General features: G+C 46.0%; 5 protein-coding genes and 2 long non-coding RNA genes across 15 annotated transcripts; 4 read left to right on the top strand and 3 right to left on the bottom strand.

Moving 5' to 3' along the window:
- Window positions 1–47,430: 47,430 nt before the first annotated feature.
- Window positions 47,431–58,307, top strand: LOC149863385 (uncharacterized). The gene is made up of 3 exons (XR_016442576.1): window positions 47,431–47,873; window positions 56,687–56,910; window positions 58,170–58,307. It is a non-coding gene; the product is annotated as an uncharacterized LOC149863385 (long non-coding RNA).
- MAST2 (microtubule associated serine/threonine kinase 2) lies at window positions 58,027–378,321 on the bottom strand. Of its 7 annotated transcripts, XM_090048871.1 has the most exons (31): window positions 378,066–378,321; window positions 334,716–334,863; window positions 330,462–330,604; window positions 221,252–221,283; window positions 151,409–151,500; window positions 132,410–132,485; window positions 129,295–129,315; window positions 126,387–126,465; window positions 119,435–119,589; window positions 106,649–106,724; window positions 104,927–105,136; window positions 96,761–96,862; window positions 92,501–92,633; window positions 89,853–89,914; window positions 89,098–89,183; window positions 86,376–86,584; window positions 84,495–84,633; window positions 83,575–83,707; window positions 81,613–81,778; window positions 80,409–80,510; window positions 78,748–78,870; window positions 76,309–76,418; window positions 74,544–74,698; window positions 73,721–74,031; window positions 71,679–71,894; window positions 69,485–69,676; window positions 68,100–68,326; window positions 66,621–66,743; window positions 65,408–65,544; window positions 65,044–65,231; window positions 58,027–64,286 (listed from the first exon to the last, which is right to left on the bottom strand). In XM_090048871.1, exons 1-31 carry the CDS (start codon window positions 378,198–378,200, stop codon window positions 62,194–62,196), a joined length of 6,174 nt encoding a protein of 2,057 aa, XP_089904997.1. In that variant the 5' UTR covers window positions 378,201–378,321; the 3' UTR covers window positions 58,027–62,193. The 7 variants fall into 7 exon arrangements, with proteins under 7 accessions (XP_089904997.1, XP_089904999.1, XP_089904998.1 ...); XM_090048873.1 differs by lacking the exon at window positions 69,485–69,676; XM_090048872.1 differs by lacking the exon at window positions 129,295–129,315.
- A 4,078-nt stretch (window positions 378,322–382,399) lies between these two features.
- LOC149863383 (uncharacterized) lies at window positions 382,400–406,836 on the bottom strand. 2 transcript variants are annotated; one of them, XR_016442461.1, is made up of 5 exons: window positions 404,744–406,836; window positions 398,534–399,814; window positions 397,804–397,902; window positions 396,751–396,865; window positions 382,400–383,829 (listed from the first exon to the last, which is right to left on the bottom strand). It is a non-coding gene; the product is annotated as an uncharacterized LOC149863383 (long non-coding RNA). The 2 variants fall into 2 exon arrangements; XR_016442460.1 differs by lacking the exon at window positions 404,744–406,836 and having other exon boundaries at window positions 398,534–399,979.
- Window positions 397,985–420,586, top strand: LOC149863382 (riboflavin-binding protein-like). Its single transcript, XM_090048209.1, has 7 exons — window positions 397,985–398,042; window positions 399,986–400,145; window positions 400,980–401,079; window positions 401,985–402,113; window positions 406,843–406,954; window positions 413,337–413,569; window positions 414,255–420,586. Exons 2-7 carry the CDS (start codon window positions 400,004–400,006, stop codon window positions 414,271–414,273), a joined length of 735 nt encoding a protein of 244 aa, XP_089904335.1. The 5' UTR covers window positions 397,985–398,042; window positions 399,986–400,003; the 3' UTR covers window positions 414,274–420,586.
- Window positions 420,587–425,467: 4,881 nt separating this feature from the next.
- Window positions 425,468–444,170, top strand: KLHL27 (kelch like family member 27). Its single transcript, XM_090050022.1, has 9 exons — window positions 425,468–426,704; window positions 426,802–427,131; window positions 430,067–430,498; window positions 431,189–431,344; window positions 433,873–434,040; window positions 435,476–435,613; window positions 438,893–439,015; window positions 439,797–440,014; window positions 442,209–444,170. The coding sequence occupies exons 1-9, from the start codon at window positions 426,539–426,541 to the stop codon at window positions 442,431–442,433; spliced, it is 1,956 nt and encodes a 651-aa protein (XP_089906148.1). The 5' UTR covers window positions 425,468–426,538; the 3' UTR covers window positions 442,434–444,170.
- Window positions 444,171–444,315: 145 nt separating this feature from the next.
- Window positions 444,316–449,359, bottom strand: TMEM69 (transmembrane protein 69). Its single transcript, XM_090050026.1, is given in 6 exon segments — window positions 444,316–446,207; window positions 446,209–446,310; window positions 446,312–446,392; window positions 446,394–446,549; window positions 446,551–446,778; window positions 447,947–449,359. Coding segments are annotated over 5 exon segments (444 nt in total). The 5' UTR covers window positions 446,560–446,778; window positions 447,947–449,359; the 3' UTR covers window positions 444,316–446,111.
- Window positions 449,360–449,431: 72 nt separating this feature from the next.
- Window positions 449,432–489,036, top strand: GPBP1L1 (GC-rich promoter binding protein 1 like 1). 2 transcript variants are annotated; one of them, XM_090050023.1, is made up of 13 exons: window positions 449,436–449,535; window positions 469,498–470,425; window positions 471,338–471,452; window positions 472,759–472,888; window positions 473,179–473,462; window positions 474,767–474,839; window positions 475,793–475,986; window positions 477,867–477,953; window positions 480,324–480,464; window positions 484,325–484,483; window positions 485,662–485,786; window positions 487,775–487,877; window positions 488,125–489,036. In XM_090050023.1, exons 3-13 carry the CDS (start codon window positions 471,393–471,395, stop codon window positions 488,269–488,271), a joined length of 1,503 nt encoding a protein of 500 aa, XP_089906149.1. In that variant the 5' UTR covers window positions 449,436–449,535; window positions 469,498–470,425; window positions 471,338–471,392; the 3' UTR covers window positions 488,272–489,036. The 2 variants fall into 2 exon arrangements, with proteins under 2 accessions (XP_089906150.1, XP_089906149.1); XM_090050024.1 differs by lacking the exon at window positions 477,867–477,953 and having other exon boundaries at window positions 449,432–449,535.
- Window positions 489,037–492,897: the final 3,861 nt, after the last annotated feature.

Below are 492,897 nucleotides of genomic sequence, written 5' to 3'. Positions count from 1 at the left end.
GGCGACATCCAACCAGGCCTCATGTTTGCTTTAGCTCTTGGCCAAAAAAACACAGCGGCGTTTTTGGTTCGGTTTCTTTTCAACCAGCACAAGCAAATATTCCTCCACCGCTCCCCACCCCCACCGCCCCCTGCCTTCCCTTCAGCGTTTTGGGTTAAGAAAAGAGACGTTTGGGTCCATGCTTGCCTTTCTGAGACCAGTCTTTCCTTGCTTCAGGATTTGGGGGGGTGTTCCTGGTTGGAAGGTCATTAATAAAAACAATTTGGTGAGCAGTGGAAGGAGATGACGCCCACCCCCAGCCCCAGAGCTCCCCACCAGACAGCCCTTGCTCGTCCCAGGCAGGACTCTGCTCTGCCCCATCGCGCGAGCACGGAGCAGGCCGGGCCGTGGTGGAAAGGACACGGGGTCTGGTGTTTCTCCGGTGCACGTGTCTGGAAATGCAGGGGGGCAAAGCCAGCACTGCACATCCAGGACCCAGGCAGGAGCTTGCCCGGTCCAGCTGGGGAACAGGCTGGCGGTTCCTGGCCCGTTGTGCGTGCAGCCCCCCGCGTCCCATCGCCACCAGCTGGCACGGGCAGGCCCCCCCAACGCACGAGCCAACGGCGAGGGGAGCAATTAAAGCAGGATGAGTCTCCGGGGGGGCGGCGGAGGGTGACTCAGTGTGGTGACAGCATCTGCCGGCAGCTGCGTGGGCGTGCGGAGCCAGCCGGGCGCACGGGGACCCGCGGGGAAGGAGACGCCCGCCGTGGACGCCTGCCCTTCACTGAGCATCTCCCAGGGCAGGCCCACCCAACACAGGCCCACGCAGCCACGGGCGAGATGCCCCTCTGCTCCTTGCAGCTCTCGGGCTCTCCGTCCTCCCCGTCACAGCCGGGGCCCCCTCCACTCTCCACCCCGTGCGCCCGCCGTGCCAACAGTGCCCTGTCTCTTCTCCCTGCACGCCCCCGACAGACCTGTCGCTCTGCCTCCTGCCGTCGTGGCCCAGCAGCCTGTCTCCAAGAGCGGCAGGAGTGGCTGCCATAGAGGGAGAGCATTGAATCCTAGCGCCGTACCCTCCCCAGCCTCCACCATCCCTGGTTTGGCATTGTCAGATATATCCCTATCTAGCCCCTTTTTGAACCCGGCTGTGCTCTCTCCTGCAGCGACGAGTTCCACGAGTTAACAATGCACCGTGTAAAAAAAAATAAACTTTCTCTTCTTGCTTTTAAACCCATCTCCTGCTAATGTCAGTGGCGCCCCCTCGCTCCAGTGTCCTGGGACTTGGTGAGCAGCAGCGCCCGGCTCACTTGCCCTGCACCCTCTGTGATTTTATAGACCTCTGTCTGAGCCCCCTGCTGTCCAGCCTTTTTTGTCACTCCCGGTGTGATGACTGCTCCATCCCCCCATTATCTGGGCCGCTCTTTCTCCGGCCTTTTCTAACTCTGTGACACCGTTTTCGAGCTGCCCGCTGGACTCCAGATGTGGGCGCACGGCAGACGTGCATCCTGGCACGATGACGTTCTCGGTTTCAAGAAGCCCCACCTCGCGCCAGCTTCATTGCGCACGGCTGCACACGGCGCTGATGCCTCCGGAGAGCCACTTACGACAGCTCCGCGGGCTGTCTCCCAACAGCTCATCCACAGCCCAGCATCACCCCGTGGAGAAACGACAGCTGCAGCTTGCCGGAAGGCGGCTTTTTCTAGGCCTCGGCTCTGCTCTTTCTTTGCAATTCCTCCCGTCATCCTGGAGAAGGACGCAGCCTCCCCCGGTCTCCGTCCCGCTGGCACAGCCCCGGGCACGACGCTCCGCTGGGGCCGACGGAAAGTTTTGGGCACGTTGCGAGGGAAGACTGTCGCTCTTGGCACGCGGTGCTGGAAGACGTGGCCGGGAGTCAAACCTTGCAAATGCAAGCAGCATCCGGCCCGCGGCCGTCAGACGCCGCTGGCTCGTGTGCGTGCTGTGATGTCAGCCCAAAACCCAGAGCGGCGCTTCCCAGAAGAGGACTAAGGAACAGGAAGGAGGAGGCTGGTTGCATGACGAAGGCCCTGCCAAGGCCCGGCAGGGGATGGGCAGCCAGGCACGGCTACGGGCCCCCACCCTGCGGCTTCTCCCCCTGGCACTGAAGCAGGTGCCGGTGGGGCTGCAAGGACCCCGGCCAGCATCGGGCGCCACCTTTACGCCATTCTCATATCACACGTGCCCAGAACAACTCCCCGTGGCAGGGGCCTGTGGGGAAGCCCAAACCCCAACCGTGAGCCTGGCCCTCTCGATGCCATTGCACCTATGCGCCCCCCGCCCTCCCTGCGCCAGCCGGGAAGGAGGACGAGAGGCACTTGCAACCCCAGCGCTTTGAAGCCACTGGCCCGGAGGATGTTTCTTCCAGCTTTGTGCGGTCGCTCGGGCGTATCTGGCGTCCGGGAAGCTGCAGCGCCCGCAGAGACGTGGGGCAGGTGCTGGGCAAGCTCCCAGGGCGGCTCTGCCAAGAGAAACATTTGCCTTGGATGCGAATAAAGCACCTTTCATCCCGCCACGGCCCCTCCCTCCGGGTCCCTCGCACGGCCCCGGCCTAGCCCAGGTGCATCTGTGCAGACCGACGGCCAGCGGTCAGGGCAATGCGATGCCCGGCCTGGGGACGCGTTACTCGCTCCGTGGTCCCGACGGCACCAGTGATCCCCCGAGGTCAGAGCCGCGGGCTGCTCTCTGCTGAGCCGGCTCGAAACCAGTTTAGAAACCAGTTTAGTTCAGTCCTGAGTGTAGATGCCCCGAAATCAAGTGAGCATTGTGATCCAGCCACGGGTGATGCCGTAGACCTGCAGGGCTGCTGGAGGGCACGGCTGTTTGCCTGGGACGATGGAGTCGGGGCCGGTCCTGCTTGGAGCAGGGCGTTGGACTAGACGGGGGCTCCCTTCCACCCTCGTGCCTGTGATTCTTGCTTGGTGGCAGGATCAGGCCTCCTAGACTTGCCCTGGTCACCTCCTCTCAACACAATGCAAGCCACCTCTTGCACCGCGTCCCGAAGCGCTGCGAATGCCTGGACTTGCTCCAGGTGTTGCAGGGCCGTGAGAGCGCTGGCATCGTCCTGCCACCGCACGGGCAAGAGGGAGTTTGTTAGAAGACCCTGACATTCGGTGAAAGCCCAATAAACCCTCTGGGATCCGGCCCCACCCTGCCTCAAACCTGGGCAAAAAGATTGTAGTCAGGCTGGGACCGTGAGGGCTGAGGGCTGGACCCAGGAGTGCCAGCTGTGCATCCCATGCCTACTGCCAGAGCACCAGAAACTAGCTCCAGGGGGTGGAGAAAAGAGAGGGCATCTCTGCAGTCATGTCCGGCAGGGTGCTGGAGGGTGGGGGGGCACTGAGCCCAAAATGACCAGCCCTGGTCACGTTGTCCCTGTCCTTCGGAGAGGGGAAGGGTCACCTCCCATCGTCCCACCCCACGAGCGTGGTGAAGGCCCAGAGCGGGGCAGTGGAAATGCCGCCTGAACCCCCAGGAGAAAGCCCAATGCGACCACAAGCTCGCCAGGCCCAGGCAGCTACCAGCAAAGCGGCGCGCCGCGCGCCTTGGCCGCTGTCCGTGGAGAGCAAACACCGCGCCGAAAACACGCAGTGCCACTTCCTTCCAGGGCACCCGGCGCTCAGGCGTTGCAGCCAGAGGGAGAGAGCGCGGTGGACGAAGACGTGGGAGACAAAAGGGCCTTTCATAGCCACGAGTTAGACAAACAAACCTTGAAATATTTCTGTCAAAGGGCTTCCAAGCTGCAGGGCGCTTTGATGCGGCCACAGGATTTTCCCCGCTTTCCTTCTCCGTTTGGCTCTTTCATTTCGCTCCTGTTCCTCTTCAGCAGGCACATTCCTGCGGGCGCGTCGCGGGCGTTGCTCGCCGTTCCCCCCGCCGGCCATGATAACATCTGGGCAACGGGGCGCGGGGGGCTGGAGTCTTACGGGGACCTCGTTATACGGAGCCTGAGAGGGGGGCATGGCTCTTAGCCCAGTCGCAGCCATCTCGCTGGGGCCTGAGTTCTCCTCTCTGCCTCAGCCTTCACCAGCCCAGCCCAGCCCCGTGCCAAAGAAAGGCCCACTGGGCCCCATGCAAGAGCTGCCTGGTCCTGGGTCAGGCCCCGGGTCCGCCTTGCCCAGTCTCTTGTGTCACACGGGGGCAGAGAAGGGAGGGTGACCTGGGTCTGAGCAGGGATTTTTCCCCTCTTCCTCTCCCACTTGTAGCCACCAGCATTGATGGTCTGATGCTCAGTGACAACTGATGCCCCTTTCCTCCAGGAACGTGCCTGAACTGCAGAACGACAAGGTCATTAAAAAGGTGAGAGGGACCCTAACGCCTGCAGAGTGTAGAGAGATTCGCAGGAACCACAGCGATGAACTCTATCGACTCCCTCAGCGCTGCCTGAATAGAAATGCCGCTGCCTTTCCCAGGCAGTTGGTTTGAAAGTTTAGGAAGAGCAGGAATCAAAGGGGTACAACTGCACTGCCTCCCGCACTGCCCCCCAAATCTACCCCCTGCCTGGTACCCCTATGCCAGACGAGGCCCATGTCCCAGCCCACCCCACCTCCTTTATCTGGCTGGTGGGAGCAGTGGGATCCCACACCGGGGTGTGATGCTGTCCCAGGCAGCGGTCCAGAGGCTTCCACTTCCCTTTGCTCCTGCTGTTCCCCCCACGGTAAGCAGAACCAGGGCTGGGAAGCCGAGGAAGGGTCTGGATCTGCAGCTGAGGCTGGGGAAGCAGCCTGGTGTGCAGGGAAAGGGGGAGAGAGCACGTGAACCTACCCTGGCATTTCCCAGCAGGTAAGGAGCCTGCTTCCATCTCAGCCCACGGACAACGTGCTAGTGCCGCACACCCGCATGGCGATGGGACCAGAGCTCCATCAGTGCAGCAGCCACTCGTGCTACGGGGGGACCGAGCCCCCGCTAGAGGCTGGACTGCCACGAGTGAAGCTGCGCATGGGCCGGCACTGTCAGAGCCCAGCTGGGACAGGCCAGGGGAGCCTGTGCCAGGCGCACGGTGAGAGTGAAAAGCAACAGAAAAAAAAAAAAGGAAATCGTGAATACAACAGAAAGCATCAGCATCCGCACCTTGAATCCTGTGCCCAGCCCTGGGCCCTGCACCTCCAAAAGGCTGGAGAAAACCTCCAGAAGGTCCAGGGACAGACAACGAGGCTATGGAGGAGAGGCTAACGAGGCCAGGCCTGGCTTAGAAAAAAAGACACTTGAGGCGGGACAGGGGAAAGGTTTGCAAAATACTAAATGGCAAAAAAGAAAGTCGATAGGGATTTATTACTGCCTCTTCCCAGTACAAGAACTAGGGGTCACTACATGAGCCAAGGCAGGAAGTTTAGAAGTAGCACCCAGCATGTCACTACCCGGCAGGCTTCATGGCCACCGCACGTGCGGGCAGCGGAGAGAGCATCCAGGTTCACAAAGGGATCGGGCACTTGCTTGGAGGAAAGGGGCATTAGGAGCCCTGGAGCATGGGAGTGAGGGGCACGGCAGCTGCATCAAACCGTCTGCATCCTGGACCGTCAATGCTGGAGGCTGCAATGGAGAGAGGAAACCCGGGCCAGCCCCAGGCAGACCAGGTTCTTTGGGCAAATGTGATTTCTTTTATTAGACCACCTAAATAGTTGGAAAATTGTTCTTTGCAAACTTTTGGGTATAAAATGGCAAGTCAGAGGATGGGGGACTTCCTGCGGAGCGATGCTCCGCACCATGGTCCCAGGTGTCTGCCGGCTCTCCCCCGGGGCGAGTAAAAGCCAAACCAGGCCAGCTTATCCCTAGCCAAACTGCTTGGCTTTCACGTTCAGAGGCCGCGGAGCAGGTGGATGCACCATTCCCACAAGCCCTGCGCCTCGTGTCTCACCACGCTTGGTTTCCTGCCCAGGAGTGCACCAAAACCCGCCCGCTTGGACTCAGCGAGCCCCAGAGTTAGCCTCGCGCTGGCCAGTGCCCAGCGGGAGGATCTCAGCTACACGCCGACTTTATGGAAATGGGAGACTCCCCCCGGCTTGCTCCTGTGGCCGTACTGCAGAGAGCAAGCAAAACTCGGGTGCACCCGAACCCCGAGCCTCCGGGCTTGGGCCGGCACGGAGGATGCCCACCAAAGGATTTGGAAGTATCCGAAGCCCCGGGCGGGGGTGAAGGATGCTTGCCGGTAGCAGGGCCACTTATGTGCTTGGATGATTCACACAGATTTGGACCTGGTCGGGCTAATTTGACCTGGGACACGAAAAAAATGTTCCTTTAAAAAAATGCATCCTGCTCTCTGTAGGCCAAATGGATGAGAAGGGACCGCGGCGCTGCACGCAGACCGGTGAGACTGCAGCCGGCGACTACCTCCGGCTAGCGAGCGTCACACGTTGGACCCAGCAGTGGGGGTCCCGTTCCCAGCAGCGTCTTCCCAGGGCTGGGTCCAGAGGGAAACGTGGCTGCACCGCTTGGCTGTGCCCCGCATGAGCTTTTGGTGTGGGGCCTGCCCAGAGCCCAGGGGGTGAGCGGTGCCACCGCCACTCATCTCCTCCTTCCCCTGCTGCTGGATTCAGCCGGCGTCCGCGTGCTCAAGCTGGAGCAGCTTTGCATTGTGTCGAAGTTATGACTTCAGAGGATGAGTAGCTCCAGGCCGTGTTGAGCAACACGGGCTCTGCTGTCACAGGGATCATACGGGCAGTCCTGGAGCTGGGACCCCCAATCCACCGATTGTCCGCCCCACCCTTGGGCTTGCACGGGCGACTCCGACCCCAGCGTGGTCTTGGGGCTGAGACTGTCGTCAGCACCAACCCCGAGACGGCACCGGAGCCTGGAGCCGGGCACTAGCAGGATGCAAGGGTGGCAACCTCCCCCCGGATCTGCTTTAGCCAGTGCCTGGCTCCAGCTACGTCCACACAGTCTTCACAGCACCCATGCCCGGGGGGATCCCAGCCCTTGGAGGCACAGTCCCAACGTCGCGCCCCAGCCAGCTGCTTCAGATGAAAGGGCCAGAAGGCCTGCAACGGGCGAGGTGCCCCTAGGGTAAGCGCCCTGCGGCCATACAGCCGCTCCCATGATATAGGGTCATCGGTGGCTACAGGGCCGGGGGCTCGTATTGCACAAGGCTCGGGGCAATGAGGACGCAGCCCCGGCAAAAGCTGCCGAGTCCGCGATGCACTAGTGTTGTAGGCGTGAGCTGCACAACATCCCAACTGGACATGAAAAGCCCTCTCTATATGTGACACAGAAATGTCACAGTCATTAAATGCATTAATAATTAGCAAAGACGACCGGCAGGATGTGCCCCAGGACTCCCCCACCTTGGGCCAGGGGAAAGCCTCCCTGACCCTGGGCTCCTAATCCCCCGCTGCAAAGGAAGAATTCGCCTCACCCTCGCCCTGCTGCTCCTGGTTGCTGCGAGCTCGCCACACCTGTGTACATAAAGCTGCTTTATCGGAGGCATGAAAGCCTTGGCAAGGAGGGGCAGCAAAAGCCGCCCCTGCCCCTACTCGGCATCCTGAACATTTTTGGCCGCCGTTGCTGCACCAAGCAGGAAACGCGCCTTGCCCTTCCACCGGCATCAGAGGAGCGGGGAGGAGACGCAGAAGAAAGAGTGAGCTCCTGTTGTGGGACCAGCCAGCCAAGGCAATCAGACGAGAGCCCTGTCCCCCCACCGCCCCCCGAGCCGCCCTCTGACACATGTTGGCTTTGGATCGGACGCTCTCGTGCTGCATCTGCCAAAAAAATGCAGCCGGCACCACGAGGCGCGGAGACGTCCGTCCACGAGCGGCCATCCACCGGCCATCTGGAACTCATCGCCGGGCCGCACGCCTGCGGGGAGAGCTTGTGAACGCCTGCCAGCCTCCCCCTCCTCTGCCACGGCGGAGATCGGCCTTGCAAGCACTTTGCTTCCCAGTTGGCCCCTGGGTTTGGTCCTTGCCCATCCCTGTGGCCGGAGCCAGCGCCGGGAGGACTTCTGCCGCGCTGCCTCGTGCCCGTGTGCTACGTCTCAGGTCTCCCTGTGCCAGCAAAGGTATCAGGGCAGATACCCACGTGGCTAATGGCACCAGGATTGCGGCCACTGACCCATGGGCTGTGCCCAGGCACCGGGGGCGTTGGTGGGAGCAGAGCCAGGCTGGACGTCACTCCTGGCACGTTCACCAGGACCAAAATGCCCCTCGCACGTCCCAGGTTCCCAGTGGCTGCCAGGCCAGCCCGGGCAGGGGGTTCTTTGTCGTGCGGCTGAACGCCCACGTTGGCCGTGGTCAGGACCACCGGGCTCCTCGCTGGCCGTGGCCAGATCTGAACAGGACGGAGGCGCCGGTGGGGAAGGGGAGCAGGAATGCAGACCCTTGCCCGCTCCGGCCGTGGCCAACGCCGGAGGCTGCACAGAGAGGGGTTAAAGCCCCCAAAGCAGAGCCCCCTCGGCCAGACCTGGACCCGGGGGCAATCTTGCCGTTTCCCCCTCTGCTGAGAGACCGGCTCGTGCCCTGAAACACGAGCCGGGAGGGCGCTTGTTGCTCGCTTGGCCCTCAACCAAGCTGCCCCCACGGCGCTGAGAAGCAAGAGCGCCTGGGTTCGAGTGCGAGGCGACGCGCTCGGGCGGCTGAGACCCGAGCGGAGAGCGGGGGCTTCGCAGAGCATCAGACCTTCCTCGGCAGTCGGGGTCCCTGGGACAGCGGGCCGAGGGGCAAGAAGACTTGCCTGCTCCCTTCTGCTAAGCAAGTGCTAAGACCTACGCACGGAGCATCTGATAACCAGCTCCTCCTTCCCAGAGACCGCGGGAACCTCCTGCCACCAGCCCGCACCCGCAAGAGAGGGCACGAGGGTTGGGGCAAGCTGGCGGGCTGGCGACGGCACGGACTCGGGACCTCGCAGCTGCCCACAGGACGTTATTAAGGGGTCCTGCACTCACCTGCCCCCACCGCTGTCTCCCTTAGCGGCTGTGTGCAAGGGGAGCACGAGGGGCAGTGCCTCCCCGACCATGGAGAATGCAATGGGCATGAAACACGGGGACCCCCGGGAATCCCCTCGCGGCACTGCCAAAACTCGCAAAGTTCGACAGCGTTTTACCTGGGGCAGAGGCTCTGCCTCAGCCTCGCCCGGCTTCTCCGACAGCGTCGAGCTGACTTTCTGACGCCCCTTTCCCGAAAAGGCCCAGCCGGAGAAGGGGCATTCCCAGACCAGCGCCGGCAGGGACCGCAAAGCAGGCCTCTCTGATTACTCCAGAGAGGGGCCCCCGCTGAGAGCAGGGCGACAGCTCTTGAAGAGCCAAGACACTGCAATTACCCTCATTTTACAGAGGGCGAAGTGATGCAGGAGGGAGGAGTGACTTGACCAAGGGTACAAGGGAAGGCAGTGTCGGGGATGGACACCAAACCCTGAGCTCCCAGGTGTCTAGTCAGGGTTTTACAGCAATGATGTGCTGGGTGGATGGAAGAGCCTTTCCCAGAGCATCCCTTCACTGGCTTTCCTCCGCCACGTACGTGGGGTGATCCAGCCACAAGCAAAGCAGTGGGTCCTTCTCCTCCGCTGAGAGCCTGGAGGGAGCAGGAGCAATGGCACATCTCCCCCAAAACCCTACCTAGAAGGTGCTGAGGCCCAGTCTCGCTACTAGCGTTGTGGCCAGGCCCACAACCAGCCCCGGGACAACAGACACACCCAGCGCTCCCTCCTGCAGCTCCCTGTGCCCCACCGGCGGTCCAGCACCTCCTCCTGCACCAGGATTGCGGCCCCGACCCTGCATGCAACGCGGGGCTCCTGCACCTCATGCCCGCGGGGCCCGGGATGAGGGAGGAACAGCCCGGCCCCTTTTTAAGCCTGTTTTCAGCTTCCTACCTGCCGGATTCATGCTGGGAGCCCCAGTTCTTGTCTGGGGAGAGACAGCCAATACTAAATCCCATCGTCTTGCTCTTCGCTGTTTAGTATTTTGTAAACCCTTCTCCTGTACCCCGCAGGCATCTTTTTCCTAAGCTGACCAGGTCTGGCCTCTTTAGCCTCCCCTTCGTACCACGAATCGCCCGTCTCGCGTTCTTCTCTATCCTCGTGGAGATGCGGGGCCGAGAGCTGGGCCCAGGATTCGTGGCGTGGATGCCCCAGGCGTTTCGAAAGAGGAATGATGATACTTTCCATTTTGTTTGCAGCTAAGGGAGGGGGCTCACGTGGGGGAAGCCGTGGACTGGGCTTCCAGGGCTCAGCTGCTGCCTCTGCCACTGACTCCCCGAGTGACCTTGGGCAAGACACTGCACCTCCCCACACCTGTCTTCCCTCCATTAAATAAGTGGAGGGGAGAGCTTCCTTTCTGCCTGATCCATCTCATTTTCAATCTCCTCAGCCCAGCTCTTCAGGTGCCCTGATCCTGTGTCCCCTCAGCCCCCTGGTCTCTGATGGGGGGCTCTTTCGAAGAAAGTCTGGGCTCCACGTGCCCCCCACAGGGCTGACCCGTGACCACCGTGATAACGCCAGACCATTGTGGGAGTCCCTCTGCCACCCCCACCTGCACGCGCACACCACTGAAAGGCAACTTGGCTGCATTTCTCCCCATAGGCACGTACAACACGGGGACCCAACAGGTCCTGGCAGCCAGGGTGAGGGAACAGGGCCTTCATTCAAACCTGTTTGAGGCAGGGGCTGGGAGAGTGGATGCAGGACGTCGCAAAAGGGCTTTATGAATAGGAGCCTGGCACAGATGCAGGTGCTAGGAACAGCGCAGCCTGCCCACGTGGGCCGTAAGCAGCGCAGCACGCGTGTCCGTGCCATCATGGAAAGGGAAGAGACCTACTGATGCATTCATCAGTGCATACATGTCTGGGTCAGAAGGGACCGTTCATCCACAGGCCAGAAGCTCAGCAGGGCTTAGCAGCCAGAGGTTAAAAAGCAGCAGGGGAGGGGAGTCAGGACCCCTCCTCAAAGTCACAGGAGGACGGGTACGGTCTTTGGCTGTCACAGAAGGGTCTGCTTTTCCACTGATGCTGAATGGGGGAGGTCCACGGGCTCCAACCAGCATGAAACCCCATGAGACCTGAACCAGACCCAGTCGGATGGGAGGTGGAGGGGTGAGAATGCTCCCCCGGTGTGAATGGGAGACCAGGCCCAGACAAGGCTGGAAGCTCGAGCTCAAATGCAGCCGTGTGTTCACAGGCGCTCCAACACGCAGCCTCGGCTGCCTCCTGGCTGCACTAGCATCCCCCCCCACCGCTGTCGGAGGTGGACACTGGGCTAGATGGACCACTGGCCTGACGCAGCCGGGCACTGCTGACGTTCTTATGGAAACGGGTCTGCTGATGAACCGGGAGAGACGCCAGCGGGAGCGCAGATGGAAACATCATTGCATGCCATTCACACGGGCTCTGCTCCAGCCCTGGGCTGTGCCAGAAGGGAGAGGAGGAATTCCACATTCCCACAGCAGGGAAAAGGATCATGGGAGGTGTGCGCATGATAGCGACTTGAGGATTGGGCCCGGTGTGCCCCGCCAGTCACACATGGGAGCACGCGGCTGCACCCGTGTCTGGAGCAGCATGGGCACACACCTGCTCACGTGCACGTGCAGACGCACATGCAGCAGCTGAGCGTGCCTCCAACTTCCTCCGTCTTGTCTATCTTCATGGCAAATGCCGCCAGGCCGGGATCACCTGGCTAGGAACACACAAGAGACCAAGACCTATAGGAATATATTCTTATATGCCTGTGCATTATAGCGGAGCTGCCCAACTGGTGCCAACAGGCTGCATCTGGCCTCTATCCGTGACCCCCTGCGTCCCTCATTGCTTCAGCGGCACCCAGGGTTTCTGGACCCCTCGGCCTTCTGCTACCTGCCCCCAAGCCAGAGGCAGCCCATGTTTCGATGCAGGGGGACTTAGACGTTGGACATCCCTGTAGGATAGTATCTTTACAGCCATCCCGATTCCAGTGAGAGGTGCACAGGGGTCCTAGGGCTGTGGTCTTTGGGGGAAGGCATGTCTCACCTGCCCTGGTTAGCTGGCAGGTTTGCCAGTGGGGCTGGGGGGGCACGGCCTTCCAGACAGATCCTAAGCAAGCTCTGGTGCTGGATGCTCGTGCCCTGCGGTTCCCGGGATTTCCACCCACGCCACCACCGGGTTCAAGCACCGTGACTCAGACTATGCAAGGAGCACGGCACCATGAGCATTACGACCCACCCCGCCAGACTCCTGAGATTGGCTCGGAAAGACACGGTGACGCTGCCCAGAGTGAGGCCGGGGTCCCACGGATCTGCCTTCTACTGTGGACACCGCGGGGGGTCACGTTTTCAAGGGCTTCACCACACCCAGAAGAGCTAAGTGTCTACTTTTTCCGATCAATGAAGCCCAAGATTCCCAGGCACCATTGTAATTATTGGCACTAGGGGCTGTGCCTAAATGCACCAATCTGAGCCTAAAACACGGCCCGCGCTAGGCGCTGTACAAACACCAACCAAAACAAATAATAATAATATGGCCCCTGCCCCAAAACACTTCCAATCTAAGTGACTGATGGGAGCACGCCAGGTGTAGCATGCCGTGCAAGTAGCATGCAGGCCGTAGGTGTAGCATGCCGGGCCGTGCAAGTAGCACGCCAAGCCGTGGGTGTAGCACGCCAGCCGCACTGGCTGCTCTCCCTAGAGCCTGGGCTTTTGGAAACAGCCACTTGGACACTGGCAGCAAAATCCCACCGCAGGCAAGCCCTGCTAGACCTCCAGAAGCAGCCGACCTCCACCCCAAGGCCCTAAGCCATCACCAACCCTGGCACAGCCACATCCCAGCCAGCTGATAAGAAGCCAAGAGGCCCCCAAAGCCCAACCCTCAGGTCCAATAAAGCAGCATTTGGATCTGGCTGAGCAAGGGGAGAAACGGGGCCTCATCGCACCCCCAGCAGCTCTCTCCACTTGGTTTATTTATTCCCACCCCCATCCAGGGGTCTAATTAAGCTCATGGGAAAGAGACAAAAGGGACTGGCGCAGTTCTTGGAAGAAAGGAGCATCGGGAGCTCCTGAGCACAGGAGCAAGGGGCACGGCATCCCAATCAGGATTTCCTGGACCATCAATGCTGGGGGCTGCAAGTGGGAGTGAGGAACCGGGGAAAACCCTGCTCATGCCAGGTCACTCTCCCGTCCGGCCTCCGCTCTCTGCCTGCGCGACCCCGGAGACTAGGCAAGACGGACCTGGGGCCTGGCCCAGAACAGGGCATTTCTTGGGGAGATGACCAGCATCTGGTGGTGCAGAGTGGAGCTGGCGAAGAGACCAAGCCGGCCATAGCAGCCCTCTGCAGTTGCTGAAAAACACCTTTGGAGCTGCTTTAAGGGAATACTTACCACATCAATAATAATAATAGCAACAACATTGTTGTTGCAGTCATTATTATTAATTATAATGAGGGACTTCAGTGCCCAAGATGTACAGGCCCTGTGGCGTCAGAGAGCCTCAAAGCACCCTCGCGACCAACATGCGGCCAGCTCTGGGGTGGAACATCGCAGCGGCTTGTCAGCTCTGCACCCGCACTGCAGGAAGGGAGGCACATCATGTGCAAGGAGGATGTAGCTTGGCTAAGCTGGATTCTGCGCAAGCTGGCGAGGTCGGGACCCTGAACTCTCATGAAAACAGCTGGAGGGTCTTGGCAGCAGCAAAGCAGTGCTGGAGCGCTGAGATCCCGCCCAGCTCACAGCCCCCGGGCCACAAACGGGCTCGTACTGCTGCAGCGCCCTGCGCCTCTCCCATTGCCGGTGCGGCCCCCCGCGCCCATGGATCTGGTCTGGGAGCAGATAGCCTCCCTGATGAAGTGCGGCACATCTCCATTGCACACACACGTGTGAAAGCAGGGACTGTGCAGGGGGAGGCAGCCGGCCCTGCCAACAGATAGCCAGACACCGGAGCCATGAGGGCTCCCTGGCCTGTCACCAGCCCACCGCATGGGTGGCTTGCATGTGACAGCCAAGCCCGTTCCCCTGCAGCACAGCCACGTCAGCTGCTGGGGGTCACCGCCCTATTCATCTTCTGCTGGGAGACCCAAGGATCCTGCCCGCTAGCGCAGAGGCCAGGAGCGCTGGGTGCACGGAGACCTCGGGGAGCCGGGATTTTTTGGTGGCTGAACCCAATGCGCAGAGGGGCCAAAGGACGCAGGCACTTTGCTTAGACGTGTCCAAGGTGGGGGGCAGCTGGCTCCGGCGGTGGTAGCAGCATCCCTAGCCCAGCCTCTGGGGAGGGCTTTACAACTCTGTGCCGCGTAGCCCCACTGCTAGCAGGACCGGGCTCAGGGGGTGCCTCAGAGCAGCTGCATGGCCCCTCTGATTGCAGATGGCATAAAACCAGCCGCTGCTGAGGGGCAAACCCAGCAGCCTCTGCCCAGGTGCCTTGATGAGGAACTTGGGACCCTCTCTTTTCTCCACGCCCTTGTTGAAGTGTGGCGCCCAGAACTGGACGCGGTCCTCCAGCTGCAGTCTCACCAGTGCCGAGTACAGTGGGAGCATTGCTTCCTTAGTTTTGCATGAGATCCATCAGTTGATGCACACCAGCGTGTTGCTGACCACCACATCGCACTGACCGCTCATGTTCACGCGCTGGCCGATCACTACCCCTGGGTCCCTTTCGGCCGTGGTGCAAGTCAAGCTGTCACCATCGAGCCTGTAGGTACATTGGGAATTGTTTGCTCGCAGATGCAGCACCTGACGCTTCTGAGTGTTGAACTTCACATGGTTTGGATCCGCCCAGCTCTCCAGCCTGTCCTGGTCTGCCTGTATCTGCAACCTGTCTTCTGGCACGACCGCCCTGCCCCATAACTTGGTGTTGTCTGCAAACTTGGCCAGCGAGCTTTTCACCACCACATCCAAATCATTGATAAAAATATTAAAAAATGGGTCCAAGCACAGACCCCCCACAAGGATAGCGTGGGAAACTAGATTAAAAGCCTTTTGGAAGTCTTCCAGAGTCACTTGACTTCACAGCTCATTATCATCGTTTACCTCCATTCCTTCTAAACTCTTCACTCCACAGGTGTTAACCACCCTCTCTCCTCTTAATGGTCTTGATGTGGTGCTGATGGAGCTATAATTTCTTCTGCAGTCTCTTCGCTCCCCCACCCCCCATAAGGTAGCTCCTATTTCACAGCCCTGCTGACTGGCTTGACCTCTAGCTCGAAACATCCCTTCAGGGGAAGTCAGCTCAGGTGTGCAGATATGTGCCCAGGAAGCACGGCCAATGTGCACAAGAAAGCTCGATTTAGTTGTGTGTACCTGAGAGAGATGGAGGTTTAACTCCAATGACAACAGGACTGAAAGAAACAACCTCTTTGGGTTCATTTTGCCCATTTTTCAGTGTTTTTTTGTATACATGATAGGAGATAGCAAATGAATGCACATTCCAATAAAATTGTATTTGTTTTTGTATCAAGCTTCAACTGAATAATACATAGGAGTAAAGCTTCCAGTTTCTTGATGCCTGGAGACAAATGTGTGCTGTGCTCTGTGTAATGATGAACCTCACCCTCTGCACCCCCTTTCCAAAATCCTAGATGCGGCCGTCTGCTGCTCTGCAGGAGCAACCATGAGCACAGGACGTGTGCAATCCCCTCCACCCTCTGAGACAGGATGGAAGAAGACACACCGGGTCCTTGTAGCGGGTTAGGGGATCACTTAACTCAGTTCAAGTCTCTTATAAAGTCTTTAAACTCAGCACAGTCCTTTATTTTCTGGGCACACTGGCTCACAGGACCCCTCACATCCGTCCATCCTCCAGAACTCAAAATTAGCACAGTCCATGCATGGTGCACTCCCTGGCTCTCTCCACCTGCTCCTTCCCTGGGACCTTTTAACTTACTGTGGCCAGCCAGTTATCTCTATCAGCTGGCCCCGTCCTCTGGGCAGGCCTGTAATATGAAATCTATGAAATCTATGGTGATGCATTTCAAATTGGTTGGCTGAGAGCAAACTGGGGCTGACCTCCACTGGCCCAGGTGAATGAGGTCACAGGGGCTATATAGGTTGGAGGGGGAGGAGGCTCTCTTTCTTCGGCCATGAGGTGAAGCAGCAGCCAAGCAGGGGAGACAGAGGAGCCTTGCCATCGGGACTGAGCTCTCTCTCACCCCCAGACTCCCGAGGGGAAACTGGAGAACTCTGGAAGATGCTTGTGAGGAAGCTACTCAATCGGATTAGATATCTAGCTGGCAGTAACACAGATGCGTGATCAAAAGGCTACCTCAGCCACACTGTTTGCCCTTTAGGATTTCTAGGATATTTCTCAACCCTGTACCCTAGTTTCCCCTACCCCCTGTAATCAATAAAGTTCTCCTTTCTGACCGGTGTGGGAGACTTATTGAGGGGTGGGTCTAAATTATGCCTAAGAGACCCCTAGGGTCTGCGGACTAAGGGAGACTTTACTTTTTGCCCCCTTGACTTGGGGAAGTGCCCCAAGTGCCTGTACTGGGTCGAGTACCCGTCGGACTATTAGGCCTGTGTTTCCCCGAGGACACAGGGCCGAGACAGTCCCTTCTCGGGGTGGTGGCGGCAATGTTACCCCCAGGCTAGTGAGTGTGCTCCGGGAGAGGGGTCGGCCGAGCATAAGGCACCCCAGGGAGGCATTCGGAGTCTGGAAGGTGGGCGGGCGCAGGGAGGTGGGCGGCTCAACGCAGGAGCGCCCCCTACTGGCCCGCCACAGTGGCCACCTATAAGTTTGTCGGGGTGCTCATCAGGATCTGGGGGAACAACTGTTCACCAGAGCCCCCCCAAGTGATGACAAGATCGAACAGTCACAAACTCCACTGTAACTGTTTCAGGCTGGACATAAGGAAGAACTTCTTCACTGTCTAAGCCCCCAAGGTCTGGAACAGACTGCCATCGGAGGTGGTTCAAGCACCCACTTTGAACACCTTCAAAACACATTTGGATGCTTATCTTGCTGGGCTCCTATAATCCCTGTTGACTTCCTGCCCCTGGGGTGGGGGGGCTGGACTCGATGATCCTCCGGGGTCCCTTCCCGCCCAAATGTCTATGAAATCTAATCTAAATCTATTGTAATTAGCTCTTCACTGCCCACAGCTAGACTGTAGCCCCCACAGGCCTGCAGATAGCTCCAGGCTGACGTGTGCAGCCTGCTGCAAGCCTCTACTGATCAGCTTGCTGCAGTCTTCTCGACCCTTTCCACCCAGAAGGTAGGTGCTGATGCATCACAGGATGGCTGAAGCCTACTAGCCTAAACCGTGTGCGCCTGCCGGCTGGCGTGGCTCTGCCTGACATCAGGAAAGCAATGCCACACCCAAGGAGACATGACTGCAGATGTGGGACAAGAGGCTGAATAAAATACCTGACAGTGGAAAAATGGACATGCCAAGGGCTGAGTCCTTAAGGCCAGGGGCTGATGAACTACAGCCGAGGTGGCGACGTCTCACCTGCCTACGTACTGGAGTTGGGTGCTCCTTGAAACTAATGAAGAAGTGGGGCTATATCTTTGCTTCGATCACCTGCGACTGCAGCGCACAGCCTCAGACGGTGCAACGCCCGCTGCAATGCCACCGCTTGATGGCACAAGGACAACGAAAGACCTTGCAACGTACAATAAATGAGCACAACCAAGTGTAACACAATGATGAAATGTGGTGGAGGTGGAGATGGAGATGATCACAATAAGCCAGAATAGGGATGTCATCACAGCCACTTCCTCTCTCAGCCATTCCTGCAATGGAAATAGCTGGATTTGGGGCACTACTAGCTTGTGTGCAGCTACTGACATCCAAACTGTGTGGCATCCCCTTCCCAAATCCTGTTCTCCCACAGAGCAAACGTCACCCAACTTCTCCTGAAGGTGCTTTGGAGTCAGCTCCTGGCCTCGGTCCCAGCAACAACGTGGAGTTCCTCGTTCTCCTCCTCCCCACGGTGCGATGAGCCCTGGGGCAGACGAGGACCTGCTCGTTCTCCATCACTGGCTCTTCTGGATGCAAATCTCCAATTCTTTTTTGAACTCAATCGAGTCCCTACGTTTCCCGTGGCAGTCAGCATGCAGACGAGAACAAGAACAAGGATAGTTTCTTTTCTAATAAGAAAAAAGGCCGATGGACAACATCCCCCTTCACTGCCCTCCCAGTGGTAGAAGCTCCCTCTCCTTCAGGCGCCCATATTTTACTGTCTGGGGTAACAAACCCCCAGAGCGACTGACCCGGAGGGGTGGCGGGTTCCCCATCCAGATGCAACGTCAGTCAGCTCCGAGGAAGAGCTCTGCAGGATCCGAACCCCTGTCCTGACAGCGAAGAAACTCCACGCGCCACATTCAGTCTGCAGCGTTTTAACTGGAGACTTCGCCGATCATCCCAGGTAGTCGTCTCGGCTTGTCCCTGCTGAGCTAGCGCCGGAGGCCATCATCGTCCCACGCATTGAATCAAGTGCAAGGCTGGAAATCACCCCGGGGAGCGTCGCGCACTCAGGCGCAGAGGTGGCAGGGGCAGCTCTCCTTTTGTGCGTGAGAAATCCCGCAGAGCCCGGCGATCCCTGCTCTCTCCCCAGCTCCTAACGGGGCAGTGAGACGCAGAGCCATCACCTTCCTTTAAGAGCAAGGCACGTGATGGGGGAACCAGGCCTGGGGCACCCTAAAGGAGGACTGACCCTCTAAAAGGGGCTCTCCCGACCCTTTGAGATGACGTGAAGCGGGCACCCCAACAACTAAGGCGGGCGTGCTGGAACGTCCAGTTTGTTTGCAGCTAGCTTGTTGGTCTAATGAAAGATATCACCTCTTCCACGAGTTTTGGCCTCGCTTTGGAATACGTTTCTGTATCCCCTGCAGAAGCAAGTGGAAGCAAGCACAGCCTCCTCCTGTCCGGCGGGAATTAAGGAAGATGCACAGCTGTGACACTCCCCTCCGTGGCCGGCCATCAGGCTGGGCTGCTCACGTCCCCCTGCTCTCAGCCTGTGCCCAAGTTTTTGTTTTACGATTGTGGGAATCAGGTGGGACTGGAGCCCACCCGCAGCCCTGCTACGGCAGTCTCTGCTCCAGTAGCAGCTGAGGGAGGAAGGTGGATGAACTTCCCCGTCAGCCACGTGACCGCCCACACTCAGGCTCGTTGTCATCCCCAAGAGCTGGGCACTGGCTCAAGCCCAGAAACGAGAAGTTTAAAATGCCTGTCAGTCGGCAATTAGAAAAAGCTTGTTTCATTATGGAGCTGGGCTGTTCTCAGTGGGGGGCAGATAGCAGGACAAGGAGCAGTGGGCTCAAGCTGCAGCAAGGGAAGTTGAGGTTGGATATTAGGGTTAGGTTTAGGGTATTAGGAAAAACTCAGGAAATTAGGAATGACAATGTGATGGGCTAGCTGGCAGTGACCTGGCCCAGGGGTTTTGAAGGGGTAAAAGATGATTGGAGGACTTGGGATTCCCTTTCCGCACCAGTCAGGCCCCAGACACTCACCCCCCCATGTCCCGATTGGCCCCTTGGGTCACCTGGAGGGGGATAAAAGGGGCAGCATGGGCTGACTCAGGGGAGACCAGCGAGGGACAACAAGGAAGGAGCTTCACAGAGCTGGCAAGAGCTGGGCCAGCGGGGCAGGAGCAGCGCCCCAGAAGAGCCTGAAGGAGCAGGACCCGCAGGCAGCAGTGGGACCCTCAGCAGTGCAGCGTGTGGCCGGCAGGAGAGGCTCCCGCTGGGCTCCAGGATCCCCTGGGAGAGGCTGCGGCCAGCGGGAGAGGCTCCCCCGCTCCAGCCAGGATCTGAGCAGTGACCTGAGAGGTTCCCAGCTCTGCTTCCAGCTCCTCCAGTCAGAGGCCAGGTACCTCGACATGAGGCTGGGCTCCGGGAGGGTCAAGACCCCTCACAGGCTGGGGCAGTGCTACCAGTGGTGGGTGTGTGGCAGCATTCCTGCTTCAAGTCCCAGCTGGGGTGACTCGGGGTGAGCGAGCTAACAAGAAGCAAGTCTTCTTGCAGTGGAAAGGGGCCATTGTGTTTTCTCCCCCTTCAGGTCCCAAGGCCCTATATTTCCTTGTCATCTGACATTTTGCATTTTGTGCCTTTTTATGTTTCACCAACCAGTATTGTTTGTTCTGTTGTTTGTGTTTTATATTTTGTTAACCCTGGTTTTTTTGTCAGTGATTGTAGGTATCTAACCTTTGTTGAATCCTGCCCCTTGGGGCATTGTAGTGTCCACTACACCCTCTGATTTATGCCTGTTGTGTTCCCAGTATTAAAAGGTATATGGTTAAGTCCCCATTGGTGGTCTGGCTCTGCTCTATAGGGGGAGGAGAGTCCCTACACCTCCCACAGCGCTTGTGCACCTGCTTTGATCCCTTCAGTTGGAGAGGGGGCACCTCTTGGAGTACTGCCCGGGTTACAACTAAATTAGGAAAAACTTTTACTCAGGAAGGGCGGTGAAGCCCTGGAACAGGTTATCCAGAGAGGTGGTGGCAGCTCCATCCTTGGAAGTATTTAAGACCCAGGTAGACAAACCCCCGACTGGGATGATGTAGTCAGGGCTGATCCTGCTTGGAGCAGGGGGTTGGACTGGATGCGACCCCTGAGCTCCCTTCAACCCTCATTTTCTGATCCATCTCCCATCCATCCTCATGGCTACATCCAGCTTCTAGTTATAAATCTCCAATCCCTTTTTGAACACCCTCAAGTCCCTAAATGCCCTGTAGCAGTCAGTATGCAGGCGAGAACAAGAACAAGGATAGGTTCTTTTAGTATCTAGTAAGAAAAGAGGTCGATAGACAACAGAGGCAAGGAGAAAATATTTTAAACCCAGCATTCATTTTCTCCCCAAGAGTCCAAAAAGAGCTGGCTGCAGAGATCTCTTGCCTCCCCTTATGTGCATTTTTAAATACAGCTAATGATCTTGGGGAACTGCCACGAGACGGGAAGGGCGCCAGCACGCCAAGAGGCACGCTGATTAGCTCCAGAGCAATCTCAGGTGAAACGAGGGGGAAACCGAGGGAAGCGTCAAGCAGCAAGGGCCTCCAAGCCGTGAACAGCAACGACGCCAGCCACTGGGGCTTTATGGAAAACAGGTGGCGTCAAACAAACCTGATTTCCTTCTTGCTGGAAGTGCTGAGCTTGGCTCCGAAGGGGAACTGTGAAGATGTCATGGGCTTTGGTAACTTAAGAAAGATGCTAATTATACTAATCCAAACCACAGACGCTGCTCGAGAGTCGGGATTCGGCATCCTGCTGTCACGCTGACCTTTCTGAAGAGCTCTTGCACGTAGCACGGCACCAGCTGGCCTTCCAGAAGGGCTCAGCCCCCATCCTGGCCCGGAGATTTTCAAACCCACAAAGCGCCCCGTAGCACCCGCTGTGCTCCCGGCAGGAGTCATCTGTCCACGGGCTCCGCTCACCACCACCGTGGGCATCAAACGCCCGTCCAACGTTACACGCAACGCGCTTACGAACACCGCGCAGCATTTCCAGCAAGCTGGTTGCATGCGAGCCCGCGGCACCTCGCGCCTGTATGAAGACCAGGGCACTAACGACCAGCATGCCCGGGCTGCAGCAAGCCCTTCGCTTTCAAACGCTGCCGAAACCGGCAGGCCGCAGCGGGCAGGGCTCGGGTCCCATCCGGGTCTAGTGGACACGGACTTCAAGTCTTTCCCGCTGGCTTCGGCCGGCGTCCACCGCTACAGTGCACGGTGGTCGGAGGCAAAACATTCATGGAAAGCCGGGCTTTCGTTTTTCACGAAAAGGCCTGATTTCTGTTACAGGCGGAAAAAATATTTAAAAATTTCCCACGGCTGGAAACGGGGCATCTTTGGTTTGCAAATGAAACATCCGAGTGTTTTGCCGTGACGCCCTGAAAGAGCTCCCGCTCTTTCTATGGACCAGGTGCCACCTCTGCCCGATGCCGCACAGACGCGTCTCCACCAAGGGCGCGGACCCTGGAGCATCATGGGAGCAGGAAGCATGGCCGAGACCAGGAGCACGCGGCTCCCACACCACAGGCCCCATTTCACAATCAAAATCTTTCCATCCTCCGAAACCCTGAAAACTTTAAGCAAGGATGGAAAACAAAAAAAATTCCCTTTCCCCAAATTTCGAAATGGAAACATCGTTTGAACTGTTTTAAGTATTTGCAACTGCTCCCTTTCCAGGCAGAGGTGACTTGTCCGGGAGCATCTGGATTCGATTTCCCGCTGCCTCTGCGACCTCCGAAACAGCCGCGGGCTGGGGTTGGCAGGAGCTCGGCTCCCGCGGAGGCGCTGAAATAAGGACGAGGGAGTTTGCACTCCCAGTGACGCGGCCCACCTCTCTCACGGGACGCCCACAGCACACGTGGCACAGTGGGGCCTCTGGGTCCGTGACACGTTAGCGGTGCACGACCCGGGGGCAGTTTTGCTCCCACTGGCTTCTAGGGGCACCGGATCGAGCCCGCAGACTGCGCCCATCGAGCGCGCGCAGAGGGCCCAGCTGGTCGTCGTGCCTGCAAGCCTGCACGTGGAAACGCCCCAACGAACGGGCAATTTGGGGTACGTTACAGCGCCCCAAATCTAACCCCACGTCTCACTGCTCCATAATCGCTTGTGCAGGAAGAGCGAGTTGAGGCTGCAGAGAAATCTCCTTGCACCACGATGCAAAAGCCACATCTGGTCTGGACCGTTGTACTTCATCTGCTTCTTGAAGGAAACCACGTGAGGCCACGGCGTTTAACGCGGGGGGAAATGACTGATCTCTCAGGGTCCACCGTGAGCACCTTCAGGGTGCCTGGCTTTCCAGGAGCAGGTCACTCAGACTCACTGGAAATCTGGGCTCTTTACTGCATCTCAAAAATCAGCGCTTGCCCTGCAGAATCACAGCCCAAGGACACCTCGATTGGGGCGGGGGCACGTCTACTCGGGCCTGAGGGTTAGGTGCTCAGCCCTAATTACCTGCTTTCGCGGGCCCAGGAAGCCACATCTCCTCGCTCTGCCTTTGGCGCACGGAGCACGAGAGAGACGTAAAAACACTTCCAGGGCTGCCACGGGGGATCGGCACAGCCCGCATCCCGCGGCCGCGGCAGCTCGGCTCGCCAGCGGGACAGCACCGAAGTCCGGGAGCCGCTGGTGGGAACCCGGCAGGAAACACTGGAGGCCGCAGCCACGAGGCCAGAGGACAGGCCCGGAGGGAGCCCCCGCAGCCCAGCTGCCCCCCAGGGTCACTTGCACGTGCAAAGACTACAGTTTGCCCCGCTGTCTGCCTCGCCCCGGGGCTCCCTTGTCTCTGCCTGCCTCACGCTCCCAGAGAAACCAGACCCCTTTGCTCTGACTTGGAGGTCAGCCTTCTTCCCACGAAGCTGCCCCGTCAGCGGGGCGACCGCACGGCCTGCTTCCGCCCCGGCTCGGCCGAGCCTGGAGCCGAGCGGAGGACGCAGGGGAGAGATGTGGGGAGCAGAGGCTGGAGGTTGTCCCATCCTGGCACTGAGGTCACGGCCCCTTGAGGAGCTCAGGCTGCGTCACTTTGCACAGCTTTCCAGAGAGACCTGGACACACTGGGGGACTGGACCGAAAGAAATCTCACGAGTGTCGATAAAGACGAGTGCGAAGTCCTGCGCTCTAGAGGCCTCGAAAGCTGGGTCTCTGCTCCGCATCCCCCGGTCACATCATGCAAACCGGGGAGAGCGCAGCACCAGAAATGCACCCAGCACCAACCAGACTTCCAGACATACTGCCCTCTTCCAGTCGTGCCCTGCCGGTCGTGGCCAGCACCGCTGCGAGTGCTCGCGCCGGTCCCGCGCCAGCGGGCAAACGCCAGGTCCACAGACCCGCGCCCCTCGGACACGCCAGAGGGCCAGGGACAGGGAAGGACGATCCGCCCCTCGCTCCCCCCACGATCCGCCTGGTGCCAGGGGGATTTCCACTGCTGGGTCCCCCGGAGCCGCAGGGACGAGTCCATCATGGCAGCACCCAGCCCACCGGCTCCAGACAGAAAACCCCTCTCAGCGACGGCTGCGGTAGCAGCTTCAGTCTACACAGGGGAGACGACGGAGGGCGAGAGGGGAAACCGAGATCGGAGTGACTTGCCCAAGGGCACATGGCAGCTCAGTGGCAGAGGCAGGCAAGGGCTCTTGCAGCTGAGCATCCCGACCGTACAGCTGCAGGAAAGCGAGGCCCGCGGCCCGGATGAGGGTTAAGGATTCGGCCCAGCTCCGGCGCGCAACGGTTCGGTGCAACTCTTAGCCGAGGGGCAGCCCACGGGTAGCCGGACCTGCCGGTCGCCCCAGAGAGTCCAGCCTCTCGGGCGCCCTTCCCAGGGGTCAGCTCACGGCTCCGCGGCAGCAGTGCAACGGGAGACGGAAACCCGAGGACCTGCAAGCACCAGGGAGGCCTCCTGCCTAATGCCGCGGGAAGGCCCTGGGGATCGCCGTGCAGGCCGCCACCGAGGCCAGCCCCCGGCTGCCCCGCGCGCAGCTTGCAGGGGGCTCGTGGCCTGCTCGACTCGGCCGGCCTCGGGGAAGCGCTTCGCGGGGGTGGAAGCCCCCACCTTAGCCCAGCCCCCCCCGCCCCGGCTCCGGCAGCCGGGCGACATCATTCCCGGGGCCGGGCGAGCTCGTGGCCGCGCGGCTCTGACTCGCCGCCAGCCACTTTTCTGCTGCCGTTTTGATAATGATAAATCACCTGCTGGGCTCTGACTAATTGCTCCAGCAGGGAGGGGGGACGGCGTTCAGGTTTCCCTGCAGCTCCTTTCCGCTGGATTTCTCTCCCTTCGCGCCGCGTTTGACCCTGTCTTCCACCCGCCCGAACATCCCTCGGCTTGGCGTCGCCCCGAGGGCACGAGGCGGCCGCAGAGGATTTGGGGGCGCCAGCAGTGTTGGGGCGACGGGCTCAGACGGACACCGTGGGCAGGAGCCCCCACTGCCGCCACCGGCAGAGCAAGATGCAGGTGCGAGCGAGAAGCGAACGCACCGAAGCAGAGGCCCCGGCTCGAGCAAACGCAGGTTTAAGACGAGAGAGGAGCTGCCGCGCTGGCCCTCCGGCCTGCCCGAGCCCGGTCCTCCGCTCGGCGCACGGAGCGGGCACCCCTTCCCCGCGCTGCCACCTGGTACGCGGAGCCTGGGCAACCGCGGCCATCCCGGACGGAGCGGGGGCACGCCGCGTGGGAAGGCGTCCACGCTCGTGGCTCTCCTCCCCCTCGCACGTACCCGAGCGCCGCCAGGGCTCCTGCCCGTGCCGCGCAATCCCCAGGAGCCCCCAGCCCCAGGCCAGGCTGGCACTGGGCTTGCCGGTCACCGAAGGTATCCAGCTGTGGACGGACTGGGCCCTGCGTGCAAATAAAGGACCAGTCCCAGTAGGGTCAGGAGCCGCCTGCAAAACTGGACAGTCTCTGTGGTCTTTCATCTGTCCTCCCACGAGCAATATCTTGCTATTCGGGGCATGCATCGTCCACGTTGCGGTCAGGAGACAATCCCGGTTGGGTTCGGCCTAATCAAGGGTGGACTTTCGGGGGGTTTCACAGCCCAGGAATAACTTAACTGGTTGGCTCTGACTGGCTGGAGATCAAGACGACGAGAACGAGCACGGATCGCAGCACCTAGGAGGCACGATCACGGGCTACGACCTCAAGGGACCGGGTCTGAAAACCTGCCGGCAGATGAGCTGTAACTAATGTCAGCACCGCTCGCCCGCCAGCCCCCCAGGGAGACCCCAGGCCGGACAACGCGACCTCACAGGCTGGCGCTGGAGAGCGGTGGCAAGCAGCGCGCGCCAGATGGAGAACGGAGAGCCAGGGCGGGAGGGAGACGCGGCCGCAGCCGGCTCCGCAGCCACGTCCTGAGGACGAACACCTGCTCCGTGCGGGCTTCGCACCGGCTTAGTGGCGGAGCAGCGAGCCCAAGCCGAGAGCAGCCTGCAGCGCAGCCCCTAGTGCAATGAAGGCCGGGGAAAGGGGCTCAGAGCCCGTGCCCACAGCTATGGGCAGGAGCTTGAACCACTTCCAGCGCCCATGGCTCAGACCCTAGACCTGCGCCGTGCACTGGTGTGAATGCCGGCATGGGGGGGTCTGGCGGTGGAGGAGACGGCTGGTCTCCCAGCGTGCGGGGGGGAGGTGGCGATGACTCGTCAGCAGCTGTTAACGAGGCCAGAGATGACCTAAATAAGTGACATGAGACAGCTATGCATTGACCCCTCGGGCCTGGCACCGGGCATCCTGCTCTCCCCAGCAGTGACTCCGGTATAGGCCAGCCCTCCCTGCGCCGCCACGGCACAGCTGGAAGTTTGCATTTCTGCCTCCGGCGCCGGATGCCGAAGGGCTGGGAGCAGGCACCCCCGCCCCGCCAAAGGCACACGAGGAGACAGCAAGACGAGCTCCCCCACGACGGTCCCAGAGAGTCCAGCGGAGGGCAGTGAAATGGCCGGGGTGATGGAGTTGGGGCTGGTCCTGTTTGGGGCAGGGGGTTGGGCTGGATGCGACTCCTGAGGTCCCTTCCACCCTCGTTTTCTGTGAATGCTTCTAGCGTGCAGCGGGTATCCCGTAGCCAGGCCTCCTGTATGGGACAAAGCCTGCAAAACTCCCTGGCAGTCCTCTGGCATTACACGCCCTTGGCCTTGATTTTCTCTGAACTTTCAATGCAAATACGATCGGCAACATGACTGCTATAAGCAGCCATCCTGACGACACCAGCGTAATCTGGGCCCCCTCGCTCAAAAACCACGACTCGTGGTGAGATTCGGATGAAGATCATGAACATTTAAACATTTGTCTTTGCGAGGGTCACATTTTCTGAGCAAGAATCACGGACAATGAGGGTGGGAAGGGAGCTCAGGAGGTCACATCTGGTCCAACCCCTGCTCCAAGCAGGACCAGCCCCAACTGTATGAGGGGCTAGAAACCTTTCTGTTTCCCCAGTGATCTATAAGGTCCCTTCCAGCCCCTAACAGCTATGAAACGATGAAATCACTTGACATCACGTGCCGTTCAGACAAATCCCAAATTCCATAAGACTTGCACTAAAATGGCCAGGACGCTCAGAAAAAGCAATTAATGTTGGGCCCAGACCCTCCCAAAACGGAGAAGCCACCCGGCATCAGAGAGGTGGGGCTGATTGCTATGCCGAGGAGAGCTGGGCGAGACCCTCCAAGGGTTCACTGGGGCTGTCCAAGGCCATCGCCTTCTGTTCCCGTTCGTGCTGGTATCTTGGGTTCAAACCAGGCCCAGTCAGGCTCAATGGGAGCTGCCAGATCCACACTACCAGCCTCAAAACACAGCTTGGACCCAGAGCCAGGGACTGGACCGGGACAACCCTAATACATCTGAAGGACTGCTGTAGGGGGCATGTTTGGAAAGGACAGTCCCCCCAGGTACTTGACTCATTGTGGCCAGGAGCATGTCACAGCCCCTGCTGAAAACACCTCTCACCGGCTGGTGCCTCAGTCCTGCTTTTCAATTTGCAAATCCAGAGGCTGCAAGGCTGAAGCTTTGTTGCCCCAGCAAGGATGAGGGGACATCCTTCATTAATACCCCTGGGGCATTACTACCTCTGCTCCATGCCTATATGGGGACTTCAGTCCAGCCCTTAGCGGTCCCTTTGGCTGAACAGGGCCTAGGGTTCAAGTTGGTGCCCAAACGTGATGCTACCAAGCATGCTGGGCCATGCTGGACATGGAAACTTTGCCTGGTTTTTATGGGGACATCACCCTCTCACGAGCCACCACATTAAGGCCCGAGTGCTCTACCCACCCCTTGACAAACTCTCCCGTTACCCCCACAATCCCCCCCCTTGAATCCTGGGACCGTTGCACCCCGCCGCAGCAGGGAGGGATGTTTGACACCGACCCTCGCAGTGCTCCTCTTGCCCATGCCTCTCCCAGCCACGACTCGAACTCGCTGTGGGTAGGCAACCGCCCACCCCTGGAGGGGACCTCGCGTCGCCCCGATGACACGGTTGGCGATGGCCCATCACATCAAAGCTTGCGCAGCTCAGCTAGCATCGGGGCGATGAGCGGCTGCCCCAGGACCAACGCTCCCTCCTGGGGCGGGGGGCTGGAAGATGCTGCCTTCCGGAGGGGAGAGGCAGCGTTTCTCCACCTTTACCCCTCTCTCCACCTCTCCATCCAAGCCTGCAGAAGGATTATAGATCCAGAGGGCACCTTGAGGATCATCCGGGTCAGAAGACCCGCATCTCTCATGCTGCAGATGCCACCAGTGAGGCACAGACCGAGGGACTTGGAGCTCCCCTCCTGCCACCGGAGAGGAACGAGGGGCACCATCCATCAGCACGCCTCGGATGGGATGGTCTGGGCAGACCCCTCGGCCTGCCCTCCCTGACCTGTGGTGGGCACCGCTGCAACCAGGGCTGCTTGAGCCAACCCCGACTGCTCAGCTTGCACGTCGAGGGGGACGGCGAGTGCCTCCACCTAGCTGCCCACCACTGATCTGACCACGTCCATCCGTCTCCATCCCTCCAGGAAGGGTCTTCTCCAGCCCTAAAGCCCTGCAAGATGCGGCCGTGCCCTGCCCAGCTGCCCGACCCTCCCCAAGAGCGACTCTGGCAGGTGGAAATGCAACCGTCCCTTCTGAGGCCCCCGGGCACCGAGCTGTGACCTTTGCAATGCGGGGAACTCCCTGGCCTCGGCCCATCGCAAGAAAAGCCGTCGGCGGCCTCCGGCCCTGCAAAGAACCCGGCCTAGTTGTGGGCTCGGGGGCCGAGACCCCGTCGGCAGCGTTTCGCTGGGGTGACGCCTGGCCAATGGGTCAAAGCAGCCTGAAGACAGACAGCACGCGGGGGGGCCCGGCTCAGCCCCGTGCACGGATGTGAGGCATCAGGCAGTGCGGTGCGGCGCTTGGGTCAAGACCGAGCTGTATGCGGGGCAGTGCTCAATGGGCACAGGCAGAGGGGAGCACTGAGGCTGGCCTGGCAGGGGGTCTGGAGGAGCAGGGCGCGCGACTGCGGCAGGGAGAGAAGTCAGGGTGGAAGGGGCTGGGGAGGCAGGAGAGCAAGAAAGAGCAGGGGGCTCGAGGGGCTTCACGTGCCTCCCGGAGCACGGGGGTGAGCTGCACACCTTGCCCCTTGCCGGTGGGGCTGGGACCACTTCCCCGCAGCACATGGGCCCCGCACTGCGGCCGGCTGCAGGAGACTCCTGCAAGCTGAAGAGGGAAAAGGCCTCAGCTTTCGGAGCAGCAAATTACTGGGCATGGGGAACGACCGTGAAACGCAGCGACACGGACGCGGCTTGGCCGCAGCTGTGTCTGCGCAGATCCCTGCCGCCTGGCCCTGGGCCTGTCGGGCCGGCTTGCAGCAGGCTGCGCCACGCAGCCCTGCGGTGCGGCCGTCGGAGCGGGGCGCGGGGAGGCGCCGCCAGGGCCAGCCCGGAGGCCGAGAGCCTGACTCACCAGCTGGCACGGAGGCAAGTCCTCCTCCGGCCTCAGGCGAGCCGGCTGGGACGGGAGGGCCTCGCTGGAAGCGCCCGGCTGCTACGGACAGGGCAGAAAGCGTCATCGGGGCTGCTCCAGCCTCCGCTCTGCCAGGCAGGGCTTTGCAAAGGCAGGCGGCAGCTCTTCTGCCCGGCTCCAGCCCGCAGGGCCTGACCGTCCCAAGGGGAGCAGGCGTGCATGGGGGTCTCTCACTTGCACACTGCTGGCAGGGGACGGCGCGGCGCTCCTGCACTCTGGCTGCGGCGGGGAGCAATCGGGGTGGGAAATCAGCCCCGAGATACCCTGAGCGTGGCAGCTCTAGGTCTCAAAATAAGGGAACGCCGGGGGTCATCAGAGGACCCAAATTATCCCAGCCCCTTAACGAGCACGGGGCGGCACGTCCATGCCCGCTCACCGGAGCGGGGGCTGGCTGAGCTTCAGCGCGACGTGCCTAGAGCATCGCCAACTGCGCCGCGCAGCCCGGGCGGCCCCCCCGCCGCTCGTCTCCGTCCGCGCGAAGACGCTCGATCACGAGGAAGGGGCGCCAGGCGGAGGCCGCTGGGAAGGAGTTGGCACTGGGGCCCTCCATCCGCGGGTGCTTCGTTCCAGCGTTTGGTTTCAGAGTCGAAAGGGGCTTTGCAAGAAGAGGCCGGAGGGAGACACTTCCAGGGCTGCTGGTTGTAGAACTAGAGAAAGGGGCCGGGGGCACCTCTTCTCTGGGGCTCTTGCAGAGCACCGCAGTCCCGGCGCCTGGTGCGAACAGGAGACCAACCCCACAGAAGAGGCAATCAAACCCATCCCAGAGCTCACAGGACACGCAACTCCAGGCAGGATCCGTCCCGCTCATCCCCTATGTTCATCCCATCCTTACTGAGATCACCCTAACCCTAAGCCTCGCTCCGGACCCACCGGGTTTTGCACCGGGCAAAGGCCAACACTGGAAGCGAATTCACGGGGGGAGGCCGCGCTCTTCCCCGGGCTGCGACGTCTCCGCGCGAACAAGGCCGCGGCGTGCGCTCAACCCCCGCGGGACCGAAGACTCCCAGGCTGCCGTCCTCGTCCACCTCTCCCGGCCCCCGTGGACAAATGAAACATTTCTAGAAAAGTAAATGAATGTTATGGAAATAAGCTGCAGCCTGGCTTCCTCTTATTATCTGCTTATTAGTCTGTGCCTCCAGGCTGAAGCTCTTCGCAACGCAGGGGGGGAAACGCGCCCGTTCCTTTGGAACATCATGTCTGAAGATTTTTTCCCCCTCTTTTTAAACCCGAAAAGAAAAAGTAGCAAACAAAGAGGAGGGGAAGGGGGTGGGAGGGGAAAACCCTTCTGCCCTCCTGGAACGGAGAAGTCCATTTGCCCCCCGAGTTTGTCTGCTGGCCGTGCCCCTCTGGGGGGGTCGGGTTTGGAAATGTCTCCGTCAATCCGACTTATCGATCAGGCTGTTTTCTTAAACCCTCTTTTCATTTTGGCTGCCGCGTCTCGTTGCCAGAGGGGAGAGAGAAACAGCATGAGCAAATGTTTAATGATCCGCAAAAAAATCCCAAAGCCTTGATGCTTAAGTGGAAACCAGGCAAGGCTTAGGCCTTGTCCACATGGCAATATTGATGGCAGCGGTGTGGCTGAGGTCCCTTCGCGCCTGAGTGACCAGTCTGCTTCCAAGCCTGAGCGATTATTGCACGGTCCGATCACCGTGCGCACAGGGAGCTATTTTAGAAGAGCTTATTCCAGTCAATTTACCCCGTGCAGGCAGCGCAAGGGCACAACACAGATGAGCAGAGTTGCTATCCCTCGGTCGATATAGCCATCCCTCAGCAGAGTCATTAGTGACTTGACCCTCGCGAGGGGATTGCAGAGTGCCGCTACCTTCATTTAACAGGCAGGGAAGCAAGGTGTGAGGAGACTTTGTCTACCCAGCAAATGGCCCAGCCTAGCGCACAAGGGCACAGTGCTGCCACTTCCCGCCTGGCGCCGCCACGGGCGCTAGGCCACGGGTAGCGGTGCTCTGCAGGTGTGCGGTCGCATCACACCCGTGCTCACGTCCCCCAAGGATTCGTAGACGTGAGGGGTTGCCAGGGACCTCAGAGATCATCAGGTCCAGCCCCCTGCTCGCGGCAGGAAAGACGACCCATGCCCCCGCCTCCCAACCGTTTCCATTGCCCTCAGCTGGACTCTCCCGTTTGTCCACATCCTTTCCGCCGTGGGGGCCCACAGCTGGACCCAGGACTCCAGATGTGGCCTCCCCAGCGCCGAACAGAGGGGAACGATCGCTGCCCTCGATCTGCCGGCACCGCTCCTGCCCGCGCAGCCCCGGATGCAGGCCGCCTTCTCGGCTACCCGGGCGCACCGCTGGCTCCTGCCCGGCTTCTCGTCCCCCGTGATAGGCAGCTCGGGGTGCTCTCCGCTGCCCAGACACGGCGGCACAGAGCCGCGTGCGTCTGAGACGGGCCCTGGCCATTCAAACGCCCTCCTTCCCCGGCAGGAGAGTCGAGAAAGAAGACCTAACATCGTTGCACTGCACAGCCAAGCGGCAGGAGCCTCTCCCAGAGGGCTGTGACCCTGCGCTCAAGCGTGGAGCGAGGACGCTGGGGAGGAAGACACACTTGATGGGACGCTGGGTCTGCTGGGCAGCCCCTCAGCGGAAGCCCAGATCCTGTTCCCACCCGGAGGCATCTCGCTGTACGTGCTGGTGACACACAGGGCTTTGCCCTCCAGCTCTGCTGCTTTGATGATTTCAGCTTCCCCCAGCCCCTGAGAATTAGTCATCGATTTCCAGACCAGAAGAAACCATTTAAACCTCCAGTCCCACCTTCTCCATACCACAGGCCAAAAAAATATCCCCCAGCTCCTCCCGCACGGAGCCCAAGGACCTCGACTAAAGCACATCCTGCAGAAAGCCCCCCGGGTTTCATGCGATGGAGGCTCCCCCCTGCCCCGGGGAGCAAAACCCCCTCCCGTGAAAAGCTGGTGCCCCATTGCTTGCTTATAGCCATTGCTTCTGGTCACGGCCTTCTCTGCTAGGTCGAACGCCCTGTCAAACCCCGTGACGGTACGTGTGCACGGCCAGACGACTGCCTCCCTATCTTCCCATACGCTGGCAGCCAAGCCCTGCGCAAAGCCTGCGTGATCCTGGGCCCGGCTCTCAGAGCTCAGCCCAGGCGAGGGGGAAGCAGGAGCTCTTCAGGGCGCTGCAGGACAGGCCGCGGCTTAGGAGAAGGTGCCCAAAGACGGGACGAACAGCCCGGGGGGGTTGCACCTCCTATCGATCTCCTCCAAAAACCCACTGCGGGCAGAAGGATGCGGGCAGCACAATTATCCCCAACACAGACCAGCGGTCTCAGCCCAGAGGCCAAGCCAAGAAAGCTCCAGGTCCTCCACCGCGCACGGAGCAGGAGACGTCCCGACCACCGCCAGACCGGCAGGGGGTCCGGGAAAGCTCATCTTTGCACCTACCTCCTTGAAAGCGAGACCGAGCCCATTAGGAGCGGTTGAAATAGCTTAAACGGCAATAATTGAGTCATTTTGCTGGGATGGGAGCGTCGAACATGAGCAAGATCTTGTGTCCTCCTCAGCCTCCTAAGAGGCAGAGCTCCCCCACAGAAGAAAAGGCAGAATCGCCCATCTGGGGGCATTTAAAACCAGAACTTTGCCTGTATCCATCGGGCGGGACATTTACCTTCCAGATAGGACTGCAGTGGGGCCGGAGACCTGAGCTGTTGAGGGGACAATAGCACCGGAGTAAAAGAGGAAGGAGGAGGGTTTTGGACCTGCAACGAGAGTGGCATAGAGGCGCTCGCTCGAGCCGTTTCCAAATGAACTCTTTTTTCGCCCTCCTGATTTTTCTTTTAATGAATGACTGGAAAATCCAGTGGACTCTGTACAGCTGCGCTTGCTTTTTCCTGCCTGGATCCCATTACAAAGAAAAATAAGTCACTCCACCAATTAACATAGAAGCATCTTACGTCAACCCCCAAAACTGGCAAAGAGGGAAGCGGGTGCGGGGAGGATGTCGGATAAGACGCTAGAACTGCCTTTTCCGCTGGTCGGGTTGAGGGAAGACGGGCTTGGGCTGCCCCTCACCCCCCGCCACGTGGAGTAAGGCAATAGCGTGTGGTCCAAACAGTACGAGCATCGTCATCATGTCTGGCCCCCGACAGTGGTGTGTTCAGGGCGCTTCTCCTCATGATGCCCAGCGAGGGCGGGCAGGACTGCTACCCATCCTACAGGCTGGAAACCAAGTGACCGTGAGACTAAACTTGCCCACGGGCCCCAGAGAGCCGGAGGCCAGCTCGCAGTGCGGGGAGAGAAGGAGCAGAAGAGCCCAGCCATGTTGGCATTCTGCTCCTACCCCTGCCCAGTGCCAGGCTGGTTCTCCACGCCCGTCACTTCTTGCTGGACCTCGTCTCCCAGCAGCACCGAAAGCCGTGACATGCCGGACCCAATCCTGTGGCCTTCTCCTGCTAGCCAGAGGTCAGCTCCCAATTGCAATGGGGCCGTCAAGTCTGAACCTCCCAACTCTCTTTTTCCTTGTGGTTCAAACCAGCCTGACTGGAAGGAGGGTAGAAAAACAGACAGCAAGACATCTGCCCTGCTGTGCAGAAAACCACCCCCTGCTGCTATCCAAATACAAAGGCAAATGGCAACTGCTTGCCTCCAGGGGCCTTTGTACACGCCACGTATTTTGCCCTTTCTTGCACTGCGACTGTGTGACTGTTTGCACGAGCAGGATTTCCAGATGCTTTAAAAGTCTTTCAGCCATCCTGAGATAAAGGCAGGCTCCCATCACACCTGGAGACAGATGGGCGATGCACATAATTTCATCTGACAGGCATCAGGGCACTGGATGGCATTGGTGCCACACCACTCTTCATAACCAGCCCGCTACACTCCAGCTGGTGTAGAGAACAAAATGCTCCTGGCTTTGCTGACTAGATGCCAGCTTCTCCCCCCACAGGGCACCAAGGTCATCCTAATATGCTTACCTCTTCTCAAGCCAGGCTGGGACTCATTTTTCCCCATGCCACAAAAATGGCAACAATCTCTGGTTGCATCACTCTGGAAAGTGCTGTTTCTATTTTGGCCATTTAAAAAACAAAAATGTAAGACAGAATTAGCTTCCAGTCTGAAACAAAGAAACACTTCACATGGGGAATTGTTCATGTTGCAAAAATATTTAAACCGTGTCACCAAAAAAAAATCCAGGCTCATTTGCTTGGCTGGCTGGTCAGGTTGTTGTTTTATTTGGTTTGTGTTGGTTTTGGGGGGAAAAAATGTTGAAACTGCTCTCTTTGGGGGGGGGGGGGGTGCAAATTCCCCCTTTTAACAAATCAGGCTTTCCCAAAGAAAAACTTTCTGTTGAAATGATGCCAACTGTCTCCAGATCCCTTCTCTTGGCTGCACTCTTTGCAAACTGTGCCGGGAATCTGGGCATCTTTAAGCAATCAACAGGCTGGTGAGAGATGTGATGTATGTTCAGCAGGAAGTTTAGATGCACACGCTGGCTTGGGGATCGTGGTCCTGCAGTGCTTGCCGTAATGTGTAGAAGCGCCCCGAGAGCAGTGCCATTAGCTCCAGCGGGAGCAAGAATAGCCGAGATGTGGCAGAGTTGAAGTGAGCGGTCTTCTCCGCTAAGGCCAGGTCCCAGCCAGGTCACTCCGGGTACGGCCGGCCAAGCAGAGCCAGGTTGTACACGGAGCTGGCGTGGCGGTTTGTCCAGCTACTTGCGACACAACCGTTCGGACCTTGCAGCCAAACAGGCCCAGCGTTTCAGGGAACACCCCAGGCATCGATGGGTGGATGCAACAGGCTTGTCTACGCTCAGGCGGGGCGTCTGGGCGAGGGCTGCCCCAAAACCCAGAGGGTTGCTGGCAAGGCCAGTCTGGGCTGGTCCCAAGGCCTGGCCGAGAACGAGGGGTTGAGAGCGGGAGCTGAGGGCGAGTCCAGAGCAGCCGCATTTGTGGATCTCTGGGTTTGAAGAGTGCCCTTGGACTCGGGTGGCGAAAGCACGTGGGGGGAGGTGGGAGCATGCCAGTGAAGCTGTCATGGCATAGGCTAGTCGTAGGATATCTGGAAAGCCAGAAGCTTCAATCAGGTCTGAAATCAAAGAACAGTGGCCAACAACCTCTCCAGAATGGGGATGGGGAGGATGGGAGCGATCCCATAGTGGTACAGGGGCAGCGGGGGGTCTGCATACGAGCAGAAGGGGAATGGGGGGGCCCACGGACACTCACCCGGGTGGCACGATTGCTTTCCATGGGGAACTCTCTCGCTGCTTGGCGTCAGGGTCTGAATGGCACCGCCTGACAGGTGCCATCCGAGTTCAAGGCTGGGAGCCAGGAACCCCTGAGTCCTGCTTTGGCCTCCTGTTGTGACCTCAGGCCTACCGCTCGCCTGCTTTGTGCCTCAGTTTCCTTTTCGGCACCCTTGGAGGTGTTTAAGGCTGGGCGCAACAAACCCTTGTCTGGGAAGATGTAGCTTTCAGAAGGGGGTTGGACTGGATGACTCCTGAGGTCCCCCCCCCCATTTTCTGTGATTCTGGTGAGCGCACAGCACCCGAGCCCTGCAAGATGGCTTTGCTTTCCACATAGGTCTGAGAAAAGAAAGGATATGGCCAACACCAGCTGCCTGGTACCTCTTAGAAGCCAAATCACGCCTTCCATTTTTTAAATGTGCTACTAGCCCTCACAGGGACAAAGACCAGCTGGAAAGCAAAGACGCAAGTGCAACTTAACAGGCTATGTCTATCTTGTGGAGGTCTCCCCCAGGCACCAACACCACCAAGATTTATCACCTTCTAACCTCTCTGGATGCTGGAGCACAGCTTCATGCCCCGTAAGTTAACATTATGCTTAGGGGCAACCAACACGGGTTCATTCGAGGCAGGTCCGGTCAGACCAACCTGGCAGCCTCTATGACCAGGTCACCAAATCCTTAGACGCAGGGGGAGCAGTGGACATCGTCTTCCTGGACTTCCGGAGGCCTTCGACACTGTCTCTCACCCCGTTCTCATTAAGAAACTGGGGGCTGTGGTGTCGACACCCACACAGTCAGATGTGTCACCAACGGGCGGGAGGGCCGCACCCAGAGAGCGGTGGTGACAGGTCACGTTCGACCCGGAGGGACGCGGGCAGTGGGGTCCCCCAGGGCTCGGTCCTCGGGCCCGCACTGCTCAACATCTTCATCAGTGATTTGGACGAGGGGGTAAAAAGCACCTGTTCACATTTGCTGATGACACTAAGATGTGGGGGATGTGGGCACGCTAGAAAGGAGGAATAGGCTGCAGTCGGACCTAGACAGGTTACAGGGTGGGTGGATGAGAACAGGATGGGATTCAACACAGACAAGTGCAAGGTGCTGCACCCGGGGAGGAAGAGCCGGCACCACACCTACAGGCTGGGGAACTCCCCTCTCGTCAGGGCAGAGGCAGAAAAGGATCTTGCGGTCATCATTGACTCCAAGATGACCATGGGCCGGCAGTGTGGGGACGCGGTCAGGAAGGCCAACCGCACCTTGTCCTGCATCCACAGATGCATCTCGAGCAGGTCCCTTCCGACCCGACCAACTATGAAACTGTGAAATTATTTTGGAGGTTAGGCAAGGATCCCCAAGCTGCTCCTCCTGCCCCTACCCATTTGCATCCCTTCCCTAAGGAAAAACTCCATGCAGAGTTGGCGGGACCCACTGGAGACACTGTCCATATTTCCACCTCTGCTGGAAGGAGCAGAAAGGGAGGAACGAGTCGTGTCCTCCGCTCTCGGACACTTTCCATCTCAGCACGGCTGGCTTCAGACAACCCCCCGCCCGTGCCTGGCTTCTCCCTCCATTACCGCCACGGGGTCTCCAGACAACCAACAATCTCTCAGTGCCAAGGAAAGTAAGCTCAGCCAAATTCTTAATTAAGTGGGCCGGAGCCTTTGATCTGGTAAAACACCAATTAGTTTGGAGTTGGGCCCCAGTGGGTTGTGTACACATCTCCCAGGAGGACTGGCTCCATTCACTCGAGCAGGCAGACTCAGGTATTTCAGGGCCCATGTCAAGGAGGGGAGCGGGGGGTCATTTCAGTTTGGGATGAATGTTCAGGCCTTCTCCGGGGAGCGTGCTGTGTACATGGGCAATGCAGCTGAGCGCCACTCTCTGTGACTCTTGGTGCCTCAGTGCAACGCTCATCCCAGCCAGAGATATTCACTTGGAGGCTGGCCAAGGCAGGGCCTATGATCACGTGAACAAATGCCAGAATAGCAAACTTCTCAGGACTCCACACAGGAGGGAGAAGCTCACAACAACCCCATCCTAGGACCCCGGCATGCTAGCTCAACAGTCAAGCATGTTGAGTATTTGCCAACTAGGTGCAACTGGTCACTTGAGAGATGCCCAAGGGCTTTGATGTCAGTGTGTCCTATGGAAGCCATAGGTCTCAGCCCGCGACACCCCACTGAGACTAGCACATTTAGGGCCTGCTGTGAGCCGGACCAGCCGCTCCCGGCAGCCTTGCTTCCCTGCAGAAGGGAGGAAGATCACCAAGAGCTGCACTGCAAAGTGCCATGGGCCTGATTTTGGCCACCCTTGGAGCCATAGGTCCATCAGGCAATGCTGAGGATGAATCCTGTGAGACAATCATAGCGTGAACCACAGAGCAGGGGAAGATCATGGGCTTTGGGAGAGCCCATCATACCTGGGTGAGACAACTTGAGCAGGGGGGCAGTATGGGCCAGCTGAGAGACTGGCCAAACACCTTTTCTGGACTCGCCTCTCTTGCTGGACATGGTCACAGGCCGGGTGCTTTCAACTTCCCGAGCCCAGGCCGGCTCTAGGATGGTCCCCTTGCTCTCTGCCTGTTTCCCCTTCATAAAGCAGGGACCCCCACTCCAGGCCCTGAGCTGCCCCTGTGGACACCACAGAGGCTTCAGCAGGCCCTTTCCAAGAGCCCTGACCGGGCAGGCTCTCTGGCTTCACCGTTTACCGCTTGAAGGACGTGCTATAGCAGAAACAGACAGACCCAGCCTGTGCAAGGGTTGCAGACCCCTGTGAGTACCCTCTACTTTATTTAACACAAGATGACGACCAGCCTAGGCAAAACAGCAGCATCTGCACGTTTCCCTGCCTCCGTTTTCGTACTGCTCTGGGGCGTGCTTTGGGCACAGGTCAGAGTCCCAGGTCGCCGCAGCTGTACGTAACTTCTCTCCTGGATCAGGGAGCCCCTCTGTCTCCTGCATCCAGGTTCCTTATTGCACGGCTAAAAGGAATGGCCTTGCTACAAAACAACCTTCCCGGGTCCCTGCCGGAGCGTTGATCTGCTTCTAAGGACGTAACACACTTTCCACCCAAACTACTAACAAGATGCTGGAGAAAACCAGCTTCAAACTAGGACCAAGGTGAGATCTACTCAGCCTCTAAGTCTTTAACGATTGACCTATTCACGAGCAGACATGCTAGCGCCACGCCCCTGTCTCCTTCGCACAAGGAGCGTGAGACACTGCAATAAAAAAGACAATCACAAGACGGTGAGGAATGAAAGCAGTTCATCAAATCAAACTGAAATGTGTCAGCTGTACAAAGGGCTCTGCCAGTTGCTGCAGGCTAAGCAAAGCACCTCTTTGTTAAATAGATTTCATTGAGCTTTTTCTCGGTTTGGAGGGGGTTTGTTTCCGAACTCTCACTGCAAGGCAGGTTGTCGCGACCTTGGAACAGGCTGGAGGCTCTTCCGCGACCTTTCCAATCTGCCAACATCCTTTACAAGTCCCGTGCCTTGTGCTTAACTGGCTGCTGGACCTGGAGGTAAGGACAGAGCACGTCCTGCTGTTCCTCGCAGACCCTTCATCAGTAGCTCCCCTTGCATCGGTGCTGAGGAACTCAAGGAAGCCGGCGCCGTAACTCCCTGCACCCCACACGTTGGCAAGCCACGTCCCTGTAACGAACGGCACACAACGTACGAGTCCAGTCGCGTTTGCTAACCTGGGGCCAAGCCCCTCTACACCCACACTTACACCAGCACTGGTCAAGCAGCTGGAGTCCCTTTGGTTTCCCTGCCACATCCTGGCCTGGGCACAGGGCTGCACCCCTCTCCTTATTCCGAGACCTTTGGGTGTAAGGTGCCCTGGACAGCCTCCCCGGAAGCTCCTCTCTTGAGCAGCTGGGAACGTGGGAGTATGGATCTGTCTGGAAGCAGCGGGCTTGAGCCAGCACCCTGCAGGTTTCTGCTCTGGCCCAGCGCAATGCTGAGCTGAAGGAATGCAAGCACGGCGCTCGTGCCCGATGCAGCTGGCAGCCAGACAGGCTGGGCTTGCTCCCCCTGCTCAAAGAAACCCCATGCACCAGCGGGGACCCTGGAACACTACAGGATGGCATCTGGGCACCCTCGGGTCTTCTGCACTCGCAAGCGCTGGGTGCAAGGGGTTGGAGCACAGCGAGCTTTACCAGCACCCTGCTTTAATAATCATAGAAATCTCCTGGCCCCAGTCGTAGCCTCAACCCCAGCGGCAGGAGGCTGTTGCCCCCCTCGCGGCTCCCAGGTGTGTGGGGGGTCAAGCTGCTGGCAGGAACACATCTCTCCCCTCAAGGTGCGTTTCCCAGGGGGGAGACACGGGCCTGTCAGTGAGACTGATGCCCTCGGGAGCAACACTGCATTGCCTGCACTGATGCTCCCTCATCCCTGCCAGCCACCACCTTGACACTGTCTCCACACCCTCCGCCCACTCCCTCAGCACCCGTCTCTCTGCCCAAAATCCCCTCAGGGCCCTCGGCCAGGCTTGCCGGAGCCTCTCCCACCCCCCCTCACCATGCACGGAGGGATGGGCAATGCAGAGAGCTTCCCACCCGACTCTTGCCTCAACTGAGGGAGAGAACCCCCTTCTTCCTCACCTTCTTCTTTCCCAGGTTCCCTTCCCCACTGATCCCAGACCGGGCCACCCCCAACCCTTACACGTCTGGGGCAGCTTTCTTCTGTTTCATTCCCCACCCCCACCCCCGGAGGGTGATGGTGTTTCATGAGATGGAAACCTGGTGATAATTTAACCTACCTCTTCCAAACCGGCAGACCTGGCAGGTGAGTGAGCTCATTCCCTGTTTATCACCAACAGGGGCCAGCCCCGCTGTGCTACCTTGGGGCCCCGGCCCTTCTCCCAGGGTTCAAAATACCAGGTCCCCCCCACCCCAGCTCCCACCTCACCTCACAATCCCATCACATTTGTGCTGGTTTCTAACCCCACCATGGCTCCGTGCCAATAAACCCAGCGTTTCCTACCAAAGCACAGATTAGAGTTTCCCTCGTGACCCTAACCCAGATTATTCACTGCAGGCAGGCATTAACTGTGCTGCAGCATCTCTTCCTGCCCAAATGCATCCTTCACTACAAGAGCATCGCAAGTGGCTGTGCAAGCACAGTGGTTGGGTAAGAGCGATGGTCTAGTTGTGATGCTTAGCTGCCTATAGTCAGGACCTGAGGAAGCAGGTCTTGCCTTCAAAGGTTTGACTGTATAATATGCCAACTGCACAGCCGGTCCAATAAAAAGATACCACCCTAAAAATCCTTGAGCTCAGCAGCACACTTAGGGCATTTGTACACATGCCGATTTTCCCATGTACATGTGAGGAAAATTGTCATTTGGCTAGATTTAGACCCAATATTTCTGCTCTGGTTACTGCAGGGGCAGCACAGACAGGCTGCGGTAGTGGGTGAGAGATGCCCAGACTGCCCATGGCTGTAGACCTCAGCCGGACACCGGCAGCACTTCTTCCTGCCTGGCTGAAGGCTGTAGCCCATGCCAGGCCTATCCTGTCACCTTTACCTTGTCACTTTTTCTGCCGCGTCAATCATTCTTCTTGCTGCTTGGTCTTATTTTTAACTACCAAACTCACTGACATTCAGAAAGCCGGGTCCTCCCCCACCTAGCTTTGTGTGGTGCAAGTAGCAAAGCTTTGCAATTAAGGGAAACGGGGCCAGGGATGTGACCCCCCACCCCCCACAGGCTCTGTTAACATTCATGGACCAACCAAGTGATGTAAAATGAGCAGAGCAGTGCGGGCTGGAAGCATCTCCCCTCCCTGCTGCCTCATTAAAGCCAGAGACAATATGCTCCTCGCAGAGCAATCGGTATCTACAGGAGACACAATAACCGTGCAAGAGGGCTGATCTTGTCATGTGCTCTTTGATGCCATTTGAAGCTGAAAGCCTGCAGTGCTAGGTGAGGGTTTGCCCCTTTACTGAAGGGTGGCTGGCCTTCTGATGCCAATCCAGGGCTCAGTAAAGATGTGGGGGCAGGGTGGTGCTTAAAGGGACTGGTGAGATTTAATGAACATTGAATAATTGTGTTATTGAATCATAATTGAGGGGAGGCTGCCCTGTCACCTGTGTCAAGGGCGCAGAACTCTTGACTTGGGCCCTGTCCAAAAATTGGCTTTTTTAATCATTAAAAATAATTAACAATAAAATATAATTATTTTTATAATTAAAAAAAAATCCTTTGCTTTCTGGGCCAAAGGGGCATTCCCATTCCACGGACGAGCTTTTATCCACAGCCAAGAGAGCTAAAAACTTCTCTAAAAATGAAAGCCAAGACTTTGGGGAAATCACCCGACTACGGCACTGGAACTTCAAGGGGAAAAAAATTAGCACCAAAATAGAGACGAGCAATACAATTATGAGAGCTGGCAATGAAAGGCCTGATCTCTTGCAAGAGGATCCCCGCTGCACCACGAAGATGAAGCGGCAGTGGGGTCAGTGGTTACACTGCTATCCCAGAGGCTGCCCTGTTGCTTGTCCTGTAACTTCCCTGCAGCCTATCAGTATTAACCAGCTCATTTGAGTGGGTTTATTATAATCATCAAATAACGGGTTCATTGACAGCCTGTCAGCCAAGGAGACGGGCTGAGCCCTCTTTTGCCGATAGCTAATTAGCTTAACGTTCCTAATCCCTCATTAGCGACGCTATGAAGTAATCTCTGAAATATGAGGTCAGCTCTAATCAGTGTTTAGCATGTAAAGCCAGGGAGCAGGGCTGCTGCTGACTGCCAGAAGAGCGCTTCTGCATGTGGAGAGGAGACAGAGCTGGGGCGCAGAGGGAACGACTCCGAGTTAAATGGAAAAGGAAGCAGATTCGGGCAATGCACGCAGGTCTGGAGACTTCCTGGGGGTCCAGGGCCTGCCCACGCCGTCAGGTTGCAACATTCCCTATTTCCCTGCATGTGCTGGGGAAGTCGGTGCTAGCACAAATGAAGGTCTCATCAGTAGTGATTGTCTCTGCCAGCACATCTCTGATCCACCCTGCAGCCCCTTCTGCTTCAGTGCTGGGCTCCCTGCATGCATAGGTCAGCTCTCCTGCTATTTCACCCCTCACCCCTGGCTTTGCCAAGGCCCCTCCACGCTGATCTGCCACCCCTCCAACTCCAATCACTGGGTGCTCTCCTCCCATGCAGCTATGCCAACAGCCCTCCAATATCCCCTCCTATCCTGGCCCTAGGCTACACACAGGCACACGCACAATATGTTTAAACCCAGGAAGGTCCCCAAAAGGCAGGTGGGGTAGGAAAGAAGAAATGGATGGAAATGCTTTAGGCTCGTAACGTGCATCTAAACAACACGTGCCGTGTACAAGTGCCCCTAGGAGCCGGTTCTAGACCCGCCAAAATCCAGCCCTCTTCCCCTAGCAGCATCTAGCCGGAGCTTTGCCAGGCCTGGCTCCGAGGGGAGCAGCACCCAGGCTCCGTGCATGACACCCAGAGCTGCTGCGGGTCTCGGACCTCAGCCTGCTCCAAGATCCGGGTTAGGCACGCCACGGGCCTCTCAAACTTCACGTCCTCCGAGCTAACAAGGGAGCTGAGAACACAGGCCCTGCATATGGATAACAGGTTGTTGAGGAGAGAAATGGCTGAGCATTTCCAGGCCTGAGTGATGGATGGACAGAGGCAGCGTCTCCTGGCCGCATGGAGTTAGAAATACGGCCCATAAAAATCTTAGTCTGCAGGGGCCTGTCAGGGGAGATGTCTGTGCTCACACAAATTAGACGCATAAGGCTGCTAACAGCTCAGACAGACGCTTTCCCCACGCACTGCCATAAATCCTCCAAGAGGTCTCATACATCACGCAGCAGGACGGAGATCGTTGCACAGGGAGCAGGCGGACGAGGCAGACCTGGTGCACCACACCTCGGAGAGCAGGAGGAAGACGGGCTGGCTCAGCTCCCCCGTCCTTCAAACATGAAATCTGCACAATGGCCGGGCGCCCTTCCTTGAGCGAACCCCAGGTGGTGGTGGTGGTGGCGGTGGCGGTGGCGGTATCTTAGGGGCCAGGCAGCTTTTATTTGAAGAATTTATGGCTTTGACCCTTTTGGTCCCTTCCTTGGTTATCTGATCTGCTAAGGTCCCTTCTGACCCGAACATCTATGAATCTGAGTCTCCTGTGGGATGTGCAAGGACAGAGGCAGCTCGGGGTCTCCTTCTGCAGTTATTGACTTGCATTCAAGGAAAAAGCCAGTTTCCCCTAAAACTGAAGCTCTCAACTTGGAACAATATGGCATTGATCCAGGGTGCCTTTCACCGCTGTCTCTAGGGTCCCAGTTTGGGATGCAGAGGTCTCACCCTGCACTCTGTGGCTGTGCCCGTTTACCTGCCCTCTCTCACGTGGGCGTTAGGCCTAAACCCGATAAAGGCGGCAGTCTCACCACCTTAAACACAAAATGAAATTCCCAAAACCTATCAAGTAATAACAAAAAATAAAATACAAAATGCCTTTCCTCCAACCCAACAGGCTTGCAACTCAAAAGCTTATTATAATAATTTCTATGCGTGTTATTGATTTTTCTCCATAATAAAAAGTAACACTTAAAGTTTACCTGGCGTGTAACTTATAGCTCTATTAAAAAACATAACAAGCCCCCCAACAGTGGGCCAGGAGCAGAGCACCACTGCATTTGCAAGCAGGCACAAAGTCCTGGGAAAGCAGCTGGGATGCCCGGGGGGGGGGGGGGTGTCGATGTCGACCTGGGGGGTGCGGGCAGCGGAGTCCCCCGGGGCTCAGTCCTGGGGCCCGCGCTGTTCAACATCCTCATCAGCGCCCTGGACGAGGGTGCGGAGAGCGCCCTGCTCAAGTGCGCTGATGACACCAAGCTGGGGGGGACTGCGTCCAGGCAGACCTGGAGAGGTTGGAGAAGTGGGCGGATCTGAGCATGATGCGGTTCAACAAGGACAAGTGCAGGGTGCTGCACGTGGGGAGAGGGAACCAGCATGATGGCTATAGGTTAGGGGCTGCCCCTCTCGGCAGCACAGAGGCAGGGAGAGATCTGGCAGTCAGGGTTGACTCCAGGATGAATGTGGGTCGCCAGTGCGACGAAGCAGTAGGCAGAGCCGACCGCGCCCTGTCCTGCATCAACGGGGGCAGCACTGACAGGTCCAGGGAGGTCTTGCTCCCCCTCGTGCGGCGCTGGTCCGGCCGCGGCTGGAGGCCTGTGTCCAGTCCTGCGCGCCGCACTTCGGGGGGACGTGGGGAGCCTGGAGAGGGTCCAGAGGAGGCCACTCGCATGGTTGGGGCCTCCGTGGCCAGCCCGATGAGGAGAGGCTGAGGGACCTGAATCTCCTCAGTCTCCGCAGGAGGAGACTGAGGGGGATCTTGTGGCTGCTACAACCTCATCGGGCCCAGCAGCAGGGACTCGGGGACAGTCTGTTCCCCAGGGCCCCCCTCGGGGTCACCAGGAACAGCGGCCGCAAGCTGCGGGAGGAGAGGTTTAGGTTGGATATTAGGAAGAACGACTTCGCTGTGAGGGTGGCCAGAGCCTGGAACAGGCCCCCAGAGCGGTGGTGCTCTCCCCTTCCCTGGGGATCTTCAAGAGGAGCCTGGACAGGCACCTGGCTGGGGGCTTGTGACCCCTGCCCCCCCAGTGTCATTCCTGCCCCTGGCGGGGGTCAGACTCGATGATCTGTCGAGGTCCCTCCCGACTCAGGGAGTCTGTGACTCTGACTCTGTGTTCCCTTGAGATGAAAGAGTCCCTTGTGCACTGGTGTCCAACACGGCCACTCGTGGGGGCCCGGGACACGATCTTGCACTGAAGCGGAAAATCTCACGTTTCCAGAAATATTCAAAACACCTTCCAACTGGATGTAAGAAGAGCCAGGATTCAGGGGAGCAAGAACGGGTCCTTTCAAGCAAGCCTGGCTGGCCCCATCTCTGGGCATCCCGGAGAGCGGGCGCCTCAAAGCTGTTGAGCCACCGGCGTCTGCCCCGTCTCGTCCAAGGGGCAGAGGAGGTTGCCAGCCGCGGGGTTGCGAGCCCAGGGAGCCGTCTGCCCAGCCAGGACGCAGCTGCCCGCCGGGCCCCGAGCCAGGCACCAGGTTTCAATTCTGCAGCATCGGGCGTTGCAGACAGCGCGGCTCTGCCAGGCGGCTTCCCAGCAGCTCTGCCCAGACGGGCCGGCGGGAGGAGGGGGGAGAGGCACGGTCTCCTTCAATCCGTGGGGTGATGAGAAGCAGGGCAGGGCTGACCTCCACCTCCACGGCCTGGCGACTCCCCGTCTGCAGACGCGTCCAAGCCCCGGACACGACGCTGCGGGACCGGAGCTCGTGAGGACATGTCCCAGAGAGCCTGAACCGGGGACCGGGGGCATCTGGAGAGAGCTGCCCCATCGGGTGTGCGGTCCTGCAGGATCAGCCGCCCCTGCCAAGCAGGGGTCACCTCTCCCAGCATTGGCTGGCCCAGTTTGGGGAGGGGGGTAGGATGCCTCCCTCGCTCAACTCCTCCTGCCCTCAGCCCCATGTCCGGAGGCAGCCAGGGGGCCGGCATTCGGGCAGTAAAGCACGGAGGCCGGTCCCCAGCTCGCACGCTTTCAAGCCAGGACCTCCTAGCAGCGAGGGGCCAGGGCTGTGGGGCAGCAGGAGCTGGGATGCGAAGGAGCTCATAACCACCCGCCCGCGCCAGGCCAGCTCTCCTGCGCGAGGGGCGGGAGCAGGAATTAAGAACAGCTCCGACCTGCCCCGTTGGGCCCAAGCTGGCTCCAGCCGGCGCGGGCACCCGGTGCCGAGCGGCTCGGGCCCTCGGCGTCTCTCCCTGGCTCGCGGCCGGAGGTTGAGATCTGTCCTGACCCCCCGGCCGGGCCTGGCGCTGCCACGTGCAACCAGAGAGCTTCCTGAGCCGGCCGCGCCAACACGTCCAGGGTGAAGGACGTTGCCTGAGGTCACCCGGCAGGTCAGTGGCAGAGCCAGGACGCGGGGCCCAGGTCAGCCCGAATCCCAGATCAGGGATGTATCCGTGAGGCCAGCCAGGGCCAACCTTTCGGGCAGGCGTGTCGCAAATTAGCCCCGCACCCTGAGCCCCTTCTCCTGCCTGGTCTGCTGCTCTGCTTGCTGCCCTGCGATCCCTGCCCACTCCGCCTTCTGCTCCCTGCCTGATTTGCTGCTCTGATTTCTGCCCATGCCCTACCTGCCGTTCTGCTATCTGTCCCATCCCGAGCCGACCACGCGCCACACCCAGGATCGCACCAGGTACCTCCGAGGTGCAGCCACTTCTTGGGTGGAGCAGAGCAGCCCTGGGGAAGGGTTGCGGGCAGGACTAGGCTGTGAAGATGAGTGTACCTAGTAGAAACCAGAGTTCAGACATGCAGAAGCTACGCTATGTGGCGGGTGGGGCGTCCGTGGGGGTCTCGCATCCTCACGCAGACCTGGCCCAAGCCTGCTGAGCTTCTACAATGGGCTAGGGCGCAAACCCAAGGCTGGCGCGAGATTTTCCCAGCTCTCAGCAGCAGCTGGCGCGGCGCAGCCTGCGCGCAGACAGGGAAGTCTCCCGCGACGCCCCACCGTGCCGCGCGGCGTTCGCAGCGACCGCCAGCCGTAGCCCGGCCCGCGTCTCGGCGAGGAGCGCGTCGCCTCGGCTCCCCGGGCCCTGGCGCTAAGCCGCGGCCCTGCTCGAAGCCTCACCGCCTGAGAGCCCGTCCCGCCCTCGTGTCCTGCGCTTCTCTGATCCTAACTGAGACGTGGTAAAAAACATGGGAAAACATGGTTAAAAAATGATTTTTAAAAAAGCAGCAGGCTCTGGGCGGTGGCTTCTAGCTGAAGGAGTGCCACTGCCCTGCAGAAGCCTTTGTCTGGGGCAGGGACTACCCTGGGAAGCCAAGACATCAGCAAAATCAGTCGCTGACACCCCCGCAGGGTGCACCGGCCAGCGGACCCACACCCCAAGCCGGTGGTCTGCCGGGGTCCGAAGGGCTGTCGTTTCGCTGCGTTTCACCCGCCGGAGCTCTCCGTGCCGGGCCCCGCGCCGCTTCCCCGGCCGGGCCGCGCCGCGCCGCGCCGCCCCCGCGGCAGCCGGAGGGGGCGCGGCCGTCGCCGCTCCGCGGGCCGAGGCCGCCCTCTAGCGCGAGCGCCGGCGCCGCCCGACACGCGCCGGGACGGAGGAGCAGGCCGAGGGGGCGCCTGCACCGGGCGCTCACCCGCACCCGCCCGGCAAAGGGTCCCAAAGCCTTCGCTGCTTGTCTGCTCCGGGCCGGGGCCACGAGTCGCGGAACGTGCCTGGGGGCCGAGAGGGGACGTCCTGAGCAGCGACCCCCCCCCCGGAGGCCTCAAACGCTCGTAGCATGGGCAAGAAGCAGGAGGAGCTCGCCCTCCCGCCGGCTGACGCCAGCCCGGACACAGGGGGGATCACGGAAACGTGGTGGGACCCAACGCACGACTGGGCGGTGAATCTCGAGGGCTATGGGCTGTACGGGAGGGACAGGACGGGGAGGAGAGGCAGGGGCCTGCGCTCTATATTAAGGAGGAATACAGTTAATTAGCAAGGAGCCAGGGGAGGGGCACGCGGAAGTGCTTTGGGTTAGAGTACAGGGCAGTCGAGGGGAGAGAGACTTAATGGTGGGGGCCTGCTACAGACCTCCCAACCAGGGAGAGGAGCTTGACCAGGAATCCTTGGGTCAGCTCACAGAGGCGGTGAAGGCTAAGGACGGGGTAGTCGTGGGGGACCTGAACTTCCCGGACATCTGGGAGGAGCAGTCGGCCAGGTCTGACCGCTCACGCAGGGTCTTGGCCAGAGCGCAGGACCTCCATCTAACCCAGGAGTGCACAGCCCCACCGGGGAGATGCCTTGTTGGACCTGGTGCTGGCCACAGGAGATGACCTAGTGAGGGGGCTGCGGGTGCTCAACCGCCTGGGCGACAGCGATCATCGCCTGCTGGGATTCACCATCCTGCACAGGGTGGCAAAGGCCAGCAGTAAGGCAGCGGCCCTAGATTTTAGGATGGCAGACTTCAGCGAGCTAAGGATGATAGTTGGGGAAGCGCTGAGGTCCTGGGGGCGAGGGGAGCCGGGTGTCCAAGGAGAGTGGTCGCTCCTCAAGGAGACGATCCTCCAAGCCCAAAGGAAGGTAATCCCCACGAGGATCAAAGGGAGCAGGAGAGCACACAAGCCTCGGTGGCTCACCAAAAGCATCCGGGAATGTCTCCTTGCTAAAAGGAGGCTTACACCCAATGGAAAGAAGGGGTCATCACCAGGGAGGACTATTCTGCAGTCGCTCGGGGATGTAGGGGGGCAGTCAGGAAGGCCAAGGCAGAGATGGGACTGGGGCTAACTTCCCAGATTAAGGACAATAAGAAGTCCTTTTTTAAATACGTAGGGGGTAAAAAGAAGGTCCCGGGTAATGTGGGGCCCTTGCAGGACGCCATGGGAAACTTGGTCGTCACACCAGACAACAAAGCTAACATGTTTAACGATTTCTTTGCCTCCATCTTCCTAAGTAGGAGCCAGAACAGCCACCTCCCTGCTGGGCCCCCCTCGGGCCCCGGGGCAGGCACACCTGGGCCACGGGTTAGCAAGGATTTTGTTAGGGAGCTTCTGGAGGGGCCGGACGTATTCAAGTCAGCCGGCCCGGATGATCTCCACCCTAGAGTTGTAAAGGAACTGGCCGAGGTCATTGCAGGACCCCTGGCACGGCTTTACAAGCACTTGTGGTGCTCTGGTGAGGTACCGGAGGACTGGAAGAGGGCCAACGTGGTCCCCATCTTCAAAAAAGGCAGGAAGGAGGACCCAGGAAACTATAGGCCGGTTAGTCTCACCTTGATCCCAGGCAAGCTGTTCGAGAAAATGATGCTGGCACACATGCAGGAGGGGCCAGCAGGGAACTGCATGCTTAGGGGCAACCAGCATGGGTTCATCAGTGGCAGGTCCTGTCAGACCAACCTGGTGGCCTTTTACGATCAGATCACCAAATCCTTAGATGCAGGGGGAGCAGTGGACATCGTCTTCCTGGACTTTCGGGAGGCTTTTGACACTGTCTCTCACCCCGTTCTCATTAAGAAACTGGGGGCTGTGGCGTAGACACCCACACAGTCAGATGTGTCACCAACTGGCGGGAGGGCCGCACCCAGAGAGCGGTGGTGACAGCTCGTGTTTGACCCGGAGGGACGTGGGCAGTGGGGTCCCCCAGGGCTCGGTCCTCGGGCCCGCGCTGTTCAACATCTTCATCAGTGATTTGGACGAGGGGGTAAAAAGCACCTGTTCACATTTGCTGATGACACTAAGATGTGGGGGGACGTGGGCACCCTGGAAGGAAGCAACAGGCTACAATCAGACCTAGACAGGTTACAGGGGTGGGCGGACGAGAATAGGATGGGATTCAACACTGACAAGTGCAAGGTGCTGCACCTCGGGAGGAACAACCGGCACCATACCTACAGGCTGGGGACCTCCCCTCTTGTCAGCACGGAGGCAGAAAAGGCTCTGGGGGTCATCAATGACTCCAAGATGAACATGGGCCGGCAGTTTGGGGACGCAGTCAGGAAGGCCAACCGCACCTTGTCATGCATCCACAGACGCATCTCGAGCAGGTCCAGGGAGGTGATCCTCCCCCTCTGTGCGGCACTGGTCAGGCCGCAGCGGGAGTACCACGTCCAGATCTGGGCGCCGCACTTCAGGAGGGATGTGGACAGCATGGAGAGGGTCCAGAGGAGGCCACTCGCATGGTCAGGGCAGCAGGGCAGGCCCTACAATGAGAGACTGTGGGACCTGAACCTGTTCAGCCTTCACAAGCGAAGGCTGAGGGGGGACCTGGTGACCATCTATAAACTTACTAGGGGGGACCAGAAGGGTTTGGGAGAGACCTTGTTTCCCCGAGTGCCCCCCACCCGCATAACAAGGAATAACGGCCACAGGTTGTTGGCGAGGAGGTTTAGATTAAACATCCGCAAGAACTACTCCCCGGTCAGGGCGGCTAGGAGCTGGAACCAACTTCCAAGGGAAGTGGTGCTGGCTCCTGCCCTGGGGGGCTTTAAGAAGAGGCTTGATGCCTACCTGGCTGGACTCATTTGAGCCCGGTTTTTCTCCTGCCCAGGCGGGGGGTTAGACTTGAAGATCTACAAGGTCCCTTCGACCCCATTTCTGTGATTGTATGACTGCCCACGGCCTGCGGAAGAGCTCAGGGAAGGGAGAAGCATGGAAAGCAAGGCACAGAGAATGCCCCTTCTTAGTCGTGGACCATCCGCTGCCCAAGTACTCTTCCCTAGCAGGCTGGTGAACAGCCCCGGCATTTGGGCCGCGTGCAGAGGAGGCCGGTGCTCCCCAAACCCGAGGAAAGAACGACCCGGAGAAGAGACCGGCCACGGAGCAGCTCACTGCCCTTGTCCAGGCCAACCCAGCTGGCCACCGGGTTGCTGAGACCGGTCAGTCCTGCCCACCAGAACAGCCTCCTACGATCCTTCTCCTCCCCTACCCACATGCGTCCACTTGCTGCTTCGTCGCAGATGATAAAACTCCCTTTGGTGCAGATTTTTTCCTTCAGGGTCCTACAGTGCCTGATGGAGCAGAGACCTGGCCTGTGACCAGGGCTCCTTGGCATGACGGTAACACCAGGAACCACCCCCTCGCAGCAATGGGATCCTACAGCAGAGACAAGCAACAGCTTTGCTGCCCTGGGCGGGATGTTCCCAGATTGCACCAGGGATGCGACCACCGATCTCCCACAGCATCGGGCAGGCCAGGGAAGGACTCACCTCCCATAGCCAAGGCAGCAGCACAACATCAGAGAGCTGGGGGGTGCTCATTTGCAGGGAGGAACGGCGTCTGCTCACTGTAGCAAACGAGCCAGGAACCAGCCGGGACAAATCTCCCTGCCGATCCTGTCGGCTTGTCAGCAGAGAACCGTGTCTTATCCCAGGAGAAGCCGTGAGTGCGCACATGTTCAGGACTTTTCTCTCAGGATAAAAATGGCTGCTCGGAGGGGGGGGGAATCACCTGGGAACCACAAGGGGTAAATCAATCCCAGGAGAGTTTCTCCTGGGACAGCGAATGTCTGCACATGCCCAGAGGGTCACCCCCCTCTTGCTGCAGAGGCAGGGCTGTTTGCGTGCATCCCAGACTGCTGCGGGGCTGGGCTTGGGGAACCTCTCACTCTGGTTCTGCTGCTGGCAGCTGGTTCATGTCACCGGCAGCTTCCTCCTTCCCTCCCTCCCCTTGCTGCTGCAATCAGCCAGGACGAGCAGCTGCATCGTCCGTGGGGGCTTGGCTTTGCTTCTACTAATGCACAGGACACCCAGGGCTTGCTCGCTGCACCCCAGCGCCCACGCGCGAGCCAGAAGCTCCACCCCTTGAGAAAGGCCCTGCCAGCACAGCCTGACACACTCACCTTGAGGACTTCCCTGTAGGGACCGCTCGAAACCCGCAGTGCAGCCAACCTCGGGAAAGCAGGCCTCCCTCAAGCTGCCTGCAGGTGAGCGACGGGGCTGGGGGCACCAGCCCCGTCGCACTTTGCACAAAGCACCACGTGACCGCCAATTAATCCTTCGGCACTGGCAAGCCTTCCCCAGCGCTCACTACCGGCTTGCTGCCAGGCTCTGGAGAGACGCCCGGCCGGCGTTGGTGTCTCCTCTCGATGTTTCCCTCTGCAGGGACATCAGCTGGGCAGCACCATCGGCGTCGGAGCCACGGCCTGAACTGCTGAGAGGCGGCACTGCCCCAGGGGGACGCGTTTGGCCCGGCCCTGCTGATGCTTGGAGAAGAGAGCAGAGACGCTTCGTATCTCACCTCTTTCCACGAACCAGCCATGCGTGCTCTATGCCAGACCTGCTTCAAGGCCGAGACCCCAGCATCTCTTGTGGGCAGATGTCCGCTCTTGCTGTGACGATTTCCAGCAGCAGTTTCCTGCCTACGAGGCCTGACGGCCGCCTAGTGTGGCTGCTACAACCGGGGGCTTTCCTTCTCTCTGGCAGGGTCTGGCTCGAGCTTCCAACCGCTCCGTCCGGTTCTGCTTTTCACCAACGAAGCTGCCAGCAATCAGCAAACTACCTCCCCGGGGTCCCTGGCCACCTTGCTTTGACCTTCTTGGCAATGAGCTGTAGAGGCCAGACATACTTCACCTCTCGCTAGAAGGCAAGTTTTGCAGATACCAAACCACAAGCGTATCAGAGCGCTTGTGCACAAGACCGCCACGATAGAAACTTGCCCTGGCTACATTCATGCTACTGCTTGAGCCTCAGCCCTGGTTTCGCAAACTCAAGCCTCAAACTCGCTCGAGTTTTGCAACCTCGGCCGTGCCTCCACGCAGCCTCCTTGCAAGTAAGAGATCTACGAAGGAGCCCATAAACACAGAGACTGAGTTACAAAGCAGCCACATGTCAGAAAAGGTTCAGAAATGATGGTTCCTCCTGGAACTGCAGCTCCCCATTTGATTCGTGGTAAAACACCCTCCAGCTCAAGGGCAACAAGGTAAATACAAATATGAAGTGCTGCGGGCATATGAGGAACCCACCAAAATGTTCTTGCTGCAGCCTTCGCTTCCAGAACTGCCTGACTCGCGTGCCCTTGAGGTTTCATGTAGAAAATGAGGTTTGAAGGGAGCTCAGGAGTCATGTCTAGTCCAGCCCCCTGCTCCAAGCAGGACCAGCCCCACCTACGTCATCCCAGCCAGGCTTTGTCTACCTGGGTCTTCAACACCTCCCAGGATGGAGATGCCACCACCTCTCTGGGTTATTCCAGTGCTGCACCACCCTCCTAGTGAGAGAGTTTTTCCTAATATCCAACCTCAACTTCCCTTGCTGCAGCCTGAGCCCATTGCTCCTTGTCCTGTTGTCTGCCCCCAGTGAGACCAGCCCAGCTCCATCCTTCTTTGAACGCCCCCCGCTTCAAGGAGTTGAAGGCTGCTGTTAATCCCTTATTAATGCTTAACTTCCATGTAAGGAACGTTTTTAGCAGCTGCAAAGGAAAGGAAAGACATGGCAGTGGGGGAAGAATTCAGATCTTTCAGCTGGCAAAGCTTATGAGCTTCCGCTCCACGATCCTCCCATGCAGAGCACATCCGTCCCTGCTGCCGCAGGTAGCGGGCCTGAGGAACGCGGGCTTGCTCTTGGCTTGAGCAAGGCGTTGCACTGAGGATGGTGGCGGGTTTCGCTCTGAGTAGGACTCTGAAGTCACAGAAGCAGCAAGGGGCTCAACTGTCTTCCAGATCAAGGGAAGGTGGCACCTACCTCTCCTGCATGCCTCTAAAAAGGCCTCGCCTGTCCCCGTAAATCAGCACGCTGCGGGCAAGACCCTGATCTCACTGAAATCACAGGGGAGCCTTTACACCGATTTCAACCAAGTCAGGCTCCACCGCTGGGGCCCAGCACGTCCCCAGCTCAGCACAGCGAGGCATCCATTTAGGTTCTTGCACCTGGTTCACGAAATGAAATCAGCTCGGGCCTCTGCTACACGTTACACATATTGCACAATTAACTGGTGAATTGCACCAGGACTTTAGAGCGGCCACACATGCAAAAATAAGACCGCTACACGTGCAAGTAATCATTACTCAATTCACTGGTTAACTGCACAGTAAGTTTAGACGGGCCACATGCGCAAAGCATTCATCATGCCATAAAAATGCCCATCCAGTTATTAAAAAAAAGCCAAAACAGCTATAAAGTTGGTGCTTGAACTTTATAGCTGGTTTCTATCCACGTGGCAGGACCCTCGGTATACAACGGCCCACCCCTGCTGATCTTGGACCCGGCGGGCACCGAGCCCCAGGGGTGCTCGCGTTCAACAGTAAAAAGGCTTTCGCTGGCACAAGCGTAATCCTCCAGGAGAGTGAAAGTGCGGCGCACCAAGGCAGCTTGACTTTGGGACTGCAGCATCCACCCCCAGGGCTGAAGACGCTTCCCTTCGGGCGCACCGCATTTGCACCTGTCGTTTATCAGACTTTACTTTTCCAGCTGTCGCCGCAGACGCCCTGAGAAACCACCCCTCGGCTTCCAGCCAGGAACGACGTGCTGCACCTGCACCCCACGTGGGACCCAGCACAGTGCGTCCTTCAACCGCCGGCAGGGTGCCTGGCTGATCGCCACAGGAAAGGGACGGTGCATTTGCTCCACGTTAGGTGCCAAGCGTGGAAACAAGAGGCACGTCCCTGGTGCCGAGCCTGGGCGTCACGTAGAGCAGACAGCTGTGCCCCTGGCTGACAGCCCTGTCGCCGCGTGGATCTCTCTCTGTCTCTCTCTGGAGAATACGCTGGAGACAAAGGATGCCGCGTTTGCAACCTGTTGCAAGAAAAAGAAAAATGATTAAACAAAATGACGTCAAAACTCCCCTTGCAAAGGCATCTCCTTTGCTAGGGCCGGCTGCACTGCCAGTCCTTTGGTCTCGACTTGCCTTTACTCTGCGGTTGACAGGAGTGCAGCCATCAAGGAGACACAAACGGCGCGCTATTGGGTTTTGGGGGTGCCGATGTTCAGAGCACCGGTCACCGCCAGGCAGGGAAGCAAGATCCCGGCTGCTCTGAAGTAACCAGCTTGAACCCCTGCAGAGCTCACAGGAGCAGAAAGCACGAGGGAGGCTTGTGTCCTGATACGAAGGATGGACAGGTCGAGAGGGTGCTTGGAGCAAGTGCTCTGTACGGGCTGGCCAGTGTGGGGGACCCTGCTAATGCCTGGGCTTTAAGCTTTCTCCTTCCAGGTCTCTAGGGACACGGACCACCTCCCCGTCACAAGGATCGCAGTACGGCGCCGGTGCATGCAGACACGTTGTAGTAGGGGTGGCGTGTCCCCATAGCCGCAACGGTCCCTGGAACGTGCAACGGGGCAAGCTATACAGTTGGGAAAGCTGGTAGAAAACCTTTCAGGCACAAAACACCCTTGCTCAGGGCACAGATAAAAGAGAGGACCAGACAGACCTTGCTTCTGGCCACCACTGAGGACACCGAGCCGGTCTGTGGCATCGCACCAGAGATCTCAGATGAAGGGGGAGTGAGTATCAAAACTCCCTTTGATTTCACCACTTTATCTGAGGTTTGTGGTGCTCTCCTCACCTGCCTGATCTATTAAACTTATCCTTCATGTCCAGGAAGAGAGAACCAGAGACGCGGCAAAACTCCCGTCGGCTTTCATGCAGCCAGATTTCACCCCTGCAACGTTGGGCGGCTGCCGTTCAAGACCGGGAGGATGCAGGATTCTTCGTGACCTTGGCAATGGCACTGCAACAGGCAGGGTCAACTCAGCTGCAAGGATTTGGTTATGCGGCCCTGCCCCACGCCCCTGCCAGACCTCCCGAGCAGCTGGGGAGATCGCCCAAGGACTCTGCACGCTGAAGGAGCGTAGAGCAGCTCCAGGTCAAAGGATTCAGCACTGGTTATCCCCAAAGAGGTCCAGGGCGCCCTGCTGTCGAGCTGCATGCAGCGGTGCTCAAGTGTAAGATAGATGCCATATTAAATTTGGCTGGTTACGGGTGTCAACTGGTGCTGCGTCTACCTTCCAGCACCCTACATCCGAGGTGCCAGCACTGCTCCTTGGATCCTGTGCTTGGCATACATTTGGTAGACGGAAAAGGATCTTGGAGTCGTCATTGACTCCACGATGAACATGGGCCGGCAGTGTGGGGAGGCAGTCAAGAAGGCCAACCGTACCCTGTCATGCATCCACAGATGCATCTCGAGCAGGTCCAGGGAGGTGATCCTCCCCCTCTATGCGGCACTGGTCAGGCTGCCGCTGGAGTACTGCGTCCAGTTCTGGGCGCCACACTTCAAGAGGGACGTGGACGATATGGAAAGAGTCCAGAGGAGGGCCACTCGTATGATCAGGGGTCAGCAGGGCAGGCCTTATGAGGAGAGGCTACGGGACCTGAACCTGTTTAGCCTCCACAAGAGAAGGTTAAGGGGGGACCTTGTGGCCTGCTACAAACTGGTCGGGGGGATCAGCAGGTATTGGGGGAGTCCCTGTTCCCCCGTGCGCTGCCAGGAGTGACCAGGAATAACGGTCACAAACTGGCGGAGGGTAAGTTTAGATTAGATATTAGGAGGCGCTACTTCACAGTCAGGGCGGCTAGGGCCTGGAACCGGCTTCCAGGGGAAGCGGTGCAGGCTCCTAGCCTGGGGATTTTTAAAAGGAAGTTAGATGAGCATCTTGCCGGGGTCATCTGACCCCGGTGCTCTTTCCTGCCAAGGCAGGGGGTCAGACTAGATGATCTACCTAGGTCCCTTCCGACTCTAGCTACTATGAAACTATGGTAGCATACACGCATGTTTTGTTCTGCGATACAGGTGTGTCCAGCACGCTGCAGCGTACGGAGGATCAAGCCAAGCTCCAGTCACTGCCTGGTCCTGGCGGACATCAACCCACTGAGAGCCAGCAGGACTGCGCATACGAAGGCAGGTGCCAGCTCCCCTCGAGCTTGGAGACTCAGAGTTCGAAAACAAGCACCTCCACCAAAAGCAGAAGGGGCTTGACTTGGTTTTTATCCCTCTGTTAAATAACAGCTTCTCAGGTGGGCTGCCTTTCCCCTTCTTTTCCCACTTCATGTTTCCTTCTGTAGCTCAACTAAGTACTTCTCAGGCTCGCAGACAACGGGGGCTGAAGGGAGCTCAGGAGTCACATCTAGTCCAACCCCTGCTCCAAGCAGGACCAGCCCCAACTACACCATCCCAGCCATGGCTTGGTCTACCCGGGTCTTCAAAACCTCCAAGGATGGAGCGTCCCCAACCTCTCTGGGTTGCCTTTTCCAGTGTTTCACCACCCTCCTCATGAGAGTTTTTCCTAATATCCAACCTCAACTTCCCTTGCTGCAGCTTGAGCCCACTGCTCCTTGTCCTGTCATCTGCCCCCACTGAGAGCAGCCCAGCTCCGTCCTCTCTGCAGCCCCCCGGCAGGGAGGTGGAGGCTGCTCTTCAATCCCCCTCGGTCTTCTCTTCTCCAGACTCAATCAGCCCAGTTCCCTCAGCCTCTCCTCGCCGGTCCTGTCCCCCAGCCCCACAAATATTTTCATTGCCCTCCACTGGACTCTCTCCAACGTGTCCACATCCCTTCTGCCGTGGGGGCCACAGCTGGACACAGGACTCCAGATGTGGCCTCCCCAGTGCTGAACAGAGGGAAGAATCACTGCCCTCGATCTGCTGGCAGCGCTCCTGCCGATGCAGCCCAGGATGCCGGCACCACAGGCGCACTGCTGGCTCCTGTCCAGCTTCTTGTCCCCCGTCCCCCTCCCTTGTGTTTCTCTGTGGGCTCAGCAATGGGAATGGTCTAAAACCGAAGTGGGAATCTACAGAGCTCAGGACGGGAATCGAGCCGGCCCGTGGCGGTGGAGGCCGAGCGCTGGGCTAAGTGCACAGAGGCAGAAACCAACTGACCCACAGGACAGAGGGGCCCGAGATGACCGTGCCCAGATCTCTGGATCTACCGGGTGCCGGTGCCATGCTGCTATCCTGCAGCCATCTCCTGCGCCCTGGGAGCCGGCAGGGTCGGCCGAGCGCGGCATCCTCAAAGCACAGTGTGCCGCCAAATAAGTTTTAAGCTGGCAGCGTGAAACCACAGCGCCATGCTGCATCTTTTCCAGGGGAAACAATTTAAAGCGAGGGCAGCCAGGAAGCGAACAACAAGCCCGTACTTATGTAAAAAAAAAAATTTATTTGGGAGGGTTTTAACATCAACATGCAGGCACAACAGGAATAAAAATTATTGCACCGCTATTATGTGGCAATTGTTCAAGTTTCTAAAAACACTTAAATCCCACACTTCTCTCTTCTCTAGCCAAGTGCTGAGTGACGCAGCTTGACAGAGCCCAGCTTCAAAGCCGCTCTCCCAGCTGCCTGGGTATGAGAACTGAACACAACGTAAAACACACACGTCTGTCGAAATCTTCTACTAGAAGTACAGCATTATCCTTCACGTCCAGTAAGAGAAAACCAGAGAAAGACGTTATCCTCCTCTTGCAGGAAGAAAAAAAAAATCCAAATCACACTCGAATGCAGCATGGTTATGAAGACCACAGATCGCTCCACTCCCCCGTCCCCCAACGCGCCGTCTGTAGTGTGCCAGATGCCGAAGGCCTCCGGCTTCCGACCCCAGGAGTGGCAATGACACGGCTAAGAGTCTGCTATTTACAATAAATACCATTCAGATGCCAGTCGAGAAGGGGGAAAGTAACACTGAAGTGAAGCACGGTGCAGGAATGCATTGCCTGCGTACACAAATGAAGGAGGACTGCAAAGGTCAAACTCCCAACCCAAAACAAGCCAAAGAAAAAACTCACACCCAAATCACCCAAAATAAAAAGAAAGTGATGTGCTTAGAGGGCTACGTGCATCTCACACGCACAGGCACACTCGCTGCCTCGCACTGATCCAGTCCTGGGTTCACCGTGATGGTCGCACTCGGGTTGTTCTGTACACGAATGGCTTCCAACTCCTAATGCGCACGTGCAAACACAATCGTTTCTAACGCCTCACCTCTCCCATGGCTGTGAGATTAGCGGAGAAGACTATGTAGATTTTTTGCTTTTACCTTTCAGCAAAGCAAGCAGTGAATCTTGGCACAGATCTGGGGCATTGTTGCAATTTTCCATGGAAACTTTTGCTCAGAAGCTCAGCTATAATGTGCCAAATTTAAATGAATGTACAGAGTGGGGGCTGTGCACCTGGCATCTTGGGAAAAGTGATGATGTTGCCCAGGAATACAGATGTTGGGGCTTCCCTATTAACGGACATGTTCCTGGTAACGCCGGCCTGTTTGGGCTTGCGAAGGCGGATGTCTAACATTGCACTTATTGTTTCACATTGGTACGGAAACTGAGTGGCTAAATATTTGTCCTGTGTGGTCTTTAGCTGAATTAGTTGCAAAAATACCTCTGGCGCCATCATGCAGAAGTGGAAGCACGTCAGGGCCTCTTCACACCCTTCCGTTTAGGCAGCCATGTGATGACAAGTGCTGCACCACGGGTTAAGTTCAAAGAGCAGGGAGTATGTGGCTAACGGACCTGGTGCTCTGCGAGCGGTCACTGGGTGCCTGGGTCCCTCCTGGGAGCTCCCCTCGCCGCCCCCGAGACGTGACCATGGCCCCAGCCCTCTGGCCTAGTCGCGCCTTCCTCCCTCGTGAGGCTCACCCTGGCAGATCCCCTGGATGCAGCGCTGTTTGGGCACTCAAAATAAACTGTACTTCATTACTTCCATGGATCATTAGCTGCCTCCCCAATTAATGAGTGCACATGCATTAAAAAGCAGGCAGGCAGTTTTCTTTTCACTGCAACCTGAATCACCTTTGCTTGAAAGAAGAGGCTAGGCTGCAGCCGAACCCCTCACGATCACGGCTTGTTTTATGCAGCGATACAGACCACTGGGGTTACACTTGCAGGGTGAATTACCTGTGCCTGATGTCGATGGGTGCGCTGCTTTGCCTATCACGCGGAGACCCAAGTCAGACGTTGCAGGGGCTATGCCCCAGCACGGGTTTGTACCTTAGACCCCAGGACATGGAGCAGGCTCTCCAGAACTAGCTTGCATTTCTTAGGGAGAAGTGCTCTGCACCAGGCACTTGGTTTGGTTTCGTACTGTCAGTCGTACCGTGTTTCGGAAACGTTTAATGGATCAACCCGTTCAGGAGCAAACCGATGGTGTTCCCAGGTCCTCGCAGGCAGCCCTCCGCGCTCACTACGGCTCCGCACCCAGCTCAGGATGAGACCGCCATCAGGAGAAGAGTGCTCTGATGGGGGCAGAGGAACAGGACCCTCAACTGGGTGGCAGGAAAGTAATGATTTATAGTTACAAATCCATCTGCATTCAACTACCTTATGGATCCCAGTGGAAGGATCAAAGAGAGAGTGGTAATAGCAGGTCGCTGCTGGAACAGTTGACTCGTTTTTGGAGCGTGGAGGCTTCTATTAGTGCATTTGTAGCACCACAGTGAACACATGCATTCACACAGATATACGAAGTAAACAGTAACTTGAATGTAAAAATAAAAAACCATCCTAAAACAGACAAACAAAACAGTTGGTCCAGAAGTGAAATCCAAACATCCAAAAAAAAGAGGGGGGAGGGGGAGGCGGGGTTTACAGGGAAAAATATAGGTCAAGAAATCCAATGGGTTCTTGAAAGCTATGGATCATAAATTAAAACCAGGTTGAGAAAGAGAGATGGGAAGAATGATTCCTATATAAAACATACACTTACATTTGGGGAAAACAAGTTGAAACTCAAAAGTGCAGAAGAGATTTTTATAATGGAAACCGTGGTATAATGAATTTAGCCTAGAGTACTGTTACAAGGACAGCCGTCATTCAAAAGTTTTCCTATCCAAGTAGATCCGTGAGCTGGTCGACTAGGAGATACAGATGATCTACATGCAGATACACTAAGACAAGGTTGGGGTAAAAGCCAAGAGCATTTTGAGATATATGACAGTAGCACTCTTTGACAGTAAGTTTTAACTGGCTGAAATAAGGAAATGGCTTACTGTGCCATAGCCCTAATTATACTACCTATTTATCAGCCTACTACTGCTGCTGATCTGAGTCTCTCAAAGAGATCATTAGCCAGAGTTGGTTACACTTAAAGCCAGGAAATGCTGGAACCCAGGAGATAATCACAATTCCTATTGGAATCAAGTAAATTAAGCAGTAGAAATGGTCTGGCTATAAAAGCCGAGATGCTGAAATACCACGAGTGTCGTTTTGAGGTCTGCAGCTCGCCCTTATAATTTAAGAACTCAGGACTCTTCCCAGCACTTTCCAAGGCAGCAGAGGACAGAAAGCTCGGTGGGGTTTGTCAGGTCCCGTCAGAATGGCCAGGAATACCTAAAATCCCTCAACGACTTATTTACATCTACCGTAAGAGGGATTCGCTTCCTATACTCGCTTGACATGAATTTAACATTACCCAGGTCTTACCCAAGAGTGCTACAATTTAAGAGATTCCTTTAAAATGACTGTATCACACCCTTTCCTACCCTTCTGCACCCTTTCCTGCGGGCACGGTTTGTTCTGACGAGAAAGAAGGGAGGCAAACGGAGGGAAAAAAGGCATTTAAAATTTTAAAAGCTAAAAGAAAGAATCACCATGCGTTCTGTAACGCAGAAAGAAAGCAAACCAACACAACAGAGCGTGCTACGGATTGGAGGCTTGTTTCAGTGGTGACTAGAGAAACGGGTTTTAAAAAAAAAAGGTTAAAAAAATATAGGAATGTTTCCCCACCCCAGCCTGATAACGGCGAAGCAACTAGGATATGTTTGAGACAGTTGGATATGTAGAGGAACAAAGAAAGAGAGGTGGGGCTGGGTTGCACTTAAGAGGGCTTTCACTGCCAGGATAACTGATGAAACAAGGTCACTGTTTTTTCAGTTGCCCCGAAATAAGAAATTGGAGAAACGATGACATTCGAAAGACAAGGCTGAAAAACAGGTGTTTAAGTGAGCTGCCTTTTTTCTTTTTTTCCGCACACAAAATTCTTTGGGATTGGAAATAAATTCCGAAACTAGAGGGAAATCAGTACACAGTGTGCCTTCAGCTCAGGACAAGCAATGAAAGAAATCTGCAACCTCCCTCCGAGCCCCCGCTTCAGAGAGACCCTGTTCCAAAGAGACCTCAAATGGCAAGCACACTGTGTACAAAAATAGAATAGCCAGGATGAAGAGAAGGGCAAAAAAGCAGTATGAAAAAACCCCTCCCCAAAAAATAGATGTACACCAGTTCTATTTTATATTAGTGTATCATACAATTTCAGACACACAGTCTCGCTTTCCCAGCGGAGAACGCTCAAGTCCACGGAGCCAGGGAACGCTGCTATGTTTTCCGGACAGCGCCGTCGCGAGACAAGGGGAAGTCTTGTGGCTTTAATTGACCTCCAGCCTCTTTGCGACTCCCCTGCAGCAGAGTCTCCTCTTGGCAAGGCTTTGCGCTGCCATCTGGTAAAGGGGAGGCCCGAAGAACCTGTTTTCCGGGAGCATGTGGCATTTCCTTCAATGGAGACATCCTCCAGGTGTCCCCCGAGGCCTCCGGTATCTTACGGCTGCCCAAGCTGGGCTCCTTCCTCGCGGGTGCCAGACACTCTGGCTCCCAAGACCTTGCCGGCTTGGTGGGCTGCGTGCAGTGCCTGCACGTTCGAGGAAGGCTCTCCGTGGCAGGTTGGGCTTTCTCTTGACACGGGCTCCCCTGGAGGGTTTCCTGCCGCCTCTGTTTTGGCTCCTTCTCCCCCTTACAAGACAGGTCCACGTGGGAAATCTCCTTTCTCTTCTCCAGCTCCCTTGTACCAGAAAGGCTGAGCTTTACTGGACCCAACACACTTTGAGCTACAGGAATCAACTGAGACACTAGCAGAGCTCTTTCGCCGGTACTTGGGATGTGGGGACTCGAAGGTGCAGCACTTGCTGAACTACTTGGACTCATTGTACTCGTTGCCAGTGGGTTCTTGCTTTTCAGAGCGCTCTCTACGTGGGATGAGCTTTGCTGCTTTTCAGCGCTGGGACTTTTGCGGGTGGGTTCACTGATATTTTCCAGGGGCTGAAGCCTGTTGCTTTGTTCTACAGGGTGAAGTTCCTGCTTAGGACTTTTCTCTTTGCAGTTCATTTGGCTGAGTGAGAGAGGACAGGTTATACCCGTTGTGCAACAAGGAGAAAGTGCTAATGAAGGTTTCGAATCCTGCTTTTTTGGAGTTGCTCCTGTCAGAAGAGACTCCTTCAGGCCGTCACTACCGCAGAAGGCACCTGAAGAGGTGCCTTGTTCCAACTGAAGGAGTTTTGCAGATGGGCACGTGGTATATTCTGCGCAATCTGGACCTTTCTGAACACTCACAGTTTTCCCAGAGTCTTTGATTCCCTCATAAGAGGCGTCTCCTTGGCTGCCAGGCTCAAGAGCTTTGCTGTCTGCCAACTCATACTCTTTTGCTGTTGCTCCTGGCAATGGCAGTGGCTTCTCAGTGCTGCTAGGCTTTCCTGGAGAAGTTCCTGAGAGACTCTCAGGTGGTGACTGGTGACTGCTCTGCAGCATCTCCGAGGCAGCCGGGGGCTGCCGACCGGTTACGTTCTGCGAGTCCTCTGCACCTTTTGGATCCTCGGGCAGAAAAGCATCATCTTCAATACTATCTTTGCTTTCCAATTTAGAAGGAAACTTATCATCATTAAAAGAATCAGAGCCCTGATTTTCACTGCCGGGAGGCCTATCCAATCTTCTCCCATCTTGGCTATCCTCCGAACCATCATCAGTTTCATCCTCGGAAGAATCGACTTCCCTAATGGCCTCCTGCTTTTGAAGAGACTCTCTTCTCTCCACCCTGTCTTGTCGAATAGCACCCAGCTTCCTGGAAGTTGGCTTCTGCAACATGCCTTTCTCTGCGAGCCCCACTTTCCCTCCTGTTGTTTCATTCATCGATTCCTGTAAACTCTGGAGGCTAGGATCTCGCTGCAGCATCTCCTTCTTAAATTCAGAGTGGGAGATATCCAAGCTGTGCTTGCGAGAGGAAGCCAGCTTCTTTTCAGAGGAGGACAGGGAAGCAGCCAGCTTCTCAGCAGACTGGACTCTCTTCAGGAGAGGAGATCGGGGGGGCTCAGCACTTTTGGGTCTGGAAATCTGCCTCACCAATGGTGGGGAGGAGTGTAGCTTTACAGGAAAGGACTGAATAATACTGGAGCTGCCAACTGAATGCCCAGGCAAAGGAGAAGGAGAGCGCTGGGGCGATGTGGACTGTGGGGTCGGTGATGGAGTGTGAGCCAGTGGCGAGAGGGGGATATTTCCTGCTGATTTACGCCTTGGTGATCTGTACTGTCGCTGAAGCTTCGGTGCTAGCCCATGCAGAGAACTAGGCCGGATGTGCCCGGAGCTGGCTGGAGAGTTGGGGACACTGGAGCTAGGAGAACTGCTCTGGGAAGAATTTCCACCAACTTCAAAAAAAACAAAGAGGAAAAGAAAATTAATACAATATTTTATTATTAAGCAAATTAATGCAAATACTCTTTCTTGTACAGGGGTTTGTCCAATTACCATAAGAGCCCATTGCAAAGAGACTACAAAATGCAATGTACTTTGGTTTCCAATAGAGTTAGTGTACTGGTTAGTGTATTGTCTGGGACGATGTAGTTGGAGCTGGTCCTGCTTGGAGCAGGGGGCTGGATTAGGTGTGACCTCCTGAGATCCCTTCACCCCTTGTTTTCTATGATTCTACATTCATATACTCAGTACCAGAAAAATCAGTGTAGTGTGCAGAAACTCCATGAAAAAGCATTTGCTGCTGTTCGAGCATTATGTAGGTAAAACCACATTTCTTTGTTCTTATTTTTAGGATGCAAGTTTCTTAATCCTGTACCTGATGAAATTTTCAAGACTGACTTTTTCCCCAATATTTTGATTCTTTTGCTGTGATGTATTATGGAAAAGAGTCAAAATACTTCGGAAATCAATTGTATCTTACAACACAAACTTGCATCGAACATGCACAGAGAGCATGGTGTAGTTCATTATTTGCTCTTCATTGCATAATGAACACAGATTGAAATTAAACTTTCATCTGCCCACAAGAAAATAAAAGTACACAGCACCCGCTGCTTTCAAGTGCAAATAAACTAACTCACTATTCTGTTTGTTGCTTTAAGAATGAGGCCATAAAAAAAAAAAAATCAAGCTGGTCTCTTGCTTTGTTACCTGAATGAACAGACTCTGGAGTAGATCTGTAGCTCTGCGTGGGTGACCGAGGAGACAGGTTATGAGTCGGAGAACCAGGAACACTTTCTCCGGAAGACAGGGAGCGGTTGAGTGAAGATAAACTGCGGCTGGTGTGCAGCAGCGAAGCCTGCTTCGTGATCTTCCTGAACAATGAACTCTTCTTCTTGCTGCAAAAAGGGACTGGAAGTTACTCATTTATAAAACCACATGAATTACTCACATTCAGAAGTCTCTTGCACGGGCTCAATTTAGCATGCACCAACACAAGACCTTAGTGCATAGAAAGTGCTTTGACAAAGCCCAGCTGGATAACACTGATCTTCACAGGAAGAATCTAACTCACCTTTCCTGCCCTTCTTTGGTTTTGCTCTTCTTGTTCCTACGCGCCATTTTGGATTTGTAGCTGGCCTTTCGAGCTGGCCCAACTTTGATGGATGTGTTCTCAAAGGGGGTGGTAGAGATAGACACCTTGTTCCCGCTCTGATGAATACATAAAAGCAGAATTGCTGCTTAGACAGTGGCAGTGCTAGGGGCTAAGTGACTGGGCTACTGGTCTATCACTGGCTTCCCTGCTTTCTTCCCTGTCCCTCTTTGCATCTCCAGCTGGCCTTTAATAACAGGTGCACAGACAGACCCCTTTAGGGCCTTGGTTTCCCAAGCTGACTGCTTAAACTACAAGGAACATGGAGAGTGAGGTGTCTGAAGGCCTGAAGTTAAGCCTCACACACTACCCAGATATGGTGAGAGGAGCCGAACGAATGCTAGTCACGACAACCTGAGAGTCAGCGGCTTTATCTTTCACCTAGTATTTCCGGCATGGCAGCATTCATCGACGCGGTCCTGTTCCCATCACTTGGGCAGCCTGGCCCCCTTAATGCACCTAACAAAATACCTCACTTCCTTGTGCTCCAACCCAACACCTCTGTGAAAGAGTTGGATCTTATTTCAATAAATGTACCCAGCTCAGAGGAGGTTATCAAATAAGAAGGCATTTACCTGAGTAATCTGAACAACAATTATAAAGCCTACTTTAAATATTGATGATAATAATCCTTGATAAAATGGCATGGAGAGCCACTGATGTTAACAGCCTAAAGCAAAATAAAAGTAATTGGGAGCATTTGAGGGGACTTGTTTCTTCAAATGATACAAAGGGATTGTTAAAATCACAACGTGTTAATCTGCTGACTGCTTCCAAATACCCCAGTAACAAACAGGCACCTCTCTTGCAGCTGCAGAATATCGCTGATAGGCTCCTTTCTCCACAGATATTAAATGAATATCGGTTTAAAGTGCAAGCAGACAATTCTGGAGATTTAAGGGAAGACTGACAGTTTATCTGGGAACTGAGTTACAGTGACTACACAAGAAGCAAGATCTGTTTGGCACTATTTTGTACTGGGTGAGCTAGATAGCTGGGGGACACGCAATAGAAATGTTGGGTCAGACTCCCGCTTGCATTCAAAACGACCACCTGCCAGTCCATTCCTAAACGTGTTGGATATTAACTATTAGCTGATTCCTGGACTGCCCCATTCAGGCATGTTCAGGCCTACCTTCAGGATCAGCTCCACCACTTCCGTATGCACTAGGCCGTTGACAGGCTCCCCGTTGACGTGAGTTATCAGATCACCTTCCCGCAGACCTGCTTCACTGGCCGGGCCTCCTTCTTCCACATGCTGTTAATCAGAGGGAAACATTTTACTTGACAATGTGCAGGAACAGTTGACTGGATCAGACTCAGAGTCTGCCTAGTCCAGTATTTCACCTGACAGGGGCCGCATGGTTACGTGCTGTGGGGTAATCTGCTTCCATATCCTGTCTCATCCTTCTCTCCAACCATTCAGAACCGGATTAAACCCCAAAGCACAGGTGTAATGCTGCCTCCCCATACCTTTACTGCCATTAAATACAACAGCTTTGGACATCCCTGATTCACGTATCAAAACATGCCGGGCTAACGAGTCCTTTGCCCTCTGGAACGAGTAAGCATATATTTTGGAAACTGGCTAACGAGTCCTGTAACTTTACTCAGCTTTCTGTAAAGCAAGCTCCTGTGCAGTAAGACTGCTCGTCATGTCCATGTGATCCTCAGGACCAGCTCTGCTTCCACCTCCCGTGCTTTACTAAGCCAGGGTGTCCTATACCCCGCTCACATTGCTACCAGACATCCTGACCTTGGAAAGAAAGGCCTGCAACCTTTCAAAGGAGCAAGGACACAGCTGGGTGAGGAGTCACTGATGCTTGCACTTACTGCAGCAGAGAAAGGAGCAGGCTCTCTCTGGGTTCGAAAGGGTTGCAGAGCCAGAAACTTAAGAAACACAGATTTTTTTTCAAGGACAAACAGAGGGGAGGCAAAGGAAAGACTCAGTTCCAGATGACTTTTCTACAAAATGATTAGCGTCAAAGAATGGCTACCAGGTACAAAGCCTAAAACTCTTAATGAGGTCTCCAACATGCAGAGATGTGAGGAAATTAATAAACGGCCTTTCGCTCCTTTCTCTCCTTGAACTGGAGAAGGAGTGCAATTTAAATCCTAAACACTGCTTCAAGGGAAATGTTTCCAGCTACGTCGTGCACACTGCCAAGGAACACACGGGTTGGGGAGGGGGATACACAGGCAGTTAATATCCTCTGCCATAATACACAGATAACTGGAATGCCAAATCCCAGGGCAATCGATAGAAGGGCAATAATACTTAATGGCTTGTAATCAAGTATGAGTGGCTGCCTTGAAAATCCCAGTGGACTGAGCTAATTTGAAGCAGATGATCATTGGTAACAGCTCAGGATGAATGATCTTTAATTGACCCTCCTGTGACAACCCCAATAGGGGGCAAGAGGACACACACACACACACTTAACATATATGCTTAGTGTAGGATGCTGATTCACATCACTGGGGGAAGGCAAAGCAAAAAGCCATAATGGTTTCGTGAATGGCTGTGCCAGATACTTGTTCCATTTGGGTCTGAATCAGGACAGGGGATAAATGCCATCAAGGGACAATCTTTGTTCGAAAAGCAGAGACATACCCAGACCATGTGGTGCACAGTGTAGACGTCGCTGTCTCCCATGTAGACGCGAATAGCGCGCAGCGTGAAGCCGTATTTTTTCCCAGCCCGATGGATGATGATTGGTGGCTTCGGGTTTGCGATGGCAGGAGAAAAGTCTCGGCTTGGTGAAGAGTCCCTCGAAGACGGGTTTGAGGACAGAGAATGAGGTGACATTGGACTGGCCAATGGGGAACAAGTGTGGTGATCTACAGCGATGATACAAAACGGGTGCAAATTAGAAAGCCTGATCTTCCACGGGAGATATAAGTCTTGTTAAAATATTAATGGGGAAGCCTATTTGCCTGCTGTTTTTATAAAGCTACTGGGCACTGGCTTTAAAAATGTCTTCAGTAGCAAATATAACAGGGCTCATTTCCTGCAGTCTTTATTAATTAATAAATTGTTTGAAAAGGTCAAAATCAGTCATGTTTCAAAAACGGCAAGTCCTCGCTGAAGCGTACTTAGTACAGCAGCGTTGTTTGTCATCTAGAATAATGGCTAAGGCAGTGTTTCCGTTATGAAAACCTATTTTCACAGATTTATGTTTCAGTCGTAAATATTAGCTCCAGGCTTACATTCCTGAAAAAGTGCAGTTTCAGGCTACGAAATGTTTCTTTTAATTTTTGTTTACAGGGGCCTGACAGTTTCTAGATGAGAAAATGCAGGGGGGCAGATAAATAGCAAACATGGCGTGGGTTTCTCCCTCACATTGATGCAACTCAAAACCAACTTGGACATAAAAGAATGAGATTGGGAAAGAGAGTGGATTATAACTAAAATAAAGCAACTTTAGTGCTGTTTTAAGTTTAGTTGGAGCAAAATATTGAACTGTAAAAAACAGCTACTGTAAGAGCATGACGCTATGTGGGAACAGTGTTACAAATAGCCCAAAATCACCTGCACAGCCAAAGTGACCCTCGCTTACGAAGGTAGGATTTAACTGGCCATTTGCTTCGAAACCACTACTAGCATTACTGATGAGAACAATACACTTGGGCTGAAGTATTCAGAGTGACTATACTTTAACTGATGAAATAATCTGTACTGCAAACGTATATGAATAAGGATGACATGAAAACAAAACTCATGCATCCAACTGAGAGATCAGCCCCCCAGGTAAAATAATACCCCATCGTAAGAGTTTTAAAGGCACTTATGAAATGTAAGAATTGGGTTATTAAGTATCCCTTGAATGTATTTACTGCCATATTTACCCGGCAGAAGAGAGCAGTTCTGAAGCATCCTCTGCTGGGTAATTAACTATGCATTTCAGAGAAGTTTGTGAGGGAGTCCATAGCAACCAGCCCTCAAACCACAGGAAATTAAATGTAAATCATTACAATGGTGCCAAACTAATTTCATACCTGTCTCCAGAGCTCTCATTGAGACAGGAAAGCATATTCTGCTGGGCAGGCAACCTGGCTCTGAAGGCCTCCCTGTAAATTCTTGGGATGTGCTATTCTTCAAGTTGGCAGGAACAGAAAAGGTCCTGAAACCTACAGCAAGACCTAGACTCTCTGCATCAGGGACGAGAAGGCACAAAGCTAGAATTGTTCCTAGGGAAAGAAACTTCCACTGAGACCTTTGCTGCACTGGATCATTCAGAAAAAAAGCCGCTGTCTGGCACCAAAACTTACAAAAATACAGGTGTTACTGTTCACTACATCTCTAAAGTTGCCTAGACCTTCTGCATTTAGCTCTCCTCCTCCTGAACACGGTTAGTACCTGTGCTGCTGCCTCCTAAATACATCAGATATGGATGATTTCAACAGATGGTTCAGGAAACCACATGTGACTAAGCTGCAGCAGCAGTGAATGTGTTAAGCTTGTTTCACCTGTGATTTGGACACATCCCCTCCCTGCATCATTGTCTGGAGATATACTAAAGCCCCGGGAACCCGTTTAAAACAAACCTGCAAGCAGAGAGGGTAAGGCATGGCTGTTCTTGACAGGAGCCGACGTCAAATCATGAACATATCTCCACTTTCACCAATGGTGCGTTCACTCTCTAAATCATCACCATGGGTTCACCAAGGGCAAGTCATGCCTGACCAACCCGACTGCCTGCTATGACAAGGTAACCAGCTCTGTGGATGCAGAGAGACCCGTGGACGTGATATACCTTGATTTTACCACGGCTTTTGATACCGTCTCCCACAACATTCTCGCAGGCAAGGTAAGGAAGTGTGGGCTGGACAAATGGACTGTAAGGTGGATGGAAAACTGGCTGGACCATCAGGTTCAGAGGGTAGTAATCAACAGCCCAATGTCTAGTTGGCAGCCGGTATCAAGTGCAGTGCCCCAGGGGTCAGTCCTGGGGCCGGTTTTGTTCAATACCTTTAACAACCTGGAAGATGGCACACAGCGCATCCTCAGCAAGTCTGCAGATGACACCAAGCTGGGCGTAGTAGTAGACATGCTGGAGAGCAGGGCAAAGATTCGGAAAGACCTCAACAAATTGGGAGATTGGGCCAAAAGAAATCTCATGATGTTCAACAAGGACAAGTGCAAAATCCTGCACTTCGGAGAGGACAATCCCTTGCACCGGTGCAAGCTGGGGGTGACTGGCTGGGCAGCAGCTCTACAGACAAGGGCCTGGGGAGACAGGGGACAAGAAGCTGGATACAAGCCAGCAGTGTTCCCGTGGTGCCAGGAAGGCTACCGGCATCCCGGGCTGCATTGGTAGGAGCATTGCCAGCAGATTGAGGGCAGAGCTATTCCCCTCTATTTAGCACTGGGGAGGCCACATCTGGAGTCCTGTGGCCAGCTGTGGGCCCCCACTACAGAAAGGATGTGAACACATTGGAGAGAGTCCAGCGGAGGGCAACAAAAATGATTCGGGGCTGGCGGACATGACTGGTGAGGAGAGGAAACCAGGCTAGTTTGGAGAAGAGAAGACTGAAAGGGGATTTAATACCACCCTTCAACTACCTGAAGGGAGGTTTAAAAGAGGCTGGAGCTGGCCTGTTCTCAGTCGGGGCAGATGACAGAACAAGGAGCAATGGGCTCAAGTTGTACCAAGGGAACTTTACTGACTAGGAGGGTGGTGAAGCACTGGAACAGGTTCCCCAGAGAGGACTCTCCATCCTCGGAGGTTTCCAAGACCCAGGTAGACAAAGCCTTGGTGGGATGATGTAGCTGGGGCTGGTCCTGCTTGGAGCAGGGGGCCGGACTGGATGTGACCTCCTGAGGTCCCTGCCCACCCTCATTTTCTATGATTCTCCATGGAAGTGATACATAGTTGAGGGTGTTTCAGAAAGTAACAGCAATTTTGAAATATAAAACCGCTGCGGGTGCAACGATCGGTCACATCACGTCTCTGTGGAGTCATCAACGATGGGTGTGCTTGCCAATGCCACCATCCATGTTCCCTGCTGCATGTAGTTTCCCAGTCACTGACACTTGTTACTTCCTGAAACACCCTCATACGCTGATCACAGGAGTCTCCATCACGATGCCCCTCTGGGACAGGATCCTTACGGACAGGCGCCCAGGCCTGCATGACTTCCATTTAATGCATTTTTGTGTTTAGTGCTTAACCTGAGATTTAGTTCTTACCAGAAGGAATCAGGAGGGAGAGGGCTGTAGCTGATGCTGATTTAATCACTTTGTTGACAGGTTTGGAGGTACGTTTCTCCCCTGATTCACCTGAGAGCAGCCGATGCCGCGCCCGCCGTACTGCCAAGTCGCTGATGGCTTTTGGAGTGGTGAAATCCGGGCCCTCATTGCTGTTGCCACGAGAGTGCTGATCAGAGGTATCTGCAGTGCTCCCAGCTACAGTTGAAATTAAAACAGATTAGAACCGCGGGGAATTCCTGACAGCCGATCCCCCTACAGGCAAAAGACATGAAATCAAAGCCATGTTTACATGTGGTCCAACAGTACATTTTCCAAAGAAGGAACCCTAGGGCATGAATTCTTATTTACAGAAACTCGAATCCGCTGGTGGTGCTCTGAACGCAGAGCACTGGCAGCTTCTCTTTTGCTGGAAAGCCTGTTAATGAAACCAGGTTGCTGCAGTGAAAAAGCCAGGTGAAGCCAAACGCTACAGTAGTGTTGTGAAAAGCAAGCGAGTCATTTAGACAAACAACAAGGGGAGGTTTGAGGAAAGGACTCTAATTATTTTATTACCAGCAAGGGCTGTCTGCCTTGAAGGTTCTAATCTGTCTGGAACAACCGCACCAGGTTTCATACTCATTACGGACTAAAAGCTACACTAAAAGAACGCTAAGGTTGTTAAGTCAAGTGCTCGGAAGTTAGGAATTGCCAGAAGAAAGGCTAACTGCACAGGCTTAATTTGCACATGCATCTTGATGGCGGTCTTTAATTATCTGATCCCATGGTACTTTTCTTCCATAGCAACTCTGCCTCATTAAGTACGCAGACCGGACTGTGTTCACCTCAGCAGCAGTAATTCACTGTCTGGCGTGCGGGGCCCATGCCTTATGCGCAGCACAGGTTTCTAACTCTGCTTTGAAAACAAGAACCAGTACTCTGCTCGGGGGCTTTTCTGGGGCTCTTCCCTATAGCATAAACACATTTGTTTTCGCAACAGGTCTAGGAGACTACGGCTATTACTACCTCCGCTTTAGAGATGGGGAACCAGGGCATAGAAATCAAGGTCAAAAGCATTGGCTGATTTAGGTTGCCCTATCTGAGCTGCGTAGGAGCAGGTTGTTCAATTCACTTCCTACTATACATGATCAAAGCATTGTTTCCACTGACTTGCAGCTACAGCTGTAAGTTCAACATTTTGGTAAATCAGATTCCCAGGCAGGAAATAAGGAAGATGCATTAAGCAGCCATGTGTGAAAAGGTTGGTTTATGCATCACGTGAGTGCCTCAACCCCAGCGGCTTTTACGACCCACTCCTCCGCTGCCACATCCTGCTCTTTCACTCTGTGCATTTGAAGCCAGCAGCAACCTCCTCCACACTCCCCTGGGCCCAGAAATGGTGGTTGCCAAAAGGAAAAAAAACAGGATCCCAGCTTGCAGAATCCCGGAACTGCCATCACAGGCGAAGGCGAAGGCTTCTTCAGCCCCATGCACACTACTGAGTATGGCTGGAAGCTGGCTACAGAAAGGCATGAACCATGGCTTTTCCAAAGGCCAAATTTTGGTGAACCTTTGCAGGGAAAGCAAAAGATACATCCCCATCCCAACAACAATTGTCTCATCAAAATTTGACTCTGTCCCAGGGATGGGGACACTATAGCTTTTCAGAAACAGGTCACTGGAATTGCTTTTTAACTGAGAAAGACACTGCAAGAAAAATTTCAGTCTGAACAGTCAGAGTTTGGTAAAATTATATCCACGTTGTACTTTTGGTGGAAACCTGGTGGAATAACCTGGTAGAAACCAGGTTAATTTGCTAACCTGACAATTCCAAAGAGGGACTCGGCTGGGGGTTAAAAAAAGCAAGTTTCCCAAAGTTCAGACTCTCCAGGTGCTGTAAAGAAGTAGACAATGGCATAGAGATTTGTTCATTAGCAGGCGCTGTTTCCAAATGTGTTACCCCATAAACTGTGCTGCAGTGCAGCTAAAATGTACGGACTAAATGAGACTTCTCTCGGGCAACTGCCCCCCCCACAGCTGCACACCTGTCAGTGTTGAGCTGCTGTTGCTGCTAACAGCTGATGAGAGCGTTGTCGGTCCAGCGTCCCCATCCAGCTGCAGCTCCTGCTCCACGGGTTGCTCGGGGATTGGCAGCGGGTGCCCCTCACGGGACTGGACTGTAGACAGCAACATTGCATCTGACTGTTGCTTTTTGGAGGCACTTCCATCTTCCTCGGCCGAGATGGCAAATCGGGGCATGTCGAGAAGTCCTGAGCAGCGCCGACGAACCGTAAGAGGTGGACTGGAGTCGCTTTCTGTGTGTGAAGACTCGGACACAGACAGGCGCTTACGCAGTCTGAGTGAGAAACCAAGAGCAAGTTGTGATAATTAATAACTCCAAAGCGCAAGCATTTGTTACTGGTACAGAAAACAATGGGCAAGCCTTCAAAACCTCTGAGTCAAGCAGACCTCTTCCGGGTACATACTGGGGGCTTTGTTACAACAAGGGTCATTTGCAAAAGAAAACCTGTGCTATTTTCCTGGAAGAAAGGAACAAAACCAGACAAAAAGTACTGCAAATTGTGATACAGACCCTTCTCTAACACAAAACAGGCCTTCCCAAAAAGGAAACTAAATTGAAGAGCAGAGTCCCCTTCCCTTATTTAAGTTAGAACGTCACAAGACACTTCTGAATGGTACAAAAATTCTACGCACTGAATTTCAGCTATTAGCCTACCGCTTTTGATTGCACACCTGAGAGTATTTTTCTCCTATGAAGAGTTTATAATGTAATGTTAGGTCAGGAGGAACAGTCAGAGTTACCTAATATGTAACTGGGGAAAAAAGGTACGGTTTTACTAAACTCACATTTCAGGAGATCCAATCACCCAGCTGCGGTCCCGACTTTTCAGGCCACTGAGACTGTCTAGTCGGTCGTCTTTTTCCTCGCTCAGGCTCCGCTTAGTAGGAGGTGGAGTTTTCCTCTCCTCGTGGATGGAAAGACGTTCCATGCTGCTATACACCTGCATGTGGCAAAAGCACGCAAGAGCTGGCTGTGTGTGGCATGTAGAAAAAACATCCTGCAAGCCCTTTCTCATCAGAGGGAATTCCTCTCTCAGGATGGTGAGCTGAAAACCTGAACTCAACGCTGTTCTGTGGTTAACTAATGTAGGAGCCAACATAGATATGGCACATTCAGCCGGTATTTCCTGGGGAGGAGAGAAGGGAAGTGGGAAGATTCAGAGCTGTCAGATGTGGGCTCCAGGAGTAACACCAGTCAGCTGCGCTCTGAAAGCGGGGCAATATGGAGCGCCGATGCTACTCGCTGTTTGAGCGTTATTGGAAAAGCAGCACTTCTAAAAACCGAGGGAAGAAGCTGCTTAAACAGGCCCCACTAACATGAAAAGCAGACATCTAGATCTTGAAATCTCACCCCACAAACTCAACTCTGCGATTACCATCAGGACACCAACCCCATTTCATGACTGTGTTTCTTTCTATTACGATGGGCCGAAGTTTAGAGGAATCTTTTTGAACAAAAAAGTCTTGCCCCTCCTTGAAGACTTGACTGTTTTGTTGCCAGCTAAATGAAATGGCCTCCTTCTGTGTTAGCAACATTTTTAAATAATTAAGGGATTAACAAAAAGAACCCAGGCTTTTAAAACTGTATTTGATTGTGGACTTGATTTACATTAAGAAGAGATTAATGAAAATAATGTTATTAAAAATGCAGAACATCAACAAGATAGCTATTAATAAATAATCTGGTTGAATTGTCAGACAAGAGTTTCAAAAAAATAACGAGCTTTCTATGCCTCCCACACTACAAATGCTGTATTATTTTCTAGAGCTTAAAATAAATGTATTACAAGTGGACTTTTCTTCATGGCAAAAAAGACCTCATGCTGAACAGAAGTTGCAGCCTAACAGATTAATCACTCTCTATGACAGCAGGACATTGTGGAAAAGGAAGTAACAAGTGATGCATTTGTGAAAAAACACCTCTTCAATACCCCATCTATTTTGCAGGTCCAATTTCAATCCCATTTACAGTGACGTCAATCAGCAACTTCACTGAAGTCAGTGGAGCAACCGTTATTTAAACCAGCGTGATACCACTGTCAGGAATGGATTTGGTTCCTTTAGAAAACTTTTAAGATTGCAACTTGAAGGACACTTAATGGGACAAGGCTCCTGTCCAGAATTCCTCCGAACAAGCTCCCCTAGAAGGGGAGGGTTCATTTGTTTCTAGAGCACACACAAGTCTGTTCACATACATGGAGAACAGCATTTGGATCCAAAGCTGCAGTACACATCTACGCACTGCACTTTGTTTCTTACTGACCAAATCCTGGAGCTACTTTATTCTGAGACCTCTAGATCTCCGTCTGGTATTGCAATGAAATACGGAATAAAAACTGCAATTCTGTCATGTTCCCAGAGCCCCTCCATGAACACTTATTGCTACAGCATCAGCATAGACACAGCATGCCCATATGAATATTCAGGCTTCAATGGCCTCTCCAGGTTACTTGAAGAGGAATTTTAAAACAAAATCTAGTTTATAGAAAGCAACTTGGGCCTTAAAATTGTATTCTTACTTACAGCTTTTCCTTTCCCTTTAAGCTCTTACCTTACTGAACCTCGGTGAGCAAGAGGAAAACTGCCGAATTTCCACATGATCATCATCATTCGTGTCTTCCTCGTCTTCAGAGTCAAGGTGGTGGTACCGGTCAGAGCGGGCTACAAACAAGGACACACATTGCAGTACCATTATTAGCCCAGGAAGCATCAGCGCCACCTATTTATTTCCTATACGGTAGGTTAAACTGTAAACAGTGCTCCTCAGGTTGGAATTATTGAGCGCAGATCAATTTGTCTACATGCAAAAGCTGCTTCTCACAGAAGGCTAGTATTCTGATCATGAAGATTGCCTTCCAGAAAAGTGCTGTCTACATGCTTGATTTTGCTCTTCTTATCCCTTTAAATACGTCACATATCCCATTTGTTTGCTGTATGGAATGCTTCAGATATATCATACAGATGCATATCAATCCTCAGCAGGAAACCTGCACAGGACCAAACCTGCAGGCACTGAGCGTGCAGCTATACATGCAAGTAATGCAGCTGAATAAACTCCGACAAAGTTTGCACCAGACTTTATTGCTCCCCGGTACTGTGTTTGCATGTACGCTCAGGACTGCAGCACATTGAGCCAGGGAGAAGCAGCAGGCCAGGGACCCCAGGGTCAGCCTGCTAGCCTGAGGCTGCTCCAACCCAGCTCACCGTGCTGTGGAGGGGCTGGCAGGGGCACAAGGCTGCTTTCAGCGCAGGGGCTGGCCGGCAGACAGGCCCCCATGCCCCAGCCAGCCCCATCAGCGTCTACACGTATGATACGGTGGAGTAAATAACTCTGCTGTCGGCTAGTACTTGTATCTGGCAGTACTACCCTATAGCAGAGTTAATTAGTTTACTCCATCCTAACAGCATGACTTAGATGATGACTTTTGACTGCAGAGTGAATTAGTCAACTCCGCAGTAAACGTCTCGTGTAGACGCATCCCCTGAGTATGAATCGTACTGTTTACTCACCAGGGTCGTAGTGAAGAAAACAGGAAAGCAAGTCACTCTGGCTTGCAATTTCTTACTGAACAGATTTCCTGCTGCTCAAAGTTCACTCTGCCCATTTATCAGCCTTCATTTTAAACTTCAAGTCTACTTTCCTCCTCCCACCCACACATGGCCACCTGATTGATTAGACTTCACTAAAGAAAGCCGGCGAAGGGCCAGCACACACAGCTATTTTTGAGTGAAAGAATCTAAGATGACTCCAAAGATAGTTTGCTCTTTGTTATTTGAAACTGTGTCTCTCTCAGCCTGCCAAAGTAATTTGGCAAAAAAAAAAAATTCCTAGGCTGAGTCGTACATGCCATGCTGCATCAGACAGAAAGAGGCTCCTTTCAAGAGTTACGGACCTCTGAGAACTGGGTTTTATGTCAGCAATGCCATCTCAACTATATGGCATCAATTCCTGGGCACCAGGATTCCTCTCCCCCCACAATAAAAACCTCATGGTTAGGTATCCCTTCTGTCCAGCTGAGTAAGTCTGGACATCAGGGGCTGTCGACAGAGCTTGGAATGGCTAAAAGAAAAACCCAACATGGCTCTTTTACCCACAAGGGTTGAACAATCTGCCCCTGAATGCCATGGTCATCACAGGCCCAGAAACACAGGACTAGCACTCCAGCTCTCCCCCGATCTTCCCAACGCAGTAGATAACTAAGTGGACATATGGCATCTCAGCTCTCTGTAGCATTTCAACCAGCAACACTAAAATAAGACAATTCTCAGTGCAAATGATCAAAATTCCTCTAGGTCTCCATTTTTTCCTTCCGATTCAAGTGTTAAGTTCAGAGATTTTTTTTTTCTTTTAAGCTCAGTTTGACTAAAAACAGTCTCTGAGGAAAGTTAATATCACCCAAAAAATGGAAAACCGCAAACAGCCTGGAACAGCCATCATATCAGACTTGCTTGATCACAGCAGTCATTTTCACATTATCCTGCAGATCCAAAATCCACAGAAAGGGGAAAAAAGATAAAAGCCAAGCCAATAAAACTATACACCCCCATAGGTGAAGCAAAAAATTTTCTAGGGCTCTTTTAATAAGACAGCTACCAACGGGGGAATAGATAGTATCTGATGAAGTAAGCTCTCGGCTTCCGAAACCTTATGCTATGTAATTGATTTAGTTAGTCTACAAGGTAAAAATCTACCTGATTTCAGTCTAAGCTAACTACCTCTTCCAGATATACTTAAAGCCAGCAGTGCCAACAAAACCAGCAATAATTTTAAGACTGAAATCTTCAGGCAATTCTAATATACTTACAACTTGCTCTTCTCTTGGGACTCGATATAATATTTTCTAAAGCATTTTATTCAAATCTATTTTATTCCGGTCGTGACCGTGATCTTCATTAAGCAATTAACAAAATACACATGAAATACGTAAGAGCCATGACATACATCAAATATGCAAAAGACTTAGCCTGAATGAAAAGCAATTTCCCTTACTGTCAAAGTAACTGGTGTCATCCTCAGATTCCAGCTGGGGAATGAATTCGGCTTTCTGTCGAAGTAATCCATTCCAGTCCAAATCCTTAAAGAACCGGTGCTGTTTCACTTCCAAGGCACTACCTGAAATACAGGTGTTTTTTTCAACATCACTCTTGTGCGTAAAAGACCCACCGTCTCATGCAAGGGAGAAAACAGGTGAGCGCGCAGACTTTCTAAGAATCATAGGAAGCTAATCTTGGGTCCTTTGCCAGTGTTATGATGAGGCACAAAAGTGAATGAGAATCCCAGCCCACCTCACATGCATGCAGTTTAACCAAAATATTTGCCTACAGTGACTAGGAAACAGCACTTCTGGTACCATTTTGCAGCTTGCATGTTACAAGAGAGAGCTAACTATGCCATGACAAATGTTATATGCCATCTTGCTGACATCAGGGGTGCGTGCACACACTTTGGCCCTGATTCAGGAGGATATTTGTGTGTAACCAGCCCCACAGAAGCCAAAGGACTCTCGTGCTTTAAATGACGAAAGTGCTTACACTTTCCTAAATCGGGTTCTGTGTGATTACAGTCTCTAGCTAGAACGTGGACTTTTCATAAAAGGTTTCCTTGTCTCCAAATAAGAGTGGAATCAGTGAAGAAATAAGATGTGCTGGATGATATCGCCAGCAAAAATATCAATTGGGTAGGCAGTTCAGTGACACAGACCCCTTCAATGAGGAGCTGAAGTGAGGCATCAGCCCATTTTGCCAAAATCAAAAGCATCTTTCAAATGGCAATGATTTTCAGGCACCCCAGCAGAGCCCTGAACTGGTGAGCTTTGGGTGAAAGGCACTGCACGTCACAGATTCGGGTGTCCCCCAGTCCTTGTGCATGCCTGTGTTTCAAATCTGCTAAGTGAAAGTGCATCCTGAAACTGGTGCATGTTTGCATTTTAAAAGGCTAAATATAAATGACATGCAAAGCCAAAGTAAGCAAGCAAATAAAATCAGGGGACCAGGAGAACTATACCGCAGAGCCAGACAGACAAACTAAGGCATTAGGTGGAAGTTTGCTGAATCTATCAATAGATCCTTAATATGAAAATGGAAGTCTGAGGTTGCAAAGGCTTAAATCTCACATTACATTGCTTACAGATAGTCTTAAGCACTTTCATTTGCCTGAGAGATCTCAGGTTCTTGGATCTTTGGGGGGATTAAACAGCAGAGAGTCCAATCACTAGAGCGAAAATCTGTCATTTACTTTGGCATGCCCACGAGTACTCATCAATATGGAGGGTCACTTTCCTTGTCGCAGAGAATTTCATGCAAAATCTCTTTAAATAATGTTCCAATTGAGACACAAATCCCTAACAGAAACTTAAACTGGAACAGTGCAAAGTTGCTGTGAGAGAGTTTTCTCGGTGACATTTGAAGTGGGTTGGTGTCAGTGACCTTTCCTTTTCTCTGAACACAACAATGGGATTTTTCTGATACATGCACATTCCACCCCGAGGCTGATCACTGCGGGGGCAGAAAACCGTTAAGATCATCACTAGCAGCCATGCAAGCTACTTTCCAGTGGTAAGTCAGCAGCGTACAAAAAGTGTGGCGACTTTCTTTGTCACTGCAAGTTCTTTTCTTGCTTCTGGTGGTGCTTTCATTAGCATAAGCTCCTACCTGTTCCCATTCTCTCCAGGGGGTTTTGGCAAAGAAGTTTGGAAATGAGGTCCTGTGCATCTGGTGGCAATGCTTCATCCCCGTCCGGCCAGGCAATTTCATCTGAGGAGATAAAAAGACTTGCCTTTTCCAAATTGCTTTAAGATACATTTTAATATGCACAAATGTTTTCTACACTAGAAATATGAACTTGACTATTTTTACATTCGGCAGCAAATGTGCTTAATATAACTCAACACATTGACATTTTTCAAAGTGCGTATAAATTCAGCTTTAATTAAAGCTGCTGTCAATGCAAACAGTACTTGTTAGGGAAAAATGTTAAGAACCTTAATAAGTATGAAACAATGACCTTTTCTGAAAATACAACGTTGACAATGTGGCTATATCTCATGCCGGTATGTATTACGTACCTTGTACAAAAAATTGAGTAAGCAAGTCACAGGTAATAATTTTATTAATCAAATTCAGCTCTTTTGTTCCCTTTGGCTCTCAAACTCTGAAGTTTACGTTCACAAATATTTGCCAAAATTTGCTTAAAACCGACTGTGTCAGAAATCATTCTAATCAGTACCAATTTTTCACTAGTCTATTCATAAAAAGCATGCAAAATGGCTGAACTGAATGAGTAAATGACTTCCCATATCATGTGTCCAAGCTGTAACTGAAAGATGAGCCACAGGCCAACTACAGTCACTACCCAAGACACAAGGATATAAACTGTGTTTTATTGATTATATAAGTTACACTTGATTACATTTATAAAATATTTGACTAATGAGATCCATGAATCTACATCAAGGCAACCAAAATCTATCTAGTCTGAATCTGGCCAGACCACTCCTTTCATCTGACTCTGTATATTTTATAAGTAAAACGTGAAAGCATGTCATCTCTTTCCTTCTACCCCAAAATGCTAATTTCTTTTACAAACTGATCTCTCCCCGCAGCCTGCATTTGGGCATCATCTGTACACGTCTGTGACCTCAATTTCATGTACACTATTATCAAGACTAAGAGTTTGTGATGGTACTAGTAACTTACCAAAGGCTGGAACAAACTAGTTCTAATACTGACCAGTTAACATATTTGCTTTATATTTGATCTTTCTTGACTAAACAGAAGCAAATTGCAGTATTTTCAAATACCTTCTCATAATGGACTTTTATGTTTTGTGCCTCTAAAACCAAGCAAGTGCACGTACCACTGATCACTTGTCCAAACAGCTCTTCTGGTGTATCACCAAAGAAAGGGACGCAGCCAACTAAAAACTCGTAGAGGATAATCCCCATGGCCCACCAATCCACAGGCTTTCCATAACCCTGTCGCAAGATCACTTCTGGGGCAATGTATTCTGGAGTCCCACACACCTGAAGACAGACAGACATGACACTGGTCATTTACATACTATCTTAGTTGTAAGCCATCTTCTTCCTACCTAATTCTGCTTCTACTACCCCAGCAGGAGCAGGCAGCTGGTGTGTTATTGCTAATACTCCTCACTGAGGCCACATTTCCATTAGGAGCCCTTTGACAGCACAGAAACACTGCTATAGTACGGTTGCAGCTATGCTGGAAAAGCTGTTCTCTGTAATGCAACACATTATATTGGTGAAAAGTGCAATTTGCCAATATAACAAAGGGCAGTTTGCAAATATAACGAAGGGCCAAGTTCTGTCACATCAGGGATTATACCTCTTCCAACCCCTGACTAATATAGTTATCCCAGAAAAAGTTGGCAGCACTGACAGAGCTTATACCCAAAAGCTTGCAAAGAAGAATTTTTCCAACTATTTGAGTTGGTCTAATCAAAGATGCTAAATTTATCCAAAGAGCCTCGTCTACCCGGGTCCAAGACTTCAGCGTGCTATGTTTATATTCGGGTGACAAGTTGGAGAAAGATCAGAATTTCATACAGCAAGGGATGACTTTGAGGATCATCATACCAGAAACTGGATGAAATTTAACAGTACAAAGTGCATGATTATGCTATACACTTGCATAAGAATTTCTGCTATCATGGCCCCATTGGCTGGAAATGGGAGGAGAAAGCTCGGAGTGTATTCTCCAACCACAAGACAACTATGGACCAGTCATTTACGTAGCGGGAGGAAAAGGCAAATACAATCCTAAAACGTATTCAAGCAAAGTATTTCTAGCAGAAGCAGAGAAATTTTAATGTCACTGAACAAGACATAATCTAAAGCAATACTGCATATAATCCTGGTCACTGTGGTTCAGGAATTCAAACTGGGACAAGTACACAGAAGGGTCAACTAGGATCATCAAAGGCAACAAGACTTCATATTATTTTGTTTGGCAAAAGGCAAGAGATGCTTGGACTGCCCTCTGTAAATACACCATACAGGGAAGGTGAAGAGCTAGTTAAGCTAAAGGAGAACATTGGTATAAAAATAACAGTATATAAAACAACAGGTAAATGTAGGCTTGAAATCAGAATAAGGTTTCTACTCTACAGAGGAGTAAGACTGTGAATCAGCCTTCCAGCAGAAGTACTAGGGAGGGAAACCTAACCAGCTTCAAGGTGGACCTTGCTAACTTGTGAACGTATCACATAGTTGTTGATAAAAGCAGAGAACCGGAGTCTGTGAACTAGAGGGGCCAGGAGGTCCATTCCACTTTCGATGCAATTTAGAAAGGAAGCTTGAAATCCCAAGCTAAATGTTACAATCACAGCACATCAGAAATGAAGTTAGAATTACAAAAAACAAGTTATTTATGGAAAAATACATGAAAGCCTTGATCCCAATCTTTCCTGTTCAGCTCTCAACCCACTGCAGAATGCCCAAGTTGAACCGTATGACACCCTATGACTCTCTCCAAAAAGGTATATACATGAGCCCCATACCCTGCAACTGGCTCCCTACAGGCAAATGCCTGCATCTTCATGGAGGTAGTTGCAGGGTCAGACCCGAAGCCTGTGGTTTCCTGGCTTACAATGGATTGGGTTTCACTAGCACACTTCCCATGTAACTGGGCATCCCTTCAAATTACAGTCATCCGTTTGCCTCTGCCTGCCTTTGCTAGTTACAGAAGCATTTAATTATGAGTACATAATTAAACCCAATCAATTTGTATATCTAAAAAGAAAGAACTGCAAATGGCTGTGGCAATTCACTGATTCTCAGATGTAATTTCAGCTTACCTGCTTATCCAGGAACTCTCTGGCATCTTTCTCAATGTGTCCCTCATACAGGTTAGTCGTGAGACTCATTAGCCCAATTTTAGAAAGTCCAAAATCTGTTAGTTTAATGTGACCCATGGATGTTATCAGAAGACTGGGAGGAAGAGGGGAAACAAAATAATTCAGTATTCACTCCTATAGTTTCCCAAAAGCAATCAAAACAGCAGATCACAAGGTTAAGCTAGTGCATTATCTAGAAAAATATTGGTGAGATACACGGTGATTGGTGAGTTTGTGCATTGTCTGACTTCTCCAGTGTGGCTGAATACTGTATCAAAGGGACAGACAGCTAGGAAATCAGACGGATTTCAGCCAGATTGTACTAATGTAACAACAGGGTTCAGGCAGACATTTGAAGAAAACACTATTGTTAGCTCTCATTCTTTCCATGCTTAATTTTGCAAATGAGACTAAAAATTAAATGCAGTCCTGACTAGCACTCCATTCAAACTGGCAACCCTAGGATTACGGTTTTTGTCAACTTTTCTACGTGCAGTTAAGATTTTAGGAACTGTTGTTGCATCGGGGAAAATGAGCTGGTTGCTCATTTCTCAGTTCATCTCCCAAACATGCCATGAGTACAGCATACAATAAACAAGTGTTTATTAAGCAGAATTTAGGACATCATTCTGTAATGCAAATTAATATGCCTCTTGGGGAAGGTGCCAGATGGTATGGCCTTATTCACCTACCCTTTATTGAAATAAGCATAGAATGAATTTATAAAGAAAAAGAAGGTGAATGTGTCCATAATAATTTTTCAAGACTAACAGATAAGACAAGAGAAACCTGCATAATAACAACATCCCGTGTTTCAGTAACTATACTTTTATCATGAACACCACAATGACATGTTTGGACCGGAAGGATTAAAGACATACTTGTCAGGTTTCAGGTCACGGTGAACAATTCCATAGTTATGCAGATACTCCAAGGCCAGCACAGTCTCAGCAAAATACATCCGGGCCATATCAACAGGAAGGGCCCCAATATTCTTCAAGAGTGTAGCACAATCGCCTCCTAAGCAGCATATTAAAATACCACACATTAAAATGCTACTTTTATTCATATAAAGCAAAAACAGCAGCTTCAACACCATAGTATTTGCTTAGTAAAATCACTGAGAAAGCACTCTGCAAAAGTACATCTTCTGAAGCAGCACATCTCCTTGCATTACAGGCTCTGATTTGGTCCAATGTTTTTAACAAACCTTAAGATGCTAATATACCTGTTTAAGGAGCTCTGAATAAGAAGAAAACAAATTATCTTCAGAAATTCATTTAAACAGGTACCAAGTTTTTAACCCAACAGGATCCCATTGGTTCCACTACTGTAGCAAAGGGACCTGTCAGCCAGACAAGTGACATACAACAAAAGCAACCGGGGTCTCAGAGATGCTCATCTCTGAGTTCCCAGCCAACTCTTTTTTTTGTTTTCTTATGATGGCTTTAAGGTCTATGAATAATAGAAAGCACATTTCTATCATCTCATTTGAGACTGCACAGCAGAGTAAATGCTGAAGAATGACATTTATCTACATTTAATTTGATGGTATTGAAAACTCTGGTTCCAGAGAGTCTGAGTCTGTTAACCTATTACTGCAATTACTGACAAGTGTTTCTCCATTTAAGGCATGGATCAAAATTCAGCTTGCCCTTTCCAGAGGAGCAGCATGCATGGTTTTAGTATGCCCAAGAAAGGCAGCAGCATTTGGCTCAATGATTGCCTTTCTGATGCAGTATGCTTAGAGAGTGTTGGGCCAGAGATGTCACTTGATCCTCAGCTTTGTTTGCAAATAGGAACTGACTCTGAATTTGTCAACATCTATCAAAGTACATTTCAGCTTCACTGATTTGTCCAAAACAAGCGGTAATACAATAGCTATCACTTGCTTCTTGTGGGTAGTTGGCTAACCCAAAAAAAGGTGCCAGATATAGGAAATTAATTCTATGTACTGCTAGAAATATACTGTTCACATTAAGATAAAACTGTAGAACAAACCCAACTAATTTTCAAGTGGACTAAACAAGGCAGGAGCAAATATGTAACTAAAGATTGGTTCTTAGCTTCCACTTCCTGTTGCCAGACCTTGGCACTTCTGTTCTGTCTTTTTTTCAAACATTATTACCAAATACATTATGGGCCTGATCACTGTGACTTCTATGGCAGTAACCCCAGGGAGGAAGCCCCTGTCAGGGTCTCTCCCCACAAAGGGGTCCATGTTGGCTCTAGCCCCCACTGAAGACCCTGTACCCTGCTCTTTATCGTCAGAGCTCCACTGCAGCCTGCTGTTAGCCCCAGTTGACGCTGGGACTCTTAGACAGGGCAAAGAAATACAATATCAGGATGGAATCACTTCTCTGACTCCTCTCTGCATCTTGACCCAACCAGACTCCACTCTCACCCCCTATATGGGCCTCAGACCCATGGGCTAACCTCTGTGATGTCCAGGTAAAATGGTGTGTCAGAGGCTAGTGAACTTACAATTCTTATGGGTGAGGGAAACCCTACATGCAAAAGGTACACTGCTGTGTCACCTCGTGACCATGATGCAGCCTGATTTTGGATGCCACATTCAAGCCACTTCAGTGCAGAACATGGTGGTAAGTGACCTTAAAGAACTTAAAGACACCAGGGAAAGCCCTCAGGTCATCCAGGAGAAAACAGGCAATTTACAGAATAATTATTTCTTTTCTGCAAAGCTAATCTGTTTCAAACTCTTAAAGATACAACTAGGCCGCTTCCTTTTTGGAAATAAATACCTTCCACATACTCCATGACCATGCAGAGGTGACGCTTGGTCTCGAAGGAGCAGAACATGCCGACTACGAAGGGGTTCTCGGCGAAGGTCAGGATGTCTCTCTCCACAAAGGCCTGCTGGATCTGGTTTCTCAAAATGAGGTTCTGCTTGTTGATCTTCTTCATGGCAAAGCGCTGGCGGGTGGTTTTGTGCCGCACCAGATACACCGCGCTAGAAAACATGGCACAGAACACCAGGGTTCTCACATTAATTGGAGTTATTTTAAAATCACTGGATTGCACAGCTTATTACATTGTACTGTTAAAGGCATCTGGTGGGTTTTTAACTCTGACTTCAGGCTAACCATCAATGGAGAGAGCAAGACATCTCCCAGTGTTCTCGTCTTTTCAAGTCAGGAATGGGAAAGGTCACTCTTGACAGCCTTTTCTGGCAAATAAGCAACTCCAGTATGACTAGAGATGAACTGCATCAGCCAATTATTGCTCCCTCTACTTTATGAAATGCTTGAATACTAGGATAAAACTCATAGTTCCTCCATCAGACATAAGATCAGGTCTCATTAGGATTAATTCACAAACCATGCATTATAATACAGTTTTTGCAAGCACTGACAGTTAATGAAGAACACAGTGAACCATCTTGGATGTACAGTTAGAGACGAACATTGTTCAGTTTCAATGGTTACTTTAGTCACCATGCGACTGACAAAGTCTGAAGTACGCAGGATCAGTTCAACTCCTTCTAAGCTACACAACCCAAGCAGCTTGACTAGCTGATGTAGGATTTCCTGTGATCAAGGTTTTCCATGTCTGGCATTTTCACATCATTAGCTGTTTGCATGCAAGTAGCACAGCTTGCAGAGGAAACAGGTTGCAACTCATTTTGCGTGATTATACTTACTTCTTCTTCTCTAGAATCAGTTTTCAGACATGCATGGGCAGAAGGCATGATTTTGGGTTTGGCAATCAGGTCCAAGTTACACCACGAACACTGGCCAGTGTTCAAGTCTCCAGTGCAGTCCAGGGCTGGAGCTGATAATCACCTGGCTGTCAGCCGCAGACCAGATAGCTCCAAGTGTGGTTCACTGGGGTCATCAGGGCAGACAATCAGCTGATACTCAGCCTGAGCTAGACAGTCCCAGGTCTTGAAATTGGGGCTATCCTGGACAGAGCTGACAATCAGTTGACTGACAAAACCCCAAGCTCAGCAGTTCTGGCCGGGCTGCTGGGCATGGGGTGTAAAGTCCCCTGCAGGGGAAGCCCTTCAGTTCCCTCTACCCCCAACCTTAGGCCAGGGCCAACAATCAGCTGATTAGCAGTCCCAGGGTTGTTCCAAACCCTGGTGTGATCTGGGCTCTGGGACCAACAATCAGCTGGTTGTCAGCCCCAGCCACACGTTAAATTGAAGGTGCCACACAAACCAGTCATAAATGTGTTCTACATTATATGTGGAACATTTTTATGGCTTGTTTCCCATTTTCTGGTGCCTTGATTTAGGTGCACATATAGGACCCTGCCCTTAATATATGTTAACCATGGCACAAATGCACTGTGTGGAGGAGGCCACAGTATCAAATGGCTGAATAAAAATATCCAAGATATGCAGCAAGGCAGCAAACTACCTCCACCCTTTCAGAAGCATGTACCTGAGGAAGTGGGGCTACACAGAAAAGGTGTTGTAAAGCTGGGACATGTTCTTACATAACCGGCTTTTAGATCTGTTTGGCTTTATGAACATGGATTTGTATATTTTCAATAATATTTTTAAAATTAATTTATATTAGCTAAGGAATGACTCAACAAAGCACTGAAGCATATGCTTAAATCCTACTGGAGTTAACTGAGGCTACATTTGGCCTGTTGAATATCAACGGCAACCTCCTGACTATGAACAGAAACAAGTCTTTAAATTCTGGGCTGCGTGCGTAGGCCTGGCGCTTTAAAATTTTAACTGGCAAACTAACTGCATTCCGGATTCTTTGGGTGCAATAAAACATGATTCTATTTTTGCAGAGCAAGGTTTCACAGTAGAGCTGTACTTGAGAATCCGGTTTCCACAAATGTTTAATCGATGTCTGTACATACAGTTCTGATGAGCATAAATGCATATTATGTCTGATGAGCATAAATGCATATTATGTATATCACCTTTAATACACGTGGGAATATTAAAATGCATCAAGCACTTAATTGTCTTAATTAGCAATTTTTTCCTTATTGATAAGTAATTAGTAACACTCGCATTTGCAATACTTCAATGTGTTTCCTTTGCTTCTTTTCACACACAAATCATTGCATTTAATCATAAACAGTGGAGTACGATGCAGCAAACCTTTCTAGGTAACAAACAAGGAAGATGTAAACTAATTTTCCCTTAAATTCCTGATGCTATATGCTTTCCTTATAACAGTGTAAACCACATGACTTTTTAAAGACCATGTCCTGGGACAATACATAAATATGGGACCTCTAATTTCAAACTCTCAAGTGTCACGTTATACTAACAGATATAGTAATGCTTAACTACCCACATCTCACACAGACAAACGCCGCAGAAAGCTACAGCGTACTAAGGACTTGAGATCAAAGTTGTAGTCAAACACCAGTGAACACTTACCACAGATAGATCATGAACATCACAGTCAGAGCGCCCTAAACTTCTATCAAGTCAATTGTCAATCTTCTTCAAAAGCAAAATGACTAGACCTGATTCAAAAGCCTTACCCATAAGCTCCATTGCTGATTAGCTTAACAGTTTCAAACTCCTCTTCAGAGGGAGTTTTCTTTGGCTGCACAGAGGCCCCACGGCTCTGAAAAAATCAAGAAGCTTTATTATTTTTATCATCATCATCATCCAGAATCTGCCTTCCTTTTTTTGAAGATCAATACTTAAGGGCAAGGAGATGCATACATTTGGAGCTGTTTCAAAAGGGCAGTAGCTTTTGGTTTCTTAGTGTGAACAAGATGAGAATGATACAATTCTAGCAAAACCACTGCCATTTTAACACTGGATGAAGCACCTCTCCAAATGCTGATCTATGCCTCATATAAATAGTTAAATTCCAGGCCTCTTACCAACATATTCTTTAAATTAACTCATAATTTTTGCTACACCAGTAAAATAAATGGCAATTCTTTCCAAGAAAACACTGGTAGAAATTTGTCTTGAACCCTTGCACTCATTGGCAACATTTTCTCTCAATGGGACTTTTTAGAGCCATTTTTGTTTGCAATTGTAGAGAAAATACTATCAAACCTTCTTAATTCCTGTATGTATTTTTAAAGCATTATTTTACAGTATACATAGATGTAGGTCCAGGTTTCTATGCGAGTGCTATTTTGGTTTTTTAAAGTATTTTCACATGTCTCACAAAATTATTTCTGTTAAAAATATTCACTGTGTTACAATCTGAAATAGCCAAACAAATCCTTTACTACAAGACTTTCTTTCCACATGCATCAGTACATTGCTGCTTTACCTCAACCGAATCGTCTGTCTCTGGAGTATCTGGACTATCATAGCTATTCAGCTGGGCCATTTCTGAAAAAAGCAAAGACAGATTAACATCTCAATATATCACTCTCTTTCTAGATAGAACACCCCGTTCCCCAGTATTTTTAAAGGTATTTGCAGATCTCTGAAAATGACATTTCTTCCTTTTTCCAAAACTGTTGCATGAGTATATAATGGCCAACTTTAATATCTTACTAGTTGTTCTAGGTACGGTATTATACTACAGTAAATACAAGTAAAAAGAAAACTATTTGTCTACAGCTAATCAGCTTATTTAAAGATAACTGCTACTATGTTTAAATGTGTACATGTGTGCATTTAATCACACAGGCATCCCTGCTAGGAAAAAGGTATTATGGTTCCAGCAACCTTTCTATCCCTAGGAGGCACAACTGTGCAAAATGCTGAGCATCCTTAAATCACAGGAAGGTCAGTGGAGGTGCAGGATGCTCAGCTCCTCCTAGCAAGTGCTACATACAACTTGTAGGCATCAAGCCCTGTATTCACAAGGCAACGGGTGAGCTGGGTACTTGCCTCTGAAGGATATGTCTACACAGATACTAACATCACGGGCATTTCAAGCACATGCTCCACTGAATGAAAATGAGACATTTTGACATCTGCACCTACTTTTAAAGAAAATATGACTTTGCTAATGGAAAATAAGTGAATGAAAGGTTCTTTCTCCTATGACAGGGATCAAAGGAAGTGTCCCTTTCTGTCACATTTCAATACATCCCACTAAACTGCATTTAACCATCTTGGCTGAAAATTTTCCTGAGAGGCTGCTAGTCTGACGTTGCTTGCCAACGTGCCACACTGTCCTTCTGGGAAACATTGCAGAAATTAAGGCAATCCTATACAGACTGATAATTTAACATGAAATTACTCTTCTGTGTGAAAACAGACACAGTCCAATGGTTGCCATACTGCAGTCACTTCTAGTCTTGGTTGCACATTTTCTTGTTTCTGAGCCAAGCACAGAAACAAAATTTGTGGCCACAAAAATCAGTCAAAAGAGAAGAGATTAAACCAGGCTAACAAAATGCTGAGCTGAAATATGAACTTGTGCGATAGCTCTCAGATGTCGACATCGAGAATTTCTGGGCCTCCGTGCCCCAGAGCACGGGGACATATTAATATCTCTGTGAACAACGTTAGGGTGTAGCAGAAGGGCTGCTAGGCCAGCTCTGTCCTTCTTGAGTCACCCTTTAGTATAAAATCTACCAATTTCAACAGCTGCATATTTAAAACATATTGCAAATGATGATCTTGTCACAGAAGTAGCAGTTGTTCAGAACGCTGTCTAAGTAAATCATATTACATTGTTTGGCTGCATGCCTTCTGGGACTAGAAGCATAAAATCTTGCATCCAGATGAACTCTCCAAAGCACAGACTATATATGTGTGGCACACATTTATGAGTGACTGGTGCCACCTTTGACCAACATCATGGCCAGAGGGACTATTAAAACTGCTGACACTATTTATTGGAGGGTTAACAATAAACACGCACGCCGGAGAAAGAGCAGTCAGTCTATGGCTGCTGATAGTCTCCAGCGTAGCAACCTCTGCAGACTGCTGCACCTTCCATCCAAAATACAGACTGTGGCCAATGGATCCGTGCAGCCCAAGATACGTCCTACCCAGCTCCCCTGGGCCAGTCCACCAACTCCATGGCTTTCAACATGCAAGGCAAGGGACTTCAGCATTTCCTCCTGAAGGTCTAAGTGGCACAGGGGTTAACTGCACAGCAAAATGAAATGACACCAATCGACATGTCAGAGATCCCACCATGACATCTCCCTACCATATTAATTAAGGCAGAGGAGTCTGACTGTTACAGACACTGGGCTCTACAGAGCAGCCAGATCATTGGAGAGCTCTTATTTGTACGATATAATTTACTCCTAACGGGCTCTTCACTGAGTGTGCCTGCTAACCTGGCGAGGAACAGAACAGAACGGCAGGAAGCATTTCAAACACTCAAGTTCCAACTTTCTGAGCAAACGCAACAGCAAACATAAAACAAACAGACCGTTTGAGTTGGCAGGCAAGAAGTAAAAAAAAAGAAACATCACAATATTTAGAAAGGGACACTGCCAATTACAAGACCTCAAATTAGGTTCAACTGTGGAAAAAAAATTCCCAGGCTAACAAAAATCTAGTGGGAAGCATGTTTGAAATGTCAGTGGAAAGGTTTGAATGTACGCTTTCCTACATCCGTGGGCAGGTCTGCCAGGAACACATTACAGACAAAACCAAAACTGACATTTCACTGTCCAACTCCACCCCACGAAGGGGGAAATGTCACATCCAGCTGTTAACATTTTTCCAGCATTTTTCCAGCCACAGTGAGGTCTTATCAGCAACAGAGCAAGGACTTTTCTTTTTGGCTTTTTTAATGCATAGGCATTATTGTGAGAGGTCCCCTTCAAGAAACACCAAATGTGACAGAAATCAGAGGTGGGAAGGGGAGTTTCAGATTTATGAGCAGTCAGAGGAGGGTGAGAAAAAAACAGCACATAAATTAAAGCCAAAAAATTCTCTTTGGACTGGTAAAGACGGCACTCCTTGGAGAGTGCTCAAAGATGGTCGAGGAGGAATTCTTACCCTCCAGGGGATCCCGGGTAAGGCCCAGCTGGCTGATAATGTAACGGGGGATGTCGCACTTAATTCCTTGTCCTTCCTTGGCATGGCCTTCAGCAGCTTCCAACAGATGATAGAACTCTTCAGGGTCAAACTCCTACAGCAGAAGGGTAGGGAGAAGAAATTTGAGGGTTTTGATGGATTTATCAGTTTTATTCCCCGCCCCCCAATAGATAAAGACAAGCCTGGACGTTGCTAAGCTTAACCACTCAGACTTTTCACACATATTCTGCAAAAAATCTACTGTCACAACAAGTTCAGCACATATCACTGCACTCTAGACAAATATACCCCATTGGGTGGGTTCACAGACAGAACTGGATATCCATAACCCAGACATAGCAAGACATAAAACAAAACGAAAAGTCCGAGAACCGTCAGAAAATGAAAACGGGCACGTAAGATTTAATGCGAAGAGTGGCATGACGGGTGAAACGCTACAAACAGCATAAGGGAATTAAATTCCTCTGCACCCATTAATGCAATCCCCTTCCTGAGCCATATCCTCAGATATTTTATTCCAGGAATCAGACAAGGTGGTGAATATAAAGCTGAAGATCAAATGAACCCAGCGCATTTTCCATCATTTAATGCCACAGCTGCTCTACTGAAAGCAAAGTGAAATCAAAGGTTAAATTGTAAAATTAGTATAACAGATTCTCAATAATTAAAATGGCAGACTGCCTACGGGTATGCTCGTTTCCATACACAGAGCAAGAAACACTTGTGCTAAATACATTGGTAGCAGTAGAGTGTGCCATATAGAAGAAGAAAACGTTAGACAGCTCAGAAAGCTTTACAAACAGAGAAAAGGCTAAAATGTGGTGCTGTGCAAGCATTTTTGTGTGTTGGGGTCTTGCCACTTCGTTTTCAGGGCTGTCACAACATGCTCTGAAGTTCATTACTCAAACCTCAGAGACTTTGCAGCCTCCACCTGCTCCCACGCTCATCTCCCAATGACAGGTGCAGCAGCTAGTACAGGAACCTCTGGATATATTAATTTGTAGGTTTGATTTTGGAGCGGCTTCCAAGGGAACATCGCGCTACAGAGATGGTGTGAAACTTTGGCAAGTCTTCTCCAGCCCTTCTTTAGCCATGTGTCACTAGCACAGCGCACGTGTCTCCATTTCTGTGTTAAGCAAGGCAAGCTCAAGAAACCCATAGCAATCTTTCAGCTTGAATTTTCCTGTGTCTGTATACTAATTTCTTGGTGTGGAAGATTTTCTAGAAAGGTGTCAAAGTTAATTTGACTCACTCAACAGATCTAAGTGGCTAAGACTGCTTTGTGGTTCCCTAGGTACTAAAAGACCTGGTGCAGTGCAGTGTTTCTCATATTCTCAATGCAGCATTCAGGAATGTAGATTAAAAATGAACGCATATTGTCAGTCGAGCACTACACTGAAAATATATGGTTTCACTGTATTCTCCGCCTTATGCAAAATAACTGCAAAACCTGGCTGCTTCATAATAATGTTGATGTTGAAACACCTCCCAATTGTTGAAACATATTGTTAACTTCAGAAAGTTTGCTGCACATGTTAACTGAACTACTGCTCATCTTCAAGCAAGCCCCTTCCAGAACTTGTTTAAATCTTCTAATGTTTGAAAATGAGGCAACTTGACTCACAGATTTTGAGGCCAGAAAGGACCATTGGGATCATCTAGTCCAGGGATGCTCAACTCCCAGCCCAGGGGGCAAATCCAACCTATGGAACCAGGAGATCCCAATGGGTCAGGAAATTTAGAGGTGGGGGAGCAGTGGTAATTAATAATGCCATCCCCCAGACCCCCACCGAATTCACAAGCCTCCCATGGCTGGGCTGGGCCATACTCCCTTCTCCCCGCACAGCTGGATCAGAGCTGAGCCGCATCCCTATGTCCCGCACGGTCGGATCAAGGCTGGGCTGCCTACTGCCCCGCTCTGCACACTGAGATGAGGGTCAGGCCATGCTCGGCCAAAGCTCTTCTTCTGGAAAGACGAAGTAGTGATCTGAAGACCTGAAGAAACCGAGAATCCACCATTTCCTGGGGAGTCTGTTCATAAAGCAAACAGCTCTTTATGTTGAAAAGGTGTGAGTTTATTTTTTATTTGAATCTGTTGAGTTTAGCTTCCAGCATCTGGTTCCTATTATACTTTTTCTTACTGAAGAGCCCTTTAGCACATGGTATTTTCTCCAGGGAGAGTACATATATACCACAAGCAAAACACCTTAATTACCTTTATATCCTGTGATAAGCCAAACAACATGAGCTCCTTAAGTCTCTCAGGGCCCTGACATACATTACATTTAAAGCACAAGTAAGGAGTTAATCGCATCATAAATAGTAACCTGGCCACATGTTAAAGCCAATTTATGATATAATAATTTAGCAACCAAGCTACAAAAATACTCCACATATAATGTGGAACTTCTTTGTGGCTTGTTTGTATTGTGCCTTAAATTGAACGTGCAGCATGTCGTGGTTGACCCATGACAGATCACCATGCCCAGCTGAGCAAAAAGAGATCTGGCATGGCGTAGCCCCAGGGACCAGGACACAGCCATCTCCTACCCAATCAATGGGATTAGGCTGGGGGCAGGATCAGGTCTTGGACCTGATGTCTTTGTCTGATCCCCAGAGGCTGATGGACGGGAGAGGGGGGGAACATGAGCTTGAGATCGGAGAGCTTCTCCCTGATCTCAGGCTCAGTGCGTCTTGGACCTGTGGCTGGGATGGGAGGTCCAGCTGTACACCTGCTTTTTTTAAGTTCCCGGGGCAGTGGTGGAAGCGACAGACGGGGAGCTGGGAACTTGAATCCACAGCTGCAGGTGCCAGGAGCTCCCAGGTCTTCGGCTGCTGTGCCCTGCACCACGAGGTCTCAGTGCACACGAAGCTTTAAAGAGTGCCCCTGAGGCAACCTCCTTGCAGGGGACTTTAAAATCCCAAGCCTGGCAGCTCTGGCCAGGCTGCCTGATGTGGTGGAATCATGGCAGGGTTTCAAGTCCCCAGAGGGTAAAGCTCTTTGCTTGTATCCCCCCGACTCACCTCTAACCTGGAGCCTTTGACCTCCCATGCCCCGGAGCTGCAGGGCACAGGATTTTGACAATCAGCTGACTATCAGCCCAGCTAAGACAGCCCCAGTCTTGAACCAGACCTGCAGCTGTCCTCGTCAGGAGCAACGATCAGCTGACTATCAGCTCCAGGTCACACTGGAGTCAGTTTGGGTCCCCACTAGGGTCTTGGCCAGCTGACAACAGGCTGGACCTGTGGGCACTGCTTTTTCCATCTGCTGGCGCAAGAGGAGCCCGCGATTCTGATCCTTGCTTCCCCCTGCACTGCCGAGTGGTAACGGTACAATTGAGAGCTGATCCCCAATTCCACAATCGTGCCTTGTCATGCACATATGGCATGGCAAGTGGTACGATCAGTGGGATCAGGGGTCAGATCCCACTGCAGCATTAAGCAACTGTACGTCACAGGTCTTGCTGTCAGACCCATGGCATTTTCTCCAGTCTTTGGCTGTTTGCCATGCTTTTCTCCACAGCCTCTCCAATTCTACACTTCCTTTTTTAAAGTACAGAGACCTGATTGGAAGACTACTCCTGCATCAGCGCAGTCACCATGGTACCACCCCCTTCCTACTCACTACTCCCTCTGACACTCCTATCTGGCACTTCCAAAAATCGCATGAGTCCCACTGCCCAGCTCTGGGAGCTCATTTTCAGCTGCTGGTCCACTATGATCCCCATAACCCTTATCAGAACCCCATGTCCCAGGACACGGTCTCCCATCCTGTGAGCAGGGTCCGCAGTCTTGCTTCTCTCTCTTGAACCAAGCATGAAAGTATACACATTCTTACCCCCGGAGCATTTTAGAAAACGATACGCGACTTGCTCTTCAACGCATTCAAGACATTCTGATTAAGATTTTACCACTTTGCTTACAGATGTTTTGAGGATTTCCTTACTGGAAACAGGTACAGAATTATCTAGTCCACCCAAAGTGCTGAAGCCTGATTTGATTAACCGAACTCCAAGAGTTCAATTAGAATTGCCTCTGTGGCCTCAATGGCGATCTACGTGCCCTTCTGTGGTCCCTGCACACTTCCAGCATGCTCCCTGCTTCCTTATTTAGAGTTTGTCTTTTTTCACAAACATTTCCCTCCAGAGTTAGAGCTGCCCTTTTAAGACTCTGTTCTTCCTGCCTCACTCGCGCCACTTCTTCTTCTGAGGATCCACTCACCAGGCACTCGAGCAGTCGAGCTGGTCGCGCAATGATGATCATCAGCTTTTTCACAAGCTGGGTAACAAAAGCAACCTCTGAGCTCTCCGAGCGCTCGTGGGCCTGTGGAGAGAAAAATGCCATGTTATTGTTCAAATGGCGAACTGCTCATTTTCATGTGTCGAATGATGAAGCTGGAGCAGTCATCGGCTGGGTCACAGTAACTCAGCTGAGTCAAGCTAAGCAATTAGAGATCCATTCATTCAATGGCACCATGTCCTACCCAGGACTTCCAGTAGAACAGTTTCTTTACCAAGACAAGCAATATTCCACGGGGGAGTTAATTGTAGCAGGTTACCTGTAAATCTACCTCACCTCACGTGTGCTTCTTAATTAAGAGAAAGATTTCTAACCTGACTACTGGATATTATATCAATCCAAACTGCTTTCTTTCCCGAGGCATTTCTAGGGAGTGATGTCTGTTTAAATGTAAAGTTTTTGAAGTTTACACTGGATTTCTTAATTTCATTATAAACTCAATTCTTAGATTCAGAGAAGTTGTATTTCCCCTTTTATAGTAATAAAATTAAACTAATGATATGAAAATATGAAACTCTTCTGACAATCATGGCATCTTCCTTTTTTCCTCCTCAATGCCGCAATGGCTAGGACTAGGTCGTCTGAAGCACATATAAATAATACTTAGCTCTGCGGGCTGATAAAGGATTACCAGCCTCCAATTCTCTAACGGCATTAAAACAACCTGACAGACTACCACTACAATCTGGATAGAAATTAGGCTTCAGCACAGCCACAGAAACAGGGTCCCAAACCAGCTGGTTGACAAACGTAACCTCAGAGCTTTGCAGGTCCTTGAAGGCACAATATCTTATCAACAAGGGTGCAGACAGAAAGAAAAAAGTTCATTTAATAATGCTCATTAGAAACAAAAATGAAAAATCCTTGGAGGGCTCAGAAAACAGAAAGGCTTGGGAGCCTCTTAAGAAATGGTGGAAGTGCAGGGAAGCTTAGATTTTAAACTAGAAATTTCAAGATGCAATTTAAAGAAAGGCATATGTTCACCATTTCTTATAAAGGAAAGAAATGAATATGGACAATCAAAACTTATCCTGGTACAGGTGATTTTTGTGCTTGTTCGATCTAATCTAGCGCCACTCATGTGCTAACAGGGTGTCAGACTTTTAACCTTAAACAAAAGGACATAGCTGTATAATTACTGATTCTTTAATCAAAGAACACAGGAAAGGTCCTATGGATATATTACAAACTGAAGTCATACAGAGAATAACAGTGAAACCCATTACTATAACTACTTGCCCGATATTTAACTACGTGTTGAAAAGCTAGTTTCCATATTTTAAATAACAAATAATCTAAGTGGGATACACCGGCATATGAAACCCCCCACCGAGCCTCACAATGGACCAAACTTAAGAAAAAGTGTGAATCAAAAAAACAAAGGCAGTGTCTTGGTACTGAAAAGGTTTTCTTTTCCAGAGACCGGTTGTATTGAAAAAATGAACTAAAACATTAATAATAGTGTATTATTCCTGACACACGAACCATGCAAACAGAATGTCGATTCCCTTGTAGATTATTTAAATTATGTTTAAAAAAAAAAACCCCCAAACCCTCTTATTTATCCTTCTGCACTCATTATAGAGTCAAAGCCAACTTCATCTTTTAAATGAAGTTTTTTGTTTTGGTTCTTTCAAATTCACCAAGAAGATTCAGGCAAAATAAGGTTAAAAATAAAACTGATTCAATCAGATGTCTTTTCTGGAAATTAAAAGTTAAGTCACGTCTATCAAATGACAAGCACAGGCTAAAAAAAAAAAAAAAAAGAAAGAAAGAAAAAGAAGTACAGGTTTACAAAAAGCAAACACAACTTGTAACAGCCACTCAGCCATCATGTCTGCACAGCGCTGCTGTTCCAGGATCCTCAGTAAAATCGCCTCCTCTGGTTTCCTTCTCTCGCAGGATAGTCCGGACATCTCTACAGATGTCTTGTTTATAATCTGTCCCGCTTCCAGGACCTCAGAAACGCACGGTTATATACCAAGCCACTGCCAGCTGCTCCCATGCGCCTTAGCATGATGCATGCTGTCTCATTAGCACTTCCCAATGACGACATGCTTGTCTGAAGGTTGGTGGTGTCATTGCAGGTTCCCCCCTGCAGCGCAGGGGTTACAACGGGAGGCGGCTGCCATTCCTACGCACAGCACCGAGTCGTTCCCAGCGACACGTGTTCAGGAGGCAGCGATGGGTAATTTACCAACTGATTCCCTTATCTGAAAGACCCATCCGTCACTAACTGTAGCCACTGGGGCATGAAATTAAAATCACTGTCCTCCCCTGGGGTTCAGAAGGACCAATAACTGCAACGTGCAAGTCACAACACTGTAATTGAGCTAATATACTGATCGGGACCAGAACGGCGGTGCCGAGAACCGCTGCGTTTGCACTTACGCCCTTATTAAGGAAGCAATTCCAATCAAAATTTCAGTCTCCAAGTGGGCAACCCAAGTCACCATAATGAAATTCGACTGCCCCTCCCCCCCAAATTCTTCTATTGTTTCATGTACAGAAACACCTGTAATCCCTCATTTATTTTTCCCTTCAGAAAATCTGATTGCACAAATTTCCGAAGTAGCCGCTATAATTCATGTTGACTCATTTTGCCTGGTCTTTCTCAATGAAATACCTAGGTTTTTTATTTTTTTGTTTCCCAAAATAAAAAGGTAAAGAAACCAATCTTATGCACCCATCTAATAATTTCATTTTCCGATATTTTTGTCTTCAAATTTCATACCTCCCATTAAAGGTAACATAGTTGGGATTTTTTAAATCTACTAATTCATACTTGAGGAAAACTCTGATGTTATAAAAAACTACATGCTTCTTCACTGAAAGATGACATGACTTTACTTGCACACGAGGAAGTGATCTACTCTGCCATGGTTGCATTTGGTATACGGTCACAATAACTGATAATTAAGAGCATAAATAAGCTTTCTGTCTTGCTTTACCTGAATGCTTGATTTTTTACTGCAGCCAAATATTCTTTGTATCCAGGTGATTTTTTGTACAACTTAAGCTGCTCTCTATTTGCAACTTATTAATTAGAATATGATATTTCTTTTCCCCATGCCTGGCACATACATGGCACCTAGTCTGCTACAAAAGAGAGTCTGAATGCACTTTTTAATACAAGAAAATGCACAACTGGTTTAAAATTCCCATCTACAATCCCATTCCTGCCATTTATTGACCTTCAGGACAGTAATTTCCTTGCTCGATAGCTGTCACGGTTTATACAAACACTGTAGACAAACAACGCCCCGCACCACAAAGAACATCCTATACTGCAACAGTAATGGCATTTCTCATAATCTCCGTTGCATCTATTATTTATATAGTGCTATCAATGTGCGTGGCTCCTTTCTAACTAATCAAAAGCAAAGGTCCTTCCCCAATAGTTTAACAATCCAAACGCAGCTTTTAACAGCTCAAGATTTCAGTCATGTTTCCATCCTCGTGACAACTCTTTGTATTTAATTAAAAACATCCTGAATACGCCCTTTTGTAGATTCACTCTCAAGGGGAGACTGAAAAATGGTGAGTAGGGAAGAAAAGGATTTTTATTCTTACAGTGATGGATAAAGGGAATTCAGGAGTGACAGGAGAGAGAGAGGAAAGACACAGAGAAGTGGAAAGAAAAGTCTGGCTTTAGTGCCCTCTTTTCCTCTTTAACTTCCTCACCATTTCAAACCATTTCAACATGGAGAGCGACAGGCCTGAAGCCTTCTCAACAAATCTTTCTGAACTTGGGTAGAGGTCACCTAAGCCTGGATACATTAAAAAGCTTATGCCCGGCTCTTGCCTTAGGATGCCGGCAAGACAGCCTTCTCCTCTGTCTTGGAGTCGCACCTACCTGAGGTCGAGTACGTCGTATCCAGATTAAAAAAACGAGGAAACATACTGTGACTGTAACTGGGACGAATCCTCGACACGAGTCACAGCTCAGCTGTACGAAACACAACTGCATTTTTGCTAGGTTTGGGTAGTCAGAATCAAAACAAGCTCCTTCTACCTTTCACCAGGCAAAACTGGACCTGAAAACACTGGCTGGCTTTAATAGGCAGCCAGGCAATGATGTTATCTCGTGTCACACTCCTACCATCTATGACATCACAAGGCAGGATCAGACCCTGCCCAACTGGACTCGGGGCATGAAATACAACAGAGCCAAAGAGACGGTAGCTGCAAATCACAGAATAAGGCAGCAGGGAGGATACAGAGCTTCACTGCAGAGCTGGAGGACTCCCAACCCACTACGGCAAAAGTCATTTTCCTTACATTTTCTTGCAATTTTGCAGTTGGTCTAATAAAAGGTATCATTTTGGAACTGAGTTCTAGTTTTTTGTATATTTTCTCCTCTCAGATCAACACAGCTACCAAGTACGCACCTAACTCTAAGTCTGCACTTGCTAGAGCTTCTTTGTTCAGCAGCTGGATTTACCTTCTGCTCGCTTCCTGATGATGTAGCTGTAACATGCTCCTTTTCAATGCTATAGCAAAGGGTGAGACTTGTTGACTTGACGGAAGAAGGGTCTTGGGGGAAGATACTGAATTTCTAATTAAAAACCCTCTGACCACCAAATCACAGAAGACAGTGAAAGACCCACTTGACACTTCCCAATAGTGTGGGATTGTTTTCTACTGTACATTTTCCAATGTGTTTACCTAGCCTGGATTAAGAGGCTTAAACAACTGGCTGGCCACCGCTTTCTTCGGGAGATTACGCTGCATTCCTGGATCACCTGTTTCAACCTATCAACTCCCTTGTGAAAGCTTGGTGCAGGCTGTTCAAAGCCCCTCCAGGAAAGGAAGTGGACAGAGAGAACGAAGGGGGACATGGACACAACTGGCCCTGGAGACAGCGAGGAGGACAGCTACAGGATCAGCAGCAGTGGAAGCGACAGCGACAAGGACTGCGAATGCACCGAGATGGGAAACCCCAAATCAGGGGCTGGACTAAGGGCCTGCGTTTGGGTTAGGGAAGGGCAGAGGGTGGGTGCACAGGGGTGCGGTTATTGTAACAGGTGCGTGGGTTTCTTAAGGCGAGATGGAAGTCTGTGATAGAGGATGTGTATATATCTCTCTATATAAATATTTTAATAAAAATAATGTGAAAGCTGTTGAGATTTGGCTGAATTCTTAGTAGCACATTGCCCATTTTGCCAATTTGCCTCACTGCTTTGGACTCCTGCTGGTGGTTAACTGCCCAGCACAATCATCAACAGATACAGCTCTTGGGTTGTGCCTCATTGTCGGCTTCTGCAAAAGCAGGCACCGAACCAAGAGCTACCTACCTACCTGCTCCTAGAAGGATCAGCTCGCCAGGGGGAGGCAGCACCAGCAATCCTGGGGAGCCAGTCAATTCTAGTTTTGTGGAGAAGAGTAGAAGGGGCTCAGAAACTCATGTGTGCTCCTGCCTTCATTTCGAAGCCTTGCTGCTAGTGCTGACAAACACAACCATATCAAGATCAGGAGCAATTATTACTAGGGCTTGCAAGCTGGGATAGCCATCCTGGATCGTACAAACCTGCCATGTGTAGAGGCATCTCAGATGGTGTCTGAGAACTCGTTTTTCTCAGGATACAACCACATAACTTTAAGAAGTATACTCCAGCCATATGGTTTTTCAGTCCAGCATGAACTGCCTTTCACTGAGAACTGGGCACCTTCTCGTGAATGTTATTAATTCACTTAAAATAAATCATTAAAAATCCCCTCACCTGCTCTGCTAAGCCCTCAAATACATTAACTGCCGTCACTCATAAATGCCTCAAGACAATCTCTGACGGCTTTGCAGCGGTGTACTACTTAGCCAGCAGTTCATAGTCTTCAGTGGAGAACCATTTGGTGACAAAAGTATGAGTTAGATAAAACAGGGCAGGCAAACAGAAATGTAAAGACAGCAGGTTATTTCAGAATAAAAAAAATTGTTGCGTTTAAAATGTTCACAACTCTTATCACTCTACCCAGGAAAGCAACAATTACAGAAACCAAAAGATGTCCTCCAGGATACACCACCCTACACTTTTTCTCCATCAGGACTGCATCGCTGTGGGCTCTCCACAAAGAAACTTGAGGTTCATCCCTCCCAAGCCGTTGCAGCCTACAAGAAAGCTCTTCACAAAGGAGGCAGCTACAAATTTAAGTTGGTCCAAGAAAGGATTCTGAGGATCTTCCACAGCTTTTGGTCCCTGAGCACCATACTCCCATTATATGGTAACTAGGGATGTGAGAAGCTTCAGTCCCCGATTTGATTCGGCAGAGATTTGGCCCAATTCAGTGGCCGAATCTCCGAATTTGAATCGAATCAGAGGACCTTTTAGTCTCTCTGAATCAAATCGGAACCCTCCAAATTGATTCCAAAAGATTCAGAGATTAGGTCATAGACACAGCTTCAAATGTTTTCTCCTACATACCTCAAGGTACCAGGCGGCTGGTGGATGCTGTGATGCTGGAGCACATGGAGCGTCCCACAGAAGTGCGAGGGGTTCCCCAGCACGCTCGGCAGCAGACCCGGGGGTGGAACAGAAGCACTTCCGGTCCACTTGTCCGCAGGGGAGCACATGGGACGCCCCCTGCACCCTCCTCCTGGCTCAGTGACTGGTGCCTCCTGGGTCTGGGGGGGCACCTGGGGTCCCCCATGGCCGATCACCGAGCTGGGAGGCATAAGGGAGCCCCCCCGGGCGCATTCCCCAGCAGACCTGGAAGAGGACTGGAAGCATTTCTGGTCCCCTTGCGGGTTCACTGCCGAGCACATGGATGGCTCCCCTGCACTTTGGTGGGACGCTCCATGCGCCCCAGCACTGCAGCAATCACGAGCCATACCTGGTACCTCAAGGTATGTAGAAAAAACATTTAAAGCTATGCCTGTGTCTGAATCGCCGATTCTCTGAATCAGCATCGAACCTTCAGATTCGGATTCAGCCAAGTCAAATCAGGGACAGTGATCCGTATCAACGAACTGAATCACTGTCCCCGATTTGGGACGAATCTGAATCCAAACTGAATACAGCCCACTTCACACCCCCCTAATGGTAACCATTAGCTGGGAAGTGCAGCCCAGGTGTACCAATTGCCAAAATTAACATACCACAAGGGTCTGCAAGCTGCTTGGTGAAGTATGCATACAGCTAAACAGAAGCAAAGTTATAGTGGAGAGCTACTTTAGTTGATCTACTTGTTTTTTAGTACTTGTGACCTTTCAAGACATAGCTAAAGACATCATAATTCCTACAATTCTCTCACCTACGCGTAACCGCTCCCCCAAACCAAGAGTCCAGAAGTTGTTTCTGAACAATGCCTAGGTCAACACGACAAGCAAGCACCTGCCACTAAGTTTTCCTGATTGTTGTGACACATCCTTATGAATCTGTATCACACTTCTGGTTAATTTGTTTCCACCATCAAACTTCATCAGCAGAGTTTCAGTGACTCTTACATAGAAGTAAGAGAGGCTTTTGCACAGAAAAACAACTACTGATTTCTAAGAATATTTTATCTTAAATGCTGCTGTTATGTTAGGAGCAAAGAGTGAATTTTTATGAGATGATGAAGCGCAATAAACATGCATTAAAGTTTGGGTCCCCTTGTGTATTTTCTCATGTTCTGAACACCACAAAACACATCAAAGTAATAAAAAAACAACAAATGAATGTAGTTCAACTTTAGAAAATCTTTTATCAAAATCTTTTATCTTTTATGAAAAATTTATACCAATGCTACCAACTATGATGGATTCATTCCTTGAAGGCACGTCCTCATTAATAAGTCATCCAGATTCTTAAAAGTACAAGGAAGAAAGTTCAGCAATCTTGCTTTTATCTGGCTGAACCCAATCTTTAAAAATGGCAGAGACTGCCCCAACTCATTCATATGCATGTCTCAGTTTTTGTATAACTGAAGAACATACATGAAGTGATTTGCTCAAAATCCCACGTGAGAGAGGGATAATATCTCGGGTCTCCTGACACCACACCGGGGGAGCCCAACTCCCTGAATTGTACCACCTCTCCCAAAAGCAAAGGTTTTATTTATGGTTAAAACTTAGATTAAAGTAATATGCTCTTTTTTTCTGAGGGCACTTACATCCTGTAGGAGTTTCTCTAAGTTTTCCTGAAGTTCATAAAAATACCGGGAAGTAATAAGTCCGTCACGTGATTTATCCAGGCAGTCTCTGGCTAGCTCAATGACTTGATGATGAATGAAGCTTAAGACCCCATCTGCTAATTGCAGCACATTCTCAGGAGCATTAGAAGCAATAAACTCAGCCAGCCGTTCCTCCATCTGTGCCGTGGCCTAAAAGCAACAAAGAATAAGTATAGCACATAAACATTTTATTTTTTTCTCTCCTGAAATGTAAATATGAATACAAGGTGTTCAACTGAGGTACCATTTTCAGTGCTAAAACATATTAACATCGAAGAACTACAATAAAGTTCAGTGATATTACAATTCTACAGGAAAAAGGCTACAAACGAAATGTGACAGCTACAAGAACGTTTTAATGAACTTTTAACTCGTAAAACATCATAGTTGCCATTAAAAATCGAAGTGTCGGCATTGGGGTTCCATGTACAACCTCAGCTTCAATTCTGTAACACCACCGTGGGTTCACAGAACTGCAACATCAGTTTATCGTGCAATTTTACAAACTTTTCACACCCTTGCCTAAATTTGAAAAAAATCACAAGTGAGAGATGCATGCACACAGTATAACTGAGCTCATGGGAGTAAATTTAAGACCCATATATCATCACCAGTAATAACTGCAAGGTAAGAAGGATACAGGATTTTTACCACTTCATGAAACAAAGTTCTCTCTGCACTAAAACTTCTGCTATTGGTGCAGCAGCAACTGCAGAAAATTACAGGTCCAGAATTTCAAGGTTTCTGAGGAATCCATAAAAATGCCTGGGTAGACACAACGTGCTCTATTCACCTCAACAGAAATGCTAAATTTGTAATCGGATTCTTCAAATTTGAGTTTAATCATTTTTACCTATTTTTACTGCTGGTCATTTTAGTGTTCCAGTAATGTGCTATTTAAAATCCAAGCCACTTTCCTAATGCTTCCAGGTGCCAAAAGGCCCAAACTCTTCTCCTATACAACTGCCAAAGCCCCCAAAGCATCCTGAAAAGTTTCTCAAATAAAATTTTGCATTCGTTTCAATATGAAGTTATGTAGCACACTAAAAATGAATGTGTTTGGAGCAACATAAAATAAATTAAAGAGGGGATTAGGGTAAGGATTACACGATTCATTTTCACATTTTATTGATTTTTAAAGTGTAGCAAACTGTTGCCAAATCTCTGGGTTTCTGGCAGCTGAGTGCCCAGAACACAGGTGTCATGAAGCAGCATGTGAGTCGGTCTTGCTGCAGAGAGTGCAGGGACCTTGGCCTTAATAAACAGCTATGGAAGGAAGAACAGGAGATAACTGTATGTCAGAAATGTGTGACAAGAGCTGGGCCCTGAACAAAAAAGTTCCTCTCTTCACACACATTCACTGTACCAACAAAACAGGGGAAGGGAAGAGAAAGTTAGAAAGTAGGAAACACAAACATCTCTTGCCAGAATGCGTTTCAAAGCTTTCCATCAGCAGGATGGAAATAGCCATTCTGTTGTCTCCACGGTAAGAACAATGTGGGAAATAGAGAGGATGACCATGTTCACGAATCCTCACCAAACTACTCAGCTTAAAAACCGTATGCAAAAGACTATCGAATAGATGCTTGTGAATTAATTCCACAAGATGCAACTCAAGATGTTCGCTGAATAAACTGCTCAATAAGACAAACTTGTTCTTACCTTTGGAAACCTTTCTTTGTACACATGATTCATCATTATTATTTCACTGTCAAAGGAAATCGGAGAGCGACCAGGACTGCAGGGAAAAAAAAAAGTCGTCATCTATTACTTTTATATAAAGAGCTGAAGAAAAAGAAGACCAGCTACTGCCAACAAGTTGCCCATATCAACCAGGGGCATCACAAAACCATGGCCTTGAATTCACTACAAAAAGGTGCGCTCTTGCATGGAAATCAAGTGAAGAAATGCAAGTTGAAAGTTTTCACACAAACTACCCTGCCAAATTGTACTGAAGCTACAAACGATCCTGTCTTTATTATAACTGCAATGCATGTGATGAAGACAAGGCCCGACAGAGAGAAATTCAAAACCTGACAGCACAGGTTTGTAAATTTATTTTTAATTATTCTATTTTCCCTACAGGAATGATTCTCAAAATTCCCTGCATTACCACAAATTTTCAGTTTGCTCTCCATGGCAACTTTCAAAGACCTTGCATGAGAAGAGCTCAATATACTCCTCTCAAACCTGTACTGTAAAAAAGGGAGCACGGGAAAATGAAACAAAGCGGTGCGTGCAACTACGTCCCCTTATCAGCAGACTATATGATGGACTAGCATGTATGCAGATGCAGTGTTATTCATTCAATGTTACATGTATGTACACACGCATGTCGAGTAACTTACATTTTCATGAAAATTCAACTCCCACATTATATATTGCACAATGTCACAAGCACACAGAAAAATGGGACGCTAAATCTTGACAGACAGAAAGCTGCACATTACAGTGCGAGTATTTTCAAAAGAATGGTTGCCTCTTATTTCATCATGCTTGGTGGTATGTAATGCTCTGACTCATTCCACTATTAGAAAAAGCCAAAGGCTGAATGAGGTAATGCAGATACAAATTCACTGCACACTTAGTTACCTGATTGCCTGCAGCAGGCAATGACTTCATTTTTTTCTCGTTTTATTGTTTTTTATTTTCAAAATAAATTGTGGCTTCTGTTATAACACATTCTGCAATATTTGCTTTTGTCATTTTGAAGAGTACCACGTATTGCTAAATATTTTCTCTACGTTAACAGATTAAGACAATTATTTCTGTCTTGAATTAAACATATTGAAATGTTTCTTTTGAAGGGTGAAAGATAGCTTTCTGAAAGGAATAAATGCATCCTAAGCTCTGCATGTATTATAGATATCAAGCAATAAATCTATTTGGAGGCAATAACATTCTCTTGGGAATTGCATGTTAACAACTGAAAGAAAAGTTTAACTCACTAATTTGGGGAAAGCAACAATAACAAATCTCTTACTTATGAGATCCCTCCCTTCCACAAATTCCTTTGTGTCCTGCCTTTATTAATGTATCTCCTTTGCTATAAGTAAACACACTTCAAATTACACAGAAGGCCAGTTATGTTAAAGGAGAAAAAAAAATAGACATGGCTATTTTTTAATTAGCCAGATTGAGTTAAAATATATTTCTTTTTAAATTCTTCCTCAAGACAATGGCTGTCTACACACGTTCAAATGACCTCAGCGAATTCTCCCAGGTTTGTTCTCCCAGTAGAAAAACTTAGTTGGAGAAGCCTGAAGAATGCTAAGTTCCTGAAGAGCAGAGAGCTTGTAGTGCTGACATTGAACAGCCGGGGGCCCCTGCACGCACACCTCAGCATGGTCTACAGGCTCCCTCAGTCTGCCTGGCAACAGATGGCAGCAGTGTGCAGGGCAGACCTGACTAGCTGTGTCTTCTTGCAGCACAGTGTGGGATTGTGAAGGGTGCATGCTCTCCCTGCTCAGCTAGACTAGTAGGCTAGAAATAGATGTCGCCAATTGATGCAGATCAGCTGTGCCAGACTGTCATGGCAGAGCTGATCTACCTCACTGGGTGAAACACACATTGCCCCTTGTCCCACCTGTGGTGGTGTGGGACAAGGGATGATGTGATCTCCCCACTGTGGCAGGGGAGGCTCTAGGGAGCTGATGGCAGGCAGCAGTGGTGGGAGGCAGGTGGCAGGGGGTGCAGGCACCACAGAGAAGCAGGCAGCAGGGAGAACAAGTTAACGGGGCCAAGGGGTGAAGGTCAGGCTGCTCATCTCCTCTCCTGCCCCCCACACTGCTGCTTTCTCCGTTGTAGCAGTGGGAGGCGCAGAAAGGAAACTAGGACAACTTTCCAATAATTAAGGTTTATACATGGAAAATTATAACAAATTAATAACTTTTCCATGTATAGAATCTAATTATGGGGGGGGTCATATTAAATTCACAGTCATCTTGGATTCAGGTAAATATGGCACTTCTATCCTTTTTTCCCTACAAAGTGTTACAGTCCATCAGGAAAGCCAAGTCTTCCCCTCTATTCTTTTGCAGCTGCAATTTTCCTCCCTTTACTTTGGATCCTAATAGCCTTTTCCACTATTCAGAATGTCAGAGCACACAAATGGCAAGGGAAAAGGTCTGGAATCAACTTCCAAATTACCATTCAAAATAAAATCTTCCCAATATAACATGTCAAATTAAATGTCTAATTGACTATGGCAAGATTGTGATGCAATATACTGCACCATCATTTATGTTCGACTTTAGTCTGGGAAAGTACAGAAGTAATTATATGGATAATTGACTAACCAACCAAAGGCTAGCTGCCAGATATAACTGGTTATTTTACAACACCTATGAGACAGATTACCAGATCTCCCCCCTTCCCCCTGAAGAAGAAAAAAAAAAAAGATCAGTTTTTGCAGATAACTGATACTGAATGTAGCCTGGGGAAAACAAGAATTTTAACACAGTAAAATTAGTGAATTCCAATATTTTTATTAACGTGGCAACTTTCCAAGATGTGGAAACCTTATAAACATACTAAGGACCATAATTTCACATTTCATATTGGAACATCTAAAAATGCCAGCTTTTACAAATGAAGATCAAGGAGGTACTGTGTGTGCATGCATTACATTTTAATGTAGGAGGGCAGGGGGGCTACCTTCTTTTTCCCAGGGGGGAGGGGAAGAAATGTAAGAGATGGTGCTTCTGTTATTTTTGCAAGGTTTTCATGCCACTACAGCAGACACTAGAAGAATACTATCTGTCCCCTCAAGCTCACTGGTGAAATGAAAAACTACCTCTGTTTTACCCTTCTCCCTTTGTGAAATCATGTTTAATAGACCTAAATGGCACATCTCTCCAATAAAGATATTTGGATTTCTGCCTGTCAAAATACAGATATGTGTATCTAAAACTGATGCTATAAATTTAAAAAATAGTAAACAGGCAGCTTCTCCGTGGAGTGGCACACATATTAATAAACAAAGTCTTTGAAAACTGGAGTGCAGAAGTGACTAAATGGAAGTGAAATGCATCTCTATATGTAATTTTTCCCTCAGTTTGACAGCTGCACTTATTAGAAAAATGCAGAGGGGCTCAAAACCTATGATCTTCTCTGCTTTGCCCCTCTCAGGAAGAAGGTCTAATGAGGATGTACGCATAACACAATTCTAAAGCTCAGCTTGCTCAGGAAACAATTAAAAGCATATGCCTTCATCTTTTGTCACTGACACTAAAGGGAAGTAGTTTTAAAGCTGTAGAGATGTAAGTGCATAAAATAAAAACTCAGAGTCATATCCTCTGGTGATGCAAGTGCACGGAGAATCAGGAAACAAGGACAGAAGGAGCTGACTTTGCAACATTTGATTCTGATTTAGTGGAAACTAATGTGGACAAGCCATCAGTCAGCTGCTGGTACAGACCTGCCCTGCTTGATGCACCGCGTAGATCAGGCCTCAGGGCCCACTCCTGTTTCCAGTGAAGACCACAACTAATTGACTACTCATTTCAATAGGAACAGGCTTGGTCCCTTCAACTAAATTTTAGCCACAGACAAGATTCTTTGTAATAACTGTCTGGGGAATTTGTACACCCCTTCAAACTTGCATTATTGAAGAGACGTAACATAACAGAGTGCTTAGAAAATGCACTAGAGTTCAACAGACCCTCTGGCATGTAGCTTTCGGAAGATGTGTTGTACTTAATGCTTCCCGGTGCACTTCTCTGGTTTTGTGCCTCTGATGGTTGACCGAATAGAAGGACTGCAAAAATATGCAAGCCAAGAAAAGAGTTTTCGACTGAAACTGGCTAATGTAAAGTTTACAGGTATGGCAGAAGAAAAAATTACAGAAAAATAATGTTTATTCAATTTATGTCTGCATAATCAAAAGCATACAAAAAGGCAACTACTGTGGCCCTACTGAATTAGGAAACTGGGAGGCAAAATGGGATAGTCCATGAATACCGTAACACAAAAAACCCCCAAAACAAACAAACAACACCCCAATTCTTCCAGACTGCGACTATGTGGTGGCATTGATCCTGCTGCCAATCTCCTTGGTATGAACAGGAATGTTGGTCCATACCTCTACATTCAATTGAATTTTATATACATATTTCTTCATTTGTATGTCTCCATGTATTCTTATGTAGGGCTTATAATCCCATTTATACGTTTGTCATAATCATAACATCATTAGGTCATTTACACAAGATATAGCAGGTCACTCGTCTGCTTAATGTATTTCCTTTACAGACACCACAGATTATTTGTAGCATATGGAAGAACATTATTTATACCTTTTTAAAAATAATAACCCCTTTCCCACAAACATTTAGTTATACCAACAGGTTTTTCTTGTGATCTTGTATCATTATTTAATATGTCCAAAAATAAGCAGATAAAAACTTTATCCTAACAAAAAAATTGTTAGAAGCTTTAAGAATTGAATGGAAAAATTACTGTAAGTTACATAAATCAGTAGTACATTCTCATCTGGAGTACAATATTCAGTTTTGGTCAATTTATCTCTAAACAAACTCTATTTCTGCTATATACTTTTTGAGAGGCAATATTAATTCTTATGACCACTATTAGGCCTACATAATAAAAAAGTTTTAGACTGTGTAGTATCCTGAAAAAAGTATAATAAAATTAAAATAACACTGGGATGCAAGGCAGACAGGAACACCCACTTTTACCTTTTCTCACAAAAGATGATGATCAAGGGGAAAAATAAAAGGCAACAAATTTACAATTTTTTTTTTAAAGGATTCCGCTTCATAAAACAAAATATAGAATTAAACTATAGAATTGGCCGCCTTGAGGCAAACAGCTTAGTATGGTTAAAAAGAATTAGACATATAAATAGGGATAACGAAAACTTCCAAAGTTACTTTCAATACACTAAAAGCATGTATGGGATATAAGCCTTCATGCTTCAGAGCACAAACTAAGTGGGAGATGGGAAAAATTTCCCTGGTGGGCTGGTTATACAGCAATTGTCTGCTCTAGGGTTCAGAAGTTTGTAGTGCTGATTGCTGTCCGGAGGCAAGGTGACAAAGTCAAGCAGACTATTCACGGGCTAAAAATTCAGCTTGTGCATAAGTGCTTTGCTGCATCAGGTATGATATCAGCACTTGGTAGGTATGAATCCTGAGGCATGGAGTTGCATCACTATGGGGGGGGAAGGGGGGGCGGGTCCTCTGTTACAATTTGGTACGGCAGAGTGTTTATTCTCACTTGACAAATCACAATGCATGAATAGGAAAAAAAAAAGGTTACTTATTGGTAAATATGGCTCCTGGAGAGCTTCCTCTGCGTACTTCCCCTTAAGGCTAGGGACAGAAATTACACATAAACCAGTTTAAGTGATCAGAAACTGGTTTAAATCTGTAACAGAACAGATGTTCGGTGCACATAAACCAGTTCAAAAATGGCCGAAACCAGTTTGAGATAAACCTGGTTGAACGTAGTATCACATTTAACTGATTTGACTCAAACCAATTTATACAATGTCTGTCCCAGACTCCTTCCTAGTTTAAGTTGGATCAGAGTCCCCCAGAATCCCAGATACTTTGCTGGGCAGGACTTTGCTCTCTGATCCAGCCCAGCAGGGCTGGCCTCTCCCTTCCACTCCCTGGCTGCAGCTCCAGCAGAGCCTGCAGGTACAGCAGGGTCTACCTGGCTTCCTCCTGCTCTCCCCACTCCCTGCTCAAGCAGGAATCCCTGCCCTCCCCTCCCCTCTGCCTTACACAGACACCTCTCCACATTAACTAGCATATCACACACTGGCTATGGTCCATGCTGTGGGAGATGGGACAAAGGCAGACAAGACAGTGCCATCTTGGGGCTTTTTGGAGCTAATCAACAGGTAATGTCCCTCCATTCCTTCCTTGGAAAAGCTGTTTAAGAAGAGCTTGAACTAATGAGAGAGGTTCTTGTTTGTCAGCCCATTAAGAAAACACTGAATTAGGGGTGATAAACACTGTGTTATCATCTCCCTGCTGGGCTGCTGGGGGGTGGGGGGGCGGCGGAGGATGGAACCTCAGAGCATCCTGCCTGGCCACGCCCAGCAATGTAGAAGGGAAGGGAGGTCTGCTCTAGTGCCCCCTCCTCCCCGCCCCGGCTTCTAGCCTGAGCCACTGCAGACATGTGCCTGCATTTCTTCAGTCCACAGGGGATGTTTTACAAACCGGTTTATCCTGGCCAGCTTAAACTAACTTGCAAAGACTGAACATATTCGGGCTCAGGTCTTTTGAATGTTTGTCCCTAGCCTAAAGGTGCAGCTCCTCTAGTATCAAGCTGGAGCACTATATACAAAGAGCCATGTCAATTGGGTAGGTACTGGAGAGATCACTTGCAAGCACAGCCCACTAGCTCCATCAGCTCTTTCTCCCTGGCCTGCAGAATCCCAAGACAAAGGAGGAGGTTGTCAAACATGAAGGCACAAAGGCAATTCTTGAAGAACGGTTGTCAGCAGGTTACCCTTACTTCTTTCTCTGAAGGCTTTTGTGAACTCCCACTTACGGGAGATTACCAGGCAAATGTCCCTAATCGGGGCTGATGGGTGAGGAATTCCAGGCCAAAATGGACATAGCAGCATTCCAAACTCCGTGCTGAAACATGATGCCGAGCCAAAGGGGTCAGACTTACTTGAGAGCAGAACAATTCCAGGTTGCTGCTTTGTGCATCTCTGTAAGAGGAACCTGCCTTAGATGTGCTACAAAGGCAGTCATGACCCTATTAGCGTGCGTCCTCAAGCTGTAGTGTACTGATTTTCCGATTTAGGGGCAGCAATGATCAATACGTCTCAAGTCAGTGGAAAAAATTATTAATAGGATCCTCCTTGTGTATAGGCAACAAGTAATCTGTTTGAATTTCTGCACGACTTAGTCCTCTCCTGGTAGCAATATAGGGATTCTCTGTTCTTTTCTTTATTTTTATGTCCAAGGATGGCAAGAATGACTCCCAGAGGGAACAGGATATCTGAGTCAAAGAACAGGCAGTTATATTAACACATATGAAAACATGAAATTGACTTAAGCATAAAAGCCTAAGGTTATGACCTTGTCTCAGAACAACTTGATGTACTCCTGTCAAGGGTGAAAAGCAAGACACCAAGTTTGCTCACTGCTGTAGGGTGTCTTTCTATTAGCCTGACCCAAGAACCAACCTCCTCACAAAGGCTAGGCAGCACTCAGGTCCCATTTCCAGTCTGGTTATTTTTACATGTGAAAAGCTAGTTCCCATGGCAAACAACACAAGGGATAACATGAACAAATGTCATCACAAATTAAAGTAAAACCTCTGCTCTTTTCTCCAACCTAGAAAGAGAGAGACCACTCAAGATCGGTGCTTTTCCCTCAGCATACCAGCCTCCTCCCTCTCCCCCAGCTATCTCCCTGGGAGCTTTTATTTTCCCCTAAGGCCACCCAGTCATCTCTGTCAGCTGACCCAGGGCTCCTAGGCAGGCTATCACCTCCTAACCCCCTACAGCCCAGACCCTGAGCCATGCACTCCCTAGCAAAAGCAACAGCTGCTGAAAAATCCTTTTAGAGAGGGGTTCTAGGGATGCTTGAGACATAGCCTCAAATACAGAGCCACCAACGTCACTAAGACTATGCTGAACTCCTGAGCTGAGGGCCATACTTGGACAAGATGAAAGGTATTAGACATTACTTAAGAAACCTGAAGGCTATTGAACAAGAAACATAGACTCGTCTCTAACAAAAAACTGATAGGCGGTAGCATGGATAGTAAACTATTTAATCTCAGCTGACTCCGAGCCAAAACCAAGATTATTCCGACCTCAATCACTGAACTCCAGTACACTGATGATGCTGTACTGTTTGTTCACTTGGAAGTACATCTTCAGGCAACTGTTGATCTCTTTACCGGGACTGACGCTTAACATTCAGAAGACTAACATCCTCCATCAAAAAGCTCTTAATGCAGTCTCCAGCTCTGGTAATTCCGATTTATGGTGAGACTCTGAAGAACATTTCGTATTTCCTGTACTTTGGAAGCCATCTCTCACAGAAGGCTGATGTTGACAAAGAAATCCAACAACACCTCAAATGTGCAAGTACAGCCTTCAGACACCTGATGAAATGGGTGTTCGACGATTGCGACATCAGATTTAAAACCAAGTTCATGGTTTATCAAGCAGTTGTGATCCTTACCTTACTGCTGTGTAGCTGAGACATGGACAATATACAAAAGACACCTCAAGTCACTGGAGAAGTACCATCAATGCTGCCTGCAGAAGATCCTTTGAATCAAGTGGGAATACATATGCACCAATGTTAACGTCCTCTCACCATATGCATCAAGGTGATAATCATCCAACATAAACTTCGCTGGGCCAGCCATATCATCCAAGTGTCCAACTCCAGCCCCCCTATGCAAGTTTTATTCTCCTAGCTAAGTACACTCAAGAGGAAAGCAGAAAATGCACTTCAGGGATGTCCTCAAGGCCAACTTGGAAAAAATACAACATCAATATCAACTTATGGGAGACTATTGCCCAGGCCTGCCCCAAATGGATGAAAAGTCTGTTCCAGGGATCTCAGTACTCTGACACCTCATGAGAACACAAGATAGAAAAGCAGGGAAATCAGCCTGTCATGGACCAAACCAAGAATCCAGAGCCATCTGTCCTGCACGGAAACACACGCCCAAGTTGCAACAGTACTTACTGATCCCAAATCAACCTCATCAGCCATTTTCAGACCTACAGGTAAGGCAATCATGAAAGACAATCATCCCCGACTGCACGGGATTGTCAGTCATGATTACCTGCACAACATGAAGAGCATCAATTTTGGTCTACAGCATTTCAGAGTTAAGGGTCCCCCATCTCGCTTCAAATAGTTCTTGCTTGACCCTCTGTGAGCAGAAACAGTCAGCAGGTTTTACACTGCTGTCTAGGCACTTAGCTGAAGCAGTTCTGGATTTAGATGAAGAATTCTCCCTTGTCATTAGGAGAGACAACAACTGCTCTTTCTTCTCGGCTCTTTCTAATGACCTGAGGATCAAGGAAGGCACAGAGATGGCAACTGCTCCAATTCAACAACAGTACACCTGATAGTGCACATGACAAGATTTCTTGTCTCTGTGAATGCTGGTGCAATAAGGATGACCCTCAGATGTGAGCCACATTCTTGTCCCATAGCCTCCAAGTTGCATATCATTCTGATTAGATTAGATGCCAACATGGCCATGTGTGATTTACCCAAACTTTGAGACTGAGGGCATCCCTGTCTGGTTTCTGGGGACAATTCATTCATGCTTAGGATATTTCCTTCCTGGGTGTATAACGAGATGCTATACAATGTTGAAGAGTTCATTCGCAGATGAGCAAAAGGGTGGTACAGACTGAAGAGGCCAAAAGACCCAGAAGCCTTATGTAGAATCACACTGTCCACAGAGGTGAAGCCCCAAGAATTGATGGCGAGTCTCTTATCTTCAAGAATCTCCCCTCTCGAAACAAGTCTTGGCTTTGTGAAGTCTAAGATGGTCCATAAAAGTGAGCTTTGTAGAGAGGTCTTCTTCCAGTTGTTCAACAACTTGAGGGGTTATAGGAAGTCACACATGTAATGAACTGAAGAAAAGACATCTGGCTATGAGATGGCTCTTAGGAGCTAATTATCTAATCCAGGCTAAACAAAATATGCCATTGCAGCTGGAGATACACTGCAACTATGCAGACACATTGCTGAAGACCCTTGGTGCAAACGACAGTCAAATTGAGAACATAAAACTGGAAGCAACTGATCTCACCAGAGAACCAGAGCTGCTTGGCAAGAGTAGAAATGCCTATTAGGCATTCATAGGCCATCAAATGCCTATTAAGATAAAATGTTTGAGGTGAGTTGCTGGGCAAATTTTATCCTACAACTCAGGCTTGTTTTTTTTTTTTAAATCAAGAGGTGAGACATGGATGTTACATCATCACTTCAGGTAAGCTGGCTTTGAGGATCAGCTGTGTGGGCATTGGCAGAAGCAAACAGGTATTTACTAGCAAACAATGTAAGTTGGAAATACAATCACCCTACATGTGTCAAGCTTCCTTTTCTCTTTTTGGCAGTATGTTATCCTCTCCCAGAGTTCTCATCTTGCCTCGACATATGTTGCTAAGTTGGGCGCCCATTTGAAGTGTCATCTGAAAGAAAGGTCATGACCTAACATGAATGCCCCTTGGCTCTTAAATAGACCAGAAAGAGGCTGCTGTAAATCAGCATCACTCTTCCTAGCCACGGCGAGCCAAGAATATGAAATTAAGCCCAGAAATGTATATTTTACAATAAATATAGGTACCGTAGCAGGGTAGACTGCTCTAATATAGGAGTTGGAAGATGTTCTGGAGTGGAGGAAGGCTTGACATACCAGCATCTCAGAGCTCATATAACACAACTGAATTTGCATAATCTTTCCACTGTTTACACCTTATAATTCTTAAATGTGATAAAGCCCAGTTTCCTGTCACTCTGGGTCACAGAATTAAAGTGTGTTGATAGCTCGTATTTACAAGAGGGCACAAATGTAAGCTCTTCACTTCAATTTCCAGATCAATCTTATATAAGCAACGTTTTATGCTTCATTATCCCAGCAGTAATATGTCTATGTTAGAAAGGATCATTAACTACCTTAGTGAATGTATTTTTTCTACCTACAGTAGCTTTCTTATCTATAGTGAATTAGAGTCACTACAAGGACTTTAATTAGCAACAGCCAGTGTTAAGGGAGGCAGCAATAGGAATGAATTGAGACATTGTTCAAAAAGATTTGAACAATGAGGTATGAGTCACTTAACTAGTTTCTTAATATGCGGTGATTTATAGAGGTCACCAACTACACATGTAGCTACTGCTGCTACTTACCTGCTCCTGTAGATTACTGTGTAACTACACTTGGTAGATCCAAACGTAATTACCGTGTAACCTGCACTGTAGTTCAGAACATACAAATAATCATGAATTTAACCCTGCAATGAGACACCACTTACCAGGTATTTAAACGCTCAACAGTCATTGGGCCAGAGTCACTGTGGACCAAACTTCAATTTCTGCAACAAGTCCCTATGCCCATGGTCCCTGGATGAATGCACTAAGTGGTGCTCAATCTTTTTTCCCCAACAGGCTGAATTGGCAGCGACTGGTCCGTCCTCAGGCTGGATCCAGCCAGGGTGGGCATGGCAGGCACCATCTGGCTGTGCAGGGGAGGTGAGGGGGCAGGCCAGACACAACGCAGCCCCAAAGGTGAAAGGAGCTTGATCCAGCCCGGCAAGTGTGGGGGAGGGAGGCCAGGCCACAAGCCACCTCCGGAGTTGGGGGAGGCATGAGGTACACCCCAACAGAAGGGAAGGGGCTCCAACCCAGCCCCATGGGGGGAGGTGGCATAGCTTGGCCCCAGCCAGGGCTTGGGAATATGGCAGGAGGGAGAATGACCATGTTAATGACTGCTCCGCCGCTGCCAAATTTCTGGACCTGTGGGAAGCCCCACAGGCCAGATGCAATGGCTCTGCAGGTTGCATTTGGCTCGCGGGCTGGAGGCTGAGCATCCATGCCCTATCTCGGTAACTGCAGCTAGCAGGGCTCCTTTGGATTTTGTCTGAAGTTAAAATCCCTCTCTCCCACCCCCTGGTGAGGAGCATAAATAGAAGTTGCAGTGGAAACACCCCCCAACATCTCCATGTGAATGATTTTTGTGACACAAGGTGCCCCGCTCCGGAGTTTGCACCTCCCAGTCACAGATTTCATTAATCTGGCTCAACACATTCATGTGCGGTAATTACTCGATACTTCTGCCCTGCCACTGAACGGGTTATTAAAATAACTGATGTGTTGTGGACCTGAGTAAGAAACGGATTAAAGTCCAACCACCCCTGCTTTTTGGCACTGAAATGCTCTCTGCACTATATAATAGCCTCATAGCTGGCTACTGCGTGAGCGACAAAGGTCTCTAATAGCAAAACCAATAACTGGAATCGTGTAACTGGTAACAAAACTGCTTCCAGCACTGTTACAGAAGCACTGTTTGGGACTTTCTGTCACGGTCCAACAACAACTTTAGTTTAATTTATACTAGGAGCTGATGCATCTCTTCAGGCACACTTGCTCCTGATGACTTCTAATGACAAAATAGTCCCCTAATGTCAAGAAAGGATCGTTCTCAGAAAAAAACCATTTGGGAATCAAGTTGGCCTCAGAGGAATCAAACCTAAAATGTATTCCATGATGACATTAATTGTAATCCTAGAGATTTATGGTAGAGTTGGACAAACGATGAACTACACCTCCCTCCTGATAAAGTTGAGTTCAGAAATGGTCGGTCAGATGAATTACAATTATTGGGACACAACTCTGCATTGCTGCCCTTACGACTGGAACAGACAGGCAGCGAGAACTGACACCATTTCCCGTGCAGCGAGTGGCAAGGGAAGCTTACCTGAGACTGCGGGATCGGGGCCTCATGGCTGGGGAGTGACGCCCTTCCTCGTCAGTGATGCTCTCCGTGCTGAAATGCTTGGTCAGAAAATGAAGCTCATCGGCCGTTGGCTGAAAGGGCAGCTGGTGCAGCTTCTCCTGGGATGAGCATGATGACTGAGTACAGAAAAAAATACAGAAAAGAAATACGCTAAACACATGCACAGGGGACAGCTAATGAGTGGAGTAGGGATGGATCCTGCCAGACTGCACAGCTTTTGACAGAAAAGAAAGTCACTCACCAGCACAGGGGCCTCTTTTATTTTCCTAATTAGGCTAGTTCAACATGCATATGTAATTCTGAGGCCACTAGGATCAGGACAAGTTCTGGAGGCTGGTTAAGGGATAATAAACTCCCACGGCTCCAGAACTATTCAATTTGATCAAGAAGATAATTCATTTGGAGGAGAAAGGGAAGGTGCATAACTAAGAAGTCCCTTTGGGATGGGCAAAGAGGTTGCTGGAGTAGTGAGCAACTTTTCTTTTCTTCCCCCCCTCATGCTCCCTCAGCTCAGAGATTTCACTGGCATGCAGAATGCTATGGAGGTGTGTGGTATGTGAAAATTAGCATCCTTTACTGGCCCTCTTTGGTACTTGCTATTGTAAATGATCTGTATTTCATTCCTCCCTAGTTTACCCATCAGCTTTCTTCTCTAGTTGAGCAGGCAGGAATAAAGTGAGGAGAGCTGACTTTGCAGGGCTGTATGATGAACAGGGTTTCCCTTGTTTTTCTGTTACAAAGAGGTGAAGAGTTTATTCATCTTTAAATGATCTGCTCTGCTTATAACGTGTGCTGGTGTAATGACAGACATTAAACAGTTTTAACTGCTGAACCAAGCAAAAACTGGAATTAAATGAAAATTAATGTGAAAGCTGAACAGTACATTTGGCGAGAGCAAGCGGTTGCTTAAAGCGCAGCTAGGAAAACAGAACCAATGGGTGCAACTGCTATACTTTTCCATCTGGCAGGACTCACTGAACATACTATTTCAAGAAAAAACGAAGACTTTCAGCAGGTGCTGAGCAACCAGAGTGCTACACTCCATGTGGTCTTGTGGCATCGATGGTTATTCTCTGACATCCCGGTCTGTATTGCTCTCATGGAGTAATCACTGTGCACCGCTGAACTGGATAACCCTTCTTTGGCCGTACCTCATTACTACCACTTGCATTCATTGCAGCTGAATGCATTCAAGCACTGAGCAGCAGCAACAGATGTATCAAGGCCAAGGACGCATGCACAACCCAAATTTCAACTTACCTACGTTTGTTTTTCTAGTTATTTGCTGCTGAAGATATTAGTGAGCTTTCAGGGAAAAAAAGCTAGGAACTATAGCTTAGTAGTTGAGGCCAAGCACTGACAAGACTGTCTAAGACTGGCCAGGACTTACTGAAAAACACCACATTTTTAGTGCTGATAGCATATACAGTTTTTTATATTGGGGTGGGGGGTTGTTTAGACCAGGCGTATACAAACTTTTCAGGAGTCCAAGAGCTGCACTTAAAGGGGAAAAAGAGTCCCCAAAACAGACAAAATACAAACACCTGAGCAGATCAGAGATGCCCACCTCTAATAGAAAATTTGCTCTGTGAAGAATTTTAGCATGCTATTCAGTATCCAAGCCTGACTGCTCATATTAAGGGGAGACCTGCACAGTGGGAATTATAAACCTCTCAAGGCTACAGGTCACACCATCACAAAATACGATGGTAGCTGCAGCCCACTGGTCCAGATCCACTCCCCGTGCATTGCTCAGCGGTGTAGGGAGAGCAGAAACCACCTGCAAGTCTCCGGGCATGGATGAATCCCACAAAAAGGTGGGTGCTCCCTTCTCCGCCTCCCTTGCAGCAGCTCCTGGAGCAGGGAGTCTATGGAAGGAAGGAGAGGGTGTAGATGAAGTATGGTGTGTTCTGGCACCACTATGAAAGCTCCTAAGAGACTCTGGTATTGCAAAAATGTCTCTGATGCAAGAAAAAAAAAGTATATGAGAACCAACCACAATGAGAAGAGCCAATATATATCACGTTCTTTTCAGGTGGTGTCATTAGCACTGTCACAACCAGAGACGCAGTATACTGGTTGTCAAGAATTGACAGTGTTTGCCTTCTGGCAACACAAGCACTGAAAAAACAGCGTCATTTAAAAATATTATTCCACTTACGGTATGCCGGCAAACCCTGCCTTCTACTTTGTCTCATCAAGAGCAATCAGATTTCATGCAGGGCTGGAACTGGGGAATATGAAGGAGAACCTGTGGTTAAAAAGCATTAGGAGATGGACTTCCTTAGCCAAAGGCTTCTTGAGCTCTCAAACATCTTCAAGGAATAAATGCTGGTAATGGGGGATCACAAGAGCAAAGTGAAACCTAGCTGCATTATTGATTTTTAAGTAATGAAGTCACTGAATTTGATACCTACAGGAGAGCCATGCAAACTTCCCCATGGTTAAAACCAGAAAATTAGCCAGCTGGTTTTAAATGCTTTCAGCTAAGATTGCTGACGTTTATACATGAACTCTGAATCTAATAAATAAAGAACAAATTAGCTACTTAAGGAAATAATTGTGTATTAGCCCATTCAAATGATTGCTCTAAGTCTACACACCTGAAGGGAAGCCTGCACTGAGTGTTTTACATGAGAAGAAACGCGTGGCTTCTCTACAATATCTGAAATTTAAAAGGGCAGCAGACAGAAAGAGGGTTTGAGACACCAGCAATATGGAGGATGAAAAAAGCCAGGAGAGGTTAGATATGCACCTTTCAGCAAGCTTCGCACAGCTAGGTGTCTTGTACTTTGACTCAACTAGTACCAGTGCTGTCTAAAGCCCACAGAGACTGGAGGATGATTCTTATTAAAGAAACGGCAATGTGGTATTCAGGCTACCAAAAACAGGCGCTATGAACTGGTTCCAGGATGCCACTTGCTTTTGGCACACCACCAAAAAGAAGGAGGTTATTAAAAGAGAAGGTAGTTTTAAGAGGCAATGCAACGTAGTGGAATGACCATACGACTGGGAGCCCCAGCTCCCCGATTCTAGTCCCCGGAGTACCTCCAAACCTGCTGCGTTCTTCGGCAAGCCGCTCAAGCTCTCATTCCTTCCGTTTCCACATCTATGTGGAGCAAGACAGCTGACCTACTACTTCTCAGAGGTGTCAGGTGGATAAGCTACTTAAAATACGTGAAGTACTTGGAAGACGTAACTTGTTGCAAATAAGCACCAAGTGCAATTGGTTTAGAAATGCAATAGTTACTTAACCAGTCCTAAGAATTTTTCTCACCTTAATTTTTAAGCAACGTGTTTAATGTATTAATGCCTTTCTGTGATTCTAAAATTGGGATACTAATGGACGAACAGGGATGGTCCAGCCTTGAGCAGGAGGTTGGACTAGGCAACCACTTGCGGTCCCTTCCAGCCCTGTTTTACTACGAATGGTAGGATCACAGGAAGGTTTCACATTCTTGGAGGCTCAGACACCCTGGTTTTCGACAAAACCATGTGCTGCCGACAGAGCTGGGACGGTTGCTTTTTTTTAAGATTACCCGATGATTTTCTTTTGTTTACAACTTTACAAAGTTTCTACCACTTGGGCTAACGCTTTCCACGATGAGTATCCGCCTCAGCCTGGATTGCTGCAGCGGGAGGGGAGGAACTTCAGCTACCGTTCAGTTGTTCCAGGGAACGAGGCAGAGACAATATAAATTGTTTTTGTTCACTTAAAAAATTCTTGCAACCTTCCCTTTGAACAGCTCGAGCACCCCCGTGCTTTGGAGAGGGAACCGGAAATACCAGGTGGAAGCCTGCGTATCACCATGTGTCTTTTGCCATCTACATACATGAAAATCTGCCTTGTGTTTGCCCAGTCTTTGAAAAACTGTAGCTTCACATATGCTGAAATAGGGACTACAAATTTAGCAAAGAGTTTGTTCTTACTGAGCATCTCACAGCCCAAGGGCTGACAAACTGCATATCCACCACCCTCTGGAGGAACTGAGCACGCTCCAGCCACAGCTACAGGACCGACGTCAGGCTGGCCCTTCGATGGCTGCTCTCACTGGCTTTGGAGCAGGATGGGGCCAGGCACCGCAGCGACGAGCAAGGAGTAAGTCCCTCCTCCGCTCTTCATTGCTCCTGCCCAAATCTTCTGCTGGCTGCAACACACAGAGGACCTTTCCAATTTGAACTATCAGCAGACAAAAGCAAGCTAAATGGGGAGGGCTGGAAGGGACAAGGAGTCTGGTGGGACTGGGACTGGAGAGGAAACAGGAATCGTGACAAGGAGCTGAAGAGGGAAAGCTGGGAAGCACTGGAAATGGCATCCCAGGGAGCTCGCTGAAGAAGATGGGACTGTCTGGGCAAGGAGACTGGAATTAAGAGCCAAGATTAAGTGGGTAGGAGCTCTGATACTGGACAAGAAACCAAGATGGGGAAGCTGGGATGTGGAGACAAATCAGATGCAAAGCCAGGGAGGGACAACTGAGACTAGCAGCAGGAGCAGACAGCAAGGCTGCAAAAGGAGACTACGCGAGGCCTGAGAAGTAACAAATCGGACTTGGCAGACAAGAGAACGGGCCTAAAACAAGGACCCAGCATGGCAAAGAGGTAAGGCAGAGAGGGGTACGTTGAAAGGAACAGGCAGACGAGCCTGTGTCTGCAGGAGCAAACTCCTTGCTAGAATGAAACCAGGACGCTTGGCTCCCATTACCCCATTGCCTGCTACGATCTAAGTGCTCATCTCAGGCCCCTCCACCGGTCTGCAGAGGCATCGACCTGCAATGGCTATCGGCTACCCTGCTTGCTCCAGGGACAGCAGTCTGCGTGATGAATCAGGTCCCTGCCTCCTCCACTGTATGCGACGGGCTTGCTCTGGGAAGGGAGCAGGACCATGAGGTCGGAAAGGCCCTTCTTTTTAGGGCACTCACATCAGCTGCAGCAGAAGTTGGAAGGCTGGCAGTGAATGAGGCGGGTGATTGCGGGAAGAGAAACGATGGCCTGCTCTTTGTGGCAGGGGAGTGCTAACCTGGCGGACCGATTCTAGCTCTGCTTCTGCCACGCATTTCCTCTGCAACGGTAAACTAAGTTGCTTATATCAAACTTTTCAAAGGTAATAGCTAAGTGTACGCTCTCCGTTTCCTGAGCATCTCACTAAAGATGCCAAGGGTCTGATTTGCAGACATGCTGAGCCCTCGCAGCTGTGCGCTGTAGTCAGAGGGAGCTGTGCTTTGGAAATACAAAGCACTACATAATGCTAAGCACTCTGAAAAATCAGATTCATGTAACCTCACACCTAATTTTAGGTATCTAAAATTAGCAGATACCTTTGACCTTCTTTTCTGTGTGCCTGTGCTCTATAGCCAAACCCATGAGGGATTTAATCCCATATTCAGAGCAGGGTGTGAATAGCATGAAGTATTAAGGCCTGGAGCCACACAATAAGTAAAAAAGAAAATACAGCAGCTAAGTGAGCACCCTCCAGTCTGCAGACTGAATGGGACAGGGACCTTGTAGCAAATATAATATGGCGTTATGTAAATGAAAACTGTGCCATCAAAATACATGTGTACAAGAGGTCAAATTAAGATTGGACAGGCCACTAGCTTTTGTATGCCTGTCTCAACAACCTTAAAAAAGTTCTTTAATGTAGTTATATGGGTGAGTTCAGTTACAGTGAAATCTGGTCCATTAGTCACTGCGATAACATCACTACAGTCTTCATAGTCAGTGCACTGAATCCCAGCCAGAATCCTAGTGATCTGGACACAAAACACTTTGGTTAATTCCTCATTGTTTAAAGCATTATTACGGATTTCCAACACAACATAATTACCAATTTCCAACACCGAATCAAAATGAAATATGCTCCTGATAATTAGTCATCTTAAAAAGTATCCTCCGCAGCACCTCTCACGCCAGCTGTGGTGTGCAAAGCACTGGGTACTCTTCAGCTTTTTTGAAGTCAACAGGACAGAGCCAAGGCAAGAATGAAGACTGCAAAGCAAAACTCTTTTGACTGTTTTGCTCCACCAGTAATCGTTCCTAGAGAAAACACTCTGCATTTCTGTAGTAAAAAACTCTACATTAAGCCTTTATCTGTACAGTCAAAGAATTAGTGAGCCAGGGTTTATAAAATATATACTTATTTTTCTTAATTAAAAGTGTAAACAATTCTTCTTTACTATGCCTCAATATGACTTGCAAAACACATTTCATGAAATGCTGAAAAAGTTTAACTACTGGTAACTAGGCATTCATCACAACTTGTCCTCATTACCAATCCCCTTGAGGCGATGAATTAACCAGAGTTTACAGGATCATTTACAGTTCCTCCATATCGAGGAGTCTGATTTGCTATGTGAAGTTTCAGGGGGTTATACTGATCTCTTTCCCGTTCTGTTAACCGCATATCCGTCTTTTGATAATGAACTACGCTCAGGTCACAGTGGGTTCGTTCACTCATGTAAAGTGTGAACACGTAACTTCAAGGAAATACCAAACTAATGTATATTATCAATTTTCCTCTTAGGCAGCATGCTGGCAGAGAGCTGTCGTACCCATTGGTGACTCGAGGTCAAAAGTGGGGAAGAATTTCACATCCTGGTTTTAAACCAGCCGAGAGCTTTCTACAGGGAAGCGCTCGGTCTCGCCAGAGCAAGTGTCACTGCCGACGCAACGGAGTCTCCGCTGAGCCGAGGGCTTCGCTACAACTGGCACTGGTGTGGAAGGCAAAGTGCAGGATGAGAGGAACTGAGAGATGGAGGGAAAAGCAGCACAACTGATCATTGCAATAAATTAGTGTATTAAATACGTGGTTGGCAAATAATGAAAAAGACCTTGTATATTTTAGTAAGGGTTTCAAAGTAGATTTGTTAGAGCGTGTTTATACAAATCAAATAGCGTCAGAAGGTCGGTCACTCACGGAGACGGTTGAGCTGGGGGTGTTTGTTCCATAGCCGGATGAAGGCAGGGAGGCCAGGGACCAGCGACGCCCGTCCGTTCTGGGGAAAGATGCAGGGGAAGTTATTCTGATGACCGGTGTAGTTCACGTTTCCCTCTCCTAACAGGTTTGCACCCTTCGTTTTAGATCGCGCTTTCCGGAGAACCTGGTGGTCCTGCCAGCAATGTTTTCTGTTCAAACGTATGTTGGGTAAAATCTTCAAATGAACCTAAATAACTTGGGAACATTTGTGCCAATGAAAGTCAACAGAATTTAACCTCCTAAACTACTTCAATTCCTACACAGTTCAGATATTTTTTACAACTTTACCCTTTGTGTTTAAAAGGAAATAATTGGACAAATGATTGATTTTACTTTCAAAATTTGCTCAATAGAGACAACCAGCAACGGTGGGCTTTGAGTAACACCCTGAATTACTGTTGCCATACCTCCCTGGTCCTCCAACCTACACAAGGAACACAGCGGGGAGACGAATTCACGCCATTATGAAGTATCTGGTTTACTGGGCAAAAGGAGAGTTCAGTCGTATGGCTAAATATCCGAATGTGCTCTGTTCATCTCCTAATCAGCTGGCATTACCACTAAATTAAAACTTGTGAAATGGCTCTCAACTGAAATAAATGCCCAGCTGCAGCATGTCTCTATCCTGGAGCACCCATGGCTTGGGATTCCCCCAGGGTTCACATTTCCCCCTGCGGGTTACGGTATTAGTAGTTGTTTGCTCTCGTGCAGCACGTGGAGAACTCCCCAGCGCAGGCCAGGACCCAAAGGAGCGTGGCATACAAAGATGTAAAAAACCAGGATGAGCTGAAGCATGCTAACGACAGGAAACACTTCGTTTTAACACCAAACATGGTTACCCTGAAATATGCAATTGCTTCTGGAAAAGTTAATCACCCCCCACAACCTCACAAAAATCAGACTCAAGAGGGAAAAAATGGAATTCATTTCAGCTACATCTAATAAATCTCTCTCTCTGACTTCAAAAACAGAGGCCTTTTCTCCCATTGCCAGACAAATGTTGACACTAACCTGAGAGGGATGCTAAATTTTGAGGGGTTTTGTATCCCACTTCAACAGAACTATAAATATACGAATATTCCTAAGTACACCAATATTATTAATTACAAAAGAGAGGGAAATGGTCAATAATTAATCACATTAAATGAAAATGAATTAAAGACCAAAGAGCTTCTGACAGCACTGTCGATATACACTTTGGGGTTGGTATATAGTCATACAGCACATTAGGATATGACCTCTCTCCTGTGGATATTACTGCAGGATAAAAATTGAGCTTAGAAGGGAAACTCAGCTGCAAACTTAACAATGCCTTCCTCTACCCATCCGTGGGCTGGGATTCAGGAAAGCACCTAAAGCACATGCTAGAAATTAAGGACATGCTTAAGTATTTTGGGAGGGCCTAGGCTTTTATATTGACCCATACCTCTCCTCTCTACAAGTCTATTTTACTACTAGCACATGGAGAAAACACACCCGTTTTCAAACAACAAAAAGGGTTCATGCTGCATGCACAAAATCACAACATTCAAGCTTTAGAAACAAGTCCTACTGCATGCATACAGTAGTTAAACCCCATTTAGACACAAGTGGGTTTTGTATTTGTGTGTGTGTTTTTGACAGATAAATATATTTAAGAGATTCGTCCCCGTTTGTTGCAATGCTCTCTCTGTGCTGTGTGTCCAGGTCCCATCTCAAACACATACTTCCTCTTTGAGCCTTTGACAAGTCCCATAATCTTCTGTGCCCCAGTTTCTCCATATGTAAAACGGGCATATTCCCCTCTCAGAAGGATGTTGGGAAGATAAATTCTATTAATACTTGAGAAGCACAGCTACTGTAGCAATGAAGTAGGTATACAAATTAAAAAGAGTCTAGAAAGTATACAAGTTTTAATGAAATTACGCAAAGTAGCAGACTATTTAGCCTACTTTCTTCTGAAGGACTTTCATATTTTGGTTGCAAAAGTGGACAAAAATCATCCCCCCCATTTGAAAAAGAACAACCCACTCTGCCAAGATGGTAGCCCCTACTTCTTGCTACAACTGATGCAACATTAGTAGAAGCATCCTAAACAATCAACACAATGCACAGAAAATGTGTGTCTAACCACTGGAAAACAGCAACAAGAGACCGGCAGAAATTCTGTTTCAAATTCAATGGAAGAAAAAGACTTGGAAAGAAAATTCTCTCTTTAAATGGCAGAATATGTCTCAATTATTTCAGTGAGAAAGAAGTATTTTAAAACCGATTTAAGAGAGGACATCAGAAAAAAGAAAAATTTGAATTATGTATTCTTCTTTGCAAGCTTCTGGCCACAAACACCCTTTGTCAGGCTGGGGAAACATGCATCTGCAGCATCTTCCCAGACGGTCTTCCAGGAAAAGCACAGACCAACTGCAGATACTTCCTCAGCCTGACAAAGGGTGTTAGTGCCAGAAAGCTTGCAAAGAAGGCCAACACGGCTACAAACCAACACCCCTTAAATTATTTATCTCATTTTGAAATTTTGATTCAAATGAAATTGAGTTGGAACTAACATTGGTCAGAAAGAACTATTAAAATATTGTTTTAGGGAAAACAGGCTTGCGGTAGTTGTGATAACATCATACGACGTGGACTAGATCAGGTCAGTCTGATAAATTGTGCTAAGAACAAAGCAATTCTCTCAGTGTGATCCTTGTTAATTATAAGTTGCAGTTCAGAGATTCCCCATTTTTACTCCCAAAATGTAAAAGCTGAATGCCTAAATGGGGTTATTACAGCACCAACTCATTAGGCACATACACAGTGCCCAACCATGCAAAAAAGCATTACACTCACATACAACGGCTGATATGCCCATTACCTGTCTGCTCTGTGTCCATGGCTGTATGGAAGAAATTGCACAGTGATAATGAGGAAGGGAAAAATAATTGAGAACATGATTTCTGGAAACCAGTAACAAAAGATGAACATTTCTCACTGTAGTCACCTTTACTGAAGGCAATATAATATTGCGTGCATGGAAGGGGACATCATAGTTATAACAGGAGACTGCTGGGCATACCGATCCTGAGAGGCAGATGCATATGCATTTAATATCCATCCATGAACAAATTTTTGATTAAACACCATTCAAAAGAGAGGCAAGGACCCTGTGAAGGTCAGTGGTGAAACTGCTGGCCTTCACATTAGAAAGCTAGGTCTAACCAGAATCACCATATTTCCTACAGTTGAAATTTCGTGTTTTGGGAAAGGAAGCCACAAATACTGCATGAAACAGGTCATCTCTGAAGAGAGGAGGCCAATGCAGAGGGCAGAAAATTCCTCTTTACTAGACAGCAAGGCCTGTGGGCACGGGAGGAGTCAAGACACGAATGATATCTAGGGCCTGATGCAGACAAAAAGAAATGGAAAATTCCAGTCCGATGGAATAAATGAAGCACGGCATTTCCAATGACCCATGGCACAAGCTTTCTGTGCCACACCACGCTAAGATCCCTTAAATATTCTAAATAATCACGCGTCTCTCTTTCTCCTCCTCTTTCTTCTCCCCGCCCCTGCTTCCCCTCCCTCTTCTTTAAAACAGGGAACTTTTTTTAAACTGTGCATCAACACCCAAATCAGACCAAGTTCAGCAAATCTACAGGAGGAGATAGCGCTGAGCTAGAGACATCTGTGTCCAACACCCTTAACAATACCACTTTCTACTGCAATAGAAATATGCCTACAAAATACCCCGGCCAGGGCAGGAGTGAGGGGGCATCTCATCTGGATTTACACCCTCCTTAGCTGTCTGGTCTAGTGGGTAGAATAACAGCCTGGAAATCAAGAGATCTTACTCTATCCTGGCTCAGAGACTGACTTGCTGTGTGGCTTTAAGGAGGCTATTTAGACTGTAATTCATCCTGCACCCTCTCTGGGGATGAAGTTTGGATTTCATGTCTGTACAGCATCTGGCAGCAACGTTGACTCTCAGCCCTGCACCCGCAACAGTAAGAATAGTACTTGACCTAAGCCATTACTGGGGGAGCCAGGCTGTTTCCCACTGCCTACTGCAAATGAAATGTAAAAAAAAAGAGTACAAACAGCGTGGCCATTAACTAACAATATCTGTAACGTGAAATCTCTCTGAAGAACTTCCTGTTACAAGAACAAATGAAAACAGTCTCAGATACACAAAGATGAAGCCAGCACTATTTTACATTTGCTGAACTCTTAGACAATACTGACCATTTTTATGCTCCCAAAGAGAAAAATCAACTACTGGAGTTTATTTATGGCATTTTCCCCAAACGCTCCTCTCTTGAAACAAAATATTATTTCCACCATTCTTATCTAGCTCTCTCCCCTCTTCCTGCACCAAGCATTAACGATGTTAACAACCGCAGTAAATCCTAACCACCAAATCAAATGCGCTTCCACAAAACAACTGCTCTACAAACGTACCCTGGATAAGACAGCAACACTATGCCTACGAAAGCCTTGGACAAGGGCAGCAGCCCGGGAGCTTTGCAGGTTAAACCTAGCGCATGCTCTGCGTGCCACCACCAAAACGTTCAACCTTCAGCGAGAACACGCTGCAGTACATACTTTCACAAGATGGTAAAAGCCATCTTCGCTGGGGCAAAGCTTTCCCTCACCCGTTATGTTACTAAAGACAGTCTCACATGCTGTAATGCAAAGGTGAAAAATGCACCACTCGGGCTTTTAATTATTAAAGGTCTGTGTGCCATTTGCAAAAAAGACTTGAAAAGCAACGTTGCTGTGATTACTGGAACAGCTACAGACTGAAGGAAGTTAAAACTCCTGTTTTATTTACAGCTTTTCGTCTCACGATCCTAGAGCCAAATGTTAAGTTGCTGTAAAAATGGCATAATTCCTTTGGCTGCAGTGGAGCTGCACTTATTTGAACCACGCGAGACTGTGAACACCCGTTTTTCGAAAAGGGACACATAGTCTCCTTCAGTCATTTTTAAATTGGCCAATACCAAGCAACAGCTGCTCCTTCGCCTCCTAAGACAACAGGTACAGAGCCAGATGGGCACAGCTGTCGAGCTGTCATATCAGCGCAGGCTCTGCCTTATTCAGCGCCAACACAAGAGCACGGAGCCTGCTTCCAGCAAGAGGCCGGGGGCACAAGGAGAGGGGGCAACTCAGCTGACTGACTGAAAAGACTTTCTCTCGCCTACCTTCACTCGAGCCCCAAGGGGCAGCTTTGCCACCTCCCTCTCCCTTGTGCCAGAGAGCCGGGCTGTTTCCAAAGCCTGCCACTCCCTCCCATTTCAAGCATTTTTAAGGTCCATCCTTTTCTATCTGTCCCTAAACCCGAGATTCTTGTTCAGACCTCTTCCGCCTCCATCCTGATCGATGCAACCTCCTCTTCTCGGGCCAACTTCATGCTCATACAGCTACTTTCCGTCCTGGCCAAATGCAGCCATAGGAGTCTCTCCCCTATGCATCAATCTGCCCATTTTACTGCCCAACTCTGAATCCACTCTTACACCAGCTCAGGTTCAAGTTTGTTATCCCTGATTTCCAAAGTCTAATACGCATCTGGCTACCGATCCAACCTCTTTATGTCATGACCTTCTCCCTCAAATCCTGCACCCTCCCCTTCCTGCTATGGCTGACAAATTCAATGCACCATTTGTCTGCTTCTCCAACAGTCTTTATACTTTCTATTTTATTCTAATGCTACACATCCTCATGGTATCTGAGCTCCTTGCAAAAGGACGTTACACAGTGAGATTAGGAACGACTTCACCCTTTCCCTTTCAAGCCTTCTGCCTTTGTCTGTTCAGGCTGTGTGTTTTCATAAAAGGATTCTGCATCTGAAAGGCACTTCGGTACACTCTGGAGACTACTGCAATGCAAACAAAAAGCTAATAAAAAACAATAACGACTTTCAGAAGACGAATGCACAGTACCTCTGGCAGCTGTGACATGCCAGTCACAAGACAGAAAGTGTACTAACTTACCTGCGAGCTGGCACAAAGGAAAAATGAGCAGGTGCATTTGGAGAGAAATTCCTGGGACTGTCCAACGGGCTGCTACCTGTTTGGGAAAGCAAAGAACGTCCATATCGGTGTTACTTTTGCAACAAATTCTCTTCTCTTAAAAAAAAAAATCTAACGAATGATGACACACTGTGGGGACAGGGTCAATTAAGATCTGTATTTGCAAATAACTAACAATTTAGATCTCTGAAACTTGCACTGGCTTGGGAAACAGCTGGTTAAATATTCTTTTTGACTACCGCAAGAGAGATTTTCTTTCTACTATTAGTTGCTTCCTACTTTTTTAATATACATGATGTGGGTTTTCCAGCTTAAACTTTAAAGGAAAACAAGAAATGTCCAGTGTAATCACTAATACAGCATATTTCTTTGTTGATTTTTTCCAACTTCTTGTAAAAATGCATTTAACCACCCCTTGGCAGTGAGAATTTGTAGGAATGAAGCTAATGCTGAACTGCTGGTCAGAACAGGATGGAGCCCTGGCCAGCCTCAAACTCTGCACGTAAGCTTACACAGCTGAAGTCACCACACAGCTGCACTTCTGCTACATGGAGCCGCTGAGAAAGTCACACTTCCTCCCTTCTCTCCACAGCTCTTTGTATGGGCTGTGAACAGACGGTGCAGGTGGAAGTAGGAGCTGGAAGCGGGAGAGCCAAAGTGCAATATAGACCAGTACATCCCAGCTGGCCGATGGCTCCCCAAGGACACACACCAGCTGGTGCAAACTAAAGCAGCCGCCAGGCTTCTCCACCCTGCGCTCGGGGTGACTTGAGAATCAGAGGTATAAGGGGCACCCAGGTAACTCCATCATGCACTGCACCAGGAACAAGCTGGACAAAACGAGGATCTGGGCCACTGTCTTCTGGGAAGCAGTAGTGTCAAGTACCTGCGAAGAGCGGACACTGACTGAATACAGAAAGCACTGGCCCCACAGAGAACGCAACCTAAGCTTTATATGGGATCTACCGGACATCTGGGTGGATACGAATAATTAGGACACTCTTGCAGCTGCATTTGTTTTGTTTCAATTCAGTAAATTGACTGCTGACTTGGTTCTTGTGGCCTTTAGATTGAGTTTGAAAGTGAAGAAGAGAGAGCGGTTTGACAGCCTAGAACAGCAGCCATGATCCAGCCCGCACGGAAAGCCCAGAGAAAGGCACAGAGCTGTGGGATAAAGGGATCGCTGGGTACAGCGGGCACTAACTGACCTGCATAGGTAACTTCGGCGACATCTCATTTCAAAATAACCTGCAAGTACCAAGGTATCGTTTCCTTTCAGCGTCACCAATCATGAGTAATACTACAAAGCTTTCAGATTATAGTCCCAACAATCATCGGGAATAACTGAAGAAGTTGAGTAACTTTTTAAACTCAACTACGTGGGTGTTCTCACTCTTTTCTGGTACGCACAATCTGGTACAGAAATACGATTAATTCTTCAGTAACATCTTTTTCAGATTTATACGGCATATTTCTACCCAGACTCTGGAATGTTAATTAGCTCCCTTGTGAGTTATTTCTATCTCTAAAATGAAAAGCAATTACTTCTTCTGCTCGGCTCAAGCCTGGGTGAAGCTTCTAAAACAACAACAGGGAAAAGGGGAATTTCTGCTTCCCTTTAAAAACGTCCCAGTACTCCCGTCTCTTCTGTAGTTGAAGGAATTTTAATCAGAGAAGCCTAAATGTGATGATCTCACCCAGCAAAGATGATCGAAGGTTTTTATACTCTTCAGCAAAGGTAAATTCTCCTGCTGCCCAAGGGTTAGAGTACTATTGAATCTGAGACTTTTCACTTTCCGCCTCAAATGGGGCCCTTCCAGAGTCCTTACCTGGTAGATAATCAACACTCGGTGACAAGGAGGTTGACAGTGTCAGAATAAAGCTGTAGCTGTCCTGGTTGAGGATCAGGCCCAGGGCTGAGGCTCAGGCACCATTACAATCTGCAGAAACGTCCCCTGAGGGCCACAGGCAGCCAATACCTCAATGACGACTGGCACATTTTTGCCCAAACACAGCATTCACCAAGGGGGCTGCAAGGTCCAAAAACTTCTACTGCGATTTTGTGGCACAACTTGTTACAGCGGGTTGTAAAAGCCAATGTATTTCCATCCCTGTCTGCAGAGCTGGAAAGCATTACCTGTAATGACCGGCATCCTGCCACCTGAGGAGCACTAATTACAGAGAGGGTCCATGAGTCACATCTGATTTAATAACAAGCAATGCTACAAGACTTCAGGGAAAAATCTTAAACTAATTTAATGTCCTTTCTGCACGTTATTCAGCAGCGTCATGCAGTGCTGTTACACTCCTTATGCCTGCTACAGCTTTTTCCCTGCATGTCTTTAGCTTTTCTAAACTTTTGGCCCAGCTCTCAACAGAAATTTTAAACCTGGAGGCTGCAAAATTTTTGGAAACAGGTCCCTTTTTAAACGTTGCTTTCTATTCCTTAATGTGCCATTTTGAACAGCAGGTCTCAGCTGTCTCAGGCTCCTGGCACCCCTCTGTAAGACTTCAGTGGCACCCCATTTCAGGAACGAAGGGTGAGAGTACACTGTGAATTGTTCCATAAATAGCAACCCAGCCACAACTGCAGGCAATTAATGGTGCAAGAAAATAAGAAGCCAGCCACAAAAAAATTCCAAAAATGCGCATAATATTTTTGTGGCTGGTTTTCATTGCACCTTAAATTGAATGTGTGATGGGGTCCCCGCCACGCAGCCTAGCTGTGCTTGGTTGACAGCTCCCCCCACCCTGTGCTGGCAGACTGACAACTGCAGGGTACAGCTCTGCCTGGGGCTGCACCCTGCTGTTTTCAGGGTCGGGTCGAGTCAAGGAGGTGTTGTCACCTGGGCCAGGGTGCCAGGCTGCAGGAAGTCACAGGGTTTGCCACGAGTAAAAACACGATTGGGATCTGATCCCTCATCCCAAGATCATGCATTCTGCCATGCATGTGTCTGGACATGTGATTGTTGGGATGGGAGATCAGATCCCATTGTGCCATTAAATAGTTTCAGAGTTTCTAGGGTCGGAAGGGACCTGACCAGATCATCGAGTCCAACCCCCTGCCATGGCAGGAAAGAGTACTGGGATCAAACAACCCCAGCAAGATGTTCATCCAACCTCCTCTTAAACACCCCCCGGGTAGGAGCCTGCACCACTTCTCTTGGAAGTTGGTTCCAGATCCTAGCCGCCCCGACCGTGAAGTAGCGCCTCCTGATGTCTAACCTAAACCTGCCCTCTGCCAGCTTGTGACCGTTGTTCCTGGTCACTCCTGGCGGTGCTCGGGGGAACAGGGACTCCCCCAATGCCTGCTGATCCCCTCTGACTGGTTTGTAACAGGCCACTAGATCCCCCCTCAGCCTTCTCTTGTGGAGGCTGAACAGGTTCAGGTCCCGTCGCCTCTCCTCACAGGGCCTGCCCTGCTGCCCCCGACCATGCGAGTGGCCTCCTCTGGACCCTCTCCGTGCTGTCCACATCCCTCCTGAAGCGCGGCGCCCAGACCTGGACGCGGTACTCCCGCTGCGGCCTGACCAGTGCCGCATAGAGGGGGAGGATCACCTCCCTGGACCTGCTCGAGATGCATCTGTGGATGCACGACAAGGTGCGGTTGGCCTTCCTGACCGCGTCCCCACACTGCCGGCCCATGTTCATCTTGGAGTCAATGATGACCCCCAGATCCTTTTCCGCCTCCGTGCTGACAAGAGGGGAGTTCCCCAACCTGTAGGTATGGTGCCGGTTGTCCCTCCCCAGGTGCAGCACCTTGCACTTGTCTGTGTTGAATCCCATCCTGTCTCATCCGCCCACCCCTGTCACCTGTCTAGGTCCGATTGCAGCCTATTCCTCCCTTCTAGCGTGCCCACATCCCCCCACATCTTAGTGTCATCAGCAAATCTGAGCAGGTGCTTTTTACCCCCTCGTCCAAGTCACTGATGAAAGTGTTGAGCAGTGCGGGCCCGAGGACCGAGCCTGGGGGACCCCACTGCCCACATCCCTCCAGGGCGAACGTGACCCGTCACCACCCCCTCTGGGTGCTCCCTCCCGCCAGTTGGTGACACATCTGACCGTGTGGGTGTCGACACCACAGCCCCCAGTTTCTTAATGAGAACGGGGTGAGAGACAGTCGAAGGCCTTCCGAAAGTCCAGCAAGACTACATCCACTGCTCCCCCTGCGTCTAATGATTTGGTGACCTGGTCGTAAAAGGCCACCAGGTTGGTCTGACAGGACCTGCCACTGATGAACCCCTGTTGGTTGCCCCTAAGCATGAAATCCCCTGCTGGCCCCTCGTGGATGTGTGCCAGAATAATTTTCTCGAACAGCTTGCCTCGGATTGAGGTAAGACTAACTGGCCTATAGTTTCACGCTATAAATGTAGCGTGAATATTTCAAATATAGTAATTACGTTATTAACTCATGTGTTGTTATCATAGAAAATGAGGGTTGGAACAGACCTCAGGAGGTCACATCCCCATGGCTCACTAGGAGCATCCGGGAATGTCTCCTTGCTAAAAGGGAGGCATACACCCAATGGAGGGATGGGGTCATCACCAAGAAGGACTATGTTACAGTCGCCCGAGGATGTAGGGGGGCAGTCAGGAGGGCCAAGGCAGAGATGGAGATAGGACTAGCTTCCCGGATTAAGGACAATAAGAAGTCCTTCTTCAAATACATAGGGGGTAAAAAGAGGGTCCCGGGTAATGTGGGGCCCCTGCAGGACACGATGGGCAACTTAGTCATCACGCCAGATGACAAAGCTAACATATTTAACGATTTCTTTGCCTCTGTCTTCCTAAGTAGGGACCAGTTCAGCCACCTCCCTGCTGGGCCCCCTCGGGCCCCGGGAGAGACACGCCTGGGCCAGGGGTTAGCGAGGAGTTAGTTAGGGTACTTCTGGAGAGGCTGGACGTGTTCAAGTCCGCTGGTCCGGACGATCTTCACCCTAGGGCTCTACAGGAACTGGCCGAGGTCATTGCGGGACCCCTGGCGCGGCTCTATGAGCACTCGTGGTGGTCTGGTGAGGTGCCGGAGGACTGGAAGAGGGCCAATGTGGTCCCTATCTTCAAAAAGGGAAAAAAAGAGGACCCGGGAAATTACAGGCCAGTTAGTCTTACCTCAATCCCGGGTAAGCTCTTTGAAAAAATTATCCTGGCACACATCTAGGAGGGCCTTGCGGGGGAATGCATGCTCAGGGGCAACCAACATGGGTTCATCAGTGGCAGGTCTTGTCAGACCAACCTGGTGGCCTTTTACGATCAGGTCACCAAATCATTAGACACAGGGGTTGCTGTGGATGTAGTCTTTCTGGACTTCCGGAAGGCTTTCGACACTGTCTCTCACCCTGTCCTCATCAAAAAGCTGGGAGACTGTGGTGTCGATGCCCACACGGTCAAGTGGGTCGCCAACTGGTTGGAGGGCCGCACCCAGAGGGTGGTAGTGGATGGGTTCTTCTCGACCTGGAAGGACGTGGGCAGTGGGGTCCCCCCGGGCTCGGTCCTCGGGCCTGCACTGTTCAACATCTTCATCAGTGACTTGGATGAGGGGGTAGAAAGCACCCTGTTCAAGTTTGCTGATGACACTAAGATGTGGGGGGATGTGGGTGCACTAGAAGGGTGCAATAGGCTGCAAGCTGACCTTGACAGGTTGCAACGGTGGGCGGATGAGAATAGGATGGGGTTTAACACTGATAAGTGCAAGGTGTTGCACATGGGGAGGAAGAACCGGCACCACACTTACAGGTTGGGGAACTCCCCTCTTGCCAGCACGGAGACGGAAAAGGATCTTGGAGTCGTCATTGACTCCACGATGAACATGGGCCGGCAGTGTGGGGAGGCAGTCAAGAAGGCCAACCGTACCCTGTCATGCATCCACAGATGCATCTCGAGCAGGTCCAGGGAGGTGATCCTCCCCCTCTATGCGGCACTGGTCAGGCTGCCGCTGGAGTACTGCGTCCAGTTCTGGGCGCCGCACTTCAAGAGGGACGTGGACAATATGGAAAGAGTTCAGAGGAGGGCCACTCGTATGATCAGGGGTCAGCAGGGCAGGCCTTATGAGGAGAGGCTACGGGACCTGAACCTGTTCAGCCTCCACAAGAGAAGGTTAAGGGGGGACCTTGTGGCCTGCTACAAACTGGTCAGGGGGGATCAGCAGGTATTCGGGGAGTCCCTGTTCCCCCGTGCGCTGCCAGGAGTGACCAGGAATAATGGTCACAAACTGGCGGAGGGTAAGTTTAGATTAGATATTAGGAGGCGCTACTTCACAGTCAGGGCGGCTAGGGCCTGGAACCGGCTTCCAGGGGAAGTGGTGCAGGCTCCTAGCCTAGGGATTTTTAAAAGGAAGTTAGATGAGCACCTTGCCGGGGTCATCTGACCCCGGTGCTCTTTCCTGCCAAGGCAGGGGGTCGGACTAGATGATCTACCTAGGTCCCTTCCGACTCTAGCTACTATGAAACTATGAAACTATGAAACACCTAGTCCAACCTCCTGCTCAAAGCAGGACCAGCCCCAACTACATCATCCCAGACGAGGCTGGTCTACCTGGGGCTTCAAAACCTGCAAGGATGGAGAGTCCACCACCTCTGTGTTAATTGTGTTACTATATTACATTATAATAAGATGTAATGTTCACCTTTTTCGGCTGCTAGTGGAGACTGCTCCCCCAGCTCTGCCTGGCCCTGTGCACGTTTGCTGCTAACACGGCTCCTGGAGTCCCTGTTCATTTTGCCCTTGGTTTTCTCAGGGCAATCTCCCATGAACTCCAGCCCCAGGGCTGAAATGGGCAGAGCCTGGGGGCACCTGGCCAGCAGGGTTGAAGTACCAATCGATTATACATGTGCCAAAGGGGACTGCTGAGGACGGGCAAGGGAGCAATAAAGCACACAAGGCCCAAGAACCCCCTTTCCCACCCCTGGACTACTCCTGAGGGGGCAATCACAGCCCCCCATACTGCAGGTACTCCTTTACGGACTCACATACTGGGGACTGAAGCCACCTACCCCTGCAGCCCCTTCCACCAGCCCTGGGAGCATGCAACAAGCAAGGGTACGAGCCAAGTTCAAAAGCAGGCTGCTGGGAGCGGCTGGCACAGGTGCTGTCGGAGGGCAAGAGAGAACAGCGCGGGTGTCCCCTGTGAGACTGCGGCAGGTGTGGAACAAGCGGCAGCACACTCACCTCCTTACACAACACTCTTACAAGGATCTTGCACACCCTGGTTGAAAACCACTGCTTTAGAGGGTATGGGGTTGCAGGGCACGAACATGCACGAGCTGAGTACACGCACCCTCCCCCTGCTCGACTCTGCAGTCGCGTCTGTTGGTGCAGATGAATGGGGGTTTTACTGAAGTAGCCAAGTCTACGGTGAGCGCTCCTGAACCAGCATAAACGTGCCTTACAAACTAGTGTGAAAGTTGCATCTGAATTTTATTCCCACGTAGGAGTAAGCCATATCAGTATTAGTAACTTTACATTATGCTGGGGATGGATGTGGGGTGTATATGCACGCTAAGGTGCTAAGACAACCTTAACTAGAAGAGTCAAGGTGCAAGACAACAACATGCACCCCGCTCGGAGGGAGAGAAAGAGCCAGCAGGCTCCCTGGCTCCCAGACTGAGCGAAGGGCCAGTGGCCCCAGGTCCGCAGCCCCAAGGAGCCAGGCAGAAATCCCCCTTGCCAGGTGTGGGGGGAAGGGAGGGGCCGGTACTCCCTTGGCCGACATAAAAGAGAGGCCAGGGCTGACCAGCGGGAGCAATGCGGAGCCGGAAGGAGGACGTGGAGGTGATGCACGCCGGCAGACGCTGCGAGCAACGCTGCGAGCAACGCTGAGTGCCGGTAGGAACCTCTGAAAGGGGTTTGAGCCCGGGCTGCTGGCCCCGGCCGCACAGGACGGTTTGTTTACCCGCGGGGGGCGATGGAGCCCGGCTGGAGCTGAGTACCGTAAAGACCCTTATAGAAGGGCACTAGTTGACTTTGGGTACCGTAGTCCCTGTAATAGGGGCGCAGCTCAACAGTGAGCTTGGACTGTGAAAGGGGAAGTGGATTAAGCCCTCCAAAGGGGCTCTTCGAGAGCCAAAAAAGGGGGCTCGACCCCATAGAGGGCAAGTTTGTATTGGAGGATGACCGCAGACTGCTGGAGCAGCCGCACCGATCAAGGGAACCCCTTTTTTTTGGTCGTAGTACTTGTTTTGACTGTTCATTTTTCTTTTGTGAACTAGCTGAGTGACATACGGATACGTGGCCAGACCAGACAGTCAGCCACCACCCGGTGGAACGGGCGAGGGTGGAGGGACGGTGGAGCCCTCAGAAGCTCAGGACCCAAGTGATGCCGGTGAGACTCATAATTGGACTGCGTGCGCCGGACATCTGAACCAACTCCGTTAACATCAAAGTCATGGCAGGTGAACCAGGCGTGTGTGAAACCCCATTTAAAGGTGAGGATACACTAGGCGACAGGCAGGCGGCGCCTGCACAGTCCATGGGCATTGGTGACATCCTGACACGCCCCAGTGAAAATGCTCTCAGCCTCTCAAATGGCCTTTTTTTAGACCAAATCTCAAACCCTTAATCAGGGTAGATACAAATCAATGTTTTTAAATTAAAAAATTGCATTTTTTATTTAATCATATTTTTAAATTTTTTTTGTTAAAATACTTTTTATAAAAATAAACCTTTATAAAGATAGTTTTAATGTAAGATATGCTAGAGCTCAAATATCTCATCATGGAATAGGGATTATAACTTCTAATTATATACCACTTGAGATAATATATTCATGTAACCTTTTTAGAAAAGTTTTATAAATAGGTCACAACAGGTCATGGACTATATTAGGGGTCCAGTCTTATGGGGCTCCCAGAGCCGCCTCTCTAGATTAGGAAAAATTAAAGAAAACCACTCTACCCAGTGGGACTTGGTGCTCAGTCTAGAAGATCCCATTAAGCATCTCTGTGATGCTGTTTCAGTTCTTCAGCTGTGGATTTGCGTCTCCAGAGATAACATCCTTGTTAACAGCAGTATATGGCGACAAGAGATAGCAGACCTGGTTACCCACCCATGGGCTCTATTGTCTCTTTGCAAGCTTGTGTGCACACAATCAGACCCTTACCTTCACCTAAAAGGGCAAAGTTTTAAGAAGTTAAATGAACAGAGGATTGTTGGGGGTGGAGTAGATCTGGGCAAGGAGGAGGAGTCTGGAGATAAATAAAAGGAAAGAGGGACAGTAGAAACAAAGGAGAAACATTTGAGCAGAACATTCCGGAAGTCTTGAGGAATAAATTTCTGAGTATAGCCTTTCTAGTGAGGGAATGATGTGGTAGAAGGGCAAACCTATCATGGCAGCAGGCTTGCCAGGCCATAAAAGAGGCCCTGTTTGGGAACATTTTAATGAAGATTATATCGAACAACAACAATGCACTTTTTGTAGAAAACAATGATTAAATCAACGCTTCCTGACAAGTGATTTAAATCATGACTTAAATAATCATTTAAATCAAATCCACCCTGCCTTTGATCCTTGATCTCATGGTTGCTTTGAACATCCACCCAAAAATCTTGTCTTGCACCCTGTCCTCTCATTCAGCATTCGATCAGTGCTGTATTCAATACATCTGGAACTTCATTTCCCATCCTGGCAGGGATTCCACACAGCTCCATACTCTGTTCTTTCCTCTTTGCCGTGAACCTGCTCTCTCTAGGTGATCTTTTCAGTTTTTAAGAACATAAAAATTGCCATACTGGTCAGACCAGTGGTCCATCCAGACCAGTATTCTGCCTCCAACATGGGCAGATCTAGAATTCTGAAAAGTGGGGTGAAGATGATGCGGTACAACATCACATATAAAACACCACGTATTTTTCTCCAGTTAAACTAGAAGCGTTACTAATATGCCAGGGGCCTAGGGCTACATTATTTAGTTTAAGATTGAAGCAAAAACAAATATAATTTCATTGGAGTAAGTTAGAAGCAATGTGCAGGGCTTTGAAATAGGAGCTTCATTACCAGGTGTAGGTAACGTAGCAGAATCGCAGACCAAAGGCGGGTGTGACTGGTGGAACATCAAGACCATTAAAAAGAAGAGAGGGCTGCTAATGCCTGTGGAATGAGTGGTTTGGAAGGGACCAGGGAGATGACAATGAGCCATGAAGCCAAGTGACTTCCTCAGCACGGCCTGGATAGAAATGCTGCTGCCACTGCTGGCAGTCAGTTTTAAACTGTGGGTGGAGCAAGAATCAAAGGGGGGGGGTGCAAGTGCACCAGGGCAGCCCCTTGGATCCACCCCTCAATGCAATACAGGGAGAGCATTGAACTGGGCATCTCTAGAGCAGAGGTTGTCAATCTGTGGTCTGCAGAGCTCTGGGGGTCTGCAGACTATGTCTAATGGATCCACAAAAGACGACTGATCAATCAAAAAATATGACCAACACTTACAGTTCAAAGGGGTCCACACCTCCATTCAAAATTTCCAAAGAGGTTTGATCCACACCTCCATTTGAAATTGTTTAAGGGTCCACAAATTAAAGAGGTTGAAAACCACTGCTCTAGAGTGCCCTATTCCCTGTTCAATACCTTCTCTGGCACCCACTATTATTGGTTTAGAGGTGACAGAGGAAATATCTCCAATCATTCTTGTCACTAGCCATTAACAGATCTATCATCCATGAATTTATCCAGTCCCACTCTGAACGTGGCTAAGTTATCTGTTTTCACTACCTCCTGTGGCAACAAATTCCTTAAGTTAACTATGTGTTGTGTAAAAAAATACCTCTTTTGTTAGTTTTAAACCTGTCACCTACCAATTTCAGTGGCTGCCTCCTACTTGCAGTGTTCTGCAACTTGGTGAACAATGGTTCCTTGTTCACTTGGTTGACACGTTTCATGATTTTATGGAACTGGATCACACGCCCCCTCACCCTTCTCCTTTCCAAATTGAAGGGTCCTAGGCTTTTTAGTCTCTCCCTGTACGGCAACTGCTCTAGGCCCCTGATCATTTTGGTTGCCCTTCTTTGTGCTCTTTCTAATTCTACTACATCCTTTTTGTGATGCTGGGATGAAAACTGCACACAGTATTTGAGATGTGGGCACACCATGGATTTGTGCAATGGCATAATGATGTTCTCGGTTTTGTTTTCAATTCCCTTCCTGGGTGCCACTGTACACTGAGCTGATGTTTTTAGAGAACTATCTCCAGTGGCTCCCAGATCTCTTTTCTGAGTCGTAACAGCTAATTCAGAGCCCAGAAGTGTGTTTGTATAGTTAAGGTTATTTTTCCCCAGGGGCGATACCTTGCACTTGTTGACACTGAAGTTCACTTGCTATTTTGCAGAAGCTAAAAGCTTAATTTTAAAATAGTGTAAAGAGAACTTGTGCTGTGATCAAGTAACTTCAGGATCTGGGGTTTGAAAGAAAAATACTACACAAGAATGGCCAAGAGACAGCAACGCTGATTCAGCTGCAGCAGAAGTAGAGCATCACTATTACTTGTGTCTTTCTTGGTGGTCTTCTCTCTGAAGTACCCTCTTTTACCAGCTGGAGTTCAACACAAGGTGATAAAGATCAACCTCATATGCTGTAGAACTGGCTGCCTTCAAGCACACAAGTTTTAAGTTGACCATAAATGTAGGCGGATTTGCACTAAGCTGTAGTTTCTGGTGTCTGCTGGATCACCCACGCCCAACTACTTGTGAAATATAAATTAAACATACATGCTAAGAACCACAGTAGGGTCTGCAATACTAGCCGCACAGTTACCTCGAATATATTCTCTGATGCATACTTTCCATTCTGTTCTCCTGGCACAGATTTGGTGGATTTCTAAACAAAGTCCTATTACATTTATGGTGAAAAAACTACTAGACACCTGGTTCCCTCTGTAAATTCCTATCCTGATCAGGGTTTGAGATACTCTCTTCATCTGGCATCAACCCCATGCTCTTCTCTCAAGAAAAGAAAATTAAATAGACTAATACTATCTGATTTATCAAACAAACAAAAACCTTTTGTTTTGGGATCAGAATGTGCAGTGATCTCTACAATATGACCCTGGTACCGAAGTGCCATCTTCGGGCAGCTTCCCACCCGCAGAGTCAACACAGAGAGAGGTGTGTTGACTCTACTAGCAGATGCAACACTGGTCTCACAGACATCCACGTTAGGAGCTGATAACAGTGCTAGCCAAGACCTCCTGTATAGTTCGCTCATAGCATTTGCTGTCCATGGTTAATACAAAATACCACAATAAGTGCAAGCTGGTGAAGTCAAAGTTGTGAAAATCAAAATTTTCAATATTGAATAATGAATGGTAAACAAATTTTGGTGGGAATTTAGATAAAGAAGAAATGATTTTAAGGTATCAAGAACCCTTGGATTGAATGGTCTCTTCTCTAATCTTCCACAGATACAAATTATGCCTGAAAGGTAGCTGAACAGTCATGTTCAGCTTTATGAGATCAGCTGAGATGCTCATTCCAATTTTCCATTTAGCTAGACTATTTATTTCCAAGTCTTTCAGATATAATCTGGTATTTAATTGGACATTTAGAGAAAAAATAGAGAGAGCTAAGACTCTTTTAGTATGTGATAGATTTTAATACATTACCCTCAAGGCCCTCAGGGAAAATTCATGAATATATATGCCAAAGGTTATAAAAGGGTGAAACTCTTTTCTACTTAATACTCTCTATATACATCTAGGCAACTCTATGTAATGGAAAATGATAGGATAGAGTACAATTTCGTAGAAGTTATATTGGTTGGGTTATAAATTCTCTAGGACTTATGGTAAGTGAATTTACTGTCCTATAAATGTATAAAAGTAGAAGGAGACCGCTATATGTGAAGCACAGGCAATCATTTCTGTTCCAGTTACACCAATAGTATTAGAATCGTTCAATACCATGGAGAATTATTTGGCTAAGGACCCTCAGGTTAATCCCGACCTATCCTAATCCATAAATAGGGAAACTGGATTCAGATGTAACAGTTGGGGACCTTCTTTTTTAGCTGGTTTCTCTGTAGTAGGCAATCTTTTTTTTCTTTTTTTTTTTCAGAAAAGGAAGTGCTGTAGAAACAGGCGTGAATTGAAACTCTTCCTATGAGAGTGACACTAGTTTACACAGCAAGTCCTACAATGAGATAACGGACCACCCCCACAGTGGCGTTTCTCTTCCAAATTCTGCGTGGGGTATTAAGCACTTAATAGCAGCATAAAAACGACTGAAGTGTGTGTCCGTCCCAGCCTTCACTGGGAACACACACAAGACAGTGAAGTAAGCAAGCGCGGGCGGGATATGGCTTTAGCAAAGCAAAGCTTTAAATGCCTGGGTGATAGGGAAATCGCTGCAACATTTCTAGGCCACATTCATTTTTATCAAGTTTGTGTCATTTTTGTGAGCCAGGTCGAAGTCTGGAGCATTCTGGGGAAGAGCTTATAAAAAGTGTGCACGGGCGGCCTTTGGGGGATTTTGTGTAGCCAGGAATGCAGAACAGAGACCAACAAATTTCAAACGTGTGTGCCTAAAATTGGCATCTAACACCATATTGCAGGATCTCAATGAACTGATTTTCACAGGTGTTAAGGCCCATGTTAGACACTACACAGTTAAAGTTAACTCTACACTGTTTTCATGGCACAAAATAATGATCTAGGCATGATTAATGACAAGTTGGTGACCTCACACTTGATTAAAAAGTCTTTGAAGACACATTAGGACTTTCTCCATGGGGTCACTGCAAAACAGACTCAAGATTTTTTGGATGCATTTGAATCCAAAACGTTACATTTCTTTTAAGCTGCATTTTCACTTCTGGATTTCCAGGGCTTATAATACTTATTTCTGGGATACACACAGTATCCCTATAACAGATCTTATCATATTACAGGTACATGCTTTTAACCCTAGTTCCAGTTTTAAATACGAGTTTGTGTCTGGAAATGTTCTTACCAGCAATTTCATAGAAACAAGACATGCAAAGATTGCTTCCATATAATTCTATAAAGGTACACAGTACCACCTTTAAATCTTATATTATTTTATTTCCTGGCTGGATCAGCAGGATTTGCAGCTATTTTGCATCACCACAGCACGGTCAAACCAGGCAGCATACAGATCACAGCTTCTTCTTCCTCCCTACATCCACAGCTGTGTAAACACACGCTGCCCATTCACCCTCTCTCCTGCACGCTCACACCTCCACATTTCCATCCCTGCCAGTTCTCCACATATTCACCTGCACACACACATCCTCCAAATAGCCCCTGCTCATTCTCAAGGGGATATCCTTCACCAACAGTCTCTTGCCTGCACACACACACTGCCATGCTTCTCATCTTCCCTGTCAAGTACAACAGGTGTAATAGGTAATTTTTTTTAAGGAACTGCTTAGGGTAAATGATGGGTTTCCACTGCCATTCATCATAGCTGACAATTTCTCCTTCAGGTGACGCCAGTGCATGAAATGAGAGAAGCGCATCAAAAAACACCATCTTTCAAAATAGTCCTTGCTACCAATTTTGAAAGGAAGTGAAACCACATGCTGCCTTTTATCAAGATAGCCACTGCCTGCTGTTGCTCCCAAAGGGAGTGAAGCTGAACTACCTTCAGGGAAGATGGCGGCTCCTTGAGCTGTCAGAAAGCACAGGACCATATGAACAGAAGCAGCAGAATTCATCATAACGGACAGTCTACCATTTCAATCCCACTGAGAATGAGGAAAAATGATGGACCATTTTAAGGTGGCTGTATAAACCAGTGGTGCTCAACTTTTTGGCCTGGGGAGCCAGATAAGTGGCAGGATCGGGCCTCATGCCACCACGCCCAGCCCCATTCGGGCTTGTGCCACCTGGCCTAGCTCCATGCCATCCCACACTGCCCCGCTCAGCCTGGCATTGCCCCGATAGGCCTCACGCACTCAATTCAACATGCAGGGCCAGGCTGTCTTGTCCACAGGGCTCTCCCCAGGTCTGGAAATTTGACAGCAGGGGAGCAGCAATTCGCAGCCACCACTCCCCAACTGCCAGGTTTTCAGACCTTTGGGAAGTCTCAAAGGCCAGGTAATACAGCTCTCCAGGCAAGACCTGGCCTGTGGGCCAGGGGTTAAGCACCTCTGGTATAAACTATGGGCGGTCTCTGGTCTTGATCCTGTTGGGAACATAAAGCAGCAGCCATTTAAAGAGAGCAATTCTTCATGACTTTTGGTCAAGATGAACATTATACTTCAGACTCTGCTACAGAACAACCGTGAGTCATGAAAAACCACAGAAAAGTTTACCCTAATAGTAAATTTTCAAAGACTATTGCATTTGATTGACTCAAGAGTCCCACCTGGCAGCTTTCAAGGAGACAAAGCTTGAGAAGAGATTATTTAGAGCTACCTAAAAAGGTAAACTTCCAGAGGATCCTGTTTCCAACTAATGTGGACTCATCGGAGATTTACTTGTAGACGTACAGAAAGTTAAAACAGCACTGTCAGAGCAAGTGCTGTAACGTCAGGGCATATACTCAGTATTTTTCATACATAAAGTAAAGCCAGGCTGTAATCGCAAAATTCAATCGAGCCTAAATTACAACAGTAAATTATAGGGAATTTCAGGATGAAGGGTTGATCTTTAAAGCAAGCAGCTTACCTTCAAGTCACATAATTTGGGTTTTGAACTGGGCAGAGTGGGGTGGAGAAGGAAAGGACTGGGGTTTCTCAGGTGAGGTACTCTGACTGTTTGAAATGGCTTTGCTTTTTGTGGGAGCTTAAGGAGCCAATGACTTAACAACTGGACTGTGACGTGACCTTATTTTTCACATGCAACGTGAGGCATTTCCCCCTCCCCCCCCCAAAAACCAGCGTCTATACCCATGGTACAGGGTAGGGGTGAGGGAGAAGTCACTTTTCACTTTAATTAGAGTGGCTCCTTGCTCTAATTAAAGTGCCTGCAGTGTCACATGCTTCAAAATGGCGGTGGGAGTGTTTTAACTATATCTCATTCAACAAACTTCAGTTAAAGCGCCCCTGCTCCCACGACTGCCGCGTGTCCCTGGAGGCTGGGGGGGCACAATGACCACCCGCAGGCGATGGTATCGGTGTCGGCGGCAGGGGCACGGCGGTGGTGAGCAGGGAACTCCCACAGGCGGCTGCGGCGGTGGCAGCAGCAGTTGACAAGCAACGGTGCTGTTTGCAGGGGGTGTACCACCAATCTCAGGGGGTGCACGTGCACCTGTGTGCACCCCCTACACGTCACCAATGCCTGCTGCCATTTTGAAGCATGGGGACACTGAATACACATGATGCGGGGGCTGCTGGAGCATGCTAATTAGCACGCTCCAACAGACTCGCAGAAGACTTGATTGAGTCTGCTCCTTCATGTGTACAGGCGCCCTTTATTCACAGGAACTTCTATAAAGAACAACTTACAGTAAAGAGCCAACAGTCTTGCACTTCCCTTGCAAGGCTCTGGGGCCTAAACCTAAGTGACAGAGTAAGTCCTCCTAGAAACATAGGGCAATTTTACATGAGCAGCAGGGAGAGGGGCTCTAATTAAAGCACCACCACATCTCTTGTATCAGCATCTCTGCGCTTAAACATGGCAGCAGGGGCGTTTAACGAGCTTTGGTTCAAGCACCCCTGCTGCCATGTTTACATGTGGGGATGTTGCTACACAAGATGCAGGAGGCTGCTGCAGCACAGTAATTGTCATGCTCCAGCAGACTCAATTAATCAAGTCCGCTCCCATGCACTGTAATTACAGTGCATCGGACCAGCCTCCACACTCATGTACAGGCACTCGTAGTGTCCAGGAAGTGTGGCATCCCCAGAGACAGTCCAGGTGAGGCAGCAGGGACTTCCTGGAGTGGCATACTTCTTGGACACTTTATATTCCCAGGAGAATTTACTCTGCCACACAGGTGGCCGTGACTTTTCTCTATTCTGCCTTCCCAAAACCAAGCACGTGTTTTACCTGGGGGCATACCGTATGCAAGGAAGTACAGGTATAAAGAAAAATGACTATAACCGCAGTTACCTAGTTCAGGGGCTCCCAACCTTTTTAGATCAAGGACCAGAAAACCGTGGACCGGAAGTGACCGCAGACCAGAATTGACCATGACCAGCAAACTGCAGAAGCGACCGGAGCTCCCGCTCCGCAGTATACTGGTCACTTCTGGACTGCGGTCTGGCAGCCAACCCGCTGCAGCCCGGCACCAGGCCACTGCCTGGTGGTTGGGAACCTCTGACCTAGTTTATTTATTGCATAAACCGTAATGTGAGATATTTAATATTAAAAGGATAAAATTATAGATTAGAAAATTTCACAAGCTGTTTTACCAAACTGTGCTTCAGGGGACTGTGCTATGTATTCCCCACACTGTTTTCCAAAGGGTGTTTGCGTTTTATGTTTCCAGTATGTTCATAGCGTGCTGCTTTGTTTTTCACTGCGACTCCACTGCCCAAGAATTTCCAGAGTACTTTAAACTGGGTATTTGTTTGTTCCAGATTTGCAGCGCGCCTGTCAATGTGGCTGTGGGCATCGTAATTTCAAAAGCACCCACAACCGTCTCTAAAATAACAACACACTAGCATGGATCTCTAGCAAATGCTCTCTAGCATTTTAAGTAGAATTAGCATTCTCCTATTTGGAAGGTTGAAAACCACATCCAAGTTAGCCAGTGCCTGTCCTGAAGCAATACGATACTGGAATGCCCTCCCTAATAGCGTTCATCCTTACAACCTGGCCTGAGAAAAGAATTAAATGATCTGTTAACTATTCCAAATACAGCTTCTTATGGAGATTTTGATTAAACAAGTCTGTGATGGGGCATGCTTTTGCATAGCTGGGTCCTTACTTTCCCTATTTTGCCTTTTTAATTAAAGATGACAGAAAAGCCACTCCCCAACATCAAGTCTTTGTTGGTGAAGCTCCAATGACAATGTTGCAGATAATAAAAAATGCATTTCCCAACAGCAGAAACCATTAAAAGTAAGGATCTTCCCAAATCACAATGGCATAGTATTATACCATACATACTCATCTATCTCACTGGCAAATGCAAGCAAGTGAGAGTTTCTAGCACCAGCTTCAAAAATAACTTAATTAGAGGTGAGAGGGATGCTGATTTCTGAAAGAACTCCTTTAAGGAAGTCTTCTTGGTTTTCCTGCATGGCTCTTTGCAAGCGAGGGCATGGAACAAATATTAGGGACAAGCTGGTTTTTGAGACAAGGGAGAACGTTTGCTAGAGATCCACTGAAATGTTGTATTATTTTAGAGAGTGCCACGGGCGCTGCTGAGACTGCGATGCACACAGACACCTTGTTCAACAGGCATAATTGCGAATCTGAAAAACAAATAGGGCGGTTGTTCTCGTTCCACAACCTAAGTTATTGGTTAAGAGAAATACTCCTGACAGACTAAAACTCATCTCATCTTGTCTACAGGAAAAATAGGAAGGTGCCACTAAGCATACTATCTATAGAGTACTCCAATCACGTCATTTCTTACTGTCTGTATAGACTATTCTTGTAGGTCACAAAGGATACCTTTTTAATTAATGGGTTTCAATCCCACGTGTGTGGAACCCAAGTTGGAAAGGATTACTTGACACAATTACTGATGTCACTCACTAGTTGCACTAGTTTCTAGAAGACCGTTTGTCTCGCATTTCGGGCAAAATGAAGGATCGGAAATGTTGATCCAGTGACATGACAGCTAGGACAAATTTTTCATTTGGAAGTAGACTGGGAGGAAGAGTACAGCAATGAGAAGGGAATTACATTTTCTTATATTGTGTATGTGTATACGCACACCAGTTAGCTAGAACCAGCTAACAACCCTTTGTCAGGGAGGTAATGAATCAGAGACCAAATTGTATTTGGATTTGGTTTTTAATAACTTATTTGACTTAGAAAACAAATACTTTCAGCCACCTGTAATGAATGCTAGAAAATTTTTATTACTGATTCTGAGGTAGAAAATGGTGCCTGGCATTACCTGTGTGCCCATGGAGAGGGGAGTGGGGTCGCGGCAGCGTTGGAGAGGTGCTGGACGTTACAATCAGACTCTTCCTGTTGCTTGTGCGACAGCTGTGAAAAACAGAAATAATTATGAGGAACGTTTTTAATATTAAGGTATTCTCAGGCACAACAGGTGAGATTTCCTACAGTTCAAGACACCTTCCCTTCACTATTCAGGTTAGTATTTTCCCATGGGCTGAATTCCAGCATAGCCTGTCGGTGTTAAGGTTGCAGGGCTAGGACGTTACCTGGTCAACAGTCGGTACATTGTGGGAGAGGGATATCATGTACAATCTCACGCTGTTTGGATCACTGCACAAAGTTGATCAAAAAATATCCCCCACTCATTTCCAAACATCGTGATCACAAACAGAAAATCTTTATTTTTTTATTTTAATTTCAATATGTTCAACTGATAATCTATTCTCTATGGCAGCTGTCAGCACCATCTGGCAGCAGGCGGCTTAGCTCCAAGAGGAGGCTGCTTCCGGTCCTGCCTGCACCTCTGCCACAGGGCCACCGTCACCACTGCCACCTCTCCCTGCTACCCGAGCAAGGCCGCAGCCCCGAGGCCAGAGGGGACTTGCTCTGCTGACCCCGTGTGATAGAACGTTCGCCAAAAAATCTATTGCAATTCCTATCTGATATTGTCAAGAGAAATAGCATTAAATATTAATTAGGAAAAAATAATGTTTTAAATGGCCAGGAACAAATTGCTTTGCTCCAGTTGACTGCTAGCAAAACAGTGAAGAGGAAAGCCAAACCTGGCCCCTCCAAAACAAGGAAATCTGGAGGCAAACTCCAAACTAAATCATTGATGAACAACTCAAGCGTGTCCACCACACATGTGTGCTGCAATACTTAGCCACAACGGCATGAAGCAAACAAAGTTTCCAAGCCAACATTTTCTGCTGAAGCCACTTGGACTTCAGTATCATTACTCCAGCAAAGAACATGACACACTGTCACAAGTTATCCTCCTCATCATCATCATGCTTTCAAGGGGTTTAGCATCAAGACGCATGACGAGATCAATGCTCATCTTTATCTGGTTGCAGGTCCAGGATAAGCCTTATAAAATGTAATTATTCCTAAAAGTAACTGCAAGTAGACAAGCAACATATTTATAAACAAGTTATTAGAGACTGGATCATTAAACTGCAACATGAGTTTCCCATCAATTTTTTTACTGTTTCAGAACTGGCATGCCAGGCTCCTTTTAGATAGTAAAGGCTTTCCTACTTGCTTGGACGGTTCTCAAAACAGAAACCACACTGGAACTGATACAGGATGGAGCAAGAGGGAAGTTAATAGTAACTAGACTGATAAAATGTTATAGTCCATTGTCTTGTAACAAGCCAAGCAGCTAGTGCATACCCCTGGAAGGATGCAATACAGTGCCCGAATACAATTATTGTCAAACCCTGCTTCCTTGTAAATTGTTGAGTGTTGAAACTTGCAGCAACCTCAGTTTAACGCTACGTATTTAGCAGTGGCCTGACGATGAACACAGTAATTATCAATCTCCAAGTAACTGCACCTTGTCAGAGCCTTTCCTTCTCATCATAATCCTTGTAAGCTTTTTCCAGTGTTGTTCAAAAGTGACACCCAAACACATTAAGTTAAAGAAACCAAAAAGAAACCCATACAATTAAACCTCCAAGCATAATAAATCGTAATAAAACTGAAACCCCATTAACTGCTATTTTAGCTCTTTAGTGTCCTTGAAACATTTTGTGAAATTATTCAGCTGATTCAATACAATCTTCACATGTATTTAAGTACTATTCAGAAAGTCCATTCAAAAACTGATTGCTACTTTGCATATAATATGCCAATTTTAACAGCATGAGTCTCAGAAGCTTAAAATCTCATTTTATAAATAGATTCTTAGTGTACCCTCCATTACTTTATTCCATTAAATACTGCAGAAAAAGAAATAAAACACCGAACTCAAACATTAGTGCTAGATAAACATTCACACCCTCTTCCTACAATAAACAAGACCAAAATATTTTAATTTACAGGCATGATTCAGTCAAATTTTACACATTAAAGAAAAGCTCTGTTCTCTCCTCCCACGGTCTCTCCTTCCTAAAAGGTTGCAAGCTATTCCAGATGCACTATGTGATGTGATGTGCACAGTCAGTTATACAAAACATTATAGGCTGAAATCACAGGTATGGTATCATGGGCAAATCAGCCACGTGGAGAGCCAGGAAGAGAGAGCCAGTGAGGCACCGCTGCACAACTTCATCCTCATCCTCTCAGTATTTGCAGGGATGGGGAACCAGAAGCAAAGGGGTTAAATACTTGGAGAGCAGACAAAGTTGGGATTTGAGAGCCAGAGCCAGATTTACATGCACACAGAAGGAAAAGGAAAGAATAAGTGGTATGTGGAACTGGTAAAGAAACAGGTATTTGCTCAGAGTAAGGAAATGAGATAATTTCCACGCTCACTGTTTGCAGCTTGAGAAGGAAAACTTTCATTTAAACCAATGGTGCTTAAACCTTTTACCCCATGAGCCACCTGGGCAGTGCCTGGGGCCACCTGTGGCCCCGACCGAACACCCGGGACAAGCTTGGTGGAGCCCCATCCGGCCGTGCAGAAGAGGGCAGGGGCAGCCCGGCCCCAACGCAGGCACACAGGGAGGAGGTTGCTTGGCCTGGCCCCGCTCCAGCCATGCAGGGAGAAAGGGCCTGGGAGCAAACCCGACCCGGCCGTGCAGGGGGACAGGGTGCGGCCCAGCTCCAGCCTACCGCACAAGGCTTGGGATTTGGCAGCTGGCGATGGCGGCAGTGCTCATTTCCACTGTCTCCCCACCACCAAGTTTCCCAACCTGCAGGGAGCCCTGTGGGCCAGATGCCATGGTTCTGTGGTCCAGAGGGTAAGCACCCCGATTTAACCCACTTTGTCCCTCGGAAAGTAAAGGAGGGCGGTCTTCTACTATTGTCTGAACTACACACACTCCACCACCGAGCGAGAAGCTGTACCATACAGGAGAGAAAACAGGTGAACGATGAATTCAGATTTCTTGAGACATGGCATGCTGCATCACACACACACACACACACACACACACACACACACACACACACACACACACACACACACACACACACACACACACACACACACACACACACACACACACACACACACACACACACACACACACACACACACACCCCCATACTCTCCCAAGAGAGATGGGGAAGGAGCACTCTGGCAGCTCTTACTAACTCCTGGAATCCAGGGCAGCTCAAAACCTGAAAAGTCCTACCGTTCAGTTATCAGAAAAGGGCAAGCTGCAGGACCTAGGTACCTACAGACCAGTTAGCCTAATGTTAATCCCAGGCAAATAATGGAAACAGTGATCCAGAATTAGTTCGCTAAAGAATTCAAGTATGGTACAGACCATACGGCCAGTCAGTAGGGCTTTATGAATAATACGTCTTTAAAAAATAGGAGTTCCTTGTGGGCTGACAAGTTTGGCTGACAGGCACCTGTCAAATGTAAATGTACCTGGATTTCTGTAAGGCTTTGACTAAGTTAGTACAACACACAATTCTTCATACAATTAGCACTATGCATTAGATGGATTAGAAATGAATGGAGGCATCTCAGAAAGCAGGTGCCAGCAGGGAATCGCCATCAAAGAAGGGGTCTGCACTGAGGCCCTGCAGGCTCTCGAGAGGCGACTCAACCTTTTCATCAATGATCTGAAAGCAAATATAGAATCAATGCAGGAAACATGGCAGATGACACAAAGGTTTGGCAGGGAGAGAGACAATGAGAAGCACAAAGCCATCCAGAGAGATCTGAACGGCTGGAAACTGGTCCCATTTTTACAGCTGAGTAGGAGGGATGCAGCTAGGAACAAGAAATGCCTCCAGAATGGCGGTTCTCACCGTATTAAGCAGTAATTATGACAATATATAGGTGAGAAAATACCACGTCCAAAATGGCCCCTTAGTCTAGCAGGCAGAAGTATAACAACAACAAGAAAATTCAGGTTTGACTGGTATTTTTTTTCCTTTTCCTAATGAGAGAGATTAAGCCCCTACCTGCCTCCTCCAAAAGGACAGACTTTACCCAACCAACTTTCTGGCTCAATACAGGGGCAGCTGAACAAAATGTAACGCCCCGGGATACTCAAGACAGACGGGATGAACTAATCGGTCAACCAACTGGCCTTAAAGGCTATGCAGACTTATTACGTATGCATTCTATACACCGGGAAGCATGCTTCTTCGCTCCAAGGAGCTTAAGACCAAAGCACCATGCGGACAGGATGAGCAGAAGTGACAAAAATGGGAAGGAAGAGGAAGAAAAAAGTATTAAAAAGCAGATGGCTGGAGTATTCTGGTTAGTCTTCCACAACATCGCTACTATTTAAGGCAAGGAAATGAAAGTGCTCACCCCTTCCACACAGGCTGTCTGAGCTTCCTGACTTGCTTATAAGCCAATAACTATTTTCATGGCTTTTCTTAATTTAAGGCAACCTGCAGAAATTCTCTCTCCAATTCCTGACCATGCCTTTGGGCTGTTCTCGTAACACAATCAGAAGAGTGGGCCTTCGTTACAGTTCTTACCTGCGTCCTCTCTCGAGGGCCAAAACTGACCCCCAGAGCTTTTGTGCAAGCCAGCGGTTGGCACAGAAGTTGTTGCTGCAAAGAGCCCGGCAGTGCCGCTCCTACAAGCTAAACATATCTGCCGCTCTGTCGAAACTGGGCGGCCGATGCTGTCACCTGTCTTGACACTTTTGCATGCGGGACTACACAGACTGAACACTTTATAGTCTTGACAAATATACTGCCAACTGCCAAGCACTACTCTGGAAGCTGAGGGGAAAATACGAAAGCCATGCCAATCTAACGTTACAAATCACAGTAAGTTACTCACACTGAAAGATTTGCAACCGTACTTTTTCTGCCACCATGGATATATCATTTAAACTATTTCTAGAGGAGCCTCCTCTCCCGGGTTGTAAAAATAACATTTGTTACGTGTATTAAACTGCTCCAAGTGCATTCTTGAAACGAAACACTGCAGAACATTGGGCTTGGACTGGGTAACTGGAAACTGTTTGTGGACCTGCGACACGCTCTGTAGCTAGGCACCCCTCCGTAATGTAATTTATGTGAGCATCTGTTAAAGTACCAGAGCGCGGCATATCATCTCAGTGGTCTGAAGGAGGCAAAAATATGACCAATTCTGACTGTTACTCTAAGCCTTAAAAAAAAAAAAATACGCCTTGTTTTGTATTCAAGTTCTGGCTGAAAATGTTAACTGTTACTGCTCCACTTACAGCGTAATCTACAATTAAATAAATGTAACATTAAAACACTTCCCTACGGGTGCTTTTCTGGTCCGCAGTAGGAACGAGTGGCACAGAAGATCCAATTAAAAGTCACCGATCGTAGTAAACAGTGCCACAGGATTGCAGGCGGAGGTGGAAGGGACCCCAACACATTACTCAATTCTCTCTCTCATAGCCAACAGAAAAAAAATGCACGTGCAAGCCACAAAACAAGTACACCAACTATTCCAAATTTTAGACTGGCTTTCCTATAAACTCGGACACCAGTAAAAGATTACCAAAAGAATTAAAGGATTTTTAAAAGTCTGGGCTCTCCTTAGAGATTTTCTTGCATCGGTCCAGCTTCTTTTAAAACCCCATTAAATCTGTTGGTTCTGAATTCCTACCGCTTTCAGAAACAGGATACCAGAAATCCAATAACAAATATGTTCAGTATTTGAGGTAACAGTGGTTAGCCCCAATGTCATGCCTACTAAGTGGAATCCATATTTCTGAGTGAACACAGCCACAGAAGATATTAATTGCTTGTCTTGCTTAAGCCTAACAACACCCAGCTCTACACAAAGGTTAATCATTAACTGAATTTTCTTCTGCCTTAAAAGCAACGTTCAGAAAAGGTTTTTAACTCTCTTTTGTTGATGTATTTCACGAAACCTTCTTTTTTATGAGAAACAGACATGTTGAAGATGAAAATAAATATTTAAGAATTTTTCTTCACAATGGAGGAAAATATACAAATCTGCATGTTAATGAAAGCACCAGCTGCACAGCAACATTAACTAGATATGGAAGTTATAGCTTTAATTATAGTAATTTAGAGATGGAAGCAATTTTCCAAGCTTTGGTACTACTGACAACAGGAATAATTAGTTCTTCAAAAAGAGCAAGTAAGTGTGTGGTTCAAAGGGATTATTTTTACATTCAAGAGCAGGTTAAGAGTTCTTCATCCCAGAAAAATGCTGTTATTGTTCATGTGGTGGATCTGATGTTTGGCATAGCACTATCCCGCATATCCACGTAATAAATGTGCCATCTTCATCCTTCCCGTTAAGTTACCGTGGCTTCCTGAAATTGTATTGCAATTTAGAAATACACGCTCATGGACACAAATTTAAATTTGAGAGAGAGAAATGAAGAGAACTAGCTGGCCTGATTGAGTGTCTGATACCAACTGCAAGAGAGACAGGGTTTTACCCAGCAAGTCTAGAGTAACCTCTGTTTGTAACTTATTTAAATGCTCTCTTCTCTCAATTACCATGCATCTCAGCATCTCAGCCATGAATACATTTGTCTCATCAGTGCTCCTAGGAAGCAGGAAAGTGTTATTACCTATTTTGCAAGAGAGAAACAGGCACAGAGGAAATAAAGGGTAGAGCAGGATTTGGCCCTAAGTGACCTACCCAAGGTCAGAGGCGGGTGCAGAGCAGGGAACTCATCTCCAGCAGACTCAGAGCTTTCCTCTTACCTCTTGCAAAAGCCTCCCTCTCCTCAGACAAGGGACAGCACCGCCAGGTTCTCTGCCTCCTGTCACCTAAGAGTCACCTCTGACCTGCGCTGTTTCTCAGACCCTCACCAGCCAGGTTATGTAGAAAAAAGGTGATTTAATATTTCTCTTATTCACAGCTTAGCCCGTATCACCATTCCCTTTCTGCATCGCTTTGAAATGAACCACTGACTTTACTTTCCGTGATGCCAGCCTCCACTGCCATTTCAATTTTTATACAAGAAGCTTCACGTGTGGGAAGAGAACATCTGCAAATCCACATTACTGTCCCCTTTCAACACTCTTCTGTTCTGGCTTTCCAAGGTGGACCCACACCTTAATGTGGTTTTTCGGGGTAACCCTTGAAGCTAGGCCTAATCATACCGGTAGCTCTTCTTTGTACCCTGTCAAGCTTATCCACATCCTTCCTGACGTGCGGTGCCCAAAACTGGGCGCAGTACTCCAGCTGTGGCCTCCCCAGTGCTGAACCGAGGGGGAGGAGCACCTCTCTGGATCTGTTGGCGACACATCAGCTGATGCACGCCACCGCTCTGTCTGCCCTGCTGGCGACTGCATCGCACTAATGGCTCATATCTATCCTCTGATGAACTGTCACCCTCCAGGTCCCTTTCAGATGCAGTGTCAGCCAGTGGATCACCACTATCGTATAGTTATGATGAGGGTTCTTCCTACCCAGATAAAGGACCTGGCACTTGTCCCTACTCAACCTCATCTGATTGCGTTGAGCCCACAGGACCAGCCTGCCCATGTAGTCCTGGATCCTTGCTCTGTCCTCAGATGTGCCTCCATTTCCCCGCAGCTTAGTGTCGTCCGCAAACTTAATCTTTGCGCTTCCCACTCTGTCACTAATAAAGATGTTAAAGAGCATGGGCCCAAGCACCCATCCCTAGGGGACACCACTAACAGCAAGGTGCTGGGGCTTCCATGATGCACTCTCAGGTGGATTGTCCTATCCGGTTCTTGGCAGGCCATTTCCTGCCAACTACAACTAAAAACAATCACTCCCCAAGCACAGAGGTTAACCCTGAAGGAAAGGAAAGTGGGAACACAGATGAGACCTAGCAGGAACCATCTTGTTAAAGGTTTTGGGAGTCTCTGGACTGAATTGGGATGATCAAACCTAGAGAAGAGAAAATTCAAGTGGGATTTAGTAAGTCTTCAAATATAAAAAAGAGTGTTATAAAAGATCACAATCAATTATTCTCTATGCCAGAGGTTTCCAACCCCCAAGCCGTGACCCCGGTACCAGGCCGCAAAGGGGTGGCTGCTGGATCAGAAGTTCAGAAGTGACTGATATACTGCAGACCGGCAGCCAACCCGTTTTTATACCGAGTATAAAAAAGGGTTGGTTGCCCGTCCACAGTATACCGGTCACTTCCAGACTGCAGTTTGCCGGTCTGTGGTCTAAAAAGGTTGAGAACCACTGCTCTATGCTCCCTGGAACAAAATTAGAAGTACGGACTTGAATTGCAACAAGGAAGATAGGAAGTTCTTCCTAATATTTAACCTGACACTCCAAAGGTGATTCAGGACTGGAACAAAGTAGCTAGAGGGATGGTGAAATCAGTGCCAAGGGAAGGTTGAAGTGCAGGGTAGAAACGTATTTCACTGGAATGTTTTAGGTGTTCTCTGAAATGCTATGATTAAGGTCTAGACAAGTGAATTCAAAACCCCTCAAATCCAGTAGCTGCTAATGTTCACTCTCCAAACTTAAAAAGTTTTTCAGGGATAGACAGACGACTAGGAAAACAGAAAGGCTACGACTGGCTGATTTGATGGTTTGCTACTAGAAGGAGAAGTCTAGCATTCACAGATCTGAAACCACATTGCAGCAACCACTCTTCAGACAGGGAAGACCAGGAACATGCACTTCAGTCTACCTGCACTTCATACAGAAAGTGTCCATAAAATAAGCACCTAGATCTCTGAAACTCTTTAGAAATGTAGGAACTCCCTGGCTTGTTTGTTTAGCCACGGGATCCATTTCTGAAATCCTCCAAATGCTGACTGGGATGCTTTCCACAGAGCAGACAGAGGAACAATTACTGTGAGTTAACTGCCCTCCCGCCCCACCACAGTACCTTAGAGTGACTGTCTGCACCCTTGTTTCAGGGTGCAGGTCCTTGTTTCAGGGTGCAGGTTGTAGCCATGTTAAGGACAGAGGCAGACACAGTTTTTTGGGTAAACCCAGTATTGTTTATTAGACCAACTCAAATTTCCAACTATCTGAGTTGGTCTAATAAAAGATATCAGACTTGCCCAAAGACCCGTGGTCTGCCTGTGTCACCGTTTATGCAGCCAGACGGGATCAGATCAGTCCCCAGTCCAGCCCTGGGCGCTGTCTCTGACGGAGGCTGGTCGCAGCTGTTTCTGAGGAGAAAAGCTTGCCATGGACATTTAGGAAACGCTCCTCTAGTGCCTTGAAACCCAAGGGCCAAGGGAAGTCGTAATGTTGCCTGCCATCGCCATCCTGAGCTAGTCTCCCTGTTGCATCTCTCCTGGCCTTACCTAGACAATGGCAAACAAAGTGAGGTTTGGCTGCTGCTTCTTGCTGCTTGAGGCACTGAGCTTCCAGGTTTGAAACCAAAGGAAAACACCCCAAGAACTGAGGGGGACCACTGAGACTGAGCATTCAGCCTTTTCTTTCCTTTAGAAATAATCCATTGCTGTCCCTGTGATCGGTGCAATTGCCTACCCTGGACATCGTCAGGAGGAGACTGGACAGTCACCTTGCCCCACTTGTCTTTCCCACTTCCAGCCCCTTACAATCTATGAATCTGAAACAGGAAATCTAAAACAGCCCCTAAAAGAATAAAAAATGTGTACAGATCTGGTCTCTGTTGGGACTATCCTTAGTCAGAAACACCTATTTTTGTATCGTGTAAAGGGATGTGGATAAGAACAACTAAAAATGGCAACATCCCTCATGCTCAAGAGGGAAACCATCTGAAGAGGTGCCCTGAGTCAGAAAGGTGCACAAGGCACTCAAGTATTTGTGTAAGCCGGGGTGTCTGCACATGAGGATTTTCTGGGCACTTTGTTCCCAAGGGGACCAGCCCTGCAATGCCTGCTGATGGCTGCTGCTACCCGATTAAATGAAAGGAAAAGAAACTAATTGCCACACATTGCATGCAGCCTCCCCAATTCTGTCAGCACAAGTGCACTGTGATGCCTTCTACACCCGGCAACCTGAAGTAATAGCAGGGCTGACTGAGAAACCAGAGGGACTTCTGAGGAAGAGGATGGAGGCGTCAGACAGTACTGCCGTGGCAGATCCAGCTACACTTCTGCACATAAGGCCTGCCAGAGGCTGGAAGGAAAGGAAGGGAAGTTCACTTGCTTTTCAACAGAACGAGCTGAAACACAAAAGATTAGGAAGAGAGCACAAGGATGTGCACAGAAGTGCAAATGTACACTTTTAACCAGAAATTTACAAAGCAGTAATAGTTCTAGGGTCGGAGGGGACCTGAGCAGATCATCGAGTCCGACCCCCTGCCACGGCAGGAAAGTGTACTGGGGTCAGACAACCCCAGCAAGGTGATTGTCTGGCTTTGTCTTAAAGCCCCCCAGGGTAGGGGCCTGCACCACTTCTCTTGGAAGTTGGTCCCAGACCCTAGCCGCCCTGACCGTGAAGTCGCGCCTCCTGATGTCTAGTCTGGATCTCCCCTCTGCCAGCTTGGGACCGTTATTCCTGGTCACTCCTGGCGGTGCTCGGGGGAACAGGGACTCCCCCCAGTGCCTGCTGGTCCCCCCTGACTAGTTGGTAACAGGCCACCAGGTCCCCCTCAGCCTTCTCTTTTGGAGGCTGAACAGGTTCAGGTCCCGTCGCCTCTCCCCCTAGGGCCTGCCCTGCTGCCCCCTGACCATGCGAGTGGCCTCCTCTGGACCCTCTCCATGCTGCCCACGTCCCTCCTGAAGTGCGGCGCCCAGACCTGGACGCAGTACTCCCGCTGCGGCCTGACCAGTGCCGTATAGAGGGGGAGGATCACCTCCCTGGACCCGCTCGAGATGCATCTGTGGATGCACGACAAGGTGCGGTCGGCCTTCCTGACCGCGTCCCCACACTGCCGGCCCGCGTTCATCTTGACATCAATGATGACTCCAAGATACTTTTCCGCCTCCATGCTGACAAGAGGGGAGTTCCCCAGCCTGTAGGTATGGTGCTGGTTCTTCCTCCCCGGGTGCAGCACCTTGCACTTGTCTGTGTTGAATCCCATCCTATTCTCATCCGCCCACCCCTGTATCCTGTCTAGGTCCGATTGCAGCCTATTCCTCCCTTCTACCGTGCCCACGTCCCCCCACATCTTAGTGTCATCAGCAAATTTGAACAGGTGCTTTGTACCCCCTCGTCCAAGTTCTTATTACCATTCCACATGTTTCAGCATGTCAAGAAATACAGTAACTGAAGTGTATACGGTTTTTAGGAACGTGAGGCTTCCCAAACACACGCTTGAGCTGGATCTGGAACATGTGCTTGTTTTGGGAGGAATACTCATGGTTTACCGGCAGGAAATTAACACACCGTATTTACTTGACTCTAAGACTGTGCTTCCCCTGTCAGCAAGAGGGAAAAGCCCCGTGTCTTAGAGTTGCGCACAAAGTGGGAGGCAGAGAAGTGTCAGGCAGCTCCTAAGTATCTAAGTATAGCATCTTAAACTCAGGGTCATCTTAGATTCAGGTGAATATGGTATTTTCATGTAATAGATTGGTTTAATATTATCCAAACTACCGTAATACCACGTAAACCCCTTGCTTTTTCCTTTTTATATAAAAGGTTCAGATAGCACCATTTCCAAGTTAAAAGGAATAATAATAAGAAAGGCTCAAATGGTCACTTAGTGTCTAATTAATGTCTGATTTAGTGTGTCTAGCTGCTGTACACCTGCCCCATCCATACTGTACAGTCCAGACCTTTTGAATTATTAACTACCAGAGAAGAACTCTGCCAAGTCAAACAAAAGAAATGTCACCCTGAATTACAATAAAGGGTACAGCCATTTTCAAAGTAAAACCAATCATTTTATCTATCATCCCTTTCACACACACACTTTAAAACCGTCCTAATTTTTTCATTTCAGGAAAAAAATAAAATAATCAGATCTCAGGAAAGAATGATCCATCTTTAGAAAGTCAAAATATACAGTAGATATAAAGAGGAGAAATACAAAATACTACCCTTCTGAACCCTGTAGAGAATAGGCTTCACTGTCTACCAACATCTATCTTCCTATGCATTACACTGACAGCTGATAATGAACAGACAAAGGTGCTCTTGACTGGGTGATTTAACAATTCAATATATAAACGCCTGAGTGGATATTTTCATTTTCCCTACTGTATTTTTCTTCCTTTTTTAAGCAAGTCTGCAACCAACTATTTTATAAATACAGGAAATTAATCACACTAACAGGCAAAGTTAGTTTACATTGCTTTAAATCTTTGAAGTACTTTTTTCCATGTATACCATCTTAACATATTCCAAACACTGCCCTAAAAGGCATCCCCAAAATTGCTTTATTAGCTAAAAATTAAAATTAATGTTTCAGACCTGACTTTGTGTTAAAGAAAAATGAAATTCTGCAAAACTATGCTCATATGGAAGTAACTCCAAGCTATGCTGCACACGAATGGAAAGGCCTCTATTATATTTAATAACTCTTCTCAAATTAAGTCAGTACCGAAAATCTAACATGTAAATAAATTAGCTTTTATTTAGTTAATCATAGTTTTAAATCTCAGTGTAAAAATAATTTACATATGTAAATATAAGGCTACTTTAAAAATACATCATTAAAAATTCAGTCTTATGTCTGCCTTTCAAAAATCATCTCAGAATCAGCCCGTCTCAGTGGAGCTTCCTTTTCACGAGGGAGTCAAAGAATTTTAATTCTGATGCACACTGGAGTAAATCCCAAGAACTGCTCATTAACCATGCAAAGAGGTTCAAATGTGCACAATGTAATGAACTGCAATATTGTGCAGGTACTCTGTCTACACAAAATAAGGGGGAAGTACAGGGAAAAATTGGTGGGGAATGTAGTAGTGGATGGCATCTTGGGCTGCAGCGCCCATAAGGAAGGATGGAGAGCAGCAGAGTAAGGACCCTGGAACAAAGCAGACTCTGACTTGCACAGGGAGCTCAGGGGCAGGATCCCCTGGGAAGCCAGACTGAGGGGGAGAGGAGTCCGGGAGCTGGCTGTACTTGAAAGAAGACTTACTGAGAGTATGGGAACAAACATCCCAACGCGCAGGAAGACTAGCAAGTATGGCACAAGACCTGCTTGGCTTAGCAAGGAACTCTTCAGTAAACTAAGTCACAAAAAGCAAGCTTATAAAAAGTGGAAACTTGCACAAATAAATAGGAAGGAGCATCAGAGCACTGCTCAGGCATGCAGGGATGAAAAGTCAGGAAGGCCAAAGCACAGCTGGAGTTGCAGCTAGCAAGGGACATGAAGGGGAACAAGAAGGGTTTCTACAAGCATGTCGGTAGCAAGAGGAGGATCAGGGAACGTGTGGGTCCCATCCTGCATGGGGGCGGCAACGTGGTGACAGAGGATGCAGAAAAGACTGAAGTGCTCAATGCAGTCGTCACGGGCAAGGTCAGCTCCCAAACTACTGCACTGGGCAGCACAGGTTGGGGAGGAGGTGAGCAGCCAACAACGGTGAAAGAACAGGTTAGGGACTACCTAGAAAAGCTGGACATGTACAAGTCCATGGGGCCGGATGGGATGCACCCAAGGGTGCTGAAGGAGTTGGTTGATGAGACTGCAGAGCCACTGGCCCTCATCTTTGAAAACTCATGGTGATTGGGAGAGGTCCCAGATGATTGGAAAAGGGCAAACATAGTGCCCATATTTAAGACAGGAAAGAGGAGGATCCAGGGGACTAAAGACCAGTCAGTCTCACCTCAGCCCCTGGAAACATCAGGGAGCAGATCCCTCAAGGAACCAGGTGCCAAGCACTTGGAGGAGAAGAAGGTAATTAGGAACAGTCGGCATGGATTCACAAGGGGCAAGTCATGCCAGACCCACCTGACTGTCTTCTCTGACAAGATGACTGGTTCTGGGGATGCGGGGAGACTGGTGGATGTGGTGTACTGTGATTTTAGCAAGGCTCTGATACCATCCGCCCCAATATTCTCAGTCAAACTAAGGAATACAGGCTGCATGAATGGACTGTAAGTGGAGAGAAAACTGGCTGGTGTACCTGGAGAAGTCTGGAGAAGAGAAGACCAAGGGGGTTTGAATAGCAGCCTTCACCTCCCTGCCGGGGGGCTGCACAGAGGCTGGAGCTGGGCTGTTCTCAGTGGGGGCAGACGACAGGACAAGGAGCAATGGGCTCAGGCTGCAGCAAGGGAAGTTGAGGTTGGATATTAGGAAAAACTCTCTCACTAGGAGGGTGGTGCAGCACTGGAACAGGCTCCCCAGAGCCGTGGTGCAGTCTCCATCTTTGACAGTGTTTAAAACCCAGGTAGACAAAACCGTGTCGGGGCTGATGTAGTTGGGGCTGGTCCTGCTTGGAGCAGGGGGCTGGACTAAATGCGACCTCCTGAGGTCCCTTCCAGCCCTCATTTTCTATGAGTCTATGAAATTGTAGTACTGTGGCAGAAACAAATTTGAACTTTTGATTTCAATGCCATACCAAATGATTTTTTTTTAATTTTTTTTTGGGGGGGGGGGAGGAGGAGGCCTGAAGATGATGACATTAAGATTCATATTACACTGAGGGTTTGCAACAAAAATCTTTGCAACAGAGTACATGAATGCTGACAAGAGATGATATGCCAAAGAACCTGAATATTTCTGCCACGTATGAGATTTGGAAAAAATGTTTTCTTCTAGTTTATAACTGCTATTAGGTCTAACTGAATTTAAATGATTGTCAGGATAAGATTAATGCCCCTACGTATTCTACTGCAAGGAAACAAATGATGACAAACAAATCACAGTCACAGAAAAACAACATCTGCCCCTCCAGAAGCTGAATTCAGAAATATTCATGCTCAGCAGATCACAAGTCTATTACTCCTAGGCTCTTGGAGGGTGAATTTACCAGTCTGTCAGCCAAACAGTATGGGTTTGCTTTGATGACTCTCAGCTGTTGGAGTTAATCATGTGGCGAGTATCCCTTCAGTACCGATTGTTGGGAATTGTTCTCTTCAGCTCCGTTGAACAGGGCTTGCCCCATCTAATGAAATGGCTAAGTAAGGCACCATACATTGCAACACACACAGAAGACCAATACTGAAAAACAAGGGGAGAAACACCAAGGCTGAAAATGCAGGAAAACGCAAACCTTTTTCAAAATAAATGACATGTTAGAAGGATCTTATCTTGGCTGCAACCGTAATCCATTCTGGATAAATGAGATACAGGAGACAATATAGACACGGTGATCTGTAAACAAGACTTCCATTTCTAATCCTGGTTTATGCATATCATCATTACACATACTGAAGTAATGTCTGGGGGAACCAGCCATACACTTCAACCCCGCTGTATTAGGCAATGAGCAGTAAGAGAGTCCCGGCCCCAGCACAGTTACAACGTAAGCAATGGAAAGGGAAAGCATCAGGGAAGTCCCAGCCACTTTTCAATAATGTTTCCATCATAAAGTATTTCTTAAATACAATTTAATTTTTGCAGTTATGGAGTGAGGAGTGTTCAGAAACTTATGGAAAGCACAATACAAGTGAAATGTTCAAATAAGTATTTTCTTAGATGCAACTAAAATTTCAGTGCATTCAATTGACAACTTCCCTCATCAAGAAAGCACAGCCCAGCAGTACTAGTAGCAGTACTACTACTCCTCCTCTTGTTTATTAGGCTGGAGTCAATTTGTCCCTGTGACCAACATACAAATAAATGAATAGGAACAGATAAAACCTTTTGAAATCATCCTTTAAATTATGAGTACCTGATGCACCTCCGTGTCATCAGGCCTGCAGGGCTCCCAAAGGGGCTGGGAATTCAGGAACGGGGCAAGCAAGGGCAGGGCCCGCTGCCCCAAAGGGCATGGAGCCCCCCTGAAGATGCACTGGTTGCGGGGGATGAGCAACGGCCATATTAAAACCCATGATCACTGCTTGCCTTGTTGCTGCTGACGCATCCAAATCCAACCCACAAGGAACACCACAATCCAGATCTGGCCCAGGAGGCGGACTGAGTTTGACACCCCTGCTTTAATTAATGATAAAGTTCTTTATAAAACCTTGTATTAAAGGACTGCTCCATGGTGCTCTGCCCTTCAGCAGCATATGCCCAGAAGAGTACATCTGCTGCCAATGCACCGCTGGAGTGAGCTTGGTCAATGGTTATACACATATTGTACCGAAAAAGCATTCACTCCTCCATATCCAGGCACACCACTATACCCCAAATTCTCTTCCAAGGTTAAGTATTTTCACACCTAACACCAACTGACCCCACTCTCCAACCCATTTCACTCTCCAAACATGCTTAGATAACGTCAACAAGCAACATGTTTCCTCAACACTCCTCTTAATGCCACGAGCCTTCCCGGTGTTTTGGGTCTCTTTCACAGTGAAACTCAAGCCACAAAGGGTGTGTGCCTGCACGTGCTTTTACACACACCTGAACTTCATTAACAATGTGGACACTGGAGTCAGGAGTGGACTGGCAAGTTCGCCGATGACACCAAACTTTGGGGCAAAGCATCCACGCCAGAAGATAGGCAGGTGATCCAGGCTGACCTGGACAAGCTCAGCAAATGGGCAGACGAGAACCTCATGGTGTTTAACACCGAAAAATGCAAGGGTCTCCACCTTGGGAGGAAAAACCTGCAGCACCCTTATAGGCTCGGCAGTGCTACGTTGGTTAGCACTACAGAAGAAAGAGACTTGGGGGTCATCATTGACCACAAGATGAACGTGAGCCTGCAATGTGATGCTGCAGCTAGTAAAGCGACCAAAATGCTGGCGTGCATCCATAGATGCTTCTCGAGCAAATCCCAGGACGTCATTCTCCCCTTGTACTCGGCCTTGGTGAGGCCGCAGCTGGAGTACTGCCTCCAGTTTTGGGCTCCACAATTCAAAAAGGATGTGGAGAAGCTTGAGAAAGTCCAGAGGAGAGCCACACGCATGATCAGAGGTCAGGAAACAGATCTTACGATGACAGGTTGAGAGACATGGGACTCTTTAGCCTGGAAAAGCGTAGGCTCAGGGGTGATCTGATGGCCACCTATAAGTTTATCAGGGGTGACCACCAGGATCTGGGGGAACGTCTGTTCACCAGAGCGCCCCAAGGGATGACGAGGTCGAACGGTCACAAACTCCTGCAAGACCGTTTCAGGCTGGACATAAGGAAGAATTTCTTTACTGTCCGAGCCCCCAAGGTCTGGAGCAGTCTGCCAGCAGAGGTGGTTCAAGCACCTACACTGAACACCTTCAAGAGTAAATTGGATGCTTATCTTGCTGGGATCCTATGCCCCCAGCTGACTTCCTGCCCTTTGGGCAGGGGGCTGGACTCGATGATCTCCCAAGGTCCCTTCCAGCCCTGATGTCTATGAAATCTATGAAATCTATGAACTCAATGAGCATTTGCCTAATGCACATTAAAGCAATTGAGACACACATCTACACGTGCATGCACTAAGGCACATTAACAAGGTGTGCAGACAAACTAAAGTTAGTCCCAAGTCAGTCAACATACACAGCGTTAATGTACCTTAGTGCATCTACACATGTGTTAAAGCACTTTAGCTATTCACGTCTAAGTTTGATAACTGCAAAAGCGCAAATTTAGGTGCAAATAGCTTAAAATTGCCATTTTAAGGTGCATTAAGGGCATGTACATGTAGACCAGTGCCCTTAATGTGCCTTAAATCAGCATGCGTAGACACGCTCAACGATACTCAAACGCCAAAACTGGGGACACTACAAACACTGTCTTTCTCTTCTGTCATCATGTCAGTTGGCATATTTCCTTCTCTAGGTCTCATCCACTCCTTTACCTTTAAAGTGAATTTAGTATTCTTCACTCTTATGGATATTAAAGTCTATCTTCCTCAAAGCCACCTCCTCCCCACAAGTCTTCCTTAACTTATCACTCCTTTCCACTGGTTTGTACACTTGATCCATCTTCACGCTAGTCATTCGTTTCCCCATCTCCACTACCCCTTTCTTTAAACTTTGTTTTCTGTTCTCCAATATCTCCTGCAGCCTACCACTTGCACATTTTCTGAGCTTTTGAAAGACAATCTGCATTTGTTCCCTTGCTCTCTTCCAGTCCTTCACCCTCTTTTTCACAGCTTCAACACATTATTTACTGAAGCTGAAAACAAGGTTAAAAGTTGCATCTCACCCTACGCAAAAGTCTAACTGCTATTTTAACAGTTCCTGAAAAATCACATTAGTCTTCTAGCTTGTTAGAGCTATTTGGAACGTTATTTTATTTTCCTTTTTTCACTTCAAAACTATAAGGTAAGATTATACCTTGTACACTCTTCCCTTTTCAAAATGTCTACTGTTCCCCGACTCATAGTTAGCTATATCTCAAACATCAGGATACTAACTATCATAGCAACATTTCTGATATGCACATGTTGCTTGCAAACAGCACAATGAGGCAAGGGCACCTTTTCTCAAGGCAGAACAGCAAAACTCCTTGCTGCCATGAAATATTACAGAAGAGGGATATTGTCAAAGTCATGTTCATATAAAACTATTGCAAATAATTCACTGTTAACCACATGCTACATATGCAAGTGCAAGCAGAGGACCTCAGTTAGAAAACAAAACACAAGTACATTCTGAGGATGCTCAGACAGGCATGAAGAGTGGTCTAAATAAATCTGGTAAGAAAATTATGGAGCCCAGCAAACCTGGGAGTCTCAGTGCATGAAGTATGAACATTTTTACTTTTACTTCAAGAATAAATTGTTTCAGATTCAGGGCACCCGGTGTTCCAGGCATTGCCTGTTTCCACTTACCATGGGCTAAATAGCACTGCTCCTTGCCAAATCAAGAAGACAAAAGGTGAGAGATGCACACTATTTTAATCCAAAACAGACACTGAGTGGCTACACATTGTCCAGTGTCTGTTTCAAACTCTCTATACAAGAAATGCTATTAGACATTTCCTATCAAATCTGGTTGAACAAAACAAAGCGAGTACAGTGAGAGAAGAACTGGCTCAAAAAGTAAAAAATGCTGACATACAAAAGCTCAAGTGTTACACAAAGTTCTCAGTGCAGCAATAAAACACATATAAAGCCATGTAACAAAGACGCACTATATGGTAAAAATCAACCATATCAAATTGCAAATATTAAATTATTTGGCCTGTTACTAGTTTGCAAAGGAAGATTATCAACAACCTGTGGTTTGAGAACAGAATAAAAGTGGTAAAATCGAAAAAATACAGACAGTGAACTGATGATGATATTCAGAAAATGAGGATTCTGGGCATGCCTGGACCGCATGCATATAAGCATGAACAAATTAGGCAGCAAAGACAAAAAAAGACTCCATGAGTCACTTCAGGTTAATCAAGTAGGGAATACCACAGCATGATGTGTTATTAGAGGATTTTAATCTTGGGGGTATATGATGGTGGTTGCATGCTGTCACACAAGTAAAACACCCTTGGAGAGTTTTAAAAATTACAGACAATTTTCTAAAGAAAGAAGCGTTACACCCACTTGAGAACTTAGTATTAGACATCATCTTCTTGGACAAGGATGGATTAGTCAATGAACTAAAAATTGATGTGTGCTTAATTTCAATTCTTATGTGCAAAGAGAATATAATGCCAGCTAGCTAGAGACAAGATACTTTACGATAGGAGTCGGGAGCCATTTAGGAACAGTGGGCGGGCAAATCAGGCCAGCCTGCTCCAAAGGTCAGCTACAGCCAGAGGTGCAACTAGTAAGGTCTGAGCCCTTGTCTTCAAAAGGAGGCTAGACAATCACCTAGCCGGGGTCGTTTGACCCCAGCATCCTTTCCTGCCCACGGCAGGGGGTCGAACTTGATGATCTGCTCAGGTCCCTTCCAACGCGACCAACTATGAAACTGAGCCAGCAACCCCCTTCTCTGCAAAGGTCATCTTGTGGCTGTCCTGGATCTCCAGGCTTTGTGCAGCCCCCCACTTTATCATTGTTGCCAATTATCATAACCACCAATTAACACCAGGAACCAACTGGGCAGCAAGAGAAAAGGCAGATACAGTAAGGAGATGTACACGGTGGGGGAAATGGAAGGGTAGCACACAGTACATTGCTGGCTGCCACTGCCCTCACCGGTGCCCATCCACTGATGTCCCCAGGGCCTGGGTAACTGGCCAGACAGGCATTAAGGGCAACAAGCTGAAGGTGGTGGCAAAACGGTATGTACACACCTCACACGAGCTCACTGAGAGCCATGTTGGGAGTCTGGGCGCGTGCGCAGGACAGCAGGGCAGCTCCAGGGTGTTTGGCACCTGCCCTTGCCAGGTCCCAGGAACATTACAAGGGAGGGAGGCAAAATTTCACTTGCGTAAAATGGCAAAAGTCCTTGTGCCGCTCCTGGATGTCCCAATGCATGAGTAGGCTGGATGAAATCACTTTGCAGGCCAGATTTGACTTGTTGGCCAAAAGTTGCCACCCACTACTTTTAGAGCAGTGGTTTTAAACCCATGCTCCACAAACCCCTGGGAATCTGCAGACTATGTCTCAGGGGTTTGCAAAAGATGACTATGATCAATCAAAAGCATGTGAATACCTACACTTACAAGTCAAAGGGGTCCGCACCTCCATTAAAAATTTTTTAGGGGTCCACAAATGAAAAATGGTTGAAAACCACTGTTTTAGAGGTTCATTTTCTCCACAAGCCAAAGACAGTCATGAACAAAATTAAGTGGGCACAAAAAGAAGCTAAAAATATGATTTTAAAATGCTTTATTAAATGCCTCATCTGATACTACTCCATCATCACACAAGGCTTCTCTGTTTAAAAAGTCATCCTGATTAGGAGAAGTGAAAGCAGAAATTAATAAATTTAGGAAACAAAAAAGCAGGGAAACTGGCAGCTGCATGTACACACTTGTACTTAGAAAATCCACACAACAGGGAAGGGAAGCTAAATCCTATGACAATGGGACTGAAGACCAAAAGGAATTACACAGATACATCAGGAACAAACAGGATCTTAACAAAGGTATACACCCATATTAAGCAAGAACATTAAAAATGAATATGCATGAAATATATATTGCCATCTACATAGATTTCTAGGGTCAGAAGGTACCTATTAGACCATCGAATCTGACCCCCTGCTCTGGGCAGGAAAGAGCGCTGGGGTCAAGTAACCCTAGCCGGGAGCTTGTCTAATCTCCTTTTAAACACCTCCAAGGCAGGGGAAAGCACCATCTCCCTCGGAAGCCCATTCCAGATTTTGGCAACTCTCACCACACAGATTTTTTTTCCTGATGTCCAATCTAAACCTGCTCTCCTTCAGTTTATAGCCATTGTTTCTAGTAACCCTGAGGGGCGACTGGGAAACATCATATCCCCTCTTTCCTGGGGACCCCCGCTGATGAGCTTGCAGACAGCCACAAGATCACCTCTCAGCTCTCTTATATTTCAAAAGAAGGAAACTGATGCTTTCATGTCTTAGGATGACAAGATAATACTTTTATTCCATCAGTAACTAGCTATTAAAATAGCTATTAAAGTTGTACTTGAATACACTGTACATACACTGTAAATACAAATGTATTTTAAAATTGGCTAAAACAAATGAGCACAGTCAAGAGCATTAAAATGATTAGCTGAGCAGCTCTTCAAATCATCAATGTTATTTTTTAACAAAATTTAGATAAGACTGGGAAAGCTGCAGAGGACTGATGGTAAAAAGCAATTGTGACAAAAACTGGGGAAAAAAATGATGTACTGGTCTGAAGATGATGAAACGCTCAAACAAGCCCAAGAAAAAACTACTATGAACAACTTAAGGTCTGGAAACCATGCCTAGCAGTGAAGATTAAACAGCTCTGTCCTGTTTATCCAAGTAAAAGCTTAAAAGGTCATTTTAACGACAGTCTAGGACAGCGGTGCTCAACCTCTGACCCACAGAGCCATGTCATCTGGCCCGTGGGGCCTGCCACAAGTCCATAAATTTTGTGGTGGGGGAGCGATAGCAGCATTATTTGCTCCCAAAGCCACAGCAATTAATGTGGCCACAGCTCCCCTGCTCCGAACTTCTGGACTCGGGGGGAACCCCGTGACCCAGATGACATGGCCCCCGTGTGCTAGACAGCACTCGAGATTCAAATTTACCTATGAAGACTGTGTGTTCAAGGGGAAAGGGACTGTATTCCTATCTGCTCGTAACACACCAAACACAATTAGCCTGTAAATGCTAGTGTGATATAAAACATTAGAGACAACACTAGGATAAATAAATTCACTTCTTCAGCACTACATAATTAAGCATACTCCAAAATAGCCTTCCACACAATCATATATAGTTTCTTAGTTAGTCGGGTCGGAAGGGACCCGAGCAGATCAAGTCCTACCCTGCCACAACAGGAAAAAGTACTGGAGTCAAACGACCCTGGCAAGGGTCATCCAGCCTCCTCTTAAAGCCCCCCAGGGTAGGAGCCAGCACCACTTCGCTTGGAAGTTGGTCCCAGACCCTAGCCACCCTGACCACGAAGTCGCGCCTCCTGATGTCTAGTCTGAATCTCCCCTCTGCCAGCTTGGGACCGTTGTTCCTGGTCACTCCTGGCAGTGCTCGGGGGAACAGGGACTCCCCCAATGCCTGCTGATCCCCCCTGACTATAGTTGGTAACAGGCCACCAGGTCCCCCTCAGCCTTCTCTTGTGGAGGCTGAACAGGTTCAGGTCCCGTCGCCTCTCCTCGTAGGGCCTGCCCTGCTGCCCCTGACCATCCGAGTGGCCTCCTCTGGACCCTCTCCAGGCTGGCCACATCCCTCCTGCAGTGCGGTGCCCAGACCTGGACGCGGTACTCCCGCTGCGGCCTGACCAGTGCCGCACAGAGGGGGAGGATCACCCCCTGGACCTGCTCAAGATGCATCTGCAGATGCAGGACAAGGTGCGGTTGGCCTTCCTGACCGCGTCCCCACACTGCCGGCCCATGTTCATCTTGGCATCAATGATGACCCCCAGATCCTTTTCCGCCTCTGCCCTGACGAGAGGGGAGTTCCCCAGCCTGTAGGTATGGTGCTGGCTCTTCCTCCCCGGGTGCAGCACCTTGCACTTGTCAGTGTTGAATCCCATCCTGTTCTCATCCGCCCACCCCTGTAACTTGTCTGGGTCCAATTGCAGCCTGTCCCTCCCTTCTAGCGTGCCCACATCCCCCCACATCTTAGTGTCATCAGCAAATGTGAACAGGTGCTTTTTACCCCCTTGTCCAAGTCACTGATGAAGATGTTGAACAGTGCGGGCCCGAGGACTGAGCCTGGGGGACCCCACTGCCCACGTCCCTCCGGGTCGAACATGACCCGTCCACCACCGCTCTCTGGGTGCGGCCCTCCCGCCGGTTGGTGACACATCTGACCGTGTGGGTGTCGACACCACAGCCCCCAGTTTCTTAATGAGAACGGGGTGAGAGACAGTGTCGAAGGCCTTCCAAAAGTCCAGCAAGACTACATCCACTGCTCCCCCTGCATCTAAGGATTTGGTGACCTGGTCGTAGAGGCCGCCAGGTTGGTCTGACAGGACCTGCCGCTAATGAACCCGTGTTGGTTGCCCCTAAGCATGATCTCCCCCCCGGCCCCTCGGGGACATGCGCCAGGATAACTCTCTCAAAAAGCTTCCCCATGATTGAGGTAAGACTAACTGGCCTATAGTTCCCCAGGTCCTCCTTCCTCCCCATTTTTGAAGATGGGAACCACGGTGGCCCTCTGCCAGTCCTCTGGCCCCACACCAGAGCACCACGAGTGCTCGTACAGCCATGCCGGGGGTCCCGCAATGATCGCAGCCAATTCCCTCAGCACTCGGGGGTGGAGATCGTCCGAACCAGTTGATTTGAACACGTCCAGTCCCACCAGACGTTCCCTGGCTAGATCCTCACTCACCCTAGGCCTGGGTGTGCCTCCCCTGGGACCAAGGACCAACAGGGGTCCCAGTGGGGAGCGGGGGGGGGCTGATCCAGACCCTGCTCAGAAAAATGGAGGCAAATAAATTGTTAAATAGGTTAGTATTGCTGTCTGATGCGATATGCTTGGGTTTCACCTGTTTCCTGTGACTGGATACTCTCTAGAATCTGCCGCTGTGAACACGCACATACCAGGAGCAGTGAATTATGGATACAGGGAGCTGAGCGACCCGCTACAAAGAAAGGCAGGGTTGTGAACCTGCAGCTTATCAGCTACTCCATAGCGATTACCTGTGTGCAGACTCTTACCTTGCAATAAAGCAAGATAGCTTACATATCCTCCACTGCCGGGTAAATGACCTTGCATCTACCATGAGTTCAAAATGCACACTGTGGCGGGTGTGCTGGAGGAGCTGCTGCATTTTAAGCTCATACCCCAGCTTACTTCCTGGTAACTTGTTTGTGTGCCCTACCCAATGCAAAGAGGAAATGGAATTACTCCTAAGTCTGTTCAGTGAAACTGCCAATTGCTATGTACATACCAATTTAATAAATAATTTACTCCAGCTGGAAAGAGACCTGGCGGTGCTCATGAAGACAGTGTTGCACTAAATAGAACGGTTCACTGCAAAGGATTCAGTGCTTGGAAATGCCTTTCAAAAATTACACAGCAATTTTGCTCCTGTTTGGGAAGGATGGCCACCGTCCTACCATCGGCGGCAGCAGCAGCAATCCCTTGCAGTCGAGGACGATCGCCTGCCAAAACTGCCTTATCTGTGGGGCTGAAGATGGCTGATGAGACCAATCCAGGATCAACAGGTTCAACTGCAAATTGGGCCCATGTTTCCACGTGGGGTGGATGGCTCTGGATCCTTGGTTTGGTTCCCGACACACTGTTTCTCCTGCTTTTCCGTCTCTTGCTGTGATTGTGAGGTTTCAAAGAACTGAGATCCTTGCAGCAGTCTTTCTCCATTGGGGTGGTCCTGGGTGAAAGTCTCCCACCATACCCCCGGACCATCGGTGCGCTCTCCTTCTAGCTCTCACATTACTCTCGGGGCAGGTGGTATACCTTTCACTTCAGCTACTCCATTCCCACACCATCACAGTTAGGAAATTCTCGCTTCAACTCTTCCACCTAACAAAAGATCATGGGAAAGGAAGCCAGGATCTGGAAAAAGGGAAGCAAAGAAGCAGGAAGCACTAATGCCTTTTCATAGGATGAACAAGCATGGAAGGAGGCAAAATGCAGGTACACTGGCACAAAATGGACAAAAAAAAGATAATGAGACTGTGTCAGGAGAAAACGGAAGAAGCATTGTCCCCCACTGGACCGCACCTCTCAGCGTGTGGGCTGGGAGGGTCGGAGGTCTTGGTTAAGTACGGCTCCCGCAAGCTGCAGATTCTGATACAGGAGAAAGGGCAATGAAAGGAAGTTTGAAATAATCATGTAACAATACAGTGTTGCATTGCAGAAGCTCTTATAACTGGGAATCCACCTTCCACAACCGTCAACTATTACTCTGCAGAAAAAAGAACTGGAAACAGCACAAGTAAAAAGGAAGTGCAGGCTATGGAGGGGAAGAAAATCTTTGGGAACATCTGATCATTGGTTACCAGATGGTACCTTGGGGGGGAGGAAAGGGGGGAAAAAACCAAGTATCACTTCCCTGTGGTGATGTATGAAATCACAGTGGTTCAGTAACTGATGGAAAATTAAAAAAGCCTCTGCCTGCAGGCAAGTAATGTGTGATGTACGGAGTCATGTCATATGTCATCCCTCATAGCTCCTTAAATAACCTCTGCCTTCTATACAATATCTTGCCCTAAGGTGCACAGTCACTTATCAATGCAAGCACTCAGCTGACACTCAAATAATGAGAATCACAAATGCACGAGAGGAGAGGAAAGGAGACCTCCCAGCTTTCTGCTGAACATTTCTTTGTGCCTCTTGGCAGAGAGTCTTGTCACAGCCGCGGAAACACTACCCGTGCTGGCCACGTCCCAGGTTGTTACGTGTGGATCCCAAGACATGAACAGGATCTAATCCTGGCTCTTTTCTTGCCCTCCCTGGCGCACGACTTGGGGACAGGCACTTGCTTACTCTTCATGGAAACGGGAGCTGCCCCGAGCCACTACAACCAGTGCCAACTTTCTGCGAGTCCCCCCTAGCTTATGCACGCTCCCTCCCAGGCCTGTAATCTTCGGTCACCTCTTCAGGGGCACGTGACAACTGAGGCAAAACAAAACACAGACTTTGATTATTTTTTTAACCTGTACACTCTTGACTTTCATAGACATCAGGGCTGGAAGGGACCTCGGGAGATCATCGAGTCCAGCCCCCCGCCCAAAATGTCAGAGTAATAGTTGAAGGTCGTGGAAGGTGGATTCCCAGTTATAAGAGCTTCTGCAATGCAACACTGTATTGTTACATGATTATTTCAAACTTCCTTTCATTGCCCTTTCTCCTGTATCAGAATCTGCAGCTTGCGGGAGCCGTGCTTAACCAAGACCTCCGACCCTCCCAGCCCACACGCTGAGAGGGCACTTAATTGTCCACTTTAATTCAGGACCGTCAGCCAGACAGCCCGAGGGCCAGATCCGGCCCGTGGAGCCCTATGAACTGCCCCTGCGTGCTGCATGGGGCACCCAGGCTGGACCTAGCACTGCAGATGCTGCGCGCAGCGCAGGGGCCGGCCCGGGCGCACCAGACCCGAGTGCCAGCTCCAAGGCCGGTCTGGACTGGGCTGCACTGGAACCAGTGCACCAGGCTGGTCTGGTGGGGTGCGGTACACGGCGCACCCATGTGCTGCGTGCAGCAGCTGGTCCAACCCCACACCCGGCCAAGCGACCCTCATCCACAGACTAGACACCCCTGCTTCAGTTTATACAATACCTGTGCACTTCTGGGTGCCTACACACGCTTCCCCAGCTCAGACGCCTTAGCACTCTTGGCACAGACGTGTTATGTCGAGACAAGGACCCTCCTTCATCCCTGCCGATCTGCACACGGTTGAGCCTCAAACTGCAGCAGTAGTAAGCCCTACGTTCACAACACAGCCGCAATCTGACAGTCTCCCTGCTACCAAACTGAATTCACGAATACCCACACTGCCACAGATATCCTGGCTAGCATGAACTTATATCTATCCTTACAAACCTCCAAAACATCACTGTATTTTAGCAGTGGAAAAAAAGTCCCACAACAGAGCATCTACTGAAGACACACTGGAACCCATCCATTATCCCTCTCACCTCTCCACTTAATTGTACAAAAGAACAGCTTTCCTAATTAGCAAACAGTTGCGAGTGAAATGCCTGTTACACGTTTTCGTGCAGCACAAAAACATTTTATTCTGATAGCGGAGACACTTCCAGGAGATAAGACTGAATTTTATTCTCTCTCAAACACTTGCCAGTGTTTTTGTCCTGAGGCTAAATTGAAACAGTGACAAAACTAATTTAAATGAGATTTCCTCTCTCATTAGGACTGCCAAATTGAGGCTATTTAATACTCTGCTAAGTTAGACTCTGCCTAAGCTTAAAGAACAGAGTTAAATATTAACTCAAGCTTCACGCTTCCTGATCATAACTATCTGTATTTTACTTATTTGGAAATGTGTTGTAAACTCATGGCTGTATAAATGTAATAATAATAATAATAATAATAATAACAACTGACAGAAATAACGATGGTAGAAGTATATGCTCTAAATTTCGCATTTTTATGACTGGCTTTATGTTGCAGGGCAAGAATATGTTCTCTCCTGCTGTCAAATTCAACTGTTTTTTCTCAGAGCTGGATATGCCATGCGAGTGATCGCCATTAGATACATGGGTTTTTAAACCAAATTAGTTGAATCAGAGCAAAAGGGCTGCAGAGAGATGCTTCAGTTTTCAGAGTGGTTGACTTCAGTTTATCTTAAACCTATTCTGAATCAACCTGAAATAATCCAAAAAAGACACTTAATTTCAGTTTGAGAAACTGTCCACTGGCTCCAGTTATTAAATCAAATTAAATCCACACCAAAGATAAGTTGCATCTCCTTTTGTGGGCAAGCTCGGAGAGGATCAGCACCAGGCTCCAGCCAAATGGAAAAAGAAAAAACGCTGTACAAACCAAACAAAACTCCTGAGGAGGCTCTGCACTTTTTTTTAAAGCAACTTAAATTGAGCTGGTGTGTGTGTACACAAAGGTACTTGAACTTAGACACTCAGAGACTAGCAGTGTCACGCGTTACATATATGCAGAGGTCAAGATTTTAACAAATGTTTAGGTTACATTTAAATACACATTTACTAAGTTACACAGTTACTAACTTAGAAGAGGGGAAAAAACAGTCTTTTAGATACCACAGAGTAGACGGTGCTGACTTTTGAACTTGTGTCTGCTGTACATGAGATTATTAAACCCAATCCCACATCTGATAACTAGGAATACACCTAGTTTGCTTTGGGGCCAGAAAGCAACATGGTTTAAGTCTCTCAGTTTCCTGTTGGTGGATTATACTGAGCAGTACTCTGAGCTTTCTTATATGTAATGAAGACATACCATCAGGTAGATGAGGGTCTTTTAAGCTTTAATAAAAATCTAAATAAAACTTAAGAGAAACTTTTGTCCCATTATTGTTGTCCAATGTAGAAATCAAGCAGGGATGAGATTTTGAAACTTCTCACTACCTAAAGATTACACTTTCAATGCCTGTGAACTGTCCCCTTCAGGAAGTCTCAAACAATTAGTTGCACCTAAAAATGACAAAGAACAGCAGATGGCCAATTCTAGCAGTTCTGTGTAAAATGCAACACAATTTTCTTCCATTTTCATCTTGCTGCAAGGTGCTGTGAAATATTTACAGCTTACATGTGGCTAGAAGAGACACAAATAATACTCCTCTATGCATGATTCACGAGCGAGCTCTTTCAAACCACTGCAACCTCTGGTCCTCTTTCGCTACCCTCTCTTTGTGGAAACCCATATACTTTAACAAATCAACTACAGCTGTCTCCACACCTTTGCTTGTTTACCGAAGTACCATTAAATATGCTAAAAACAGAGTGAGCTCAACAGGGTATCATTGTAAACTGCGGTTTATATTTTCAGGGCTGATTAATACCCATTTACACAGTTTTTCAATCCATTGTAAATACGCAGCAAATTTTGCATGTGAACGAAAGACAAATCAAGCCAGAAACTGTTAAAGATCAAAGGATTAGAAAAAAAAAAGTCATGAAATTCAAGTGTCAGAATTGATTTGCTTTGCCTTCCAATAATCCTTTTAAAAAGGGTAATTTTTCAGTACAGTTGATAATGCAGTCTGACCCCAAATGGCCTTTCCACTAAGACAGTCTAATAATTTCATGTGTAATCTTTTCAATCAATTATTTATGTGCACAAACTGACAAACTCTTACATCATACCGTCTTTGGCAGGTAAACCTGATTGATGTCTATCATTTTCTTCTCCAAAGAGGCAACCACACATCCACCTACAGCTGGCTCTCCATATTCCCACCCCTTTGGGAACATGATCAAAAACAATCCAGCTACTCTGACGAGGGACCAGATGGTTTGGCTTGTACAGTACTATCAGCTGTACTGGGAATCTCACCAGCAGCACAAGAGACTTCATGTCTAAATAATGGAACAAGGAAAAGGAGCAGCTCTTCGCAGCCTTTGCCTCCTGAGGTAGGAAAACCCTGAATGGGAGGGAAACCCGTAGTAATATTTTAGTGCATATCAGCAGGCTTTGCTGTAAAGGAGCCTGCCGTAGCCTGATGGCTAAATTACCACGTCTTTTTGGACACGAAAGGAACCAGAAATGCAAGATGGAAAACAGCGAGTTAAGAGTCTACAAGATGTTGCAATTTAGAAGAACTACACGGTATCCTATAGCATAACTACAAAATTAGGAGACAACTGTGACATTTCTGTTAGCCTGTCTGCAGAAATTTCTCTTTTTTCATGAATTGAGCATATCTAATGCTTTTTCCTTACTTTTCAAATTAAAAAGGAACATGCGCTAAACATAACATTTCAAAAGGGAGCCAAGATATTGCATTACATTTACTGAAACGAGTAATGCTGTGGTTCTGCTCTCACAGGATCAGACCAGGATCCTAAGATTATTCTCATATGTGATAACTGCTAGAAGGCGAAGTCCTCCTCCTACCACCCCGCTAGCAGTCAGGTATATATTCAACTTTATCGAGTCATGCTACTAAAAGTCAGAGCATGTTTATAGCCTCCGTGCACACGTGCGAGGTGGCCACGCCAGGACATTTCTCTCTTTTCAGAACCCTGTCCCTTAGTGAAAACTATATAGAAAAATCGCATCACTTGAACTGGTCAAAGTATTATATATGCATAGCACTAATTCAGGCTTCCCTCTTACCTTGCACAAGGTATTTATTCTGAGAATCGGGCAAGGTATCAGCAGCAAGACAAAAAGGCATATTCCAAATTATACACGCACTAAAGTACCTGATACCCAAGGCCCAGTGAAGACAGGAGTTGCCATGCTGAATGAAATACGATTTCCACAACATGACCTAATACAGCATTTCTGTGCCATGAATTCTGATACAGTCATTAACTTATTTTCAGGAACAAACAACAAATTTATACATTTAAATGAAAAAGAACGAACTTCTTTTCCCCTAAAAATGTGCTGTAGATTTAGGGAGATGAAGGTATGTATGCATCAATCTCTTTTTATAATTAAACCATTAGTCAATATCTGTCATTACAATTTTTATGCAATTTTTTGAGAAAATAATATTGCATTCAAACTTTTTTTTAAATAACTTTTAAATTGTTTCTGGTCTTTACATATAAATTGAGATTTAAAACAGAAAATGGGATACTAACACGACATGTCAAGAAAAGAAAAAAAATCCTTTAAATTTCCAGTGCAAACACATTGCAAGTGACTTGCCTACATGAAAAGCAATACATACTTTGAACTTTTAACGAATATTACCCAAATGAAGTGTCCAGCAGTGTGTGTGGGACCTTCCTTACATCTGAGAGTGAGATTCAGAAGAGAAAAATCCTGAAAACAGGATGAAGTAAGTAAAAACGAACATAAAGAGTAACACTGTTTCCAACTCTCATCCATTTGTGATATGAATCATTTAATAATGGAATTACATTTTCTATTCAGAATCTGGTTTGGTCAAAGGTAACATTTCTAATAATCATGACATCAACACATATGCTTTAGTTTAAATCTAAGGAACAAAAGGGTAAAGAAACCCATGAAAATATTGTTCCTGTCGGATCTGGTCTAGAGCTGGCAGATCAAACACTTGAATAAATCAAACAAAAACCCCAAACCTGTTTAAGATATGAAAAGATGCCATCTTCAATCTCCCATTGGTGTGGGCCTCTACAGAGCTGACGCTTCAGCAACACTGAATTTGGTGGCATTAACATTTTCTGATATCTACACAAAGCGTTCATTATCATCTGGACACAGCTATAACAGGAGTTCTCTCTAGTTTCTGAACTTTGCTGGCGAATCATTTCGGTGGCAAGAAAACTTTGAGACCCAAGACATAAGTTCTGCTCATAGATCTGAATACAGGTTTTTAGTCTGTTAGCAGCTGTGTACCCGTCAAGTCAGGAATTGTGATAGGAAGTCCGTCTGTTTTTCTCCCACACAAGTTACAGGTTATTTATGTTTCTGTTTCATAGAAAACCTTATAAGCCACAGCATTTTGATAAGAAAAAAAATATTCTTTCTTGACAAAACTACATGGTATATCTGTGTTGCATCAGAACTGCCACTGTCTACCAGTTCAGGCATTTAAATGCCCTTAATCTAAAAGAAATGAGTGAAAAAATTAAATCTATTAAAATACTACACGAAAGGCTCTATGAAGATGTATGTTATATATGAGTGTGTGTACACACACACACACACACACACACACATCTATACCTATATATAGATATAGATCTATACCTATATATAGATGTGGGGTGGGGGGTGAAGGTTGAAATTAAAGGCTGTATTTCTCTCTATCTAAACAAGTCAGAATAATCTGTAACACTGACTAATCTTGCTTATACCATAACCATGCTCTACTAGTCCCCTGAATACTAAAGAAGCTTGTCCTCAATAAAACAACAAGAAACTCAACATTTTGCAGACACATGCTCTTGCCATGCCCTCCCATATGAGAAGGTAATAAACAATAAATCTGATACATTTGTGCAATAATTAAGAGTAGATCTGCACAGCATAATCTTTACAAGGTAAGCTGTTACAAAAGACTATTAAGAGCCCTATAGATTAAAAAACCTATTTCTGGAACATCAGTGTGATCCTTTAAAACGCCAAAACAGAATTAAACAAATAGCTAAGAAAAATAGCATAAGATTTTCTTTCAAAACCCCTCGGATTACCTTTTGGATCGCCTCAGCATGCTGGTGGCAGGAAGAGAGAAATTGGACAGCACTGTCCAGAAGGAGTCAGACATGATCTTTAAAAGCTTTCATTGCTGGGAAAATACAGCACAATCAAGCCACTAGCAATAAATAAGGAACTAAATAATACCAGTGACAGAGCCAATGCAAATCCCTGTAGACCTTGCAAGCTGTTTCATTAATGTGCGGCAGGCAGGCAGGCGCATGCATCGCTGCTGCTTTCACTGCCTCTTCCCTATCGATCCCAGCCATGCCCGTCTCTCATCTCCCTCCTCACCTCTGGAGGCAGTGCAAAAGGAGAGCTTTATTCTTTTCCTAATTAAAAAAAAACACTTTAAAACTAGAGTCTCTTTTACGCATAAAACACATTCTTTGTCGCCGCATCTTCTCAGATTGGTTTAAATCATTGTCAAAAAATGACAGCCAAACCACAACTACCACTGTATTTTTATTTTCTAATAAAAGAGAGATACATTTTAGCTGTCTGTATGTACATACACAGCTGTGTTTACTACCTAGTTTGTGATTTTAATCTCAAGTATATTTTTACATCACATGGTTAAATAGGACAAAGGTTTGTTTTATTTGAGTAAATCTCTATTTTCCCCCTCAGTCTTTCATTTAAAGACCAGAAGTGGAGTTGAAACCCCCTCCACCAAGATGTAAATTTGCAGAGCTGCATAATATCGGTTCAAATATGAAGATTACATTTTCTACTTTCATCTTGGTTGTGATGTGAAGGGAGGATATACAGGTATGGTACCTTCATGCCATCGCCTATTTCCCAGCAAAAAACATCTACTTTTTGATTTGTCTGGCTATACCCATGTGCCACAGGTGAAGAAAACCTCCAGGAACAGATCACCTGGGGGCTACAGTACAGCATGACCGGCTGGATTTTAACTATAAAATACTGCTTGCAAATCAGGTAAAGGCACCAGGGGCTTTCAAGGTTTCCAGCCATACCCTGTCAAGCCAACCACCAGCTTGCTTCCCCCACACGATGACCAGCAGCTTATTTTACCTTTGTCTTGGAGCCAAAAAAAGCCATTATTTGTAATGTTTCTAAATCCTGATATGGAATTAGTATTCATTTTAGGAGTTTCTGTTACAGATTTTTGTCATCTCTGTCAGGAGGAAAGCTAATGATGTCTCACATTTCGGTTGTTCTTGATTGGCTGTTCACACTAATTAGAAAAACAACAATCAACAGCTGGCATTTTCTACGTCTTTGATCCATATTGCACTCTTTAAAAAGGCCACTTAACTATCTCCGGGGGCGGGGGGGGGGAGTACTGGAATATCGCATCCATCTTTTTTGTTTCCATGCAATTCTGTGGGAATATTAAATGAACACCAACACTTTCCATGAAATAGAGTTTAATTTTCTTTTTAATGCAGACATTTATTAAGGTCCCCTCTACAAACAGGTCAAGGCATGATGGGATCTAACACGCAATCCACACAACTGCCCTCCCTGACATGCTACACTTGCCGGGCAGGGGACATGCGACTGTGGGATCACACATGAGATCCCATCACGCCTTACCGCTGATCCCGGGCTCCCACTGCACCACTACAAGCAGCCTCCTGCAGCTGGGAGCCTGCTCAGTTGAGGGGCTCTCAGCTGTGGGGGCACCCCATGTACCCCCAGGTCTGGGGGGTCACAGCAGCCACAATCCTCCAGGCCCAGGGGTATCACACACCCCAAAGCCTTGGGAACTGCAGAAACTGGGATCCCCTTAGACCCAAGGGTTTTATACACCCTGAATCCTTATGGATCACAGCAGCTGGGATCCCTCAGGCCCCGGGTTTCACATGCCCCGAGCCTTGGGGATGGCAGCTACCACAATCCCCCAGGCCTGGGGGTTTCACACACTCCACAGCCTGGGAGATCATGGCAGCCGCGATGCCCTGGGCCCACGGGTTTCATGCTGGGCATGGTGCATCTTGTGGCTGGGAGCTGGTCAGCTGGTGGGGCTCCCAGCTGCGGGGGGTCAGACCTTGCTACATGTGCAAATTAAAGCTGGATACCAACCAGCTATGAAGTTATGACATGTTTCTGAGCTCTAACTTTACAGCTGGTTGGAGCTTTTTATTGTGTGATAGCTCCTTTGTACACACGGCTGGTCTTAAGGTTGCACTGTTAATTGTGCGACACCTGTAACATGCAGAGGGGGCCTAAGGAGCACGCTACCTAATTCAGCAAACACCTGCCTTTGTTTCTGCTCTCCAAAAACGACTGCCATTCTGCCCGCCGCAGAAAATCAACCCCCTTCAGGGCTTTTATACCTTTGTCCGGTTTGAACATCAACACACAACAGCTGCTATCACAAAGCAAGGTTCAGAGTATGCTGGCACTTGATCGCAACGAAACATACTGGCTCATGGATTTTCATTAAGAACCCATACCTATCAACATCAAAACCCAGGCCACACAAGCAATCTATTTTACCACACACTGAGGATGTTTTATTCCTTTGCTATTAAAAACAATTCCTATGTAGTATAAAACAAGACTTCTATTTGCTCAGTCAAGTGCATAAAACAAAATCCATATTGACCAAGCTGCTGTGGCACTGTTGAGAGAAGAAACAGGGAAAATTGCCTAGAAACAGACTTAGCCCCAGAGTCTTTGCTCTGGTTGTTGAGAGAGTTTGTCAACAAGAGGGTCCATTTGCGAGTCTATTAGCCACTGGCTTCCATGACAGCGAATACTCAGCACTTGTCAAAGAGCAGCAATTTCTTTCATGTCGACCATTCCTGCCCATAAAGGTACCTGATCCACAGATGAGCTTCAAAAGGTATTGAAGTGCACAGCACTTGCTGCTCTGATAGTGCTACTGAGCATTAAGCCAAGAATAAAAGGCAACCTGAAACCACGGTGGGGTAGTCTGTGAGAGCTGCTTACCCTCGGCAATGTGGCAGAACACAAAGAAATGCTACGACACTTGTAAAAAGACGACACTTTAACATTCTTTTCATATATTTCTATTTGTGTGAGAAATAATTGAAGATTTTCAGAATCTGCTTTAGTTGAAATTATATTTAAAAATGTAAAAGCATTAAGATTTCTTTCTGAGCTGCAAAAAGGAATGAAAATATCTCAATTATGGAACCGCTACTGTTTCTACTTCTTCAGTGAACTGAACTCATCTGCAGAAAGCAAGACCCAAAAGCCTCATCTTCCAGCTCCAGCAACGCAGCCCTTCTACCTGCCAGTGATTGAACCAGTGATCAAATAGAGGGTAGCATGCTCATGCAAAGGTATAAAGGTATAAGGCAGTGGGTTTCAACCTTTTTTCATGTGTGGACCCCCAAAAATGTTGCATAGAGGTGCAGAGCCCTTTGGATTGTAAATGTGGATATTCACATACTTCTGATTGATCCTAGTCATGGTTCATGGACCTGTTAGACATGGTCTGCAGACCACAGGCTGAAACCACTGGTGTGGGGTAAGAGAGTCTGTGCTGTGCCACTGAGGTGGTTTGGGGAAAGGAGGATTAAAAATGCCTTTAAGCTACCTCTGTGTACTCGTCTCCTCAAGCAGGTAAGTACTCCCGACCTTGAAACACCCTCCCCAAACAGCCCACCTGGGCTGCTCAGACTCTTCCCAGCCCTGCATGTCATGGCTCTATGCTGGCACAACCAGGGCCCAGCCTCCCAACTCCCACCCCATAACAGCATTTGTGCTTGGGTCCCCTGAAAGGCTGATTACAACTTCACTCCTCGATTCCTGGACGGGGGGAATCTGCCAATGGCCGTATCTGGAGCTTTTAGGTCTGCTCAGTGATGCTCCCACACCTTCACCAAGCATAAAGCAGTCAGCAAAGGGGGCAAGAATTGCACCCATCATGCCTGAGATTTATCGCGGTGAAACCACCACCACCAAACTCCTTCTGACACCAACAAGGACTTGACTGGTTCAACAGCCCAACACTCAAACCCAGCTCTCTCTGGATTGCCTATAGACGTGATTCTCAACCAGGGTGCAACGAGATCTTTTTACGGGTGAACCAGGGTGCTGGATAATATTAATAACTGTTAGGTGCACAAGCACCTACGTATGAATTACAAGACAAAGCCAGAGATTTCGAATAGCAATCCAGGGCGTCAAAAACATTTGGACCTGCTGTGGTTGCTCCAAGTTCCCTGCAACAGAACTGCTTTGTTATTTTGCCGTAATCAAGAAATGAGTAAAATCGAAGAGTTGGCATTTTCCAAGAGGTGTATTGAGCCTGAAACGGGTGCCTTGAGTCTGAAAAGGCCAGTAACTGCTGGTACGCAGAAACCATATCCGTGGCTTCTAAGCATTCCCAATCACAGGTGGACCCAAAATCTCCACCACAAAATCATTAATACCTTTACTTAATTTCAAGCTCTTAACCTAAACTAGCACGAGTTTTAACGTAGATTTAAACTCCTTAGAAAGTCTGAAGCATTAAGTAGCAAGACATGTTTTAAGCCAGAGGGATGCAGAGTCAAAATCTCAAGTAATGGGAAATATTTTAATAAACTATCTATCTAAACACAGTTTACATAGTTTTCTTTGAACTTTACTGAAGCCACTTCAGTTCGAATGAGACTTCAGAATCAATCCAGTTCTCAGCCCCTAACAGAAGCCAATTTACACTTGAAGAAACCTCTTTCTTACAGGTAGTTAGACTGCATTATGGTTCACACGAAAAATAAGATCTCTCAAAATGAAGGCAGTTATTATTATGTCACAAAACTCTATTAAAACACAACACATGCTTGGGTGTCCAACTTATTTTGGTTGTTACTACAAAGTGACTTAATTCCATAGAATAAAAAGAGCCAGGCAGCTGACTTTTTTAGTTTGCATCTTAATCTTTTTTTATCACCTCCTAACAAATATAACTATCACCTAGAAACGCACAGCCCGCGCAGAGTCGGACCGACTGCACCTGATAAAATAACAACTGCTTGAAGGAGTCCACAGAAAAAAAGCCCATTGTTTGCTGTAGATTCAGAGAACCAAAAATGTGACTCCAAACCCATAGTTCCCATTTAAAAACCACCATATCCATTTCAGTGCCGTTGGAAGTGGAATCTCAAGCCATTATGTTCCTGGAGAGCCTTCTTGCTCCATATGTACATTGTTCTGTCTCGCATTACAGCGTTTAAAACATAAGGATGTGCAAGTCACGGCTGCCTGAGGCAGGCATTAAATTACACAGCAACAAATGAGTTGGGTTTTATTTTGCAATTCATAAAATTAGGTATCTTGCCAGGACTACTTTCACAAGATACATATTACTAAAGACATTTTATCCACTTCTGGCAACTTTGGAGCTTTCTGACAGAACATCAGGAAAAAAGGCAGTAAAGGCCAATTTTACAACTGCTTTTTAGTAACACAAAAGTAGGAAGATTCAATTAAAGAAACTTACTTTGGGAATTTTACTGAGTGAAGAAATAGTCAATTGTTACTTGTGATCATTTTCCCTGGCTCTCCCAGCAGTATCAAATAGTTGGTTTTTATTTACTAATTGAAGATTTTATGAGTCTGCCTGCTACATGTCTCTATAGTACGTAATAGCAAAAATTAGCATTAGCTTTATGATTTATTCAGCTTTCACCAAACAGTACTTGGGTCACAGAAATGGTTGTCTAATTCCATGCAGGAAATATCCAGTGATTTTTTTTCCTCTTTCTTGCAACCAAATACTTGTCAAATATTTGTATACAGTACTACATAAGTCAGCTAATTATGATTCACAAGGCTCCACTGAGGCAGCCACCTGAATATCACCCATTACATTTCCAATATAAATGCATTTCTACTGAAAAATAACCTATCAAGGGCCTTATCCAAATATAACATTTGAGTATTCCTTGTTAGCGAGCCAGTTAAATAGGTCGTATCAATAAGGCTGCAAATTGAAGTCTTGAAAGTTCCTAGGCAAAAATGTTTTTAGATACTCTTGCTTATGAGATCTGAAACAGAAAAGACTTCTACAAGCACTGACCTAGCCTCAACAAATAACATTAGTTTCAGATATACAAAAGCCACTGGAGTCACTGGTTTTACGGCTATGTTAACGAGAATCAAAATACTGCCTCAAGTAGTCTATTCTTTAAGAAAAAAATAATTTCCTCTTGTGTGATGAGAGAATCACAAAGACAGAGCAGAAATGGCAAACTGGCTGAGCAAAGAATGGTTCTAACAAGTATAATTTGAAAGCAGATAAAATCATTTAATAAAAGAACAACTATATGTATAATTTTATATTGGAATTTTTCAGATCTTGTCTGATGAACTGGAGATCGCAACAGTATATTACTAGCAAGGTAACAGCCAGAAAAAAATCCGAGAGACTTTGCAGACCATTCTGTATAAGTGGGCAAAAAATAATTCTCTTATGTTGTTATGAAAATGTGCATCTCCAAGGCTTTTGTTACCAACATCAGAACTGGATGCAATTACATTACTAATACAATGGAAATTTAATTTAGGTTTTGGGTTGGAGGTAGGGGAGAAGGAAGGAGAACAGATCCTAAATTAATAGATTTTAAAAAAGTCAAAAACCGGAAAAAAAAAAAAAAGAGAACTAAATTTTTTGGGAGAAATTTGTTTTAGGCTAGATGAGGCATCACTTTTATATTCTTCTGGCAGCATGGGCACGAGGCACTTTCCACACTTCTCCGAGGAGCAAAAGGTTTTCAGGTATATAGGCCTCTGGCAGACATTATATCCATGAGGCAACAGGCAAAGATATTCTACATCCCATTCTAAATGAATTACCATTTTTGTGGCTCATTGTCAGGTGATAAAGTGCTTAAACACATGGCATGTTACAGTTTATCATGACTAATACATTAATCATGAGATAAACATAACGTCTGCCAGGCACCATAGGTACATGTTGGGCGCATCTACATGTGCAAGTGGTATGGAAGCAGTTTACTCTCAAATAAACCACTCAAGAGTAAACTCTCCCAGGCACGTTTACACATGCAGGGACACAGGAGCAGAGCTGCTCCTGCTCCCTGCGACTGGCCCCTGCAGCCAATCATGGGACCATTGCTGAGATCCTTATCTCCCAGCCCAAGCCCTGTTTTCATGAGACCTAGGCTAAAAGATCCTTATCTCCTAGCATAAGCCCCACTTTCAGGGGACCCAGGCAGAAAGATACTTATCTCCCAGCGCCAGCTTTTTGGTCACAGGGCAGGCACTGGGAGACCCTTATCTCCCAGTCTGAGCTCTGCAGACAAGGAGCCAGTGCTGGGAGGTCCTTATCTCCCAGCTTGAGCCCGGTCATCGCATGACCACAGCCCCCACTGAAGTCAGTGGGACTGGCAGAGGCTCACACCACCCACAGATTTGTAACTACACATTTTTAATGCAGTACCAAGCATCTTTTTGTCTGAATTCGTTTAGGTGACACTGGATATAAGAGACTGGCAGCACTGACCACAGTGAAGCATGGTGTGTAATGAGGCACTGAAAACAACTTGGTACACATACATTAAGACCACCAACTACTTTCATATGCTATTAAAATTATATTGACCCCCAAACATGAAGGAAATTAACTAAATGTTACTGTCAGGATTAGCATACTACATATGAGAATATCACAGAGGAACAAGAGTTTGTGCTGTTACAGAGGGAGCCTGAAAAAGTTCATGGTGTCTGAAGTTCTACAAATATTATTTTAATTTTTACTGAGAAATGCTGCCACACTGCATTTCTGCTTGCAAGAAAACTGACTACTTTCAAACCAATATTGTAGGAGACAAACAGCATGCTGTTCTTCATAGGTAATGCTGGTAATCTACCTGACAACTTTAATATACTGTAAGTCTAACATGGTTTCAAACTCACAAAACTGTTGATTGAAAACTACTGTCAGGGAAAGATCAGCTGTCCTTGGTGAAAAACTTAATTGAACTGGCACCCTTTTTCCAGCTCTGTTCTTTTCAACTGCCATTCAAATGTCAGTGAGCCTCTTTAATCAAATTTAATCTAAGTATGTGATGCAAGAAATGTCAGGAAACATGAAATATTTTGCAAAACAGAGTGCTGCCTGTCAACTCCGAACATCTACTATTATTCCACTCTTACGTTAAAAGCTTCAGATTCAATACCTGAACATTTTTTTAATGCTACTGCACAAAACTATAATGGCAAGTGGCTATAGTTAGATTTGCCTGTACTGATACTCTGTAACCCAGAATGTACATCCTCTCAACCAAAAACTCAAAGACCTTGATTTTGGCCGTGTATAGATGTTCCATCTGAGCAGGAAGAAAAGCTTTTCTCTCTGCACAAAAAGAAAACTGTGCAAATGATCATGACATTTCTTGCAGAACAGAACGGGCTCCTCCACAAGAAGTTAGCCTGGCTACCTGCGAGGAAGATTTTCCTCCTCCTGATTTAACCTGTATGCTTCTTGTGGCGGAAAGACAGCAAGGATCACATAGTCTTTTGCTCTCCCTCCCTCGGTCTAAGGAAGCAACCCCTCTAGTGCCCCCGAATGAAGAGCTCACCTGTGTACCTCTCCAACAAGGGGATGCTCCAGCTCCTGGCCTAGTTTTCTTTCTACAGGTAAGATTTTCTCTTACCAGTAGAAATGAACCTGCCTTAGAAATACGCTTCACCTTAAAGTGGTGAATAAGAACAAAATGCAATATTCTCAACAGGCATTCTCTTGACAAGTATTATCTACTGTTATAAATACTTTTAAAAACAGAGACTGTATTTAAAAAACAGAGAATTTTTAAAACATATTCACTTGGAGAAAAAAAAACCTAGAAAGGCAACTTTCCAAGGAGCCCTGCCTGGCCTCTGAAGCAGAGCTCCAGCAGCTTGAGCACGGTTCTGTGCAATGATGCAACATTTAAAATATTCTGCAAAGAAGAAATGCCCAGACAAGGTCTGGGGTGAGAACTGCCAACATGCTGCCTCAAAATCTACCACTTGCACAGGAGTTAAGAGATATTAAATACTTTACTTATTCATATAGCACATTCTCCTTTTTCCCTGAAAAGTCATGTGCAGTATGCAAATAAATACAGTAACTGATTCTCATAATACTACAGGGAGGCAGGTTAGTTAAAGCAAATATTGACCCCATCCTAATTCCTGGGGAAAGCATAGAAGGTGGTAAAGTGACCACTATGGGCATATACAGAGTAAAAGTTGGCAGTGCAGTTGACAGACTCTCTCATAGTTGGGACTGGGCAGTAACTGGACAATAACTAACTGGCAGAAGCTCAACCTGGATACAAGTGGGGATGCTGGTAAGTTGAAGCATGCAAACAAAGAAAATGAAATTATTATTGAGAGTATGTGGTCTTTTTGTTACTCAGGCTCACAACCTGAAAATTGAAGTAAATTCCAGCCCGCTTCATAGAATCATAGCAATTAAGGGCTGGAAAGGACCTTGGAAGATCAAATCCAACCCCCCTTCTCCTACAAATCTAGACAGTAGAAGTGATCAAGACTGCTTTGTCCATCCCTCAAGCCCCAGATCTGTACTTCACAGCAAGTGTACAGCTTTTTCCGATGACAACCTCATGACAGGTATCCTCACTGGGGTCACACCAGTGTGACATGCAATGCAATCTGTGCTTAGAGTTATGTCTGGAAACCCTGGAGAGATGCAGCCTATGGGTATTTATTTGCTTAAAGGTATATTTTTCTAGGAAAATGCATCAAACCTACCAGTCACAAATTTGTTTCTAAGTTTATTTTGTCTGTTTTCATTGATAAAGATCTCCGGTTTATATATGCACCCCGCAGATCAATTCACAGAAGCCCACAAAGCTGACCAATTCCAAACGTCGGTGTTTCTCTAGTAAAGGTGACATTCATAGTTTCATAGTAGTCGCTAGGGTCAGGAGGGACCTGATCAGATCATCTCGCCTGCCCCCCGCCACAGGCAGGAACGAGTGCTGGGTTCACAAGACCCCAGACGGGATCGTCCAACCTCCTCTTGCATTTGCCCAAGGCAGGGGTGAGGACCACTTCCCTGGGAAGTTGCTTCCAGGCTGTGGCCACCCGAACTGTACAATATTGCCTCCTGATCTCTAATCTAAACCTGTTCTCCACCAGCTTATTACCATTGCTCCTCGTCACCCCACGCGGTGCTGGGGAGAAACGGGCTCGACCTGTTTGCTGCTGATCTCCCCTGAGGAGTTTGCAGGCAGCCACCAGGTCCCCCCCAGCCTCCTCTTGCCGAGGCTGAACAGGTTCAGGTCCCTCAGTCTCTCCCCATAGGGCCTGTCCTGCTGCCCCCTGACCATGCGAGTGCCCTCCTCTGACCCCTCTCCATGCTGGCCACATCCCTCCTGGAGTGCGGCACACAGACCTGGACGCAGTCCTCCAGCTGTGGCCTGACCAGTGCTGCATAGAGGGCAGGATCACCTCCCTGGACCAACTTGAGATGCACCTTTGGATGCACGACGAGGTCTGGCTGGCCTTGCTGGCTTCAGTCTGGCATTGGCGACTCACATTTATCTTGGAGTCAATAACGACTCCAAGATCCCTTTCCGCCTCTCTGCTTTCAAGAGGGGAGCTCCCCAACCTGTCTGTGTGCTGTGGGTGCCTTCTGCCCAGGTGCAGCATCCTGCATTTGCCTACTTTGAATCCCATTCTATTCTCATCATTCACCTTTTACTAAACATACAGACATCTTCTATGCAGGCTATATTTAGAAGGTAATTCCTACAAATGCACCATATATATCATTAACCTTTATAATTTAAGATAAATTAGCACAAAGAAGCCAACTTGAATCCTCCTGTTTGTTTTAAAGCAGGTGACAAGCTGAAATACAAACCAGGCAGGGAATTCCTAACGCACCAAGCAGCAGGGAACAGAATCAACAATCTCGAGGAGCGTAAAACTAACCTAATTTGCTTGGTACACAGCAATGGATACATGGTTGTGCAGCATTAGGACAAAAGTCCTTTCCAAAGTAATGAGATTCTGCATAAACAAGAAACCGGCAACAAAGCATTACCTATTAATGCTCTGATATAGTAATTATGTTATGAACTTTTTAATACGCATTTGATATGCAAGTTCCTACAACATATAGCAGCACTATAAAATACAGCACATATACGTAGCAAATACAGCATATATATTACGACATACAGCAGCATTCTAAAATGATTATTTCATATATAGTATCTTTCACCTTCAGATTGCTAAGCAACTCACATACGATATATTATTAATGAGACAATCTTTGAATAGTATCCAATTACAGTTATTTATAAAATAGTTAATCAAAGATTCCCAAAGCATCTTGGATACTTAAATTAAAATCTGCACACATTAAGACTAATATTCATCTGTTCTATCATATAATTTTCTCCAGACTGCAGCTAGCAGATTTAACATTTTACAGAGAAAGCTGCATCTCTACCCTGCCTTCTGCCTAACATTTTACAATGCTATCGCAAAACCTAGGGGGAGAAAGCTTTGCATATATCTACTTAACAAATAATTTAGGCTTCTGTTCTTCCTGACGGAATTCAAATTTTAAGTTCTGTCAATAACATTTTCAGCTGCTCCCATGTAGATACCTGTAAGCAACTAGTACTCTTAAGACTGCTTGTACTCTTAATACCTTTTTTATTATACAGAAAACACAGATCTACCCAGACAGCATGCATCTTTGGCAGAAACTCTTGAGCCATCTGCATGTGCACAGTACATTTCTACGTAGTGGAAATGTGAATCCAAAGGTTATTAAAATCCCATTACTTTTTATAACAAGAATCACTTACAACAAAGGGAGAGAAAGTGGATTGTGGAGTTCTGCAGCTGTCCTGGCTTTAATATGGAGGGGCAGATTGCAAAGGAAAAAGCCAGCAGCATGCCTCAGATCAAGAAGTGGCATCACGTGCAGAAATTCTTTGGTCTCTGCAGGCTGCACCTCTATTAGCAATGAGGGCTGCTATAATCAGCTCCATCCTGTACTGACTACTGAGGCCCTCACTTTTCTAGTAAGCCTTCAGCTGAATAAAGTTCACACATCCATGGCTTACCAAATCATGTGATAAATATCCCTGGGTTGACTCGCTATGAAAACCCGGTATTTAGCAGCCCTGAAATTCTCAGTCCTTACCAGGAATAGACTAGACTAATATCTGCACATAAAGCTGGGGTAAGGAAGAAAAGCAACCAATCCCCAATGGTTATAACCTGGCCTACTTATTTGTTATTTAAATTGAGAAAAACATTTTTCAAATATTATATGTCAGGTTGGTGAAATAAATTCTGCCATTTGAATGGAAGCAAGATCAACACATGCTCACACGAAAAGCGATTTCCCCACGGTGCAGCGGGGAGCACGAGCTGCCGCTTCTAAAGAGTCGCTGCGAATGCTGGAAGACAGAAATTGGTTACTTCTGCAGTAGTTCTTGGGAGTATTTAAACAAGCACGTATCTACACAGAAAAGACTAACAGCACCAGAACAGAGAAAGGCCTACATCATGGATTATTTGTACAGTGTATTAACTGACTAGTTAATAGCTTCACTAACACGTGCCACAGAAGGCTGAATGAAGGCAGCTCCCATTCGAAGGCTGGCATAAAGCAAAGACGGTTGCTGGGTACAAACTTTTTGATTTACAGAACGTCGAGTCCGAGCAGGCTGACAATTTATGCTGCCTCTGGAGGTTGTGACAGGCTCATCCAAGTTGCACAAGGCTTCTTATGTCCCACAGGGCCACAGTTCAGAGTGGAGCAGGACAAAGTACCATGCTCATCCCGGGAGCAATGCCAAAGGGCAGTCACGTTTCCCTGGGGTAGACACATGCTGCAACACAAGGACTGATACAACGGGAGAGCAGGAGAACGACGACTATCACCTCTATGCCGGAAAGACCCACGCAGCCCTCTGCTGCAGTCTGGTTCAATGGACAGGCCGGGGCTGTTGCAGGAGGAGGACGATTCCTGTCTGATGAGCAGGAAAAAATCTATTCAGCATTCTTCTAGTATAGAAATCTACTTGCTAAGGGAGGTCCTTCCACATAGGAAACATCCATTTGTTTTAGACAAATACCTTGCTATACTGAGTTATAATCATTCTGCATGGGTGATATGTCCTGGCACCACTGAAACTGCTTTTGGTTGTTAAAACACCCAGAGAAATCCTCAGCAGTACATTGAGACAAGGATTAGGCAAGGCCCTGGGGCAAGCTGGTACCTAAAGGAAGCCTTTCGGATACCATGAATAAAAGTGTGTTTGAAAGAATGAGGTTTTTGTATAGACTATATAACTTAGAAGTATCCACTTGGACTGTCTCCATCTCCTGGCAGAGAACAGGTGTAAAAGTAAGAGAATGAAAAGAGGATTTTTTTTTTTTAAAGTAACCAAGCGTAAACTCAGAGTAAATTAATATGAATTCCCCAAATGAGGTTCATATTGTAAAGCAAACAGTCATAAATCACCAAAATAACATTTCCTCAAAATGTACAAAGTGTTACATCATTGAGATGGTGCATTCACAAGCAGAAGCTGTCCTGCTGGCCAGTCTGCCGGGACCGGTCAGTCTCCATCACAGAAATAGCATCGTGCCACCTGTGCAAACAATCCGCTCTGAACAATTATTCAGCACATTTTTCGCAAGTAGAATCTGAAGTGAAGCACGAACTAAAACTGCAAGCCACCAGTTGCTGCAAAGCAATTTCCAAATGCCGCTCAAGCCGAATATAGACCTATCATTAATCCCCTGGCATCTGTCAAATAGGAAACAGTAACTAAAATAAACTCTTATATACCACCTTAAGTAACTTTACCTTGAATAAATTAAAGCAATGACAAGTAACAAGAGTTGCTTAATTTATTACACTAATCACCACTTGTGAATACGCCTCACAATACTTCAGAATAAAGACACGACAACTGCTCAGCCAGGTTAACAAACCCAAAATTCAACTGCATGTAAAAATATGTCATCCCCCAAACATACATGCTACCTTGATCTTCTGAAATCTATTTATTCCCCACCCTTCAAGCTCCATCCAATGGAGGGGAGGGGAAGCTGCATGCTGGCAGGGCTGTTTTGCTCCCCTCTCCTCCAGCTGCAGCTCCTGCTCCTGCCCCACCACGCAGCGCCGCTCAGGCACGGGGGAGCTTCACCCCATTGCCTCTGGCTCCAACTCCGGCTGCCTCCCACCTGCTTGGTGCAACGAGCGGCCCCTGTCGACGCCGGGGAAGCAGCCATCAGGTGGAGCTGTGCGCTGGGCAGGAGCCATGGGGCGAAAGCTTCCACCCAAAGCTGTGCGGCGGCGGCAGCTGGAGGCTAGGGAGCCGGAAGAGCCCCTCCAGCCTCAGCCTGTGGTGTGGTTGCAGCTGGTGGATGCTGCATAGAACAGGGTCGCAGCAGGGCCTGACAGCCCCCGTGGTGGGAAGCTGCTGGTCTCCAGGCCCGCCAGCACCTCCAAGCCAGCCTGGGGAGCCCGGCCAGGCAGACCTCAGCTGTGGTCCCCCAGTGGGAGAGGGGGCCATGCTGGCTGGTGTCTGGCCACGCCACCCCTGGCTAGAGAGCAGGGGGGTGGGGCCAGCAGGGTTGCAGAGCATCTTGGGATGCTGGGGGAACTCTAGTTTAACTTAACCAGGAAGAGGTCTGGGACAGAAGTTGCATAAACTGGTCTGATCCAAATCAGTTAAGTCTGATATTACATTCAACCAAGTTTATCTTAAATCAGTTTCAGGCAATTTTAAACTGGTTTATGTGCACTGAACTTCTGTTCTGTTACAGGTTTAAACCAGTTTCTGATCACTTAAACCAGTTTGTGTGCAATTTCTGTCCCTAGCCAGAGTGAACAGGGAAGCCACAGATGGAATAGCTGAATTTAGGAAGGAGGAAGACTATTCTGAGCGCCGCACTTCAGGAGGGATGTGGACGACATGGAGAGGGTCCAGAGGAGGCCGCTCACATGGTCCAGGGACAACAGGGCAGGCCCTATGAGGAGAGGCGATGGGACCTGAACCTGTTCAGACTTCGCAAGAGAAGGCTGAGAGGGGATCTGGCGGCCGTCCATAAACTTACCAAGGGGGACCAGCAGGGAATGGGAGAGTCCCTGTTCCCCCGAGCACTACCAGGAGTAACTAGGAATAACGGCCACAAGTTGACAGAGAGTAGATTCAGACTAGACATCAGGAGGCACTACTTCACGGTCAGGGCAGCCAGGATCTGGAACCAGCTTCCAAGAGAAGTGGTGCTGGCTCCTACCCTGGGGGGCTTTAAGAGGAGACTGGATGTACACCTTGCCGGGGTCGTTTAACCCCAGCATCCTTTTCTGCCCACGACAAGGGGTCGGACGATGATCTGCTTAGGTCCTTCCAACCCTACCAACTATGAAACTGTGATTTGCTCTTCACGTCACAGAGGGGTTTCTGCAGCACAGCATATAGGCCAGAGCCAAGTGACCCTTATTAACAGAGATTCAGCAAACTCATTACACAGCATAAGGAATGCAAAGGGGCAGCCCCAGCCTGGGGTATACCAATATTTCTTATTCCTCTATTTCTCACCCATTGCATACAGCCCAGTTAATCAGGTTCCATTGCAATGAAGCAAAACTCATTCTGCATCGCTTGCAGAGCACGGTATTTGTACTTTTTGATACTCTGCCTGCTCACAAGAACAGAGTGGACTTACTGAGGGGGTGGCTTAATGTGTACCATGCACATACACACCAAAACACAGCTAGCAAGTCTAAATTTAGGTCCCCCAGCAGGGAAAGCATCTATTTATACGACAGACGCTTTTCTAAAACAACCTCTCCACCTCTGCACAGTCACTGAGCAATTTAGATAGCACATTCTTTCCACTTTCAACATTGTCATTAATAAGACTGAACGCCTACTTCCTTTTTTTGTATGAAATTTGTATCTATGGAGATCAATCTATCTATATATTCATATCTATACACACACACACACACACACACACACACACACATATCCCTCTGAAATTTTCTACCTACATTCTACATAAAAATCTTTAAAAGGAAGATCAGCTTTGTACTAGCACTGCGTTCACCTTCTGGGGAGTTGGGGCAAAGCTGGATTTGTTCTTGCTTCATCTCCTTAGTTAAATAATACTGACCAAAAGCATCTGATCACCATCATAAAAAAGTAATAATGAAGAGATGTTGTGCATGACACAGTAAATTTTCACGGCAGTTTTGCAAAGCTCCATAAAATTGATAGCTACGATCATCAATAAGCATTAAAAGTTTAGGATGTCAGATGAAGAACAAGCACATCCCTAAAATAAGCTGCAGGATATGAAACCATTAACAAGTGTAGTTATTGCCACGGCTTCATAAAACCAGAGAGAGCCCCTGGGCTACAGAATCTCACACTACAGCCACCCACGCACCCTGCCCTCCCTTTAGTTTGCAAGGATTAATCTCCATTTCCACTGACATTTTGTCTTGCCTAATTTTGAAACGACAGTAAATCATGGAGGCACACCAAAACTGAAACCCTGCACTCTCCTGAGTATTATTACCATGTAAACACCCGGGTGCCTTCTTAAACTCCATAGACCCTAGCATATCTTGATCCTTCTTGTACTTAAAAATACAATACGATTCTTTAGTTTTTATATAATACCAAAATAATCTGCCTCCGATAACATTTAATGCAGAACACCCTTTAAAATGATTTTAAGTCAAGGAATACAACAAGGCCAAGTTTCTGTACCATAACAGATGAGTTTGATTTTATAATCAGTCGATACATAATGAGGTCTGCTGCTGAAACACGGCGACATACCTGGCAATTTGGCTTGCCTGGTATCCAGTAGTATGAGAGAAACCAAGCAAAACATAGACCTGACATTATTATTTAATATATTAGGCCATTCAGTCTCTACCTGAAGAGGTTTGCACCGAAAAACAGTTCCAATTCACGTTTATAACATCTACAATACACACTGCCATTGCCTTCAAGTTACTAACCTAGTTATGCCAAATCAAAGCCCCTTTTCCTGATTAAAGAGGTTTGTCTTGTTATTTTCCAACCATTAAATCAAAGGTATAAACTATTATTTCTAATCGGATTACATCTTAGCTGTCAAAGAGAAGAGCAGTGATGTCAGGTGCACTAACAGCTGTTCATCTGTCCATGCAGCAAAGCTAACGCCACCTTGAAACACTTAGAGAAATAAGAGGGGAAAAATCACGTAAACATTTGCAAACAGAATACTGATTGCCAAATGTGATAATTTTCTAACCTTAAAATGATTTTTTTTTAGTTAGCAGGAAAAGTGATTCATAATTTCACCTATGTAACTACGGGAACTAACTGCAACTTGACTGACCGGTGGGTATTAAGCTGAGCATATCAGTGAGAATAAATAACTCTCCAGGATGAACCTTTGCTGTAAATGGGAATGACCATGGCTGGCACTGTAGCCAAGTAAACAGAGCTACAACAAAGACAGGATCAGCTGGGATCAACAGCAGCACAGGTGAAAGCAATCACTAATGAAGAACAAAAATAAAAAGTTGTTACAGAACTGACTTTTTATACACGGCCACATACCTGGGAATCATCAACCACTCGGTATTCGGGGAGCACATGGCCGAAGATCTGCACACAGGAAATTTACTATAATCAGAAACAGTCCCTAGTAAAACTGAACCAGAACGTGACACTGAAATTGTTATACAAAACTATTCCTTTAAAGAAACTTATCCTCTGACTCCCACGTGTCTAAAGGCAAAGGCATAAATATTTCTGACAGGAAAAAGCACTAGGTATCAGAAAATGTCTCGATTATGGGCTGATTTTTAAATTACCTTCAATTAATCAAGTTTAAATTACTTTTAAATTAATTAGCTCCCTTCTCCAAAATTAATTCCAGTTACATTTAACAGTAATCTAATTTAGATAACTCTGCCTACTGTTCACTAACTCCAATGCAAAATACCATTACATTGCACTAAAATACACTTGTCCATAACTGTAATATGGTATTTGCCTTTCAAAACTGCAAATTTGGTTCAACTGCAACACTAAAAAGCCCCTAATGTTTCTCACCATTTTTAAGCCACCTTACAGTCGCTGCCTTTTTGCCATCCATGCTCTGTTTACTAAGAACAACGTTTATCACCATTTATTAAGCCACCTTACAACCACAGCCTTGGCGTTCACTAAATTCTGTTAATGGAAACAATGAGTGCCATGTACCTTACCAAGAATTATCACCTACCACCGACTTCCCCAACAACCAGAGGTTGACCAACAGCTGGGCTGAGCCAACCCCTTCTTCCCATTTTATGCACAAGAGGTCAGTGCCAGATTCATCCCACACCCATCGCTTGGAGACAGGTTGTTCAGAGCACCCACCCCAGACACGCACCATATTTCACTTCCCACTTCCCTGAGTTTGTCTTTGTGACGGGACCCACCGCAGAGGGCAGACATGGTGTTTCCCGGAGGCCAAACTGATCGTGCCCCACTTACTCTCACCCAGGCTCACAAGAATACCCCCCTCATCCCATCTGCCATGCCTTGCTGAAATATTAAATGTCAATTAAGGAGGAGACCTTCACAAACTGGGAAGAGGCCTTAGGTGTCTCATTCTACCCTGCTCATCATGGGGTGGTCTCAGTTTGGCTTGGCTTTCCAACTCTGCCCTGAGCCGAGTGTCCCCCCACATCAACCCGGCCGCACCCCTTGTGCTCACCTGATCTCAGATTCTCCAGACCAGGAGCAGTGGTTTCCCCTTTGCCTACTAATAAACATGCTCCCCTCTGCTGCAGCCTACCCAGCTGCTCTTCCACTTCACGACTTACCTGTCTGCAGCTCTGCCCGCTGCAGGGCAGCTGGCTTTCAAGTACGTACTTCCAGGTTTATAGCTCCTGTCCCCATCTTCCTTCCCTGGGCTGCTTACCTTCTTGCAGCTGGTACCAGCTCAGCTGCCTGCAACAGGCTGCAGCCCTAAAATGCTGCTTTCTCGCTCTAAAAAGTAAATGGGCTCAGGGAGGCCTGGCAGGTCAGTCATCGTTGCAGCAGCTTGCTCAGATCAGTACATTTATCCCTGTTTTTGCATGTTCTTCTCGGTCTACCTAATTTTTGTGGCATGACCACCAATCATCTTACTGCCTCATAGGAAAGTATTCTGCCATCTCTCATCTTCCAGTCTGTGTAAAGTTCATCTCCCGTAACAGATTTGACCTCTGGGAGCTAGAAAGAAAATTAAACTTCTGCCATACATAGTTTTTCAAAGGATTTCTACCTTCACTTTTATTGCCAGTCCGCATTTGCCAAAACATTTATTCAGGCATAATTTATGTTTCACGGCGATTAGCTATTATGGGGGTATTATATCGATTATTTGTATAAAGGTGATGTGTGAGGCCCTATTTTGCACAAAATTTAGTCCTCATGTCTGGGGCTTGTGCATATTGGCAGCTGCCATGAAAAACGTTATCACTATTTACAGTGAATCATCAACCACTCGGTATTCAAAGCGCACAGGGCCAGAAGATCTGCATATGGGAACTTTACTATAATCAGAAACAGTTCCTAGTAAAACCGAACCATAACTTGACACTGAAATCTTTATACAAAACTAATCCTATAAAGAAAATTATTCTCAGACTCTCACACGTCTAACAGCCAAGGCATAAATATGTCTGACAGGAAAAAGCACTGAGTATCAGAAAATGCCTTGATTATGGGTTGATGGGACATCAGCTTTGCCTCAACTCATCCATTCAGGCAGGTCTTCTTTAGTAGCCACAAGTTGCACCTGCTCCAGAAGATATATTCTGATGGTTTCCAGCACAATGTGTATATCTACAGCAAAGCTATTGGGTTCAGCACTCAGCAATACATGCATTATTTAAAAAGGCATTATACTTAAATGAAAGCAGTTAACAAGGTTTTTAAATACTGAGCAGAAAGATGAAACAGGGAAATAAACTTCACCATATACTCAGTGAACTACTACAGAAACAACAACAATAACAATTAAGAAATGATGGTAGAAACTTATTAAATCACTCCATTGTGTTGAGTACATATTTTGAATAGCAAAGTCTTCAAAAGTAAGAGGATTCCAACATATAAAATGTTCTGCAATAACTAAGTACAACAAATCAAGTTAATGAACGAAAAAAGCCATGACGGCTATAAATTTAGGATTTCAACTCGTATAGTTGTGATTTTAAGATCTCCTTCCTTGCTATGCACATGCGCATGCGCACGCAAGCACACACCCCCTCTGAATCATTTCCACTGCTCATTTTCCTTTCCTCTTCACTCTGTGCTGTAAGTCACAGGAGAGACGAACAATTTGGACAATCAGGACCAGTTGTGAACACTGTACAGTCGATGTGCAATATTACATGAGAATGTTTCTTGTATTTAGATATTATTCTCTTGAATTACTAGCTCACACATTTATAAACCAGGTGTGCCAAACATCTGCCTCACCAGGCTACCGGAAATTAGGGCGTAGCTTCTCGGGGAATATACAGCCCTCTGGCCCCACTGGCCATGGCCATTAGTGGTGATCTTGGCTTGGCATCATTGTCCCCAGGCCCCCCTTCCCGCCCCCGCCCCCCAGACCCACTGCTGCTGCCGGATCCCTCTCATTGCTGAAGGGACCCCCCCCCAATCACCTCTGGTCCCCATTGTGGCCCACTGGACCCCGTGCTGCCCCTAAGCTCCTTGACACTGCTGCTGCTGGACCTGTCACTGCAGCTGCCACTATGGCAGCCACAGCAGCCACCACCCTGCCCCAAGTTGGGTCCAGCCCATGAGGAGCCTCGCAGTCCGTATCTGGCCCAGGGCTCCAGGTGAGTTTGGCGCCCCTGTTGTAAACTATCACATTGGCATCAAGCAGTAAGATAGTCCCAGTTTATATTTCTCCTTACCTCCACTGGAGCGGGTTGCTGTAGCAGGGACTAGCAGGGTTGCTCTGGGGTTGTGGGTTCAGGTAAAAAACTAGAGGAGAAGCAGCGAGAGCACAATCAGCACTAAATGGGAACTTAAGGTGCTGTAGACCTGAAGCGGATGTAGGAGAGAACATGTTGTGATGAACATCGCTTCCTCGGCAGTGGGAGCACAAAGGAGAGGAGATTCTGACAAGGCCACAGTAGAAATAATCAGTGTCAACGGCAAGTATCTTCAGCTTTATTTTTTAAACAATCAAAGATCAATAGATATAGCTTGCACTTATCAAGAAATTTGGTAAACTCAGTGGTCAAAAGTCATTCCTTTAATCATGACTGCCCTTGCTTACTCAACTGTTATAAAATAACCAAAAAGGTTACTGGTACCGAACTAGGACAGCACTGACTCCACAGGATTTTTCCATCATGGTGTTTATTTGGTCCTGAGCTAACCTAATCCTTCTTGCCAGGTAGCTGGCAACATCAAATGTGCTTACTGAATGCAAACACTGATTATTAAATGGAAAACAACATTTAGCACTTACAGTGCTTTACAAACATGAACTAATTAAGCCTGAAAACAGCATTGTGAGATAGGTATTATTGTCATTTTAGTGATGGCAAAGTGGAGGCACAGAGAGAGGTTAAGTAACTCATTCACAGCAAACCACTGGCAGAGCCCAGGATTACAACTGTGGAAACCAACTCCCAGCTCTGCGCTCATTTATCTAAACGATGTTGGTTCTTCATAGTTAGCAGCTAACACACGCAGAGATGGTGTGTATGCAGATATTTCAAATACTGCAAGCAGAGGCTTCTACATATATGCAATAAAGATTTTTAACACCTACTTTACTGAATTATACACGACCAGTCGTCTTTGTCTGGAAACAAAGTAAAAATTCACTTATAAGCGCAGCTATATAAGGAATTTCACAGTAATTAAAATAATGTTGGGGTTTTTTTCATATTACATAAATGTTTTTCTTCCCCAAATATTTAACTTACTAATGGGGAAAATAACTGGGCAGTGTACATAAGAGAATTTCCTATTGCAGCAACATGCTGCACAGGGGTTTTTTTTAATAATTATGCTTTTATCAAATTAATTTATTATAGGACTCCTTACAGTGACAAAACTTGCACCAAGATCAACTACAAACACAGGCTGGATTGAGGGACCACTCACAAAGTATTGTCAGAGAATACTTTGAAGAAAAAAAATACTGCAAGTACCACCAATGCTGCTGTTATTCTAGGCCTGTTTAAATAATTCAGTATCTAATTGACTTCAACTGCCAGACTTTCAACTTACATGCTAGTACCTAAACTGATGGTTTGATCACTTAAATTCCTTAAAAACTCATCTAAACAGAATGTTCAACATGTCCAACAAACAAAGCACCTTAATTTGGAGATAACTTTTGTTTTCACACTATAATAATTTCATTCCAACTGTCTAAACTTGCATTGGCTGTTATAGGCTTAACATGCAACAAATACTGAAGATATAAACAATAACCCCCCATATTAAATGTTCCACAATCACGATTTAACATATCAAATAATGATGTTTTATACCCAATTCCCAAAACGTAATCCCTGTAGGTAAAATGAACGCTCATAATTTATCTTGGGAAACTGCATGAACTGCACTACCGACAGTAAGACCTACACGGATTTCCCATCTTTGTGACAAATGCCCTTCCTCTGCTTCCGGCTGGTACGATGCCTAGCACAGGCAGGTCAGAAGCTATGACTACAGCTCCTGCACACTAAAGCAACATAAAAAAAGTACTACCAGCACAACCTGGCATTTTTTTTAAAAAGGGGAGCTGATCTATCCCCTTTGGAACATGAAATCCAAAAGAATAAAAATGTAGAGTGGCCTTGGGTAACTGTTTTGGGCCCAAATATTGTGCGTTATAAAACTGAAGTTAGACACCGCTGCTAGTATTCCCAGCTTTAAAATCCCCTAATGATTCAAAATGCATCTGATCAGAAAGCAAGCCCTAGTTACTGAAAATCCCCCTGGTAATCTCCGCTTAAACAGCTGATGGGCTTTACAATCTGCTGACAGAAAGGTTAAGCTTTCCTCTTACCCTCCCTCCTCCATCAGTGACTAAAACAGATTCACTTCAACTCCGTATTCACATCCATATTCTTTAAATACAATTCCGTTAATTTTTAAACTAGTCATAATGTGTATCGTGCTGTCCTACAGCAATTGCCATCAATAGATCTCAAAATATTTCACAAAGGGGGCAAGTATCAAAATAAAGTGCCACAAATCTCTATACTTAAATCATGTAGAGTTATCTATATTAAGCTAGAAGTTCAGACAGAACCAACTTTTTTTTTAATAAAATAAATCTTACACCTACAACGTCTGGGAAGTATCCCAACGGGAGGGTGTGAAGGGCTGCTGCAGCTCTCATTCTGACACATTTCCTTTTTAGACTAAATCAATGATCTAGTTTCTCTTAAAAATTAAATATGGAAATACAGTGAGCACAAATATAAACATTGTTCAATTTTAATACAGCAATTCCTGCCATGCATAATACTGAACTTATCTCGTGTGCCCCATTTACAGGAATATTTTGAACTATAAAAAAAGAAAGTATTTATTTGAGAGTAACTTCAAATTCGACTACTTCACTAGTGAATTCTGGAAATTAGTACTTCATTTACACTGATAAACCTGCTTCTAATTCAAATTAAGATGATGCTTGTTGGACATGAAACAGTCTGGGTTTTTCTCTAACTGTTTTCATTTGCAATGTTTAACTTATTTTTTCACAACAATCCTTACTGGATCCGCAGAGATGGGGCTCCGAGCCTCTGTTTCCTCCGTTTCATCATGGCACTGCCTGCTATGCTACGTTTCTTCACAAAATAAGAGGTTTAAAGCCAGAAAGGCGAGCACGCTGCAGAGCGCGGAGCAGCCGGCGCAGCTGTCCAGGGCTCGGGATATATGCCCGGGCCAGACGGACCTTCTGAATTCAGGACCGGTCCCCGTTAATCAGAGAGCTCGTGTCAAACTCTAATTATTCTGAACGACGACTTCCAGAAGTCTATTTATAGCATCCAGAACAAGGCAATCCAGACCCCCGGTAGGAAGCAGTAGCACAGAGACGTGGACTAAACAATTTGATCTGTCAAACAGACGGCAGTGATCTCCTGACATCACTCACACTCCCAGCCCAGCAAATCAGTGACAAACTTTTTCTGGGCTTCTGAGCAGGCACTCGCAGCAGATCACCGGGGAAGCGCAGAGCCCAGAGCGAGATGGCACGCTGGGAAGGACCCTGGCAGACATCGCACATACCAGCCTGAGGACGCGCGCGGCGACAGGAGTCCACCCAGAGCCCCGGGACAGTCGGGAGCAGTGCACACAGCACCTGTTCTTTGCTGGAGAGGAAAATCCCTCATTTTGGAAAGCAAAGCATGCAAGCATCTGCAGGGCTTCCATCCAAAAGGATTCTTAATACACTCGTTTGTTAAAACACAGCTTTTACCTAAAATCTGGAACTATTAGGTTGCGTTACAGCTTCTTTTCTTCATGAACTTGAAAAAGGAGGCTAGACAAGCAGGGGAAGAGGCTGTCAAGTGAGGCTGAGGAGTCAAACGTCCCTCTTAGGACACAAGAGGCTTCCTTGCATCTGTCTCACTTTCTGTCTTGCATTTTAGCTTTCAAATGATAATGTATGGCATGGTTGTCACAAACTATAGTCCAATGTTCCTACAACCCCATTCATTTATCTGCAGAAAGCAAGCTTTCCAAACACAGATGCTGTGCAACTTGGCTAAAATTCAGCACCAAGCGAAAGATTAAAAAACAAACAGATAAACAGCAAGCAGTAATTTAAATGTATAGATTATATTACTTAGGAATAGAAAATCAAATTGCAGGTTATGGGTCTTGCCTTCAACCCCCTCTCTGGAGCTGACCAGGGATATACCTCCTACACAATCCATCTCCCCTTGACTCCCCCATCAGCTACACTGCATGGGGAAAAGAGGAAATGTCAGCCTCAAGGAGGCCAGCAAGCCCAGGAGACAAAGACAGTATTTATATGGCACAATGCAGTACCACACCAACACAGATGACCGAGCTAGCATGGACACCAAAAACACCAAAGCCACGTTAGGTGCTTCACCTCACTTACAATATCCTGTTTCTCAGCAGGGTTAATTAGCCACCACCATTAAATATAGAAAGACTGAACCAAGCATTTGAAGTTAGGTGCCTGGTAACACAACCATACAAATCTTGAGAAAAAAAATCAGCTGGTGAGAATGGAGATCGCAGGACTGTAGGGAAGCAGAGGTGGAAGGACCTCAACAAGGTCATCCAACCCCCTGCTCCAGGCAGGATCAACACCGACTAAAGTAAACCATCCCAGACAATTAAACTTCATATACTACCTTTGCTCTTGTGTATTCTTTTTTTTTTTTTGTTAAGCATGTTGTGATGAGAGAGAAGAAAAGTGAAAGAGAGAAAGAAGAGAAAAAGAAGAAAGAGAGAGAAAAAGTGAGAAAGAGAAGAGAAAGAGAAGAGAAAAAGGGAGACAGGAAAAAGAAAAAAGGAGAGAAAAGAAAGAAAGAAAAAAGGAAAAAAGAGGAGCAGAGAAGGAAAAGAGAGGAGAAAAAAGAGAAATAGGAAGAGAAAGAAAAAAGAAAAGAAAAGACAAAAGAAAAAGGAGAGAGAAAAGGAGAGAAAGGGGGAGAGAAAAAAGAGGTGACGAGAGAAACGATAGAACACAGAGAAAGGAAAAGAAAAAAGGAGACAAAAAGAAGAGAAAAAAGAAGAAGAGAGAGAAAGAAAAAAGAAAGGAAAAGAAAGAAGAAGAAACAAGGAGACAAAGAGGGGAGAGAAAAAGAAGAGAAAGAGAGAAGACAGCAAAAGAGGTCAAAACAGAGAGAAAGAAAAAAGGAGAGAAGAGAGTCATAAAGGAGACAGCAGAGAAGAAAAAGAAAAGGAAAGAAAAAAAGAGAGAACGATAAAAAGAGGAGAGAGAGAAAGGGACAGAAAAAAGGGAGAGAGAGAAAGAGGATGTGTCCCTCACCGCCCACCTCTTCCACCGCCACCGGCTGCAGCTCGGGCCCGCGGGTCCAGGGCAGTGTCTGGCGGAGGGAGGCACCGCACCCCATCCCATCTTCCAAATCATTAATGGAAGTATTAAACAAGACCCAGCATAGACCCCTGGGGAACTCTATTTGATAGAGTCCTCCCAACTAGAAATTGAGCCATTGGTGCCTACTCATTGAGTATGATAATCCAAACTGTTATGTATCCACCTGATAGTACTTTCATCTAGATACATATTCAACATTGCTAAAAAGACATCACTGAGTTGCTTTGGCCAAATTTGTGGCATCTCAGTTTGGCCAATGCAACACATCAAGGAAGTATGAACAGAAGACCAAAAGAAAGGCCAAGCAGGGAAAATACAGACAGGAAAGACCATAAAAAGCTTCTTTATTTGGAACAGTGGGCAAATGATAAGATGTTCTGATTGTGCCCTGTTACCCTGGAGAGCATGGCAAAGCGATCCACCTCGAGCACAGCAATTAGATGGGTATAATGCTGCCATTCAGAGGTACTAGCTCATTCAGAGGTCTCTCAGGTCATGCGTCATGGCAGTGCCCTCTGCTATATGCCAATATGGCCTTCGCTTCCTTGGGGAGTGGTCTTTACATCTAGAAGACTTCAGAACTGCCACCCACCTCTACCTTTTCGAGCAAAATAAAATTCCCACTTCAGCCACCTGCCCACATTTCCCATCCAGCACAGAGAGTCCAGTTCTCCAGCAGATATTTGCATACCCATCTTATCATTTTATAACTTTTATGACATACACATAATACAAGTACAAGAAATAGTGGAATTCTAATTCAATCAAACTGCACGTCAATCTGCATTTACAAGCATCACTAAGAAGCTCTGCAAAATTCTCATTTGTAAAAAGATTACAGTACATGCAGACCAAGTCTAAATCTTTTTGAATTTTTCTCCTTGAGCATAAAACTATTTCCCCCTTTCATATCAACTATATTTCTTTCAAATAATTTCAACGAGTCCAATATGGCAATGGCAATGCTGCTATAGAGTCTCTGCAAGAAAACTCTGCACATCCCAATGCCTAAGCCAGCCCCCATAGCCGTTTAAGAGCACGAGGTTATTTCTGATCCATGCTCATGGGCATTTCTCCTGTGAAGTGCCGGGAGAAGTAGCACAGGTAGAAATCACCGTCTTGCTTGCTCTTACTTGCCATAAAAAAACTGCACAAACTGAAAAGGTTCAAAGGCAGCATTATTTCTCAATTTATTTGCAGACCAAAGATAGTACAGAAAGGGAAAATAAGTGTCACTCCTTTTCCTTCTCAGACCTCCACAGAACAATCTCTCTCAATTTTCTTTGCGGTAGATCCCCCACACTTCCTCCTGCCTCAGGGAACACTGCACTGCACATCACTTATCAATACAGTCACCTAATTGCCAAGACACAACAGAGCTGAGACACACATTTCTCCTCAGACATAACTGCACCGGCTCCAAAATGCCCACGCTGTGTGGTTAGAAATAAAACAGTACTTCCCGCTCAGCAATGCAGAGCAATGCTCACCTATTCCGATGTCTGGGGTAGATGTGTCCCAGCTGCTTGCAGGGGGTTTGGACAGAGTGTGGTCCGGGGTAGAAAGGTAAGAAACATTTACTGACTTAACAAAAACGCAACTACGCGAAGTAACAAGACAAACAATGACAGACAAAAGCAATTTGGGTCGGCAACTTATCAACAATCCCCTCTGATGCCTGATGCACAGCAAGTTCCTCTTTCCACACAGTTCAGCAAAGTCAGGCATCCCCAAGCAGCGCTGTCCGAGGGGTACTGGGAAGGACCCTGGAATGCAGTTCTTAGGCTCCTCGAGGTCCATGGGCTCACTGATCCAGGCAACAGCTAACTAATCCTTTTCACAGAGCTGCATCTTCCTTCTGAATGGTTTCCAGATATTCCAGCTAATTTATAGCTTCTGAAGGGCACTGATCATGTATGACCACTTAGATTCCTTTTACTTCAACTGTCCTTAGACTGACCACTAGCAGTACAAGCCTTGCATTCCTTTGATAAGGTCATTTTAACTATACCACAGAGACTTACTACTTCAAGGCTTTGCTAAATTTACTAGGCCTTACTTTATACAAAGCCTCACTACATCTTAAACTTTAATTAGGTTTTTAGTAACAACACATAGCTTAATATCTAAACAAATACAAAAAAACACTTGGTCTAACCTTCATAGAGCCTTCAGCAAGCACCTTTACCACACAGACATACTTTTCAGCTGCCACAGATGTGTATTTTAAAGAGCTGTCTAGAAACTCTGCCTCACCTAAGCTGGAGCCTCCATGTTCACAAAATATATGCACAGTATAATATTAAATAAGTCCAACCTAACTCTCTAATCCATAAGTACATTAGGTCCATCATGAGTTTTTCACAGATGTCCTGTTTTCCACACACTTGTTATCCACATTACTGGCATGAAAACAGTGTGTTCAGCCCTTACTTCACTTGTCATGTGCATGCTAGTGCTTTGCACAGGGAATTTCCTTTCCACCCTTACCTCCATTATGTTCAGTAAGCCACGTCTGAATGTTGCCCTTTCCCCCACCCCCATTTCAAACATCTATTATTCTCTTGGAGTGTGCAGGAGTGGAAAGATGACAGCCTTCGACACTGTCTCTCAACCCATTCTCGTTAAAAAATTAGGAGATTGTGGTGGGATGGGATTCAACACTGACAAGTGCACGGTGCTGCACCTGGGGAGGAAGAACCAGCACCATACCTACAAGCTGGAGAACTCCCTTCTCGTCAGCACAGAAGCAGAAAAAGGTCTTGGTGTAATTATAGACTCCAAGATGAACATGGGCCAACAGTGCAGGGATGCAGTCAGGAAGGCTAACTGCACCTTGTCGTGTATCCACAGATGCATGACGAGCAGGTCCAAGGAGGAGATCCTCCCCCTCTATGTGGCACTGGTCAGGCCGCAGCTGGAGTACTGCATCCAGTTCTGGGCACTGCACTTCAGGAGGGATGTAGACAGCATGGAGAGGGTCCAGAGGAGGCCACTTGCATGATCAGGGGGCAGCAGGGCAGGCCCTATGAGGAGAGGCTAAGGGACCTGAACCTGTTCAGCCTCCACAAGAGAAGGCTGAGAGGGGATCTAGTGGCCATCTATAAACTGGCCAAGGAGGACAAGTGGGCAATGGGAGAGTCCCTGTTCCCTTGAGCACTACAGGGAGTAAGTAACAAGGAATAATGACCATAAATTGACAGACAGTAGATTCAGACTAGACATCAGGAGGCATGACTTCACTGTCAGGGAGGCTAGGATCTGGAACTAACTTCCAAGGGAAGTGGTGCTCGCTCCTATCCTCAAAAGGAGGCTGGATAGACACCTTGCCGGGGTCATTTGACCTCAGCATTCTTCCTGCCCAGGGCAGGGGGTCGGACTTGATGATCTGCTCAGGTCCCCTCCCACCCTACCAACTATAAAACTATGAGCAGCAGAAAGTGATCTAGTGTTAAGTCTGGGAGCAGCACACCCTCCCCCTTCCTCCCCTGACTTCTGCTGCGTGCCCCTGGCCCAGAGCGCCGGTGCAGCAAGGAGCTGAAGATGAGATGGGATGCCACACTGCACAGGGAAGCGCCTGTCTGCATGCCCTCAAAGGAGGGTAGTAGCCATGTGCATGGTGCAGCAGGGGGAACCGCTTGCTTGCATGCACATGCATGTGCCCACGGTGTGCAGGATGGGCTAGGAAGGACTGTGGCCCCCACAAGTGCAGCCTGTGGGGTGTACTGCTCCCTGGCCACCTTGAGCTGGGCCAACCCTGATGTACAAAATAAACACACATAACACTGATTGCACAGAGCTCAGGAGAGGCTTTAAACTCAGACTCCTGAGCAACAGTAACTTGGGCATGATCACTGCTCACATCACTGAGAGCAGTGAAAACACAGAAGTCGTGTCTTAATGCTCTTTTTATTCAGTCTCTCTGCAGTCTCTAAAAGTATTAGTGATAACTTCTTGCCTATTTAAATCTTAGAAATTTAAAAAAATAAACTTCATGCATGAGCACAACTACCAGTAGACGGTTTTGAGTCCTTGAGTCTATGTGCACACATTTCTATCACTCTTACTCTCATTTTAACTTCCTTGGGCTTCTTACATTTGGCTTCTTGACTGAAATTCAGCTATATGTTTGGAGGTTAGGACCATCTCTTACTATGTGCCAGCACAATACGTAGTACAAAAGGCACCGATCCACATTAGAGCCCCCAGGCACCATTACCAGGGCCTCTCTACACAGGACAAACAAAATCCTAGACACTAATGACCCACCTACATGCCAGTAAAACTGCTGCAGTCCTTCTTCTCAAGCAGATGTGGTTATCCGATCCCTCTCTCGGGGCTCCGTCTATCTTGGTCGGCACCCCTCAATATGAGGGTGGCAGTCTCCCAGCAAACAGGGAAGTCCTTGGTGAGCCCTTGGATGACTGAGGAGGCCAATCCCAGATCTGCATGTTTGACTGCAGATGAAAGGAGCGGATTCTGATGTCAGGTCACAGTTCTTTCCCTTTGCTTCTCCTGTCTCTCCACCACCATAGTTTGCTTGAAGTGACTGATGCCTTGTCATACATCACGGTGCCACTGGGGACAAACCAGTGTTCGAGTTTCCCAGGTATTCATGTTAATATTACATTTCTTTGGTTTGGCCTTGCAGGTGTCCTTGACGCTCTCTTTTGCCCACCTCCAGAGCCATGACCATTGAATCTCTTTTGCTTTCTCCTCCTGTCATTTTTTCTTTCACTCTTGAATTTCCCTCTGGGTGGTGGGTGGCTTTAATATGGCATTAAGCGTCTTGCTTCTCTATGGAGTTGACGCCATTCTGCCAAGCTTTGACAGTTCTCCTTTTACTGTCAAGGAGAGCGTGAATTTTCCTATCATCCTCATTGAACCACGCCTGCTTTTTTTGTAGAAAAGCCTAGAGATGCTTCACCCACCTCATGGATGCCCTTCTTGAGGCTATCCCAGTGATCAGTGGTACCAAGATCATTGGGGAGATCAGAGAGTTTCTCTCTGAAGCACTGCTAGAGGTGATCGCTTTTAGCAGGGCCTTTCAAGCACTCACCACTGAACCTCTTCCTTGGCTGTTTCTTTTGTTTTTAGTTTTGGGCTGATATGAAGGGACGTTATGGAAGGTATCAAACAACGATCCATCCAGTTGTCATCTATACTGGTCATAGCTCTGGTGATACGGACATAGCGATGGTCTTGGACATGCACTACGAGGCAGTCAATCAGCTGCCAGTGTTTTGAGCGGGGGTGCATCCATGATGTCTTCCATGTGTTGCTTGGCAAAATAAGGAGAGCGTGATGATAAGCCCGTGTTCTGAACGCTGGCTCAGGAGGAAAACTCCATTTGAACAGACTTGCCCCATCCCTTGCTTTCCAACAGCTCCTTTCCACAGCTCAGAGTCCCTGCCCACTCTAGCACTAAGCTGCCAAGAAGACTTATCCTCTTTTTGGGGACAGACGACAGGACGTGGCTGAGTTTAGAACAGAACTCTTCTTTTGTTTTCTCACCTGCATCAAGGGCTGGGGCATGAACATGGACAGCTGTTGCATGCTGTCTGTTGGTTAGTTGAGAAATTCATTGATACCAATCAGCCATTCCAACATCCAAGTAACTATCTTGCTCTTGATAGCAAAACCAGTGCTGTGGATGTGTCCGTCTTTCTGCTCTTCCTTTCCAAAAGAAGGTGTAGCTACCATCATCTCTAAGACAGGGGTCAGCGACCCCCAGCATGTATCAGAGCATGGCCTGCAAGGCCATATTGATCAGCATGCCACAGCTGGCCCAGGCTCTGGGCAGCTGCTGCTGCTTGCAAGCCCTACTGCAAGCAGCCCAGGCTCCCCAGCCGGCAGCAGCTCCCCAGAGCCCAGAACAGCTGTGGCAGGCAGCCACGAGGCTGCAAACAGCTGCACCGGGGTCCAGAGCCCCAGCCAGGCTCTGTGGCAGTGGTGGCTGCACGTGCGCCTCTGGGCACACAGTGGACAAGGGGACAGAGCTGCACTGCCCCAGGTCTCTTCCCAGCTGTATGTCCCAGGGTGCACATGCAGCCACCCCTGCCACAGAGCCCAGCCAGGGCTCCGGACCCTGGTGCAGCTGTTTGCAGCATCCTATCTGCCTTCCACAGCTGGCCTGGGCTTTTGACTGCTGCAGCAGGTGGCAGGCAGGCTGCAAACAGCTGCACTGGGGTCTGGAGCCCCATCACCAGCTGTGGCAGCAGTAGCTGCATGTGCACCTCAGAGCACAAGGCAGGAAGAGGGCTGGGGCAGAGCAAAACCCGGCCTCTCCCCTGCTGTCTGCCTGAAGGCATGCATGTACCCACCACCAGCAATGAGGACTGGGCCCCTTGCAGGTCCCCGCTGTCTGTCTCTGGCACACCAAGTCAAGGTGTGGGTGAAGGTCGTGGTGTTTTTGACACCCAGCCAAAAACATTCCTGACCCCTGCTCTAAGAGCTGCCCCTCTTCTCACTAAGTGCAGCAATGTTAATATTAAATCATGCAAGACCTATGGCCACAAGTGCTATCTTTCACTCCAGTTGGTCACTATTACCCATCAGGGTAAAGATGTTCCAAGTTGCAAACTTCATCACTTGAGCTGGATCGCAGTTTTCCAGCCAGGTGAATGAGAAAAGCTAAGTTCAGGACACCTTTTCTAGCCCCCTCCCCATCCCGGGTGAGCAGAGTGGATCCTAAATAAGCCAGCTCATCCTTGATACGATGTGTGCCATCAATGACCTCAAGACCAATGCCACATGGAGTTTTCTATTCTTGGTAGGGTGACCCATGGTGGCAATGTTCAGAACAAGGTTTCCAAACTAATAGTGATGCAAAAGTAAAAATAAACGGTGGAGCAGGCAGAGAAAAAAGGAATACTTCACAATGACTGCAAAGCTGGATGAAGGCTACAGCTGAAAAGAAACCTCCAGTTGTTCAGGTTTTTCTTGCCATTGGATTACGGTTTCCTTCCTGAAAAATACTGTGGCTGCTGATGTGCTAGAGCTTCCCTGCATTAAAAGAAGGAGCCTTTCTTCAATATTCAGTCCTATGGCAATGGGCAAGTGGAGACCGGGGTGGGTGCACCAGCAGGTAACCACAGGCCTATACAGAGGCAATGACTGTATGATGGTTATTTTGTACTTGGAATGAGACAGGTGTACTATCCATGTATCACAGACCATTTTTTCCCACCTCTCCTCTTCAGCTTCTATATAAAAAGGTACCTTAAGTGACAGAATCCCCCATGCTCCACTGCCAAAAACATAACTTGAAGACTTTCAATTGTATTTCTTAACTGCAAATAATGTCAACACACAGATAATGAAGATGAGCTTCTGGATAAAGAAGAGTTGGCAAAAACTGAACACAGGGAGAACTGGGAAAATATAAAGCGATACTTAGATGAATTAAGTACAAGAAATATCCCTATTTTCCATCAAAGAAACCACTCAAATTGGTTTAAAGACTCAGGGCCCTGTTCCTGTCAATACTCACTCAAAATAATCACATAGCTGCTGTGGTTTAAAAAGAAGGGGAAAAGAGCCTCCTTCAACTTCCAACTTCTTAAGAAAATCTGTCCATCTCATTCCTTCTCAACAACAACCCTTCCACCACAATCCATGCACTCCTCACGTGAAATATCGCAAGGTGCTGTATGCTTGAATATATAGGAGGCAATGCAAAGGCTGCAGCAAGTCCGGAAAGTGAGTGACCACAACCTCCGGAGGAAGCGCCACCCCAAACAGAACGCATCTGCATCCCAGCCCCTCCATTAGCTTGGACTCAGATGGCACCATCCCACTGTCAACTCATGACTTTGCTCCCTTTACGTACAGCAGTCAACAGATGAGGGCATAGCTGTCTTCAGTACAACTAAATTCTTTTGGGACATTAGGCAAGGATTCTTTGTGATATTTTTTTATTGGACCAAAAAAATGTATACTTGGAAGGGGAAAGGAGTTGAACAAGCTTCTGGGCATCAAGTGCTCTTCCTTGGAGACGATAGAAAATATCGCAAAAAAGTCTTGCTTCTCAGACATTTCCTGGACCACCAGAGGTACAACAGCACTCCAACATTTGAGGACAATGAAACTTATAGAACAAACTTTTTTAATCAGAGCTCGCAATGTGTAGAGCAGGCATCCAGAACAACTGAGAATGATCAAGCCTCCAGTTGTTTTTAAGGCACGACACAAGGGCTCCCCGCTCCTCAGCTTTCTCCTTAGACAGAACACTTCCCCTTTTCAAGTATTATTTCAAAATCAAAACCTCCTTGAACCAGGGGTGGGAGAATGGTAGAGTCCATGGGTCTTACTGCATAGATTTAGCTCACTTAAGAAGGACTTCAGTCCTGTGACACCACAAACTACTGAAAACCCTGGGATACACAGAACACTTTTTTCTATAACCTCAGGCCCACAAGGCTCTTTTCACTAAGCTGTACAACTGTAATTGGTTCCGGAGGCCATCCAACAGAAATAAAGGAAAGCCACAAATACTAGTTTTTTAAATGTGGTTTTTCAAACTAATAAAAAATAAAGCAATTCAAAAGAACTTGGTCTGACCGATCGCACTTTCTAGAGTTCCAGGAAATGTAGTACAATAATCAGGTCTGCTGTAAACTGAAGGTTGAAAACGATGTGCTGCCAAGAATGGAAATTGTACCAGTAACAGTTTTGTGTGGTCCAGACGTGGTACCTTTGGGCCTCTTGATACAGAGGCTGATGTTCCCTTCATAGAGGTGACTTACAGAAAATCCACTTGAAAATACAAAGGGTTATTGAAAAGAAAGGAATGAGAGAAGTAAAGGCAGTTCAAGCATTTCAGCAATAGTCAAATTACCAAATAAACTGTCAAAAACTCAGTGTCCAGTTATTTATCCTGTCAGAAGACCCACTTGCAATGCTACATCAATCTCCTGTTAACATTTAAAGTTTTGCATTGTACCCACCTCCACACTTGCTCAAGACATGGGAAAATTTTTGGCATCCTCAATTTGTTCCAAAAACTTTGTCCAAAAGGTCACTGGATTGAAAAAAAGGCTACAAATAACTCACTAATCAAATATTTAACTGGAGTATATTCAAATACTTGTCAAAATGCTCTTATTCTATAAACTTTTTAACTTCTTCAAAAGAGTGAGCAGAATGATTCCTAAAAACGAACAAATCAAGGTCAAGTGGCCATGACGGTATATAGCTAGATCATCAACGCCTGAGTTGTGTGCTCCGTTTTGTTTTAAATAACTGAGTGGCTGACTGGTGTAACACTATCACGCGAGCTAAACAAAGGGTCAGTCATGCTTCATTTAAAAAAAAGCCTTTTGACCTCATTGTATTGTTCAGCACTGAATCACTGGCACCACACAGCATTTTGCAAACACTGCCTCTTACACAAAGGAGAGTTTTTAAAGAATAAAAATTGAAAACCATTCATTATTAAAACCAGAAATCTAAGTCAAGTCATACAAAGTACCCTGAGAAACTTGCTTTCCCTGTCATAGGCTCTAAGCTTTAAGACAGAGGTTTCAAAACAGAAAGTTACAGCCCTAAGGTTAGACGGAGGTTCACCTAGCATGCACGCGTCTCTATAATCCGGGCAATAATACCACTTCATTCTACCACGCACCAGGCTCACAGAAAACTACACGCAGCAAAGAATAAATTCTCTCAGACTATCACTACAACAAACCTGCTTGCTTACAAGCTGCAGACTCCACAAGAGATGTTAAAATTGCATAAATTGATTTTTTAAAGCATTTCATCATAATAATTCTATCTTCTTTCTGTGGGCAAGGCTTTTTTGTAACATCTTTTATTGGTCCAACCGTGTAGTTGGGAGAGCTATTAGACAGACTTTTGGGCATGAGATGCCTTTCCTCATTTTTTCCAGTGTTTCCTATTTGGTGACAATAATTCCATGGGCCTGAAACCACAACAGAAATAACTGCGTGAATGCATAATTATAGCTGGTTTTTCACCAGCATGTTGCTTATACAGAAGTGACAAAAGTTGTTCCCCTCTGATCACGGATCAATGGAATTAGTTTGGTGGTCTCCGTGCAAGATTCACTGGACACTATATTCAGCCCACAAACTTTGAACTGCACGCGACAGAGGTCACACTGGCAGCCTCAATAAAAAACCAAGCAGCGAAGGATTCAGAGATGCCAAGTCCTTGCTCACTTCTAGAAGAGGTTCCCCACATAAAGAATGAGCCAGGCCTGCTGAGAAATGCGAGTCTGTACAACCAAACCAAGGAACAGGCAGGTCTCCCTGGGCTGAAGGACATTTGCTGTCACTCCTTCCCCTGCCAAGGAGGGCTAGGGCCCAGCTTAGGCACCATGGACTCCTACAGACATGCAGGGAGCCTGCTGGAAATCCAGCGCGTTGGAGCAGACTCGATTAATCAAGTCTGCTGGAGCACAGAACCGACATGCTCCGGCAGCCTTCTGTGTCATGTGCATCAGTGTCCCCGTGCATCTTCACATTGAAAAAATGGCAGCAGGGCACTTTGAAATAAAACACATTCAATGAGTTTTAGCTCCAAGTGTCCCACCGCCATTGTTTCAGCATGGGGCCACTGATGCACATGATACACAGGCACTTTTAATTAGCAGAGCTCACTAATTAAAGCGTCCCAAAGCACATGTAAAAATGCCCCATCTTTGCCACCTGAAGAGGGGGAGAAGGACACAACCAGCTTGCGAGCCTCTCTGTATGAACATCAACTTGGGGTGACACTCAGGGGTGACCTCTGGCATTGCTCTTGGGCAGCAGCCGAGGCAGGGACACAGGGTCTTTCTGTTACTTTCCTGTTGTGGCTCTTCTGAATGTAATGATGTGTTTATTGGTGGGAGGGGAAAGGGAAAGATCTAGGGGGTTTTTCGGGACAGCTGCAACCCCTTTGTAGTGGGGTGAGAGCCTGAAAGGGATGTTGGGGAAGGGGTGACGGCTCTCCCTTGGGGTAAGGTAGGACAGTGGGTGTAGAAGGGCAGGGGAAAGGGGTTTCTTATATCACGATGCAAATGGTGATTGGGAAGCGCTGGTGGGATTGGCCGGAGGGTTTGCTGTTGTGGGTGTTAGGCAAGAAAGCGGTAGTTGGGGGTAGGAGGGTGGGCTTTTCAAGTTTCCAAATGGCATTTGGGGAGTGTACTGTTTGTTGTTTCCTACCAGTAGGATGTTGGTGGATTAGTGTAAGCTACTCTGAGCCTGCTGGGCAGAGCGGAACATAAATCTAAATAATAATAATGCCACTGTTTGTGCTGCAATTCTTAAGAAGGTTAATATCCAAGGAAGTGAAGCTACCACATTTCAAAAGCATCAAAGACACATGAGAACAAGTTAACGCAAACAGCTGTGTCTGATGGTTATGTATGGATTTCACTATCTAGAAGGTACAAGGACTTTTGTTGAATCACACTTATGGCAACAATGGGTAAAATAAGATAATTCTACTTACAAGCTTCCTCTTCTTGGGAGACTGAGTTCCTTCTGGAAACAAACAAAAAACAAAAAAGAAATTAGAAAATTACTGGAGGAAAATACTAAATTAACTTATGATCTAACCGAGTCATATTACTTTATCAGTAAAACACTAATGGCCAGATTTCCAGTGGTGCTGACATGCTGGCAACTAATTTGCAACTGTATGCATCACAGCCGCATGAATAACATACTGGATACTTAACTAACTAGATAGGCATAAAATGTCTGGTTTTGCCTGCGTGCACCTGTGGTATTCATGCAAAATAAAAGCACAGAACTGTTCATGTACAACTTCAAACTTTCATCTTAAATAGAAGATCACTTCCATTTCATGATGAAATTCTTTTCTGTTTAGCTCTTTGCCACGTTTCAGTAATGCATTAGGCAACGTATGTAATGTGCAGCATGTATTTGCTTTCTCATCTCCTCTCCAGGGAAAGAAACAAAACTTGGAAATAAATGTATGCAAGGTATATTGCTATAACCAGGTGGAAGTGAAGACAAGGGCAAGGAAACACTGGATCAGCACTCTGCATCTCAAAGGCCCACAAAAGGAGGTTCACATAAAACAGGTAAGAACTCTGGTTCATTAAATTAGTCAAGCATGATATTATTAATGGATTGTGACATGCATCTCCTAAAAATGTACAGATAAGTCTTCCCTGCCAATGCAGTTGCATTTTCACAAGCCTGCGTTTTGCATATTGGCTTAATCTTCTATTCCACCCAGGAAAGTACATGGACACCAGCAGACTTTCCCTATCGAGTTGGTTTAATGAAAGAGATCACATTAACCCAAAGAACCTTGTTTGCCTACAGATAAAAAGGGAATTAAAAAAAATACCTTATGTATTACCATCTCAGGATAGTACAGCTACTATTTTCCTTTTTTTTTTTTGTAATTTTTCAACACTGCAGTTTAACGTTTCACCACGAGATGGTAACATCACCCTGCTCAGAGTCTATTGTCAAAAGGCCACACAAAATCGTATGAAAGAAAGCTAACAAACCAGTAAACGAAAAGGAGAGGGCAGTGTTACATTGCACCGCAGGTGTGTATATTTATAACATTCCCAAATTCTACTTTACTTTTTAATGAAACAGCGTAAAAATACAGTTCATCATTTTAAAAAAAAATGCAATGGTATGCAAAGTATTCAAGCCAAAACAGTTTTAAAAAAAACCCAAAAAAACAAACCTTTCTTTTTAGCTTTCCAGTAATTATATCTATATCCAGTACATCTTTTTTTCATACATTTCACAGACATTAGGACTGGAAGGGACCTCATGAGATCATTGGGTCCAGGCCCCTGCCCAAGTCAGCTGGGTCGGATCACCCCCACAAGATAATCACCCAGGCATTTCTTAAAGGTACCCAAGGCAGGTGCCTGCACAACTTCTGGGGGGAGTCTATTCCAGACTCTGGAGACTCGGACAGTTAAGAAGTTTTTCCTGAGGTCCAGTCTAAAACAGTCTTGCAGGAGTTTGTAACCACTGGACCCTGTCATCCCTTGGGGCGCTCTGGTGAATAGCTGTTCCCCCAGATCCTGATGCACCCCGCAATGTACTTATAGGCTGCCACCAAGTCACCCCCGAGCCTTTGCTTCTCCAGGCTGAAGAGTCCCGTCCCCAAGTCTTTTCATGCTGCATTTGGTGCTTGGAGGTATCAGGCAGGAGACAAAATCAGAAGTCTTAAAATCTGCTATCTGTGTGTGGTGCCATTCCTCCAAGCTGTCACTCTCTGCTTTGTATCTAAAAATCGACGGTGAATCCTGAAACTCAATTTCAGTTTCCAATTTTCACAAGAGCTGTATTTTGTTTGCCCGCTAAAAAGTTGAGGCTTTGGTAAAAAGTTTCACTGAACAAAAGGAGGAAAAAAATTCATAGGAAAAGGTCATTCATAACAAGTTTGATAACCTATCATATATTTTTAGCTAAGGAGTACATTTGGGGTTTAAGTGCTTGACAATGCTAATTTAAAACTGGTTATAGTTCTATCAAAAATAAATTGCATATTTATTTTAAATTATCTTCAAAGTCACTAGAAAGTTTCTAGTTAATAGTCTGAATCTCAAACATTTCCTTAATATAAGCCATGCATGATTTCCCAAAGACTGTACAGCTTGAAATGTGACTGCAGCTGATCGTTCCCCCGCTCCAACCACACCGAGCGTATTCCAAGTGTGAGCCATAAGAAGCCTGACAGCTTATTGCATCAAGAAAACTTCTTGTCACTACACAAACTGTCAAAAGCTAATCTAAACAGTTCGAACACATAAGGCAGCAATCAGTGCCATATAACTGGTCATATATGTTGCATCCTGAAAGGGATTTCCTCCACTACACTCCTGTAATGGCATGAGCACCTTTATCTGGGTTTTACAGAAAATGCAAAAGCATTCGAGGTTTCTGCCTGAGAATACATACGCATACTTCATACAAAGAAACTAAATATGGAGATATTTGTGAAAGCATCCTCCCAGTCTTAATTATAAAACACAAGATAGATATGGTAGATTGTATTTTTAAAAGTCTTTTACCTATTGGGTCTACATCCAGTAAGGAGGCAGCAACTGGTTCTATGTGAACATTAATTCATTTCCTCAAACTGCCGAGTTCTTGCGTTCAAAAAATCACAAGGCAGATCTAACAATCCATTAAACAAGTATGTCTCAGGATTTTTAACTTAGTGTATTTGGGTCTCTATTTGCCTTCTGGGTTTTGAAATTTTAGAACGTAGGATTTCAGGTTCTTCTCGATAACCATAATTAACCATTGCATCCTTACTCGCTTCTATAAACAAAAGCTAAGATTTTCCACAAAGAAACATAAATCCATAAGATAAATCAGGGTCTTTAAATAGATAAACACCACAAACTCATGATTTAGGAGATGCCAATACTGTTTTCTTTCCCCATAATATATGTTGCATCTTAGTTTCATAATACTAGCTATATAGGCACACCCAATTCCTTTCTATGTAGGCTGTGTTAGTTTTTACTCTCATTGTCTAGTACTTTTTAACAGCCGATAAGAACATGGGTTTTTTTCATTTGTAAGCTAATGACTGTGTAGATTGAAAACGTCTTAGTTAAGCAGCAGCTATTCTAATATTTTACAGCTGACATCTCAAAGGACTTCAGACAAATATGCAAAGATGCGGAGTTGCCTGAACGATGCTACCTGTACCGCGTTTGCATTTATCCTGTAGCCAGGCCTAACTGAATGTACAGGTACCCCGTCACCAATACACAACGGTTCACATTTGAAACCGCTAATGCCTTAAAGTCAGTAATCAGTTTTTACACCCCGGCTGCACCAGGGCCCCCCCACCTGAAATGCCCCTCCGCTTGCATCCTGCCAGCCCTCTGCCGGCAACGCAACTGAAGCTACGATCTTCTGCCCTTCTGCAATACTCTCCTTTCCCCCCCCGGCACACTCCACCTCCACCTTCCCATCATTTTCTCACACCCGTTGACTGAAGCAGAAAGAAAAGAGCTGGTAAGTGCAGAGCTCACAGCCTGCAGCTACCACCTCGCCTGCCCCCAGCACAGCTTCTCCAAATCGAAGGTACCGTGGAGGTACCAATGCAAGGGGAAGCAGAAGAACTATGAACAGAATGATTCTGCCAGAGAAAAGCCGAGATTCATAATGCCAGCTTCTGGAAGAAAAAGGGAGGCATTCCTGGAAAAGGGAGCAGATGGGAAGCAGGTAGAGGGCTGAGCTGGTGATCTGCTGCAGAAGAGCCAGTTGAGACCCTGGAGTTCAGTTCAGGAGCTGGTGACAATGCTTCAGGGGACGTAGGAATCATAGGAAAGTGGGGCGGGAAGGGACCTCACAAGGTCATCTAGTCCAGTCCCCTGCTCACAGCAGGATCAGCCCTGACCAAACTGGACCACGTGTCTGGGGCATGCTGAGGGGCAGCAGTGAAGCAGGCATAGCAAGGGATACAAAATGCTCAAAGAGTGGGTTTTAAGGTTCACCAGTTGAGTTAACTGGAAAGTTCACACTGGGACAGAGCTAACTAAGTTTTTTTGTCTAAAACTTACCAAGGTAAATTCAAATATATTGAAGAACTGACGTCAGCCTAATAAAGGATGCCACAATTGACTGATCTCAGAGCACGGACAAAGCCTCGCAAGAGAGGATGACAACGCTTTCCAGAAATCTATAGTTACAACTTGGCTATAAATTTCATTCCCGGTTCGGAAATTAGTTTTGTAGTTAAGACTGGAGAAGCCATATATTACATATAATGGGGCTTCGCACTACATTTGCATGCATTCGTTAAACAGCTCATCTTTAAAATGCTGAGATTAATTAATATAATACTGTCAAGCTACAACCACTAAATCTGATCTGGTATTTAGCTGGATAGTAATTCTTTCATTTTCCCACAACTCAATAAATCCCTTAAGTCCACGTGCTAATTATGTTAAAGGCCTCCTTTCACAGAAGGCCTAACCCCGCCAGGAGAGTGAAACCCCGAAGAGTAGCAGAGTCCATCCACGACATGAAGCAGCAGTTTCTTTCTCCATCTCTTTGAGCACTTGAGCTGTCAATACCTAGATATATTACCCCAGTGACCTCAGCTGAGTGCTGGGCCACCTGCTCTCAAGGTCAGTAATATAACCCTCCAAATACATGTTCACTTGCAGCATCCTTTTACTAAACAGACAGCCTGTCAATTAGTCTAGTCGAGGATGATTTCTCCAACCTTGTCCCACAAGTAAAACTGATCACCAGTACGTGTAAGGGCTCGTGGCAAATCCTGATGAAGTCACATAAGCTGGCAGACATGCGAGGTCCTGGTCAAGATGCTAAAACAGCTCTCAGAACGATTCAGTTCTGAGAAGGGAATGTCCTGGAACTGAGTCTTTTAATTACCGTACGTTCTTCAAACCTAACCATTAGCTTCTGCCGCTACATACAGAGGGCAATGCCTTAAAATTATTTGATTTACTGAAAATAATTTGGTTTAGGAACTGTTTAGCACTAGCAGTTTTTAAAAAGAACTTAACGAAGTGAGAATCATGGCTCCACGTGCGAGTCCAGATTGCGGAAGGAGGTGTGACGCCATCTTCGTTTAATCATTCTTTGCAAATTGCAAGCAAAGGGATTTTGAGAAGCTCGAAGGTTATCTGTATAGACATAGATATCATTCATTTAACTCATGTTACATCACCCAAAGTCAAATATAAGCACCTTATAATTTCACAGCTGTCAAGTGTAAAACCAAGATTGCTCTGGCAGTTCATGTGTTAATGACTATGTCTCACATATAAATGTTAACAATGCAACCTGACATGCGTATGACAAAACAAGAAGAAAAGCTAATGCCATGCCTTGTTAAATCAGTACTTTAAGTAGTTTAACAACTGATCGCAGGAGCAAAAAGTAGCTTTGTTTCATAGTTTCATAGTTTCTAGGGTCGGAAGGGACCTGAGCAGATCATCTAGTCCAACCCCCTGCCATGGCAGGAAAGAGTACTGGGCTCAAATGACCCCAGCAAGGTGTTCGTCCAGCCTCCTCTTAAACACCCCCAGGGTAGGAGCCTGCACCACTTCACTTGGAAGTTGGTCCCAGACCCTAGCCGCCCTGGCCGTGAAGTCGCGCCTCCTGATATCTAACCTAAACCTCCCCTCTGCCAGTTTGTGACCATTATTCCTGGTCACTCCTGGCAGTGCTCAGGGAACAGGGACTCCCCCCAGTGCCTGCTGGTCCCCCCCGACTAGTTTGTAACAGGCCACAAGATCCCCCTCAGCCTTCTCTTGCGGCGGCTGAACAGGTTCAGGTCCCGCAGCCTCTCCTCGTAGGGCCTGCCCTGCTGCCCCCCAATCATGTGAGTGGCCTCCTCTGGACCCTCTCCATGTTGTCCACATCCCTCCTGAAGTGCGGCGCCCAGACCTGGACGCAGTACTCCCGCTGCGGCCTGACCAGTGCCGTATAGAGGGGGAGGATCACCTCCCTGGACCTGCTCAAGATGCATCTGTGGATGCAGGACAAGGTGCGGTTGGCCTTCCTGACCGTGTCCCCACACTGCCGGCCCGTGTTCATCTTGGAGTCAATGATGGCCCCCAGATCCCTTTCCGCCTCCGTGCTGACAAGAGGGGAGTTCCCTAACCTGTAGGTACGGTGCCGGTTGTTCCTCCCGAGGTGCATCACCTTGCACTTGTCTGTGTTGAAACCCATCCTGTTCTCGTCCGCCCACCCCTGTAACTTGTCTAGGTCTGATTGTAGCCTGTTGCATCCTTCCAGCGTGCCCACATCCCCCCCAACATCTTAGTGTCATCAGCAAATGTGAACAGGTGCTTTTTACTCCCTCGTCCAAGCCGCTGATGAAGACGTTGAACAGTGCGGGCCCGAGGACCAAGCCCTGCAGGACCCCACTGCCCACGTCCCTCCAGGTTGAGAAGGGCCCATCCACCACCGCTCTCTGGGTGTGGCCCTCCAGCCAGTTGGTGACACATTTGACTGTGTGGGTGTCTACACCACAGCCCCCCAGTTTCTTAATGAGAACGGGGTGAGAGACAGTGTCAAAAGCCCTCCGAAAGTCCAGGAAGACGATGTCCACTGCTCCCCCTGCATCTAATGATGTGGTGATCTGATCGTAAAAGGCCACCAGGTTGGTCTGACAGGACCTGCCACTGATGAACCCGTGCTGGTTGCCCCTAAGCATGCAGTCCCCATCTGGCCTCTCCTGGATGTGTGCCAGCATAATTTTCTCAAACAGCTTGCCTAGGATCAAGGTGAGACTAACCGGCCTATAGTTTCCCGGGTCCTCCTTCCTGCCTTTTTTGAAGATGGGGACCACATTGGCCCTCTTCCAGTCCTCCGGTACCTCACCAGAGCACCACAAGTGCTCGTAAAGCCGTGCCAGGGGATTTGCAATGACCTCGGCCAGTTCCTTTACAACTCTAGGGTGGAGATCATCCGGACCGGCTGACTTGAATACGTCCAACCCCTCCAGAAGCTCCCTAACAAAATCCTCGCTAACCCATAGCCCAGGTGTGCCTCCCCCGGGGCCCGAGGGGGGCCCAGCAGGGAGGTGGCTGTTCTGGTCCGTACTTAGGAAGACGGAGGCAAAGAAATTGTTAAACATGTTAGCTTTGCTGTCCAGTGTGACGACCAAGTTTCCCAACGCGTCCTGCAAGGGCCCCACATTACCCGGGACCTTCTTTTTACCCCCTACGTATTTAAAAAAGGACTTCTTATTGTCCTTAATCTGGGAAGCTAGTCCCAGTCCCATCTCTGCCTTGGCCTTCCTAACTACCCCCCTACATCCCCGAGCAACTGCAGAATAGTCCTCCCTGGTGATGACCCCTTCTTTCCATTGGGTGTAAGCCTCCTTTTTAGCAAGGAGACATTCCCGGATGCTTTTGGTGAGCCACGGAGGCTTGTGTGCTCTCCTGCTCCCTTTGATCCTCGTGGGGATTTCCTTCCTTTGGGCTTGGAGGATCGCCTCCTTAAGGAGCGACCACTCTCCTTGGACACCCGGCACCCCTCCCCTCCGGGACCTCGGCACTTTCCCAACTATCCTCCTTAGCTCATTGAAGTCTGCCCTCCTGAAATCTAGGGCCGCTGCCTTGCTGCAGGCCTTTGCCACCTTGCGCTGGATGGTGAATCCCAGCAGGCGATGATCGCTGTCGCCCAGGTGGTCGAGCACCCACAGCCCTCTCACCAGGTCATCACCAGTGGCCAGCACTAGGTCCAACAAGGCGTCTCCCCGGTGGGGCTGTGCACCTCCTGGGTTAGATGGAGGTCCTGCACTCTGGCCAAGACCCTGCGTGAGCGGTCAGACCTGGCTGACTGCTCCTCCCAGATGTCCGGGAAGTTCAGGTCCCCCACGACTACCACGTCCTTAGCCTTCACCACCTCTGTGAGCTGACCCATGAATTCCTGGTCAACCTCTTCTCCCTGAGGAAGTATCAATAACTTATTTCCATCTCTTCACCAAAATAACTTCTTCTATTTCCCACACAGCTTAAATTTATCCTTTAAGATTATACAGTAATGGCATGGAATGGATCCTGTAGTGCACAGATCATGGTTTCAGACTGGGAGCCCAGCCAAAGTCTTGCTTACACGGTACTTAAACGGTCAATGCATGGTTCACGCAGCTTTTCACCCTTAACTGGTTTCCCAACTAGAGACTTTATGCACACGAGCTATATGTCAAAACATGCTCATTTCAGGGAATGGTGAGATGACAAGTTATTAAGCTGCAATGGGGGGGGGGGGAATCAAATCTTGAATTCTACTTATTCCTCCAGCTCCATATCAGCTTGCATTTTTAAGTGAAAATACTGAAGGACCTGATCTGGTTCTAGGCGATGCGGGCAAGCCAGCATTCAAGATCATCGTTTACACTCAGCATTGCAATTTGTCCTTGACCGCGTAGTGGTACATATGGCACTGACCCACGGGCAAAGCTGGACGCCAGGATGTGCACTGATGGCAACGTAACACGGCCCTTTCAAATGAACTGAAAACTGTCACCACCCTCAGGGTGTCCCCAGCTCCTGCCAGCACTCACAGCAGGATTCCCAAGATTGCCTTTGACCTTGGGTCTCTCGTTTGAGAAGCGTATTGCCGCACTAAGCTATCCACTGGATGAGTCCACAGAAAAGTATTTTCGCAGCTACAGGGGTAGAGATGCACTTTGCTTGGTAAATTAAAGATAATACTTCACAGATGATAGATGCTGAGCGGATAGCGACCTGACACCATGCACTCTGCTGACTCTAAATGTTTGCTTTAGGGTGTACTACCAACCAGCAGGGGATTAATTAAATCTGTGTCAACACATAAACCATTTGTGTTACGGAAATTATAATAAGGGTTAGACCTTCCAGTTCTGATGGAAAAAATAACCTGGTTATACAAGGACATCAACCCTAATCCAGCCAACAGACTAAAAAAGGAAGGAAATTTGCTTAGTGGTTTAAGCTTTTCTTTCTCTACAATCACCTGTCAAAACAGTCGTCTACTCCACACTACCAAGATCTTTGTATGTGGTTATTAAAAATACTTCAGTTTTCTTCACACATGTATGTGTTTGATTTAAAATCTCAATACCAACAACTGGGGCTTTTAAACAGAAATCATTGGTATCTGTGAGCAAAATGTTGGAATAACTTGTGGCACATGCCACAGAAATTATTTTTTTAATTTATGATTTTGTTACAAATCACATAAGATTAAAATGCTTCATCATCTGATTAATTATAAAAAGGTTTTACACTACAGAAAATGAAACCTAAATTGCTTTAAAGCTCTTCAGGGACACCTAAAATAAGCCACTAAACCCACTGAAAGGATTTTGACAACTGTGATTCTTAGAGCCCAAGCATTTTTTGGGCCTGCCCAGATATTAATATCTTGTTAAAACTGCCATATACTACTCAGACGGGTAGCAGGCTCCCTCTCAATACCGGCCATGTGCTGAAGTGCAACGTACTGGCATTTTCCTCTGCTCGCAAGCTTGTTGCCTGGCAAGACCAGAGCATCAGCAGCAGTTTTCGGACGGTCTGCGGCGATGGAAGGGATGTCTGAACATTGTTCTCACTCATTGACTGTACATCTGTGTATTAATCATTGCTCTAAAAGCACATATAAAAAGTAACCCCCCCCCCCCAAGTAAAATACGTAGGCTGATTAATTTCCCATACTACCTGTCCGCAAAAAGATAATTTGTGAAAAGCAGTGACAACACAATCAACTGGAAAAAGAATCACAGACCTCTACTACGAGTTCTGATTCCCTTTGGCAGTAGACCGATACGGCTACAACCCCCCCCACAGCGCATTTTCCCAACATGGATATCTGGCGTTTCAAATAGTTCTTATTCTGAACGCTACAGGATGCGATGCACTACGACCAGTACTGTGCCTGCCTGCACCAGATAATGTGGAGGACTGGGATCCTAATCCCCACTTACCATGCAAAGCTCCACATCATGGCTTGGGTGGGAGCTGTGGCCGTCTGCCGGGCACGTTCCTAGGGGGAGGAATGGAGCGTCACTCTGCCCCTCCAACAACCACCCAGCAGACCTGACTTATACAGGGTTTAAGAGTGAAAATCTGCCCCGATCAAGTTGAGCGACACAGACTGGTTCACTATGGGAACAAGGAAAAGGCTGCGAAGGAGCGGCAATTCTCAGCACCATCATTCTCCCTCTCCCAGCTCTCATTGCCGCGCTTTTTTCCTGGGACTGTAAATGAAGACTCCATCTAGCCCTGAATTACCAATAAAGGCGGCAGCTATTGCTTCCATAGTAAAGGCAATAGTTATAGTTACTTAAATAGATGATTTCAGACACTTTCCAAATGATAACATTACATAATAATCAGTTTCTCAAATTTAATAAAATCACCTCTCTGAACTGTCAGATATAGCAACAAGAACTGTGCTGTTGCTTTTAGCTCTAATATCACCCTGGTGAATCTTTACAGACCTCAGTAAACTAACTTACTACTGAGGAAAGGAATCACTTTGAGTGGCAAGCTGAACACAGAGCTACAAAATGTTGCTGCCATGCGTTTCAATAATGTGCTACCTGTATCCAATGTTATGACAACAGCATGTCAGAAAACTCATCAATTCAATTAACGAGACAGGCTGAAACAAAATGCAGAGCTCCAGTCTAAGTATGAGTGCTGCCAGTTCTGAAAGAGATGAAGCACACATGCCCAACTTCTGTAAGTAATGCATTTTATTTTAAAAAAGGGAAATATACTGTTGGAATTTGAAGTTGAATGTTTGTACCCAAAAGCTTGCAAAGAAGAATTTTTCCAACTATTTTAGTTGGTCTAATCAAAGATACTAGACTTACTCAAACCACCCAGTCAGTAATTCAGCTAAAATGGCTTCATGTCAAAGGCCAACAGCAGTTGTACACTAACCTTAAATAACCGTTCTAAAATACTATAACAAAATACTAACTATACAAGAGATCGCAGCGTTAAAATACTTATTAACGAGCACACCCGCACACCAACTAATTACACTTACAAGCATTGTGATCAGAACACTTACAATGGGGCTAGCAAGGGAGATGCGTTGCAGGCTGGCTCCAGCTGATCAGCTCACACTGGCAAAAAATATCCCTCTCTCCTTCCATTTTATACCCCTACATTTCTCACTGCATCCTGGTTGGGAACTTCACACTTACTTATCTTGCCATTTCCACGCCCCAGTGAAACTTCCTTTGCCCATCTGCTCTTAGATTTCCCAGGGATAATGTCCAGGCTGGCACGGTTTCTCCCATCTTTCCTTTCAGATTAGCACATCTATGGCCATTTACGCTCCTTTCTAAAGATATTAGCATTTTCACTGTCTCAGGTGATTGCCTCTCTGACCTGTTCCGAGAAGTGTGAGATCTAGATGTGCTACATAAACCAGGCAGAAACAACAGAAGGAAATGAATGGAGGGGAGCAGCACTGATCCAATGATCACCATGATGTCAGTCAACCCATATCCATGACAGTCATTTCAAAGGAATCAGGTAGGGTAGGATTTTATCCCTGAAATAAAGCAGCAGCTCTAACATTAAGGCAAGCAGACTGGATGAAAGGCGAGGTACATAGTAACTCAGCAAATAAAGGCCCTGCATTCGAATATCAGACAAAATCTTGTATCTTGTTGAGCTTGCATCAATGCATGCCAGATCCTGTTCGCTGTCTCCATGCAATTAGTCCTCTAAAATAAGAGAGTCCTCACAGGAGCCAGGTGCGCTGGATTAAGTCATAGGCATAATTTCATTCTTGTTAGTTAAATCTGGTTATATGATATGATGTTACACAGATGGCTGATACACCCATTCTATGAATAGTGGGCTCTGTTTTGGAAAACCCGTTTAAAAAAGGAGACTGGGTGCTTTTAGCAAGTTTCCTTCCATCGTTTTGATAGAATGCATCAGTCTAGGAGAGATTTCAAGTAAAAAGATAATGTCTTAAGAAAAGTTTTAAGTACTGTACGTTAAAAACAAGAGTAGAAAAGGGAAGTGCCCGCTCAGAGATGACTGTAGTGCTGTAGCTGCAATGCTCTTGCTAGATACTGGTTCAGAAATGCTTCTCTGCCTCGTCAGAGACCTGCGGTAAGAAAATTCTTGCCTTCAAGACCAGGCATGCAGCAGACAGACGGCAGGCGCAAGAAAACTGTCACAGCTGCTAAAGATGCCAAGACCATTAAGCAAATACTAGTCAACTGTCTCTCCTGTTATGGTGCAGTAGTAGCATTAATTTATTTAAGTCATTGCCTTCCCTATTAGATGCATCTTCTCACACTCATGCCCTACAGAGTTAATAATTCATTGTTTTTACTTGCAGAAAAAGCTGGCGGCTGGCCTGGAAGTGATGAGGCCAGACTCAGTTTTATTTATAAAGTCTGAAAATATTTATTTAACTTGCAACGTTAAGTTAAAGTTGCCCTAAACTGTTTTAATGAGTTTGGCTGACACTGAAGTTCCCCTAAATAAATAAATAATCAACAGGTCACAGTTCTTATGTGATTAGATCTACCCACATGTTAATTCTCATTCTGTGCCTAACGAACAAGGGGAAAAAAGTAAAATAAATAAATCACCAATGACAAAGAATGGTTCACTGAAAGTGTGTTGCAGGGGTGTTGGTTGTACCCGTGTTGGTCTCAGGACACAGGCCAGCAAGGCTCTTTGGGTAGATGTGATATATCTTTTATTAGACCAACTAAAAAGCTGGGGGGAAAAGTTCTTTGCAAGCTTTTGGGCACATACATGCCTGACGAAGGGTGTTTGTGCCTGAAAGCTTGCAAAGCACTTTTTTCCCAACTTTTTGGATGGTCTAATAAAAGATATCACATCTACCCAAAGAACCTTGCCTGTCATTGAAACTGCGACACATGCACGGCTGCAGAGCACTTTAAAAGTGGCTGATTGTGCAACAAATAAACCCTCATCTACGAGGGATCCAGTGAAGGTGCTCCCAAGCGGAGTGCCTTAGGGAACCTCCTAGAATTAATCTAGCAGCACATTTGGGGCTGGGCCCCCGGTGCTGTCTGTAGGAAGGGAGGGGGGAGGGAGGAAGGGAAGGTGGAGAGCTGGAGAGGCAGGAGGATTGGAGCTCCCCCCACCTCCCCTTCCTTCAGTTCAAGCCAGGCAAACCCCAGCCTGTGGCTCCCCTCCCTCTTCCCTTCCTACAGAGAGCATCTGAGGTGGGGGGGCAGGCAAGCAGCCTTGATTCCCCCCCAGCCCAACAGGTGAATGGGGACGGCAGGGGGAGTTCCTCTAACTCATGGCACTTTATGCAAAGCACCATGAGTTAGAGCAGGGCCCTACACAGCTGTCAGCGCCCAATTGTTCTCCTTGGCCTACCAGGTTCACTACTCATTTAGACTATAACTAATGCAAATGTAACGTGCAAGAGAGAAGTCGAGTGATACTTACCTCTTCTTTGTACACGAAACACTTGCATTAACAATATAAATTCAAGTTCTTTTACATCATCAATAGAACTTGACTATCAAACCTGTACTTTTCTGTACTACTTTATGCAGCCAGAGATTTAAAAAATCAGCCATTGTAGAAGATCAAACTGCTACAATTTCCATTGTAGGCAGAAGAGCATTAACAAGGGCTACTTTAGCATTTTGTTTTCCATGGGCCAGATCGAGCTGCCTTAATAGGAACAGGCATGGGAAAGAGAACTGCTCCAAAATCTACTACGGAAGCTGCCTCCCTCCTGAAAAAGCAACCCTACATCCACTGCCCATAAATCATAGGGAACACAATTTGAGAACCTGAAAGTATGATACAAGTAATCAATTCTAACGATATTTAGTAGCTGGGCCTAAAAGGAATTCCAACCACATAAAGCTCCACTGTATTCATCTCATTTATGATTGATAGATTCTGTAACCTCACAAGGCGTCCATTAAGTTACAGTTAATTACATCTCTTCTCTATGGACATAAATTACGAGATAGGCAAATGTATTTTCTTTTCACTTACTGGGTATATGGGATATCTTAGAGGCATTTTAGCTTGCCCTTTCCACAGTACAACATTAAGAAAGCAAAGGGAAATAAAGTATAGGTTCTTTCTAACTAGGAGAGAGAGAACAATTACTGCTCACTTTTTAATACTGGGATGTACACAGTAATGGGTTCCACACACCATTTTAATAGAAGGACTAATAGATATAACTTGCATCTATGCTACTATATTTGCAAACAGCCACAGATGTTAAATCATGCTAGAACGGCAAAGGCCCCATTCTATATTTTATGTGCTTATGGACTGAAAATGCCACTAAAATGAAGCATGAGTGCTTTGCGGTAATGCTGAAGAGGGAGAAAGGTCCCAATCGCTTCATCCTTCAACAATATTTACAGCAACAGACTATCCACAGAAGTTTTGTATTTGGATTATGTACATCACAGGAGTCAAATACTAGTGTCTGAAAAAAGTCACACTTCCTATAAACTGTGATTTTTGAGTGCATACGTTAAGTTTACTTAAGAACATGTGAATATTTGTAGAACTACTAAACTATAGAAGCTAAAATATTTTCAACGTGATAAAATTATTTTACATTTAATTTTACAGAATCTTTTAAACAAAAAAAAAAAACCCTTGAATTATGGTGTGCTCTCTTACCAATAGCTCTTTTGTTGAACTAAAAAAACATATATCCCTTTTGCCAAATGAGACACTTAGAAGTTCTCTGTAATTATTGAAATTGTGCTAAGGTGGAAAAATGATAATAGCCTGCGAACCATTTCCTGGTGTTAAAAACCCAGTTTAATCTTACAGGAATAAAACACCGCCTTGGCAGTTTCACACATGACAAGACTCAGAAGGTGAAATATAAAATGTCAACCTGCAGAGTTGTGCTAGACCAAACTCTTAGGATTAATTTACAGATCAAACTGAGTGTGGTTAAAGGTTTATATTGGTGTGTGTAGCAGAATCTCCAGGCTTAGAGGAGGCAGAATTTATCTGGGGAAAGCAGCACTTATTACTTTTGCATTCATTCAAAATGAAAGCCCACTAAGCTGGTGATCATAGGCATTGATCCGCCTCATATCCTGGTAGGTTTTAAACACAGAGCTGACAGACATGGATCCACAAGCCGTAAGTTTTGCAGATGTTCCGTGAATGTATGTTTTCTGGGCATTAAGATTTTGTAAATGGAAAAAAAAAAAGGGGGGGGGGGGAGATATACCTCAATATTTTCCACTATGTTTGGCAAGGAAATTGCACAGCTTCCGAACAACTCTAATAATGTAGACTACTCCAGCTCATGTATTTGAGGCCAAAAGATTTGTTTTAGAGTACAGGAAAATATATCCCCAAACAAACCCTGGTGACGACACGCCAAAAGCAAAGATTTGAGAAACTGCAGGCTGCACTTAATGACTTTTCAGTTCTGATGGCTGATTAGTATGCTCGACAGTGGACTGATATAATCAGTTGATTTTATTACAGGGATATGCTCTGGTTAGGATTTGTATGTCTCGAGCTTAATCATACACAGACGCCCCTGAAAAGAGAGAACATGAACAAAGATCATTCTTAAATTTTCAGCTTGCTTCCTGTACATTTCTTCAGATAACAACAGCCATTACTTATTTCATCAAGCCAGGAAAACTTTCCAGAGACCAAGACCAACTCATTCCAAAGTTTGAGCCAGATCTTCCTGTCTTTACCACCCCCTTAACTGCCAATAATCATTTCCCCCACATCCTCTAGGCTTTGGAAGAAACTTAAGTCTCAAACCAGCACCTGGGCTAGACAAAAGTAGAGCTCCAACCTCAGGAAGTAAAGTTGGGGCTGCAGCAAAACTAGAAGTACTGACATTTCCCAAGATCTGAGCTATAGGGGTCAAAGAACATGGCTCCAAAAAGAAGGCAAGTGAGCGCTATTTGCTAAAGTTAGCATACATAGACAGGCTCTGCACAAACCAGTGGCAATAGCCCTTGCACAGCAGGAATTCCCCAGGGGCTACTATTCTCGCGCCCTCTAGATTGGCACCTAGGGATGATGCTCCCTTAGCTGTACTACTGCAAACACTGCAGTGTGGTACATGCAATAACGTGTACGTGCTCTCTTTTCCAGCAGAAAGCCTCTGAAGTTATTGCATACAAGCACCTGGAAGACAGTCTTAAATCTCTAATCTGTATTTAGCCACTTCTGTTTTCACCCACCCAGGGCTAGCACAAGATGCACCTGGAAGCTGCCTGCTGAGAGGTTTCTTGCAAGAACCGTCCCAAGTTACCAGTCCGAGCCAATAGGAAGAGTGTTCAAGAGCGAATCAAAATGACGTGGGGGCAAATCATTTGTTACGTAAGCGATTGACTTGTAGCTTGTTAATTCTCCTATATATAGCTGGAACGGTTAGAAACGTGTCTATAACAAACATTTTCCATTTATTCAAAATAAAAGTAGGAAAGGAACAAAAGTGTCAAACCTTTTGACCCACTGTAGTTTATATGTATTTGGGGGGCTTTCTGCTTGTTTCTTAATTTTCTACAATGTAAAAAAAAAAACCGGAATGACAGACATATTTTTCATCTATTTTCCTTCTATGGGTAAAAAGTTACAGTAAATTCACTTGAATATACAAGGATGCCCATTTAATATTAAATATGACATCTCTCTCTCCCCTCTGCCTTTAAAGGGTAGACCTTTCCTACATCTTTAATAGGGAACTTCCTTTGAATTTCTCTCCCCAACAGATTTCATTAATTATTATGAATTTTCATAGGAAGAAGCGCAGTAGCCAACACAAATTATAAACTTTAGGCCATATTCAGTTGAGACCAACACAGGTCAAGTTAGAAGACTACCGTTGGAATAACTAGACTTTTTACCGGTTATGTACAGAATAAATACCATCTTAGACCTTTGTGACAAACAAGGATTTTTTGTGAAGTGATATCTTTGATTAAAGTCAGACAGGCTTTCAAACACAAGATGTTCTTCTTTGGGAACTGAGGAAGAATGCCTTGCATTCGAAAGCTTGTCTAACTTTATACCAACCATGCACTTGGTCCATGAAAAGTATTGCCTAAAAAAATCCTTCTCTCTTGTATTTCCTGGACAACACCACTCCAACTACCATTTTAGACCTTTGTAAACAAGGATTTTTTTTAATTCATACAGATGGAAGAAATTCAAAGTCTATGCACCATGCCTTTCCACAACTTACGTTTTTCAATTTTCTCTACTCATTAAACTCCTTAGTAACATGTAATAGCTTTTCCTGCAAACAAATTCAACTATAAAATTGTTTTCAACCTGTCATATTCTTTCTCCAAAGGCACTTATTAATCTTTTTTGTTAAACATGACTGACGTTTATTAAAAACCAGCAGAATCCCCACAAAGAGAGAGCTATCATTAGATATTTAATGAGAAACATACATTTCCAAAGAAGCACACAAGTTTTTAGTCTGGTGAAGTCCATTGACTTAATGGGAGATAAGCCATTAAAGCTCTGAATAAAAATATGAAAATGCTATCAGTCTGAACTTAGGGCAAGTTGTTAGAGCTTCAACTAAAAAACAGCCTCATGGTTTCAGAAAAGGAAAGGAATATCATTTGGTAAGTATAAAAACAGGCTATTCTACAGCTCACTCTACAAAAAGCAAACTATACGCTTATTTATTGATCTTTATTTCCAAGCAGATATTAATAAATGATTCCTTCAGATTAATCTTCACAACTAATTACAATTGAATATTCAAAGGCAAATTTCCTTTTCCCTTCCTGAATACTAAATACAGCTACATTTGCTGTATAGAGAATTAAACATGCATTTGCTTCTAGAAGACTGAGAATATAATACAGAAATTAAGCTAGAAAGAATTCCTAATGACATACAACTACTGAAAGATGTCAAATCCTATGTTCAGCTATGACAATAGTGAAAACATATGTTAATTTGGTTTTAATATATTTAAATTGTATGCCAGTGGCTGTCCAGGGAGCAAAAGATGGCTGTGAAATAATACTGCAAATAAATTGCTCCAGTGAAATTCAGATTTTATTTACACAATGGAGGAGACTTAGCCACACAATTCCCCGTTCATTTCAACAGAAGATGTGTGGCTAAATCCCAGATGCTACTGTGAAAAGCTCAACTCATACTCCTATGCACAAATCATTCTAACTTGATAGTACAGGCAGTCCTCAACTTAGAAATGTTGCAAGTCAAAACATTGTAAATGGACACCCTGTTTCAACTTTCGGCCATCGGTTTCGACTTTACAGCGCTTGATCCGATGCGACGCCCCGCCGGCAAACAAGTTCACTGCATCGCTTGTCTCCTTGGAGAACACCTGGCCAAACTTCCTTGGACACTTTCTTTAAGAAAGCAGAGAAGACTCCAGAAAAACCTGCAGCCAAGACTCCTGAGAAGACTCCAGCCAAGCCTTAAAAAAATCCAACCAAGAGCCTTTCAAAAAGTCCAGCACAGTCACCTCAAAGAAGTCCTTCCAAATCAATATGATTGCTATGTACAATATAAATACATTAATGAAGGTATATTACTCATCTATAATTGATCAAGTACAAATTCTGGGGTATTTTTAGTGCAAATAGGGTACTGGGCCTTGGTTCAGGAACCAATCCCCCATTTATAACATTGTTTCTTATGAGAAAATCAGTTCCGAGTTACAACTTTTCAACTTAAGATGTGGTTTTCAGGAACCAATTGTGTCGTAAGTCCGAGGACTGCCTGTACTTTAAAGCCAAGCAAGGTCTAGACTGAGTCACGACATGGATAGGAAATCTCTTTACTGAGCACAGATGAAAGGGAAGAGGTGCTTGTGCACAAAAAGGCCCTTCTTCCTCGCTGCTGGGTCGCAGAGCATGTTGCTGGAATTGCTGCTTGTCGAGAGAGTCATTCCGGACCCTACGATGAGTGAGGGTGTTAGTACTGATGCTTTGCCCCCCTCCAGCCTGAGAAACGACATACTGCTTCTGTAAAAACTCTAGCTGAATTTTACATAGCATTTTTAGGATGCTTCGTGCCCTGCATCACTATACAGTGTGACTACACAGTTGCTAACTACCACACTTCATCCCTAAGTTAGTCATAGAGATGTAGGGCTCAAAGGGACCTCAAAAGGCCATGCAGTCCAACCCCTGCCTGAGGCAGGATCATCCCAACCCAAACCATCCCACACAAATCCCTAATCTAAGCTCTTTGGGAAATGACACAGCAAACCTGGCACAACACAAGACGCAACAGCCTAATCTGCCACGGGTAAAGCAAGGGGACCGCAGCAGCCAACGTCCTGCTGCTACAAGGGTTATTAAAATCCACTTAAGAGATCCCAGGAAGAGAGTCAGGCCCTAGCTACAGAAGACAAACCCTCCCCTGACCATGGGGTAAAATTCCTTCCTGCCCCCAAATCTGGCACGTCGTCTGACCTTGAGCAGAGGGGCAAGGCCCTCTAGCCAGGAACCTCCATGTTCAAGTCCCAGCAGGACCACTGGCACAGCCCAGGCAAAATTCCTAGTCTTGCCAGCAACCAATGCCTCCAAGGAAGTTTTTAAAAAATTAAATTAAATAAAGAATACCAACACATGCAGAAGCAAGAGAGGAAAAAAAATTCTCCCCTGGCCCCATGTGGCAACCAGCAAGGCCCAGAAGCCTGGGAAATGCCTGTAGTAGAACACAGGCATCACTACCCCCGGATCGTCTGTCCCCGAGCAGGTGTTTCCTTTCAGCTGCGCATGATCATCTCATGTACTCTGCAGGAGCAATGAGAGTTTTGCTTACCCTGGTATAGTAAAGGGCACCAAGAATCTCGAATGAGATGCACCACAAACGGCCAAAATATCATATTACAACGCAATGACAAAAATACTGAGGGATACGATTACAAAGTCTACTTACTAATTAAAAACTGTCACTGATACAGAAAGCTGTCACAGAATAATAGCCCTTGCTGCTTTGCTGCGGCATTCAACAACAATGAAAATATATCAAGATAAAGCAGAGATTTATTGTCAGAGGATGAATACTTCGAAACTTCTATTTTTATATCTTGCACTCTTTCAGAGTCAACCTAACACAATGACATAGGCACAACACCTGGCACGGCTCTACGAGCACTCGTGGGGCACTGGCCAGGTAGCAGAGGATTGGAAAAGGGCCAATGTGGTCCCTTTTTACAAGAAGGGGAGAAAGGAGGACGCTGGCAATTATAGGCCGGTCTCACCTTGGTCCTTGGGAAGACCTTTGAGAAAATGATCTGCAAGCACATCTGCAAGGGCCCAGCAGGGAGGAAATGCTCAGGGGCAACCACCACGGGTTCACTGAGGGCAGGTCCTGTCTGATTAATCTGGTTTCTTTTTATGATCAGGTCACAAAGTCCCTGGACGAGGGTGTCAGGGTGGAATTCGTCTTCCTGGACTTTAAGAAGGCCTTTGACATGGCTTCCCACCCCATTCTCTTTAGAAAACTAGGTGACTGCGGCACTGATGCCTACACAGTCAGATGGGTGGCACATTGGCTAGATGGTCACACCCAGAGAGTGGTGGTGGATGAGTTATTTTTGACGTAGAGGGACGTGGGCAGTGGAGCCCCCGGGCTCGGTCCTGGGACCTGTTCAGACTGTTCAACATCTTCATCAGCAATCTGGATGTGGGTGTGGAAAGCACACTGTCCAAATTCGCTGACAACACCAAGTTGTGGGGTGAGGTGGGCATGCTGGGGGGGATGGCCAGAATCCAGCTAGATCTAGACAGATTACAGGAGTGGGCAGATGAGAATAGGATGGAGTTCAATGCAGACAAGTGCAAGGTGCTGCATCTAGGGAGAAGGAACCAGCAACAGACCTATAGGCTGGGAAACACCCTTCTTGTCAACACAGCAGCAGAAAGGGATCTTGGAGTCATTGCTGACTCCAGGATGAACATGAGCCACCAATGCAAAGAAGTGGTCAGTAAGGCTAGCTGCACCTTGTCGTGCATCTACAGAGGCATCACAAACAGGTCCAGGGAGGTGATCCTCCCCCTCTATGCAGCGCTGGTCAGGCCGCAGCTGGAGTACTGCGTCGTTCTGGGCGCCGCACTTCAGGAGGGATGTGGACAGCACGGAGAGGGTCCAGAGGAGGCCACTCGCATGGTCAGGGGCAGCAAGGCAGGCCCTTCAAAGAGAGGCTAAAGGGCCTGAACCTATTCAGCCTCCACAAGAGAAGGCTGAGGGGGGATCTGGTGGCCATTTACAAACTCACCAGGGGGGACCAGTGGGAATTGGAGGAAGCTCTGTTCCCCCGGGCACCACCTGGGGTTACTAGGAATACAGGCATACCTCGGAGATATTGCGGGTTCGGTTCCAGACCACCGCAGTAAAGCGAGTATCGCAATAAAGCGAGTCACATGAATTTTTTGGTTTCCCAGTGCATATGAAAGTTATGTTTACACTACACTGTAGTCTATTAAGTGTGCAATAGCATTATGTCTAAAAAAACAATGTACATACCTTAATTGTGAAGTGAGCAAATGCTGTTGGAAAAATGGCGCCGACAGACTTGCTCGACGCAGGGTTGCCACAAACCTTCAATTTGTAAAAAACACAATATCTGTGAAGCGCAATAAAGCGAAGCGCAATAAAATGAGGTATGCCTGTAATGGCCACAAATTGCTAGAGAGAAGGTTCAGGCTGGACATCAGGAGACATTACATTACAGTTAGGGCTGCCAAGCTCTGGAATAGGTTCCCAAGTGAGGTGGTGCTCTCTCCTACCTTGGGGGTCTTCAAGAGGAGGCTGGACAGATATTTGGCTGGGGTGATATGACCCCGGCACACGTTCCTGCCTGGGGCAGGGGTTCAGACCTGAAGATCTGTTTAGGGTCCCTTCTGACCCTAAGCCCTATGACTCTATGACATTTTAAAGGGTCACAGAAGATAGGACACACCAGGCACATCTACACAAGATGCTTACTGAATATTAGCCTAATAACACTGCACAGTAGTGTCCCATGGCAAAAACCATGCTAGTAGCCTATTGCACAGTGTTATTAGGCTAATGTGCAGTAAGCAGCACCAAATAATTATGCACCGGTGCTACTGCATAGTAGCTTTGGGTACTGCGCATTTAGCTAATGTTTTATTAAGGAAGTCATAAAGTACATACGCAACATCTAAGGCACATTAATGAACGTGCAGATGTGCCCACTGTAACCCTCTTTAGCTCCAGCACAGGTAAGAGTCCAGGCAATAGCCACACTATGTATAAAAGCCATATGCAATACTGACAAGATGAGGAGGAAGCAGCTTCCCGAAACCATAGAGAAATGTCAGGTCTTGAATCCCATCTGCTGACCCCTTGGCAAGGTTCCGCATCTTCATGAGGTGTGGACATTTATATGAACAAGAATATCCCGAATAATAGTTAATGATAAAAAATGTTGGAAGTGCCATGGTTCAGGGTACAAATCTCTCTCAGGTAGTATTAGGAGACTTAACCTGGAGAAGATATTTCTTGCAACCTCCTCTGAAACTGGTGGTCACTGTGAGGGGCAGGATATTGGGACTAGAAAGCAATAGGTCTGATACAGCACAGTGATTCCTAACCAATGCATTTGGCTGCTATGTGAGAAAACTCTCTCTATAAATATATATTTGCTGTGTGGCTCAGACAAAGCTGCAGGGCTCCAAGCAGCAACCCAACAGAGCAGTATAGGAGTGGAAACAAATGTATTAGCCTCTATAGCTCAGAGCGTAAAAGCATCTACATACCCCTGCACCATGGAGGCAAAGGGGGTCCCTCAGGTCAGCACAGGACACTTGGCTAAGAAATAAAAACATGTGAAATGGCAATGGTAAAGTTTAGAGGTAAAGCACTCATGGCATCCAGTGAGAACAACTTTGCACATTCTATTCAGCCAGCAAACCTGACGGAAAACAGAAGCAACTATATACAAAGCAGTGAGCAAGGACACGTCAGGCCAGCTAGCACCTGCTGAGCCTTTTCCAGTTCTTTTATTTTGTTGGGAAGATGTTCCTTGGTGGCAGCAATGAAAGCTGGTGATTTGTTAGAGAATCAAGGCAGCATCCTGGTGGCAGTGGTGATAGCTGATGATTTCTTAATGATGTCTGTGGCATAAGCCACTTGCTTAATTTATTTTATTCAAATCCCTATCCTCCCCCCCTCCAAAAAAAATGTCAAGGTACAACGCTGCTGTAGGTTAAAATCTCCTGGGAATGAGTTTATGATGCAAGGAGGATTCTACCCCATTAACACCATCAGGGCAGTATCAAGGCTTTAAGTCAGAGGCTGGAGAGCACCAGCACCACTGCTAAATTTGGCCAAATGAATGGGGCAAGAGTGTTCAATTGATCAAACAGATGGGATACCTGGGACAGATGTTTAAAATGGGGCTAGCCCAGGAAAAATGGGACATATGGTCACCATATCAAGAGGTCCCATCCAGTCCTACGTTTATACATCTGGTAACTGGATAGAGTGATTCTCAGCCAGGAAGCCATGACATCCTGGGGTGTTTTCAAGGGTGCCGTGGCATACACAGGGTTAGGTGTGTAAACATGATTCACGGGATAAACCCAGGGATTAAAAAAGGAATCCATAGCATTAAAACCATTCTGCCCTGCTTTGGCCTGAGCTGTTTGCAACAAAAGAATTGCTCTTTTATGCTCCTGTAGTCAAAAAATAAGTGAAAGCTAAGAGGGGTGCCTTGAGTTTAATGAGAGATGCCTTAGGTCTAATGAGGCTGTGGACCACTGCTATGTAAGCTGGATACTTTCTTATGCTCAGGCACCATTAGATGATCTCCCCTTATGACAAAGTAGGTGAGCAGATAATGGACCAGCCAGACACTCCTCTGCCCCCTCTCTACAATGACATAGCAGGCAGTCAACAAAGAGACTGGTAGGCAGCCACAGCTGGGAAAGGACAGCAGTTGCACAGTTCCCACCCAGCATCAAAGCAGCTGCTGGGTGGATTCAAACACACCCATGTCAAAGTACAGAATATAGCTCAGGAAATATCATTTCAGTTCTTAGTAACACACATTTCCTTCTTGTGGCATTTTCCCTACGGGTCACAAGCTGGAACAAAGTCAAAACTTGCAATATGCTGCTGCAAAATGTAACGGACCTGATTCAAGCTACTGAAATCACATGAGTCATCTTACAGACTTTAACTGGCTTGACAAATCTTCTTTATGGTCTCCTTCCCTTTGTTTTTCAACTGCTATTAGCTAATAAGGAATCATATAAAATGACATGCATAGTTAAGACTAATTCTCCCAAAATAAGAACAACAAGAACAACTAAATATGTTAACTGTATTACAGTCATATTAAACTTAAAAGGTATAAAAGTTCTACATATTACTTATAAGTAATAATAGTGTATGAGTTGGACAATGTGCTTCCAAAGACTTAAACCACTACTTTGGAGAATCATATATAGAGACAGAGAGAGCATGTGCTAATTTACAATTACACACATATACAGTGCAATTCAATTCCATTTGGACATATGGACACTTGGTCTTTGGACATTTGAAATTAGACATATGGAAACTTTACAGTAAAACAGAATGAAAAGTTCAGAACAGTTTAATTGCACTGAGCAACAAATGGCTAGACTATTTATAGTCAACTTCCTCCAAGCAAAGCTTTCTTGTGATAAAAAAGAGACTTCCCAGCAAGTTTCTACTATATATTTTTCTCCTCAGGCAACATATACAGGCATGCAAAGATGGCAGACAGTATAAATAGACAAGGTGAAAACTTGGACTGAAAAAAACTTACAATCAGCTCAAGCAGTGGATTCACAGGGGCAGGCCCTAGTCCTGAAAGGTCTTTTTTCCTATTCTATAGTTCATCCTCAGTGAGACCTCCTTAGCCCCAATACCATACTTCCTTGCATGCATCATGCCTCCAAATAAAACATGCACCTTGTTTTTTTGGAAAGCAGAAAGTAGAATAAAGATTTAGTCATGGCCAACTGTGACACAGAGTAAGTGCACCTAGGAACAGAGCGCCCAGAAAACATGGCACTAGGAAGATCCTGGTGACACACTGTCCCTCGCTCTCTTATCCAGAGTGGTCTCCGGGGATGCCACACATCCTGGACACTCTAGGCTTCCAGGAGGACTTATAGTTTCATAGTTTCTAGGGTCGGAAGGGACCTGAGCAGATCATCGAGTCCGACCCCCTGCCATGGCAGGAAAGAGTACTAGGGTCAAATGACCCCAGCAAGGTGTTCATCCAACTGCCTCTTAAACACCCCCAGGGTAGGAGCCAGCACCACTTCTCTTGGAAGTTGGTTCCAGACCCTAGCCGCCCTGACCGTGAAGTCGCACCTCCTGATGTCTAGCCTAAACCTACCCTCTGCCAGCTTATGACCGTTATTCCTGGTCACTCCTGGTAATGCTCGGGGGAGCAGGGACTTCCCCATTGCTCGCTGGTCCCCCCTGACTAGTTTATAACAGGCCACTAGATCCCCCTCAGCCTTCTCTTGTGGAGGCTGAACAGGTTCAGGTCCCATAGCCTCTCCTCACAGGGCCTGCCCTGCTGCCCCTGACCATGCGAGTGGCCTCCTCTGGACCCTCTCCATGCTGTCCACATCCCTCCTGAAGTGCGGCGCCCAGACCTGGACGCAGTGCTCCAGCTGCGGCCTGACCAGTGCCGCACAGAGGGGGGGATCACCTCCCTGGACCTGCTCGAGATGCATCTGTGGATGCAGGACAAGGTGCGGTTGGCCTTCCTGACCGTGTCCCCACACTGCTGGCCCATGTTCATCTTGGAGTCGATGATGACCCCCAGATCCTTTTCCGCCTCCGTGCTGACAAGAGGGGAGTTCCCTAACCTGTAGGTATGGTGCCAGTTCTTCCTCCCCAGGTGCAGCACCTTGCACTTGTCGGTGTTGAATCCCATCCTGTTCTCATCCGCCCACCCCTGTAACCTGTCTGGGTCTGATTGTAGCCTGATGCTTCCTTCTAGCATGCCCACATCCCCCCACATCTTAGTGTCATCAGCAAATTTGCACAGGGTGCTTCTTACCCCCTCGTCCAAGTCGCTGATGAAGATGTTGAACAGTGCGGGCCCGAGGACCGAGCCCTGCAGAGTCCCACTGCACACGTCCTTCCAGGTTGAGAAGGACCCATTCACTACCACCCTCTGGGTGCGGCCCTCCAGCCAGTTGGCGACACATCTGACTGTGTGGGTGTCGACACCACAGTCCCCCAGTTTCTTAATGAGAACAGGGTGAGAGACAGTGTCAAAAGCCTTCCGGAAGTCCAGGAAGACTATATCCACTGCTCCCCCTGCGTCTAATGATCTGGTGATCTGATCGTAAAAGGCCACCAGGTTGGTCTGACAGGACCTGCCACTGATGAACCCGTGTTGGTTGCCCCCAAGCATGCAGTCTCCTGCTGGCCCCTCCTGGATGTGTGCCAGCATAAATTTTCTCAAACAGCTTGCCTAGGATCGAGGTAAGACTAACCGGCCTACAGTTTCCCAGGTCCTCCTTCTTCCCCTTTTTGAAGATGGGAACCACGTTGACCCTCTTCCAGTCCTCCGGCACCACACCAGAGCACCACGAGTGCTCGTACAGCTGTGCCAGGGGTCCTGCAATGACCTCAGCCAATTCCTTTAGTACTCTAGGGTGGAGATCATCCGGGCTGGCTGACTTGAATATGTCCAGTCCCTCCAGAAGTTCCCTAACTAGTTCCTCACTAACCCTTGGCCCAGGTGTGCCTCCCTTGTGGTCCAAGGGGGGCCCAGCAGGGAGGTGGCTGTTCTGGTCCGTACTTAGGAAGATGGAGGCAAAGAAATCGTTAAACGTTAGCTTTGTCGTCTGGTGTGACGACCAAATTTCCCAACGCGTCCTGCAGGGGCCCCACATAACCCGGGACCTTCTTTTTACCCCCTATGTATTTAAAGAAGGACTTCTTGTTGTCCTTAATCTGGGAAGATAGCCCTAATTCCATCTCTGCCTTGGCCTTCCTAACTGCCCCCCTACATCCCCGAGCAACTACAGAATCGTCCTCCCTGGTGATGACCCCTTCTTTCCATTGGGTGTAAGCCTCCTTTTTAGCAAGGAGACATTCCCGGATGCTTTTGGTGAGCCACGGAGGCTTGTGTGCTCTCCTGCTCCCTTTGATCCTCATTGGGATTACCTTTCTTTGGGCTTGGAGGATCGTCTCCTTAAGGAGCGACCACTCTCCTTGGACACCTGGTTCCCCTCCCCTCTGGGACCTCGGCACTTTCCCAACTATCCTCCTTAGCTCATTGAAGTCTGCCCTCCTGAAATCTAGGGCCGCTGCCTTGCTGCAGGCCTTTGCCACCTTGCGCTGGATGGTGAATCCCAGCAGGCGATGATCGCTGTCGCCCAGGTGGTCGAGCACCCACAGCCCTCTCACCAGGTCATCACCAGTGGCCAGCACTAGGTCCAACAAGGTGTCTCCCCTGGTGGGGCTGTGCACCCCCTGGGTTAGATGGAGGTCCTGCACTCTGGCCAAGAACCTACGTGAGCAGTCAGACCTGGCTGACTGCTCCTCCCAGCAGATGTCCGGGAAGTTCAGGTCCCCCATGACTACCACATCCTTAGACTTCACTACCTCTGTGAGCTGACCTAAGAATTCCTACTCAAGGTCTTCTCCCTGGTTGGGAGGTCTGCCACTGTAGTAGACTGCCACTGTTAAGTCTCTTTCCCCTCGACTGCCTTGTACTCTAACCCAAAGCATTTCATAGTGGCCCTCCTCTGACTCCTTGCTAATTGACGAGGATGTGTATTCCTCCTTAATATAGAGTGCCGCGCCCTCACCTCTCCCTCCTATCCTGTCCCTCCTGTACAGCCTATAGCCCTCGACATTCACCGCCCAGTCATGCATTGAGTCCCACCACATTTCAGTGATCCCCACTGGTCTGGGCTGGTGTCAGCTAGCAGGAGGGTGAGTTCCTCCTGCTTGTTTCCCATACTACGAGCATTTGTGTAGAGGCATTTGAGGCCTCCTGTAGATGTGTGTACTGACCCCCTAGTCCTTACTCTGGATCCTGCAAAATTAGGCCCCAAACCCTTGCAAGGGCACTAGTGAAATGTTAGCTCTTTACCGTAGGTAGTTCGTTATTTAAGTTCCTGGAAGTAAAGTGCTGTCTCCACATCACAAGCCACATCAAGATACTACCCGCAGCTCACATGCTGCTTCAGGCACAGATTACAGCGCACAGCCAACACCTACAGCTATGAGAGGATTATAGCACACACTCTGCCACGGTGGCACACATCTTGGCAGCTGCATGGCATGCACAGCATCTCCAGACTCGCTTCTTCCCCAGCAAAGAAAACAGTTGCTCCACGAAAAGACTGCACCTCAATTTTAAGAGGCTGATTTTGGAAGGATGTGCGCTATGTGCGAGAAAAATATCATAATTATTTTTTTGTTTTTTCATTCAGTCCATCTCTGACCATCTTGTTAATGCCTTGGCTATAATCAAATTTTGGCTTAGTAGGACAGATGTTTCTTGGGACAGTCAGCACAAGATTTTCATCATCAGGAAACTACAGGAGGAGCCAAGAGTCTGCCGGGCTACTGCAGTTCCAGCTGGAGCAGTTCTAAGCCAAAAACGTCTCGATTCGGAACGACTGAGTTGCCTTCTTCCCCCTTTATGAAACAGGCTGCACTTACGGACACGGAGCTGCATTACTCAAATTAACATATTGGATTTGGAGGTTCACCATGATGGGAGACAAGACTGCCAAGAATGCGAAGGCTTTCAATCTGAGGAAGAATGTGTGGAGTCATCCCCGAGTTTGTTGGCATGGGCATCATTAAAACACTTGAAAGCAGCTATTTTAAGGTTCTAGATCCCTGAGCAATAAGGCTTTCACCAATAAAGAAATTGGCAAGCCGAAGTCAATCAATATTTGAGTTTCACTTAGACCTGGTTATTGATTTTGGCATTACAAATACTTACAACCTGTGCTTTTAAAACTTTCCATTTGCTGATTCCCACAATGGGTATTGCAATAAATGGTAAATGCAAAGTTTCCCGTCCCTTGGTTTACCCGTGGAGTGGCAGGTTCCCACCAGATCTTCCGAGAACTGCCTTCCTAGCTGAATATGCAGCTTTTACAATCTCAGAAAAAGCATTATGCGCAAATATAATGTCCCCACTTTAGCACATTGGACTCAAGAAGATGAGGGGGAAAAAAAAAAAGAAGCTAAATCTGGCCATTTTAAGAAGAAAAATCCTTCAGAAAATTAGCACAGATATTTGAGCACTCTTCTGGAATTAGTTTCTTGATTCTTACTACTTCATGTGCATCCAAAGGAGACTTCACACATCTGAAATCAATCTATACAACCAGAATTAATTTGTCGCCCCTTGGCCTCCATGGTGCTACTCTCTCAGGAATGTGTGATCTATTTAACAGCTGTTTATTCACTACCCGCTTATCTTTAGAGTGTGGTTTCTTTCCTGGGACCAGCACCTGGCTTTCACATGAGGGCTGTACTGCATGAGCTGTCGTTTTTTCTCATTCTCTGATTGAGAAGAGCAGGTTTCAGCCTACCTAGTTAATTCTTTAAGAATTGTTTCTCTCCCCAACATACTGTCCCACTTCCAATACCTTGCTGCCAAACTGTCTTCCTTGAATGTACCCTTCTTTTTGCAGGTTATGCCCTACATCCAAGTACATGGTGGATTTGTCTCACTTGGGAAGCCGGCTACTGATTTTCCTTATGCATTCTGCAAGTGTCTAGAAGATATGTGCTTGACTACCCAGCTGAACCTGCCATTGTAGAACTGTGACTAGATTTGCTTTCAGGCAGTGATCTTAGGAGCTAGGCATATAGCTGGCTCTCATCTGACTGCAAAATATGAAAGTCTGTTCATGTTAATCACTTAAAGTCTACTGCACTTTCATTTAAGTCTCAAATTTAGTCAGTTGAACCTTTTATAAGAGTCTACCTTTGCAGTTTAGTCAAAAGTGATGAACATTTTGGGTACTGATTACTTTAAATACTTTTAATTGCCTGCCTTTCCACTTTTTTTTGTGGTTGTTTAAAACCTTCACGGACGAAGCTTCATGATTTTTCTCCTGTTGCCTAAGAGAGTGCTCTGTTAGCTACCTCATTTAAAAAATAATTATTCTGATTCTAGTATCATTTAGCGTCTCTCAGTATAAAAAACAGAAGAATCCCTTTTAACCAAGAGGGTTTCTACACAGATATTATATTCTATATATTGAAAATCTTTATTGATTGAAATATTTTTGAACCCTTCCATTGCAAAGCAATTGCCATCCTTGCAGAAGAAAGTAGCTGCAAGAAAAGGTAAAAAGGATCCGTTCTGAATCCATTATCACATCTCAGTAATGCTATTCAAGGTGTAAGATTAATTTGTGCTTCAAACACATTAGAGCAGTAAAATGAGATTTGTCTCTGTGAACACTGAATACACAATACAATATCTCCACATAATCAAAGTCACCAGGTTTTAACATAGCCACCTTTCCACATTATGCATTTGAATCCAACACTTTCAATCCATGATTTATGTTTAAAACTGTCTAGTTAAATAAAAAGCAGTAGAAATAGATGTTGCACTGAAATTATTATAAACAAAGCAAAAAGGATTTTGAAATGGAAAATAAAATTCTACTGCATCTCAGATTACCCTATATTCTGAAACTATTCAATGCAATAATCAGCACACTTTGAAGCAGACCCTTTAACAGTCTATGACTCTGTTTTTTAAAAATGGAAATCAGCCCTTTTGTTTTCAGCCATGAATTTTTGCCGATTTAGGGATTGGTATTTTACACAACAAGGAATTCAAGTGGTTCACTGTAAATGCCATTCTGAAAACAGCTATTTTCAGTCCCTGGGACCTTAGCATTTCACTGCGTTTTTCTGGGGGATTTTAAATCTGAAAGTACTTGGTTTGTAGCAATCTGATAATACATCATATTGTTCCATAGTAACAGCTCTGATTAAGGTCGTGTCACCATACTGCTAATTCTCAAGACCTAGTATTGATTTAGTTGTGTTTGATTTATACGCGGCACACTTGATTAGACAATACTTATGTATGGTTCTTATTTCGGTTTTCAAAACCAGGTGCTCAAAGACTTTGAAAACCATCTTTCTGACTAGTCATTTCAGTCAATGTAGCGAGAATTTGTCAGGTTTATGAGGCAGATGCAGAGAGATCACAGGGTCCCATTCCTGTGTCTTCAGGGGGGTGTTTTTCAGCATCTACAGACTGATGAATTTAATAAAGCTACGTGGCTCTCAGAACTAATGCAAATCTTTGGGCCTATTCATGTTTCAGAGCTCTGAGAAAAAGCTTTCATAACACCTGGACAATATTGAGAGCTGAAGGCTTTTGTGTGCTTTTATCTTGCAGACATTACATGACTGAAATCTTGTTCGCAGGCTCCTAGTCTGAAGACACCTGGGCTGATACCTCGTTCGCTTGAAATGAACACTTCCTACATCCTGGCAGCATCGATTTTGGATTCTCATTCAAGTCTGGTTTTCTTTCGCTACTTATAAACTCAGATCAAATCACGCAGATTTTTTTATTTAAAATAAACGTGGAGCATTACTGATGTTCTTACGTTTAGCTGGTTTCAGCCTTCCTCGCCCTTCGGCATGACTGATGTAATCATGGTGTTGTGCAGATGGGGAAAAGTTGGTCTTTGAGGTCTTTAATACATTTACAGATTATTTTGAATCTACTGCTGGTTCAAACTTCCAGCACTTGCATTAGTCTCACATTACCTCATTATTTGTTTGATTAAAACAGGCTCTCTCTGAAGTAGAAAATCTGATTTAAAATTTTAACGTTTAAAAACCAATATCCTCTTTAAATTATTTCCATGCTTGGCTACAGTTAATACTGTTCCAAGTTATAATTTACCTTCTTTTATGTTTCTTCGTCTCTTTTTGCCTCTTCCAAGTCGCTGCTTATTTTCCTCCTCTTTGGAGCACTACCTCCGTGCCAGGTATGTAGCATATTCTTTGGGCAGTTTTCAAATATCTTCAAAATATTTGTTTACTTATTTGCAGAGTTTATTTTGTCTTTCCTTATGGTTAACTGGTTGTTTTAAAGTGCTTTAGTGAGTTATAAATGAACAGAACCGAGGTGATACTTCCCCTCTATCGGGCGCTGGTCAGGCCACAGCTGGAGGACTGCGTCCAGGTCTGGGCGCTGCACTTCAAGAGGAATGTGGACAGCGTGGAGAGGGTCCAGAGGAGGCCACTCGCATGGTTAAGGGCTTGCAGGCCAAGCCCTGCGAGGAGAGACTAGGGCACCTGGACCTCTTCAGCCCCGGCAAGAGAAGGGTGAGAGGCGACCTTGTGGCTGCCTATAAATTCATCATGGGAGCGCAGAAGGGAATTAGTGAGGCTCTGCTCACCAAGGCACCCCTGGGGGTCACAAGAAATAATGGCCATAAGCTAGCAGACAGCAGATTTAGACTGGACATTAGGAAGAACCTGTTCACAGTTAGAGTGGCCAAAATCTGGAACGGGCTCCCAAGGAAGGTGGCGCTGTCCCCTACCCTGGGGGTCTTCAAGAGGAGGTGAGATGGGCATCTGGCTGGGGTCATCTGAACCCAGCGCTCTTTCCTGCCTATGCAGGGGGTCGGACTCAATGATCGATTGAGGTCCCTTCCAACCCTAACATCTGTGAATCTATGAATCAACACACAGCACTGAAGAGAAGATGCAAGGACAAAAAACACAAAGATGAGAAGATAAAAAGCACTAGCAAAGTGGCTGTCCAGACTGGCCAAATGAATGGACATCTTGTATAAATAAAATCCAAGACAGAGAGAGAGGGAAGAGAACTCAAAAATTGTCAATTAATTCAGTAACAGTCAAGGGGCTTTATTCAAATTATTCCAAAGGCTTTTTTAATAAGAATTCCTAGTCATACTGAAAACTGTCAGTCATTATTTGATGCATAATGAGAGTTTATTCTTTTCTTTTTTTAAGTTGAAATCAAAAGCAGCAGAGAGGTTGAGGATTCCTGGCAGACTTCCCAACCCCAAGGAGAGCTGGCACCGAGGGAAGGTGTCCCCTGCAGCCAGAGACCTGGGGAAATACTCCTGCGTGCACAATACCTTGCACAATAGGGCTCCAAGCCTAATTGGGACCTTTAAGCACTACCCAAACATGAATAATACATGTATTGAAAAAATATATATTCCAAGACACAGCATTGCAACCTAATAAAACAGCCCTAATAAACTTGGCCCTCAGGTGTCTCAAACTGTTTGTACTCTTTGTAGTTTTTATAGATTCATAGACTGTAAGCCCAGAAAGGACCTTGGAAGATCATCAGGTCCAGCCCCCTGCACCAGGCAGGAAAGACAACTGGGGTCAGGTGACCCCAGCAAGGTGACCATCCAGTCTCCTCTTGAAGATGTCCAGGGTAGGCGATTGCACCACCTCTGGAGGGAGCTTATTCCATAGTCTGGACACCCTGACTGTGAAGAAGTGTTTCCTAATGTTGAGCCTGAATTGGTCTTCCAGGAGTCTGTGGCCATTACTCCAGGTTTTCCCCTCGGGTGCCCTGGTAAACAGTTGCTCACTGAGCCCTTGATGCACTCCCCTAGCGTAGTGGTAAGCTGCTACCAGGTCCCCTCTCAGCCTCCTTTTCCTCAAGCTGAAGAGTCCCAGATCCTTCAGCCTTTCCTCGTATGGCTTGCCATGTAAGACGGATGGCTCTTCTCTGGACTCTCTCAAGGTTGTCCACGTCCTTGTTGAATGCGGTGCCCAGAACTGGACGCGGTACTCCGGTTGCAATCTCACCAGCGCTGAGTAGAGCGGAAGAATCCTTTCCCTGGCTTTGCTAGAAATGCATCAACTGATGCACGCCACAGTATTATTTGCCCCGCTGACTACAGCATCGCATTGCCGGCTCATATTCACTCACTGGTTTGTATTTCCCCCAGGTCCCTTTCATTCGTGGTGCTGGTCAGTTTGGTGCCGGCAAGCCTGTAGGTGTGTTGGGGGTTGCTGGTCCCAAGGTGGAGCACTTCACATTTCTCAATGTTGAATGTCATCAGATCCGATCCGCTCAACTTGCCAGCCTATCTAAGCTATCTTCAAGCATGACCGTGCTGCCCCATAACTTGTATGCTGGGGGGGCAGCAATCTCTCTTCAGTCACTTTGAATACTTTCTTGGTTGTTTTTGACATGGAATGAATTGAGTTTTTGCTAGTTTTCAAATAAATCTCTAGAAATATCAGAAGTGACGTCTTATTTGAGTTTTTTTCTATAGGAATTTAAGGACCTGCTTGAAAAACTAAGAAGATATGGAGGAGGCATTTTCTCAAGGCCTTCATTTAGCATGCACAAGTACTTATTCTTCACCAGAAAGCTTCTCCAGAAATACTCAGCTGAATAGCTAAAAAGTGAAAGTACTCTAAATAAAAATAATAACTGCTTTCCACCTCAACTGATTTCTTTCCATTCAGATGACGTGCCCTGCTGCCATTAACCTACTGCTACCGATTGACAGCCAGACTCTTCAAGCAGAAAACACCAACATTTCTAATGTTAAAAAATTACAAAAATACACTGCAATTTCATACCACTTTTAATATATTTACAAGACAGAGATTTAAAAAAGCAAAACCTCACCTCCCTCAAATCTCTTTAGCAGAACACCTTTAACATATGACATACCTTACTGATGGGCAGTTCTCCGGATTGGAACAAGGGAACACTGAAGCCAAGGCAGAACAGCAGGAAACCCGACATATTACACACACTGCACGAGGAATGCAGCTTTTGTGTATTCAACGGTTGCAAGCAGATGTACAAGTAATTTATCATGCAACAAAAACGGCAAACCTACCTCAAAGAATTTCTTCACTGAACGTGGAACTGGTTTGTGATATGTTTTGGGGGTGTTAATTTGAATGTCCAGAACGTTACTTAGACCCTCCACTATCCCACAGTGCTCTTCTCTCCCTCCTGGCCCTGCTCCCCCACCAAGGGAGAGGGAAGAAGAGAGCAGCTGGCTCTCTCATGGCCTGCCAGGCAGCAAGCTGTCAGGGAGGCTGGCACAGGCAGCTGGGGGCAGGGAGGATGAGAGCAGAAAGCCCCAGTCAGCCCCTGCCACCTCCACCAGGTTGCAGGCAGCCCTGACCCTGCTGCCACTGTGTAGAAGAGAGGACAAGGCAGGACAGCCGTAGTGTAAAGGATGACCGGGGGCAAAACCCCTGTCAGCCCTCTCCCTGATTCTGTGCTGCTCACCCACACTTTATGCTTCCACGCGTGAGCTCCTGGGAGCACTGGTTTCCACACCCCAGGAGCCCCTGGAGATAGTGTGACAGCCCTGTCCCCTTGGGAGACACAGCAGCCTGCAAGGCCCCCCAACAGCTCACTGGCAGGCTCTCAGGGATCCAGCTGCTCTACACAATAAAGTGATCCACACAAGTTTTTTTCTTGTCCAGGAATGAGAACCCTGACCATGTGGAAGGGCACAACTTTTCTGATCCGTGACAAGTCCAAGGTTTCCATTGTGCGGGCGCATTAATGTCCACCAGGCCCAAAGAAACTTAAAGACAGTAAGAGTCTGAGGACAGCAATCAGAAGACCAGTATCGAACTGCTGTTTCTTCTGCATTAGCCGATTAACCTAGCTTTACATCAGAGAAAAACCAGTTCCAGGATCAAGGGAGGAATGAAGGAAAAGTAGGACAGCCAACTTTGCCACCCGCTCCTGAAAGACATCACACACAGCTCCGGGCCAACTTTTGAAACTCTTAAAGAATCCACCTTCTGCAACTGAAGGGCAGACTTACCAAAATCACCATCTTCTCTTGCATTGCGCTGGGTTTCTTGTAACAAGCATGGAAAGCAACACGAAAGGAAAATAGTCTTTTCCAATAACATACCCAGTTATGAACCCAAGAACCAGCATTTCTCAATAGCGACAAAATAAACACAGAAAAATGTGTTGCTTTGCAAAAGCCACATAACGCTTTTTTTCTAGGCTCACGGGTAACTTCCCAGACTATTACATTTGATCAGTTATTAAACAAAAATAACCCAAGAAGCCTCTTCTCCCATATTAGAGTAGTAACTGGATTTTTAATCTAGCTAACTATCCTTGTAACCTCTATCAAATAAGAAATTTTCTTACAGGGCCAGTTTTAGGTAACTTGTGTCACTAAAACTGTTGAAGTTATGACACAAAGGCAAAGAATACAACTGCAATATTCAATCTAGAAGAGGTAAGATATTTCTCTAGATTCATGGTAAATCAATATTACATTTCCAGCAAACAATTAATTTACTCCATTTGTGCCTGCATCTGAAGGCTGTACGTACGGCATGGTTTTTCTTTAGCAAGTCATTTTTATTTGTCCCAATGGCACTACATTACATTCTGTGCTATATCACGCCTTAACAAAAATGATTTTACTACATCGCTCCATCATCTGTCCAGACTTAATCAAGCACAACATTGCTTTCTGAAACTATACAGGCTCCTTACATACCTCAGGGACTTTTTCATGGTAACCACTTTGGAAGAAAAATAGCAGCTCAGTGGTGTCAATTTATTAAAATTCATGACAAGCCAGTCACCAGCACAAAGTGAAGTGGCTCCCTGCCATACAGCTCGCAGGAGAAATTAAGAGCTTCTTTAATATTTACCCATCTCAACGTGTCAAATTTTGGGGGCTATTTTTAATGCATAACTGTTCTGATAGGCACAATGCACAACACACCTACGAAGAAATCTGGCCCGCTATTTTTCAAATTAGGGCTGACCAAAACGTTTGCCAAGCCCAGAATGTGGGACTCTTAGATTTGCTATGGAAGAAAAGGAAGCAGAAACAGGAACCTGGAACTAAAAACAAAGGCTGGAAACAAGCAGGGCAACCACTGAGAAACAATTCCAGAAGAGCTGTTGATTAATCCCACTTACCCTGTTTCACATAATTGTTCCGCAAAGTGTTGCCCCCAGTCTACAGCTTTGCCTGTCCCTTTCCCATTTATCAGAAAATGAGTCCAACACACTTTGAGCAGGCCATTGCAGCACAAGTTTTTAGATTGAATGTGAGTATTGGGAAAATCAGAAGTCAGTTTGTGGGTCATACCAGGACCATAATATCCAAGAATGGTTCAGAAAAGGCTTATCTACTAAAGCTGTATCTGTTGCATGGAGCCAGCTTGATCGCAAAGGTTTACTGCTGTCAGCAACATGAATCATTGAAAGGTTTGTACAAAGAAAGGCGGGAAAGGTGGAAATCGTTCTCCTTCCAAACCACTGTTCCGTTTTATATTCACAGCTATCTCACCCACACTTTTCCGAGTCCAATAAATAACTTTAAGAAGTATTCCTGGTTTCCCAAGAGCAGCTGTGCCCATTTCTTTAATGATGAAATAAATTTAAATCATTGCAATGTACTGTCATAATATTCAGCACAAAAAGAAGACGACTCAACCTTTTTACACAGTATTTCACAAAGGGTATTGAATACTTCAAACTCCTAGGCCCTAAGCTTACACGTCTCAACCATACCAGGTACAAGGAAAAATGGAGTATTACTAGAACACAAATGCTATTTCTAGGCCTACATTAAACAGGATTACTGCACTGATACTAGTTCCCATGCACAGCATTTAATTTTAGACCTTGAAAATCTGAAACTAAATGGTAACACTTAGCAATGGATGTCACTTGGAAAGTCCTTATATCCAACACCATGCTTCCAGCCAGAGTGACCCAAGCAGGAGCAGCAATAATGCAACCAGCGTTAAGATAATAGATATTACTGCTGTTACATTACCAGCTCTAGAGTCCAAGCCAGAAGTGTAACAAGAGCCAGAGCTACTGTACCTTTAACATATAACACTAAATGTCCCAGCAAAGTTGGGTGCGTCAATTCAAAATCCAGGTGAAGTTGGCAGAAGAGAGGCTTCCAGCCCATGGGAAGTGTAATGATGTCCTCTGCCAGCCAAAGCACTATAAAGACACTGCAGGAATCAACAGCTCAGAACTGTAGGGAAAACTGAGATTAAAATTTCACTCAGCAACACTAGCAGACATAAATTAACATACTAACTTAGAGAAACCATCTGCACCATACTGAAATACAAAATCCACCTTCTTAAGAGAATGTGTAAAACACTCGTGGCTAGAAGTGCAACCAGAGTGGAACCTGACCAAACAAAAAAAAAAGCAAACTTAATCCGATGGAAGCAGTCATGTGAACTGTTACATTACTGTAAATCAAATGAAACTGGAATTAGCCTTATGTTGCACTGAAAAGCTAACAAAGCCAATGTCTGCATAAGCTTAGTGAATAAATAGTATCCATTTTTTACATCAGGATCATGCATAACATTTTGAAACTAATTTAAGGTTAGAGGAAGAAATCCATCTAGTCCCACATTAAAAAGGCTTTACAAGCAGCACCCAACCCCTAAAACAAGAGCCCTCCTCCCACAATATACGTGGACGTCTGAGGCTTTGTATGCTGTCAGCCTTCATTAGTACTGGCAGCGCTGTCACTTTGAAGTAAAAATGCTTTGTAATAAACTTTCCAAATGGATGGTGATTTCACAGCTCATAAACCAAGCTGACTTAAGGAAGTCTGTAGCACGTTATTTACACTATAAGTATAGCGTTTTGACAGACTAGAAATATGTACTTTAACTTCCTCAAGTGTGATTAGCTACATTAAATTAGTCAAATAAAAGGGATCAGTTCCACATCATTTGAATTTTCCTTGTTTACTGGCTTTCAAAGCAGCTTCGTTCTGTTCAGGGGTCTCTCTCAGCTCTGCACAGACGCTCGTGTCTTTGCCAACAAAAGGTGTACTCGTTGCCTGCAAGGCAGACAACCAAGGCAGGACAACGGATCATCTGCAAGGTAGGCATCTAAGGAAGGCAAACTGAACAGTAAAATCAGTAGCCATAGAGAAGAAGGGCAAGAAGGGACCTCCAGAGGTCATCTAGCCCAGGGGCCTGCAGATGACGGGATGAATACCACTGGTCTAGTCCGACCCCCTGCCTGAGGGAGCAGCACCACTATCCAGACCATCCCAAACAGCCAGTCTAAACTCCACATAAGACTGCCCTCCACCCTGACACAACTCAGACCTACCACCCTAACCTGCCACAGGTAAAGCAGGGGAACCTCGGCAGCCAACATCCTGGAATAGTGTCAATATATGCTCAAGAGGTCCCAGGTACAGGGCCATGATGCCCGCTACAGAGCAAGGCCAAAACCTCCGCAGTCTGTACCAACCTGACCAGGGAGTAAAATTCCTTCCTCACCCCAGATATGGGAATCAGTCTTCCTAGCAACCCTTCTTCATCATCTACGGAAGTGTGATTTCTGGGTAGTTTAGCATCAGAAGGAAAGTTGTGGTGGTAACAAGAGATGACACACCACGCAGAGACACCCATAGCAGAAACAGAATAACCGCATTTGAACTGTGGGCAGCTCAGGCTAACGTACTCTGCTTCTTAGCAGGGTCATCAGCTAGCTCGGGTATCTGCAGAGCACTGCACTGCACTGCGCAGATGATCATAAATCTCTACACTATGCCCGTTCTTTAAAATAAGCCTCATTGGAGGACTTAATAGGATATAGCAATGTAAGAGTGATGTTGTATGATGGTCCAGAAACGGTGCAAGGGGCAAGGATTTCTTATACTGGACCAACTCCATTTAATAGGACACACTTGGGACAAAGAAACACAGTACCATTTCCCACCTCTACATAGCTGCCGTCGGATTTCCCAGACATACATACATCAGCTGCCATCACGCTTGTGTTTATGAAGTGCTAGATTCTCATTCCTAAAATCCTAAAACACTTCCTTCACACCCATTGCTCCAGAACATCACCAGCAAACTTCAGGAGCCCTGGGAGTACTTGTATGACACGAAATCCTCCCATCACAAAATGGAACAACAAAATCGCAAGGAAAGTATTGGTATGCACTTCCAAACCAATGCATTGTAATTTCCTCTTGACCTTTAACAGACTACCCTTTGCCCTCTTGATGTAGTAGCAGTTACCTGAATTTTACTGTTCATCATCGCTAACTGGCAAACAGATTTGAGGGGTCCAGAGCTGCATCATATTTACCATTTATTAATTAAAGTATAACGTGTAGACAATATCTGCCCCAGGACAATATTGGTAATTTCTTTTAAATTTTTCACTTGTCATGGATTTAATTAATTGCCCATTAGAACAATCACTACCTTTCAGCTCTCTCTTAATCTGCCCGTCTCTTCAGGACCACTAGTATTGTCACCAGAGATGATAAAGAGCATCAAACAGCACTCTATAAACACTTCCTAGGCTGATGGCATTAGCCTAAAATCAAAATATATGCTGTTTCACTGCAGGACATTTCTTCTCATTAAAGTGGCAAATGGGACTGCTTATGAAGCAAGGACTGTTAGAGAAAAGCATTTTAAAAAGCTGGCCTGGGAGCATGGCAGCAGCATGCTCTGCTGTCAAGTGAGAAATCTGACTTCTCTGGTAAACGTGGGCTTTCTGGCACGACTCAGGGAGAGTCTGTGGCGACATTAATACCAGTGATGCATCCTACGTGGCTGGTGGCTGAGAAGGGTGGCAGCCATTCTGTCTACACAGCAGTGTCAGGGATTGCCAGAGGCACCACATTCTTCTGGCAACAAACATGCCCGTCATGCTGATACCCTCTAACCACTACGGCAGAAGAAAAAGGTACCCCTGCCTGTCCTGCCCCACTTCCCCTCCCTGCAAGAAATATCCCTGCTATAGTCTACTATCTCACAAAGATACGCATGCTTAGAATAGCCTCTATAATTCAATGCAGAGAGCTGCTGCTGAAAGAAGTTCTTCTTTAAATAAGAGAATTGGCCACTGGCATTTTAATTCTTCACCGGAGTTGAAAGTGGAGCACTTGGCCCCGATACCCAACTCCTCATGAAGGAAAAATGAAGTCAACACACCTTTAGCAAATTATCAGAGCAGTCATCCTAACAACAAATACTCTGGGGATGGCAGCTAGCAGGTATTTTTTTGCCCTGGTAACATATTTGACCTTTTTTCCAATTTCAGCCTTTATGAGCACTTCTTACTGTGCAGGGTATTTTCTCAGCCCATTTTCTAATTCCCAAAGTAAATGGCACAAGTGTTTGTTCCTTTTCATAGTTCAACTTCTCATCCTGTTTGATCCCATAATCAACTAGAGATCCTAGCCCTGCAACCTAGGCCCCTGATGAGGACTCATCCATGTAGACACTCACCGGAGTGGAAGATATCCTGCACAGCTACAAACGTTCATTGCAAGAGTAAGAACATCCCCCATAAGCGATAACGTCTCCGCTTCCTTGGCTATTCCAAACCAAGATTACGAGTCTTTTGTGGGGTCCCTTTCTGCAGCATTACCTGAATTACATTTTTAACAAAAATCAGAAGCAAGCAGGATATTAAAATTGCCAAGACATGTGTATGAATGAGTAGCTGCTTAATCATATTTCCCAATTGTTTCTCCTTGCTTCCAACCAATTTTTTTTCTTCCTCACCAGCGCCAATACCTTCAGTGTATTTCTATGACGTTAAGATTGGAGCCGTTTCAACAAGGATCTGATCTATTGTTCCAATTAAGTTCCTGGTGAGCTTGAGAGTTACAAATGAACATTTAAAAAAATGGAATTATCCTGGCCAGGAAACATTTCTCTTTAATAAGTCTCTTTTCCAAGTTTCCAGCCATGTGAACATCCTCCTTTATGGATAATTATAAACGTTTATTAAAAATAAGGAAAAAAAAATCACATGGCTAGTTCCAAAATTTAAAATATAGCTTCATATTCATATTTACCAGTGTTTCCTCACTGGGGCAACTTCAAGCGAATTTTTCTTAACCCAGTGTTACGTACTGAAATTCAGTTTCAAGAGGTATTTCCATTAAGAATGTTATTTTGAGTTACTCATTAATATGAAATAGTTGACTAAACTAATTAAGAGAAAACACAGTCATGGTTGACAGGCCTTAAATTAAACAGGTTGGCTTTGTTTGGTTTCCATATGCAAGGAATGAAGCTGTTCTAGAAATATGAAATAAACTACGGCAGTGATCAGAAAGAAAGCCAGTGCTGAACTTTGATTGCTGGCGGTACAGACATGAAAAATGGCATGTTATCTATATTATACATTTTTACAGGCTAAGATTTCAAAAAAATAGTATTTACAAAAATGATACATATTAAGACCGCTAAAATTTAAAGTATCTTCACCATTTCTCTTCAATACTATTTTTTTTTAAGAACTCTATAAATAAAAAGTTCATGATAACAGTACTCCTAAGTTGTCAAATTAAACAAAATGTTCCTGTAACAAATTCTGATAGTTTAATATTTCTAAATATAAACTCTAGGTCCTAAATAAAAAATAAAATGTAATCACAATCGTAGGCGACAGTATGCCACAACAGAAACTTTAGAAGGGCATAGTAAATGAATCATTAAGAACCTTACAGCATCTTAACTCATAAAAGCAATTAGCAGCAGCTTATTCTGCAGGGCCACCTACCTCTAAAAGGATCTCCATTTTAAATGGTGGTTGTTTCATTTTTGGCTTTCCGTGATCACACACTGCCTTCTTAGATTTCAGGATTCCTCCTGCTAGTCTCTAAGAGCATTTTTACACGTGCTCTGGTGGGGGGTGGCAAAGGGGGGGAACCCCCTGTAATCAGAGGGGCTCCAAGAGCCACTCTCATTAAAGCACCACAGCAGCTCACGTATCAGCAGCCCTGTGCTTAAAAAGGGTGGCGGGGGTGCCTGAACTGAACTCCCACTGCCCTTTTTAAGCACAGGAATGCCGATACACGAGACGCAGGAGGTTGCTGGAGCGCAGTAATTGCCATGCTCCAGCAGACTTGATCAGCTGAAGCCGCTCTGATGCACTCTAATTACAGCACATGGAGCAGCTTCTGTGCTCGTGTACCAGCGCCCTAAGGCATTGCCCAGCCCTGCCTTCTTCCTCCTATAAGTTACCCTATAAGTAGACCCTACAGGCATCTAAATCTGAGCCTCTTTCCTTTCAGCAGAGGACTTAATGAGACTCCGTTTGAATCCTGCACTTATTCACTGGCACTGAAGACTATTCTTGCATCTCCCCATTCCCACCCACAGGAGCGAAGGTAGTTTTTGTTGGCTTCTCTTCACAAGCTTGCTGGCCTAGGAACCCAAATCCAGTGCAGAACATTTCTCTGAGACCAGCCCCACATCTGCTGCTGTCTACAGAAGAAGCCATCTAACACTCTGCAAGGCTGACACATAGGGTGCACGGTTTAGTACACAGAAACCGAGAAACTCACCAAAATGACAGCCCAGAAAACTTATGAATGGCACCCACAAGCGTTTATAAAGCCAGGAAAAATAAAGTTTTGTTCCAAATAAACCAACACTGGATTTCTCCTGGGGATTTGGTGGTAGTAGTTTCCATAGCAACACCTATTTATTGCAGCTGGCAGTAAAAAAAAAAAAAAAAAAGCCTACCAGGCTAAAAAAATTGAAAATAAGTTTTCAAAAGAGATGTATTTATATCTATGTGACACATATTTTGATTCTTAGTCTTTCAATTTCCCATCATCATCCATTTCTAAAGAGTTATAAGTGAAGTGAAAATGTATCCTGAGCCTAAATCTAGTTCACAGCAGTGATTTATGATTTGCTCTGGAGGGTGGCATGGTGAAAGTAGATGTACCAATTTTATGCAGTAATGACATGCAATTTTACTATTAGTTCACTAATGGCATGTCTTAATGCAGGTGCATCAAACACACGGCCCAGCTCATTGGGGGTCCAGGGTATCTGGGGATGTGGCTACTAGGCCTGCTGCGACTGCCACTAGTCCTGCTTATGCAATCCAGCAAGGAGCCCCACAGCCTGGATCCAGCCTGGGGCACAGGGTGGGTTTGATACCCCTGCCTTAACAACCTATTTGCTCATAAATAGGTCCACTTATGCAGTAATGTTTTGCAAATGGCTTCATCAGTTCTTCTCAACCTTGAGTTAAGCGCAGGTTAATACGACCAACATTTATAAAAGACTGTTTTGAGCGCTCAAAATCTAGGACCGGGCATCAGCTGCAAGTCCCCTAAACAGTATTTGACGGTATCCCGGCCATGAAGTAATTAAGGTAACCAAACTACTGCCTACATCACTAAGCAATTCTCTAGCATCTCCCAAGTTTAGCACAGACCCAGCACATGCAGTGGTTGATAGCAGCACACCCTGGTCAGATCATCTAACAATAACGACCACCATTATTCACGTGTTTGAAAATAAATAAATTGCTGCTAAGTTTTTTCTAAAAGAAAATATTGTTGCAGTGACATCCATGTTTTGCCGCTCACCCTCTCTCAGAAGAAGAGCCTACTTCCTTGTGAGGGGCATCACTAAGATTTGAGAGTTTTAGCCACTGTTAACATTTATACTGGAAGTTGACTTGACACTGAAGCTGCTGGGTGCCTTGCAGTACATGCAGCATTTCAAAGGACTGGATTCACAAATTATGCACCTTTGAAAGCACAGCACATGCAACCCCATTAAGTGATGGCAACACGCAAGCATGTGTGGACACACTTAACACATACACACAACAGACAAATCCATGTATTTTAGATTGCGCAGGTGATGACCATCAGGCTGCAAACCTGAAAACTGAGCTATCATGCTCCCACTCTTACCATGCGTTACTTGTATCTATTGGTACAGCTCTGTGGAATAGGACCCATGATGACTTGGGTGGAGGAGGAGGACACACTGTGGGCATGTCTACACATTCGTTTAAGTGCTCTTAAATTGCATGTGCGTTCACTTAACACGCAGTAAGTGGATTTAGACAGGTGGATACATTTGCAGGCATTAAAGCGCATTAACGCTCTGTGAGTGGATTGACCTGGGACTAAAGTTGGTCCCAAGTCAGTGCACATACACAGTGTTAATGCACTTCAGTGCATCCAGACAGGCATTAATGCACTTTAACTATTCGTATTGGCAGGTATCAAGTTTAGGCATGAAGGCCATTTATACACACATTTTTTGGTCCCGTGATGCAGTGGAGATCTGCTGCTTCAGAGGAGACTCAAGTGGGTCTGCTCTGCACTCGAGCCGACGTGCACTGCGCAGCATCACATGCAGTTGTATAAGCAGCAAAATGCATATCAATGTGCAGAAAATGGCGGCAGCACACTTTTGCACTAAAATACCTATGTGTTTTAGTTCAAAAGTGAGCCACCACCATTTTCTCAGCACTGACATGCATTTTGCTGCTTATACAGAACTTGCATATATAAAAATGTTCTGTTTCTGTACTTCCTTGGCACACCTCCTTGAAACAATGACATCTCGAGTTAAATTCTTCAGCATAATAATTGCACTGCACATCTAGACTCCAAAATATTTTTCACTATGCAAGAGGGCCTTCCATTGCATTTTGTGACAACACAGGACACAGTATATTGAAATACAGTAAATATCATTTCGCAAGAGCAAAATGCAAGCATGTGTTAGATAAGTCTCTCTAGTCTTTGGTATGTCATGTGCAAAACATGTTTATTTAGATAGCAGTATTTTCTAATATATTCAGATTACACTAAAATACAAATTAAATGAAAAAAACCTATTAAATGTTTTAATTGGTGTTCAAGTAACTCGGTAAATAGCATATGACAAGACAGTATATCACAGAGAATTTCTGGCTTAAGGAAAGCTAAACAATCAGAATACAGGATGAATTAATTTTCTGTTGAAAGTGGTTTCTATGTTCACACACGCAGCCTTGCTGGCGACAAGATTCCAGCTGCTTCAAATTAATGAAAATAAATTTTAAGTTTATTATAAGCCAAGCTTTCTTAATATGTTATTAAATTGAAGTCACCAGTAAATTAAGTGCAACTAAATCATTTGGGGAGGGAACACAACGTAAACTTGTACAGACAGTAGTTCAAAGAATCCCCCATAGTAGATGGAGTATATTCAGTCTCAAATCAGTCAAGGTTAGAGATCTATGAATAAGTCAGAATATAAAGAAAATGAAAATATACTTTTACTGAAAAAATAAAACATGCAGGTGAAAGATAGCTAACTAGTGCAGCAAAAGTTAAAAGACTTCTTTCAAATAAAGAGGTAGCTAGAGATACTTATATGTAAGCTTTGGTAACATCATTTATTATACATACAGCTAAAAAAAAGTGGTGTTTACTTTTATTCATCCTACTGTTTAATTACTTAAGGGTCACAAACCAATTCTACACTACATAAATATTTCCCCAGCACTCAAAGAATGGATTGTATTACACCAAAAAAAGCATAGTGATAACAGACAAAAAAGAAACCTTACTTTATATCCACTTCACGTGTAGGCATTTAGAGCTCAATGATTTCCAACTGCTTTAGCCAGTACGAATCAGTTCAGCCTCCGTGCTCCACTAACGCTGACAAATGCATCAAACTGTGTTACACTGCCTGTTACCATCTAGTGACAAGTCACTGCAATGTGGGGACTACAAAATGTTGCACTTGTACACTGAACAAAGTTCAGCAGGAAAAACCAGGAACTACTAGCAGTACATAGCAGTATTAACAGTACTAAAGTCATTCACAACCCTTTCTAAAATTATCTTTACCGCATAACTGTTTTGCAGATAGATTAATGAGCACTTAAAGTAATAAATAAGCACACCTTTGAAATCCTTCAAAAATTTTTATCAGGTTTTAGCTTATTTATATACAAAGTTATAAATAAAACTAACTTGTTTAAAAGTCAGTGATTTAATCAATGCAAACTAGAAAACTTACCACAAAATGCCATTTCTGACTATAAAATGCACAACAGATGAAAACAGAAGAATGCCAAATTTCAGCTTCACGTACGTGCTTTCAGTCAGCTAGATTGGTTTTGATGGACTACTGTCCTTTTTAAAAAGGACCACAAACCAGCTCCCCTGGAAGAGGAAATGTCTGAGACTTTCTTGCTTACCTGCAACCCTCTCCTTCGCAAAATGCTTGAATCATCCATATTTGCACTCAGCTGTTCCCAGCTACCAGCTCCTTCTGCCGATGACTTGCTTTTGGCTAGTGCTCCTCTGTCAAACTTGCAAAGAAGCCCATTATTTCCAACGTTTTCTCTCAGTCTCTAAAAATAGGACATGATCTTGCATTTGCCTCTCATAAAGCACTGCAGCCACTGTGTCTGACGAACTGTATGTATTTCTGCCTGCCTCCTTTTGGCACTTTTAAGTCACGTTTCAAAAGCCAGAAAGATTGGGAAAAAAAGATCTGCTTCAAGTTTAGATGTCTTTTCTCCCCATTCATTTGTCTGCAGGTAAAACTGCGTCATACATCCAAGTCTTAACAGAAGGAAAAAAAGGAGGAAATTAATGCAGATTTTCTTCTCATGTCTTGGCTTTCCTTCAATTTACCTGATCTGTTAAAAAGGCTAAGTAAACTACCACAGCTGCCTTCAGCTAGTGTTTGCAATAAGCTCATAAAATCCACGTCACATTCCCTTTCCAAATGTACACTGTTGCACTTTGCTTAAAAACCGCTGTGCTACACCCCCCACCCCACCCCCGGACAGTATTACCAATTAAAAAAAAAAAAAAGATAACATGAGAGGTGCCAAACATGAAGATGTCCTTATCCTTCATACGGCAAAGCAAATGTCAGATTCTTCAGACCCTGGAGCACATTCTTTTGTTTCTTCTACCCGGGAACCACGCTGCCTCTCAAACGTGGCAGGCACGGTGCATTCTTTCTTCCGCGCCTTAGTTCAGTGCCGAGGATCTTGCTACTCTTTTATGCGCTGAAGGGTCGGGAACATGTGCTGCGAGTTCTGAACATGCAAGAATTCATTCATTCATCTATTCAGCATTGACAACGCTGTCACAAGAAGCCCTTCCCTTTTCGTCACCCGTGTATAAGTGCTGTGTTACAAAGAAGGCACCGCTCAGTTGAGGCTTTTTCAGCCTATTTTATAGTTCCTTTTTCTCCACAGTCTGCCATCTTCATACAGATGGCTAGAACTGTCAAGAATGCTTCAAGTGATTGTGTGCAATATCAGTCGTATTTTAAAATTGAAGAGTTAAATGCTTATTCAAGAGCAGTGAAAATGCGCCTTCTTCCAGCACACACTTGAATGAAAAGTAAAAAGCTAAATAACACAGGGTGAAACAACAATGTGTCTCTTAAAAGAAGTTTTGCCATATATGCTGCCTCTTTAAAAAATGAGCAAACTATCCAAATAAATGAAAATGCTGTAGACTATAAGCTCACAGTGGCAGACAATGAACTCCACCTCCCGAGCGAAGACAATGAATTGATCACCTCCAGATCAAACAAACCGACTACCTCCCAATCACAGCACACCCCAGGATCTAGTGACAACTTCTGTATGGAAATACCACAGGAAAAAAAACCTCAGCAGCTTCATCCTCTGAAGGATCCCACTAGGTATTTAAAGGGAAATTTTGGATTCCACAAAGAACTGGGCATCTGAGAGATCTGCTCACACCTCCTCCTGAGCGTTAATGCAGCGGTAATGAGACCCGACTGTAGGCTGCCTCCCACCCCTTGATAAAGAACTCGTGTTCCCACAGTTGTGACAGCTGCAACCGAAAAGAGAGGAAAAAGTCTCAGTAAAAGCACTCGGGCTGACGGTGCTTACAGGAACGGATCTTTACGTGGGAAACTTTAGCCGATCTTCACGCGAAGTGACTCCGAGTCACGTGAGCGAACCACGTCGCTGTGAAGTGAGCTGAAAGCAAACTCGGCTCCATTCACCAGGGTCCTTCCGATCCTCGGCTGAGCCAGCGTGGGCGAGTCGCTAACGAATCCTCGTCTTGCCGATACCTTCTTCCATCTGCCGTTTTAAACAGCCGAACGCTGAACTAGGTCTGCCGAGTCTTTGTGAGCTACCCGACAGGACAACCAACCGCACGCAGGCTGAGCAGGCAGCTTATTTGCATAGAGTATCCTGTACAGTGTGAAAGCTGTGCACGAGTGGAAACGGCTCAATCAGCCACTGGATTTTAAAGGAACAGGATCCTCGTCAAATAGACAGAACTGGCAAAACACAAGGACCTTTTCAGAAAGACTAAACAGCAGTAAATTGTTCAGTGACAGCCATATTCAGAGTTAAAATAAGGAAGTTCTGTGCTGCAGTGTTAAGTGCTACTCTTGTGATAGGATTTATATTTATGATGCTATAAAGCAAAAGTGCTTACCGCCCCCAGCCAGTGGGCCAGCTCTGGCTCCCGGCACCGTCATCCGGTCCATGGGGAGCCCTGCCAGCCTTGTGTGTGAGACTGGGCACGCAGGGTGACACGGGGCCTGAGCTGGCATGTGGGACTTGACAGGGGTGGAGCAGGGTCCCAGAGCCTGATCTCAGCACATGGAGCTGGGCAGGGGCAGTGCTGGCCCCAGAGCCCAATCCTGGCATGTGGAGCCAGGGCAGGGGTGGCACATGGTGCCCAGTGCAGCACGCAAGAACAGGCAGGGACAGCACAAGACCTCAGAGCCCGACCCCCGCACGCGGAGCTGGGCAGGGGCAGCATGGGGCCCCCAGCCCAATCCCAGCAAATGGAGCCACCTGGAGTTGACACGCAAGGATGGCGCTGGGCCCGATCTGGCCAGCACCTTGCCATTCATTTGGCCCCTGGGGCCAAAATCATGAGCACCACTGCTATAAAGGAGACTATAGTAGCAGCTTGCTGCACCCTTCAGACACAAGTTTCTTGGGAAAATTCTTGCAGCCTCACCTATTTAAAAAATAACATCAAACTAAGGGCCTTGTTACACCATAACCTTAGGTGACTTCTGGAGCTCTTAACCCCTGGACTGGCTGCACTTTAACCCCCTGTAAGTGGCTTAAAGGACTCATTATTTGGTTTAAATTATGTCATTTCAGGGCAGGATTATCTCTAATCCACTTAATTTTGCTTGTGTTCCATTAAAGTGTGGCCATTCTCCACAGCTATTCCACCTCCCCCCATCGCTGCTTGGCCCGGCTTGCTGCGCCCAGTGGGAGCAGCGAGCCCGTTCAAGCAGTGGCGGGAGCAGCAAGCCGGTCCTGCCCCTGGCTCCTAGTCCTGTCCCAGCTCACTAAGCCTGTAGTGGCACGTCACAGCTGTGCAGGTGAAGGGCAGTCAGAGATGGTTTTCTGCCTTAAGGTATGACTGCTCCACTAAGCCGGACAACACTAATCCAATTAACATTTGCACAGCTTTCAGTGCAAGTTGTAACAAGGCCCTAAAAGTCTACTGAAAAAAACTGTTTCTCCCTGTATTAAAAGGTTTCATATTACATAGTTGAGTATTTCACATGAACGTTTTAATGAGCTATCATTTCACATTTTAGAAAAACCCATATTAAGTCAGAACAACTACTCAACCAGTCCACTGTACTAAGTAGCCAGTGCCAAAATTTCTGTGGGAAGGTACCAGGCACAAGAAGCCTTGACAATTCTTCAATGAACTGCTGGGATGGGAGGTTTCCTTCTAATCCTTTCAGTTAGCAGCTGGATTTAAACCTTAAAGGAGTGGTTCTGAACCTTTCTCAGTTGACGACGTACCCCTTGGTCTCAGAGTGAGACTTCACGTACCCCCTTTCAATGGGAAATTCATTTTTTTTAGGCCCTTCAACCTGTGTCAGACAATGTGTGAAATATATCTCGCATACTCCCTGGAGAGGCTTCACGTACCCCCGGTTCAGAAACGCTGCCTTAAAGCATAGCTACTTTTCAGTTTTAGCATATTTAAGATAAATGTGGATGTTCTCATTAACCATATAAATGTCTGATCCCCTTTTAATGCTACTAAGAGCTCTACCTCAGCCATACTCAGGTGCTGACAATGCCCCATCGCTTGTGTGAGCAACATGACTGAGGGAGGATGGTCCCAGAGTCTCATAACATAAAAAGTTCCTTTTTCAAGCTTCAGCCCTCCCTGGGGAAGGCCCATGCAAATTAGTTCATGGAAAAAAGGAAATAATAAACTCAGAGTGCCCTTCCTTGTTCACTCTCCTCCTATAAGCAGCAAAACAGCTTTTTTAGTAAGAAAATAGCTAATCATCAAACCAAAACCTTTACTGGAAAACATCTCTAATAAAACGCAAAAACAGCAACACCCTTGGCAGACATTACATTTAAGAAACAATTAAGTTAATCACGCCAAAAAAAAAAAAGCTAGCAACAGTAACCCTGCCACGTGCTCAGGGAATTAATGTCATGACAAAATGGAAAACCAGCCACAAAAATATTCCACAAAGTGTGTAAGATTTTTGTGGTCGGTTTCCATTGTGCCTTAAATTGAATGTGTGGCAAAGCTGTCCTGCCACGCAGCCTGATGCCAGGTGTATGGCAGGGCTTGGTGGACACCAGGCTGACAGCACGAGGCTGTACTCCATTGTCCTCAAGGGGCCAAGCTGACAGAAGCTTATCAGCTGGGCTGGTGTGGCAGGTCACAGAGCTACAGGGTTTGCTAGGACCCAGAATGTGTCTTGCCTTGGAGCTGCAGAGCAACAAACTCGAAACAACCTGGCCATGGTGACCCTGGGATAGGGGAGGGGTTCCCTGATCCTAGGGTTCTCGACCATCTTAAAAACCATGTGGTTTTCTGACCTTTCCAGTGCACAGAGACACAGGGATCAGGGAACCTCTCCCTGATCCTGGGGCCAATTGTGTGGTGACCTTAAAGTGCACATGCACACACCCATACACAGCCTGGCTGCACACAAAGTTTTCTGACATCCCAGTGCACAGGGCTCTGAGTCCCAGGGCTAAGACCCACAATCAGCTGGGTCTCAAACTGGCTGCGTCCTGAACCGGCCCCTGTTGGTCCCAGGCCTGGAACTGTACAGTCAGCTGATGGGTGGTCCTGGCCCCAGCACTGCAGCAGTTCACTCTGACCTATGGACAATCTGAATTGTAGTAATAGTGTGGCTGGAATCGAATCTCAAAAATATGTGTGGTATGGCAAGAGGCACAATTGTTAGGACTGGGATCAGATCCCATCATGCCATTTAATATACATGTGCCAGAGGCCCAAGAGAGAGTATGCAAGATCTACTGGAAAGACCTCTTCCACAGGAGCCACAGAGAAATAGATAGCAATGGTAGATTATCACCTTTTATTAGGCACACACTTTGCCAGAGAGTTTTAGATAGATGTTGACAGAAGAGTAACAGTAGGAATCAGGCACTATGGGTATCAGTCCCAATCTCCGTTCACTAGGCTTCAAACACACCTCACTCACTCCTAGCTTTATCTCAGACTCTCTGCCCAAAGTTTTTCCACCCCCTTCTGCCTTCCCCACCTTACTCATAAGATCCAGCTCTGCCTCAATTCTCTTCCTATGACTGGCTACCAACCAAAATACCCCCACTCAGCCAATCCTAGTCCCCCTCAGCCTCCTGATCAAATCCTTACTCCTCTCCAACTCAGTCCTGATCTCCCCTTTACAGTAAATGTCAGATCTAGTTACCCTCCGTTTCCCACCCCCCCCGCAATAGCCTCCAGTCCAGTTGCTGTCTAGGCTCCTTGTCCAAATCAACTACTCTCCACTCTTCCACACATACACCCTCAATGCAAGCAGCTTCCTCCTCCATGCTGCCTAGTTCAATTACACAGCTAGAAACCAGAGTCAACCTCCCTTCATTTTCTGTGCTTGACATCACCTGCGGCACTCCAGTGCTGCCATCACAGGCGAAATCCTATTCATCTCTGGGCTAAAGAATGCAGAGAGCACAGATGGGATCTCAGGGAAATTGAGCTGTGAAACTCTAGGAGCTCCCCCTGAACATTTGCCGACTGTTATTTCTTACAGGCTTAGAATTTAAGGAAGTCGAGATGGGGACCACAAGACAGAACCCGAAAACAAAGTCCACCCCCTTGCCAAATGTTAAGCTGCTACTCCAGATCAACGCAGCGGCACTTGAAGAAGGAATGGCAGAACTCCTTTTAAAAATAACTAATGGGCAAAGCAATGTATTTTTCTCCAGCCTCATTCTTGGAATGAAGTGAACCATTTGGGTTGACATTTCCCAAAATTAATCAGTTCAGGGTAGAGATATATCATGGAAACTGCAGCTTAAGATGTTAAACTTTTGCAAAGTTAAAAGTAACTGAAAAGGTTGTCCTAAAACGGGAAGTATTAGGCAACCTCAATTACAAGTCAAGTTATCAGCCCTGCCTAAAGTATTAAAATACCACTAGTCTTAGCAAGGCATCTTGGGACAGTCTGTACCATTCTGAAAACAGACTGATGATTGCATGAAGTATTTTGTCAACATTACTCACGTCCACGTTCCTTTTTGCAAAGATGCTCAGTATATTAATGACATTAGTAGTCGAGCACCTAAGCATTCTCATCAGGGACCAGAGTGCCTGCTACTAGACAACACACAGACAGAACAAAAAGAAAGTCTTTGCCCCAGGAAGCCTGCAATGTGAGACAAGGAACAAGAGCCAGACATGGAATACAAAGAAAAAATACTGGGTAGCATAGTAGACAGTGGTCTCATCACATCAGCAGCCTACCCATTGTCAGGTTCTTTTATGTAACAGAAAGAGTCTCAAGGAAGATTTTAAAAGTAAAATGGTTTTGTGAATGCAAAGAAGGAGGCCCCTCCAAAGTATAAAGAGCTGCATGAGAGAAAACACAATGTCCTTTTTGTGAGTGTATAACAAATGGACAACAAAGGCTGAGGTTAATCTCTCAAAACTAAGATATGAAAGGTGGGTAAGAAAAGGACTTTGAAAGCAAAGGCAAGCAATTTGCTTGACATGATTAAGAACTCAGCAGAGGGACACAGATGACCAAAGTGACTGGCTAGAAAAATGATTGTTGCAGAGGTATTCTGGTTATGAACAAGATTACATTTGTCGAGGCCAGAGAAAAGGACTGTGCAGTAAAGAAGACATGAGGAGATGAAAGCTGGCACAGAAGTTTTAGATGTATAAGAAAACAGGAAAGGCGCTAAGAAACTTGCAAACAGAATCTGCAAGACTCGTACAGAGCCTGGGTGTGAAAATCTGGAGACATTTGAGTCCAAAATGGCACATGGGTTACCAGTCTGAAGACAGGTAGGATCTCGGGATTGTCCACAGGGATTGAGAAAGTCAGCGAGGACTCAGGTAGATTGTTTCGTTTTCTATTGCCAGAACCTCCCATCACAAATTTAAAAATGCTGCTACCTCTGCATTGTTTCACTAATAACTCACTCAATCTGCAGCCTCCCCTTCCCCGTCCGATGTTGCAGATGATCCAAGAAATTCTGCTCTTTAGTTACGTAGGCTCCAGGTCACGGAGAAGAAAAAACGATGTCTCCCCTGTCACAAAGAATCGTTTCACAGCCGCAACAGAAGAACTCAGCCGTCCCTTAATGCACACGCAATACAAGGCCACAGCCATCATCCAGTCAGTGCTGCAGAGGTCAGGACGCGTCCCTCAGCCCTCCCTCTCCTTTCATGACTATCCAAGGCATCAAAGGACGCCCAAAGAGATACAGAAACAGGAATTCTTCTGCACTAGTCTCAACTTTTCTTCACGGTTTCTGCTGCTTTCACATGACCCACTTTACCTTTGTGACGCTTACAGTTGTCTTTGAAGCAAAGGTTTGAAGGGAGTTTTACACAGATAAGGAAAGGACTGCAGCATTTTTATCACAGCACCACTCTGAAGACCCAACAAACTGAGTGGCACCTTGTGCTATGTACTGTCCACAAGGATGTACCGCCACATAATAATTATTTAAAGGTGCTGGAAATCCATCACCGGCAAATGTCCCAGCTAGACACCCTCAGTATCAAACAACAACTGGACATGGTCTGAAGACAAATGAAGCATTTTTCCTACTATGGGAAGACTTTTGCATCTATTCCCCCGCTCACTCTAGGACTAGCAATGTTCATGGGAAGCCTAAATATTGTCAACAGTTCTGTCTGGATGCTCCAACGGAAAACACATCCCAAGGCCAGAGAAAAATCACTGAACATGAGAAGGCTCAAAAGGGAAGTGAAAAGCAAGTCTATGGCAAGCTGAATCTTCTCAAAACTACATACAAAGATGAAACACTGGGCTTCTTTGCCAAACCACAGTCCAAGCACATCTTAGGCAGTCCTCCTCACATCTCAGATAAGGGGAAATGTTATTGCTGAGATACTTCTTAAACAGACAGAAGACAAACCTACCTCATCAGATAGCATCTGACAAAATAGGTTGTTGCCTGCAAAAGCGCATGCCTCTCTGAACCAGTTTGTCTCTAAGGTGACACCCTGCCCTACTTTCTGCCTGATTTCAGCCTAACATGGCTAACTACCTCTATTTTCTTAAGCAGTAAGTCTGAAGAGAATCACTACGCGGTAGCCATCATGGCATCCGATTCAACAATTTCCTCTCATGTCAAGGCTTCAGACACTCAGCCACAAAATATAGGAGGAGTCCCAATACGGGCTTCGCCGTATCTGACTTCACATTTCCAGTACGTCACGATGTTAATTCTGCTTTAGCTTTCTTCCTTCTAACCAGCGAACTGATGGGGGAGAAGGGCACTATGTCTATACGTCAGACACACCAATTTTTCAAAGCAGCATCTAGTTGAATTGCTGCTTCTTCAATGTGACATCCTGGATCAGGCCCTCGAGGTCACCACTCTTACTCCTAACAAGCATATGGAGGCCCCACATCTCCATTACCTTCTTACTTTCACAACTGAGAGTTTTGGACGCCGCTCCCTTATTCCCACCCCACCAAAAAAGAAACTGCTCCCAATCTAGTTTCCCAGGAAGAGTCCTAAATCAGCAGATAATTCTAAAATAGCCCCAAAATTAGAAAAAGGTCTTCCCATACCAGGGGCATAAACCTCCCCATTCTCTGACCTTAGCTGTAAGAATCAATAAGTAGTGCAGGACCACTAATAATGAATGAGTGTAGTCCATCATCCTGGTAGGGAATGGTGCAGGATGTGTGCAGTTTGTGTCTCTCAAAGGACTGGGTTGTTTCCTCGTTCTCCACAGCACAGAAAGGGAGAGGCAGCGACACACGGGCTGTGTACGGAGCGCAGGAAGACGAGATTCTCAGCAGTATATAATTCATGTTCCTTAGAATAACAGGAGTTTTCTACAGGGGGTTGTTTTATTTGTTTATTGTGCAATTAAAAAAGGCACTGACACCAACATCATGCAGGAGCGTGTCTTCAGTGAAACGGATGCTCTTCTCTTCCCCTGCGCTTAAGTATCACCGGCATCTTGTCACATTATGGAAACTTCAGATGTGAGAGTGGTTTACTCATCCCCTACTATCGGTAACCAAATTCCAGTGAAACTTCCTTCTTCCTTGCCTAGAGCTCTTATATTTTTTTAAAAACTGTCTTCTTCTGAGCTTCTGAATTGTGTCTTGCATTTCTATTCACAAAAGTAACATTCTACTCAAAAAATTAATTAAACTTGAGATCTGAGAATATCCTTTACATTTTCTACTTACAGCATGAGTCTTTCCTTAGTTGATCAAAGGCCTTTATGCATGGTGTCTTTTTACAATATGTCATTAGACATACAGATATTCACATTTTCTGATAATTACTCTGCATGCAACTCCTGCAATTGGGAAGTGTTCCTAAATTACAAAAACGAATCCGCTCACAAGAGAGGGGAGGGCAGTGGGGAGTTGCCTTCTGCTGCAATGTGGGTGCAGATTTCCTGCACAGCTCATCAGGGCATGTCTCACGATCAACTGTCTGCTTTGTAGCTGGGGGCCTCAGGCCCCAGTGGACCCTGGCTTCTCCCTGATCTGACCGTGGCACAAAGTTCAGTGTCCTGTGGATTCTGGATTGGTCCAGTGGTTTGGAAAGATGACAACCAGCAACCCCCACAGGTCCCCTCTCACATATAATTGTTAGAGGTGCATCAATACGTCGGTCTAATATTGGATCAGTACCAATACAGAGAAAAATGGCTGTATCACATATCAGCCCAATGGGGACAATAATTTGGCTGATAAATGATCGCGCTGCACACAGCCACAGCACAGCACTCAGGCAGCGAGGAGAACAGGCGGCAGCGTGGAGAGCTGCCTCCAGCTGCTAAGTCCAGCATGGCACAAGGGGCATGGGTTGGGGGACAGCAGATCAATGCCACCCATGGCGAGGGAGGGGGCAGGGGCAGACACTGCCCAGTCAGGGCAGGGCGGGAGTGGGGGCACCCCCTGGATCTGCACGGGCTGCAGTCGGCACTGCACAGGGCTCTTCTCGATGGGAGCTGGGCTCGGAGCAGGCATCGACAGCGCTGGGAGGATGCTGCATCCACCCCAGATTTCACCAGTGCTCTGCTTCCAGCACTGCCACCGCCAGTCGTAGCCCTGGCTCTTCCCAATGCGTGAGTGGAGGCGGGGCATTAAGCCGGGGCTGTGCCAGGCGGCTGGCGGTGGCAGCACAGGGAGTGGGGCAGCTGCAAAATTTGGGCTGGATGCAGCATTCTCCCAGTGCTGTCAGCGCCCCTGCCGAGAAGAGCCCTGAAAGTCCCAGCTGTAGCCCATTCCATGCACATCCGAGGGGCACATGCCCCTCCCCGGGCCCACCCCAGGTTGCAAGCAGCAGTGGGAGCTGCCCGCCTCCACCCTGCTTGGGCAGCACCTGCGCCTGCTCCCTCCCTCACCTCGGGCAGCATTGATCTGCTCCCCCCATGCTCCTTCCCTCCCCCCTCACCTTCCATCACACTGGGCTTACCAGCTGAATCAAAAATTAGATCAGTATCAGGCAATATGCCTCCTTAAATATCAGCTATTGGCATCGGCCCCAAAAATGTCTACTGGTGCACCCCTAAAAATTGTCCATGCCTTTAAGACTCAAGCCCTGAGTTACCAATGAAAATGGCAGTGGTGTGCAATGTGGAATATTGCCCGCCACACCAATTATTCATGCTTTTCTTCCTACAAAATGAAAAGAAAATCAATTATTACCACCTGTTTCACAGTCTAATGAGGTGAACTGACCCACTGTAGTTCATAATGTCAATTCTAAGCGTCTGATGATATAAAAATGGGTACAGTGGCTAACCGTGAGGAGAGCTCAGTCCCATTTAGTGGCCTGAGACCAGGGACAGACGTACACCTGGACTCTTCCCTGACTCCCGGAAATGTCACCCCGCTGCCAGAGGGCTTCAAACCACTGCAACAGTGCTCTCCAACCAGGTGGGCACAATGGGGGCTGCTTGATCCTACAGCTCTGCCCCCTCACCGCAAATAGGGGGGAAACAGTAGGGCTGACAGTCGGTGAGTAATCTCCTGTTCACTTGGCCTCTGGTCTCCCAGGCCTGGAGACCAAGAAGTATGCAAGGAATCCTTTCCAGCCCATGGAAGCGGGAGACCAGAGGCTGAGGCATGCAGGGATTCCTGATCTCCCTCGCACAGGGCTGGAGAAGAGGATTCCTTGCATGCTTCTCAGGCTCTAGAGACTGCTGAGGACAGCTGAACGTGCAGGAAAGTGCTCGCTGGCCGTTTACCCCACTCTCCCTCTGCCCACCAATGCAGGGGGAAAAAAACACACTGCAGGATGCCAGAGGACCGAGCAATCCCCCTGTTGTGCTCCATAGAGAGTACAAATGTGTCAGAAAGTGCTTCAAAGATTTTGTGGGGATCATTTTGAAGCTCTTCAGCCATGAACATCTACACACTTACTGCTTGGAGCACTTCAAACATGACATCTGACCAGGGCCTGAGTGGCTTGGTTAGTTAAATTACATTTTTTATTACAAAACAATGCAAAGCCATAAACATAGGAACAAAGAAAATAGTTCACACAGAGAATGGTAGACAACTGTATCCTGGAATGCAACAACTTCAAAAAGGAACCAGGGGTCATGGGAAATTAGCAACTGAACATGACTTCCAATTTTAATGCAACGGTTATAGTAGCTAATACAGCCCTTGAATGGGTACACAAATGGGAACAGACAACAGGAATGGGAAAGTAGTGTTACCTGCATATACAGCACCAGAACAGTTTGTCCAAAGACATGGTGGATTTTCCATCCCTTGAAAACTTCAGATTAAAACTGGAGGTAAAATGCTGTTCTCAGTGAAGTCAATGGCAATGTCACATTGATGTCACTGGAGCCAGGATGTCACTGTGGAGGACTGATGAACAAAAATGTAGGAATTACTATAAGAAGTTCTGTGGGCTGTCATATGCTGGAGGGCAAGATAAACCTTTTTTTCTGACTGTAAACCTATGAAAAGTCAGGATAACTCTTAGCCCTATTCCAATGACAAGAGAGATGACAAGGTTGGCAATGCCCTACTCTCCAACACAACATAGAGCCACATTCACTGCTGCCCCAATCATACAGAAAGCACCTTCTGTGTTATAAAAAAGATAGGATGACAAAAACATAAATGGATTGGGGATGATAGGAACAGGGGAAAGAACAAGGGAAGGAAAAGGAAACAACAGCTGAGAACTAGAAAAAAAAGAAAGGAGAGAGGCATAAAATGAAATGAAAGAGGATGAAGGAAGAAACAGAAAGGGAAAAAAACACTAAGTTAAAATAAAAGAGGAAGAGAGATACTGCAGAAACAGAAAAAGGAATAAGTAGAGTGTAAAAAGAAAAATAAGGAAGAACAGAAGCAGCAACATGGGCACAGATAAGCTAAAGGGTTTTTTTAATTCAATGTCAATTTGAGCTGTAAGCTGCAACACCACAGAAAGATGGAAGCACAGCCTGGGATTTAACCAAGTCTAACTCGATGCGTCTGTGGAAAAGGTGAAAGGAAGAACTTCCTCCAGGTAAACTTAGGGGCCGCCTCATGGCAAAGCACACGGATCATTTTATACTGGCACATGCCAAGAAGAGCGAGACGCTGAAGTGCCCTCTACACGTTAGAGGTGTTGTGCAATTAACTGGTTAATTGTGTTATTATTACCTTAAGACCAGCTACAGGTGCAAAGTAGCTATCACACCATAAAAAAACTCCAGCCAGCTATTAAGTCAGACCTCAAAAACATGTACTAGCTTTCTGGCTGGTTGCTATCCATCTTTCCTTTGAATGTGTAGTAAGGTCTCCTTTGCAGCTGGGAGCCCCCACAGCAAATCAGGCTCCCAGCCAGAGGGGTGCCCCATGACCAGCCAGGGCCAGGTGTCATACAACTGAGGGGGCTCTCAGCTCAGCACCCCTGGGGACACGGTGACCCGGAGTCCCACAGCTGCAATCCCCAAGACTCAGGTGTGACTGAAACCCCTTCGCCTGGGGGATCACAGCTGGTGCAACCTCCAAGGCTATGGGGTGCCTAAAACCCTCAGGCCTGGGGAATGGCAGCTGCCACAATCCCCCAGGCTCAGCAGTGCACGGGGCTCACCCGGGGCTGGGAGCCCCTCAACTGGGGGAACTTCCAGCCGCAGGAGCTTAAATGTCACATTTATCCCGATGCAAGGGAAATGGGCCTCCCCTATACCGGCAGTCAGGCACAACAGGATCTAATGAATGGTCCCATAATCGCGCCTCCTGCCATGCTTGTGTCACATGACAGGAGGCGCAATCCTGTGGCCTGCACGCGAGACCCCATCGCACCTGTACCTGCACGTGTAGAGGGGGCTGACATTCTTTACAGGTTAATTCCTCCGGACCTCCAACATCCAGGGCTGACTAGCATGTTTCTATTCAAATTTGAAGCCTGCCCACAGAAAGAAGCCTGCTCATCCAAACCAGATCTAAGTGACTTGGGAAACAATTTCTTCTACCCAGGGTATAGCCTCCACTATTCTTTATCCCCCACAACCTTCTGCCAACCTCTAGCCATTACTTCACTCCTCTTCCAGCCTTTGTTTTCAGCTCCTTGTCCACCCTGCATAGTTCAACCAACTGATGTCTGCAGCTGCATGGAGTTTCCCCCCGAAAAACAGTAATACAGAGTGAAAATAACAATCCGTTCAGCTCCACTGCTGCCGACAGGGGTCTGAAGAGCAGCAGTGAAAGTGCCAGAGGCTTCACAGTTTCACACTTGGGAAAGTCATGATTAGGGAAGAGGCTCAGGAATGCCCTGGGTTCCCATCTGGAACATGGGATTGTTTGTTTGGGGTTTTTTCAGTCTACAGTTTATTAAAGATTTTTAAATAAAAATATTCTTGAGAAACAAACCCGGTATTTTGGAATCAGGACTGCCCAAAAAAACTTTCCTCTTTGCAACAGACAAAGGAATAGTGAGAGGGTGCTGGTACAAATGTACACACAAAAGTGAAAGATAACGGTATGAGTCTGATGTTTTTTTAACTATACCAATCTCACATTTGTCAGACAGTCTGCTGACAAAGACATATTCTTGGTACTTGAAATTGTATGTGAAACATTATACAGCTATTTCAGGAATTAGTCTCCTAACTTTAAATAAACTAAAAATGTGTAATTTTTCATCCCACTGTTTAGTTGATAAATGGAAGAGAACCAGACATGAGTTTAGTTGCTGCACTATGATCCCCTACATTGCAGCCAAAGAATTATGATCAGTGATCGGTGACAACTGGACACTCGATCGTATTATAATGGTTTACCAAAGGGTCACAAAAACATTGGCCCAAACGTGCAACAACGAGGGGCTGGGGAGAGAGATGCTCCCCACCCCTTCCCTTTTAGCTCTGTGGGGGTTGCCCCCCTTCAGGGTCAGGGCTAAATCCATCCCTGCCCCCAAAGCACTCGTTTGAGGTCACACGGTAACTAGTAACCCGTAACCCTCCCTGCCTGCTCCTCTGTTTTGCCACTAATGCTACAAATTGATGTCACGTTTAATCTGGGGTAAAACATTTCATCCCCGGAGAATGACACCCACGTCTGTTGTCCTGGGATAAGTTTTTTGTTTGTTTTTTTTTAATGTTCATGAGATAAAAAGTACTAGCAGTTTATCCCAGGATATAGCAAGGTGCATCTGAACAGTTATCCTGGGACTGCATCATTGACTCCAGGGCAGAAAAGCGGCAGTGGACTCAGCCACTCATTAACCCACTAGAAGGGCAATGTGTACATGTGGCAAACCTGAGATATTTCTCTTCTGGGACAAATACGGTACAACTTGTCTAGGGACAAATGCAACACCCATTCCTATCCTAAGCAGGGCTCTACATCTCAACCTGCCTCACGTCCTATCCTCACCCAGAGCCCAACATCCACTGTCGCCTCACGCCAAGCACCCTATATCCCAGCTACTCTGAACATCCCATCCTGATTCACTGCCTCTGCATAACATCCTCCACAGCTCCACAACCTGCACAAAAATCCCAGAGCCTGCCTTCCCCCATGATCAGTTTGCCAGGCACGCAAGAGATGTAGAAGCTAGCTCTGAACACGCTAGCTCCAGTTACCACTGTTTGCCTGACACCAAGTAATTAATCCAGGTGCAGCGCTGCATGAACATGGCTGCGTTGCTTCCTGTTTCAATGCTAGCACACACAGAGCTGGCATGGGGCATCTCTACACAATACTACCTTACCAGAGGACTGGATCCAGTTCCCGGTTAGACAGCCTTGCTCTACAGCAAAGCCTACTATGCTACATAGAAGCAAGATTTTTAGGGCCTACTAGAGTAGTCAAGGTAATATCACAGCTCAGTTTTGAACCCTATACCACAATCTTAAACCAAGTACTAAATGACTGCGCAGTGGGCGGCTCGTGTAGACGCACCCTCTGAGCCCAAACCGCACGGAGGGGTCACTCTCCGCAGCTGAGATGCTACTTCAATCTCCAGACAAGTTTGGACTCGCATGCAGACTTAGGACAAATGCCACTGTGTCGCTCGAGCTGTGCTGGCTGATCAGGGTGTTTTCTATTATGTTAAACCCTTTCTATTCTGGAATAAGGCCATGAATGCATTTCTCACATAGCCATGGAGTCACAAAGTGGTTACACTGCATGCCAGTACTGCACGCTAAAACCTTAAGAAAGTGATTGTTTCTAAAAGCTTCCATGTGCTGCAATTCAAAGTTATAATATACAGGCTCTCTGAACAATTCTTCTGTTTAATCATTTAAAACTGAACAACTGTGGCACACCAACAAGCTGTGTTAGATATCAGGTATAGGTTAATGTTGTATCTGTTAGTATAAATTTCCCTGGCAGAACGCCTACCAGCTGACAACCAGGCAACACTATTTTCAAAAAAATACTGTCATTAAATCTTCAATGGCAGTTCTGAGTAAAAAAAACCAAAAAGGAGTAATTTTTTTGCTCATTTCATTTTCTATCACCAGCTAAGCATTTCTTTCTTAATTCTACTTGCTCAACTTATCCCTCACTGGAGATTTAAATGTGAGCCCTTTTGAGATAAGCTGACAGGCTACCAAAAAAGGGAAGGAAGCCTAATGAAGCAACTTGCTTAAAAAAAATAAGAGGTTGGCACTGAACCTAAGGAAACTCGCCTGACAGCTTGTCTGAATTTCTGCTGGATTTCCTGCCTCCCTTATTTACCAAGCTTCAGTGTGAGAAACAAGACCCTAGGCGTGAAGCAGAGCATTTCCAATGAATGATAATAGCAATGTACTCCGGACTATAACAAACTCAGCATCATAAGACTAGGTCACGGGGAAAATCATGCAAAGAAAACACTGAAGAAAGGTCCTTAAGAAACCAAGCTTCCCAATGAATTTTCTGAATCTGTTTTGTTAGGCATCTGTGCATGATTGTACCATCCCCCTCACTCTCGCCGAAGCCATTTTTAAAGCAGACACACCCATTAATCTGCCATAGAAATGTAAATTTGTTAAGAGAGGAGAGTTCATTCATCCAAACACCAACTGCTTTCAGACTGCACAGTAGAAGGTCCAGTCAAGGCAGACACCAGCTTCCCGTTAGAAACAAATCCCTTGGCTCAAACCCGCCAGAAAGCAAACGTGTTTAGAAAGGGATCTTCCGCCAGGGTTTAATATTGCCATACGACGTGGAACTGCGCCGTGCAAACTTTCTTCGTCTGGTGTTCACCTAGCATTAAAGCAGAACAGAAACAAGTTGCATCTCTGATGCTACGTTGCAGATGCCATGGCAGTTTTCAAATAAAGGTCTTTTCTAACAGGCTCATGCATGACAAAATGGAAATTATTTTCTCACATGCTTCAAATTTATACAAGAAAAAAGCAATTTCTACCTGGTCAATGTTCAATTCTGTTATTTTACTTACACGACAGCCCTCAGTTTATAGGCACCTGACCCTTTAATTTAAACACCATTGGTGATGTTCACCCTACAAAACAGTACTAAAAACAACATGTAAGGCGCTAATTCAGTCTTCTCATTGTTTCCCTAATGAATTCCATTTCTTCTAGAACAGCTTCCAGGAAAAGCAAATCCTTTAGCTTCAAGTATCCCAGGGCAAGGTTATGGTGACTGCATCTGACTAGTCCAGGTGCTATTTAAATGAGCCACTAGAGCTGGATCTACAAAAGCCATGAAGTACAGATGGAGCTCACATATCATGCTAACAACCACTGAGGAATGCCAAGAAACTTAGTGCTGAATGGAAAAATCACCCCGCAGACTTAATCCCTCCCTCTCTTCCATCAGTTATCTTGCACCCGCCTCCCAACTTGGCCCATGTCCAATGTACACTTGCACCATGTCAACTCCAGGACCACTGCAGTCCTCTGGGACATGCTGACTCCCACACGGCAACTCAGTTTGATCCCCTTTCAGTTCTGCCATACTGCTCGCCAACCTGCATTATTCCTTCAGCCTCAGTAGCTTCCACATCCACAGCCCAAGATGCTTATGTTTGCTATTTCTTCTCCCTATTTCTAAAATCCTCCCCCTTCTCACTACCTAGGTATTTGGAGAAAACAAGAATTATCACCACCTTACCCCCTATGCCTTCATTCCCTTCCAACGCCCTCGTCTCTCTCTCCATTCCCCATCACTGGCAGCAAGGCTCCTCATCTACTCTGCTTCTCACCCCATCCCAGGCACCAGGATTCCAGGTTCACCCTTCCCTTTTCCACACCTCAGCCCTACATTTTCTTCTAGCCAGCTGCTGTAAACCTAACAGCATACTCACCAAATGTTCCTTCATCCTCAGAAAGCCCACCAAGCTCTCTCTTGCCCAGCCCAGCAACCCATTTCCATTTTCTTTCACCTCCAAGTTCACTGGATCAGTTCATAATTGTTGTCTTGAGCTCTTCCATCCCAATACCACACTGGGATCTTGCATCCTCAACTTCCTTTAGTCCAGTCCTGCTTGACAATGGACTGCACACCTGAAATCTCGCCCTCCCTTGCTTTTAAAGTCACATTCTCTCCTTTTTCTAACTGTTTTTCCAAGGTCTCTTTCAGTGGCTCTTTCCCACATCCCACAAGAGAGCCTGGCCTCTTCTCTTTTCCCTTGTGCAATCACATACCCCCTGACTTTAACCACCACCTTTCACCAACAATTTGCAACTGCTTTTCAACATCTGCTCCCCTACTCTCAAACCTGCATCTCAGCCTGATCTCTAGATGTCTGGGAGCTTTGCAGTCAATTCAGGCTTGACAACTGTAAACAAATCCCCCAAATTCTCACCCACAGCCACACTTTTAGTCATTTGACACCACTGGCATCTCTTCCCAATCATTTATACCTTAAAACAGCCCATCACCTTTGATTCCTCTCAGTCCCATGCCCTGCACATCCAGACAGTATCCAAATGGGGCCCCGCAGGGTTCAGTCTTTGGATTGATGTTATTTAATAGCTTCATCAGTGATTTGGACAAGGGTATGGAGAGCACCCTCTCCAACTTCGCAGATGATACCAAGTTATGGGGCAAAGTTAATACACCAGAGGGCAGGGAGCAGATACAGGCCGACCTGGACAGGTTAGATCAATGGTTGGAACGCAATAGGATGCAATTCAACAAAAATAAATGCAAGGTACTCCACCTGGGGAGGAGGAATCCCCAGCACACCTACAGGCTGGGGGACGACCTCCTCAGCAGCTCCGAGGCTGAAAGAGATCGTGGAGTCATAGTTGACTCCAAGGTGAACATTAGCCGGCGGTGTAACAAGGCCATCAACAAAGCCAATCGCACCTTGTCGTGCATTAGCAGATGCATGACCAACAGAACGAGGGAGGTGATGCTTCCCCTCTATGCGGCATTAGTCAGGCCACAGTTGGAGTACTGTATCCAGTTTTGGGTGCCGCACTTCAAGAGGGACACGGAGGATCTGGAGAGGGTTCATAGGCCACTCGCATCATTAGTGGTCTCTGTGAAAGACCCTACGAGGGAAGGTTGAGGGATCTGGATCTCTTCAGCCTTCACAAGAGATGGCTGAGGGGTGACCTTGTAGCCACCTATAAGTTTATCAGGGGAGGACAGCAGGGAATTGGAGATGCGCTGTTTACCAGAGTGCCCCAGGGAGTATCTAGGAATAATGGGTGGAAACTAGTGGAGAGTAGATTTAGGTTAGACATTAGGAAGAAATGTTTTACAGTAAGGGTGGCCAGAATCTGGAATGGGCTTCTAAGAGAGGTGGTGCTGTCACCTAACTTGGAGGTCTTCAAGAGGAGGCTTGACAGTCACCTAGCTGACGTTGTCTGACCTCAGTCCTCTTTCCTGCCGGGGTAGGGGTTCGGACACAATGATCCACTGGGTCCCTTCCAACTCTATAATCTATGAATGTGTGAATCATGTTGCTTTACATTTCTTTAATGACTCCTTTCCTTCTCATTAGACTGCCAAAACTCCTGTTCAGACCCTCTGTTCTGAGTACTGCCACCTCCTCCCTGGCAGCTTCTGTAACATCCACATTATTCCTCTGATCTTTCCAAAGTGCAGCTGCTAAGATCATCTTCGTTTCGTGTCACTGACCATATCACCCCCTTCTCTGAAATACTTCACTGGCTCCCCGCCCCAAGTTCAAGTTTATCATCATAATCTGTCTGTTACTGACTTAAATTTGATCAAGTATTGCTATTGCCAGAACTGCCTACCTTTTTATGAGCTAAAGCAGTCTAGGGTACTAGAATTTTAAATAAAAAATGCACATGTGTACACTACATGCATTATACTACTCCTTCCTCTCACCTGCTGCACAATACTCATCTTCTTAGACTAAGCTCTTCAGGACAATGACCAGTAGGGCTGTGTGAAATGGCTGTGTTTTGTTTCGGTTTTGGATTCGGCATTTCAGAGGGACAGTGATTCGTTTCAGCGTTTCAGATTACTGTCCTGTTTCGATTGGTCCAAATCTGTTTCAGAGTTTCAACACTGTTTCCATGTTTCAGCCATAGGCTATAATGGGGAATCACTAAAATGCCTATACCTTTGTCATTTCTAGCCTAATGAGAATGAAAGTTGCAGGGATGGTAGCCCCTTCAGAAGGTACGAAGTCTGCTAAGTTTCAAGGAGATAGTACAGGGGGTTTTGTGAAACTTTGCTTCAAATTGTTCAAAGCAAAACTAGCCAGCAGCAGCAGCCTGCTGTCATCCCGCAGCAGATCTGGGGACCTGTGCCCCCCTGCAAGAGTCTGGCACAGCCCCACAGCTCTCCTAGGGGGTGCAGGCTCCTGGATCTGCGTGCAGGATGACAGCAGGCTGCCACTGCCGGCTGGGACAGCGTCACCACCCAAACAACAGACTTGGGTGCTGGCCCCAGCCAGCAATGGCAACATGCTGTCATCCGCATCCTCTGCAGCTGGTAAGCAGAGCTTTAAAAAAAACCCAAAAAACAAAAAACAAAAACCACACAACCCTGCACTCACTGGCTCTGGCAGCAGCAATTGGGGCCTCTGAGGGCTTATTGCAGAGCAAACCCATGAAGCACAGGGCAGTGGGGATCGTCTCTTCCCAACCCCCGCCTGGCACCTGCGCGGCAGCTGCCCCATGGCACAGGTGCAGTACACCTTGGCAGGACACCGCATGCTGTCTGGGAGCTGGGGCCGCTGGGGTTGAGCACTGCTGGGCTCCGGCTGACAGGTGGTGCTGCCCCAGCTCCCAGACAGCACGTAGCACCCTGCCAAGCCGCACTGCACCCAAGCCATGGGTTAGTTGCAATGAGGGTCCCAGGTGGGGGGGAGGGGAGACAATCCCCACTACCCCCCCGCTGTGCACGGGGGCTCTGTCACAAGCACCCAGAGGCCCTAATCGCTTTAAAAAAGTCTTGCACTCACCAGCTGCGGCAGCCGCGATTGGGGCCTCTGGTCGCTCATGGCAGAGCCCCCCCCCCCCCCCCCAGCACAGCATGGGGTAGTGGGGATCCGCATCCCCCCGGCCCATCTGGCACCCACATGGCAGCTGCTCCATTGTGTGGGTGCAGCATGGCTCAGCAGGGTACTGTGTGCTGTACCAGAGCTGGGACAGCTCCACCTGTCAACCAGAGCTCTCGGTTTGATTCCCCAGCTCTCTGATCATTCCCCTAGCTCTTCCCGGGGGCCCTGCTGTCACCCTGTGCACAGATCCAGGGGCCCACGCCCCCTGGGAAGAGCTGGGGGAAGTGATTAGAGAGCTAGGAGAAATACTGGGTGCTGGAGAATTGAACCAAGAGCTGGGGGAATGTTCAGGTTCAATTCCTTTCAATTCATTTTGGAGCCGTTTCGGAGCCTTCCATTTTGATTCAGATTTGGTGTTTTGGGTGCTGAAACACTTCTGAAACAAAACGGCTCTGAAATTTAACACAGCCCAAACAACCAAGTGTTCAAGCAGCAACTGGTGCAATGAAGTCCCTATCCTCACCGGCACTACCACAATATAAATATAATCTCTCCAATTATTACAAATGCGATGGGAAAGCCATAAAGGAGACTCAGCTACTAACATCTAGCTTTTCTTGGATTATAGTCAGTGGGTGCATCTACATGAGATGTTTACTGCAGTTGACTAATTAGCTCCACAGTAAATGTCTCATATCTACGCATGCAGGACTATTATGAATAAATGAATACATATTTCACGGTGTATAGGTTTATACAATAGTTTCATAGTTTCTAGGGTCGGAAAGGACCTGAGCAGATCATCAAGCCTGACCCCCTGCCATGGCAGGAAAGAGTACTGGGGTCAGACGACCCCAGCAAGGTGTTCATCCAACCTCCTCTTAAAGACACCCAGGATAGGAGCCTGCACCACTTCTCTTGGAAGTTGGTTCCAGATCCTAGCCGCCCTGACCATGAAGTAGCGCCTGCTGATACCTAGCCTTGTATTGGTCAACCACAGCTTTCTGATTTAAAAGGCAAGGATTTTCATAGGCACAGTGTACAAGTTGAGGCCAGACTCAACACTTAGCTGGTGCAGCCCCATCGCCTGTGAGCTGCACTGCTGGTGCTGCTCACAGGGGATAGGGCTGTGCCAGCCAAGTGCTGAGCCTGTCCCCGTCCCTGTCCCCTGAAAGTGGTGCATCCCCAGCCGAGTGCCAAAGCTGGCCCCATCCCTGTTCCCTACAAGCAGCACCAGGCTCACAGTGGATAGGGCCACACCAGCTGAGTGCTAAGCCTGTCCCAGTCCCCTGCAAGTGGTGCATCCCCAGCCAAGCAGAGAGCTCAGCCTCATCCCCTGCCTGAGCCACACCAGTACCGCACACAGGGGATGGGACCACACAGCTGAGCTCAGCAGCGCTTGCAGGGGATGGTGATACAGTGTATATATAAATCAAGGTTGAATTTTAAGAGTTAAAAATTGGACTTCAAACCTCAACTTTACACCATAAAATATGGTAACTTCACAGCAGTAACTTCACTGTATTATCTTACTCTGCAGCAACGCACATACGGATGCTAGAGAGGCTGGCTGGGGCATAAGGGTGCTTCAATGCGGGGGACTGTCTGCTGGCTCGCCCCACACTGGAGCACATTTGTGCCCCACAGCACATTGAGCCAGGTCAGAGCAGCTCCAGGCTGGCAGGCAGACCCACTGGGTCCCATAGCACAGTAGTCTCCAAACTTTTTTGATCACGCATCCCTATCAGTAAAAAATTTTTGAGCACGCACCCCCAATATATGTCACAATACGCTGAAAGCGAACGAATGAGTGAGGGCACCACTGTCAACCCCTCCATGTTGTGGAACGCCCACTCTTCCCTCAGGATACCTCTCGTACCATACATGACACATGACCGTCTGACATACGGACTGAGTGAGGGTGCCAGTGTCAATCCATATATTAAATATTAGTAAAGCTTAATTTCTTTCTTATTTTTTTAGATAAAACAAAATAGAAATAGAAGTTCTAATATTTTCTTACCACACCCCAACAGATCGTCTTGCACGCACCCCACTTTGGAGACCACTGCCCTAGCCCACAGGGCAGCTCTGACCCGATTCAATGTTCTGCAGTCCCAGGTGCATTTATAACTGTGGTGCCCAGGAAGCAATCAACTCTGGAGCAATGAGCAAAAAGTGCCGGAGTTTACTGCTTTGACTTAATTGCATATGTAGGCGTGCCCAGTGTTCTCATCTGAGACGGCCCAGTGCTGCCTAAGATTTTCCAAGTTATTCTGATCAAAACTCATCTCTCACCTGCATCTACCCTAAGAAATAAAAAATAATAACCAGTTTAGTTTTGCCACTAGTTCATACAGAAGTGTCTAAGAAAGTCTAGATGGTGAATACTATGGCCTAGTCCAGTTTGGATTTAAAAAACTAAATCAATATACTCTACCAGTGGCTCTCAAGCACAATGTCACAGGATGTAGGTTTAAAGAGCATTAAACTAAAGGTGTCATCTCATATTAAAGCAGTTACCCTGGCTTTCAATGGCACCCAATAAGTGGAGGGAGGTACAGAGTAAGGGAGGAGATAAGAGCAGCAGGGAATCGGTGGCTTGACGCTCTCAAAGGTTGCTGCCCTCTGAACTAATGGATTCCCAGTCCCATAACCAGTATTCAGCTACAAAATATTTTGCTACAAGTTAACAGATTGAGAATACTCAAAACGAGATTTCGTACTAAATTTTAGATTCAAGTTTTCACTGATCTTTCCCATGTGATCTGCATTAAGCTCTTCTATTTTGCAGAGATTTCTTGTAATTTTTATGAGTATTTTTAGAAGAAACCTTGATTGCACTATATCATTTATAGAAATGCTACAATCACCAGCCAGAAAACAACTTTGTATACATTTTTTATGATTTTAAAGGGCCATAAAACATGACTTACCATCTACATTACAGATGTGATTAACTGATTACTGATGCAAGTGGATGGGAGCACACATTGTTCCTTCTAGATCAGTAGGACTATACATGCACAGCCCCCATGTCCAATTCATCCCTCAGTTTTCTGTGTTCATATTATACTCATAATGTCAGAATTTTACCTTAACTGTCTTAATAATGGAGTTCTATCATTGTCAACAAGATGTCCTCCAGCTGGCAATAAAACATTTCCATAGATTTGCTATGAGACACTTAATGGTCAGCAAAATTGTAAATTCCAAGTATGGAATAGACATTAAATGGGTGTTGTTCTGGTTTTGGGGGAGGGGACTGTTGTTTTTTGGGGTTTTTTTAATACAATCTATTACATTCATCTGGGAAGAAAAGTAAGATGGAAACCAACTTTAGGTTGCAAGGTAAATGCCTCATCAAAACAAATACAGCAAACATCCTTTCAAAAGGTACACACAGGCATCTCACCAGAACAGACAGAACCTATACAGGATTTGACTTCGATCTTTCAAAACAAGCTATTCAAATATTTCATAATTTTACATTATTTTATAGCAGGCTACATCCAGTGTCAACTTCCAAATGTGTGTTTCTATACAAAACATTTGTTCTTCCTTGATTTATACATTCCTTATTCAAATGCTATGATTTTAGTCTCCAGGCATCAACAACCTTTTAATAAAAATAAAATGTACAGTTTTGTTCAGCAGTAAGGAATTTACACCATACTGTACGTTCTATTAAAGTGTTCAGGACTCTGATTGAATTACTAATGTTTAGCAGACACAAATCCTCTTTTGTTCTCCATACAAAAACTAAGCCTAGAAGTAAGGCAAATTAAAATATGATATTCATGCATCATTTGAACTGTCACCTGGGCTTTTGTCTCAAAAACTGGCAGAGAATATCAATGTGTTAATTGAAACAAGCAGTAGGCAATCCACAGGACATCTTGAGCATATGTTTCCTTCCATGGGGCTGATGAGGGGCTTCTTGAATTTTCCACTGTCAAGTTCAGAAATTTCCATTTTCAAGATGCATCTATGAAACAAATGCTACTGTCTTAATGATTTTTTTAAATACCTGCTTTGCACTAGTATTTCTTTAAACTTAATCAATCGTGTATTTTTACAAAAAGATAAAGTAAAACGTTCAAAAAGAAAGAAGCCTGGGCTGCAAATATCTTTCTGAAAGCTACATTTCTTTAAAATTTAAAAAATTATGGAAAAGTAAAAAAACAAATCAGAAGGCTGAGCGGATATTTCTACAACTATGATGGAACATTCTTACCAAAAAAGAATAAGTTGGTGCATGTAACAAGGCAAAGCTCAATACTCAAAGCTATCATAATTTAAAATTAGACATAATTATCCTTAACAAAACCAGGCACTGTGGAAAGGGGCTTTGGAACAGCTGCTCCTCTTCAATTTAAATGCTCATTTGTTTTACATTGACCTAGAAATCAGTATCCTCCTAACCAAAAGCCAATTAGATAATAGTCTCTTTTTCAGCTTGTGGAATACTAATTTTTTTAATGTCTCTAGTAATGAAAAGCAAAGCAATAAACTGCAGATGATGCTACAAGTATGCGTCTGTCTTCATAGGCACATCAAAATCTCTCAGGAAAAAAAAAAGAAGTGAAACCATATAAAGAGGAAATTTTTCTTGGGGGGTGGGAGAGGAGATTGCCTCCCTGCTCCTCCGCTTTTCAGGTTTTTAAACATTTTTCTTTCTTTAATTTCAAATCCATAATGAGGAAAAAACCACGCCACCAGAACCAGCGTATACACACACTTTCTCAGGATCCTGAGCAGCACCCCTTAAATTAGGATGGAGTCAGAATATATTGCAAAGCGGAAATATAAGTGACTTCAAGAAGACAACGATAAGGAACCAGGGAGGCCGGCTCCACTGCTTTTCCACATGCAAGGGGTGAAGTTCAATTTCCTGTAGTAGGCGGGGCCCACTACAGCTAAAAGCCAGAAGCAACATGTTAAAATAAGACCTCACACTAAAGTGAGCTTATGGTAGCCACTTTAATAAACCTAATAATTACTTCCATAGACTTCTCCATTCCTTCAAGCTGGTGATCAACATTCACATTTTTTAAGGAAGGGGGAAAAAAACCTGAAAACCAAGACATTTCTGTGCCACCACAAAAAAAGATGATGAGAAAATGTACTCTCTTCAAAAGACCACTGCAAGCTAATAATGTTTTTAGCTAATCATTTATGATTTAAACACAGAACATAGAGCCAGATGATCTACACTAAAGACTTCTTCCAAATCAACCACCAACTGCAAGAAACCTAGGGCAACTCACTTACACCAATCAGAAATGAATGACCAGAAAATAATTATCTGTAGCTTTTGCCCCTAGATCCACAGAGAAACACCATCATCTGTGCCAGTTGTGTTACTTGATTATAATCATGCACAAGGTTCAAAGATTTGTCAGTCCTCTGGGGCCTGGCAGCAGAAAAATCCCTGAAAACAAAAAGAAATAATCTTTCTGTGCAAGAAGTAGAGACTATCACTAGGGGCACCAAGGGAAATCACACTTTGTTCAGAACTTAATCCAAACCGTGCAGCAAGAAATGTCGTTCACATCTAGTACTCCAGTTTGGACCCATCTTTAAGAAAAATATGAAGTAGAAGCCGTTACAACATCACAACTTCATCACATCTTCACTGATCCACATGAACATCAGTTTTGGGCTTGAGGGGCCGTGTGAACTTGTATTCTGTAATTCTGCAAAGGTTAAATGGATTCCCCCTCCAGATGCTATGCAAAACCAGAGAAAACCCTACAGGCACCAGATGTAGTCCAGAAGCACCTCCACTTCCAATACCTCAGCTGTGGCCAACCCTGGTCAATGATAACCTGCTGCTTTGTACACCCCAAAATATTATAGAATTCTTCTATACAATTCTACATTAACCACTCCTGGAAAAGCCTACACTTTGCTGTTAAAAATACACAAATGTGTGACTAATATTAGGAGCAACAGATGCACAGCAGAACACTGTCCTCAAGGTTCACAGTAAGAGATTTTAAACAGACTGTAATTACCTAGCCAACTACAAACGTAGTTCATAAGAAAAATCTTAATGATCAGAACATGTTCCAACAGATGACACCAGCGTACATATATGCCAGGTTCACGAGAATACAATGATATTCACCAACATTTCTGTAATCACCTCTGAAGCATGAAGCACAATAAATTACAAGAAGCATCCCAGAAGGAAAGTTAACCTTTCTGCTGACGTAGTTCCCACATAGTGGGGAAACGTGAAAAAATAAAGCTATAAATACAAAGTTTGTCTTTTCACAAATACAGTGCTATAATGTTTGCTATATTAAACTATATTTACAGTGCTATAATGTTTGCTATATTTTGGCACCAAAGAACTTTCACGCAGCACTATGCACAAAGATGGATTAATAACTGGTTGAGAAACTGGCAGTTACTTCTGGACCAGTGACCATGACTGTGACCACAGCACATTGCACATGGCTGAACAGTTTCACCCCATCGTACATATGTGGTGCTTCCAATACGTTTGCTTTCTAAAAGCAAGGAAGGCGATGCAGAAATAGCAAAGGATGATGCAAAATAGCAGAGGAGTTTGCTTAGTGTTTCTATTCTGTATTTGGAAAGAAACAAGACAATACGCTCCCATTACGTGAGGATACTGAAGTATCTTCCATTCCATTAGTAATTTAGGGATGAACATGTACACTGCTGGCAACAATCCCTTGGCACTCGGTGGCAAAAAACAGGAACAAAATACCAAGCTGACAATCTGAAAGTCACATGGTAACAATGCATCAAGACGCAGGATTCAGCGAGCTCTGTTAGACGGCTGGCCATCAGTTCCTCTGGTAAGCACCAGGGAAGGATGACATGGATGGTGATCCATTGTCCTTCAAACGACTGTCAATGGTGAGATCACTGACCTGTAATGACATTCACCCACGTACATCATCTGAGAAACACTGCATCCTCCTGCCACTTCCATGGTCACTGAGGTTAAAAAAGGTAGTCCTATCCCAGAGGCGTCTTGGGGACAAGTCTTAAACTATGCGAGAGGATAAACACCAGACAGGATTTGTCACTGTACCTGGTTCTCTTCAGCCCACCTTCACCTGTCACTGAGACAACCCCAGTGGTCCAACATGCCACAACAGGACAGTGTAAAACCACATGGGCAAAAGGAATGGTCTTCATCAATGGCGACAAGTAAGTTCTTCATCACTGACCCTTCTACCTGCTGCTGGGTTTGGCCTACCATGCTACCAGTGAGAACAAGTGAACGGATCATGCGCAGACCAAGATCTCTGCAGGTAGTGTCCATGTGACAGGTCACGTTGCGACAGTGGACTAGAATGACGCATACTGTTGACAAGCACCTTCTACTGGGGAGCAATTCCACTTTAGCATTCAACATTTTCCTGAGCCTAAAAGCAAATGCGTATCAGTTACAGTGGAAACAACACTTGACAGGACAATCACACAAAAAATCTGCATTAACAGGTAAGTTTGGGTTCTGTTCAAACAAAATGTCATCGAATGCAGCCAAATAAAAAGATGATACTTCTCAGAATAAGGAACGTAGGTCACACCTGTATCCTGAAAATTGCTGACTCAGCAAAAATATTTTGGGGTCACTGGGGACGAGCAGCTCAGCATGAGTTCTCAGTGCAAGACTGGCAAAACGGGATAATGTGATGCTTGGCTGTATAAACAGAGGGATAAGCAAGTAGGAATAGGAAAAGCAATTTTACCTCTGTTTGTGGCATTGACAAGACCATTACTGGACTAGCAGACACAGTTCTGCACACTTGCACTTCTTCTGGCAGATGTTGGGGGGGGAGGGGGGCGGGAGGAGGAGGCTCACAGAAAACGAACAAAACTGACTGAGCTAGAAGCTCAGTCTGGTTACCTTACCAAAACAAAGAGGCAATCTGACAGCCACGCATAACCGCCTTCCAGAAGAAGAAAATGCCAAGTAATAAAAGTCTCTAATTTAGTAGAGAAAGGCAGAAAAAGGAGTAATGGTTAGAAGATGAAGCCAGATAAATTCAGACTAGTAATAACCTTTAAACAATGAGACTGATTAGCCACCAGAACAAACCACCAAGGGAAGTAGCAGATTTCCCATCTCAGCCGTCTATCAATCAGGAACAGCTGCCCTTCTGGAAAATGGACAGTATTCATGAAACAAGTTACAAAACTCAATCTGGGGGGATGAAGGCAGAAGGTAATGTCCTGCACTGTACAGGAAGCCAAACAAAATGAGCCAACAACCCCCACTGGCCTAAAACGCTATCAATGCATTATTTTACTCTGTAGAAAAGGTATTTGGGGTCACACCCAGATAATATATGCTTTGGTCATTAACAGATAAGCACAGCAACTCAAAGCACTGCAGCTATTTGATTGAAAAAAAACCACCATGGCTGAGGAGAATAAAACTTTAAAACATCTTCACAACACAAACATTTCAGTTCAGTGTCTAGTCTTACTCCCTCTGAGCTAGTCACCTAAATTATAATTTTTTAGAAGGCAGCAAAATGATCACTGGGTAACTCGCTATTCTTCCCACCCACAGAAGTGCTTTTTTCAAATTATGTTTAACAGGACCCCCTTTTCATCCTTTAACCTAACAGTATGCATATGAAGTCATTTCTAACAACCTGATTAATGTTTGCAATCACTGCACCTGATTGAGACACATCAGCATATAACGTTCTGTAATGAAAAATATTCTTAACTGCTAATTATACTAATACATATAGACTTTCATTTTTAAAGATTTGTAACCGCTGCAGAATACACAGTACAGGAGTCTACATAAGATCTGATAGTCTGATCTTCATTAAAGTTTCTGATGTCTCATTTGCTTCAGTTTTATATCATCCTGCTGTTACTTTTCTGGAAGCTTAAAAACATTCAGAGAACAACTCAATAATAAAAAGCCTCCTTTATAAGCAAAAAGGAAAATCACTTTAGAACTATCTATACCTAAAACAACTTCTGCTTGGCTCTATTTTCCCATAATTTCTTCCTGACCCAAGAAAGCACCTGCTTCTTTGTTCCCCTCAGATACATCTCCTATTCTCTTATATCCAGGGATGTTCTGAATCATCATAAATGTAAAAAAAATCACAGCTCAACTCGTAACTTGTCAAGGTTGGAGTAAGAGAAGAAGGAAGGTGATCACCAGCAGTAACATAATTTTCTGTCTACACAAGACAAAAACCAGTCTAAGCGATCCCATGAATACCAACCATCTGAGTGCCACATGCTAGGAAACTTGCCAAATGGCAGTTTTCTGCCTTGAAGAGAGTGAGTGCAGACAGAACTGCTCTCAATTTTCATTTTGCTGACAAACAGGTGGCATGCTGCTTTCTGTAACATGGGAGAGTTTTCAGCATTTCCAGTCTTATAGGTATGGCTATAAATGCAGCATCTGGGACGTGCAGGATCCTGGACTCACTGAAAGATCTTGGTGGTTAAAAACATTATGTTGAAACTTCCTAAAATGCTGTCAACAAAGCCAAAAGAAAGTCTTAATTAAACATACGTGGTTTGAAGTAAGTCAGGGTCTGATCTGAAGTGTACTTCTAAAAGCAGTCCTCAGAAGATGAGTCACAAAAGGCCTACCCTATTTAGGATGCTCAATACTTCAGAGGTCTGGACTTTTTAATATGTCAATGAAGTATTAACTAACTTCTTCAAGAGACTACAACACTTACTTTGAAATAGCGGTTCATCAATGTAGTCAGTCAGCATTCCAATGACTGGTTAAAATCTTTTTATTCAATATAATTTTGCATAACTAACACATTACATGAACAAATTTCATTTGCTACCTAAACAAAAAGAGAGAAAGCAGTCTAGGACAGAGGTTTCTTTCATTCTATTAAGTGAACTTCATTGAGAAAATTAACTTTACCCACAGTAATTCTTGCTCTACCTGGACTATTTTTTTCCCCAATCAATAATGTATTAGATTTAATTGTGTCTATATTTAAACTAACCAAACTTTACAAGTTAATTTATGCTGATCAATTCATGCGATGGTAGCTGACTAGCTATATTTGTCACCTGTTCAGGAAGTTAAAATCAGTCATTCTGGGAAGTACGCCGCACTGTTAACATCTCACACATTTCAATGCTATGATATTGTTTTGCTAGATTTTATTTGACTGCAAATGCAAACCATGTAAGCAAGATACCTTTTAAAATTAAATGTTTACCATGAACTACTACAACCAAGTGTAAGACTAGCCAAACTATTCATAATGGAAAAAGAGTTAGTGTTTAGGTATGGAGACCTGTATCCTTGTATCACCCACACTGCAATAGCATTTGATCACTTTCTGTAACAACAGCAATTTACCTTTTATTCTGATTTTGTTCTTAATTAAAACTGAAGCTGGAATACAACCAGTGTTTAGTCAAAGGGAAAACTCATTAAAAACTGCTACTTCTTCATTCATTGACAAATATGCAAAACCAAGTTTAAATTAAAAGCAAAGATTTTTGTTATGAAATAACTAACTTTTTGCAGATATGTTTTAAGGTTTCTGGTGCAGTTGCTTGATCAAAGAAAGGAAGTTAATAAAACCTTAAGTAACTGTGCTAAATACTGAATTTCTTTATACTGGTGAATGCAAAACAGCAATATGGTATAGCAGAATTCAGCAACAAACAATGAGCATTTTATTGTTTTCCAAAAATTAGTTCTCCACATCTTATAGCTCCACAAACATTGCTGACTCACAGACCCACTAAAAATAAAATGCTTAAAGCCTGCCACTAACAAGGAGACTGCGGGTAGCCACTGGTCCACTAGCTAAGAAATGCAAAGCCATTCAGGCACCAATTTCACCCAGCAAAACACTATGCAGAACAGAAAACCCCATTTATATGGAATACCCCAGGGGAAGTGGGGGAGTATACGCCACCCAAGAAAAACAGCTATTATGATTTCATCTGCTCTATCCCATCATTTTGAAATTATAACAAATTACTAGGAATTTTTCCCATATGCTGCATTCCCCAAACTTACAAATTAACTTAAAATAAAAATATGTACACACACAGGGGTTGTTAACTACATTACAGTATTCCATAAAGGAAAAAAACTCAAGTGTCTTATGCTGGCAAGGCTGCATTATTACATTAAAGATTGTGAGGCAACATACTGTAAAATGTATTTTTGAATCAAAAGCTGATTTAAAGAAAAGTTTCTTTCCAGATATTTAAGTTACAGATGCAAAGGGAAAAAATAAAGTGTCACAGAAATAGCTAGCCAGAATAAGAGAGCTGTAATTTCATTTTTGGCAAAAAAGGATTCTTCGTTCCAACAAGAACAGAAAAAAAACCCAGCTTTGTTTACTCGCAGATATTTGCGACAATATTCACATTGGTTTTACAAAACTTGAATAATGATAACTGGAATAAGATTATTCACTTCATCTTATGCAATCTTGTTGATAGAGGAACATATTCACATTTCTCTACAAAAAATAAAACATTTCACTGGACAGGCACAGCCCACTGGCAGGTGGGCACATGCCCCCCTTCCCCCCCCAGATTGGCTCCCAACTCAGCACTGCTCAGGACAGGGCCGCGTGGGCCAGCAGGGCGCTGGGAGGCGACACTAAGCCACAGCACGGAAGTGTAGGAGTAGATATGGGGCTTTTGGCCCACCCACAGCCATGCCCACAAACTGTGCACCCCCCCAGACTGAGGCAGCACCAGTCACCCCTGAGGACAGGCCAATTATATAACCCAGAAAAAACTGGAGGAACTGAAGTGCTTAGGTTCATTTGAATCAATAATTGTAACATTAATTTACACTGAACAGAAGCCAATAGAAATTCAACCAACTAAAGATGACCAAGATATTCATCTGGTGGACTGTCTTTTTTTTTTTTTTTTAAAGCATGTCAGGTTCATATCTCATCTTGGCAACACAAATTCCCTTTGTTGATGCAATAAAATGTGACCACAGGAAATCTAAATTGTAAACAGATATAAATCAAATATCCAATTATAGGTCTGACTGTTTCTGAATCTGAACATCTAAAACAAGCAAAGTAATATATCTGTAAAATATATGGTAAGAATAGATGCATTTATGAACTTGTGCCTGGAGGGAGCTATTATATTCTTTCCCCACTACGCTGAACCCAATTGCTTTACTACAAAATAGCAATTTTTAACGTAAGTACCACTGATAGATTTCATAAGTGCAAGCAAGACTGGAGGCAAACTATTATTTATGCTTAAGGAACAGACACACATCTCTTCTCCGAGTAATGAAAACATGTGAAAGGAGATTATTCACAGACAATGTAAGCAATGCCTGATGATAACTTTGTTAATAATGGGATGGAAATCAAATTGTTAGCAGATGGCAGGACCTGACCTACTCTGTTATTATACTTCTGTGCCACTGTATCTTTACTCTTGAAATGATAGCACTTTGTGACTGAGGCACGAGTCAGGAACAAGAAGAGTGTCATTGTCTCTCCATAAAAATCAGAGGAAGATATAAACACTGCAAATATTTGGGTTTGAGTACAAACATCTAACTCCACTGATAAGACTCACAGCTGTGAACCATGGAAGATGCTACCTTGCAGTTATTTTTTTTTAAGAGCTATAGAGTCTTGGATTATGGAAAAGCCTGGTAGTTTGTGGATTAGAAAGATGATCTAATAACAGTAAAGATCAAAGGCTATCCCATTACATCATTGCAAGATTGGTTTGACTGCCAATACACCTTCCTTGTTCAATCTATCCTTGACACTTCCCCAGGGACGGTGATACCACAGCTCTGACAATAACTTGGATAAGTGCAGCCCCTTGGGGATTTCAGTCTCTCTCATTTAAATGAAATTTTGCTGCCATTCTATTTTTTAAATCTCATTTAAATATAACTATTTTCTTAATAACTTTTAGCATTTAAAAATGGAAATCATTCAATTCAATTTAGTAGAGTGCTCTCTTGGAATGAAATCAAGGCAGCTCTACATTTAAATCAATTATGTTGCTTGCAGAAATTACCTAAATTTATAGAGGTTGATATCAGACATAAAAAGCTCTCATTTCTTTGTAATACTATTTTTCAACCAGCACATTTATTTCTTTTATTATAATAAATATGTCATTTACACACCACACTTAATATAAGTGAGTTAGCTGAGTAGAAATCATTTTTTTATGGCTTGGGGTTTTGCTTGCTTAGTGTATTTTGGGTAGAATCAGTTGTTAAATACGCCATTCCAAGAAGTCAAATCTTTTAGATACTATTGTTTGTTAGTCAATTTAGAAATACTGATGTCTACCAAAGTATATTTTAAGCTATTTTATTCCCTATTTGAACACTCTTTATTCTTACACGAAGGTTCTTCTTCTGTGGTTCAAAAAAAGGGATGCTCTTACAAGTAACTTTGAAATTAAGGAACTGGAAATATACAAATTTTCTTTCTCCTTTCTCTTATAATTGGCAAGTTTGAATGATCTCCTAAAGAAATTTTTCTAGACATTTCTCTTTCAAAAATATTTGCACTTTTCTTGAAAGTTGAGATTTGAGATCCATTTGAGATTGCCAATTCACTAACTTTTAAACAGATGGGTGAACTAAGGCAAAGGGACCTGAAATTATTTCCTCCACACTGCATAGCGAGTTATCAGCAGACTCAGGAATACAACCCAGAAGTCTGACCTTTGTCCTGAAACTCCAATTTGAGCCACCCCAAAGGGCGTCAAGAGGTCAGCAAATTCACGAGTAATGGACACCACCACATGGGCTACTGTAAGAACAGAAACAAAGGCTTGGAATAAATCGGCTTCGCACTTGTTCAAGAACTCCAAATAACTGCACATTCAAAATGACAACAAAATTGGCTACAATTTAAAATCCCACACTTTGTGAACACATCAAGCAACCTGATTTAGTTGAAGAGACACAATGAACAGATCACAAAATTAGCATGCTTTGACAACACAGTGAGTCTTCTCGTACAAATTCCAGATTGGCAGATTAATCTCTACCCCAAAGTGCTTACAGTCTAGTTTATAAAAAGATGCAAAAAGTGGGTAAATGGGAAAGGAGATAATTAAAGCATGCATATGTTTATACAATAGTCTCCATTCATTACTTTCCTAACCACTTAAAAAAATGTAAGTCAGGGAAAGAAGAGGGGAACATATATTGTGATGTTTATTATTAGACAGGTGGAAGTTTTAAGGAAGATTCAGCCAACACGCTTGAGGCTGTACAGAACAAAATGCAGATCAACTTATGACAGAAACAGGCAAGCAGGTAATCAAGGCTGGCCAACAGCAGGGAAACAAAGACAGCAGTCAGCCATATGACGGCATCACTCTCTTGCTTGGGTACCAGCACGCTGACCTCACTCTTCTACCTGTAATTCTCTACCCAGCGATGAATGCATCGTGCATCATCCCTGGTGACAGCCCATCAAGTAAATTAGTTCATTACTCAGCGCTTAGAATTTTTTACCAATAACTGCCCAACCTATAGATGTACAATTAAATATACACAACATAGACATATGAGAAAGTACTGGCTAGACGTTATCCCATAACATTTCAGACACATGCAGCAGCTATTTTTATAGCAAGCCCTGTAATTATATACTTTTTCTTTTTTTTTTGCAAATATGCAAAAGGTTTCCTGAAGTGAACAGAAAATTGTTCCTAGAGAGAGTTTTTAAATCCCAAATTTCCCCCAACGGATTATTTTGCTGGTTAAATTAAGCTCTAGTTCCAGAGCTTATACTAAGGAAAGTAGCATAGCAATCAGTAACACCATTGTGATCACATTCAAATAATGAAGCCTGAATATATCTTCAATTACAGCTTTGTTGCTCTGAGCACTTTAAAGAACAAAAGCTGCCATTAACCTAGACCTTATCCCCATATATGCACCAAACATATTAAGGACATTACTAAATTATGGGGTCACTGTGAAAATAAGTCTTGGTGGATTCCACCGCAAATCAAAACACACTGGATTGTTAATAGTATTTTTAAGGTATAAAATTAAAAGCTCTTATTAAGTTATCTGCCAATCCATTTTATTTATCAGCCTCAAAAATATTGTAAAGGTTATTTCAGAAGGTTAATTACATTTCAGATCCTTTAATAACACAAATCTCTAAATTTTAGTTTCTCACACAATCCCATATGATGAACATGGAGTTATTCCTGTTGTCAACAGCCTAAAGTTCAAACTGATACACACCCGGGTACGCTTCCAATATAGCATCAATATGGCAATGTTTCATAGTAGTGATGCATACAAGCTGCTCCTGCCTTGGCACCTACCTGCTTTCTACTGAATTTCCCCAGTGAAGGTTAGCCATCTTCTAGGATTACCATCTATCAAAATGTAAAATACAAGCTCTGCACCTACGATAAAAGCTGCAAATGGCTCTTCAGACTTGTATTTCTCTTCTGTGCCAGATCCAGAAAAGTCTGTTTGCAAGCTGTTCATAATAGGGACTTAAAGGATTACTGCCAAAGCTGAAAGGCAAAAAACTGACTTAGAAATGTATCTCACTTTTAAATGTTGTAGCATAGTGTATGCATCGATTGGCTGAACTGAAAACATGTTAAGTAAAAATATATATACGCAATCTTCTGTTAGTTTAACAATAAACTCACGTCCATCTCATTTCTTGAAGTGAACAAAATACATCTACAGGTTTCCTTCATTTTATGTGAGTTCTGTATGTGTGAATTTGCTCTTATGAGATGATGCTTTTTATACCAAAAATTCATTAGATGCAAGGTAAATTCACTCTTATGCGATCAGCGTGGTGGAAGCCTGCAGTCAGCTACATTGTGTGGTGCATTGTGGGAGTGACATGCACCAAAATAGTCTCCTGTGTGAATCTGCGCTCCTCACTCGTCTGCAACACGTTTCTGTAGTTGCCATCTTCATTATGGCTTCTAAGCATCCCACTAGCGTATCTCCTCCCCCTCTCTTTGGTCCATCAATGAAGCCTTCACCACCCTCTCTTCACACCTACTAAATGTTCACCACCACCCTGTGCTGGTGTGTACTGTCTGCTGTTGGTGAATATAAAACTGACTTGTAAAAGTGGTAGAAATGAGTCAGGGTATCTTGGAATGGAGCCCTATTTATTACACTGTAAAGTGGGTTCCCGTTACACAAATTCGAGTAATGCGCCATTTTCCAGAAACACGCGTACTGCGTAAAGCATGGGGAACCTGTAATTGGAGAACATCCACATGCCAAGACACCTCCACTAATATTGCTAAAAAATCTGTATACAACCAGGAAGTCCATCAACGTAAAACTTAAAAATCGGGGATGGAAAGCCAGTCAACTGTCCAAACAACTGACCACTTTTTGACCAGAATCAAATATTCCAGGAATCCATGTTCTGATGGAGGTACGGGCACAGGCTGCTCCAATCAGAAACACAGAGAGAGTGGGTGGGGGAGGGCAAAGAGATGGCATGGGTCACACAGGCCTAGGACCACCCCCGTAAGTCCACTGCATTTGTCACAAGGTGGAAGAGTCACCAGTTCCTTTCCACACCATATTATCTGAGACAGAATCATAGAAAATGAAGATGGGAAGAGACCTCAGGAGTCGCATCTAGTCCAACCCCTGCTCCAAGCTGGACCAGCCTCAACTACATCATTCCAGCCAGGGCTTTGTTGAGCCGGGCCTTAAACACCTCCAAGGACAGAGACTCCACCACCTCTCTGGGTACCCTGCTCCAGTGCTTCACCACCCTCCTCGTGAGAATGTTTTCCCTAATATCCAACCTCAACTTCCCTTGCTGTAGCTTGAGCCCACTGCTCCTTGTCCTGTCATCTGCCCCCACGGAGAACAGTCCAGCTCCATCCTCTTTGAACCCCCCTGCAGGGAGTTGAAGACTGCTGTTCAATCCCCCTCAATCTTCTCTTCTCCAGACTAAATCAACCCAGCCTCTCCTCACAAGTCATGAGCCCCAGCCCCCGAGATTATGGGTCAGTGGTTTTCAACCTGTGGTCTATGGACCACTTGGGATCTGCAGATTATGTCTAGAGGGTCCACGAAAGATGATTATGATCAATCAAAAGTACATGAACACCCACACTTAAAATACAAAAGGGCCTACACCTCCATTCCATATTTCCAAAGGGATCCGCAAATGAAAAAGGTTGAAAACCACGGGTATAGGTCCTAAGAGGGAAGGAGCAGTATGCCTGAAAATACTGCAATTGGCTGACATTTTCTGGAATGGAAGCAGATAGAAACTGAAGTGAGGAAAAAATTAAATGAAGCTGGAAAAGCTGTTAAAGCTAACTGCAAGGTCTGTTCTGCTGCATACGCAACACATGTAAATAGCATAGAACAGAAAACCCCTGTTGAAGACTTGACTAACGTGGAGGTCATTTCATTGTCTTCTTCTGTTAATAAGAATGTTATTATTCTGCGTGCTTCAGCTTCAAAAACTCCTTAGCCATTCATCAAATTGGTACACAGATTTAAGATCCCAAAGTCTCTAATGACCAAAAGTCGGACTGTGTGTGCTTGAATATGCCCCTCATAGTTGAAAATCTTCATATACTACAATTTTTTTCCTAAGTTATGTCAAAGTTACAAGGTTGAAAACTGCCTCCAGGAAGTCTTTTGAAGACTAAAGCATAAGGTGTGAAAGAATTTGTGCTTTTACTGTGCAAAAACCTGTTTCTAACATCTGATAGACGAAGCAATATTCACAATAAGGGCATCATCAACTTTAAGGTAACATCTTCAAAACCGCTGTTTTATTCATGCCAATGCACAAGAGTTCCACACAGCTTTTAGCCAGTTTAGAAACATAATCAATGCGCTGCATTCACAGAAACCTATTTTGTTCACAATGACGCAACAAAATACGAAAGTTGCTCGAGTTTTCTTGCTAGATTAACATCTATGCCTGTTGTAGATGTTTTGACTATATGATGCAGCTCTTCACTGCTACTGAATATTTGACAGTTTTTCCTCACTTGTCAAAACTGAAAAGCATTGTCAAGTTTTTCAAAAAAATAAAACAAAAATAAACAATATTTCAGTATCTTTTAGTATAGTACACACAACATGCACCCACACTGAATAAGTAGGAACAAGCATTCATACTTGGTGGACACAGGATCGTAAGAAAATACGGCTGGAAGGGACCTCACGCGATCACCTAGTCCAGCCCCTACTCAGGCAGGATCATCCCAGCTGAGTGTCTGTCCAACTTGCACTTGAAAACTTCCAAGGATGGAGACTGCACAACTTTTCTAGGTACCCTGTCCCACTGCCTGATCACTGTCCTACTGAGAAAGTTCTTCCTAATCCACAACTTAAATTTCCCCTGCTTCAATTCAAGGACTCTGCTCCTAGTCCTACCGCTTACAGCCATGAAGAAAAGTCTAATCTCCACCCTCTTTATTATCGCCCTTCAGGTATTTGAAGACTGCAACTTCTCTCAAAACGCTGAAAGATTTTCAAGTATGCAAGAAAATTTCAGTTGAGTGCTGCGGCAGAAGGGGTGGCCAGGTGTTGCCCTCGAGTAATCTGTGCTGACATTTTTGATGATAATGTCAAATGAACCCAAAATTCAAAATTCATCTCACTGGAGAGTCAGTAACTCAGTCTCTTCAGAACAGCGAAAGTGATAGTTCCACATTGCCTGATGCCAAGAATAAGTTCATGTTCATTAAGAAACAGTTTTCAGAGTACTGCAAAGAGTCCACTTACAAAATCTAAACAGGAAAAGGTAACAGATAAGACAGCTTCAAGGAAAAATTATGGGATCTTTCCTGCACATAATGCTGCCTATGTTCTTCTTTCATCTTTCCACCTTTTTGACAATAACCGATTCAGCTTATGACCTTATAATGTCTTCTGCAAATGTTAAAGGATATCAAAAAGCAAACACAAATTATAGCAGAGGAAGTAAGTAATAAAGCAAGAAGCAACCCATTCAGTTGTAAAATGATATGGAAGGCAAGAGCTTGCTCCATTGAGTGAGAGATGTTGTGCCCTCCTCCCACTCAACCTACAGGAGCAGAAATTCTTGTTATACATCCATGTGCCATTGCACATACACAGAACAAAACTGCCTGGTTTGGGGAAACATCCATTCAACACAGAAAGAGAGAGAAGATATCTCCTGCTGGAATGCTGGCACCCATATATCACTGTTTAAGATTGGAGCAGAAAATGAAGATGAAGGTAGATAAAGAGTTGACTTGCTATTCCAATGAACAGGAAGAGGATACCGATGAATTTTATGACAATGACAAGATATAGATACAGCAGTTCAAGCACTAAAAAAAAACAACCCGTGAAGCTGAAATCCTTGAAGAGTTGCTCTCCTGCTTACTTAGGATATGTTCATTTTTTCTTTCATAGTTGCTATGTTTATATTTAATTTTCTTTTTCTCTTGTACTTGCTTATAAAGTCTTCACGATGTTCACATTTAACTGCTAATACAACTTTAAAAAAATTAGAGAATTAACATTTTAGTAAAGTCCATGACTTCACAATTTTCTGAGTCAAAATACCAGTAGCTGAATTCAGTAACTCATTTTCTATTATGACACTAGTATCCATCCAACTGGAGATGACTGTCTCTTTTTTTGTCATTGTTCTAACAAATTAATGCTTTAAAACAAGGGGTGTCAAACATTTGGCCCATGGCTCAGATCTAGCCCCTGGTTTTGCCTCTGGGTCTGATCAGAGCTACATGGGGTACAGCATATCCCATGGCATTGGGCTGGTCCACAGGCTAGATCGGGCTCACGGACCCCCCACCCCCCAGACCCTCTCTTTAAAATATCTGACCTTTTTTTACGACAATCTATTTTAACAACGTCCTCTTACCGGTAAACAACTAAAAACATCCTAAAAATGCACAATGGCTGTTAAAATGCAACACTATTTACATTTTTAAACAAAGCTGCTTTCCAAAATCTAAGAAACAAGGTGCCAAATAAGTTCTCTTTCCTAGTGTCCATCACAAAGGTAAATGCTTCTTGGCTACTAGACAGCACTGAGGAAAGCTAGTCACACTATATAATATTGCAAAAAAAGAATAGGACAAACAATAAAAGAGAAACCAAAACCCCACAGCTCCTCAGAAGCCCTCTGCCAGTTTGCTTTTTCATAATTCTACAGCCTTAAGCAACAAACTGTGCAACAAACTTAAGGACCTTATCAATTATCTAATATAAAACTGATGAAAATAAGCCCCTTTAAGCACTCAATTCTCCAAGTCAAGTCTCAGGGAGTCTGTTTTGCTTACGTCGATATAAACCTTTGATTATTTGCTCACAGGACCCGAATACAACTGAGAAGCTTATAACGTCCCCTATGTTGACACTGTCTAGCATTTCCCATGATATAAGATTTTTGCACTCTTTTGAGATAAGCTCCAAAATCTCCACTGCTTGCACCTTTCCAATTTGGCAGGGCAAAGCTCTGAGCTTAGGCACACCTCACTGGCTTGCCTCTGAAATTCCTTTGAGGTTCACCAGAGTCATAACATTATTTGTCGTCTTCGACTTGAATTCCTCAGGAAAACTGTAGCTGTAAGGCAAAGCAGCAAGCGAACATGAACTTTCTAAAGAACCGGCCCCAAGAGACCTCCAACACAGCGGCGCACGCTGTTGCCATTGCAGCTGTAGCAATGGGATTAGGAAGGGAAGACGGTGGTACTAAGTTCCCTCGAGTCACTCCCTGGAGCCAGCTCTTGGCCCTAGGCCTCCATCTCGTACAATGGGTCACCACATCCAGCAGAAGTTTCCTCAACTCTAAAAGGAGGAAACTGGACAGCCAGACTGGGCTTCCCCAACCACCTCTCAGTTCAACATACAGCTCCAGTAGTTCACTCTTCCCTCTGGAATAAATCAACTGCAATATTGCACTTGCAACTCAAATGCTCAAAGCCTGTGTTGCACTGCTGAAGATTCAGCATTAAGCTCTGGCTAATGAATAATATATGCATCATTGAGCTTGACATACGCTAGTAGGGAAGGAAAGACTGCAGCAAGACCTGGATAGGTTACAGGGGTGGACTAACAAAAACAGGATGTATTTCAGTACTGACAAGTGCAGGGTGCTGCACTTAGGCGGTAGTAACCAGCAGCATGCTTATAAGATAGGAAACTCCCTTCTTGAGAGCACGGAGGCAGAAACGGATCTTGGAGTCATTACCGACTCCAAGATGAACATGGGCCGACAATGCGAGGTCACGGTGGGCAGGGCTAACTGGACCTTGTCGTGCATCCACAGGTGCATCTCGAGCAGGTCCAGGGAGGTGATCCTCCCCCTCCATGCAGCACTGGTCAGGCCGGAGCTGGAGTACTGCGTCCAGGTCTGGGCACCGCACTTCAGGAGGGATGTGGACAGCATGGAGAGGGGCCAGAGGAGGCCACTCGCATGATCAGGGGACAGCAGGGCAGGCCCTATGAGGAGAGGCGACGGGACCCAGACCTGTTCAGCCTTCACAAGAGAAGGCTGAGGGGGGCCTGGTGACCATCTATAAACTCACTAGGGGGGACCAGAAGGGTTTGGGGGAGACCCTGTTTCCCCTCACGCCCCCTGGCATAACAAGGAATAACAGCCACAAGTTGTTGGAGAGGAGGTTTAGATCAGACATCCATAAGCACTACTTCACGGTCAGGGCGGCTAGGAGCTGGAACCGGCTCCTACCCTGGGGGGCTTTAAGAAGAGGCTTGATGCCTACCTGGCTGGAGTCATTTGAGCCCAGTTTTTCTCCTGCCCCGGCAGGGGGGTGGACTTGAAGATCTACAAGGTCCCTTCAACCCCACTTCTATGATTCTATGAAAGAATTTTGTTCTTATTTTTCCTTTTGAACAAAAAACTAGGAAGTATTTTTTTTAAATCTGCATTAGAAGAAAGTCACTCTGGTTGCCAATTCAAATGGTCTAAGATTAAAAATGCCAGAATTCAGACCGCCAATGCCATCTCAATTCTGTCCTTTTGGGTCTGTGAATTATTTTGCAGTTACTGATTACAAGATTACATCCTGCTTTCACTACAGGATCATTACCTCAATTTAGTGGACAGGAGAGATGTACAGATTAAGTGTCCACAGGCTGTTAAGGATGCAGCTCTGCTCTGTATGACAATGTACAAATATTACATATGCTGTGACTGCTACAAAGGATGACTTTTAGTTATGACTGCTGTTTTCTTTGGATTATATGAAACCAAGTCAAATGGGGCTGTAAAGAAGAAAAACCAAAACAAAAAACCCCAAACAAATAGGAATCCTCATGCAGAAGAAGACCCATCTGGGTAAAACATTTCAGATTAAAAAGGACAGGGACTGATGAGCTACTAACTACAAAGTAAAGACCCACCTTGACTCTAAAACTTGACTCTAACAAAGTTAAAAGACACACTTAGTCAAGGTCTGGAGCTTCAGATCAAGAGGATACTGGGCTCTTCTGGAGTCTGACAAGATTCAGCGACTCGGGGAGGGAGAGAGCTCCAGAGAGGGAGAGTGAAGAACCCGGGCACCTTCAGCTGCCTAGAGGAGGTGATTAATTCCAGGCAGACAGGCCTGGTGTAAGGATCATAAGAAATTAGTTTTATTGTTTCAAAACTCTTGTTCCCCAATTATTGTGCAATGTTTTTACTACTAACAATAAAAGACCCTCTTGTGGTCAATCCTCACTCGAGATCACAGCTTCCAAAGGGCAGAACTACAGCTACTGAACCGAAGCCAGGCCTCATGAGGTCCCTCAGGTCAAAAACCCTATAACATTCACCATAATCCCCATTTTATGGGCAAACATAAGATGATAGAGAGTAAGATATTTGCCCAGAGCCATACAGCAAGTTTGTAGCACAGACCACAACAGAATCCAAATCCGACTTGTCGTTCTGTACTTAAATTGCAGGACACTGGTTAAGCCTGCAATGAGACTTCAGGGAAGTAATCCTTCTTACCAATCCAATGACAATCAGAAGTACAGTGAAACACTAATAGCCAAACACTAACACTAGTGACTGTGACACACTAAAACATCTCTGCATCCTCTTGAACACGGCTGTTTACAGGGCTGAAGAGGCCCGTACTCATCATCTCAGACATGCCAGGAGGCCTGCTTGGCATTTCTGAATGCATGTGGGCGGCAGGCCTGCCTCCGACACTCCTATTCCACCCCAGCATCAGGCTTTGCAAGGGAATTGGAGAGGCAGCAACCTGCAGATGGAAATAGTGGTTTTGGAGCCCCTGTGTTCCACTATGATCCTTCCACTCAACTGTGCTGGACTGGAGCCGAGGACTTCACCGCATGCTCCTGAAATGACCAGATCCCTATCATCACTAAAGAATGATTCACAGATGAGTCACTACAATTAAGAACGTAAGAACTCTAGTCCCATACAAAGACAAAGCACAGGATGCTGCAGATTTTGCCCATTTAAGCCACTCTACACTAGACAGCTCTAACTTGAAAACATCAGCTAGGACACTACTTGATGTCACTTTAATGTTGTTTTTTATGTATATATTGGTTGTGAAAAGTCTGATCTAAGACTTTCATTAGCTATGGCTTAGAATTTAAAAGCAAGAAATAGTTCAAGATCTGATGTTGCCCTGCTTTAAAATCAATGCAGAAGGCATGGCAGGGTGGCCCTTGGAGACTAACTCATTGTCTAAGCTTTCAAAGGCAACAGCCTACTTCATCAGATGCTGCGAATGTAAACATAGCAGGCACCAAGTTGACCAGGCTCTTGGCTGCTTTGTAAATGTTAGGCTTTTTGCAAGTTTCTATTATTTAATTCCAGGGGTGCAAACTTGCCCTGGGCCAGATCCAGATCCAGACTGCAGGGGCTCCTCCTGAGCTGGCAGCCGCAACTGAGGTAAGTCCACGATCAGGCAGTAGTATGGGATGAGGGGCTGTTTGGGTGGCAGCATGGAGCTGGGTGGCCATGCAGGACTGTGTTTGGGCGGCTAGAGGGTTGGGGAGCAGGGAGGCTCACATCTGGGCAGTGGCATGGGACTGGAGGTACACTGCCACTGGCCAGGTCAGTCAAGGTCCAAGGACCCCAAATTCTACAGCAAGCCACAGCCCCCAACTTCCAGTAGCCCACCACACTACCTGTGGGCCACTTCCAAGGCCACATGGTTGACACCCCTATTCTATGCTCTTTTGATATTTTGTTCTTACCTTAATACTGAACATAAGATACCTGAATGTAGAAAGGCCAGATAATAACTTAGAACAGAAAGCTACCATGCATTGCAGGGCTTCAAATGCAAATTATTACTAGTTTTAGTGAAGCAGCTCTGTGGTTCCTACAATAAAAGCCAAATGGGAAACATGGGTGTTTAAAGCAGCAAGAGACTTGGTATTGCTGAAAAATTAAGTAAGAGTTTTGCAACTTAACTAAGTTGCTTCATGTTCAGCAAAAACAGCTTTGGCACAGAAAGCCTAAAAAACATCACCAGAAACAAGGATAATCCTCTCCTTACACGGTCTGACCGTCTGTAGAAATATCTAACCCCAATGCCTTATTTTGACCATGCTACCTCTGAAACTTGAACAAGACAGTGCGCACACTATAAAAGGAGCCATGAGGGGATTAAGAGAGTCCAGAAAACACCTCTTGTAACAACACTTTCAAAATACAGAATCTTTGCCTCTGACACCTTGAATTCAACAGTCAGAGTAATTCTTTATATACTACTTTAGCCAAAAATTTCAAAAAGCTAATTTGCTATGCATACTATAGCAGTTTCTCACTTTACAGCTACAGTCATGCGGCTGTCAGGAAGAGAACCAAGGCTGCGTGCCAAAAATCAATTCAACATGCTCTCAGACAAAAAACAACATGCAGCATCTGAGGATAATGAGAACTGCAATCATTCAAACTGACAGTGGAGATGCCTACCAATTATCCTAAGGCAAGTTCCAAGAATTCACATTTGCTACGCTGACAAGACTCAGGGTATATAGAAAGGTGCTTGAAGATGCGTTACCACGTGGAACTCTGCTTTTAGCTCCAGAGGTCACTCAGAAATGGGAAAAACCTCACTGAAGTGAATATAAAGGTATTCATCTGAAAAGGCTAAAAACGTTCTCAAAGCAAAGCGAGATGGGGCAAGAGTTGTGTTCAAACTGTATGTACTCAGAGAGAATGTAATTCTGTAGTAAAGCCCAATGTTAAACTGTCATATGAAAAAAATTCCCATTTCATAATACAGATCAATGTGGATTGTTTTCAGTAACATGCGCTAGTTAAAACAAAAATCGATCAGGTACTGCCACACTCTGGAACTAGCCTGCTACTGTACATATTTATGGTGCCTGTTGTCATCTTTGTAGCTCAACACAGGTATTGATGTCATAGTTTCATAGTTCTAGGGTCGGAGGGGACCTGAGCAGATCATCGAGTCCGACCCCCTGCCATGGCAGGAAAGAGTACTGGGGTCAAACGACCCCAGCAAGGTGTTCATCCAACTGCCTCTTAAACACCCCCAGGGTAGGAGCCAGCACCACTTCTCTTGGAAGTTGGTCCCAGATCCTAGCCGCCCTGACCGTGAAGTCGCGCCTCCTGATCTCCAGCCTAAATCTCCCCTCTGCCAGCTTGTGACCGTTATTCCTGGTCACTCCTGGCAGTGCTCGGGGGAACAGGGACTCCCCCAATGCCTGCTGGTCCCCCCTGACTAGTTTATAACAGGCCACCAGGTCCCCCCTCAGCCTTCTCTTGCGGCGGCTGAACAGGTTCAGGTCCCGCAGCCTCTCCTCGTAGGGCCTGCCCTGCTGCCCCCCGATCATGTGAGTGGCCTCCTCTGGACCCTCTCCATGTTGTCCACATCCCTCCTGAAGTGCGGCGCCCAGACCTGGACGCAGTACTCCAGCTGCAGCCTGACCAGTGCCGCACAGAGGGGGAGGATCACCTCCCTGGCCCTGCTCGAGATGCATCTGTGGATGCAGGACAAGGTGCGGTTGGCCTTCCTGACCGCATCCCCACACTGCCGGCCCGTGTTCATCTTGGAGTCAATGATGACTCCAAGATCCTTTTCTGCCTCTGCCCTGACGAGAAGGGAGTTCCCCAGCCTGTAGGTATGGTGCCGGTTGTTCCTCCCCAGGTGCAGCACCTTGCACTTGTCAGTGTTGAATCCCATCCTGTTCTCATCTGCCCACCCCTGTAACTTGTCTAGGTCTGATGGTAGCCTATTCCTCCCTCCTAGCATGCCCACATCCCCCCACATCTTAGTGTCATCAGCAAACTTGAACAGGTGCTTTTTACCCCCTCGTCCAAATCACTGATGAAGATGTTGAGCAGTGCGGGCCCGAGGACCGAGCCCTGGGGGACCCCACTGCCCGCGTCCCTCCGGGTCGAACGTGACCTGTCACCACCGCTCTCTGGGTGCGGCCCTCCCGCCCGTTGGTGACACATCTGACTGTGGGGGGGTCGACACCACAGCCCCCAGTTTCTTAATGAGAACGGGGTGAGAGACAGTGTCGAAGGCCTCCGGAAGTCCAGGAAGACAATGTCCACTGCTCCCCCTGCGTCTAAGGATTTGGTGTTGTGGTCATAGTAGGCCACCAGGTTGGTCTGACAGGACCTGCCGCTAATGAACCCGTGTTGGTTGCCTCTAAGCATGATCGCCCCCCCAGCCCCTCGTGGACATGTGCCAGGATAACTCTCTCAAAGACCTTACCCAGGATCGAGGTAAGACTGACTGGCCTATAGTTCCCCAGGTCCTCCTTCCTCCCTTTTTTTAAGATGGGAACCACACTGGCCCTCTTCCAGTCCTCTGGCACCACACCAGAGCACCACAAGTGCTCGTACAGCTGTGCCACAATGACCTCAGCTAATTCCCTCAGCACTCGGGGGTGGAGATTGTCCGGACCAGCTGATTTAAGCACGTCCAGTCCCTCCAGACGTTCCCTGAGTAGATCCTCGCTCACCCTTGGCCTGGGTGCGCCTCCCCCGGGGCCTACGGGGGAGCTGATCTGGCCCCTGCTTAGGAAAATGGAGGCAAAGAAGTCCTTAAATAGGTTAGCTTTGTCGTCTGGTGTGATGACCAAATTTCCTAGCATGTCTTGCAGGGGCCCCATGTTACCCGGTACCTTCTTTTTGCCCCCTATGTATTTAAAGAAGGAGTTCTTGTTGTCCTTGATCCGGGAAGCTAGTCCCAGTCCCATCTCCACCTTGGCCTTCCTGACCCCACCCCCACAGCCCTGAGCAACCACAGTATGGCCATCCCTGGTGATGGCCCCTCCCTGCCATTGGGTGTGCGCCTCCCTTTTAGCTAAGAGACATTCCTGGATGCTTTTGGTGAGTCGGGGGCTTTTGCACCCTCCTGCCCCCTTTGATCCGTGTTGGGATTACCTCCCTTTGGGCTTGGAGGATCGTTTCCCCTCCCCTCCGGGTCCTCAGTGCCTCCCCGACTAGTCTCCTTAGCTCATTGAAGTCCGCCATCCTGAAGTCCAGGGCTGCTGCCTTGCTGCTGGCCTTTGCCACCTTGTGCTGGATGGTGAATCCCAGCAGGCGATGATTGCTGTCGCCCAGGGGGTTGAGCACCCGCAGCCCCCTCACCAGGTTGTCACCCATGGCCAGCACCAGGTCCAACAAGGCGTCTCCCCTGGTGGGGCTGCACACCTCCTAGGTTAGATGGAGGTCCTGCATTTGGGCTAGGAACCCACGTGAGCGGTCAGACCTGGCTGACTGCCCTTCCCAGCAGATGTCTAATTTGGAGCAGACACAGACTCACATAATTTGAATATATTCCAACTAAAAAAAGAAAGAAATATTTGCTCTTTAGTCTTCATTTGAGGCAATAAGTTTGCCCAACTAGTATTCTGCAAAAGTGCTACAACACTTTGGTACTCCCACGGAAGAGTCCAGATCGCAGGACCCAACTCACAGGGACTTTAATTATGGGGCACCAGCTGGGAGGGAAACAGCAGTGTCCATGTGGCCCAACAAATTCTTGAAGTGTGTTGGGGCAGTGGCATACTGTAGGTCTCCAGCACCTGGGGGCCAATGCCTGCATTTATGCCCTCCCCCCGGGGAGGATCCAAGGTGAGGGGCCCCCTCTCCCGCCCCAGGGCACTTCTGTGGGGAAATGAACACCACGGCACACCAGATGCCAGGGGTGGGGCAGTGGCCAGATTTTCCAGGCAGAACAGGTAAAGAAAAGTACAACCCGCCGGGCGGGTAGGCAGGTGGGCAGGCCAAGCACAGGAAGCATCGCAGCCTTTCCGGCCAGTGCCTGGGGGCAATGGCCCTCTTTTGCCCACCTTCCTCCTTCCCTCCCGGCATTGGTATATCACTGTGTTGGGGATATCTTTTCAATATAGATCAGTGGTTCCCAACCTTTTTTTGCTGCGACTGAATTGGCCACCAACAGGACCTCCTGCCCCGGTGCCACAGGGGCTGCTGGGAGCGGAGTGCAGTGTCAGCAGTGGCCCAGGGGAGCCGTCGTTGCCCTCTTTGTGCGTGGCAGCCCTGCCCCACCCGCCTACCCACTGCTCCGAGGCCATGCGTGTGAGTGTGTGTGCATGTACGGGCCCTTCGCAACCCTACTGAGGACCCCCCACGACCCTGATTTGGGTCGTGCCCCAAGGTTGAGGAGCAACAGTATTGATGGTAGCCAGGCCAGTTAGAGGGGAAGCTTGTCTCGACTTGCTGCTCACAAACAGAGACAAATCAGCTGAGCACGTGAAAGCGAACAGTAACTTGGGTGACTGGGGCCACAACAACAGAGTTCAAGCTCCTAAGAAGAGAAAGGAATGAGAGCATCAGAATCAAGATGACAGACTTCAAAAGCAGATTTTAATTCAGGAAACTGGTGGGAAGGAGCCCCTGGGAGAAAAGTAGCCCAAGAGAGGGGGTTCCACTTTAAGGAAATTTTAAAGGAGCAGGAGAAGCTATCCCAATGGATGGAAGAAGAGCAAGTGCAAGAAGAGGTCAGCCTCAGTAGACAGCAATTTCTTCAATGTGATGATATTAAAAAAACTCTGATCCTATAAAAAGTGGAAACATAGTCACAGTATTCATAGATTCATAGCTGTTACGGGCTGGAAGGGACCTGACAAGACCATTGGGTCCAGCTCCCCTGCATTTAGCCAGGAAAGACGGCTGGGGTCAAATGACCCCAGCAGTGGGCATCAAGATGCTTTCTGAAGATCACTGGGGTGGGTGACTACCACCTCTGGGGGGAGCCTGTTCCAGACCCTCAGCACATGACTTGTAAAGAAGTTTTTCCTTATGTCCAATCTGAAGCAATCTTCAATTAGCTTGTGCCCATTGTTTCTCATCTTCCCATGGGGTGCCTTGGTGAACAGATGCTCCCACAGGCCCTGATGTACACCCCTAATATACTTATAGGCTGCTGCCAAGTCCCCTCTGAGTCTTCTCTTTTCCAGGCTGAACAGACCCAAGTCTCTCAGCTTCTCGTCATATGACCTGCTCTCCAGACCTCTAAATCATGCACATGGCCCTCCTTTGGACTCTCTTGAGCTTCTCCACATCCTTCCTGAAGTGCAGCATCCAGAACTATTAGGGAAGAGAATAAGAATACTGCACAGGCACGGAGGGAGAAAATTAGAAAGACCAAGACATACTAATCAGATGCAGCTGACCAGGGACATAAAAGCAATAAAAATGAAATTCTACAAGTACATCAAAAATAAGAATAAGAGTAAAGAAAACATAGAATATAGAAGGCAACCCAGATATGGATGGTACAAAGACAACTGAAATATTTCATAGATTCATAGACATTTGGGCTGGAAGGGACCTCGGACGATCATCAAGTCCAGCCCCCCGCCCAAAGGGCAGGAAGTCAGCTGGGGTCATAGGATCCCAGCAAGATAAGCATCCATTTTGCTCCTGAAGGTGTTCAATGAAGGTGCTTGAATCACCTCTGATGGCAGGCTGTTCCAGACCTTGGGGGCTCGGACAGTAAAGAAGTTCTTCCTTATGTCCAGCCTGAAACGGTCTTGTAGTAGTTTATGACCATTCAACCTCGTCATCCCTTGGGGCGCTCTGGTGAACAAATGTTCCCCCAGATCCTGGTGGTCACCCCTGATAAACTTATAGGTGGCCATCAGATCACCCCTGAGCCTGCGCTTTTCCAGGCTAAAGAGCCCCATGGCTCTCAGCCTGTTTTCCTGACCTCTGATCATGCGCGTGGCTCTTCTCTGTACCCTCTCAAGCTTCTCCACATCCTTTTTGAATTGTGGAGCCCAAAACTGGACGCAGTACTCCAGCTGCGGCCTCACCAAGGCCGAGTACAAGGGGAGAAGGACATCCTGGGATTTGCTTGAGAAGCATCTATGGATGCAAGCCAGCGTTTTGGTCGCTTTACTAGCCACAGCATCACCTATCTAATGCTATTTTTACTTCTGTTTTCACAAATAGGGGCAGCTACCAAATGACGAGTGCAGGTGACAGCAAAGACAGGGACAGAGACAAACAGCCTAGAGCAGTACAAGAACAGGTTAAGGATTTCTTAGAGAAGCTAGATGCTTTCCGGTACACAGGGTCAGATGAACTGCACCCAAAGGAATTGGCCGAGGAAATTTCAGAGTTGTTAGCTATCCTTCTTCGAGAATTCATGGAGGCTGGGTGAGGTCCCAAAAGATTGGAAAAAAGCAAATATTGTCTCTATCATTAAGGAAGTGAAAGAGAAGGATCCAGGGAACTAGAGACAAATCAGCCTGACCTCAGTACCTGGAAAGATCATGGAGCTGGTCCTCACGGAATCCAGTATGAAGCTTCTAGAGGAGAATGAGGTAATGAGGAAGAGCCAGAGTGGATTCACCAAGAGTAATTCATGCCTGACCAACCTGATTTCCTTCTGTGATAAGGTGATAGGCTCTGTGGATGGGGGAGAGCACTGGATATGATGTACATTGATTTTAGCAAGGCTTCTAACAGTGTCTTACACAACATTCTCATTAACAAGCTAAGGAAATACAGATTTGATGAAATTACTCTAACATGGGTGTGGCAGGGCACTGTGTGCGCCTGCCACTTTTAAGGCCCTGGAGCTGGCAGCCTCCAGGTGCCTAATGAGGGCAGCCATTTTAGGCTCAGGGCTGCCCATATAAACAAAGCAGTTTGGCTACTGGAGAAGAGGCAACAACACCGCCTGGCCTGAGGGGTGCCGAATTTCATCCAGAGGTAAGGGAGGAACTGTAGGGGATGGTAGGAGGCTCCTGGTCCTAGGTAAGACCAGAAACTATACCCTGCCGGGAGTGGGTGGCCTAGTGGGGCTCCCAGTGGCACAGGAACCCCCAGGAAATGCCAGGCCAGTGATCACCGCGGTGAAAGGCAGGTTGGGACGCCTTAACCCCTACCCCTCACCTCAGGGTGGGTCACGTACACCGGAGGTAGTTGTGGGGGTGCAAGCCCCGAGAAGGAGAGTTGGAGGCCAGGCGTGGCCAAGGCCGCCTGAGCCCTGCAGGGGTTCGAGACCCCAAGGAGGAGAGTCGGGGCCAGGCACGCCTATGGCCACCTGAGCCCACCTGTAGAGGGAAGCCCCGAGACCCCCAGTAAAGGGGGCATTACGAGCAGTGTGGAGCCCCCAGCATGTGGAGCCCTGTGAAGGGAGAGGGGGCTCAGCCGAGAGAGAGAGAGAGCCGAGTCCTGACCCTAAAACTATGAAACTATGAAGTCCTCCAATGTGGGGAGGCAGAGTTTGGGTTGAATATAACATCTGAGCCCCAGTTGAGGGGGCAGTGATCAGAAGCCCCAGGGAGACGGCAATGTGGAGCCCAGTGAAGGGAGAGGGGGCTCAGCCAGAGAGAGAGAGCTGAGTCCTGACCCTAAAACTATGAAACTATGAAGTCCTCCAATGTGGGGAGGCAGAGTTTGGGTCAAATATAACACCAGTAGTAGCACCACAAACTGCTGCCCAGGGGGAGAGTGAGAGTCCCCTGTGAGACCCTGAGTTGTGGTGTGAGGTAACCCCAGCTACTCACGTCTGTGGAGAAGGACCCAGAGAGGGGGACTCTGAGATAAGAGTATGGGTCATACATCAAGGCCTGCCAGAGCTTCCCCTGACCGGCCCAGGCGGGGGCCAGGACCTGGAGGGTCAGAAGAGTAAGGAGGCCCACCAAGAGAGACACCCAAGAGCCAATGGCCTGGGGTCCCTACTGGCCTGGAGGTGGGCCAGAGCTAGTGTGAGCCAAAGGTCCCAGCGAGGGGACCACACCCGAAGGGGAATGGGTGGCAGGGAAATATGTGACCCAGTATGACGGCGGCAGAGTCCATCTGAAGGGAGGAACTCAGTTGGGGGTCCTACAGCAGGATTCTGGGCCCCATTGTGGGGGACTGGCACGTATGAGAACATCAGGATGTCATCAGAGAGGCTTGGGGTGCAGTATAGGGGAGGAATGGAGCCGGAGATAGCGCCCCCTAGCAGCAGGGCAGAAAGTGGGCAGCCTCCCACCTAATTACATATATTAATTAATCAATTAAGACCAAGGCATGGCAGGCGAGAAGACAGGTGTTTTGCCCAAGAACAGGTGGGCGGGCCATGCGGAGATCGGCCCCCTGTTACAATGGGCACATAACTAGTTGGATCATCATGCTCTCGGACAAAAAAAACGCAGCATCTGAGGGTGACACCTACATCTGAGGACAGCCATCAATCTAACATCAACTGAACAAGTAGCCATCAATAGCTGAATGTCTGCTTAGGAGGAGGCATCAAGTAGAGGTTCCCCAGGGGTCTGTCCTGGGTCTAGTATTGTTCAACATCTTCACTAGTGATTTGGATGATGGGATTGAGTACACCCTTAGCTAGTTTGTGGATGATACCAAGTTGGGCGGAGTTTCTAACCCTACTCTCTGGAGTGTTTGCATCCAGAATGACCTGGATAGACTGGAGAAGTGGTCTGCAATCAATCAGATAAGATTCAACAATAGCAAAGCCCAGCACTCAGGACAGACTAACTACATACATAAATACAGAGTGGCTAGGCTGTGGTACTGCAGAAAAGGACATCGGGGCTAAATATAAGCCAATAGTGGGCTCTTCTTGCAAAAAAGCCAATAGCACACTGGGTTATATTAACAGTAGTGTCACTTGCAAATTAAGAGAAGTGATTCGTCCAATCTGCTCAGCACTGGTGAGGCCACACCGGAGTCCTGTGTCCAGTTTTGGGCCCCACACTTCAAAAGGGATGTGGACAGCTTGGAAAGAGTCCAACACAGCAACAAAACAAGTAGGGACCTGGGAAGCAAGACTTATGAGGAAAGGCTGAAAGAACTAGGGTTACTTAGTCTGTAGAAGAGGAAACTATGGGGGAAATGCTTACTAAGCATAGACCAACTTAGACTCTACACAACCGTATTTATGCAACCCTTTTTTCTCATGCTTAAAGGACAGCCTATGCAACACTAATAGCTCAGGTACGTCTACGCAGCACAAAACAAGACCATGTGATACCGAAGAGCTAGCTCTGAAACCAGAGCTAGGGAAGGTTGCTTACCAACACACTGGCTTAGTGCTGCACTCAAAACACTGCACTGATACAGTTCTCCAAGTTCCCAAACTTGAGTTAGGATCCCTGCCTGCACTGTGTAGACATACAGACTTGTTCTGAATTAGCACAAATAATTCTGCATAGCCCAGCACTGTACTATGTAGACATATCCCAAGTGATTCTTGTATGCAAACTTCTTCAACAAAGCGAAGAATCATATAAATCACAGAAAAGTAGGGCTGAAAAGGACCTGAGGAGGTCATCTAGTCAAAACCCCTGCTTAAGGCAGGATCACCCGGTCCAAACCATCCTAAACAACATTTTATCTAGCCTCTTCTTACAAGCTTCAGGCAAAACCTGCACACATAATACCAGGCATCATGTCCAAAACATCAAAAACACCCTTTAACTTGCACAGGTAAAGCAGGGGTGAACGCCCTGTCAATACCCTGCAAATGTAAGGACAAGAAGCTGTGTGTTACAATATGTTCATGTGATGCCACCTCTTGTCCAGGCTGTGACCTTACAGAGAATTCATTCTGCAATAAAAATGGATTTCATCCTACAGAGGGAACACACATCTAACTGTCCAGTAGTATCTGGCAGACAAAGACATACAGCATGCAGGTGGCATACAGTAAAGATTCAAACTTCAAACAGCTACAACTTCTTATCTAATATTAAAATATTTGTATCATCTTACTGTTGAGTATAAGCCTCGAACAGCCAGAGATAGTAAAATAACATTTTAGTATTGCATTATAACTGATAGCAAACTTATTTCGTTATTACTCACAAGAAAAACTTAAGTTATGATTATATGGTACCTATATTGTATGATCCCAACAATAATCCCTCATAAAATTTCATTATTTTTTTCCATGGTTTCTGAATACTCTGTGCAGTAATTTATCAGATTTGAAATTATACTTGCTCCTTAGATTGGCAAATCTTCACCAGCAGATGGCATTACAGTATCACAGATTCTTAACCGGCTTTTACAGAAATGCGTACAAACTAGCAAACTCAGATCGACTTAATAGCTACTGTGGAGAGCTTCAGCCTTTTACTGACACTTAGAAGAATCAGTAGCAAAGAAATAATATAGACAGCATATCACATAGTAAAGACAGATTCATCTCTAAAATGAAAGAGGGCAAAGCCATTAATACAAATACCTACTCTGTGCATTGGTTTAAGTGCTTATCTATACTAACATGCCAACAATGATATTGTATCGACATACACCCAACACGAAACCTAAAAACCAAGATGATGAAAGAGTAAAGATACTAATAGTTCCTACTCTCTCGTACACCTACAGCCACACACCTCACCACCATATATCAGAAAGCACGCGACAAGCCTAAGTCCACCTCATTAAGGTTACCAGCTTTCCAACACCCTGTCTCCAACTCCAAGCATGCCACCACAAGCAACCAAGCTTGCTGCACCACGATGCCCATGTCCCATTCTGCACAGTTCTGTGAAATTAAACACATTCACAATAGAGGCATTTTATTAGAACATGATGTTATTTTCATCAAATGAACTGATCCAATGTTACCAGGACACACTTTTAAGAGGTTCCTCAGCTTTGTCCTGATGCAGGGGCTTAATCTCTGTGCCCTCGCATCTTGGCACTTACTGCTTAAAATTTGAGAAGAGTTTGTTGCCACTTCTTTGGGAGTGAAAGCAGCTAAAGGTGAACTGGCTCTGGCACTTTTTCCATACCAAATACATTCAAGACTCGATCCAAGCCAAACTCACAGGCCTGCCCTAGGGCAGACAGTGGTTCAAGGAGTGAACGTGAATTTGTAAATCCAAGAGACCAGATTTCCTTTGAAAGAAAGAGCCTTGTACAAGTAATCCAGTTTACACTGCCTTCAGCCAATGCTCGTTTTGCAGATGAAGACAAAAACGTAGCTTTGGATATTATCCAGAGCATGTGCTGCGTGGCCCTGCAAATGGAGAAGCCTGCCTAGCCCAAAAAGGGAAGAGCCAGGATGGATTTGGAACCTCCGTCACTTGGCCTTCAAGGGGCTGCTCAGTTTTGCAGTAATTTTATGCTTCCTGTTGATCAGGCAAAGTGTAGGCAGACTGAAGCTTGTATAGAAGAAGAAAAAAAAAGGATTTTTCACAGAAGTCTCAATCTTTCTACTGAGATGTCCTTCAAAACAGTTTCTTTCCCTCAGACTGTCTTTTCCTGCCCCAGACGATGAAACCATCGTATTCTAGGAGAAGTAAGATTAGTGAGGCAACACAATATATTTTACTGGAACAACTTTATAGTTGAACAAACAGTTAGACAGACTTTCAGGCACAAAATGCCCTTCCTCAAGTCCAGGAAAGAAGAAGCTACAGACAAAGCTAAATACCAGTTTGAATAATTGCTTTTTTTTATCTTCATCCAATTAATGAACCAGATCATTTAAAATGGGAAGTGGGCAATAAACCTGCAGAGCAGAGAGAAGTTATGGGAAGTAATTACAGAGCAAGAAAAAAAAGAGTCGCTAGATTTCAACCTACTTATGTAAAGGACCATTCAAAAGGCAGGAGGATCATTATCAGCCACAGCAGAGGGAGCAGGTAACTTATGAGCCAGCAAATCTGTCTGTAGTAACCCCGGGGTTTTTGGTATCTAGTAACATTATGAATGGTTTTTTCCAGGCCAGTTTTCTGAAGGCAATGAGTAGGTTTTCTTTAAGGAAAAGGGCTGCAAAATGGCTATTTTGAGAAAAGCGTTCTCCCTTCTTCTGTGCGTGTTCATTTTTGATGCATTTCATTCTGGAGCACAGTGGCTGTTTAGTTTCCATCAAGGTATCTGGCAAGTTGGGCAAGGTATATCACAGGCTGAGACATGCATGTAGATTCTGACAGGTTTGCTGTAGTGAGTGTTGATCCCGGGCGATGGTGGAGATGTGTTGGTAAGTTCTGCGTTTGCCTTTTAGGTAAGATTTTATTCTGCTTGGAGTGATACAGATCACCAGTCTGGATATTTACAGAGCCAATGTTAATGTAAGAGTATTCATAGTTTCACAGTTAGTAGGGTCATAGGGTCGGAAGGGACCTGAGCAGACCATCAAGTCTGATCCCCTGCCACGGCAGGAAAGGATGCTGGGGTCAAACGACCCCAGCAAGGTTTCTATCTAGCCTCCTTCTGAAGACCCCCAAGGTAGGAGCCAGCACCACTTCTCTTGGAAGTTGGTTCCAGATCCTTGCCGCCCTGACAGTGAAGTAGCGCCTCCTGATATCTAGCTTGAATCTACTCTCCGTCAACTTGTGGCCGTTATTCCTTGATACTCCCAGTAGTGCTTGGGGGAAACAGGGACTCTCTCATTGCCTGCTGGTCTCCCTTGGCCAGTTTACAGACGGCCACCAGAACCCCTCTCAGCCTTCTCTTGTGGAGGCTAAACAGGTTCAGGTCCCATCACCTCTCCCCATAGGGCCTGCCCTGCTGCCCCCTGACCATGTGAGTGGCCTCCTCTGGACCCTCTCCATGCTGTCCACATCCCTCCTGGAGTGCAGGGCCCAGAACTGGATGCAGTACTCCTGCTGCAGCCTGACCAGTGCCGTATAGAGGGGGAGCATCACCTCCCTGGACCTGCTCGAGATGCATCTGCGGATGCAGGACAAGGTGCGGTTGGCCTTCCTGGTTGCATCCCCACACTGCTGGCCCATGTTCATCTTGGAGTCAATGATGACTCCAAGATCCTTTTCTGCCTCTGCCCTGATGAGAAGGGAGTTTCCCAGCCTGTAGGTATGGTGCTGGTTCTTCCTCCCCAGGTGCAGCACCTTGCACTTGTCAGTGTTGAATCCCATCCTATTCTCATCCGTCCACCCCTGCAACCTGTCCAGATCCAATTGCAACCTGTCCCTCTCTTCTAGCATGCCCACTCCAGAGACTGTATTCTTATTCTGGAAGGTTTTCAATAACTGATATCCAGAAAAGATAGAAAGTTCTCATGGCCCTGTTAAGGAGCTCCATTTTACCCAAAATGCCTGAATCCTGAACTAAGTGATCCCATTCATTAACCAACTGAGGTTAAAATTTCAGAATTCTGAAATTCACTTTCAGAAACTTTTTTACAAAGGGATATGCAGACAAGCCTTGAAAGCCTGAGACTACCTGACATCCATGCTTCTCACCTTTGGCATTATTCTGGTTGTCCACTTTCAGTACCTTTTCTTTGACAGTAGCCAGTACCAGATGCACTGGAAGAAGGAACCAGAAATCCTGCAGCAGGCATAGATGAGAACAGAAAGTCTCATCTCCACAGGTTTAAGGCAATTTCCAGCATGAGAAAGCATGAGGTTTTTACAGTTATTCGTACTCTCTCTGCTCTTTTTCTGATCTTACTTATAACAATTTAGGATGGTCTCCTATTCCAGTACGTATCTAATACCCCCTTGCAACAACCAGTTTCACTCGCTGGGTTCCACTGAATGAAAACATTTCTTCCTCATTTCTTGTAAGAAAGAAAAAACAGGAGCTCCAGATGCATCTTCTCTAGATTTTTAGTTGTTTTCAATATGCTAATCTTATGTCCCCTCACACTGAGATACCTCCTTTAAAATGTGTACTTACTAAATAAAGTGTCAGGATCTTCATCAGTTACAGTCACTCCAATATGACCAGAGCTGGCCACCTTGCTGGTGGAGAGGATAAAACGATTCAAGAGAAGAGGGTCACATACTACTACAAGCTTGAATGGCACATGCCAATGCTTGAAAGGATCTCAAAGTAACCTAGGTGAAAATCACTGCTGTAGGGTTATAGCTGGCCGGGAAAAAGAAAAATCTTGGATGTCAATGATCACCTAAGAAATTCTATTACAGCAAAACCCATTAGTCCACACTGTTCCATACATAGCAGCAGCAATAAACACCTGAATAACCACACATAGTGTTTATGAAATTACCATCATCTCTTCCTGTTGATCTATTCCATGGTGCAAATACTAAACAGTTCTAAGTGGCATAACAGCCACTACAAAAATTTAAACTATTACGAATCAATGCAGGCATTAAAATTATATACTACACTACTTTACCCAGCAATCCTTTTATGATCTATTCTTCTAATATGAGTAGTTCTGCTATCTTCTTCCTGTTGTAAATTGTAAAATGTCCTTCAATATTACAACATAGTAACACAGCCACACACATCTAAGTAGTTCCAAAGTCCCAGGATTCACTGCATTTAATTAAGTGTTCATCCTGCCACAAACTATTCAAACATTGTTCTGGAATCCAGTGAAGCATAAAATCAAATACTAAACCATTTCCAATAGATTTGAAAAGCTCCAAGTTAAATAGAAGAAAGAATATGCAGTTATGGTTTTAAATCAATTTCTTTCCATAAGTAACCCCCTTGTAAATTATTCCAGAGATAAGAGAACAACAATGATCATACATGTCCATGCCCAAGAAATGCCTCCTGTAAGTGGGTTGGTGAGCCTGTTGCCTTACAGGCTGGGTTTGCTCCCTAGAGCAGCTTCTCAGTCTGACCTTTCAATACAAAAACATAGGAAAACAAACCAGAAACCAGAAGCCTTTAGCTCTTTAGTTCTGGCCCAGTACAAGTGTGGCCCCTTCCTAACAGTAGACTTGTATGGATTCCAGTTCATCTGAAAGTTACTCCTTTACTCATTTCTATTCTCTCTGCCCTCTCCTCAGGGAGTTTTAAGCTACTAGTGGGATTTCCCCTTGTTATCTAAATGTCCTCAGCAGGGCCTTTTCAACCAGGCTGCCTGTTACACCCCCAAATTTATTTGTGTTTAAAATAAATAAATAAATAAAAATGGTGTTTTCATGAGTGCATGACAATCTGAAACACATTTGCAACGTTCTGTAAAAAGTCAACATTTACTTTAAAATATTCAATATGCTTTTTCAATCTTCCTGAAGTGAGCACTTCAGTGCCCAGATATATACCAGAGCACTTGTTTCCTTTGTTTTGTTACAGTCAAGTTACAAACCCCCAGAAAGAACAGACAGAAAATGGAAACACTGGAAGAACCATATCTAAGATGCAAACAATTAAGCTAATCATAATCATACTAGTATGCAAGACATTATTAACATACAAGAGCGCCAGGATTACTTATGGTAGTATAAGAGTGATGCTGTAGCCATGATGGTCCAGGAAATGTGAGAGAAGGCTATTTTGGGGGGTGAATGCTTTCACTGGACCTGCTGCATGATTGAGAGAGATTTCAGATAAGCTTGTGAGCACACTGTACTCTTTCTTCAGGCTGATAAAGAAACAGATGCAGCTTGAGCCTATTTATGTCGTGCATATATTTCATTTTAAAGTGAGAATTAGCAGTATTGTACATCCATAATTTTCTGTTCTTTAAAGATTAAATTTCATTTTGAACAACCCATCTGGTGCCAGACAGTCTGGTGTTCCTAAAACAAAGTCCTAAGACACTTATAACAGTAATTCATATTTCAGTTTCCAGAATTTTGGCATTCCCAGAGCTGAGGAGGTAACATATTCACTTGGAAGTCTTTAACTGAGTTTAGGATTTGGCATTCTCTCACTACAATTTAATATTCACTCTGTGGCCACAATGTGCTACATATTATATAATACAAAGGAAGTGTTTTTAATTTTAAAAACAGTCTTTTCACAAGCAAATCCAATGCACAAGCCAAATGATGACCTAAAAGCCTGGGACATTTAAAATTCTCTCTGGTGACTGAGATGCATTATCCATGCAATCTCTGGAAATAGAAATAAAGTTAAGTAAAGCTAGGTCTTCCAAAGTACATTACAAATTTAACCTTGTCAATTCAGGGGAGTCTAGGGATAATTTTAATCTACCTCTTTTCCAGTTCTGTATTTTTTTCTTTCCATCTACTTTGCCAAATACTATGTTTAAAAGAAAGAAAGGAATAGTGGGAAGAAAAAGGGATTGTATCATAAGCAATCTTGACTATAGCTCTTCAAACATTTCCAAGGGAATGCTTTTCAGTAGGAAAATGCTCATCAGATGGAAGTGAAAATTTCTGCAGGAAGTCATCACTCTACTGAATATTTCAACCACATAAGACATCATATTGTCCAACCATTAACCCGCTTTCCAGCCCAGGGTCATGTCCTTAGGCAGCTGACTCCTCGGGTCGCCTGCTCCATGCAGTGCTGGATAACAGCCAGTGAAAAGGCACCTGTGTAATGCACTATTTCCTCAGTTCCTGGGAGAGCAGCTTCCCTGGACAGCCTGACCCCACAGGCAGCCACTGTTCCAGAGAGGAAGGAAAAATGAGCTTCCCCTCAATAAGATTTTTCTGACACACCTCCCCTCCGCCTGCTGCTCCTCTCCAGCTCCAAAAAAGCTGTTGGGTTTTATCCCAATTCAGAATCCCGCCCCTGCAGAAAACTGAAGTTTTCAACAGGAAGCAAATTCCCTTTTCTGGCCAGTTCTAATCATGACAAAGTGCTCACATAACTGAATAGAAAGGTCTAGGATCCAACCACTTGCAATGTTATTTTCAAAATAAATAACAAAAATCTTCTCAGACTCACCAATCCAGCAGTCAGAGAGGGGGCAGACTGTCCGAGGGACTGGTTCCTCATACGGACCAGGTTTGAGGTATCTCCGGACGGCTGCCATACCGACTGTCCCACTCCACTGTGCACACTGTTTGATAAAGGAAGCAGCTGCTTTCCTTTAAAAGCAAGACAAATCACTAGGTCAGTTTTAACCAGCTTACCTATTGATTTACAGGTACATTGCATATTGCTAAACACAAATAACTGCTTAAATACACTTTAGGATTTTTTTCGGGTTAGGACATTGTAGTCTTTGAAAACGTCCCACCCCTAGTATCACACTAGATTACTGGACGTACAAGTGGTTACCCATTACTGTCTTCACACTATGGCAATGGGAAAATCTGAACCAGCATAAAAGTGATTTGTACCATTTTAGTTTCTACATTGTTCTCAACATGAAAGTACACTCACCTGCCAAGGTGCTGTGCACTGCTGAAGGGGGAGTGTTCCAAGTTTTAAAAACTCTTTCAACTGAAATTTCAGAATTTCATAAAAACACAATCATCATTTAATTTTAAAAAGATAATTCTGATCTAACTGTCCTGCCTGTGTAGGCATTCCTGTTTCTGCCTTCATTGCGATATCCATCGTGACTTCACAGAAATGTAGCCAGCATATACTGAATGTTCAAAGCTATATTCTATTCATATTAAAAATGATTGCTTGCAATCCATGTAGAGTGAAACCAACTGTTGCCTCACTTCTGTACCATCTTGGACACAAAAAGCACATTTCCATTTCACAACTCGGATATTTTTATTTGACTGATCATTATGAGGAAGGAAGAGTCTCCTACGGCTGAAACAAACCTATTACATGCTTGACTCAGTAAATCTGAATTTACAGAACACTGGGAATGATCCTCATGGAATTTCCCACATGGTGCTTTAAGTGAGAATAGTTTTTTAAGGGAAAGAATTGTTCTCCTTTTTAATATAGAGATTAGGGCCTTGAAAGCATCCCAATTCAGGTTTCACCAGGACTAAAAGGGTTAGCTAGGTCACTACTGAGTAAATTTAACCCTTATGCAGCAAATGTCTCAGAAAAGATGTAGTCTCGAATTCAAGTTTACTATTTAACTAGGCATTGCACTGTTCAAAAGACTGAAATGTACCCCCGCAAACTCTACCTATATCCTACTACTGTTGTGTCTAATACTATAGACATACATTCCCCACAGTGGGATTTGCAAAACTCTCTCAAGTATCTCGCTCAGTTTTACAAAAACTACCGGCTCCATTCCTTTTTGCTTTCATTGCAGGTCACTGCACTACCAGGCAGTTTTCATATTTGCTCACACAGCATGTCCTAGAATATAACACGCACTTTGTATTTGAAAGGCAAAATAGAAAGATCTTTCTTTATAGTAAGTAACTGAATAGCAGCAGCTAGAGATCTGAGCATGCTCACTGTCTACTCTCTGCACGTCACATGAAGATTTTACTTCTACTTTTGCCCAGTATCTAGCAAAAAAAGCTCTTACCATATTTCTCACATATAATGTGCAGTCAAATATCCAGGAGGTGTTTTGTTGTGGGGGGAGTACGTGTTATATGCAAAAAAATATAGTACATGGAATTTTATGTTCATAGAGTCATAGACTCAACGAGTCGGAAGGGACCTAGACAGATCATCTAGTCCGACCCCTGCCATGGGCAGGAAGGAGCACTGGGGGTGGCAGGGGTCATAAGACCCCAACCAGGTGCCTGTCCCGTCTCCTCTTGGTGCTCTCACCCTCCCTGGAGATCTTCACCTCTCTGGGAAGCCTATTCCAGGCTCTGGCCACCCTCACAGTGAAGTAGTTCTTCTTAATATCTAACCTAAACCTATCCTCCCTCGGCTTGTGGCCATTGTTCCTAGTGACTCCAAGGGGGGCCCTGGGGAACAGACTTTCCCGGAGTCCCTGCTGCTGGCCCCTGATAAGGTTGCTCATTATTTTTATTTACAATTAGAAGGCTTTACTGTAAGAATATATTTTGAACCTTTACAATAAGTCTCAGTCAGTGAAAATTTAGCTTTCAAAGAAATGTTTATTAGAAAACCTGTACACTAATTAATACTAATTTTCAAAGAATATTAAAGGAATACATAAAGCATCTCACCTTTCAACCAGTTACATTTTTGATCTATGGGATGGCATTATTTAATTTAGCTTTCAGAACTTAATTTTCCAGTAATAGTTGAATTTTTCCTTTTTTGACATAGACAGTTTGAGTGCTACGTCCACCCCCACTGTTCACATTCCAAGAATCCCAAGACTGCTATGTGCGCACTCTCTGATGTCTACTACTCTTATGCATAGTACACTTAACATTCCTAAATTTTTATCACAAATAGCAAAAAACATAAGTATCTAACTTGAAGAAGCAACATGTACAATACAATTATACCATTTTAAATTTTCTTCAACTGTAATCTCAAAACCTCATAAAGGATACTGTATTTTCTCACGTATAACACATCTCCAAATACAGCACTCACTCTATTTTTGGAAGGGCCCAAAAAAGGGAGTGGGGGGCAACTTACCAGAGAGTGTGGGTAAGCACCAGAGGTCTGGGACCTCCAGGGCTGGGACCACAGGGCCCAGTCCATCATGCCTTCAGCAGGACCCAATCTGACAAACTGGCAGCGAAGCTACATGCTGGGCCCAACCCTGCATGCTAGCTCCAGAACTGCAGGATGACTTTGGAGCCATGTGCTGGGTCCAGGGCTGAGGAGGACTGAGAAAAATGGGCATTACCTTATATTTTATTCTAAGGGGCTGTACTAACCTATACTTGTGGTAGGTTCCTTTCAGCATGTTTCCTGAACATAAGCCATGTGTTTTATAGTCATGTTCAGTGTTAGCTGCATTTAATCAACTTCATAGCTGGTTTCCATCACTGAGCACATGCTGCTTCTGGCAGCAGTTTAATGATAGACAGTGTATTTAATAAGGTTTCCTTGGATGCACATATAAAATAAGAACATTTTTTTCCCCATGCCCCTTCACCCCAACAGACTTGCCAGCTGGGCATATCGAAGCCCCCGTGGTGAGGGAGGGAGGAGGGCAAGGGCTGGGGCTGGAGCGGGGCACAGGACAGAGCCGTGAGCACCTCATCCAGGGTCATGGCTCCCGCTGCTTCTTAGGGGAAGGCATGGGGAGGTACATGCCTCCCCCACCCCAGATCTGTGTGCAGAGTGAGGACAGGCTGGGGCTGGAGGCATGTGCCCCCCCCCTCCCTCCCCTAGAGGTGTGCACAGTGGCAGAAGCTGTTCCCCCACCACACCCCCTGAATGAGCTGCTCAGGGCTTCATCCCCCACCCTGCATCACCCTGGTGGGGCAGTGCCTGTACCTGCCTTAGCCCCAGCCCCACTCCCTTTCTTACCACAGGGCCTCTATCTGTACCCCCCCCTCCTTCACCCCAACAAATTTACCAGCTGGACGCTGCTCTCCAAGCTGCTGGCCTGGCCATGTGTAGGCTACAGCTGTACGCATGCACGTGGCATTTATCAGTGACATTATCAGCCACATCAGACAAAAAAAGCAGATTGCTGATAACGTCAATTTTCCTTTTATCAGTTCTGATACAATATGGACCAATGTAATGATACACCTCTATTAAAAATACATGTCCCACTGTCCTGCTATTCTTATATATCAAAGCTGCCCAGGGAAGTTGTAGAATCGCCTTCATTGGACATTTTCAGGAAGATATTAGATAAGCATGTGTCTGGGATGGTTTAGGCATGTGATTCTCAAACAGGGAGCCACAAGATTCTTTTAAGGGTGCTGTGGGGTCCCATATTATATTAGCACTGTTAGGTGTACAGACACTGACACATGATTCACAATACAACCCAGAAATTTCAAATAGGAATCTAGTGTCAAAAGCATTCTGACCTGATGTACTCTCAGTTCTGTGCAACAGAATACTTGCTCAATCACTTTTCCATAATCAAGAAATGAGCGAAAGCGAAGAGCTGGGATTTTCCAAGGGATGACTTGAGTCTAAAAGGTTAAGAACCCTTGGTTTAGGCACAGCAAAACCTACTTCTGTGCAGGGGCATGGACCACAAGACCCTAGTATTTCCTTCCAAATTTACGCCATCAAGTAGAAAATCAGCAATTGATTCCACAGTATCACAGGAAGAAAAATACAATAGAATTGTTCAACCTATGACTGCTCTTGCTCTGATAATATCAAGCATTTGGTATTGAATGAATCATATACATTGCTCACCAGACAAAGAACTGGCCAAGCTACCCCTCCGTAGTTTGCAGTCATCTTGACTTAGCTGACGATGGAGTTTAGTTTTCCCAGTAGATGAAAAGATATCAGGGTTACTGAGCTTCCTGCACCGCAGGGGAGGGGGTTCTATTACCACATCCTGGAGGAAAGAGAGAAGAGAGACAACAATTTGTAAGAATCACCTAAAAACAGACAAATGCCTGGACACTAATGACCTCAGTTTATAAATGGTCTTGATGCCTGCCTGTTCTTACTACGCAAGTTAAAGACAAGCTGCCATTGATTGTTGACTTTGCAAGCTACCACGTATTGCCACAGAGTCCAGCATGAGACCCTACAGTCCTATTAGGGATTCACTGGCATTATAATACATAATAAGAGGAGTCAGAAAGAAAATTTCTCCCAAGCATGTAAGTAATGTCCATTAGTAGCTTCTCACTTTCCTCTAGAAATTCTGAATATGTGAAGAGGAAGAAAGAATGATTTAGGATAATGTACATATTTAAATGAAATCAGTGTCCTGAAAAGGCAGAATACATTTTATCAATTCACATGAAAGGAAACATGCCAATACCAAAACGGAAACAAAAATATAGCAAAAACCCTGTGAATAAAATCATTTACACTCAACTGGTTATTTTTATACTTATTGCACTGAAAAAGCTATATCCTTGGCCTGAACTCAGGATCATCAGATCATCTTTATAGAATGTCTTGGGTCCTACCATCAAAAAAACCCCAAAGATGTGTCCTTGTCTCTCACACACAAATTATTCACACCAGGGAAAAAATATTCAAATCAGAATTGGGCCAGGCAAAAGAACAATGATGGTTATAGTTATTCTATTTTCACTACAACATGTAAAGATTTTAGATCTGTTACAAATCAGTATTAGGTCAATTAATATTTTGCAATAATTTCCAAGACTGTTATATTGCAGAGCTTTAAACCAGTTGTTTTCAACCTATGGTCCGTGGACCCCTGGGAGTCTGCAAACTGTGTCTTAAGGGGTCTGCAAAAGATGATTAGGATAAATCAAATCCATGTGAATAATCACACTTACAATTTGAAGTGTTCAAAATTTTTTTAGGGGTCCGCAAATGAAAAAAGGTTGAAAAGCACTGATTTAAAAGATGCTGCGACACTTTTTATAAGTCTTCGCTATAGTCTTTGGCCAAGTTCCCCCTCCTCTACTGTCAGGTAAAATACTGTGCATGTATTATGGAACTGCCTGAACACAGTTCTGTGCAGCCACGCACCCCAAGCTGTGCCATTCAGCAGTGCTAAGGGAGTACAGCTGTGCACTACTAACAGCACATACTTCCCGTGGCAGTGAGAAGTTATATCTGCTTGGAAAAAATGCTTGCTGAGCACCCTGTGATGGCTGAACCAGGTGTTTCCTGTTACTTATCCATGTATCGCAAAATGTGTTACAGCTAAGAAGTTTAGTTAAAGTTTAAAATAAACTGTTTTGAGGCCTTGTGAGCGAAGGCGCAGCTGAAATTAATCATATAAGGAAAACACAAAGGCTTGTACTGCTATTGGTTAGTCACATAACGAAAGTTTGCAGCATAAAGATTGTGTGTGGCTGTGAGCCAACAGCATAGCTCAAAGGTTATAAATTTGCTAGCACATCCAGGAATCGACAGAAGGGACACGCAGCGTAGTAGAAGCAGCTGTCACTGTAAGGAGGAGCTGCTGACCTGGATTCGGCGGGCCGGTAGCTCTTGAGGAGCCCAAACACTGAATACCAGGGTCCTTTCTGGTACCCCCTTGGACAGCGCAGGTCGGAGACGCCCGACTTCACTGAATTTTGAGAGGCTTGTTGTATACCAGACATCAAAGGAGACTGCCAATAAGTTGCCGACTTGGAATTTTATTGTCTGTCATTGTTTTCTTGTTACACTAGGTGTAGTTGTGTCTTTGTAAGATCGATAAACCTTTCTTACCTTTTACTCCCAACCACTCTCTCAATCCCAAACCCTCACGCTGGTGGCTGGGACAAAAATTGGCATCCCGAACAGGATTGAGAGACTATGGTCTGGAGAGAAAAGTCAGAATGGAGGGAGTTGGGTGAGCCCCTTTGGTGGCTCTGCTTAAGGAGGTGACAGGGAGGGAGAATCCCTGGTGGGATAAGGATAGATTGAGATCTGCCTGGAGTGACCTGGAAACCATACCCAATCAGTGGGGTAGGTTTACTGCTGCCGCACGGGGTAAACCCAAGCAGGGGTACCTGTCATGACTGCTCGCCACATGCCTGTAGTTAGGGGCAGAAGAGAATGCCCACCTCCGGAAACAGGTCACCCACTTGAGTAAGGAGCTGGAGGACATAAGGGATTCCAACAGTGTGGCATGTGAGGCTGCGCAAGCTGCCCATAGTTACCTGGAGGTTTTAGAACAAAGAGAAGGAAAGATTATGATCGTGCGCGTGGCCACTTCCTTTTGGAGAAAGGCGCAGTTGGCGCAGGCTGTAGAGCCCCCCCCTTCGAGAAGGTACAACAGTACTTGCATGGCGAAAAACCGGAAGCTGAGCTCTGGGAAGATCACAGGGAGGGGACGGATGAGGGGAAGGAGACCGATGATGAGCCTTGTGCTGAACTGCACCGTATGTCCCCAGCTGGAGGGAGGAGCCCGGCCAAACATTTCCAGTAGTAGTAACTAGTACAGGGCCACAAGGGAGAAACCCCCGAACAAATATACGCTCCTTTACCCGCACAGAGATTTGAGATATACATGAGCAGCATAAGTCTAAGCTGGGGGAGCCAGTAATAGACTGGCTAGTTCTAATGTATAGCGAAGGGGCCTCTGCATTATCAGTAAGCCGTGCGGAGATGGCCCAGTGGTGAAAATTTTACTTTCTTTTCTGCCGCGCTACAGGTGACCGCTGCTAGTTATGGTAATATGGAAGAACTTAACCCCACCCCTACGGTGTGAGCCAATTTGGAAGAGGATGTCCGCTGCTTGCATCAGTTAGCGCTGACTGAAATCATTCATGAAGGGGCTTGGACTCGCACACTAGATGAGGAAGCCGTGACAGCACTGGTGTGGAGGAGGTTTTGCTGGCGAGCACCAATGGAGTGCACCTCAGCCCTGTTGACCTTGGAGCCAGAGGCGCTGGGCAACCCAGTAAGAGATGCAATCCGGCGATTAGTGCAGCTCCTGCCCATCTTGCAGAAGATGGGATTTGCCAAACCAACGAAGACCACCAAGGCCATGGTGGTGGCCCCAAGGAAGGACAAACCCCCTGACACCCCCCCCCCAAATTGTTGGGGAAAGCCAGAGAAGACTGGCCCAAGGCTCCATGAATAAAGATGTGGAAAGACTTGTTGGCTGCCGGTTTCAATAAGACACAGATCAATGGACTGTCGACCAATGTCCTGTGAGGGCTGTGGGTTGTAGCAAAGGGGCAAGCCCAAATGTGGAACCTTCTGCGCTGCTGACAGTGTCACTAGGTGGGGTTTCTGCCCCAAGGGTGGAACTGTTGACATTTTCCCAGGCACATACAGAGCTACCACCACTTACCTCCTCTAATCGCCTGGCCTAGGAAGTCTAGCCGGCTTGACCTCCAAGGGAAGGGGTCATCATGGGGGCGGTAGCGGGCTGGGGACCAGCATCTACTATTGGCTCCTTAATTTGAATACCCGTGCAGATTCAATTATGTAAAAGTGAGAAGTCAATCGATATGCTATTAGACATGGGTGCCCAGATTTGTATTTTAGATTCCACAGATTGCAAGGGGGAGAAAGGAACCCCGTATGAAGTAATTGGGGTTGGAGGCACTAGATGACCAGGACATCTAGTCCGAGCAACCTTCGCATTACCTAATGGCTCTAAGGTAATGGCGGCAGCAGTAATACTTAAAGGGGGACCAAGCTTGCTGGGACTAAATGTACTAAGAGGACAGCAGTTTGCCCTTGAGCAAGAGAATTGGCAGTTTGGGTGCGCAATGCCTTACCAGGAACCAAAAGAAATGGCTATAACAACCGTAACTCGATGTAGCATGACCCCATTAATTCTGCCTCCCATGAAAGGAGTACACTGGCCCCAGTACTGAACTAAGCCTGAGGCCACACAACCTATCCAATGTATTATAAACCAGCAGTTAGAAGACAGAACTATTATCCAAACCCACTCTCCATATAACAATCCAGTGTGGCCAGTGTGTAAGCCAAACGGGGGGTGGCTGCTGACTATTGACTTTTGAGCTTTGAATGCTAATGCTGACCCCCTGACGGCTGATGTCCCGTCTCTACCAGCCTTAATGGAAGACATCCAGTGTTATGGGCCTGCGTGGATGGGATCCGACGATATTAAGGACATGTTTTTTACTATTCCCACCCACGAAACTATTGGCCAGTGTTTGCTTTCACATGGATAGGGCAGCCATAAACTTACACCGTGTTGCCACAGGTGTAGATACACAGCCCCACCCTGGCTCATGGGTTCTAGCTACAGTAGTTCATGAGGTCCAAGAAGAGTGCCCCAACGTACACATGTGGCAGTATATAGATGACACAATGGCGGACAGTCAAGACAAAGAGGCTGCCATCAAGGCAGCGCTGGATGCACTGCCATCCAGCACAGGGTGTCAAGGGCCAACAGCAAGGCGGTAGCCCTAGACTTCAAGAGGGCCAACTTCAATGAGTTGAGATTAGTGGGAGAGGCGCTGGGGTTCTCAAGGGCAGGGGAACTCAGTGCCCAAGATGAGTGGTCGTTCCTTAAGGAGACGATACTCAGGGCCCAAGAGGTGACCATCCCAACAAAAAGCAAGGGGGGACAGGTGTGCCTGAAAGCCCCCCTGGCTCACCAAGGGCGTTCGGGAATGCCTGATTGCCAAAAAGGCAGCGTACACCCGGTGGAAGGGGGGTGCCATCTCCAAAGAGGAGTATACCTCCTCTCCTTGGGCCTGTAGGGGGGTTGTCAGGAAAGCTAAGGCGGACATAGAGCTAGGACTTGCGTCCAAAATCAAAGATAATAAAAAAGTCCTTTTTCAAATATATAGGGAGGATGAAGAAAGCACCAGGAAACGTGGGGCCCCTGCAAGATCCTCTGGGCAATCTGGTGGTTGCGCCAGAGGAGAAAGCAGACCTCTTTAACCAATTTTTCACCTCTGTTTTCTTGGGCGGGGACCAGGACTTCCCCAAGACGGACTCAAGGGGAACGCCTCCAGACCTCAGGTTGGGGAGGACCGGGTTAGAGAGCTTCTGGAGGGGCTGGACATGCTCAAGTCAGCGGGTCCAGATGCTCTCCACCCCAGGGCAATGAGGGACCTAGCAGCGGTTATTGCAGGGCCCTTGGCACGGCTTTATGAGCACTCGTGGTGCTCAGGCCAGGTGCCAAATGATTGGAAGTTAGCCAACGTGGTCCCCATCTTTAAAAAAGGGAGGAGGGAGGACCCAGGCAACTATAAGCCCATCAGTCTTACCTCAATCCTAGGGAAACTCTTTGAGAAGATCATCATGGAGCACATCTGCAATGGGATGGCTTCAGGGATGATGCTCAAGGGCAACTACACGGTTTCATTAGGGGCAGGTCATGTCAGACCAACCTGACTGCCTTTTATGATCAGGTCACAAAAGCCTTGGATGCAGGTGTTGCCGTGGACGTAGTCTTTCTGGACTTCAGCAAGGCCGTTGATGCCGTCTCCCACCCCATCCTCATTAAAAAATTGGGCGACTGTGGCATTGATGCCTACACAGTCAGATGGACTGCAGATTGGCTCAAGGGTCGTACTCAGAGGGTGGTGGTGCACGGGTCACATTCGACCTGGGGAGAAGTGGGCAGCAAAGTCCCCCAGGGCACGGTCCTTGGGCCCGCGCTGTTCAATCTCTTCATCGGCGATTTGGACAACGGGGTGAAAAGCAACCTGTTTAAATTTGCTGATGATACCAAAACTTGGGGTGAGGTGAGCACGCTAGTAGGGAGGGAAAGACTGCAGCAAGACCTGGATAGGTTGCAGGGGTGGGCTAGCAAAAACAAGATACGCTTCAACACTGACAAGTGCAGGGGGCTGCACGTGGGCAGTAGTAACCAGCAGCACACTTATAAGATGGGAAACTCCCTTCTTGAGAGCATGGAGGCAGAAAGGGATCTTGGAGTCATGACTGACTCCAAGATGAACATGGGCCGCCAATGCGAGGTCACGGTTGGAAGGGCTAACCGCACCTTGTCATGCATCCACAGGTGCATCTCTAGCAGGGCCAAGGAGGTGATCCTCCCCCTCTATGCAACACTGGTCAGGCCACAGCTGGAGTACTGTGTCCAGTTCTGGGCACCCCACTTCAGGAGGGACGTGGACAACATGGAGAGGGTCCAGAGGAGGGCCATTCGCATGATCCGGGGACTACAGGGCAGACCCTACAATGAGAGACTGCGGGACCTGAACCTGTTCAGCCTTCACAAGAGAAGGCTGAGGGGGGACCTGGTGACTGTCTACAAACTCACTAGGGGGGACCAGAAGCATTTTGGAGAGACCTTGTTTCCCCTCGTGCCCCCTGGTATAACAAGGAATAACGGCCACAAGTTGTTGGAGAGTAGGTTTAGATTAGACATCCGCAAGAACTACTTCACAGTTAGGTCGGCTAGGATCTGGAACCAACCTCCAAGGGAAGTGGTGCTGGCTCCTACCCTGGGGGTCTTTAAGAGGAAGCTTGATGCCTACCTAGCTGGGATCATTTGAGCCCAGTTTTTTCTCCTGTCCTGGCAGGGGGTCAGACTTGAAGATCTACAAGTTCCCTTCCAACCCCACTTCTATGATTCTATGTTCCTAGGGAAGAACTCTACACGTGGTAAGACAACCAACCACATTTTCCCACATACAGCACAGCACTGTATATAATACACACTTTGTTTTTGAAAGGCAGCATGAAGAAAAAATAAATCTTCCTTGTGGTAACTAAACAGTAGCAGCCAGGTGGCCAAGCCTGCCAACAGTCCTATGTGCCTGATGAAGCCCACAGACCAACCTGGCACACAAGGCCATGTTATCCGGGCAGAAGGATTCCTAACAATCTGGATATCTGGCAGTGGAGGACCAGAGCCAATTACCATACTGCCGGAGCTGCAGCAATTAACCCTGTCAATGCTCTCCTACCACCAAATTTCCAAATCCATGGGGATCTGTATTTCTCACATGTAATGCACACCCAAATTTCAACAGGCTGGCTTTGGGGGACAAGGTTCGGGTTATATATGAGAAGACACAGTATATTTTTTCTTTTAAAAAAAACCACTGTATTGTATGTAAAAGTTCCTGTCAAATAATCTTGTCTTACAGAAATCTCCTTCAGGTTTTTGAAAGGAGAAAAACAAGCTTACATGTGAAGAATTCCATCAGCAGTCAAACCATTTAAAATTCTTTAAAGAGTAGCATGAATATGTATTTTTTTAACAGATATCAACAGCTTCCAGTCAACACTCAAAAGGGTCACACATTTAATATGCCCTCCTATTCTGCTAAATGTGTTCCCCCAAAACCTGCAGAGAACATTGTACATTGAAAGGGAGTAGAACAGGAGTAGGGACACCAGGGAATTATTTATAGAAATAAAGTGTGCTCTGGAGAACAGTCAGACAGACAGCTATTCATATATTCACACCTTCACCAGAGGTTGCTCCCACCTTCCCTTCTCTGCCCCTGCCACCTCTTCAAGTTCTTCTTGCTAACACAAGATTTTTTTTTCTAGTTCAGGCAAGATAAACTAATCACATCAGCTAGCATCTACAGAAAGTCACAGAATCATAGAAAATTAGCACTGAAAGGGACCTAGGGGGCCTAGTGCAACCCCTGTTCAAAGCAGGATCAACCTCAAACATAGTATCCCAGCTGAACTGTTCAAATGGGCCATATTTAACCAACAGTGTCTCTAAAGCAGGGGTGTCCAACCTTTTTGAATGTGGGGCCGGATCTCAAACTTTTTATCACCGAATGGGCCGCCAAGCCATATTCAAAGACCTCACAGAAAGTGGTATCACACCAGGAAGTGATGTCACGTGACCTTTGACACCAATGAAGTTGCAGCAAGTGACAATGAAAGGGTCTGGAAATGTGGTTTAAAATCCAAAATAAAAACAATATAAAAGCAAGAATGAAATAATACCAAGCACTTGACTAAAATAAACACTTTCGCTTCTACTCACTTCTCAATGAATGAAAGAAGCATAATGCAAGCTGACAGATCAAATATGGAAAAGCTATCAGCCAGAGTGGAAACTAATCAAAGCAACAAAATATGGGCATTTTTGAGAATAATCTTCAAGAAGATTTACTATTATTGAATTAATAACTTGTTAGTAACACATCTTTAACAAGTAGTAACAAGTTGAAACCCCATCCCACACAACGAGAAACAAAAGCAAACACAATCCAAACACTGGACAGTATTTTACAGACCTGGTGCCCCGCCGGCCTGGTGCCATGCCTGAGTTGACATGGTGCTGCATGAGCCACTTGGCTACAACCAGGATGACCTGGTGTTGGAGAAGCTGCGGGACCAAGCCGGGGTTGACCTGGGGCCCGCCTGGCCTGCCGGTGCCATGCCCCGGTTGACATGGTGCTACAGGACCTGCCCGGGCAGAACCGGGTCAGCACCTGCCAGGAAAAGCAGCACGGAGCTGCAGCCGGCTTCCCATGGGCTGCTGGGGACGGGAGCAGCCTGGCTGGGTCTGCACTGGCCAGCAGAAGCGGTGGTGGAGCTGTGCGCCGCTCAGGACTGACCGGTGCAGGCTCATCCCATACACCAGTGTCGCCTCAATTATCCTCTTATCGAAACTATGAAACTATGAAACCACCCAGTGGCAAAGTTCTCCCACGAAGGCTCCATCCTGTGCCTGCCCCGAGCCTGCAGCACTGGCTGCGGCTGTCTGGGCAGGCACCGGCTCCTCGGCGAGGGCAGGGCCACTCAGCAGCTGCAGCCAGTGCCGCCCCCAGCCAGGGACGGGTCCGGCCCCACGAGGGACCCGAGCAGGCCGCACCACACTGACGTGGTACGTGTGGGAAACCTTGTCCCTTCCCCAGCCCTTTGGAAGCTGCTGAGGGGCCGGGGGAGGGACAAGGGGTGGGAACAAAAGTAAACCTTGTTTACTTTCGTTTCCTGTCGCAGCACCACGGGCCACAGAAAATGCCTCAGCAGGCCACATGGCAGCCCACGGGCCACAGGTTGGACAAGCCTGCTTTAAAGCATATATTCAAAGAGACATTTTTACAGAAGTGTTCATATGTATACAAAATTCTTATTTCTTAACCCACATGGAATATTTTCCATGGGCACTTTTCACTAAACAACCACTGAAACTTGTTCTAAAGCTTACACGACTGTTGAAGGATTGTAAAGAGAAAGCTCTAAACTTGCTTAGTGGATTAGCAAACCAAGCAGAGAGCTCTGCAAGAGTTAAAAAAAATTAAAAGTTACATTTTTCTCTGCTCTTTAAATCAAGTCATTATGTTATGATCTCGTAATGAACATTTAATGACAATGTACTACAAAGATAACCTACTGCCTAATTAAAAAATCTCATGTACATATTGTGTCAGCCAAAATCCAGAGAAAGGAACTGATTTGTAACTGACAGAGTTACCTTTCAGAAGGCTGTCAATGCAAACGTTAACCAGGAATATTAATCATCTGTAGCTCACTCATGGAGCAAAGCAGGAGCTGCAACTTCAAGTAAAGACACCATTTTACAAAAAATAAAAAATATGAGAGTGAGAAAGCTCTTGTCCCACAGTGGGATATGTTATATGAAGGGGGCTGATAAGCCAGGCAAAGAAATTCTGAAGAAAATCATCATAACCTTTCATTTCTCTTCAACAATGAAGTGTCTCGACCAGGTGAATTCTGCAAAGCTTAGGCATCTAGACCAAAAATTAAAATTCTTGATATTTTTGTTCATTTGGGGAGGGGATTCTTTTCTTTTCTTTTCTTTCATGGAAGTAGGGAATTGAGTCTGGAAAACGAGACTGGCTTGGGAAGGGGAGGATGCTCTCATAGGTCAGAGGCAGGAAACAGGAAAGGGCGGGGTAGAGAGGACTGCTTTTGAATGAGGGGCAGACTTCCTTATTTTAATATTTTATTCTGGTTTTATAACTTATTTTGTCTTTCACTGCAAGTTTTATTTTGTCTTTTTTACACAGTGTGTTGTTAACTTGTACAACTCATTAGGAGGTTAGAGGCAGTTAACACAGCCAGGTTAAAAAAAGGGACTAGATAAATTAATGGGTAATAGGTTTATCAATAGTGATTAAACAACAAAGAAATGTGTCCTCTGGCCTCTCTAAATCAATGATGGTGGAAAAAATGAATAAGGGATAGATCACTCTAGATATACCTGGTTTAAAGCTTTTCCTTGAGAGCATCCACACCTGCCACTGTCACTAGGATAATCGGCTAAATGGACTATTGGTCTGACCCAGGATATTACTTCTTATGCTCTTAACCTATCCTGAACCTTTTTTGGAATGGGAAGCATATAAAATCTAATAAATAAATGAATAAATACAATTTTAAAACAGCAGAAAATTCAACTCTCAACCTAGAAGTGAATAAGGACATTTTCTTTTGTAACGGAGAAGAATAGGGCAGCCTGAAGAGCAAAGCTACCCCAGGAACAAGCAGTTCCACTCACTTAAATCAGGAGTGTCAACCTCATCCAGCCCCATGGGCTTGTAGGTCACTGGGGCTGGTGAGTGGAGTTGGCGCAGCACCACACATTGCATGGACCAGCCCAGAGCTGGACTGACTGTGCGTGCCGCACTCAACACAGAGCCAGCATGGGGCACACACGGCATGTAGCACCCTGGCAGATCAGCTCTTCATGCCCAGCACAACCCAATACATACTAGTCCCAGAGCCAGCGCACAGGACCAGTCCAGCAGGGTGCCACCTGCAGTACATGCCCCAACCGACCCCATGATGCATGCAGGGCACGCAGCACCAGGTCCAGCCTGCATACCGCAGGGCTGGTGTGTGGGGTCGGTCCAACGGGCTGTATGTTCAACACCCATGAGTTAAATGGCTGCAGCACTAGAAGTAACAGCACTTCTGCTTTGCTAGGTTGAAGCCTTATCTTAAGGCAGATTACTATGATCAGTCAGATCAAGTAAAGCGAGGGTGTACAACATGAGACACACATGCCAGAAGTAGCATGGGCTGTAAATTCTGTGTAGCACACAGCAGATTAGGGAGGAGACAGGCAGCCCAGCAGCAGATACAGCAGGAAGCAGAGGAAAAGACTGGGCAGGGAGCAAAAAATAGAGCAGCAGACTGGGTAGAGAAAGGGGATCAGACAGGCACTCAGGGAAGGTGCGGAAGCTAGTTTGTGGCACTGCTGATTAACTCTATAGCACAGGTACAATATAAGGTACAATGTATTCAAATCTCCACTTATGACTTATCAATTCTACACTTTTACATCTTAAGGCAGCAGCACTACAAAGTAACTGTAGTTTATGACACTTTTGGACAATAATTGTTAAGTGGATTCTACATCTACAGATGGAAGTTACATGGCAATAGAAGCCAACCTTTTTGGTAGATATGCCACACATTAGCTTCACCCCCACCGTGCCACTCTGATCCCTTTCCATTACCCAGTCTGCTTCCTGTCCTCTACTCCTTTCCTGATCTGACGCTTCTTTCTGCTCCCTGTCCCATCTGCTGCTTTGCTGTCTGTCCCCTCCCTGACCTGCTGCAGCCACACACACAGACTGCCTGTGCCACTTGTGGCAACCATGACAGATTAGCCACCTCCATTATAAGGTATACACTACTATTACCCCACATCAGTGAGCCTCAGAAGCTAGTAATATTGGTTACAAAAATAGCACGGTGATTTGAGCAGTTTTGTGGACTGTCCAACGGAAGACGGCACATGTTAGTGCCCTACTGTTATCAGAAAGCTTAAAGGAAAGAAATAAAAGATTCAGACATACCTAAAGCACAGTAGAATAATGAATTAAAATCCAGGAATGCCAGCAAACTCAGTAGAGAGCATCACAGAGCAACTGAAAATAGACATAAAACACTTTTTCCCTAAAGAACTTATTTTATTAATATTCTCTGCCACACAAACAGGAGAACACAGGCTTACTTAACTCAGGGTCAAACCAATCACCAGATTTGGGATCAGGAAGGAATTTTACTCCATGGTCAGATGGGTACTGTGGGGATTTTTACCTTCTCTAGCAGGGGGAATGGCCTTCCTCCTTGGATTTCTCAAATGCGTTTTAACAACCTTTGCAACAGCAGGACACTGACACCCTCATCCCCCTCTACCTGTGGCAGGTCAGGGTGCTTTTGGTATCTTTGAGCAATATGCCTTGAAACTAGGCAACAGCATTAATGGTGTAGTTTTAGTAATAGATTAGGACAAGGATTTGTATGGAATAGTTTGGATGCAGATGATCCTGCCTTGAGGGGGTTAGACTCACTCAGCAGCGCTCAGCCTCTGACCTTTAGGCCAAATCCAGAAATGTGGTAGCAGGGGAGCAGTGGTAGTATTAATTGCTGCTCCAGCGCAGCCAAATTTCCATGCGCCTGGGAAGACCCACAGGCTGGATAACATGGCCCTGTATGCTAGATCAGGTTGGCATATGGCTAGATTGGGTGCACAGGATCAGTCCTGTGCAGGATCTGGCCCATGACCCAGCCCATGGGACTGGAAGGGTTGAACACTACTAGACTTCCACTGGTCCTTTCCAGCCCTACTTTTCCATGATTTTGTGAACTGATATGCTGAAAACAAATATTCAAGACTTAAAAAAAAAAAAAAAAAAAGCAAAAAAAACCCCCACACAGTAGGTACTAACATTTTTTTTAATCAGCTCAACTTTATATTGAGGCAGAAGGCAGAGTGGATTTGCACCTTTAAAACTAACTAAACTAGGAGACTTCCTAAAAATCTGATTTTAGTCTAAGATGCAAATCTACCCTGTCTTCTGCCTGACTTCAGGCTAACACAGCTAACTGCCTCTCTCAATTTTATTTTCCCATTTGTTTTAGATCATTTGGGGATTTTTTTTCCTTGTCATAGAGCAAATAAAGAAACATTTCCTACTGCACTTTGCCTTATAAAGGAGGAGGAGAGCTTTGTGAGTAGGATGATTCTTTTTTGCTACAGCTAAAGACAGTATATATAGATTTCCATCAGAGATGATATGTTGCATGCTACCATTAAGTCTTCACGGCAAGATATTTTATAATATATTGAAAATGAAAATTGAAGGTCCATGAAAGACGTGAAGCCAAATTTCCATAAGTAATACTTAAAGCAGTGAAAGCATGCTAGTTATGCTATAATTGAGCATAAACAAGTTGTCCCGACTCCCTAGTTGACAAATCACAGACTGAGAGAGCATAGCTAGCACTTTCCTGGGAAGATGAGCCGAGTTCAAATTAAACCAAAATTGTATGCTGAATAAAAGGAACCTGAACTAAGGTTTTAACTCTATATTATTTCACTCATGTAATATAAGAGGTAGGATCCTAAAGAAAAAAAATTCAGAAGGTAATTGAATCAACCAGATAAATCTCATCAAACTCTCCAAAACTACACTGTAAGGCTCATTAGACCAGACACATCAAATAAAGTTTTGTAGTGTACCTCATTCTGCAAAAAAATTGATATTTTGGTTAACAGAATTTTATATTATTTTACTATTCAAGATATTTGATAAAGGTATTCTGCAATAACTCCTAAAATTACCCACAAACTTTAAAGGGATTTGATTAGAAATATATTAATAAATTAGTTATTTATCCTGTAGCACAGGTTGAGAGAGAACTGTTACCATGCTACAACACAAATTCAGAATATACCTGTTGGGTCAAACCTGGCTGCTGACACTGCTGCTTAAGATGACTTCTAAGCGAGCTATAATAAATTTTTAGGACATCTAGACAATCTGTGCTTGTAAAACCAGGCTGAGATGACAGATGGCTGAAAGATATGCAAGAAAAATAAACGTTCACCTCCTCCTCCAAAATAATTCCAGCTTCTTAAGAAGTACGGCAACTTGCTTTGCGTGGTGTCATTACAAGAGGGATCTTTTTCTAGATATAACCAAAACCATCACAACTGACAATATGTTTTAAAGGAATGCTATATTATAAGCCTTACTGAACTTCATAGAGGGAAGTTCAAAGAAACACCGACTAAAAATAACTCTGTAGCATAATTGTGGGAATTCACTGAGCTGCCTGCTCAAACATTTAAATATTTTTGAATGCAGACCAAGGATTGGTAACTTATGGGCTGAGGGCCAGATCTGGCCCAAAAAGCCAGAATGATGGTGGCAATTTGGCAGCTGGATCACAAGCAGTGTTCTCCCACTGGACAAACTATGCTTTGCTAATTCAGCTTGCCACTGCTAAAAGGTTGCTAACTTCTGTCAGAGACTACTCTCATCTCTCCACGAAGCATGCTGAGATGTAAACAGATTGGGAATGTGATCACAGTTTTGAAACATAATGAATCCACCATTAACAGTTCTTAAAACAAAGAATTATTGCAGATCCTCAGCTGCTATAACTATGGTAAATTTAAACTGGTGATATACAATACTAACCTCTTTTAATACAAGGAAGGAGGACAAAGAAGAGATCACAGTATCACTGAAAAGTACAGCTGGAAGGCACGTCAAGAGGTCATCTGGTATAACTCCCTGCATAAGGCAGGATCATCCCTGGGTAAACCCATCTCACCCAAGTCTTTGTCTAACCAGCTCTTATAACTTTTCAAGGATGGAGATTCCACAACCTCTCCAGGCAAACTGTCCCGATACCTAAGTGTTTCGTTTTACCAGGTTTATATCTTTGTGTGAACCATGATATTGGATGTAAGTATATTTTTGTGTTTTATAAAGGAACTCTTATTACCTGCCAAGTAATTGCTGATTAGGCATCAGGATGGATTAAGGCTATTCGTACTTAAGAGGAAAAATGCCTGGTCAGCTAAGGAAAAGCAATCACTGAGATTTCCCATGTGAACTGGCTCGCATAATGACTAGCTAAATGGATCTCTCCAAATGTAAAACACAGCGCATGAGCTGAGGCCCATCCCAGACAGTGATTTCAAAAGGGGAAAGGCGTTACTTGAGAAAAAGTCTAATCAAAGACTTTTTGTGGAGAACAAGAAAGAGAGTTAATGGCTAAGGACTGGATGAGTAATCTAGGTATCTGAAAAGATGTAAATATTTCCTACATGTGATTGGATCAGGGAACATGCCTAGCTTGATAAACAGATGCACCTCTGGGGGAGGAGATTATATGCATAGTATATGAATAGCAATTATACAATCTATCTATGATGCTGTCTGCTGCAACTATTAGGAGACCCATGGGAAAAAAAACAAATACCTTCACTGGAAACTGCTTTAAGATCTTTCAAAAACAAATTACCTATAAAATTTGAACTTCCACCAAACCACACCAGAGATGGCTATTATGTCATGGGCCCCAACCTCATTAGCTGAGAAATACTTACGTTTATTTTCATTCAGATGATCAAATGAATAGGCATTTCATTCCCTATACATTTCTCCGTAGAAAGTCTTTCAACTTCAAAATGCAATTGTCCAAAGCTATGAACATGAGGAGTTTTGTACAACACACTACAACAGAGTTAATGGGTAAAAACCAAATCCCTCTTCTGCTTACAAGTTTATTTTTGACCAACGCTGACTGAATTCAATGATGGCAAAAATCAGGATGTTACAAACCGAGAACCCCTTCGTGTAGCAATGATGCTATAAGAAAGATTAAATGTCACTGTTAAAGGGGTCAAGAAAACAGAAGATGATAGATGTTGATAATGGATACAGATGTGAAAGAAAATTAGTTGGTGTCATATAAGTTTGGCAGAAGCAGCTCCATATTCTAGATTGTGTGTATACTTATTGCAACACTGGTACTAAAATATTTTTTTAAAAGAGTTAGTAGACATTTAAAATCACAAATTTAATTTTGTTTTCAATTTTTTGTTACAATTATCTAAACAATCACATTGCATCCATGAATAAAACAAAATAAATGTTAATCTTAATTCATATCCACACACATTCTAATGCAGGTGGGGGCAAAATGGCAGATCCAGCCAGTGGCCGGACTCCATTTCCCAGCAGCCCCTACCCACGTGGCACTACAACAGCGCAAGGCCAGGGTTTCCATGGAGACCAGCCCCAGCAGCGCAAAGCAGAGTGCAAAGCTGCTCCAGGCTGGGCTGGGATCTTGCAGCGGTGATGGCACAGTCTGGAGCCGGGGCAGAGCCGCAATCTGCTGTCTGCATGCTTCTGCTTGGGCATGCAGGCTGCAGATCACAGCTCTGCCCTGGCTCTGGACCACGCTGTCACCACCGCAAGATCCCAGCCCAGCCTGGAGCAGCTCTGCACCCCGCTGCACACTCTGCCAGCAGGGGAGGTGCTGGGGGTGGGGGGAGCTATAGCCATCCTGAAAACTCCCCAAATCCCCCTGTAGCCACACCTCCCAGCAGCACAGCTGCTGCTACCATTGCCCACCCCACACAGGTGGTGGCTGCTGGGGCCAGTCTCCACAGAAACCCCAGCCTCATGCTATCACAGTGCAGCTGCTGCTGGGGTCTCCATGGAAACTGGCCCCAGCCACACAGGCAGGGGCTGCTGGGTAAAGGAGTCCACTACCATCTGGATCTGGCCCACAGGTCGGACTTTGACTGCCCCTGTTCTAACTAATGCCTAAATGTAGTTCAACCACATGAGACTGTCAATATTGCAATTTCTTTATACACTTCTCTAAATGAAGTAGAAAAGGAAAAAACAATTTAAAGGTTGATCCAATTTATATAGGCAAGCATTTCTGGTTACATGCAGAGCTATAAAAAAAAATGCACATTTAGTTTTACATTAAGAAAATGTAAAAAATAACAATTCAGGGTCATGTTTCAATAACTGTCCCATATTGTCCCAGGCTGAGATTTAAACCTCAGTCCAAAATATCCTAAATTACAGATTAAATAATATAAAAAGAAAGTATATTAATATTCACATTTAAGAAATATTAGTTAACAAAATATGAAGTTTGACAAGGAAAAAAGACAATTTATAAAAATGGGCATGTATGTTAAAGTAACTGGCTTCATACTGGTGCAGAGTCCAATCTTCTTATAAAAGGGGGGCAACTTTTCAAGTATTTTCAAGTTAGGGGCATTGTGTATAATCTCCAACAAAACAAAACAAACTTCTGCTAGTCCAGTGTGGGCTTTAGTTCAAAAAAGTCCCCAAAACTAAAAAGGGGCAAGAAAAGCGGGAGGGGAAAGAAGGGGGAATCCATGCCCAACTGCTACTCCAAGGCTTGTTTCAAATAATGCTGCCTACAAAAAAAGAAAGATGTGATTGATGAACCAAATCTTAGATGGAAGGGAAATGGAGCAGATGTCCTAAGACGGCTTTTCAAACTACACAATGATTATTTAAGTCAGTATGCCACTACATTATACACTAATCAAGATGCTTTAAAAAATAAAATTACACTAAAATAGAAATTGCAAGTCATAACTTACTGTGTGAACAGAGATTACCCATACTGAAATGCTGCCCACCAATACACGAACCTTTGTCAGAAAGAGCAGCATATAAATAAATTATTAATATACTACTGTTTAAAAAGAAAAAACCAAGCAGCTGTCTATTTGAGTACTGACAGGAGTCATTATGTATTCAGCAAAAGGAATAACAGATAGTGCAAGTGTTTTAGTAATATAGCACAACAGAACACGGCAACAGTGGTAAAATGAAAGCTTCCAGGAAGCAGCATCCTCACACCAGACTACAATATATCCATGAGGAAAGAAAAAGGAGGAACTCATTTTGGCTTACTTCAACAACAGTAAGAAAGAAAATCCCTCTTTTGCAGAGGACATACAGACGACCAAGTAAAGAGCATGCACTTCCCCACAAGTGAAAACTCCAGAATTGTTTGGCACCAAAATTGTTCGGTCTACATCAGCAATTCCCAACCTCGGGTTGCAACCCAAATGAGGGTCGCGGGGGCAATGCTGGCAGCACTGCATACAAGCGCCAGGAGCTCCCCTGCCCCCGAGCTACCGCACTCCACTCCAGCAGCAGGTTAGCAAAAAAAGGTTAGGAACCACTGGTCTACATAGTCATAAACCGTCTGTAAGCCACATATTCCCTATCCCAAGCAAGACAAACATGCCAGTAAGTGGCAAGAAGCTCTGTTGGAAAGACTTTCTCAGGTTGAGGGGACACTAACCATATCTCTGAATTTGCCAGAAGCACTACAAGTTTTTCAATCATTTGGCTGTAAAATATAAAGTTGTATATGAAGCTGGCAAACGTCACTGCCACTTGAGGACAAAGTACAAGAACAAAACACATGGGAGCTGAATGGTACCCTTAGAAGCTTCATAAACAAGGCTTTTTATCTCCAACTTCTCCTTGACAGCAGTCCCCCAAATAGAAGCAACAGCAAATGACAAAAACAGGCAAACAACAAAAGAGCAGCTAACTTGACACTCTTAACAGCACTTAGACAATACAAAGAAATAAAATGCCCTGTCTGGCACAAAGCTTCTGCAGACTGAGAAATCTACACACTCCCATTCTCTTCCAAAGAAATTGCCCCATAGGGTACCCAAAACCTGGGTAAAATGAACATCTGTACAACAAATATTTTAGAAGCATCTATATAAGATATCCTTATACCCTGCACACTACCCAGCCAGTTTTACTAACACCAAATTAAATATACATTCAGCATCTACAGTAATATTAAGTCAGTACAATAGATTTCATAGATTTCATAGACATTAGGGCTGGAAGGGACCTGGGAAGATCATCGAGTCCAGCCCCCCACCCCAAAGGGCAGGAAGTCAGCTGGGGTCATAGGATCCCAGCAAGATAAGCATCCAATTTACTCTTGAAGGTGTTCAATGTAGGTGCTTGAACCACCTCCGCTGGCAGACTGCTCCAGACCTCGGGGGCTCGGACAGTAAAGGACACATTATAGGACAACACCATAACTTCCTCCACCCTAACAAAACTTAACATTATAGGACAATATCTTAATTTCCTCCACCTTAACAAAAAACAGGGCCATTCAATATCTGTGCAGTAAAAGATGTACATAAAATTAACTAGAGACAATCAGAAAACTAATGGGCAGTGCCTGCATTATTATACAGAGAAAAGTGAGTTTGAAAAGTAAAAATAAAACAAAAAAGCACATAGTTTTGAAGTTAGGAGGAGGAAAAAGAGATAGATCCATATATAATACTAGACAGATAGACAACAAAAATCAGTCAAAATTCTACACCTTCAGGTAGGCCAAACTGATCGGTTCATTGGCTCAACTCTTGCTTATCTGTAAGAAAAGGGCAGCTTCACCTTTACAGAAGATAGATGGAATGAAGTTTTATTCAAGAGAGATATCATGACCATGATTCAACAAGGCACCCAAGTGCATGTCTAACTATGTACAAAAGAAGTTCCACAAGCCACTTATAATCCTGATTTCAGTCATTATTTTAAACATAAATTAACATTTAGTATATTACCTGATGTGGTGCAAACAGATCCAGAGAGGTGCTCCTCCCCCTCTATTCAACACTGGTGAGGCCACAGCTGGAGTACTGCGTCCAGTTCTGGGCACCGCACGTCAGGAAGAATGTGGATAAGCTTGCCAGGGTACAAAGGAAGGCCACCTGTATGACCAGAGGCCTGGAGGATAGGGCCTATGAGGAGAGACTCTGGGAACTGGGTTTGTTCAGTCTGAGCAGGAGAAGACTGAGAGGTGACTTGATAGCCACCTACAAGTATATCAAGGGTGAACACCAAGATCTAAGAGGAGCAACTCTCCCAGTGAGGACTAGGACCAATGGGCACAAGCTAATTGAGGAAAAAAATAGGTTGTACATTAGGGAAAACTTCTTTTCTGTCAGGGTATCTAGAATCTGGAACACACTCCCAGCAGAGGTGGTCCAGTCACCATCCTTGGAGGTGCTGAGGAGGAGGCTGGACAAGCACCTTGTTGAGCTTGTTTGAGCTCAATAACCTCCTGCCTGTGGCAGGGGACTGGACTTGATGATCTTACAGGTCCTTTCCAGTCCTTTGATTCTATGATTCCAATCACAAGAAGGTAGTAAGAAGAGAAATGGGGAACCCCTTCAAGTTCTGCAAGAGATCCCTTCTGTATGTCTGAGGTTGTATGGGTTTAAGAGGAGGAAGTATAGTACCTAATTTAATTAAGGCATAGCTGGCAAGTTTCCTTAACCATTTAAGTTACGTAAAGTGGGGAGGGGGCATGCTGCAAGGAATCAGGTCTTCACTGCTTCTGTAAGCATCACATTTGCTACTGCCAAAGCATAGGCAAGTACACAGGGCCAAGACTTGAGCCTGAAAGCATGGAAAACAAGAGCTGAGCAGGAACACTGCTTCTTAGGAGCCTTCCTTTATGCTAAAATGCTGTGCCCCCAAATAGGACCTCAGTGATTTTATACAGCAGTGTCACGTTTTGAGGTTCTCTTCTCCCTTGGTAATGATTTTTATTGCTGTCGCTAAAACGGTCGATTAAGAACGAAGTGGGACCAAATGCTAAGTCAAGACTTAAGCGTGAAGCCTGGAAGAGAAATTCAAGCAGTATGACCAGCTGGCTCAGAGGAAGGCAAGGCAATCCGCACCTTACAGTAGAGATGTTATAAATAGATAAAATATCTATATTTTATATAGAGAAATATCTATTAAATATCTATAAAATCTCTACTGTAAGGTGCAGATCTACCCTGCCTTCCATTTTCCTCACAAGACAGCAGAGTGGTTCCTCTGAGACAGCTGGCCACACTGCATGAATTTTTCTTCCAGGCTTCACTCTAAGTCCTAATTTAGCGTTTGGTCCCACTTCATTCTTAATCAACCATTTTAATGACAGCAATAAAATTCAGTACCAAGGGAGAAGAGTATATATGCATAATATATACTCAAAACATATACATACACATCTATACTAGCACAAGTGTTCGTTGGCTGAAGCTTACTTCATCAGATGCTTCAGCCAACAAAAGCTTATGCTATACATATTTCTACTTTGGTTAGGCTATAAGGTACAAATCTACCCTACCTTCTCCTTGGCTTCAAACTAAAACAGCTAACTACATCTCTCTTCCCAAGGAAAGTCAGTGAACGATGTACTGAAATAATCAATTGGTTAGACTATCCCACACTGATATGCATATGCTGTGGAAGTCGGAAAAGAAAAGATTCAACACAAAGGAGACTCCACCCATCTTAAAAATGATTAATAGCATCCAAATAATGGAAACTCAATTTCTCGGTACACACATTTTGTTTTCTTTAAGCTTGAAATGTGCTACATTAATAACATAACAGTAGGTCATCAGTATTGAAGAGGCAACAACACTGGGGAACTTAGAAATCCCTGACCTTGGCTTCCTCCTCTAGAAGTTAGGATTTTCCTCCACCATTTAATATTTAGATCAAAAGCCAAATGGAGACAAAGGCAGACAAGGTTCTTTGGGTGAATCTGATATCTTTTATTAGACCAACTAAAATAGTTGGAAAAATTCTTCTTTATAGCTTTCAAGTACAAACACCCTTCTTTAGGCAAATGGGGACAAGATCTTCTGCACATGAGCAGGGGAAAAAAAGAAAGGATCCAAAAGCCATTGAATAGTACGACCTTGTGAGACAACAGCTTGTTTCTGAAAGGGGAAAAAAGGTGTGTGCAGTCCCACAGAGGGCCCTGAACCCATAGCCATTTTGAAGCCAAGGAAACGACTTTACTATATCTAACCTACGGGTTATGAAACATAGGAATTAGCAAGCCAAAGACATGAGTAGGAACGTGACTGAGTTGCGGGGAGTCAGGAACCTGGCTTGCAGAAATACTAAATAGCCGATAGCTGCTGCAAAATACCAACTTCAGCCCCAAGTAAAGTAGTTGGCTTTTTAGGTAGGAGGGAAGGCAAAGAGAACAAGTAACTTTTGTACTGGGTAGTATTCACTCTCCCAACAATGGCAGGCAAGATACGTTGAGGAAATAGCTCCTACTATAGCTTCAGCTATAACCAGCCTTTCTCCTTAGTTTCAGAAAATCCCTCTGCTTCTTAAATTACTACTCAAAGGCAGAGATGGAGAATTTCGTAGAGAAAAACTGAGACAAACAAGCACTCAGAGAGCTAAAAAAACCCCATGCAGAAGCAAACAGTGGGATTCCAACATGAATGCAGTACTTTAACAGAACAGTTGGGGTATGGAAATTATCCAACAGTCAAAATCAGGAAAGAGCTCTTGGTTTCTACCTTAATGCATGAGAACTACTTGGACAAACTTTTCAAATATCCTGAGCCAACTGAGGAGCAGATATTTGCATCAGAGAAACCTGGAAAACAGCTTCATACAGCCTGGCCTGAAGCACTAAATTAATATCATAAGGGTCTGTGACAAATGCTAAAGTTACACTGGAATCAAAGCATGAGAATAGATATGGCTCTTCTACCTCGATCCTGTTTGGCTTTACAATTTCCTAGTCTTCTCCCTTTGGTCAATTACTTAAAAGTATCACCCCATCTCCCTGGTCTTTTGTCACCTCCATAAGTATACAGATTTAAAAACACTATGCCTTAACTCATTTTTTCTTAAGAACTTTCATTGTCTTATCCCCAACTGTTCCTTTAATAACCTAACAAGCTTTGCAGACTCGCCTGAAAATGCTCTTCTGGGATTTACTCCAACGTTTACCATATGTCCTCTCTCCAAAGCAATTTCTATTATTCAGTAAGATGTGGACAATAAATCTTTGTCAGAAAGTCCTAAGCTGCCACAACTAGTAATATTTCTTCAAGCCTGGATTTTTCAGCTCGTTCAGAGAAAAATAAAGCCAATTTAGTTTTGCCTAAATGATTATCAGAATTCCATTCTTCCAAGTAAAACTTTTAAATTACACCATTTATCAAAGAACTTTCTGAGCAAATATAAAGAAAACAAGAAAAATTAAAGAGAAGTTTTGGGAGCAGTGTCATCCTTATGTTATTTTTCCTACTGAATTCCAGCCAAATGAATGAGATCAATAAAAAGTCTTTATGAAAGGGATAAACTAGTCAGAGAGGATTAATGCATTTGGAAGTGGAAATTAAATTATTCAATGGATGCTACTTCTCAGCGAGATGGAATGCTAGTGACTAAACTGCTAAGTATAGGGGAAGTAAGCATCTGATTTAGTTCAGTTTTATAGTGGAAGCATACAACTACAGTTACTACAGTCCTTTTTCAGATATGTGGGGAGCCAGAGGAAAAGCAAGGGCAACACTGGACCCCTGCTGAACCAGATGGGGCAACTGATGCCTAGAAAAAGCCAGCCTATTAAATGGGTACTCTGTGTCGGTCTTTCATCAGTCCCATGGGATGCCCATGCCCGCTACGGGAGAGGGAGGTCCAGGTGAGGGAGATCCCCCCCCTCCATTAATGCTGCCCTCGTGAAGGAACACCTTAAGAGGCTGGATACCTTCAAGTCAGGCAGCCCTGACAACCTACACCCCAGGGTACTCAAGGAGCTGGCGAGTATCATAGCCCAGGCTCTGGCACAGATCTTTGAAAACTCCTGGCGCTCTGGTGAAGTGCCCAAAGACTGGAAGAAGGCCAATGTGGTGCCGATCTTCAAGAAAGGGAAGAAAGTGGATCAGCCTGACTTCTATCCTGGGGAAGGTCTTAGAAAAGTCTATTAAAGAGGCCATCCTTAATGGACTGCCCAACACCAACATCCAAAGGGATCCAACACGGGTTTGTTGTGGGTAGGTCTTGCTTGACCAATCTCATTTCCTTTTACGACCAGGTGACTTATCACCAGGACAAGGGAGAAGAGATTGATGTATCTTGACTTCAAAAAAGCCTTCGATCTGGTATCCCATGATCACCTCTTGGCCAAACTGACCAACTGTGGCCTTGGGTCCACCACGATCCACTGGCTGGAAAATTGGCTCCGTGGTCGGACCCAGAGGGTAGTAATTGATGGCAGTCACTCATCGTGGTGCCCTGTGACCAGTGGGGCCCCCCAAGGCTCTGTCCTTGGACCCATATTATTCAACATCTTCATTAATGATGTGGACATTGGAGTCAGAAGTGGACTGTCCAAGTTCACCAAGGACACCAAACTCTGGGGCAAAGCATCCACACCAGAAGACAAGCAGGTGATCCAGGCTGACCTGGACAGGCTCAGCAAATGGGCACATGAGAACCTGATGGTGTTTAACACCGAAAAATGCAAGATCCTCCACCTTGGGAGGAAAAACCTGCAGCATCCTTATAGGCTCGGCAGTGCTACGCTGGATAGCACTATGGAAGAAAGAGACTTGGGGGTCATCACTGACCACAAGATAAACATGAGCCTGCAATGTGATGCTAAGACTAGTAAAGCGACCAAAATGCTGGCTTGCATCCACAGATGCATCTCAATCAAATCCCAGGACGTCCTTCTCCCCTTGTATTTGGTCTTGGTGAGGCCACAGCTGGAGTACTACCTCCAGTTTTGGGCTCCACAATTCAAAAAGGATGTGGAGAAGCTGGAGAGAGTCCAGAGAAGAGCCACGCGCATGATCAGAGGTCAGGAAAACAGATCTTACGATGACAGGCTGAGAGCCATGGGACTCTTTAGCCTGGAAAAGCGCAGGCTCAGGGGTGATCTGATGGCCACCTATAAGTTTATTGGGGCGACCACCAGGATCTGGGGGAACGTTTGTTCACCAGAGTGCCCCAAGGGATGACGAGGTCAAATGGTCATAAACTACTACAAGACCTTTTCAGCCTGGACATAAGAAAGAATTTCTTTACTGTCCGAGCCCCCAGGGTCTGGAACAGCCTGCCATCTGAGGTGGTTCAAGCACCTACACTGAACACCTTCAAGAGCAAATTGGATGCTTATCTTGCTGGGATCCTATGACCCCAGCTGACTTCCTGCCCTTTGGGGTGGGGGGCTGGACTCAATGATCTTCCGAGGTCCCTTCCAGCCCTAATGTCTATGAAATCTATGAAGTATAGGGGAAGTAAGCAGCTGATTTACTTCAATTTCATAGTGGAAGCATACAACTACAGTTGAAAAAATTGGAGAAGTTTCTGCAATTAACACCTACCTATTAACAGGGTTAAATATTGAGCAGTGATTTCTCCCTCCCAAAAAGGACAGACACAATAATGATACACCTTACTTGGCAGCATTTTACACATGGAAAATCTGCACTTAAACCATTAACAAAAGTTACCAGATGAATTAAAAATAAAGTTTCCCCATTTCACACTACAGAAAGCTAACTCTTTATAAATCACTTAGGACAGGGGTGCTCAACCACCGGCCTGCAAGCCACTGCATCTGGAACACAGGGTGGGAATTTTGGCAATGGGGGAACAGTAGCCATTAATAGTCACCCTCCCCCTTCCAAATTCCCAAACCCCAAGCTCTGCACTGCCACTCGCAGCCCGGTCACACCCCCTCCCTCCCTTGCATCTGGATTGGGGCTAAGCCACACCCCTTCCCCCATTGGGGCAGTTTGAGAGCAGGCCACACCCCCTCCCCTGCAGGGCCAGGCCACACCCCCTCCTCCCCCCTGCAGGACCAAGCCACCCCATTTTCCTTGCAGGACCAAGCCATGACACCTTTACCCCACAACAGGGGTACCCCCTTCCCTAGGGGGCCATACCCCCTTCCCCTCTGGGCCCAGGTTGTAGCTGGGCTTCCCTCTGCCCCTCTCCACATGGCCAGATGGTGCCCATCACACCCCACACACCTCCCCAGTGCCAGGTCAGGATCACTGCCAGGATCCAGCCCATGGACAGGTGCGGCACTGCCCATCCAGCCCACCAGGGAAAAAGGTTGAGTACTGCTGCCACAACCTTTGAAAGCTAACTTCTTTATAAATCTCTTAGGTCAAGGGTGCTCAACCACCAGCCTGCAAGCCAGATGAGGCCTGCAGAGCCACTGCATCTGGACCACAGGGCTACCCAGCCACTGGATCACAGCCCCAGGCTGCTGGCAGGGGGCAAAGGGCACTACTGAGCCACCAGGGGCTGCTGCCCAGCTGCTGAAGCCACAGCTCTCTTTGGCCCCACGGGAAGGGCTGGGGCTGCAGACCTCTCCTGGGCCCAGATCCCTCTGCCACAGGGAGTAAGGGAGGTGCTGGGCCGCCTACACTGAGTCAGGCGGGGCCTCCCAATGCAGCATTAAGACTCTGGGACCCACAGTGGGTCTGCCTGGCCCCTCGCATGATGATGGGCTGCCACAACCTGGACCTGGAAGCTCTTCCACCCTGCCAGGCCAGGCCCTCCCCAGCTCACACCAGGGGAAGGGCAGGGTTTGGTCCCAGTGGGGCACCCTCTGCCAAATGAGCTGTGACCTACCCCTTCCCACGCGTGCCACTGGAACTGCATGGGGCCTGGCCCAGCCCCAAGCATGTGGATGGCTAGGCCAAGGGAGGCACTACAGCAGCTGGAGCAGATGGTACTGGGTCTGAAGGGGTGGCACCGGCCCCTCGCATGGTGAGCATGGCCTCAGGGCATTCCTGAGACGTGATGGTAAAGCAGGGTGGCACAGCAGGGATCCACAGAAACCCTGGCCCAGCTCTGTAACAGCTCCACTGCTCCTGGGGTCTCCATAGAAAAATGCTGCAGCACCGTGGGCAGAGGCTGCTGGGAAATGGAGCTCAACACAGGCCTGATAAATCCTGCAGGCTGCACTTTGCCTGCCCCAGTCTAAACAGAAATATGAGAAACGTTAGTTTGAGGGTCCGTTGCAACAGTCATCTCATCCATTACATAACATGCTGGAATTTAAAAATAAAAAATAAAAAAAAGAGCTGCGAGGAACATCTAGTTCTGGGGAAAATGTCTTAGAAACCAGGGGTTAACAACCTACAGGCGGTGGGCCAGATCTGGCCAGCAGAGCCATGCCTTCGCCAGTGGGGGACCCTCACCACGTCAGCCACCCGGGGCTCCGGTGGAGGGGAGATTGACCCACACTGCACCAGTCTGGCACTACAGGCTCCAGTGGAAGGGGACTTTTTGTGCACCACGAGGGGAGCAGCAGTTGCATAACCAGGTCCTCATGCCCACCAGCCTCTGACCTGAGCCAAATCATACTGCCACTCCCCGCTTGTCTGAAAAAGTTGCCGATCCCCTTCTCAAAGCATAGCCATAAAGATCTAGGCAGTTTAAAGCAAGGGTAAGAGACTTTATTTACTTCTGAAATTAAGCAGATGCTTCAGATACAATACAATCTGACTCTGCAAAGTATCTATTCTCTAGGTAGCGTCCTTTTTGTTGAAGCTGATGCACTAACAGCAATTACACAAATCACTTCTTTTTTCAAGAGCTATTTTCAAATATCATGCAACTATGCACAAAGTTTTGGATTCTTCCACACATGACTAGGCTTTCACAGAAAGGGTTCTTTCCACTACAAGAGACCAGGGTGATCCAGTTAGCAGCTAAGTCTAAGAGCCGTGGTCTTGTTCAGCACTAAGAGAGGCAACCAACAACACTTTCGCTCTCTCCTGTTGTATAATTCTAACGGACGAGGGACCTAGTGAGAAAACCACACTACACATTTCAGAGAAGACATCTGCTGGATTGGGCTTTTGGTTTTTCTCACTGAAGAAGAAATTAGGAGCACTGCTGAATTCAGGAAACTTGAGAAAGTTTAAACTTTTCTTTAAGTCTGCAGTGATGTTTCTCTTGTGGTCTCCCTAGGAGGAAGAGGAGACCGTTGTCACACATACTAACAACCCAGTTCCTTCCTGCTCCTTGAGGAGCAACAGCTGAGGTACTGGTGACTTTCACTCGGTTCTTGGTGTTCACCAATGCGATCGCTCTCTGAAGATGATCTGTATTTCCCTGAGTCCTGCCTAACTTACAATTTCAAAAATACACTGCAGAATGCAACAAGCTCTCTTCTACAATACTCCTCACTTTTTATTCCACCATTTCTCTCCTGCTTCTATCCACACATTGGTAAGAGCCCGAGAGGCATGCCCAGATGGTTATGCTGGGAGCTACTGCAGACAGCACCTTCATTATTAAGGATTTTCCAAAAAAAGGCTCTAGAGCCCCAAAAACTAAACGATATAATTTACTGAAGAGCTATCACGGTGGGTGACTCCCTCCTTAGGGGGACTGAAGGGGCGATCTGTCGCCCTGACCCCCTAGCTCGTGAGGTCTGCTGCCTGCCAGGAGCTCACGTCTGGGATGCAACAGGAAGGATCCCCGAACTCATCTGGCCCTCTGACCACCACCCCATGCTACTCATCCATGCAGGCACCAAAGATATGGCATGGAGAAGTCCGGGCTGGGTCATGCGTGACTACAGAGCTCTGAGAGCTGGGCTCAAGGGTCTGGGGGCACAGGATATAGGCTCTGGAGGGACAGGTGCACTGGCAAGGTGAATAGAAGACTCTGGCGATGGTGCCATTGTGAGGGGTTTGGCTTCCTCAACCACAGTCTGCACTTCAGAGAGAGGACTGTTGGGAAGGGATGGCCTCCACCTCACCTGGAAAGGGAAGCTCTTCTCGGCCAGAATGGCTGACCTTCTTGACAGGGCTTTAAACTGAGACTGCGGGGGGACAGGCAGTCTACTAACACTTCTAGCCCAGGTCACATTAGCTGTGCTACCAATACCTTGGGCAGCCCAAGAGAACCCGCTCTGGCAACAGGAAACGTCCCGCTTCACGCCTCAGGGAAGCATCCGGCTTCTCACGGCAGACTTAACCGCCTGTACACAAACGCCAGGAGCTTGGGAAATAAACATGAGGAACTGGTCCCTCTCCTATGTGAAAATAACTATTATCTAGTTGCGATTACCAAGACCTGGTGCGGCTCCACCTACGATTGGTCGGTGGCAGTAGAGGGTTACACCGTGTATAGGAGAGACCGTGTGGGGAAGAGGGGTGGGGTGTTGCTCTCTACATCAAGGGATCAGCTCACCTCCCTGCAGGAGGAGTTTCCAAACCAGGAAGGGCGTCTTGAGACCCTCTGGGTCAAGACACGAGGAGGACATGGGGAGAGTGACATACCTGTAGGAGTCTACTATAGACCTCCCCACCAAGAGGAAGAACTAAAATTGGGAATTCAATAGGGAACTGGTCAAAGCCGCCCGCTCCCAATGCATAATCGTCACGGGGGACTTCAACTTCCCTGACATCTCTTGGGATGACTAGACAGCCAAATCTGACAGGGCTCACAGCTTTCTCACATGCACTGATGACCTCTACCTAACCCAGGAGGTCTATGAGCTAACTAGGGGAGAGGCATTGCTTGATCTGGTCCTAGCCAAAGGGGAGGACCTGGTGAGCGATCTGAGGATCGAGGGGAAGCTTGGTGAGAGCAACCATGAGTTGGTCACCTTAGTTCACCGAAGAGCAGGCAAACCCCTCAGTAAAACAGAAATCCTTAACTTTAGGAAGGCTGACTTTTGCAAACTGAAAGAATTGGTCAGGCAGGCAACTAGAGGCCATACCCCACCCCAGAAACGGGAGTACACAAGGAATGGTCATCTCTCAAAAACATTTCTGAAGCACAGGGAAAAGCTATACCATCTCGCAAGAAATGCAGTCAATGGGCAGGGAAGCCCCTATGGCTGAATAAGGAACTGTTGGACCTCATATGATCAAAAGAGTAACCTACACTAGCTGGAAAACAGGAAGCATCACCAAAGAGGATTACTCTGCACTTGCCCGCACCTGTAGAGAGTGGTCAAGAAAAGCCAAGGCACAAACCAAACTCAGGCTAGCTACGGGAATCATGGACAACAAAAAGTCATTCTTCAGATACATGGAAAGTCGAAAAAAGGATAAAGATAGCATTGGACCCTTGTGAAATCCAATAGGGCCAATCCCCTAAATGAATTTTTTGCATTGGCTTCTCACCCTCCCTCCCAGGAGGATCACACTATCAGGAATGGCACAAGCCATTCCGGGAGTGGGTGATGGGCCCAAAATCGATATGGATCAGGTGAGGGAACACCTTGAGAAACTGGACACTCACAAATCCACGGCCCCAGACAGGATGCACCCAAGAGTCTTGAAGGAGCTGGCAGACATCACTGCATCCCCCTTGACAGAGATATTTGAAAATTCATGGCGCTCAGGTAAGGTCCCGAATAACTGGAAAAGAGCCAAAGTGGTCCCTTATCTACAAGAAAGGGAGGAGGGATGATCCGGGGAACTACAGACTGATCGGTCTGACGTCCATCCCTGGAAAAATCCTAGAGAGAATTGTCAAGGGATCCATCAACAGCAAACTGACAGAAGGCAAGCATCTGAATCCCAGCCAACATGGCTTTGTGGCATTCAGACTGGCAGGTCTTGCCTGACCAACCTCATCTACTTCTATGACAAGGTAACATGTGCCCTGGACAAGGGAGACGATGTGGACATTATTTATCTGGATTTCAAGAAGGTCTTTGACTTAGTTCCCCATGATATCCTCTTGATTAAGCTGGGGAACTGAGGCCTTGATCATCATATGGTCCAATGGCTAGGCAACTGGCTACAGAGTCAGACCCAAACTGTACTAGTACTAGCTGACAGGACCAAATCAATGTGGAACAGGGTGACCAGTGGTGTCCCTCATCGGGGCTCAGTACTTGGGCCAGTATTCTTTAACATCTTCATCAATGTTCTGGATTCAGGAGTCAGATGTGAACTGGCCAAGTTCATAGATCATACCAAATTATGGGAGACAGCGGTCACACGCAGGACAGGCTAGAGATACAGGCCAACCTGGACACGCTCTCAAGGTGGGCCAATCAAAACCAGATGCCCTTCAATGAAGAGAAGTGTAAGGTGCTGCACCATGGTAGAAACCCGCCCCCCCCCAACATAGTCACAGGCTCAGCAATCCTACACTCGCTAGCACCACAACCGAAAGGGACTTGGGGGTCTTGACTGACCACAAAATGAATATGAGCCACCAATGCGATGCTGTGGCTGGCAAAGCAAACCAAACTCTGACATGTATCCACTGATGCATCTCAAGCAAAACCAGGAAAGTCATCCTCCCGCTTCACTCGGCCCTGGTGAGGCTGTAGTTGGAGTACCATGTCCAGTATTGGGCCCCCCAACTTGAGGAAGGATGTGAAGACCCTTGAGTGAATCCAGAGGAAAGCCACTCATATGATCCAAGGCCTGGAGGGCAGGCTGTACAAGGAGAGGCTGAGGGATTTGGGACTCTTCAGTCTGGAGAAGAGAAGGTTCAGGGGGGACTTGGTGGCAGCCTACAATTACATAAAAGGGGTACATCAGGGCCTGGGAGAACAGCTGTTCACCACAGGTCCCCAGCTGGATAACGAGGTCTAACAGGCATAAACTCCAGAACAGCTGATTTAGACTAGCCATAAGAAGAAAGTTCTTTACAGTGTGTGTGTTCAGGGTCTGGAACAAACTCCCCCCAGAGGTGGTACAAGCACCTACTCTGGACTCTTTCAAAAAACAGGTGGATATATTTCTTGCTGGGGTCACTTGATACCAGCTGAGTTCCCACCTATGGCGGGGAGGCTGAACCTGATGATTTCATGAGGTCCCTTCCAGCCCCTAATGTCTATTTTACAGATTTCATAAAATGCAGTAAGACAACAGTTGCAATAAAAGGATCCTATTTTCATTTGATTTTCAGTTTTGCTGAAAATGCAAGAAGGAGAATGTGGAAGGGCCTCCTGAAGCTGAGGTTGCAGGAACAAACACACCTGGGACTCTGGAATTTGGCCATTCCTCCCTTCCAGGAACTGACTTGCTTTCTAAGCTACAAACAGAATGAAAAGTAAGCATAAAAGACCTGTGGGCCTTTCTGCACAGAAAAATACCAAATGTACAGACATCAAATTAGGAGGAGTAAACTTACAAAATACCTTCAAAATAAATTAAGAACAAGCTAGCATAAGTGAGATAGCTTAGTACTAATTCACTGGAATCCCTGAACATGGACAGCAAAGAAAAAACACAAAAACAAAATTAGGAAGTTGTAGTTTATTAACTGCACTCAAAAGGGATTAATGCAATCCTTAAATGTATGCAAAGGGAAATACTGAGTTGAAATAGGGAAGTGATCTCACCTGTGGTCACAGCAGTAACAGTCCTATGGTCAGTTCTGATGTCCACACTTCAAGGAGGATATGGAAATGCTAGAGGAAGGTTACTCAAATGACTGAGGGCCTGGAGAAGTCTTTCAGTATAAAGCTTAATGAACTCAAATTATTTGTCTTATCAAAATAAAGGCTGAAAAACAATGTGATCACTATATCCAAGTATTTATACATGGAAACGATACCAGATGGTAGAGAACTTTTCGACCTTGCTGAACAATATCAAATGGCTGAAAGATGTATCTTATGTCAAGGTTTGATTTCATTTCCTTGCTCTGAAAGTAAGTGCTCCATGACCCCAGAGAGATGGGAGTTCATGAAGAGTGGTTTCTTCTCAAGGAAGCGATCCTCTATGCACAAGCTAAATCTATTCCAACATGGAGGAAAGGCAGCAAGAAGGCACAGCAGCCCCCCTGGCTCTCCAGAGACCTAGTGGACCTACTGTGGCTAAAAAGGAAAGCCTACAAAGGATGGAGGACGGGATTCACCTCCAAGGAGGATTATTCTGCACTGGTCCGGTCCTGCAGGGAGCAAACCAGGAAAGCCAAGGCTGCAGCTGAACTCCAACTAGCTTCAAGCATCAAGGACAACAAAAAGTAAACCAGATGGGGCAACTGACAACTGACGCCCAGGAAAAAGCCAACCTATTAAATAGGTACTTTGCGTCAGTCTTTCATCAGTCCCATGGGACGCCCATGCCTGCTATGGGACAGGGAGATCCAGGTGATGGGATCCCCTACCTTCCATAAATGCTGACCTCGTGAAGGAACACCTTGAGAAGCTGGAGACCTTCAAGTCAGCCGGCCCTGACAATCTACACCCCAGGGTACTCAAGGAGCTGGCGAGCGTCATAGCCCAGCCCCTGGCACGGATCTTTGAAAACTCCTGGCGCTCTGGTGTAGTGCCCGAAGACTGGAAGAAGGCCAATGTGGTGCCGATCTTCAAGAAAGGGAGGAGAGTGGATCCGGCTAACTACAGGCCCATTAGCCTGACTTCTATCCTGGGGAAGATCTTAGAAAAGTTTATTAAGGAGGCCATCCTTGAGGGACTGGCCCAGGCTAACATCCTAAGGGACAGCCAGCATGGGTTTGTTGCGGGTAGGTCTTGTTTGACCAATCTCATTTCCTTCTATGACCGGGTGACCTATCACCTGGACGAGCGAGAAGAGATTGATGTCATATATCTTGACTTCAAAAAAGCTTTTGATCTGGTATCCCATGATCACCTCTTGGCCAAACTGCCCAGTTGTGGCCTTGGCTCCACCACGATCCGCTGGCTGGGAAATTGGCTCCGTGGTCGGACCCAGAGGGTTGTGATTGATGGCAGTCACTCATCGTGGTGCCCTGTGACCAGTGGGGTCCCTCAAGGCTCTGTCCTGGGACCCATACTGTTCAACATCTTCATTAACGATGTGGACATTGGAGTCAGGAGTGGACTGGCCAAGTTTGCCGATGACACCAAACTTTGGGGCAAAGCATCCACGCCAGAAGATAGGCGGGTGATCCAGGCTGACCTGGACAAGCTCAGCAAATGGGCAGACGAGAACCTCATGGTGTTTAACACCGAAAAATGCAAGGTTCTTGGGAGGAAAAACCTGCAGCATCCTTATAGGCTCGGCAGTGCTACGCTGGATAGCACTACAGAAGAAAGAGACTTGGGGGTCATCATTGACCACAAGATGAACGTGAGCCTGCAATGCGATGCTGCAGCTAGTAAAGCGACCAAAATGCTGGCTTGCATCCATAGATGCTTCTCGAGCAAATCCCGGGACGTCATTCTCCCCTTGTACTCAGCCTTGGTGAGGCCACAGCTGGAGTACTGCATCCAGTTTTGGGCTCCACAATTCAAAAAGGATGTGGAGAAGCTTGAGAGAGTCCAGAGGAGAGCCACGCACATGATCAGAGGTCAGGAAAACAGATCTTACGATGGCAGGCTGACAGCCATGGGACTCTTTAGCCTGGAAAAGCGTAGGCTCAGGGGTGATCTGATGACCACCTATAAGTTTATCAGGGGTGACCACCAGGATCTGGGGGAACGTTTGTTCACCAGAGCGCCCCAAGGAATGACGAGGTCAAACGGTCACAAACTCCTGCAAGACCGTTTCAGGCTGGACATAAGGAAGAATTTCTTTACTGTCCGAGCCCCCAAGGTCTGGAACAGTCTGCCAGCGGAGGTGGTTCAAGCACCTACATTGAACACCTTCAAGAGTAAACTGGATGCTTATCTTGCTGGGATCCTATGACCCCAGCTGACTTCCTGCCCTTTGGGCAGGGGGCTGGACTCGATGATCTCCCAAGGTCCCTTCCAGCCCTGATGTCTATGAAATCTATGAAATAAATGAGGACACAAGGTGAAAAAGAAGGCAGTAGACCCACCACTTGGAGTCCTTCAGACAAGTTTAAATATTTCTAAATTATGTTTTAATCCAATTTATAAGAGAAAGTCTATAATCTTTATGTGGAGGGGCAGGGGTTCATCTGAACTAGCCATGGCATTCTTGTCTGGCTCTGAATCTGTAGATCTAAAACTCCCTGCTCAAACCCTTCATCCATGGACGGTTATTTGCCTTCCTTTCCTCAGCCTTCTCATAGAATCACAGGTTGCAGCTGCTCTGTAAATGATTATGATGACACTTACAACTAGACCATTTGACATATCCTAGATCACTTTATTATATCTAATAATTTTTAATACAGATTAGCTAGAAATTGTATGATTCAAGTTTTAAGCTCGTCACCTGGAGGGATCAGAAAGGAATTTCTTTTCCTCCATGATGTAGTCTTCTTTTCTGCCTTCCTTTTATGCATCAGAGGTTAGCCACAAGTGAAGAGGAGACTGACAGCACAGCGGATTATCCACAAACAACAAAAGAGGATACTTGATGAGACAGTGTTCCAAGGACAGCGACCTAAGATGGTACAGAAAATCGTCTTAACTGCTTGACCAGTGTGGACATCCCACATAAGCAAAAGATTAGAGACTGCTCATGTGACCCAAGGAAAATTCCTTCCCAAGGAATCTAGATGGGTTTTCAATTTGCTCTGAGATGGGTTTTCAATTTGCTCTGCAGCATAGGTATAGCTCACCAGTTGGGATCACTTGCTATGAGAGGGGCATCAGGCACTATACATATCAGTGCAGAAAAGGGAGACAGAAACAAACCAAAAAAACTGCATAGCTTCTTTCTGACTTACCATTGCCTAGTTAAACTACTACATGCAAATAAAAGACACTTTGGCAAGTGTGGACCTATCAAGGACTGACTATAGTTCAATCTTCTTATGCAAATACAGCAGAAACACCATTTAACTTTTAAGATCTAGTCCAGGAGTCAGGAAACCTGTGTTCTAATTCAGCTGATGCTGACTGTCATCTTAGCTAAGTCAACTTCTCCACCTATAAAATAACCATCTATGATAACATTTACCATACCTACAATGTCACATCGTTCTCCAAAAGAGAATATATAAAGGAGGCCACTTTTCAAAGGCACAAAGGGCAGTTTAACACTCAACTCCAACTAACTTAACACTTGGTCACCTAATTGCTCTTTGCATCTTCAAAAGTCTTCCACTATATATTTATAAAATATAACAACAAATTCTTGAGATGGAAAATAGTGTAAGTCACAGAAAGTAGGGTTATTAATACTGGCCATTAATGAGATCTGGCATAGTTCATAAGACCTTTTTTTCCAGTTGCTTGTAACTTTTGACATGTTTCTACCATTTGGGCTAAACTTTTATACACAGAGTCTGCTTCAAACTGAATGTTTCCACAGTTATTTCAACAAGGCTGGAAGAAAAATGTTTTGCTCATATTAAACTATGAACCTTTTTCTGGAAATCTCTAACACATCCTCCTATGCTTGAGAGCAAGGGCTTGAAATTTGGCATGGGATTACATCTTAATACAGAGAGACATAGTTAGCTGTCAGAACTAAAATCTGACCTTCTTCAAGTGTAACCAGTTAGCACTGCACCCTGGGTGGTGGCAGTGTACAGAGCAGGAACAGCAGCTGGAGGTTTGCTGCAGGCACCTTCGGGGGGGTGGGGGGGAAAGGTGCCACTAACACTGTCAGGTGGCCATTTAAGCTGATCTGTAGCTGCCAAAAAAACAGTAACATCTCTGCCTCTCAGAAGGGTGAGGTACCTTCTTGCCCAATCTCCATTTTGGTGCCACCCTCCCCTGGCTTGTGCCCTCATCACCACACACAGTTACAGTACTTGCGCTTAAGGGCACTGCATAAAACCAAGACCGCTTCTCCACAAAAGTCTCCAGCAAAAAGGATGTTGGTGGAGACATCAGCTCATGACCTGCCCTCCAGGCAACGAGAGAGGTAGAGGAGCAGGAATAAAGTATACATGTGGACTAGGAACAGTGGTAGTTAAAGATGATTTGAGAAAAGAACAAAACAAATTTTAGAAGTGAAGCAAAATTTAAATTATTTTGCTTTCTCTTCATGGCTGCATCTTGTAAAGTCATAGCTTAAGAAACACATACAAGTTACTTTACTCATGAGTATTCTCACTGAAGTCAATTAGAGCACTCACGTACAAATTAGCAGGATCACAATCTTGGACTGTGAACTCTCCTGCTTTGGCATATTTCTGATGTTATCGCAATTCAGGACATGATTTCCGCTTGAGAAACATTTGGCATCATTCATTTTGTTTCTGCTTATTGTACATGAATAACTATACTACTTTGCACAAAACTGTAGCACTACACACTAGCAATGTCAAATAAAAAAATTCCTTGTAATAACCCTGTATTGTAGAACAAGAAACTTACGCCAAAATTTTGGGCCAGCTTACATGCCACTTTTATAAAAAGAACCCAACGGTTGTCCATTTTTCCTTCTAAAGGGAAAAAACATCCAAACTGAAATAAACATTTTTCCTGCCAACTAGAACAAAATTATTACCCTTGAAAGAAATATAAGTCCTACAATCTTAAAATGTCAAGGTTCAAGATATTTGTGCTGAAATGAATATAAACTTGTCCAACTTCAGACAACTACAAAATGAGGATGTGTGCACACAGCATATTTTTGAGAAAAGAAATAATGGATATTGTCTTCATAGTCTCTATTATACACTAGGAAAAACACATTTCCTAATTTATCTTAAAAACAGTTTCAATCCGATAAACCTTTTATATAGCTGGATATATGCTTCTGCCTTGCAAGCATAAATGTATTTCTTGTATCTATTCCTTCCCCCTCACCTCCTTGCCACCAAGTAAGATCTATGTTCACAAAAGAGGACCGTCTATTATTTATGTCACACTAGCGCCTAAAGGTCTAAAATGAAAATCAAGGTTCCACTGTGTTGAGTGCTCTGCAAATATATAGAGACACAGCATTTGCCCCAAAGACATCACAACATTATTTAAAACAAGATACAATAAATAACTTAAGACAGGATGAAAGGGAGGACAAGAGTAACAATAATAAGATCAAAAGGTTAGAGCTGGAAAATGAATATGTTGACTAACAATGATTTTAGCACGGTACCTGACAACCTCTGTCTCTACCCTTATGGTATACTCACACTAACAGCCCTGTCTGCCAAGGACGTACAGAGTACCGAGATGAGCACGGTATCCAGGTTATAGGCATATGGGTCTAGCTGCAAAAGGAATCAGAACTCATGGTAGAGGTGTTATCTTTTATTAGATCAACTAGATTTTTGCAAAAAAAATCTTTAATTGCAAGCTTTCAGGCACAAGTACCATTTTCTCCTATGCCTGAAGAAGGGCGCTTGTGCCCAAAAGCTTGCAATTAAAGATTTTTTTTGCAAAAATCTAGTTGGTCTAATAAAAGATAACACCTCTCCCACTAAGTTCTGATTCCTTCAGAGATGAGCATGAGAGAACAGTGATATTTTAGCATTATCCAGATTCATTTATTAATACAGAATTTGAAAAAGACCAGTCACCAGCAGTGATCAATAGAACCTACACCATCAATCCTCAAATTCAAGTGTTAATGCCATTTAAGCTTTCATTAAAAGACTAGTATTCTTCATAGTTCCAACAACAATTTTTCAAATTTTAACTAAATATGAAGCACTTGTCTCATCTTCCAAGTTCACAGAGTTCTCGTGGTTCTAGCTCTACACTGCAACCCCATAGTAAAATTAACAAGACTTCAATCAGTTTCTCAGTTAATATTCTAAAACCACAATCCCAACACTGACAAGAACATCAACTCTGTTCCAGAAAGTGATGAGCAATGGCAGCAAGAGGCAATGGAGTACTCAGAGGGTGGAATGAAACCTTGAGGGATGATGCAGGCACAGATTTCCATCCCCCACATCAGTCATAAACTCTGAGGTAGCAAGGGTGGAAATTAAGTCCTCTCCTATTTCCTTCCAGCAGTTACTCAGGTGACAAAGTGTGCCAGGTATTCACTACCCAAAGGTCAACACAAAACAGAGACCTCCATAGGCAGGTCCAGCAGAGAGCACACCCTGTAAGGTTTCCTTCAATTTTCTTCTGCCAGAACCCACCATGACCTGCTAGGAACTCTCAATAATGCACTGACCCATATAGTTTACCGGCTGATCCTCTACTTGTGTTCTGAATTAGTCCAGTTAATTAGTCCGGGCTGATAAAATAAATCTCCTATTAAATTGTAACATTTTAACAACTAACAGATTTGATATGAAAACAGTTAACCAACAACTGATTGTTTTTATATCAAAAAGTTATTCCGCCTTCGATAGCTCAGCCGGTTGACATAAGACTGCAGAATACTTGGCAAGATTTCCTTAAGTGCTTGGTTCAACTCCAAATTGAAGGACTACTTCTTTTCTGAAAGCCAGAAGCTGCAGCAGGAAAGAAGCAGGGGCAACAAATTCTGGGCTTACTCTATGTGTTGTATAATGATAGGGAGCCTGGACCCACCAGGAACTACAAGCCCCACTCAATGGCTTGAGGGAAGCCATTAAATGCACAACAACTGATTTCTTGGGGGGGGAGGAGGAAATAACATCACAAGAATAGGAGTAAAGGTTATGAATTAATAACCAAAATGCCAAGAAAGGACACTGAACAGAAAACTCCACTGGCATTCGCTAGCCCTCAAAGGCATCCCAGGAGTTAGTGGTGGTCACTAAAAAGGTCACCCAAGTGGTGGTCACTAAAAAGGCTGACTTTAATAAGCTCAGAGGACTAAGAACCAAGAGCCTAGATGCTTTGGGGGTCCAGGATGGGTGGTCATTCCCCAAGGAAACCATCCTTTGGGCTCAGAGTGAGACAATCCCCTGGCAGAGGAAAGGGGGCAAAGGGACCTTTGGCTAACCAGAGTCATCCAGGATACCGTAAGGGCAAAAAAAAAGCATACAGGAAGTGGAGGCAGCGGGTAGCTAGCAAGGAGTACACTGCTTTGGCCCTTGCCTGCAGGGAGCCAGTCAGGAAGAAAGCAGCTCTAGAACTCAGGCTAGTGGCGGGGATTAAGGACAATAAAAACTCCTTCTTTAGGTACGTTGGGAGCAAAAAGCGTGCGCAGGGTAGCATAGGACCCTGCAAAAAGAGTGTGCAGGGTAGCAGGGGGGCTTAGTGACAGATAGCAGAGACAAGGCAGAGATCTTCAATGAGTTTTTGGCCTCTCTCTTCTTAAATAGGAACCTAGACAAACCGTCAACATGCATCATGGACACCAACAAGGGGAACATCAGCCGACCAACGGCCAGTACTGACATGGTAAAAAGACACTCAGAGGGACTGGACATGTTCAAATCATCAGGACCAGAGGGACTCCACCCATGGGTAATGAAGGAATTTGCAAGTGTCATAGCTGAACCACTGGCAAGGATATATCAGCACTCACGGTGCTCGGGTCAGGTCCCAGAGGATTGGAAGAGGCCCATTTTCACCCCAATCTTTAAGGAGAGGAGGAAGGAGGATCTGGGGAACTATGGACCAGTCAGCCTTACATCTAGCCCTGGGAAAATCCTAGAAAAAAGTATCAAGGAACACATCTGTGGGAGCCCACTGGCTAATGTGATGCGGAGGGGTAACCAACATGGGTTTATAGCAGGCAGGTCCGGCCTGACTAACATAGTTTCTTTTTACAACAAGGCCACCAAATGTTTAGATGCAGGAGTCGAGGTGGATGTTATCTATCTGGACTTCAAGAAGGCCTTTGACGTGGTATCCCATGCCATCCTTATAAGTAAATTGAGATCTGCCTTGGATGATTATATGGTAGACTGGGTAGCAAACTGGCTTGGGGGTCACACTCAGGGAGTGGTGGTGGATGGGTCGGTGTCAACCTGGAAAGATGCGTGCAGTGGAGTCCCTCAGGGCTCAGTTCCGGCTGTTCAACATCTTCATCAGCGATCTGGATGAGGAGGTAGGAAGCACCCTGTCCAAATTTGCAGATGACACAAAAATATGGGGTGAGGCTAGCACCCTGGTGAGGAGGAACCAGATCCAGGCCAACCTAGACAGGTTGGGGAAGTGGGCAGAGAGCAACAGGATACAATTCAATAAGGACAAGTGCAAGGTGCTGCACCTAGGGAGAAAGAACTGCCATCATACCTATAGGTTGGGGGGGGCGACCTTCTCAGCACCACTGCTCATAATTTCAATGTCTATCATTTTGTCTTGGAAAAAAAAGGTGCTTTTCAGGATCTCATTTCAAAGATATAAAATACCCTTTTTCTTCTGTCTAAACATACATCAACACACAATTTTAACATGACTAATAGGGCTACCTTTAACTAATACAAAAGACCTAGAGGAGATAATTTTTTTTAAATCTGTAGGGGTGAAATGAGTCTGAACTCCAATTGCAAAGATTTACTCTTCCTAAACACTAACTAAACAATCCTGAACATCAAAAAGTTAAGTGCTAAATATGTTCAACACACTCATCCAGGCATTGTAGTCTCTATTATCCATCAGTGAGACAGAACTATTATATAAACCTTTTAAGATAGGACTACAAATTACACAGAATAAACATAGCTACGTCCAAAGAAATCTAGGCCCAAGATTTATTTACTTGAGAACCAACTGAGTCCCAGGAAGCACTATTTACCTCCCAAAGCAGCAAAATAAACAATACACTACAGTACCTCAACTGTATGGATACTGCATTTTTGTAGAATGGCAGATGGCAACTTTCCAGAGCCACAGGTGGGAACAACCTAAGTCAATCCTAGGTGGGGTGATGTCCTGATAGGCTGCCACTTCTCCCTGCCTCCGTCCCCTCAACTATAGCACAGACTTCCTGGCTCAGCCCCTCACCACCCAGCCCCAGAGCAGGCAAAGCCCCCAGCTCTGGATCCCACCCACAGCATGTGGGCTATATACGCTGCCAACCTCACCCCCATTTTACAGGATGGCAGAAAGCGCAACTGTTTCTATTTTAAAAGTTTACCTGTCTTTTCCATGTGCTCTTACTTCCTATGTTAGTCCCGTCCACAGACATGTAAAGAAGATTTAATAATTAGGTTGCTTTTAAACAGATCCAAAGCATAGCTTTGAAGGTCTCCTATAATTGTAATCATAGCATTCAGAAGACCTCAATTATCATTATTTTTAATTTAAGAAGTGGCTGGACAGATTTAAGCGGGGAAAACATAAGCTGGGATTTAGAGGTTATGATGTCCTGGTGCTGTCCAAATTTTTAAAATAATCTTCCAAGATTTCAGGAATTATCATGTGGAGGGGCAAAGTCCTCAACCCAAAACAAAAATTCTTCTTCCATTAAGAACTGAAACAAGTTTTAAGGATGCATCATATCAGCACTTGGATTCGATGCAGACAAGGGTAGAATCCTTCAGAAAGAAAGATGCTAAAATTACTAGCATTAGTCAGCACTTCAATACACAGCTAGATTCTGCTATGTTTTTCTTTTTTTAATTTCCATGATAAGGCGTAGCACGGTCACTGGATGATAATCAGGTGCATGATGACAGTACAGAAATTTTGTGCTCTACACAGCAATTTACATACATATACACAAAAGCTTGTGCTCTCCCTCTCCTCCCTATATACAGATATCTATATCAATAGATACATAGAGACATAGAGATACGAGGGGAGAGACAGAATAGATATGTGTGTGTGTTACATATACATATGGATAGGCATGTGGCTGGGGTCACGCGACCGCAGCGCTCTTTCCTATCTAGGCAGGGGGTCAGGCTCAATGATCTAGAGGTCCTTTTTGACCCTAGCATCTATGAATCTATGGGGGGGGAGAATAGACATACAGTAAAATCCCTGATATCCAGCATTAGTGGGAATGATGGGTGTCATTCCCTAACCTAAAAATGCCCGTTACCTGAGGCACGGGGGTTTCCCGTCAGGCGCAGAGCAGGAGGAGGGCTGGCTGGCGGCAGCGTTGGCTACACACGGAGCAGGGGACAAGGGGCAGCAGTGGCGACTGCAGCACGCGAGCTTCCCCCCCGCCACCCTAGCAGAAATTCCAGTTAATACAGCATTCTGGTTACTCAAATGCCAGATAACAGGGATTTTACCCCATGTCTATATATCTAGAGAAAGAGATCTATATATATATGTGTGTGCATTATATAGACACACACAGGGAGAAAGGATAGACAGTCAGACAGACAGAGACACGTGTGTGTGCAACAGAGAGAGAGTGTGTGCGTTTTATATATACACATGGGGAGAGGGAATGGGGGGGTGATACATATAGAGAGGTCTATCTATATATAGAGATATCCATCTATGTATATCTATATGTAGACATATATAGAAAACAAATACACATCTAGATATATGCATGTCTGCACATTACATACACATGGGGAGAGAGAAGATATAGATATACAGATGTGCGTGTGTTATATACACATGGGGAGAGAGAATAGATCTATCGTGTTATGAGAATATATATATTTATGGGGCAGAAAATAGATATATATCTATATTTATGGGGGAGAGAGAACAGATATGTGTCATATTACATATGAAGAAGAGAATATGTATTTTTACACATCTGTGCACGCACCCATGCACACATCACAGAATACCTACATAAACCACACACACGCAGACAGCTCTCCCTACGCATACCAATGCGCAGATGTCTGTTCTCCCCGCCGTCCATATCCCCACGCGCGCACGCACACGCACACACAGTGATACCCATCGCTGTGCCGGTCTCTCCACACGTGTCCCCGCGGGGTCCCCCCGCCCCGCCCCGCGCCGCCCCGCGCTCTCCGGCCCCGCTACCTTGTCGGCGGCGCCCTCGGGCTCCCTGGGCCCGCCCGCCGCGGGGGCCGCGCGCCGCTCGGGGTCCCGGCGGGGGGGCGGCGGCGGCGGCGGGGAGGGGGCCGCCTTGTCCCCCCGGGGCCGGCCCTTCCTCATGGTGGCCTCAGCGGCGGCCCACGCCCCTCCCGCCGCCACGGCCGGCCCGGCGCCGCCGCCTGCCCCCGCCCGCCCGCATCCCTGTCAGCGCCGCCAGCCCGCTGCCGCCGCCGCAGCACGGCCCCGCCCCCGCCCCAGCTCTCGCGAGAGCTCGCCGGGGGGCGGGGCGGGCCGTTGGGCCGCGCGGGCCGGGGGCGGGGCTAGGTGACGCCACGCAGGGGGGGAGGGGCACGTGGCTGAGGGAGGTGCGAGGCCCCGGCGCGTTGTGGGAGGAGCCTGGGCTGTGGGTGGGCAGCAGGCGCTTCCTCGGTGTCAAAGCCGTCTTCAGGGCCACGTCCAAGGGTCAAGGCCATCCTCACGGCTAGCGCCGTTGATCACTGGCCAAGGCCGTCTTCAGGGCCAAGGTCGGGATCAAAGCCACCTTCTAGGCCAAGATCAGGAGTCAGAGCCATCTTCAGAGCCAAAACCAGGGGCCAAAGCTATCGTCAGGGCCAAGGCCAGATTGGCCACTGGTCAAAGCCATCTTCAGGGCCAAGGCCAGGTTGGCTGGGGTCCCAAAGCCATCTGGAGAGCCAGCCACGCCATCAGTGCCTTGCCTCAGGGAGCTGCATGCCCAGGGCTGAAGAGGAGCAGCCAGCCTCGTGCTTGGAGAGCCCTCCCTGAAGGGGCCTGGAAGGCAGGTGCAACTCACTGCCCTGCCCACGTAGCCGTCATGGTCTTCACGCTGAAGGAAACGAGAGCGGGTGTGATTGTACGCCAGATGGCAATGAGCCGCCAGGCTAGCGCAGACCCCACCAGCACTCGGCTGCCTGGCAGATGGACGCCTCCCCCACGCTGCCATCTCAGGCTGCATAATGCCAGCTTTCCCTTCTTTTTTTTTTTAAAGAGAAAAGGAAAAAGGAGGTGGTTGCACGAGAAACCTCAGAAATACGAACCGCCTGTAAACAAAGGCGGCGGCGGCAGCTGCCTGAGGCTGGAACATTGGCTCTGAGATGTGAGCTGCCCCAAGCAGCTCCTTGACCACATCCAAAAATGATAAATGTAAATACTAGTATTGTTAATTATGTCATTGCTCATGAAAACAAGTTGGTCGTTAAGGTGCCACTTTGCCCTGTTTTCTGCATAAGACAGGAAAATCACAGATGGATACAGTGTGCTTTGTATCATTTTAACACCAGGGATAGGAGCATTTTGAAAATATGACCCTCCTCCAGCTCTTTTTTTCTAATCTCAATCAAGGAGCCAAGCCAAACCTAGCAGCATCCAAGCTGACTGAAACGAAACCAACCACAGGAACCTCAGAAAAAGCCCATGGCTAGATTTAAACCCCTCTTGAAAAGTAACCAAACAGTACAACACATGCCATCATCATGTATAACACTGAGATAAGATGTTATGAACAACCTCTGGTTGTGCACACACATTCAAATGATCTGGAAGAATTCTCCCAGATTTGTTTTCCTGGTTGAAAAACTTACCTGGAGATGTCTGAGCAGACATTTGACTGCTGAGCCCCTGAAGTACCCCTGTGCACACATCTCCTTGTGCTCTGCAGGCTCCCTTAGTCTGCCTGGAGACAGATGGAAGCAATGCACCTGGCAACCCTGACTGATTTACCCAGGCTGGTCAGGGTCATCCTGTGACTCCCTGCAGCATAATGTGAGATTTGTGAACAGAAATGTGTTCTACTCCCTGCTTGACTGGAGCAGCAGAATCCAACCTGAGCAGGCACAAAGCACCTTGGGATACTATACAGACACTCACTCTCCCTCTTAGAAGTCATTTAACCCTGATTGTTCCTGGATTATTTTTCTCCCAGAACAGCCATTTTTGCTTTGGGAGAAAAAATCCTGAGTATCTGTACACTCATTTCTACCAGGAGAGCCATGACTTTCCCAACAGAAAATGAATGTCTGTGCATGGCTTCTGTGTGATGATGTGTGTTTATTTTGTCAGCAGATCTTGGAAAAGTCCCACTTTTTTGTTTCCCAACTGACCCTCACCAAATAGCAATAATATAATAAAACAGTAGAAGCAGTTTTCTCCTATTGCTTATCTCTAGCCTCATACAGCCTAGATAGATGTTGGGACCCAGAGTGTTCTTTGTTAGATGGCTCTAAGTATTTTGCAAAAAAATTCAAGCCAGTAGCATTCAGGGAAAAACATCTTAAAGTTAGATAACGGTTGTCTTAATGAAATATTTTCTTGTAGTCAAATTGGAATAAGGAAGAAATAAAGCTTCCACCATTTTTACTTGAAAAAAATAACTATATTGATTCTTTAAATGATTAACTAAACTATAGATCCTTAATTCCTCCTCTCCCAATTTATCTGAAGAATTGTCTTACATGAACATGAAAGGACTTTGCCTTTACGACCTAACTGATTTTTGATAGTGCATGATGCCTTCTTCCGCACTCTTTTCCAGCAGAAGCCTCCTTAAAGTGTTTCCCCCTGTATTGCTCTGCATAAATCAGGAACCATTTCATTGGTATGGAAAAAATAGTTCTCATGCTGAAAATGTTAGTACCTGCCCTATTACAAGTTATTTGGTTTTCAATGGAAGCATAAGGCAACAAAATAAACTTTTTAAAAAACTGCTGACAAAAGTGAGTGGGAGAATGTTTAAATTATTGTTTGAAAATTATTCTAGCTTGATGCTGGATTAGTGACTGCAATCCCTTTTGATCATAATGGTGTGAGATTAAGATGAACAGCTGTTTAGAAATTCCCGGCTGGGAATCCTGTCCTCAGTAACCATCAATGATGTACATGGTGGAATCTTGGCTGCCTGTACTAATGCTAGTCTATTAGGATGGCATAATGCCTCTTCCTAAATTGTCTGGATCCTTGCCCTAGAGCATGCACGCCAGTGAGCTGTGATCTTAGAGAAACAACCTGCTATTCAGGTTGTTGATCTTAGAGAAACCGCCTTGCTATGCTTGATCACACCTGCCAATTTTATGTGCCAGAAAAGAATACTCAAATAGAGAAGTATTATTGCTAATGGTGTTAATGGCAACTTGTATATCACTTTCTGCATTTGAACCCTATTAGCAACTGATCATCAGTTTATAATAAACTAGGAAGAACTGGTTCTTCGCCTGGGTTGCTAATTTTGTAATTGCAGTGTATGTTTATTTTCAAATAACTTAGTACAACATATTTAGGGCAAAAATGTTTATTTTTAAAGAACGGAGTACAACATATTTAACATTTAACGTGGAGCAAAAAAAAAAAAAAGGCAAGTGTCACAATTTAGTTGAAAAAAAAAGGCAAGCATCAATATAATAATGACAACTGAATTCACTGCATCCAACGCTGCCGGCTCGCTAGTGAGAGACAAGCTCATCCTCTGAAGATACTTTTGCTTTCTTGTTTCCTTTTTGTTCCACCCTTCTTGCTAACAATTACTGCAGCTCCATTTTTATGTCAGTTGGATGCTTATCTTGCTGGGAGCCTATGACCCTAGCTGACTCCTGCCCTTTGGGCGAGGGGCTGGACTCGATGATCTTTGAGGTCCCTTCCAGCCCTAATGTCTATGAAATCTATGAAAATGGAGTAGTACCAGTTTGTTACTAGAGAAGCAAAGGAATCCCAGTCAATGCTGAAAGCCCCAAAAAGTGTCAAGTGAAAAACAACCCGCCTATAATTTTCCTCAGGTGGTAGTCAGTGATTTTGGAAGGTTTAGAGTAGATAGGACCAGCCGTTCTCAAGTTATAAGCAAACATACAGACATACACTTCATTTTATATATATAGATTTACCAAGGAAATTTAAGAGAAAGGTGACATGACTTGCTCATAGTCCAGCAGTGGATCATTTGTTAAGATCTGATTTTCCCAACTAACATAACATTTCAAACAGTTTTATTAATTGTAATACTTAAAACTACATCTTAAAAATATTGTACAGATATTTATTTCCCTCATTTTTTATATGTAATGGGAAAGAACAGGTTGTAAGTAGAACTGTGGAAAAATTACTTTCTTGGTGCCCTGGCAGAAATAATAATATTAACAATATAATAAACACTTTTCAGTTTTTATTTTTGAAACAAACATGACACTTCTAATTAGGCATAACATGTTTCATTTTCAGGTGTTTTTTACTTTTCTTTTATAGTTATAAAATCTAGCCAAATTTCAAAATAAAGCATCATTTTGGAATAAAAAGTGTAATGGTTGTGTTTTGAAAATGTAGCAACAATTTTTTTTTGGTGGGATCTCCATTTTTTGCAGCTGTAGTTAGTTTTTTTATTATGGGCAAATAATAGAGTGATTCTTCTGTTGCAAAGAACTCGGGAAAGACCGCAGTGAGTCAGAATGCTTTTGACATGACAGATTCCTATTTGAAATATCTGCGTTTATTCTGTAAATCACGTGTAGGCATTTGTACACCTACCAGTGCTAATTTTTTACAGCACCCTGTAACACCCTTACAAGGATCTTGCAGGGTGCCACAGTGTCACAAGCATCCTGGTTGAGAATCACTGGGTTAGATATTCAAACAGTTACCAATACTGTGAGTGTGCACTGCTCTATTGAAATTTCTCTTTTAAAAGAAAGGATGTAAACTCATTCTTCAGGGTGTAAACCAAACACTAATTAGCTGGAATTAGGAAAATTAGGACAATTCTCCTGTAGAGAGGTTATTCTATAATTGTCCACTACAGAAGTTTTTGCACCTTCTCCTGAAGCAGAAGTACAACACCTGGGATATTAATTGTTGTCAAGTTGTCCATAGGCATCACAGCAAAGGAGAGTTTTTAAGGATGGATCTGATGGAAAGTAACGAAGTTGTTTCATGGATATTTACAGCAAGCTCCTTCAGACATAAGGAAAAGCACAGGAAAAAGTTAGAAATTGTTTAAAAATCTAAAAAGCATTCACTGGATGCTGATCTCATAGGCCAATCAAAGGCAAGAGTCAACCTCCCCGTACCGAATAAGAGATCATTGGTAAAGTGGAGATAAACTGAAGAATTTAGAAAAAAATAGCAAGGAGCTTATGTTTGGTATGACACAGTAGGTGAGTCTTTGGATGGGCACATAAAGATAGGTGACATGGTCAAAGCAATAAGCTAGAAAAATGATCTTTGCAGCAGCATTCTAGTTGGATATCACGGAGATAAAGAATAAATCATCATAATAAGCATCTGCATCTATTCACTTCCCCAGTGAACTTCTTTATGGCAAGCAGGGTCTTAATACCACAAAATGGAGTCATAGGATTAGGAGGCACATTTCTCTGACAACTGCATGGGAGGAGCTCCTCATTAAAGTGAAGTGAACAAAGACACCTCATTGTCCTCTTTTTGTGTCCATCCTTAAAACAATCCTCTGTTATGACGCCTGTAACAACTAAAACTGGTTGAACAGGTAGCGTTCTGCCACTGCTGCTTATCACGCTAACCAGTATCCACTCACTGTTACCTTTTGCTTCCTTTAGTTGTATCTCATCCTACACTTAAGCTGTGAACTGTTTAGCAATTACCTTCTCTTTGTTATAAGTCTATACAGTGCTAGCACAATAGTGCTCAGGCAGGAGCATCCGGGCATTACAACAGCAACAAAAGCAATAATCGTAACAGAAGAAGAACCAATTCCAGAAGAACTGGTATTTCAAAGCTGGAAAAAAAAAAACATATTTTAAATGAAATACTGGGAACTGTTGTACTGTTTTCTTTGATCAAACATTAACAATTTGACCTGAAGTCATGATAGCTGTTGTTTAGACATGGGCTATTGGCCAAACTGGACCTGGTTTTTCTTCTGCTGATTTCAAAGTCCAGGTCATACATGTATATTCCAAAAGAAATACAAGCATTGTCCAACACAAATACTACTTTTTCCTAAAGGAACCAAAATCTTTGCCAGTAATACAGCATTCAGTCCCACCGTGACAATCCAGCAGAAATGCAAAATGCAAGAGAAAAGATTTGAGTACAGGAACAGATTTTATCAATAAACTAAAAAAACTATTATGGCAAAACATGCCCCTTTAACTCTGTTTAGTCTGAGATACCTTAAATTTACCTTAAAATAACACTGTTTTAAAAATAAAAAAAAATAAAAATTGTTTCTGGTGGGGTGTTTGCTTACAATACAAGTCCATCAAGAGCCCAGTTTCTTTTTCCACTGATTCATTCTCCAATTTCGTGTAAAATTACAGTTTCTCATGCCATTCCTGGAGAATGAGACTCATATACATTTAATTGTCTATTATACAGAAACATATGTACATACTCAAATTAAAGGAAAGCCACTAAGTCTTTTTTTCAGACCTTTCTAAAACTGTAAGTGCATTCTCTATGGACAATATAACCAAGCCTGTTGAAGTCAATGACAAAATTCCCATGCACTTCAACCACGCCAAGATTTTACTCCATGTGTTTTTGTTTACATAAGGAGTGTAGGATTGGGCCCCTCTGGAGTGTCTCCTTTGATTTTTATCCACATTTTACAGATAGGAAAACTGAGGCACAGAAGATTACATTCAGCTTTCCTGGAAGTAAGGGGTAAAAAGTCCACTGAGTGCATTAGAGATGCATCTACTTATCCCAGGGCTGAACGTCCCCAAGAAATGCAAGCATGTCAACTCCATGGCAATCACTGAAACACAGCCTTGATTCTTAACCCTGTGCTTTCACTTTAAAACAGCCCAGTTAAAACTGCTGCTGTTTTTTGGCCTGCACTCCTTCCTGTTCTGCTTTGCCAGAGGTGTCACAAGTATAAGGGAAATTGTCCAGAATTATGTTCTATCACCAGCAACCACCACATGGATTTAATTAAGAAATCCAGTGTCTGCAGAGGGGATTCTCTATTTGAGTAAAGTAGATACATACGGACTTATAATATTTACATGTAGTTGCAACACATTTACTGCTGCTCAGATCCTAACTGGAGGTCCCACTGATTTCACTTACATGGCTTAGATGAGTAAGGCATGCACAATTTAGTCGTCTGGGCTGAAGTTAAAACCACAGTCATCTGTTAACCAATTCAACGAGTGCTAAAGATTCTACAGTGACAGTTTTTATAAGTTTTGCTATTTGAGGGGGGGGAAATACACATGAACCCAGTAGTATTGACTTTATATAAGCAAGCAAACTCCCTGGGTTTTATATTTAGCAAGCTTACAATTGAAGCACTGGGTGCCTTAGGGCTAATGCACCGCTGACCTCAAAAAGACATTTTCAGATCAGTGAGCACTTTGCCTTCTTTTCCAAAATAATATAATGAAACATTCTTTATAGCGGCATAAAATAATCTTATAAAGTACTGAAGTACATCTTATTGACTGCTCCGTCACCGCCTGCAGGACTTGATGCAGTTCTTACCGAAGGCAATGGGAATCTTTACTGATTAGTAATGCACAGGGTGTGATGGACTGGAGTCGTTTTGTGATTTTTTTTTTTAGTAAAATGTGTCTTTTGGGGGGTTGCTCTTTTTTTACAATAATATTGCATGCCTCGGTTTCCCTGAGTTTCTTGCACACTAAGAAAGAATGGGTTAACATTGCTGTGAATTAGAGTTGGGAGCTTTGCACTGAAGTGGATACTAGGGTCCATCCAGAATACAATGGCTATGTTTATACATGAAGATGTACTGGACCACTGTTGGATACAAGCCCCAGCACCTGAAGACTCCCTGCTTTCTTGGGTACCCAGAAGGGCCATCGGAGGAATTCCAGGACAAGAAACTGGCTCAGAAAGGAAATTTCTAGAGACACAAGGTGGGGTGGAGAAAAGCATGACAAGGAGAAAAAGCAGCCAGGGCTATTGGTGCATCTGGAACTCTACCTAAGAGTTGACCACAGCATTGTGACCTAAGGACTCTGCAGGCTGTGCTGCAGGAAGAATGGCCCGCTTTACTGCATGTGATTTTGGCTGCAGTCCATACCCTTAAAGAGGTAAGATCCTCCAAGAGCTGTGCCAAAAGGTAGCTCTCAGGAGGGCCAAAGAGAACCAGAGGATGTAGAGACAGAAGATCCAGTCTGAGCCAAGGAGCCAGGAGATCATAGAATGATAAAATCATAGACAGACCTCAGGAGGTCACATCTAGCCCAATCCCCTACTCAAAGCAGGACCATCTCCAACTACATTCTCCCAGCCAAGGTTTTGTCTAGCCGGGTCTTGAAAGCCCCAAGGATGGAGCTTCCACTAACCTTTCTGGGTATCCTGGGTGCTTCACCACCCTCCTTGTGAGAAAATTCTTCCTAATATCTAACCTCAACTTCCCTTGCTGCAGCTTGAGCCCATTGCTCCTTGTTCTGTCATCTGCCCCCACTGACAACAGCCCAGCTCCATCTTCTTTGCAGTCCCCCTGCAGGGAGGTGAAGGCTGCTATTCAATCCCCCTCGGTCTTCTCTTTTCTAGACTAAATCAGCCCAGGTCCCTCAGCCTCTCCTCACCAGTCCTGTCTTCCAGTTCCTGAACCATTTTCGTTGCCCTCCACTGGACCCTCGCCAATTTGTCCACAGCCTTTCTGTAGAGAGGGGCCCACAACTGAACACAGATGTTGCCTCACCAGTGCTGAATAAAAGGGAAAAATCACTTTCCCTGATCTGCTGGCGACGCGCCCTCCAATGCAGCCCAATCTGCAGTTAGCCTTCTTGGCACCAAGGGGCACACTGTTGGGTCATATTCAGTTTATTGTCCAGGTCCTTTTCTGCTGCTGCCCAGCCAGTCACCCCCAGCCTGCACCAGTGCAGGGGATTGCTCTGTCCTTAAGTGCAGGACTTTGCACATGTGCTTGTTGAACCTCATGAGATTGCTTTCACCCACTCTGGAAGTGATGCCTGGGCTGGCTTCAAGGAGGTACTCAGAAGACACCATACTAAGACTAGGAGTCCCAGGGAAGAGTTCCTCTGGAGGATTCGTGCAGGTAGTGGTAGCACTCAGATTCCTGGGTTACAAGTGTAACCCTGGTGCTTTTGAACAAGTTATTGTAGCTGTGGAAGCCCTTCTTGCCAAGGGTCAGTATACAGCCAGCTCTTTAAGGAGAGGTTTACAGTGTTTTGCCAGGAGAGAGGTATAAACTTTGGGAAGTGTAACCCAGGTGCTACTCCAAGAGGTACCCCCTCTCCAATTGAAGGGATCAAAGCAGGTGCACAAGTGCTGTGGGAGGTGTAGGGACTCTCCTCCTCCTACAGAGCAGAGCCAGACCACCAATGGGGACTTAACCATATACCTTTTAATACTGGGAACACAACAGGCATAAAGCAGAGGGTACAGTGGACACATCCACAGATGCATCTCGAGCAGGTCCAGGGAGGTGATCCTCCCCCTCTGTGCGGCACTGGTCAGGCCACAGCTGGAGTACTGCGTCCAGTTCTGGGCGCCGCACTTCAGGAGGGATGTGGACAGCATGGAGAGGGTCCAGAGGAGGCCACTCGCATGGTCAGGGGGCAGCAGGGCAGGCCCTGTGAGGAGAGGCGACAGGACCTGAACCTGGTCGGCCTCCACAAGAGAAGGCTGAGGGGGGATCTAGTGGCCTGTTACAAACCAGTCAGAGGGGATCAGCAGGCACTGGGGGAGTCCCTGTTCCCCCGAGCACCGCCAGGAGTGACCAGGAATAACGGTCACAAGCTGGCAGAGGGTAGGTTTAGGTTAGATATCAGGAGGGGCTACTTCATGGTCAGGGCGGCTAGGGTCTGGAACCAACTTCCAAGAGAAGTGCTGGCTCCTACCCTAGGGGTGTTTAAGAGGAGGTTAGGTGAACATCTTGCTGGGGTCATTTGACCCCAGTACTCTTTCCTGCCATGGCAGGGGGTCGGACTAGGTGATCTGCTCAGGTCCCTTTCGACCCTAGAAACTATGAAACCACTAGTAGCACAGCTCCAGCCTGCTAGAGGTCTTGACCTTCCTGGAGCCCCGGCCTCACATCAAGCTGCCTAGCCTCTGATTGTAGGAGCTGGAAGCAGAGCTGCGAGCCTCTCAGATCGCTGCTCAGATCCTTGCTGGGAAGCCTCTCTCCCGCTGGCCACAGCCTCTCATAGGGGATCCTGGAGCCCAGTGGGGAGCCTCCCCTGCCGGCTGCACGCCACGCTGCTGAGGGTCCAACTGCTGCCTGCAGGTCCTGCTCCTTCAGGCTCTTCTGGGGCACTGCTCCTGCCCCGCTGGCCCAGCTCTTGCCAGCTCTGTGAAGCTCCTTCCTTGTTGTCCCTCGCTGGTCTCCCCTGAGTCAGCCCATGCTGCCCCTTTTATCCCCCTCCAGGTGACCGAAGGGGCCAATCAGGGGACATGGGGGGGTGAGTCTCTGGGGCCTGATTGGTGCGGAAAGGGAATCCCAAGTCCTCCAATCATCTTTTGCCCTTTCAAAACCCCTGGACTAGGTCACTGCCAGCTAGCCCATCACAGAAGCTAACTGAGGCACAGCGGGTCAAGCCCAGAGCCTTGAACCATTTCCAGATCAAGTACAAGGACAACAGTCCAATTCGCCAGTAGAGGAGGGGATGGTGTCCAAGGTAGGCAGTGTTATTGATATCCACAGGACCCAGAACAGCAGCTGAGCTTCATCACAACCCATTTCCCTAATCTTGACCTGAAGCAGCTTAATTCTGAGCTGGAGCAGCAGAGGCTAATTCTGAAAGAAAAGGAGCTTTATGGAAAGAAGCTTTGGATGGAGGTAGAGCAAGAAAAGCTGGAACAGAAGGAGAAAGAAAGAGAAGATGATGTACGCTTGTAGGAGCAGCAGAAAGAATACAGGGTGCAGGAGCAAGAGACTGCTTGAAAAGGAGAGTCCCAGAATGCAAGGAAGTAGATGTGCACCGATACATCAGCCCTATATCAGATCGGCACCAATATAAGGAAAATTGACAGTATTGGCAATCAGCTTTTTTTGGCTGATGTGGCTGAAAATGTGGCCGATAAATTCCATGTGCATGCATGCAGCCTCAATGCAGCATGCAGGCAGCCAGGAGTGCAGCCCAGCAGCATGGAGAGTATCTGAGTCCAGCTGGTAAGTCTGTTGTGAAGGAAGGGGCATGGCAGGGTGCAGATCGAGGCCCCAGCCGCAAGGGAGGGAGTGGGCTGGAGCTGGGTCAGGTGCTGCATAGCTGGAGCGTGGCATGGATCAAAGCCGTGAGTGGCTCGTCTGAGAGGTACGGGGAGGAGGTGGCGGCTCCTGCCACTGCACGTACCACAGGAGGGAATGGGGAGCATGTGCTTGGATCTGTACATGGAGCGAGGGCAGGCTGCTGCTGCAGGATATGGCTGGGGCTGCGTTGAGCAATTTCCAGGGGGGAGGGGAGAGGTGTCAGGGCTCTGCTTGGGGCAGAAGGCAGCAGTGCTGGGAGGGGGGCTATGGCAAATTTTGGGGTGGCTGCAGCCCCACCCCATAGCCTCCCTCCCAGTGCCAGCACCTACTTTGATTGCTGCCCTGGCCCAGCCCCCCACTAGGAAGAGCTCGCCCCCTGGACGAGCTGTTCACAACTCCATCCCATCCCCTGCCCCACTGTGCAGCGCCTGCTCCAGCCCTATTCCCCCCCTCACTGCGGGGGCCTCGATCTGCCCCCACACACACACTCCTTCCCTCCCCCCTCACCTCTTCCCCCACAACAGACTTACCAGCCGGGCGCCGCTCTCCAAGCAGCTCAGCTGCATACTGGCAATCAGGTCAGAATCGGCCAATATTGGTCGTTAAAAATCGGCCATCAGGATCAGTGCCAGAAATCTCTATCAGTGCACCCTTACAAGAAAGTGATGTGGGGGGGGCCCAGGTGGCCAAAAGCTGCAGGGACCAAAAGGCCTGGCCTCAGAAACCAAGGAGTCCAGGGATCACTGACTCTAGAAGCTACAATTGGCTTCAAGGGGGCAATCAAAGAGACTGTGCTAAGGCCAGGAGTCCCAAGGAAGAGCTCCTTGGTGAGATCCATGGCATAGGGCTTGTGCATTCATGCAAAATAAGAATGAGTGTTTAAAAGTAGTGTTCATATTCAGTACAGAGATGAACATATGTGCAGGCCATAATATTTTAAAATGGTAGAAATAGCATTTGTTATACTTGGCCTATGTTCAGATCACATAAAAGATGCATACAAACTCTTGAAAGTATCTAAATGCCAGCAGGTTTCTTGAAACTTCCCCATTTACAGGCTAGCATGTAAACTATACTAAGCTACAAGAAACTGGGATACTTTTTCAGGCTTTCAAAGAGAGCACTTGCCTACGGATTAGTCAGGGTTTCCACTACTGGGAAGGAGAACAGTATGTTTGATATTCCTAACACTTGGCTGAAGTCAAGAATAATATACTTATGTGAGAGGCCTCAGGCTTGGGATCTGTAGCAGGCCTCAGGGTTTATCATACATCATTATGTTCCAAGCTGAAGATGCCTTTTCTTTCATTTTCTTGATATATTCTCTGAGAAATTATTTTATGTGTTGTTTTATATTGGGAAGTCACTTAATAGGATATTCTGCTATCATGTCTGCTCTAGAATTGGAGTGGGTCAGATAGCTTTCTCTGTAGTAGTTATAACTGAGTTGTGTTCTTTTAGGTACTTGCTGATAATATATTTATCTATTTGCCTGTGGTACTTGTAAGACCTCCCAATACCATAGCATCGCAAAGTGTTTCTACAACCTTTAATGTCCGTATCAATGTACTGTAATATGTTTTTACCTTTTTAATAATTTATAAAAATTTAAAACACACATATTAAGATATGTGTCTTACAGGAGTTACAAATTTCATGTAATGTAGCAATTAACTATTCTGGTACAGCTAAATGTCAGCTTAATCATGGAAAAATGGTTGAATACATCAACTGGGCCATCTTAGACAACAGACTAAAAAGTCAGTTCTGTTCATTTTAGTAACTGAGGTACGTTTTCACTGCGTTGTATTCCTCTTTGGACTTCAGAGGCAACGTAGTTAAACAGGAGAACATTTTACTTCCACATGGGTACCATCGAAAGAATCGCTTGTGCATTTCCAATCAGTTACACCCAACAATCCCATTTACATCCATATGGCCCCTACCGCGTTACACTTAAGACATGATTCACCAATAAATCATGTCTTAAATTGTAACCCAGCCACACATTAAAGCAATCAATGGCATCATAAAATAAGGAATACACCACAAAGTTTTTCCACAAAAAATGTGTAAGCTGTTCCTGTCATGCCATTAATGGAATGTGTGGCCAGGTGTGCTTTTGTGACTGCAACCCCTGTCAGCTGGTGGGGCTCCCAGCAGCAAGAGTGCACCATACCTGCGAGCCCCATCAGCTGACATGGCTGGGAGCCTTATCAGCTGCCGACTCCCAGCCTTGGGGGGTGCATGCTGCACCCCCATGGCTGGGAGGCTGGATCAGCTGACAGGGCTATATATATATATATATATATATATATATATATATATATATATATACACGGCGTTTCATTTTAATCATGGAAACATATAGACTTGGGGTTAGTTTTTTTTAACTGAAAATTGAGGATTTTTTTAAATCAGAGAAAACCAGAATCCCTGATGATGAGTGACAATATACAATAATTAAAGAAGACAGCCTGTCTTATGCCTCAAGTAAAGCCTTCAAAGTTAGAAACATTTTATTTACTAGTAAACTGGGCATACTTGGTTTAGAAATAAGTAAGAAGCAATAAACCTTGGCTGTTTGCCTTTTTGAGGGTCATTCTTAAGAAAAGTAAGTTTTAAAGCTACCTTTAGCCTGCGATGACTTGTACGTTACCCTGTTTACCAGTTCAAGCAAACACTAGTCCTTTTTCATTTGTTAGAGTTCAGAACAATGCTTTGGAGTTTATATGGTTCCCTGGAAAAGGTCATGGGGCCAACAAGATTAATGCCAAAGCAAGCAGCAGCAGGGTTAAGGAGTTTAGAACTGAAAACACTGGTGAGGAGATCCGTCCCAGTGATTACCATGCACCTGCTATGTAACACCAGGAAGCTCTTGTCTTAGATCAATTTAGCCCTGGAATAAGTAGATGCATCACTAATGCATCCTCTGGGGTCTGCCGCTCACAGAGGGCTGCATTTCATCCACTGTTCATCAGTTTCATTATCTATAAAATGTGGGTAATGGGACTTATCCACTGTAGAAAGTGCAACTGAGTTTAATTAATGTTTGTAAAGTGCCATGAGATCCCAAAATAAATGGTTTAAGAAAAAAAATAAAGTATTGTTATTTTTATTTTAAACTGAAGATCCTGATTGATATGCTTAATATTTCTATAAGTGAAAATGATCAAAATGTTTGTGATAAACATCTATTTTCAACCGTTTTAAACATACCTTAAAAAATGCAATGTTTTAAAATTTGACATACAGAATAAATTGCAGGATCAGAAGCAATTATATTCTCAAGATCTAGGGCATATCAGTTTTCCCTTTTATGTTTTCAGAGAGGAAAATTACTTCTTTCAGGTGCTATTTTGTGTATATAACCCTTGATTTATTTTACATTAAAATTTACAGGTGATTATTTAATAATCTGAATGAACAGCTGTCTATTAAAAAATATGATCATGTTTGTTAGTAACTCTTTTTCCATACTATATTTTCTCCAAACAGCATGCATCTTTTTCCAAAACTAGCCTTCCAAAATTGAGGTGCACATAAATAGCAGGGAAGCTGCTGTTCTGCCCAGGATAAAAGAACCCTGCTTTGGTTCCAGCTTTACATGACAGTACGGTAGCTGTTACATTCAAGCAGCTGAGGGAGTCAGTTGACTTCATGGGTCATTGTTCTTCACTCCAGAGGTGTTAATGATCTTCTCTCCTTTTTAATACTCTTAATGTTCCACTAATCAAGTTAACCTTTCTTAAGGCAAGTTGGCTGTCTGCTAACTGCTCCTGGCCTCTGGCCTCCAATTTCACAGCCTTGAAGAGTGTTTAGGTCTTTTCAAAATCATTGACCCACCCATGGAGTCTGCCTTCAGCAGCAGCTGGAGTTTCAGCTGTAGTTAAGCAGGAAAGGGAAGGTGGCTGAGATTAATTTTCCTGGTTCTGTATAGCCACATCACTGGAAAAACCTTTTTTTTTCATTCTGCCCTTCAAAAACAAGGTGTATATCCATTGCAAAGCTGGCAGCTCAATCAGCAATGCAGAAGTCTTTGACTTTGGGAAAGGTGACTTTAACAAGCACAGGAGGCTTGTTGTTGAGGCCCTAAGGGACCATGACACAACAGGGAGAGGAGTTCAAGAGGAGCGGCTGCTCCTTAAGGGAGCGATCCTGAAAGCACAAGGGACATCCATCCCACCTCGGAGGAAAGGTAGCAAAAGGGCACAGCAGCTGCCTTGGCTCAGCAGAGAACTCGTGGACTTCCTACGTGTAAAAAGAAAGGCTTATAAAGGGTAGAAGACAGGAATCACCACAAAGAAGGAGTATTCTGCACTGGTCTGCACCTGTAGGGAGCAAACCAGGAAAGCCAAGGCTGCAATCAAACTCCAGATGGCTACACGTATCAAGGACAATAAAAAGCCCTTTTTCAGATATATGGGGAATTGGAAGAAAAGCAAGGGTAATTAATATTGGACACCTGGTAAACCAAATGGGACAACTGACACCCACGAAAAACCCAACCTGCTTAATGAGTACTTTGCATTGGTTTTTCATCAGCCCAAAGGGACCGCCCTGCCTAACATGATGCAGGACAGCCAGAGTGAGGGTGAATGTATATCCAGCATTGGTGTAGACCATGTAAAGGAATATCTTGAAAGGATGGACACCTTCAAGTCAGCTGGTCCTGACAACTTACACCCCAGGGTACTTAAGGAGCTGGCAGGCATCATAGCCCAGCCTCTAACATGTATCTTCGAGTGCTCCTGGTGCTCAGGTAAAGTACCCAAAGATTGGAAGAAGGCCAATGTGGTGCCTATCTTCAAGAAAGGGAGGAAAGTAGAATTGGGGAACTACAAGCCAATCAGCTTGACTTCTATCCCTGGAAAGATTTTGGAAAAAAATTATTGAAGAGACCATTCTAGACAAGCTGGCTGATGGCAACATCCTGAGGAACAGCCAGAGCGGGTCTGTCGCAGGTAGGTCTTGCTTGACCAATCTCATTTCCTTCTATGACCCTGTGACATATCACCTGGACAAGGGAGAAGAGGTTGACATCATATATCTGGACTTTAAAAAAACCTTCGATCTGGTGTCCCATGATCTCCTAATGGAAAAACTGGCCAAGTGTGTCCTCGGCTACACCACAGTCCAATGGCTGGGGAATTGGCTCCATGGTCAGACCCAAAGAGGGGGTAGTTCATGGAAGTAAATCATTGTGGTGCGCCGTGACCAGTGGGGTCCCAAAAGGCTTTTTCCTTGGACCCGTACTCCTCAATGTCTTTATTAATGATGTGGAGACTGGTGTCAAAAGCAGACTGGCCAAGATTGCCGATGACACCAAATTTTGGGGTAGAGCGTCCACACCTGAGGACAGGCTGGTGATCCAGGCTGACCTTGATAGGCTTAGAAAGTGGGCATATATAAACCTGAAATACCTTCAATATGGAAAATGCAAGTTACTTCACCTTGGGGGGGAAAAAAACCACATCATGCTTATAGGCTTGGCAGTGCTACGCCCACTAGCACCACGGCCAAAAGGGACTTGGGGGTCATGACTGACCACAAGATGAACATGAGCCACCAATGCGATGTCGCAGCTCGTAAAGCGAGTAAAACTCTGGCTTGCATCCAGAGATGCTTCTCAAGTTAATCCCAGGATGTCATCCTCCCACTGTACTTGGCCTAGGTGAGGCCGCAGCTGGAGTACTGTGTCCAGTTTTGGGCTCCACAATTCAAGAAGGATGTCGAGAAGCTTGAGAGAGTGCAGAGAAGAGCCATGTCCATGATCAGAGGGCAGGAGAACAGGCCTTATGATGAGTGGCTGGGAGCTATGGAACTCTTCAGCCTGGAAAAGCACAGGCTCAGGGGTGACTTGGTGGCTACCTATAAGTGCATCAGGATCTGGGAGAACATCTGTTCACCAGATCACCCAAGGGATGACAAGGTCCAATGGTCACAAGCTGCTGCAAGACCATTTTAGGCTGGACATAAGGAAAAACTTCTTTACTGTCTGAGACTCCAAGGCCTGGAATAGACTCCCCCAGAGGTGGTGCAAGCACCTACTCTGGACACTTTTAAGAACTGTTTGGACGTTTTTCTTGCTGGGATCATTAGATGCCAGATGACTTCCTGCCCCTGGGGTGGGGGGCTGAACTCAATGATCTTCCAAGGTCCCTTCCCGCCCAAATGTCTATGAAATCTATGAAATTATATTCTGGGGTGTATTGGATGTGAAAAAATGCAGTGTGTCATCAGGTTTTCCATTAAGTTACTGAAGCTAAGTAGATAAAATAAAATGGTTCCTAAGGTATCAGCATTGTACTAGTACTCTTAACCATGCCTACAGAATGAGAGCTGTATCCTGGAAAGTAATGACTATAAAGGATTTGGGGGTCATAGTGGACAAGCAGCTCATAGGAAATTGGGGCCAGGAGGAACCTCCAGTCATCTAGTCCAGCCCTCTGCATAAGGCATGGTCACCCTATCTAAGGCCATCTCATCCAAAAGTTTGTCTAATCTGCACTTAAAATGTACAGTGAAGATGATTCCACCCTCTTTCCTGGGAACGGTTTCCAGTGTTTAATATCTAACCTAAATTTCCCTTGTTGCACTTTAAAACTATTGCTTCTTGTCCTATCCCTCGCAGATACAGTCAATCACCATGCTCTGTATAACAATTCTTTCTGTATTTGAAGGCTGTTATCAAATCCCTCCTCAGTCTTCTCTTCTCTAGACTAAACAATCCTAGTTCTTCCAATTTTTCCTTGTGCTTCATGTTTTGAAGACCCCTAATGATTTTTGTTGTTCTCCCCTGGACTCTTTCCAACATAGTTACTGGCCTGAATGCAAGGAAAACTGGGTCAAGGTACCTGGCCTGTGTTACTTCAGAGGTCAGATCAGATAACCTACTGTTTACCTCTAGCCTTAAAAATCTAAGAATCCACAAAAGAAATGATCCCGATTCTCAGCTGCCTTGCACAATGTATTATCATCTGTGATAACCAGAGGGTGTACAAAGTGGATTTAAAGTGCTGGCAAATCAAATCTGCTTACCTCGTGTCAGAATTTAGCTGATAGTTTCATACACGGTAGTTATGCCCTGAGGTCCAATTCTGGGTGGAAGTGATCAGAATACTAACTATCGTGGTGGGTGATAATATTGTTTTTGTTGATCGAATGCCTCAGTAAAGGAAGTTTGCCTCGTGCAGAATGAAGAACTGATATCCTTGTTTTGAATTGTTTAGGATGCTTTGCTCAATTGCGGAAGGTATCACATCTCCCTCCTCTCCCCTCCTCCCCTCAATTGAAAATGTGGTGTGCTAAAATATGTGGCATCTTGGTGATGGAGAAACTGTCCCATGATGTTAAAAGTTTAGGAAAGAGACCAAAGAGAGAGATTTAGAAATATGGATTCCAGTCCTACCCTCTGCACAGGACAAAAATTCACCAAGCAGCAAGTCAGAGTCTCTATCCAGAATTTCTGAATATTAGTGAACATTATTTAATTTTATATTTACATACATCATCACTATAGTCATAATGGAGATGATCTTCTTCAAGGATTTCCTTTGTAAAGATGTAGTAACTTCAAACCCATGCAATTCCTGTGTACTCCTCCTGTGTTGCAGTTGTGGTTCTATAATTGTATTAATAAAGGAGTTTTTTTAAAAATAATTTGTCTGAAAGTTTAACCCAGAGGTGGGCAAAATGCGGCCTGGGAGCTGGATGCAGCCCACCAGGCCATTCTATCCAGCCTGCAGGGCCCCTAAAAAGTTTAGAAAATTGATATTTATCTGCCCCGGGCTGCCTATTACGCAGCCCTTGATGGCCTGCCAAAACTCAGTAAGTGGCCCTCTGCCCAAAACAATTGCCCACCCCTGGTTTAACCCCTTTCTACTAATTACGCTGCAAGATCTGCACTGCAACATGCAAGCAAGGGTGCTCCATATTTTTTATCTGGTATCTCCAAGGGGACAATCATTGATACAAGACCCTTTTATTGAACATCAGCTTGAAAATGGCCACATCCATAGTCAAAATGAGGTTAAGCATCGTTAAATTCTGCAGAATTCCTATTTAAAGGAATATAGTGGTAGTTTTATTAATCTAATTTCACAAGGTCCTGATCAATGATCACCCTCCCAAGGCAATACCATAGTAGTAATGATGAGTAATATCATTCATAATAAAGGTACCTAAGAATTACTGTACTACAGGGCAGTCCAACCAGCAGCCTGAGGGTGGGGACCACGGGAGGCCAGCATGTAATCCGCAGGCTCTTGCAGCTGTTTCTCCCACAACCATGTGGCAGGGGTGGGCCCGGGGGGGCACACACCACCAGCACTGCCTGTGCGCCAGGAGAGTAGAGGGCCACATGCCACGTATGCAACCATGCAGGGGAGAGCTGTGCAGTGCCAGTGCTGCCTGCATGGGGTGTGAGATCTCAGGGGGCATGTGCCATTGGTACTGCCCACACAGCAGGTGACCTGTGTGGTGTGCAGCGTTGGGGTTACTTCGTGGTTTATGGGGGAGAGGGGAAGAATTTACTCATTTTTTAAAAATCCAACCTCATACCTTTATTTCTTTGTCCTCATGAGTCTGCAAGCAATAAAGGAGCATTATGTGCATGTCAGCTTGTGCAGTCCTTGTATCTGCTCCTGAAATGTGCACTATCTTTCCAAAAGGTCAAGGAACTCTTCTAGGACAAACAAACTCTGGGGGACCGATGGTGTGTATATAAAGAGGAAGGCTGAGAGCAACCTGCTGTTTTCCAGTCCCGCAGAGAAGTAGCAAGAAGAAAGACAGCAGAAAAGGTGAGAAATCAATGTTCAAGTTATAAAGACAGCTTTCTTTTCATGTAGTATTTTGTTTTCTTTATATTAAAAAAGTCTAGTGTAAATGCAGGGGCTGATTATACACGTGTTATTCAGGCAAAATTCCTTGCTGAAATTGGTAGAAAGTTTTGATAAAGACTGATGGATCAAGCCAATAATATGCACAGACACTTACATTGTGTTATAGGAGGCATGTCCTAGTTCATTCATGTACTTTTGTAGTCTAGAATTTGGAGAGCTTTTAGCCTTATGCTCAACGTTTTTTTTCTTTTGGTTTTGGATTAATCATAGAAAAAATACAGATACAGAAAATATTGGGCTTGATCCTTTGGTTGTGTAAGCCAGCACTGCCTCATTAGAAACAACTGAGCTCCATCAGCTTACAACAGCCAAGGATCTGGACCGGTGTTTTAGATGCACTGGAATTTACTCATCTACAACACAAAGAGCTACATCATTTCTCAGGATACAGAAAAAAACCCACGTAGATATAAACATATGGGATGTTCATCTGTCCTAGAAATCCAGTGAAGTCAATGAAATTTCCCTTGTGATAACTTTGGATCAGCGTATCTGTAGAAAACATTAAAAAAAGAAAAAAGAAAGCAGTGAGCAACTTGCTGTCTACTATTTAATGAACATTTAAGGTCTGCAATAGTATTTATGCTTAAGTGGAATACTATACCGAGTTATAAATTAACTGTATAACATTTTCAAACAGCTCAACTGACTTAAGAACCCAAATCCCATTATCAAAAAGATTAACTCATTTAGGGAATGAGTCGTTACTCCTTCGCGTGTTCTAGTGTATCCCTAGTCTCCATCATGGGTGTTTCCAGGAACGCTTCTGCTCAATATGCAGCAATGGTAAGAAAAAGCAAACAACATGTTAGAAGATATAAGAAATGAGATGGAAAAATAATATTGGAAATAATAATATTGCTATGTAAATTAACAGACATCCCTTACCCAAAATACCACCTTGATTTCTTGCCACCATTTCTCAACAAGGTTGTAACAGAAATAATGTTGCTTTGGAAACGAGCAAAGAAAATTATTAGAAAAAAGTTCCATATGAAAAATATCAAAAAGATTTGACCTACTTCAGGGAGGAGATAAATACGAGTTATACAAAATGATGACAGCTACAGAGAAAGTAGATCTGGCTCTCCATTTATCTTTCTGCAGAATACAGGACAAGGGGATATTTAATTAAATAGCAAAGAAATTTAAAACTGATCAAATAACTGTGTTTTCATACAGCACACAAAGAGCCTGGAGAAGCCATTGCCGCAAGAGATCTTTGATGGGAAGCTCATAGCAAGACTTAAAAAAGTAGTAATAACTGGACAGTTAAATTGTTAACGATGGTCTCTACAGTTACATTAGATAGAGTTTAAGAACAGAAAAGATAAGAATTCATATGATTTCGGGTACAACATACTAACTCTTATGTAGTAGCTTTAGATCTCAAAATCAGTCTCAGATCGGAGGTTAGGAAGAAACTTTATGGGGTGGTTACACTATAATTACCCACTTGGTATTTCTTTCGCATTTTTTCTGAACCAACTCGTACCAGCCACTGTCTGAAACAGAAAACTGGACAAGACAGGCCTTTAGTCCGATGAAGTGAGCTGACCTCTGTGTTCTTCTGAATCTCAAGCTGTGTTAAGATGCTGTGTTTGCGGTGCCAAGTACCAGTCATTTGTCTGTCTTTGCTCAAAAATAACGGTTGTTAAAAATATTGAGATCTAGGGGAAGAGAAAGCGGATAAGCATTTGTACAAATATTTGACTGCTCATCTTGGTTTAACCTATTTTAGTTTTACCTCTTTAAAAATACAACCAACAGACCTGCCTTTTAGTATGATGGCCTTTCCTAGTCATAAGCAAACCAAATCAAATGTATTTTTTTCCTGACAGGGCAAGTGCTACGTGAAGATGTCGAAGTTTGCTGCAGCCCTATTTTTTGCTATCTTAGCAACATCTACATGCAAAGAGTTTAGCTGCCTGGAAGGGGATACTCACAAAGAGAAGCCGAGCCCAGAGCCCGACATGCACGAATGCACTCTGTACTCGAAATGTAAGAGCGGTTTAATCTTTGGCAGCGATTTTTCAGCATCATTTAAAAATTGACCTTTGCATCTATTAACAAACTGTCCCTCTCATACCTTAAATTAATTTAATTTGGCGCGATATTAGCAGGCATTGTGTTTGTAAAGTAGCTTCTATTAGCTTTTAACTACAACCAGTGCTTAAGAGCTTTGAGACCTGATACAAAACTCCCATTGCTTTCAGTTATTCACATTTTTATGTTCCAGATTTCATCCCTCATGTAATTGCATTTAGTTAAGTAAGCTTAAACCAAGAATGACTGTGACCCAGTGTGATTAAATATGAGAAAATTTAAATAGCAGCATACATCTCTTGATTGCAGTGTGCAAATGAAAAAAAGTATCGACCTGATTAAATATCTGGCCTGATTAAACACTAGCAGCCACCAGAAAAAAACAGTCTGAAAAGGCTGATAAAAGTAATATTCACTGCACTTCATCTTTTGTTTCTTGTCGTGTATTTAGTAACTTCTGAATTCAAAGGCTGGAGTTCAGACTTTCACTCTTCCAGGATATCACATCTGGTTAAACACCACTTAACTTCTTGGCAGTGAATGAATACATCCTCACAAAGCAATACTGATACCAATTCAGTCCTACTTAGGCAGCTCTTACATTATTGTTTCCAAGATCGGAAATGTAAGCGTTGTAAAAGGTCTTCCTGTGTAAGGTCTGCGTCCTAGTTGTTACCAAGGGACTGCTTGGGATCATTTGCCAAAAGATGAATATTTTACATGTTGCATCTTTCACGTACAGTGTCAAAGCAAACCCTAATGGCAGGGTCTTTGCTCTATCTCCAACAGCTTCCTGTTGCAATGCAGATTTCACGGTGCAATTGGACCGTTCGCCAGTCGTTCAAGTAAACAACAGCTACTGGAACAGATGTGGGAATCTCAGCAAATCGTAAGTTAGATACGATAGTGTCTGTGTCCCCTCATGGGGACTAGGGCTAGTCTGTGCCATCAGCTGCCGGCATGAATTTCCCCCTGGAATTTCTCCTGGGAACTCCTGGGGTTTGCCTGAAGGTGCCACCAGATCGGGAAGTGGACCAGATGCTGCCATCTGATCAGCTTCTCCCTCCTCCCCCTTTCCTCTCCCCAAAATCTACAAATCCTAAAGCACAAGTTGTTTGTGCAGAGGAGCTTCTGCTATCTTGTGAAAAAGGAAATGATGCCATTTAAGGCCTGTTCTTGATTATGGGGCCAGATCTGTCTGCTGTGCACTGACCTGGCAATGAAATGCGGTCATAAACCTGACTTAACTGGCTGGTTAAAAAGGTTTACAACCACTTGGCGTTGCTGTAGCTGTGGAAAGCAGCCAGAGCATACCAGTGAATCTGGTCCACAATTTGTATAGACAGGACCTCTTCCCTTGTTTAAAAAGCAGATAAATTAGATTATCAAGTCTTGCAAACAAATTACACAAGGGAGGCCAGAAATGAAACTTTGGAGTAATTATGAGAAAACAAAATCTTGTCGTCTCATGGGTTCTGTAATCATAAAGAACATCTCCCATAATGAAGGCTTTTGGTATGTCACTAGATTTCAGAGTTGTGAAATATGGCAAGCTATAGAAAAAAAAGGAACGGCAGTACAAAACAATTAAGCAAAACCATATGTGCAAAAGTAACTGCGATTGCCTGCCACTCCCAAGAGAGCTGCTCCATACAGTATGTGTTTTTTTGAGTAACTTCAACTGGCCTATGGGAAAATCTAAATATTAATGAGCTACATCCCACTGAAACAGCCTGGATATTGGACTGGATGTGAAGAAGTGGGCTTATTCGTTGTTTTGCTCACTTGACACAGATGTGAAGATTATACAAAGAAAATCGAGTGCTTTTACCGATGTTCCCCACATGCTGCCCACTGGATCAATCCGAACTACACTGCTGCTATTCAGTTTGTTCCCTTGTGCCAAAACTTCTGTGACGACTGGTAGGTTTAATTTTGCTCATCTCTGTATTTAAATTTGACATGCGTGCTTCAGTCCTGTGCAAGAAAGCTGCAAATGTGCAAAGTGTGACTCTTCCAAAAATGTGGCATCACCACTAGATAGCAGTTATCCCCACCTGCTCTTTCTTCCTGCCAGTTCGGGTTTTGTTAGTCTTACTGTTTTCCCTATTTATGTTATTGTCTTCAAAATGGTCATAGGCAGTAGTATGTAACATCCCAAGTATATATTTCTATAAGGGTTCAATGATTAATGAAATAAGGATTATGGCCCTCACCTGGCTGCAGCTGAGCCCTGGATCTACACTGCTGCTCAGAGACCAACCCACACCACTGCCTGGTCCTGGACCCATGCCACTGGCCCTGGCCCTGGCCCCACTGCTGCTGCACAGATCTGACCTGGGAGAGCCCTGAAGTCCAGATCCAGCCCAGGGCCCAAGGTGAATTTGACACCCTTGGATTATGTGATTAGCATAATCACACATACAGGCTAAATATGAACTCATAATATTGATTACATTCTTTTATCTGTCATGGTAAAATATACTAGGGAATTCCTGGTACACTGGGGAACTGCTGGCACACATCCCCTGTAGTTAAAGATCAGATAAAAGCAGGAACTAAACTTCACTTTCTGAGTTTTAAGGTATGTGATAGGGCAGTCTCAACACTAGCATTTCACAGACAGAAGTCTAACCAAGTGTGGGTGACTAGGGCCTCAGCACCAGGCATCAACTTAGAGGGGGCTCAGGAGCAGCTGTTGTTGCCCCCTGCCATTGCCCCTGCCCCTGCTTCTGCCCAGGACTCAGACCTTACATGTTACACCCCTGCTCACAAGATAACCAGGGCTAGAAATGTTACATCCCACTGAGATTTCTAATTTTCCAGCAATCCACATCTAGCATTTATTTGCAGCTCTAACAGGTTGGTAGTATTAGGTCTTAAATCATGACATCCTGGCATATAGAAAAGCAATCAGAAAACATACGCAAGGGCTTGAAAAAGGTATTACATCTATTTTGTTTTTTAAGTTTGTGCTTGGTAACTAAAGCAGTTGGGTTTTACTGCCTTTACTGATACGTAGTAGAAATAGTAAGATATGCAGAGCACTCTGTTAGGTTTAGACACTTTATATGCTATTATATTGTTGGAATATAGGTTCCTCAGACTTGGAAAATTCCAACCAACTACTATAACACTTTTAAACACATTACCAAACAAGCTTTCACTAAGATGTGGCATGTACAAAACACATAGTAGTGCCCAGACAGGTTCTGTCCTGTTCTTTACAGGTTCTCATGCTGCCTTCATCCCTGCAGTTCATTTTCCTCTCTCACCCTCTCCCAAGGGGAAGTTTTGTGTGCAGTGCCATATTTTGCTAGGGCTAGCTACGGAATATTTCTGCACTGCTCTGTGTCTGTGCTAGAGACAGCAAATCGAAGAAGCACAGCTTGCATTTGGAGTCGAAGGTGCTAAAGTATATTATTTCTTAGCTCTTCTGAGAGTTTGTTGCATAAAGGAGATAGAAAATATTTTGGTAGAAAATTGCACTGGGCTGAGAAGCAGAGCCGTCAAAGGAAAGACTGTTGAGGCAAGAAGTCTGCGTATGATAATAGATTGTGCGTTTCTCAGGGCAGGAGCTGTCCCCCTTGAATGCATGACAAGTTTGCTAATGATAGCGGGCCCTACCATCAACAAATAATAACATCATGATCTCCGGCTTCATTTGGGATTACAAGCATCTTGCACAGGACAAAATGTACCAGTGATGCAGGGCTGTGTATGAACATGTCTGTGTCTTCTATCCTGATGCCATTCCCATTCCCTAGCCCAGGGATAGCTAACCTGCGCACAGGTGCCACAAGCGGGCCAGGCAGCACAGCAGTAGAGAGGGCAGGAAGCAGAAAGCAAAGCTGGGAGGGAGCCCAGGAAAAGAAGCAGAAAGCAAAGCAGCAGATCAGGCAGGGAGCACAGGACAAGGAGCAGGGGATGGATGGAGATCAGAGTGGCACTTGGGGAGGGTGTGAGGCTAATTTGTGGCACATCTGCCAAAAAGGTTTGCCCCCTCCGCCCCCCCCCCGCCTTAGAGACCAGAGACGAAGGAGGCACATGGATGGGACTCCTGCTCTTCCTGGCAATCCAGAACAGCGCTCCCAAATTTCCCCCTATGTATTGTATTCATTATAATCCTCTAGTGTGCTCAAGTGCCGCTGGGGATGTGACCTACTTTTTTGACATTCCACAAATGCTGCAAACTGCACGTCTTTGTGGGCAGACATGTGCAGAGAGCTCTGGAAGAGCAGTGACTTCACGTCAAAGAAATTCATCTAACTAGCCTGGGGCTTTCCCGTTTCTTCCTATTATTTTATGATCCTCTGCTTCCACCAGTCTGATATCTGTTATCTTGAAGTCCATGTGGACTGTAAAGAGCCCTATGAGCAGCTTCCTTTCCTACCCACCTGCAAAAGAGGCCCCTATCAGAAGGGAAAGTGCTGGGTCTGAAAAAATAACTCCGGGTATTAAATTAGTTTCAAAATAAAAAAAACAACCCTGGCTTGTAAAAAAATAGATCAGTCTTGGTGGCTAGTATAAAGGTGGGTCTCCTGAGTACTTACATTCATGCTTTTCACAGGTGCTTTTTGAAGGCCTGGAGGAGCCATTTGGGAAGTTCTTGACAGCAGAAATACCATCAGAATTGATGATTGTGCTCAGTTTTGTCCTTGACTCCTTGAGGCTAAAGAAAAAGCCTATGAAAAACAGACTTTGTCTTGTTAATACGTTTGTATAGCACTCAGCATGGGAGGGTGGGAAAGGCTCATCCTGATTTCAGGAAGCCTTATGCTAGTATAACATAGATCAAATGAAAGTATAAATATTTCAATATTCTTGTTGAATTTGGGTGCCTTCAAAACCCAGATGCACAGCATAACATTCCTAAGTCCCTATATGGAAAGGGGATGGATTTAAGTACTTTTGGTTACACATTTTGTTGAACTGGGCCTAATTGCTTAAGCTCTGGTGTTTATACCTATCCAAAGAGCCAGCCATGAGACCAAAGCCCGGCCTGATAGTGGTATACTAAGGACAGATCACCCATGTTTGCCACTCTGAGATCTGTACTCGTAGCAGGCCCACAAAGTCCACCAGCAGACGATCCCATTCTCCTTCCCAAGACTGTTCAGTCCACAACTGGTTTAATCTCTGTCTATATTTGCTGTCACACCAATAAATGGCAGTGATAAAAACACATGACTCCATGACTTGTATAGCCTGTGATCAGCAAAACAGCCCTGGACTTTGCACAACACGTTCCTGAACGGTGTTTGAAATTCATTGGAAGTTACCCTTGAAAAAGCTGAACTCAGGCAATTTAAAGTTTAACATCTCAGTGTGTCACAGGTGAGTTCCACATCTAGTCCCAGAAGTTCACTCCAGCGCTGGCATGTTATAAAACACAGCTGCTGAAAACTGACTGAATGTAAACCCCTCAGACACAAATATTTTCAATTCTTTGCAAACTTCGTATATAAAATAAGTGAAAAATGGCCTTCAATGCCACTACAATTAGAAAGACTAATGTCCAAGTTCAGGTGTGCAGATAGTGGTGGTGGTACTTGTATACCAGCACCTACGAATTGTGGCCAGGTCTGCTGGCTGCTGTTCCTACCCTAAAGGGCTTACAGTCATTGGCCGAGATCCTGCAAAATGCATGTGCTCTTTATGTAAGTACAGCAGTGCTATCGCAGTTGCTTGCAAGTCTCCTACTTCTTGTGTCTTCTAAAGCCTCAGATGATGTATTTTTGTGGATATGCAAAAAGTTCTGTTTTAATTAAAAAAAATGCAAGTTCCTTTAAAATTTGACTAACTGCACCCTGAAAATCAAAAAAAAGACAAATAAAAAGAACCTTAAATGTACTCTTTTAAATATCCTGCTATTTCTGAGGCAGTCTTATGATTTTGGGAGAGCTGGCTCATGAGAGCTGGAACTCCTGGAGCTGCTGATATGAGGTTGCACTGACACGCTTCTCTTTCAGTTATCATTTAGAATATTTCCTGCCAAACTAACTCCTTGGGTTCTTTGAACATTTCTCCTTTATATTCAATCTCAGCTCCCGAGGTCACAATGGGCACGTCTATACGTTGCCCTGCAGTGCCCATAGGGTGCATTACGGCGACGCAGCAATCATGCAGGTCTCCACATTATTGCCAGCTGTGCTCCCATAGTGGCGCGCTCCCTGGATATAGTGCACCGCTGCAGCAACGTAGCTGGGAAATCTAAGCGTGCGCTACTGTAACAGCCCGTATTGCACTGTGCTTTCGTATTTCCAAAAGGAAGTATTAAAGCATGGCGCTGTAGCAACGTCACCATACAGCAATGTGTAAACGCACCCAATATGACCTTATTTAGTTACTTATTGGTTGACTGTTTTCTCCCTTTCAATGTACATGCCTCTCACCAACCCTTTACCTGGCCATTTTAGCTCCTCTTTTACCCTTCTTTCTCCATGACTCCCTCTGTCGGTAGGTTTCCCTGGGGGCGCCTGTCCCATATTGCTCATCTTTGCGATCACTGGATAAAACAAGGTCTATAAGCCAACAGTGTTATCTGTGCGGCCCACAGATCCTGCCCTGTGTTGCATCACTATAATTTAGTGGTAGCACTGAATTACAGCGAGGGAAATAACTCTTCTTTTCTCTGCTGATCTCCATCCAGGTATGAAGCCTGCAAAGAGGATCTGACCTGTGTCCGCAACTGGTTGACAGACTGGGAATGGGATGAAAATGGAGAGAACCACTGTAAGAGTGACTGTAGCCCATACAGCGAGGTAAGCAAGCGCCACAGATTCATACAGAACAGCACTAACAAACAACCGGTATATGTTACTGTGTTTGTCCTTACTTCTTCATTCAAGTCTGTGGGCCTAAAATGCAATGTATAAATGAATTTGCTTTCAAAAACACTAGGTTTTGACAATACCAAATTCTCTTTTTATTTCTTACACTTCCTACCAGTGTTGGAGCAGGACTGGAAGCTCTAATGTAGACAAAATTCAGGTGCATCTGGTATTTTAACCATCGTGATGCTTAGAGACAGAAGCGCAGAAAATTACTATTAATTCAGACAAGGATCTTTGGGTGAATATGACATCTTTTGAGACCAACTTAAATATCCTGCATAGCTGTGAAGCATATTTGGAGTTGTAGTAGTCACAGGATTGTGGATGTTTAGTCCTCTGGGAACAAAGTCGTGTTTCTTGCATAGGCTTAGGAAGTATGTCGCTGTTGAGTTTGGCTTCTTTCTTTTTCATGTTGTAGAGTTTCCATTTCAAATGGCTGAATTCGATATCCTCCATGTTACAGGGGTGCAGGTTGTAGCCGTGTTGGTCTAAGGACTCAGGCAGACAAGGGTCTTTGGGTGAATCAGATATCATTTATTAGACCACTATTCATTCAGAGTATATAGCAAATGGAAATATTGGGTAACATTTTCAAAAGCACCTGCAGGACTTAGACTTCCTAAATGCCTCTATCTCCTTTGAAAATAGGATTAGGTTCCCAAATCATTCAAGCACTTTTAAAGTTTTCCCCATTAGGCTTATACTGCATTTCTACCTTGTCCCCATTTTGTACCAGTATTTTTCCCCAGAAAAAAAGCCATTTTGTTCCGCAAATTCTTGTGGGAGTCCTTAAACACTCCCGATTATCTTCCTTAGACCCACAAGTCCTTGTCCTGTGGACCCCGTTTTGTCGGTCAATGCAAGAACAAAGGGACAGAGATGCCTTTGTTTTTCAGGGCTTCACCTTAGTCAGCCTGTCCTGAAAGTGAAACCAGAACTGGAGCCCATCCAGTCCTTCTGAGGAAAGTTTTATGGCCAAGGTGCCTAATAGTGTGAGCATAAGTGTAGAAACATGGGACTGAAAAGAGTCCTAGGAACAAAAATTGCCTGGAGCCTGATCCAAGTTACTTTGAAGAGGCGGTGGGAGTCGTTCCGACGACTGTAATGGACTTAAGATCCAGGAAAAAGGGTATAGTGCAGTGCTAGGTTTGGACTTTTGCTAAGGAAGTATGTCCAGTGATCCTGTGAGAATTGCTCACACACAAGAAGAGGTAGGCAGAATGAGAAGCTCATCTGTTAGGAGGGGTAGCAGACTTCACAGGTTTGACTCTGCACCAAGTGCAGGTACCTGCTGCGGGCTCTTGGCAGTCACCAACCAGGTCGCGTAGGATAAATGTCTGTGATACAAAAGCAGCACCACAAATAACACTTAATTGCTAGGTCAGTAAGAAAAGCCAAAACAAGAGTAGGCCATGCAGACTGGGGCCTTATTTTCACATAGCTTCAGCCCTCAGATCAGGGCCTCTAGAAATAGGCTCTGGTCCCTGCCCATGCTGTCCTTGCTCTGACAATCAAAAGATTTCAGCTTGTAACCTTTCATCAGGTTTTAATTCACTTGCAGTTATTTTTTTTTAAAGAAACCGTATCCGTCAGCAAAGGAAAAGCATCCAGCAAATCCAAAACGCGTTATCACTTCAAACCAGGCACAGCAGTTCCTAAGCGAGAACAGAGCCACACCTCTTTTTGGCCATATTTTTTACCCAATGCTATGCATAAAGATGAGGTTTTTCCAAAGCAAGTATCTGCCACTACACATTAATTTCCACAGCAACAATCATTCCATTTGCACTTGATCCTTACAAAAGCGCTCCTAAAAATGCAGATGTGCTGTTTGCAGCCTGTGCTACCTGATGGGCCAGCGACCTTAGTGGACATAACAGCACTAGTTTAATATGAGAAAACAGGCAAGCTTGACTTAATCTAAATGACTGATGAATGAGCTGCAAAAAGACTGCAGAATCTGTTTCAGTTTGTGAATTATTGAGTATTGCTGCCTGTTCAAATTGGTTTGGAAATCTCAAGGGAAGTGAGGTGTTTAACTGTGTTGCAAATAACACAGGACGAGAGTTGCTATGTGTCTGTACCTGAGTGTAAAACGGACTCAGGAAGTGAAAGGGATTTGGGTGGGTAACTGGGGCACTGTTTTTTTAACCTCAGTGTTTGGGATTAAGTTAGAGGATTATTATTTTACCCAAACACCCTCTTGACAGTGACTTTCAATGTATAGTTCTGTTCTGCCCTCTGACACTCTCTTCCCACTCTTTAACTGCCTTAGCCCATGCTGTGTGCATAAATTACTGAACATCTTTCACAATTACTTGCTCTTCATTTCATTTCTAAGGATAATACACACAGTGGGTCAGAAGGTGGGTACACAGACCTTCTGCTTAAGGGACAAAATGAATGCTGTAACAAATGGGACAATTTGAATGTGTATGCGGGCTATGCAAACGCGTATCAGTAAGAGAGGCACCAGAGAGGAGAAAACGTGGTAAGAGACATTTTGTTCAAAAATAAAAGGGCATGGCCTCTCACCTTCTGTGGTCAACTTGGTCTGTATAAAGTAGATGAATTATGCTCCCCAAGCCTTATGGTTGCTCTCAATTTGTACAGGCAGAAATGATGACGTGAGGTATAAAACCCATTATGTTTTAAAACGTTCTGCCAACTAGAAATATCGCCTCTTTTCTCTTTCTGCTGTATCAGGCGGCAACACAGTAACATAGCAAATGATCTAAGCTATTGGTATTCTGCCTGTTTATGCTGCGATAGCCAAAACACCTCACAGCACTGTCTAAACAGTTTAAAAAATATGCTTCCCATGTTAAAATGAAACAGTCCAAAAGTGAGACTTCAGTTTGCTTGGCCCTAGCTGATGGAAGGAAACTTGCTAATATCCAAAAGGCACAGAGTGTTCTCCAATGTTCGTGCATTGCAGACAGATGCTTTATTTCTTCAAATGCCCTTATCCCATACGGTGGAGCAATCAGCAGCCTTGCAGTTGACATATGCGAACGGCTGGAAGGCGCATTTGGAGCTCGTGTTGGATATCAAGAATGTATCATGGATCCCGGCCAGTTTTAGTCTTATACATGCTGTCTTAAAATTTATGAGCCTCGTTCTACTGTTCTTCTTCCTGCGAAGCTCTGCAAGTGAGAACGCTTGGTACGAGGAGCAGAGCACAGCCTAGTAGGTGGAAGAACTGAAAGCCTCTGCGGTATGTAAGGACTGATGTGCAGAGCGGACCGTGGGCAGTGTTTGGCTTGGTTTTGTTGTCCTGCAGCACTGTAAATACTCTGTGGTTGGAGCGCAGAGCTGGCAGCGAGATGAGAAGAAAGTGCAATGTATCACACTAACTTAGCCAATATATGCTTATGAGCAAGTATTTTTTGGAGCCTGTAGATTGTAACCATGTCCTTTCCGTAAGGAAATAAGCATGAATGTAGAGATGTTACTTACTCCTGAAATGGCCCATTGGAAGCAAGGGAAGACAGCTGGAAGCTGAAGAAATAAGCCTTGTGGCATCGCAAAGGACAGGCATAGGGAGAAAGGTAAATCCAGACGGCTACATTTTGAGTGTACAAGGGGAGAGTAAAGGCTAACAAGGCCTTTCCACTCAAGGGTTGCTTACATCTTCTTGGGCTTGCAGGAGCGGATGCAGGCAGCAGTTCAGGAGGCGAAGCAGCAACCGCCTGCCTCAGCGCCTCACTGGTAGGGAGCTTCCAGCAACTGCAGCAGAGATGGAGCCAGGCCCCTGCAGATCAGTCGTTGCTTTAAAAGCAAGAGCTCAGAGGGCCTATAGGGGTATTTATGGGATGGACTCCATATTATTCATAGCTGATAGAGTTTAAGATCAGAAACTGATCTCAAACTCTATCTATGACCTCACGCACAGCAAAGGTTACAGTCTACTCCAAGTGTTCCCTGTGGGGAAAGAAGAGACATCCTTCAAGAGAAAAAGAACCTGTTCTGGGAAAAGCAGGGAGAGACAAACTCATTGAGGTCCCCATCCTCACCTCCACATCACTGAGCCTGACGGTTTGAAACTTGGCACTTACATCATTTGCCATTCACAGCATCTGACAAAGGAGGCTGTCTCTTATGAAGTGTATCCCTCTGCGAACCAGATAAATTCTTGCCACCCTGCCCTATCTTCTGCCTAACAGCTTTCATGCAAGGATCTCCAAGCCACAGAGAAATGAGTGACTTGCTGAGTCCCAACGTGAATCAACTAGGATCACACTTACTTTATTAGACTGACACATCAGGGGCAGTAACAATAATCCAGTGAAGAAGATGCACCCTCCATAGTTTTCAAAACTACTGGAAAAAGTGGCATTGAATTCACTATATTGATAGGGAGTGATGCAATGGGCAGGGGTCTTCACTGCCCTCGCTGTACACATACACCTTCTAGTAGCAATAAACAGTAGGGAACAGGGGATGTTAAGAGTAGATGATGCAGCAGTTTGTTAGTATTCCCATATTATACTGTCCCTAAGTAACAGTAATAAGCATCCGATAGCATTTGATGAAGTAGGTTGTTGCCAATGAAAGCTTGTGCCTCTGAACCAGTTAGTCTCTATGTTGCCACCCTGCCCTATCTTCTGCCTGAGCTCAGACCAACATAGCTAACCGCCTCTGTAACAATACTTTACGTACCTAAAACCACTTCAGTCAGAGATTTTGGAGAGTTTTACAAAGAACCACTAAAACTCCCGATGTGCCTGTGACATACATGTTAGTCCTATAGGTGGTAACGGGATATAAGGAGAAGTTAGGTGACTTAATCAGGGTTATAGAGTAAGTCAGTGATGCAGTAGTTCAGCTACTCTTTTTTAATCATTATGCAACACTACATCTGCCTTTCTCTTGAGGTTGCATTATTTGCCATCATGCTCATGCTTATCACCCTTATTTTGCTGTGTCTAAGTTTCTCTTATTTAAACAGAAAATATTAAATCCCAAGAGCAAATATGTACAAAGCACAAACAAATATGAAGTTCATGGTTTATTCCTGGATTTGCCAAAGTACATAACCTGCCTTCTCTGCTGCTACGAATGGTACCTATTCTTAGCTTTTCCAATGCAAAAGATAACAATGTTTGTTTAAATACAGACTAGAAGAGCAAAAGTTTTCCATGGCATAAATGCAACAGGCAAGAGGTTCATTCCCTGTATGGTCATATAGGGAATGTGACTGATGGTTCTTGCAAAGATGTCACTGCTAAATAAGATACAAGATAAATTCAATTCAAGCTGGTGCAAGAAACTATAATTAATATTTCCTTGAACTAAATGGACCCCTTGGGCTGGAGAGGGAGACTCACTGGGCGTGTCTACATGGGTAGTTATGTGTGCCTAAACTTAATACAACCTTGTTTAAGGCATATTAAGGCGATTTAGGCATGCATCTACACATAGACATGATAATGTGCATTAAGGCACACTAAATTTAGGCTGGCATTGTGTAGCCATGCTAATGCGCATAAACGCAGTGTGTGTCCATCAACTCATACTGTGTTAATGTGCCTTAAGTGTCTACACATGGGCTAACTATAGCAGCCTAAATTTGGTACTTGCTTTAAGCAGGTATCAACTTTAGGCAGGATTGGCCTAAAATCACCATCTTTAAAGTGCATTAAGGGTGCATGCATGTGGATATGTGCCCTTAATGCACCTTAAAAATGGCAATTTTAGGTTAATCCTGCTTAAAAAGGCCACAGGTAGTCAAGCCCACTTTAAGGGAGGATAAGTGGTATTGGGGCTCTCTCCCTACCCTCAGAGTTTCTACAAGTCAGAGGTAAATTTTCTTGAGTTCTTCCTGTCCCCTTTTTTTATGAGGTCCTGAGCAGCCATGATGCACAGTATAGGGAGACTACTGAAATCTGAGATAGCCAGGAAGTTAGAGTGTATCTGTGATAGAGACAAATAAAAGATATCAGTGTCTTGTACTCTGTCCAGTGCCTGGCACCAGTGCTTAGGTCACTGGCAAGAATATGTGTCAGGGGACCATGAAACATTACCGGCTTTACACTATAGCACTTCAACAGTATTGCACAGGGCTGAGCTAGCCACACAGTTTTTTGGTTTGTGGGATCCAACATACTAATATGACTTTGGAAACAACTCTTCACTGCCTCGTCCCTTGCGTGGTTGTTTGCACCAGTGCTAGGTAGGGCTAAAATGCTACCAGTCTGACAATTCCACCCAAAAAGTGACTGACTGCACATGATACAGAGCGAAAGGGAGTCAGGCTGAAGGTGATTTGACAGTTAAGTTGATTTTTTTAACCTGCTTTGACACCTAGGTGTTTGCAAATGGTACTGAGCTTTGCCAAACCTTGTGGGGGAATTCATTCAAGGTGAGCGAATCCTCCTGCCTGTGCTTGCAAATGAACGAGAAGGATGCCGTGGCAATCAAGTACATATTGTCTGAAAGCTCGGAGGAGAGTTCCAGCATCAGTAGCAGCGAAGAGCGTGCCTGCCATAAAAAACTGCTAGATAGCGAGCACCTAAATGGAGAGGAATGGACAGAGACAACGTGAGTGCTGGCAGATACACGTCATGAGAAGTTCACACAGTTGGGGAGGGTTTCAGGATTTCATGTCAGGCTACCCTGCCCTTAAGCGTGCAAGAGCACATGGATTACATCACAAGAAGTGACATCAGTAGCCATTGATAAATGGAAGTGAGCTTATTCAGCAGCTCAAGACTATAGGTGCAAAGTGATGGCTTATTATTATGCTTTAATCCAGGGCTCTCCAACTTCTTCGTGGCCAGGGGCCACACTAGCAGGGGCCACACAGAGGGGACCCCGGTCCCAGGGGCTGCATGCCCCCTCCCCTGCACCACACACCAGGTTCCCCTGCTGCACTGCACACGCAGGGGCCCCGACTGACTGGCCATAAGCTCCCGAAGGACTGATGGCTGTGTCGTGCTGTACTGCCCCAACCCCTGGAGCAGGGCCAGGGGCAGGAAGAGGAAGCCAGAGGGAAGGGGAGCTTGGAGCCTCTGGCTGCTGCAGGGTGGGGACGATGGCATACAGGTAGGAGCGTGGGGGTGGCCCATGGGCAACCAGCTGGACAGTCCTGCATTAATGGGGATATGTGCAGTAGACTGTATGTGTGGGCAGTTTCAGCGGACTTTCACTTTAAGTCATATCAGTAAAAAAAGAATCCTACGACATAAATATGAAGCGTGACATTGAGCTTTATGAATCCCCACAGGGTAATTGAAATTCTGTGACAGAAGAGATCTGGCTCGGCTCCTCGCTCAACAGAAGGATGACTCGGTTTGTCACAACGTTCTGCTTGCACTTTCCAGCGCCCGTGCTATTGCCAAAGTGAAAAATGGATCCACTTCTACCCTTGGCTATGCTTGTGTGATTGCTCTGATGTCAGTAGAAGGGCATGGATTTATTTTCTTTTCTACACTGCCTTCCTCCCGCAGTGATGGCACTAGGGTAGCTGAGGGAAGGATTTAATTTCCCTTATCCAGATTTGTGGCTGGTGGAAATCAGCATAGCTCCATTGCATGCTTTGGATCTGTGCTGATTTATACCAGGTGAGAATCCATCTCAACCTCTGCTAACAGTAAAACTTGGAAAACTTTTAAAACCCAACAAGATTCCACTGAATGAAGCTGTTTGCTTTTGGGGTTTCACACAGCTTTGACAATGAAGCTAAACCGGTTGGTATCACTTTCTCCTTCCCTTCATCTACTTCCTTTCTTTAATCCTGAAATCATTCCTCCCACCACTAGATTACGTTCACAAGGTTGCTGTTTTGGACTTGTCAGGATCTGTTTAAGCAGTGAGGAGGAGAATTTGGAGGGCAGCTGAGCTCTGCCAAACCTTCTTCTCACCAGCACTAACATCTTTCCTTTCCTGTCCACCTCAAATGTCTCCTACCTAGCACAGTACTCTCTGGCCTTCCTGCTTCTTCAAGCCCTGCTAGAAATATTCCCAGTTGTCAAGTTTTCCCCTTGACAGCTTTGTGCTGAGATTGGTCAGGTAGCCAATTCTTAATCTGTTTGATGTGTCCTTTACTGATATTGGATAGTCAGAATACCACGTCAAATCCCTTGCAAAATATATTACTGAACCGCAGCCCTCACTCTCTTGCCTCCCTCACCCCAGGGGAGGGCTGGGGTCCAGCCCAAGCACCATCTTGGCCAAGCAACCAAGTGGAGGGAGATGGACCGGCCCTCTCCGGGTGGGCACTGTCTTGGGTTGATGCTCAAGGGTGCCCTTTGGCATTGCCCTTCAGTGGTGACTGAGGCAGGGATGGATGGTCTTTGTGATATGGTTCGTTTGAATTTCATGCCGTGTGTTAGGTGTGTTCTTGAGACAGCCACCACCTCTGCCTTGGAGAGCAGAGCGCAGCCTTAGGAGGGACTTTCGGGGAAGGATCTTCCCTGGGTGTTAAGCAAGGAAACGGGAGGGGGAGGACATGAGAGGCCTCTTATACCTAAATGTGAAGTTTTGGGGTGCTGTTTAGGGAATCTACTTTGCCGTTTGCTATTTGACTATGAGCTGTCCTGAGCTTTTCTGGAGAGAACCGGATAAAAATCTCAATAACAATATAGGCAATTACCTTTATCATTCCAACTGGTAACCTTATCAAAGTACTTAGTCAATAAGATAATATTGACTGGCATTAATTATTGTGTCATTTAATTATTTACTAGGTGAATCTCATGTCTCCCTTTCCTTCCTGTGTCTTGGGACCAAGGTCAGGCTAACCAACCAGACCTGGTTGGGTCATTCTGCTTGTCCTTCTGAATGTCAGCACCTTATCAGTCTTCCTGACTTTTGCATTTCTCTGGTACTCCAAGCTTTGTTAAACATTAACATCAAAGGCCAGAGATTTCCTAAGCTAGTTAAGACTCTTGAGCCTGCTGATTTTTAAAATGTTTATATGTGGGAGATATGATTTCACATTCTGTTACTTGTGGACTGAAGAGTACTTCATCATCCTTGTGTCCTGCAAATAAGTCAACCCACGTGTCTTCAAGAACTAAGATGTAGATATTAACACTTCTGCCTTTTCTACACCATCATTAATAATGTCACAATCTACCAATGGATCTATACCATTGCTAACACTGTTTTTTTTGTTTCTCATACGCATCCTTATTTTATTGTCCTTAGCTGCACTAGTCATGATTTTCACTGATGTCTTTAGCTTCCTCAATCAGTTCTTTACACTTCATAACTCTTAATGTGTATTTGTAATCAGGACTCGTAGCAATATCTTTTATTAGACCAACAAGATTTTGCAAAAAAATTCTTTAAATGTAAGCTTTCAGGCACAAACACCCTTCTTCAGGGTTTGTGCCTGAAAGCTTGCAATGACAGTATTTTTTTTTTGCAAAAATCTTTTTGGTCTAATTAAAAAAAATCTCTGCTACGAGTCCTGATTGCCTTTTCCTCTAGACCAATACAGCTACAACCTGGGTACCTGACGAATGTATTTTTGTTGCACTTTCTTTACCCCTTTTGAATACGTATATTAATATATGATGATACTAAAATAACCTCTATTGTAACTTTTATCTGTGGACCTCACAGATTTTACAACCATTCACTAGCCCTCAGAACACACACGAGAGGAAGATAAGAGGGAGATAAGTAAACAGTCCACAGAGAAGTAAATTGAGGCACTGGGAAATTAACAGTCTCTAATAAGATATTGCCCTGCCCTGCCTTCTGCCCAACTCCAGACTAACACAGATCGCTGCCTCTCCCTGTGGTCGCACAGCGTAACATGGAGGTGTAACGTGGTGTAACATGGACAAGCACCCATGGAGGAAGTACATGTCCAGGAGCAGAATTAGCTGACTCTTGTAAAGGTGCTCTGAGATCCTGGGATGAAAATTGGGAAAGAAGTTACTGCAGATGAGTCAAACAGAGATATACAAACTGAGGAGGTAAAAAAAAAAAAAATCAACATCAGGAAAGATACCGGAACAAATTATTAAACAACCAATTTCTAAGCGCCTAGAGCTTGACAAGGTGGTAACAAACAGCCATGGGCAAATGGTGTCAATCCCTTTCTGTTTCCTTCTTTGATGGGGCCAAGCCTACTGGAGACTGGGGAGCACCAGAATCAACAGACCTGGACTTCAGTGGAGCATTTTTGACATTTTGCTTGTGTGTCATTTTCACAAACACGTTTAGAGAAATAATATCCAGAAGATATTACCATAGAGCGAGTACACATATAGCTGACAACCTGGACTCGGTAATTATCAGCAACTCACTGTCAAACGTGACGTCTGTTATGGCTCTGGTTCTATTAAGGATTTTTGTTAATGATTTAGTTGATCAAATAGAAAGTACACTTATGAATCTGTGGATGAGGACAGGACTAGAGTTGAAAACGACCTTGATAAAGTGGAGATCGCCAATTAAAAATTCAGTCAAAACGACTGCAGTGCTACACTTAGGAAAAATATATCATACGCACGAATATAGAGTAGGAAAGAAGGATCTAGCCAGCCATAGCACAAAAAAGGACCTGGGGGCTACAGGGACCCTCCACCGAAATATGAGTCATCGCTGTGATACTGTTTGGACCACCACAGTTTATGAAAGATGTAGATGTAGATGAACTGGCAGGTGAGAAACAAGAACAGTCCAAGGTTTTGAGAACAGGTTAAAAGAGCTGAGTTTGTTTTCTCCAGAAAAGAGGAAAACTAAGCAGGGATAAGTCATTTAATGGGTTTTTATAAAGAGGGAAGAGATTACACGTTTTTCAAGATCATCAAGGGCAGGACAGAAAAACTGAATGAGGCTAGATATGGAGAATATTTTCTATAAATTACAGTTAAGCACTGGAACAGGCTCCGAAGGGAGACAGTGGAGTCTTTTCCATTGGAGGTTTTTAAGATCAGACAAATGTCTTTCAGGGATGAGCTAGTTATAGTTACCCTGGCTCAGAGCAGAGGGATAAACCAAATAATTCTACATTGATTAGTCTACACTTCTATAGGCAATGTAGATACAGGCATATTTAAATACAAAAACCTTCCATTTTCCTTTCATTTTTTCATAGCTATAAAAATATTTGGGTTTTAAAAGATTATTTTCCTCCCAACCTATCCTCTCTCAAAAACTCAAGCTACAGTGTTCTCAGGCACCCAGGAAATGTTCTGAGGAGCGTCCACTGGCCTGTGGGCAAACTCCTCCTCCTATTCTAATTCATGCAAATTGTAGCTTCCCCCCTTTTAAACTCCAATTGTTTTTCCACTTCTTCCATCCTGGGCTGGGACGTCCATTCACATTCCAACCCCGACTCGTGAACTTACTCAAAACTTTTACACAACATGGGATTGGATTCCCTATTAATGGGATCACTTTCCTCAGTGGTCCTCAGCCCTTTTAGAACCATTGCACCCCTTGGGAGACCCAAGACACCCAGCTCTTAGTCAAAAAAACAATGCAAAAAAAAAAAAAAAAGCAGGGCAGCAAATGCAGGGACAGCACACACTGCCTAAAACCAGAGCCTGGCCAGCCGGAGCCACACTCCAGCTGCTGGCCAGGCTCCAAGCAGCAGGATCGCTGCTGCTGCAGCCCCAGGAGGCCCCCAGGTAAGGCTGCTGGGGCCAGCCCAGCCTCCCCTACCCCACCCGAGGTAACCTGCCACGCACCAGAAGGCACATGGCACAGGCACTCCCTGGGGACAAGGAGCAGTGGGGCACAAGGCATGCTGCTGTTTCTTGTCCCTGGGGAAACAAAAGTCCACGCTCGTGTGGACATGGCCTATGAGCCTATCTTGCAAAACATGTAGGTATTTGCACACTTAACAGTACTAATATCATGCGGCCTCCCATGGCATCCCTAAAAGGATCTCATAACACCCAGGACACTGCACTTTAGCTAACAATCACTGACTTATCTGAATCAGGGAGATGTAGTTAGTTGTGTTAGTCTGAAATCAAGTAGAAGGCTGCACCTTACAGACTAATGTATATATATGCATGTGTGTATATGTATATGTGTATATACACACACACATATATATATATATATATCATGAGCTTCAGCTCGCAGAAGTTTGTACTATATATAACACACTTTGGTTAGTCTATAAGGTACAAATCTAACCTGCCTTCTATTTATCTAAATTGCTCAGTCTTGCTATCTCTTTTCCGTACTCTTTGACTTCAGAAGGCAAGATTACAATAAGGAATCGAGAAGGCATAAGGGTTTAGATTGCATTTTGACACTCAGATAAACCTTAACAAAACCAGGACCAAGGTTCCCATGTAACTGAAGGATGGCCTTTCCTCTAACATAAATAATATCTCCCACTGGCAGAAGAGAAGGTTTCATTTAGATAAGGTCACATTAGTGCAAAGGTGACAGAATGTCTCAAAGACGATCATGGAAAAAAGCAAACCAAAAGTACATGCTCTAGTTCCACTGAATCAGTCATCTACTTTAAATAAATGGTGGCATGGGTCAAGAAGCAGACCTCGACCTTCAGGCACCTTCTGGCATTCCCAGGGAAGAAGTGCAGAAATTCACCCGTACTAGGACCTGGAGCACGGGAGAATCACAGAAAGGTCAATGGAGCGAGTCAGGGAGAACTCAGTGAACAGCAGAGTACTACTCCCTAGCTGGGCTAAACAGGACTACCCCTTCGCTTTCTGGCTGGTACTGGAAGAGATCCCTCTCCTGTTTCAGTTTATTTTAATCAGTGACTGCTAAATACCTCCTGGTATCACTTCCCTTTTTGCCTTTTTCCTCTGAAATACTGTAAACTCTCTCTGGATTTTGCCTTGGTTCCCCTCTCACACAGCTGCAGTTAATTCCCTGTTCAGCCTCTGGGGTTAATTCTCTCATTAGATCACTTTCTTTCTCAACAAGATGATTATTCCCAGTGGAGAAATGAGCAAAACTAAAACAATAGTGCACTAGCATCTGACAAACAGCATTCAGGAGGTTTACTTTAAGTCAAGTTGCTTGGCTGGATTTAATCCAGATCTGCGGCTTCCACACATGAACTTTCTAAACTAAATACTTTGGACGATGTTCCAATCTCCATAATGCCAGGGCACATCTAGGGTCACTCCAGACTTCCCTTTAATAAGAGAAATCAGAACATGAACCTATATATGAAAAGGCCAAGAATAAATGCGCCCAAATCAAATCTTGGGACGGCTGAGAGACTCGGCGCTAGACTTTGAGGCACTCGTTATGTTCAAAAGTGACTGAGGGGTATGTTCTGCTCCCTAAAAGAGACAATACAGTCGGTCCTTCTCCTAAAAAGGACGGTCAGTTTTCCTCTCCTGCTTTGAGGAGCTGCAGTCTCACAGTAAGACGGGACCCATTCCAGGATACAAAGTGTGCAATGGCTCAAATGTTTAATCGACAGTCCCTGAGCAACAATGACATCTAAGATCAATGGGACATTGTGACGTGTTTAAAGAGAAAAGACATGTAACACCCCTAGTGGAAAGGAGGCATCTGGGAGATGGATGCAACAGAACTTGATTGCTCTAAAGCAATATGGCAATTTTTAAGTGGAAATAAACCTTTGATGGTACTGCACTATAGCTCTAGCTTTGCATGTGGGAAACGATACGAGTTCAAATCACCATGGGACCTGGAGCTGGAGTGAGAATAGATGCCTCTTGCAAAGAGCTGGATTCAGCATCCCACATAGCCCCTTCCAGGAGAAGGTCTTCCAGGCAGTCTGTTCTTTCTAGTACCTTTCTTCTGAAGGACTGAACAAGTCTTAAAATGTTCATAAAAAAACAGCGCTCTATTCAGACAGATATAAAGGGACCAATTCCCTCATCTCTGAACGGCAGACTTCGATTGGGTGGAATGCAACAGCAAATTAGGGTATGGCTTTACAAACTACTTATCATAAGATAAAACGACTGGGCTTGATCACTCATCAAGTAATCTGTGGCAACTGGCACGTTTGCACTCTTAACCTATGGTAAATGGAAATTAAATCACAAGCAGCTTACTCCTCCTCCATTAGGGACCAAACTACAGTTTAGCTTCTGTGGTAAACAATGGGGGGGGGAGGAAAGTGTGTACAGCGGAAGCAGCTGATGCAAATTAAGCCCTGCATCTTTTTCTCCAGCAGTAAATTGGACGTGGAGGCTCTTAGCAATGCAAAACTATGCCAAACAAAATGCAACACCCCTCTGGAGTTTTAAGTCAGGAGTTGAAGAGTATATCTACATTTGAAACTGCAGGGGACATTCAGCTGGCAGAATGTAATTAGATATGTCCAAATTTAGCCCTCCAGGCTAGCACCCTACTAATCACAAAGAGTGTCCTGGGTTTGGTTTAGTAACAACAAATGATCAAGGCTTCCACTTTATGCCTCCTCCTGGGTACTAATCTGGAGCACTGGTCAGCTTTCCATTGCATGAAAAACATCGTGGATCTCAGTCCTTCTGGGAGACAATGCTGAACAAGTTGCATCCCCCTTCTTCAGGGCGCCCTGCTAATAATACATGAAGTCAGTCTAGTTGACATGGAAACAAATACACTTTTTTTTCCAAAATAATAGTTTGTCTTTTGAGTATTTTATACCAAAAAATCTGTCCGTATACACTACAGTAAATCTCGTCTGTTAAAAATTTACCATCACCCAACAATTTCGCACACAAAAATGACACAACGTTTATTCAAGGACATTGCACTGTTTAACAAAATATCACGCCGTGGCAGCGGCAAACTCACCCTGTACAGTTTGGAGAGGGCCTTAAGCAGTCCAGCACTTACCCCTCCGGGCAGTTTGCAATGCTCTGAAGAGATATGGTCAGACCTAGGAGTTCCTGGATGCCTGGAAGAGAGCTAGGACAAATTTTTTAGGGCTGTGAGGGTGGATCTCTTGAGAGAAGATGTAACCTGTCTGGTAACTCTTACCCTGTTAGAAACACAAGTGTAAGAGATATTGCCACTAGAATGACAACACTTCAGTGGGGAGGCAGGAAGCCCTGTGCACCGAGAGTGCCACTCGGTGCTCAGCTGCTTAATAGGCAAATGCTGTTTATTTTCATTGAATCTCCTAAACAGTAACAAAGGAAGCTTTCAAATTCTCTATGGCTGCGACTTGAAGCTCTTGGTGCGAGAATTCATCACAAGGCAGGAAGCCTTTCACACACCATCACATTTCACACAACAGCAAAATGTGATTTCAGGCTCCTGGTGCAGTCATAGTGGGATCTGAGATATGGGATCCATACTGTACATACCGCCCCTCTTATTATGTGCTGACGCAGTGCCCTCTTCTGGAGACACAACCGTTCCGAACCACATTGCTAAAAGCCAGTCATGTTTTGCAATAATAAATTAAGCCATCTCAGCAACCCTATTCTGGGGCTGCAAATCTGCACTATGTTGTGAAATCCTAGCACTGGGCCTAACAGCCGAGCCTGGACTGTGACTGAGCCGTTAGTATTTCAAGCTTTCTAAGCCTTCTGCTTATAGGTCACTTCCGATTAACAACATGTCAGGGCAGAAAGAGTCTGGTTTCTTGTGCTGTTTTATTATCAGTGGGGGGGAAAAAATCTCAAGCACTATCGGCATGACTTAAAATGTAAACTGATTTATAGCAGCGTGTGCAGCTCCATTTAAACTCTATAAAGCCCTCCCCCTGCATCTTATTTCCTCCAGAGAGTTATTTTAAGATATAAAGTAACTCCACAAATCTAAATCTGCGAGTATTTTGAATGGTTTCACAAACAAAATGTGAATTAAGTAAGAGAAAGAAAGAAAAAATCCCTAGCAAATGTTATGCTTCAGATTAATTTTCACAAAAAGTTTTAAGGGACATTTTATGCTTAAATGTAGTCTCTTGACAGCTGTGGGTGTGGGAAGTGTTTACTGTTGCCGTAGGAAGATGGCGATTTGAAGCCTGACTGATGTGGAAGTGAGTTTTTTCTTCATTACCTTATATTTACTCAGCTGTGTCAGCTGAGAAGTGTTGTGGAGGATCCCTCTGAAGTACGGATGTCCACCGAAATTTGTCACCATTCTGTGCCTGCTCCATGATGGTATGCAAGCAGTGGTTCCTAGTAATGGATCTATCACAGATCCCTTTCAGATTAAAATGGGAGTTAAGCAAGGCTGCATCATCCCTTCAACACTTCCCGATATTCCTCACCGTGATGCTACATCTGACCACCAGCGAGCTTCCAGCCGGAGCAGAGCTAAACTACTGCATGGATGGTAAGCTGTTTAAACTCAGCCGACTCCGAGCCCAAATCAAGACCACCCTGACCACAACCATCAAGCTCCAGTGCACTGATGAAGCTGTAGGGTGTCCTCACGTGGAGGCAGACCTTCAGGAAATCACTGATATCTTTACCGAGCCATACAAGAAAATGGGACTGATGCTTAACATTCAGAAGACTAAGGTCCTCCACCAATAGTCCTCCTAATGAACAGTCCCCAGCTCCAGTTATCCAGATTCACAGTGAGACTCTGGAGAATGCTGAATATCTCCTGTACCTTGGAAGCCATCTCTCGCAGAAGGCTTCCATCAACTAAGAAATCCAACATCGCCTCAAATGTGCAAGCGCAGCCTGAAGAAATAGGTATTCAACAACTACGACATCAGCTCCAACACCAAACTTGTGGCTTATCAAGCAGTCACGATCCCCACCTTGCCGCACAGAGCTGAGATATGGACAATGTACAGGAGATATCTAAAATTGTTGGTGAAGTACTGTCAATGCTGCCTGCAGAAGGTCCTCCAAACCCAGTGAGAAGAGAGCTGCACCAATCCTCCTGCAAGCAAACCCCATGACTACTGAGCCAATGTTCATCCGACATCAACTTCATTGGGCCGGCCATGTCATCCAGATGTCCAACTCCAGAAGCAAGGTTTAATCTCCCAGCTCAGCCAAGGCGTACGCTCAAGAGGAGGGCAGAGAAAGCGCTTCAGGGATGTCCTCCAGGGAAAAAAAATGCAACATCGACGTCAACTCATGGGAGGCTATCGCCCAGGACTGCCCCAAATGAAGGAAGAATCTGCTGCAGGAATCTCAGTACTTTGAAACCTCACAACACCACCAGGAGATGGAAAAGTGGGAGCAGCAGAAACACTGTGTCATGGACCAAATCAAGAACCCGACACGCCCTGCCCCACGTGGAAATACACGTCTGAGCTACCTACAGCAGAGTCTGTTGATCCTGGAGAGGCCTCTTCAGGCATCTTTGGACGCACAGATAAGACAATCATGGAAAACAACTGCAAGGGATTGATTGCTGAAGGATACTGCTACTAGATTACTTAGCAGTATCATAGGTAGTAGTTGCTAGTCCAGCCTAAGGAGTCAGGACTGAATAATTTAGAGTCTGGACACCCAAAACTTTTACATCTGGGGTGGTACAGCTGTATCCCCCTTTGATTCCTGCTCCATCCAAAGTTTAAAACCAACTGCATGGCAGTGGCCGCGGTGTTTCAAGTCAGACAGGGCTGAGCGAGTCAATTGACTTCACAGAGCATTAAAATCTACCTGATTCCTTCCAAACTCTTCACATCACAGCACAGGTGTTAATGTCCTTCTCTCCTTTTTAATGGCCTTTTTTTTAAGTTTCACCAAATAAACTAACCTTTGTTCTGTGATTCTGCTGTCCCTTAGCTCCTCCTGGTCATGTCGTTCTTATTTCACAGCCTTGCTGACTGTTTTCAGCTCATACCAAAAACGCTGTATTTGTTTTTGCATCAATCTTAGACTGAACAATTTCATCCCTAAGCCCTACTAGTCAAGCTTCTAGTTTCTTTTTACCTGGAGAAAAATTTGTCATTACTTTGATGCAACTCACCATCTGCACTCCCCCTTTCAAAATCCTAGATCCGCCCATCAGGGGTGTAATCCCCCTTTCTTACACACATAAGGAGGAGAGCAGACACATCGCCCTATACCAGTGTACCATGCTACTACAATCTGGTATCGTAAAGCACTGTTGGGGAAAACCGAACTGAATGGATCGGGCCCCAAGGTCACGGTGGGCTGGGGTGGCAATCAGATACGGACAGGTGGGATTATTGGCGTAGAGTCGGGAGATACGGACCCGGAGCGGATTGAAATTAAGGTGGATTTATTTGACTTACGCTTCAGGCATAGGCAGCGATGTCTTCAGTTACGGTTAGGAACGTACAAACAACAAAGGGGTCTGTTGGCCCACGAGGTTCAGTCCGAAGACCTAGTCCCAGGGCTGGTCAACAGCTCATTAATGGGGAATACACACAATAAAACGAAAACTGTAACATGTAAACGATGAACCGCGTGACGCCAGTCCAAGGTGATGGACAATTGAATGGTCGAAGGAGAAAGCCGAGGTCGGAAGCCAGGAGGTGATGCAGCAGAGACATCAGCTCAGAGGGATGAGCAGAGTCGCAGTCGGTGAAGAAAGCCAAGGTCGATGATCCAGAACTGGGTTATAACAAAGTCCAAAGGGTGATCCTAAATCGCAGCCGTTAATCAGTACCGAGGTAAATCAGAAGCCAGGCAAGCGTAGTCAGAACCGTAGAGAAACGAGTGATACGAAAAACCAACCAGCAATGGAAGCAAAGGAGATCTATAGGCCCTAAAGCCTGACTGAGAGACGGTCCCTGCTGCAGCAGCTTCTGCCCTCAACTTACACGAGCTCTCCCTCGGAGACAGAGGCTCACTGAACTTTTATATGAATTTAGTGGCCAATCAAAACGCTCTCCGCAGAGAAATTTCTAGTCAGATTACCTCATGTCAGGTTCTGACTGAGCATGCTCTCAGTCAGAAGCTGACACAATCTGAGCATGCTCTGTGGGGAAAATAGGTCAACAATGATTGACAGGTCCGCAGGTCACCCAGGGGGCACGCACTGGGTGAGCCTTGGAACTTTCCACTCGCAGAGTCAAACCCCCGGGTCAGTCCAGCTCTTCTGTGTTGGCAGCAGATACTCAAAATTTTGCTCTGACAAGCACCAGGCCAGGGGCTGAGCCTGTTTGAGTAATTACATCAGTGTCAACAATTCGGTAATTACACTAGTGTCAATTATGCCAATACAGGCATCACTTCCACCATTATTTTGGGAGCAGCCACTTGTTCCTTGCCACAACTTAGTGCTCCATGACCACGGCCTGCACCAGCTACCCCAGGATAACTGGCTGGCTGTCTGCTTGGGATTCCGGGGTCATTTACAGCCACGTCCAAGCGGTGTGTGTTCAAGCTCACAACTCGCCACGCCTCACAGCACACGTCCAGGCGCGGTGACGCGGTGCGCTGGCGCAGTAGGGCAGGGACTGGAGAGGAGCAAGGCCCCCAACACGTGCGCCAGGCTCCACGTGCCCCACCGCGCATGCGCCCTGCAGACCACCCCCCGCCACGCGCGCATGCGAACTGACCCTGCGGACGACGCCACACCCCCATCACGTGACACACAGCCACCGCCGCGCAGAGGCTGTCGGGAACCCGGAAGCAGCCGCTTTTGCACTGAGCTGGGGAGCTTACAGTCTCGGGGTCTTGTGCGCTCCTTCCTCCCCCCCACATGGCGCGGGGAGTCCGCGCCGCGCTCGGCCGTCACCCCGAGGGCTGGGGCACGGGGAGCCCGCGCGCTCTGATGGCGTCACCGCGCCCGACTACGTCACACTCCGAGCGCCCGGATGCGGCTGCGGCGCCCCACCTGCACCGGCACCCCGGCGGGGCCCTCAGAGGTGACTGAGGCGGGGGGCGCGAGGCCTGTCAGCGGCTCCTGAGGGGGGTGGTCGTGCGGGGAGAGCGGTCCTGAGCCGTCCGTGTGTCTCTCCGCAGGTTGCAGGGGACTGAGGATGCGCGGCGGCCCCCCCCCCGCCATGGCCTGTCCGCGGCCTGGCCCCGGCCCTGGCCCCTTGGGCGCAGACCAGCACGCGCGGCTGCTGCTGGCGCAGATGGACAGGATGCGCCGCACCCAGGACCTCTGCGACGTGCAGCTGCTGGTGGGCGACAAGGCCTTCGGGGTCCACCGCCTGGTGCTGGCGGCCGGCAGCCCCTACTTCGCCGCCCTCTTCACCGGGGGGATGAAGGAGGCCTCCAAGGAGGTGGTGCAGATCCGGGGCGTTGAGGCCGGCGCCTTCCAGCTGCTCCTGGATTTTATTTACACAGGTAGTGCGGGGGGGGGGGGGGGGCTGTGCACATGGCCAGCGGCAACTACAGTGCAGAGGACTGAGCCAGCAGTGCGCCCGTGTTGCCAGGAAGGCGACCGGCATCCTGGGCTGCATTGGGAGGAGCGCTGCCTGCAGATCAAGGGCAGTGATTCTTCCCCTCTATTCAGCCCTGGGGAGGCCACATGTGGAGTCCTGTGTCCAGCTCTGGGCCCCCACAACAGAAAGGATGTGGACACATTGGATAATTGGTAGTGAAAACAATTCAGGGGTTGGGGCACATTGACTGGTGAGGAGAGGTTGAGGGAACTGGGCTGATTGAGTCTGGAGAAGAGAAGACCGAGGGGGGTTGAAGAGCAGCCTTCACCTCCCTGCAGGGGCTGCAAAGAGGATGGAGCTAGGCTGTTCTCAGTGGTGGCAGATGACAGCACAAGGAGCAATGGGCTCAAGCTGCAGCAAGGGGAGTTGAGGTTGGATACTAGGCAAAACTTTCTCAGTAGGAGAGTACTAAAACACTGGAAAAGGTCACCCAGAGAGATGGTGGACTCTCTATCTTTGGAGGTGTTTAAGACCCGGCTGGACAAAGCCTTGGCTGGGATGATGTCGTTGGGGCTGGTCCTGCTTGGAGCAGGGGGTTGGACTGGATGTGACCCCTGAGATCCCTTCACACCCTAATTGTTTATTATTGAGGTACCTTCTTATTTCTGCTGAGCCTTGCAGCTGAGGGTGCCAGCCTTTAAACCTAGGCTGGGAGCATCCTTGTAAAAGTACAAAGGGAATTCGTCCTTGACTGCAGTCCTCTTTAGACTCCAGCAACACCCCCCCCTCCCCCCCCCCGGTTGTCTCAAGGCACCTCTTGGAAAGCACTCACACTTAGTTTCACTCTTTTCCTTTTTTTGGCGTACAGAATAATAGAGCAGGTTTTTTTCTAATGCAGAAAACTCAGAAAGAGCACAGCCATGGATTTCTATTTGAAATCTTTTGGTTCTCCTGAATTATGCGTGTAAACCTAACAGTGCAAACGTTGGGTGTCACCCTAGAAAGAGTCTCAAGACACTTGGTTCTGTGGTACCCTGGTTGAGAAGCATTGCTCACTGGCTTGGAGGGGAAGTAGATGGTCTCCAAAGTTAACTTGCTGTCTAAGCACTGCATGGTTCATTCTGTTAAGAAAACAACAGAATCAGTGCTTTTATAGCTGGGGGAAATTTGGTCATATGTCTTGCTTACTATGAAAGTGAGTTTCCACTGACCATTTGGACATACATAATGCTGTTCACGTAAATCTGCGTATTACTAAGAAGGTAGTGATCAATAAAAATTGGTCTCTGTTTATTTTTATATTGGCCTTCAGTAATGATAGTAAGCCATGTCTGGCTGCTTCTGCAAGTGCCTTATACTTTCTTTCATAACGCATGTCCTCCCTGAGTTAGTGTGGAGGAGCACTCCTCTTTCTGCCATTTCAGGAAACATTTCTGCTTCTGCTTTCATGTCTTTAAGGAAGCAGTCAGTCATGAGCAGTAAGCTGTGGGTTATCCAGTATTACCTGATATCTATTTCTGTTTTATTTAACATAGCTGATAAAAAAAAAAAAATGAATTCAAACCTTTAAGTTACCTGTATTGGTAACTTTGTGTTTAACAAGGTTATTACTGTTGTCGTCATCTTTTCCTCATTCATACTTTTCCATAACTTTAATTACATTCATAGTGCCATTAAAATCACCTTCCTTTTCAGGATCAGGGCTTAAATAGAGGGAAGGAGGCTGGAAGTGTTTTTTTGTGGCTTGCTGTTGAAGAAGCAATATGTACATTTATAGGTGTAACATAGAAGTATGGTTATGGTGGTGGTTCTCATCCTTATTTCTTTTTCTAAATGGAGAGAAGGACATAACTTGCCATGCCTTGCCCCTCCCCTCTCCCAGGAGTAGTTTTACTTCTGATCTGGAATGAATTCCTTGTAAAATTAACGTGCACCAAGTGATGCAACAGCCTTGTCCCTGTTCTTCAGTGGTGGTTAGGTTTGCTTTTTTTGCATGGTGGGAGCAGTCAAAAGCAGCGGATGTGTCTGGGGCTCAAGTAATGTAAAGGTGACAAGGGGCTGTGCTCAGTGCCTGCTCACCCAGCAGCTCTTCAGACAAAGGGGAAAGAAGCCAGATTCCCTTTGCAGCCTCTCCTCCTGCCCCCTACTGTGTGTGCAGGCAGATCAGTGGCAGCTGTGAGAGGCTTAATGCAGCAGAGGGTGAGCCATTGCAGTGGCAGGTAAGGCTCTGTCCAGCCCGCCCACCACTGTTCCACTATGCTCAACACAACCCTCTTTCCAACCTTGTCAGCCACCCCTCCCCCCTTCCCTGCCCAAGGCACAGAAATGCCTGTGGAGTGCTGAGTTATTCCTTGGTTTGGGATTAGGGTGCTTCATTTCAAGTGGTTTTAGCCCTGCCAATACTATTTAGTTTCTTACTGCTTTTATTATATCTGTATCTATGATAACAAATGGATGCAGGGTAAAGACTTAAACACATTGTATTCTGGTCAGATGTTTGCTGTATTAGGCCAGTGGTTCTCAGCTGCGACACCATGACATTCAGAAAAGTTGTAGATGGGTACCGTGAACTTAAACAGGTTGAGATTCACTGGATTATAGTAAGCAAAATGTTGTTCATTAGATAAGTTACTTAATGTAACCATGCAGCAAAAAAAACAATAACTTCTGCTTCAAAGAGAAGAGATCTTGGTTTGTATTTACCAATTGTCTCAATATAAGTATCCATCTGAAAGACAAATTAATGCACCTTACTGCATTGGTGAACAGGCTGTATTGTTGGAAGTCAAATGCATGTTTTGTTCAGAACTTATAACCCAGTTGAACATGCTAATTAAGATGCTACATTATCCTAATATCTAAAATGGCCTGCTTGACGTGTCACCCTTTGCCCACAGGAATAGTGAACATTAATGAAAATAATGTTCAGGAGCTGATAATAGCAGCAGACATGCTTCAGCTGACTGAGGTTGTGGATCTTTGCTGTGAATTTCTAAAGGGACAGATCGAGCCCCTGAACTGTATCGGACTCTTTCAGTTCTCTGAGCATATTGCCTGCCATGACCTCATGGAGTTCACTGAGAATTACATCCATGCTCACTTCCTGGAAGTTCTGAGTGGTGAGGAATTTCTGGCTTTAACAAAGGAGCAACTTATTAAGATCTTGCGAAGCGAGGAGCTTAGCATAGAGGATGAGTACCAGGTTTTTGCAGCTGCAATGCAGTGGATTTTGAAGGACCTGGGAAAAAGAAAGAAACATGTGGTAGAAGTGCTGGAGCCAGTTCGATTCCCTCTGTTACCACCACAAAGACTCTTAAAATACATTGAAGGTAATTTTGGAAGGGGTGGCCCTTGGTAAAAGACTGCTGTGTTTTGCTTTTTCCAGTTTCTAAGTACACTGAGTTGCTCTGATTTATAAGTTTGCCTCTTTTCTGAAGACTGAACCTGAAAATGTAGGATTGACTTGCATGCAGGGTTGAATTTATAATAGGAGCCATATGGTAAGAAACAAACTTAATGAGTCATACAAATAAACCGGAATTTAATGAGCTCTCATAAATTTATTTCAAAACAGCTTCTGGGAAACTTCTGGACCAAAGTGTGCTAAGCCTGCAGAGATTTGTCTTAACTTGTCCACTTCAGACTGCATGTCCCAACCCACAAGTGGCTCTTTGGTTTGTCACATATCAAATGTGGAAAGTTCGATCAGAACATTTGTTTTTTGTTAATTGGCATGCGTTTGGTATGTCTTTTCTGGAACTGCAAATGGTCCACATGATGGCATTATTTGTTTCTTTTGTACTGGAGTGCGTTTGCCAGAATTCACCCTGTGTTGTACATGTGCTTGTTGCTCTTTAGTTAATATGGACTGTGCTAGCTAGTCAGGCTGGGTGTCACTAGCCTATCTTTCTGAGAGGCTGGGAATAATTGCTGCCTTGTGTGTCTGTCCTCTGGGCTGTAGTTTTTATTGAAAATAGTATTTTTATTTTTCTCCTCTTCCTCCATTTTTTTTTTTCAAGGAGTTCCAGATTTCAGCCTTCGGGTGGCTCTGCAGACCCTGTTGAAAGAATATTGTGAAGCCTCTAAGTCTCCCAAAGAGAACAAGGTCAGCAGTTTTCTGCAAACTTCTAAAGCTCGTCCCCGGAGGAAAGCCAGGAAGTACCTTTATGCAGTAGGTTAGAATCTAGTTGCTTGAACCTTTTAAAAAAACAACACAAAGCACATGCATCTGTGAACTAGTGTTTTGTGTTGCAGTACAAATCTTTTAAAAACCTGTATCAAAAGATAAATGACAAAATAATGAAATGTTATGTATGTAATATGGGGGCTGTATTGTCTGATTGCAGTTGTAAGCAATGTGTTGATTGGTAAATCACGCCCAGGCGAGGTTCTGGAAGACTGGAAAAGGGTCAACGTGGTCCCTATCTTGAAGAAAGGGAGGAGGGATGACCTGGGGAACTATAGACCAATCAGTCCGTCCGTGGAAAAATCCTAGAGAAAATTGTCCAGGGATCCATCAACACCAGACTAACAGAAGGCAAGTTTCTGAAGGCCAGCCAACACAGCTTTGTGGCTGGCAGGTCTTGCCTGACCAGCCTCATCTTCTATGACCAGGTGACACAAACCCTGGACAAGAGAGATGACGTGGATGTCATATATCTGGATTTCAGGAAAGCCTTTGACCTAGTTCCCCACGATGTCCTCATGGTTAAGCTGAGGAACTGTGGCCTTGATCGTCATGCGGTCCAATGGCTAGGTAACTGGCTACGGGGTCGGACCCAAAGAGTACTAGTTAACAGGAACAAATCAACGTGGTACAGGGTGATAATCAGCGGAGACCCTCAGGGCTTGGTACTTGTGCCGGTACTCTTTAACATCTTTATTAACGATCTGGAGTCAGGAGCTGGATGCGAACTAGCAAAGTTTGCAGATGACACCAAATTATGTGGGAAAGCGGTCACACCACTGGATGGGCTGAGGATACAGGCTGACTTGGACTCTGTCAAGGTGAGCCAACCAAAACCTGATGGCCTTCAATGAAGAGAAGTGTAAGATGCTGCACCTCGGTAGGAAGGACCCTCAGTACACTCACAGGCTTGGCAATGCTATGCTCGCTGGCACCACAACCAAAAGTGACTTGGGGGTCCTGATTGACCACAAGTTGAGTATGAGTCACCAGTGTGATGCTGTGACTGGCAAAGCAAACTAAACTCTGGCATGCATCTACTGATGCATCTCAAGCAAAACTCGGGATACCATTTTCCCGCTTTACTCAGCCTTGGTGAGGCCACCGCTGGAGATCCGCATCCAGTTTTGGGCCCCTCACTTCAAGAGGGATGTGGAAAAGCTTGAGAAAGTCCAGAGGAGAGCCACTCGTATGATCCAAGGCTTGGAGGGCAGGCTGTACAAGGAGAGGCTGAGGGACTTGGGACTCTTCAGTCTGGAGGAGAGAAGGTTCGGGGAGGACTTGGAAGCCTACAATTACATAAGGGGGGTACATCAGGGCCTGGGAGAACAGCTGTTCACCACAGCTCCCCATGGGATAACAGTGCCTAACGGCCATAAACTCCAGAACGGCCGAGTTACACTAGACATACGAAAAATGTTCTTTACAGTGCGTGTGTTTAGGGTCTGGAACAAATTCTCACCAGAGGCAGTACAAGCACCTACTCTGGACTCTTTCAAAAAACAGGTGGATATATTTCTTGCTGGGGTCACTTGATCCCAGCTGAGTTCCCACCTATGGCAGGGAGGCTGGACCCGATGATTTCATGAGGTCCCTTCCAGCCCCTAATGTCTATGAATCTATGACTCTGTGAATAAATAACTGGAGAGTATTATCAATCCATTCATATTTCATCTCCTTGAATGCAGTGTTGCAGCCTAAAGTAATTTTTCAGAATCAGTTGCCCCAAGCACAGAATGGTACAGCACTGTTCAGAAGTGAAATGCATGCAGGAAGCTTATGCCCTGTATTGTTACATTTGTCATTCTTCCCCTTTTTGAAATAAGTATTTTTGGGCCCAGCTGAAAAGTCAGGCCTTTTGTATTTTGAGTTACACTTAAACTTTTTGTTTGCAGTGTTCATTAATATGTCCATCCTCTGAAATGGAGGTCGTATAGAAGCTCTTACTAATAGTAGAACAGGCTAATGAATGGAAGAATGAAAGAATTGAAGAACCATTGTGAGACTGAGTTCAGAAGTTATATAACATTATTTTGCACTTTTCTAGAACTTTTCATTCATCTGTCTCCAAGATGTTTTGCAAACTTTAGGTACCTAAATCTCCAAAGTATGCAATATATCTATTGTTTGTTTGTTTTTTAGGTGTGAACACTCAGCCAGAAATGAATTGACTAAGCCAAGGTTTCACACAAATTTTGCTGAGCCAAGAATAGATTTCTTGTTCCCTGAGGCTCACTGTTCCATCAGGCACTTTGTAAATCTAAGGGAAAATTTCCTTGCAGTTATACACAATAATGTACATTAACTGCTTGTACTAAGAGGAGTTGATATCCTACTATTAGAGCAGTTGTTCAGAATTCGCAAATATGTAGGAATAACCAGTGTGCTGATTGAATCTTGAGGTTTTGATATCTCTGGATTATTTTGTAAGAGCTGAGCTGCTGCATTAGACATGGGAAGAACCTTGCAAAGGAAGAGCTACTTCCTGACATTGTGCTTTCTCTCCCTGTTGCCTAGGTGGATATACACGATTGCAGGGGGGGCGCTGGAGCGATGGCAGAGCCCTCAGTTGTGTGGAGCGTTTTGACACATTCAGTCAGTACTGGACCACTGTGTCCTCCCTTCACCATGCTCGGAGTGGGCTCGGAGTAGCAGTTGTAGGTGGAATGGTCTATGCTATTGGAGGTAAGAAATTCATTAGTTATGAGTGTCTGTAAGCCAGTGGTTTTGTTTTCCTCATGATGTAAAGCAGGGGTTGGCAACATAGGGCTTTGCTTGCACCTTTGCTGGAACTGAGGATGAGCAGTGGGGAGCTGTGCTGGAGTCAGGCAGCGGGGAACTCTGCCTGCACCGCTACCACTTTTTGCCTTGTTCCCTCCCTCCCTCCTACCCCCCGTTATAGTTTGGGTGCAGCTTCCAGCCAGTGGGGAACTGAGCTGAGGCTGTGCAGCTTCCAGTGAAGGGACCAGAGAGAAGTGGCAGCAGCTGCACAGCACAGCTCCCAGCAGCTTGGCCCTGGCATGGCTGCAGATAAACCCACCTTGAAGCCACCCAGCCTGCACCAGACTGGAGCTGGGTTGCTCTTCCCCTTGGCTGTTAAGGGTTGCCAGCCCCGATGTAAAATACTTGGACAACTAAAAATTCTTGGAAAGACTGATTTGCTTTAGAGTTGGCATCTTTTATTGTTGGGACTTATTTTTGAATGCTGAAGTATATTTTGGGGAACATATTGTATCATAATATTTTCTTAATCATATGTCAGATACTTTTTGTATGACCATTATATTTTTTTCACTGCGGAAGTACAGGTTTTTTGTTGTTGCTATTCTGTTGATGTTTATATGAGCAGTCTCGTCTTTCTAAAAAACAAAACAGGTTAAAAAAACGTGCCTTAACAGCCAGGAAAATGAGTGAAACCTGTGTTAACCTAGGCAGAAACGGGACGTGCACCAGTGCTGCAGGCTTAGATCTGACTTGGGTCTGGCTTCTGGATTTTTGTTTGTACTTTTGGGGGAGCAAGTTACTACTTGCTCTACATGTGGCTGTTATTGCTGTTGCTTCAGTTTGACACCATAGGACTGTCTTTAGGAATTCTTGTGTTTTTCATTCTTCCAGTACATGGCATTAGGTACAAAAGGCAGATTAACAGAATTGTTAAGAATAACACCTTAATACACTCTAAACTACAGTTGGAAACATTCCTTTTCTCATCTGTTTTTGTAAACAATGTGGATGGCTCTGCCACAGAGCAAGGTACTGCCACTTCATATGTATAGAGAAAGGAAGCTTAAATTGAATAAACATAGTCTTAAAATCCCTAATTTTTCCTATTAAGGCTAGTAAGAATACCACCGCAGGCAGTGTTTCGTTCAGAATTGCAATCTGCAGTATTTCACTGCGAATGCTGGTTGAGGGAATTCTTGCTTAAAATGCCTTGCAGTGATAATTCATTTCCCGGGTTTAGATAAATAGTTTGTTGCATTTGCACTCTGGCAGTTTGAGGACAAAGATTCAGATACTGCCCAGGAGCTTCCTTGTGGCAGAAGCAGAATAGCATTGGTATGTCTGCTTTTGCAGACTATTCAAACATAACCATTTCTTGTTCTCTCTTACTTTCAAGGTGAAAAGGACTCAATGATTTTTGACTGTACGGAGTGCTATGATCCTGTATCTAAGCAATGGACAACAGTAGCCTCCATGAACCATCCTCGGTGTGGACTTGGAGTGTGTGCATGTTATGGTGCTATATATGCTTTGGGTAACTATTCTAGTTCCTTCTGGTAAAACTGACTTCAAAGCCATTAGTTCATTAGATTAAATCAGATTAAGGATTTTTAATGCTAAAATCCTGTAGTAATGAGATTTGAAAATCTACTGGCACGTGTTCAATGACACACTTTCCCTCCTAAAATGTAATAGATTCTTGCAGCTGATGTAAGTTTGTGTGAATGCATGTACAGACATGTGCCCATTTCCAAGAAGAGCATCTCACAGTCAGCTCATGGAATAATATGTATTGGAGCCATTGTTAAAGTCCAAAATGTGCATGCACAAGTCGTAGTCTCCTCCTTAAGCATTTAAAAATACCCAGTAAAACTTTCCACTTTTCTGAGTCTCTTTCAAACATTAACCCAGCCTTATCACCTCCTGTGATGGAGGTGTGTGCTTGTATCTAATTCACAAATGAGAAGATGGAGACAAAGGAAGATTGGAATGATTTGTCCAAACAGGTCTGTTGCAGAGTTGGGTGTAGCACTTGGGTGTGCTCTACCCTATTCTTATCATTACTCTCATTCAGTAAACAACATACAGAAAGAAGAACTGACACAGGCTGCCAGCCATACTTTAAAAACAATTAATGCTTGTTTGCTTGTCGCCCAACAGTGCTTCTGGTCTTGTATAAAAGGATCTAGAATCTTCAAATTTTTTCTTCTTAAGAGATGAGGTGTATCTTGATTCGATTTTGTTGTTGTTGTTGTTAAACCAAACACTGAAGTGTAACGAAGAAGTAACATAAACACTCAGTGTAGAGTTCAGTAGCTTGTCTCTCAAATCAGCCAGTTCCATGTTTCATATATATGTCGGTGCAGGTAATTGTCCAGTGTTAATAACAAATTGTCTTGTCTAAACCCAGTGATTGGTTTCATCCCTAAAACGTAGCTGTTGCTGACCTTATGATTGGCTTGCTGGCTAGCAGGCACATGCAGTTACTATTGAATTATACGGCATTGTCCTCCAATAATGATCTCTGAGTGTGCTGTTTGGACTCTGAATCTCTTGCAGTTAGTTATTTAATCTGTGTGCTTTTGGTATTATCCCATTATGAATGTTGATTCCCTTGTGTATAAACATACAACTCACTGAATCTTACCTCGCAAGCTAAATCTATTCCAACATGGAGGAAAGGCAGCAAGAAGGCACAGCAGCCCCCCTGGCTCTCCAGAGACCTAGCAGACCTACTGTGGCTAAAAAGGAAAGCCTACAAAGGATGGAGGACGGGATTCACCTCCAAGGAGGATTACTCTGCGCTGGTCCGGTCCTGCAGGGACCAAGCCAGGAAAGCCAAGGCTGCAACTGAACTCCAACTAGCTTCAGGCATCAAGGACAACAAAAAGTCTTTTTTCAGATATGTGGGGAGCCGGAGGAAAAGCAAGGGCAATGTTGGACCCCTGCTAAACCAGATGGGGCAACTGACAACTGACGCCCAGGAAAAAGCCAACCTATTAAATAGGTACTTTGCGTCAGTCTTTCATCAGTCCCATGGGACGCCCATGCCTGCTATGGGACAGGGAGATCCGGGTGATGGGGATCCCCTACCCTCCATCAATGCTGACCTCGTGAAGGAACACCTTGAGAAGCTGGAGACCTTCAAGTCAGCCGGCCCTGACAACCTGCACCCCAGGGCACTCAAGGAGCTGGCGAGCGTCATAGCCCAGCCCCTGGCACGGGTCTTCGAGAGCTCCTGGCGCTCTGGTGTAGTGCCCGAAGACTGGGAGAAGGCCAATGTGGTGCCGATCTTCAAGAAAGGGAGGAGAGTGGATCCGGCTAACTACAGGCCCATTAGCCTGACTTCTATCCTGGGGAAGATCTTAGAAAAGTTTATTAAGGAGGCCATCCTTGAGGGACTGGCCCAGGCTAACATCCTAAGGGATAGCCAGCACGGGTTTGTTGCGGGTAGGTCTTGTTTGACCAATCTTATTTCCTTCTATGACCGGGTGACCTATCACCTGGACAAGGGAGAAGAGATTGATGTCATATATCTTGACTTCAAAAAAGCTTTTGATCTGGTATCCCATGATCACCTCTTGGCCAAACTGCCCAGTTGTGGCCTTGGCTCCACCACGATCCGCTGGCTGGGAAATTGGTGGCTGGGAAATTGGCTTCGTGGTCGGACCCAGAGGGTTGTGATTGATGGCAGTCGCTCATCATGGTGCCCTGTGACCAGTGGGGTCCCTCAAGGCTCTGTCCTGGGACCCATACTGTTCAACATCTTCATTAACGATGTGGACATTGGAGTCAGGAGTGGACTGGCCAAGTTCACCGATGACACCAAACTTTGGGGCAAAGCATCCACACCAGAAGATAGGCGGGTGATCCAGGCTGACCTGGACAAGCTCAGCAAATGGGCAGACGAGAACCTCATGGTGTTTAACACCGAAAAATGCAAGGGTCTCTACCTTGGGAGGAAAAACCTGCAGCACCCTTATAGGCTTGGCAGTGCTATGTTGGTTAGCACTACAAAAGAAAAAGACTTGGGGGTCATCATTGACCGCAAGATGAACATGAGCCTCCAATGCGATGCTGCGGCTAGTAAAGCGACCAAAATGCTGGCGTGCATCCATAGATGCTTCTCGAGCAAATCCCGGGACGTCATTCTCCCCTTGTACTCAGCCTTGGTGAGGCCGCAGCTGGAGTCCTGCGTGCAGTTTTGGGCTCCACAATTCAAAAAGGATGTGGAGAAGCTTGAGAGAGTCCAGAGGAGAGCCACGCGCATGATCAGAGGTCAGGAAAACAGATCTTACAATGACAGGCTGAGAGCCACGGGACTCTTTAGCCTGGAAAAGCGCAGGCTCAGGGGTGATCTGATGGCCACCTAGAAGTTTATCGGGGTGACCACCAGGATCTGGGGGAACGTTTGTTCACCAGAGTGCCCCAAGGGATGACGAGGTCGAACGGTCACAAACTCCTGCAAGACCATTTCAGGCTGGACATAAGGAAGAATTTCTTTACTGTCCGAGCCCCCAAGGTCTGGAACAGTCTGCCAGCGGAGGTGGTTCAAGCACCTACATTGAACACCTTCAAGAGTAAATTGGATGCTTATCTTGCTGGGATCCTATGACCCCAGCTGACTTCCTGCCCTTTGGGCAGGGGGCTGGACTCGATCTCCCGAGGTCCCTTCCAGCCCTGAAAATGAAAATCCAGAAATCTTTGTTCCAAGGGCACGTTCACATCTATAAAAGAGTGGGCTGTGCTGGGGAGAACTGCTCTGTACTTCTGTGCCATCTAACTCTTCCTGCATATTTGCTTTTGCTTGCAGGAGGATGGGTTGGAGCTGAGGTTGGCAACACAATTGAACGATTTGACCCAGAAGAAAATATCTGGGAGGTGGTGGGCAGCATGCCTGTGCCACGCTACTATTTTGGGTGTTGTGAAGTGCAAGGTGAGCATTCTTGGACATAACTTTATTGATGCTGTATAACCAGTAGTTCTGAGAGCAGCTCTGTAGCACCAAAAGTTTGCATTTGAGTCATGGATTCCTACATCTGTCTTGTCTTGCAGCTCTGTAAGATGACTTGATTTCTGTGCTGTCAGTTACGTGAATGTATGTGTTGGTCTCTCCCTTCCATTTCTCCTTCTAATGCTTTTTTTTTTTTTTAACTTCTGTAGAATTTGGAGTACATAAAGGTCTGCAGTCCTCTAACAAATATATAATTAAGAGACAATACTTAATAAATCAGTTCAGAAAACTCTTCCATTCTCTGTCAATTAGCCTTTGAATTGACTTTATATAGCTTTCCTAGGGTGAAGAAGTAGTCCAGTATTTTCAAGGTTGCTGTATTTTTATATTACACAGTCTGTGGTTTAAAAAAAAAAAAGTTTCAAAAGCCAAATGTGTCGCATGTGAGGTCTGAATGCAGATGTTTATTAACATTCATCTAAGGGGTTGCCATCTTCTAAAATTTCCACTATACCCTTAATCAGTCAGTGACTGCTTTGATCAAAGATCCATTGTTTAACCCAAGAAATTCATGGTTTCTGTAGGCTACTTCTGAGCAACTACAGGATCTTGGCTTGTGCTCTAAGCTAATTTTTAAGACGAGAAGGAAATCAATATTGTGCAATATAAAGCAAAACTTGCTTTGTTGGTTTCAAGCAGTTGCATTATGATGTCTGTCATGTTTTACTGTTAGACTTAATAAGAGGAAATCCTGTCTCTCCAGGTCAAATATATGTTGTTGGGGGCATCAGCAATGAAGTAGAACTGTGTTCTGTTGAAGTCTATGATCCGAGATCCAAACGCTGGTCTGAGCTTCCTCCAATGGGCACCCGAAGAGCATACCTTGGTGTAGCTGCCCTCAACGACAGCATCTATTCTGTTGGAGGGTGGAATGAGACTCAAGAAGCACTTGCTACTGTGGAAAGATACTCCTTTGAAGAGGTAGGCTAGGGAACTTGGGAAACATGATTTCAGTTTATTTTATGGATAAAGATGCTAAGTAGGCAGTTTATCCTTGTAACTGTTTTAAATCTTGGACATTACGTAGGTGGAGAAGACGAGTAGAATTCAGACAGACATTTTAAAATAAACTTCATGCAGTCAGTAATTTTAATGGAAACTTCTGGGGACCTGAGAGCAGTGTCTATTATTCTATCAGGACCTGAGATTCTTGCTGATCTACTGAGTCATAGTTTCATAATTGTTAGGGGCTGGAAGGGACCTTACAGATCATTGGGTCCAGCCCTCTGCACGCAGGCAGGAAAGACTGCTGGGATAAGATGATGTTTTTTGAAGATCGCCAGAGTGGGTGACTGTACCACCTCTGGCTGTTCCAACCCCTCAACACATGGCTTGTAAAGAAGGTTTCCTTATGTCTAGCATGAAGTGATCTTCAGTCAGCTTGTGCCCATTGTTTCTCATCCTGCCCTGGGGGGCCTTGGTGACTAGAAGCTCCCCCAAACCCTGATATGCACCCCTGATATACTTAGAGGCTGCCACAAAGTCCCCCCCCAACCCTGTCTTCTGTTGTCCAGGCTAAACAGTCCCAAAGTCCCTCAGCCTTTCCTTATGCCTTTTGGTCTGGAGGCCTCGAATCATGTGTGTGGCCCTCCTCTGGTCTCTCTCAAGCTTCTCCACATGCTTCTTGAAGTGCGGCACCCAGAACTGGATGCAGTACTCCAGCTGCAGTCTCACCAAGGCCAAGCAGACTGGGAGGATGGCATCCTTTGCCTTGTGCAAGTTGCCTCGGTGGATGCATGCCAGTGTTTGGTTAGCTCTGCCAGCTGTGGCATTGCATTGGTGGCTCATGTTCATTTTGTTGTCAATCATGACACCTACATCTCACTCAGTTGTGGTGCTGACAAGCCTACCACTGCTGAGCCTGTAAGTGTGTTGTGGGTTATTTCTCCCTGGGTGGAGCACTTGACATTTCTCTGTATTGAACGTTATCAGGTTGAGGTCCACCCGCTTCACAAACCTGTCCAGGTCAGCCTGTATTGCCAGACTATCTTTGGGCGTCACCACACTTCCCCATAGTTTGGTGTCATCAGCAAAGTTTGCCAGATTGCTTATAATACATGAATCCAGTAGAACAGTTGAAGAGCACTGGTCTGAGTACTGAACGCTGAGACACGCCACTGGTCACCATCTGCCTTGATGACTCAGTTCCATCAATCAATACCCTGTGGGTCCCGCCAGGGAGCCAGTTACCTAGCCACCGGACCGTGAAGTAGTTGAAGCCACGTTTTCCCAGTTTGACCATGAGGACACTGTGGGAGCTGATCTCAATAATTTAACCTCAATCGTGTAGCATTTGAAAAGAAAACTCAAGTTCTCCTGGGTAATTTTAAGTTCACTACCCTACAGTAAATAGATCCATTATAGATTACTAAAAATGAGAGAGGGAAGCAGTTTTTCTATAAAATATCCAGTAGGTTACCCCAGATGCAAGTTAACTAGGTATGGCATTTATCCTAAAACCAGCCCCAGAGTGATTGTTGCTGATTGTACAGTAGGTGGCACTTTTTCTTCTGCAGTAAATACTGCATCAGTGTCCCAGTGTGATCATAGATATCACTGCTGTTTTTGTAGGTTCCATTTCCTGGATGAGATGTAAAACAGGTGCTGGCTACAGTTACTAAATATGATTTCTATGGTACTTTTTGTAGAGTAGTCTAGGCAACACTGGTGTGTTACCTAATTCTTTTGTGGGCATTTACATTTTTTATTCCCTAAATTTCCATTGAATTTGCAGTGGATGATATACTTTCATTTTCTGCCTTGCTGTGTTCTTCTGCTGTGCAGTGTGCAAAAGGTGTGCTATGCCAGGGATGTCTGAATCCCCTTGGTGGTGAATGTGTAACGTACACACATGGCACATGGCCTGGGAATTTGTTTGTTTGTTAGTTTTCCCACAAACTTTGTTCTCAGAGGGATCAAGCTCATCTTTGTAAAATGTTTTCTGATGTTTCAGGATGGAAGGTGCTGTGGACACAGATTCAAACATGATTACAGTAATAAATTTATACTAAGTGGTCATTTTAGATACTTCAGCCTTAATCTTACTGTGGGGAGGTGGGGTTTGTTATCCTCATAGCTGTTTGCTTAATTTTCTCCTCCTCTCTTCTCTCTTCAGGAGAAGTGGGTTGAAGTTGCATCAATGAAGGTGCCAAGAGCTGGAGTGTGCGTGGTAGCTGTAAATGGACTTCTGTATGCCATAGGAGGTCGAGCTTCCAGTCATGATTTTGCTGCCCCAGTAACCTCTGACACCGTAGAAGTTTATAACCCTCATCTAGACGCTTGGACTGAAATAGCCAACATGATCACCAGCCGCTGCGAAGGAGGCGTGGCAGTGCTCTGAAATAATAGGTGGTGTCTGGGAAACTTGCAGAGGAAGGAGGAACATCTGGCTCTTCTGAGATAAGACTTCGTGTTTCTTTGCCCAGGGCTTCACCCACCACTGAGTACTTTTGTGGAACGGATGGAAGAGCAACTCTCAAGTGGGCTGTAGGGCTTCTCCTTGGCAAAAAAGGATTAATTTCCCTCAAGATTAAAACCAGTCAGTCCATAGACTGTTTCATGAAATACAATCTAGAGGGAAATGACTAAAATAAGCTAGCTAATCGTGGAACTGTTTGGCAAAGCAGTCTTACCCCCCAAGATGATCTTTCCTCCTGGGATAACATTGGTGGGGCAGTCCAGTGCTGTGGTGTCCCTGTGATGTGGCAAAGCTAGAACCATGCATAGCTCTTGAAGCCTAGATTCCTTTTAAGCAGCAAGGTTGTACCTGAAGCAAAGAGCAGCTTAGCCATTCCTGCACTGCTCAAGTGGTGGCAGAGAAAGTACCAGGAAGAGCTAATGGGAAAGATCTTTACTGCTGAATATGCAAACTAAAAATCAACTGGAGGTGAATTTTACTGTGCTAGACTTTCTGGACAAAGGATGTGGTGATAGGTGACTGCCAAGTCTGCTTCTTCATTTGTCCTTCAATAAAGCCCAACATCCTTTAGTTCCTGCTGTTGGAGAGGTATTGCTGAGGCCATCTTTCCTCTCCTCTATATTGCATCATGTCCATACCTTTGGCCTTCATTTCCCCCCTTTTTTTTAAAGTATCTACCTACACCCACACATGGTAACACCAAATACCCTTCTACAGGCTGCTGTTTTCTTTTCCCACTTCCAAATGATGCCTCTAATTTTGCAACCATGCCTTTTCCAGGCTGAAGCAGAAAGGGCCCATGTATTAGAAGTTGGCTCTGTTCAATTTTAAAGTAATATTACTGGTCTTTTCATTTCACCATGATCTTGAAGGTCCTATATTTAGCTTGAAAAAAGCTTTTTATTAATTATAATAATACTTATTTTTTAGCAAATGTAAGTTTGACACCAAATCCAAACTTAAGTTTTCCTATTTAATAAAAATTCCAGTACTTGAAATGCCTGTATCATGCAGTAGTGTTGTAGTATGTGTGCATACATTGGATAAGTGTCTTGGGACTCAAATAATGTGTCCCAAAGGAGAGTGTCAGAACTTGCTCTGGACACTGTTTTACATCACAAAACCACCATAAAAAATATAGCATAATTGGAAGTTGGCATTTTGTAGATGGAGGGACAGTCACTGTTTCTAGCCCATGGACAGCCTGTGCAATATAAGTTCATAACAATAAAAGCCTACACTTGATGTAGTAAGTAGTTAAGAATTCACCTACTTGCACAACATTACAACTAACACCATATGCTGAAGTTTGCTCTATATTGGAGTGTTTGCTTCTCTGATTTTTTTTTAAATGGTTCTGGATACTTTTACTTCAGAAAGGATTAATGTCAGACATCAGAAATCCTTATTCTGTGTTTCTTTAGTTTAGAAACCATCTCACCTGGGTTAAACTGCTGTAAATTTAGTTAGTTCTATATAATGTTCATGTTCCTCTCTCATGATGGAATTGTCTTAGCTTTTGTAATAAATAACATTGCTGCTGCTATCATCTAAAATGAGAGAAACTTTCTTAAGGAAAACTTTGTTCTAACTTTTGACAAGTCAAAGAGTGACTAGAAAAATGTACGTTTGCCTCTAAAATAAAATAGTTCCTGTTTCCTTTCTTGTAGTGAGATCATTGGATAGAAGGTGCTTTAAATGACTGTTGCAGTAATACATTCTTGGTAGTACAGGAACTGGTGGAGAGGTACATACCAGGCCCTGTCTCTGTACTGCCCAATTTTTGAAAAGCCAGAAGAGAAAGAGAGAAGGGGTTTTTTGTAGTTAGGCAACTTAAAACTCCTGGCCTTTCTGTGTTATGATCCTGTCAGATTTCAGTTGGGTAATGTTGGCTTAATTTATTGGTCTCTCTTTCTGTGTGCCTGTTTGCAAATTCCACTTTACTTCCTCCATAAGAAAGCTTGACATGAACTCTGTTCCCAGAGGCAACCCTGTAATTAAAGGTGCAAAAATGTTAACAAAATTTTAAATGAAAATCCTGGAGTCTGAAGTATGCAGCCAGTATTCTGCAGGAATTGGGACTCATGGTTGCTATTTTTAAGAAATACAGGTTTCTCAAGTTACTGTGTTTGTGTCAGAATGGGTAAGTCATAAGTCTTTGAAGTCCTTCTGATTGGAACCCTAATTTTAACTCCCTTATTTAAAAAAGAAGTGAAAGACTCATTGCTCTATTGAAGGAACATGGAAATTTACAGCTGCAGAACTAGTGTAGGGAAGTAACTTTATTAAAGTGCAGTCCTTACAGTAGTGAACATTTCCCTCTATTCCCTTGGAAACCAGCATTTAGTAAAACTGCTTTAACTCATTCTTAAATACCCACTTATTGCCAACTTTCTTGTACCATGTGCACCTGCATGTACATAGTCCCTCCCCCACTTCAAATTTCTGCTCTCACTGGCTGTAACAGGAATGAGAGGCAAGAGAAGACACATGAACACCTGGGAGGTAGGGCTGAAGTTTGCCACTTAGTACATTTGCATTCTCTTGACCAGCCTAGAACAGTTGCTCAGCTCATGCAGGAGAACAAACAACTAGCTTCCTTTACAAAAAAAAAGTCTCGGAGCCCCAAGCCTTCTGCCAAACCTTATGAGTAGCGCTCATTGTTCCAGTGCACTTTTTTAGCTAAGGTTAGTGGGAAGGAGGGGAGGGGAGTGATTAACCCTGAAGTGCATGTTCAGCCCGGATTGGGTCCTTAGTTAACTTCAATGAAAAGGATCTTTGTGTTGGAAGCCAGTATGTAGTTATTACAAGAGGCATCTTAGAGAAGGTCCACTTACTGTCCTTTTTTTTTTAAACAGAAGTAGTTTTAACAACATTTAGTTGACATTCCTGAGCTAAGTGCTGATCTCAGTTTGACACCGTTTGTCTACATACATTATATTATTACTACCTCATAATTACCAATAACTCTGATTTCTCTTCAGTTGAAGTTGGGCAAAGGAAGAGTTGCTTTTACCTGTTGCATTGAGCAATTCATAGCCAGCATTTCCAGAAAAACTGCTGAATATACTATGACTAGGCGTTCTTTCCAGTCACAGTACATAGTACCTACACTGCAGGTGTTGTTCCACTCGGGAAGAACAAACAGGGCTTTTCTCCAAAAGATGTGTAATCTTTATAAAAGCTATGAGTTCATTCTTCCTGCTGCAGAACTTGTCACACTTTAGTTAAACCACCTATCCCCATCATTACTTTAATATTGAAACTGAGCAATTCAATTTGAAGACTTGTTTTGGAGCAGCATCCTAAAACCTCACTTCGGGAAAGTGTGCATGTCTTGAAAACGGTCTTAATGGTGACCAGATGCAAGTCCTTCTTCGCCTGACTTTGATCTCAAATGCACTGCTTTGTATGTTGCTGGCTTTCATTTTCCAGTTAAGGTTCTAGGCTGGAAGAGGAAGGAGGTGAAACATTATATTCCCACTATTCTGTATTCCCACAATACAGAAACATGTAACAAGTCTCTTCTGTTGAGTTGTTGTTATGTTTTCATTTGCTCTTATTTGTCTCTGTTACTTAATTGCTTCTCTGGAAGAGTGGTCATGTATGCCAGGCCAGCCAGCACTGCCAAAGTACAGCCAGCACTGTTAAAATTCCCCTTTGGGCTTTAAATCAATAGGGATAAGTAGGAAGGAGGGGCAAGGTCATAATGTTTCACTATGCCTAAACCAATTATCAACATGATTGCAGCTTGACTGAAGTCATTTCTGAAGAGTAAAGCAAACCAGGCTATTAAAAGGAGGAACTGTACATATGGCGAAATTCCTCTAACCTGGACTTGCAGGGCTGTGTTCTGGGACAGCAAATCCCCACCTGGTTTCTATCTAGAAAAAAGATTATACAGGCTTCACAGGAAACCTGAGTAAATGCCAGCTCAGGGTAGTAAGGCTTTTGGATGACCTTTACCTCTGGCACTGAAACAAATGGAATCAGCCCCACAAGTCTGAGGTAGATGGCTAGCTTTGGAGAGTTCTTTAGTGGTCTTCATAGTGGATCACAGTAGACCCTCTTTCTGGGGTTCTGGTTTCTTCAGGTAGTGAGGGGAGATGTGGAAGCCCCAATCCATGGTTTTGCATGCTGGTGCCTGGATGAAGAGTTGGCATTTTGAAGGAAGAGACAAGGTTCCCTGCAGGTAGAGACTGAGAGAAGAGCAAGTGATCTTATTCTTTCAGTGTTGCAGCAGTCTGTGAAGAGGCAACTTCTGGAGCTGCAAAGACAGAAATTATTCGGAGCGTCTAACTAGCATGTGTTCACTAGGAGAGCCAATTGGATGTACCCGGTCTAGAATTTAAGCCCTGTTCTAAAAACTTTTTACAAGAGTCAAATACCCTATTAAGCAGTTTTGGGGTTTTTTTCATTATTCCCTTCACTTAAGCACCACCTCGCTGGCCTGTCTTTATATCTATCGAAAGGAGCAAGTCACACATTTATTCTTAATGTCTTTTCTCTAGGTCACAATTTCATGGCTATGTCATTACAATAAAGAGGAATTTTGAGGTGCCAACTGACATCGTTCATCCTTTATATCCAAATCCATTGGTAGTTACAGCCATGCAATCCTACTAACCAGTACAGTTGCAGCTAAACACAGGTTTACACATTCTAATGTTAACAGGAGTCAGTTGCAAGTGATGGGTGTGGGTGTAGCAGTAGGCCTACGGTGAAGCCACATGGTTGAGCTGGGATTCAAATAGAGGAACAGACTAATGACAGATACCAGACAAGTATTTAGGGAGAAAAATGCTTTGCACTCTTATACACTGTACAAATGCAGGAAAAGTCACTTGGAAAAATTAAGTGATGAAAATGAAGCCTGCTTGCTATAAAACAGAAGCCAACAGTGTTTAATACAGAAGTCCCTTTCTGTTCTATTTATTATTTCTGGACAAGGTACATATAGCACTTTAGAGACTTAATTTGAAAGCCACAGATAAGTAACAGCACTGTAAGGGGAAACATCTGCCTGACGAGCAGGCCTTAAGGAAATGGAAGACATCTTTTTATTGTGGAGAAGCTGCTGCACGTCAGCTTCCATGCAGCTCTTAACAGAGTAGGACTTTGATGCAATGGCAAAGAGGCCAAGACAACTGGGGATCTTGTTCCGCTACAGCACTGGTTTCCAACCCTGGGTTGCGACCCAAATGAGGGTTGTGGGGGGCGATGCCAGCAGCGCTGCACTGCATGCCAGGAGCTCCCTCACCCCCACGCTCCACTCCCAGCAGCAGGGCGTGGGGGAAAAACAAGGCTGGGAACCACTGCACTACAGCCTTTGCAGCCATTGAGTTATAACATCTTTCACCTGCTTCAGCACTGAGACCTTGCAGACCCACGGCTGGGGGCTGGGCAGGCTTATTACAGTGGCGACCTCTACTCACCATGTCACAGTAGTACTGTCAAAGGATGTGTGTGGCTCTTCAGGAGAGAAAGCATTGCCATCCGCTCTCCTCGCATCCTGGCGGAGCCTGCAGTTGCTTATTTCACAGCTAACCTTCCCTGAAGGTCATTCCACTACCCACCACCTGTGGACGCGCTGGGTGGCCACACAGCCTAAAGGAATAAAAGAAGGAAAAAAACCCCAAAATTATGAGAGTCCAGTCAGGCAGTAGCTTGTACTCAGCGGGGTAACCAAGCTCGGCTATGAGACACACCAAAGTTACTGCATCAGTTTTAGTTTTCTGCTGGAACAGTCAGAGAAACTATTTCATCTACAGATAATTAAGCAGATCATTATTTTTCAGACCTGCATCCTGCCGCATCCAAAAGACTCAGAGGAGCTAGTTGAGAAATACAATCCAAGAAGAACAGATCAGGACGGTGCCGCCTCTTTTCTGACCATGTTCCCGCATCTGCCTGCCTGTGCTACGCCTCGCATGCAGTTAGAGCTCTTCACCATTTCCATCTTCTTCTGCTCTGGGGTCATTTGTATGGACTACGAGCACTAACCCATGGACTAAAAGCACTTATAGAGGCAGTCCTCGACTTAAGGCGTTTCAAGTTACAACGACCGGCACTTACGACGTTTATGAGTTGACACCGTTTTGACTTCCTGACGTCAGCATCGACTTTATGGCGCGCGATGCGACTGGACGCCGTGCCAGCGAACAAGTCTGCTGCACCGCCCATCTGCCCAAACGTCCTGGGACACTCGTTTTCAGAAAGCAGATGAGACTCCAGAAAACCTGCAGCCGAGCCTCCAGCCAAGAGCCCTTCAAAAACTCCAGCACAGTCACCTCAAAGAAGTCCTTCCAAATCAGCACGATTGCTATTTCCACTGGAAATACGCTGATGTAGCCGTGGTACCCGCCTACGAGTGACTGAGTACGAAGCACGACTCTTGCAGGCCCGCGTGGTGCAGCGCTCCGGCGCGGTGCCCGCGAGGGGAGGCCTGGGCTGGGGGCACAGGCCGAGGCAGGGGCCGCGGGCAGACCTGGGGTCCGAGCTGACGCACCACGTCGCTGCTCCACGCCGCGCCCGCGCTCCCACCCGCCCACGTGGGCGCGCAGCAGGAACAACCGCTTCCGGTGCTCTCGGGGAAGCTTCTGGCAGGAAACGTGCGCCTCCCCCCCCCCCGTCCCGGCTGGGAGCACGGGCCTGGCGCTTGAGTTCCGCTCGGGGCAGGGCCGTTCTCTCGCTTCCCGTCGGCGCGTTTGCTTGTTTGATTTCAGCCCCCGCCTTCCTCCTCCTCCGTGCGCGCAGGTGCTTGGGAGGGGTGTCGCCACATGCAAAAGCGCGCGCGCCTGTCCCTTTAAGGACAAGTAGGACGCCCCGCTGCTCTCCCACGTGCGCGCGGCACGCTGGGACACGTAGTCTCGAGCGGCGGCGCCCTCGGCGCATGCGCGGATCAGGCCCCGCCCCGCGTCGGTGGGCGTGGTTCTGCCCCGCCCCCTCCGGCCCCCGGCCGGGCAGGGCCGCGACGCCATTTTGGGCCGAGCTTTGTTATGGTGGCGGCGCGCGGGCCCGGCCGGTGAGTGGCGGCGCGGGGGGGGCGCGCGGGCCGCGGCGCCTGGGGTCGGCCGCGAGTGCGCGGGCGGGGCTCGGGGTCCCGGCGGGCGGGGAACGATCCCCCCCACTCCCATCCCCGAGCGAGCCGCGGGTCCCGGCCGGAGCGGGCCCGAGTCCCGAGGCCTCGCGCGCTCCCCCCGCCCCGCGCAGCGCCCGCCTCAGCCGGGCTCCTCGGGGGCGTGCGCGCTCTGCGCTTGGGACAGCTCGCGTAGTTGGAGATGCGCTTCTTGGCGAGCTCTCGGGGTTCAGTCCCGTGTCACGGGAGCCTTTCGGGTTTAAACACCTTTCCAGGGGAAACGGCCGTTGCAAACTTCCTTGCAGGCTTTCACATTTAAACATCTTTCCACGGGAGCTGCCGTTGCAAGCTTTCGGGTTTCAGTACCTTTTCAGGGAAACAGCCTCTGCAAACTTCCACATTTAAATTTTACCCTTTCATGGGAGCCGCTTTTGCAAGCTTTCAGGTTTAAACACCTTTCCACAGGAGCCACCTTTGCAAGCTTTTGGGTTTCAATACCTTTTCAGCAAAACAGCTAATGCAAGCTTCTTTGCAAGCGTTTGCATTTAAATACCTTTTCACGGGGACTCCCTGTGCAAGCTTCTTTGCAGGCTTTCGGGCTTTGCAACGTTTCAGGGAAACAGCCTTTGCAAACTTCTTTGCAAGCTGTCGAGTTTAAATACCTTTAAATGGGAACTGCCTTTGCAAGCTTTGGGGTTTAAATACCTTTTCATGGGAACCACCTTTGCAAGCTTGTAGGTTTAAATACCTTTTTCAGGGAAGCAGCCTTTGCAAGCTTCTTAGCGAGCTTTCAGATTTAAATACCTTTTCAGGGGAACCGCCTTTGCAAGCTTTTGAGTTTAAATACCTTTTCAGGGAAACAGCCTTTGCAAACTTCTTTGCAAGATTTCGTATTTAAATATCTTTTAATGGGAACCACCTTTGCAAGCTTCTTTGCAGGCTTTCGGGCTTTGCAACGTTTTCAGAGAAACAGCCTTTGCAAACTTCTTTGCAAGCTTTTGGGTTTAAATACCTTTTCATGGGAATCGCTGTTGGGCCCGAAAATGTGCTGAAAATGATTTATTTTTTTTTCCATTTCCGAGTCGGTTTAATAAAAGGTCTCGTTTCTGAGCCAACAGTTCTAGTTTTTTGCGTTCCCTTTCATGTGAAGAAGCATTTTTCAAAGCCAGGCAGTTCAGAAATGGTTAAACCAAGCTTAATGCGAAAATAATCAAGATGAGAGAATCGATAGGAAACGTGCAAGGTTGTGCATGTATTGCAGGGATTCCTAAAAAATGCTGGTTGGTGATGAAGACATGTTTGGGTTGTACAGGAGTTGAGGGGGCAGATAAATGTTATCTCCTGAATGAAAGCAGCTGAACGAATAGTCGGGTGCGAATGAATGAATATGCCAGGACGAGGCTCTCTGGGCTGCGTGTTGCAGAGCCCCGGGGTGAGAGCCAGAGGAAGAACAGGTGTAGCGTGGAGCTTCCTCCTACCCTGGCATAGGAGGAAGTAAAACCATCTGCTTCAGAGGAGCTTTTTTTCTCTTTGTGGTCGCCTCTCACATTGCAACTAGGAAAACAGCATCTAGTGCCTCCAAAGAAAACTTAAAAATCTATTTAGAAACTTTTCCGATAACGTTTTCCTGTTTTATTTTAGTTGTTTGTATGAAAGTGAGAACTTTTTGCTTTTAATGTTTGTCCTTCTTGTAGCGTGACGCATGTATTTTCACCATACTTATGCCACAGATGCCAGGCTGGGACTTCAAGTGAAAATATGCAGTAGGAACAGATGGAGGTTTTTTTTTTTTAAATTGTTTTCATGCAGATGTCTTTAGCAATTCAGATGTGATATATAATGAAATAAAATGAAAGTATTCTTTCCAATCCACTGGGGAAAAGACTCGCCTTAGATCCCACCCTAAGATTGATTTGTCTTACAAATAATGTGCTTTAATGTGGTGTTATTACTGCTTGAAATGCTAACGTGCGCGGGGGGGAACAGAAGTATTGTAGAGCATAGCCTTGAGTAAGGCTTCTACCAAAACAGTTAAAAAGGATGGACTTTGGATAATTATCGGTCTTATTTCTGAAACCATATCAAAATGTGTCCTGGTACTCTGACGCTTGGCTGGTCTAATACTTGTTCAGTGGAAAATTCTTCAGTGGAAGGGTTTAAAAGCTTTCTAGAGGTCAGGTTTTGGGGCTGTCTGTACAAATTTAATAGCGAGAGGAAGAACAGACTGCAAGTGTATGAGGCCGGACTTTTTTGTAGGCATAGTGATTGCAGTACGTAAATATGAAGGAGTTTGGGAACTGGCAAGATTTGTGACTTGTGTGGTTGGAAAAGAAAAACAAATCTGGTTATTCTAATTAGTAATATAATTACTTGAGAATACCCTGTGTCATCTTTTAAATTACTCACCATATTGAACCATTTCCACTCATGATGCAAACTCAGCCTTGCTGTATATCTTGCTTTGCATTGTTTTTATTGTGATGGCAAATGTGATTGTTATGCCAGGCTTTGCTTTTTCTTGCAAGGTAAAACATTTGGACAGTCCTATTATTTGAGGGAGATGCTTGTACAATGCTTTTCCTCCATATGTTTGGTTTACAAAACTTATTCTCACGTTACAGGTAGGAACACAGACTCAGGAAAGAGGTGGTTCCCTTTTCACGGCAGTGTAGTGAGTCATTGCTAGAGCTGTGATTTAGAGCCCAGGTCTCTAGATTTGTATTTCAGTTCCTTATCCTCTGACTGGTTTTGTTCTGGTTGCTTATTTCCAGGAAAACGTGGCCTAGCTTTTTATCATAACCTCTTAAGTGGGAGTTTAATTTCTGAATATGGAAAAATGTTGTGATTCAGTATATACACTGTACAGCAGCCTACAGCATCAGATAAAAAACCCTTTGTTTCAACAACTTGAAGAAAAACCACTGGCTGAAAAGATTAAAGATTCAATCTTGTGTTTGCTCTTTCAGCTTGCTTAATATATGGTAATGTTAGTCAATTATGAAACTCATGAATTGGCGTAAGTGAAGTGAAGGGTAGGTATGAGATACAGTGGCAATGGATCCTGAATTGCTGTTTTCCCTATTTATGCCCAGACATAAACACACTGTAACGTATTAGAGCCCTTATGTTTGTGAAGTGGCTTTTGTTTGGAACTTGTCCCACTTGATGGTTTTCTACAGCATGCTGTAAAAACTCTATGACCAAAAGGAAGATGGTATTTTGATGCAAGACATTTGATTCTGCACCTGATTTGTGGAAAGATTACAAAGCTGTGTAGAATTCCAGCGTAGATGAGCTCTCGTAATATTACTGAGATGTGTGGGATTTAAAGTTTTACCTGAACTGCACTTCAGTTTGACCTTGGAAGCGGTTGTGTTTCTGTGAGGAGAGAATAGCTGGAAGTACTTCAGAGCAATGAGCAGTTCTGTTCATTTATAGATGTTCTGGCGTTGCTTCTGGAGCGAAAGGTTCTTGTTTGATAAGGAACGCATCTGTGTGTCTCTCCAGGATGCAGAGATCCTAAACGCACCTGCTTTTTACTAATTTGATCTGATGTTAGGCGGATCATGGCTCTGGTGGGTTCCAAACGTTCCTCAAGTTCAGAGGTTCTGATGAAAATGTGTCCAATCTTGGTGATCCCCTGGAAGAGGTCATTGAAACATGTCATTTTTATTCTTAACATTAATTTAGTCCTGAAATATTTGAGAAACACCCTTTGTTAAAGACTGAATCACCTTATCCTGTCAGCTGAGGGCATAAGGACATATAATCTTGTCTTCCCCCAAAAGTAGGGGAAACAATTTGCTGCTCTTGATCTCTCTGAACTTTACTAGCTACAACCCTTCATAGCAACTTAAGGTATTCTTTGTAAATTGTGGAGGCAACAAGTGAAATCCAGCTCTTTTACCCTTTACAAATCATCTTTCTTTTCACTGTTGTGAGTCATTTGGAGTCCTTGCTTTTGCAGTAAGTAACTGCACTGTTTGATTTGGTGGAAATGCATGAATCTTTCAGGCAAGTTTAATTTCTTGAACAGTTGTTTACTGAGCTTTGACAGCATTTTTCTTTTAATGAGCATGGTAGAAAACTGTCATCTTTGCTTCAGGTATCTTGTGTTTGAAGTTTGACATTGTACTACTTAACTATATAAAAGCAGCACTGGATTTAACAGTAAAACTCTTGGATTATATTTTTTTAAATGTTGCATTGTTTGCCTTTCAAACACAATGTAAATGCTTCTTTATATGCTGCTTGAATTTAAAAGCCTGAAACCCAGGAAATGGTCCCATAAAACAGTTCCAGTAGGTTTTATTTTTTAGTCTTATCTACAAGGTGAGAATTTTTGCAGGAAGTTTGCCTGTGAACTTTTTTTGAAGAATTAATCTAAAATAATTGCATTTCTGTAGCTAAATTTTAATATACTTCTTTTTGAACTAGTCATCCAGAAATCGTAGAGTTGGGGGTTTTTTGTCTTGCTTCTGAAGGTACAAATGTTGCTGGTAGCTTTGCAGACTGTATTTCTTGGCAGAGTTTGGTTTGCTTTTTTTCCCCAACTGGGAGTTTTAAATCTTTTTTTTTTCCTTAATATGTAGGTATTTTAGTGGGTTAAGCCTACAAAGCAGTTAAGTTTTTTTTTTTGTTTGTTTGTTTTTAACCTTTATAGATTGCCGTTTTTACAAGGATTTTGAGTGCATACTTGTGCGTAATTAGTGTTCTGGTCTACTTGATACAGGAATAATGTTTTAATAGTTGGATTTCTGTTCTGGAGAACTCTTATGCCCATCAGTGTACAAAATATCCTACAAACAGACCTTTCAAAAAGAAAATGTTGAGTGTCCTGGCTTATAAGTGTCAAACATACCATCTTTATTTAATTAGGTCTGTGTGTGGTATTCTGGTGTTAGTTATTTGTGAGGTCTAGTCATATGGTGAAGTGGAAAAAGGCCAGCAATACTGATTGATTTACATGATGTTTTTCGTGGCAGATCATACCAAACACTTGTGAGCAGGGCAGTATACACATCGATCGGTCTGTGATATCTGTATTCTCTCCCCCAAATGGTTGCAGTGGCTTAACAAGGAAAGTGCATTTACACAATTATAGCAATGGAAATTGAAAGTGAAAGTTGTAATTTTGCCTAAGGAGGACTTTGTGTGGCTGAAAAGGCTAGCAACAGCAAACCGATTAATAAAGCTTCAAATGAATGTTAGTTTACTTCTATTAAAATGCCTTGGTTGCTATTTCCCAATCTGAATCTACTACAGTAATGTCTTTTATGGTAAAGTCTGTAGCATAATAGAGAAATGAGGTTAGGTTTGTGGTTGCGTTATTTAATAACAGAGGTGAGTCATCCTTTGCCACATGGATGCTTGTCGTTGGTGCAAAGCAGAGGTTGGCAACCTTTTAGGAGCACGGGCCTGAATTATTGGTGCTCAGTCTAAAAGCAAGGCGCTTCTCATCTGGCCACTGCTGCCACCCTTTTCCCTGGCAGGGAGTGCTGTACCCAGCCACCCATCTGCTCTTTTAATCCATCCTCTTGGCAGGGTGGATTTGGCCCACAGGCTGTAGGTTGCTGACTCTGGCGTAGAGCAGTTCTCCTCATACAGAGAGGTATGAAGGGGATGTCTGTTAGCCTTTGGAAGAGGATAGTACCCTGCATCCGACCTTCCTTTTGTGACTGGGGAGTGCAGACTTCTGACTCAGGCTCGGTTGGACTCCTAGTCATCTGCTGTCCTTCTGAATGTATTGGATGACTCCTTCAAGTTCATTAGTGAAGCTTAATGGGGAAGGGTAATGTTTTGGCGAATGTATATGCTGGTAGTTCTTGAGGATGAGGAACTAAAAATGTACTTGTTTGTATGGTTTTCTTCTGAAAAGTAATTATGTAAAATACTATAGTCGGTGGGTTTTCTTATGTCTAGTCTTTTATGCTTTATTTGTTGATTAAAAAGAGCTGACTACAAAGAAAAAAAGATGAGTGAAGTCTTTTTCTCTTTGTGCATCTGCCAAATCTTTTACCACGAACAACCTGTTTATACTCCTGCAGTCCAACTGAGAACATTTGGCTTTGCAAAACATGGTGTGGTGATACATGAACATGATACTGGAGTTGAGTTTGTAAGGATGACCATTGGGAAAAAGAAGCTCATTTGTAAAGTAAGCACATTCCCTATAGAAGCAAACTCAAATTTGCTTGCAGTGGGGTAGTTTTTACTCACTTTTCACAACAGAGTATTTTAAGTTTATTGAAAGTATTTAGGTGTTTTTGAAAGCTTTAAACAGCTTATGGAACTGGTTATGGCAGTGTGGTGGCTGGATTATGTATGATTTATTTTCTTCCAGTGTCTGATGGGCAAGTATTGAAGTTACACAAGCATTTGATGTTTGGTTGGGCAGACAAGATTCCACCATTTGACTGCAGCATGAAAAGTAAATTGATGTCATCTCGAAATTACTGTGGTCTCTGTGACAGCCACAGCATGTATTCTAAATTCTGTCCTGTTCAGGTTTGACGAGCAGAGTTGGTTCCCATTTAACTTTTTGTGCATTTGCTTTGTAATATTCTTTTGAATGACTTCAGTGCTTTTGAGGGGCTATATTGGGAGCTCTGAACATTGAGCCCCTTTATGCACAGAGTGAGCCGAGTGCAAGTGCAAGGTGCTTGTGTACTTGCCTGCTACTGCGCATCAGTCTCGTTCTAGGCAGGCTTTCTGCAGTAGGAGGGGCGAGATGAGTTTCTGTGATCTGCCTGCTCAGTTGCCTTTTGGCAACCTGCACAAATAGAACCAGTTGAGGTGCTTTTGTGATGTGGACTGAGATGCCAACTTGCTTTGCGTAGATTGCTAAAAAGCCATGGGATAAACTTGGGTCGTTTAACAGGGTCGGATGGAACAGGTGACAACAAATCCCTGCTTCCTCACTGATCTTAGCGCCTACTTGCTTTCTCACAATTAAAAAACCAATGCGTGTCCTGTACAAAAACCAGTGCAATCTGTTTCAGCTGTTTTGATGGTAAATTCAAACTGCATGTGGTATTTTTCTTTTCTTTCAACTTTCCTGGTTTTGTGTTATATGGAGTGTAAAGTTCACAGAGGCTGCTAGCTGTTCCAAATGGCAGCTCACGCTGCAAGGTCTAAACTCAGGTTGCTTTGTGTAATGCATGATCACAATAAGGCCCCTGGATTGCATGGTGCTTTGGTGCAGAATATTGATGGAGTGGCAGAAGCAGCAGTGGAGTTGGCGGAAAGCTGGAGATCTTAGTAACTGGGCAGAGGCTGTGGGAATATGGGAGAAGAAATGGTGAGGTACTTTGAATGTTAAACATGCTAGCTAGGGATTTCTGCCTAAATCAGCAGTGAAATATTTTGTATGGATACAAAACTTATTCTTAGCAAGTTTCATCAAGATGAATTGGAGAAAATTGTGCTTCTCGGATCTGATAGTCTAAACCGGGGTGCTCAACACCTGGCCCACAGACCCATGCAATCCAGCCTGTGGGGCTCTGCACAGGTCTAGAAATTTTCATTGGGGTAGTAAGGGATGCTGCTGCTGCTCCCCTGACACCAAATTTTCAAGTCACATGGCTGGATTGACACTGACCGTGCCAGCCCCATGCAAAGGGATTTAGGGCCTGATGCAGCTACACAGAAACAGTCCAGCTGCATCTGGCTTACAGATGGGATCCAACCTACAGAAAGACTTGGCACTGCTCCTCTGATCTGTGAGCACAAAAGGTTGGGCCCCACTCTTCTAGGCTATCTGTGGGTTCATTGTGTCAAGCAAGCCACAGTTTGCATTCATCTGATACTTGGGGATTTTTCTTCCAAACTATAATGGCTGAAAATTGAGTCTTTCATGAACATAGGTGTTGATAAGGTTATGTGTGTTTTGTAAGATTTGGCTTGGAAAAATGCTGAAAAGTGTAAGGAGTAGAAAAGTAACTTGGTTGAACTGCAGTGTAATGAATGTTCCTCCTTTTGGCATCAATGCACTCACTCTGTGCCCAGCCTGGTAAACCTGTGATATTCTCCCAGAGGTGTAGGTTGTAGCCGTGTTGGTCTAGGGACAAAGGCAGACAAGGTTCTTGTGAGTGAATCTGGTATTTTTTTATTAGACCAACTTAAATAGTTGGAAAACAATTTTTAAGCAAGCTTTTGGGTTAAAAAACCCTTGGTCAGGCTAAGGAAGTTTCAGCAGTTGGTGTGTGCTCTTCCTGGATGGAATGAAAAGTAAAGAAGCCAGAGGCCTGATACTCTCCCAAGCACTTGAATAAGCCAGCACCTCTGACATACAGAACTAATCTTTCCTACAAACTGCCTTTATAGCAAGGACAAGGCAGGTTCCCAGGCTTAAAAGTCAGAGTCTGCAACAAACTTTGCTTGCATTTTTTGCAAATTCCAAACTCATTTTTAAAAAAAAGAGATTACTGACCCCTGAGGTAGATTGCTTTTGGGCAGCGTGTCAAAGACACCCGCAGCCTTGACCTGTGAGATGTTGGAGTGCCTGGGTGGGTGGTGGGGGAGCCATGAGGGGCCCGATCCTTGTTGTGGTAGCACAGCCCTGGCCCCTTCCCTGTCCCAAGTGCAATGCCAAGCAAAATACCTTTGCGTGCCATTCTCTGGCACCCATGCCAGGCATTGCCTACCCCGACCTACCTTTCCCACTACAAGCATAGTCTTTAAAATGTAAATCAGTAAATCTATTTGAACCAAACAAAGTAGGAATCCATATTATCCCCCTCTTCCTTCATTCAGTTCAACATACGGATTTCAGGGATTTCCCAAAGACCTGGAAATTGAAATATACTGTGGAACATTTCAGCATCAGTTAAGCAATACAGAAGTGAGTTCCAGGAGCAGTATTAGCAGGCAGTGTGACAAATGCCAATGGCATACCTTGGATTCTAGAGGAAACGTTTCTGGTTACCTTTATGAAAATCTAAGGTTAATCAGAAATGTAAAAATTCAGTGACTTAGTGAGATAATCCACTTATTCAGAATTAAATTGCCTTAATAATAAAAAATCCTTTTATCTTGCTATGGAAGCTTACTGTACAGTGTGAAAGTTTAATCACTCCTTGTAATGAGTAAGTAATATTATCTCTGAGGTGCTCTATGCAGATATATTTCAAAAACACAGACAGAACCAGTGTCAAGCCAGAGTAGGCCATGGGAACAGCACAGAGCCTCATAATATTGAATGCGGTGCACAGAATAGTTACCCCGATGGAGGTGACAGTGGTATAACCTGGTCCAAACAAAGGGCATGACTGCTTTGTGTAACACTTCTTCTGTTATGACTAATATTCATTGCTAGTGTAAATGGGAGCACAGAGCTGTCTGACACAGGCTGGAGGAAGTGGGCAGTTGTTTCTGTAAGTCGTGGTTTGAATTCTGTTTGGTTCTCCAAGAAATACCTTGTTTAACAGGCACATGGAAATTCAGATGAGAGTCCTACTCTATATAGCAAACAAAGGCTGGGGAGGAGAGCAAAAGACATGAACGCTTCTGTGGTATAGTTTTTATGCACAGAAAGTGAAAGAAATGGATTTTATGCCAGCAACTACCTTACTTGTTCAACTACAAGCCAAGTTTTTTTTTTCTCTCATTCAGCATGGGGAGGCGGGAAACCCCCATCTTGCATTAGTGTACAAGGAAACTGTGTTATGTACTTTGTCAGTCTTTGAACTGCTGCTAAAAGCAGGATGTGCTCAGTAATGGAAGCCAACTATGAGTTTATTAAACGCAGCCAACACTGAGCATGACTAGAAAACCTGTGGGCAATCATGCTGATGGGGACCTACTACAAAAATAAGTTACTGCAGCCATCTGAAAAAGATGCGTCATATTGCCCATTGAGCGCAGGCCAGGTTGCCCTCATCTGCGTATCAATTTTTGGAGGATCAGGATTCATGACAAGAACATCTAGTTTCAGTTGTGTGTGGGGGCTAATTAGCACCTGGCTCCTTGCGGGGGCGGGGGCGGTATCTGGAGTACACGCACTTACTGTGTAGCATTTAGCTGTCAGGTCACCATGGCTTGAAATGCTGTGGACTACTGGGGCCCAGCCCACTGAACTATATGGTGAATCGTGAGCCTTTTGGCTTTGGACTGATGTCATTTACAGTTTGTGCTACGTACATATGTAGGTGCCAAAGCGTGTTTATGGAGTGGGGGGGCTGGACTAGGTGACCTCCTGATGTCCCTTCCAACCCTAACTTTCTCTGATTCTTTCTATACCTGTGCTAAAATGTGCAGCACTTTCAAATAAAGATAAAATGCATCAATTCGGGTGAATTAAATCTACGGGTACTACATGCAAATTACTACAGCTGTGTTTATTCTGAGGTCAGCAAGAAAATACTGTTTGCAGCAAAAACCACCTTAAAGCTTTTCTACACTGGGAAATTTACTCCTCAAACTCCTGGATGGCTGCTTGTCATGAGTTAGCTTATTATAGGAGTAACTTGAACCGTGTAGACAAGTTCTTAGTGGTCTTGCCTCCTGCACGCTGCTTAGTGCACAATCATCAGACATCAAACCAAGTGACAGATTTGGGGGGGAAACGTGTTCTTCAGTATTGCTTGTAGACTGGAAGATGTCACTTCTGTAGTCCACAGTGTCTGTCCTGCAGATGAAATCAATATGTAAAACACCTGTCGCTTAAAGTTAGTTGCAAGGCTTTCTCTATGATGGCTAATTTATTCAAACATTGAAGCCACGCCACAGTCTAATAATATTACAAAGGTATTAATGCAACATTAAAAATGCATAGTTGAAATTACAGTCAGGAAACTTAAGTTTCCAAAAGCAATGCCATTTCACACATCTTCCTTTTTTTATGCTTTTACAATAGAGACCTATATTAAAGAATGCATTTAAAAGATACTACCTAAAAAGAACTTGTCTGAAAATATTACCTGTTAGAGAACACATGACTATAACTAGCTATGAAATGATAAAATAAGTTTCAGTGATTACTTCTTGTATTTTACATTTATGTAAAATCATTTTCATTCCCCTCCCCTCCACTCCCTTCATATGACCCTCATGGCTTAGGAGAAGGCATTTTTAAAGGAGAATAATATAGCTGTAAATCCACCCAATTGGCACTTTTACCTATGCTTTCTTTTACCTTAAAAAAAAATCTAACTGTTTCAAATTGGTTGGCCCTTAGGCAGCAAATTAGTAGTAGAATTGTAGTGCAAACATAGTGTTCTTGCTGGGTTAATTATTATCAGATGAGGAGCATCTACTTTCAGTGTAGCCAACTTTATTAGGCTGTTTTTTTAATCCAGCTCTCATTTGCATTCAGAATTTGTGGATTGCCTTCTCTTCTGTTCATGATCCTCTAACATCCCTGTGGCAACTGTAGGCAATTGCTTACGTGGAAAGCAATAGGAAATAGATATTTTAGTCCTTAATGTATTTAGCAAATGGAAACTAGGAGGAGAACCAGACCAGCTATGCACAGCAGGTTACCAGCAGTCCACAAGCTATATAGTTCTGGTAACAATAATAGAGGATTGAAGTGTCGATTCTTGGCTTTTGAACGGAATATTTCAGCTATTAGTGCAGCATTGCATAGGCGGCAGACACCAGCAAGCATACTCCTAAAAGCCACTGCCCAATTCCAACTTTACACTAAGCCTCTAAGTTTTTGTAACCCTCCTGGGCAAACTGGGAGAAGGAGGCATGGAAATAACTGGCTAAGTAAGCCCTGCATATTGTTGAAACCTCCTAATACATTTGCCACAAGTAACTTCGTCTCAGTCACGAGCCTTTTTCCTTTATAAAACCTTAACTTGTCTCTTAATTTCCTCTTCCTTGCAGATGTTTGACTAATGGTTAATTGGGTTTCTTATTCTTTTCTGGTGTCGCCAGATGAGACTCTGAACTCACAAACCAGACGTTTCAGAAACTGCTGGTGGAGGAATGGGCTGTTAGTGAAGTGTGTGGTAGCTTAGGGGAGGAGAAAGAACATGGCAAATCCTGGATACGTTTGGCAAAAAGGCTGTCAGTGTATATTAACTTCTGGGAAGCACATTATCTCTGGTTCATACACGTGTTGCAGAAGTTATAGCATAGTTTCCATTGGCATGTTATCATAGGCAGGGCATCGCAAGTCATGCACAAAACCTGAAACTTGTGGGGCTGCACCTAATCATGCATCGCAAGTAGAGCTCTTACAGATGTGGTATTCCAGTAAATCCACTATCATAACTGGTGCAGACTTCTTCCCGCAGTCCTTGCAGCCCTCTTCGTTGCTCAGCAGCCATCTAAGAAAGCCCTTGGGGGGATCAGACGTCTGTCCCTCATTCTTTCGGGGAAAACTGCAGTGCCGTTCACACGTTCTGTCATTGGAGAGAGAATCCGATTTAAAAAATGAAGGCAATTGAGAAGAGAGGAAACTCCCTAGAGGCTAAGCTCTCGTTGATGGCTGCGAAAGGAACAATTTTCCTTGCTCCCTGTAGTACTTGATCACATTAACTCAGGACTAATGGTGATCTGTAGGAAAGCATCTGGGAAATTAAAAATCCCTGTTGGAACGTGTAATTTCTTCTTAGAAGTTGCAGAGGAGAAGGTCGAGATTGTCCTCTCCTTCCCTCCCCCCTTTGGGAATTTAGGATGCCAGGTGTGCCCTCCTTGCAGAACTGTTTACACATCTGCTCCAAATACTCGGATTAAATCATTGGTCTTCAGTCTTTTTAGGCTCGGCGCCCCTCCGAAAATGCTAGCTCTTAGTTTTCGCTTGTTTTTTGGCTATGGGAAAATGGCAGGGCAGTTCTTTTGTAAAGAACTGGGACTACAACAGGTCAGAACGTTTTAAATGCTATGAATTCCCGTTTGAAATGTCTGGGTTTATCTTTGTGAATCATGCTTGCACACCTAACAGTGCTACAGTTGTGTAGCACCCTGGGGCACCCTTGAAAGGGTGTCATGGCACCTTAGGGTGCCACAGCCCCCTAATTCAGTCACAGTATTAAACCCTTGGAATAGCAGAAATCTGATAAGCAAGTGCATTACTGTTCAAAACGAAAAACGTACTAGAATAGCAAGAAGTGGCATAAGAAACAAAGGGAAGAGAAGGAAACGGTTTGAGTGTCTGTTGCAGCGCCTCTCTGATTGAGATCAGTTAGCGTAAGATGATGTATAAAATATGAGGGCATTTTCTTACCCCAAAGAGTTGTTTTTCTAACCTCCTATTGAGAGATTTTTGTTATGGCCAGAAATTTAACTGAAAATTACCTTTTTTGATAAGAAGATAGAGCAGCCGTGAGTGAGGATTAAGAGGCTTTGGGGGCTTTTTTGATTGACTGATTGATTGAAATGTGTTTTTGACAATGCAAAATATTTCCTTCAATAAACGTATGATGATTAGCTATTTAATATTAGAACATGCTTCTCAAAGGCAAATATTTAATAAATTATCTAAATTCTATTGTAACAGTAACAGGAAGGATATCATTTACAAACTTTTTTTTTTGGATTAGTTTCCATATCCTTATCTGCCATGGTAGTTGGAAAGATTAGGTCTCCATTGGGGATGTTTGCACTTCCTATCACACCTACTTCACAGAAATAAAGGATTTCTTTGATCTTGGAGTTGCTTGTAATCCTGGAGTTTTTTAATGTTACTCGTTTGTAATGCAATGATATAAATGTTGCGAATTAATAACTTCCATCTCCAGTCATGAAACAGCAGTTTTTTTGTAAAAAATGAAGCAATAGTAAAACAGTATATTGGAGGATGTACATTTGGACCAAATTATGCACAGGGCTGTCCTTTATCTTAGTGCCATTCTGTTTTATATTTAATCTAGTGATATATTTCTTTCATTTAAAACCAAAGAAATTATCAAATGTGTGTACACAAAAAGATAAAAATGTATTAAGAGGGTTGGGGAAATTTGAAAAAATGACAAGCAGCTTTAATAGGTTGTCAAACTAAGCAATACATGTAACTGCCTGTTGTGTATATGGTTAAAGGCATCTTGTATCTGAAGTTTCCCATTCAAAAGTACATTGTCATCAAGAACGAAAGGTTTTAACTGGTTTGTTCATATGTCTCTTGAATCTTGGAGCTGAACTGTTCTCAGTGGGGGCAGATGACAGGACAAGGAGCAATGGGCTCAAGTTACAGCAAGGGAAGTTGGGGTTGGATATTAGGAAGAATTTTCTCCCAAGGAGGGTGGTGAAGCACTGAAACAGGTTACCCAGAGAGATGGTGGAGTCTCCAGCCTTGGAGGTTTTCAAGACCCAGGTAGACAAAGCCTTGGCTGGGATGGTGTAGTTGGGGCTGGTCCTGCTTGGAGCAGGAGGTTGGACTAGATGCGACTCCTGAGCTCCCTTCCAGCCCTCATTTTCTAGGATTCTACCTCTTAACCTGCATTTGAATATTGTGGGTCTATATGATTTGTAAGAAGGGACTTAGTTTTTGAGGTCATTAATGAAAGAACAGTTAATTTTCATGAGGTAGGTTGCTGCAGCATATATACATCATCACACTTGATAAGAACGTGCATGTGTGGGGCCAGCAACAGCGATGTGTTCAGCTTTCACTTCATAATATGCCGACATCATTAATGTTGAGCTAAGGCTGTTCTGCAAGGTTTCTGGCCTTCTCACAGTGTTGCATGTAATGAGGGTTTAAGCTTTTGAAAACTGAGACAGAATTGAGGCAAAAAGCAGAGCAGCAGATCAGGCAGGGGAAGCAGATTGGAGTGGCATTTGATGAGGGTCCAGGCCTTAACTCTAATGAACATTTTTTCCAACTACTTAGTTGGTCTAATAAAAAACACCACATTTACCCAAAGATCCTTGTCAGCCATATCTTGTACCACGTCTGCCAAAAAAGGTTGAGTCCCACTGCCTTAGTGCTTCCCCCTGCAGTGATTAAGGGGATTGTTTCGGCAGGCACATCAAACGTGGATGCCGCAGGAAGTTTTGTTTTAGCAGGAGGTATTCGGCATTCTGCTGCAGTTGTCTCAGGTTTTCTTTGAGTGCCGTCCACTGTCTACAAAGACAAAGCGTGAATGCGTTATGGACATGTTGGGCATAAACGGAGCTGACTTTGCATTGGCACATACTAGCTTCTGGTTTTCAGACATCCGAGCGTCACTGCATTATGGAAGAACATAAGGCACCGCAAGGAAACAATAACCATGCATTAATGTAGCATTTTTCAGCATTTTCCTAGGTTTAACAGAAATGTATATTTGTAAGCTTTGGTCATTAGGCAGTTGTAGTTGTCGTGGAAATGTGCAGTGGTCAGACTGCTGTGACAAGTAATAATCCCAGGCAAGAGCTTACATAATGTTCTTCAGTAGATTTCAAAAGCATTTGCATCTGTTGCCTTATTTTGTGAAAAGGGGAAGCTCAGCACAAAGGAGTCAAGCGGCTGGATTGGGTCACCGAACAAGCTGGTGATGGAGCCAAAAATAGAAATACTGTCTCCCAAATCCCAGTCCCCTGTTCTTCCTCTATGTCCGTTGCTCCTAAATCCCTTCTCTCTCTCCCCCTGTACATTTGATTACAGTGGAATAGGCTAGCAGTTGTTTGAGATGCTTGGAGTCACCGAGTAGGCTTGGGAGAGAAATCGAATGCATCCCAAAGTCTAGACTGTTCTGTTAGAACAGCTTTAAAGATGCGAGACGCCTTGAGTGTCTCTTCCTTGACCACTCCCAACAGCAGCAGCACGCCCAGGTCGTCCGCTCCCTGTCCTAGGAAGCTGGTCAAGTTGTGCGAGCCTGTTGGCAAGTACTGCAGTTGTTCCTTGCCGTTTGGTGCCCTCTGTTGTTGTCCACGCACATCACAGGTGACAGTTTCTGGGAAGACTGCACGTTTCTTGCCAGTGTAGCCCACATTGCACACTCAACCAGTCCTCTCCCCAGCACGTTCAGCCAGGTCCTATCCCTGTCCCGCTCCAAACTTTCCTGTCCCTACTGTTCTGCACTGAGATGTCGCGTGCCTTCGTGTTCAGTGTCCTGTCTTTTTCTTTACAAAGGTTTAAATCTACACTACTTTCATCTTCCCCCACCTCTTCCCCCCATAATCTTGGTTTATAGATGGGGCAAGGAGAGAAGCTCAGACCTCCCACATGCTCATTGTCCCATACGTCCCACTACCTTATTCCTCTGCTCCATTTCTTTTCATTGCTGTTTATCTGTGGTTCTAATCCCCAAAATCTTTCCCTTTCTTCTCTCCCACTTTTCTGCTCCCAGCCCCTCCTCCCCTGCCACAGGGCACTCACCCACGTGTGACTTTTCTCTTTCAAACTAGTGGGGTGCCTTCTAAATTACATGCTGTACTGTGATAAAGTTCCCCAAGATGCCCCCTCTTCCTGGGTAAATAGGGATTTTAGTACGGTATTTACGGTTTGTTCTCAGATCTTTACCAAGCAGTGTGGTTTAACCTACGTTGAAGGCCAAAGCATGAGCCTCTTGGGCCACCTGCATTGTGAAGGCAGGCTAAATGCAAATGCATCTTGCAAATTCTTGGAAACATCAGTCTTCACTGAGCCAAGCTCTTTTTCTTGGGATAATGGCTGAGCGACTGCGAATAGTGGGGTAGGGAGTTGCGTCCACGTTTGAGCTTCAGGCGTGTGCAAAGAAGGTAGGAGCTAAACTTTATGAAAAGCTGTATGGTGAGGGGGTGGTCAGGCTCTGCCTCAGCAACCACATGGTCAAAGGACTCCACATTTGGGTGGGATTTTGGGTGAGGAGGGCAGGGGGAAGGGAAAGAGCTGGAAGCAGCAGCTGCAATACAGGAGGATCAGATGTGAAGTGGTTCATTTATTTCGTGATTTGTCCTCATCCAAATGGGAACACTGTACAGAATTGGATACAGCTTCTGGCTATAATATGCTTACTCCTCCATCTGTCTCATTTAGGTCTTCTCATCTCCTCCCCATTGCTGGAGTCTGAGATGGGCACAAGCATGTCCGTTCCCTGCTCCTCTCCCTGGTCTCAGCACTGCGTGCTCGGTGCATGCTGTCAGCGCGACTCTTCTCAGCTCCTCGCCCAGGAAATCAGATGCTGCTGAGATACGGGCTTACATGGCAGTTCTCAGGGGAATTGAGGCCCCTTCAGAGGGATGCAGTTCTTTTAGCTCAGTGTTTTCGCAACCAGAATATATGAAAGGCTCATGAAAAAAATTTGAAAAATGGATCAACAAACTTTAAAAATGGGTGCTCTTTTGAAGGAGAAAAATGTGGGAAACCATGGCTTTTCCCTTGCAGGCTGGCAGAGTTCTGCTGTGTTCAGATTGCAACCCTCTAAAATATCAAATCCCTTTCCCCTGCCCCTTCTTCACAAAAAAAAAAAAAAAAGAAAGGAAGAAAATTTGCCAGGTGTCTATTTTAGTAGCGTGCCTGGAAACCGTCTTGACTTGTATGCGTATGTGCGTTCAGATCTATGTAGCCGTGTGCATGGGCACTCACCAGACTTTTATAATGCAACTTTCTGTTTTGCCTTCACGTGTTAGTCTTGCACACTTGCTGGAGTAGAAATCAGATTAGATTATTCTGAGCACTATAAGAGCAATGGTTTCAACTCCAGGGTGTGTAAAAAGTTTATGAGAATCTGGGAGTTTTTTGAAGCTCTATCTGAGGAACTTGTTTAAAGGGACCAAAACTTGGATGATTAAACCTACCCTTTATCCTGTGAATCATGTTGAATTTCAAAGGCAGTGCAGGTTGATTTTAAGGTGTTAGAAAAAGCTAAGTTAACTATATAATAGCTGGTGCTCTGGTTTAAGTGGTAGAGGTGGGGGGTTGTGCATGTGTGTACTACCACACACAGGATTTCTTTTTTTTTAAAGGAAGCATCTTGGATTTGCAAGATAAATAAAATCCTCAGTGACTCCTCCTTCTCCATGTTCTCTGCCTGACTGTGAGAAATTTCCCTGTACGTTATTACTGTGTTTAGCTTTTTGGTAAAGCAGGTGAACATAACCTTGGCCTCTCCCTGTCATTTGCATCAGAGAATTGAGTCACTCCAAGTAGAGACTTAACTCTTGTGTGCAAGTATCACACATGAGATTCAGGTTTTTGAAAAGATGCAAATTCAGAAAAGAAGCTATGGCAGCATTAAAATATCTTGCAGGAAAGAGAAGTTGTTCCATTAACATATGTAACGCCTGCCTTTAGTTTCCTAATGTAGCATTTTTGAAGCCCATAATTTAAACTGATAAGTGGGTAGACAAGATGTTGATTTTGGTCTAAAAGGACTGGCATGCTTAAGAACAAGTGGCACATTTCCGAGTCGTAGCAGTTGCTGACGTTTCCGAATCAGAGGTGCCCCGGTTAAAGGAAAGTCAGCAGACTGAAACTTTGGTCTCTCGCAAGAACTCTTCCAAACAGGATGCTCTTCTAGTGTTTGGAATTTGAACAAAGAGAAATAAAGCAAGGCTGAGTGATTTGTGTAGGTGCAAAGAAATCCAGGTTCGACAGATTCTGACCTGTTTCTCTGCACTTCAGATATAGAACGAGAAGCTCAAGTGTCCAACATGGACAGCGTACTTTAGCAGGCTTAGAAGCACACAACCAGACATGGTTGCTACTCAGAGCTCGTAATCTGCATAAACAGGCAATATAAGGTTTAATTCGGATATAGAGGGCAGTGCTGTGCATTTTTCCACCCCCGGATTCCATTTCAAGCCTGAAGTCAGTTGGCTTTTTGTGAGCTCTCGTTAAAAGGTGTTCTCCTATGTGGTATAATGTGTTTCTGTCACTACGTTGAAATGACTTGGTTGCTGTCCAGTTCATCCTTTTAATAAATCAGCTGTTGAGCGTAATGTAACGAATGCTTTGATGTCTACTGGGTTGCATAAACCAGCCCTTGCTCACCTCGCATGGTTCAGGCATGTGGCTGGCTGGCTGGCTCAGCAGATCACACCCCTCCAGTGCTCTGGGCAGAAGGGTAGAGAGAAAATCTAGTCTCTCTGCAGCAGGCGATAAGCTTCCCTTCATAGTGTGCATATGTAAGTAGGTGATTTGGGAAGGTTGTACTTCATTACGAGTAGCAGCCATTGGTACATGACCACTGTTGTCACTGTTTGGGGGATGGTTTTTCTGGGTTTTATCACCTGGGCGGAGTATTTAAGAAGCTCTCACTAAAACTTTGCTGTTAATTCTGTCTTATTACTGTGACCTGTTGCCCATTGAACCAGCTGATGCTGTATTTGTTTTGAGTTTGTGGGCTAGAATTTCCCACCGTTGCCTCGGCCCTTTGATTTTTCTTGAGGATCCCAGGGAAAAAGTAAATGTGTTGGAATCCCTTGCTGCTATAGCATGTAAAAGTCCCAGTCAGGGTCAGTGCCTTATTATGCTAGAGCCTGTGACCATGTAGGACAGTTTTCTTGTGTTGGGTCAAGGGGCACCTCCATGCTTGCCTGGCCCTGTTCAAAGGGACCAAGTGGTAGCAGCAATTAAGGTATCCTAGCAGCATCAGAGGCGAGTTATGTGGGCTGATTAGCCTTTTCTGCTCCCCTTGTATGTTGTTAGATGGAGGGAAAGAGCCTTGATATTTGGCTGGATCTTAGCGTGTTATAAGAATAGTTTCTATGCAGTTTTGGAATCCCCTTTTCCTTATTTGTGCCCGTTCATGTGGCCATGTGCAGCTAAGAGCGTTTTGTACTCAGTGCAGCACCCTGAGATCTGGTGAACGGGGAGGGGAGTGTTTGTAGTAGTGTTGACAGTGGTTGCACATTTTTATGTGATGACTAGGTGAAAATATCTTGTGTTGATCCATACATTTTTGGTTTTCTGTAGGTGGACTAAAAACACAATACTAGCAACTACTTTATCATGTTCAGCTACTCGTACTACCTTGTGCTGTTTTCTTTCCTTAATCCATATCCAAAATGGAAAGTATATTGTACTGATACGTGTCTGTTTTTCCTTTGCAGTGTTTAGTTCCTGTATTCCACCACTCTTTGATGGAAGAGGACTATAATCCAAAAGTGAGCTCTTCAGTGTAGAACAAGAAGCCCTTGTTGGATAACTCTTCCTCCTTTGCAGCAGCAGCAGCACCCAGTCTACAAGAAAAGCTTAAGAAGAGAGAAGATTGCTTTTGGACCTGGCACCTTCCTGTTAATTTTGCTTCTAGTTCAGCATGTAAATGGTGAACCAACAGAGAGCCAAACAGTTGTGACCGCCTATGAGCTTCCTATCAATAGCATTTAGTTTCTTTGAGTGGAAACTAACAGTTCCATGAAGTGCAGAATATATCGAAAAATCATTTATTTTTAAGAACATTTTAGAAACTGAATGTGTGATAAAAATGAAGTTTATATTTTAAGAGCGTTTGGCCAGATGTTTCCCACTTAATCTCAGAATTTGGGGAAAACATTTTTCTAGAACATTATTTTCCCTGCCTGCCCCCCCCCCCCCCAATGCTTTAACTGCTCTGCTTCAAACAATGAATAATTCAGCAGACTTGGGTGGATCTGCTCAGTATTAACCATGGTGTTGCTCTAAATGTTGTTGTGCAAACCTGACACACATGCTTCTGTAATGTAAAAATCTCGAGTTCCATAGCATCACAACCAGAGGAAATTAATGAGGTGAACGTGGTCGTGACTCTTTTTTTATGTAAATTACCTTTTTAGGTTTTTTTTTTTTTTCCGTAGTGTGAGTGTAGATACATATTAAGATGAGTAGCTGAGGGGGTGAACGGTGCAGTCAGCACGCAGTGCGGCATCTCGTGCGCTGCTTCGAGACGCACTGTTGCTTCAAGATTGGCATAACTGCATCCTGGAGAAGGAAGGAACTTGAAGACCAGAGTGAAAAACAGATAAAAACAAGAGAATTGGGCTGCAGAGGCCAAACTCTTGGGTAAGTGATCACTCATCCCTTTCCTATCAAATGGACTTGGGTAATGCAGATCATTAAGGGATGTGAAGCAAAAGGAAAGTGAGGGAACCTTGAGAACCTCCATGAAATGTAGTTCAGAAGAAATAGGGGAATGATGCCCGTTAGTGTAATGCACAGCGAGCGTTGTGCCAGGCATCATTACAAAGGTAACTTTTCCTTGCTTCAGAGTATTCAGATCCTCAGCTCCATGTCAGCTGGTCCCTAGTGTTGGTGACAGTTCAATTATTGGTGTTGCTTTGTCTTCTCTCCAGCTTGGATCCTGTTCTTGGGCCATTTTAAACTCCCTCTATGGAGATAGCATGGTAGATGCTGAAGTTGGGGGATGTCTAGTGCTTTGGGGGCCTTAAGACAGTCTTAAAATAGGGGGGGTTGTTAGATTTGACTTCTCTTACAGGACTAATCTGTATGTAACTAGTGCACTTTTGGGCAGTTCAGTGGTTTTGATATATTTACTCACTTGGTAAAGCAAATCGCAAGGAATACAGGGCTGAACCTGGTACAAGGAGGAGCAGATCCACAAATTAGCATGTGTGCAGTTTTGCATACATGTTTATACAACACATGTTTTGTTTCCTTGGCATTTGTTCAGTAGGCTTTCTACCTCCCTATCCTTCCCCTCAGGAGTGTTATGGGAGCCTTGTTAGCTGATGCTGTAAACAGGAAATAATTGGAAGTTTTAAGGGCCTTGATTATTCTGGCTGGGGAAACAGTGTTGGCAGCTTTCTAGAAAAAGTTGCTTTAAAGAGGGATACTGACACATTTCTTCTGTTCACCATAGCCAGGGCCATTGGTGGTTTTATTGTGCAATTACTCCAACTTGGGGAGTCTGACAGATTTGTTGCGGGGGGTCAATCTTCTTCTTTCCACTTGTAGATCCTGGCCATGAGGTTTGATGCCTCACTTTATTGAAGGGAGACACTGGACCTAAATGGCGCAGCATGACTTTGTTCCTGCCTGGCTTAGCTTCTCCACGCCACAGTCAACCAAGGTAACTTGCTGTTCAGAGCACTGGAAACCTAATACTTACTGTACATGGCCAAGGCAAGCTTGGTCCAACATCCTACCTGATTGAACATGACTGCCTTTCTGGTTTAGAATATTCTTCAATCCTCGTGTGTAGCCTTTTTAAGGAAGCTAATGCAAAATCTGTTCCTCTTCTATCTTTTTTCAGCAAATTATGCTCCCTACCTTGGAGAGGGAGTTACCTTTTTTTTGCTTCCTTGCACAATTATTGTGTTAATTTTATCTGCCCAGGTTTGGTAGACATGGGAAATTTATAGAAAGATGTACCTCAAAACTTGGCTTGCAGTGTACACATTTGAGTGTAATTTTTAGTGTTTCCTGTTTTGGACTTTTCAAAACGTGTCATTGTTAAGCAGCTCACCAGAAATGGGGCATTCATTTCCATCTTAGAATCCTGTACCTTTCGTTAGGGTGGTTTTTCATGTGGAATCTCACCAGGATGGGGTTGGGTTGTGAAGTCTTGTTTGCTGCTAACAGGATCTGAAGGGAAGATCACACTCACCCCTAAAGGTCTGAATCTGTTTGGGACCTCGGGTGGGCGCTTGCATTGCTTGTGCATGAGAGTAGCTGTACAGAGCATCTTTGCGATAGTGCGTGAGGTTGCTAAAGAGCAAAAGAATCAGGAATGAAACTGCTTTCAGTTTCGCATTTCAACTAAAGTGGGCAAAAATAACTTTCAAATGTGCAATACACTGATGTGGCTCTTTAATCTCTTAAAGTAGGGAACAGTAGGAAAATGGTTTGGAACTTGGAGCAGATGATTCATGCTGAAAGCTTGTAACTTCTGTAGCTTCAGTGCTGTCTGAACCCAGGATCCCTTTACCATCTCATTTGATGTATCTTTAATTTCTAGGCAGTTTCTGAGTGGGCCTTGCACAACTCCAGTTTTGTTCCTCCATCGACATTGGTGGTTTTTAGAGATTGAGCACTTCTGTGGGATTAGTAACATGCAGTGCATTGTTGTAAAATTCCTTAAATGGACTCTGATGAAAGCATTGCATGTGTTTTGAAAAAGTTGTGCAAGGAAAGCTGCTATAAGAGCCTCCCTCCTTTTTTTTTTTTTGGTGAGGTAATAATTTACAGCCATGTGCAAGTTTGTGGCACTCATGAATATTCCTACATTCGTCATCTTAGCACGTGTTGTTCTAATTACTAGAAACTAATGCAGAGATGTCTCTTTACATTAGCAAAGTTGTTTTGCTGGTAACAGATTCCTAGGGTGACCTAGAGAGTGCTTATTCATTTAATCCTCTCTTTTTAACTTTCTATAGTCCCCTGCAGCCACCTTTGAGAAACATGGAGAGCATCTTCCCCGGGGAGAGAGCCGCTTTGGAGTGAGCCGCAGACGACACAATTCTTCTGATGGATTTTTCAATAATGGGCCTCTCAGAACTGCGGGAGGTAAGGGATCCGTGTGCTCTATAATAGTGGTGCCCAGCATTTTTTCCAGGCAGGCTGGATGGACAGTGCCTGGACAAATCATGGGCGTGGCACGGATGTGGTACAGCACAGCACGGGGGCCACCTTCCTGCCACACAGAGTGGGGCAGGGGCAGCCTGGCTTGACGCTGGCCCTGCAAGGGGGGAAAGGGAGCTTCACCCAGCCCCACAGGAGGTGGGGGGGCAGAGGCTGTTCTTCCTGGTTTTTGGATTTTTGCTGGCAGCATTGATCTCTTTAATCCCTTCATTTAGATTGCTGGCATCAGCCCTCCCTGCTCCGCCATGACTCTGTAGATTCTGGGGTTTCTAAAGGAGCTCATGTTGGGCTATCCGGCAGTCAGCCTGGCTGGCATGGCCCTTCGCGGGGTCATGATGGTATGAACCAGCGTGGTGGAGGAGGAAGTGGAGCCCATCGCCACTGGAATGGCAACTTCCACTCTCGGAAAAGTTCTGCCTTTCAAGAGAAGCTGCCTGCTGAAGCCAGGGAAGAGAAGAAGGAAGAGAAGGAGAAGTTGCAGTTTGAAGAAGAAGACTTTGTAAGTTGTGGCTCCTCATTAAAGGTGTCACCTGTGAAAAATGGCTTTTCTGGTCTCATTTTGGTACTATCTATAGGTGATGTGGGTCTGCCGTTTCAGTCTGTTCCATGCTTTCTGGGATCATTCTAGGTTTTTATTGGAATAATCCTGAAGGCAGTGCTTAGGGGCTTTTAAATGTTTTCCCAAATTCCTAAGGAGTTCTTGACATTGAATTGTGGGTTGGACGTTGTCATCATATTTTTATCAGATTGATGTATACTGAAGACAATATTCTGATACGCAAGCCTCCCCCCATCAGTCAAACCCCAAAAAGTGATAGTAAGGATGTATCACACGTAGGTATGCTTGTATCTGTGGCAAATATGGATTATGGCACCTTAATCTGGTAAAAGTGCCGTGATATCTCCCACAGGGTTTTAGTTTAAACGTCACTTCTGGGGTACTTTGTGAGTGCCAGGGAATTTTTTTTTTTTAAACTAAGGTTGTTACTTATGGTAAGATCCAATATAATTTTTCCCCAGCTTTTAAAGTAGGGATGTTAACTTTGTCAGAAGCTAATGGGTAGAAGCTTCACTTATAATAATCATAATGGCTAATGCATAAAACTGCATCAGAACAAGGAGAAAATTCATTTGGTTTTGAATGTTCAATCATCTGTTTCAAAAAAATAGCAAGACATGGTAGTAGCTAAATTAGCCAGAGGTCTTTTATCAGTGGGTACTTTTTTTTTGGGGGGGGTGTTGTGGGGGGGTCAGATTTGTTTTCCTCCCCCAACTTGGACAAATCCATAATCGTTATAGTAAGTTAGACTGTGAACCAAAATCAAAAGTCAGGTTAGAACAAACATGCCCTACTGTGGTCATATCTGCCTAAAATATGAACTCTTGAAATGCTGTCAGAATTTGAACAACACTTAAAGGCAGCTTTCCTGTCTTGTCTACATAAATGCTTATATTCATTTTCTGCATCGAATTCAAGGTTATAGGTTCTTGATATTGTTATCATATCAGTGGAGTTATAGATGTCTGTCGTACATAAAATATGTGGGGTGCTGAGTGTGCAACTGTTACGAGTAATGAGTAATTAGACTCGAAGCAGCGCGTGCACTAACAATGCACCCCTACAGTGCCTGGAGCCACAGATAAGATATTTATTTAGATTCTGGGTAAATATCTTAAATGTTTAGTAAAAATACTTTAGAACAGGACCTCTGGTTTGTTGACTTCAGTTTATTTCCAACACAATACGTGTGTCTTTGATATGCAGTCTTTTAATGTTTCCAACTGCGGATTTTTTTTTAACAGCCATCTTTGAATCCAGAAGCCGGGAAACAGAATAACCAGAGCAAACCTTTAGGGACACCTTCTGGAGTGTGGGGTAAGTGAGGCATTTATATTACTATATAGAAAACAGATGCTCTCTGGTAGAGCAGAAAAATAGATTCAAGATCCAAGTTCTGTTCTTTTTTGCAAGTTTGATTCAGATATTCATCATCTTTCCTCAATATAACAGCAAGATCAGCTCCTACTGAAAAAAAGTTGAATATTTAACTGTTTACCTTGCTGTAGTTTTTCACAATTTACTGGTATTGAGAACTTGTGTAGACTGTGGCAGGTGGCAAATGATTAGACAGTAAAGTGTGATTTTTTTTTTTCTTCTCTTACTTCTCTTGCTGTGTTAGTGAATTAACATAAAATGCTTCTCCGGTTCACCCAGTCTCAGTCTTGTTAGATTCAAGGTATCTCTTGGAAAATGCTAGCTCTTAGTTTTCACTCAAAAATAATAGAGCAATTCTTTTCTTGCAATGAACTCAGAAATACCTCAACAAGTGAGAATGTTTTGACATGGATTCTTATTTCAAACCTCTGAGTTCCTCTTGTGAATCATGTGTAGGTGTTTTGAAACCCAACAGCTTTAAAATTGCACAGCATCCTGTGGCACCCATAGAAGGATCTTGCAGCACCCTGGTTGAGATTCACTGCTCTAATTGTTCAGAACAAATACTAGTATGTATGCCCATGCCCTCCCTGAGTCTAGGAGGCTCTTAATTGTTATTATCTCAAGCATTATCTTTTTTTGCTAAATCAAGAGGGGCTCCCATGAGTTGATTCAAGTGGAGAAAGACAGAAAAGTCTGCTAATTTTCTCCAATACAGTAATCTCTTTGCTTGAAAACCAGCACCAGGCTTGTCAGTAGCACCAGCAGAGCACTCTCACAGCATCTTTGATTCTGAAAGGGGGAATTGAAGTGGAGAGAGAACAAAGTATTATCAAATTCCTGAGGTTTCTTTCTTTTTTTCTGAGGTTTTTTTTCCCCTTGTGCTTTTATAGAAAACCCTCCTAGTGCCAAGCAACCTACCAAGATGCTGGTCATCAAAAAGGTTTCTAAAGAGGATCCTGCTGCCGCCTTCTCAGCTGCATTTACATCACCTGTTTCACATCTGGCAAATGGCAACAAGACTACCACCATTGTCCCAAGTGTCTACAAAAATCTAGTTCCTAAACCTGCAGCTCCTCCTTCCAAGGTACAGGAGCTTTCTGTTGGGTTAGCAGACTGCATGTGGAGTGAGCTTTTTGTGGAACTGGCCAGCAAACAAAGGAAGAAAGAAATGTAAATAGCAAGTCAGAGCTAATGCATTTGCTTAGGAGCTTTAGGGTTAAGACCTGTGTATTGCATTGTAACTTAACACTCACCTGTAACAATACATTTTGGTTTTCTCCTTAGACAGGATGAAACCATGTTAATGTCTGTTGGATTTAGGGGGGCCAGAACTTCAACTAAACCTCTCACCTAAATTAAACAAGACAGACAAAGGGTGCCAGAAGGCAAATGATCTAATAACAGTGATTAGGCTGTTCACATGGCTACCTTACAAGATTGTAACATGATTCATCAATATGGTTAAAATAGTTTGGACCCATCTCAAAAGACTAGACTAAATCATGTAACATAATCTTTCAGTGCAGTTTTAATCTGAACAAGCTTTACAGGTGCCCTACAAAAGACGTTTGGGATTTTGCCCGTTTTATTTTTATTCATCATTCTTTGTTTTATTTTGGCATTTTCTTATTGTGAGGAATACCTCTTTAACTCACGTGTATGATAATCTAAAATCTTGTCTTCCCAACTGTTCAGTAGCTGTGATTAACAAGGGCTGTCCTAGTTGTATATGTACTCAAAGAAACATCCAGTGATTCTGAATGAGCCGGCTTTAGTGTTTTATCCTATCATAAATAAAAACCTGAAAAGCCCCTTTTGGATTTTTGTAAAGAAACAAGTGACACATGCACAGTTCTTTCCCACTTTACAGGTTGCCTTTAAAGTTCATGCACCCCTCTTTCCTACAAACACCAAAAAAATTCAAAATGATTCTGTAGATTTCTGATTGATATTTTCTGAGCTTCCCATTTGCTGTTTTTATATTCAGTTTTACAGCTTGTGTAACCTACCTGTGTGCCTGTCATGATAAATGAGGGTATCAAGCAGTTGTTGAAGCGGAAGGCCAAAAATCCTGTCTTTTTCATCGCTAGGTTGTTTTTCTCCTGTTTGCTTATTGCCCATCCCACAGCAGAGCATTATTGCAGGAAATCTGAGATCGTGAAGATGGAAAGCTTATTTGGTTACCTATTCTCCTCTTCCAATATATAATTGTTCCATGCAGAGTAGTCTCTAGAGCATTTTGTTTTGGCTGGGACTTCCCTCCTGGAAAAGACTGACAGCTTGTCTGGAAGCTTTTTCTAATACTCAGCTTGTTTTCATTGTGCCTTGAAAATGGTATTTTGTACTTGGATTTTCACAGGGTCTTAGAGGAGTTAAGTGCCCACATCCCTTGGAAATGAATAACCTAATAAGTCACTTAGGCTTCTTTGAGAATCCCAGGGTTTCCACTATGCGGTGTGTTTTAACCCTGCTACGATAGTTTGTGGGTCAGTTGGATGGATCCTCAAGTACAGACTTAGTAGAGCATGTAGTAACATGAAGCCTTTGATTTGAGTACTAAAGTGGCATTGCAATTTTGGTGCAGAAGGTAGACAACTAAACCTTTGTGCCAAAATACCAATTACAACATGATATGATTTTTCACTTCTGCTCTCTGGTTCTGCCTTATAATGGCCGCAGTGCATGCTAGCATAGCTGACGTTGTGCCTTACTTTATTTCTCTTGCATGGTATACAGAGAGAGAATTAATGGGCCAATACTGCACAGCGTGCCTTGTTCCTCAAGTACTTGGAATTTGATCTGTGTGTGCTGACAGTGCAAAAAAACCCCGGTCAAGGATCAGATAACCAAAGAACATTGCCTTTAGTTCTTAAGCTAAATTTGGCTCTTAGGGGCTGCCGTTTTCTAAAACTTCTTCAGTGATTACAAGTTAAATAAATGGACTGCACATATTTTATATGTTAGACAGGAAATGAAAACATCGTTTCTGCCCCAGAGAAGCTTATAATCTGCACCAGTTTCCTGACTTGTAGAAAGAGGTGCCAGACTAAGGTAGGAGGGGAGTCTAAAACAGGATCAGGTTGATGTAAAGGGGAAAAAACATTTCTGGACCCCAGATCAGTTCAGCCCTGCTCCCCCTTCCCCCCCCGCCCCCACTAACTCACTGCAAATGCACCTTTGAAGACATCTTGCTTTTCTATCCTACTCTTTCTTTGTCTGTCACTTAAATTAGCTGTGGTCAGAGGCTTAGAACGAGTTAAAGGCTTAGGCACCAGCCTGCTTTGCATGAAGTAGAACAGCTGCAACTGGGGAGAGCGAGCACTACACCCCAAAACACCCTAACTACAGGGTAGCTAAGGTATACTCTAGTTAGGAAAGTGGGTTCCAATCTCCTAAGGCAGAGGAGGGACTTTAACTAGATTCTCTGTATCCTAAATGAGTGACCTAACAAACGGCCTGTTAGCTAAGAGGATGATGTTGATGCTTCAGCCATTATCTGTTCTGTGCATCTGGCCCTTTGGTTCCTTTTGTATTTCTTACAAGTTTCTGAAAATGACTTGTGTCATTTTGAATGAAATGGGATGGAACGTTTTTAGCATAACAAGGGCTGTTTCCAGTTTTTTTTTCCCCTCTTGGCAAGAAAAACCATAAGGCAGTGGAATTTGTCCGAAGTCGAAACAAACTTCTTTGCTGAGCCCACCTGAGTATAGGTGGGAGGAAGGAGAAGAACTGGTGAGACCTAACTGAAAAAAAAAAAAAAGATAAATGCCCAAAGAAAAGAAATTGCACTGAATGTGTGTGTACCATTCAGGTAGAGCCCTAAGCAGTACCAGACTAAGGTGGCACATTTCCTTTGGGCTTGCTCCATCCAGAAGTAGTTTGGTGCATTAGTGCAACTTCCTGTAAGCATCGTTGTGCTCTGCCTCAGCTCCGTGACCTCCTGTCTAGGAGGGAGCACTGTGGGTCACCTTATGATGTTTCTTGGTGCCATAATTGAGCGGCATGTGCTCTGCTGTCCTCTGCAAGTACAAAATCCATTTTAGGCCCAGATGTAGCTTCATCCTTTATGCCTCTAGCAGTACTATTTACTTGCCTACTAAATGCACTGTTTTCCTAAGAATCAACCCTCCAGATTTGGGGTGCATGACTTCAGCAGGGGAACTGCTTTTCCTAGACTGGAACAGGTCTATATAGATGCTGTATTCTAATGCCTACAACTTCTCTCGCTGCCAGCAAACTGCAGGGGTAGAGTCCAGTGTAACCCTCTTGCAGCCAGCAAGGAATTGGCTGCAGCTTTTGACTGAGCAGCCAAAAGCTGCTGATTTCTTCGTGGCTGAGGGAAGTTAACAATATAGCTTGTGCCTGAAGCCGACATTGAACTGGCTGAGGGCAAGTGAATTGCAACATGTAGGCAGCCATGACACTGGAAAAGTCTTTTTCTACATCCTGCCTTCCACAAAGAAGGTGCATGTATTTGTGGGAGCATGTTATGCAGGAAAGTACAGTATTCTACTTATTTAGTACTGTACTAATTCAGAACGTTAAGATTCATTAAAATGAAGGTGGTAGAAGCAAGAGCCTACTCCATTGTGCGCCTTTCTCACGTGATACTTGGTGCTGTGCTTTCTGTTTTGAGATCCCTGTTGCATAGTTTGTTCTCGGCTGAGAGACATTCAAGAAAATAATTTTTCATGCAGCAGATATGTTTTCCAAGGCAGCTTTCTGTAACCGTAGTCATGGCTTTGCCACCAAGCAGGATCAGAGTGAAATTTTCCCCTGCTTAGTTGCATGAGGATTGACGTAGAAAATGTGTTGGTGTATGTGCTTCTGTCCCGCAGTAAATTGGATTCCCAGTCTAAATCTTGAGGCTTCTTTCTAGATTTTTATTATATCTGTTGTCTTCTGTATCTCACTGAACAAGCAAGGCATAAGTGGACTATTTCATTTCCCCATGTCCTGCCTTTTATTCCTAGCCTACAAATCCTTTGGATTTTCTTTTTCTCAGCCAGGGGAAGTTTCAGTTGAATAATGCAGTCAGGTTGGTGGTGGTGTGCAGCACTGCTCTGTAGGAAATTTGGGTTAATTTAATTATGATCTTGCCTCTGGGTTGGGAGCAGTTTTCAGACGCATTTAGTTGGTCCCTGGTACAGTTCCAGTCATTTCTCATTCACAAGGTAGCTGTAACTCAAGGTATCACTATGGGCTGTGCTGGGTGCTGAGAGACAAGAAAGGGGGATCCTCAAGGTCAAACATGAGGAAGTTGAGAGACCTTTTTGGAGTGGGAGGAGAGAATCTGTTCCGTTCATCTGACAACTCGTTAATCCAATTGAATGTTGCTTTAACTTGTTGTATCATTTGTAAGCATCCCACTCTTGTGCTGTACCACTTACTTTTTAGTCTGTTGTGTTCTCTTCCATCTAGCCAAGTCCGTGGAAATCTAACCGAAGTGAACATAAACCGGGCTCACTCTCCTCCAACCGTGACTCTGCCTTTACCAGTCCGGTGTCTGTAACCAAACCAGTGGTACTGGCGAGTGGCTCAGTCCTCACCTCTCCCAAAGAGGTAAGAAGTTGGGTTGGGAATTTCTTCAACTAATGTTTCCTTCTAGAGGCGTTGTTGTCTGTACCTAGCTGGGAACGGTGGAAGAGTGCTCGGGTGTCATAGGTTCTTTGCACGTTGCGCCAAATTCCTTGTTCATCAGTGGAAACGCTCATGGATGATGGGCTACTTGATGCAAAAAGTGCTGCAGCAAGCATTTGCCCAGATTTACTGGAATTGAACCTGTCATACAAGGTGCACGTACTTCATATTTTAATAACAGTGTGTGGTAATTGGGCTTGCACAGAATTAAAGTGAATCAATGAATTCAGTGAAAACTTCCCCTTTATTATTGGGAGGCAGAACACATTAGCTTTTCGTTAGTTTGTGAAAACCAAGAAGTGAAACTAATTAGTTGCATTTTAATGTCCAAACTGAGTAAAGTACAAATAAATAATCTGCTAGATTTTAATTTTTATTCTTAAAATAAAACACTAATGATTGTGTAGCAGTTTTGGGGTTCTGTACTTGACATTCATCTTCAGTGTGTTAACCTCCTTTTCTCTGGCCATCGGCATCCTTAAAAGCACCTCAGAATAACTAGTTATTACTCGGCCAAGACTTCTGTCCTTTTAACTGTTAAGTATAATGAATCAGAGGGAAGTAGTAATAAGAGATGAGGGAAGAAGTTAAATTCTGTTGACAGTGAACCTTGTCGTTTTGATAACAAGCAGTCTGATGTCATTCCCCAACTTGAGAGAAATGCCTGGGTATCTACTGAGCAGTAACAAAAGTAAGAGAGACTGCCTGGTGTGCATGCTGTCCTTTTAGGCTGTAACTATTTCTTACAGAACAAAGAGAATCGTTTCAAATGAAAGTAATTCCTCTCTGGGAGCTGTGATAGTAATCTACTGCAGATGGTATTTTAGTAGGACTTCAATTTTGCTGAAGGAAGCAGATTCAGGAGAGAAGCTGGAAAGAAGCTGCTTACAGAAGGCAACACTAATGAACGTGCCAATCATCTTGACTCTGATTTTGTGTTCTGTCCCTTTTGTTTTCTTTGCTAAAAGACTTACTTTAAATTGTGTAAGCCCTTTTGGGGGTCGGGGACTTTTTTCCTTGTGTCCATATGAGATAGTTTGGGTGCTACTACAACACCAGTTACATACACGAAATAAACTTTCATCACCAGATGAGAAGCATAAAACAAATTCAGATAAGCACGTGCTTGTTTCCTGATGCAGGTAGTACACCGTACTCTGTCTTGGGTAGCTTTTGTCTGAATTTCTGTGTAGTAAGGACACAAAGGTACCTACCAGGCAGCAGTTGGGACAGAAAATCTGTATTTTTTTTTTTTTTTTTCAGAGACAAGAAATCCTTTTTAGAAAATCTCTGAAAGTTCCTCATTATGTTAAATTTTTTCCAGCACTATCTGCTTGTTAACGGTTTTGCAGGAGAAAACAAACAAGTTGAAAGGCACTCCAACTGCATCATCACTATAGCACCAGTATCTGTAATCAGTTAAACTGGAAACGGAGTGGTTTTTGTCCAGGCTAGAATTAAGCAGTGCAGAGTTGCAGCTACTCAGCTTTACCTCCCACTATGTAAAAACATGGTCTAAATCCAGGATTGCAGCCCAGTAATCTAATTCACTGACCTAGTAAAATCAGTGCCTGCTTCTGGAAAGAGAGGGCTAATGCCCACCTTATGAATGTGCTGAAGATCCAAGTTAAACATCTGTAAAATGTTTTGAAAACAAAAGGTACCATATGACACATCACCATTTCATACTGGATATTAGGGGAGATGGCTACTAGGTCACCAATGCCTTTCTCCAAATACTGGGGGGATGATTACTCCTTATGAGGATGCTTTAGGTGCTTTACCTAATCAGCTTTTAAAATCCTGAGGCATAGGTTTTCCCGTGTTTCCCCTAAGAGCACGTTCTGCAATCTTGGCAGCTCAGTTTTAAGTGAGTGGTCATTGTTGAAGCTCATTCTTTATTATGATACGCATAGCTTTTGTATGTGTAGTCCCCACGTTTCTAGACACTGGAGTCCTCAGTAAAAGAAAGATGAGGTAATTTCAAATTCAGAATCCTTCTGTAAAGAATTTTGAATATACAAATTTAAGCCTGAGTTTCCTCCTTTCTCAGATAAGGTAGCCACATTAGTTTCAAAGGTTTGTCTGTTTTTCAGTCAGTGTCTTTTTATGGTTGCCTTTCTCCTCACCCCTTAAAGTTTGTAAAATAGAGTTCTTGATACGTTAGCATTTCTGAACCGTTGTCTTTGAAAAGGCTGCTGTAGATAAGAGCACAAGATATTTTATGGACTCACATTATATGTGCTTTCTAATCTACTAGAAATGTCATATTTTCATATTATCTGTGTTTCTGTTCAGTCACCTTCTGTCACTTACACAGGTAAATTAATTTAATGCTGAGAGCTTCAAACTCAGCGGCGCTTTGGTTTTTATTTTATCCTGACATTCACGTACCTGTCAGAAACGGGGGGTTTACAATCAGCTGTTTGCTTCTCCTGCTGAATTAGACAGGTTTTGAAATGACTGCCTGACACATGTCACTACACAATTTTATTACCATTTATAGTACACATTTCTCCAGAAGAGATTGATTTCATCCTACCATTCATATACAGTGGGAATTAGGAACCAAAACCAGCACTGTGCCTCTTCTTACCTTTGTTTTCTCGAACATTTTTTCCCTTTGTCTTTGTCTCTGCTTAGAAGGGCTGCGTCCACTGTACTGAAAATGTGTTGCAAAGTAAATTTGACATATTAAGCATATTATCTGTTGGCAACCTTCTCACCCCCACAAGAAGAATCTGAAATGGTCCTGCAAAGCCTCTCCAAATCCTGCAACGAGAAGCTACTTTATGTCATTCTTGTCCTTGTATACTGTAAGAAGAGGGGGATAAGTCAAAGCACATAGATGAAAGAAAGGGATTGATTTGTGTATGAGATTTTAAGGTACTCTTTTGACATTTCCTTCAGTGGAGAGTCAAGACTCAAAAAAACAGGATTTCTCATTGTTCTGGAGTAGCCAGACTTGAATATCGTAGATGAAGACTGGGAGCGGTGGGGAAAATTAGGAAGCTGGGGACTTGGTACATATCCTCCAATTTAACTTGAATTGTACATCTCAACTATAAAGATGAAACGAGTCCCAGTTCTCTGAGTCCCAGTCCCAGTTCTCAGTTTAAAACCTCTGTAACACTGTACAAGAAGGCTAATATGCCAGCTGCTCTGCCATCTGGCTGGCTCAACCAGCATTGTTATACATGCTGCACAGGATAATGGCACCACTTTGGTTTCATTAATTTAATTGGGTAGGCTTTTATGAGGTATGGAGAGCTGTTTAGGTTAGTGGGTATGAAGGGAGAAGGGGGGATGGCAGGGAGGGAGTCTGTTCCCCAGAAACTTGTGAGGCTGTGGACTCGTCTGCAAACAGGCAAGAGTCATCGGTGCAGTCCTGCATCACTCCTAATGGGGACACTGAATTAACCTCAAGTGATGCCAGGATGGATAGCTCACATCATCAAGCAGTGTATTAAGTGAGGAGCAAGACAAGTGTGATAGCTCCATGACAGCATGAGTTAAGAGGAGAAGAAACAGTGGCAGAAACTGATAAAAAGGCTTGTTGGGAAACTCGCCTTCCAGGCTGGTGAGAGAAGGAATAGATTTGGAACAGTGCTGCCAAGCACTCTGGAGAACTGAAAGGAGATCTCCTGCAGGCAGTTCGGCCAGATCAGGAGCTCTTGGTCACGGTATTAAAAGTTGCAAACAAACCCAAACTGTGAGCAGAGCCAGCTTTTCAGGAATGGATTAAAAATGTTTCTAATGTGTGTTCCACCTTCCCTGTCCAGAGTCCTTCCAGCACCACCCCTCCCATTGAGATCAGTTCTTCACGCTTGACAAAGCTGATGCGCCGTCCCACTGATAAGAAGAGCGAGTTCTTGAAGGCACTGAAAGATGACAGGAATGGGGAGATCACAGAGAACAGAGAATGTGACAAATTGGATGATGTAAGAAAACTGCCTCCGCTACTTTCCTGGGCATTGCATGTCATAAGGATCTCTGCACAGAAACGATAGTCATACCTTTACTTCAAGCAGGAGGGAACTTAATTCCAAGCTCTTGCTTCACAAATAGAGATGACTGCATCACTGCCAGCTAATCGCTTGCTTAAAGAGAATTGTCAGTAATAGTTTAACTCCTGCTTCCTGGGCTGCAGTCACTAGAGGGAGAGAATACCGACTAGAAACGCAGGAGGGCTCAACATGCTGCATGTTGATATGTGCCTGCCCCACACCTCTTCTGTGTTTTTGCATTACCCACACTTTAAACTTTTGTCTTAACATTGTTTATTGGGGTGGGGGGGAATTATTCATCATTTCTCTAAAATGGTGGTAGGGAAAGTAACTGAGAGAAGCGGTTCTTATGTTGCGTCTGCTAGATCTGCAGTTGCTAATGGGCACTGACCCTAAAATTGTACTTCCTTGTGAGTAAAGCTGGTATACAGTGCACAGCAAAGAAGAGTGAATGAGAAAAGAAAATGACAGATATTTGGCAAAGGAAAAGGGTGGTGTTTAGAATTACGAGGTTCTAAGGAATTTTTCTGATGAACACTATCAATATTTAAAAGAATGTTCAACCACTTTCCAAATCTCCTTGCCAGTCTGCACTTAAATAGTAGTTTTGGGACAGTGTTTTACAACAGTTCTGTTCTCTTTTATGCTTCTGTGAATAAACTGTCCCTTTAGAAAATATGCCGTGGTCCAAAAGGGAAACTGATTTGTAGCACTGGAGAAAGGTGCAGGAATGATGCTTTGGAGACCTGAAATGGTCCCCAAGAGCCACAAAACAAGCAGTAGCAGAGTAGACTTCCTCTGTGCACCACTGGGTGAGTCCTGATGCAGATGGGTACTTCTTGTGATAGATGGGTGGAGTTCACTCTGTAGTATCAGCTCCTTGGCCTCTGCAGCCAGCAGCAGCAGCTTGTGTTGTGGACTTTGGTCCACTTGAAATGGAACCAAAAGGCACTAAATTCAAGTCCATGTCAGACAGCATCTACTTCTTCATGATAACCTAGACTCAGTTTTGAAGCACTGACAGGAGATGAGTATTTAAGACTTGGATTTGGGCTGCGTGTATTGAAGGGCTGGTGTCTCATTGATATGGTGCAGCTCCTGTTTTTCTTTAGGTGGAGGGCAACAGCACACCAGAACCAAAGGAAAATTGGGAAGAGAATTGCCACCAGAACGGCCTTTCTCTCCCTTTGATGGAGGAGGGAGAGAATCTCTCTCATTCACTGGAAGCAGAACACAGGTGAGAAGACAACAGAAGAGGGTCTCTGGTGTGGAAAGAAGTAATTTGCTGCTTTAAGCTAAAGGAAAGGAGATTCCTCTCCAGAGAACAAGTGTGGCTTGTGCTGTGCTGAAGGTGTGTGAGCTACAGAACAGTTACAGGACTGAGAGAAGACATAGTAGAAAGCAAGATACAGGCATGAAATATTAGCCCCAGTGGAGTCTGGTGCCAGGATTTCATCCAAATTCTGTTATTCACCTGGCACTCTTCTAGCTCAGCTTCCATAAACCACCTAAGGGTGTCTGGCTTTTTGGCTCTTTCCTAAAGCAGGCGAACCAGACAGAGCCTCTGGCCCTATTCCATCCGACTTGCAGGTGGTTTCCAAATGTGGGTGGCAAGGATTAGGGCAGAGGCAGGCAATCATTTTGAGTGGAGGGCTGCTTACCCAGTTTTGGCAAGCTGTCAAGGGCTGTATAGCTAGCTCCGCCCCTTGACAGTGCCCCACCCCCTGGTCGATGTCTTGGGACTTGAAGTCCTAGTCCTACCCCGTTAACCTCTGACCTTTGCTACTGGACGTCCCTCCCCTTGCCCCTGAAAGTACTCCTTTGGGGAAGAGGGCTTGCCATCTTATGGAAAAAACATTGTATACTAAAAATCAAACACTCATAATAATATCTTTTAATTTAATTCAAAAAAAGTCCTGATTTGTGTGCGTTTGTGCTGTATATATAGAAGTGACTGCATAAAGCTCAAAATGTAGTCTGACTTGTATATCGTGTGGGATGTGCAGGGATGTCGGGTGGGGGTGGGGTTTGTGGGGAGCTGTGGGTGGGTGGGTATGGGGGTTTGTAGGTGGAGGGGTATGTGTGTGCATGTGGGTATGGGAGCCATGGGGTGCAAAGAGCCTCAGCCATCTGGGACCCCACGCTCCTACCCTGCTGGTGCGGGCCTCGTGCTCCATCCGGCTGCTGTTGGCTGCCTCATGCCCACTCAGTCCCAGCCCCATGGTACAGGCGGGGACGTCTGGGCTGAGCAGTGGCAGTAGGGGACAAACTGCTGCTGGAATGGAGAAAATTTCTCTCCCTCCCCCCCCTCACTGGGCAGTTTTTGCTGTGGCTGCCCGCCTGGAGCCCATGCTGTGCTAGGCTCTGATGCAGCTCCTTCACCACCGCTTGTGAGCTGCCCAGTGCAGCTGTTCCACATGGCCACTGCTGCCACGCTGGGCACCGCGGAGCCGGCGGCGGAGGAGCTGCAGCCCAGACTCCAGTAGCAAACACTGCCCAGGAGCAGTGAGGAGGGGAGTGCTTTCCTCCACCCCAGCAGCAGTTTGTGCCCAGCTCAACCTGACGAGCGAGCCTGGAGCCGGCACAGGGCCCAGGCTAGCAGCGGCGGCGAGGAACAGCCTGCTGCTGAGCTGGGGAGGAAAGCGGCACCCCCCAGCTGCTGGTGCTTCCTGCAGCTTAGGACTTTGTCTCCTCTTCTCTTCGCATAGTGTCCCGATTGGATAGGTTCCCCATGTTTTAAAAACATGAAAAATGGGGGGGGAAATTGTACATTGTGTCAAAGTGTAGATTTTGTTTGAGTAACCAATAGCAGTGTGATCTAGTGATTTGAGCCAGGGTAATAGGGTTTGGGAAATGCTCAGGTCTAATGTTTTTAGCTGCCACACATCCCCCCTTCAGTGTCCCCAGGAAAAATCATCCACCCACTCAGTCTTATTGTGGAAGCAGGAAAGCTAAAGCAATCTACCAGTTTTGCTGGGCTGTGGATGATTAGAAATTTGTAAATGTTCATGTTGAGTATGAAGTGTGTGATGCATACACCAGGCTTAGCTACAAAAAAAAAAAAAAATACAGATGTTCCCTAAATCTAGATGGCTAACTCCTGGAAGCATCCATCCCCATTCAGTCACTCATGCATCTGATTAAAACCAATCCTGCTTTTTTTTTCTTTTGTTTCCTTTTAACCTTTTGACTTCTTTTTTTTTTTTAACCAAAAAAACGGACCAGATTATTAAAAGAAATGGGATGGCAGGAGTATCCTGAAAATGAAGAGAACTACCTTCCCCTCACTGAGGATGAGCTCAAAGAGTTCCAAGTTAAATCTGAGCAGGTATGTTAATGGCTGTGCTGGCTCTTCTCCCTCATCCCCTTTGCACATCGAGTTCCTGCAATGAGTTTTTAGACTTCTGTTCTGTATGACAAAGTGGTAATAGGAAGTATATCTTGATTTTCAAGTGATCATGAATCATCCATGGTGGAAAAAAATACACATGTACAACTAGAATGGATATTGTCACTGACTGCTTATTCTTCACACTTCATCCTGGCTTAAACTTTCATTCTCTTTTCCCCTCTAGCTAAGAAGAAATGGATTCGGGAAGAATGGATTTCTTCAGGGCCGCAGCTCCAGCCTGTTCTCCCAGTGGAGAAGCACTTTTAAGACAGAGTTTGAGGACTCGGACACAGAAACTAGTAGCAGCGAAACTTCAGACGATGATGCCTGAAAGTGGGCACAAAAAATTTAAAAAATGAATAACACCAACCCAATAAACTCAGTTCATAGTTCAACATGTGTTTGGGGTTGTATAAACTAAACAGAGTTTATTCTGTCTCCAGTCTGTTCAAGTTTTTCTTTTGTTGTTGAATACTTCTTGCACAAGGGAAATAATCGTATCCCAAAGAAAAAAAGAAATTGGCTTGTTTAGCTTTTTCTTTTGGTTTTGCCCTAATGCTTAATAGAAGTTTGTGCAGCTAGCAGATTTTGACAGAAATCCCTTCTGGGGCAATGCACAAGTTCAGTCTTGTAAGCAGGATACAGGGGACTGATCTTTGCAACAACAAGCTTCTAATAATGCCGCCTGCATTGCATAATGTTGCGCGGTAACAATGTGCTAAAACAATCATTGTCAATGACAAAATGGCTATTGAAGTTCTAATTGTGTTAAATTAATGCTAATAACATGAGTTTTTTATTTTATTTTTTTGGCGGCTCGGGGAGCTTCATCACTTAACCAGGCGTTTGTGGTTTTCTTTTTTTTTTGGGTACAGCTGTAAAATATTTGGATATAGGAATTGTTTGTGTTCTTCTTGCAGCCTTGATATTCAGGGTGGATTGTAAAATATAAATTTTTTGTGAGATTTCAAAGATTAAGATTATTTTGATAACATTATTTACAGATTTAAAAAAGTGACTATCACATTGAGTCTGTATGAGGGGAAAAACTACTGCATCAAAAAATAACTAACTTGGAATAAATATTTTGCATCAGTTTGCCAATTCTAATTGTCTTTCTTATGTAAGAGACGATTTCCTGAAAGAGATTTGCAGCTGTGGGGCTTTAGTAGCACCTGGAAGTAAGTACTTTATTCTCCTGACACTGTTTTTCCACTTGACAAACATTGCGTTTTGCTGTCATGCTTACATTACAATAGTTCAAATATTCCTGCTTTATAAAGAGACAGCAAGGAGAGGACAGCTAGGCATGTAGCTGTTTTAAAACAAATGTAAAGAGAAGAATTCTACTTAGAGCTGCTTCAGTATTAGCATTTGCTTTCATTTCTTACTTTATACACTGTAGATAGGCAAGCAAGACTGCCCATTTTGTCTGATTCTCATGTTCCAGTGCAGTTACCCGTTTTTGCCACATGGCAAGGGAATTTGTAAATTCAAAGCTTTTTCCACTGAAACTTTTTTCACAAGGACATTTCTATTAAGTTAAAAAGGATTTTTGCAGACAGCTTTTGTTTTAAGCCATTTCTGTGCTTCCAGAGTTGAATGTGTACGCTGGCACCTTTGTTTGGGAAGTGTCAGCAGCAATTACAGGTTTTAAGTGTGGGTGGCAGATCAGGAAAGATGATCAGTATATTGGATATGAAATTCTAATTGCTCTGTTGTAACATAATTTCTGATCAGTCTAGACCTGAGCCATTAAGACAGCTACCAATGCATTGATTAATGAATTCCTTTTAGGTAGCTATTTGGAACCTGGGGAGCATTATCTGCTAAGTACCCTAAACTGCCTTCAGATTTGTGCCTCCTGGTTTGCTATTGTCCCTCTGTTATTGTAAGAGCAATATGGTTATATGAAATAAGAAGGCTGACGAAAACATTTCTTTATCCCTGTCATGTTGGAACCAGTCTTCAGCCTAGTGGCTCTAGTTGTCATTCTCTAGTCATCTCTCTTAATAAACTAGTTCCTTGTGTGGGATTTAAGTGTTAAAGCTCTTCAAGACAGGAGGCCAGCTACTTGGAAGTTGTACCAGTTTAATGTAAGATGTGGGTTTTAAAAAAAAAAACCTATTTTTTTTTTATAAATGATGTTAAAAAGTGTGGACCTTGTTTTGGTTTAAGTGAGCTTATTTAAATCTACTGAGAGCAGAACTAAGCTAAGCATCAATACGCCATTCAAACCAAAATGAGTGTCTACATTCACTGGTTTCATTTAATGTCTTTAAAACCAGTTTTACGTAACCTCCGCAGCTTCTGCATACAGGCAGGGCTCTAGGCAGATAACCAAGCGTTCAGGAAACTCAAGAGAAGAAATTCAGGCAGAGGACAGCTTCCTCTATATAATGTTGAGGGGTCCATTTTTTTTCCAACATGGTGAGTTAATTTTATCTGTTCACAACCTCTGCCACGTGCCTAGAATTACTTGCATTAGCTTACAGTTTCTTCCTCCACACTACAGCATGGAGACTCATGGAGGTTATCTTCAGATGCACTAACTGAGCAAACCTGCTTCCTCAGCAGCCTGTAGACAGCACACGAGGAGGTGGGTGATAAGAGCAAAGTGTTCACCAGAAGGTTGTAGAGTATCTGTGCAGGATCAGGTCACCCAGTTGAGGAAGGCAGGAGTGAGCGCTGTGCAGAACTGATGAGCATTTACAGAGGTGAGCAATTAGAGTATACGAAGGGGAGGTGGACTAAGGCAGCGGTTGAGGGTGTAGCAGAGGTGCTCAAATTGAGTAGCTGGGAAAATAAGGTGCCAATGAGGAGGGTGAGCTGCTTAACCCTCCCACCGCCCCGATGGCAGGTTTGGTGCATGCATATTTAGAAGCTGGTTAGATACTAAAGATGAGCCTGGAGGGTGCAAGGCTAGCAGCTTACCCAGTATGCCAGCTTTTGGGGTGGGTGCTGGGTAGCTCACCAGTGTCTCCATGAGTGGCATTTGCTTAAATTAATTATTGTAGGGCCCCAGGCAAATGCTGTGTGAGATGTGGTGTGAGCAGTACACAAGGACAGACAGTCTGAAGGGGATGAAATGAAATGAGATCCACTAAGAAACAAGTGAAGTGACCTCACCCTGCCTTGGTCCACCCCAGGACAGCTGTTGTGGGCCTGGTAGTTCCTTCTAGCCACAGTCCTACACATTCATGCAACCTGCTTAGGAGTCCGAGATGATAGAGGGCAAGACCTACATAGCTTCCTTTGACTATAAGCAGCTGCTAGAGCCAGACATGCTGAGGCAATCACTGGGTGAGGGGAGAGATGAACTGGTCGGATTCATTTCTGCCCTCAACAGTACATAGGTGAATCAAGCCATGTCACTCCCATGTTGAAGAATGTTTTACTCTGGGGTAAGATTGCCAACAACTGATTTCCACGATGGTGGTTTCCACGATGTTCTTTTGGAGCATCTGTTGTGCAACTTTTCCACGAGCGTTTATTCCCCTGCTGCTAAAGTGCTCCGTTAACTCATAGGTGCTTGAGAGCAGGTTTATTCTGAAATATTAAACAGGGCTTTATGGCACAGTGTACATGTTTTGGGCCTGTTGTACCATTGCCACAGAACTACAAGGCAAACTACTTCCTGGCCTCTTCCATCATGTTCCTTAAGATCCCATCCAGGCCTCTCAATCCTCTGTGGGCCCCTGCAGCATCAGTTGACAGAGCAGAGCCTGGTTGCCCACTGGGGATCTTATTCTGGATGCTGCTTTTTGCACTAAGTCACTTGTGCACAAAGTTGCTGCACAAAGTTGCTGTCCAACTGAGACTTGTTGGGGTGGGTACCAGAGATCAGGCCTGTCATTGGGAACTGCCCCACGGCACAGGATTTTCTGCATGCTGCTTAAATTCTGATGGACCAAAATGCTTTGGGAATAGTGGACTCCATGGAGCAGGCTTTGCTGAGAAATGGCTGTGAAGCTTTCCTTTGCATGTCTCTTTAAAAAGGGGCTCCATCCCCTGAACCTGGCAGAGATTTTATTAACCCTTCTCTCCTATTTTTGCTATGCCCAAACCTCGCAGGGGCAGAGCCCTGCACACAGGCCATTCTTGTCCTGTGCAGCAAGCGGGGATGTTTGCTTGGTCTCATTTCTGGGCATGTTTCATTTACAAGGGCGCAGGCCACACCTTTGCACCCCCTCCCTTTGGTGCCCAGAGCCCTTTGGTGATGCTCCTCTGAAAAGTCCCTAAAAGCAGATCCTTGGGGATTTGGTTGCTCTGTAGGCTGCACCTGCCCCTTCTGTCCCACGTCACAAATCCCCGCCTTGCCTAATACAGGCACACATAAGCCACCACCATGGCAATGATGCTATCACTACCCAGCCCAGCTTGTCTGCAATGTCCCTTTGCCTGTGAAGCAGGCCCCACCCCATTATCAACATAGCAACTACAGCTCCAAGCCCAGCTCCACAGTCTCTGGCTCGAGAGCCAGCCGTGCTGCCGAACAGGTCAGTCCTTAAATCTCTCTCTCTCTCTCCCGCTCCTGGAGCAGTGTGTTATAACCACCCCAAGTCCTTGAACGTGGGGAGCTTGCTGGGCTGCTCTGAGCCCTTGTCAGGACAAGGAGGAGTTTGCCCACTAGTTGCTTCAAGTCTTGACACACTGAGAACAACAAAAGGAGAGGGTAAGGTCATAGCAGAAACCTCCCTTGCAGGTCTTGTAGAGCAGGTTCAGCAGCTACATGGTAAAGCCCCATGAGCATTTACCTGCCTCAGGGTCTGGGCTGGAGAATCAGATGGCTAGACAATCTCTCTCCTCTGTCCAAATCAAAGGATGTCCCTGCTAACACTGTCTCCTCCGGTGTCTCTGTCTCCTTAGGGCTCCCTTTTCCTGCCTCTCGCCCTCCATCTCCAGCCTCGAGGTCCAGCTTTCACGGCCAGGACTCAGGCTTACTAAAGCCAGAATC

Source organism: Crocodylus siamensis, chromosome 5 (assembly GCF_052110815.1).
Source record: "Crocodylus siamensis isolate JL-2025a chromosome 5, ASM5211081v1, whole genome shotgun sequence".
Taxonomy (NCBI): Eukaryota; Metazoa; Chordata; order Crocodylia; family Crocodylidae; genus Crocodylus; species Crocodylus siamensis.
Note: the sequence above shows the minus strand (reverse complement) of the source record. Positions and strands in the feature narration are given on the sequence as shown.

Excerpts from the sequence above, each read along its gene's own strand:
- KLHL27 (XM_090050022.1), top strand. The coding sequence starts at position 426,539 with ATGGCGCGGGGAGTCCGCGCCGCGCTCGGCCGTCACCCCGAGGGCTGG. Across the intron at positions 426,705-426,801 it reads CCCCGGCGGGGCCCTCAGAG|GTTGCAGGGGACTGAGGATG; the intron begins GTGACTGAGGCG and ends GTCTCTCCGCAG. Across the intron at positions 440,015-442,208 it reads AAAGATACTCCTTTGAAGAG|GAGAAGTGGGTTGAAGTTGC; the intron begins GTAGGCTAGGGA and ends TTCTCTCTTCAG.
- GPBP1L1 (XM_090050023.1), top strand. The coding sequence starts at position 471,393 with ATGGCGCAGCATGACTTTGTTCCTGCCTGGCTTAGCTTCTCCACGCCA. Across the intron at positions 473,463-474,766 it reads AGTTTGAAGAAGAAGACTTT|CCATCTTTGAATCCAGAAGC; the intron begins GTAAGTTGTGGC and ends TTTTTTTAACAG. Across the intron at positions 475,987-477,866 it reads CTGCAGCTCCTCCTTCCAAG|ACAGGAAATGAAAACATCGT; the intron begins GTACAGGAGCTT and ends TTTATATGTTAG.
- MAST2 (XM_090048871.1), bottom strand. The coding sequence starts at position 378,200 with ATGAGGAAGGGCCGGCCCCGGGGGGACAAGGCGGCCCCCTCCCCGCCG. Across the intron at positions 74,032-74,543 it reads GTGATTGGATCTCCTGAAAT|ACTGCGTAAGCGCCTGTCTG; the intron begins GTGAGTTTAGTA and ends TTTCTCACTCAG. Across the intron at positions 69,677-71,678 it reads CTCCCTCCTGATTCCTTCTG|GAACAATTCTAGCTTTGTGC; the intron begins GTAAGAACTAAA and ends TTCTTTCCCTAG.
- LOC149863382 (XM_090048209.1), top strand. The coding sequence starts at position 400,004 with ATGTCGAAGTTTGCTGCAGCCCTATTTTTTGCTATCTTAGCAACATCT. Across the intron at positions 400,146-400,979 it reads ATGCACTCTGTACTCGAAAT|CTTCCTGTTGCAATGCAGAT; the intron begins GTAAGAGCGGTT and ends TATCTCCAACAG. Across the intron at positions 401,080-401,984 it reads TGTGGGAATCTCAGCAAATC|ATGTGAAGATTATACAAAGA; the intron begins GTAAGTTAGATA and ends CACTTGACACAG.